This window comes from Podarcis bocagei, assembly GCF_964188305.1.
Source record: "Podarcis bocagei genome assembly, chromosome: 1".
Classification (NCBI taxonomy): domain Eukaryota; kingdom Metazoa; phylum Chordata; class Lepidosauria; order Squamata; family Lacertidae; genus Podarcis; species Podarcis bocagei.
In genome coordinates, this window is record NC_138125.1 from 122,851,281 (window position 1) to 123,299,429 (window position 448,149).

The 448,149-nt window shown below is 44.0% G+C and overlaps 1 protein-coding gene and 2 long non-coding RNA genes across 8 annotated transcripts in view; 1 reads left to right on the top strand and 2 right to left on the bottom strand.

The window, feature by feature from the left end:
* Positions 1-4,771: 4,771 nt before the first annotated feature.
* Positions 4,772-274,539, bottom strand: LOC308582370. The gene is made up of 2 exons (XR_014005641.1): positions 274,319-274,539; positions 4,772-4,972 (listed from the first exon to the last, which is right to left on the bottom strand). It is a non-coding gene; the product is annotated as an uncharacterized lncRNA (long non-coding RNA).
* Positions 183,968-207,216, bottom strand: LOC308582335. The gene is made up of 2 exons (XR_014005629.1): positions 206,967-207,216; positions 183,968-184,429 (listed from the first exon to the last, which is right to left on the bottom strand). It is a non-coding gene; the product is annotated as an uncharacterized lncRNA (long non-coding RNA).
* Positions 274,540-353,082: 78,543 nt separating the features above from the next.
* GULP1 (GULP PTB domain containing engulfment adaptor 1) overlaps positions 353,083-448,149 on the top strand; it is a 168,060-nt gene continuing 72,993 nt past the window's right edge. For 4 of the 6 annotated variants that reach the window (XM_081182110.1, XM_081182113.1, XM_081182114.1 and 1 more), the window contains exons 1-2: positions 422,001-422,126; positions 442,144-442,203. In XM_081182110.1, coding sequence (XP_081038236.1) covers positions 442,176-442,203 — 28 coding nt within the window. In that variant the 5' untranslated portion in view covers positions 422,001-422,126; positions 442,144-442,175. Of the gene's footprint in view, positions 353,104-422,000; positions 422,127-424,841; positions 424,998-442,143; positions 442,204-448,149 lie in introns of those variants that run through there. The other 2 variants (XM_081182112.1, XM_081182111.1) reach the window with 2 other exon arrangements.

A 448,149-nucleotide genomic window follows, 5' to 3' on the forward strand; every position in this document is an offset into this window, starting at 1 on the left:
GGGAAGCCGGAGCTTCCCCCCTCCCCAGCCCCCCGAACAGGTCAGAGAGCGATGGCGATGGTGTGCGCACGTTCGCCATCGCTCTCGGGGCTTGGGAGGCTGCGGGCGGGGGAAGCTGGAGCTTCCCCCGACCCCAGCCCCCCGAACGGGTTGGAGAGCGATGGCAAAGGTGCGCGCAGCTTTGGCATCGCTCTGGGAGCTTGCGCGGCTGGGGGGATAGCTTCCTTAAGCCTGGAGAGCAAGAGGGGTCGGTGCGCACCGACCCCTCTCGCTCTCCAGGCTTCAGCGAAAGCCTGCATACGCGGTGATGGGATGTGGGAGGGAGCTCGCTCGCCGCCCGGCGTGTGCTCGCCGCCGGCGCCCCGCCTCTCGCCGCCCGACTCGCCCGCCTCCCTCCCACGGCACACTAGGCAACGTCTCACGGCACACTAGTGTGCCGCGGAACACCGGTTGGGAAACACTGCTCTAGATGTTGTTGGAAACCAACTCCCAGCAGCTCCAGCGGGTGGTCAGGAATTGTGCAAGTAGAAGGGGAAGAAATGGAGGCAAATAGAAGGGGAAGAAATGGAGGCAGTGAGAGATTTTACTTTCTTGGGCTCCATGATCACTGCAGATGGTGACAGTAGTCACAAAATTAAAAGACGCCTGCTTCTTGGGAGAAAAGCAATGGCAAACCTAGATAGCATCTTAAAAAGCAGAGACATCACCTTGCCAACAAAGGTCCATATAGTTAAAGCTATGGTTTTCCCAGTAGTTATGGAAGTGAGAGCTGGACCATAAAGAAGGCTGATCACCGAAGAATTGATGCTTTTGAATTATGGTGCTGGAGGAGACTCTTGAGAGTCCCATGGACTGCAAGAAGATCAAACGGATCCATTCTTAAGAAAATCAGCCCTGAGTGCTCACTGGAAGGAAGGACAGATCCTGAAGCTGAGGCTCCAATACTTTGGCCACCTCATGAGAAGAGAAGACTCCCTGGAAAAGACCCTGATGCTGGGAAAGATGGAGGGCACGAGGAGAAGGGGATGACAGAGGACGAGATGGTTGGATAGTGTTCTCGAAGTTACCAGCATGAGTTTGACCAAATTGCGGCAGGCAGTGGAAGATGGGAGTGCCTGGCATGCTCTGGTCCATGGGGTCATGAAGAGTCGGACACGACTAAACAACAACAACATGGTTCAACAACTTCTGAAGCTCTCATACGAGTGCGTGCAGGAGTCATGAGATTATTAGCTGCAACGTGTGGCCAGTTACTACGGATGAACAGCTTTGCATTTAGGTGTACCTGCCTTCAGGCAGATAATAAAAACAGCCCATAAATCCTACAGAAGCTACCAGCTCCATGCATCATAAATTATCTCAGTCATTTGGGGTCATTTGGCAGACAGACTCATGTGGTGAGTCAAAGCAGTCCTAAGTAGTCCAATGCAGCAAACGATGTACAGAAATAAAACTACAGGTATATCCTAGGTGACTACTTGAGAGGGACTTTAAAATTTTCCATTTCAAGGAAGGTGAGTGCCTGTCATTTATTTCCATAGCCGCTGAGTATCTAAAAGGACATCAGGTGTGTTCAAATGTCAGTCTGATGAGTGATTGCTCTCAGATAAAGCCACTAACCGTCACCTTCTGCGATACAGTGTACTGAGGGGAAATAATAATAATAATAATAATAATAATAATAATAATAATAATAATAATAATAATAATTTATTATTTATACCCCGCCAATCTGGCTGGGTTTCTCCAGCCTCTCTGGGCAGTTTCCAACAAAGTATTAAAATACAGAGAAGCATCCACCCTTTAATTCTTGTAATAACTCCTTCATAATTTCTTTGGTCATATTGGACTTCGATTGAAAGTTCCAAGCCTAACTACTATCTTGTAAATTTCTAATATTAGAAGCTTCAAGTTACCAGAAAGGAGATTTCAAAAAAACAAAACAAACAAACAAACAAACATACAAAAAACCTTCAGGAAGGACTTCCTGTCAATAAAAGCTGTTTGACAGTGGAATGTCTCCCTTGGGAGGTGACAGTCTCTCCTTTCTTGAAGGCTTCTAAGCAGAGGTCGGATGGCCATCTGCCATAGATGCTCTAGTTGAAATTCCTGCATTGCAGGGCAGTGGACTAGATGGCCCTTGGGCTCCTTTCCAACTCTACAACTCTACGATTCTATGAAGCAAAGACAAGGCTGCAATCCTATTTTCATTTACCTGGGAGTAAACCCTTACAGAAATAAATAGAATTTACTCCTGAGTAGACATCTGGTGCTCCTGCTGGTCCATTTGCACCAACACCACCCCCTCTGCTGCCCCACACCTCCTGGCAAGCTGCAGCTAGCTGACCAGCTGGAGGTCAGATGAGATGAGCAGCAGCACCCGCCATGTTGTCCACCCACCGCTGGCCTGGTGGCATGGTGTGCGGATTCAAAGCTGAGCATAAATGCTGCGTAGGTAGAATTTTATATTCACCTCAATGAAGGGCATAGGTAGAATTTTATATTCACCTCCTCAATGAAGAGGAGTTTTCGTGATGCATTCGAAATCAACCAAAACGTTCATTAGCCTTCCACACCCTTTGCTTCTCAAGCACTCCCACCTGCAGCAATGTCAAACTACAAAGCCAGGCTGCAGGCCTAAGGCACTCGCCTCACATTTAAAACATGGTCAAGTGACCGTGAGGAGAATATAAGCGGCAGAACTGTCAATGGCCACTCAACCGAAAGTATAAAAAGAAAAGTGGACTGTAACTTTGCCAGAGGCACAAGTAGAGAGCTCACTGAAATCCAGAGTACATCTTACTCTTTATTCTTTTACCTTCCTGACCCGGTGTGGTAAAGAGAAGGAAACCCTAACTCCCAAATTATCTGAATTTGGCACATTTAGAGGTCATTGCAAGTGAATGTAAATGAAAAACCTAGGCGAATCTTGATATTCATCAGAATGTGCAATTGCTGAAAGGGTTTTAGGTGCTCCCCAGCCTTAGGACATTTTCGGTGCATTGTAACATACGATTCATGAGAAATCTTTACTCACCAATAAGCTGGTCCACAGTAGGACATGCTCGTAATGACTGCCAAATCACATTAATTCTGATGTTATTGCTGCATACATGCCCCCATAGGAGGTTTGCAGCCGAAGAGTTACTTCAGTGGCTAAGAAAAAAACATGCCGTTTGAAATTCTATGCACACAGAGAGAAAAGTATATTTCACATGAATCCCATATTCTAGAGTTGACACCCTGAAAGTTGTTGAGCTTCCCCCCCAAAATGCCCCAAAACGTGGTTTTTCTTTTCTTTTCTTTTTCATATTATTTTATTAATTTTCCAAAGATGACAAAAAATAAAAACAACAACACATATTCAAACACAGAAAAAAAGAAAATGAAAAATAAGAAAATAGAAATAAAGTTGACTTCCCCCTATTCCCTTCCCTGGTTCCATTGTTTATCATCATACCGCATGTCCGTTTTAAATTATACAATCATTAAAATTACTTATTGTCCAGTCGTAATATCTTTACAAGCATTTTTAATGTATTAACCTGTGTACATTGCTTTTGTATATATGCAATAAAGTCCTTCCAATATTCTTTAAATTCATTGTCATCTCTTCCTCTTAATTTCACAGTCAATTTTGCCATTTCAGCATATTCCATTAATTTCACTTGCCAATCTTCTTTAGATGGGACACCTTCTTTTTTCCAATATGGTGCTAATAATATTCGTGCGGCTGTCGCTGCATACTTAAATAAGTCTTTCAAAATGTGATTTTTCAATTGACTTGCCTAAGATCCAGGACAAATTCACCTCTGGGTGTCAATTCTGCCTTTGAAATCTCAGGAAGGCAGCCCTTCTTCTTCTTTGGCGATCACTCGTAGGTGAGTAAGATTGTCACGGTTTTAACAATGAGTCCGTAAGTGACTGTGGAGGCCAATTCTGGATCCACACGTCCTTCCACAGTGGGGACATTGGTTTCTGGGCGGGAGTTGATCACGGTGAGGGTTTGCCAAGCACGTTTCTCCCTTGCGTCCTGAGTTTGAGCATCTTCAAAGCCCACAACACCTTTGGTAACGGCTGTTCTCCAACTGGAGCGCTCGCAGGCCAGTGTTTCCCAGTTGCCAGCGTTTAAACTACATTTCTAAAGATTTCCCTTGAGAGAGACTTTTTACAGAGTTTCCTGTTTGGCCATCTGGGAAACGATTCAGTTTTGTGGCCCATCGTAGGTGCTGCCTCTCTCATTAAGCATACAAACGAGATCATCCAACTCATCCTTGTCGTTGTGAGCTTATCCATTGGGAACCTATTTGGCTGTTAACTATACTGACCAATTCCAATGGTTATTATAGCATCAAACTAGGACCTGGTGGACCAAGGTTCAAATCCTCACTGGGCCATGAAGCTCACTGGGTGACCTTGGGCCAGTCACTGTCTCTCAGCCTAACCTACCTCACAGGGTTGTTGTAGGGATTAAATGAGGAGGGGAGAACCATGTACACCATCATAGAACTCTTGGCAGAAAAAGGTGGGTCACAAATGCAATAAGGTGATTCATTATGTCTCAGGGATCTTCTCTTCTTTGGCGAGCACTTATAGCAGAGTAAGATTGCCTTCCACGAACACCGTCTTAATGGTTTGTTTGTAAGTGACTGTGGAGGCCAATTCTGGATCCACACGTCCTTCCACAGTGGGGACATTGGTTTCTGGGCGGGAGTTGATCACGGTGTGGATTTGCCAAGCGTGCCTTCCTCTTAGCACGTTTCTCCCTTGCGTCCTGAGTTTGAGCGTCTTCAAAGCCCATGACACCTTTGGTAAAGGCTGTTCTCCAACTGGAGCGCTCGCAGGCCAGTGTTTCCCAGTTGTCGGTGTTTATACTACATTTTTAAAGATTTGCCTTGAGAGAGTCTTTAAACCTCTTTTGTTGACCACCAGCATTACACTTTCCATTTTTAAGTTTGGAATAGAGTAGTTGCTTTGGAAGACGATCATCAGGCATCCATGCAACATGACCTGTCCATCAAAGCATATCCAGAGCTGGAACATGCCCGCTTCAGTCGAGTTGGGAGAATGGCATCAGAATTTCGATGAAAAAGTACAGAATTACATGAGCAGGAAGTTGAGAACTTTTGCTTTTAATGCCAGCTGCAGAAGCAACACCATTCAAAATGAAAGCTGAGGGCATGCCATCCAAGATTTGTTATTAAGCATCTGATTCCAGAACCATAGAGTCACGAAGCTTCTACAGTTGGGGGTGGGGGTGGAGCGAGTGCATATGCTATGCACAGTAAAATGGAAGGACTTTGTTGGCAGGCGGGGAGCATTAAATACAGTGCTGTAAATGAAGAACAGGCGCATATGCTGCTCACTCGCAGGTTTACGTTTGCTCCGTGAAGCTCTTGTAACTCAGGATACCCTCAGAGCAACAGGAATCCTTGGCAGGAGACAAAGGATATGTGCCCATTAACGAACACTCAGGGGGGAACATGGTGTTCGTGGATTCTTAAGTGAATTTCCACAACAATGCAACTGCGGAGAGAAGGAAAAGATCGGGTTGATGAAATGCGGCCTAGCGGAGAAAGAGGAGCAAAGTTCTAAGAATTCTACCTCAGTCATTTGCACTTCATTTGTTGCCTCAGGCAAACTGCATACATGAATGCACTTGGAACAGAAGCCTTGGGCCTCCAATTGTTGCTAGACTCCAACTCCCAGGCCAGTAGCGGGTGAGGCATTCCTTGCAAGCCGAAACTGCTACCCCTGTGGTTCGTGCCGCCTGAGGCAGTCACTTCACCTTGCCTCCTTGGTGGGTCGATCCTCAGTGCCCTAGTCCCACTCAGAAGCTCTGTACAAACGTTCGAGAAATCTAGAAATGAACCTTGTAAAGGGTGTATTGGGATCAGGCATGCTGGCCCCATCTCTGCACAGTTAAGATCCTATCAGTACAGGGTTCTGCACCTAAATACTATGTAGACCAATGGCAGGGATACTGTGGCCTTCCAGATGGACTGCATCAGTCCCAGACCCGGACCAGTGTTCGGAAAAGATGAGAACTGTAGTTCAGAAATATCAGGAGGGCCATAGGTCTGTCACCCTTGATCTAGGCCTTCGGACTTGAAAGGTTATAAATTGCACACATGTAGAGGGCCCTATGCAAAGGAATGCATAGAGACTGGGGCTGAAGATATGGGGCAATCCTTATCCCCCTCTTTCCAAAACATCACTTCTTTACACTGAGCAATGGATATAGGACACAATCTAGATCTAAACCTCTGGGAGAAACCCTGGAAGAAAGACTTGAAATTCACCACATGTTATAGATTGAAAGAAAATCATATGGAAATGATTCATAGATAGTATCGAACTCCAAGTAGGTTGGCTAAGATGTATAAAGCAGAATCAGATACGTGTTGGAAATGTAAGGAAAACTGGAGGGAACCTTTCTTCATATGTGGTGGACATGTAAAAAGGTTAAAGTATATTGGGAAATGATTTATAATGAGTTGAAGAGCATGTTTAAAATAAGGAATAGTTCAGACAGAAGTCCCTAGGTGTCAGAAAAACCTATTTATGTATGTGACAACGGCAGCTTGGGTTTTGTTAACCCCAAAATGGAAAGTGAGAGAGGAAAGGAAGACCGGCAACTTAAGATGTTAGAATATGCAGAACTAGCAGTTTAACATATAGAATCAGAGGTCAAGAAGAACAGGTACCGTATTTTTTGCACCATAACACTCACTTTTTTCCTCCTAAAAAGTAAGGGAAAATGTCTGTGCGTGTTATGGAGGGAATGCCTACGGGTGGCATGCCTATGGATTTTCCTCCTCTAAAAACTACGTGCGTGTTATGGTTGGGTGTGTGTTATAGAGCAAAAAATACAGTATTTAAAGAAGAGTGGAAAGTATTTGCGGAGTACATGGAAAACGTTGGTAGCATTAAGATAAAATCAGAGGGGGGTGATTTTTATTTGAGTGTTGTAAGAGTGGAGAACTTATTTATTTATTTATTTATTTATTTATTTATTTATTTATGTAATATAACGCCCTATACCCAAAGGTCTCAGAGTGGTTCACAGAACAAAATCAGAATACAAAACCACAAATATATATTATCAAAAAACAACAACCCAACAACTCCCCCCAAAGCCACATTTTAAAAGGGCATAGGATGTTCTAATAAAAATGGCTATAGTAAAATATGCAGGAATGACAGATAACCAAAACAAAACTTGGAAGGAGAAGGAGGGAAGTCATTAGATACATAATATTATGTAAAATGTTTATTCTGAGATGTAAAATTGAAAGCTCAATAAAAAGCATTTATATATAAAATCACTTATTTAGGAATGTCTTCACTTCTTTATAAAGTTGACAGCATCACTGTTGTGAGCATTTTGCCATTTGAAACCAGGTTGATTCTTTGTGCTAGGGTTATAAAAAAGTGTAACTCAGCTCTCTCAGAGACTCCCCCCATGCTAAAGATGCCTGCACATACCACACACCAAAAGGACAATAACAGCAACAAGATAGCCAGTGGAGTTTTATATCTCACGGGGAATCGTGCTGCTGGATGACATTTTTAAATGAAGCTTGACAGATTTATCAGTCATATGAAAGGCAGCGCTGCATCCAGAAGGAAATTTGCATCCGCAAATATCAATCCACACCTGTTAAGGACAGAGAAGGAGGGTTCGGCGGAATGCTATTTGAACAGTCTGCTCTGAAATGGATGTGCCAATAATACTCAGGGGGAAATGAGCATTGTGTGCCCAACACGTCCATAAAGGCATCAGAGTGACAGCGGGGAAGATTTAGAGGCAGGGTTGTGTAAGCACTTTCAATTAGTGCAGCTGTAAGATTTCATATCTTACGTCGGACCTCAAACACAGCTTCCTCCCTGCCACACACACGCCAGGTACCTCTGACAGAGCATCCATTTTCACTAAGACAACAACCCTGGCTGGCATTTTAAGCAAGGCACGACAGATTTATCAGCCATATGAAAAAGAGTGCATTTTTACAGCTGAGAATTTGACCCGAGGCACTGTTTTATTGTCAATAGAAAACAGCAACTTCTGGAGCCATTGGACTGGCGATACGAAACCCAAATAAATAATCAAAGAGCAGGTGGCTGCTGGCATGCGTTATCCCAGCCACTTTGCCCTTCTCCCAGCAATCCATGTTTTCATACAGCGAGTACCTCTTGCCCTCTGAGTGAAGTCCTGATGAGTAATCGCTAGTGCTCACAATCTTCTGCGAGGCATCTTAGGAGTTAAGAGAGCCATTGGAAATAAGTCCCACAGTTAAGTCACCCATGAATTTGGCAAGATCAACCACTCACTGATCTGATGGGGAGATCGCAGGAGCGGGGAGAAAGACATTCTTCTTGGTAGACATCAGGAAGTGACAGAGGACTCCTGGACAAAGGCGACTATGGGGTTACGGCGCTCATCTCACTTTCAGGCTGAGGGAGCTGGCATTTGTCCACAGACAGCTTTCTGGGTCATGTGGCCAGCAGGACTAAACCGCTTCTGGCACAATGGAACACCATGCTCTGGCACATGGAAATGCTGTTTACCTTCCCACTGCAGTGGCACCTATTTATCTACTTGCACTGGTGTGCTTTTGAACTGCTAGGTTGGCAGGAGCTGAGACAGAGCAAATGGAGCCCATTCCGTCGCACGGATTCGAACCGCCGACCTTCTGATCAGCAAGCCCAAGAGGCTCAGTGGTTTAGACCAAAGCGTCCCTGTTAGAGACAGAGGACATCTCAAGTACTGGGAAAGTCTGTGTTCACTGACTGACCAGGATGGCTTCTAGCCAGTCAGCAACTGTGTCCATAGTTCCTGACAGTCTTCCCAATTCTGCTGTACCTGGTGATCATTAGCAAGGATTGACTATCTCCTCCTCCTGCTGCACAGCTCAACTGCCCTGCAGCAAAAGTGGGAGGTCTTTACCAGAGAACTACATGGTGGTCAGTTGTTACATTCATGGGCAATTCCTAAGAGCAATTAGCATCAAAGGATGCTGGCTAAATGAATGAAACAACTGTCAACTGGGATCGCAAGGGACATTTCAGTGCCATACCCAGAGACCACCATACACAGTTTTAGTCACACAGCTCCAGGAATCAGAGCCCTTCTAAATAGATGTGATATTCCAGGGCAAATATTAATTCTGTCACTTTACTGTATTCATTCCCACCCGCACCCCCCATTTTATTTGATCAGAGAATGGCACTGCAAAATTTGGAGAATGGTGTATTACAAAGGAAACCTGCATTTTGGTTTGCCTATGGTTTAGAGATGTGCTAATTTGACGTTCTCATTGAAATGCTAACCAAAGTGAATTTCTCCCTTATCCATACCCTTAAGTTCTGGCTGGGGTTTGATTTTTCCGAGGCACAGCATTTGAAAATTCCAATTCAATAGAAATGCAGAACATTCAACAACAACAACAACAACAATTTATTTCTACCCCGCCCATCTGACTGCGTTGCCCCAGCCACTCTGAGCAACTTCCAACATATATAAATCTACAAGTTATACAATCTCTTCTCTAAAAAAAATAAATTAGATTCTTGAAACCTTGATGCAACCAACGTTTATGTCCAAAGCCATTTGTTGGAAGGAAAACTGTCCACTTGGAAAAGATCTACGCAACTGCAGCAGAAATAAACTTGATACAAAAAGGAAGCCATCTACTAAATATAATTTAACATTAAGCAAAGGTTTCAGTCAGAAGTTTGATTCAATGCTTTTCTCTTACCTTGAAACACACACATCACTTGCCTCAGATGAGAGGATGCTCATGTATCTTCTTCATTTTTTAATGCTGAACTTCAAAGAATCAGATTAGCTTTTCTTTTTTTAAAAAAAAGCAACAACTACTAAGCCTTCAAAAAAAATGACCAGCTTGATATAAGAAGTGCATTAATCGAACAGGCTGACACAACATGAAATGCAAACAAAGCACCACTGCCAACAGAAGCAGCATTAATATGTGTGCATGTAAGTATATCTAGGATCACTGCAGATGGTGACAGCAGTCATGAAATTAAAAGACGCCTGCTTCTTGGGAGAAAAGTAATGACAGCATCTTGAAAAGCAGAGACATCACCTTGCCGACAAAGGTCTGTATAGTTAAAGCTATGGTTTCCCCAGCAGTGATGTTTGGAAGTGAGAGCTGGACCATAAAGAAGGCTGATCGCCAAAGAATTGATGCTTTTGAATTCTGGTGCTGGAGGAGACTCTTGAGAGTCCCATGGACTGCAAGAAGATCAGACCTATCCATTCTGAAGGAAATCAGCCCTGAGTGCTCACTGGAAGGACAGATCCTGAAGCTGAGGCTCCAATACTTTGGCCACCTCACGAGAAGAGAAAAAGACCCCGATGCTGGGGGAAATGGAGGGCACAAGGAGAAGGGGACAACAGAGGATGAGATGGTTGGACAGTGTTCTCGAAGCTACCAGCATGAGTTTGACTAAATTGTGGGAGGCAGTGGAAGACAGGAGTGCCTGGCGTGCTCTGGTCCATGGGGTCACAAAGAGTTGGACACGACTAAATGACTAAACATGAAAATAGGGACGTCCCATTCTATATTGATAATTTTACTGTTTATACCCCACACTTCTGACTGGGTTGCCCCAGCCACTCTGGGCAGCATCCAACATACCGTATATAAAAACATAATAAAACATTAAAAAGTAAACAAACTTCCCTATACAGTGGAACCTCGGTTGTCAAACATAATCCGTTCTGGAAGACCGTTTGACTTCCGAAACATTCAACAACAGAGGCGCAATGGGCTCAATGGGATCGCTGCCACAGGGGGGGGGGTGTGGGTCACCGCTTCACCCCCCCCCCCCATTGAGGGAAGATAGACTAAAGGATTGTGCCTAAGGCCTACAAACCAGCAAAGTTGTGATGTTTTGCCACGGGGAAGGTGAAACCTGCCAATGCAGGGAAATTTCTACCCGGTCCCTCAGCGGCGAACATCTAGGACCGCAGCAGCGCCTGCATAGCTGTAAAGAAGAAGGTTAAACTGCGAAAGAAGGCATAAATTGAGGGAGGGCAGGGTGGGGGAAGTTCAGGAGTCGACTGAGGACCAACAGGTAAGTTACACCCTCTATTGTGAGTGTGGGTGGTCCTAACTATACCTGGCCAATTCCCTTGGCACCGCCCCCCCCAGCCAGGATTGGCTGATTGACGAGGCTAGGCGGGAACCTCCAGGTATCCAGCTCAGGGGGGGGGGGTGTGAATCCAACTACCTTGCTGGGGGTCTAGAAGTCCCAGGGGGGCTGCATGCAACCACACAAAAGCTGCCCCCCAGTTAATGCAGGGAGCGGTCATTATTAGCAAGCTCTGAAACCAGCGGGGAAAATCCTTTGGATTATTCAATGGATCTCTCTCCGATTCTTCCTCTCTACTCAATTCTTCCTCTCTGGGAAACTTTCTATAAATATGCCCTTTCAATTTCAAGGACACAAACTTCTAAAACCTGTGCACGCTTCGTACCTGCAGAACTTAGGAATATTTTACTTTGCACATGGTGAATCAATTCGTTGAGGTTTGAGACTGAGATAATTCATAGGCATAGAATTAAGTGCCACACAAAAATAAGGTGGCTGTGTTGGCCCATAAGAAAAAGACTCCAAACTCCACATGAAGGCAATACCTTTATTAGGCCAACCAAAATATCACTAAATATTGTGCAAACTTTCAAGTTCTCCAGAGCTCCCCCCCTTTCTTTTGCAGCATGATTCTCTATGTAAAACCAGGCGTTTCTATTCAACAAAATGTTACCATAGTAGGAGGGGGGCTGTAAATGAGCATGTGTGAAGGACAAGTGAATGTGTGTGCCACCACTTTGCAAAAACAACAACACAACCCAGTTTTGCCCAATCCACTTGTGATTTATAGCAATGTGCCAAGCGCACTACCCAGCCAATTCTGTAAAATGAGAAATAAATGTGCCTGTTTCTTTGAACTGTATCAGTCCCTTCGTTGGAGGATATTGGTTTGGCATCCCAAAGTGTTTTGCAGATAAATCACAATCTTTCCGCATGGCAAGATGGAAAAGTGCGAAGTGGGGCCAAGGGAGAGGAAAAATAAAAAAACCAAAAAGGCGCTATTCATCAGACTTCAAGCTAGGAAATGGCAATGTGAAGAGATAAAGTACTTGAGAGTCACCTTTATGATCTGAGGTGAACTCAGACATAAGCCTTTTTGCTAGAACTTGGAGAGCTCAGAAAAATCCTCCAGGCAAGTACTTTATAAAATAAATCCCACTTGTCCAAATTCCCTTTTCTAAGTGAACTGTATGTGGCTTCCTTTCTTCAACTGCTTCCCTTCTCTGCAGACTCCCACCCTGTTCTAAAAGACAGTTGTAGCTTCTGAAGTAGTGGATAGCTGGAAGCCATTAATTTAAGCTCATTCACATTGTAAGAAACCCAGCATAGATGGAATAGGTATCCATAGTAATAATGTATTTTTTTTAAGTCACACTTTCCCCCAATGTATTACTCATTCCCACCCCAAGGATGCTAAATGAGGGTTCTCTCTCTCTCTCTCTCTCTCTCTCTCTCTCTCTCTCTCTCTCTCTCTCCTTCCCTCCCTCTCTGTAACCAGGCAGAGGGCCTTCTTGGTAGTGGCGCCAACCCTGTGGAATGCCCTCCCATCAGATGTCAAGGAAATAAACTATCTGACTATCTGACTTTTCGAAGACATCTGAAGGCAGCCCTGTTTAGGGAAATTTTTAATGTTTGATGTTTTCTCGTGTTTTTAATATTTTGTTGGGAGCCGCACACAGTGGCTGAGGAAAAAATAAAATAAAATTAATAATAATAATAATAATAATAATAATAATAATAATAATAATAATGTAAGGGGAGGTGTTAGTTTGAGAGTTTTATCTAGTGTATTCAAGCCTCCAGCAGGGGAAAGGTTCTACAAGATTTTAGATTTTTTTTAGAAACAGCCTTTTCACATATCTGCTATTCCAGGTGTTCTCATGCTAGAGTTAATCTGGCATCATTTGTCAGTTTGTAACTGTTGACTGTCTTGTGTGACATTATACTCCAAGTTCATGCAAGTTCAGCCACTCAATAACTGCATGGTCCTGGGGTGCCTTGAATGTGTGAAAGAGCCATCATAAGCAATTGCTCAGGGCTACAGATGCCTCACATAATCTCAGTTAGGTAGATCCATAGCTAGTCATGCTTGGAACAGACTCGTTGAAGTCAATGGCTAACTTAAATCCCAGTGATTTTAAGGGGCTTCCTCCAAGCATGAACTAAATATGGCTCCAATCCAGTGTTTTCATTTGAATGTTCAGTGGAGAGTCACTCTAAGAAAGAAACTGTCACGTGCCAATCCAGCCTACTGTTTGCAGGCTTGCCATATTTCAAGAAGTAAAAATCTGGACACAAAAAGTTAAAGCTGTTGAGCTTTTTTGGGGCACATTTCAAATACCCAGACATTTTGCCGATTTCCCGAAATTCGCCCCAGATTCATTGGAATCCTGGACATGTCTGGGGAAATCTATGGCAACCCTAACAGCGAGGGCAACAAGACTTTCTGCATAATTTTTGATACAAACTCTTACTGAAAAAATTGGCTCAGTGGTGCTCTACATTTTCGGCACCTGGTACTGGAACGGGGTTTAATTTGTGAACACAATCATAATTTTATTATTTATACCCCACCCATCTGGCTGGGTTTCACAAGGCACAAGGTGAACTCACCATATCTAGGTAAAGGTAAATGACCCCTGGACAGTTGAGTCCAGTCAAAGGCGACTATGGGGTTGCGGTGCTCATCTTGCTTTCAGGCCAAAGGAGCCGGCATTTGTCCACAGACAGATTTCCGGGTCATGTGGCCACCAGGACTAAACCGCTTCTGCCACAACAGAACACTGTGATGGAAACCAGAGCGCATGGAAACGCTGTTTACCTTCCCGCCACAGCGGTACCTATTTATCTACTTGCACTGGCATGCTTTTGAACTGCTAGGTTGGCGGAAGCTGGGACAGAGCAACGGGAGCTCACCCCACCCCGTGCGGATTATGTTAGGCCACTTAAGGTAGCTGTTCCTTCACCACAAAGCTTAGCCAACTTACAACTTGGCCCATTATTTACGACTTCACTTAGCATGTTTCTGTTCATGCAGGAAGCATGGGCTGAGAGTTGCACTTACAGCAAAGTCATCTCAACTAGGGCCAGGGCTTTTTCAGTACTGGCCCTGACTTGGTGGAATGCTCTATCACAAGAGACTAGGGCCCTGCAGGACTTGACATCTTTCCGCGGGGTCTGCAAGACAGAGCTGTTCCGCCTGGCCTTTGGCTTGGACTCAGTTGGACCCTTATGTTTTTCCCTCCCCTTACGGTTTTGCTCTATGGGCTACTTTTAAAATGAGATTGCATTTTAACCTGTATTTTAAATTGGTCCCCCCCCCCGCCCTGAGCCCAGGGAGGGCGGGGTATAAATTATTATTATTATTATTATTATTATTATTATTATTATTATTATTATTATTATTATTATCTTGGAGCAAAACTGGCCACGTGCAGAAGTGAGCCCACATGCTTACGTGGCCAATTTGTTCATGTGACTCCCTCCTAAATCAAAGCCAATTTTGCTCCTCACGTAGTCAATGGTAGGTAGCATTTCACACTAGCTGCAACAACAGCCAGTGTCAGGCTTTATTCTCATACCCCTCAAAGCCCATGGCAACCAAGCTGGAAATGTCCTCTGGTTCCCAAGATTGTTGGTTGTGTTCATATGCCACATAGCCAAGTCAGACTTGATATATATATAATAATCAGGTCCAAATAATTAAAAAACTAAACAGGCCACACCCACAATCTAAAGCTAAAAAGAGAAGAAGCATATACAGCGAAAACTGGCTCTCTCCAAAGAGCTTTGCTGAACCCACACAGGACAGAGTGGCAGAGCCAGGCAAGGGCTGGGATTTGGTGTGGGGCAGTGGAGTGTATCCCTATATCTTCTCCACACAATAGCCCTCCACGATAGAGAGAGAAGTCAAAGCACGTGGTTTCCCCAAGAATCTCGTTCATACAAAGTCCAGAGTTTGCTATCTCAGGGTGTGTGTTTGTGTGTGAATTTTCTGTTTTACAATTTAGAATATTCATTTAACAACCTTAAAATATCAGTGGCTTCCCTTCTCTTTCCATGGTTCATTTTGCATAACATAAATCCCAGCTTATTTTATACAAACTAAACCATTCAGTACAGTGGTACCTTGGGTTACAGATGCTTCAGGTTACAGACCCCGCTAACTCAGAAATAGCACCTTGGGTTAAGAACTTTGCTTCAGGATGAGAACAGAAATCGTGTGGTGGCGGTGCAGCAGCGGGAGGCCCATTAGCTAAAGTGGTACCTCAGGTTAAGAACAGTTTCAGGTTAAGAACGGACCTCCAGAACGAATTAAGTTCTCTACCCGAGGTACCACTGTATTCCTTTATTTCATCCATTAACACTTATTTACAATGTTGAATTTATGTTAATGCTGCCAACTTTTTCAAGTGTACACAATTCCCCCCTCCCATATATTCAGTAAACAATTTCCAATCTTCTTTAAACATATGTTCTTCTTGTTCTCTTATTCTATATGTTAGGTCCGCAAGCTGTGCATATTCCATCAGTTTAAGTTGCCATTCTTCTTTAGCTGGGACCTCGCTCGTTTTCAATTTTGGGGCTAACAAAACACGGGCTGCAGCAGGGTTGCTTTTCTTCATGGTAGGATAACAAATCACCCCCCCATGCACTCATCCAAAATATCACTCTGTCAAACAGAGCAAAATATTGCATAGTGTTAGAAATGTTGTTTTGAACTTTATTTGCTATGAGCGAAGCTGCTCATTGATGCATTGATGACCCCCCAGAAGTCTTAGAGTGATGATCACAGCTGCTTTGTGAAACACCATCCACTCTTTTGGGGAATAGTGGGAGGATATTTTCTTCCTGGGGCATTTCGTGGCTTTTTTACTCCAGTGTACATTTGTGGCCAAGCATTTGATTGCTCTCATTTCTCTCCACTCTCCCTTTCTTAAATTGTTTTCATACGAATCCAAGAGCTAATTTTCCCTTCTCAAAGACAGGCTCACTTTTGTCCCAGAGAATTCAAATTACTACTGCTCTTGTCATTTTTAGCTGACTGCTTCCTTGCAGGCCCTGGATACAAGGAGGGGTTGCTAACAGCAGGCTCTGACACACTCTGCTCAGGGTTAGAGACTGAGATTATGGAAGTTAGGCGCTAAATGGCACCTTAAACTAGGCATGCTTTTTTAATGACAAGAATGCAAAGCTGAAAATGAACGAACTGCAGCTAAAATCTTATGCACATTTTTCACATGGTCTAGTGCTCATCTAAAGACTGCAAAAAACAAAGCCATGCTTTCCTTGCCTGCCCCCCTAATATTCTTATGGTAAAGGTAAAGGGACCCCTGACCATTAGGTCCAGTCGGGACCGACTCTGGGGTTGTGGCGCTCATCTCGCTTTATTGGCCGAGGGAGCCGGCGTACAGCTTCCGGGTCATGTGGCCAGCATGACTACGCCGCTTCTGGAGAACAAGAGCAGCGCACGGGAATGCCATTTACCTTCCTACTGGAGTGGTACCTATTTATCTACTTGCACTTTGACGTGCTTTCGAACTGCTAGGTTGGCAGGAGCAGGGACTGAGCAACGGGAGCTCACTCTGTCACGGGGATTCAAACCGCCGACCTTCTGATTGGCAAGTCCTAGGCTCTGTGGTTTAACCCACAGCGCCACCTGTGTCCCTCTTAATATTCTTATGAGGGTCCCTCAAAACACTGCCTCTCTTTAAGGCCAGCTGAGAGGCAGAACCTATCAGCTTGCCTGACGCTGCAGTGATTTCTTGGAAGTCGAGCAGGCAGGAATTTCTCCTCCCACGCCCTCAAGCACAAGCAATTTTCATCTATTAAGCATTGTTGGTGCTTATTTGCACCCATCGTAAGAGGACAGTGGTCCTATTTGTCATCCTTGGAAATACCAAAATGCATTTCTGCACCATTCCCCTATTTTCTTTACTAGATTGTCCATAGCATTGCTTTCTGCATTTGCTCCTTGGGGAATGGCTGCTGGGGAACTTTTCTACCATCCCATTTATATGATTTCAAATAATCCCCAAGGTGGAGCACCAAGATTTATAGCAGTATGAATGGCATCCGAGTTTATTTCCACTTAAGTTTAGTTCCTCGGCTGGCAAGTGGGTGGTGGATGAACGGATGGAAACATACTCTTTGAAACCTAATCACCCATGGCCAATATATTTTCAGCTTTGATTCTAAGGAGCTGCTAAAAGAGGTCCTAGCATCACATCTTCCTATGGAAGAAAGAGAAAATTATATGCAATGAAAATATCTAAAATGCATATAGATATTGGAAATGTTATGGCCGTTAGTATCAATCTCTTCTGCTGGAAACCTTATATGCAACTCATGCCATATTACATTGTTAAGCATTACAAAAGCATTAAGTTTCTTTTTTAAAATAAATTTTTATTGGTTTTTCACAATTTATATAAACACAAACAAAAGCATTAAGTTTCAGTGTACCATTGGGTACCTTTCTTCAGCCTTAACCAAGCATGATCTCAAAGTTCATGCTGGGCAGGATGGGGAAGGAAATACGAAATAATATAAAAGAATGTTTGTGATTAAATCTGTTTAAGTAAATATAGGTCAGACGTCACGTCTACTTAGCAAATACATTCTGCCTAAAGAAAGCATGTAAGCCAGTTTCCTGGGCTGGCTCCTATGTTATTTTCATGAATATACCATTTTTTGTGCAGACTTACCTTGAATATGGAGGCTCCAATACTTTGGCCACCTCATGAGAAGAGAAGACTCCCTGGAAAAGACCCTGATGTTGGGAAAGATGGAGGGCACAAGGAGAAGGGGACCACAAAGGACGAGATGGTTGGACAGTCTCGAAGCTACCAGCTTGAGTTTGACCAAACTGCGGGAGGCAGTAGAAGACAGGAGTGCCTGGCGTGCTCTGGTCCATGGAGTCATGGAGAGTCGGACACGACTAAATGACTAAACAACAACATATTGAATATATACATTTTTGGCAACATTGTCTGGAGAACTGCCCCACAAAGTTCAGATAAATGTGAATGGTGGCTGTGGTTTGGTTTTCATACTGTTTTGGAACGTGTGAATTCCATAGATTAAATATTACGGTAACTGATCAAATTTCTCCCCACCCCCACTTTACATGTGCCTTAGAACAGCACTTATCAGTGCTAATGTTCGATTTCAGATACCATCTAAAAATCACGATATCTATGGAAAACAATGTAGTTGTTTGAATCTATTCCTGTCCTCTCTGGTCCAATGAATTGTTATTTTTATTTATTTATATTTTAAGAAAGAGTATTTCAGAGATGTATACTAAGAAAACAAGCTCTATATGGAGGACCCTGCTTAAAGAAGATTGACAGGAACGGTAGATGTTGGGTTAGCAAAACCTAAAGGTCATTTTCCAATAGCAATCGTTTGGCCTTTAATATTGACAATATTGTTATGTAGTCTGAAGTGTAAGACCAATACTCTGTATATATAAGAATCAATTGGAAGGCGCTTACTTGCCAAGGTTCAAGATTTAACCTTTAGGGGAATGATGTTCAGAGAAAATTTAGTTCTATCTTCAAAGACCAGCTGGATAATCAAGTACATGATATAACTACAAATATATAACAGCACAGCACAGAACATCTCGCTGTCTACTACTATAGGTTGTCATGCTTTTAATGGCTCCTTCTGACTCAAATTCACATCCTTTATTTACATGTTGTAAGGAATGTGGGAAAGATATTTTGTTTGAAGACAAAGCAGTGTTAATGTTTATTGACATTGGAGACCGTCAGGGTGGTGTCCATCAGTAGGTTGCCAGGAATGGATAAGACAAGGAAAGTTCTTGCCAATGCTTTTTATTCAATATTCACAGAGAGAGGCTTAGAAATGCAGCCTCTTGGAGTAATGGTGTTGCTCTGCGCGAAACCCCACCCCCTCTGTCTCTCCTACTTCCTCATGAATCATCACTAAAGGTGCTGAGATGTGCCCTCTGTCTTTGAGCTCTTTGTTCTCCTACTTTCAAGGCTCGCCGGGTTCTGGGAAAGGGGGAGTCCGGAATGCTCTCTAAAGACACTGAGTCCGTCAGCTGTCTCTCCCCTGGTGCGTCTTCTTCTTCCTCCTCCTCTCCCATTATTTTCCAGCTTTCCCCCTCCTCTGCCTTTGAGCTGTAACCTCCCTCATACCCCTGTTGTAATTCTGAACTGTCTCCTTCTCTGGAAGGGTCAGGCTGGGAAGGCGGTCTCCACCATGCCTCCTCTGCCCAGTCCCTTACACCTCTAGATGTTGGATGTTGATTTGTTGTGTTACTCTACTCGTTTATTGGGTAGGCTTTGGTATTATGTGAAACCAACAGAAAGGAAACTATTTCTTCTACCTCGTAAAATCTGCACATGAACTGAGAAAGCAGCTTGCAAATTTCAACACATTTCCCTTATTGAAAGAAAGTCCCCGTGTGCTTGCCAACTTATAACTAGCAACCATTTACTGCACACAGAGTTGATATAGGAGGTTTACACAAAATGTTCAGTATTTAATATTGTACTCTATGATGCACAGCTAATTAGCTGGAAGCGATGCTAAAGAAGCAGGGGGACGATGGCCTGGAGGCTTTTAAGAGACTAACAAATCAGAACTAAATTAAAGCCTATTACTCCTCTAAAATATTCCATTTTAATGAATGTACCTGTGAGTAATAACAACAGGTTATCATGCCAGTGGCAATGTTAAGCAAAAGAAACATGCAAAAAGATATGCAGATTTGCTTGACGTATACAAGGTGACATTACAACTGGGGATGTCAGAGAAATTCTCCAAATTCACTTTTGCACATGAATTTGGGGTGTTGCCTGCCCCAGGACTAGCTCTCCCACCAAGGCTTTTCCCATTTTTGTGGAGAATTACTGAGTGTTTTTTTGGGTCCACAAAAGAAAGGATTGCTTATTTGCAACATAAATAAGTAAATGGTTATTGCTTCCACCCAACATCTGACAATTATCTGCTGTTGGCAACAAATCGGCAAGCCTCAGCCAACTCTTCAGTTACGCAACAGCTTAGAAAAAGAAAATCTGTGTCATGCTACTTACTAAACAAAAGGAGCTGGTTTGGCCATTTTGTGCCATTTTCTTCTACATGAGTGGCAAAGATTAAAATAGTTGTTGCTTGAACATGATTCCTTATGTAATAAAGCATGATGAACATCATTGAAACATATAATTTGCTGCTTGGGGGAAAGCCCTAAAACACAGAGATCAGCCTGGCTAGTGAGATCCCTGAGAGAGACCTTTCTCTGAATGCTCCTGTCTTTGGAGAAGAGTTTGGATTTGATATCCCGCTTTATCACTACCCGAAGGAGTCTCAAAGCGGCTAACATTCTCCTTTCCCTTCCTCCCCCACAACAAGCATTCTGTGAGGTGAGTGAGGCTGAGAGACTTCAGAGAAGTGTGACTAGCCCCAGGTCACCCAGCAGCTGCATGCGGAGGAGCGGAGACGCGAACCCAGTTCACCAGATTACGAGTCTACCACTCTTAACCACTACACCACACTGGCTCTCGAGGTGAGAGGTGTGACTACGGACGCTTTTCAGTAGCTGTGCTCTGATCATGGAGTTTCTTCTGAAGGTAGAGTTGACCGGTTTGTACTTTGCTATAAAGTATTTCAGATGATGGATGAAGGTTCTCTTGTTCACCTAAGTGTTTTGTGGATTGAGTTGTTTTTGTATTAATTAATTAACCCTAACACCTACAATAGTTTAAAATGTGATCTATTGTCCATTCAACAGCTGTTGTTCTGGTCAGTCTGTTAACTGCTGTGACTGGCTTTTCCTGCTACTAGAATTGATGGCAACACCACTGAGAAGGCTCAGAACTCATTTGGCTGAACAACAGAACAAGACCTTTCATGCCAGCCTTGGAAATAGATGGTGTCAATTCTAGGTTGCCATATTTCAAAAAGTAAAAACCAGAACACCTCAGAGCCACCAAAATTGTTGAGCTTCTTTTAGGAAAATGCTCCCCCCCCAAAAAAAACAACAAACCCCTGTTGAGCCTTATTTTGGAAATTCGTCCTGGACATAAATTCTGCCTTTGAAATCCTGGTAATGTCCAGACGTATGGCAGCCGTAGTCAATCCATTATCCTTCAGTGATACTTGTCAGATCCTGAGCACTAACCGTCTACTCTCAGCACTAGAAATCCTCAACAGGGGTGACATATTAAACACTGAATGCTAGCTGAGGACTAAACCACAATGATCCTGATGAAAGGAAACTCTATAAATTAATTTTTCAGCACAAAGTACATTTCAGATATCAACGCTAAACAATGGTTTAGTGCAGCCTTCTTCAAACATGTAGACTAACAACATCTGGAGACCCAACTCCCATCACTCCTAATCTTTGGCCAAACTGGCCAAACTCCAATGGGCAGTTGCAGCCCAACAGTGTCTGTAAACAGAGCATTGAAGATCGCTGGTTTATTATTATCAGAAATAGCCACGGCAAGGCTTGGGCTCGGATGCTCTCCATCTTCCTCTTCTGATAATGGTTGTAAGGAAGAGTTCTAAAGCTTCTGTTACTTATTTCTGATTAATCACAGCTGTTGTAAAATCTGAACCTTGACAGGCTGGGGCTAATCTTAACTACAGTTTGTTGAAACAGGATGGCTTCATAAACCATGGTTTATTGAACTTCTGACCATAGTCGATTAAGCTGGCTTGTTTCAATGAACTATAGCTAAGATTCATTGTTCAGCCAACACACTAAGCTGCAGGTAATTTAGAATGGAAGCAGAATTCCTTGATCTCTTTGTGGCAGTGCTGAATAAGGAAGGGGGGGGGGAGCATGAACGCAAAATTCTTCGTAAGATGAAACAATGGTTTAGCATTAAATCTGAACACAGTCATTCATGCCCCAGGTCTCTTTAATCATGGAATAGCCTGAACACTTTGGTAAGATGTTGTACTACTTCATCTTTTTTTTAACCATCAGGCTATACTTTACTATATATTATTCATGTGTTTCCTTTTCTCCTTCTGGCTCTTCACTTTTTTTTTTAGCATCAAGGTTGCTTTGCCAGCTTGTCTGTGCCTCAGCTCTGTCATTTCTTACTACACACACACACACACACACACACACACACACACACACACAGCTGCACAGTTGCTTGTGACCAATTACAGAGGCAAGTTCAAAATACCATTTCACAGGGCGTGCTTTCCCAGATGCCTATCAGATTACCTTAGGCAGTGATATCCATTCAAAGCAAAACATCGTTTCTAGAGCACAGGACAAAGGCAAAGGGGCTCATCAACAGCGTTCTGTGCTTTTGTTCCTTCTCCTTGAGTGCATCTTGGTACTCAGAAGGTCTAAATTGAAGTCACATCCCCAAGAGTACAGATCAAAAAGATAATTGTCATTCACATCAGTGTAGTCAAGCTCCAAATGTTACACGAGATTGCAAGGATGTTGTGTGTGTGTGTGTGTGTGTGTGTATGTATATATATATATATATATATATATATATATATATATATATATATATAGTGGTACCTCGGGTTAAGTACTTAATTCGTTCTGGAGGTCTGTTCTTAACCTGAAACTGTTCTTAACCTGAAGCACCACTTTAGCTAATGGAGCCTCCCGCTGCTGCCATGCTGCCGGAGCATGATTTCTGTTCTCATCCTGAAGCAAATTTCTTAACCTAAGATACTATTTCTGGGTTAGCGGAGTCTGTAACCTGAAGCGTATGTAACCTGAAGCATATGTAACGCGAGGTACCACTGTATATATTTACAGTGGCAGAGGTAACACTGCACCCACCTGCTCCAGGGTTGAATTCTAGCATCAGCAGAACTGCCATTAGAATCAAGCGGGCAAAGGAGACTCTTTATCTTAATTGGCCTCCTCAAGGTCAGTGGGGTCAAGCTGTAAAGGGACAGCCCTTTGCAAAGCCATCACAGCAAAATCCAAGCTCAGTGTGCCCTCAAGCTTAAACCACGAGCTTTTCCCTGCCGGGGATTCCTGTTTTCTTATTAGGGTTGTACTCCCAGATATTTATGCAATTTGTTTTCCATTCAGTCCTAAAAGGCTCGCGGGAAGTAACATTTGTTAAAATGGCAGAAAATCTAAAATAAGATAGATATGGAAAGAGGACTTGACACCATTTGTCCTTCCTCGCATTTCCCTTTGGCTGCTGTTGCTTAAGCAATCTCGCCTGCGGAGAAGACCCTCCCCTCTGCATTTAAGTCAGTCTTCTGAGATTCATTCGACTGAAACAAGACCATCACCTGGAATGTTGGTTGCCCAAACCTCTTGAGCAGATTTTGTGGGTGTAGAGCAGTGGTGTCCAAACTTTTTTCAAAGAGGGCCAGATTTGATGAAGTGAAGGGCTGTGGGGGCCAACCAAAGTTGTTGACCTTTTTTCAGGATTGAAGTTGTTGAGGTTTTTTTAGGAAATAAACTGTGGGCCAGATTAGGCCCCCGAAAGAGACGTTGGACATGCCTGCTGTAGAGGGAAGGAGGAATCAGCAAAAATGGCCTTCCTTCGATTTTTCCTCACAGAAGCCTCTGTTCCATCAAAGAGCTCACCACACACCTTGATACAACCGATAGAAGTGGATCAAGGCCATAATTACAATGACAGGTATTTAGCTCACTTAATAGAGCAGCTGTTAAGTGGAACAGGAATGTAGGACATTCTTGCTCCAGTTACAACCACTGCATTAAATCAACTTACATTTCTACTGTATACCTTCTCTTTGGCTTGAAAACAGTGATTTGCTGCTTCAAGGAGAAATAAAAAATACTGAAGAGCTCTCCCGCTTTTCAGAATGAAACAGATACCAGTGAAAGAATGGTATGAGAACTGCTTGAAAACAACCAAAGTGTCCGTTAGGTGCTGTCCATTAATCCTTGTAGATGTGATAACAGTATGATTCCATTACATACAGATAAATTTTATTTCATGCGGTGGCTATTAGCCTTGAGAGCTTTCCTTTAGAAGAGTATAATCATGAGGCTCTTCAAGCAATTAGAGACCTGAAGCATCCTTAGGTTTTCAAGAATGTTTCATCAATGTTTCCTCCAATGATATCTGATATATATAGCAATTTTAATACCTCATGCAGCCAAACCAGCACCGTTGCACACAAGAGGTTGGCAGGTGGAGGGGTAGGGTGGGGGAGTCCAGCGACTTGCAGAATGCTTTGGGGAAATTTCCAATGGAGTAAGCTGGAGATCCCAGGTATGGAGTGGCAAGGATCCTAATGGCTAAAAACTGGAAAAAAGAAACTGTGCCAACAAAAAAGGGAATGGCAAGACAAACTGTTAGTATATTGAACTGGCTAGATTAACAGAGGCAATTAGAGATCACACTAGGCAAGAGTTTCAAAAAGCATGGGGAAAATGCAGAGAATCCTTCACAAAACAGTGCCCTAAAATACATACCTGGACTTGTTTTGATTAATGTCTGCAGGAGACTTTGTGGATATTTAAGTTATAATTAGAAAAATCTTAATAATTATTCATAAAGGAAACAGTTTATAAGAAGTAAATAAGGAGGCCAGATACAGGATAAAGGAAGTCTTTTACTTGCTTGCTTGTATTGTTGTATATTATGTTCACTGTATGTTATGTTCACGCTTAATGAGGGTGGGTTTGTGTATGGGGGTGAGGGGTTTGTGTTATGTTGTAAATAAAATTCCAATAAAATATTTTTTTAAAAGAAAATAAAAAGAAACTGGCATTTGACACAATAGTTCCTGAGTGTCCTCTCCAGAGTTATGGAGCCCAAGTACTGGCAAGCTTCAAGCTACGAAGCAAGCTGGACAAAGACTAGGGTGTAAGTGGCTCAAATCTTGCACCGAAGCCAGGCAAACCCTGGTTAGGGAACCAAATTGTGGCTTTCGTTTGCTAGTGCAAGCTGCAAAGAAGGTTCATTTTCCAGCTTGCATTGCGTCCTCTGGTACCTGATGGGCAGAGTTATTTTGGTCTCCATTTTGAAAATCGCGCCAAAGTCATAACAGCACGATTTTCAAAAAGGAGACCTGTATGGAAGGGTGGGAGAGGAGGAGGAAGCAGGCAGATCCACAGACTCTCCCAGGAAAGTCTAGATCAGGCTTCTTCAACCTCCGCCCTCCAGATGCTTTGAGACTACAATTCCCATCATCCCTGACCACTGGTCCTGCTAGCTAGGGATCATGGGAGGTGTAGGCCAAAAAACTCTGGAGGGCCGAAGTTGAGGAAGCCTGGTCTAAATAATAATAAGAATAAGAATAAGAATAAGAATAAGAATACTTATACCCCGCCCATTTGGCCGGGCCTCCTCAGCCACTCTGGGTGGCTCTCAACAGAATATTAAAAACACAATAAAACATCAAACATTAAAAACTTCCCTAAACAGGGCTGCCTTCAGATGTTTTCTAAAAGTCAGGTAGTTGTTTATTTCCTTGACATCTGATGGGAGGGTGTTCCACAGGGCGGGCGCCACTACCAAGAAGGCCCTCTGCCTGGTTCCCTGTAGCTTCACTTTTTGCAGTGAGGGGACCTCCAGAAGGCCCTCAGTGCTGGACCTCAGTGTCCGGGCTGAACGATGGGTGTAGAGACTCTCCTTCAGGTATACTGGGCCAAGGCCGTTTAGGGCTTTAAGATGTCAGCACCAACCCTTTGATTGTGTTCGGAAATTTAACTGGGAGCCAATGTAGATCTTTTAGGACTGGTTTTATATGGTCTTGATCTACCACCAAAGGAGTTCACTTCACCGCGCTTCAACAAGAGGCCATGTGCTGGTCCAGGGGGGAGGTTACCGTGGGGCGAGGTCCAGGACCTGTGTCGAGGGTCGGCAGACAGTCCTCCACGGGTGAAGCGGGGTCCACAGCGAGGAGCCAGGCAAGGACAGGAACTCTGGGGGAACCGGACTGGGTGCTGGCCGAAACAGCTCTTCAACGACGTTGCTCCCGCAACCTGGGACCAGGCTGACTGGCCTTTATCTTCTCTGAGACCAGGGGCGGTCCCGGCCCCCAGGTGACCCACCTCTCCTGGCCTTAAGGCGAGCACTCCTCCTGGGAGAAACCAGTTCCCTCCGCCTCTCTGCCCTGAGCCTCTGCAGCTCAGGAGAGGCCGGTGGGTTACTGGACCCAGGGGGAGACTCACTTTCCCCTGACAGGGCTGGGAGAGGCGCACCTGTAGGCAATGCGTCCTCAATCGCCTCCGGAGCCAGAGTGGATTCACCTGGTGCTTGCTCCTGAGGATCCGGCACAGGTGCAGGCGCTTCAGAATCAAGGCCCTGCCCCAGCTCAGCCGGCTCTGGAGGCGGGGACTCCTGTGCAGGCTGGGATTCCTCCGGTTCGGCCTCTGAATCGGATTCCCAGGCCATCACAGGCCAGCTGTGTGACATATTTTAAATCCCATGAAAATAAAAACACACATTCACCAGATGCCAAAAAGAATGATGACACCATTTGAATGTCTTTGGGGACTCAGCTCCATAACTGGGGAGCCACAACCTTGAAGGTTCTTTCTCTGGTCACACCCTGCCTCTCGTGGTGGAGAACTTTCAGAGGTGACATTAATACACACATGCAGAAATGTCTATATATTTTCAGGGGGAGAAATGCTTTGTTTTCATGCTTACTGGTGCTAATACAATTCCATGCACGCACAAATAAGAGCAGTCAATCAGATTCAGATTATGAGCAACAGCATTGCTGGTAATCACAATTTTAAAATGATCTGGCAAATTATACTTTTTCAGTGCACAAAAAATAGTGTCACAAAGCCAGAAAGAACATTAACTATTCTTTTAATTGCAAGTGCAATAATGTTGAAATCCTAGGGACGAAGCACCATTGAACACAGTGGGATTTACATCGGAGTAAACATACATAGGATCTTTCTCCATGTCAGCAAAAGTTATTTGGAGAGATCAGAGCACCAAGTACATACTCAAAGCTTTCCGCACAGAAGAATTGTAAGCACAGTTCAGTGAAAATGAAGAGACAATTTCTTTCAAGTTGGTTGGAGGTAATGTTTGTTATTGGAAAATTGAAAGTTTCATCAGAAACCAGCTCCAAAACTTAAATAACTAATTCTTTCTGGAGCTTTAAGACAGACCAGATCGATATATTAGCTAAACATAATTATATTGTTCTCTACGGGCAGTGCTAATGCTGCAGAAGAAATATTGATTAACTATTTGAAACATCAGTTTTACTTTAAAAGGGTTTCCTGTTAAAAGCTGGTGCCATCCAGTACACAGAAACTTGGACATAGAACTGGGAGATTTGTTTTATCAAACTCTCAGTTTGATGCTGCTTTGTGTCCATGAAAGAACCATGGGAACTGTTGTGTGGAGTGTGTTTTCTACGAAGGATCCCCATGGCATTTATTGCCCAAAGTGTTTCATTTCACACTTGCTTAGCCTGAACCATCTTGGGCACTTTCATGCCCACTCACTCTATCTAGAGAGCCATTTGGAGTGCCCCACAATCCCTTTTTGTTTTAAAAACCCTAAATAATTTCCTCTCAGCAGCATACCGCACAAGTGCCGGGCACGGGGACATCTTGTTTTTTCACACAATAGCATGGTGGCCATTTTGGGTGGCACGATTTTTCATCAGAAAAAGCGCTTTTTCGGGCTGCAATCTTGCATGGCACCCCAAAACGCATGCCTTTGGGGCACTGTGCTCTTGTGCTTTCAGATAAAGGTTAGCAGCCACCACTCATTAAAGATGGCAATTTTGCAACTCCAGAACTTCCAAGTGTCCCTATTTTCCAGGGACGTCCCATATTTAGAGAAGCCATCCCTCTTTCTGATTTGATCCCAGAATGTCCCGCTTTTCCTTAGGATGTCCCTATTTTCATTGGAGAAATGTTGGAGAGTATGGAGTTATCCAACGCCAGAGCCATCGGGAAAGAATCCTGTACAGTGGTACCTCAGGTTACAGACGCTTCAGGTTACAGACACTTCAGGTTACAGACTCTGCTAACCCAGAAATAATACCTCAGGTTAAGAACTTTGCTTCAGGATGAGAACAGAAATTGTGCAGCGGTGGCGTGGCAGCAGCAGCAGGAGGCCCCATTAGCTAAAGTGGTACCTCGGGTTAAGAACAGTTTCAGGTTAAGAGCGGACCTCCAGAACAAATTAAGTTCTTAACCCGAGGTACCACTGTACAGGGAAGGTTTGAAATGTTTGCTGTTTTATTATGCTTTTATATATGTTGGAAGCTGCCCAGAATGGCTGGGGCAACCCAGTAAGATGTGTGGGGTATAAATAGTAAAATTAAAATTATTATTTATTCATTAAAGACTGGATTTTTACTAGTTTGGATATTGTAATAGTCATCACAGCCAAAATATTAGCAGGCCTCCTGCATGGTTTCTTCTGTTTGTAATCCTTCTGCACCTGCCTAGTCCATTGTTGCAGCTGACCTGCTCGTCTGAGCCTGATAAGAGGCTAGAAGATATTTCATCAAGAAGGCAAACAGCATCGCTTGCTCGGTCACACCCTCCAAGATTAATTGCAGGAAACAAATGTCCTTGAGAGTGGAGATTAAGCTAAACAATGAATAGGTGGGAGCTTCACAGAAGGCTTAACTCTCTACAGGCCTTAATGAGAAGATACATCCGATCTGAAGAAGAATGACTAATGCTTCAATTCAACTTAATAGAGGAGGGTGTCTAGCACAGGGATGGTGAACTTAAGGCCCAGGGGCCAGATGTGCCACCAGTCCCCACCCCCATTCAGTCCTTGGGAGGGTCTCCTCAGGCCACACCCCCTACCCAGACCATCCCTTCGGAGCCAAACAGTCAATAGCCCTGGTTAACTCCACATTCCAGCGGGAATACACCAAGGAATCAGCTGAAAGGCCATCAACATGGAATAAAGCATCCCCTACCACTCTCTGGAAACCATTTGGATCCATTAAGTGGCGGGGGCGGACCATCCGAATCGGTCCCACCTCCCTGCAGAGGGGAAGGGTCGCAGAGAAGTCAAGTTGTGCAACAACACAACAAAATCAGTTCAGTCCATTGAATGCCGGGTTGTGGGGTGGAATAAGTCTTTGCCACTGAAGGTGTCGGGCAGACCTCACTTGTGCGGTGAGTTCCCGCCCCCCTCCCCAGTGGAAATAATGACATATGACACAATTATTAAGGTTAATGGGCTAAATAAGGCCACAACTTTATTGGTTACAGGTGATGGCTTAGGCATTGGTCCTAACCGACTATATCCGACTTCAGCCCATCCGCTTGAAGTCTGGGAAGGGTTAACCACCAGTAGGAGGAGTCCTGCTGATGCACATCAACTAGGAACTCCCCTGGGGTCACCGATAGGGGGAGTGCCTGAGGCGCAAAGAGGGAGATCCCAGGCCGTGTCCTGCTTTAATTGGGGCAGGCCACGCCCCCAGAGCCAGCCGATTGGCTTTCCAGGAAGTGACACAGCCGGGAATCCCCCCAATCGTGCGGGAGCTGGGTTCCAGCCACTGCACGCATGGTGGGGCCATGAAGCCCACAACTCCACCTCCTCCGAATGGTGGAAGTGGCTTTGGGAGAGCATTCAACAAATTGAGTGCCACAGCTGAAGATGTTCTTTCCCTTGGCATCATGCTCTGAGACTCCTTCAAGTGAGGGGCCTGGAGAAAGGCCTCAGAAGAAAAGTTAAGGGTCCAGGGATGGATGGATGCTCTTCCATACAAATGCCCAACTTTCTTATAGCTTAGGGAGAGGGATTCTAGCCTAGCCTTCGCTCCAATATCTACCGTATTTTTTGCTCTATAAGACTCACTTTTTCCCTCCTAAAAAGTAAGGGGAAATGTGTGTGCGTCTTATGGAGCCAATGCAAGCTGCACAGCTATCCCAGAAGCCAGAACAGCAAGAGGGATTGCTGCTTTCACTGCTGTGCAGCGATCCCTCTTGCTGTTCTGGCTTCTGAGATTCAGAATATTTTTTTTCTTGTTTTCCTCCTCCAAAAACTAGGCGCGTCTTGTGGTCTGGTGCATCTTATAGAGCAAAAAATACGGTACTTCCCTTTATGGACGTAACTGGGCGGTGGTGGTGGTTTGTATGAAGGGTAATTCAATCATATGAAGTGGTACGGCTAAGACACAGGTCAAGTATGGAACTAGGTCCACGTGCCATCATCATTTTGAAGAAGTGCATGGAACAAGACACTTCCTGCAAGGTGTGTGTCAAGATTATATTCAAGAACTGGTTCGATTTGTGGCATGTCTCATTTCCCATTATTGCCGTAACAAAAGGATGAGCTGTGCGCTATGTGTCTACTCATCAACCAGCAGTCATTCACGGAGTGATTTACAGACACGGATGGGTTTTCTGGAGAGTACAAAATGAAGTGCCATTGGACACACTTAAAATTGCTCTCCATATATAAAGGAGAGTTACCAGAGAAACTATCGCACTGAAACACTCATCACTTCTAGAAGCAGCTCTCATTGACTGTTAACCATTAACGACTGAGACACCATTATCTGTTTAAGGAATAGGTCTACTATTGGTATTGTTTGGGGTGGGGAAAGAAGTAGCTACATTGGTAACTCGGGTTGAGTATTTAATTCGTTCTGGAGGTCTGTTCTTAACCTGAAACTATTCTTAACCTGAAGCACCACTTTAGCTAATGGGGTCTCCTGCTGCCGCCGCACCGCCAGAGCACGATTTCTGTTCTCATCCTGAAGCAAAGTTCTTAACCTGAAGCACTATTTCTGGGTTAGCGGAGTCTGTAACCTGAAGTGTTATGTAACCTGAAGCGTATGTAACCCCAGGTACCACTGCATTGGTCTTTAAGCTTTGCACATCTAGTGCTTTTTTTCTATAAAAAAATGTTTAGGGGTACTCTCCTTTTGACTCAAGAAAATCACTATTTCATAGTTCAAATCAGGGAAAAGAAATACAATAAATGGACCAAAGTAGAAAGATTCACAAAATGTTTAGGGGTATACGTAGCCCTGCGTCCCCCCAGAAAAATAGCACTGGTATAGACACATATAGGTTTTCAGAGCATGTTCTATTCATCCTCCAAGTTCAGGAGCTGGCACTCAGTGGGTTAGAGTGTGGTGCTGATATCACCAGGGTTGCAGGCTCAATCCTTGTATGGGACAGCTGCCTATTCCTGCATTGCAGGGGGTTGGACTAAATGACCTTCGGGACCCCTTCCCGCTCTACAATTCTATGGTTCTATTCTTTAGAGTTGCCTGCTGTTACTAAAAATAGTTAAAAGAGGCTTCTTCTTTTGCAGTTATCCCAGTTCCAGGATTCAGCTATACAGCTGCAAATACAATGTTCTAAATGTGTTGTCAGGTGTAATATATAATTGTGACAGTAGGTGGCGACAGTGAGCTATGCCAAATTCAATGTATTTTTCAAAACTTTTTTTGAAAAGCATTTTCACAGGTTTTTTTTTAAAATATGTGTGCAGATTCCACCCCAGTGCCAGGAAAGAGTTTCTCATGTGAAAAGATGTCGCCCTCAGAACATAATTTAAGCATTCCCTCCTCCGATTCTCTCGGATAAATGTTTTTGATCTACCCTATATATCATGCAGATGGTGACAGCAGTCATGAAATTAAAAGACGCCTGCTTCTTGGGAGAAAAACAATGACAAACCTAGACAGGATCTTAAAAAGCAGAGACATCACCTTGTCAACAAAGGTCCATATAGTTAAAGCTATGGTTTTCCCAGTAGTGATGTATGGAAGTGAAAGCTGGACCATAAAGAAGGCTGATCACCGAAGAATTGATGCTTTTGAATTATGGTGCTGGAGGAGACTCTTGAGAGTCCCATGGACTGCAAGAAGATCAAACCTATCCATTCTGAAGGAAATCAGCCCTTAGTGCTCACTGGAAGGACAGATCCTGAAGCTGAGGCTCCAATACTTTGGCCACCTTATGAGAAGAGAAGACTCCCTGGAAAAGAACCTGATGTTGGGAAGGAGAAGGGGACGATTGAGGATGAGATGGTTGGATAGTGTTCTCCAAGCTACCAGCATGAGTTTGACCAAACTGCGGGAGGCAGTGGAAGACAGGAGTGCCTGGCGTGTTCTGGTCCATGGGGTCACGAAGAGTCAGACACGACTAAACGACTAAACAACAACAACATATATCAGGGATGGACAAACTTTCCAGAGCTGAGGACTGCATCTGCTTGGAAGAAGCAGCCAGGGCCACCTATTGGTGGTGGCAGTTGGGCTCAAAGTAAGCATTCTCTTTGTCTCTCTCCTTACTTCCTCTCTTCCCTTTCTCATTCATTTCTCTTTCTCACACACACATGTGTACACATGCCTATTCACACAGAAACATACACACACATTTTCCCTTCTTTCATCTCCCATCCTTCAACTATAATCCATTCATTCTCTTTGTCCTTGATGGGGTACCCCAGATTAGACAAACCTGTGCTGTATATTAGGGATGTACAAACATGTCTCAATCCATTCTGACATTCACCTGCACTTTCATCTGGTTTTAATCGGTTCATTGGCTTATTTCAGACAAAGCTTTCTTTTGTTTTTGTCATCTGCCAGTGCAGAAACAGACGTACTTGCAGACATATATTGTAGCGTATGATACATGTGCATGTCATAGTTATCAACAGATATTACAAATAAATAACTGTATCTTCTCTGTATGTTCCCTGGTACCAAATATCAACAAAGAGTCCCGTGGTACCTTAAAGACACAGTTAATGATATGGCTAGTGGTCCATCAAAAAGTTTTTCCTAGGTGTAAGCGAAACTGTGTGTTACTCAGAAGTAAGTACCACTGAATTTAATTGGGCTTACTCCCAGATAAGTGGGGTCAGGATTGCAGCCTTGGCTTTATAGCTCAGTACCAACTTAATCCCGTCTCCTTTCCCACACTCAGATATCAACAGAGCTCTGTTGATATTTTGCTCTTTGTTTCCCAGATTGCACAAATTCCTGTGGGCATATTAACCATTTTTACAAGCACTCTAATGCCACTTATGTAAGTCAATTTTGTATACAACATTTTATTTCATAAATATGTATTTTATACAGAAAGTGGTCATGTGTGTGTGATGCAGCTGTAAAAACAGAAGGATCTGGCTAATTTGTGCTTTCAATGTTTCCTTTTTTAAAAACAACTTGATATCCTCAGGCTGTAACTGAGGAGCACAGATGAAGTCAACAGGTAACAGAAGAGATCATTTATTTCCACATAAAAAGAACAATAATGAACAATGCAGTCCATTGCTTTTTTAAAATTCACAGCAGGAAGAAGACTAAGGCTACCACCCTAACCTTATTTCCCTGGGAACCTCTGGTTAGGGATTCTGAGTAGACATGGTTTTTATAGGGCCTTAAGGTTGCTTATAGAAACAAATAACCTGTATGCACAGAATGCCAACAAACAACCCTTCAGGAATAAGGAAAAGCAACAAAGCCCTCATCAGGACAGCAGCAAATATACATCAACGAATATGCAAATTGCAAAGCAATTGATGTAATGCTCATGTATTACCCGTATTTTTCGCTCTATAACACGCACCAGACCATAACACGCACGTAGTTTTTAGAGGAGGAAAACAAGAAAAAAATATTCTAAACGTAATAGTGGATATATGATTTTTGTGGTTCATGCTGTGGCCACAGACATGTGATCTGACAGTGAGTTTGGAGTAGCCCAATGCAAAAATCCTGAGGATCCACGTGGATCCATGCTTTGTAACCACGGAGGAGGGAAGGAAGGGGAACCATGGATCCTCTGCTCATGACTGCAGCAGATCCCCCCCCCTGCCATCTGCAGGCATTCGCTCCATAACACGCACAGACATTTCCCCTTACTTTCTAGGAGGAAAAAAGTGAGTGTTATGGTGCAAAAAATACGGTATGTGTCCATGTTTTTTCTCTCTTGAGAACTACAGTGCAATCATGGACAGCAAGAGTCTATGTTGTGATGGAGGTCAAGCCACGAAAGAAATCCACTACAAGCTCCTCGATTGGGCAGGATACAACCGTTCTGAGTGTGCCCAGAAGAGTTATGCCTCCCAACCTGGGTGGCTTTAAAAGAGGATTAGACAAATTTATGGAGGAGTGGGTGATCAAAGGCTGCTAGCCAGGATGACTATGCTCTGTGTCCACAGTTGGAGGCAACAATAATTCTGATTACCAGTTGCTGAAACAATGGGAAGGAAGAGCATATTTGTGCTAGAATTCTGCCATTGTAGATCACTTTTAAAAGAAAATATCTCCTTCCTCAAAAATATCCCTCAAAGGCCAACAAAGGTCCGTATAATTAAAACCATGGTTTTCCCAGTAGTGATGTATGGAAGTGAGAGCTGGACCGTAAAGAAGGCTGATCGCCGAAGAATTGATGCTTCTGAATTATGGTGCTGGAGGAGACTCTTGAGAGTCCCATGGACTGCAAGAAGATCAAATCAGCCCTGAGTGCTCACTGGAAGGACAGATCCTGAAGCTGAGACTCCAATACTTTGGCCACCTCATGAGAAGAGAAGACTCCCTGGAAAAGACCCTGATGTTGGGAAAGATGGAGGGCACAAGGAGAAGGGGACAGCAGAGGACGAGATGGTTGGACAGTGTTCTCAAAGCTACCAGCATGAGTTTGACCAAACTGTGGGAGGCAGTGGAAGATAGGAGTGCCTGGCGTGCTCTGGTCCAAGGGGTCACGAAGAGTCGGACATGACTAAACGACTAAACCACAACAACAATCTCCTCCCTCCCAATCTGAGTACTCTCTTCATCCTTGATTGGAGTGAGAATCTGATTTGCACCCACCATTCTGAAAAGCTAGGACAGCCACGGAGTCTCAATAGCAAACTACAACCATGGGGCAGAAAATAATGATTGAGAGGGACAGGTTGTGCAATCCCTACTTATAATAATCGTTTTAAGAGTTTATAATGTCAGAGAATGTCACCTGAAGTAGTTACTTTGCTGATTTGATCTGTACGCTATGTTTGTTTCTGTGCTACAGAAATAAACACCACTCTAAAAGAACAATGTGCTTAGAAATCAGGAGGAGACACATTTTATAGATTTGCCCTTTTAAGATGCTGTTCTTGACTTCCACGGTCAATAAAGCTCTGTTCCTTTGCTTATTAAATACCCTTGAAGATTTCTCAGTCAGCCAAGGAAAAGTACTGAACTGAATATTTCTCTCTGAATTCCTCAAGAAGGGGGGGGGGGAGAGAGAAAAGAGATTTGTTATTCTGAATAGCAGTTCTAATTCTGCAGTTTGTGGTTAAATACCCACAAAAAACAAAAACAAAAACCTCTCTTTCAACTTTAGGTAAGCATTACATTCCTTTCTGGCACTGTAGACAAGCTTGTAAAAAAATGAAAACAGTACTGTGGACTATCAAACTTGGATAGCTGTGTGCCCCCCTTCCAAACGTAACAACTGGTACACAACCCTGGAGACCAGTTCTGATTCAAAACCATGTTTCCAGATCTTTCGGTTGTGGAAATGCTTCAGATGTACAGTCAAGTATTTCCAAAAGACATCAATTGTCATGACACTCAGATTACTGCACCCTACCTGCCTGCAGACCTGCCGTGGTTATGACTAGAATATTGGCAAAACCTATTTGGTGTTTTGCAACTTTCTGACTAGTTGCAGGACCTTAGCCAGACCTAGCAGAGTACATGCAGAATCCATGGAAGCAATTGGCAACTTGGCTGCAGACAGGATAGACGAAGCAGGAACCAGGAACTTGTAGTTAGGTGTTTATTATATACAGTGGACTATTTACAGGAACAGAACACAGATCTTTTACTAGCTCTCTCTGACATGACTCACAACTCCTACACTGACACACAGAACTCTGAACCTCTGAATACTGAACTAACACATTCCAGTTGGTAGGCCATTAATTATCATTCCCTTGAGAGAGCTTGACCAATCAGGGAGCTGCCTGCATGTCTCTGTTATCACCAGGCAGACTTACTCCTTCAGATTGCCTTCTGGCTGTCTGCCAAACCTTAATTGACTCTGTGTGAGTAGCTGCACATACACAGTTTCCCAACATAGAACCCCACAGGGCATGACGGAGTCCTAGGCAGACCTGGAGCTGCAGAACCACGGACAGCTCCACATAGACAACTAATTCCAGGACTCACCAATCTTTTTGGATCACTGGGCCCATTTGGAATTTCAAGAAGTGCCATGAGCACCTGTCACATCCTGGGGATGTGGCATAACCTAGGGCTGCCACACATCTGGCTTTTCCCGGACGTTACCGGGATTTCAAAGGTGGAAGTGATGTCCGGGGGGAATAAAGGCTGTCCTGGATCTTAGGCAAGTCAATCGAAAAACCGTGTTTGTTTGTTTGTCTTTGTAAAACTTTGGGGTTTGGGAATGTCCTGGTTTTTATTTCTTGAAATATGGCAAGCCTTGTTGTTGTTGTTTAGTCATTTAGTCGTGCCCGACTTTTCGTGACCCCATGGACTAGAGCAGTGTTTCCCAACCACTGTTCCGCGGCACACTAGTGTGCCGCGAGATGTTGCCTGGTGTGCCGTGGGAAAAATTAAAAAATTCGAAAGATATTTTTTTTAAGTCAAATTTTCGATTGGGGTGCCGTCACTAGATGACCCCTGGGGTTCCCTCCCTCCCTCACGCTCTGCGCCTCCCTCCTCCTCCTCCTCCTCCGGGGAGGCCCTTCCTGGCTCTCGGCCAAGGCTTGGCGGCTGCCACTCACTCACTCGCTCGCCCACCCGTCCCTCCATCCCTGCACCCGGCCTCTCCCCCTCCGTCCCTGGCGCGGGGGCTGCCGGGATCCGTAGTCCCCTCGCCCTTGGGCTCCGCGCCCACGCGGGGTGCGCGAACTACGTTTCCCAGCGTGGCCTGGCGGGCCGGGCGTTTTGTTTGAAGCGCTCTTCTCCCGGCCATGGAATGAGCGCAGCGGCGGCGGCCGGGCGGGCAGGGGCTCTTCCGCGCAGCCCCCGCGCAGCCTGCCTGCGCCCCCGCGGAGATCGGGCGGCAGGATGGAGCCCGGGGATCCCCGTGGAGGCGGAGCGGCGGAGGCTGCCCCCCAGGTAGGGCTGCGTCGGGGTTTTTTTATTTTTGCAATGCTGCATCCGCGCCGGAGGGGACGCATCGGACCGCGGGGAGACCCCTTGGCGGGCGTGCAAGGCAATGCATGCGTGCAGGAGTTGCATGGAGTGCAGTGCAATGCAATGGCAATGCGGTGCCCTGCATGCATGCATGCAACTTCCACCGGCGCTCCGGACTTGGCAGGTGAGGGGGGTCCCCAGTGGGCAGCAGAGAGAGCCGGGAGGGCGAAGGGGAGCCGGGGGGGAGCAGCGCTGCTCCCCGAGCTGAGCCCGGGGGGAAACTTCGACGTCGTTGCGCCGGGTGTTGGAAGTGGAGGCTGGCGGGGGCCCCTCACCTGCAAAACCTGGTCGCCTCTCATATATTTCGTGCATTGCATTCATCGCCCGCTTTCTCCTCCAAGGAGCTCCTGGGGGCGCGCGTGGTTCTCCCCGTGTTATCCTCGCAACAACAGCCCTGCGAGGTGGGTCAGGCGAGTGGCCCAAGGGAGCACCCAGGGATTGTCCTGGCCAGGTGGGGTGATTTGAACCCTGCTCTCTGCCCGGTCTTCGTCCTCATTTAGCCCCCACATGTGCATGACTGTGCATGACTGAGGTTTTTCCCCCTCGTCTTGGCTATGGTGTGAGTCTGTGCTGTTAATTAATGGGGTTCTGCCTTCGGAGAAGATGAGCCAGCCCTCAAGGAGGTGATTATGTAATTTGCTAGCAATTCATGTCCCTCCCGGCGTGACGCTACGCGCTGACGTCACGGGGCTGTAATGGTGGTGTGCCTCAAGATTTTTTTCATGAAACAAGTGTGCCTTTGCCCAAAAAAGGTTGGGAAACACTGGACTAGAGTATGCCAGGCAAGCCTACGTAACCCCAAATGGTTGCCACATCCAAAGGAGCAGGGAAAAAGACAGACCACAGAATGGTATGGACACACACCTGCCCCATCAATGTACATTGGGATGGGTATCCAATCCTGTTATTCAGTGAAATGTAGGTATGTTCAAGGGGGCCTGTTCAGTATAGAAGAGGGTTGAGCCAACAACTGAGGAAGAACAGCAAGCAGTCTGTTGTATATTGTGGAGTTTTGAGGGGATATCTAAGTTGCATTCACACGGCAGTGTATCCCATTTCCACGAAGTTTCTTTAACTGTTACAGTACATATTCTATCTGACCTTTCACACAACATAAAAGAAACTTCTGGAAACAAAGTGGAAGATAGTGCAAGTTTGGCGATAATTTCCATGTCAATTGGTTCGAGAAATAATCTAGCTGCAACCCTATTAACACAGAAAACTGTGGGAGTGAAGTGACATAATTTTGGGTGGTTCTTTACTGCCATTTTCATGGGTGAATCATGTGGAAACAGAAGGGTGGGGGAGTAATGATGTTGTCGTTCACTCTTGTTCCAGACTATGCCCACTGGTGTGAATGAAATTAGTGGAAAATACTAGTGTAGCGGTCAAAAAGCCATTGTTCCCTAATACAACAGGTTCCACAGTGTGAAAGGAATGTTGGGAAATGGAACAGAAGAACTAGCATTATAATCAGGAAAACTAACACAATATTCTGCAGGTCTGAATACACTCTCATTGATACCTTTTGTGGCCACCAGAGGAGGTAATGGCAGGCACACTGGTACCCACATGCGCCTCCTCGGCAATCTCTGAGTTACAGTGGTACCTCGGGTTAAGAACTTAATTCCTTTTGGAGGTCCATTCTTAACCTGAAACTGTTCTTAACCTGAAGCACCACTTTAGCTAATGGGGCCTCCCGCTGCCGCCACGCCACAACCACACAATTTCTGTTCTCATCCTGAAGCAAAGTTCTTAACCCAAGGTACTATTTCTGGGTTAGCGGAGTCTGTAACCTGAAGCGTCTGTAACCCGAGGTACCACTGTATTCCAATAAAGTTTTGAGCACAATGGAGGAATCATATCTTTCTTAAGCCATAGGCATCAACCGCCCTTGGAGAGTAGAGAGCTTTAAAAGTACCATATCCTGCCTGGAACCTAACAATCCTTTGCCTCTCAGCCAGCTCCAACTTGATACAATCTGTATGGATGAGCAGCCATCATTTAAAGAAGGCTGGCTCCTCTAGAGTATGTGGCTGAGGGGTACTTTCTCTGGGGGTCCCAGCCCCATGACCACCTGATTTCAGTATGCCCCAAAGCTAGATATTTCTAGCCTGGCTTGTTGAAAGGCTTACAGGATTCTGGACATTTGTGTCAAAACACAAGAGGTTGCATCCAATTTTTCATGGTTTGAAGAGCCCTAGGGGCTACACCTGGATTTTGCTGGACATTACTGGGATTTCAAAGGCGTTTTTGAAAGCTCAACAACTTTGGGGGGTGTCGCTTTTTCTCTCTGAGAAGAACAATCCTCTGACAAAAAGGCACATTTCCATGCCAAACCACCACCTCTGCTGTTTGCTGGGAAGACCAGTTCAGCCTACACTCCTGGCAGAGACAAATGCCTGAATGGCATGTTCTCTCCCTCCTGGTCGATCGTTTGGGAGCTTCAAAAGCTTTCTTCTGCCCGAACATCATAGCGACCGATGCCAACAGACATCGGCACACTTAGGGATCCGCAGAGTTTGCGCATCTCACGTGACAGACCTCAGCAACTCAGCATTTTGGCTAATCTACTTTATTTACATATTTACATATAAACACACATGGAGCACTGCAACATAGCTTCCTCTCTAGCATCAGAAAGCAAAGAGAGAGAAAACAAAGGACAATAGTCCCACTTCACTGAACACAGTAACACAAACATCCTCTCTCCGTCACTCCTCACTCTGTGGAGTCAAAACATATACCGTCATGTGAAAGACAACAATCCCATGACTGCAATCGCGGAACAGGAATTCTAACACAGGCTCCATATCATACTGTGGTTTACCTCCCTTAGAATGGCTGCTGCTGCTGCCATGTTAAAAGAGCAAATCCATCCAAAACACAGTGCCCACAGTGCTCTCTCACACACACTTGCCAAGAGAGAGAAGGGATTGCAGCTCTTCTGGCACTGCAGAGTCGATATGCCAGAGAAAGCCTCCCAAATCTGGCTTGGAACTTACTTCAGTCTAAGTCCACCTTGGAACCTGTCAGGGAACTGACATCAGAGCGAGAGGCGAAGGGAAGGCTCCCAGATTCTGCGGGCGAAGGACCCAGCACCAGGGGGAGAAGCAGCTCAGTAGAGGAGGAAGGAAATCAGCACAACACCAGGGATAAAGGGGGGCAAATGGGGGAAGTGGAGGGAGAGCTATGGGATTCTTCTCTGGAGATTAGTGAGGAGAGCACAGGCCCTCCACTACCCACGCCCTCCCTGCACAGAAGACTCCCGCGCAGTGAGAGAAGGCGGCGACTGGGAGTCAGACAGCTTTTATGCTGGAAAAGGTTTAAGAAATGCCCACAGACAGATTCTGCCAGCGACTGAGACAGCCACACGGAGATGGGCTGTGCAGTCAGAACGGTTTAACCAAGGCAATTAAGCCTAGAGAGGCGGCAGTTTACGCACGAGTAACTCATACCCATTACAGAACCCATTCCCCAAAGCCATTGCTGCCACTCCCATGACCCAAACCCACTCTGCCTTCCTTTAAATCAGGGTTGGGAAACATCTTTCGACCGGAGGGCAACATTCCTTTCCAAGCAACCTCCTGAGGACCACATGCCAGCAATAGGTGGGGCCAGAGGCAAGAGAGGGCGGAGCAACAAATATAAATATTACCTGTGTACTGTAGAGCAGTTTCTAGCACATGCCATGGTCTATCCTCCATCCAAACAAGCAAAAGGCCAAGGCTGCATTCCAGATTGAGGGGGAAACACACACACACACACACACACACACACACACACACACACGTAGAGAGCAGCTTGGAGGGTTGTATTTAACTCCCATCCCTGAAGTTCTCCATCCCTACCTTAAATTGATGGTGGGGGAACAGCATACAGTGGTACCTTGGGTTACATGTGCTTCAGGTTACATACGCTTCAGGTTACAGACTCCACTAACCCAGAAATAGTGCTTCAGGTTAAGAACTTTGCTTCAGGATAAGAACAGAAATCGGGCTCCGGCTGCGTGGCGGCAGCAGGAGGCCCCATTAGCTAAAGTGGTGCTTCAGGTTAAGAACAGTTTCAGGTTAAGAACGGACCTCTGGAACGAATTAAGTACTTAACCTGAGGTACCACTGTATAATAAAGTTATAATAATTCCTCCACTTAAGTTGGAAACTGGTTTTGTTAAAAAGAAATTGTCACGTGGCTGCCAGGAACCCTGTTTTATAGGACATAAAGCTGGTAAAAGACTGGCTAGGACATTTCCTGGAAAACCACCGAACTTAGATGACACTGCTGATCAGATTGATTGCTGATCATTACGAGGGTTAGAAAATATGCTTCTCAGCTTTTGAACTAATTTGAAAGTTGTTTGATCAGCTCAAGCTAAGTATGCCCCTAGCTTAAGAGTATTTGAAAATCATCATTCTTTCACAGTCTGTTGGTATTATTTTCCAAATGTGTCTCTCACCTTCAGTAATATAATCCCAGGGTGGTTAACCACCAATAAGAAGAATTAAAAGGCCAAAACAATATGTCAATAGGACATAGGTTGTTTTTTTAAAGAAAAACTCCGGAGGCAATATATTAATCATCAGAACACTGCAGCTTTATTAGCTGGTTCGGAGAAATTTTTTAAAACTCCTGGGGAAATCAAAAGGCCTTTTCCTGGGTCTAAAAAGATATGAACAAGTGGTAGGCAGGTTTCCACTGGGGCAGCATTAAAAAGAAGAGAGGGGGAGACACAAAGTCAAGAAGACCTTCTCCCCATTTGGAGAGGGGTCTCTGAGGATGACCTCCATACACATGGGAACATCATTTTATTGACCATCTGAAGCTGATGACCTCAAATGGCCTTAGACTCCTACCCCTTTACCACAGATAGTTTCCATTTTATGAATTTGCATAACTTAAAACACAACATCTGACTTGGATAATGTCAACAGATATATAAACTGGGCACTTTTAAAAGTTGAAAGCAATGTGCAGAATGAAAAAGCCTGATATCATTACAATGACTTAGTCTCCACAGGACCACCGCATTTCCAGGGCCTGTAAAGTAATCAGGGAATTCTGGGAAGTAATTTACAATGAATTAAAAAATATATTCCAAAAAACTTTCCCCAAAAAGCCTGAGGCATTCCTTTTGGGAATGGTAACAACAGAAGACCCTTAAAAATAAGAATAATTACTTTATGCCACCACTGAGGCTAGAATCTTATTGGCACAAAGGTGGAGAACAAATACAGTACCAACCAAGGAAGAGTGGCAAATGCTTGAATATGCTGAATTGGCAGGCCTAACGAACAGGGTAAGATTAAAAGGCAATAAAGAATATAAGGAGGATTAGAAAATGTTTACTGACTATTTTCAGAACCAGTATAGAAATATATATAAAACAATGACTTAGTGTTAATTTGTGAGGGGGGGTGTATTAGCATGTTGTTGTTTAGTCGTGTCCGACTCTTCATGACCCCATGGACCAGAGCACGCCAGGCACTCCTGTCTTCCACTGCCTCCCGCAGTTTGGTCAAACTCATGCTGGTAGCTTCGAGAACACTGTCCAACCATCTCGTCCTCTGTTGTCCCCTTCTCCTTGTGCCCTCCATCTTTCCCAACATCAGGGTCTTTTCCAGGGAGTCTTCTCTTCTCATGAGGTGGCCAAAATATTGGAGCCTCAGCTTCAGGATCTGTCCTTCCAGTGAGCACTCAGGGCTGATTTCCTTCAGAATGGATAGGTTTGTTCTTCCATGGGACTCTCCAGAGTCTCCTCCAGCACCATAATTCAAAAGCATCAATTATTCGGCGATCAGCCTTCTTTATGGTCCAGCTCTCACTTCCATACATCACTACTTTGAAAACCATAGCTTTAACTATATGGACCTTTGTTGGCAAGGTGATAGGGTTCCACATACCATGGGTTCTATTGGTGGAGAATATTACGCCACCTGATGAAAGCTGGGTTCCCCCCTCTCTTAAACTTAAGTGGTAACATTAATAAGATGGTGCCTTTTACCGTATCAGACTGCTGGTCCATCTCGTGTCGGTCCAACACTAACTGGAAGCAGCTTTCCAGGATTTTAGAAAGGAGTGCCTTTCCCATTCCTCCCTGGAGATGTCAGGGACTGACCTGTGTGATTTTCCTTGCAAAATATGTGCTCTGCCATTGAGCTGCGGCACGGTCCAACAACCCAAAGTCATGCATTTTAGCATCCTTCTATACATATAGAAGGAATACATATAGAAGGGATGCAGGTGGTGCTGTGGGTTAAACCACAGAGCCTAGGACTTGCTGATCAGAAGGTCGGAGGTTCAAATCCCCGTGACGGGGTGAGCTCCCGTTGCTCAGTCCCAGCTCCAGCCAACCTAGCAGTTCAAAAGCACGTCAAAGTGCAAACGGATAAATAGGTACCACTCCAGCGTGAAGGTAAACGGCATTTCCGTGTGCTACTCTGGTTCTCCAGAAGTGGCTTAGTCATGCTGGCCACATGACCTGGAAGCTGTGCACTGGCTCCCTCGGCCAATAAAGCGAGATGAGCGTCGCAACCCCAGAGTCGGCCACGACTGGACCTAATGGTCAGAGTCCCTTTACCTTTTTATACATATAGAATGCCCCTGCTCCTCTTTGCAGCAAATTTAGATCCCACCCCCATTATTCATACTGATTTTCTGCCCCCCCCACCCCGAATATCTCATAAATCTTAGTATAGCAGCAATGACACAATATGTTAGCGTCAAATTCTTCAGCAACACATTTGGTAGCATACGGTTCTGCATTTTCCTTTTTGCCAAAAAAGACCAACATCTCTCTCCAGCTACTCAATGTTTTATAAAACAGAAATCTGCTCTCCGAGAACTTGGCATCTTTCATCCCTTATGCAAGGCATCCTCGCTACAACAGAAATGAACCAGCATATGGCGACCTACCTCATCACATTTCATGCAATTTCGGCATGGTATTTTACCCCTCTCCCCATGATGATGATTCCACTTGATCTGGATGACGCATTTAGCGGCACTGAAGCCAGTAAAATGATAGATCTCCCCCCTCCACTGAGCGTCAAGGAGAAGAATTATATAGAAAACAGTACTATGGAATAAAAACTCTTGTAATCCCCCCTTTTTGCCTTGCTGTTCCAAAGAGTGACACTACTATTAGTACTATCTGCACCAATATCACCCCATTGCAAATGTCTCCTCCTCTTACCCACTGCTGTTAACACATCAACTAAAGTTTGAAGAAACGGCTGAAGTTAAAGGAAGTTTCAATGGGCTTTAGGGACACAGGTGGCGCTGTGGGTTAAACCACAGAGCCTAGGACTTGCCGATCAGAAGGTCGGTGGTTTGAATCCCTGCGACAGGGTGAGCTCCCATTGCTCGGTCCCTGCTCCTGCCAACCCAGCAGTTTGAAAGCACGTCAAAGTGCAAGTAGATAAATAGGTACCGCTCTGGCGGGAAGGTAAACGGCGTTTCCGTGCGCTGCTCTGTTTCACCAGAAGTGGCTTAGTCATGCTGGCCACATGACCTAGAAGCTGTACGCTGGCTCCCTCGGCCAATAAAGCGAGATGAGTGCCGCAACCCTAGATTCGGTCATGACTGGACCTAATGGTCAGGGGTCCCTTTACCTTTTACCTTACAGCAGTAAAAGTTTGATACATTGCTTTGCATTAACCTAACCTTTCTAACCTGGAAGATTTGAAAGGTTGGGTTAATGCATGCCTGTGTATCTTGCAATCTTTTACTTATCGCTGTAGAATCTGAATCCTGCAAGGTCTGTTATATATCAGAGTATGGGAAAATCTGACTCTTTTGCAAGTTGGACTTCTCATAGGTTCAGAAAGTCAGGAGAGTCAGACTTATGGACCAAGAAGTGGCCAGAGATCTCTCACCTAGGAAGGGAACTGGTGCCCTCAAACAAACCTTCCAAGGTTGCTAACATTGGAGTTCTTTTTAACGACATTCTACACATCAGAATGATAGCAAAGCTAGACATTATGCAGAGGGTATTTCAGGTTCCCTTGGCATTCAAAAGACAATGGCTTCAAGCTAACATTGGCCACATTGGCTCCCAGTACATTTCCGAGCACAACGAAATTGAAAAAAATCTACATCAGACATCACTACAAAAAGAAGCTGAAGAACAAGTAGATATCTAATTCATTTTGTCTTAGGTACATGCTCTTCCTCTCCCAAATACCTGAGATGATGAAGGAACATCTACAGCCCTTGCAGAAAATATCACCTATGTTGGTGCCTTGTTTGGGAAAGTAAAAATGATGGAGGCTTGCAAAAAAAAGGGGGGGACTCAACAAAATTTCTCCCCCATTCCTCCTTCCTACCACAGAGTAAGTTTAAAATGGAACAGGTTTAATTTTGAATTAAAAAGGACAGGGGGAAAAAACCCTTCTGGCAAACATTTTACTTCTGTAGTGATAAGTGGTATCTTTTTCCTTGTGGCATTAAATAAGGTCATTGATTATTTATCACTTCAGGTTTGTCATTTCTTTTTCCAGCTATAAAAAAAACCGGGCAGATTTTCATTGTCGCTACAGGTATCGGTAGAACATGCTTGAAGGAATGTATAATTAATGCAAAAGGCGCTGTTCAATTCAGCTGCATTTTCCCACATGGTTTCTGGGCCTTAGTGGATCACAACACTTTTTATCTTCTTAAAATGTTGTTGATCAACGTAGGAAACAAAGGAAGGAACGAGAAGTGTAAGATAGTGTCAGGGATTTCTGATCCTCATAAAGGAAATCTCCCCAACATCCCTCAAAGGCTGCCGATATCTCAGTCTTTACTTGGCAAGATTGCCATTGATTGCGATGTCGCCTCAGGCGGTCATAACCTGCCTTTGTACTACATTATCTGAGCAAAAGAAAACATTTCAGTGCCCTCCTCCCTTCTAGCAATAGCAGAAGAGAGAAAAGAATCCGGCAAACGAAAACTGCTTGACTCATTCTTAGGAGTCAGGTATAAGTAGATGATGATGATATTAATAATATTAATAATAATAATTTTTATTTGTATCCCGCCCTCCCCTGCCAGAGCTGGGCTCAGAACGGCTAACATCATATAAAAACACAATATACATAAAAACAAAGAAACAATTGATTAAAATGCATCCCCAAATTAATTCAAATAAATTAAAATTAAAATTAGACTGGACAAATGGCCATCCTCAAGTTAAAATTGAAAGTGGTTAATAAGGACCTGTGAGCAGGCTGGGAAACCTCTTTTGTACTTGTTCATACAAAGAGAAAATGAGTCAGACTGAACCCTGGCCTGAACACAGCCCAATAGTCCATGTGATGCACCTATCCAGAAGCCCCAGAAGGAGTTTCTATAGCTTTGAGCTTCAAGCACCTTCCAGCTTTTTACTACACATTCTCAGCTGAATTTCAGCTGGGGCAGATGTGAGGGAACCATTGGTCCTTCAGATGTTGCTGAACTGCACCTACCATCATCCCTGGTCAATGGCCATGCTTGCTGGTACTGATGTGCTGTCAGGGACTGGCTGGATGAGGAAGAGTGGTGGGAGCCACCTGCCCAAGGGAGAACACAGAAGATGACGACTTAGATCTGGGGACATGGTGGTGGGACAGTCTGGTGGGACAGAGCAGTTGGCAGCAGGGACGAGCAGGAAGGCGCTGGAAGCAGGGGGTTTGAGTGATCAAGGGAGGCCAAGAGAAGGAGGCCCTTCAGACCCAAAAACCTACCCTCTAAATAAATTCACACTTGACTCAAATTTTGGTTTTGGTTTTTTGCAGAATTTAGGCCACAACTTTATTGATTACAGAAAGTGACTGGTTGCCTAGGCTCTGGTTCGACTAGCTCTCTGCCATGCAGGTAGCGCTGACCCAGGGTTCCAGCATAGGTCAGCCAAGGGTGAACACCTGGATAAGCGGAAAGCCAGGAATGGGCTATCTCCACCACCCAAATGTCCCCCTGGACTCAGACACGGGCACAACCCCCTCTCAGGGGTTGCCCAAACCATTGAGTCCCTGGATTCCTTTAATGGAGTGCCCTACACATAGAGATGGAGAGAGCCTTCTTCCATCTCTATCACCTGAACCAGAACCTATCTGCAACCGTATAAGTTGTGACGATTTGCTACGCAGCAGGCAAAACCCAAATGGCAACATACAATCAGCTAAGCGGGGAAAATTCCTGCTGTGCCCCTGTCCTAATGACAGATGACACACAATGGCATAGGAAGGTCAAGCGCAAAACCCTAAAAGTAGGGAGAGGTGGGCGGGTCTTCCAAATGCATGCACCGAAAGAGGAAGCTCTGGGTCGCACGCATGGGCATAAATAGGTCCCTTGAACCATTTGGACTGCGTCCCATTGGCCAGATTGCACCCAGCTGTGAGGGACCTACCAATCGGGTGTTGTGGCTGACCAATCATACCAACCCACAACACAGGGTGTCGGTTTTCCAGGTCTCACCACAATACGTGCCCTCTTTAAGGGAAGACCCGATTTCAGGACAGGGTTAGAGGCTGAGAGTCACCGTGTGAGCACAGACTCAGAGACAGAGGAGTCAGAGGTTGCCCTTGCTAATCAACAGCAGGTCACTCCAGGTCTTGCTGGCTCTCCTCTGCCTCCGACACCCTGATTGAGTAGGGCTGCCATATGTCCCAGACATATCTGGGATTTGTCTGTTGAAAGTAGCAACCGGGCGGAATTTCAGAAAATTGGTAAAAGCGTCTGGGGAAACCTGGGTGTGTGACAACCCATGCTGGAAGAGTTGATTTTCCAAGAAAAGAAAAGAAAAAAGCTTTAAAAATTCACCTCCCCTTGCCCTGCAAAGAAAAGCTCGACAACTTTTGCACCCAGATTTTCACTTTTTGAAATATGGCAACCCTACGACTGAGGAGAGTCCTGCACATTGCTGAGCTACAGGTCAGACAGGTCCAGAGGAGGAGCCCAGCCTGTCAACGCAGCCTTCACCCCAGTGAGAGGCTAATGGGGAAGGGTGGGTATAGTGGTCAGTTTCAGCAACGTCTCAGCTGGATTGAGGCAAACCAGAGGACTCTGCTGTGTTGTTACTTTCTGTTAATAAAAAGATAATTGCATTCTGTGCCTCCTGTGCTTCTCTGCCCTGTGGCTACCCTGGGCCTGCTTGACAGCTCCTTGACATAGGCTTTGTATTCCAGCAGCATCTGGAGGGCCATAGGTTCCTTAAGCCTGAGCTCAGGGACTCATCCCCATTCTGTCTCTGAGCTTTGTTGCTGTTTAGTCATTTAGTCATGTCTGACTCTTCATGACCCCATGGACCAGAGCACGCCAGGCACTCCTGTCTTCCACTGCCTCCCCCAGTTTGGTCAAACTCATGCTGGTAGCTTCCAGAACACTGTCCAACCATCTCGTCCTCTGTCGTCCCCTTCTCCTTGGGCCCTCCATCTTTCCCAACATCAGGGTCTTTTCCAGGGAGTCTTCTCTTCTCATGAGGTGGCCAAAGTATTGGAGCCTCAGCTTCATGATCTGTCCTTTCAGTGAGCACATAGGGCTGATTTCCTTAAGAATGGATAGGTTTGATCTTCTTGCAGTCCATGGGACTCTCAAGAGTCTCCTCTAGCACCATATGGCGGTCTCCTTCTGATCTGGAGGAGAATCTCCTCTAGCACCATAATTCAAAAGCATCAAATCTTCGGCGATCAGCCTTCTTTATGGTCCAGCTCTCACTTCCATACATCACTACTGGGACAACCATAGCTTTAACTATACGGACCTTTGTTGGCAAGGTGATGTCTCTGCTCTGTCTAGGTTTGTCATTGCTTTTCTCCCAAGAAGCAGGCGTTTTTTTAATTTCGTGACTGCTGTCACCATCTGCAGTGATCTGAGCTAGCTTTTCGTTTACCTTTCCTCTCAAGCTCATTACCTCTGAGGGATGGTTCTTACCTTTCTGGAACAGCATGGTTGCTGATCCCCTGTGGGTGTCTATTATAATGCACCAGGGCTAGGATCAGAGCCTTGCAGCAATGTAAATAAAACTGAGTCAGCGCAGAGGGCTCACAATGCCAGTTAAGGGCCGGACTGCACATGGCTCTAGATGCCTCCCCAACTACAATCCCAATTAAGATCACCTCAGATCTGCAATTAACCTTTGGAAAAAGCTCTTGTTGGTGCTTAGTAAAAATGATGGTTTCTGCCCTCCTTCCACTCTAGTCCAAAGAGAGCATGATGGAGCCCGGGGTCATTTACAAATGCAAAGTTCTTCATACTAATGCAATCGGGTTAATTGTATAGTTAAATGCCTTTAGGGAATCCTCAGTATATGAACTAATGAAATCACCAAAGTGCTATAGAAGCCCTTATGCATTAATTGTGCTCCATAGATATAGCACAGAATAACCTTTTGAAGCAAATACTTTTCCTTCGCAGAATGCTAATTGAACAACTGCACTTAAAAAGGAAGCTGGGTTGGTTTTATTCAGCTGCATCACCATTATCAATATAACAATAGGCCCTTGGGCTATGTGACTGTGGCAAGTGTTCTTCATATGATAACCCAACACGAGCAATAGAAAAGAGATATATAAAGAACAGTGAAACATTTCAATAGACGTGAATGCTGTCTTACAACGATGCCAGTATGGTTGTGCATGGATACCCAGTCAGATATGTGGTCCCACTTTGTAAGTCTGGATTGAATTTGATCCGGTCTGTACTGATCTGGACCTGTTCCAACCCATCCCAAATCCAGATTGCAATCCAAAAAGTACAAATCTCTGAAAATCCCTTTACCTTGCCTTGCAAAAACAAAGCAGCCATAACTTATTTGGTGTCCCCCTCTGCCGCTCATACAGGCATAAAATCTGGAGACATAACAGCCCCTGCAGAGAGGATCAACCTGAAAATCTCAAATGGGTTTTACAAGTTTTCATCTTCAATCTCGACCCCCAAAGGACAGGATCAAAAGGTGTACCAGCATCCCAACACAAGGGGTTGTATCCAATATTAGTCATACTCAGACTTTGGTTCAGGCCTCAAGCTCTGAGTCTTAGCTCTGGGGCTCTTGGCAGAATGCTGGGATATATTACTACTGTGACTAATATTTGAGTCAATCTCTTTGGTTTTGTTTTTTATAATTCTTCAGGTGGGAGCAGGGTGGGTTACCTGCTTCTCAGTTTCACCAACAATTGCCTTGCTCACTTAAAGGTTTGTGCGATTCAGGCAGTGAATCTCAAATGGCTCAATACTGGTTGGCTCTTGACATAAGCCACCCATACTAAGTTTTGTCCTGCACCCCTGGCCTACCTGGCAGCAAATGAGTACAGTGGTACCTCGGTTTACAAACGTAATCCGTTCCGGAAGTCCGTTCTTAAACCAAAACCGTCCTTAAACCAAGGTGTGCTTTCCCTAATGAGGCCTTTTCCCGCCGGTGCCTGTCCACCGTTCAGATTCCATTCTTAGACCGAGGTAAAGTTCTCAAACCAAGACACTATTTCTGGTTTTGCTGAGTTTGTAAACCAAATCATTCTTAAACAGGACGGTTCTCAAACCAAGGTACCACTGTATTGTCAAGTCCCCAGTGCAGGGTCAAGCCACGTGGTCCAGAGTCCAAACTGAAACATAGCCCTGCAGAGATCCTGGAGCCCCCAAGCTGAGGTCCTTCAACACGAGCAGTTGAGCAGACACAACCCCTCAGCTCCAGCTGAGGAATCACACACCTCCTCCCAGAGCTAGCGAGCTCCCCCTGGTCAGCTATGGAGCTGGACTATGGGCCCTTGCCTGTCACAGCCTCCTGGAGCACATCCCTCACTGCTCCCTACACCCCAGAGCTTACCGTGTTTGCAGAGACAAGGTCCCCTCTGGCTCTGGTGCTGGGTCCTGTTGATCTGGTTTTTGTGTGCTAACCCCCCATCCCCTCATAATCCTCTGTCACCCTGTGAGTACTTCCTACCCCAATCTCTCCTTTTCCACCTCCAGCTTGACCTGGTGTGTCCCAGTTCCAGCTACACTGCTCGCCAGGATCATCTTCCTCCTCCCTTTGTCCCTGAAATTTTTATTAAGATGCAATATATTTAAATGACGACCAATCTTCTTTAAAGGACACTTAAGAGGTGAAGGTGTTCTACTTCCTTGAAACAAATTAGAAGTTTGAATTGTGAAAACTTTGACCTCTGTAACAGACTATAAAGTAGCATGCAAATCACATACCTAGAAGAACCCCCAAACAAAACAAATCCTTAGCTGGAAAGTTGAGGGCTAGCAATTCAGTAAACCATTAAAGACTCTCACTTCTTGACCCGAACTCCGTGGGGATCCACTTACAGAGAAATTAATAATCCTTAGATGTAGAGAAGGTGTGAAACAGCATGCCAAAATGCCTGTCTCTGAAATGAGAGAGACCCTCAGATGTGCTCCGGTTTATTACCTCAGCTATTTCAATAGTCAGTATTTATGTAGCGCTATTAAAACATAGTTCAGCCTTTTAATATCTGCATGCTAAAGCTCCTTACCAAAGGCACAGCTCCTAAAAAATGTACAAGCCTTTTATCAATCTAAAATATACCGAAGAGGACCTCCTTCCCTATAGATCAGCCCAGGGATGAAGATCGGTGGAGGAGGCCCTACTGGTGGTTGCACTGTTCTCTGAGGTTGGGGGACAGTACGCATCTCACGAGAGTGTTTTCTCCATGAGGGCCCTAACCTCTCCTTTCACAAAGATATGCCTGGCACCATTTTTTCCTTTTACAGCTTCTGTCAGTTGCTGAAAGCATATCTCTTTACCCTGGTATTTGGAAACTGAAGGACAGATTTTGGTGTCCTCCATGATGCAACGTGTTTTATATTTGAAAGACTATACAGTGGTACCTCAGGTTAAGAACTTAATTCATTCCGGAGGTCCGTACTTAACCTGAAACTGTTCTTAACCTGAAGCACCACTTTAGCTAATGGGGCCTCCTGCTGCCGCTGCGCCACCGGAGCACGATTTCTGTTCTCATGCTGAAGCAAAGTTCTTAACCTGAAGCACTATTTCTGGGTTAGTGGAGTCTGTAACCTGAAGCGTATGTAATCTGAAGCATATGTAACCTGAGGTACCACTGTAGTTGGGGTTGTGTGTGCCTCCCCCCCATTTTAATTGTGTTTTTATATATTGTAACCTGCCCTGGGGCCTTCTGGTGAAATACAAATAATAACAACATAACCTCATTCATTCCTAGGGGAATGACAGCAGGAAGAGAGAGGGAGCAAAGGTTTCTTTGCTCTGCCTCCTTGGAGATATCAGATCTGGCATGCAAAGGCTTGAAAACTCCCTGGGCAATTTAGGCCATCATGTACCCCACATCCCAAGACATCAGGGAATAAACCAGTCTCCCTATGACTCTTCATTTCACCCCTTTCCATTATTGTGACCAGGCCTTGATCTGAATGCCAACTACATGGTGTGGCGTTCGTACGGAGCCCCCTGTCGTCTCACGGACTATTGACCCGTATACCACTAATCCGCTGCCACCAACCAGGTCCTCCCCGGTAAAATCACTTCAGCCTCAGTCGGGTTCTCAATTAGCAAAGAAGATTGTATTTTATTTCAGACACAAACTTTTACGGTTTCCAAACGTTGTTACTCTTTACTTTCTTAGTCTTATTTTCCTCTCTCTATCTCTTCTACCTCCCCTCACTCAAGAACCCACTGCCCTAACTGTCTCTCTATTTCCAACTGCCTGCCAACTGCTTCTCCAACTGCTTTTCCCAACCAGCCAACCCACTAAAACCAACCAACAACTCCCCAACAACTACTAACTCAAACCTTGGGCTAAGCCCTTTTATACACAGGTAGGCTCCGCCTCCAGATTTCCTATTGGTCTATATTTTTAACCCTATCTCTCCCCGTACAGACAGGCTCTAAACGAATGGGCAAACTCCACACATGGTTTCTCTGCATAGCAATGGTCTTCAGGGGGAGGGCTCTTGTTTACCCGTCCAAAGATTTAAACACATGCTAGGGCTGCAATGTTTGATCAGTTGAAAGCTTTTATGGTGCAATCCTATACTCAGAAAGCAGCCATGTTGAATTCAATGAGACCTATCCCCGAGGTTAACAAGAACATAGTGCAGTAGTCCTACCAAATTAAAAGTGTGTCTTGATTTGGCTTTTTAATTGTGAACGCAAATGCGCATTATAAATGACACACACCATTTTAAGAGGCATTCCCACCCTTTCTCCATCATAGCAGTTAATGCTTTTCCCCCTAAGATTATGCCTGCAAGCATACATTTGACGCTTGGAAAGCTGTTGGACTCCATCAGCACCATTCAGCATGAACATTGGTCAGGGACGATGCAGGTTTCCTATGCCTGAGCTTTTTTAAAGTGGGGGGGGGGAGCTTATTGTGTCAGAAACTATATTTATTCATATGCAAATTTAATGGCTGGATTTATTGTACATCACCCTGAGATGCTTGTATGGAAAGCATTTAGTAAATGAGCAATTACAGTGGTACCTCGGGTTACAAACACCTCGGGTTACAAACACGTCAGGATACAGACTCCGCTAACCCGGAGGTAGTACCTCGGGTTAAGAATTTTACCTCAGGATAAGAACAGAAATTATGCGGTGGCGGTGCAGCGACAGCGGGAGGTGCTTTAGCTAAAGTGGTACCTCAGGTTAAAAACAGTTTCAGGTTAAGAATGGACCTCCAGAACAAATGAAGTAATTTCAGATCTCCTGTGTGATCTGTAGATGAGCATGAGGCCTGCTCAACTTAGGACATTCAAGTTATAGTCCTCTCCTTGGAACTTTACAAACACACACACAACTTTGTGGTTTATTATGTGGCACACTTGCCAAGAGGAATAAGTAATTCCCACTCCAAAATCAGTTGCAGGATTAGAAGTGGTTTATAAGAAGCTTTCCCTCCCTTTTTATGAAAGAGCTCTAATCTTTGCCAGTTCTGCATAAGAGGAATTAGCCATGTCAAATCCAGGATATGCCACTGCTTTCAAAATTAGTAACTAGCATTTTTTTAAGTGTTTTTAAAATGTGCAATGAGTCATCATCGTCCAGGGTTTGCTAATTTTGCAAATCTAAAACACTGTAAGATCCCACTTGTTTTAAACACATCCAAGCTAAGATTTGAACAGGAGACTCCTGAACTTACTGCATAAACTTAAGCAAATCATTTCTCACACTCCTTGGCACATGTAAACCTTTCTGTTCTTCCATTGTCTTTCATCAAGTAGATTTTGAAATGCTATCACAAACTCTGCTTATCACAGACAGATGGGTTGGTGTACATGTCACACAATGAGCAGATATGCCCATTTCCATATCATCTCTAACACTCTGGAATATATTAGGGCTATGCCAAACATTCTTTAATGAACCATGTCAGCCCATTTGTGAGGCTGGGGGAGGGTAAAGGGAAACGAACAAATTATTTCCCTCTTTAGGGAAGCTGTACTGTTTTTAATATTCAGTTGGAAGCCGCCCAGAGTGGCTGGGGAAACCCAGTCAGATGGGCGGGGTATAAATAATAAATTATTATTATTATTATTATTATTATTATTATTATTATTATTATTATTATTATTATTATTATTACCTACCTACCTACCATCTATCTATCTATCTATCTATATCTGTCTGTCTATCATCTATCTATATAATATTTTTCTTGATTTTCCATTTGTTAACATTCATGTGACATATTATTTCCATTTGCAATATTTTAGCTCCACTGAGCTATTCGACTTCCCTCTGTCCCGTCGTCCGGGTTTTTTTATGACTACTTATTTCCACAAATTTATACCATCTCAATTCTACCTTTCCCCTTAATTATTTTAGTCTTTAAGCACAAGTAGAAAAGTCCAAAGAGGGATGCGGGTGGTGCTGTGGTGTAAACCACTGAGCCTTGGGCTTGCCAATCGCAAGGTTGGCGTTCCGAATCCCCGCAAAGGGGTGAGCTCCTATTGTTCAGTCCCAGCTCCTGCCAACCTAGCAGTTTGAAAGCATGTCAAAAAAAGTTCAAGTAGATGAATAGGTACCGCTCAGGTGGGAAGGTAAACGGCGTTTCTGTGCACTGCTTTGGTTTCACCAGAAGCGGCTTAGTCATGCTGGTTACATGACCCGGGAAAACTGTCTGTGGACAAACGCCGGCTCCCTCGGCCAGTAAAGCGAGAGGAGCGCCGCAACCCCAGAGTCATTCGCGACTGGACTTAACTGTCAGGGGTCTTTTACCTTTACCTTAGAAAAGTCCATCTATTAAACGTTGTGAGATTTATCGCAGTCCTGCTAGTGTCTTTGAATGTTTACAATGATTGTCTATATATTGAATAAATTTACTCCAATCTTTCTGGAACACTTGGTCACTCTGGTTTCGGATTTCCCCCGTCAGTTTTGCTAGTTCAGCATAGTCCATCATCTTCGTCTGCCATTCTTCTACCATTGGTAATTCTTCTTGTTTCCACTTTGGGGCTAATAGAGTTCTAGCTGCCGTAGTAGCATACATAAACAATTTCTGGTCAACTTTTGGTATTTCTTCTCCCATCATACCCAACAGAAAGAAAGTCTTAAAACTTGTAATGGAAATTTCAGGATTTCTTTGGGTCAGGAGCAGGGTTAAAATTTGATAAATCTGTGAGTCAGCTTCAGAAACTTCTCTTTGCAGTAATGATGATGATAATCATCATCATCATAATTTTCCTTGCAAATTTAGCAAGAAAAAGGAAAAAAGAGAAAGGGGAAAGAAAAGAAAAATAATAAACAAATAATTATAATAATAATAATAACAGCAAACTACCATCCGTTCAAGGGACACGGGTGGCACTGTGGGTTAAACCACAGAGCCTAGGACTTGCTGATCAGAAGGTTGGCGGTTCGAATCCCCACGATGGGGTGAGCTCCCATTTCTCAGTCCCTGCTCCTGCCAACCGAGCAGTTTGAAAGCACGTCAAATTGCAAGTAGATAAATAGGTACCACTCTGGCGGGAAGGTAAACGGCGTTTCCGGGCACTGCTCTGGTTCCCCAGAAGTGGCTTAGTCATGCTGGCCACATGACCCGGAAGCTGTACACCAGCTCCCTTGGCCAATAAAGTGAGATGAGCGCCACAACCCCAGAGTCAGTCTTGACTGGACCTAATGGTCAGGGGTCCCTTTACCTTTACCTATCATCCGTTCCCATTGCAAATATAGTGACCATCAGTAAGTGGAACTTAAATTGACTGTATAAGTTAATATAAGCCCCCCAGATATCAAGAAATGTTTCCATCTGAAATTGACACGTATGCGAAATATCTTCAAATGTCACCAGGGCAATGAGGTCCTCAGACTGTTGCATAATAGTCAGTGAGTATTTATCCTTCCAGCTTTGAAACAAAAGTCTCTTAGGCACTGTAAAGGCTTGCTAAGTCCACTTTTGTTGTCCAGCCATTCACTCCCATGGTACAGAAATATAGGTTTAAAGAACATTTGCAAACATTGTAGATTTTACCTATAGAAAATTAACCGTAACAACTTCAGACCACATCATACGTACCTCAAAGAGGCAATTTCAGCATTACCTCTCCAACTTCTTTCAGTATTAGGCAGTGCCTTCCTACACAGGTGTTGTGGAGTCCAATTTGCATATCAATCTCAATTTTAGAACGTTTCATTAGAAACATTCTGTATAGATTCTAAAGCATTTTCCCAATGTTTAAGCTGTATAATAGCTTCTAATTCCCTAGTCCACACCTCTCTAAGTTCCTGAACTACCTTACCAAAAGCCATTAAGCATTTCTAAACAACACTTACAGGTTTAGATTTCTGTACAGAGTCAACCATTTAAGAGTTTAGGAGATATCAAACACTCAAAGCAGATGGGCCATGAATAGATATCAGCAGAAGATATTGACATTCTGCACTCATCAGAAATTTATATTTAAGCTGCAAAAGTGGAAATGAGAAAAATTATCCCTCTAAACCCATCAGCTGAACTCATGTATACATTGCATGTTCCTCCCATTTTTTCCACAAAAAGGGCTGTATCTCTCTATCCGGATAACCCTTTAAGGGAAGTTAAGCAGGTCCAAATTGATCAAATTGAAATCGACAAGACTGTATCTGCAATATCTCTAGTTGCTGAAGGTGGGATAAGTTATTTCTTTTGATTATGTTTAGACCCCAACACTAGTCAGAAAAAGAGAGGTGTTAAATAAGCCATCTCTAAAATTTCCGAAGTTGAGAAATTAATAGGAGAAACTTTCCAGTCATTGGTACATGCTAACATATATACTTCACGATGTGAGCTGATGTCTGAAAAATTCAAACCACCCTCAGATACTGGCAGCTGCACTCTCTTAAGTAAAAATGTGGTGGAGAATTACCCCAAATATATAACAAAATACCACAAAGTTTGTGTGTGTGTATCTACAGCAATCTTAAAGGTACAGTGGTACCCCGCAAGACGAATGCCTCGCAAGACGGAAAACTCGCTAGACGAAAGAGTTTTCCGTTTTTGAGCTGCTTCGCAAGACGATTTTCCCTATGGGCTTGCTTCGCAAGACGAAAACGTCTTGCGAGTGTTCCAATTTTTTTCCTCTCCCCCCTTTTTCTAAGCCACTAAGCCGCTAATAACCTTTTAGCTGCTAATCCGCTAATCCTTTAATAGCTGCTAAGCCTTTAATAGCCGCTAAACCGCTAATAGCACTAATCCGCTAATCCGCTAATAGGGTTGCTTCGCAAGACGAAAAAACCGCTAGACGAAGAGACTCGTGGAACGGATTAATTTCGTCTTGCGAGGCACCACTGTATTAGCTTTACACGATCTTATGCAACTCTTGTGCAATGCACAATCTTAAGAGTATTAATCTTTTTTTTAAAAAAAAGATTTTTATTGGTTTTACAAAAAAAATTTTTAAAACAATACAAACATATAAAAAGACATACAAACATGTATAGTTTCGTACCCTTTTTTTCATAATCCTTGTTTCTCGACTCCCCCATACCTCCCCTTTCTGTATCCCAATGTCCAAAGTTTTTCAGCAACTTCTAAATAGTTCTGTCAAAACCTCTGTCCTCTTAATCTTTCCTTCAGAGTATTAATCTTACCCTAAATTCTAAATTGAAATAATGTCCATTCTTCCAAATCACCTTTATCAACGTATTCAGCTTCAATTTAATCATTGGAGAAATATCTCTGGGAATCCAAATGCTTAAATATGTTAAGATCCTGGGCTGTCACCAAAACCCACAATCTTTATTCCAAGTAGGTGTTTGCTTTTTCAACTTCCCTTCTTCCTAAAGACAGGATTGGCAGCTGCGGGAAAGTGCTGAAAGCATTACGCTAAGATCCGGGCCCATTATCACCTCACAATGACTATGAGGAAGGACAATAAGTCACCCACATACCATAATTTCAGGGATGTTGTATAATGAAAACGTAGCTGCCCCATAGCCCAACTTTGTAGCAGCTGGGATAGAAGAAGAGAAGAGTTTGGATTTGATATCCCGCTTTATCACTACCCAAAGGAGTCTCAAAGCGGCTAACATTCTCCTTTCTCTTCCTCCCCCACAACAAACACTCTGTGAGGTGAGTGGGGCTGAGAGACTTCAGAGAAGTGTGACTAGCCGAAGGTCACCCAGCAGCTGCATGTGGAGGAGCGGGGAAGCGAACCCCATTCACCAGATTACGAGTCTATCGCTCTTAACCACTACACCAACACTGGATCGTTGAAGTTTCCCACCCAATTCACCTTGAATGATGCTCTGCCAAGATATAGTGTCTTTCTTGAGATGCATTGTGGGGTGAGAATAGCCTCAGATAGGCAAAGAATTTACCACCACCACTTCCCCAGGGATGGGGATTAAGAAGAAAGAAAAAAACCACTATAGCAGACTGTGAAACAACTGTTAGCCCCCCAACCCCAAGTCCTAAACATTTCTCCAGTCTGCCCCTAAAAGTGCTTCTCCAACTTCTCAGCTCTAGTTCAGAGTTGTTGTTCTTTTATTTCTTGATCTCAAACTATACTGAGGTTTTTCACTCTCCCTTTCCAATTACATTTCGGTTGATCAATTTCCTTTGATGACCCAGATGCTGCAAGTCATTCTGCCATGTGTTGCTGGTAAAGAAGAGCATTGCTTTTGAGTAAGAAGTTGGTCCCCCCCCCCCACTCCCCAAAGCTAGATCAGTCTTAATGTTGCTTCAGAGTGCAGCAGATGCATCTTTCGGACTAATAAAGTTCTACTGATTATCTCTCTTTTCTGCCTCTTTCTCCAAATGGGAGCATCTGCCTTCATTTACGGATATGCCACTTGAAAGAAAAATAAAAAACCAGGGGGAGGAGGAAATTCTGGAATAATAAATTCAAGATAGTCGTGGTGCTTCTCTTTCTCTCTTTTTTTTTTAAAAAGGAAGCAACTTCAAGAATTAATTTTAAAAGTCTGCAGACCACACTGGCATTGCTATTTCATTATAAAGGTAAAGGGACCCCATGACCGACTCTGGGGTTGCGTCGCTCATCTCGCTTTATTGGCCGAGGGAGCCGGCGTACAGCTTCCAGGTCATGTGGCCAGCATGACTAAGCCGCTTCTGGCGAACCAGAGCAGTTCACGGAAACGCCGTTTACCTTCCCGCCGGAGCGGTACCTATTTATCTACTTGCACTTTGACATGCTTTCGAACTGCTAGGTTGGCAGGAGCAGGGACCGAGCAACGGGAGCTCACCCCATCGAGGGGATTCGAACCGCTGACCTTCCAATCGGCAAGTCCTAGGCTCTGTGGTTTAACCCACAGCGCCACCCGCATCCCATTAAACAATTACACAGCTACAAACATAACAAAAATAGTCATAAATAATAAGCAAAACATCAGAAAGTACACAACCAAATGGAACAATTGCCACATAAATAATAAAAAAATACATCAACAACAGCAACACCCCTCTCTAAACAATGCCCCAGGCCAAGAGTCTGTTCAGCAGCCTCAGCTTTTGTAGCTGGAGTCAGTCAGGGACCCACCCTCCCAAGGCAGGGAGCAGGTCTTCCAGGACTCACAACCAAGATGGTATCTGGCTTCTTCAGCATCCTTTTGTATAACCACAGGAGTGCACATAGGGACACATTTAATATGAAAATATCGCATGTGGGTTCCACCTTTAATGGGTGTTTGAAAGGTCCCACATCTTTTTCCTATGGCTTGAGGCAAATTTTACTTATTGATTACACTTCTATCTCCCCCTTCTCTAAAGAGCTCAAAGTGTCATACATGGTTTTCCCACTCCCTTCTTTTATCTTCACAACCAGCCTATGGTCTAGGTTAGGCTGAAACTGCATTTTAAAATCTGGAGAAGTGTGTCATCCAATATTAGGAGTTGGGTTCCATCTTGTTCTATTCCACAAACAGGTTTGGGATTGTTGAACTGGCTCAGTTCATTGAAAGAAGGGGATAGCATGAATTTGCTCTCCAGCTCTTGTGGTCTCTGGGTTTCCACCCAAGCCTGCAACTCTATACCAAAGCCCTTCTCATTCCATAATGCAACATCATCATAGCCTCCTCCTCAAAAAGTGACAGCCAGTAATATGCAGTGGGATAAGGCATAACATTGCACCATGAATTTACTTAGCTACATTGTCAGGACTCCAGGTTCCCAGCTTGAGAACACAGTAAGCGTAGATAATGAAAAAGGAGAGTTTATTGCAAAAACAAACAGATAGCTCTGGATGGCTCTAACCAAAGCCTCTGGCAGCATTACTCAAGATGACCCTTCCAAAGAGTCCTTCCTGTGTCTACAGAATATATTGAAATTTCGCACCTTATGTCTCTTGTTTTGCTTCCTGTCTAATTACCCTCCCATCCGCCGACTGTTTGAACTTACTGGTTCAGCTCCAACCTCTTCCAGTTTGGAGCTGTCTCTGAGTCTGTTTGTGCTTCCGGCGAGCTTTGGCTGTGTTCTAGTCTGCTCTCAATTACTTCCTTATCACCTTGAGTGTCAAGCTCAGGAAGGGACAAATTCTGCAGCTGCTGGCTCTCCCCTGTTTAACTAATATCTGAGCCTCCCTGTTCCTGGCTGCTTTCTGCCGTTGGCTGCAAACTTTCGCTGGGAGCTGGCTCATTCCTGACATACATGTTACAAGTATGGGAGCGAGAAATCAAAACAGCATTGTTCTGTTGGGTGACTACTTTGTGATCACTTTTAGTCCACATTAAGACTGTTACATGTTACATATGCATTGCTTAGGTTCAGGCTGGACCTGCTGATGCACAAATTATGCACAGCACAATCCTATCTACTTATCTCCTTGTATGGTTGCCATATTATGCCTTTGCCGACTTCAACTATGAATCATTATGATGACTCTGCCCATGAAAAAGATGATGTGTCCTATTTGGTGTCCCTCTCAGATTCCTGTCCCTTCTGGCACGTCACATGGAGGTACCAGGGCATTTCAAAAATTATCACTCCAGTGGTAAGGAGTTAGACTGAACATGGAGTAAAGAAACTAGCTTTCTCATGCCTTTCATGACAACTGAAGATGAAAAACTCCTCCAATTAATGTAGCATATAAATCTTTTCTAAACCAAGAAAATGGATTTAACCAGTTTAAAGGGGCGATGATGCTGAGGTGAGTGATCAATACTAGGTTCTCAAGAAAAAATGAGATTTGGGGACAGAAGGAATTGTTTCCTTAGCACTGTGGAAATTGCATTGTTGATGCCCTTCATGGTCCTTTAAGGTTATCCTGACAACCCAAACTAGGGAACACATTTGTTTTATTGAGCTGAAGTCTCTTAGGGTATGGTTGAAAGAAGCCGGCCCAGATTTTGCTTTGTTTCTGAAAGTCTGTTCTTCTTCTTTTAAATGGCATTCCTTTTGTGTTTATCTTTTTACCATATTAAGATTGTGGGTATTGAAAATTTCAAAGAAGAATGGCAAAGAATAATAATAATAATAATAATAATAATAATAATAATAATAATAATAATAATAAAAAATTTTATTTATATCCCGCCCTCCCCAGCCGAAGCCGGGCTCAGGGCGGCTAACAACAATCAAATAATCAGTCAAATAATCACACAATCTAAAAATATTTCATTATAAAAATTAATTAAATCAAATTGGTGGCAACCAATTAAGCAAAATTCTGAGCAGGTTGCCAGAGGAGGGAGTCAGGCTGTGCCCTGACCAAAAGCCTGGCGGAACAACTCTGTCTTGCAGGCCCTGCGGAAAGATGTCAGGTCCCGCAGGGCCCTAGTCTCTTGTGACAGAGCATTCCACCAGTTTGGAGCCGCAGCCGAGAAGGCCCTGGCTCTAGTTGAGGCCAGCCTAACCTCTCTGAGGCCTGGGACCTTGAGGATGTTATTATTTGCAGACCGTAGGTTTCTCTTTGGGGCATACCAGGAGAGGCGGTCCCGTAGGTACGAGGGTCCTAGGCCGTATAGGGCTTTAAAGGTTAAAACCAGCACCTTAAACCTGATCCTGTACTCCACCGGGAGCCAGTGCAGCTGGGATAATACCGGATGAATGTGTTCTCGCAGCGAAGACCCCATAAGGAGTCTCGCCACGGCATTCTGCACCCGCTGGAGTTTCTGGGTCAGTCTCAAGGGCAGCCCCACGTAGAGCGAGTTACAATAATCCAGTCTGGAGGTGACCGTCGCATGGATCACAGTGGCTAGGTCAGGACGAGAGAGATAAGGGGCCAACTGCTTAGCTTGGCGGAGATGAAAAAATGCCGCCTTTGTTATAGCTGTAATCTGCGCCTCCATAGAGAGGGAGGTATCGAAGATTACACCCAAACTCTTAACGGCCGGTGCTGGCACTAATTGCACCCCCGCAAGAGATGGGAGTTGCCCCCTCGATCCCATATCGTCCCGCCCCAACCAGAGGACCTCTGTCTTCGAAGGATTTAACTTCAACCGGCTCCCACGTAACCATCCAGCCACAGCTTCCAGACATCTGGTCAGTGTGTCTGGGGCCGAGTCAGGATGGCCATCCAGCAACAGATAGAGTTGGGTGTCATCAGCATACTGATGGCAACCCAGCCCAAAACTCCGGACAAGCTGGGCGAGGGGGCGCATAAAGATGTTAAAAAGAATCGGGGAGAGAATCGCACCCTGAGGCACTCCACACACCAAGGAGTGGCGTGATGACAATTCCCCCCCAAGCGCCACCCTCTGTCCCCGACCAGAGAGAAACGAGCGCAGCCATTGAAGGACTGTGCCCTGGATCCCCACGTCGGCAAGGCGGTGGTCCAGGAGTTCGTGATCGACCATGTCAAAGGCTGCTGACAGATCTAGAAGAATCAGCAGCCCCGACCCGCCTCGATCCAGCTGCCTGCGGAGATCATCTGTTAGGGCGACCAGAGCCGTCTCGGTCCCATGACCAGCGCGGAAGCCGGACTGGAATGGATCCAGAGCAGATGTTTCATCCAGAAACCTACCAAGCTGTTCAGCAACCGCTCTCTCAATCACCTTACCCAGGAATGGAAGATTCGAGACCGGACGGTAATTGGATAGATCTGAGGGATCTAATGATGTTTTCTTTAAGAGCGGACGCACCACCGCCTCCTTCAGTTCCCCTGGGAATATCCCGGTGCCAAGGGACAAATTGATGATATCCCCCAGGGGGCCCCGCACCTCGTCTGGACACGCTCTAATCAGCCATGACGGGCACGGGTCAAGAGGACAGGTGGTGGGCTTTCCAGCTTGGAGGAATCTGTCCACATCGGCTGGAGATATCCGGTCAAAGTGGTCCAATACTGGACCCGAGGACAGTCGAGGGGCCTCCAGTTCCTTTATTGTATCCAAATTGGCAGGGAGGTCATGGCGGAGCAACAGGACCTTCTCCGCAAAAAAGCTCGCAAATGCCTCACAGCTGTGTGTCAGATTGTTATTTAAATTTGGCTGTCCTTCAAGGGACGTTAAAGACCGAATTATACTAAATAATTGCGCCGGGCGAGAGCTAGCGGATGCAATGGAGGCCGAGAAGTAAGACTTCTTAGCGGCCTTCACTGCCATCTCATAGGTTTTCATAAAAACCCTATAAGATGTTCTTGAGGCTCCGTCACGGGCACCCCGCCATACTCGCTCTAGCCGTCTGAGGTCCCGCTTCATTTTCCGAAGCTCCTCGGTAAACCAGGGAGCCCGGTTTCTGCGGGGTCGCAGAGGGCGCTTAGGTGCGATCTCATCGATGGCTGCCAGGAGCTGGGTATTCCAGCCCTCAACAAGCTCAGTCAATGAGTCGCCAGGGGGAGTAAGGTCCCGCAAGGCTTGACGGAATCTATCCGGGTCCATCAGCCTCTGCGGGCGAGCCCAAATCGGCTCGCCACCTAAGCAGGGTGGGGGTGGAAAGTCAATCCTGGCTTTCAGAGCGTAGTGATCAGACCATGGCACCTTCATCGAAGGAGACATGATCACATCTATACCGGCACCAAAGATCAAATCCAGCGTGTGGCCTGCTTGATGTGTGGGGCCCGAAACAAACTGGGAGAGCCCTAGTGTCGCCATGGAAGACACCAGGTCCAGAGCCTGTGAGGAGGGAGTGGCATCAGCATGGAAGTTGAAGTCTCCCAATACCAATAGGTTAGGGAACTCCAAGGCCCAGCCGGCCACCGCCTCCAGCAGGCCTGACAGGGTGGCTGCTGGTGCGCTAGGTGGCCGGTACACCAGCCAGACAGCCAAGCTCTCCTCGGAGCCCCACACTAGGCCAACACATTCAATGCCGGGGATCGATGGCGATGGTAGAGCCCTGAAAGAACAATTTTCCCGGATTAATAGTGCCACCCCTCCCCCCCCCGGCCCACAGTCCGTGACTGGTGGAGGACGGTGAAACCCGGGGGCGCCATCTCTCGTAAGGTAACAGTTACCCCTTCGCGCACCCAGGTCTCTGTCACACAAGCCAGGTCGACTCCCTGCGAGATAAAGAAATCTCGCAGGGTAGCGGTTTTGTTGCCTATAGACCTGGCATTGCACAACACCAGTGAAGGAGGTGAGTAATCCTTGCTCACCCTACCCTCGTCTCTCGGGATGGGGCGCAGATTGGAAGGGGTACAAGCATATCCGTATCTCGATCCCCTTCGCCTATAACATCTGCCCCCACCGCCATACCTCCCTCGCCCCTCCACGGTAGCAATCCCAGGCCTCATACTAACCTCCATTTACAAAATAAAAAACAAAACAACCAAAGACAATTATGCCCAAACAAAACCAATCCCCACCCCACTCAATATTCAACCCCAAAAACAGAACAAGATGGAACAAACAAAATTACATAGATAAAAACCACCATTCATGGTGGTACAACAAGTAAACAATAAAAGCACCTTTAAAACACCTTAAAATATATATAAACATCTTTAACATTTGCAGCAGATAATGAAATAATATAATATTATAAAAGACAACAACCCCCATTTAGGGTGCTGCAAATTAAAAGCAGTTAAAACATTTAAAACTATTTTGTCCATTGCTGCCGGCAACTTAAGTTGATAGAATATGCACAACTTGCAGATTTAACATATAGAATAAGAGAAAAAGAAGAACATATGTTTAAAGAAGACTGGAAATGTTTTACTGAGTATATGGGTGAAAATTGTGTTCATTTAAAAACACTGGTAGCATTAAGATAAATTTAACAGCGTAAATAAGTTTTGATGGATGGTTTACTGAATGGTTTACAGTGGTACCTCGGTTTTTGAACAGCTGAGTTCACAAACAAATTGGAACCTGAACGCTGCAAAACTGGAAGTATGTGTTCCGGTTTTTGAACGTTTTTTAGGAAGCCAAATGTGTTCCATTTTTAGTCCCCCTGTGTTTCCTGTTGCACTGCTAATTTATACCCCCCCCCCATTGTAATTCAAGCTTTCAGTTTCTGATTGCTGTGTTCTGAGGTGATATTTGGAGCTTATATTTGGTGCTTTTGTTTTTGCTATTTATTTTGTGTGTTTTTTTGTTTTGAGGCTTTTTCAGTTAATTTGTTTTTGTGACTGTGTGGATCCCAGTTCAGCTACTGATTGATTGATTGATTGTGTGACTGTGGAAATGGATAAAAGCCCCTCATCCAAACAATGACTATCATCAGTGCAGATAAGAAAAAAAAAATATTTTTATCATCTACAATACTGTTTTATTTATTTTATTTTATTTTTATTTTTTTTGGACTCCATAAAATTTTTATTGGTTTTACAAAGTTTTTTTAAAGACAAACAAACACCTAAAAAGACATACAAACACGTATAATTTCATAACATTTTTTCATAAACCTCTTTTCCGGGACTCCCCCATACCCCCCCCCTTTCTGCATTCCAATGTCCATAATTTTTTAGCAGCTTCTAAATATTCCTTTCCAGCCTCTGTCATCTTAATCTTTTCTATAGTCTGTTCTTATGTCACTGTATCCCTTTTTTTCCTGCAAACCTCAACATTCTAACATTCATCAAGTTTATAATAGTCCTTCAGGTATCTCTTAAATTTTCTCCATTCTTCTTCCGCCGTCTCTTTTCCTTGATCACGGATTCTGCCTGTCATCTCGGCCAATGTCATATAGTCCATCACTTTCATCTGCCATTCTTCCAGAGTAGGTAGATCTTGTGTCTTCCAATACTTTGCGATAAGTATTCTTGCTGCTGTTGTAGCATACATAAAGAAAGTTCTATCCCTCTTTGACACCAATTGGCCGACAATGCCCAAGAGAAAGGCCTCTGGTTTTTTAGGGAAAGTACATTTAAGTACCTTTTTCATTTCATTATAAATCATTTCCCAGAAAGCCTTAATCTTCGGGCATGTCCACCAAAGGTGATAGAAGGTACCTTCAGTCTCTTTACATTTCCAACACTTGTTATCGGGCAAGTGATAAATTTTTGCCAGCTTGACTGGGGTCATGTACCACCTATAAACCATTTTCATAATGTTTTCCTTTAAAGCATTACATGCCGTAAATTTAATACCGGTGTTCCATAACCATTCCCAGTCAGCAGACATAATGTTATGACCAATATCCTGTGCCCACTTAATCATAGCCGATTTAACTGTTTCATCCTGTGTATTCCATTTCAGCAGCAAGTTATACATTCTTGATAAGTTCTTAGTATTGGGTTCTAACAGTTCAGTCTCTAGTTTTGATTTTTCCACCTGGAAGCCATTTTTCCTATCCTGTTTGAAAAACTCCATTATTTGATGATATTGAAACCAATTTTGTACTTTATGTTTCATTTTCTCGTAACTTTGTAATTTCAATTTATCTCCCTCCTGTTCCAAAATTTCCCAATACTTCGGCCATCCGACCTCCATATTGAGTTTCTTCACTGCCTTAGCCTCCACTGGTGACACCCATCTGGGGGTTTTGTTTAAAAATCATATTGTCAGAAAAGCATTGTTTAATGTTTGGATAAGATACAAAGATCTGTTGTTTTATTTATTTTATAGTACAGTACATTGTTTATTGGGACGCGGGTGGCGCTGTGGGTAAAACCTCAGCGCCTAGGACTTGCCGATTGTCAGGTCGGCGGTTCGAATCCCCGCGGCGGGGTGCGCTCCCGTCGTTCGGTCCCAGCGCCTGCCAACCTAGCAGTTCGAAAGCACGTCAAAGTGCAAGTAGATAAATAGGGACCACTTACTAGCGGGAAGGTAAACGGCGTTTCTGTGTGCTGCGCTGGCTCGCCAGATGCAGCTTGTCACGCTGGCCACGTGACCCGGAAGTGTCTTCGGACAGCGCTGGCTCCCGGCTTCTTAAGTGAGATGAGCACACAACCCTAGAGTCGGACACGACTGGCCTGTACGGGCAGGGGCACCTTTACCTTTACCTTTACATTGTTTATTGCTTTCATTTTATGGATCAATGATCTCATTCGATAGTAAAATTCATGTTAAATTGCTGTTTTAGGGATTGTTTTTTAAAATTCTGGAACGGATTGATCCGTTTTGCATTACATTCTATGGGAAAGCGTGCCTTAATTTTGGAACAGACTTCTGGAACTGATTCAGTTTGAGAACCAAGGTACCACTGTAGTTTATGTAAAACATGCAGGGATTTAGGGTATGCAAAATGAATTGTGGAAAGAGAAGAAGGGAAGTCATTGATTTAAGGTTGTTTAAGTGAATATTAAAATATTATAATATTAAAAGTAAAAAAAAAGTAGAGACATCACCTTGCCAACAAAGGTCCGTATAGTAAAAGCTATGGTTTTCCCAGTAGTGATGTATGGAAGTGAGAGCTGGGCCATAAAGAAGGCTGATCGCCGAAGAATTGATGCTTTTGAATTATGGTGCTGGAGGAGACTCTTGAGAGTCCCATGGACTGCAAGAAGATCAAACCTATCCATTCTGAAGGAAATCAGCCCTGAGTGCTCACTGGAAGGACAGATCCTGAAGCTGAGGCTCCAGTACTTTGGCCACCTCATGAGAAGAGAAGACTCCCTGGAAAAGACCCTGATGTTGGGAAAGATGGAGGGCCCAAGGAGAAGGGGACGACAGAGGACAAGATGGTTGGATAGTGTTCTCGAAGCTACCAGCATGAGTTTGAGCAAACTGCGGGAGGCAGTGGAAGACAGGAGTGCCTGGCGTGCTCTGGTCCATGGGGTCACGAAGAGTCAGACACAACTAAACGACTAAACAACAAGAACAAGTGACTATTTAATATAAAATTTAATATAGAAATAAATATAGAAAGTTTCTGCCTAGGAGAAGTGAAACAGGCTGTGTTTGAGGCCCCGATGAACCCCCTGCCATAAAAAACCCCCTCTCACAGTGTGCCTCCTCAGAACAGACTGTTTCCCATCAAGTCTTCTAGTCCTCAACAGCACTGGTGACAGGTAAAACAAGGGACTCTGTTGTAACTCTAGGATCCCTAACGCCACCTCCACTCATCCCAGATTTCTCCAAAAGCAGAGAACGTCTAGTTTGGTCAGTGCTGTGACTAGACCCCTACTTAACAGAGGGGGGAAACAGTCAAAAATAATGGATTGGTCTTTTTTTTTTTTAAAAAAAAAAAAATCACTCTGAAACCCATGCTGCATAAGGTGCAGCAGTTGGAAACAAAATGAGAGAGAAAAGAAAGAAATGTCATTGGTACGAGGGACTGTTAATGTAAAGAACAAGGAACCATTCTAGCTGAATGATCTGTAAATGAACCAACCAATTAGTCATAACCAGGAACTGTGAAACCTGGCTCACTTCTCTTCTTTTCAAATGCAAGGAGGGTTGGGAAAGTATGCAAAAATTTTATAAAAGGTGTCTGGGGTAGAATATCATCTGACATTCTTTAATTTTAAGCTGTGCATTTCATGGTCCACTACAAATGGGCGCCCTTCTCATTTACCACGCTGCCTGGTCTGTTTGGAAAGAAAAGGAATGAATCTATTGAAATTTAATAAGCTTTATAAATTATAATAGAGCTGTTGCCAGATCTCTGCCTTTTTGCTGCGCCGAAGCTATTATATGAGTGACAGATGAGTGACACTGATAAAATGGCATGATGACACACCAGCAGCTTCAGAGAAAATGTTTGCAGTTTTTATTCCAAATGACCTAGGGAATAAAATTGCTCGTTTTAGAGCCTGGGGCATTGCCTCATTAATCTTTGCGAAGAAGAAGAAGAAAAAAGATTCTTTTTTCCTTGCTGTTCTGCTATGCAAAACTTTGAGTAAAGTTAATTTTCTTTGTCTTTGTCTCTTGAAGTCGTTCCTGATGGATGTGCCTTTGCTGGAAAACTGCTGTTTAGAATCACAGTAATTAATGAACACATGCTTATTTAATCATTTGTTTGATAACGCAAAAAAACAGACACACAGAGGATGAAATTCAGAAGCAAAGATCTTAGTGGAGCAAGGGGATGGAGGATATTTTACCTCTGTGTAGTAGGCCCCCTCAGAAATAAAAGACCCCATGGTGAGAAGCTTTGGACAGCCAAGCGCTAAACAGTTTTAGTGCTTTTAGTTCTATTTTGTACAACAAAGGACTTCTTCTGAATGCTGCTGTTCCCCTGTCCTACTTGATTCCACTAGAAGACCTGGGACAGACTAGCCTGCAAATGGGGCTTCTGGAATCCTTGCTGGGACCAAAAACTGGATCCATCGTAACCTCTACAGGAACCCTTGCATTTGCCAGGGGTACACATAAAAGGTAAAGGTAAAGGGACCCCTGACCATTAGGTCCAGTCGTGGCCGACTCTGGGGTTGCGGCGCTCATCTCGCTTTATTGGCCGAGGGAGCTGGCGTACAGCTTCTGGGTCATGTGGCCAGCATGACTAAGCTGCTTCTGGTGAACCAGAGCAGCACACGGAAACGCCGTTTACCTTCCCGCCGGAGCGGTACCTATTTATCTACTTGCACTTTGATGTGCTTTCAAACTGCTAGGTTGGCAGGAGCAGGGACCGAGCAATGGGAGCTCACCCCATCATGGGGATTCGAACCGCCGACCTTCTGATCACCATGCCCTATGCTCTGTGGTTTAACCCACAGCACCACCTGTGTCCCTAAGGGTACACATACTCTCTCATAAACATTTGAGGAGTTCCCTCTTAGTTATTGGTATTTTTCTAGAAAAAGGTGCCAGAACTCGCCACAAACTCTTTTTTCCCAGAAAAAGAGGCACTGGAATTCTTATAACGGCAATGGTGCCCACCTCAATGGCGTTGGAACTGAGTTCAGCCGAGTTCCGGCTAGAAAAAAAGTCCTGGTTTACTCCACCTCCCTGTGAACTTAAAAGCTAAGGCTGAGTCAAAAGGCTCATCATGGAGAACTTTGGTTCAGATTTGGGGGGGAACTCCTCAGAAAAATTGCAAGGGAGGGTGAAATTTACTGCTGCCACCTGAATCTCTTCCTGGAAGTCACCATCAGCACAAATCAGGTCCTTCATTAAAGACGGCACGTATTGCGGTGAGACCTGGAAAACCAAACCCTGTGTTGTGGGTGGGTATGATTGGTCAGTCACAACACCCAATTGGTAGGTCCCTCGAAGCTGGGTGCAATCTGGCCAATGGGACGCAGTCGAAATGGTTCGAGGGACCTATTTATACTCATGCACGTGACTCAGAGCTTCCTCTTTCGGCGCATGCATTTGGAACACCCGCCCACCTCTCCCTACTTTTATTTATTTATTTATTTTAAATGATATTTACAGTGGTGCCTCGCAAGACGAAAATAATCCGTTCCACGAGTCTCTTCGTCTTGCGGTTTTTTCGTCTTGCGAAGCAAGCCCATTAGCGACTTAGCGGACTAGCGCTATTAGCGGTTTAGCGGGCTTAGCGGATCAGCTGATAAGCGGCTTAGCGGCTTGGGAAAAAGGGGGGGGAAGGGAAAAAACCCCGCAGGAACTCGCAAGACATTTTCGTCTTGCGAAGCAAGCCCATAGGAGATTCGTTTTGCGAAGCACCTCCAAAACGGAAAACCCTTTCATCTAGCGGGTTTTCCGTCTTGCGAGGCATTCGTCTTGCGGGGCACCACTGTATTAATTTTTCAACAGTTAAAACACAACACTACAGAAAACCAAAAAAACCAACAATACAACAATACAATACAATACCAAAAAAAACTACAAAACACTAACACACAAACAACTAACGAAAGAAATCAAAAACCATTTAAAACACAATCCAATTTCAATATCTTATCTTTCATTCACTTATTTCCACGATCTCCTCACACCTCCCTGTTTGTATACCACTTCTATTAATTGTTTCAGCAATTCCTTTCCATTTTCCTGTTTTCTATCCTATAATTATCTTAACACATTCTAACCTTATTTTTCCCTTTAATACTCTATTAATCTATCTATACTTAATTCCTTATAACATTTCTACTAAAGCCATATAACTTCATTCCAACATTTTTCTAACATTCATTAATTTTACAGTATTTCTGTAAGCAGTCTTTAAACTTTTTCCAGTCTTCTTCCACCGATTCTTCTCCCTAGTCTCGGATTCTGCCAGTCATTTCTGCCAGTTCCATATAGTCCATCAACTTCATCTGCCATTCTTCTTGGGTAGGTAAATCTTGTGTCTTCCAATACTTCGCGATGAGTATTCTTGCTGCTAAAAAAAGTTCTATCCTTCTTTGGCACCAATTGGCCGACCATGCCCAGGAGAAAGGCCTCTGGTTTCTTCAGAAAAGTATATTTAAATATCTTTTTCATTTCGTTATAAATCATCTCCCAGAATGTCTTAATCCTTGGGCATGTCCACCAAAGGTGAAAAAATGTACCTTCTGTCTCATTACATTTCCAGCATTTATTGTCGGGCAAATGGTAAATTTTTGCAAGCTTGACTGGTGTCATGTACCACCTATAAATCATTTTCATTAAATTTTCTCTTAAGGTATTACATGCCGTGAATTTCATACCTGTGGTCCCAGTCAGCCATCATTATGTTATGTCCAACATCTTGTGCCCATTTAATCATAGCTGATTTCACTGTTTCATCCTGAGTATTCCATTTCAACAGCAAGTTATACATTCTTGACAAATTCTTAATTTTTGGATCCAACAATTCTGTTTCCAATTTTTATTTTTCCACCTCGAAACCAACTTTTTTGTCCAAATTGTAAGCCTCCATTATTTGGCACTTTGTTTTTCAATTTTTCAAAGCTCTGCAATTTTATTCTGTCTCCATCTTGCTCCAAAATTTCCCAATATTTCGGCCATTTGGCCTCCATATTGAGTTTTTTCTGTGCCTTCGCTTCCATTGGTGACAGCCATCTTGGAGTTCTCTTTTCTAACAAATCCTTATATCTTATCCAAACATTAAACAGTGCTTTTCTTACAATATGCTTTTTAAACGCTTTATGTACTTTTACCTTATTGTACCACAAATATGCATGCCAGCCAAATACATTGTTAAAACCTTCTAAATCCAACACATCTGTGTTTTCAAGAAGCAGCCATTCTCTCAGCCAGCAAAAAGCAGCTGATTCATAATAAAGTTTAAGGTCTGGCAGGGCAAATCCACCTCTTTCTTTAGCATCAGTTAATATCTTAAATTTTATTCGAGGCTTCTTGCCCTGCCAAACAAATCTGGAAATATCTTTCTGCCACTTCTTGAAACAATCCATCTTATCCAAAATTTGCAATGTTTGAAACAAAAACAACATCCTTGGCAGCACGTTCATTTTTATCACAGCGATTCGGCCTAGCAATGATAACTTCAAATTTGTCCATATTTCTAAATCCTTTTTCACTTCAGTCCAACATTTTTCATAATTATCCTTAAATAAATTCACATTTTTTTGCAGTCATGTTAACCCCTAAGTATTTCACTTTCTTAACCAATGTTAGTCCTGTCTCCTCCTGAAATTTCTCTCTCTCCTTCACAGTTAAGTTTTTCTCTAAAACCTTAGTTTTCATCTTGTTCAACTTAAAACCTGCTACCTGTCCGAATTCTTGAATCAGTTCCAATACCCTTTTAGTACTAGATTCTGGCTCCTGTAGAGTCAATACTAAGTCATCAGCAAATGCTTTCAGCTTGTACTGTTTAGCTCCCACTTGTATACCTTTAACCTCTTGGTCCTTTCTAATCATATTTAACAAAACCTCGAGGACCGATATAAAAAGCAATGGAGAAATTGGGCAACCTTGTCATGTCCCTTTCTCAATCTTAAACTCTTCTGTCACTACATTGTTCACAATTAATTTTGCCATTTGTTCAGAATAAATTGCACCTATACCATTTTCAAAACCTTGGCCTACCCCCATCCCCTGTAGATTCTTCTTCATAAAACTCCAAGAAATGTTGTCAAAGGCTTTCTCTGCATCCACAAATATCAAAACTGCCTTAGTATTGATATTCACTTGTAGTTTTTCTAGAATATCAATTATATTCCTCGTATTGTCAGACAAATGTCTGCCCGGGAGAAAGCCCGCTTGGTCTTTATGAATTTCTTCTGCTAACACCTTTTTTAATCTTTTAGCCAAAATATCTGCGAAAATTTTGTAATCCACATTGAGCAACGATATGGGGCGGTAGTTCTTAAGCTGTGTCTTTTCAGTCTCTGTTTTTGGTATAAGTGTAATGTAGGCTTCCTTCCACGACTCTGGTGCCTTTCTCCCTTCCAATATTTCATTACAGACTTCCTTCAATGGTTGTATTAACCATTCTTTCAAAGATCTGTAATATCTTGAAGTCAGACCATCTGGTCCTGGAGATTTACCTAGTTGCATGTTCTGGATGGCCCCTTCCACCTCCTGATCTGATATTTTGTAGTTCAACATTAGCTGTTTTTCCTGAGAAATTTTGTGTAGTCCATTTATTTTCAAAAATCGATCAATGTCCATTTCTTTCTGCTTCTCCTGTGTATAAAGTTGTTTAAAATACCTCTGAAAACACTTCCTAATCTCCACTGGATTCTGTATATTCTTTCCTTCCACTTCCAAATTCGTAATAGTGTTAAGTTTTTGTCTTTTTTTCATTTGCCAGGCCAACAATTTTCCACACTTATTTGCCGATTCAAATGTCTTTTGCCTCATCTGTTTAATCCTCTCCCTACTTTTAGGGCTTGTTGTGCTTGACCTTGCTATGCCATCATGTGTCATCTGTCGTTGGGACAGGGGCACAGCAGGAATTTTCCCCACTTGGCTGATTGACTGTTGCCATTTGGGTTTCACCTGCCGCATAGCAATCAACACAACTTGTAAGGTTGTGGATAGGCACTGGTTCAGGTGATAGGGATGGGAGAACGCTCTCGCCATCCCTATGTGAAGGGTATTTCGTTAAAGGAATCCAGGGACTCAATGGTTTGGTCAACCCCTGAATGGGGGTTGTGCCCGTGCCTGAGTCCAGGGGGACATTTGGGTGGTGGAGTTAGCTCATTCCTGGCTTTCTGCTTATCCAGGTGTTCACCCTTGGCTGACTTATGCTGGTGCCCTGGGTCAGCGCTACCTGCATGGCAGAGAGCTAGTCGAACCAGAGCATATGCAACCAGTCACTTTCTGTAATCAATAAAGTTGTGGCCTAAATTCTGTCAAAAACCAAACCCAAATTTGAGTCGTATGAATTTATTTAGGGGGAGGTTTCTGGGTCTGAACACGCAAAACATCCAGCGCTATTAGGACAGTCTTCTCCCCGCCCCCATCCCACAACACACACAGTTACCATTGTGTGAGGGGGAGAGTAGGCATAAGGCCTCCAGGTGTGTGTTTATTATTACTGTTGCATACCACCCCAAATCTCCAAGTTGCGAGATTCAAGGAGTTCCAGGAGTTTACCCAGAGTTTGTGTTTCCTTTGGAAACGAGGCACAGCAGAAATTGTGGTGTCTTTATGATATATATATGGCTTATTTACACATATGTACAACCTGAGCCTATGATGGAGGGGTTCAAAGCAGCAACACCCCAAGAGGGACTTGTTTCTCCCATAGCCACAGCTTTGGAGTCAATGAGAAATCGACGATGGCTATCTCTCTCTCTGTCCCACCCACTTCTTTTTATTAAATATTTATTTTATTTTGACAAAGTAATAACCATTCATAAATAAGAATAAAATGAGCACCCCACCACCAAGACCATTCCATTGTAACTATCCAACCTCCCAAAATTTCAACACCTCTTGTGATGGTTTGACCCCTTTCCGTTTTAACAGTACAAATTCTACAAACACCCTCCATATCTCCTCAAAATCATTTTTCCTGCATATTCCCCATCCTACCTTAATGGCACATGTTGATTTATCATTAATAGCTATATCCCACACCTCTTTATACTATTCTTCCATTTTATATTCTGCTTGCCCCTTCCACTTCTTAGTTTTAATAACTCATACAGCTGTCAATAAATCTGTGAGCAAGTCCTTCATAGCCTGCGAACCTTCCACCCCCATCATAAATTGATAATAATGCTACCTCTGGACTTTCGGTCAGCTTGAACCCAGTGATTTCTGTTATCTCCTTAAACACCCTTTGCCAGAAAAATTGTACATATTTACACCCCCACCACATGTGAACGTAATTCCCGGTTTCCTGGCATCCCCTCCAACATAACACCGAATATTCCTTGTTTATTTGATTTAATCTGACTCTGTGTTTTTGCTGCTTTGCTTCTAACTCACATCACTGAACTCTCAGCTCTCGCCTTTGTCTTTTTCTAACTAGCAGCCAGTTGGGAGACAAGGTGTGATGGAGGACCCACTTGCTGTCTAACACAGATCCATATCGTTCGTTCCCCTTAATGGCCCATCGCCCAGGCAATCGCCTCATGAGGAAGCTGGTCTGGCTTATATTTTAACACTTGCTGGATCCACAGGTTAGACGGCCCTCCACATACAGCCTACACCCCGAAAACTCATAATATTACATTTACAGCATACATTTTATCCCTGTTTTATCCTTGGAAGCACAGAAACAGGGTCAGGAAAAACACCAGCAACTCAATTCTAGTGGTTTTTGAACAGTATGCCCTGGCTGGAAACCTGCAAAGCTATCAAGGGCTGGGATTGTAAATCCAGATTTGGCTGGAAAGCTGTGATAAGGGTGTCGCTCCACACCTCCCCACAAAAAAAGAAATATGCCAGAAAATATTTCCAAGGACTGGAATGCCTCCCAGTGCACAGACGAAGAAGTAAATGTGTTTGGCTCTTAGCAGAAATTTTTTAAAAATGCCACACTGGTAGCCACCTGATATTTTCGACATCCATGCCAGCTATAGGCTTCTTAGCTTTTGAAAACATTTTAGCTTCCGTCCTTGATTTTATCATATCACTGGATCTAAAGTAACTTTTCCACTCACCCTGCTCAGCTGTTGCCACCTGCCTCAGGTGGTACGAAACCCAGGGATCTTGAAGGGTGGGCAGGTTTGTGTGAGAGTGCCTGGGGACCTTCAGTTCTCCAGTTCCCAAGCTGTGTAAATATTGGGCCTTATGGACCTCAGAATTCTAGATCTGAGAGGGTCACTCCATGCTCAATGAAGGATCTGCAATGCAGAATGAAGCAACAACTACAGCTTCCCTGGAAGATGGTTTTCCAGCCTCTGCTTCAATACACAAGGAAAGCTCTGATGCATCAGGTCAATGGCCTTTTTGGTCCTGCATTCTGTTGTCACAGTGGCCACCCAGATGCCTATGAGAAGCCTGAAAGCAGGCTCTTAGGAAAACCACACTTTCCCCACCTGCAGTGCCCACCAGTGGGCATTCAGAGGCATATTGCCTCTGACAGTAGAGAAAGACAACAGCCCTTGTGACTACTAGCTATCGATAGCTTTGTCCTCCATGAATTGGTCTAATACCTGGGGCACAAGGAACGCCCACCACTTCCTGAAGCACTCCCCGTTCCTGCCATCAAGCAGCTTTTGGCACCAGGAAGCTTATGTAGCTGAAATCTGCTTACCTGTAAATTTGCACCAACTGGATAGCTCTGCTGGTTAAAGCATGGGGCTGACAACGCCAAGGTTGCAGGTTCAATCCCTGTATGGGACAGGTGCATATTCCTGCATTGCAGGGGGTTGGACTTAGATGACCCACAGGGTCCCTTGCAACTCCATGATTCTATGAAACAAATTATACCGGAAGCAGTGTCTCCATCCCCATTGTTCTGCCCGGATGCTGAGGTCCAGCGCCGAGGGCCTTCTGGCAGTTCTCTCATTGAGAGAAGTGAGGTTACAGGGAACCAGACAGAGGGCCTTCTCAGTAGTGGCGCCCACCCTGTGGAACACCCTCCCTTTAGATGTCAAAGAGATAAACAACTACCTGACATTCAGAAGACATCTTAAGTCAGCCCTGTTCAGGGAAGTTTTTAATATGTGACATATTAGTGTATTTTTGTTCTTTGTGGAAGCCGCCCAGAGTGGTTGGGAAAATCCAGCCAGATGGGCAGGGTACAAATAAATTATTATTATTATTATTATTATTATTATTATTATTATTATTATTCCATTTGTTTTTTGCTCCGCTTTCTGAAGCTAGAAATTACGATGATAGAACTCCATCCTAATTTATGTTTGGTTGCCTCGCATTCTGGCTAACAGGTCTTTGGGGATCTTATTTCAGCTGGACTTTGCTACAGTTTTATTCTATTTTATTACGGCCGCTTTCTGCTGCTTATTGCTATTTTTAGGTGGGGCTTGTTGTTGTCATTTTCCATTGTTATAAATATATCCCTTGGCTGCCCTTTGGGAGGAAGGGCAGGCTATAAATCTGGGGAAGAAAAAACAAAACAAGGGAGAACAAGTCATCTCCTCTGTCTCACTAGTTGCTGTTTGCTGCTTCCGATCCGACAGAGATACTTTCCGCCGACCATCCCCGTTTCATTCTTTTCCTCATCAGAGGCTTGCACCGAACTATTTATTGAGGGAGGGATGTCTATCTGAAGGTCAAGGAGAAGGCAAGTCGCTTGTAGCAGCGGCAAGGGAAAGAGAAGAGAAAATAAATAACAAAAATGTTTGCTGGACCCAGAAGGCATGTCTGGGCCGTTTTCTATAATGACTTCCTCCTTGCCACCCCCTCCATGAAATCAGAACCACAGGAGGGACAAGTTAAATGACACGCGAGGCATTGCTTTGGGTTTGCAGTTTGGCAGAGCGTTCAGGGTCACTTCTCACATTTCGGGAGGTTTCTTTCTTCCTCACAACCACCGGAGTCTGTACATTTGTCTTTCCGCTGAAGCTTAAGATGAAAGAGCGCCACTTGCCAAGGCTCACTCCACGCCTCATGGAGGTGAGGCAGAGCAATCACAAATTGTGTTTGGTATGAGAAGAAGAAAAAGAGCTGGTTTGGACACTGTGTGAAACCAAGAAGTTAGTCACTGATAACAACAACTGTTTTAATTGGCCCACACCTAGAGCGATCAGGGGCAGAGAGCAGGACTCAGCCCACTGGTGAGTCCAGGGTTTGAACAAGGGACTTTCATAAGAAGCTACCTCATACTGGGGACGCGGGTGGAGCTGTGGGTTAAATCACAGAGCCTAGGACTTGCCGATCAAAAGGTCAGCGGTTCGAATCCCCGTGACAGGGTGAGCGCCCGTTGCTCAGTCCCTGCTCCTGTCAACCTAGCAGTTCAAAAGCACGTCAAAGTGCAAGTAGATAAATAGGTACCCATCCGGCGGGAAGGTAAACGGCATTTCCATGCGCTGCTCTGGTTCGCCAGAAGTGGCTTAGTCATGCTGGCCACATGACCCGGAAGCTGTACGCCGGCTCCCTCGGCCAATAAAGCAAGATGAGCGCCACAACCCCAGAGTTGATCACGACTGGACCTAATGGTCAGGGGTCCCTTTACCTTTTTACCTCATACTGAGTCAGACCATTGGTCCATCTAGTCCAGTATTCTCTACATCAGTGTTTCCCTACCTTTTTTGTGCAACGGCACACCTGTTTAATGAAAAAAATCTCGCGGCACACCACCATTACAGCCCCGTGACGTCAGCGCGCAGCGTCACGCCGGGAGGGACGCACGAAAGTGAAAGTTTTTTCCCTCCCCCTTGCCGGGGAACCTCCAAGCTTTGGGGGTGGGAGGAGGCAGCAGAGCGAGGGACTGAGGGACGGCGGCAACTGAGGCGGCGGCGGCTGTTGTGGTGGTGGCGGCGATAGCGGGCGGAGGAGGGGGCGGCGGCGGCGGGGCTTGAGGAGCCGTCGCCGGGAGTTGCTGCTGCTGCTGTTGCTGCTGCTGCCCGGACATGCCGGCCTCCTCCTCCTCCGCTGTCTCGCGCTCCTCCCTTTTGCACGCGCTGCCCCGCCGCTCGGCACCACCACCGCGGAGCCGCCCCCGGCTCGACGCGGATCCTCGCCGCCGCCGCCTCTCACCGCCCGACTCGCCCGCCTCCCTCCCACGGCACACCAGCCAACGTCTCACGGCACACTAGTGTGCCGGGGAACACCGGTTGGGAAACACTGCTCTACATTGAATGGCAGCCAGGGATGGAAGAAGGCACTGTTTTCTGTTCTGCCCTTTGTTTGTCTCATGCAGCACCATTTCTGTTCAGTTGCAGTTCGTCTTCTGCCAAAAGCTACCTTTCCATAATGTTGTGGCAAAATTATAGAAGTTGCATTGTCATTACAGTGGTACCTCAGGTTAAGAACTTAATTCGTTCTGGAGGTCTGTTCTTAACTGCTCTTAACCTGAGGTACCACTTTAGCTAATGGGGCCTCCCGCTGCTGCCACACGGCCACCAAACGATTTCTGTTCTCATCCTGAAGCAAAGTTATTAACCCGAGGTACTACAGTGGTGCCTCGTAAGACGAAATTAATTCATTCCGCACGTTTTTTTCTTCTTGCGAGTTTTTTGTCTTGCGAAGCACAGTTTCCCATAGGAATGCATTGAAAATCAATCAATGCGTTCCTATGGAGACCGTCCGGGGACAGAGGGGAAGCGCCACGGGCCTTCCCCTCTGTCCCCGGACCTGTTTGAAAGCAAGGGAAGGGGCAGCGGGGAGAATCGCTTCTCCCCGTTGCTGCCCCTTGGTTCAAAAGGGGTCCGGGGAGAGAGGGGAAGGCGCGCGCCCGGAGATTGCGAGGCTGGCAACGGGGAGAAGCGATCTTCTCCCCGCCGCCCCTTGCTTCAAAAGAGGTCCAGGGTGCGGGGGCAAGCTTCGTTTTGCGAAGCAAGCCCATAGGGAAATTTGTCTTGCGAAGCAACTCGAAAACGAAAAAAACCTTTCGTCTTGTGAGTTTATCGTCTCGCGAGGCGTTCGTCTTGCAGGGCACCACTGTATTTCTGGGTTAGCGGGGTCTGTAACCTGAAGCGTCTGTAACCTAAAGCGTATGTAACCTGAGGTACCACTGTATATTATGGCACCCCATTTATTTTAATGCAAAGGATATGCAATGCAGATAGTGGGGAGTTTTGAGAAATTAAACTAATCCATTTCTCTCTTTCTTCTTTTTTAAAAAGTAGACTATTTGCCATTAGGAAAGTGGTGGAGAAATGTAATGAAAAATATGGGATGAACAAATGATTGGCGGGGAAATTATAAACACTGCACAAACAAATCAGGATGAATACTGGTTGCCATAAAACTGACCAGACAATTCAGATCAAATGCTCAATAATGACTGGGCCGAATCTAACTTCTGCGAAAGTTTTATGGAAGCAAGCCAGGATAAGTGTTCCAGGAACTGGTAATCTGGAAGAGCCCTTAGTCTTCATCTTCTGCCTTTATCTGGCACTGCTTCTCAAAAGAAAACCTCATGAGAAGCATACAATATTTCTCCTCAGCTTCTCTTTAAAGGATTTCTTGTATCTAGTCCCCAGACTGTTTTTTTGAGGTTGGAGGAAGTTCTAAAAGCGGTTTCAGCAGCGCCCTGTATTCCTGAGAAACAAAGGCAATTCAAGTGTGCTCAGGGAATACTTGTAATCCTCTTTCAAGATCCCTGCCAAAGCCAGCCAAGTCACTCACAGGGTCAGGCTTTGCTCTGCACAACTAAAGACAAGGTTCATATGGATATTAGAGAATCCATTCCCCATTTTGGTTCAAGACGTGTGCACTTGACAGAAGACAACTGGGGAAGCTTTCCAGAATTAACTGCTGATTCTGGCAGAAAAGGGAGACACACACATACATTGGTGATGTTGAGAAGAGAAGAAGGGTTTGGATTTGATATCCCATTTTATCATTATTCTAAGGAGTCTCAAGCAGCTAACAATCTCCTTTCCCTTCCTCCCCCAAAACAAACACTCTGTGAGGTGAGTGAAGCTGAGAGACCTCAGAGAAGTGTGACTGGCCCAAGGTCACCCAGCAGCTGCATGTGGAGGAGCGGGGAAGCGAACCCGGTTCACCAAATTACGAGTCTACTGCTCTTAACCACTACACCACACTGGCTCTGAGGACAGGACATGAGGTCATTAGCATTTTTCACTTACTATGCAGCGCCTGGCGTCCTGTTATTTCTGCTACCTCAATTCTTCTCTGGGAGGAGAGATCTGTTGCCGCAGTAATTATCTCAAGGTTATGAGAATGTGGTCTGCTTCCTGAAATTCCAGCATCTATACATGTCACAGCCTTGCTCCACTTTTGCTTAAAGGGAATGAGCTTGCCTTGAAAACTGGACATATTTCTGTGGCTCCTTATCTGGCTTATCATGATGGTGTTAATAGAAGAGCATCGGTGGACCAAACCGTCACTTCTTTAATATACTGTAAATAAAAACATAGTATTTCTCTGCTGCTTCCAAGGTTTAATGGCAAGGACAGAGGAAGGCTTGTCCCAAATAATATCATGACCTTCAGGTTTAGCGATCTACAAAAGCTGCTGCTCTGGTTAAATAGCTCTGTTCCAAAAAGAAAATACTTTGTACTCTTCTTCCAAGGTGGGCTAAATAGTGTGAATAGCAGGGAGGTCAGAGGGCCAGAAGGCTTTGATAAATTGAATATTTAGAACGAGCAATTTCTCTCAGTGCTTCATCTCCCAAATTCTCTACAGGCCAGAGGCAAAACAACAACCAGCACCACCAAATAGAACCATTTTTCAAATACAGCCAGGTTCATTTGAACTACAACCTTTGCACAAAACAATCTGTTCCAAGATAAATATTTATTGCACCAAGCTGCACAGAGCTTTGGAAAAGGCAAGCGAGTGTTCCCTGGTGACTGAGCAATGAATAGATATTAGGGGATTTCTTTTTCTGGGTTCAAGAGTGACTCCAAATTCAATCAGCATATTTATCTGTGCATCGAAAATCCCAACGGAATGTTCTTCCATGAGTCTAAACCAACGTTTTGGTAGTTCAGAGCCCTTAGATTCACACAGATAGGATCTCAGATAGGTGACTGGACCCAACTTTGATTGCCATCTCGTTGGAAAAGAAAAGTAATAAAATCTGTGCATAGGCTTGCATTACTGCAACTTGGTCAGCACACATCAGCTGGGGATAGAGTTAGGCTTTCTCTGCTCACCAAGCTGCTGTTAAAAGGCACAGGAGCAAGGTCTGGTAAAAAAAAAAGGGGGGGGGGAAAGCTGGCAGCCATAAACATATTCACATCTCCTTGCACATTCTGCCCATTTTAGCCAGCTACCTGGGACCAGATCATGTTAAAGGAGTTTGGGTTCAGATACCTTGCCAATGTGTATGTTAAGTTGTGGGTGAACATATCAGACGACACAGCGATTCTCCAAACAGCTCTTGTTTATTCACAGGTCAGAACAGAACAGAACTGAACTGAAGGGTTCAGTCAGCTTGCTTATATAGAGCTCCAGTACAACGTAACTGTAACAACTTTCTGTAACTATCCAATCACTGAACGTCACTTTTGATCCCTTATTTGCATATGTGGACCTGAGTAAAAACTATCTACAGTATCCCCCTGCTGGCCCAGGGTGAGAACTTCAGTACATAACAGTGTACATGGTCCCTCTCCTCTCCCCCACAGTACCCAGGACCTTGCAAGCAGTTTTGCCCTTATATAAAGAGGTGGGAAATAAAAGGGCATATCCGGAATACAGTAGCCGCAAGCAGCGCCCAGGTGGAAATCATTGAAATGTCTGGGAAAATCTGGACGTATGGCAGCCCATGTCGGCAGTGCCAACAACTTTTCTCTCCGGATTTTCACTTTTTCAATAGGGCAGACATGTTTCTTTGGGGGGGGGGAGCTGTTTATGGCCAATACTAGCCAAGCACGCAGGGAGGGAGGGAGCTTGCGTGTCATAGTATATTAGAACTCAGTGGAGGGAGAAGGCAGCTAACTAGCTGAGTCTCAGGGGGGTACTTGCCTGGAGGCAGAGTCCGCATACACAGGGGCAGAGGAAGGGGGTGCGGTGGGTGGGGGCTGTTGGGATGCGTCCGTGGAGATGGGGGCATATGGCAGGCCCCCAGCTGGCTCCAGCCACCGGCCAGCAGCTGGGCAAACTCCGGTTCGCAGAACAGCATCAATCAGCGACTCTGACCTCAGAAACCTTTAGAGACCGAGCACGCTCTTATCAGCAGAGTGGATAAATCTTCACAATGGAAGTGGCAGACAGAGACATTTGTAAGCATTATTTACAGGCGTTTATTCAGCATAGTTCAGGAACAAAGGAAAAACATGTCTGCTTCCCTTCGTGTCCAAGCAAACAGCAGTATAGCAAAAGCAATATACAAACGGAAGTTCCCAGCAGACTACGCTGAAATGTAAACAGGCATGTGACACACAACAGTCATGCCTGTTCCTTTTAAGGTGGAACAGAACTATATCCAAACATGGGCCGCCTCGGGTGTCACTAATAATGGGGGATGACAAAATGCCGGGCGGCACTCACTGTGGGGCCTGCAGCACGCCCAAACCATGCGTCGATCCTGGGAGAGATGCGGTGGCTTGGGTGCACACGGGCTCCGCACTGCCCAAACTGTCCACCTGCTGCCTCCCCCCCCCCCAAGCTGTAGGGCAGCTGAGTGGGAGGAGGCAGGCAGGCTTGGGAGGCTCTGTGGTGCATCCCACCCTAACCCCGCCCCTATGGGTGGATTGCCCCGCCCTTGCCCCGCCCCTATGATGGATCGTCCCGCTCCTAGGTGCGCTACCCCAGGCGGCCGAACGGCTTCCTCCGCCGCTGCGTATACAAGGTCCAGTCCAGTCCTAAGGTTAGCAATATCTCGGCTCATGTAGTCAGATGGTCCGGGGGTCAAGAAAGCCGAGGGTCCAAGGTCATGAGAAGCAAGAAGCAGCAAGGTCTGGCCAGGAACAACACATGTTGTTTCCAGCAACTGACTGAGGCTGGAAGCCCTGCTTAAGAATGCTGGAGCCCGCTGGTTCTCATCAGGAGCAGGAAGGCTGATCAGCAGCAGGTGGAGTCACTTCTGGTCCTTCAGTTTGCTGCTCAGCAGGTGAAGCCGACTCCTGGCCCATGACACTGGCAAAGGTCAGCTGTACAAGGGCCAGAGGGTTATAGCTCCCCATGTCTCAACACTTCACCTCTCCATCCTGTAAGAGCCAGGAGCGCATTGTGTTTGGGAGATGGGGCAGCACCAGTGCCCCCCATGTCATCACATGGGCTGCTACTGAGAAGGAGGAGGCTGATAGCTAGGACTATCCCCTGGACTGGTTGTAAGAAGGAATCAGGAAGGTGGGGTGTGTGGGATGCAATCCACTGGGAGCAGTCAAATACAACATTCCTTGTTTTCCTAGAATGGACATGCAAGGGGATGTTGGTCCAGCCAGTCAAAACTTCCTGTTCCTCCTGGGCTGGAGCATCCTTCCTTGCCTGTGACTAGACGTGGGTGTGACCTTACCTGTCCAGGTAACAAAAGGATGAGTCACGCAGCGCTCTCTCTCTCTCTCTCTCTCTCTCTCTCTCTCTCTCTCTTTTTTTCACTTCCTTCTTCATTCGACCAGCTTCTTAGCTAGAAGTGTTAGCTATCAGCTAGCAGAAGCACTGGGTCTATTCCCCATATGGGGTAGATCCACATGTACATATCTGTAACTAAGTCTGCCTTCGGGAATCCAACTGTGAACTGATGTGAGTAAACTTCTTTTTATTGACTTTAAATAAGATTGCCGTGTCTTTATTCTTTTAATAGGGATTAAAGGGAATTTACCAAGAGTGTACAATTCAATCCGAGACAGACTGAATTCTATAATAGTGAGAGGCTTACACAAGCCTGCAACCAGCTATCTGCTGTGCATGTAAGAAAGGGGAATGTAACTCTGCTACATGAAGAAACTTGCTAGCACAAATTAGGAAGGATATTAATAAACAATATATCCTCTCTTGCCACCCTGAACATTCCCACAGGGGGGGCTTGTGGGGGGCTGGCTGAGGGCAGGATGAAGTTGGTAGGGCAGCGCCTCAATTTCCCTAAAAAATCAGCCTGACTCTGGCCCTGCCTTGTAGGCTGGGATTCTGACCCACCAGACCTACTGATTTTTCCACGTATAAGACACCCCCTATATTTTTAACCCCATTTTTTTAAAAAAGAAATCAATATTTTAGGGTTGCCCTATCTCTAGAAGTAAAAATCCAGATGATCAGTGGCGGAAAGAGCTTTATTTTTGGGCGAATAACCACAAAGCTGTTGAGCGAGCCAACCGCAACCCCCCCAATCACAACGCTGAACACAAGCTCAAACCCAGATATTTGCTTAAAAATGAAAAAATCCCCCCCCCCACAGGTCAGCTTGTCATGGTTGGCGGATGTGCGTGCTCTGGTTCCGGGAGCATCTTCACAGTAGCCATGGGAAGGTGAGTAGTGGTTTTTTAAACCATCCAAGTAAAAGGCGACCCTCAATTTTGGACTATTTTTTTATAGCAAAAAACATTATTATTATTATTCTTCATTGAATTTATATACCGCCCTCATGGCGGTTCACAGCGCAAGGTGGGGCTCGAACTCACAACTCTGGCATTAAAAAGTCTCCCGCTCTCCCAGCTGTGCCATCCACATTGTCTTATACACGAAAAAATACAGTATTTTGCTTCCAGTGTGGCTGTTCCGCCTCTTCTACACACCTACAGACATCTTCTTTAATCAGAAGTGTGCCAATGGGAACCCCCCTCCCCTCGGGCTGCTTTCAAACTAAATCAATTATGCAAATGCGCTTCAGTAAAATGATCTAATTAAGTATAATTAGCTGATTCCTTTCTTCTTAACTTCCCTGTCCTTCAGAGATTGTACCTTTTGGGATCTTCAAATTACGGCAGTAGAGCCAAGCACCACTTGTACAAAAAGGAAAAAAGAAAGAAAAGAAAATGCCCATCAGCCATTGAATATCTGCTATTAAAAATAACCGGGGAAAGCAGACACTTTCTAACAAGCTCGCTTCCTCGAGCCAAAGATCATAAGAAACTCCCAGGCTGTAAAGAGAAGACGTACCCAAACTGTCAGAATAAGAAGCAGGAACGCCATAATGATTCCGTAATTGTGGCTGCAAAGTGTGTCCAGTTTAGAAGCATTGCAAATCCCTCTCAATTTTGCACTGCTAATTGATGCTTGGATGATACGTGGCTTTGCCAAGAGAGTCATTTAAAGAAGCAGTAGACATACAGACAAAAATTGAACGCCTTTTTATTAAGAGCTTTGCGTGTGAAATTCAGTGCCTAATCAGGTTTTTAAAGAAGAGCATAAAACAGAAGTTACAGAAAATACAGCACTGAAAAGTTGAACAACAAAATCTTGTGCATGTTTAGGTTACAGGTAGGTAGCCGTGTTAGTCTGCCATAGTCAAAACAAAATTTAAAAATTCCTTCCGGTAGCACCTTAGAGACCAACTAAGTTTGTTATCAGTATGAGCTTTTGTGTGCATGCACACTTCTTCAGATATCTGTATCTGTATCTGTATCTGAATCATTATCTGTATCTGAAGAAGTGTGCATGCACACGAAAGCTCATACCGATAACAAACTTAGTTGGTCTCTAAGGTGCTACTGGAAGGATTTTTTTTTATTTTGTGCATCTTTACTCAGAAATGAAATCCTACTGGTTTTAGTAGGGCTTATACTGAGCGAACCTAACTGGTTTTAACAGGAATTGCTTCTGAGTAAACATGCAATGATCATACCATGCTTTTGGCACAATTGTATGAAGGAACTGGATGAAGACCTTGTCAGGAGCTCGTCCTACACTCAAGTAGGACGCTGGCAGAGACACATGCCCAACTGGCAAGTTCTTTCCCTCCTGGTCGATCGTTCGGGAGCTTCAAAAGCTTTCTTCTGCCCGAACATCACAGCGACAGATGGCAACAGACATCGGCACACTTAGGGATCCGCAGAGTGTTCGCAGTTTGCATAACAGAACTCAGCAACTCAGCATTTTGGCTAATCTACTTTATTTACATATAAACACACATGGAGCACTGCAACATGGCTTCCTTTCTAGCATCAGACAGCAAGAGAAAGAACAAAGGACAATAGTCCCACTATATGGAACACAGTAACACAAACATCCTGTCTCCGTCACTTCCCACTCTGTGGACTCAAAGCATACACCGTCATGTGAAAGACAACAGTCCCATGACTGCAGTCACGGAGCAGGAATTCTAACAGACCTACAGGTATAGGGTGGTATATAAATGCTAATAATAATAATAATAATAGTAATTAATAATAAGGAGCTGTGGCACAGCATGAGCTTGGCAGGTGTAGTATCAGTGCAACAACAACAACAACAACAACAACAACAACAACAACAGGTCTGCCCACAGAGGGTGACACCAAGACTTTGCTTGAATCAGATGTGGAGGAGGGGCAGGTTCAAGAAGGCAGAGTGGCAGAAATAAGCCCAGTCCTATCCCTCAATAGGGTCAGGCTTGCAACCATAGCACGTTAATGTGAACCCCAAAATGGACTGGATAAAGCATCCAGTCTTGTGGGTCAAATTCTCTCGATACTGCACTATGACAGTGCTATGACCTACCCCATGAATGAACAGATTTATCACATTCCATTCCTCTAGTATTCTGTGGTTTTGCTCTGACCGGCTCTCTACTCCTTCAGGATTCTAGTTCAATTTGAATACAGTCATAACTCATGTTACGTTTACTTCATGTTACGTTCTTTCAGGTTGCATCTCGCAGTGACCCGGAAGAACCAGAAAGGGTTACTTCCAGGTTTTGCCGCTCGCAAATGCACAGAAGCACTAAATCGCACTCTGTGCATGCGCACAAGCACCAAATTGCGCCACGCACCAGCACAGATACAGCGCTTCAGGTTGCAGGCTTTTCATGTTGTGAGCACCAGAGGTACCACTGTAATTCCAAATATTAATTCTGTAAGTAGAGCACACATCATTTGCCACAGCGTCCAACTCCTGTAGTTCATTTGCATTTTCCTCCTCTGAATATTACCAATTCTCTCTCTCTTTCTTTGTGGTTCTGTCTCTCCTGTTCCTTGTTCTTCCCACCCCAATAAAAATAGGCATAGATTCGCTTTCGATGTTTATTATGGAATAATATCTTCCCTAGAAACACTCTTCTCAAGACTACGGTTGCCATATTTTAAAAAGTGAAAATCCGGATGCAAAAGTTGTTGAGTTTTTTTTTTGGGGGGGGGTGAGTTGTTGAGCTCAAAATCTAAAAATAAAAATAAAATATTTTTTGAGCTATTTTTCATGACATTCGTCAAAATCTACATTTTTGACATGGACTGCCATATGTCCGGATTTCCCTGAACATCTTGGCTATTTCTGCCCGGATGCTGTTTATGAGGGCTGAATATTGGCTATGTCCAGGAAATTCCAGATATAAAGGTAAAGGGACCCCTGACCATTAGGCCCAGTCGTGACCGACTCTGGGGTTGTGGCGCTCATCTCGCTTTATTGGCCAAGGGAGCCAGCGTACAGCTTCCAGGTCATGTGCCCAGCATGACTAAGCCGCTTCTGGCGAACCAGAGCAGCACACGGAAACGCCGTTTACCTTCCCGCTGGAGTGGTACCTATTTATCTACTTGCACTTTGATGTGCTTTAGAACTGCTAGGTTGGCAGGAGCAGGGACTGAGCAACGGGAGCTCACCCCATCGCGGGGATTCGAACTGCCAACCTTCTGATCGGCAAGTCCTAGGCTCTGTGGTTTAACCCACAGCGCCACCCGCGTCCCTCGGCAACCCTATTCAAGACTAATAAGGGGACTGACATAATGTGAATGGTCAAAAGAGGAAACAGGGTTAAGCCAACATCCTTGAGTCTTTCACCTTGAGATTGATTGTTAGCTTTGGAGTGTCTGTTCCAAAACAAGTTTTTCTATGACTGCATTTTCGAGTTGCTCTTCATTACGGCAATTAGGTTGCTTCCCTTGCTTATATGAGTCATAAGCATCTGAACTGAAATCAGAATACCTCCTGCAAGTAAAGACTCCATTAAGTACTAAACAGTCTGTCAGCAGAAGACAGCCATCGCTGATTGTGCCTCGGAAAAGCAGCTTCATCGGTAGAGACAACTGCTGTGGCAACTCTCAAACACATGCCTCCTCTTAGAGAGGATTTTTAACTCATGTACAGCATACAAATAATGTATGGCTTTTAGAGAGGAAACCGGAAGCTTCCAGTGAAACGGTGAGAAAAAAGGGGAACAAATCTCAGATACTGAAAAGAGTAATTCGTTTTTTATTCATGCCCAACGCCTTTTGGCTGAAACAGGCCTTCTTGGGGGACTTTTACAGCTTCTTGCAAAAAGGAATTTTGCCTTATAGTCATTTTAAAGTAGATGTTTTGAGCTGTTTACAAGGAAGCATAAAAGCCCATGAGAAAGACCTGTTTGGGCCAAAATGGGCATGACTATAAAGTGTTCAGCATCTTCAGTGCTGGTCCTCCCTCTTGTCTTTTACAGAGGCTAGTGACATTTAAAAGGCAGCGTATTAGCTACCCTGATCAAATCCAGTTCTTTCCTTAGCGCATGATCTGTAATGCATAAAATTTAGTCGACAGACCTCTCATTTTAACTGGCCTCCTCTGAGCTTGTTTGCCAGCGCCCTTAAAATGTGACACCAGAGCCTGGCTCCGTAGTCCAGATATGGCCTGACTAGTCCAGAATAGAGTGGTATTATTACTTCTCATGGTCTGGATACTCTGCTTCTCTTAATACTGCCTGCATTAACTTTTGTAGCAGTTGGTGTATGGCAGGCTCGTGTTTTTAGCTTGCAATCACCAAAGAGAACTAATTTCACAAGTACTTATGCCAAGCCCAGTCTTACCCATCCTATGCTTCTGCATATTGTTGTTGATGATTATTTATCCAGAGCTTTGTATAGATCTCTGTTGAATTTGATGCTGGTTTTCACCTGGTCACACCGTTCCTAATCCTAATTCTGTCTTCTATGGTGTTGGCTGCTCGGCATAGTTCATAGCTTATATTTCTGAAGGAAATCAGCCCTGAGTGCTCACTGGAAGGACAGATCCTGAAGCTGAGGCTCTGATACTTTGGCTACCTCATGAGAAGAGAAGACTCCCTGGAAAAGACCATGATGTTGGGAAAGCTGGAGGGCACAAGGAGAAGGGGACAGCAGAGGACGAGATGGTTGGATACTGTTCTCAAAGCTACCAGCATGAGTTTGACCAAACTGCGGGAGGCAATGGAAGACAGGAGTGCCTGGCGTGCTCTGGTCCATGGGGTCACAAAGAGTTGGACACGACTAAACGACTAAACAACAACAACAACAACAATGATGTTGGCTGTCCCTCCCGGCTTTGTGCCATCTGTAAATGTGATACACCCTCATCCCAAGTCATTTATGCAAACTCTGAAGAGCACAGGACCTTGGACAGAGCCTCGTGGTGTTTGAGTTCTGTCTCCAGTTTTATGCAGGTCATTAATGAACACTTGTTGGGTGCAGCTGTTCAGTCATAAACTAAAGTTCCCATTTCTGTCCCTGAGTGCCCTTTAGATGTTATTGGATTACAACTCCTATCAGCCCCAGCCATATGGTATCAGGAAAGGGTTGTTTGCAGAAAAACCCAGGTCTGATTGGAAAACAACAATGACGACAACAATAGAGACATATGCCACTGAAAAGTAAAAATAGAACATTTAAGCCTTCTAACTGAATTACGTCTCCCCAGTAACGTAACAGAAAGCTGGATTATTTATTTTAAAAAGAAAACCTTTGATCTTTATGTGATGGCAGAAACACAGAAAGTAGCTCTCTCTCTCTCTAAATTTTCTGTTTTATAATTTAAAATACTCATTTTACATCCTTAGGATATCAGAGACTTCCCTTCTCTTTCCATGGTTCATTTTACATATCACACATCCCTGCATATTTCACAAAAACTGTACCATTCAGTATTCCAGTATTCAGTATTCCATTATTGCATCCATCAAAACCCGTTTACACTGTTGATGCTGCCATCGTTTTCAGATGTACACAGTTATTTCCCATATAGTCAATAAACGTTTTCCAATCTTCTTCAAACATATGTTCACCTTGTTGACAGAATACACACAACTCACAGGCTTAACATATAGAATAAGAGAACAAAAAGAACAGAAAGTAGTTCTCTCAATATAGCGGGCAAAGAAGCAACGCATCTGTACAGTGGCTTGCAACTTTCCGACACAGAAAGTGAGCAGGAAAAATCGGACGCATGTTGCCTCCCTAAGTGCAATGAAGACCTATGAATGCTCTACATTCAGAATGTGTTTGCAGCCAGTGGTGGTGGTGGGGTGGAGGGGAGAGAACTGTTAAAGCTTTTGTGGCTGATCTCAAGCTGCTAAGCAAAACATGCACTTATGGCAAGTTAACATAGGCCTTTAAAGCACATTCAAAGTACCTTTTCCCCTGCAAAGAATTCTGGCAGCTGTAGTTTGTTAAGGGTCGCTTGGAGCTGTAACCCCTTGAGGGGTGAACGTCAGTGCCCAGAATTCTTTGAGAGGAGAATGTGTTTCGAATGTGCTTTAATCACAGATTGTAGGCACAGTTAGAGCCCTGCATTAAAAAAAACCACCTAGCATTTCTAATCAAAGACTACAGCTTCAAGGAAAGAGAGAGCGAGAAGTTCACGAGCCAACACTGGAAAAGACTCACAGAATGTGGAAAAACTGCTAAAACCACAGAATAGAGAATGTAAATATTACAAGCCAGACAGGATCGAAGAACTATCTCGAGCACCGGCTTGTAAGGCCATGGAGGAACCGCACAAAACTGAAAGCTCCTGATTGAAGCACACAAATGCAACAAGACAGGAGCAGAGAGAAGGCAGAAAATTGTGTTTGGCGAAGAAGTCCTGTTTAGGAATTGCTCCTAAAGTGTTCCCTTGTATTTAGAGAGCCATGAGCTATGCAGTTAATTTGACAAACAAAGGCTTCCCTGAACAGTAGCCAGTAAGAAAAGACAAGGTTATTTCCTGAGTATTAGGCACAGAAATACGTCTTTGTTTTTTTAATATCCATGTCAAAAAAAAATTAAAGAACACAACTGCAAAAAGGCAACCAGATGCACAAATCAAAGGACTAATCCAGTGACTGAGCAAAGCACAGAGGTTCTTTACGTCAATTTCGTCATCTTCCATATGAAGAAATAAATGTGAAGCAAAGGATCAGAATTTACATCAGAATGGAATCTGATCAAGAGCCATCAACAACAAGAATCAGCTGGTTAGGGAAGGGAAAGGTCTGAAATGTGTCTAGGGCAGACAAAAGGAGAATTCATCAGTGGGGGAGGCCACGGTCCCCTCCATAGCAACGCATGAGTCACTGCAGATCTCTACAACACACTACTGTTAGTTATAAAAGTTTAGAATGGAATCCACAATTAAGGCTTTCTGGGAGATGATTTATAATGAAATGAAAAGGGTATTTAAATATACCTTTCTGAAAAAACCAGAGGCCTTTCTCCTGGGCATGGTCGGCCAATTGGTGCCAAAGGAAGACATAACTTTTTATGTATGCTACAACAGCAGCAAGAATACTTATTGCAAAGTATTGGAAGACACAAGATCTACCCACTCTGGAAGAATGGCAGATGAAGGTGATGGACTACATGGAATTGGCGGAAATGACTGGCAGAATCCGAGACCAGGGAGAAGAGTCGGTGGAAGAAGATTGGAAGAAATTTAAAGATTATTTACAGAAATATTGCCAAATTAATGAATGTTAGAATGATGTCAGAATGAAGTTAAGTGGTTTAAGCAGCAATGTTATAAAGGTGTATGTAAAAATGGATTATTAACAGGTGAGAATCCAAAGTTATAATATATTAAGTTAAAGGATTAAGATAAAAACAAAGAGGGAAAGAAATTGCTGAATTAACTAACTGAATTGGAATACAAAAAAGGGAGGTGTGAGGAGGTCAGGGAAGCAAGGAAATGAATGTAAGGTGGAAAGATTGATGTATTTTTTTAAAGTTTTTTTATCTTTTTTGTATTTTGTATTTTTCTTTTATTCTTATTTCTGTTTTTTTTCTTTTCTTTTTATCTATGTAATTTTTTTCTTTGAAACCTTAATAAATATCATTTTAAAAAAATAGAATGGAATCCACTATGTCAAAATGATGTAAAGGACCCCTGGATAGTTAAGTCCAGTCAAAGGCAACTATGGGGTTGAGGCGCTCATCTTGCTTTCAGCCCAAGGAAGTCGGCGTTTGTCCGCAGACAGCTTTCCGGGTCATGTGGCCAGCATGACTAAATCGCTTCTGGCGCAATGGGACATTGTGATGGAAACCAGAGCGCACGGAAATGCTGTTTACCTTCCTGCCACAGTGGTAACTATTTATCTACTTGCACTGGCATGCTTTCGAACTGCTAGGTTGGCAGGAGCTGGGACAGAGCAACGGGGGCTCACCTTATTGCGGGGATTTGAACTGCCCACCTTCCGATTGGAAAGCCCAAGAGGTTTAGACCACAGTGCCACCCGTGTCATCAAAACGAGGACGTTGAGCCAACAGAAGATCTCTGAGGGGATGCAGCTTCAAGGTTGATGGCAGCCAGGAGCAAAACTACCAATTCCCTATGTACCATGGAAGAATTAGAGACAGTTCCACTTGCAGTGGTGTAAGCAACAGCTCAGGGGTGAGAGACTGACTATCTTGGAGAGGCTGATTAATACTGAATTCCAGTAGGATCTATGTTGCCCACTCTCCACATCTGAGGGCAGCTGTCCCTTGGGGCACATCTCCGCCAGCACAGTAGGGAGGTAGTTTGTATGATACACAAGAGGTGCATTGGAGTCCAGAGCTACCGAAATAGTTCGTTGCACAGGAACAAATCTCAGGGTCCAAGCTTTTTTTATTGGCAGGAATATAAATCCTCATACATAATAAATAACAATAAAGAGTAGTGCAGAGAAGATGAAAGACACCAGCATTCAGGAAGGAAGGAAGGAAGGAAGGAAGGAAGGAAGGAAGGAAGGAAGGAAGAAGATACCCAATGGATATGGGACAACAACACTTTTGATTTGATTATTCATTGTCACAACCTTGGCATTTAGTACTGTGAGCAGGATACAGAGAACAAGTGTGCTCCCTCTTAGCTCATCTTCACAAAAATTGTAACTTCTGAGATGCTGTGGAACTCCAAAATCATCATCGTCATCATCATCATCATCATCATCATCATCATCATCATCTGAGGGAAGGCCGGAACCTCGAAGTGGCTTTATGCTGGAGCGCAGGAGTGTCCCAAGCCCTTTAGTTCCCAAGCAACCAGTTGCCTAGGCCAAAATGTAATGCTATGAACAAATGAGTCAATTCCAAAGCTGGAGACAAAAAGGAAACAGAGGAGAGCACTGAGGCAATATATTTTATTGCATCCACTACTTCTGTGGCTAATTCTTCCCGCTCTTCCTCCCCTGCGTACAACAATAATGTGATTTTTTAAATAAAAAACAACAACCCTGAAGAAAAGTTAATTCCTTTTTACTGGAGCAACAGCTGTCCAGAAATGTTGCACTTTCCCCTGTGAAGTCAACAGGAAAAGCAAACCACCCACCCACCCACCCACTGGTTTTAATTGCACCCTTGGGGAGATTCTCAGCCTCATGGTATGGTCCCACAGGCATATGCAAAAAATAAATAAATAGAAGGTGCCAACAATTAAAGAAGTGGTGCCCCCCACTCCTGTTAGGTTAATTTAGTTGTAACTGAAGAAAGCTCTGCAACTCAAACTGTGTCCTGTTCCATCACCAAGGGGAGCAGTAGAACCCAGCTCAAGTACCACTACAGGGCTAGGATAATTACTGCTATCATTACTCATTAAGCATTTAATATTCTAAATCCCCCCCCCCCTTGACAGTCCACATCTCCTTTTGTGTTCAAGGCTGTGTACACATTTAATCTGCACTCAGTGCATTCCCACCACTGGTTTGCGAAGCTCTATACACATGACCCACATCTATATATTGTACATCAAAAGTCAAATGCCTTGCGACTCAAACGTTTTGGCTCCCGAACGCTGCAAACCCGGAAGTGAGCTTTCTTTGGAACCCAAACGTCCAACATAGGTTCTGTGGCTTCTGATTGGCTGCAGGAGCATCCTGCAGCCAATGGTAAGTCATGCCTTGGTTTCTGAATGTTTTGGAAGTTGAACAGACTTCCGGAACAGATTTTGTTCGACTTCCGAGGTACAACTGTACTGTAGTTTCTTGAGAGATCCTGGACTATACAGCTGCAAATAAAACATTTTAAGTGTGTTTTAGGTGCAATATACAATGTGACACTAGATGGCAATATGGAAAATTCAATGTGGTTTTTAGCAGTTTTATGTGTGTCTGGATTCCACCCCTGTGTTTTTATGTGTTCTCACCCAAATCAGCATTGATCAGATTTGGCAACGTGTCATATGAAGCCACTCATGCCTCGTCTCCATCAACTAGTGTTGACAGACAGCGAGAGACTCGGAAACACATCCATCCATACTGATGTGTACAACAATGTGAAAATGTGACTTGAACTTGGGGCGGATCTACACTCATGGTTTTTAACATTAAGGAAGGGTTTTGACAACATGGCATCCTACATTTAACGTTCACAATGTGTTATTAAATGCATTAATGTGTGACACCAGAGGGCACAGGGAACCAGCATCAGGGAGACGGTGTTTTGACAGGAGGGAAAACAAGGTAAAAGAATGCTTTAATTAACAAGTGTGCCCTGTGACGTTTTAGAACAGTATATCTACTCTTGTTCTAATAATGTTAAACAGGTCAGTGTAGATCCAGCCCTGTTCCCACAGGAGGCATTAACGCCTATCAACTTCGATGGCTTTATTTATTTATTTATATTGATACAGCAAGAAAAAACAAAAAACACAAATTCCAAATTACACACAAGAATAACCATAGACGCATAATTTTCTTAACAAACAAAAAAACATATATTGGTCTTAACGCTAAAGACCCCACCTCCCGTCTATTCCATATTTCGATTTCATATTACTTATTGCCAATACACACTTTTATCATAATTAAACTTTTTCTTAATATATCTAATTTCTTATATCTACCTTGCAACTATTACTGAAGTTCCTCGAATGCTGCAACAGAATTTAAACTACTATATTTATTTTTCAAATATTCTTTGAAAGCCTCCCATTTTGAAACAAATTCCTGTTTCGATTTATTCTTTATTTTTTCTGATAGACCGTCTAATTCGGCATATTCTGCCAGCTTTTGGATCCAATCTTGTATAGAGGGGATTTCATTACTCTTCCATTTTGCCGCGATCAGAACTCTTGCTGCCGCCGTCGCATATAAAAAGATACCCTTCCTCTTTTTTGGAATATCCAAATCTGTTATTCCCAGGAGGTAGGCCTCTGTGTTTTTATTGAAAGAGATCTTTAACATTTTTTGCAGTTCTGCATGGATTACCTTTACCTTTACCTATGGATACTCTCCCAGAATACCTGTATTTTCTTAGATGGCTTTAGAAGAGGATTGGACAAATTCATGGAGGAGAATGCTATCAATACAAATGTGTGCTACAGGGGGGCAGTTCTGTTGTGTGCCCATTCACTGTACCAATGATCTCCACAATCACAAGCGGCAGGACATACCTTCCCCTCTTGGTACACAGTGACAGCAGTGACTGCACTCTCTCTTAATTTTGCGTCATGCAATGCCCCAAAGGCAGCCATGCTGTGTTATGCCACACCCCACCAGAGCCCTATGTTGCTATGTCCTGGCAGCCATTTTGTGACCGGCGCCCACAGCAACTTCTCAAAAATTGATCCAAACGGGTTGGTCACCCTTGCTTTAAATGCACATAACGAATCTGAGGTGGAGGAAATCATACCGCGTTTTCACCCATATGGATGAACAGAATATATATGGAAGAAAACATTACCACTTGGTCAACTGGTGGTCTGCACTCATCTGTAGAATATCAAGAGCGCTGTGGATTAGAATCAGCAATGACAGATGCACAGCGCTAAGTTTGTGCGAATGGAAATCATTATCATCCTCACTTATTTCTCTTCTGCAATGGTCTAAGTTTGTTTGTTTTGTCTCTATGCTCATATTAAACATCTCCAAGGATAATGTTGACAACACCTCATTTGAACTCAGGGATAATCACCTAGTACGTCCAGGTTTCCAGTTCAGCACTTCTAAACGATACAGCAAAAAGCTTAGGAGGCTATTGTGGCTAATATTTACTGAATGCACTTTATGCATAAATGCTCCTCCGCTAAATTATACAGGACGGTCATCAGGCCCTGACATAGACGTGATGATTACAATCACCCTGGCTAATGAAGTTTGCAGCTCAAACCCAGGACCTTTGCTATCAATCAGAGTGTGTATCCCTTGCAGATAGCTGGCCACAGCCAAGAAGAAGTATGTAGAAACAAGATTACTCCTCACAGGTAAACAGCCTTTCCCAGTAACACAATGCATAGAAAACTGTACACACTTTCCCTGCGTGAATACAATCCCTCCTAGGTCCCCTGTCTCCTACTGTTGAGCTGTTTCCCTCCAATCAGGAGGGATGTGCAGGATGGGGAGGTTTACAGCCAGCTGATCAGCCAGAAAAAGCTCAGCACTAGGATTATTATTATTATTATTATTATTATTATTATTAATAATAATAATAGCACCCCACCCATCTGGCTGGGTTTCCCCAGCCACTCTGGGCGGCTCCCAACATCATCATCATCATCATAAAGCAACAACATCAAACATTAAAAACTTTTCTGAACAGGGCTGCCTTCGGATGTCTTCTAAAAGTCAGATAGTTGTTTATTTCCTTGACATCTGATAGGAGGGCGTTCCACAGGGAGGGCACCACTACCGAGAAGGCCCTCTGCCTGGTTCCCTGTAACCTCACAGTGAGGGAACCGTCAGAAGGCCCTCGGAGCTGAACCTCAGTGTCCGGGCAGAACGATGGAGACGCTTCTTCAGGTATACTGGGCCGAGGCCAAGGAAGAGACAGCATGGATCACCCTTTTTACCACTGTCGCCCTTCCCTGACACTGAACACATGAGCATTAGGGGAACATGGCAGAAGTGGGCGAGTTTAGTCTGAAGCAGTGGCATGCGGTGAAATTTTTCATAGGGGAACAGTTAGGGCCAGAGGCTCCAGCTTGCGAGGCAGATAATTTATTTTTTAATTCATCTTTATTTATTTAAAATATCATCTTACATATATATTACAAATAGTTACATCAAAATTAAACACAAAAATGTAATAGAAAAAAGATAAATAAAATAAAATAAAAAGCAAAGAAGAGTTAACAATAAGAAATCAATATTGGTTATAACATCCTGTCTTTTCTAATAAAGTCTTCTGAAAGAAACTTCCAATCATTCTTGTTGTACTTTTTCTATTGTCTTAATTTTATCGCACAGTTTGTTTTATAGCTTTTCCTGTAAATTTATCTAGCATATTTATTCCATTTGTTTATTATATACAAGTATCATTCAGTTCTGCTAGGATAACGTCATTTTTACAATATAATCTTATATATTCTTTGAATAGTCTCCATTCTCTGAATATTTTTTGATTTGGGGCTCCTCTGACTTTTCTGGTCAGCTTTGCTAATTGAAAGTACTCTAGCAAGAGTGATTGCCAATCTATTATTGTAGGTGTTGTTTCACATTTTCAACTTCTGGCAATCAGTATTCTTGCAGCCGTAATTGAACACATAAGCAGTGGTCTTGTATTTTGCTTTATTTCTATTGGCAGTATTTCTAGAAGGAAAATCTCCGGCCTTTTTTAAAATGTAAGTTTAAATAATTTCTTAAATTCATCATATGTTTTATTCCAAAACTCACTTATAACCATACAAGTCCAAGGGAGGGGTTTTTTGGGGGGTGGGGGGAGTTGTGAGTGAACATCACTCCTCCCTCCCTAAGCTGGGCAGAAGCTTCTTGGACTTTGGGGAGGAGGCACTAGGCCTCTGACAGGATGCTTGAGTCAACCTGCCTCCTTCCGAACACTGAGCGGGCTTTAGGAAGGCAGAGGAAGGGCTCTCAGATGAAGAGGAGCATTGCACCTTCCTCCCTAAGCTGGGCAGAAGTTTCCCAGGCTTTGGAAAGGAGGCTCCAGGCTTTAACTTGTTGTTGAGTTGTTTAGTGGTGTCCGACTCTTTGTGACCCCATGGACCAGAGCACGCCAGGCACTCCTGTCTTCCACTGCCTCCCGCAGTTTGGTCAAACTCATGCTGGTAGCTTCGAGAACACTGTCCAACCATCTTGTCCTCTGTCGTCCCCTTCTCCTTGTGCCCTCCATCTTTCCTAACATCAGGGTCTTTTCCAGGGAGTCTTCTCTTCTCATGAGGTGGCCAAAGTATTGGAGCCTCAGCTTCAGGATCTGTCCTTCCAGTGAGCACTCAGGGCTGATTTCCTTCAGAATGGAGAGGTTTGATCTTCTTGCAGTCCATGGGACTCTCAAGAGTCTCCTCCAGCACCATAATTCAAAAGCTTCAATTCTTCGTCAATCAGCCTTCTTTATGGTCCAGCTCTCACTTCCATACATCACTACTGGGAAAACCCTAGCTTTAACTATACGGACCTTTGTTGGCAAGGTGATGTCTCTGCTTTTTAGGATGCTGTCTAGGTTTGTCAGTGCTTTTCTCCCAAGAAGCAGGCGTCTTTTAATTTCGTGGCTGCTGTCACCATCTGCAGTGATCATGGAGCCCAAGAAAGTGAAATCTCTCACTGCCTCCCTTTCTTCCCCTTTTATTTGCCAGGAGGTGATGGGACCAGTGGCCATGATCTTTCTTTTTTTTGATGTTGAGCTTCAAACCATATTTTGCACTCTCCTCTTTCACCCTCATTAAAAGGTGCTTTAATTCCTCCTCACTTTCTGCCTTGCCGTGGCGAAGGGGCTTGAATAACTCAGAGAAGCTATGAACTATGCCGAGCAGCCAACACCATAGAAGACAGAATTAGGATTAGGAACAGTGTGACCAGGCTATAGCACCAGGCGAAAACCAGCATCAAATTCAACAGAGATCTATACAAAGTTCTGGACCTTTGCTGATGCCATTTTGGTATTGTTGCCTTTCTGAGAGCCAGTGTGGTGTAGTGGTTAAGAGCGGTAGTCACGTAATCTGGGAAACCGGGTTCGAGTCTCCGCTCCTCCACATGCAGCTGCTGGGTGACCTTGGGCCAGTCACACTTCTGTGAAGTCTCTCAGCCCCACTCACCTCACAGAGTGTTTGTTGTGGGGGAGGAAGGGAAAGGAGAATGTTAGCCGCTTTGAGACTCCTGAAGGGGAGTGAAAGGCGGGATATCAAATCCAAACTCTTCTTCTTCTTCTTCTTCTGAATAACAAACTCCAGGTAAACTCAAACAGAAACAGCTTTATTTAAGTACAGCAGACAGGGATCCCTACATCTTCATTGGCCTGCATTGGCTTCCCTGTCCCCCACATCTCTAGAGGAAATTCCCTTTTCAAGCACTTCTTGACCAAGGAACTAAGTACATGAACACATCCTTGCCATTACTCTGACATTTCTTTAGGTCCTTGAAAAGACAATGCCAAATGGAACCAGCTACAATTTTATGGGAATCTGCCATTCCCACATTCCCGTAAAGCCTTTCAGTCAGCTGTTATTCCACAATTCAACTTTACTAACCGTGGCAACTATTAATTTATAGGGGAGAGAAGGCCAGTTCATTATCACATAACCAATCCCTAGAGCGAACATCTGTTTCCTTCTTAGTACCACAGTCATTTCTTCCAAACAATACGTTCAAAGAAAGTGATACATCCCTTAAACGAGAAGAAAAGATAATGAAAGAGCGGTGCAAGGGAATCTGTCCACTGATACTTTTTAGATGAAGCATTTAGTCATTTAGCCGGATGTCAGGGAACTGCCATCGGAGGAACAGGTGGTGGAGGGGCTCAGGGAGGAAGAAAGAGACTCAACAGCTGAAGCAGGAACCAGCAGGGGGAGGAGTGGATCTCTGAGGGAATGCGAGCAGGAGGGAGGGCTCAGAGACGCTTCCAGCGAGAACAGTGGGGAGGTATCTGAGGCTCCCATAGGGAGACCCACGCCTCGCCGGAAACTGTCACGCCGTGAGTCCAGGAGACGCGTTTCCGTTAAGGAGCTTCTTTGCTGGAAGCGCTTCCGCAGACAGCCACTGTCAGACTCTACGAGTGACTAGAGCAGACATGTTTGAGGAGCTCTGTCACACACAGAGGTTTGTGGAGACGCACAAACTCTGATGGAGCACGATTTTACGCACAAGCAGCTAATCATCCCATCACAGCAGTCTGACAGTCTCTGTACGCTGCCTGTGCAGGAGAAAGCATCATGAGCGACCCAGCCGGAACCGGAGGAGCAGGGGTTGGAGCTGGTCCAAGCTTGGAAGAAAGATACCGAGCGTTGGAAGTCCAACTTGCGCTGCAGACGGCGAGGCTTGAGGAGAGAAGGGCTCAGGATGCAGACAAGAAGGGGAGAGCCACTCAGTTCCCCAGAAAGGTACCAGGATTGGTGCAGAAGTTTGGGGGGGACCCCAAGGATTACCATGCCTTTAGGACAGAGATGCAATATGCCCTTAATGTGCAGTTTGATGAGTTCCCTGATGAGGAATCGCGAGTTGCTTTCGTAATTGGGCATCTTGAGAAAGGGGCGCGGGACTGGGTTCGACCCCTAATGGCAACGCACAATGACGTACTAAAGGACACGATGAAGTTCTTTCGTGCAATGGATATCATGTTTTCCAGCAATATTGAGGAAGGGGTGGTGCGCAGACAGCTAATGGCTTGCAAGCAGGGAAGCCGATCTGTCCGTGAGTACTGGACTGAGTTTACCATGCTGGTTCACAGATTGGGGTGGGATTTATCGGCGGCACCCATTCAGATGCTATTTGAAGAAGGTCTTTCTTCGGCTGTGAAAGATGAACTGTCCCGGAGCCCCAGGGCGGTGTCTATGGATCAGCTGACCAAATCTGCGCTGACCATAGGAGCGCGCCAGGAGGCAAGAGCCTTGGAGAGGCGGGAAGGGAGAGGGGAACGTTGGAAGGAGTTCCGCATTCCAGACATTCCTGAGCCAGCTTTCCCGCCGGCAGAGCCGATGGAAATCGGAACAGCGCGCGCGCGCGCATTTTCAAAGCCCAGTGAGGGGGCTAAGAAGGAGGGAAAGGGCGCCCGGAAATGCTATCTCTGCCAACAGCCAGGCCACTTTGCCAGAGTCTGCCCCCAGAGGAAGGAATGGCAAGGGATGGTGGGAGCTGTTGAGGGAGGAGAGCAGGGAGAAACAGAGCAGGTAAAAGCCAACGCCTGGTTGCCACAGTCTGGGCACTGCAGCCAGGCCAAAGAGCAGTGAAAGTGCCCGTGCCAGAAGCTCCTCAACCTGCTCTAGTGATTGAAGTGTCGCTAGAGCTGCAAAATGGACACCCCCTAAAAATAAAGGCGCTGTTGGACTCAGGCAGCTCCTGCAATTTTATGAGCAAGGAGTTTGCTGCTGAACACCAGATACAGACGATCCCTTTAAGCAACCCCCTGCAGGTGACCACGATCGATGGCAGGGAGTTGTTGGGAGGAGGAGTCAGCTTGCAGACCATCCCAATGATAATGAGGGTGGCAAGGCACACAGAACTGATAGCGTTTAATGTGGCCACCTTGGGAGGCGCTCCCATTATTTTGGGAATGAGCTGGCTAGCGCTACATGATCCGCTGGTGGGCTGGCATCAAAGAGTGGTTTCCTTTGGTTCAGCACATTGCTTAGAACACTGCAAAGGGGAAAAGGGTTCAGCAGGGGCCCAAGCCACCCTAGCAGGGACTGAAGTAATGGAGAAGGTGAAGGTACCACCACAGTATGCAGATCTCAGCGACGTGTTCAGCGAGAAGGAAGCTGACCAACTACCCCCGCATAGGCCCTTTGATTGCCAGATCAATTTACTCCCTGGAGCACAGCTTCCTGTAGGCAAGTTGTATGCCATGTCAGACAGAGAAATGCAGGAGTTGCGAGAGTTCATTGACAAGAACCTGAAGAGAGGCTTCATCAGAGAGTCCAAAGCAGCGGGGGGTAGCCCAGTATTTTTTGTGGATAAAAAGCACACGGACAAGCCGAGACTTGTATGTGATTTCAGGCGGTTAAATGCAGTGACAGAACCAGTGGCTTTCCCTATGCCCAGGATTGATGATATTTTGACCAGGGTGCGGAAGGGAAAGATTTTTACAAAGCTGGATCTAAGGGGGGCGTACAACCTGATACGTATAAGGAAAGGGGATGAATGGAAAACCACCATGTTCACCCCTTTGGGGGCATTTGAATATCTCGTTATGCCTTTTGGATTACAAGCAGGCTCAGCGTGCTTTCAATCGTTTATGAACCACGTACTGGGCCCTTTGCTCTACAAGAATTGCGTGGCCTTCCTAGATGATGTGTTGGTGTATTCGGAGAATGAGGAGCAACATGTGAGAGACGTCAGAGAAGTGTTGAGCAGGCTGCAAGCCAACAGGCTGTGGGTGAAACTGGAGAAGTGTCAGTTTCATACCAAGGAGGTGGAATTCCTGGGGTACCGCCTGTCAGACAAGGGATTGGCCATGGATCCCGGCAAGGTTCAGGCAGTGCTGGAATGGAAAACACCCAAAACCAAGAAGGATGTGCAGAGGTTCCTAGGGTTTGGAAACTTTTATCGTAAGTTCATCAGAAACTTCGCCCACCTGACGGCGCCCATTACGGACTGTCTCAGCAGTAAAAAGAAGTTTGTTTGGATGGCGGAGGCGGAGCGAGCGTTTGAGGAACTGAAAAGGGCCTTCGCCTCTGAAGGACAACTTCTGCATGTGGATTTACAAAAAAAGCTGAGGGTCGAAACAGACGCATCTGACAGAGCCATAGGGGCGGTGCTTCTTCTTCTGCAGCCGGGGAAGGAGGAGTCAGAGTGGCGACCGTGTGCCTTCTTTTCGCGAAAGCTGAACAAATCCGAGAGGAACTACACGGTGTACGACCGGGAACTTCTTGCTATTCATGAGGCTTTCCGGAGATGGAGGCACCTGCTAATCGGTGCACAACATAAGGTGCAAGTGTGCACGGACCATAAGAATCTAGAGTATTGGAGAACTGCGCGAGTGCTCAACCAACGGCAGTTGAGATGGGCCCAGGAGTTCTCCAAATTTAACTTTGAGATTTGTTACGTGCCAGGCCCAGAGAACGTTAGGGCGGACGCTCTCTCACGCAAACCTGAATATTTGGAGGGGGAGGGAGCACCCGAAGAGACCCATGTCATTCCAGAGGACCGCTGGGTGTGTGGGGCGGCATTGGTGGGGCAAAGGGAATTGGTAGAGGGAACGGTGCATGATGAATACGCCCAGGACAAACTCAGGGGTCTCAGGAGGGAGGGAGACAAACCCGGGGGTTTTGAGGAGAGAAACGGGGCGTTGTACTACAAGGGAGCGTTATATATACCTGAAGGGGAATTGAGGGAGAAGGTACTCAAGCAACTGCACGATAGCCCCACAGCAGGGCATTTTGGGCAACACAAAACCATGTGGCTGGTTACCAGGGAGTTTTGGTGGCCCAAGGTCAGGGAAGATGTGCGGGAGTATGTGAGAGGGTGTGACCAATGCCAACGAGCCAAGGGGGAGAAGCGGGCACCGGCAGGTTTATTAGAACCACTACCCACACCTGAAAGACCATGGGAAACAGTGGCAATAGATTTCATGACTGATCTGCCAAGGTCTAGAGGGAAAACAGCCATCATGGTTGTGGTAGACCTGTTAACTAAAATGGCCCACTTTATAGCCTGCTCACATGCGGTCACAGCAGAAGAAACCGCTAAATTGTTTGTAGAAAATGTGTTTAGGTTGCATGGCGCCCCCTTGAGGGTGGTTTCAGACCGAGGGAAACAATTTACTTCCAGGTTCTGGAGGAAGCTCATGAGCTTACTGCATGTAGAGGTTAATTTCTCAACTGCCCGACATCCAGAAACCAACGGGCAGGCGGAAAGAGCTAATGGTGTCCTCCAGCAATATTTGAGGTGTTATGTGAATGACAGAGAAAATGATTGGGTGGAGAAGCTGGCGTTGGCAGAATTTGCCTACAACAATGCAGAGAACGTGTCCACGGGGATGAGCCCCTTTTTGGCTAATCACGGGTGCCATCCCCGAGCCTTCCCAGGGGGGGAAGGGGAGAACTGGAGCGTTCCAGCTGCAGAACAGTTCGTTGAAGAAATGGAAGCGATCCATCGCCAGCTCCAACTTAACTTAAACAGGGCTAAGGAGGAATATAAGAGGCAGGCAGACAAAAACAGAAGGGAAGGTGAAAGCATTAGGGTGGGGGACCAGGTGTGGCTGTCAACCCAAGGGTTACCATTCAAAGGGGGTTGTAAGAAGTTAAGACCCAAAAGGCTGGGCCCATTTGAAGTCACGCAGCAGGTCAACCCAGTGGCTTTCAGACTCCGGTTACCGAACCACATGAAGCTGCACCCAGTTTTCCACAGGTCGTTGCTGTCACCATATAAAGGGGACAGAGAAGGGAGGGTCAATAGGGGACCAGCAATGGAGGAAAAGGAACACAGCTACCATGTAGCGGAGATCATCGATTCCAGGTGGAAGGGAGATCAAGTAGAGTATTTGGTAATGTGGGAAGGGGAACCGGAGTCGGAAAACACCTGGGTTAGGGCAGAGGATGTCAATGACGAAGTTTTAATAGAAACTTTTCATCAGAGGTTCCCACGTAAACCTCAGCCTGTAGCGAGGTTCCGGAGGGAATACTTTGCCACCACCGACGAAGAAGAGGAGTTGGAGGGGTTCACAGATTCCGAGGAGGAGGAGGATTCAGCGAGCCAGGACGGCGATCGATGGAGGGAATTGTTCGAGACGTCTGAAGATGAAGAAGATTCTTTTCGGGGTTTTACCCCTTCACCTCCCAGAGGAGAGGAAATGGGAGGGGGTGAGGGGGGCCCTGGAGGGGAGGTGGATGTCAGGGAACTGCCATCGGAGGAACAGGTGGTGGAGGGGCTCAGGGAGGAAGAAAGAGACTCAACAGCTGAAGCAGGAACCAGCAGGGGGAGGAGTGGATCTCTGAGGGAATGCGAGCAGGAGGGAGGGCTCAGAGACGCTTCCAGCGAGAACAGTGGGGAGGTATCTGAGGCTCCCATAGGGAGACCCACGCCTCGCCGGAAACTGTCACGCCGTGAGTCCAGGAGACGCGTTTCCGTTAAGGAGCTTCTTTGCTGGAAGCGCTTCCGCAGACAGCCACTGTCAGACTCTACGAGTGACTAGAGCAGACATGTTTGAGGAGCTCTGTCACACACAGAGGTTTGTGGAGACGCACAAACTCTGATGGAGCACGATTTTACGCACAAGCAGCTAATCATCCCATCACACCAGCATTATAAATAAACCAAACCGTCTCTTGCAATTGCGGGCTTAGCAAGTGTCTCTGCTTTTGACACCTTGATTATCACCAGAGAACTCAATCATTCCTCAGTTGTACCCCAGCATCCCAGCACTCATTATCCTGCCTCGTTGCATTCATTCCAGTAATGTACTTTGCAAATCAATATCTTCAGTTTGAGAGGCGACATCTGTGTATAGCTCTCTCTGCCTTATAATAAATAAATACACATTGATACACAAGTCTGCTCACCTTCTCTGGTCGGGGTGGAGATTGGTGCCCTCCCAGGGGTGGCCCCACCCAGTGGTGGCCCTGTCATCCAATCAGTGCCAGTGGGAGGTGTGGTCATTTAAATTGGGCCTGGACCATCCTCTTGTGCCCTTCACCTGATCTCCCACCCGTCCACTTTTTTATGCTTTGCTATGGCACAACTTTGCTATGGAGAAAAATGTTGGCCGCCAAATTTTGTGGCCAGGCAGAAATTTATTCCACTTGGCAAATTGGCACCAGCCATTTGGTTTTCACCTGCCTCATAGCAATTGTCAGAACTTTGTGAGGTTAGGCATTGGGTAAGCCATAATTTGGATGGAGGGGGATTGCAGCCCTGTCTGCCCCTCCTCATTAAGGGTATCCTGTTAAAGGGATCTAGGGGTATGGATTCTGTCTGATGCCCGGATGTTGGCTAAGGCCATGTCATGACTCCAATGGGGACCCCTCATGGGGCTCCTCCTATTGGTCCTTTACCCTTAGTTGGACTCCCTGCAGATGGGCAGGAGTCAAGATTTAGCCTGGCTTCACCCCAATGCCTAAGCTAAACGGCTCACATCTGTAACCAATAAAGTTGTGGACTATTCCAACCCATAAACCAAAATCCACTTGTCTGTGTGTTTATTATCCACTAGGGAACTGTGGGTCATGGGGCCTTGACACACACCCCGACACTATTTTCGCTGGTTAAATTCCGGACATATTGCAACCCTACTCCAAAATAAAAACAGAATCTTTCAGTATCCTCACCACTACATTGGAGGAAGACAGGTGAGCAGAGAGTAAATGAGGTGTAGACTTACTATTGCTCATTCATGTAACACTAAACCATGGTTAAGAGTTGTGTGCAAACACAGCCAATGTGTAGTCTGCTTGCTGAGCTGATATATTGCAGTTGTTGCTTTGGTACTTTACATTTTGATGCTGTTTCAGTGTCTAGACTTTTCTTTTAAGTTGTATATTTTTATTATCATGCCAAGTCTTGTAAGTCTCTCACAGGATAGATAGGAGAAAACTAAATAAAAATTAAGAATGTGTGAAATAGCCCTTTTTGAAGATGTTGCCTTAAAAACTTCTGGGTATCATTTATTAATGTGGACATGGTACCCAAACGATTAATGAATTGTGGGTGTTATTCACTCCTGGCTAATGGCAGCACAGTGTTTAAGAACCAATGCATGGTTGAAAAGAATATTGTCAAAGTGCAGGGGAGCAAATCTGTCTGGGGCTAGGGATAAAAAGCTGAAGGGAGACTGATGGGATTTCTGAACATGTGGCTATTAATCTCACACCTTGAGGCTCCTGGCATTTGTCAGATATATTTACAATTGAATTCCATTATAGATGGAAATTCATCGGCACGTAGAGAACACCTGACAATCCCCTTGTCTCTCAGCTGCTTTCCTTGATATATAAAGCAATTGTCAGAATTTATAGCTCACTTCCACACAGTCACAATTCTCTAAGGGCATAAAACCAATGTAATTTTGCTGTGACTTCAAACTATTCCCTGCTGGGAACAAAGGGCAAAAAAGTAAAACGTGAGGTATTCAGTGCAGGCATAGAAACTTCTGGCTTCAATGGACACAGAGGGCAGTTCTGTTAGACTGGCATAGTCAATGATCAGGAATCCAGCAAGATATGAAACAGGTATCCCTACTGTAACACTACTATTAAAGGATGGGAGGAGTCGCAGCCTGTAGGAGATGTCTCAATCTAATCCATCTAATTCAGCTGTTTTTAGGATAAGATAGGGTAACCTAATGTAGGTTTCATCAATCTCCTTGAAGAAAGTTTGGGGTAGAAAAGTGATAAATGAATAAACATTCCTGTGGGTGTTACAGTCTGAGGAAAGACAGTGTATGTCACTTTATAAAAAGCGAATTCCGCCCTCCCTATCAACATTACAAAAGTCAATTTCTGCAGCCATTGTGTTTTATTCTTCCCATGCCTGTTTCTTTCTCTTTCTTTCTTTCTTTCTTTCTTTCTTGGAGTAACATGCAGGGCTGAGCCTCTACTTTTAGACAAATTACAATTTGCAAATAGTAGACGTTAGGGGGTTTATGTAATGTTCAATCTCATTGTGAACAAAAACAAGTAAGGACAAGATTTTTTCTGCTGTCGGATCACTGGAGTTTAAAGACATAGAACAGGCAATTCCCAGGCAAGATTTGGCATTATCTCAATTAGAAATTTTATTATCCTGCTTTTGGAAGAAAATGTGCTAATTGCAATATGTACTTGAATGCATTTTCTTTAGATTTCCAGAAATGTATATTTCAGCTGAGAGAAGGTACATCCAATTACACCACACAGTTTTCACTCCACATGAATATTAGGGCCTTCTTGGTAGTGGTGCTCTCCCTGTGGAATGCCCTTCCTACAGATATCAAGAATTACACAACTTTTAGAAGACATCTGAAGGCAGCCCTGTACTGGGAGGATTTTAATGCTTGATGTTTTTAGATATGCTGTAAGCTGCCCAGAGTGGCTGGGGAAAATAATAATAATAATAATAATAATAATAATAATAATAATAATAATAATAATAATAATAATAATAATAATTTATCTGCACTCACAGCATTCAGAGATGAAGGCCACAATGCTGCAAAACCTAACCTTGAACTGAAAGCATTGAAAATGAGATATGCAATCTAAACCCCATGGAAGCCCAACTGATATCAATGGGACTTATTTCTTAATGCACTTAGGATTCCAGCCTTAATTGGAAGTAACTTTTTTGTGATATTGTGCCCAAAGTATCAGATAATTCAATTTCCAGGACTGGCAGTCTGATTCAGCAATATTCCTTTATGCTATTGGATCATTCCACATTTTGCAGTAGAAATATACTCTTTCAACTTTTTACTCATTCTCCAGAGTGCTATTAAACGCTGCTAGTCAGATGCCAACCACCCCTACTTTGCAGTACACCATTCAGTATTGTATGGAAACCTGCATATATCAGGGAAAATAAGATTTAATGAATGTACCCACAAGCACTGTTAGCTGCTATTCATAGAATATAGTAGCAAAAAAACAAAAAAACAAAAACCAGCCATATGGGTTTTCCTTCAACTTAAAGCAAAACTCAGCTTACGGTAATGAAGAAAGCACATTACTCCTTTTTAATCATGCAGATATGTTTTCTCTTTCATTCCATATCAGCCCCATCAGTAATACTTAGTACAAGAAGAATGTTTGGTATTTTTTTACAAAAATTCTGCATAACTGAATGTATAAGCAAAACTGAGTGAGGGTGTAAATGAGAAGGAAAACACTATGCAAAATGACAGCCAAGTTACCAAGGCCAGCTCCAGGTAATAAGTTATTCCTATGTTGTAAAGGCTGCATTAGTGTAGATTAATGAGCAGAAGGCAATTTCGTAATTGTGCCAGAAAGGTGTAGAGAAAATAAAGAGTCTTTTGTGCAGTTTGCTCTTTGTCTGTCATGATTCATAGCTCCATAACAGAACTGATTTCAGATTGAAAATCTGGCTTCTCCTCTTCGGACCAAAAAAAGAGTGTTGCAGAGGTGCTTTTCTGACTCATTCACAGGGCTGCCAGCTTTCTTTCCTGGCAGTGCTCCTATGCCTTACATTCTGAAATTGAGCAAGGAAGAAGCTTTTCCAATCAGAAGATTCCCCCCTTTTTTTTGAGGATTACAGTCTATGGGCTACAGCATGGGTAGGCCCGGGGTCTGGATCTGGCCCAATTGCCTTCTAAATCGAGCCAGTGGACGGTCCGGAAATCAGTGTGTTTTTACATGAGTAGAATGTGTCCTTTTATTTAAAATGCATCTCTGGGTTATTTGTGGGGCATAGGAACATTCATTTCCCCAAAAAAGATATAGTCTGCCCCCCCACAAGGTCTGAAGGACAGTGGACCAGCCTTCTGCTGAAAAAGTTTGCTGACCCCTGGGCTACAGCGTTACAAAGCCAGTGTGGTGTAGTGGTTAAGAGTGATAGACTTGTAATCTGGGGAACCGGGTTCGCGTCTCCACTCCTCCACATGCAGCTGCTGGGTGACCTTGGGCTAGTCACACTTCTTTGAAGTCTCTCAGCCTCACTCGCCTCACAGAGTGTTTGTTGTGGGGGAGGAAGGGAAAGGAGAATGTTAGCCGCTTTGAGACTCCTTAAGGGGAGTGATAAAGCAGGATATCAAATCCAAACTCTTCTTCTTCTTCTTACAGCCTTGGGAACTTGGGGCAGCTAGAGAAACCACTGCCAATGCAGTACAAAAAGTTAGTGCTGTGGGGGGGGGGTCACAGTTACAAGAGACACCCCAAGACAATCTCAAGTCATAGCACATGCATGTTGGGATACTGCCAGGGAGACGGAGGCATCAGGCAGGCCCCCAGTTATCTCTGGACGATCACTGGTCTCCCGTGGAACAGCATCAGTCAATTAGCGACACGAGCCTGAGAGACATTCCAAGACCCGTGCACCCCCTTTCAGCACTCTCCACAACGAAAGATGCAGTCAGGAGAGCATATTTACAGCTTGATTCAACGTAGTTCAGAACAAAGGAAAAACATGACTGCTTGCCTCCGTGTCCAGGAAAACAGCCAGAACAAAAGCTATATACAGTGGTACCTCAGGTTAAGTATTTAATTCACTCCGGAGGTCTGTTCTTAACCTGAAGCACCACTTTAGCTAATGGGGCCTCCTGCTGTCACCGCACCACCGGAGCCTGATTTCTGTTCTCATCCTGAAGCAAAGTTCTTAACCTGAAGCACTATTTCTGGGTTAGCAGAGTGTGTAACCTGAAGCGTATGTAACCTGAAGCGTATGTAACCTCAGGTACCACTGTACAAAATGGAAGTTCCCATCAAGAAGCTGGAAGTAAACAGGCATGTGACACACAACAGCCTTTTAAGGTGGAACGGGACTATATCCTAACAATGCATAGGAGCCAACTCCTAGGGACTAAAGGTTCTTTGTCCCGCCTCCCCCCAGTATAATATTTGAGGGGACTGGGTCATTGCCCGTGGCATTGCCATTCAAATGGTGTGCATACACCATGTCATCTGATCGATTATGTGGGGTGGGGCTTACCTGGCCCCCAATATTTTATTCAAGTTGGCACATGCTTAAAGACGTTATTTGGAATTTCGTACTAAGAGACTTAGTAGAGACATCACCTTGCCAACAAAGGTCCGTATAATGAAAGCTATGGTTTTCCCAGTAGTGATGTATGGAAGCTGGACCATAAAGAAGGCTGATCGCTGAAGAATTGATGCTTTTGAATTATGGTGCTGGAGGAGACTCTTGAGAGTCCCACGGACTGCAAGAAGGTCAAACCTCTCCATTCTGAAGGAAATCAGCCCTGAGCGCTCACTGGAAGGACAGATCCTGAAGCTGAGTCTCCAATACTTTGGCCACCTCATGAAAAGAGAAGACTCCCTGATGATGGGAAAGGTGGAGGGCACAAGGAGAAGGGGACGACAGAGGATGAGATGGTTGGACAGTGTTCTCGAAGCTACCAGCATGAGTTTGACTAAACTGCGGGAGGCAGTGGAAGACAGAAGTGCCTGGCGGGCTCTGGTCCAGGGGGTCACGAAGAGTCGGACACGACTAAATGACTAAACAACAACAACAACAACTAAGAGACTTCTTTAAAAAAAGAATCATTCATATCTTATCTGGCTACAGACCATAGCCAGAACTCAAAATTAGTGTGCTGACATTTAGTTTGGTTGCCATATATTTGAAATTTCCTGAACATATCCAGAATACCGCATTCGTTAGCAGCATCCGGACGGAAATTGGCCAAATATCTAGGGAAATCCAGACATATAGCGATGCCGATTTTGCTGATTTCCCCATTTCTTTGGCAAACAAAAAAAGCTCAGTAACTTTTCTGACACCAGCAAACAGTGCTATGTTTAGCAAGTTCAAACTTCATGGGACTATAATCCTGTGAGGCACAGGGCTACCTGAGTTGTAAAAAGCAAAGGTCAAATGCAAAGGGTTTTTGATCCAAGCATGGAAGAGAGCATGTAAACCTTAGTTCCATCAACTATGGATAGCTTCAGAGAACAGTGTTATTGCAATTATCTAATAATATGGCACCATCATATGGTAATCTGTTGCAAAATGGTCTTTTCCCGCTTTCAAAAGCTCTAAGTGTCATTGGGAATAAAGCACCCATATAATAAGATATTCTCTCTCTCTCTCTCTCTCTCTCTCTCTCTCTCTCTCTCTCTCTCTCTCTCTCTCTCTCTCTCTGCAGTGTGACTGGGTTGTGAACAAGGCAAATGATTTCCCCTGAATTGGCAAGGGCTTGAACTTTGTTTAAATTAAGTGGATGGTGGGAGGCAATCTGCTGAGGCACCACAGCATTTACATGCCATTATAATGAGCACAGTATAATAAGCATGTTTCTCCCCAGTGCAAAGAGTGCTGCAGTATTAAAATATAATAAAAATTAAAATGTACCAGGTGTTCATCTACTTAACCTTTCTTAATGCAGATACATTCACACATACCAGTTTGGTTCTTGTATTCTTCAGTTCTTTTGTGGCGGCGGTGGGGGGCGGGGAGATAATTGTTATGTGACAGGGAAACAGACTTTATTTGATATTTTGTTTTTTGAGGCACTTTCGCTGCTGGTTGCCAAAAGGAAAATACTGTTCCTGCTTATCTGGGAGCAGCAGATATTCATAAGGATATCCTTGAGGACATCTCTGTGTCCTCACAGTCTATTCTTGAGGCAGAAGGGATTACAAGTAACATTACTACGATAGTCTTGCAGTAAAATCATTGGTCAGATATTTCAGTTCTGTCATCCCATTCTGCTCAGCAAACCGCATGCTACATATCTTTAAAACAGAGATGGAGAATGTTAAAATAAAATAGTTTTCTCATGACAAGAGGAACTGCTTGCAACTGAATTGCATGTGCCAAACTCAATTCACCAGACAGTCTGAATTCACTGAAATAATTCATTCAGTAATTATTCCTGAACAGAGATAGCCTGGCAGCTGTAATCCGTGTTCTGGTAACCTCCAGTTTAGATTACTGTAATTCACTCTACATGGAACTGCCCTTAAAGATGGTTTAGACAAGACTACAGCCAGCTATAAAATAAGGCAGTTGGAATATCGACTGGTTTGCTTGAAGAAAAGTAAGTAGGAAGCCACTCCTGAAAATTTCAGAGACATTTCTCTCCCCTGCCCCCGATGATTTTTTGGGTGGGTTTTGTTTGAATGGTTGAAAAATAAACTCAACGTTCCATCAGAACAATCTCTGCAAAAAGCTATAAATGTACAGGAGGATGAGGCAGAGTTCTGAGTTCATAAAATAGACTGTACCATTTAAGATCGTAGAGGGTTTTTTCTTTTCTTTGGGTGTTACACCCAACAGCATAATCTAGGACCTCTCTCCCTGGTGTGCTCATTTTATTCATGCAATTTTAAAAAGGGAAAGCATTAAAACAGTATCACCCAGCTGCAGTGTACAGTGGTATTATCCACTCTATCAACTCTGGCTATGCCACATCTATAAACCCAGTTGCCCAATGTGCATTTCACTATTGCACTCGTTTTAACCATCTGGACTTTGAGATTTGAATAGTTATCATTATTCACTCTGCAATATTCAGCTATCATCTGGAAGGGAAATAGCATTCAACTCTGGCAAACATATGGTATACACAAGATCACTCTTTCCCTTACTGTCTGATACATACATAATTTTTTATTGTTACAAATTATTTTTATTAATTTTTTGTTATTTTATTTTATTAATTTATTAATATTATTTTTAACTTCATCAAGAGGGCACAATGTTGGCTCTCCATGACCAAGACCATCTTCATCAGACAAGTCAGGACAGCCAATTTAAGTTATTCCCCAAAGTGTAAAATCCGGACAAAGTTGTTAAAGGGCAGAGAAGTTGTTGATCTTTACTTGCCATATGTCCTGGTTTTCCTGGACATTTAGCCGATTCAGTGAAAATCTGCCCAGACGCCGTTTTGACAGCCCAGTTCCTAGATGTGATATGGCAGCCCTAGCTGAGACATTTGATCTCAGGGCTGTGGGTTAGAGCCCCATGTAGGGCAAACGAAGATTTTTGCATTGCAGAAGGTTAGACCAGAGAATTCTCAGAGCAGTGGCGTAGCGTGGGGGGTGCCAGGGGTGCCAGCCGCACCGGGCGCAACATTTTGGGGGGCGCGTTTGGCCGGCCCCCCTCAAGGAAGCGGGAACCTCTCCAAGGCACAGCGTGCCGTCGGTAGAGGAAAAAAGCCGAGCAGCAGCAGCAGCAAAGTCGGGAGGAGGAGGAGGTGGAGCGAGCCTGCTAATTCCTTGCAAAGTCGGGAGGAGGAGGAGGTGGAGCGAGCCTGCTAAGAATTCCTCGCAGCTGGCCATCCAACCTCCAGCGAAGGAGGGCCCCGCTCCACCTTCCGAGGGAGCCTGCTAGGACCCCCGGCTCCCTGCAGGTGGCTCACAACCCCCGCTAGCCCGGCCGGGGCTCGGGGAGGATGGGAGCCGCCTGCTGGGCTGGCACAGCTGCGTGTGAAGGCGCGGAGGGAGGCGCTCCCAGGGCTGCCGGCGGCCTTTCCCCGCACGCGAAGGAGCAAGGGCGGCGGCGGCGGCGAGGCTGCGCAACAGCCGCTGCGTGAGAACGAGCCCTTGCCCAGCCCGGGGGACGATCCGGAGGCCCTCTCCGAGCGCGTCGCGTGTAGCCAGCCTGCCAGCCTGCCTGCCAGGGTGGAGCAAAGCGGTGGAGTGGGGAGAGGTTGCCCTTCTTCGCACGCACCCCCCCGTCACGCCTTAAATCCACCCTCCCACAAACTAGGAGCGAGCAGCTGAGAGGGAACAGCTGAGAGCCACGAGCAGCTTTTTCTGAAAATGCCCTTTAAAAAAAAAAAATCCTAAAATTTATAAACCGCTTGACAGCTACAAAAGCGGTTTGCCAAGAGAATAAAACTGCCAGGAAACAGTGGTGTAGCGTGGGGGGTGCAGGGGGGGCCGGCCGCACCGGGAGCAACATCTGGGGGTTAGGGTTAGGGGGCGCAAATCCACGGGTTAGGGGGTGCAAATCCACGGGTTAGGGGGCGCAAATTACTTGCCTTGCCCCGGGTGCTGACAAGCCACGCTACGCCACTGTCTCAGAGTCCCCTCCAACTTTACAATTCTATGAAACCTTTTCACTTGCCAACAAATATAGGCTTTTAGTGATGGTACAATTGTTGCCATCCTGAAGATTTCTGCAGAAAGATGAGATTTGCTGACTACTTCTGCCTAAGGAGTAAATGAATTGTTCTTGTTCCACCCAGTATATGGCAGTGATACACTAATGGACTTAATTGCCATCACTGTTAGATTTAATGCTCATTAAGAGCACCATGGAATACAGCTATTATGGCAGATGATTGAATCACACAATATTTCAGTAACGGCAATGGGAAAAAATGCAAATTGAATACAACTGGCTCTTAGCGATCTGACCATTTAAGCAAATTGTGAATATTAAACAATTCAGCATGGCAGGGCAATAAAAACTGATACCAAAATAATTTGTTTTAAATGACTGCTTCCCAAGCAACTGCTCATTCCAACTGTTCTAATAAACTCAATAAAGTATGGCATAGGGTTTAACTGGAGTGGTGATCAGCAGGATTCATTTCTTACTGGCAAATCGACAGAGCAGCTTGTGTGGTCTGCAAGTATGTGACATTTTGGGATCAAATTAGATGTGACACCATTCGTGCTGGTATTCAGTGTTTGGTTAAAGAATAAAAGAAGAATTCCTTAGATGCCTAGATCCAGGTTTGGGGCAAATACTTTCTTGATGGGAGAGCCGCAGCAAAGATTTAAAATCACAAAACATGCAGCAATGTAAAGTGTCAAAATATAGGCTGTATGACCTTTAAAATATCCTCTTCTAAGTTTCTTTCCAAAGTTCTCCTTAGCATTGAAAGGCAAATGTTTGGCAAGTTAAAAATGGTTTCCTTACAAAGTCTTCAGAGGTCAGATTCATGCGCTTTATCATACAGCAAGAAGGAAACACAGGCAGCAAAGCTTAAGTTTCAATAAGTGGTTAAAATGTTTCTAAATTATTTATATAGAAACACAAAGATGACTTTCTAACAGTTCGGGCTTGGAGCGATCAACCCATAAGTCCTTTCTGGTTGGATTCACATGATGGAAGAGAGAGAACAAAGGCTTTTGGTAACCCTTCTTCTCAAGGAGAGGGGGTGTGGCCTAGTTAAGTCTGGCAGGACTGCTCACTCTATGGTCTTAACCCCTTCATATATTAACTAGAACTAAGCACGCTGGTTATATGAGGCCGATATGTTCCCAACTATTCACACATTTAGCAACTGCGTGAATGGCTTTTGTTCCATGTTGGTACATAGCAAAAATGAACGTATTCCTGAGACAGTGAGGAGTGAATTTCCTGCATCACTGCATGACCCGCTAGAGTTTCTTGTCAACAGAAATTTGGGGGAAAGGTCTCTAGGCTGCAGGGCACTGTTTACAGAAAGATATCCCTAATACATCTCTCCCCACTCCTGTAAAATTAATGTGTTATGTGCTAAGCAGGGAAAACATATATTACTTTGAGGAGATCCAGATAAAATCATACACTCCAACATTTATCTAATGAAAGCAGGGAGATTAAAAAAACTTGCCTACACAGGGCTGCCTTCAGATGTCTTCTAAAGGTTGTATAGTTACTTATCTCCTTAGCTTGGGGGGTTGGATAACTCCATAGCCTCCAACATTTCTCCGATGAAAATAGGGATGTTGGCACTGTGGGTTAAACCACAGAGTCTAGGACTTGCCGATCAGAAGGTCGGCAGTTTGAATCCCTGCGGTGGGGTGAGCTCCCGTTGCTCGGTCCCAGCTCCTGCCAACCTAGCAGTTCGAAAGCAGGTCAAAGTGCAAGTAGATAAATAGGTACCACTCCAGCGGGAAGGTAAATGGTGTTTCCGTGCGCTGCTCTGGTTCGCCAGAAGCGGCTTAGTCATGCTGGCCACATGACCCAGAAGCTGTACGCCGGCTCCCTCGGCCAATAAAGCGAGATGAGCGCCACAACCCCAGAGTCGGCCACGACTGGACCTAATGATCAGGGGTCTCTTTACCTTTACCTTTAAGGACAAGCAGGGCATTCCAGGATCAAATCAGAAACCAGGATGGCTTCTGTAGATCCAGGCCTGTACATGGAAAATGGGGACACTTGAAGGTTCTGTAAAACTCTCCTTCTCAAATAACTCAATGAAGAAACACACACACACACTTTCCCTCTGTTTTTTGTCAGTATGGAAGTTTGCAATGTATGCATTTCATTTCAGTCCAAGAAATCCTTTCATTCCTTGTTTAGCACTGCTCACTGTTTGCTTCTCATAAAACAAAACTCAGGATTCTGACTGTCTGAAAGGCTGAAAAGAAACAGATGCTATGGTCCGGTAAAATTATAGAAACATTATGCTTAGCCAGCTGTACCGTAGGAAACAACCTATTTTTATACAACAGTTATAGTTTCCCATATGGTGTTATAAGATTCAAGCATCTGGCCAGTCTTACGCGTCAGCTTCATGCATTTGTCGTAATTAAATACAAGCCAGGACTTCTTAATAGACATGTGTCGGTTTCATTATAGTTTTGAGAGCATCCTGGGAATTGTACTGCAACCCATAGGCTTTTTAAAATAAAAAATGGCAAGCTTAAACAAAACCAAATCCTGGAAATAGCTACAAGCACAAGAAGGCAAATCTTTACCTGGCAGATGAATAGCCATGAAAAAGGTATCATCAAATCTCTGTTATATACAAGAGATAGAGAGGAATATTAGTTTTGTCACCTGAACAGGTAACCTAGTTTCACTAAGGGTTCTGTTGAGGCATCAGGCATAAGCCTGCATTTTATTAATGTTTGATCAGGATTTGTATATTAAAGAGAGAGCTTAGATTTTCAAAAGTTTCATGCCAGGCAAGAAGGCTAGCTGCTTAAGAAAACACTGGCAATGTTTTTCCTCCTAGACAAGGGGCCCCTTTTGATTGATAGCAGAAGACAATTCTCAAAGTCGTAAAAGCTGAAATTACAGACTGAGTAAGGACACTGACCCTACATGTTATAGAAGATAAAAAAGGCAGAGATAAATATAATTAGGAATGAGTAAATAGTAAAATAATGCCAATATGCCTCCCAGTAAAATGAGCCAGATCTTCTTTCCAAGGTTAAAGGCCAAATGGAGAAGCATTTAGCTGGCAGAAATGTTGGGAAGAGCTAATGGAAACAAAGCAGCTGGCTGAAGCAGCTTGCTGAAGGGGGGGATGTAAACTGAAGAGGCTTCTTCTGAAACTGTTTTAAACTGAGTTCTTTTTTTCTTTCTCTCTCTACTTTAAAAAGGCCTTATTCCTTTTAAGAGGCTACTTGTGTTGTGTATTAAATATATTGTCTTAAATATAATTATGCAAAGGATTTAGAAATGCTAGATTCTTATTTCATATAGTTGTAAAGAGTTGTATTTATCCTGGAATTAAGTCAGACACCAGCCCAGCCCTCTTGCTAGACAAAGAGACGCCATCCAAGCTGTCCTGATATATGGCTGTCAGACATTTGTTTAGAAACCTTCAAATGAAGGAGATCTTTCAATGTTGATGTGAAACTCAAGATCCTTGACATATGTTTAAGATAAAAATTTAAGATTAACCATTTGTTTTAGAAGGCAATAGGGCAAGGAGGGCAAGAGGTGAGCTGGTAATTAAGATTCCTTGTTGAGACACATGTAAGATATATTACTACTTATTTGTCATTTATAGATGTAACAATATATAGCTCTTTGTCCTCCATATAAGGACAGGAGGATATGGGTGTATCTTTTTGTGATTGGTTCTAGCAATCAGCCAATAGGAAATCCAACCAGGCTGATTGGACAGAGGCAGCCACAGGAGGAGCAAAGGGGGCTGGATTAAGGGAATATAAGGGCTGGCCATAATGGCAGGAGGCCAGGCCAGAGCTTGGTAACCATATACCACTGTGCCTCTCATTTATTTGTCTGACAAATAAATAATTATTTTAAATTCTCTATTGCTGCGTTGAATATTTCATTCCAGCTAAGCGTTAACCACAAGCAGGGTGCTACATTTTATGGTGCCCCTGTGACTCGGATAAGTGGTCTGCTGGAACGCAGCCCCTTCGCCCTATTGGGCAGGGTACAAGAGAGAGGATCTCTAAACTGCTTACCCAAGCGCGCACTGGTAAATTTTTCCAGGGGGAACGCAGAAGTCTCGTCTGTCTGATACCCTGCTCACTGGCGGCGACGGACCGGGGGGAAACGGAACCAACCAAGGGTAAGTGCACAAAGGGATTTTTGGCCCTCCAATTAACTGGGAGGAAGAGAAGTCTTGATCAAACTTCTGCGTCTCAGTAAGTGGGAACTGAGTACGCTAGGTGGTTGGGTATATCAGATGGTGGTCTGGTGGGGGAAAAGGGAAGAATGGGAGGTAGTGTGTGGTGAAGTATCTAGCGCATTGTATGTGTGAGAAAGTACAGAGCAATCTGTAGCTGACCTGAGTGTGGAGTGGGCAGTACTTCGGTTCCTGGTAAGGCGACTTCACCAGGCAAGGAAATCCACGAAGCGTGTGTGTGAGTGACTGAGTGGATACTTCACAGGGCCATACAATGGGAGTTGGGGGTTCAAAAGGGGAAAATACACCTCTTGAATGTATGTTAAATAATTTTAAGAAAGCCTTCTCAGGGGCGTATGGAGTCAAAATGACGCCAGAGCGCCTGAGAACGTTATGTGAACTAGAATGGCCAAAACAAAATACTGAATGGCCATCTCAAGGAACCTTTGATATAAATTTAGTAAGCAAACTTTGGTCTAACATCGCCAAAGAAACTGGAGGGTGCCCAGAACAATTTTCATATATAGATTCCTGGCTGAGCACATTAAATAAAAATCCTCCATGGATAAGGGAATGCAAAGTCCAACGATGCAAATTATTGGCTGTAAAAGCCGAAGCTAGGAAAGGAATCTTGCCAAATAAACTCAAACCCATTTTTGAGGGACCAGAGGAAGAGCTGCTTCCACCTCCACCCTATGCTCCACATCGAAGGGAGCCTAATCCAAACACTCCACCAGTTGTAACCCCAAGGCAAGAAAGTGGAATGAATAATGGGGCTGGAGTCACAGAACTTGATTCCTTGATAGATTATGATAAATATCTTCAGGAGGCATTGGAGGCCTATAATAAAGCCCAAGCAGAAGTGGTTATTCCATCTGTGAGTCCCAGTAGAACTCCATCTACAGTCTCTTTTAGTGGAACAACTGATTGCCTACCCCAAACTCCTGTACATCTAAGTCCTAGAGAATTATTACAGAAGTTACAGGGAGACCTTAATCGGTCAGCAAGCAATACAGCCAGGCGTATAAAGCTGCTAAAAGAACGCCTTGGGACAAATACCATCCCCTATGATTTGAGGCCTCTAGAGCAAAGCGAAGAGAAAGATCACGTAGTAGCCCCTCTCAGAAGAGTATTTGATGCACTTGAGGAGCCTGTGCTGGTTAACGGGCAACTCGGACCACGGCCACCTCGAACTTCGACCCTCCAGTACATTCCATTCACAACTACGGATCTGATGAATTGGAAAACACACACCCCATCTTTTGCAGAAAAACCTCAGGCTATGATGGACTTGGTGACTTCAATAATAAATACTCATAGTCCTACTTGGACAGATTGCCGCCAGCTCCTGAATACTCTGTTCACCACTGAGGAAAGGAGAGACATAATTGAAAAGGCACAGATATATTTGCGTGAGCAGGCCAGAGTAGGAAATATTTTTAATATTGACCGTCATCTCCAAGACAACTTTCCCTTGGAAGATCCTAATTGGGATCCAAACAATGTAATTCACCTGGCCAGACTTACCACCTACCGCCAGACGCTTGTGCAAGGTATCCGCAGGGCATGCCAGAAGCCCACTAATATGTCTAAAGTCTCAGAAGTAGAACAGAAACCAAATGAGAGTCCAGGAGACTTTTTAGAGAGGCTGCAAGAAGCCTATCGTATATGGACTCCTTTTGACCCTGAAGCCCCTGAAAACAGCAGAATGATTACTGCTACATTTGTGGCCCAGTGCGCTTCTGACATTCGTAAGAAAATTCAGAAATCAGAAGGATGGGAAGGGATGCTGATGAGCCAAATTATGGCCATTGCACGCCGAGTTTATCGGAATAGGGATGAGGCTGAGAAACAAGAGAAGAAGAAGTGGCAGAAGGAAAAGATGGTAATGCTGGCCACAGCAGTGAAGCAAGACTACCGCCCCTTAAATGGAGGAAGAGGGCGGGGAAGGAATCCACCACTGGGAAGGAATCAATGTGCGAATTGCAAGAAGGAGGGTCATTGGAAGCGGGAGTGTCCTGAACCCCTGAGGTTGGAAGAAGTACGCCCAGGCCCAGGCCCAGGCCCAGGCTCCGGCCCAAGAAACCAGGGACGGGGACGGGGAATGATCCGAGATGGAAGATATCAGAGACCTGGACAAGGACGGAGTAGGGACAATGTCATTGGACTGGCAGAGGAGGATTTTACCCAAGACTAGGAAAGACCGGACTCCATAAAGTTAGGCTTCCAGGAGCCCACGGTCACGATTCAATTAGGAAGCCATTTAATAGACTTTATGATTGATACTGGGGCTGAATACTCAGTACTCCCAGAACTATTGCAGAAAAAGGCATCCAAAAGTGTAGTCATTAAAAGTGCCACTGGTCAGTCAGCTAAGAGGTCTTTCCTCCAACCTTTGGAATGCCAGATTGGGGGACATCGTTTAACCCATCAGTTTTTGTATATACCTGAGTGTCCAATACCTCTCTTAGGTAGAGATATGCTGTCCAAATTGCAGGCCCAAATCACCTTCACTCCTCGAGGTCCAGAAATGAAACTGCCATCAAAGGCAGCAGGAATAATTTCCCTCTCAGTACCTAAGGAACAATCATGGCGCCTAATGTCAGCCCTGCACGTCCAACCCACATTGGATACAGAGTTAAACAAGCTCCTCCGAACCCTACAGGTGCCACCAGGAGTATGGGCCGAAAATAGCCCCCCAGGAATGGCTAAGAATATAGCTCCAATTGTAGTAACCTTAAAACCTATGGCTACCCCTGTATCTGTAAAGCAATATCCTTTACCCCGGCGAGCAGCAGAGGGCATCCAGAAACATTTGGACCGCCTATTAAAATATGGTCTGCTTAAGCCCTGCCAATCAGAATGGAACACACCCCTTTTGCCTGTTCGAAAACCTGGGACAGATGAATACAGGCCAGTGCAGGACTTGAGGCTCGTAAACCAGGCTATCGAGACCTTGCACCCAAATGTACCAAACCCATACACCCTGCTGAGTTTGATCCCACCAGAAGCAACATTTTTTACTGTATTGGACTTGAAAGATGCATTCTTCTGTTGCCGGCTGGCACCACAGAGCCAACCTATATTTGCCTTCCAGTGGGAAGACCCTTTGACAGGAACAAAAGGCCAGCTAACTTGGACGAGATTGCCCCAGGGATTCAAAAATTCCCCAACTTTATTTGGCACTGCCTTGGCGAAGGATCTAACAAGTTACCCCTCAATACCTGGAGAAAAGGTGGTTCTGCAATATGTAGATGACCTTATACTAGCAGCAAAGGATTTTGATACCTGTAAAGAAGGTACAGAGGAACTGCTCCACTTGCTCTGGGAAGCTGGCTACCGAGTTTCCCAGAAAAAGGCACAGTTATGTTTAGAAAAGGTCAAATATTTGGGCTTTGACATCTCACACCAACAACGAGCATTGAGACCAGAGAGGAAAGAAGCTATTTGCCTTATCAAGGAACCTACCACAAGGAAACAACTCAGAGGATTCCTGGGAACAGCAGGGTTTTGTAGACTATGGATACCTGATTTCAGCAGTCTGGCCAAACCCTTACATGAAAGCACTTGAGGTGCAGAAAAGGACCCATTCGTATGGGGACCTGAGCAGCAACAAGCCTTTTTAGTTATCAAACAACGACTTATGGAGGCCCCAGCCCTTGGACTGCCTAATTCGGAAAAACCCTTTCAGCTGTATGTACATGAACAGAATGGGATTGCAGCGGCAGTCCTGACCCAGAGATTAGGAAGTTGGAACCGTCCAGTAGCTTATTTGTCAAAACAATTGGACTCAGTAGCAAAAGGATGGCCTCCATGCCTAAGGGCAGTAGCGGCCACTGCAAGCCTTGTCAAAGAAGCTGATAAATTTACCTTCGGCCAGACGATGTATGTGAATGTACCTCATGCTGTTCTGACACTCATGGAATATAAGGGTAGTTATTGGCTAACGAACCCAAGGATGGCTAGGTACCAAGGCCTATTGTGTGAAAATCCCAGGATTCATCTACGAGTAGTGAATATGCTCAATCCAGCGACTTTGCTGCCCCTACCAGAGGTAGATGATGAAGAATCACATGATTGTCTCCAAATAATGGATGAAGTTTATTCCAGTAGACCCGATCTGAAAGATGAACCATTGAAAAATCCAGATGTTGTATATTATACTGATGGTAGCAGTTACCTGCATGAAGGTGCCAGACGAGCAGGATATGCTGTGGTCACCAATGAGGAAGTTGTGGAAGCTGAAGCTTTGCCTGCTGGCACCTCAGCACAAAAAGCTGAACTTATAGGTTTAACTAGAGCTCTGCAATTGGCAGCCGGATGTAAGGCAAACATCTATACTGATTCTAAATATGCCTTCTTAACCCTGCATGCACATGGTGCTCTATGGAAAGAAAGAGGTCTAATAGGAGCCCACGGGAAGGCCTTGAAATATGGACCTGAAGTAGAAATCCTGTTAGAAGCAGTATGGGCTCCAGAACAGATTGCTGTAATGCACTGCAAAGGTCATGGACGAGGAAGGGATCCAATAACCAGAGGAAATCATGCTGCTGACAAAGCAGCCCGAGAGGCAGCCCAAAAGCCTGTGGGAGGATTTATAGCAGCCCTCATACCAGAGGTAGTTCCAGAAGAAGTTAAACCTCACTATACCCCAGAAGAGAGGAAGTGGGCTGAACAGGAAGGAGCAGTTGTGAAGGACGGTTGGATGATCCTGCCAGACAATAGGATTTATGTACCTCATCATCTAGCAGGCACAATTGTAAGAAATTATCATGAATCTACTCACCTTGGCGGTACTGCAACCAGAGAGAGTCTCAGTCGGAAGTTGTATATTATTAATCTATCACAATTAGCAACTTGCATTTCACAGAAATGTGTTCTTTGTGCTAAAAACAATCCCAGGCAGGGACCGGTACAACCTCCTGGAATCCAACATGTGGGATATGTCCCCATGGAAAGCCTAATTGTGGACTTCACAGAGCTGGTCCCTTCTAAGGGATTCAAGTATCTCCTTGTGTTTGTAGATACTCTTACCGGATGGGTTGAAGCTTTTCCCACCCGAACTGAAAAGGCACGAGAGGTAACTAAGAGACTCCTGACTGAATTGATCCCGAGGTTTGGATTACCTAGATGCATTGGAAGTGATAATGGGCCAGCGTTCATTGATCAAGTAGTACAAGAAGTATGTCGAGTCCTACAAGTGAAATGGAGACTGCATGCAGCCTATAGGCCTCAGAGTTCAGGGAAAACTGAAAGAATGAATCGGACTCTGAAAACCCAATTGGCAAAATTAACCCAGGAAACGGGATTGGGATGGGTAGATGTGTTACCCATAACACTGTTTCGTGTTCGGTGTGCACCCACAAAAAGACTTAAGTTGTCACCTTTTGAGCTCCTGTATGGGAGACCGCCCTCCTTTGTTCAGGATATTCCAGCTGATCTTAAACAAATAGGAGACCATGTGACACAGGGACAAGTGCAATCTCTCTCCCGTGTTTTTGTTTCTCTTAACAGGTGGGCCCTCGAGCGCACGCCGTGCAGCATTGCCGAGCCGATTCATCAGTTCCAGGCTGGCGATAGCGTATGGGTGAAAGAGTGGAAACGTGATCCACTTGCACCTAAGTGGCGTGGACCTTACACCGTCTTGCTCTCTACTCCAACAGCGGTGAAGGTAGCTGAGGTGACCCCCTGGATTCATCACTCCCGTTTGAAGAAGTCCGAAGGAAGTTGGACGTGCAAAGGTGACCCCTCTAATCCTCTTAAACTGACTCTCTCCAAAAACCCCTGTATCTAGCCCTACCGGGAACGGGCTAGGTCACGGGCAACATTAGACGACCGGCCTGCTGCAGCCACAACCTGGAAGCTGGCTGACCTGCGCACGCCTGAAGCTTGAGGAGCATCTGAACCAGCGATTGTGAAAGGAAAGATTCTCTTATACAATTAATTGAATGCCCCCCCCCTTGTGGAACAATTATCAGAGATATTACTCATTGGGGATCCTCGGGATATATGTTTTGGTCTTGGTGGTTCCCCATTCCTGTCACTGGGGGAATTATATTGGGACTAATATTTATTTGCTATCACAATAAGGTAATCTTTTGTGGAAGGAATGCATATGCTAGACATCAACATGATTTTATTATTAATCCTGATCCCTTGGGAAGGGGAAGGGTCCTTGAATCTGGCCAAATTGACTAAATATGGATTCCACCATGACCACAATATGTGGGTAGGTTTAGCTGAAATGGTAGCCAATGTTGCAAATAGGACCAATTGCCTTGTTTGCTCTCTTGGGCCAGATGATTCAGAGGGAGGTATGCCCTTATTACCGATACCATTAGATGCTATTGGTATGGTAAGCGAAATACCACACCAAACAGAAGTACAGAATTTCCCCGGATGGAACTCAACTAAACCATTACGAGTTATACCTGTACAAGGGGAATTCTGTGTACATAAATCATCAGATGCAGCTGATTCTACCATGATAGGCTCTTCTCATTGTCACTATACTTGGGATAATATTAAGAATACCTGGGCACACGATACTACCTATCGAACTCGGAATGCCTTGCCCTGTGCACCTCCTTTTATTCATGCATGGAAAGTGGTATGGAACATAACTGTGACAGAAAAAGGCAATCTAACATACTGCACTGTGAACTCTCTACCTCTTTTGCTATTTCGCCTTCTGTACTCCACGTACCAAAGACCTCAGACCCGATGGTTGTGGTGGATATGTGGAGAATGGGCATACAAGAAACTCCCCTCCAAATGGAGTGGGACTTGTTTCCTGGGATGGGTATTACCACCAATGTGGATTATGCCCACTAATTTGGCCAAGCGAACACGAAGAAACGCTGATATTTCTCATATAGCAGGAGGAAGTACCCAAAGTTGGAGCGGTACTGATGATTGGCCACCAGAGCGCATTATAGCCTATTATGATCCTGCCTCCTGGAATCCTGGTGAGCTCATACAAGGGGCACGGGATCCTATTTATAATCTAAACAGAATAATTCGATTGCAAGCAGTAGTGGAACTTGTAACCAATGCAACGGCCCGGAGTTTGAGACTTATTGCACAACAGTTGGATGAAAGTAGAGCCGCCATTTTGCAGCTGAAAATGGGAATGGATTATGTACTTGCCAAGCAGGGAGGCCTATGTGGAGTCTTGAACTTGACAGGGAATGCCTGTTGCTTTAACATTTCAGATAATGGTGAGGCAATCCGTGTGTTGGCCACAAAGATGGAGAATATAGCACATGTCCCAGTACAAACATAGGAAGGATGGGATATGGGATGGCTCACCAATTGGTTACCTAATGTCACAGGACTCAAAGGGATACTATTGTCTTGCTTGTTTTTCTTGACAGTAGTGGTAATGGTTTTATGTATGATGCCATGTATCATTTCATGTTTTAGAAGTACAATTAGCAAGATGGTTTCAAATGAAACTCTACCTCATATCATGGCCCTATACAGAGCTTTACCTCAGGAATATGATGAAGGTCAAGCTATCAAGGACACTTGGGACGAAGGTCCTTGAGCTTGAAAGGGGGGAATGAGGCATCAGGCATAAGCCTGCATTTTATTAATGTTTGATCAGGATTTGTATATTAAAGAGAGAGCTTAGATTTTCAAAAGTTTCATGCCAGGCAAGAAGGCTAGCTGCTTAAGAAAACACTGGCAATGTTTTTCCTCCTAGACAAGGGGCCCCTTTTGATTGATAGCAGAAGACAATTCTCAAAGTCGTAAAAGCTGAAATTACAGACTGAGTAAGGACACTGACCCTACATGTTATAGAAGATAAAAAAGGCAGAGATAAATATAATTAGGAATGAGTAAATAGTAAAATAATGCCAATATGCCTCCCAGTAAAATGAGCCAGATCTTCTTTCCAAGGTTAAAGGCCAAATGGAGAAGCATTTAGCTGGCAGAAATGTTGGGAAGAGCTAATGGAAACAAAGCAGCTGGCTGAAGCAGCTTGCTGAAGGGGGGGATGTAAACTGAAGAGGCTTCTTCTGAAACTGTTTTAAACTGAGTTCTTTTTTTCTTTCTCTCTCTACTTTAAAAAGGCCTTATTCCTTTTAAGAGGCTACTTGTGTTGTGTATTAAATATATTGTCTTAAATATAATTATGCAAAGGATTTAGAAATGCTAGATTCTTATTTCATATAGTTGTAAAGAGTTGTATTTATCCTGGAATTAAGTCAGACACCAGCCCAGCCCTCTTGCTAGACAAAGAGACGCCATCCAAGCTGTCCTGATATATGGCTGTCAGACATTTGTTTAGAAACCTTCAAATGAAGGAGATCTTTCAATGTTGATGTGAAACTCAAGATCCTTGACATATGTTTAAGATAAAAATTTAAGATTAACCATTTGTTTTAGAAGGCAATAGGGCAAGGAGGGCAAGAGGTGAGCTGGTAATTAAGATTCCTTGTTGAGACACATGTAAGATATATTACTACTTATTTGTCATTTATAGATGTAACAATATATAGCTCTTTGTCCTCCATATAAGGACAGGAGGATATGGGTGTATCTTTTTGTGATTGGTTCTAGCAATCAGCCAATAGGAAATCCAACCAGGCTGATTGGACAGAGGCAGCCACAGGAGGAGCAAAGGGGGCTGGATTAAGGGAATATAAGGGCTGGCCATAATGGCAGGAGGCCAGGCCAGAGCTTGGTAACCATATACCACTGTGCCTCTCATTTATTTGTCTGACAAATAAATAATTATTTTAAATTCTCTATTGCTGCGTTGAATATTTCATTCCAGCTAAGCGTTAACCACAAGCAGGGTGCTACACTGTCTTCATGGGAGTGTTTTGTGCCTCTGGGTCACATAACTCCAAAGTTGAAAGAAGTCTTGTGGCAAGATGGTACAATGATGGTACAGCGGCAGGGTTTTCCATACTCATGTTATACTCTGCAGCAGTGGCAGCTGATAAATCTTTGACTTGGTAAGGCTGCAGTCTTCAAACTTGCTATTTTCATCACAGCAGGACACGTATAGCACTTACAGTGGTACCTTGGTTCTCAAACTTAATTCATTCTGTAAGTCTGTTCCAAAACCAAAGCGTTCCAAAACCAAGGGGCGCTTTGCCATAGAAAGTAATGCAAAATGGATTAACCCATTCCAGACTTTTAAAAACAACCCCTAAAACAGCAATTTAACATGAATTTTACTATCTAACGAGACCATTGATCCATAAAATGAAAGCAATAAACAATGTACTACAGTCACACAATCAATCAATCAATCAGTAGCTGAACTGGGTTCTGCACAGTCACAAAAACAAAGAAAAAGAGCCACAAAAACAAAAACACAAAATAAATAGCAGAAACAGATAGACCTCAGTGTAACACTCAAAATGGAAGTGTGGCACTCAAATAGGAAGCGTAACACTCAAAACGGAGCACATTCTGCTTCCGGAAAAAGTTCACAAACTGGAACACTTACTTCCGGGTTTGCAGTGTTTGGGTTCCAAGTTGTTTGAGTACCAAGGCATTTGAGAACCAAGGTACCACTGTATTTAGGAAAGTGTGCCATTACACATGTCCAACGCCTTAGCCAGACCTACTCTTTCCTGTAATCAATAAAGTTGTGACCTAATTCTACCCAACACCGGTCTCCTGTGTCATTCTTCTGGCATCCCTTCGCCTGCCGCAGCCATGACATGCCTGTGCCAGCAATGAAGGAGCCTAGCCCTTCATGTGCCTTGATTTCCTTTGTTTTTCTTGCTGCAATGAACACACGCAGCTCCTCTTCTTTAGTCTCATCTCAATGGAAGCAGCATCCTTGAGTTCAACCTAAATCATGGGGCAGATGAAAGCAGCACTTACAACAGTAATAGAGATAATGCTGTGCTAGAAAGTGCCTCCATAAAAACTCTGGATTAAGTTCAGAGAGCGACGGTGGCGGAAAGCCAGTCTCTGTGTTCCCTGATCTCACTGGATGGTTGCATGTTTGTTTATTCGGCATAATAGTTGTTGGCTTATAGCCATGCACCAGATTGCTGTTTCCCTCTATGTCAGCAGTTCCTGTATGTTGTGTGCATGGGAATTCCATCCCATTGAATGGATGGAGGCCTCCTCGCCACACAGAAGGAAAAGGAGGAGGTGCTGCCTGGACTGAGATCTGTGCTCATCTTGGAGACGTTGGCGGAGAGCCAAAACGTGCATTATTCACACTGCAGGCTCCCTAAAAGCATCCTTTTCTGAGCAGAGGTTAATTTACTCATGGCCTGTGATTAAAAAACAGTAATTCTTCTGCTGCTACAAAGAAACACGTTTTATTGACATTCAACAAATGAGAGAAGGAAAGTTCATTTCTCAAAACTAATTAAACTGCTTTTACGGCTCAAAAAGTCCTCTTTTTGGTTCAAAAAGTAGCAGCAGCCTGTATCGTGAACAAACTCGCTGAGATGGAAGGCTCTGGTTTTAGAATATAACGAAAGCATCGTGACTTTCTCCCACATTTGGTACTGGCAAGGGAACAAAAGGGGGGGAAATGGCTGAAAGACGCCTGCAAATGTTCAGGCAAAGAGATTGACAGTTAAGGAGGAATTTTAGAAAGCCCACCTATACCAGGGGCACCAACTTGGGACCCAGGTTATGGGTGCCCAGCACACGTGAGATGATATCCCATGGCAATGTGACATCACGGGCCCGGCAGCCTCAGAACCTGACTCACGAGGCCTCGGGCAGCATCTCAGAGGCTTTGCGAGAACCTAGAAATCAGATTTTGAGGCCTCGCAATGCCTCGGATTTGGTGTGAGCAGTGGCGTAGCGAGGGGGGGAAGGGGGGCCGGCCACACCGGGCGCAACATCTGGGGGTTAGGGTTAGGGGGCACAAATCCACGGGTTAGGGGGCACAAATTACTTGCCTTGCCCCGGGTGCTGACAACCCACGCTACGCCACTGGGTGTGAGCACCCACAACCAATTTTTTCTGGGTGCTCGGGCCCCCAGGGCTCCCTACATGTGGCACTCCTGTCGCCTACTATTCAGGCAGCAGATACCTCTGGGCCATTCTCCTCTGTTGGAGAACAGAGTCTGTGTGCTGCACACCCTGCCCTGTACCCTTTAAACTTGGCTTGCTGTCAGGGCTGTCTTAAGCATATGCGGTGTCGGGGTGCAAAGATTTACCTGGCGCCCCCCCCAGGTTGCCCAGTCCCAGGCACACAGGCGGGCAGAGCCGGCCGGCCACCTCAGCCCCTCTCGGTCACCCCCGAACGAGCGGTGCAGAGCCACCCACAGCAGAAGAGCCCGTCGTGGTGCTCCAACTGATGGGCAGGCTATTCCCCAGACTCAACTCTCAGGCCCCGGACTCTCGGCCTAGCGCCTCTGAGAGCCGAGTGCCTGGGTTCCCACGCACCCCTAGCACCTCTGCCTGCTGTATTCAGGTCCAATGAAGGACGCTGCTCTGTTACAACTGTTGAAGTCACAGCCAACTGCTGGTAATAATAATATAATAATAATTTATTATTTATACCCCTCCCATCTGGCTGGGTTTCTCCAGCCCCTCTGGGCAGTTTCCAACAAAACACTAAAATACAATAACCTATTAAACATTAAAAGCTTCCCTAAACAGGGCTGCCTTCAGATGTCTCCTAAAAGTTTCTCTTTGACATCTGGTGGGAGGGCGTTCCACAGGGCGGGTGCCACTACCGAGAAGGCCCTCTGCCTGGTTCCCTGTAACTTGGCTTCTCGCAGTGAGGGAACCGCCAGAAGGCCCTCAGAGCTGGAACAATGGAGGTGGAGACGCTCCTTCAGGTATACTGGGCCGAGGCCATTTAGGGCTTTAAAGGTCAGCACCAACACTTTGAATTGTGCTCGGAAATGTACTGGGAGCCAGTGTAGGTCTTTCAAGACCGGGGTTATATGGTCTCGGCGGCCGCTCCCAGTCATCAGTCTAGCTGCCGCATTGTTTGCTTCTGTTCTTTGAATGGGGTGCGCATTGGCTTGTCCTTTGCCTTTGGCCGTAAAATGTCTGAAGCCAGCCCTGCTCGACAATATTGAGGGGGAAATGGTGAGAAGCAGTACGAACAGAATTCCTCCCCAAATCAAACTACAGTCATACCTCGGGTTGAAGTTGCTTCAGGTTGAACACTTTTGGGTTGCGCTCCGCAGTGACCCGGAAGTAACAGAACGTGTTACTTCCAGGTTTCGCCACTCGTGCATGCGCACATGGTCAAAATGACGTCATGCGCATGTGCGGAAGCGGCAAATTGCGGCCCGTGAATGCGGGTTGCGTTCACTTCTGGATGCAAACGGGGCTCCGGAATGGATCCCATTCGTATCCAGAGGTACCACTGTACTCTGTAGATGTATGTGATTACCGCTGCCCAAATTCTGGTAGCACAAAAGTGGAGAACAGATGCAGTACCATCAAGAGAAGAATGGCACCTTAAAATATTAGAATATAGAGAACTTGCCAGCATGACAAATAGATGAAGGAATAAAGATAAGAATTTAAAAGATGACTGGATATTATATATAGAATATATGGGAAAATAAAAACGAGAAAATAAGTGTAACAGACTGAGGGGAGGGATTCTCAGCAGTAGATGTGACAAAGTGGGGCAGTGTAAGGCGATGAAAATAATTTAGTAGAATAAGAAAACGCAGTCAAAAAGACAACCGATAGGAAACCAAAGAAAGAGTGGAAGGGGAGTTAAAATTAAGACTCATAGGAGTCAATTAAATTGGAGGAATAAGTTATGTTACTATTATTATTTACAGATATTTGTCTTATACTTATTTTTCTTTCTTTCTTACTACCATGTGTTTGACTGTAACATACCATGCACCGGTGATGTGATAAAACAGAAAAGCAAATAAACACACTCTCTCTCTCTCTGCATTGGAAAGTAACTGGCTACAAACAGATTAAACATTATAGAAATATTCTGGAAAGAACAAGGCAACCCTTTTTTTGCTATTAAAAGAAGGTAGGAACAAATTCCCTGCTCCATTTTTAAACAGAAATCCCCACGAGTGTTCATACGTTTTAATTAGAAAGGTGCCCAAGAGATCACAAACTAACAGGCAGGCAATGGTGAAAATGTACTGTTCTCTTGTATTTTCTCTCTAGTAATGAGCAGCACAAATTTTAAATGGAGTATTTGGGTTGTTTAGGGGGAAAGTAATTTGCATAGCGTAAGATAATCAGGAAAGGCTGGGAAAGTAATGCATAGATAAGTAAATATTTTGAAATCTGAAGGGTGACGCGCTACTAAATAATTTAATGCAGAGCTTAAATAACAGGATGCACAGCCATGACATCATTTCTCAGAAATCAAATGTTAACATGTTTCTCTAGCAAGACAGGGGGAATTAATATAATGACAAAGGACTTCAGGTTTTAAACACTAATCCAGAAGCTTTAGAAATATACAATTCTAATATTACAGTGAATATACAAATATTGCTTCAAGAGCTCCCATTTCTGTCATTCTTCCCCAAACCCAAGACTATCATTTTATCTTTTCCTGTGAGAGCAGCCATAGCCACCAACCCATTTGACTTGTGGAAAAGGCTCTTAATTGGTTCTCCTGATCAGAGTTGCTGGATCTTTTAATTTGCAGTCTGCTAACATTTTAAATCTTCTATTTACCTGGCTTACAACAACCTTATGAAATATTTCACTAAAATATTCTCCCGTTCAAACATGCCTTGACATTATCTCATTTCTCTCTCATTGATGACTGGCAGATGATTGTTGAATCATCTCCATAGAGGAAGCAACGGACAAAATGAAATTTCTATCAGTGGCATTATACTGTGATGGCTTGCCCAGACGGAAATAAAACACCATCAGCTGGACCACAGTTGTTCTTTAGTCTTCAAAACCCTTTTCCACAATAAATTTGTTAGGGTTGCATGGAACTATATTTTTCTCAGAGCACATCTGTTGAAATAAATGACCATGACTAACTTCAGTAAATCTATTTCAGGGGGTCTACAATAAACGTTAAGGGATGCGGGTGGCACTGTGGGTTAAATCACAGAGCCTAGGACTTGCTGATAGGGGGGTCGGCAGTTCGAATCCCGGCAACGGGGTGAGCTCCCGTTGCTTGGTCCCTCCTCCTGCCTCCCAACAGTTCGAAAGCACGTCAAAGTGCAAGTAGATAAATAGGTACCGCTCCGGCGGGAAGGTAAACGGCATTTCCATGCACTGCTCTGGTTCGCCAGAAGCGGCTTAGTCATGCTGGCCACATGACCTGGAAGCTGTACGCCGGCTCCCTCGGCCAATAAAGCAAGATGAGCGCCGCAATCCCAGAGTCGGTCATGACTGGACCTAATGGTCAGGGGTCCCTTTACCTTTACTTACACTAAACGTTAGTTGAATACAACCCATGGGATGGTATTCAGCAATGGGCTAAGGTGGTTGTTCCATCAGGGCAAGCAGTTTTGCTTGCCAAACAGAATTGCAGTGGTACCTCGGTTTTCAAGTGTCTTGGAAGCCAAACGTTTTGGTTTATGAACACCGACAACCCAGAAGTGAATGTTTCCGTTTTCGAACGCGCCTTGGAAGTCGAACAGCTTTGGAGGTGCATGTCTCAATTTTCTCAATGGAATTTGCCGACCACCCATTGATCCTCGGTTGTCAAACATTTCAGAAGTTGAACGGTCTTCCGGAGCAGATTACGTTCGACAACCGAGGTATTTCCTTTTTCACAAACCCCATTCCCTGCTCTGGTCTAGGATACACAGCATCATGAGCTATGGATTTGAAAAATTGTCATATATCCCTCCCAACAGTTTAGCAGAAAAGAGGACTGTTTCATCTAGGAAGCAGAAAATCTTTTCCTCCATAACAATAGTAAAAAGCTTCGCTACAGCTGGTGAGGAAAGAAAGTAGGGGGTTCATCTTCAAAGCACAGTACATTTGTAATGATCAACATGGCCGAAAACAGCATCGCTGTAAACAACGGAATATTTTGCATTCACTGTAGTAGTCTAGTTGCCTACAACATCAACTGGAATTATTCTGCCATCAAAGCCTTTTCATCTCTCTGCTTCATGATGCCATTACCCCAGCGGGGAAGAATCTGTAATTCAAATACGGCCACAGCAACATTAATAACTGTAAAAGCAAATACATCTGATTGGGATTGAAGAGCCTATATTATTCATGGACTTGCTAAGCAGTGAAAGCAATATACTAATGAAAAGCATCCAGGCACTTTAAAATTAAGCACATTTGTTATCAGCTTTGCTTAATCACTAAGATCAAGTTTTTCCATTCAGACGGAATTACAAACAGTGAGATGCTCTCCTGCAGAGGGAAAAAGTAATGGCCAACAGAGCCTATATTTATTGGTTTCACTTAAGGGTGGATGACTGCCTCCCCCAATAAACAATAACTCCTTCCTCTTGACCTTTTATTACCTGGCACAGGGATTCCCTGGACATATGTAGCAAAAACAGTGTCCGGGAGGAATTTCGCAATTTTTGGGAGGTTTCATTTCCTAAATTTTACTTCTAGAAATATGGCAACCCTAACAGCGATTCTTGCATGCATGTGAGAAGTTGTTGTTGTTGTTTAGTCATTTAGTTGTGTCCAACTCTTCATGACCCCATGGACCAGAGAACGCCAGGCACTCCTGTCCTCCACTGCCTCCCACTGTTTGCTCAAACTCATGTTGGTAGCTTAGAGAACACTGTCCAACCATCTCGTCCTCTGTTGTCCCCTTCTCCTTGTGCCCTCAATCTTTCCCAACATCAGGGTTTTTTCCAGGGAGTCTTCTCTTCTCATGATGTGGCCAAAGTATTGGAGCCTCAGCTTCAGGATCTGTCCTTCCAGTGAGCACTTGAACTCCTCAGAGAAGATATGAACTATGCCGTGCAGGACCACCCAAGACGGACAGGTCATAGTGGAGAGTTTTGACTAAACGTGATCCACCTGGAGCAGGAACTGGCAAGCCACTCCAGTATCCCTGCCAAGAAAACTCCATGGACAAAGACAACAGGCATGTGAGAAGTATTATCCAGCAAATGACATTGCAGCTCGGAGACAGTTCTTTGCCAGGAATAAAAAATTCCAGAGGAAGGGAAGAAGACGAGAGAAGAAAGGCCGTGGGAACTTGTACAATGCCATCATTCTGCCTCTCTGCTCTCTAGAAGATTGAAGAGCTTCTTGCATTATGATCCAAGGGAATTTAAACTTGATGTCTTTAACATTTCATAGTGGTCAATTAGGTTTGCGCACTGTTTGATCATAGCTCGGCTGAAACACGTTACGTTTATGCTTGCTGTTGGCAGCACATTAAAATGAAGATAATAGGATGGGAGAAAATATATCACCATTTCCAGAGATATTCGAAGCTGCAGACAATACGGAGTGCATATATATATCAATAATACAAGACTATTGCAGCTTTCAACAAGAGTATTCATTATCTAGGAAGTTTCGGGTAATTGAAATGTGCCGCAAAGGCAATAAACAAAGTTTCTCCTGCAAAGATGTGACGCTATGCGAATAAGTGAGCCGGCTCAGTGGGATGCCACATTAATCCAATTTTGCAAATTTCTGCACTCTTTCCCTAAATACATGGAAGGGCTGCAAAATCATACTAAAGAATAACCTTATAGGACAATGTGGGTGTTTTGATGTATATATATACTGGTATATACATACATCTGTCTGTTTGTGTTCACTTATACCTTGCAACCAACATGGCACTTAAGAAAATAAATCACCAATTGAATTCTCTCCCTCTCTCATAACACACAGAAGCACTTACTCTGTGTTGCATTGTTACACTGTACCTTTTCCCAATTCAACACAGTGTCATTGGCTGTTGCTGAAGGCAACGGAGGAAAGCACAGCAGGATAGTGAAATTAGACCATAGATTGTAGCAAAAGGAACAAATAATGAATACAATCTGTTGGATAAGGGGATTTATGCAGTCTGGGGATGGCTAGGCAGGGATCCTGCTTGCAGCACAGGTAAAGTTCTAGCCCAGCTTGGAAACTAGTGCAGCTGTGCCAAGTCAAAGAGACGCAGTTGCCTGTCTGAATGAATGGAGGTACTCTGGGGCCTGAGAACACTGTTCAGAGACTCTTGCAGACCCTCAAAATGTCCCTATTTTCCAGGCATGTCCCTGATTTAGAGAAGTCATCCCGGTTTCTGATTTGATCCTGGAACGTCCCACTTTTCCTTAGGTAAAGGTAAAGGGACCCCTGAACATTAAGGCCAGTCGGGACGACTCTGGGGTTGTGGCGCTCATCTCGCTTTACTGGCCGAGGGAGCCGGCGTACAGCTTCCGGGTCATGTGGCCAGCATGACTAAGCCGCTTCTGGCAAACCAGAGCAGCGCACGGAAAAGCCGTTTACCTTCGCGCAGCAGCGGTACTTATTTATCTACTTGCACTTTGAGGTGCTTTCAAACTGCTAGGTTGGCAGGAGCTGGGACCGAGCAACGGGAGCTCACCCCATTGCAGGGATTCGAACTGCTGACCTTCTGATCAGCAAGCCCTAGGCTCTGTGGTATAGACCACAGCGCCACCCGCGTTCCAGTTAGGACGTCTTTAGGATGTCCCTATTTTCACTGGAGAAATGTTGGAGGGTATGGAGTTATCCTATCCCTGAGCTGTCTGAAGGAAATCCTGTATAGGGTAGGATTTTTAAAAAATGTTTAATGCTTTATTATGTTTTTATATATGTTGGGAGCTGCTCAGAGTGGCTGGGGCAACTCAGTAAGATGTGTGAGATATAAATAGTAAAATTATCTTTGTGGAATGGGATGTTCCTGTTTTAGTGTTGCCATATTTCAAAAAGTAAAATTCCTGACACCCTCAACATAATGATTTTAAGCTTTTGGAGCAGTTTCCATTGCCATATATCTGGGTTTCCCCTGACATTTTGCCCATTTGGCAAAATTCCCCCCTGACGTGACGCCATTTTTACACCCCAAAACCAGGACACGTCAGGAATGTATTGGAAATGTAAGGACTGTGAGGGGTCATTTTATCATATGTGGTGAATGTGCAGGAAGGCAAAGGCTGTTTGGGACATGAGGTCTAACAAAATTAACGGGGGGAAATAAAGTGACTTTTCCCAAGAGGACAGAATCCTTTTTGCTGGGTATACTAGACTGTGAAATCCCAAAGAAAGCCTCAACAGTATTTATGTATGTGACAACAACAGCAAAAATTCTCTATGCACAGAAATGGAAGGAGAGAACACTCTCAAAGAAAGAATGGCTGATGAAAATCTTGGAATACACAGAGGCGGCACTGATAAAATATACAAATTCATAATATTTTAAAGAAGACTGGAAACCCTTTGTAGTCTACTTAAAAAGTTATTTCCCACATGTGAAGACCACAGCAGGGTTTGAAGTGTAAGAAAAATAGGAGAATATATTAAGAAACATGTTAAAGAGGATGAAATGAGATAAGACGGACCCTTAAAATGCAGTTGTATGTAATTTGGGTTATAAACATCGATGCTGGGTGAGTGGGAAGTCACTAGTTTCGTTGACTTGGAATATAATTGTTGAGTAACAAATATTAGAAACTGACAATGTGCCTGTAGTGCATCACTGTTAGGAAAGAGACCGCATGAAAATAATCGCATTGCTGCAACTGAACAAGTGACATCTCTGTAGTGCAGTAGTAGTATATCTATTGTCTTGCTCCAGGATGACGAACTCTGTCGAACAGTGTGGCATTCATTATGCTCAGCCCCATCTCCAGCGCACACAGACAGGGAACAGAAGGGCAACAAAGAGGGATATTAACAGGGCAGACAGTTGGGATCTGGAAGACATAGCAGCCAGCAGCCAGTGCAAATCACTTCCTTCCCCCAGATGAATGTTAGGTCTGTTCTTACCCACTTTAAGCAGGAAATAAGATATGACTTCAGTCTTGACAGGTCTTGCACATGGCAATGCTCCTTAGAACAAGAATTGATGGCAGCAATCAAAGACCAGTTTAAGACGACAGCCCTGGCAGGCACTCTCCCAAGGGCAGGGCTAGTAATGAGCGGGTGTGCATTCAAGGCAGAGTCATAAAGGATCAGAGCAGACAATGATATAACGCGACAGGTTTTTCTGTGCAATGATAGATATAGAAAGCAGCAAGTGGGCACAAATGCTCAGATCGTTCTATAGGGTGGCGATAATCTTGGCCCACCAAGTTGCCATTCAATAGTTGGCATCTGGGCAGTAGTAGATTGAGCCAGCACACTGGTCACTGTTTCCCCAACTCTGTGTTTCTCTCTAAATTTGAAGACCTACAGTGGTACCTTGGGTTAAGTACTTAATTTGTTCCGGAGGTCTGTTCTTAACCTGAAACCTGTTCTTAACCTGAAGCACCACTTTAGCTAATGGGGCCTCCTGCTGCCGCCGCACTGCCGGAGCCCGATTTCTGTTCTTATCCTGAAGCAAAGTTCTTAAACTGAAGCACTATTTCTGGGTTAGCGGAGTCTGTAACCTGAAGCGTCTGTAACCCAAGGTACCACTGTATATCCAAATTAGCATGTTTGAATCTGCTCTTTTTTATTTTTTACCCTAGGGTTTGGTTATGCATTTCCTCTTTCATGGTGATGCCCCCCAGAGTCTGCCAAGGAAAACAAAGAGATGGCAATCCCATTGAAAACTGATCTTACTGGATTTCTGGTTTACCATGTTCTCCCCTTCCCACTGCTGTTCCTCATTCCTTTTGTGCTGTGTCTATTAGATTGCAAACCATTCTGGTGGGGACTTGCCTATTGTAGGGTTGCCATATTTCCAACAGTAAATATTATTACTATGACTATTATTATTAATTGAATTTATATGGACGCGGGTGGTGCTGTGGTCTAAACCACTGAGCCTCTTGGGCTTGCTGATCAGAAGATTGGCGGTTCGAATCTCTGTGACGGGGTGAGCTCCCGTTGCTCGGTGCCAGCTCCTGCCAACCTTAGGGACGTCCTAAGGAAAAGCAGGACATCCCAGGATCAAATCAGAAACCGGGATGACTTCTCCAAATCAAGGGTCCCTGGAAAATAGGAACACTTGGAGGGTCTGCTGAACTGGTAGGTCACTGAAACACACAACAGTCCCACCCCTTTTAACTGTTGCATACCACATACCACAGTTTCAAGCATAATGCATAGCTGGCTGCATTCAGCTTGGTGGATCACAAGTTATATACCTGCCTGATCTGTTGTATACACACATACACTGAGCTGAGAAGTCAATTGTTGTTGTTTAGTCATTTAGTTGTGTCCGACTCTTCGTGACCCCATGGACCAGAGCACACCAGGCACTCCTGTCTTCCACTGCCTCCCACAGTTTGGTCAAACTCATGCTGGTAGCTTCGAGAACACTGTCCAACCATCTTGTCCTCTGCTGTCCCCTTCTCCTTGTGCCCTCTATCTTTCCCAATATCAGGGTCTTTTCCAGGGAGTCTTCTCTTCTCATGAGGTGGCCAAAGTACTGGAGCCTCAGCTTCACGATCTGTCCTTCCAGTGAGCACTCAGGGCTGATTTTCTTCAGAATGGATAGGTTTGATCTTCTTGCAGTCCATGGGACTCTCAAGAGTCTCCTCCAGCACCATAATTCAAAAGCATCAATTCATCAGCGATCAGCCTTCTTTATGGTCCAGCTCTCACTTCAATAGCAAGGCAGATAACAACGGAATCCAGAGCCAATGGTTACAGGCAGAGCAGAAAAGAGGGCCAGGGAAAGAAGCATACTTCTGGACCTACCAGCAGCAACCACTGGTCTTCAGGGTGGTGGAGCCACACCCAAGGAAGGCTAGCCACACACCCTTCTTAACACAAAGAAGTAAATAAGGGTGCAATTCCCTGTGCAAAGAAACATTAAACTGTAGTCTTTATGTTCTGATTTGCCAAAGGGTGTGGTGGGAGAACTCATATCAAAAGATACATTCTTAAGACATCCACTTGGTTTTACAGCCGGGGGGGGGGGGATTTTATTGTTCTTCATATTCCTAAAGCAGATGCTAGGAAGCTATTCTAATGCTTTAAACAAGAAAGGGATTTTAGTTTTCTGGCAATCTTGCTAATACACGAAGGCTAATATCTCTCAATAGAAAAGTGCTGAGAAGAGGGGGGAAATAATCTAGTTTTCAACTTCATAACTGTGATTGGTCAAAAAATAGATAAATAAGCATTTATTTAGCCTGACTACTATTGCAGAAATCTATCCTGGATTATGGTAATCTTTCTCCTTCCTGATAATGGACAGAATGCTAAAACTGCAAAAGAATAGCTATATACAAACACTCCTGTTAGTTGCATGATTCTGAAATGTCCTTGAGAGCTTGAAGTCGGTCCCAAAACATTTGAAGCAAAGTTCACTTTGAGACATGACCAGGACGTAATTTGACAGCTGGATGTTTAATTATTGAGGTCAGTTTAATTCTTGCCATATGTCAAGGTTGGCAAGGTTGGCAATTCAGTTTTTGAGAAAGGTGTGAATCATGCTGCTTTAGGAGCATTTCACACATGGCTTACTGAAGAAAACTTGGGTGAGCTAGTTGACAGTGAACACTCCAATCTGTGTTCCTCCAGATTAGGCTTCTTACAATTCCCATCATCCTTACTACAGTGGTACCTCGGGTTACAACCCAGAAATAGTGCCTCGGGTTAAGAACTTTGCTTCAGGATGAGAACAGAAATTGCACGGCAGCGGTGCGGCAGCAGCGGGATGCCCCATTAGCTAAAGTGGTACCTCAGGTTAAGAACAGTTTCAGGTTAAGAACGGACCTCCAGAATGAATTAAGTTCTTAACCCGAGGTACCACTGTCTTCGCCACATTTGCTGGGGCTGATGGACATCTAAAGAGCCTTCTTTACATGGAACTTAATGTACACTTACATGGGTAGTAACACATCTCTTAGTGCAACCAACTTACTGCAGAGCCATCTGAAGGCAATCCTGCATAGAGAAGTCATAACAACAACAATTTTATTATTGATACCTGCACATTTGGATGGGTTTCCCCAGCCACTCTGGGCGGCTTCCAACAAAATAGTTAAAATATGATAAAGCATCAAACATTAAAAACTTCCCTAAACAGGGCTGCCTTCAGATGTCTTCTAAAAGTCTGGTAGTTATTTTTCTCTTTCACATCTGGTGGGAGGGCGTTCCACAGGGCGGGCGCCACTGCTGAGAAGGCCCTCTGCCTGGTTCCCTATAACTTGGCTTCTCGCAGTGAGGGAACTGCCAGAAGGCCCTCGGAGCTGGACCTCAGTGTCCAGGCAGAATGATGGGGGTGGAGACGCTCCTTCAGGTATACTGGGCTGAGGCCGTTTAGGGCTTTAAAGGTCAGCACCAACACTTTGAGTTGTGCTTGGAAATGTACTGGGAGCCAATGTAGGTCTTTCAAGACTGGTGTTATGTTGTCTCGGTGGCCACACCCAGTCACCCAGTCACTACCGCATTCTGGATTAGTTGCAGTTTCCGGGTCACCTTCAAAGGTAGCTCCACATAGAGCACATTGTGGTTGTCCGAGTGGGAGATAACTAGAGCATGCACCACTCTGACAAGACAGTCCGAGGGCAGGTAGGACCTCAGCCTGCATACCAGATGGAGCTGGCAGACAGTTGTCTTTTATCTGCTGGTGGAAGATTTTGAATGTGTTGCCTTTATCTGCTGATTGTTCCAATGTTAACTAGATTCGATGTTTTCTATCACAGCTGTTTAATGCTCTGATTTTTTAATACTGTATTTTATTATGATTGCATTGGTTTTCCTCTTGTTTGATACATTATCTTGTAAGCTGCTCTGGCAATCATTCATCACCCTGGGAACTCTCACCAAAATGCCACAGATGTCCACTGTGGCATGATGGCAGATGTGGACTCATTACATGCTATACAGCTGGGAGGGAATTACCTAAGTATGCCTCTTTGATGTTGTTGTAGCAATGACGGAAAATAGCATGCCAGCACCTTATCAGTGCCCCAGCCCTGGAGCAATTCATGTTAACCGAGTGCAGGGTAGAGATAAAATTATCCTTATTAGGAGCAATTCCCTTTGAACACGGTGACATTGACTTCTGAATCAGCATATGTGAGGTTGCACTGCAAGGCAATTCTGATAAGCATAACTGCATGATACATACACATGTTGCGTTCATACTGTGACATTCCAAAAGGCATGCTTAAATCTTAGGTATGCACTCAAAGATGTAATCTGAGATATGCCCCTATGAATAGTAGCTGCAATATTATATGATTCTGAGTTAGCTTTTCAGCCATCCTTGCTGATAGACTGATTGACGTATGTGATCTCAGTGGCTGGGAGCAAGTTTCATTACAAAATCCACATACAATAAAATTAATCAGCCGTTATAAGTGAATCCCCCTTTCTTTAACAGGCTGCAATAAAAAGGGTTCCTTGTCTCTAATACAGCGAAGCACTTGGCTTCACTTATTTCCACTGATTCACTGCAATGTATTTCAGTGTCAAACAAAGCTTGACCTGTTATGTTAAAGTCTATCTGATCACACACACCCCACCGCCGCCTTATTCTGCTGCAATTAAGCAAACAGAACCAAAAAACTCCTGGCTTCAGCGATAGAGGTCTAAGAAACCTCTTAACCTAATGCTATTTTAAACAGCCAACTAAGCTAAAATCTTTATGATTTAGTTGCCCTTACTTTTCTGAATTAATCCCTGCAATTGCTTCTTTTCTGAGGCAAGCCTTTCTCTGTTATCCTTCCCTAGCTGTTGCTTTAAAAAAAAGTTTTCCTCATTTGCCGTTATTTTCTTCTTTCTTCCATAAACTAGCCTCTACCACCTGACAGGTCTCCTTCCTGTCTCCCCACTCACTGCTTTTCAGCTTTAATTCCATACACATGTGTTTAATTTCCATACCTGCAAATTCCTAGCTTCTTTATACACCTATGATCTGCTTCAGAAGTTCCAGTAACCACTGAAACAAGAAGTGCTTGTGAATTCTGCTTAGGACGGTGGTAGAGATGCTCCGGATGTCGCTGAACTACAACTCCCAACAGCTCTGGTGAGATCTGGAGGGCCACACATTCTCTACCACCGTCCAGAACACAATTCACAAGCACTTCTTGGTTCACGTTCATTCATTGTAACCTGAGCTGATTCCATTCTGCTGCAGTTCAGTTTCCATTCAATTCACCTCTCTGCCTACTCTGGAGGAATTATAGGTATTATTTTTCCTCATAATTATTGACATGGTTCAGGGCTCTTTTTATGTGATTTCACACTAGTTATCTCAGTGTATTTTTTAAAAAAAACCAAAGTGGAATTATATGTATTTTTGTCACAATTACTGTTGCCGTCTGTCTAGGTTTGTCCTAGACAGCATCTTAAAAAGCAGAGACATCACCTTGCCAACAAAGGTCCGTATAGTTAAAGCTATGGTTTTCCCGAGTAGTGATGTATGGAAGTGAGAGCTGGACCATAAAGAAGGCTGATCACCAAAGAATTGATGCTTTTGAATTATGGTGCTGGAGGAGACTCTTGAGAGTCCCATGGACTGCAGGAAGATCAAACCTATCCATTCTGAAGGACAGATCCTGAAGCTGAGGCTCCAATACTTTGGCCACCTCATGAGAAGAGAAGAGTCCCTGGAAAAGACCCTGATGTTGGGAAAGATGGAGGGCACAAGGAGAAGGGGACAACAGAGGACGAGATGGTTGGACAGTGTTCTCGAAGCTACGAACATGAGTTTGAGCAAACTGCGGGAGGCAGTGGAAGACAGGAGTGCCTGGTGTGCTCTGGTCCATGGGGTCACAAAGAGTCGGACATGACTAAACGACTAAATAACAACAAAATTATCTGCAGTCCGTAGTATGGCTGCAAATTATACTTTCCTGTTGGGGAATGCAGTTTTTTTTTTGAAATTAGTTATACCTTACACCTAAGAATACAAAATTAACTGTTTGTTTTTTAAGTGCTAGGAAATATATTCTCTATCCAGTTAAAATCATAGTAACTTACTGGGTAAACTTAAAACAAAAAAACAGAGCTGCTTCATGGCAAAAATGATATTCCTGTTACACAGGAGATTATTTGTTTGTAGCAGCAAAGCTGAAGACTAACTTGGTCTAGACCATAGGTGCCAACTCCCTAGGGCCCTGGGTGCCCGAGCACCCACAAAATTCCCCATGAAGGGGCTGGGCACCCACAAATTTCAGTGTCAGGACCATGCATGCTGCACGGCATCCATGGCCCTGGGCACCCATGGTCACAGAGCCAAGCTGGCACTCTTGGTCAAGACTTCTAATGGCTAATCTTTATTCATAGCACAACAGCCTGTACAGTGGTACCTCGGGTTAAGTACTTCATTTGTTCTGGAGGTCTGTTCTTAACCTGAAACTGTTCTTAACCTGAAGACCACTTTAGCTAATGGGGCCTCCTGCTGCTGCTGCGCTGCCGGAGCATGATTTCTGTTCTCATCCTGAAGCAAAGTTCTTAACCCGAGGTACTATTTCTGGGTTAGCGGAGTCTGTAACCTGAAGTGTATGTAGCCTGAGGTACCACTGTATTATATGCTTATTGTTTGTATTTAGGAAGTTGCCATGGCTAAGGCTAAACGATAAAACAGAATGGTTAATTCACTGAAGACTGAGAGACAGAGAAGTAGAAAGTAAGGACTCAGAAAGCAAAGGAAAGATGCAAAGCATGGGTGCATGTGTTCTTTGACAATGCCTTTGAAATTCTCAGTAGCTCCTATTGGGAAGGGATCAGACGTCTGCTTTAAAATGTATTTTCAATGAGCAAGTAGTAAAAAAAAAAAAGGTTTTGTTTTTTTTAAAAAGGTCATTCAAAAATCGTTCACATGCATTTTCCACAGAGGCCACATATAGCTATCATGTTCTTTGGCCACAATCCTATATCTGGCTTCGAAGGCAGACATCCAGGCCAGAGGATATGCCTTTACTGGACTGCTGTGAATAAGGCAATGGCTCTTTAAAGCAGCAGACAGCTCCTGAGAGGATGAATAGGAGGCTTAAGCCAGCCAGCCTTTGTAAGGTCTCAGAAGGCTTCAGCATGTTGCTGAGGCAATAGCTCTTTCCAAGTGAATCTGACCCTGCTCTTTCGGGTATATGCCCTCCTCCTCCTCCTCCTCCTCCTCCTCCTCCTCCTCCTCCTCCTCCTCCTCCTTCTTGGTTGCCCAAAAAGGAATGATGCCCTGAAGCTGAAACATGTTCTTTGGCAATCACTCGTAGCCGAGTAAGATTGTCTTCCATAAACACAGTTTTAACAGTGAGTTTGTTAGTGACTGTGGAGGCCAATTCTGGATCCACACATCCTTCCACAGTGGGGACATAGGTTTCCAGACGAGAATTGATCATGGTGAGGGTTTGCCAAATGTGCCTTCCTCTTAGCACGTTTCTCCCTTGCGTCCTGAGTTCAGGTGTCTTCAAAGCCCATGACACCTTTGGTAAAGGCTGTTCCCCAATTGGAGCGCTCGCAGGCAAGTGTTTCCCAATTGTTGGTGCTTATACTACATTTTTTAAAAAAAAATTGCCTTGAGAGAGTCTTTAAACCTCTTTTGTTAACCACCAGCATTATGCTTCCATTTTTAAGTTCGGAACAGAGTAGTTGCTTTGGAAGGCGATAATCAGGCATCCACACAACATGACCAGTCCAACAAAGTTGATGTTGAAGAATCATTGCTTCAACACTGGACCTCTGTCTTATTAGGGACTGCACTGGCGTCAACCCAATCTCTCCTGAGATGCTAAGCTGGGAGAAGACAGGGTAGTAGGAGCTGAGAGTACAAATTGTTTCTTGAAAATGTGCCCGACTAGAATATCAAGAAGTAATAAAAGCCAGATACAGGACCAGAACTATGAAAGTCAATACCAAGAATTAAGAAAAACCATTTGTGATAGGAACGGAGTTTTAGACTTCCAGCAAAAATATTATCCAATTAATTAACCATTAAAAGTCAGAGAAGAAGGGAAGAATGGATAGTTCAGTTGAGATTCCTGCATTGCAGGGGGCTGGACTAGATGACCCTTGGGTCAACTCTACAATTCTACGGTTCTAAGACTCTTAACAGCTGAACAAAGGTTAATAGGTGGGGAAAGGTGAATAGCGTAGAACTCTAAGAAAAAAAGATTAAAGTTGGCAAGGATGGCGTCTGAAAAATGGCAGTAGATCAAATGTGCAAACAAGAGCTCTTCTATTAGCGATCCCTAATAGCCTTCCTTCCTTCCTTCCTTCCTTCCTTCCTTCCTTCCTTCCTTCCTTCCTTCCTTTCTTTCTTTCACATAAAACACAACCAAACTTGTTTCTGGTTAGGAAATTGACAGGGAAATGCAGTGAAAAGTGTGGCATGAACCAATGATTAACGGGAAGACATCTAAATGTCTTGCAATCAAATCAGGATATCAATGCTCATCGGTGTGTAACTCCCCCACAAACAATTCAGAACAAATGCTCAATAAAAGCCAGGCGTATTCTATCCTCCAGATATGTTTTGTGCCAGCAAATCAGGATGAATGCTCAATAATCACGCCATCTAGAGCAGCCCTGTTTTTGATTACAGATACTTAAGTGATGTCTTAGTTCTGAACAGCATCTCTTTGAAGGTTGCGCTCCCCCTACCCCCTTTTATGCTAGTCCCAAACATAGCATGAGAGAGAAGTCAGTAATGGGAAATAAGTTTCACAAAGAACCATAACATGGCAGTTTTGGGAGAGGAGAAAAAAAACAAAAAACAAAAATGAGCAAACTTACAATTCACAGAATAAAAGAGTTGTGGGGAAGGGAGTTAAAGATATGAGAAGAGGGGGCAATATTTGCAAGAGAGCCAATATTAAAAACCAGGCAAAGGCCAGGGCTCAAAGGCCCATTGCCATCTAACAAAATGAGCAAAAGGGAACGAGCAAAACAGCACAAGATAAATAACTCATAAAAAAGGCAAGCAGAATGACATTAACTGCGCTCTAAGGACAGTGAGTATAAACAGAGCACATTCAGATACGATGTGACATAGAATTCTCTTTTCTCTGTATCAGTTTTTCATCAATGCAAGGAGGAAAACTGTTGCTATTCTCTCTTTTATAATTTATAAACAAGTGAAAGATTTTCAGTGATTATTTTTTGGAGCTACAAAGCGACCTTTAATAACGTCTCGCTCAGTCTTGAAAGCTGAGATTTTCATGAGTTCACCAGTAAAAAAAAAAATCAGGAAGATGCGTGGGGGAAGGCATCTCAAAGCAACAAACTTCAGACTGAAAGTAACTAAGAACTCATAAGAAAGGAAAACTTGTAACAAGATTGGAAGCATTGTTGCTGTTCACTCCAGACGCTTGATAATGCCAATCCATTTGTAGCCAGAATCTGAAGGTTCGTTTGGAGTTTATTTCACAAGATTATTGGAAAGTTTAGGCCAAATAATCGCGTTACAAAGTTAAAAACTATGCGCTGTATACAGTGATTGTGAGAGGGGCAGGCAACAATTTGCAAGTATGGATTAACTATTAAGTATTTCCCCCTAGTACTGCCTTGTAGGAGGGATGCAGGTGGCACTGTGGGTCAAACCACAGAGCCTAGGGCTTGCCGATCAGAACGTCGGCAGTTTGAATCCCCGTGACAGGGTGAGCTCCCATTGCTCGGTCCCTGCTCCTGCCAACCTAGCAGTTTGAAAGCACCTCAAAGTGCAAGTAGATAAATAGGTACCGCTCTGGCGGGAAGGTAAATGGCATTTCTGTGCATTGCTCTGGTTCGCCAGAAGCGGCTTAGTCATGCTGGCCACATGACATGGAAGCTGTACGCCGACTCCCTCGGCCAATAAAGTGAGATGAGCACCGCAACCCCAGAGTCAGTCATGACTGGACCTAATGGTCAGGGGTCCCTTTACCTTTACCTTTTTACTGCCTTGTAGGCCTTTCCCATTTAACTCCACCATATAATCCTTCCTGACAACAGAGATTTTCCATAGAGGTTCTTCATGGCGTCTCTCCAATTTTTTGTACAGTGTCAAGATGTGACAGGACGTCCCCTTTCCCTGGAAATTAAAACATAGGAGTCCAGTGAAAACTTATCTTTAATCAGGCTTTAGAGTCCTCCTGGATATTTTGGCTGCAATGTTATTTGTTGTAGGATATACAGGTTTATTGCATGCTGCTCAGCTCTCCTTTGGGAGGAAGAGTAGGATATAAATTATTTTAAATAAATAAGGAAATCGGGCCTGGTTGTACTAAGTTAGCATCACCTGACAACATCACCCATGTATTTGGTTTGTAGCCCTGTCTCCCTGCTTTCGTAAATAAGCCACGGCTTCCATATTTCAAACAGGATCATTTAAATGATTGATTCACACTGGCCAATAACAAGAATGAAAAATGGAGAATTTGCTACCTAATTAATATAATGCTCAGACCTAATTAGAATGCTTGATAATGTTTAACTAGACAGAAACTTGTTTTTACTAAGCTCTTTTGTGCTTCATTAAGAATGCGGAGAACAAGCGAGAGAGTCTTCCCCCCCCTTACATATCTGTTTAATGTATTAAAAGATCCAATTATACCACCGAAGCTCATACAAATTGCTGAAATCAAAGTGGCAACATCTTAATTGCCTTCAAAAAGAAAGAAAAAAAGCTGTTTGTCATTTCTAGAGAAATTCACTTTATAAAGCTGACTTACATAACTGACAGCCAAAACTGCAGTACCATGCAAGTGTAACCACCATATAGGTCAGAGAATCATAGAACTGTAGAGCTGGAAGGGACCTCGAGGGTCATCTAGTCCAACCCCCAAGCAATGCAAGAATCTCAACTAAAGCATCCATGAAAGATGGCCATCCCACCTGATTACAGTACTCCGTAGCATCCAGGGTAAGAGAAGCGATATGAAAGGTATTCCTGCGTTGCAACTGAGTCATACAAAGAGTTCCTTCTTCTTTGGCGATCACTCATAGCTGAGTAAGATTGTCTTCCATTTTTGTTGTTGTTTAGTCATGTCCAACCCTTCGTGACCCCATGGACCAGAGCACACCAGGCATTCCTGTCTTCCACTGCCTCCCACAGTTTGGTCAAACTCATGTTAGTAGCTTCGAGAACACTGTCCAACCATCTCGTCCTCTGTCGTCCCCTTCTCCTTGTGCCCTCCATCTTTCCCAACATCAGGGTCTTTTCAAGGGAGTCTTCTCTTCTCATGAGGTGGCCAAAGTATTGGAGCCTCAGCTTCAGGATCTGTCCTTCCAGTGAGCACTCAGGGCTGATTTCCTTCAGAATGGATAGGTTTGATCTTCTTGCAGTCCATGGGACTCTCAAGAGTCTCCTCCAGCACCATAATTCAAAAGCATCAATTCTTCGGCGATCAGCCTTCTTTATGGTCCAGCTCTCACTTCCATACATCACTACTGGGAAAACCATAGCTTTAACAATACGGACCTTTGTTGACAAGGCGATGTCTTCCATAGTTTTAACAGTGAGTCCATAAGTGACTGTGGAGGCCAATTCTGCATCTCCACATCCTTCCACAGTTTAGACATTGGTTTCTGGGCGGGAATTGATCATGGTGTGGATTTGCCAAGTGTCCCTTGCTCTTCGCACATTTCTCCCTTTCATCCCGAGTTTGAGCATCTTCAAAGCCCATGACACCTTTGGTAAAGGCTGTTCTCCAATTGGAGCACTGGCAGGCCAGTGTTTCCCAGTTGTCAGTGTTTATACAACATTTTTTTAGTTTTGCCTTGAGAGAGTCTTTGAACCTCTTTTGTTGACCACCAGCATTACACTTACAAACCCACTGAAATCAATTGACTTGACTTATTGCAATCTCTTTCTTTCCATGGTTCTCTTTGGAGAATGACTTAGCTGGATACCATTCTACCTGTTTAGAACAGGCAAAACATGCCCAAAATACATTGCGTATCAAGGCCCTGTGACCACCCCATTCCCTAAGGTGCAAATAACTAGACGGCACACAGCATTTTGGTTTGGGGAGCAAATAAGGCCACAAATTTATTGGTTACAGATATAAGGTTTGGCCATAAGCATTGTGGTAAGGAACTGTGCGTGTCACTCCCACCCGTGTTTCTAAGGGTGAAGCCGGGGCGGGGGGTGCCCTATGACCTACATCAAATTGGTGTATCCCCCAAGTGGTCCCTTTTGGAGAAGTGGTATGGCCCTAGCCCCTGTCTGGACATCGGACAGGAACCTTCTGGATTCTTTTAACAGGATACCCTTACCTGTGGAGGGGCAGATGGAGGCTACAACCTCCCCTCCAACCAAGACCAATGCCTATATGCCTTACAAAGTTGTGGTGATTGCTGCGAGAAAGGTGAAAACCCAAATGGCAGTGCCAATTAGCCAAGTGGGGGAAAATCCTATTCCGGCCCCTGAAAAATTAGAGAACTGACACTGCCCATAGCAAGGTTGAAGCATCCATGAAAAAAAACTTAATTTTAGGGAGGGTGGGTGGAAGAACTGGCACAGAGAAAGAAAGGCTGAAAGGTCCCTCTGGCTGGGCATTTATACTTCCCCTGGATGTGGTGCCAAGGCCCATGATTGGTCGGCTGGTCCTGCATCCAGGGGAACACCCACTAACTCCTGCCGCCATTGGCCCATTTGGCTACAGGGATATGATCCGGCCCTGTGATAGGTCGGTTTAACAAGGAGGCCCGGAGTCCATCCACCCGAAAAGGACGTGTGTGTGTGTTTATCTCCCACAAGCTTCATTGTCACTGCAGCAGTTCATAGGATCTGAGGATTTGCTGTGGGTATGATGGGGGGGGGGGATCATTTGATAATGTGCCTCTAAAACTTCTGCTTGGATGGTTTCCCCCATATATCCCCATGTTACGTAGATGCTTACGATTACGCAATGATACATCTAGGTGATCCAAGATCTGTAAACTGCACTGGGTTATTGTTAAATGTAGAAGGGCAGCTTAAAATTGAATAAACAAATCTGTCTGTGGATCAACATTGTCTAAATTCAAGTGCAGACAGGATCTTACTCTGGGACTGGAGATTCTGCAGACTTTAGGAGCCTACAATAAGCAGAATTATACCTGGTCTTCACTAGGTGTGCCTTTATTTGTTTGCTTGCTTGTTTCATCTTCCATTTCAGCAGTCTAGTCTCATCTGTGATGAGTCAAGGATGATGATGATCAGAGCTCTACAACACCTGCCAAGAAGATTTATCTTTCATTACTTTTTTTTGGGGGGGGGGACAGCAAGAGTGGGCTGTACTAATTACCTGAGGTCTTCATTTTCCCCCAAATACAGGAAAGTTCTCACACTAATTGGCTTTAATGTTCTCGCCTCCGCAATTTTGTAAGGAAAATTTAATTGTATTCTATAAAGAATTGTGTTCATGCAGGAGTGAAGAGTGAGAAACTGTACCAAACGTTACTAATGTATAATTCTTATAGAGATGAATGGACGAGACTTTATTTGACCCTCGAATGCACGTTCCCAAGAAGGTCTTTAGAGTGGTATAAAGCTTTCCTCATCATGGAAACACAATTTAATGTAACTGAATCAGTTGCAGAGTTTGCATACCAAACTAAAAAAACAACAACATGAGATATGTAAGCAACTTTTAACAATTTCTTAAGGGTGACGGTTTTTAAAATTGTTTAAAATTTTAGGTTTTATCAATCAAAAAATGTTCTGCTTTTGAGCTTTGCAGTTTCTCTCCCCCTTGAATGAACAAATCTTTATTGCTAAAAGCTATAAGCCATCATAATTGGTCACAATGCGTAGAATACAAATAATTGACTTAAAACTGAACAACAGCAAAGCAAACATAAAAAAATGTAGAAATCACTCTTGCCTAAGTTAAGCACTCCACACTTCCCCTTATGATACTTGTCTTGGTGCCTAGTTCTTGACTTACTTTGCAACCAAGGCAAATTTTGCAAGCAGTGCAATAATAAATACATTTATTACTGGCCAGTCTCTCCTCCTTATATGGAATCCAGTATTGAACTTGAATCTGGTTAAAGGATATCTGAAATGCAGATGCAGTCAATGTCTTGTCCAGACCAAAGGAACAAACAAATTTATGGATTGATAGAGTGAATATTGATGGTGTCAGTTCCAACTTGGTTATCTCGTGGGGATTACAGATTCCAATGGATTTTGAAACTGTCACTAGGTGTGTGAGAGGGATCTCTACGCAAGGGTGGTACCCATGTACTACCAACCTTACTTTCTGCTTGTGAAATGTGGACCACTTATAAATGTCACCTCCAAGATTCCATCAATGGTGTCTCCGAAAAATTTTACACATCACCTGGGAAGACAGGCAAACTAATGGCAGCGTACTGGAAGAAGCAAAGATCACCAGTGTTGAAGCAACAATTCTTCAACATCAACTTCATTGGACTGGTCATGTTGTGCGGATGCCTGATTATTGTCTTCCAAAGCAACTACTCTATTCCGAACTTAAAAATGGAAAGTGTAATGCTGGTGGTCAACAAGAGAGGTTCAAAGACTCTCTCAAGGCAAATCTAAAAAAAAAAATGCAGTATAAACACTGGCAACTGAGAAACACTGGCCTGCGAGTGCTCCAACTGGAGAACAGCCCTTGCCAAAGGTGTCATGGGCTTTGAAGATGCTTGAACTGAGAACAAAAGGGAGAAATGAGCTAAGAGGAAGGCACACTTGGCTACGAGTGAGCACCAAAGAAGAAGAAGGTACCCATGAGATACTACACCATGGTTTAGAGTTGTGACAAGAAAAAGTCTCGTTTCCCCTCAGATTGGCAAGCTATCCGCTCTATGGAAAGGATTTCAGCTTTAGATTAACTGCAGTTTGTTTTGTTTTCTGAACTCTAGCTAATCTTAACTATGGTTTGTTGAAACAAGCCAACATCAGGCAACAGTTTAATGAACGATCTTGTTTTTGCTATTCATTCATGGTTAACCAGAGTTTTGGGTTCCACTGATACACTCAACTGTGTTTCGTGTAAAATGGAAGTAGCAGTGTCTGGTCTTCTCACAGTGGTCCCAAAGGTGGAGAGAAGTGTTCTCATAGCACGAAAACATGGTTTGGTATTGTGTCCAAATACAGCCACCAAGTCTACATAATGATCATCCTTTTTGAGTGGAAGCTTCTCTCCTCCACCCCTTCCTCATGGAGCCTGACAGGAGTTGTACTGCTGCCTAATTCCTCAGATATTACCACATGCTTAATAGGCTGTAAAGGATCAAAATAAGGCTAATAGGGTACACCAATTATAAGGAGAAATGAAAAATCACTAATAAAGATGGACAGCTCATTAAGTCAAGAGTCAAAACACCAATCCACACCAAACCGCAACAGTGTCCTAATTCCGACGGGGATGAGAAATCCATTTAAGTTAGAGACTGTCTGTGCCCTTCATGCCCTATGGCCATAATAAACTGGGGTGTTTATAAAGTGGCCAGCAAAACAGCCCATAAGGCAGTCCATTGCTGCCATCCCCTTATCAAAGGTTTCTAAATTGCTATGAGATGCTCTTCCATGAGCAGCAAAACAACTTCATTCTGCAAAAGGAGAACATACATAGATGCAAAAGTGACAAAACTCTGAAGCTGCAAGAACAGGAATAGTGTAGTAGTAATACTAGTAGTAGTAGTAGTAATACTAGTAGTAGTAGTAGTAGTAATAATAGTAATAGTAATAGTAATAGTAATAGTAATATATCCCACTCAAGTGACTGGGTTGCCTCAGCCACCCACTACAGTGGTACCTTGGGTTACAGACGCTTCAGGTTACAGACTCCGCTAACCCAGAAATATTACCTCAGGTTAAGAACTTTGCTTCAGGATGAGAACAGAAATCGTACGCCAGCGGCACGGTGGCAGTGGGAGGCCCCATTAGCTAAAGTGGTACCTCAGGTTAAGAACAGTTTCAGGTTAAGAACGGACATCCGGAACGAATTAAGTTCTTAACCTGAGGTACCACTGTATAAACATTTCATATTTCTTAAATAGGGAGGCAAGATAAGGCCACAGAATAAAAGGAAAGCTACAGCGAACTGAAAATGATTTCAAAAGCTTTGAGATAAATTGCATCCAAATTCTCGTTAAGCACCTGTTTTAGGGATGGGGACAGGGGCAGAGGAAGGGGTGCACGGTGGGGGCGGTCTGCACTGGGTGTCACCACTGAGGGAGTGACAAAATGCCGGATGGCACTCACATGGTCCTGCAGCGCGCCCGAGCCATGCGTCTCTCCTGGGAGTGACGCGGTGGCTTGGGCACCCGCAGGCTCCATGTTGCCCCAAACGGTCCGTCCGCCACCTCCCCCTCAGCTGTAGGGCGGCTGAGTGGGAGGAGGCAGGCAGACTCCTCGGAAGCCCTGCAGAGCGTCCTGCCCCAGCTAGCCCTGCCCTGCCGCTGATTGGGGGGGGGGGTAAGATGATAAGGGAATGCTGGGGAAGCAAGTTTTTGTGTCCTCTGGTCTCCACATCACCCAGTGGCTTTATTTCAAGAATTGCTGAGGCCCACTTTAGCGGAAAGAAGCTTGATAAAATTTGGGCCGTGATTTCCATAGTCAGAAAGATACTGCCCATGACTTTTTCTGATAAATGATACTTCGATGTGGCAAAGCATTTGCAACAAAATACTGAAACCAGTCAAGGATGGGTTCTGTATCACCTTTGTGCCCTTTCCCACATGCCCCATACTTTATCCAAGGTGACAGAGAAGAAATGACTTGGTCAGTTTCTGTAGGTCAAGAAAGATCTTGTCTCAAGGGTCATGTGATGACGCAGGCTGTGACCTGCACCACGAGAAGAAAGAGAGGTGAGCAGATCTGCTAAATTAGCCTCTTCTCCTTGTTAAAAATCACTTTTGCCAAACCTGAATGGTCTTTATTTGAGATTCTGTGGTTCAGGGAAATAACAGTAGGGCTTGCCGATTGGAAGGCCGGCGGTTCGAATCCCCACAACGGGGTGAGCTCCCGTTGCTCGGTCCCAGCTCCTGCCAACCTAGCAGTTCAAAAGCACGTCAAAGTGCAAGTAGATAAATAGGTACCACTCTGGCGGGAAGGTAAACGGCATTTCCGTGCACTGCTCTGGTTCGCCAGAAGCGGCTTAGTCATGCTGGCCACATGACCTGAACGCCGGCTCCCTCGGTCAATAAAGCGAGATGAGTGCTGCAACCCCAGAGTCGTCCGCAACTGGACCTAATAGTCAGGGGTCCCTTTACCTTTACCTTTACTAAGGTAACACAAGAGGAAGCCATTTGTAATTCACCCCCCAAAATGGCTTAGCAAAGCTGATAAGCAGCAGTGCAAAACTCTGCCATGTTTGTCATTGGGGTTGCATGTGTCAGACAGCAAAGGCATTCCTAAATGATATGACTAGCAATGATATGATTTAAACTAGCAAGCAACTTGCTGACCCCTCAATGAACCCAATTCATTAGCTTAGTGAACCACTCACCCAATAATAATATTTCATTCCAAGGCTGCTAATCCAAGGAATCTGAGCATGCATCACTGCACCCAAGCCTTTGCTTTTGACCTAAAGTTGATTATTCCTTTGTTTCTCCAGATTCAGACATTTGCACAATGTCTTTGGAATTCTAATGGAGTAGCTTCTCAGCTGGTTTAAATTAGCTTGGCGTGCCCATGTTACCCTGATTTTAAAAGGGTTGACCGGTATTCTGATCTTGAACTATTGCAGACATTAGTCCCCATTAGCTTCAATGGAACATCACTCCACAGAAGGGTGCTTGGAAAATTGAGGACCCATCTAGACATCCTACTTGTCAGGGCTATGAGAAGTGTGTAATAGAGGCAGGGTCCCCTAAGGTAGGGTTGCCATATTTCAAAAAGGGAAAATCCAGACACAAAAGTTGTTGAGCTATTTGGAGCTATTTTTAATGAAATTCGCCAACATCTACACTTACAACATGGGCTGCCACACACCTGGATTCCCCTGGACATTTCAGTGTTTTCCGCCCAGACACTGCTTGCGAGGGCCAAATACTGGCTATGTCTGAGTAATTGCATACATATGGCAAACCTACCTAAGATTGATCCAGTAGAAGGGGTCAGTGATTTACGGGGTTTTGTACCACCTGTGTGGTAGGAGCCAGGGCTGGAGAAAGGGGAGGAGTCTGAGCAGTTAGAGACAGGGAAGGATGTGTGGAATGCATTGGAAGCCGAGCAATTGACTGTTCCTGAGAGGGGGGTGGTGGTAGAATCCCCTCCATCCCCTTTCCTCACTGACCCCAGGACCAAGAGGGGCTTGAAGACCCTCAAGAAATTGGAGACTGCCAGGGGTGCCAACTTGAATAAAATATTATAGGGGCCCAGGTAAGCCCCGGCCCACATAACTGATCACATGATGCAGTCCACACACAACATTTGAATGGGAATGCCCATCAACCTTTGGGGGGGTGCACTTATTTTATTGGGGGAGCCAAAGGGACCTCGGCCCCTAGGAGTTGGCTCCTATGGAGACTGCAGCTGCATGTCACCAATATTTCCTCTGGAGGAGGGGGGAGCAGATCACAGCAAGGGGAGATTCCCTGGCTTCTTCAGCAGCCTGCCTCATCCCTGCCTCTTGGCTCCTCTCCTCTTCAGCCTCCACTTCTACCTCTGATTCTGGACTGCTCTCTGCCACCAGTTCTTCCAGCTCACGAAACCCTGTTGCCTCTTCGTCTCCCTCTGACCACTCGTCGTCATCCCACCACCAATCTGCTGGCTCTCAGCCTTCTTCCCGGGGGGGGGGGGCTCTCTTGGGGGTTCCCCAGCTGGTGGCCCCCCACTCCTCTGCATCCAGCCAGCCCATGACACCCAGCAACATAAGAGACCACGGATGAATATGGTTGTGCAAGTTAGCCTTTTAGGCTCACCGCTTCTAGAGAGCAGAGACAGAATAGTAGCACTCCCATATTTCTGCTGTTGCATTTTCACATTTGCTCAGGTAAATGTGGACTTTGGGGGGAATGTTTGTTCTCACGGTGGCTGACCAGCCTAGACAATTTCACATCCACAGTAGAGGAGAGAAATCATAGAAAGTGATATGTGGCGTTCTACAGAAAGCATGCATAGGAATACGATCTAAGTAATTTCCCTGTCAGTGAAGCATATTTTTTATGGTTTTGTATGGAGAGGGTGCTAGTACAGTTTGTTCTGCTGTTCATGAATCATCTTAATGGGTTGGAACATCAAATGATATTAACAGCTGGATTGGGTCAGCACGGAACATCTTGCCACTCATAGATTCTAGCCAAAAATACTAGCCAAAACAATCTAAATTAAGCATCTCAGATGTCTCATGTGGTACAATTATGTTGGTGGGGAGGGGGGTCTCTGACTGAAGCCATAGCTAAAGCAGACACAGCCATTACGGACAATCACCTTGTCTCTTCCATTTCACTTACACTACAGTGGTGCCTCGCAAGACGAACGCTTCGCAAAACAAAAAACTCGCAAGACGAAAGAGTTTTCCGTTTTTGAGTCGTTCCGCAAGACGAATTTCCCTATGGGCTTGCTTCGCAAGAAGAAAGCCCATAGGGAAATCTCCGGGGACCTCTTTTAAAATGCTGGCGGTCGGGAGCAAAGACTTTCGCCCACCGCCGGCCTTCAGAAGAGGTCCTGGACCTCTTCTGAAGGCCGGCGGGGGGCAAAAGTCTTTGCTCCCTCCCCCGCCTGCCTTCCCAGGACAGCAGAGACTCCGCTGTCCCGGGCGATCTTAAAATGCTGGTGGGCGGCAGCAAAGCCTTTGCTGCCGACCCCCAGCATTTTAAAAGCCCCCGGGGCAGCGGAGGCTTCTCCGCTGTCCCGGGCGATCTTAAAATGCTGGCGGGCGGCAGCAAAGCCTTTGCTGCCGACCCCCAGCATTTTAAAAGCCCCCGGGGGAGCGGAGGCTTCGCTGCTGACCCCCAGCATTTTAAAAGCCCCCAGGGCAGCGGAGGCTTCGCTGCCGACCCCCAGCATTTTAAAAGCCCCCGGGGCAGTGGAGGCTTCTCCGCTGCCCCGGGCGATCTTAAAATGCTGGCAGGCGGCAGCGAAGCGCTGCCGCCTGCCAGCATTTTAAAATCGCCCCGGGACAGCGGAGGCTTCGCTGCCGCCCGCCAGCATTTTAAAATCGCCCCGGGACAGCGGGGGCTTTTAAAATGCTGGCAGTCGGCAGCAAAGCGCTCCTGTCCCCGGAGCTTGCGGGGCGGGAGGTGGGGAGAAGGGCTTTTCTTCCCACCACCAGCCTTCAGAACAGCCTTCTGAAGGCTGGTGGTGGGAAGAAAAGCCCTTGTCTCCCCCCCCCCAGCCTTCAGAAGAGGTCGGGGGACAGACTGTCCCCGGACCTGGTCTGAAGGCGGTTTCCATAGGAACGCATTGATTGATTTTCAATGCATTCCTATGGAAAACCGTGCTTCGCAAGATGAAAAACTCGCAAGAAGAAAAAACTTGCGAAACGAATTAATTTCGTCTTGCGAGGCACCACTGTATTAAGCTTCTAAGTAGGCCTGGGGGGGGGTGATATAAAATTATGTAATTCAAGTGTCCTCCCCTCTATTCAAATGATTTCCAAATATCTCTACAGCCGTACCTCAGAAGTCGAACAGAATCCATTCCGGTACTCCGTTCAACTTCCAAAACGTTTGGAAACCAAGGCGTAGCTTCCGATTGGCTGCAGGAAGCTCCTGCAGCCAATCAGAAGCCGTGGAAGCCACGACAGACATTAGGGTTCCAAAGAACATTCACAAATTGGAGCAATCACTTCCGGGGTTGCAGTGTTCAGGAGCCAAAACATACAAGTGCCAAGGCGTTTGGCTTCCAAGGTACGACTGTACTTAGCTTGACGTATAATTGCAAGTGTTAACAGCAGTTCTACATAGTGGCCCAATACCCTTGTCTATCCTTCATCATTCTGGTAGTTGTTACCCGTGATTTCTCCCTTTGTTTTGAAAACATATTTAATTCCACAGACTATTTTGTTTCCTAGGCCAGGTGCCGCCAAAGCAGGAAAATTGAGAATGTAGCAATTTTACCTTTTAACAATCCAGACTCTGACCTTCAGCGCTAGAGGAAATGAAACAGTGGTTCTTCATTTTAAAGCAATAAGCACATGCGACTTAATGCCACAATCTCCTGTTCACCCTGGAAAACACTGCAAATTCTTCCACAACCCTGACTCCTCCATCCAACTGGGCCTGTATTTGACAGTTCTCAGTAATGGATCTTTGCTAAAGAAGAGTCCACAGGAGACTTCACAGATGCTCATTCACAGATGTTTGGCCACTAGCAAAGGCCAGAGCTCCTTGCCAAGAACCACCTACTCTCTTGGCAGCTAGGATAGGATGTTCTATAAACCAGTTTATTTTCGAAGCCAATTACACATCCCTGCACATAAATTAGCTGCTGAGCTTTCGATTACCTCTGAATAATGATAGAAGCTTAGGCGCTGCTAAGATTGCTGGTATGAGTTTAAATGCAAAATGCAATGGGTCCATGCTTGGATTTCTGTTCTTATAGCATGGCAAATCATTCCATGTTTGCTGGTGCTAACCTTCAAAGCCCTATATGGCTTGGCATCCAAAGGATGTCCTAAGTGCTTCTGGCTCCAAGAGATGCTCTCTAGTTGTTGCCTATGAGACTTCCGACAGCTGCATAAAATGTCTTTGGAAGCAACTGGGGCTGCCTTCTTTTAATGGAATGTATGTGAGCCACTCTGTAAGCCCTTCTGGTTGAAGAAAAAGGTAAAGGACCCCTGACAATTAAGTCCAGTCGTGAATGACTCTGGGGTTGCAGCGCTCATCTCACTTTACTGGCCAAGGCAGCTGATGTTTGTCTGCAGACAGTTTTTTCGGGTCATGTGGCCAGCATGACTAAGCCACGTCTAGCGAAACCAGGGCAGCACTTGGAAATGCCGTTCACCTTCCTGCCAGAGCGGTACCTATTTATCTACTTGCACTTTAACGTGCTTTCGAACTGCTAGGTTGGCAGGAGCAGGGACCGAACAACGGGAGCTCACTCTATCACAGGGATTCGAACTGCCAACCTTCCAGTCGGCAAGCCGTAGGCTCAGTGGTTTAAACCACAGCGCCACCCGCGTCCCTATAGTTGGGTACAAACTCTCTAAATAAACAAGTAAATAAAGTTTGGGCACAGAACATTATCCTATATGTCAGCTAAAGTTCAACACTGTGGGGGAGGGGGCACAGGGGTGGTTGCCCCGGGCGCAAAATTGTTAGGGGCACAAAATTTCAACACCCGGTGCTGCCTCAATACAGCAACGTGCTTTGTCACTGGGCTCAACTGAAAGATAACTACTCCATATGAACCAGGAAGTGACCTCTTCAGACAACCGAATAGGTCTTCTCTTCTTATCTCTGCGGCTAGGATCTCCTGGGTGACATGGACGCCGTTAGGCAGTTGAATGCATATGCATACTCTGTCCTTTTCTCTCCCTCCTACCCTGTCTCTGCACAGTCCCGGGAACTGGCAACCCATGTTATGCCACTGGTCAATATCAAAGATTTATTATAGAACATACCTCAGGTTATAGTGACGAGAAACTTAGGAACATGCTTCTACTGTGCAACTACGGCCAAAAAGGAGTATTGTTGACTCAACTGGAACTGCAGGCTTACCACAACTGCCTGGCTTATGGGAGCAGCAGTAACTTGGTTGATACTGATGCATGAAGGTAATAAAGTCTATAATTAATTTTTTGTCATCAGCTATAAATCTTCCCCCAGATTTGGGGAAAGAATTCTGTTCTTCTATTAAGTACAATGCCATTTTAGAGAGCCAAGGTGATTCACTGGATGCAGAATATATTTACATTAATAAGAAGTGTACAGTACTCAGAAATACAATATTTTAAAGTAATGTTCCTAACGTTCTAAATTTTATTTCTTTACATTCCGCAGCAAAGGAATGCACCAGGGTCTAGTGTTCAACGGAGTATGCACAAATTGTCAGAGAGCCAGGACTAAGCGACAAAAAAATCCCCTTCAAAATCCTGCTGCGCAGACATTAGATACGAGTACAGGATTCTATATTATTCTCGTGAGTCTAATTAGATGTTCTGAGCAAACCCCAAATTAAAACAAAAATGCAAGCAAAACCTAGCCACTTTATTATTTTTCATATTTCATTTCCCAATAATACCATACATGTGGGGAACAGACTTATGCCCACATTTTATTTGTGTAATTTTGCTTGGAACATATTTAGACAAATGTTTGCTTTGAGAGGGAGTGTTACAGCAAGGGCAAACCCTTAGACGGAGAATACCGTTACGATCAGATTTTGGATGAGGTGATGTGGCTCCATAATGGTGACCTAGGAGCAGCCAGAAAAAAATGTGAAGACTTGTGGCTATCAAATGCTGGACTTCATTTACATAGTATGAGAGCCCATGCTAGCTAAGAGCCATGGGTGAGTATGTTAAGTACAGCAATTTACTGTACTGAAACTGGAAATGCATAAATGCGTTGCTGTGTGTTTAATTCCAGAATTTTCCTCAATAAGTCTCATGTAATTGGTTAACTCTGGTCACATGGGAGGTCTATTATTAGATAACCCATTTCGTTTTGTGGGTGAGTGACTTGCCTGTAATGGCTGCATCTCCATGAAGAAGAGACAGAGTTGAAGGCTCAGCTATACAGCTGCAAATAAAACATTTTAGGTGTGTTGTAAAGTGCAATATACAAATTCGACACTAGATGGGGACAGTGAGCTATGGGAAATTCAGTGTATTTTTTTCCCCAAAACATTTTTTTTTTAAAAAAGCATTTTCACAGATTCCACCTTAGAAAACTCTCTCTATAAATGTGATAGATGAGAGGAGGGCTAATGTTTCTGTTTGAATGGATGTGACAGAAAGAAGCATGGAAGTTGATGTTCTTCCAAATAACATCCTGTTGATGCACATCCTGTTCCTTCACTCTTGGTTTTACAAGATTGAAATGTTGTTGCTGGAAGCTGAGCACATAAATTTAGATGGGAGTAACTTACTGAACTCAAACACCACAGTAATAATAATTTGATCCAGGAAAACAGAGCACAGTTTTATCTTACGTTGCAGTAAATACAATGGACCAAGCAGTTTAGTTTTACTAGATTTGTGTCATTAGAGAAGCCCCCCATAAAACAAATCATTAAGGGCCCCTCTTTTACAATTATTCAGCTTGTAATCTCCTTCCACCCTTCTGGGCGGCTGACCGCGTAGGTGTGGAACCCATTAATCTAAAGAGAGTGAGAGGCCAAGTGCTCCACTTGTCATTTCTGAATGGTTTTTAGAGTCCTCCGCCCCCTTTATAAAGCATTCTGTCCAGCAGAATTTTCATCATTTCACTCATGACAATTAAACAAGCACATCATAATCAGTTGACTGGAACTATCATCAAGGAGCGCTGCACAATATTGCAGCATCTGAAGAGATGGACACCAGCATATGGGAACACAGGGAATCTTCATTCATTCATTCATTTATGCGGCATTTGTTAAAGGATTATGAGTGCAGCTGAACATGGTTTGACTGGGTCAAGGTGGAGCGAAGGACTTAGCCATTAATAAGTGACCACCCGCACAGGCAAAGTCTGGAGTGTCCAGTCAAATTGCTCCATACAGTTAAGTCTGGACAATTAACATGCTCATCTAACTCGCTCTACCACCCTCACGAGGAGAAGGGAATATGAAGCTGTGTCCCCTTTTGGTGTTGCCAGCAATCCTCGCAACAAGATAATGATGGTACCCTCATAGCCACGGAAGGATTCTGCAATTCCCCATCTCAATAATAATAATAAGAGATTTATACCCCACCAATATGGCTGGGTTTTCCCAGCCACTCTGGGCAGCTCCCAACAGAATAGCAATAATAATACAATGGTACCTTGGGTTACATTCACCTCGGGTTACAAACACTTCAGGTTACAGACTCCGCTAACCCCGAAGCAGTACCTCGGGTTAAGAACTTTACCTCAGGATGAGAACAGAAATTGTGCGGTAGCAGCAGGAGGCCCAATTAGCTAAAGTGGTACCTCAGGTTAAGAACAGTTTCAGGTTAAGAACGGACCTCCAGAACGAATTAAGTTCTTAACCCGAGGTACCAATGTACTATACAAATAAACGGCCACTTCATCCAAAAGGTTCTCCCCTAACATTTTAAGTGTCGATATTTGCATCCACAAATTCCACACCGGGCCACAAACCCACTTCAAAATAGCTTTGTAAGTCCCGGCCAGTTTAACAACTCAAGACCACATTCTTCTGAGGAACATGTTCTATCCAAACTTGTCTACCTCTTGGGAAGAGCTGCTTAATTTAAGCTCTGCTAAGAAGCTCCATAGGGACGCGAGTAGCGCAGTGGTGTAAAACACTGAACCTTGGGCTTGCCGATCGGAAGATCAGTGGTTCGAACCCCGTGACGGAGTGAGCTCCTATTGTTCGGTCCCAGCTCCTGCCAACCTAGCAGTTTGAAAGCATATCAAAGTGTAAGTAGATAAATAGGTATTCCTCCGACGGGAAAGTAAACAGTGTTTCTGTGCGCTGCTCTGGTTTCGCCAGAAGCAGCTTCGTCATGCTGGCCACATGACGCAGAAACTACAACTAATCCTGCCAACCTAGCAGTTCAAAAGCACGTCAAAGTGCAAGTAGATAAATAGGTACTGCCCTGGCGGGAAGGTTAATGCTGTTTCCGTGCGCTGCTCTGGTTTTGCCAGAAGTGGCTTAATCATGCTGGCCACACAACCCGGAAAAACTGTCTGCGGACAAGTGTCTGCTCCCTCTGCCAGTAAAGTGAGATAAGCACCACAACCCCAGAGTCATTCGCGGCTGGACCTTTTTAAGAAGCTCCATACCCAAAATTCTTCCAAGTTCATTGTAGTCACTTTGCCCCATTATATGTTGTACGTGTCATTTGGCAGGTGAACTTCATTGCAAAATGCTGAGAACTGCAAAATTCTTTCTCCCCCCCCCCCCTTTTGCAAGTGTCTAATGATAGCTGGCTTTCGGTCCTCTTATGGTTTCAGAAAGCACAAATTGTGTAGGTTTCCCTTTAAATGTGAACTGAATTGAATTCCCCTCCTCATCTCGATACACATTCCACACTCCCTTTTTAAAAAGGTATATATATATATATATTTAAAAGGTAAACTGGGCTCCTGCTGCTGAGGTAGTCATTACCCACCAACTAGTCCTGTTTTGGGCTAAGCAAAGCTGTGATCTCCTGGCCCTCTCTTAGCAGGTGGTCCACAGGTGAGCGACAAGTCCTCAGGTGAAGAGTCATTGAATGATTTATTGAATGAATCAGCCCAAAGTTTGAAGCCTATGCAATCCACAGCTCATCTCAAGATTGCTGACTCTGTGCTTTCCTCTCTCCAAATGTTCATCTTATTAAGGTCAAACGAAAACTACAGCAAGGAGCTAGACAGGCAGAAATAAATTTCCGCTTATCTGTTTTTACTGCTGCCAAGCAATTGTGCCAGGCATTAATTATGCATCGTGTATTAGCATTTGCCTTTTGTCATATTGTATTTTCAACGTCAGTGAGAGCAAAACAGACTGCTTTGCCAGGTTCCCTTCCCTTCCCTGGGCTGTGGGAATTTCAGGGCAGCTTCTATAGGGTTCGGTTTCCATTTGAGTACTGGAGACTTAAGAGGGAATCATATGCAATGTGGGAAATGCAGGACTCTAAACTATGCATTTCCTCATAAAGCAACTATGGGGTGCAGGGGATTTCCTCATAGGGGAGAATCTGATGGTGGGACATGAGTGCTTAACCCTTTTTTTGCCTGATGAATCTCTCCTGAAAACAATACCCCACAGAGGGCTATGAATCTGGAATCAAAAGTTTGGTGCCTCTTTTGTAGGAAATGTATATGTGCTAGTACATTCTGCAGTTGGGCTGAAGTCAGCCCAAGTGCGTGAGGAACAGACTGCAAGAGGGGGGATTTGCTACAGTTGCCATACATCCAGAATTTTCTGGACATAGCCGGGATTTGTCCATCAAAACTGGTGTCCGGGTGGAATTTCCAAAAAGCGGGGGGAAAGTCTGGGAAAATCCTGGAATATGGCAGCCCATAACGCAAATGTTGATATTTTTTGCTATTTCCCTTAAAAATATGTTTAAAACTGCATTTTTAATGTGGAGATTTTGGCTGAACAAAAACAACTTTGCCCCCCAAAAGCTCAACAACTCTTGTGACTAGATTTTGAAATATGGCCACCCTATGTCTTACTAACAATACGTGTGTGTTTTAGTGGACGTTGATCAGCATTTCAGTAGCAAGCACAGAGTCTCTGCTAACTATCAAGCGACAACATCAGTTCAGCCTCCCAAATTGCATTCTAGCTGTGAGCACTGCAAATTCCGATGCCTCCCTTGAAAGAGAGAGAGAGGAATAAATATCTCTTGCTCGGCTGCCAGAGGCCACATTTGACTTTCGGTCCCAGCCGACATCTTGCAGGTTGGTTTTCCTTCCGTTGTGCTCTTTGAGGCATGAGACAGGGGCTCTTGCTGCTGCTAATTGCCCATTAATTAAACACGGATTATCCACCCATCAACTACGAGGCTTCAACAAACCCCAGAGAGGGGTACAATCTCTTTGCCTGACAGAAGAGCATGACATGATAATACGCTGGAAAGTCATAAGGCAGGATAATGATTGCTGCGAGGCGCCACTTTGCACTTCATGTTCCCTCCCTGTCGTGAGCACAGAGTCTCCTCTGCCTTGCAGAACATGGTCAGGCCTACTGGCGGGTGTGCTTCAAAGTCTGGGCTCTTGGCGCCTCTGGACCTCTTCAAAATCTCCACTTATCTCTGGAGAAATTATGAGTGGTAAGGGAGGGGCGCTGCTTCAGACATGGCCTCCTGGAAGTGGAATCATGGCCACAGTGGCGTAGCGTGGGGGGTGCAGGGGGGCCGGCCGCACCGGGCGCAACATCTGGGGGTTAGGGTTAGGGGGCGTAAATCCACGGGTTAGGGGGCGCAAATCCACGGGTTAGGGGGCGCAAATTACTTGCCTTGCCCCGGGTGCTGACAACCCACGCTACGCCACTGCATGGCCAGGATGGTGTGAGGGCCAGGCAGGGTGGCAGCAAGGCTGAGGGGGTTTAGGCTCACAAGCAGCAATGCCTCTCTGCCCCAGGCCCACAGTATCCAGGGGCATGTGGTCAGTGGACGAGGAGGGCTAGGCCAGTCCCCTAAATGTTCCCCTGGCTCCTCGTTCCCAAAGCCTGGGAAGTTTCTGTCCAGCTTAGAGAGGGAGGTGCGATGCTCTGATGGGTCCAAGAGGCCTCCTGTCACCTACCCAAAGTCTACCTGGCCTTGGAAAGGAGGCAGGAGGGCTCTAGTATCCCAGTAGAGCCCTAACACCTCCTTCCCAAAGCCCAGGAAGCTTCTGCCCAGCTTAGGGAGGGAGGTGCGATGCTCTGATGGGTCCAAGAGCCATCTCACAACCTTCCCAAGTTTTGTGAAGGAGGATGGAAGGTTCCAGCATCTGATCAGAGGTCTGGTGCCTCCTTCCCAAAGCCCAGGGAGCTTCTGCCCAGCTTAGGAATGCCACATGGTGTCACCCCATCCCCCGATATCACCCTCGCAAGCTGGCAACTCTGGCCCTAACCGTTCCCCTACAAAAAATTTCACTGCACGCCACTAACACCATTGCAGTATGCAGCAGCAATGCCACTACTGGAAGGCTAGGTTTGTGGGGCTGACCCTCTCCACTCCTGGGAATGGGTACAGGTAAGATTATCCCCCCCCCACTGCATTCCTTTATTGGGGCCTTCTGACATGGGCAATTTACAAAACAGACAAGAAGCCGCAGCAGCATCGCTTAGCTGCGGCTACTGCCACCAGGAAGGGTTCGAATGCGGGGCAAGTCAAAGAATCATACAACATAGGGATCAAATTGCAGACGAGCTCAGCAGTGAACCAGTCAGCCAGCACGGAACTTAGTACAATTATCTCATTACATATGCTAATCATCTACATACTATCCCTTGCTTTTTCCTGTAGGACTAATTGCAGTCATTAACAGTCGTCAACAGGTTTACCATACCCATTGAGTCAATTACCCATCTCCTACTACCCTTCTGAGAGAAACCCCACCCTACCTTCCCACTATAGATAAGGGTCTGGTGACTTCTGTTTCAGTGTATCTGAAGAAGTGTACCTGCACACAAAAGCTTATACCCAGAACAAACTTGGTTGATCTCTAAGGTGCTACTGAATGGGACGCGGGTGGTGCTGTGGGTTAAACCACAGAGACTAGGACTTGCTGATCAGAAGGTTGGCGGTTCGAATCCCTGCAACGGGGTGAGCTCCCATTGTTCGGTCCCAGCTCCTGCCAACCTAGCATTTCAAAAGCACATCAAAGTGCAAGTAGATAAATAGGTACCGCTCTGGCATGCTGCTCTGGTTTGCCAGAAGCGGCTTAGTCATGCTGGCCACATGACCCAGAAGTTCCACGCCGGTCCCTTTACCTTTACCTTTAAGGTGCTACTGGATGTGTGTGTGTGTGTGTGTGTGTGTGTACAATTATGATGAAGGTTAAGGAGCAGTCTAAAAGACCGACGCCATATTACCGTAATGTTGACTTAAACTGGACCCCTCAAAGATACAGAAAGCTGCCTTTTACAGAGTTAGACAATATGCCTATCTAGTTCAGTTTTATTGACACCTATTGGCAGTAGCTCACAAGGGTTTCATACAGGAAGCCTCTCCCAATCCCAAACTTGGGGCCTTGTGCATGCAACACAGATGATCTGCTACTAAATTCTGACCTTTCCCCCCTTCCAATCCTTTCTCAGTGAAGAAATTATGTTGATGATGTTCTTGGGTGCCATGCAAATGCAAAACTCTTCTCAACTGCAAAAAGACTTTAACTAACATGGAGGATGCCATTTGAAGGGAAAGTTATAAACCATTCATCATTTCTATTAGCTCATCTATCATGTAGAAGATAATACAGAAAGTCTAATCAGAAACCTGCCTTCTCAATTGGATTGTTTCCAAAGTGAGCTGCATATCCAATGTCAATTCCTCCATCTCAGACCCAAACAATACACTTTATTTTATAATGGCATTATTTCCTCTTGTGGTGACATAATTTATTAAGCTTACCCTAGAAGAAAGACTGATGTTATGTGATATCTAACTGCAAGCTGCTAGATATAGCTACCCATTGGGAAGACCTTCAACAGAGATGAAGAGAAAGGAATTCACATTTTTCTTTGTGAAACGTGGCACAAATGAGAGTGTTGACACCCACTTTAGCTGATCTCTAGCATATTCACAGCAATTGTTTATATTGCCCCCATTGGGAGCATGACATTTTATTCCTTTATTTAGATTTAGTCTGCCTGAGACTCAGGGTAGGTATGTTCTCATCCATATCTTCTTCGGCGATCACTTGTAATGAAGTAAGATTGTCTTCCATAAACACGGTTTTAACAGTGAGCCCATAAGTGACTGTGGAGGCCAATTCTGGAGCCACACATCCTTCCACAGTGGGGACATACGTTTCCAGGAGGGAGCTGATCATGGTGTGGATTTGCCAAGCGTGCCTTCCTCTTAGCACATTTCTCCCTTTCGTCCTGAGTTCAAGTGTCTTCAAACCCCATACAAAATAAAAAAAATTCCTTCCAGTAGCACCTTGTTGTTGTTTAGTCATTTAGTCATGTCCGACTCTTTGTGACCCCATGGACCAGAGCACGCCAGGCACCCCTGTCTTCCACTGCCTCCCGCAGTTTGGTCAAACTCATGCTGGTAGCTTCAAGAACACCGTCCAACCATCTCGTCCTCTGTCGTCCCCTTCTCCTTGTGCCCTCCATCTTTCCCAACATCAGGGTCTTTTCCAGGGAGTCTTCTCTTCTCATGAGGTGGCCAAAGTATTGGAGCCTCAGCTTCACGATCTGTCCTTCCAGTGAGCACTCAGGGCTGATTTCCTTCAGAATGGATAGGTTTGATCTTCTTGCAGTCCATGGGACTCTCAAGAGTCTCCTCCAGCACCATAATTCAAAAGCATCAATTCTTCGGTGATCAGCCTTCTTTATGGTCCAGCTCTCACTTCCATACATCACTATTGGGAAAACAATAGCTTTAACTGGTATGAGCTTTTGTGTGCATGCACACTTCTTCAGATTCAAAGCCCACGACACCTTTGGTAAAGGCTGTTCTCCAATTAGAGCACTCTCAGGCCAGCGTTTCCCAGTTGTCGGTGTTTATACTACTTTTTTTAGATTTGCCTTGAGAAAGTCTTTAAACCTCTTTTGTTGACCACTAGCATTACGGTTTCCATTTTTAAGTTCAGAATAGAGCAGTTGCTTTGGAAGATGATAATCAGGCATCTGCACAACATGACTAGTCCAACGAAGTTGATGTTGAAGAATCATTGCTTCAACATTGGTGATCTTTGCTTCTTCCAATCCATAAAGCACCACACTGAACACTGTGAAACTCTTGAAACTGAATGCAGTCCCATCAGTCCTGTATTGAGGCCTGCCAGAAGCTGTTTTTGCAAAACAGCAAAAAAACAAAAACAAATCAGAAACAAAATTGGAAGGTTTTAAGTCCTTGGTGGGCCACCATACATTGACAGCATGCTGAATAGAACATGGTTCACCACCAGTTAATTTTTAGGGGTGTGCAGCAGATTTAGACAAATCCCAAACCCAGGTTGTTTCAGACAGATTTGGGGCTTGTCCAAGCTGCAGTGGGGTCTCTCTGCTTCAAGACATGTCCGAACCAAAGCAGGGATCTCTGAAGTGCCTTAGAAATTTGGTTTTATTTGGTTTTTTTAAAAATGCTGCTGTGTGTCTGCAAAAATGGGAACATTTCTCCTCCCTACATAAGGAAAATGCCAGGATGGGGAAAGGGAAGAAGGAGAGCTCATTTTTGACTGGCAGGTCTGGTTTCTAAATCAGAGGTAATGGTTTTATCAGGGCTTTCCAATCATAAAGCTTACAGGAAGGGATGTTCTTGTCTGTCTTGTGCTGTGATAGTCCTGCCAGTGAAGGTGTCTTGGAAAATACTGGGCATTCAAGTCCATCTGCTTCTTTGCCACATGCCACACACACACTGCTGTCAAACCAACTTTGCACTTCACTTCTGTGATTTTTGATGCCACCTGAACACAAGACCAAGGCTGTTTTTTTTCTTTCTCCCTCATTCATTCTGACTCTCCAGTCCCTTGTTCAGTCAGTGAAAGGCTTTCCACTGGCACAACAGAACTTTTACCCATTGTGCGGCCTAAAATTGTTCCAGGGTTTCCTCCAACCCTCCAGAGCAGATTTGAGGAGGGTGCAGAAATCCTTTCACTGACAGAACAAGTTGGTTGGATACCAGCCATGGTTTTCAAAAGTCAGTCGTGGATGCAGGCAAAAAAGGAGACAAGGCAGTGCCGACGGCAAAGGTCGAATGAGAGATGTTGACATGACGACTCGGAACGGCTATGAAAAAGAGAGTAATTCATTGCACAGGGGATTCAAAATAGAGAAGTGTCGAAGATGAGTATGTGACAAGCAGGCCATTTCTCAACATCAACAATCAGGAGAGACTGTTAAGGAGTATGAAAAAACAAACCCATACTCATAAGCAGTGAGGCAAAAGTAGAGTCAAAGATAAACTGGACAAAAATTTTAGGCAGATCATACAGGTGCTTCAGTTAGCAGAAGCAATAGCTCCCGAGTGTTACAAGAAAGTAGCAGCAAGTACCTAATGCACTCAAGAAGAAAAAAGTTGATGTGGTCAAGAGCATGTCTGGCAGACAATTGCTGAAGATCTGGGCAGTCAAGATAATCCCATCCAGACTCTCTGGGCTCAGCTATACAGCTGCAAATAAAATGCTTTAAGTGTGTTTTAAGTGCAATATACAATGTGATGCTAGATGGCGATGGTGAGCCTTATGGAAAATTCAAAGTATTTTTTTAAAATGTTTTTTTAAAAAAGCATTTTCAGAATGTTTTTTATACGTGTGTAGATTCCGCCTCTGTTTGGGTATGACAGGGGTACCAGTTTAGAGAAACAAGGTAGCCCTCTCTCCCATATTTTGGAACACATATGAGCTTTCCACACATTATTGTGAAGTACACTTTCATTTTTAGGAAGTAGACCCCCCCCCAAAAAAAATTAAAAACGTAACCTTGACAAGTGTTCTTAAAATGCACTGTTGGTGTTATTTTGGCTGAGGGTCTTTTTGTGGTCCAATGTTGTATATCTATCCAATAACAGATGTTTGATCCTGCTATGAATTTTACCCCCTCCTCAAATATCTTAGACCCCTCATCTCAAAATGATGCTTCTGCGGGGAAGTTCAGCCAAAGTTAAGCACCTTCCCATTGATTTCAATGCACATGCTTATCTCATCGCCTCCTGAAATCAATAAGGCTTAAAAGGTCTTAGGCTGGACAGAATTACATTTTCTCTCCTTATTTCTAATTATGTGAAGCTGGCTAGATGCATGAGGTCTTGTCTACTGTATGGAGACGTTTCATTTGTGAAGCTGTCTTAGTCCAGTAATTAGCAGGCACAAAGGTTATTTACAACAATGGAACGAAGCATTACTTGTCCAAAGGTGAAAAAGAGGAGGTTCTGGCCACCGATAAGGTGTTTTAAGACGGCTTGGGTAGTTTAAGTACATTCTACCCTTGTTTAACTTGTTTTCCTGCTGTCTTTGTCATTAAGTGCTTAATAAACACATATCCCTAAAGTTAAGGATTACTGGGAAATGATACACAATGAAGTGAGAAGGATTTTAAAAATAATGTTTTTAAAAAACCAGAAGCCTTTCTCTTGGGAATTATAGGAACAGAGCTACCTAAATTGTATAGAAATTTATTCATGCATGCGACTACAAGGGCGAGAATGTTACTTGCCCAAAAAGAAGAAGTCTCAACAAAGGAAGAATGGATGCAAAAACTAACTAAAAGATAACAAACTTTTTATAAAAGAATGGAAATGGTTTCTTGAATATTGACAGATAAATTGCAAACAGATAAAAACACTGGCAGGATTGCTGTAATAAGCTGCAGTTTCATAAGAGTATATATTTAAAGAAGATGAATAAATGAGCAAGTTTAGTTAATTTGGATATGCAGAAGATATTAAAAATAAATTTAAGGAACCACAGAAAGTGAGGGAAGGAAGTAAAGTTTTAAAATGTCAAAACGTTTGTGAAATCAGTGAAATGTATATATCTGAAAAGTATGAAGATTTTTTATATATATATAAAAAAACCATATTCGCGACATGTCTAAGTCTCTCCTCCCCCATTTTTCTAACTGCACATTATCAACTTTACAACAGCATAATTTCCCCAATTCCCGTTTTGTGTCCAACTGCACACAGAAACAACCGCCGCAACCTTGCCAGGGTGGTGGTGTGGATCAGGCCCAGAGGAAAAGAGCAGACAGCTGGACAGCTGTGGCAGTGATAAGGAGAAGATGGGTCTACTCAAGGAAGGAAGGGCCCAATGAGAGCATCTTGTCCAAGGGTCCCCTTCCAAACATGGACCTGACCCAGATTCCTTAACTGGTTAAGAATGTCATACAAAACAGCCAGGAAGTATCTGGGGAGAAAGGTTATGTAACATGAACTTAGCCAGTGTGACAAGCAGCTGGGGGGAAAAAACAACCTCTGGAAAAGTGATTTGAAGTTTGCAGCATGTTATTCTTTGAAGGAGAACAACCTGAAAATGATTCACAGATGGTATTTAACTCCGAGTAGCCTTGCTAGGATGTATGACTGAGTCAGATAAGTGCTGGAGATGCAAAGAGGTGGAGGGAACATTCCTTCATATGTGGTGGACTTGTAAAAGGGTAAAAGAGTATTGGGAAATGATCCATAATGAATAAAAAAAAATGTTTAAAAGTCCTTTCCCAAAAAACCCAGAGCCCTTTCTGTTGGGGATAATTCAGACTGAAATTCCCAGGTGTCAAAAAAGGTTATTTATGTATGCTACTACTGCAGCCCGTGCTTTGTTAGCCCCAAAATGGAAAACGAGCAAGGTCCCAACTAAAGAAGAAGGGCAACTTAAGTTGATAGAATATGCACAACTTGCAGACTTAACATATAGAAGAAGAGAACAAGAACATACATTTAGAGAAGATTGGAAAACGTCTATTGAATATATGGGAAATAAGTGTACAGCTGAAAACGCTGGCAGCATTAAGAGAAATTCAACAGTATAAACAAGTTTTAATGGATGCAATAATGGAAACTGAATGGTACAGTTTTTGTCAAATATGCAGGGATTTATGATTTGTAAAATGAACCATAGAAGGAGGGAAGTGATGGATATATTAAGGATGTAAAGTGAGTATTTTGAATTGTAAAACAGAAAATTTAATAATAATAATATATATATATACAGTGTGACAAACAGCTTTCCATTCATCTTCTGGAAGTCAGCAGGTCAACAAATGAGTTGTAATCAGTCAGTTCATTAGTTATTCAGCAAATAATAATTACATATATTAACCCAGTTAATCAGCAAAAGCCAATGAAACATGGCTCGGTGAGAGAGTTTCAAACAGTTATTTCTTGGATGCCCAGCTCTTTAATATATCACAGTGTCTATAATATTTTATCCTATCCAGAAATATTACCCAACAGGCGTGATCATTCAAAGCTGCAAATGAACACCAGAGATTACCAAGGAAAAAAGAATTAATTTAATTTAAACGAATTCACTTGGTTCTATAATCAAAAACAGTCAGAGTTTCTAATCAGGTGGAATACCCCGAGTCAGAGCATGTGGAGATGAATGCTTTGCAGTTAGGAAACAGTATCAAATCAGAGCATTCAGAACCAGAAGAATCTTTATTTGCATCAGCCACTAACCATAACACTAAAATAAAATGTACTGAAAATAGAGGTTAAAACTCAACTAGAGAAAATACATTTTGGGGGGTTTACATCAATAAATTGGAGCATTCTGATCCAGGCGTTAACACATGCTTCTGCAGTTTATGACTCACTAAGCTCAACACAGCCTAACACTTGTGTACGATGGTCTAACAGTGGCCAGGTAAGCTTCCTGATTTGCTGCCCCTCTGGGAGATCTAGACCAGTGTTTCCCAACCGGTGTTCCGCGGCACACTAGTGTGCCGCGAGACGTTGGCTGGTGTGCCGTGGGAGGGAGGCGGGCGAATCGGGCGGCGAGAGGCGGGGCGGCGGCGGCGAGGATCCGCGTCGAGCCGGGGGCGACTCCGCGGTGGTGGTGCCGAGGTTTCTCTCTCCATTCTCCCCTCACACACACACACAGGAAATAACACAGGATCAGCTGACAGGATCCGGCCAATGGGGCGGCGGCGGGGCAGCACGCGCAAAAGGGAGGAGCGCGAGACAGCGGACGAGGAGGAGGCCGGCATGTCCGGGCAGCAGCAGCAACAACAGCAGCAGCAACTCCCGGCGACGGCTCCTCAAGCTCCGGGCAACCCTACTCCCTCACCGGCCTCGGCCGCCCTCCTGCTCCACCCGCCGCCGCCTCCCCCACTGCCGCCGGCCACCTCGGCCCTGCCGGCCACCTCGGCCCCGCCGCCGCCCCCTCCTCCGCCCGCTATCGTCGCCACCACCACAACAGCCGCCGCCTCAGCTGGGCCCATGCCTGCCGGGAGCGGCGGCGGCAGCAGCAGCAGCAGCGCCCCGGCGCCCTTCCCTCACGGCGGCGACCCGGCCCTGAACGAGCAGGAGAAGGAGCTCAAGCGGCGCCTCAAGCGGCTCTACCCGGCTGTGGACGAGCAGGAGACGCCGCTGCCGCGCTCCTGGAGCCCGAAGGACAAATTCAGCTACATCGGCCTCTCGCAGAACAACCTGCGCGTCCACTACAAAGGTAGAGGGACGGAGGGAGGGCGAGGCCGAGGCCACCGCCATCCCCAGGCCCCCTCCGCCTCTTCCTCCGAAAGGCAGGCTGAGAAACTCCCAGGGAAGCTCTGAACGTCTCCCCCAAAACCGTCGGGAGGCTTCGGTTGTTGCCTTTCTCCGCCGAGGTCGGTGGACCCCAAGCCTAGGCTTCCTTCCCGCACCCCGCACCCCGCTTTCCGAAGACCGCACACCAGTTGGGCCAGTACATATTCCCCTCCCGTGACTGGAGCGGAATAGCCCTTTCTCTTCTTCCCCAACCCTTGTCGTTGGAGGAGTCCCTCAGTCCCTCGCTTTGCTGCCTCCTCCCCCCCCCCACCCCCAAAGCTTGGAGGTTCCCCGGCAAGGGGGAGGGGAAAAAATTGAAACTTACACTTTCGTGCGTCCCTCCCGGCGTGACGCTGCGCGATGACGTCACGGGGCTGTAATGGTGGTGTGCCTCGAGATTTTTTTCATCAAACAAGTGTGCCTTTGCCCAAAAAAGGTTGGGAAACACTGATCTAGACATCATATATTGATAGGCAGAGGCATTGCATTCATGTCAGATTAAGGCGGCAGGTGTCCACCATGGATGGGAGTTTGAGTTTGCTCTCATTCAAAAGAAGCTCCGTCACCTGCCCACATCTAAAACAGCTGACTGGGGGATGGAGCACTCAGTTAGTGCATAAACTGACCAATTGCTGATACTGAGTCTGTCCACAGACGTCTCAAACTACACTAGTAAATTTACAGATAGGTAGCCATGTTGGTCTGCCATAGTCAAAATAAAAAAATTCCTTCCAGTAGCACCTTAAAGACCAACTAAGTTAGTTCTTGGTATGAACTACACGTGTATCTGAAGAAGTGTGCATGCACACGAAAGCTCATACCAAGAACTAACTTAGTTGGTCTTTAAGGTGCTACTGGAAGGAATTTTTTTATTTTGACTAGTAAATTTACATGATGGTGAACCAGCGATCTACTTCACAATTTTGACGCTAAACTCTCTTCTTCGCTTTCTTTCTGCTCTGAAGAAATCCCAAACATTTGTACTAGTTGTCCTTACGATTATCTGCACAGGTTTGTTTTTTAAGTAGCACACATATGTTTCTTTCTTTGGGCTAGAATCCAGTGTGTTTTCTTCTGCTCAGTGGCATATAAAAACACATAATATAATGCTCTTTATTTAAACAAAGGAAGTCTATGACTCCAGCTTCAGTATTTCAAGTAATAATACAAATTATACATGTTGTTTAGAAACCTTTTGACCTTCGAAGGTATAGGAATTTTCTATGGTGTCATCTTGTAGAAAGAGACAATTTATAGTCATAGCTAAAAGCATGTGATCTAAACCACTGAGCCTCTTGGGCTTGCCAATCAGAATCGCAACAGGGTGAAGCTCCCTTTGCTCAGTCCCAGCTCCTGCCAACCTAGCAGTTCGAAAGCACACAAAAAAGTGCAAGTAGATAAATAGGTACCACTCTGGCGGGAAGGTAAACGGCATTTCCGTGCGCTGCTCTGGTTTCAGTGTTCCATTGCGCCAGAAGCGGCTTAGTCATGCTGGCCACATGACCCGGAAAAACGGTCTGTGGACAAACGCCGGCTCCCTTGGCCTGTAAAGCGAGATGAGCGCCGCAACCCCAGAGTCGTCTGTGACTGGACTTAAGTGTCAGGGGTCCTTTACCTTTTTAAAAGCATCAAATATATCCTTCGTTGTCATCATCATCATCATCGTCCCCTTCATCCTCGTCATCATCTTCAATTTCATCTTCGTCATTCATCATGTCGTCATCTTCATCGTCCATCCATTCATGGAAATCACTGCAGGCATAATCACCTGACGTTTCCAGATCAATAGCACAAGCTGCAGCTCCATGTGTTCTGAATCCTGTTACCTCATTGCCATATCTGTCCACACACCAGGCTTGTCCTGCACTTCCATGGCAGTGAGTTGGCTTGTACAGTGGTACCTCAGGTTACAGACGCTTCAGGTTACAGACTGCGCTAACCCAGAAATAGTACCTCGGGTTAAGAACTTTGCTTCAGGATGAGAACAGAAATCACACGGTGGCGGCGCGGTGGCAGCGGGATGCCCCTGTAGCTAAAGTGGTACCTCAGGTTATGAATGGACCTTCGGAATGAATTAAGTTCTTAACCCGAGATACCACTGTGGTAACCATCTTCATCACATAGGGTATACTCTCCTAGGAGCTTCCTTCCCCCTTGCTGTTTCTGAATGTTGGGCATAGAGGAGTTGAAGTCGCAAATAGTTCAAGATCTATGGACTGTGCCAAGCTTTCAAAACGTTTACTGAATTATGTAAGTGCACCATGAGAGTTAATGGCACGATAATTTGAAGATCAGAAGCACTGGAGTAGTGAAAAAAAATGGCTTAACTATCTCGCAGCTATTGAAAAGAAGCTTGAAAAATAAGATATAAAAAACCAGGGGGAAGGCTGGGGAGAGAAAGAGAGAACTGCAGTGTGACTGATGGCTCAAATGGAATCTCAGAGATTTCGCAAAGCAGAATTCAAAAAGCTTTAAATGAGCAGGCTTCCTCTTCCAATTATAATTGAGCACTAGTGGCGTATGAATGCGCTCCCCGCATTAACATGTTCTGAGAGTAGAAGTGGCAGTGCTTGCTTTAATTTTAGATATCATCATCTTCTGACCACATCCAAATACATTTCCGCATATTAAAAATGCATTTTGGGCCTTCCTAAACCTTTTTACTCGGAAATTGATTGCGACAGAAATTACTCCAAGGACGTCTGCGTCAAATGCATTGAATGCCATCTGCTATGTGTATGTCTCCCCCCCAACCCCCCCCCATGAATCTAGGAACTTAGTAAGATGCCTTAGCCAGACCATTGTTCCATCTATTTCAGTATTGTCTACAATGGCTAGCAGTCAAAGAATCAGAGGATCACAGAGTTGGGAGCCTGAGAATCATCTAGTCCAGCTTCCTCAACCTCAGCCCTCCAGATGTTTTTGGCCTACAACTCCCATGATCCCTAGCTAGCACCAGCTAGCTCTGGTGCAGAGCTAACAACTTGCTCATAAATACAAGGAAGACAAAGGAGCTTGTGGTGGACTTCAGGAGACAGAAGAGCAATGTCCAGCCACTTTTGATTGATGGGGTCTGTGTGGAGAGGGTAACAACGTTAAGATTTTTGGGCATTGAATTACAAGAGGATCTGTCCTGGAGTGTCAACACAAGGGGGCTTGTGAAGAAGGCGCAGCAGAGAGTGTACTTTTTGAGAATTCTAAGGAAAAACCATCTTCCGCAGAAACTGCTGCTTGCCTTCTATCACTGTGCCATTGAGAGCGTGCTCACTTATGGCTTATGTGTGTGGTACGGAAGCTGTACTACCCAGGACAGGTTGGGGTTGTGCAGAGTTGTTAAGGCAGCAGAGAGCATTGTTGGCTGCCCACTCTCCACCTTAGAGCAGATTTATGCCACAAGATGCCATAGGAAGGCACTGGACATAGTAAAAGATCCATCACATCCTGGTCACTGTCTCTTCGAGCTCCTGCCGTCGGGACGGAGATACAGGATGATGAAGACAAGAACGAGCCGTCTTAAGAACAGCTTCTTCTCCAGAGCGATCTCGGCCCTGTATGGGAAGCCTGGACTTTGAAAGTCATCTAATCTTCCTTGCTGTATTATACTGTATTGTTTTAATTAGTGTTTTTATAGTTGTTTTGATTTTGTGTGGAGTGCCCTACCTGGGTGGATGGAGCAGCCAAGTAATTTCGTTGTCCCCGAGAGGGGGCAATGACAATAAAGATATTATTATTATTATTATTATTATTATTATTATTATTATTATTATTATTATTATTATTATAGCAGGACCAGGGGTCAGGGTTGATGGGAACTGTAGTCTCAAAACATCTGGAGGGCCGAGGTTGAGGAAGCCTGATTTAGTCCACCCACTTGCAATACAGGAATATGCAGCTGTCCCTCCTGCCTCATGGGCAGGAGGTTTCCCACACTCCTCCTCATCCAGCCAATCCCCAACAGCAAGCAAGAGGCATTCTTACAGTTCAAGAAGACATTCGGGTCAACCAAAACCCCTCAAGGAGGGGGCAGACTAGGGGAGGGATATGGGCTGAGAAAAGGGACGCTGCCCTGAGGACACACCAGTGACCAGGACAATCCTAGACATTCAGCCTTTGAGCTTGAGGTTTTCTGCCTCTGCCTCCATGTGAGAACTCTAAGGCTTGAATTGTCTCTGTGGCAAATTCATTTTTAAACAGTTTTTTATTTATACTTTTCAAATTTATACATTTCATTAATATTACAATCCACTGACATTTCAAAATTTGACCTCCTTCCCCCTCTTTCTGCGGTTCCTCATATGTATTTCTTAATATCTTCTGCATATCCAAGTTAATTTACCGTATTTTTCGCTCTATAAGACACAGCAGACCACAAGACGCACCTAGTTTTTGGAGGAGGAAAACAAGAAAAAAAAAATTCTGAATCTCAGAAGCCAGAACAGCAAGAGGGATCGCTGCGCAGTGAAAGCAGCAATCCCTCTTGCTGTTCTAGCTTCTGTGATAGCTGTGCAGCCTACATTCGCTCCATAAGACGCACACACATTTCCCCTTACTTTTTAGGAGGGAAAAAGTGAGTCTTATAGAGCAAAAAATACGGTAACTTGCTCATTTAATTATCTACTGTAAATGTATACTCTTATAAAACTGCAGGTTATTATACTAATCCTGCTAATATGTTTATCAGGTTACAATTTAGCTGTAAATATTCAATAAACCATTTCCATTCTTTTATTTAAGAAAGTATTATCTTTATTTCTTATTCTTCCAGTAAGTTTCACATTTCTGCATACTCCTTAAGTTTTTGTATCCATTCTTCCTTTGCTGGGACTTCTGCAACTTTCCATTTCGGGGCAAGTAACATTCTTGCTGCTGTAGTAACATACATGAATAAATTTCTATACAATTTAGGTAGTTCTGTCCCTATAATTCCTAAAAGAAAAGCTTCTGGGGTTTTTAAAATAAAAGTTATTTTGAGCATCCTTTTCAATTCATTATATATCATTTCCCAGTAAGCTTTAGCCTTAAATTCAAGCCTTGTAGCTCTCACATGGAGGGGGGCAAAAATGGAATGTTGCTGAAGTTCAAAATCTTAAGGTATGAAAAAACACCCAATAGCTAAGATTTGCCATCTCTTCTGATAAGACAATGGCAGACTAAATGCAACTCAATTATGTCATTGAGAGCAAATACACTTTCTATTCTTAATATACTCCTCACAGCAGGTAGTAATTATCTGATCCATGGAAAAAAAACAGCAGCAATAGATTCATTTCAAAAACTTGACAAGGGAAAGTCTAAATAGTTCTTCAGTACTGATGCAAAGCGAAAACCGAAGGAGGCAGCTTGGAAGGGGTGAGTGTTGGGGGACATTATTGCTCAGACTTCAAACAAAGTTGAAAAACAGAATTGAGGAGTCACAGCTTAGCACTGCGAAGTTGCTTTTGAGTTTTCAGAGCCAAATGTTCCCAAACATTATCTTATAATCCTAGCTAGGGTTGCTATATTTCCAAAATTGAAAATCTGGACACAAAAGTTGTTAATCTTTTTCTTTTTGGGAGCCATGTTTTTGAGCTATTTTTAAGGAAATTGGCCAAAAAATAAACACTCCCAACATGGGTTGCCTGGCTTTTCCGGGACATTTAACCGATTTTCAGAAATTCCAACTGGATGCTATTTCTGACAGATGAAACCCAGATATGTTTGGGGAATCCCGGGTATATGGCAGCCCTCATAATCCTTACAATCAGTCTGTAAAGTAGGTGTGCAGCAAGAGAATGGCTTGCACGAAGCCACCTTGTGGGTTCATGGCAGGACTGATATTAGGGATAGGGATGGGGAACACATGGCACCTTGGATGTTAAAGGTAAAGGTAAAGGGACCCCTGACCATTAGGTCCAGGCATGACAGACTCTGGGGTTGCGGCACTCATCTCGCTTTATTGGCTGAGGGAGCCGGTGTTTGTCCGCAGACAGCTTCCAGGTCATGTGGCCAGCATGACTAAGCTGCTTCTGGCGAACCAGAGCAGCGCACAGAAACACCGTTTACCTTCCCGCCGGAGCGATACCTATTTATCTTCTTGCACTTTGACGTGCTTTCGAACTGCTAGGTTCGAAACAACGGGAGCTCACCCCGTCACGGGGATTCGAACCGCCGACCTTCTAATTGGCAAGTCCTAGACTCTCTGGTTTAACCCACAGCGCCACCCGCATCCCATATATTACTGGACTCTTATTTCCATCAGCCAACATAGTGATTGGTCAGAGTTGTAGTCCAAAGCTATATAGAGGGTGCCAGGTTCCCCACATCCCTTGAACCAAGAGTAATAGAATTATGGCCCTGTAAGATTTAATACTGCATAAGGATTCAAGGAATGTAAAAAATGCAAGCTCTGCCAATGCCAATTTAACATTACATAAGCTCTTGGTGATATATTAATAATCAGCTGCTAAGATTTTCTCTTCGCTATTGTAAGGGAATTGCTGAGACTAGATATAAAAAAAGAGAGTAACTGACAGCTTTAAGAATCTAGGTTCTTTGTACTCTTCTTAATAGATTCATAGCAGGTGATAATTAACTCCCCTACTGAACTGGGAGAGAAAGCTTCTTTCCACATAAATGACAAAAAACCCGCAAACCCATCAGGAAGATCTAAATCAGAAATCCAAAAGAGCTATCCATTACACACTAAGCAGAAATGAATGGGGAAAGACCAGAAAGGATGATCTGCAAGTATACAGAGATTTGTGCATTTAGTTGAGGTTACAAGGGTCTAATAATTCATGTCTTCCATGCACTTAAAAAAACCCCATTCATAAAGAAGTTGTCAAAAACACTTTTCAGCGTTTCCTGCCAAGGCTTTAGAGGCCTCCCTACTTAAAACAAAATTCCATGACAGCCGATAGAAGTTTTATGAACTGGCAAATGCAAGATCGTCACCATTTAATGCTTTACAGTAGAAACACAAAGAGATAATAGTGAACTGGCTGGACACTGAACAGGATTGAAGGCTCTCTGAGAAACAAGAGGTATCTCAATGCTCAGGCAAAAGCCAGCGTACCCAGTAGAATGCAATATTAAAAAGGAAAAAGAAGGGAACAATGCATCACATGTGGTGGAAATGTAAAAAGATAATGAACTTTTGGGAAATTATTTATAAGGAGCTAAAAAATATATTTTAATTAACTTTCATCAAACCAGAAGCCTTCCTTTTAGGTATCATGGCTGCAGACATTCTGAAAGAATTGAGGAGGGTATTTATGCATGCAACCACTGCCTCAAGAATGCTGATAGCCAAATGGTGGAAAGGAGATAAAATACCAACTAAATTGGAATGGCAGGCGAAATTATTTGATTACGTGGAACTGGCAAAGATGACAGGAAAAATTAGGAACCAGACAGACCAAAAGTTCAACAAAGAATGGGATATATACAGATTATACTTAAAAGAACATTGTTCCCATATGAAATCATTGACATGCTTTGATTAACTTCTGCCATACTGATGTTAGTTTCTGTGTGTTGCCACTGTGCAGTGCTTGGAGTCACAAGACTCTGTTTACATTCCAGAGATTCCATACTGTTGGAAGTCTCACGGGAGAGAGGAGATGGATATGATGTTTACCGGTTTCCTGTTCGTTTGTTCCAGTTACTCTCTGTCTTTCACAGAGAGAGGATGTTTTCTTTTCTGTCTGCATAGCTAGAAATAAAGCATAGCAATGTAGCTCATAAATCTCGTCACTTCTGGTGCTTTGAAACTCTGCTGAATGGGAACATGCTTGGAGCCTTATCAGAGGATCAGGTCGTTAATTATCGTCAGAGGAGAGAACGAAGGCTCGACCGGAGGAGTCGCTCGGTCGAATGCAGGTTCCGACAACTATATGCTACAAAGATTATAGATAATTTGTGATAAGTTAAATGTCATACAATTTGCAGTTAACCGGGAAACGAAGGAGCCATGCTGAGGAAGATGGAAGTCTTAACGTATGGAATAACTTTATCTTATATGTAACATTTTCTTTGTATTTGATGTGTTTTTTCTTTTTTATTCTTGTGATGGATGGATGCAATATTTAAAATCAATAAAGATTAAATGCAAAAAAAGGGAGGAGGAAATGGGAGTGGAGCCACATAATGAGGAGTGCAAGTTGGGGATGGGGGGGATAGAAAATGGGGATGGAGTGGGATTAGAGAAGGGAGAGTGAAAGGGTCTTCTTGAGCCCTTTGCAACTTATGGTATCATGGATGATGCTCCAGGCATCTGGCAGGCTAGAACCCTGAAGAGAAGCATTCCAGTTACAAGGCAAGAATGCACTGCAACATTACATTTCATGGCAGGTCCCACTTGCATATTCCAGGAGGCAGGCTTCAAGATTCTGTCACACTCCAGGGTGACCAAGAAACTTGAATCCAGGGGGAGGCTATTAATGTGAAAGAGCAGGGGCAACAATATGAATGACAGACCCATAGGTGGCAGCAAAATGGGGGCAGAGGGGCAAGTGCCCAAACAAGGAGCCTGCCCTCCCACTTGCTTCCCCCACAAAAAAAATATCTAGCCATTAATGTAATACTGTTATTTTGCTTTCACAGCTAACTTACCTAGAAATGTACTTCTGTTCCTCCCCACCAGATTTCTTTTTTTTTGGTTCCGCTGCTGCTGTCTCCACAAACCTCCTGCCTCCCATCGTAAGAGGTATCTTTGTAGTCAAATAAATAAAAGGTAAAGGGTAAAGAACCCCTGGATGGTTAAGTCCAGTCAAGGCGACTATGGGGCTGCGGTGCTCATCTCACTTTTCAGGCTGAGGGAGCCGGCGTTTGTCCACAGACAACTTTCCGGGTCATGTGACCAGCATGACTAAACCGCTTCTGGCACAACGGGACACCGTGACAGGAACCAGAGCACACGGAAACACCGTTTACCTTCCTGCCATGGCAGTACCTGTTTATCTACTTGCACTGGTGTGCTTTCGAGCAGCTAGGTTGGCAGGAGCTGGGGCAGAGCAACAGGAGCTCACCCCGCCACTGGGATTCGAACCGCCGACCTTCTGATCGGCAAGCCCAAGAGGCTCAGGGGTTTAGACCACAGCACCATCGTTTCATCACACACAAAGTTGGCCATCATTTAGATAGCAAGGTACAGTGTGCCTTCCTGCACTGAAAGGAGTGCTTATAATAATAAAAAATAATAAAATTATAAACTAGAGCAATGGGGAAGTTCCCATTAATGTAGCCCTTCTTCCTTGTTCAGTTGAACCTACTCGTCTTAGGTTCAACCAGTGTTGGCAGTAGAACTCCACCCTTCAGACTGGAGAGTTGAAACCACCATGGGGGAAAGAATTGTTCATAATAATCAGCTCCAAGTTAGCAATGCCTGTGGCACACTATCTCTGCAGGAAAAGGGATAGAAGAACATGGTGGAGAAGATCTGGAGGCATGAACACAGCACAGAATCTTATTTCATACTCTTATTTTTCCATTTTCAACAGCTGGGTGGTTCATAACAAGCTTTGCTCCTGCCGAAACTTTGCTGATGGATCCCCCAATTGCTCCTGATCTGCTTAATTCCTCTTCCAAAATGAGCATTAAGCAGGCACAAATATCTCAGTGTTTCCCATCCATTTAGGCGTCGTCTCTGGCATATTACGGTAAGATGAGACGAATCAATGAGAAAATGTGCATCAAGGTAGGCATTTTACAGCTACTTTAGCCGAGTTCAAGTCTATTAAACAGGGAAATGAACCTAGAGGAAAGTCACTGCGCAAGGCATCTCTCAGTTTAATAACACTTGCATTCGAATTATTGTTAACTTCTAACTTATTTCAGCCTTGCTCGGGATAAATCATTTAAAAGGAACAAGCTAAAAATTGCATATTAGCAAGTGGAAGGCATTATTTAGCTACTAGAAGGAAGAGAAGTGTTCAATGTATGGTCATAAATCTGGGAAGCATCAAAGCTGGCCATCATTTAGGTAGCATTTAAGTTTATTAAGTAATAAAGTGGTCTGATGCGTTAATGAATTAGGATGCAATGCAAACCCCAGTTGCTGCCCAGTGGAGCTTAATGGAGTTTGGGGACCACTGGTGCATCTGTAGCCCTGCTGCTTATGCCGGCCAGGATAGAGTGGGAAGGAGAGCAATCAAATCACTGAATCAGCCTCCCAGTGATTGCTCCATACATTTCCAGAGTTCCTTGGGAAGAAGAGTTGATTAGCAAACCACTCAGTGAATTGTTAACTCTCAGAGGGGAATACAGCAGACTCTCCAAATGTCCTTGTTTTCCAGGGACAGTCCCAGATTTACATAAGCTGTCCCAGTTTCTGATTTGATCCCAGAATGTCTCGCTTTTCCTTAGGACGTCCCTATTGTCATCAGAGAAATGTTGGAGGGTATGGAGCTAGGCTAGGGTTGCCAAAAAGTAAAAACTAGGACAGGAAGACCTCAATATTGTTGAGGTTTCTAAAGGAAAACCCAAAGGCTGTTGAGCTTTTTTTTTAGAAACACCCCAAAATTGTTGAGCTTTTTCCAGTAAAAGCTACAAGAATTTTCAAGGTATGGAGCTTTTCTGGGCATTTTCGGCACAATTTAACACCCGTTGCCAGTTTTCTAGGTCATTTGCCTGATTTCAAAAAAAAAATCCAGGACGCCATTTTCAGAAAATCAGGTCGTATGGCAACCCTATGTTATGTGACCCCCGATAAGTAACTATACAACCTGAAGGCAGCTCTGTATAGCATAAGTTTTGTAATGTCCAGTGGTTTTTAATGTTTTTATACAGTGGTGCCTCGCAAGACGAAATTAATTCGTTCCGCAAGTCTCTTCGTCTTGCGAGTTTTTCGTGTTGCGATGCACGGTTTCCCATAGGAATGCATTGAAAATCAATTAATGCGTTCCTAGGGAAACCGCCTTCAGACCAGGTCCGGGGACAGTCTGTCCCCGGACGTCTTCTGAAGGCTGGGGGGGGGACAAGGGCTTTTCTTCCCACCCCCAGCATTTTAAAAAACCCCAGGACAGCGGAGGACTTCTCCGCTGTCCGGGCGATCTTAAAATGCTGGCGGGCGGCATTTTAAAATCGCCCCGGGACAGCGGAGGACTTCTCCGCTGTCCGGGGCGATTTAAAAGCCCCTGGGAAGGCAGGCAGGGGGGACAAAGACTTTTGCCCCCCGCCCGCCTTCAGAAGAGGTCCTGGACCTCTTCTGAAGGCGGGCGGGGGGCGAAAGTCTTTGCTCCCCCCCCCCCGCCTGCCTTCAAAAGCCCTCCAGGACAGGCAGGCAGGGGGGAGCAAAGACTTTCGCCCCCCGCCCACCTTCAGAAGAGGTCCAGGATCTCTTCTGAAGGCAGGCGGGGGGCAAAAGTCTTTGCTCCCCCCCCCCCGCCTGCCTTCAAAAGCCCTCCGGGACAGCGGAGAAACGCGCTGTGTTTCTCCGCTCTCCCGGGAAGGCAGGCAGGGGGGAACAAAGACTTTGGCCCCCCGCCCGCCTTCAGAAGGTGTTCCCGCCCCGCCGCCCGGCTTCGGAGCATCGTTCCGAAGCCCGGCGGCGGCGGGAGGAGACATTCCCGCCCCACCGCCCGGCTTCGGAGGAGGTCCGAGGACAGTGGGGAAGACGCGCTGCGCTTCCCCGCTGTCCCGGATATTTCCCTATGGGCTGTCGTCTTGCGAAGCAAGCCCATAGGGAAATTCGTCTTGCGAAGCGCCTCCAAAACGGAAAACCCTTTCGTCTAGCGGGTTTTCCGTCTTGCGAGGCGTTCGTATTGCGAGGTACCACTGTATATGCAAGAAGCCACCCAGAGTGGCTTTGGCATCCCTGTCAGATGTATGGGGTATAAATAATAAAATTATTGTTGTTGTTGTTGTTGTTGTTGTTGTTGTTGTTGTTGTTTGTTGTTGTTGTTAATGCCCCTACTTTCATTGGAAAAACAATGGAAGGTATGATAAGCATTTCCTAGCAACTCTTAGCATCCTTACCAAACTCCTGTTCCCAGAATTATTTGAGGGAGGCCGTGACTGCTAAAATAGTGTAAACCTGCTTTAAATGTATGGTGCAAATGTGGCCTTAATGCAATCTCACGGAAGCAGTGGGACCAGCTTAGAATCCAATGGCTCTTGATCCAGCTCAGCTCCTCCTCTTGAACACCCCATTCCAAGGCTTCCCATTGGTTGTTACCGGTGGGGTTCCTGCTTGCAGAGCTTCTGTCTACCTGACAATTCAACAGATGAAAGGGGGAGTGCCACCCCAGCAGAGTGGCGTGCTGGCAGAATGGGGGGAGGGATTACCCTACAAAGGCTGGTGGGACCAGATGGAGGGGCACCTCTACACAGTCCACACACCCAGTCTGGCACAAAACTGCTTTATAGACCTTTAAAGTCCTAAATGGCCTCGGCGCAGTATACCTGAAGGAGCGTCTCCACCCCCATCGTTCAGCCCGGACAATGAGGTCCAGCTCCAAGGGCCTTCTGGCGGTTCCCTCACTGAAACAAGTGAGCTTACAGGGAACCAGGCAGAGGACCTTCTCGGTAGTGGCACCCTCCCTGTGGAACGCCCTCCCATCAGATGTCAAGGAAATAAACAACTATCTGACTTTTAGAAGACATCTGAAGGCATCCCGGAATTGGGAAGTTTTTAATATTTGGTGTTTTAATTTGCTGGAAGCAGCAACTTCAATGCATTGTTGGAGCTGGGCAAAGGGACTTTTTGATCTAATATCCTTTAACATCACTGATGCTGGTCTCTGCAGAATAATGGCCATTTGGCCGAGGCTTTTAAAGCATCTGTAGTTTGGCTGCATTTTGTTGGACCAGTTGCTGGGTTTTTGATTTGTGTCTGCCTATTTAGGATTTTATGGTTCAATTTTATCGTTGTACTATTGCAGGGTTTGTCTTATTGATTTATGGTTTTGTCTGTTGTAGTGGATGTTTTAATTTAGTCTGTTTTACTATCCACATTGCCAAGAGAAGACCTTCATTTTAAAAAAATGGGGGACTTGATTAAAATAAATAAATTCTAAACATTTTTTTAATTCTAAGAAATTATCTCAATCATCTATCCATAAACCAACTCTTAAGCACTTTCATATTCCCCCCCAAATATACATATATGTTAGAGAGGCAGAACACAAGAGGTTCATGCGATGAAAGGACCAATGTGCTCACTCTTTAAAAGACCATTTGAGAGGTCTTCTATACTTGTGGTCACACTTTTGTAACACAGATTAATTATATGCTGAGAAGTATGTGCAGTTAAGAAAGCATTTTATCCAGCTGCTTATCTAGGACACCCCCCAAAAAAAATCACTTACACACCCACCTTTGTGCCACTGTGGGAGAAGGACAGGAAGCTTCTCCTGTGTTTGATTTTGCAATGATAGCAGTATCACATTGATGCACATTTACATCATTCACTCCATCGTCTGATAGATGACTTTTGTGCCCCTCACCAGGCCTGCACCCCCAACAGGGGCCAGTTTTGCCAACCCCTAGGTATACCTCTGACTTTATCTGTTCAGTGGTACCTCGGGTTACAGACGCTTCAGGTTACAGACTCCGCTAACCCAGAAATAGTACCTCGGGTTAAGAACTTTGCTTCAGGATGAGAACAGAAATTGTGTGGCGGCGGTGCGGTGGCAGCGGGAGGCCCCATTAGCTAAAGTGGTACCTCAGGTTAAGAACAGTTTCAGGTTAAGAATGGTCCTCCAGAATGAATTAAGTTCTTAACCCGAGGTACCACTGTAGTTCCTTATACTGTACATTTTAAAGAATTAAACATATTTCTGCTTCTCCTCTGCCGGGCCCCTGCTTCAAGAAGCTAAAAGCAATCAGAAAACCTTTGCCAAATTATTTATAGAAAAGAAAACAGCCCTCACACTTGGGCACCTGGAGTGGCCACATGCCATGTTCATGGGGTGGGGTGATCCACCCAAGTGGGCAGGGTGATCCACCCAGGGGTGAGCAATCGACACAGCATCAATCTGCCTGGGGGGGTGCCCTATTGCCATGGCAGTGATCCACCCAGGGTGGATTTTGTCACCCCCCCTCAGGGATGACCCCCGGGGCAGCCCACAGCCACCTTGCTCTGCCTCTGAGCCCTCACCATTGGCTCTGGGTGCAAAAGCTTCTTCTTCTTCTTCTTCTTCTTCTTCTTCTTCTTCTTCTTCTTCTTCTTCTTCGATCACTCGTAGCCGAGTAAGATTGTCTTCCATAAACACAGTTTTAACAATGAGTCCGTAAGTGACTGTGGAGGCCAATCCTGGATCTACACGTCCTTCCACAGTGGGGACATAGGTTTCTGGGCGGGAGCTGATCAAGGTGGGAATTTGCCAAGCGTGCCTTCCTCTTAGCACATTTCTCCCTCGCGTCCTGAGTTTGAGTGTCTTCAAAGCCCATGACACCTTTGGTGAAGGCTGTTCTCCGACTGGGGCGCTCGCAGGCAAGTGTTTCCCAATTGTTGGTGTTTATACTACATTTTTTAAAAATTTGCCTTCAGACAGTCTTTAAACCTCTTTTGTTGACCATCATTACACTTTCCATTTTTAAAGTTTGGAATAGAGTAGTTGCTTTGGAAGAGGATAATCAGGCACTTGAATTTAAACATATATGGGAAGCTTTTGGGAAAGCATTCACTGATCTGTCACAAAGAATAGAGGCCACTAACAGGCCAAATTAATCAATTTACTCTTTATCTGTAGCGGTGAGTTTTGAAGTTTTAAAGAAACTGGTAAAATGTGGTCTTGACTATGCTACCACTCAGTGGATTTGTAACTGGATGACTGACCGAACCCAAAGAGTGCTCATCAATGGTTCCTCTTCATCCTGGAGAAGAGTGACTAGTGGGGTGCCACAGGGTTCTGTCTTGGGCCCGGTCTTATTCAACATCTTTATCAACGACTTGGATGATGGACTCAAGGGCATCCTGATCAAATTTGCAGATGACACCAAACTGGGAGGGGTGGCTAACACCCCAGAGGACAGGATCACACTTCAAAATGACCTTGACAGATTAGAGAACTGGGCAAAAACAAACAAGATGAATTTTAACAGGGAGAAATGTAAAGTATTGCACTTGGGCAAAAAAAATGAAAGGCACAAATACAAGATGGGGGACACCTGGCTTGAGAGCAGTACATGTGAAAAGGATCTAGGAGTCTTGGTTGACCACAAACTTGACATGAGCCAACAGTGTGACGCGGCAGCTAAAAAAGCCAATGCAATTCTGGGCTGCATCAATAGGAGTATAGCATCTAGATCAAGGGAAGTAATAGTGCCACTGTATTCTGCTCTGGTCAGACCTCACCTGGAGTACTGTGTCCAGTTCTGGGCACCACAGTTCAAGAAGGACACTGACAAACTGGAACGTGTCCAGAGGAGGGCAACCAAAATGGTCAAAGGCCTGGAAACGATGCCTTATGAGGAACGGCTAAGGGAGCTGGGCATGTTTAGCCTGGAGAAGAGGAGGTTAAGGGGTGATATGATAGCCATGTTCAAATATATAAAAGGATGTCACATAGAGGAGGGAGAAAGGTTGTTTTCTGCTGCTCCAGAGAAGCGGACACGGAGCAATGGATCCAAACTACAAGAAAGAAGATTCCACCTAAACATTAGGAAGAACTTCCTGACAGTAAGAGCTGTTTGACAGTGGAATTTGCTGCCAAGGAGTGTGGTGGAGTCTCCTTCTTTGGAGGTCTTTAAGCAGAGGCTTGACAACCATATGTCAAGAGTGCTCTGATGGTGTTTCCTGCTTGGCAGGGGGTTGGACTCGATGGCCCTTGTGGTCTCTTCCAATTCTATGATTCTATGATTCTATGATTCTAAGCCAACTGGATTAATAATCTGCCATTCCAACCATGCTCATTTTTTAGCATTATAATTACAAGACAATTAGTCTCAGTCGCTGTTCTGCACCTGCCTTATGATGAAAGGTGTCCAAACACATGAAGTCTAAAATTATACATTTTAGCTGTTCCACGGGGTTTTCTTTTCTTAAGTAGGTTGGAGGCAAGATTCAGCTTGACTAGCATCCTTTGTATAAAAGGGAGAGAAGTCGCCCTAAGTGGTTCAGGCAGCAATTACCAACTATCCCAAAGGGGCAATTAAAATACACACACACCCTCGAACAATTACAGTGACTTTGAGCCAAAACACATGTTATAGTGGATTACTATCAAAAATGACCTCCTGTATCTCATCCTCCCCTTTCTCTCTTCCGGACAGGAGTTGAGAACTTATGCAGCCCTCCAGATATGGCTGACCAATGGTCAGGGGAGACAGGAGTTGTGGTCTAGGTCCAGAAACATCTGCAGGGTCAAAGGTTCCCTGCTACCACTGCTGTTAAGGTTTAGTTCCATTTAAGTAACATAGTCACTGTTGCAGATACTAATATAATGCAGTTTGAAGCAACTGGAAGCATAAGAGCTGACTTGTTTTGGAATAAAACATTGTCCAGACCCATAAAAAAGATTGTTCAAACTTTTTACCAGCAGAACGCTTTAAAACAAAACAGAATACATCCATATATTTGTACAATATATTGTGTCATCTACAACCGGCTCAGCATCTTGCCTATGAAATATGAAATAATCCAAACAGCCCTAGAAGCAAAGGTCCCCCCCTCTCTCTCTCTCCACAGCCTGCAGGCTATTTACTCTTGCTTCAGGAGAGCTTCATTTTACACCTTCACTCCACTGATTTTGAGGGATGTGGGTGGTGCTATGGTCTAATCCACCAAGCCTCTTGGGCTTGCTGATCAGAAGGTCGGCGGTTTGAATCCGCGCGATGGGGTGCACTTCCGTTGCTCTGTCCCAGTTTCTGTCAACCTAGCAGTTTGAAAGCCTACCAGTGCAAGTAGATAAATAGGTACAGTGTTTCCGTGCGTGCTGGCTTCTGTCACGGTGTTCCATTGCTCCAGAAGCCATTTAGTCATGCTGGCCACATGACCTAGAAAACCTGTCTGCAGACAAATGCCAACTCCCTCAGCCTGAAAACAGAAGTGGGTGCCATACCCCATAGTCGATTTCAAATGGACTTAACCATCCAGGAGTGCTTTATCTTTACCGTTCAGTATGGGAGATAATGATTCAAAGGCAACTCACTTTCAAAATGGAGATTTTGAAACCCAATACCTCTTACATGATCTAAGGTTACAACCCTCACATGTTAGCTACCAGAGAAACAGCAATCAGTTAGTTAAACATTAACTTAGTAAGAGCTCAACATGCTCTCTCCTTGGCTTTAATATAACCCCATTGAAAAACCCCATGTTAAACCTTCTGCAATATACATTTAGGCATTCTCATTTCAGAATCAATTAAACCATTATACTTAAGAGTCACATCATGTGATTCATCTTACTCTACTCCATGCCATTGGCAGCTGCTGGTGGTAAAGGTAAAGGATCCCTGGATGGTTAAGTCCAGTCTGAGGCAACTATTGGGTTGTGGCGCTCATTTCGCTTTTAGGCCGAGGAAGCCGGCGTTTGTCTGCAGACAGCTTTCTGGGTCATGTGGCCAGCAGGACTGAACTGCTCCTGGTGCAACTCTGACAGAAACCAGAGTGAATGGAAATGCCGTTTACCTTCCCGCTGCAGCGGTACCTATTTAGCTACTTGCACTGGCATGCTTAGTACCCTGGGACGAGGGAAAACCCAGAGAATGTGACACAGTAAGGCATCTTTTGGCCAGAGGCCATTACCTGCTGTAATGTGATATTTGGGCTGCAGAAAGCATTACACCACCCCAAGTAGCTTGTGAATAATGCTTTTCTACTTCCCACATTGCCCCTGGTCCGCTCTTGAACAATTCCTTTTAATTTAAATTCAAAAGGCTTTTTTCCCTCTCCAAATCAACACTGTCCCATGTGCCAAGGGTATATAAATCAAAATCCCATATACCTCAACGTTACGTGCTTTTGACATTGAAGTTTCACTTAGGTGAATATTACTCCATAAACAGCATTTGATTAGATTTGGGGGTTGAAGTAGTCCACAGAAAGCCGGGTTTAATCATTTGTTTGATTAAAAAGGCAAGGCAGAGCTCCCATTACATGGTAGGAGAAACTCACATTTTAAAATCTCCTTCACAGAATCCTTCAGACGCATTTTAGGTACTACTGATGATGCCCTTTATCGAAATTCTTGGTCTTTATAACTTTACAACTTTTACAGTTGCCTCACTTTGCCTCACTTGAACTTTATAATTGAAAACCAAACCAATGACCTTTAACCGAGGGGGGGGGGATGTGAGTGTTGGTGAATCTTACCACAGAACTACATATCTTTTGTTCCTTTGAAAAATCAGACCCTTTACAGTCTTCAGTCAGTATTCATTCTCCTTACCCCACCCCGTTTTCTCGGGGGGGGGGGAGAGAGAGGGAGAGGGAGAGGGAGAGAGATGCTTTAAGGCTTTTTTCCTGACATAATGTACTGATAAAGCAAGAAAAAAAAGAGTATTGGTATTGCTCCACTTAATAGCTGCTTAGTACAGTGGAAATTATCTGCCTGATTATCTGTTCTTTCAGAGGGCCCAAATGGCGCTTTGCTGAAAAATAATTGCTTCCAATTATTCTACCGCTTTCTCTTTAGCTTTTAATTATCATGTTTGAACTTCCCATTCTCACCTCCATGAGGGAATCATAGTGTCTGTTTACTGCCTTCCCCTAATGTCATTGCTCTGCCTAGACCTATTGCCTCCTTTTTCCTGGCACCACCCTTTGCTGCTAATTTTTTATCTCATTTTATTGGTGTTCGACAGGAAAGCAAGTAATCTCTTCAGCTCCCAGGACCATCATGGAAACCTGTTATCAGCGTGGCTAAGAGAATTTGGAAGTGGGAGAAAAGCAATGACAAACCTAGACAGCATCTTAAAAAGCAGAGACATCACCTTGCCAACAAAGGTCCGTATAGTTAAAGCTATGGTTTTCCCAGTAGTGATGCATGGAAGTGAGAGCTGGACCATAAAGAAGGCTGATCGCCGAAGAATTGATGCTTTTGAATTATGGTGCTGGAGGAGACTCTTGAGAGTCCTATGGACTGCAAGAAGATCAAACCTATCCATTCTGAAGGAAATCAGCCCTGAGTGCTCACTGGAAGGACAGATCCTGAAGCTGAGGCTCCAATACTTTGGCCACCTCATGAGAAGAGAAGACTCCCTGGAAAAGACCCTGATGTTGGGAAAGATGGAGGGCACAAGGAGAAGGGGATGACAGAGGACGAGATGGTTGGAGGGTTCTCGATGCTACCAGCATGAGTCTGACCAAACTGTGGGAGGCAGTGGAAGACAGGAGTGCCTGGCGTGCTCTGGTCCATAGGGTCACGAAGAGTCGGACACGACTAAATGACTAAACAACAACAAACTTTCAAAATATCTGGATTCAGATATCTGTCTAAATATCCCCAATTTTTAAGATTAATATCCTATTGCATAGGAAAAGCCCAATTGGGTTGAGCTATCAGTTCTCCAAGTCCAAAATTTTGTTTTCCACCAGGACTAATGTAAAAAAAATTAAAATCTTGAAGCAAGGAAGAAAACAACCCAAACAGAAAACTGTGACACCAGAGCCAACATGGTAATTGAAAGCCCCACCACCAAAACTTATAAGCATGCCGAAATAAAAATGCCAAGTGTAGAGATGGGAGACTTCAGGACCTTCAAATGGACCTTCAGGACCTTCAATACCACTCCAATTCGTCCCAGCAGCATAGCCAATGGTTGAGGATGATGGGAATTGTAGTCAAGCATCATTTGGAACCCCACAAGTCCCTATCACCAACCTATGGAACAAAATCTCTCTTGTACATTCAAAGAATTGTACAAATGCATGATTGTAATTATTGTTACAATACTCCTAAAACTGACCATGCCTCTGAGGGGTCATTCTATCATATGTAGTGGACCTGCAAGAAGGTCCATCACATGGACCTTAATAAAATTAAGGGGGGGGGATTAAGCAACTTTTCCCAAGAGGCCAGAAACCTTCCTGATGGCGATACTACACTGTGAAATCCCAAATATAGCCTAATGGTAGTTATTATACATGTGACTACAGGAGCAAGGATTCTCTAGGCCCAGAAATGGAAGGAGGAGAGAACACGCTCAAAGGAAGAATGGTTGATGAAAATCGTGGAATATGCAGATATGGCAAAATTGATGGCACTGATTAAAGGTACAAATTTCAAATCTTTTAAAGAAGACTGGAAACCCTTTCTACAGTGGTACCTCAGGTTAAGAACTTAATACGTTCTGGAGGTTCATTCTTAACCTGAAACTGTTCTTAACCTGAAGCACCACTTTAGCTAATGGGGCCTCCTGCTGCCGCCGCACCGCCAGAGCCCGATTTCTGTTCTTATACTGAAGCAAAGTTCTTAACCTGAAGCACTATTTCTGTCTGTAACCTGAAGCGTATGTAACCTGAAGCGTATGTAACCCGAGGTACCACTGTAGTTTATAACAGTAACTATTTTTATTGCACTAGCCAAACGCCATGGCAACATCCAAAGAAGGAAAAAATAAAGAATAGAAAACATCAGTCGCTACATATGCAGTAAAACCATGGTCAAATCCAACAAAATTTCTTATTTCTTATTGTACGGAATAAAAAGTAATTCTCAAATAAAATGTGCAGATTAGATCTCAGAGTCCCCTTTGCAATTGATTGCTAGCCCATCCAGTTCTTTCTTCCTATTCTTCCTAGCTGCCAGTAAGATAGAGAGCCACCTTATAAATCACAGAGTCATCAGTATCCCTCAGCAGCTATTTCATCCTCTCTGCCCTTTCTGGTCTATATTAAAAGTTATTTCCCATATACAAAGACCCACAGCGAGAAATGTAAGAACACAGCAAAATATATTAAGAAAAATGTTAGAGAGGATGAAATGAGGTAAGACAGAACCTTAAAATTGTATGTAATTTTCGGTTTTAAACATTGGTGTTGGGTGAGAGAGAATGCACTGGTTCTGTTGAATTGAAATATAATTGTTGAGTAACAAATGTAACTTTCTACATGGAAAAAAGAGTAATAATAATAATAATAATAATAATAATAATAATAATAATAATAATAATAGAACCTGCCTCCAAGACTTGGCATGGTACTATTATTGCACAATACTCTAGAACAGGGGTCTGCAACCTTTAGGACAAAAAGAGCCACTTGGACCCGTTTCTGAAAAAACAACAACTGGGAGCCGCAAAAACATTGCAACATTTAAAACAAATATAACACTGCATATATTGTTTCTGGCCTTAATGCTATATATACAGGATCGTGCAGTCAGCTGTCAATATCAAGAAAAAAGGACAAATTAATAGCTAATTAAAATATTTAATTTACAACCAGGTAACCAGGTTAATGGGACTTTTGCTCCTGAACCTCAGTGCTCAGTGTCTGCACATCAGGGCTGTAAGACGTCACCTTCATTTTCACACAGGCTTGCAAGCTGTCATCTGTGAGGCGTGATCGGTGTTTGTTTTTAATATAGTTCATGTTGGAGAAGACCTGCTCACATACATATGTGGAAGAGACCACAAGGGCCATCGAGTCCAACCCCCTGCCAAGCAGGAAACACCATCAGAGCACTCCTGACATATGGTTGTCAAGCCTCTGCTTAAAGACCTCTAAAGAAGGAGACTCCACCACACTCCTTGGCAGCAATTCACCAAACTTTCACCTGCTTAAGTTTAAAAAGGGGCTTCAAGCAACTAAAAAGGGGCTTCAGGCAACTAACTCCACGTGGAATTCCACGCGACCGCGACTGCATAATCAATGCCACAAAATGCCAAAGAAAATTAACCAGGGCCCCAGTGAACCATAAATCATAATCAGTGCCTGATGTAAATAATAATTAATAATGAGGGCCCAATGTCATCCTCGTCATTATAAAAATAATCCCTCTCTTCGTGCCGCCCAGCCTCCCAAGAAAAAAACCCCACTTCAAACGGTCACAAAGCACAAATTCCACGCGACCGCGACTTGCTATGCCCAATAATCAGTGCCCCAAATTGCCATAGAAAATGAATCAGGGCCCCAGTGTACCATAAATCATAATCAGTGCCTGATGTAAATAATAATTAATAATGAGGCATTCGTCATTATAAAAATACCGTATTTTTCGCCCCATAGGACGCTCCGTCCCATAGGACGCACCTAGTTTTTTGGGGGGGAAATAAAGGGAAAAAAATTTCCCTTTATTTCCCCCCCAAAAGCAGGTCGGGAAAACCGAACCAGGTCGAGGAACAGCGGGATGGCGGCGCTGCGCCTCCCTGCTGTCCCCCGAGCTTGTGGGGCTGGCCGATGTCTGCCCTGCGCGAGGGGCGCTCTGCATCAGGGCGCCCCCCTGCGGGGCGGCAGGCTGCTATCCGCAGCGTGGGGAGCCTTGCCGGGAAGTCCGGCAAGGCTCCCCACGCTGCGGATGTCTGCCTGGCGAGGGGGGCGCTCTGCTTTAGGGTGCCCCGCCCGCCGGGCGGCAGGCTGCTCACCTCCGCCCCTCGCCTCCTCCCCTCGCCTCCTCCCCTCGCCACCGCCCCGGAGCCGCAGCAAAGGCTTTAAAGAGCCGCATGCGGCTCTGGAGCCGCAGGTTGCCGACCCCCGCTCTAGAAGACCAGTTGGAAACTAACGTCAAGGTATTTTGTATCTAAAGCACAGTTCTGTATAAAACTACAAGTTTCTGGAGTTGGTTCTCCAATAATCTAGCTAGTTTTGTGCCTTTCTCCTACACCCCAGCATAACAAGCAATTTTGCCACAACTAGCAATACAAAGGGAGGCAGATTTTCTGCGCAGCTGCTGAATGTCTCACTTGTGAATTAATTATACGGTCACAGATCAATAAAGCAAGCACGTTACATAATTGAAACGAACAAGGGCTACAAAGCAACTTAATGAGAAAAAAAGCAAAAGCTGAGAGACCAAACTAAGAATCATTCCACGAGGTCCCTTCTTTCAGGACTCTCACTTAAATGAGGAACATAAACAAGGCAACTACTTGCTGAAGAAGAGAGACATAAGATTAAGGTTTGACTATCCACCTTTGCCAGCACTCCTATCTTCAATTGCATTAAATGCATTAAATATTAGCCTTGGTGCTCCTGCAAATGTATCAGGGCTGGGTAGCGGGCAGCAGATTCCTCAACCCAGGAAGAATGGGAATAGAAAACCCTCTCTCTCTATGCCTTCCTTCCCAGAAGGATCCTATAGCCAGCCTTAGTGGGCAGAGTCCAATCAGAAACTGAGATAGCCGCCACCTGTAGTTCAATGGTTGGCCACATGGGGCAGCCCTATAAAGAGGTCCCACAGTTGCTGGATCGAAGGGTAATACATGAATGAAAGCAATTTTTCCTAGGGCTGCCATATGTCTGGATTTTCCCAGACATTACCAGGATTTCAAAGGCAGAATGGACATCTGAAAGGTGGTAGTCTGTCCTGAATCTACGAGTAAGGCAAGTCTTCTCTCTCTTTTTGGCTCAACAACTTTTGGGGCTTTTACTATTTGAAATATGGCAACTCCAAGACTTCCGGGTTGGCGCCATCGCCGAATGGCGGACTCCCTCTGAGCTCCGGAGGGAGCCTGCTCGGCAGGGGTTGGGTCCTACCGCGCCGGCGACGCGGGGACCCTCAAAAACCACGGGCACGGAGCCCGTGGACATGGTTGACTCGGCGGGCACCGTTAGCGCCCCCTGATCCGCGAAGGAGCCTTTTTAAAGGCTACGGAGCGGGGGATGGGGTGGCATGGTGCTATGAGTCCTCTGCTTTCCCTGCCGAGCGAAGCCGCATGCCATTCGACGGAGAGCGCTGACTTCTTCTATTGAAAATTTGGACTATAAACAACAACCCGTGAGTAATTTGGAAATCGGACTTAAAAGGAGAAAAAAATATATATTTTTTCGGATTCGGCACGAGCGGGGGAGATCCAAAAAGGAAGTCAGTCTCCCCCCTATTGTAGACATTTTAAAACAAGGATTTGGCAACTAAGGTCGAGAAAGGAGCTTGCTTCTGTTTATTGATAAAAATTATTAATTCCACGATGGGAAATTATAAGAACTGTGCTGGAGGAGAAGAGTGGATGGTGAGAGTGAAAGTGCAACCCCCCCGGGAACCGGGGCGATCCGCGAGAGAGCCTGGCGAAGAGAGACAGAGACTTTGACAGCTGTCAAAGTAGCTGTCAAAGTTGGAGAATATAAAGAGGACTTTCCTATGAGGACTTTGCTGGTTAGTTTTGTTACAATTTGGATATAAATTGTCGAAAATAAGGAATAACAATTTGACTGTTGGATTTGAGGAAACAAAGTTACTATAATCCCCCTAGAGGGGTTTTGGGACATTACAAGAACGGTCGTAAGTGGAAAAATACTCTTGGAATCGCACAGGACTTGTTATCTTCTGGGAAAGCTGCAAAAACGAAACAGTATTTTGTCTACAGAGGTGTTTATATTAAAGGCGACAATAGAATCATCTATTGAAGAATGGAAGGGACTGGACGCAAGTTTTTGTTCCTGAACTAACAACAACCCCTGTAGAGGTATCAAATTTTTGAATTAGAATGTTTTTGCAGCGGAACAGGAAAAGAAACCTGAGAATGTGAGAAAAAAGAACAAAGGACTGATGACGACTTGGAAAGAACAAGGGAGGAGCCATATTATTGTGAAAGACCAAGGAAAACTAAAGGCCTGTCAGGGGCCTCTTTAAGACTGGGCGTCTGAAGTTAAACATTATTAAAAAAAAAAAACCGGCAAGGTGGAACTGGGGAAAAAAAACACAACCGGCTATGGACGTGAGATCTCCAGGCTGACAGTAGATAGACTGATGGACATGGGGAATCGAAACCGGGGAAGGGTGGGGGGAGATCTGGAATCCAAAGGGTGTACAACTATTTTTTGAATCTTTTTATATTTTTTACCTTGTTTGGACGTGTTTATCAAAAAAAGGGAATTCGTGGAAGGAAATTGGGGTGGACCTTGGGGGAAAAACTTTCTTTTAATGATGAGGGATGGTGGAATGTAAAGGGAAAGTGGTTATATAACTAAATTGAATAGTGGGTTAAACAAAATAAGTTTTAAATTGGGAGTAAGAATTTGTGGAACCAAATTAATGAAAGGGGAATACAATAGGGAGGGGGAGGGGGGAGTCCTGGAAAGATGTTAATGAAAGTAAGGCTTTAATTGTAAAGGTTTATTTTTTCTTTTTCTTTTGTTTTTTCTTTTTTGAGTTTTGGAAACTTCAATAAATATGATTTTTAAAAAAAGAAAAGAAATATGGCAACTCCATCTTTCATATGTGCATCTAGAACATATGCACATATGTACAGTGGTACCTCAGGTTAAGAACTTAATTCATTCTGGAGGTCCGTTCATAACCTGAAACTATTCTTAACCTGACATACCACTTTAGCTAATGGGGCCTCCTGCTGCCACTACACAATTTCTGTTCTCATCCTGAAGCAAAGTTCTTAACCCGAGGTACTATTTCTGGGTTAGCAGTGTCTGTAACCTGAAGCGTCTGTAACCTGAGGTACCACTGTACAGTGGTGCCTCGCAAGACGAAATTAATTCGTTCCGCAAGTTTTTTCTTCTTGCGAGTTTTTCGTCTTGCGATGCACGGTTTCCCATAGGAATGCATTGAAAATCAATTAATGCGTTCCTAGGGAAACCGCCTTCAGACCAGGTCCGGGGGCAGTCTGTCCCCCGACCTCTTCTGAAGGCTGGGGGGGGGAACAAGGGCTTTTCTTCCCACCCCCAGCCTTCAGAAGGCTGTTCTGAAGGCTGGTGGTGGGAAGAAAAGCCCTTCTTCCCACCTCCCGCCCCGCAAGCTCCGGGGACAGGAGGGCTTTGCTGCCGACCGCCAGCATTTTAAAAGCCCCTGCTGTCCCGGGGCGATTTTAAAATGCTGGCGGGCGGGAGCGAAGTCTCTGCTGTCCCGGGGAGATTTTAAAATGCTGGGGGTCGGGAGCGAACGCTTCGCTGCTGACCCCCAGCATTTTAAAATCTCCCCGGGACAGCAGAGAAGCAGCCCCCTGCGACCCTCTCCCGGCTGGAGAGGTGACGTGCGCCTATGGCAGGAGCCTCCATAGGCGCACGTCACCTCTCCAGCTGGGAGAGCGCGCGCGGGGCTAAAGCAGCCCCCTGCGACCCTCCCCCGGCTGGAGAGGTGACGCGCGCCTATGGCAGGAGCCTCCATAGGCGCGCGTCACCTCTCCAGCTGGGAGAGCGCGCGCGGGGCTAAAGCAGCCCCCTGCGACCCTCACCGGGACAGCGTGAGATTTTAAAATGCTGGGGGTCGGGAGCGAAGGGAAAGCAAGGAACTGAAGAAATCGTTGACAGTTTACTCCTTTATTCATCAGGTTGCTAAGTTGTGCTGGGGGTAGGGGAAGAGAAAGAGGTTTCCTATCCCATGGTTGGGGAACCTGAGGCCTTCCAGTCCTATCACGGGACGCGGGTGGTGCTGTGGGTTAAACCACAGAGCCTAGGATTTGCCAATCAGAAGGTCGACGGTTCAAATCCCCATGACGGGGTGAGCTCCCGTTGCTCGGTCCCTGCTCCTACCCACCTAGCAGTTCGAAAGCACATCAAAGTGCAAGTAGATAAATAGGTACCGCTCCGGCGGGAAGGTAAACCGCATTTCCGTGCGCTGCTCTGGTTTGCCAGAAGCGGCTTAGTCATGCTGGCCACATGACCTGGAAGCTGTACGCCAGTTCCCTCGGCCAATAAAGTGAGATGAGTGCCGCAACACCAGAGTCGACCACGACTGGACCTAATGGTCAGGGGTCCCTTTACCTTTACCTATTTATGCCTCATTATTAATGGTTTCTATAGTGTCACACAACTCTGATGCTGTTGTTCTGCTACAACAGAACAACACTACCTCTCTGAGCTTATTCCACAAGAGTGCTTCTATCGTTATTTTTAATTCTTGTCCTCCCTAAAAGAGGGCACATGTTGAGGTGAGACCTGGAGACTGACCTCCTGGTTGCGGGTGGGTATATTGGTCAGCCACAACATTCGATTGGTAGGTCCCTCGTTGTTGGGTTTAATCTGGCCAATGGGGTGCAGTCTAAATAGATCGAGGGACCTATATATACCTATGCATGTGAGCCAGAGCTTCCTCTTTCTGCTCATGCGTTGGAACACTCGCCCACCTCTCCCTACTTTTAGGGCATTTTGCGATTGACCTTGCTATGCCGTTGTATGTCATCTGTCGTTGGGACAGGGGCACGGCAGGAATTTTCCCACTTGGCTGATTGGCTGTTGCCATTTGGCTTTCACCTGGCGCGTAGCAAATTGTCACAACTTGTAAGGTTGCGGATAGGCACTGGTTCAGGTGATAGGGATGGGAGAACGGTCTCGCCATCCCTATGTGAAGGGTATTCCGTTAAAGGAATCAAGGGACTCAACTTGGTTTGGTCAACCCCCTCTCGGGGGTGCCTGTGCCTGAGTCCAGGGGAGCATCTGGGGAGTGAACAGAGTCTGTTCCTGGGCTTTTCACCTACCTCAGGTGTTCACCCTTAGCTGACCAATGCTGGAGCCCGAGGTCAGCGCTACCTGCAAGGGTGCAGGGAGCTAGTCAAACCAGAGCCTATGCAACCACTCACTTTCCTGTAATCAATAAAGTTGTAGCCTAAATTCTGCCAAAAACCAAAACTAAAATTTGAGTCAATTGTTTGTTTATTTAGGGGGGAGGTCTCTGGGTCTGAACACGCGACAGCTCAATCCTGAAATCGTTTGGAGAGTGTGAGATTATGGGGGTGGGGGAATAATATTCATATTGTTAACAAATGCCTCAGTTCCCTGAATTGTGTGGAAATTGTAGGGGTGTGATGTTTGCCAAGGTTTGGTTCCCTTTGGAACAAGGGATCTCTGGAGACTAAGGATAATATCCAGCCAAGCAATTTTGACCTATTGAAACCAATGGTCTTCAGTAACTTTTAGCTCAGGGTCTACTCTGAGTATGAGTAACACTGGATGTCACCCTTGAGGCATTTTTGTAATATTTACAGATTGAGCAGATATGGAAACAGACACTGTAACTCCTACAAACGGCAAAATCCACAGTCCCACATCGTGTCGCAGAGAAGTACACCCCTAAAAGGTCTTTCCCAGAGCTGCAAGCTGGTCTCTCCCGGCCGTCTTCTGGATTCTAAATGAAGTCAGCCTTCACACATACCCTGTTTGATAATATTATTCCCTGCCCTTTCTCCGATTGGTTTCTTCTATTTGGAACATTCTAGAATGGGCTCCGTGTCACAAACCAATTGTCACCTCTGGTTCCAGCAGCCCTCAGAACTCCTGGTGGTCTCTTGTTCTCAGGGAGCTCCCAGGTGAGGACCTCACTCAAAGTGTTTGTTTGTCCCCTTTACTCACATGAAGCTGCTCTGTTTGCTTTGTTTTACATACAGTGTTGGGGTTTCTGGTTGGTTTTCTGCCTCCCTCCAGCCACTGAAGCAGAGGAGATAGAGAGCCAGGCAAGAACTTCGCCAAAGGACCTGGCTAGCTGCCCATGAGGCTACTCAGGAGGAGGGCAAAGCTCTTGGAAGCCCTTGTTCAGATCATGATGAGGCTGAGGGCCAGGAAGGAAGGGAGGCCTCCAGCTCCTGTAGAAGACCCTAGTCTGAGTTGAACCATGGCTGAAGCAACATCTCCCAAGCTGCAGCCAGCCTGACCCAAAGAAATGGACAAGTAGAGATACCAAGTGGGTGGTGAGACCTGGGGAAGTTCAGGGGCGGGGAAAGGGGAACACATGAAACACTTATTTACAGCCGAGGGGCTATGAAATAGATGGAAAGATTCATCCAGTTGTGACTCATCAGGTCTAGAGTGCAGTTTTATTCTTCAGAATGCCTTTCACCTTCAGAATAAGAATGCAAAGGGAAATATAAGAGCCTTAATGAAAATGAATCGAGATACCAGGCATAGGTAATTGAGGTAAGAATTGTGAAACTAATATTGCATGCTGAATTGTGAAAAATGTTTTTAAAAACTTCATTGGCAGAAATTGCTACAAAATGTGTTTAAAACAAAAACCTAACCAACAATGCTAATATGGTGCAGCTAGTAGCTATGACTACAATCCTATAGCCCCATTCTATGCTGGAATGAGGCCATGCTGGGATTTACTTCTGAGTGGACATTTCTTGTTATTTTAAATGCCCCACTTCCACTCCTCCCAGAGGAGTTTCTCAAAGCAACTTGGAAATAAAAAAAGAGAGATAAAAAGCAATGATCCATCGATTAAAACACAAATAATAAAATGGAAAAAGCAGCAAAACCACAAAAAGTAACCTGATAAGTCAAGCATTTATCCAAATCCAGAAGCTTCTTTCAAAACAAAAGTACCGTATTTTTCGCTCTATAAGACGCACCAGACCACAAGACACACCTAGTTTTTAGAGGAGGAAAACAAGAAAAAAAAAATCTGAATCTCAGAAGCCAAAACAGCAAGAGGGATCACTGCGCAGTTAAAGCAGCAATCCCTCTTGCTGTTCTGGCTTCTGTGATAGCTGCGCAGCCTGCATTCGCTCCATAAGATGCACACACATATCCCCTTACTTTTTAGGAGGGTAAAAGTGAGTCTTATAGAGCAAAAAATACTGTATTTAATGATTAAAGGTAAAGGTAAAGGACCACTGACAGTTAAGTCCAGTCACGAACAACTCTGGGGTTGCGGTGCTCATCTCGCTTTACTGGCTGAGGGAGCTGACATTTGTCCTCAGACAGTTTTTCCAGGTCATGTGGCCAGCATGACTAAGCCATTTTTGGCGTACCAGGGCAGCGCACGGAAACGCCATTTACCTTCCCGCCAGAGCGGTACCTATTTATCTACTTGAACTTTGTGCTTTCGAACTTCTAGGTTGGCAGGAGCTGGGACCAAGCAACGGGAGCTCACCCCATTGCGGGTATTTGAACCTCTGACCTTCTGATCAGCAAGTCCTAGGCTCAGTGTTTTAGACCACTGCGCCACCCGCATCCCTTATTTAATGATTGGCAGGACACAAATGAAGGGACAGGAAATTCCACATGCAGGACATCACCACAGATAAGGCCCGCTGGCACACTCCTATCAACCTTGTCTCAGAAGGCTGTGGTACACACAACAGCTGCTTTTAATTTTACTATTTTGTTATTTCCTACATTTTAATATATTTTTAGGTTGCTGTATCTCACCCTGGGACCTTATGATAATGAGCAGGAAAGAAATCTAATAAAATAAAATTAATAATAATATGTTAGTATTGTTCTAGTAATAAATAATCACCCCCAAAAAACTCTTTAGGGTTTATTGCTTTGCAATAAGAAGAATCTGGAATGCAACCTGTCAAACAAGTACTAGGAAGGAGGACTTGAGGCCATTATCTAGCTATACTTAAGCACAATCATAGTTTGAACATTAATGCGGGTTTTACTGACATCTCCATCCGTGTTTGACACTGTAAGATTTATGAGTGATAGCCAGACCTTTCAAGTCCCTCTCAGAAGCATCTGATGACACACTGCTAACAAAATTCGCTTGTACTGCAGCACAGTGGCAACTGCACGTTCACTTTTTCCTCTTCAGCATGACACAGAGAAGAAAATGGCCCCATGAGTTCTGCAAACTGTGGTTGGAACCATCCGCTTATAAGCTGGAAGAATGTTGAAGGTCACACAGTCCAAAATCACTCCATCTTAGGCTGTGCCACAGGCAAATTGCAGGAGCAAGCAAGGTTCACTGCTACGGAACATACTTATTTTGTGACATCACAATGCTTTTTCCTCCTGTTGGCCCCTGACAACCAAAGCCAGGAAGAAGCAGCAGGGTAGGAAGAACGAGAATGCCATAATCTCATGATGCAAAGGTAAGTTCGGCTAGAAGACAACCCATTATTGCCACTTTCAGTAGCAGCCATGTGGTTCATTATTTATATCTGCATAGATATCTGCATAGAACGAATGCCTCCATATTAAAGGCACCAAGAGGTATCAATTAAGAGATTCCCTCATCACCGCCTCCAAGAACTTCTGTTCTATGTGGAGAGGGAATGTCCATTTTAGTTGCACCCTTGAGAGCGACTACTTTCAAATTATCCACGTCTCCCACTACAGTACAGCAGCTCAGTGCAATGGCGGTCAGGTGTCCATTTCATGAAAGGGTGGGTATTATTATTAATAATAATTTTATTATTTATACCATGCCCATCTGGCTGGGTTTCCCCAGCCACTCTGGGAGGCTTTACAGCAAATAAAAAATTGTAGAACATCAGACATTAAAAACTTCCCTAAACAGGGCTGCCTTCAGATGTCTTCTAAAAGTCAGATAGTTGTTTATTTCCTTGATTTCTGATGGAAGGACATTCCACAGGGCGGGTGCCACTACCAAGAAGGCCCTCTGCCTGGTTCCCTGTAACCTCACTTCTCGCAGTGAGGGAACCGCCAGAAGGCCCTCAGAGCTAGACCTCAGTGTCCAGGCTGAATGATGGAAGTAGAGATGCTCCTGCAGGTATACTGGGAACGTTTTTAGCTATTAAAGTCCACATTCCCTTGGGGAATTATCTGTCAGTGTTGGGCAGGGCTGAAGTCAGCAATGGACAGAGGCAGAACCCAAAGTGGGCAGGGCTACCCTTCTATCTTTCTGCTGCCCCATTTCCTTTTTCCTTCTTCCTCTCCAACCAGCAAGCGGTCCATCAAAGGGGAAAGCCACTCTTCCTAGAGTTTGGCTTTGCAGAGGGCGTTTCCACTTCTCTTCTTTTCCACCTCTCCTTCTATTTCTCCTTTTTTCCTTCCGCTATCCTACTTCTATCCCTTTGGGCTTACCACACCTGCATGAAATTGAGCTGAGGGCCACATGAGATTGAGCTGAGGGCCACAGGTTTCCTACCCCTGGTTTAACGGTTGCGAAGAAGATGGGCTAGAAAATAACTGATCCCACTAACGAAAGCCAGTGCAAGGACTTCCACTGAGAAGTAGAGCTCCCCCCCCCCAGTCCTGCCCCACATACAACCAGAACAATATGCAGGGAGAGGAGAAGGAAGACTGTTCCATCAGCTAAGCAGAAATGCTTGTGATGACATCAGCGTTGCCATCTTTGTTCTGGCAAAATACAGGGCAGAGCGGTTGGGGAATGATTCCAACCCCCCAATCTAGTGCTGAAGTGACTTCAAACCAACCCATTACAATCTATCTCATCCTAGCAGGATGACCCCTCTGGAATTTGACACACAGGCACAAATTTGTAAATCTCTCTGTGCTTGGCTACCCAGAGCTTAAATACATGACCTTTCACACGCCTTTTCAAACATGTGCATTTGGAGAGGATCCCTAACTTGGCCGAGAGAGAGAGAGAGAGAGAGAGAGAGAGAGAGAGAGAGAGAGAGAGAGAGACAGAGAGAAGACAAGACCTTGTGGGGTGTGAAACACAAGAGCAGTCAAGTACAACATTCCTAGAGTGAACATGTTTACACATGGGGAGGAATGTTTCTCCAGCCAGCAGGTAAACTTCCTGTTTCCTTCTGGGCTGGGACAGGCTTCCTCTGCATGTGACTAGAGGTGGGTGTGGCCTCACCTGTGCAGGTAAACGACAAAAGCACAGGGCAGGGCAGCCATTTCTCTCTCTTTGACTACATGCATCGAAGAAGCAACATCTGCTTAGCCAAAGATGCTCTCTTGGCTCAGCCAAGAGAGGACAAAGGGACTGTCTCATTATGAGATAGTTTCCAGGTATATGTTACTTTTCTAAGCCAAGTCTGCCTTCTAGGATCAAATTGTGAACAGAATGTGAGTAAACTCTTTTTATACTTTTATAGAAGACTGTCGTGTCTTATCTTTTATGAGGGAATAAGGGGAAAATACCAGAACAGTTATTATAGAGGCTTTAGCGAGCCTGAGCAAACGCATCTGCTGCAAGTTTAAAAAGGGGAATGATACTCTGCCAATTTGTGAGCTTGTTAACACAAGTTGGAAAGGCTATAATCAAACAATATACCCTCTCCTGCATCCCTGAACATTCCCACAGACCTGAAATGCAAGACCAAACTACTGATACAGGTAAAGGTAAAAGGTAAGGTAAAGAACCCCTGGACAGTTACCATAAGTCCAGTCAAAGGCGACTATGGGGTTGCGGCGCTCATCTCACTTCCAGGCTGAGGGAGCCGGCGTTTGTCCACAGACAGCCTTCCGGGTTATGTGGCGAGCATAACTAAACTGCTTCTGGCACAACAGAACACTGTGATGGAAAAGAGCGCATGGAAACACTATTTACCTTCCTGCCGCAGCGGTACCTATTTATCTACTCGCACTGGTAGGTTTCAAACTGCTAGGTGGGCAGGAGCTGGGACAGAGCAACGGGAGCTCACTCCGTCGCAGAGATTCGAACCGCCAACCTTCTGATCAGCAAGCCCAAGAGGCTCAGTGATGTAGACCACAGCGCTACCCGCATCCCATATTATCGATACAGGACATAGCATTGAAGTCTGGGACAATCCTGTATTATATCATCCCTAGATGACACAGCAATAACCTTAGAGCCACAATGGAATTCTCCTTCCTCCCTAATAGTTTTTCCAAATTCATGTTAAATCACTTGAAGGTCAAATTAACTCCTTGGCCAAATTAAAGAACCATTCATTGGCATATATATCCGTCCTCTTGGGATGTTACGAATCTCAGTGAATTACGAATCTCACCCGCTATGTATTTTAGCCATGACAACTTCCCTTTCCCTTTATTTTGGAACGGCAGGCAGGCAGCAAAAGTTCAAGTGGTTTATCAAAAGCCTGGTGGGCAGGCGGATGGGCTTGGCTTGGCTTGGCGGGCCACAAGTTGTACTCGCCTGCTTCCGATCTTGCAAGAGAGTTATTTTCAGGCTGATTTGCCTGGCAACTTTCCCAACAAAAGTTTTGAGAAGATCATCAGAGTCAACGAGGCATAAAAATCCCAACAGCTGCTTAGCAATGTAAAGGAAAATGAAAGTTTATGCAGAGAGAAAGCAAACCAATAAGGTGGGAGCCAACATGAGAGGAATGATGAAACAGTCAGCAAAATGACATCCTTCAGATACCTTTGTTCTGTAGGAAAAGGTAGCAGAAAAGCTACTTTAGAGAAAACTGGGTTGCCGTCATTAAGCAGCCCTTCAGAGATCGGGAGGGGTGGGGGGAGGAATACAACAGCTTACAGGATTTTTTTCTGGATTGTACTGATCATTGAGCAGCAGATAGACACTGATGCAAATGGGAATCTAGCAACAAGGGAGATGTCCTAGTTGTCAAAGATCTGGGAGGCTCATTAGAAACAAAGCTAAACTACACTTAAGAAAGATTGAAAATTATTTTACCAAGTACAAGTTAATCTGAAGCATAATAATGATAATAATAATTTATTATTTATACCCCACCCATCTGGCTGGGCTTCCCCAGCCACTCTGGGTGGCTTCCAACAAAATATTAGAATACAAGAATGCATCAAACATTAAAAGCTTCCCTAAACATGTTCTTTTTGACATCTGGTGGGAGGGCATTCCACAGGGCAGGTGCCACTACCATTTTGTTCCTGACCCACTCTCTCCTGTGGTTTCACATGGACCCATAGGAGCCAACTCCTAGGGGCCAAGGGACCTTCAACACCCCCCCATAAAGTATTTGAGGGGTATGAGTTCCCCAAAAGTTGATGGGCATTGCCATTCAAATTGTATGTGTGTACAATGCCATGTGATTGATTACGTGGGGTGGGGCTTACCTCCCCCAACCCAATATTTTATTCAAGTTGGCACTTCTGCATGGACCACTGGCAATGATGGCTGCAGTTGATCAGAGGTGAAGAGCAACAACATCTTGGTTTGAACCGAGTTTGTGAGCTTACCGGCAAGCAAGGGAACCATCAATTTGGGTACAGCCTCCATAGCTTAATCCAGTATCAAGAACAAGATTAATAATAATAATATTTATTCCCAGCCACTCTGGACAGCTCCCAACAGAATATTAAAAACACGATAAAACATCAAACATTAGAAACTTCCTGAAACAGGGCTCCCTTCAGATGTCTTCTAAAAGTCAGATAGTTGTTTATTTCTTTGACATCTGATGGGAGGGCGTTCCACAGGGCGGGCGCCATCACCGAGAAGGCCCTCTGCCTGGTTCAAACCTACATCATGGAACAAGCCAACATCACTAGTACCAGGCAAAGGAACAAACTAGGCCTGAGATGACATTTCCTACTACTAGGAAGAAGAGCTAGTGACTAGCAGACCAGGCATATCATGTGTTCAGAGGTCTCCTAGCCTCCACCCACATGAACTGACATGGTCAGCATATGATCACAGAAACCTATGTGCTCTTGCTCCAACATCAAGAGGCTCGTCAACTAATCTCCATGGACATAGGCCCCTGTGTGTATTTTAATATGTAATTTCAATCTAGATACACAATTAATTTGTTATGAAAGAATCTTCATTTGCTAGCATTTAATAAATAGTTCTCCCAAGAGATGCAACTCCAAAATAGTCTGCCACCGATGTGCCTCTTTGGAGAGAAGCATAGTCTCTCTGCAGCTTTAAAATAATTTACCTTCCTTCTGTTAATCCAGTCTGCAAGCCAAGATGGAAGCCTTGATGAAATGGTCCTCAAATCCAAAACACTCTTTAATTTGATCACTTGAGATGCTTCATATTTTTACAGATATAGTCAGGGTGTATGAGAACTTATGATACTTGCATCTTAGAGCTGTGCTGAATAGTCTTCAGTTTCAAATTTTGGTGAGAGACTACAACTGTTGGTGGGGTGCCATTTTTCTCCCAAAGCTGTTCAATTTTCTGATTTCTCTCCCCCCCCCCCCCAGCATCCTTTTTTGACATTGCTGTTTCCCCTCAGCAATGTTCCTTATGCACCAGTTTCCCCCCAGTTCTCCTGCTTTCTCATTGAAATATTAATCACATTAGGGTACCCACCCAATCAGGAACCGTACAAAGAATGAGATTTCATCACAAGTATGCAATCAAGGTGTGGCTTATGATAAGTCATCCATGATGGGAAGTGAGGACAGTGTAAAATAATACAATCTTTCCTTTCTTGCTTGCTTGCTTCCTGAATAAGGGGGTGGGGGACTGAGTTTTTGCTCAGCATTATGAATATTACTCTGTGAAATATCCAGGTAAGTATATGATTCCAACTTGTGCTTTATATATTGTTGTAGAATGATGGGCCAGTGTTTCACCTGTACATCAGCTTAGGGTGTCCCTCTAAGCTCCTAAGCCAGGGGTCAGCAAACTTTTTCAGCAGGGGGCCAATCCACTGTCCCTCAGACCTTGTGGGGGGCCAGACTATATTTTGAAGAGGGGAAAAATGAACGAATTCCCATGCCCCACAAATAACCCAGAGATGCATTTTAAATAAAAGCGCACATTCTACTCATGTAAAAACACACTGATTCCCAGACCATCCATGGGCCGGATTTAGAAGGCGATTGGGCTGGATCCGGCCCCCGGGCCTTAGTTTGCCTACCCATGTCCTAAGTGGTCAAATTAGTCTCTTTGCTAATTATGCTAACTGAGCCTGTTAAGCATCTCTTCGCATGACTAAAGAGCACAGAAACCTCTAGCTGGAGATGCTTCCACAAGATGCCTCAACTGATGTCACTTGAGAGTGTAAAGGAAATCAAAAGACCAGGGACCAGTCTCATTTTTCAGCTAGAACTGGAAGACAGAATGGGTTGACTTTCTTTCTCTGTTGAATTCAGAGCTATGGTTTTAAGGACTGCAAACCATATCCGCTAGCCTCCTTTTCAAAAGAAATCAAACCCAAGATATGTGCTGACACCCCTGAAATCTCTTGCTGGTTGGAGACCGAGGTGTGCATAACAATATCACACTATTCAGAAAGTTCCGAGAATATTGAACCACAATTCTGCAGTACCACCTTGAGTCAGCAAAAGCTTGTGATATTGATCTATTCCCAAGCCTTGCTTTGTTCGAGAAAAGCAGAGGAGTTATGGTGTTGCATTAAAAAAAGATCAAAGGAAGACCTGAATATTTTGTCTTCCTTATTAGAAGAGAGCAAAAAGATTACACTGGATGAGTTTAAAACTACTCCTAGTCAGGCATTCTTAAATTGTATTTGGGAAGGTCTGAAGGGGGATTGTAAGTATGTTAATATGAACATGATTACAGGGCCCCCTGATATCAGGAGGGTACCGAGTCAAGAAGGCCGTTTCTGCATATACCTGTGTGTGTGTGTGTGTGTGTGTGTGTGTGTGTGTGTGTGTGTGTAAATGGAGCTCATCAACCTGGGAAGGTAGCCCATCTAGGAGAAGGAAAACTCTGATCCTAAACCTCCACTGCCTTATGGGATATCTTCAGGAGAAGTAAAGGTTATGGAGTAAACCCTACACAAATCTGAAGGGAAGATCTTAGGACGGTTGGATGGCGTCTGGTACACCTCCTTCCAGCAACTCCTGCTGCCAAGCTGGAGCCCAATGTATTGCTCTGCTTTCCTTTGGACCACATCAGTGAGGCTGAGAGGGGGGAGGTCTTGTTGTCTGGGTAGCCCAGGACCTCCATACACACTGCAACCCGGGGAGGTCACTTCAGTGCTGCTAACACAGCGGTTTGGCTTTACCCCCAAGAAGCAGACTCCATTGTCTCTCAAGGCAGATGGATGCCAGCAACAAAAACCCAGTCATGATGAGGACTGTGACCTCATCCAGCCTTACATGCTTAGCCACAGCAGAGGTATGCAACTAGAGCAAAATTACTTGCCCATTTTACCAGTGGGGTGTGTTGCCTCTACTTACTGAGAGTGGGTCAAGGCACAGGGAGACTGCATCTGCACCTTGACAATGGCACAGGCACCCTCCACTCCCACCACAACTCCCACAACACACTGTGCCAAGTTCCTGCTGCTTGCCCTCCCACTTCTCGGTAAGTAGCAGCAATGTATGGTGCTGGGAAGACAGGGGAGCAGCACAAACTAACCCACGCAGCACTTCCAAAACAGCTATTGCTTACAATCCCCTTTTGGATCTTTCCATTCAAGAAAGAAATGGGTGGGTTATGTGGGGCTCACTCGCAGCATGGCTCCACTGCCCCTCCATCAATGCAATTTAAGAATGCCCAAATTGGGCTACAACAAGCATAGGCATGGGTGGCACTGTGGGTTAAACCACAGAGCCTAGGACTTGCTGATCAGAAGGTCGGCAGTTCGAATCCCCGCAACGGGGTGAGCTCCCGTTGCTCGGTCCCAGCTCCTGCCAACCTAGCAGTTCGAAAGCAAGTCAAAGTGCAAGTAGATAAACAGGCACTGCTCCAGCGTAAACGTAAACGGCGTTTCCATACGCTGTTCTGGTTCTCCAGAAGCGACTTAGTCATGCTGGCCACATGACCCAGAAGCTGTACACTGGTTCCCTTGGCCAATAAAGCGAGATGAGCGCCGCAACCTCAGAGTCGACCACAACTGGACCTAATGGTCAGGGGTCCCTTTACCTTTACGCATAGGCAAACTCGGCCTTCCAGATGTTTTGGAAATACAATTCCCATCATCCCTGACCACTGGTCCTGCTAGCTAGAGATCATGGGAGTTGTAGGCCAAAAACATCTGGAGGACCGAGTTTGCCTATGCCTGGGCTACAGTTATGGTGCAATCCTATCAATGTCTACAGAGAAGGTAGTCCCCTTGTCAGGGTGCCATCAGTGGCTCCTGGCTGGTTGCCCAGGAATGATAAAGACAAGGAAAAGTTCCTTACAGTCCTTTTTTATTTCAAACTTTCCAAAGAGCGGCTATAGAACCCAGTATCTTGGATAATGGTGTTGTCCCGAGTGAATCTCCACCCCACTTCTCTCCCACTTCCTCATTTGTCATCATCATCACCTCCTCTACTGGAGCTGCTAAGTGCCCTCTGTCTTCAGGCTCTTTGCTCTCCTACTTTCAAGGCTCACCAGGTTCTGGGAGATGAAGAGTCTGGAATGCTTTTTAGGGACAACGTGTCAGCCAGCTGCTGTTCCGGCTCTGCCTGCTCCTCCTCTCCCATTATTTCCCAACTTTCTCCCTCATCTGCCTCTGGGCTGCAACCTCCCACAAACCCCTGTTGTAAATCTATGCTGTCTTCCTCTTTCTCCTCCCTGGAAGGGTCAGGATGGGGAGGCAGTCTCTACCACTCCTCCTTCTCTGCTCAGCCCCTAACTTCATCCCCCCTCCAGGGCCCTCCTTCTCTGCCCAGTCTCTGACACCCATTGAGTTCAGTGTGGCTTACTCCCACGTAACTGAGTAGAGAACTGCAGCCTCCATCTCAGCAGAAGAACGCTAACAAAACAGAGAAGAATGAAAGTGATGCCGCAAAATCATTTGACCTGTATCCATGTGCTGTGTTTTCTTTTCTGACTGCAATGCACCGCATTGGTTAGATGTTACCCATTATATTTTTAATGGCCGGATTAGCATTATTATTATTTTCTTATTTTTCCTTTGGTGATGCAAATCATTGTGTTACGTGCATTTGATGTTGCTTTGGGCATCTGTTGAAACCGAGTTTGTTATTTGTATCCGAAACCCTACAGAGAGAGCTCTGAGACCAAAGAGTCCTCTCAGGTCTTATGATTAAATAGACATCAAGTGCATTATGGAGAAATAATAAATAAATAAGGGACTGGAGCTCTCAACTAGCTCAAATAAGACATTCAGATTAAAAGATCAAAGAGTCTTCAAAATAAACCATGCAGAGAAATATAAAAACAGTGGCAATCTCTATTTGCTTTTTGTTTGTTTCAGCCAAATGCATTTAATATTTGTGATATGCTGAGCAACCTGTATAATTTGATCTGTTGGCTAATTTCAGACAGGATAAGAGATCTAGACATTGGAAATAAGGATTAGATCACTCCATCTATGAAAAGACTCTGTGGGTATTATTTAAGCCTTACAATCTCTGTGGAGGTTTCAAATCAATGAGTGGATACATAAATAGTTCCTGCTCTTAGGCAAAAGTGTAGCAGTGAAATACACCTAGGCCTATTGCTTAATTCCAACCTCAAATACCATTTCTTTAAAAGTCTTTTTAAATGTGCTGTATTTTGTGTAATAGCCTAATTCAGGCTAACTTTGTAAGTAGTTATCTCCTACACAAGGCGAGATGTAGAGTCAGACTTTGAGAATGTTTGTTCCAGTCACATCACCATGTACATCATGTGTAAACTGGATGTACTCCTGTACAAATTTATATGTAATTTGCCTAATTTCCAAGGTCCGCCTATTTTAAGGGGGAGAAAAACCACAGAAAATATAATCATCAACAACAACATTTATATGCCACTCATCTGACTGGGCTGCCCCAGGCATTCCGGGCAGCTTCCAACAAATTTAAAAACAATAAGACATCAAACATTAAAAACTTCCCAATACAGAGCTGCCTTTATATGTCCTCTAATCATGTAATGTGCATGACAACCACATATAATCCAGTCACTCTCCACCACTCTATTACATATTAAAGGTGACGGGTTAGAGTTTATCTTGACTTTGTTTTGTGATAACATAGGGTTGCCATGCATCTGGATTTTCCCAACATTTCTGGGATTCAAATGATGGAATTAGTGTCCAGGGAAAATTGGCAAAACATCCAGGTTGTTGAAACTTTCCCCCCAAAAATAGCCCCACAACTTTTTGTGTCCGGGTCTTTACTTCTTGAAATATGGCAACCCTAGATAACAGCAAAAACTATTACGGCCAGTGCCAAAGAGCAGGAATGGGTAAACTGTTGTGGCTACAAATAGGGGAGAGAGTCAATTCGATTTGCATTAAAAACCATTTTTCATTTCCCAAAACAATATGCAACCCCAAACATAGCTATTCTTCATAATTTGCACGTCTGCAAACATTGTGCTGTAGATCTCCAGCCCAAAACAATTTATACGAAAATGTGTGTATTAAGGGAAAGTGTGCATAAAAATGCTCATATTATTGAACACAAGCAAACTTTCATTATAATTAGGGAGAAATGCTGGCAAAATTGCCTATATTAAGACAAATGCACACTAAAAGCAGATGATTTTTTGCAAAGTGTTTTAGCAGAAGGATTTTCAAGCTGATGCATAAATGTGAAGTGAACTAAAGACTGAAAATATGAGAAACTGAAATGGACAGATGTGTCCATTCCTTGCTCCTGTGCCTCCTGAGATGCTGTTGAACTGCAGCTCCTATCAGCCCCAATATTATAGAATGTAATTTTGTGGGAAGAAATATTACTCCAAATTCTTCAGAGAACATGTCTCAACAGTTGGGAGTTTGTTTTTGTCTGTACATTTAATCCATTTTTAAATAACAGTCGTGTGAACAAACAAATGATGTTAACAGGAGAAAAGGAACATTTGATATTTTCTTCCTCCCTCTTTGATCTCTGAGGTTTAGCATCAAAGTTTTAACCAAGTCTTCAATGTGAGAGAGTCTATCTTTGATTGTTTGGCTCTACCCAAGATGGCTGGCTTGCACAGAGTTCAAATGTCAACAGCAATATGCTGTGACCAAGATAAAAGGATTAGTTGGAGTTACATTTGGAAAAACCCCTGTAGCAGCCGGAAGATGTATAAAAAGTTCTTTATAACTCAATAAATGGGAGTGCCTGGCGTGCTCTGGTCCATGGGTCATGACGAGTCAGACACGACTAAATAACTAAAAGACAACAAAATGGGAGAAACAGATAGGCAGTTTCTGTATGAATCAAGTTGCATTCCTGTCCACGCTTATTTGAGAGGAAGTCCTACTGACACCAGTATGCCTTACTTCTGAGTAAACATGGATAAACTTTGTCTGCAAAGGCATACAATCAGCAGCAACTGTTACTCCGCCGGTGAGGCATCTGTAATGGTCTTAGAAGTCAATCCCAGACAATGCTCTGCAGTAATATCAGCTGATGATATCAGACTGAGTCCACAGTGGCACTTTCCCCAGAGTGCTAGCCATGTTCTATGATTTTGTGTAGAGCTATGGCTAGGCACATTTGATGAGCGAAACCATTCATGATATATATATCAGCAAGCTTCCATGTGAACTTCGTTTGACAAGAGTCTTACTTCCCAGATCAGGGACTCATGACTGTAAGAGGGGCTGATTACTGCTTGATCACAAACATCATGGAAGGGGATCTGAATGAATATCATTAGTGATACCACAGCTATTACTTTCCATGGCCATAAAGTTGCCATTATATCTGCAGCAGGTCAATGGAGGAAAAAAATAAGGGTGTCAACTGATTAAATGATTTTTAGATATTCATCCCCCTAGCCAATTCAATCCATTCATCCATGAAATATATTTAAATAAATCTGTAAGTTGGCAAAACTCTCAATATAGATGTCCTTTTGACATACCGAAGGCAATATAAGATAATTTTAATTTAACGATCAAAATCTATTATGAGGAGATATCAGCTTTACTACTTTTCAAGCCCTCTGATAGCAACACACCAGAAACAAAGTAGCTGATATAATATGTCATTGTCCCGTCATGATGACCACACAAGTATGTGATTGGAGTCTATCAGCCTGAAATATACTCAGAGTCGCAAAGTGATTTCATGCTCTTTATTCAGCTCATAGTGGTGAGGAGGAATGAATGAAAGTCCCCTCAAAGTATCTGCTTTATATACATTATTTACACAATGGGCTGCACATGATTGGTTAATTCTGGAATTCTACTGTAAGCCAATCAGGTTGTGGATTCACTTATATCTGGAGCATGATTGGGTGGTTCCTGCCAACCAATCATACTGCTGCATTGTTCTTGGACCAATCAGACTGCTGCATTCTGAATCCTATTGTTCTAGGACCAATCAGACTGCTGCAATTTGGATCCTATTGTTCTAGGACCAATCAGACTGCTGCAGTTTGGATCCTATTCAACTCAGTACATAACACAGCCCATATTCTACACCAGCAGGAGGAAGTGCATATGTAAAAATGGGAGCTGTGTGCACATTTCTCAGGGTTGAAAAGTGCAGGTCAGAAACTGTGTTCATCTGTTCACAAAGATAGCAGGATCGGGGAAGACTCCTGGACTGGACTTTTAACCTGCAGAAATATATGTGCAGCACTCAAAGGGCAAAGGTGTATTACCCGCCTTAGAATGGATTCTATGTTAGCATCATATTGCATTTTCAAACCACCAAGTTGTTTATGCACAAATCAGTGCTTCCTCTTAATCAAAATAAGAGCCTGCATTTTCCATCTTGATATTTGCACGGCAGCAAGGCATTCTCAGCAAAATAGTTAAGAACTAGGCTGCCATGTTCCGTTTGCTCAAATAGGCAGCAGCATGAAAAATATATGGGCAAGTCAGATAAAATTAGGATGATCATATATAATCAAGTTCCTAATCCTCTTTGATTGAAACTGTGTGAGCAATGGCCACCAAGCTTTGCATCTCTCCTAGCAATTTGAATTATGCTCTGAGCTGACAGAGAATGAATTATCCCCAATGACTCCCTCTTTCAGTCAATTGCTATATAAATGGAAAACAAATCCATCTCGATAGGAGAAAGATTTCTTTAAAAAGAAATATGCAATATACAGTTACATGCCAAACAAGACTGGTGAACTGTGTACCTCAGTTAATCCTGATTTATTTAAAAAAAATGCTGATAGAATCTAAATAAATTAAATAATAGCTTGAAATCCTAAGGTGAAAAGTAACAGTCCCTCCCCCACCAGTTTGATAGAGCAGTCGTCCAAGCATCTCGTGAACAGTACTGCTCAGGGCCGTATTAAGCATATCCAGCGCCAAGGTGCAAAGCGCCCCCCCCCCCCGTTTCCCAGTGTTTTTTAGGGAGGACAGCGCTGCTGGTGGGGCTGGAGGAGGTGGGCAGTGGCTGGAGGGTGGCTGCTCCAGCGGGAAAGAGGTGAAGGCTGGATGCAGCGCCTCCCAGCTCAGCTGGACGCTTCGTTCCGCAGTGGCCACGGCAGACGGAGGTTCTGGGTGCAGCGCTGCTTTGGCGCAGCATGGCAGAGGTGGGAGAGGGCAGCGAGCTGATGCCAGGAGGCACTGCATCCACCTCTTCCCTGGTGCCCTCCAGAACTTGGCGCCCTGGCGCCCCGCGCCACTAGCCTCTATGGGTAAGACGCCCCTGCTACTGCAGAAGTCCCCATCCCCTTCATGACAATCACTGCCATGCTTTTGCTCACAGCCACACATCCATCACAGTCATGCTCCCTTCTAAAATTATGCAACCTTCTGAGATTGTACAAAAAACCTTATTATTATGCAGTAATAATAATCAGGAATGTGTCACAACAATCAGTGCAGATCTCAATGTGTTGCCTTTCAGCTAAACCTACTATTTTCTGTGCACATACATGGGTAAATACTTTGGAGCGCTCCAATATCATTTTTTCAGAAAGACTAGCATTGTGTTTCTCCTAAATAATGAGCATTGGAGCAGACACAACAACTCATTCTTGGAGTTCTTCCTGTGCTCCTTCTCCAGAGTGATCCCAGGAGCCAATCCTTGGTGGCTCCTATATCTACCCTAAATTATACTGCTAAATGAAAAATGCTTAGGATTGTCTATATCTATCATCTCCCCCCCCCCTCTCTCTGTGTGTAGAAGAACTCCATTCAGTTCTACTGTATACTCAGAATTTAAAACATTCTGAGTCCAGTAATTTATTTTAAGCCTACACCTGTTTTGTATCAGACTCCATTTGATGAATCTTGGGTTCCTAGTACAAATAACAAAGTAAACCCAGCAAGCCTGAGATCTGCCCATCCATGCTTTAATCCACTGGTAGTGTCTTTAAAATTAATTCAGCTGTTTATTTCCATGCCGTGCTCTGCAGGAAAGTCTGGAGATCAGAGTCTAATCTAATCAGATGTAAGAATACGGGGCTTAATTGCTCTCAGAGTTATTGTCTCATTATGTAGAGTTAAAAACCAAGCATTATACAGATATGAAGAATGATGCTGTTGGATAATTTAGAACTTTTCCTTTTCTGTTCAGTTATTAACCCACTATTGCATATGATTCAGATGATTTTCTTCTGCTGTGAATAAACTGAATTTCATAAAGCGGAGCTGATTTCCTCCCACCAGAGACATATGATAAGAGCTATAAGGCATGTGTGTGTGAAATGGTCCCCAAACCATCCCTGGCTCTCATCTTTTTTTCACCGCTATCCCTTATTTCAGAGAGATGGCATTCCTCCTGACTGGCAGGCACATCTTTTCTCTTCCTGAAAGCCCATTAGAGTAAGAGCAGAAAACATTGCCTTCAATCTGGTGGATTTCGGGACGATGTTCTTTCGTTGTGTTGTGTTATTTGAAGCCACCAGAGTGAGGGCAATCTACAAAAACAGTTGTAGTCACCCTCAAATTCACATCCTACGTATAAGGTTCTGAAACTGAGGGGTGCATTTGGTTCAGAGCTAGCATTTTCCAGCCCTTCCAAAATGGTGGAACTTATTTGGCCACTGGGAGAACAGCTTTCCCCACCAAAAGCACTGCTTCAATTGCAACGGCAAGAATGTGATTGCACAAGTGTTGCAACAGCTTGAGAAGAGCTCTGATGGTTCCTTCTAAAGGCCCATCGAGTCCAGCATCCTGTTCTCACAATGGCCAATCGGATGGGAAATCCGCAAGCAGGACATGCGTACAAGAGCACTCTTCCTCGCTCATGTTCCCTGGCAGCTGATATTCCGAAGCATAACTGAAGGCACTGGAAGCTGCAAATGCTCCAATTAATTTTATAACCCCCCTTGCTAAACGGAAAGAACTTGGTCCAAACATGGTCCAAGTGAATCATTTCCCAGCTTGTACTGTTCTGCGAGTATTATAATAAAACAATAAAGTCTAGTACATTGAAGGACAGTCGTCACCCTTCTTTCTTTTTCTTTCTTTGGAGTGTTCCTATGTTAAGGATGAAGGATAAACAAAAAGTCGAATCTGGGCAAGGTATTCACTGGAACGTCACTGTGTCGCTCTACGCGCCAAGTGAGCGGATAATGGAATGCTAATGTAATACAGGAAGGAACTAAAAGGAAGTTTAATTATAAAGGGCTTTGAAGGTAAAAGGAAAGAAATTTGCAAGTGATATAGTGGGGAAAACAAGAGCCAACACGGAGACTGAAAAGAAAGGAAGTTCAGGGAACTAAGTAGCCACCATGATGAGCCAAGATTCAGCAGCAGTGTTTTGAATTGATCTGATGTGAACACCACCAGAGAAATCAAAGCATGGAAGAAAGCTGCTTATTTTAATTCAGACCAGAAGATTCCCGAAATAAGCTTCTGCGGCTCTCCTTTAGAGAAGAACATGCCCGTATTGCTGGCATCATGAAAGAGCAGCTAGCACTGGTCTTGAAGTGGAGAGTCCTGGTATCAAATTCTCACTTAGCCCATGAAGTTCACTGGAGAGCCTTTAGCAAGTGAGGGTCATTCAACCAGTGGTGTAGCGTGGGGTTGCCAATGCCCAGGGCATGCATGTGTGTGCTGGGATGTGTGTACACACCAGGGGTGTTTGCATGCGCTGGGGGTGCAGGGTGCAGAGGATGAACAGAGCCTGCTACACCAACCTAGTCCTTGCCACTGATAGAGCGACCTCCCATCAGAGCCATAGCTGTCAACCGTCCCTTATCTGGCGGGAAACTCCCTTATCCCAGCGCCGTGTCCCGCTGCTGTCCTTTATTGATGATGTCCCTTAAATTTCCCGGGTTTCAAAGGAAGCAGCTCCCTCCCTCCCTGCCGGCCAGGGAGGAGGGAGGCTCCAACTGTGTTGCTTGGCTGCGTTGCTCACCCAATAAGGAGTCTAAGAATGACTGGGGGATGGCGCTTGCATGCCTTGTGCCGATCAAATCGGCCGTGTTGCCTGGGGACTCCCTTTGCTCAGCGCTTCCCAGTGGAGAGGTGACAGTGGTTTTCCTTGCTGCATCCCCTTTGCCGGGTTGCTGCGCTGTGGGAACCACCGATTGAGGCTTCGTTTGGCTGCTGGTTGACTAAAATCCCTTATTTGGCTGCTGATCCCTTATTTTCGAGGCTGCTGGTCCTTATTTTCAAATCTGTAAGTTGACAGCTATGATCAGAGCCAAGTGGGGCCACCTGCCCACCCACGCTGGGGGGAGCCTGGCTAGCCAATGTGGCCCTTGGCAGGTGAATCCACCCAATGGATGCAGAGAGGAGCACCAGACTGGACCGCACTTCGGCTGTCTGAGTGGGGGCACCTGGTTCACACCCCATCAAAATTGTGTGCTTGGGACTACAGGCCCCCTGGCACTCCCATGCTATGCCCCTGCACTCAACCTAGCCTGATGCAGATTGCAGATAACCCCTATGTGTAATAAAGATGTTACAAATCAGGGGTGGGGAATCTTTTGCAGCCTGAGGACCGCATGCCAGTGGTGGGTGGAGCCAGAGCTAAAAGTGGGTGGAGCAATGCACATTATAGCATTGTAAAGTTTGTTAGCTTTTACACACACTCCTTCTCCTCCAAGAGTCAGAGTTCAAGGATATGTTCCCACCAAGAAACATTCAGTGAAGAGCACAGATTTCCTAAAGGTCAGATAAAAAGGATTTGAGGGCTACATTTGGCCCCTAGGCCTGGATTCCTCATCACTATCATACATTGATTCATAATACTTTGGTGGAACTTTGAAACGCCCTGTGTGACATTATGCACATGTGTTTGAGATTATTCAGCAGTTAATCAGCAATGAAACATCTGGGGAAGATCATATGCAGGAAGATCGCGTTTTTTAAAAAGTATATTGGCATAGCAACTTAAATGCACTATGCCAAGATCAAAATTGTGCCTAATGGATCTCATTACTTTTTAATAGCTCATCAGCGGAAACAAATCAATTTAAACATCAGACTTTGGAGCAGAGTGGAATCAGGCAGAAAGAAATAGCCAACCTTGTATTATGGTATCTTTGTTAATGAACAGCAGTTCAAGTATTGCAATAAATGAATAGATCTAATCTACGGTCAGTCTCCTGGTATGTGAAAATGGAGCAACCGAGTTTACAGCGAGTTCATGTGCACTCAAGGCCTGTGAAATATACTCGGAGTCGAGTGTGGATTTCATGTCCTTTATTCAGCTCATAGTGGTGAGGAGGAATGGAAGTTCCCCCAGAATGTTTGCTTTATACACATTATTTACACAATGGGCCCAACGTGATTGGCTAATTCTGGGATTCTCCTGTAGGCCAATCAGGTTGTGGATTCACTTCCACCTGGAGCTGGATTGGGTGGCTCCTGTAGACCAATCAGACTGCTGCATTCTGAATCCTATTGTTCTAGGACCAATCAGACTGCTGCATTTTGGATCCTATTGTTCTAGGACCAATCAGACTGCTGCATTTTATAACAGGTTGTTATGTACTATTAACAACTATTAACAACTATGTACTATTGTTATGTACTATTTATAACAGATAACAGGTTGTTATGTACTATTCAACTCAGTACATAACAACCTGTTATCTTAGAGTATAGTCAGAAAGCAAATGAGCTAAGCAAGGTTTGCATCTGGCTGGTACCTGGCAGGACGACCACCTAAGAAGAACATGGACCCTGCCTTGGGTTCCACAGCGGGAAAAATATAATATAAATGTAATAAATAAATAAGGATGGTTCAAATGTAAATAAGGACAGTAGCTAATGTTGAACTGGAATTTAAAATATGCATGAATCCCTCCCCCACCCGAAAACATCCATAAGTGGGATACCCAATTCCTGCCAGAGTTTCAATTTGCATGCAATATTTACAGTAGTGTAGTGGCAAAAATGTTGTTTAGTTTCACACACAAAACATTTCTCTTGCAAAGAATGCTTCCGTACTAGTGTCCCCTTCACAGGTCACTTTAGAATATTTTTTTTGGAATTTGGAAAAAAATTTTGATGAAAAAGAAGTTGAGCTTACCTTATCGTTGCAAGCTGGCTGTTCTGCAGTCTCACCAGCTGCCCCTGCTTCCAGATCTGAAAAAGGCCCATGGAAAGAGTCACCTTGTGATAACTTTCTTTGAGCTTTAATTGAAGCCTGGGAAGTCAAGGAGGCTGGCTAGCAAGTGCCAGAGTTCATTGTGTGCACCGATTTGTTTTTAAGGAAAGTTCTTCCTTTTACCCTTTAAAGGAAATATTCTGCACTGATTTCGTTAAAGGGGGGGGGATCACCTTAAAAATATATATGAACAGCTGTCAAATACTCAGTAGGTAGCTGTTTCCCCAATTTTCAGTGCTTCTGAGAAAGCCCAGACAACATTTTCAAGTGGTTTTCGAGAGTCCATCATCCCTGACCATTGGCCATGATGGCTGGTGCTAATAAGAGTTGGGGTCCAACATCTGTGATAGGACTAAAAGGTAAAGGTAAAGGGATCCCTGACCATTAGGTCCAGTCGTGACCGAATCTGGGGTTGCGGCGCTCATCTCACTTTATTGGCTGAGGGAGCCACCGTACAACTTCCGGGTCATGTGACTAAGTCGCTTCTGGCGAACCAGAGCAGAGCACGGAAACGCCGTTTACCTTCCTGCTGGAGTGGTACCTATTTATCTACTTGCACTTTGACGTGCTTTCATACCGATAGGTTGGCAGGAGCAAGGACCGAGCAATGGGAGCTCACCCCGTCATGGGGATTCGAACCATCGACCTTCTGATCGGCAAGTCCTAGGCTCTGTGGTTTACCCCACAGCACCACCCGCGTCCCGTGATAGGACTGGAAGGCCTCAGGTTCCCCAACCATGGGATAGGAAACCTCTTTCTCTTCCCCTACCCCCAGCACAACTTAGCAACCTGATGAATAAAGGAGTAAACTGTCAACGATTTCTTCAGTTCCTTGCTTTCCCTTAGCCCTTCCCCAGCTGAGCCTCTCTCCCTCTCTCATTTCCACTGGGAAGCAATAAACACCAAACTTGACAAGTATACATGAGAAGAGATTCAACTTTTTAAAATAATATACAGAAAGACACGGCAGCTCCCTGGATTCCCCCAGAATAGGCAGAGTGGGTAGAAGACCCCAAATATTAAGCCTTTGTTTCCCATTACAGGTCCTTTTATGCAATTTAATCAACCAAGTGCAGAATTAGGACTTAACTTGGTCAGCTTCTGTCGATATCTAATTTCAACGAGCTCCCAATATAGCAATTAGTCTCCTAATATTTGACATGACATTTGCTCCTTGGTTCAATTCTGTTTTAACTCGGTTCAATTGTGTGCTCCGTAGTCCTGAAAAATAGCAAAATGTTCCCGCGTCCCAGAGAAGAACACAAAACCACAAGAGTAGGGGGGCATTTCAGATTTATGTATTTGGCTTATTTGTTCAGTTCTGGTTCTCTCTCTCGCTCTCTTTGCTTTTCTATGTATATAACTATTAGGGTTCTGTATACAGCAGGCCTGTATGTGGGCTGAAAAGCAAGATAATAAATAAAATATTAATAATAATAATAATAATAATAATAATATTTATACCCTGCCCATCTGTCTGGGTTTCCCCAACCACTCTGGGCGGCTTCCAACAAAAGATACATTAAAAATACATTAAAATGCCAGTCATTAAAAGCTTCCCTAAACAGGGCTAGCAGTTCGAAAGCACATCAAAGTGCAAGTGGATAAATAGGTAGTGCTCCGGCGGGAAGGTAAACGGCATTTCCGTGCGCTGTTCTGGTTCGCCAGAAGCGGTTTAGTCATGCTGGCCACACGACCCTCGGCCAATAAAGCGAGATGAGCACCACAACCCCAGAGTCAGTCACGACTGGACCTAATGGTCAAGGGTCCCTTTACCTTCACCTTTAAACAGAGCTGCCTTCAGACGTCTTCTAAACATCAGATAGCTGTTTATTTCTTTGACATCTGATGGGAGGGCATTCCACAGGGTAGGCGCCACTACCGAGAAGGCCCTCTTCCTGGTGATGAATTGAGGTGATGTGGAAGATCGTCCCCTCCCTCCAGTGTCAGAGCATGATGTCAACAACAGCAGCATCCTGAGTCAGGTGATGCGTCTACAGCATCTCCTGTGTCGTAGTCTCATTGCCGAGTGGCAATATGCAGAGCTCAGTGGAGTGGGAGGTCAGCCAAACCAAAGAGTCTCTGAAGTATACTTGCCTGCAGTCAGCATCCAAAGTCCAGTCCAGTCCTAGGGTCAGGGTTGGGCATGTATCATGCCTATGCTTTTCTGTAGTACAGGGCTGCTGGGAAGACCTCATTCAAGCAGGTTTGTAACTCAGAGCTGCCAGGGCCCAGCTAAAACACCTTGAGAGGTTTCTGTTCCTAAGTCCTGCTAGTTTCTGCAGGCTCTGAATCTTCCTCAACCAGATCCTCCTCAGAAGACCCTGGGGACAGATGGTCCAGGGGTCAGGCAATCCGATGCTCATGGGGTCAAGACAAGCATGAAGCAGCAAGGTGGGGCCAGGAACTACAAAGCGTTGTGACCAGCACCTGACTGCTGCTGGAAGCTCTGCTTAACAAGACTGGAGCCAGCTGGTTCTCATCAGCGCCTTCTCCTCTGTGTCCTTGAAGGCTGATTAGCTGCAGGTGGAGTCACTACACCTTCTCCCCCTTCAAGCTGCTGTAAGGCAGGCAAAGCTGACTCCTGGCCTACAACACCATGTCACTCTGTTGTTTTGGTACAACAGAATCTCCCTTCATTGTCCCTTGGCAACAGCTGGTAGAGATGGCCTCCACCCTTCCCATCCCTGGACCACCCTGCTCAAGAGGTTAGCTCGAACCTCACCCAGAACCTGTTGTGTCCCCAAAGTTCCATTATTCCCCCCTTAATAGTTAAAATTGCACTTGAATAGAAAAAGAAACTAAGATTTTAAGGACACCTTGTCCTCAGCCAGGTTCAAGATTTCATCTTCTGCAGAACAGTCTTGGAAAAGCGAGGTAAACGTATAGTTCTGCTCATGATGATGGCAATGAAAAGGCCAAATTTCAATTTCCTTTGAAATTGCAGGGATAATATCTCAGGTGCAGAATCAAAGGCCAATGAGCACAGCCTTCCTTTTTTCCCTTTCCCCCCCTTTTCGTTTGCATACGAAGCTGGAAACCACATTTGAGAAATGTTCCAAGCTAGCCCATTAAGTCTCTGCATTAAATCATTTTCAGAAATTCATGTCGGCATTCAGACACCATACAAAAGGAACCAACCACAAAAAAACTGAACTCTTTATTAATTTAAGCAAAGGTGGAAGCTAACTGATAACTATATTTGATGTAATACAAGAATAATTTATACTGATTGTTGTCTCGAGACAAAATAATGATGGCACGCTTTTCTCATTTGGTCCAGTTTATCAGTTACAGAGCAGATGTTTGTAGCTGTCACAAATCCATGAATGAACACTTAATGTCATCTTGCTAACCTGTGGTCCTGCCTACTGAAAGCAAATAACACAATACAGCACAAAGACATTACAGAATGCAACAGACAGGGGAGGAGTATCAGGGAGGCGATATTTTCAGGAGAAAGGCTTTGTAGTGAGTGTAGGGCAGTTGAAAATAACACATTACATAGTCAAAGCAGATTTGCAAAAATGTATGCAGTAGGCAAATTTGCATATAAATGTACATAAAGGGAGAAATTTGCACTAAAATGCTGGTGAATTTTCATGCAGAGCTCTCTCTCTCTCTTTTAACATTATGTCCATTAGTGGCGCAAAGATCAGACAATTTTCACAGTGGTTGTGTTCTGGGTCATCACACATGTCAGCGGAGCACAAATAAGCCCACCCCGTTCTGCCCTGTTCCCTCCCCTCCCCTCCCCCATTCCACCTTTTTCCAGGTCCAGAAATGGCACACAGGGGCATGATCATGCATCCAATGAATGCACACAAAATGGCTGTTCTCTGTATCATTGTACCCTATACTAAAAAGGTAAAGGCAAAGGACCCCTGGACGGTTAAGTCCAGTCAAAGGCGACTACAGGGTTGCGGCTCTCATCTCACTTTTCAGGCCAAGGGAGCTGGTGTTTGTCCACAGACAGCTTTCTGGGCCATGTGACCAGCAGGACTAAGCCATTTCCGGGGGAACAGAACACCGTGATGGAAACCAGAGCACACGGAAACACCATTTACCTTCCTGCCGCAGTGGTACCTATTTATCTACTTGCGCTGGTATGCTTTCGACCTGCTAGTTCGGCAGGAACTGGGGCAGAGCCATGGGAGCTCACCCCATCATAGGGATTCGAACCGCTGACCTTCTGATCATCAAGCCCAAGAGGCTCAGTGGTTTAGATCACAGCACCACTCGCATCATTACGGACCCTATACTACAAGCAGTGCTATATTTTTAAAACAAAACATTAAAATGGAGTCAATCTCGAATGGACTTCCTTGCTTGTTCTTAAAATAAAGAGCACTCATCATCTGGGGGTCTATTTGACCCCACTACATTGTTTGTGGTTGCTTCCAAGTGTAGAAGGATAATGTTAGAAGAGGGAAATGCTCTCGCAGTGATAGTGAGATGCAAGCTATAAAACTCCTATGCTGGGAGACTGCATAAAAAAATTATCAACCTGTGAAAAACTAGCATTTCAGAGAGAAGGGTTTTATTATAGCATTCTCCTTGATGTACTTAGTTTATTAGACAGAACAATTGAATGTGGGGAAGGGGGTGGTGGCATTCTATCATGGTGGCGTTCTTCCCCATCAGTGATCCATATATAATATATTTGGATGTAAAGAAGTGCTCCTGCTCTCATCTAACTCTATTACAGTATGATTTCAAAAAAATGTAATAGAAGTATATGGAATGTAAATGTTCCTAAAACTGAGATTTAAAGACCAGGGAGATTTGCCTATAAACCACCTGCCGGAAATGAATTGTGATCCCACTTAGCTACAGTAACTCTAATGCAGTCCCATGCTACTCAAAAGTACTGTATTGTCACTGGCTGGATAACTGATTATCCACTAATCAAGTTCTTTCATTAGTAGTTCAACCTTGAAAAGGAACTACCAGTTATGCCTCCGACAGAGCTTTGCATTTTGACTTACCTACAGCATCGCATTGTCACGCCATCTCAGATTTACACAGTAAAAGAGAAGCGTGTCAAGATGATCAATTCCTCGCAGGTTTTTTAGTGCTGTGGAAAAATAGATGAGTAGCATTATAAAGTGTCACACATTCTCTAACTGATGATGGCAAGTCTCCAAGATGAAAAGGATCTTTTGGATTAGATACCTTGATAAAAATGTGTAGGCTCCAAAATCGAGGAAGCAAAAAAACTGGGTGCCTGCATTTATCGAGTGTTTTCCCTGTGCTGTATTCACCCAGCAACATTTGAACCTTCGTTTATACCAGCTTTTCTCAACTTTGGGTCCCCTGATTTTGTTGGACTACAACTCCCATCATCCCTAGCTAGCAGGACCAGTGGTCAGGGATGGTGCAAACTGTGGTTCAGCAACTTCAGAGGACCAAAAATCAAGGAAGGCTGATGCAGAATGGATGCAATAAAACGACGTCTTCCAGATTTAAGTGCAATTGTGAGTAGCCATCACGGATGGTGACCTGTGGCCCCTCAGATGTTCCTGGACTCTTACCTCTCATCAGCCCCAGCTAGCATGACCAATGGTCAGAGACAATACAAGCTGTAGTCCAGCAACAGCTTTTTTTCAGTCTGAACTTGCTGGAACTCAGTTTCGGGACCTCTCTGGTGAGCGCCTTTGCCATTCTAGGAGAACAAGGGAGGTGTTTATGGTGAGTTCTGGCACCTCTTTTTCTAGAAAAATAGCACTGTCTGGAGGGCTGCAGGTTCCACACTCCTACCCTAGAGGTTTTCTGAAGGACAGGAAACATGTGCTGGATCTGGGAGTGGATGAGGAACCACTGCAGATATTTGAGAAAGGACATCATGTAATAATAGTGACAAGAAAGGTGAATGGTTTTAACAGAAAGTCTAGTCTTCCCTTTTACGAACTCATTGTCTACTTCCCTCTTGCCTGACCACTCTGGTGCAAAGACAAGACCAAAAAAAGACAAGTTACTTGTAATGGGAAGATCGCCTCTCTTTGACCCAGGGCTAGTCAGAGCAGTTGAACCCCGGATTGTGGTAGGATCCAGCCCAGGAACAAATGCTAAAGTATTATTAAAACAGTTCATGTGCTGCATGATGAAGCTGAGTTTTCTGCCATAGTAAGTTCATCACAGCTTTTATGCCTATTTGGTTTTAAATGCCATGGGTTCCGCTCCTCCATAAATTATGCTAGCTAAGGGTGACACCAGTGACACCAGACTAGCAAAGTCAGAGGGCTACAGGTTCTTGAGAAGCACTGTTGGGACATATAGGGAGTGTTCAGGGGTAGGGTCAATAGTTCGCTCCCTTTTCTCTCTCTTTCTCTTTGCCACCTCCTTTCTTTCTCTCTTTCTTTCTCCCCCCTTTCATGTGTATTCCAAAAATTTTGCCAGTGTGGTGCAGTGGTTAAGAGCGGTGGACTCGTAATCTGATGAACCGGGTTCAATCCCCCGCTCCTCCACATGCAGCTGCTGGGTGACCTTGGGCTAGTCACACTTCTCTGAAGTCTCTCAGCCCCACTCACCTCACAGAGTGTTTGTTGTGGGGGAGGAAGGGAAAGGAGAATGTTAGCCGCTTTGAGACTCCTTAGGGTAGTGATAAAGCAGGCTATCAAATCCAAACTCCTCCTCCTCTTCTTCTTCTTCTACTACTACTACTACTACAAGATTCTGCAAAATACAGTGTTATCGAACAGGGTCTGGTGACAATGTAGCCCACAAACAACTATAGATCCCTGTTGAATAAATGCAGACTTAGATGATTGGCAGCGTTCCATATGCACATGCACAAGCTCTCTGGTGTTGTTCCTCCAGCACTAGCCACACGCAAGACACTTTACAGTTAACAAGAGGGCAGGTTCCTGGCCTGAGAGCAAGAAACCTAGATTATTTGTTTATTAAATCACTTGCCCAAGGCAACGCAAAGCAACTTACAACAACAACGGTACCTTTTATCATATGTGTTGGTCACGTATGGTAATAAAAGCTTTCTGGGAAATGATATATAATGAAATGAAAAAAATGTTGAAAATAACTTTGGTTAAAAAAAACCCAGAAGCTTTTCTATTGGGAATTATAGGCACCGACATTCCAAAGGAGCAGAAAAGACTTTTTATATATGCAGCAACAGCCGAGCGGATGATACTAGCCCAGAGATGGAAAGATGACAAAGTCCCTACCAGAGAGGAATGGCAAACTAAGCTGATGGACTATGCCAAAATGGCAAAGCTGACTGGAAAGCTCAGGAACCAAGAGGACAAAAAGTTTTTTAAAGGATGGGGAAAATGTATAACTTATTTGGGAGACCACTGCAAGCAGACGAAAGCTTTAGCAGGATTTTAACCACACTTGTAATGTAACAAATACCATGGACTATATGGGGTGATACAAAATATAGACTATTAAATAATATGCAGTTCTAAATGTTGACAATAGGACCCATGGATGGGGTGGGGGTGAGGAGTCTCGAGACTCAGAATAATCTCTATATATAGGGATATGCATTTGGGTTGTTATAATTTTACATTTGTAAAATCAAAGAAAAATGATTTCAACAACTGCAATGACACAAGGGCAAATGTCTTGGACCAAAGAGCATGGGGAGAGAAACAGAAGCAGCAGTAAATGCAGGAGAACAACAGGACAGGACATTATTTCAGTTATACATACTTAGGCTTAGTTGCAAGAAATAGTGGCCCACATAGTCGAGTGGAGCGAGAGAGTTGCCCTCCTGCCACCAATGTCCTTGTAGCTTACCTGGACGGGGTTGTGGCCAGGTGACAGCAAGGTTTGACTCCACTGGCATGCCTCGTTCTGCTTCATTTCGGGTGAAATTGGAACTGTTACCAAGTGACAGGTAGTGGATTTAAAGCAAGTTTGACCTGACCAAAAACTGAATATACACACACATGCCCCTTGAGCAAGTGCACTTTCCAATTACATTAAAATGGGAACGTGGGATAAAAAGTACAATATATTTCATCAGACTCTGTCTTTCGCTCTGCGTAAATAATATGCATGTCCTCGCAATGAAATGGCTCAAAGGCTATTGCCCATAACACATTCCATCTCATGTGCCTCCTATGCCTGATGCATTTGAAAATGTGCTGAGGAAGATGCCCCCATGCGACTTCTCCCTTGTTAAGCCAATTTCTGTTGGATCTACTACCGCAAGGCAATGACGCTAGTTACAAATGCCCAGCTAATAATAATAAAAAGGTACCAGATTGCACATTAGAAACAGGTAATTAAGTCAGTATCTAAATCACATAAAGCCGTAATGCTCATTTTGGTCTGCTGCTCAATCAGAGGCAGAGGAAGGAGAAAAACAAGGAAGCAAAAGGAGTTTATGGGTTCAAAAGCGAAATCAGGCTGTTTAATCGCAGGAAAAGAGGCCGGAGGGTGGTGGAAATCATCTGAGTTAGAACAGCTTTGCACAGGTGGTCACTCAGGTTTAATAGGCTTAATATTTCCTGCCGCCGCCTTGCCACATCTATATGTAGTAATTTTACAGGTAAGGTGTCCCCCATCACTATATTACTATCTTTCCCAATATACCTATAACACCTTGATATATTAATTCACCAATAAAAGCACAGGGAGCCCTGCCCAATAAACAATCTTTACTACTGATGGATGCTTTTGATGGGAAAGCTGGGCAACAAATGCTTCAAATAAGCTAATCATGAGAATCCAAGTTTAGAGAGGTTGGATCAGACCCGAAGTCCGTCTAGTCCAAAGCTTACCAACCTTTCTGAGTCCACGGCTCCCCTGAACAACTCCATTTTTCTGCGGCACCCCTATGGGCCTCAAGAGCCCAGTTATGTCACCCCTTCCCTGCAGAGCTGCCAGCCCCTCACCCTTTTTCAAACACCCTCCCTTGTGGAGTGTTCCTTCAGCTTCCAGCCCCGGTTTCTAAGCTCCCCACCCGAAAGAGAGGTGCCTCCTTACACTGCCCCACAAGGTCCTGGGACTTATCTGCCCATTCCCAACATCAAGGGCTGGTGGACTGGCTGGCTGGGCTCCCTCACCCGCTTGCTTCCTTCATCCGAGGCCGCCTCAGCTCCTGGCAACCAGCACCCCCTGGCCAGCCCCAGAGGCACCATTCGCCTGGGGAGCTTGTAGCCAGGGCTGCTGCAACAAACAGCTGTGCAAGCCTTTGGGAAGCAGAGAGATGAGGGGGCAACAGAGGAGGGAAAGAGGGACAGAGACCAGTGTTCTTGCAGCACCCCTGACCATCATTCAAGGCACCCCAAGGTGCCACGGCACACTGATTGAAAACCACTGCCCAATCCAATGGTCTCCTTCCCTGAGAGACCAGCCAGATACCTGTCTGCAAACAGGATGTGAATGCAACAGCCTATACCTGCTAGGTCTCCAGTCCCCAGTAACTGGTATTCAGTAACAAAACATCTCAGAACATGGAACTTCCATCACTAATATCTATTGATAGACCTATTGCCTGTGAATGAATGGCTACTAGTCACAGCCACATGGTTTTATAGTTAAGGATGTAGACCCTTGTTGGGGAGAAGACAAGGGTGGACTTGCTGTTGCTTGAGGCAGTAGCAAAACGTTGGTTTGGGTCTCTTTTCTGGTAAAGAGGAAGAACCTAAGGTAAGTGCACTTAAATGTATTTGAATTTGCCTCCCAAAGTCACCAATATTTCCCCACCTTCATGGGGGGATATGCAATCCCCATTTTTAAAGAAAGGAGATGCAAAATGTATTTGAATTTGCCCCCAAATGTTCTCCCACTTTCTTTTTAATTCTTAATTCATATGAAAAGTATAAAAAGATTGAACACATGTCCAGATTAAAAAATAATGTGCAGTTCAATATACCTGGTGCAATAGGTAATGATCTAAAACATTATAATAAATAAAATGTAAATATTTTAATAAGAAATTACATTGATCAAATATATTCTTTGCTGTTTATACTAAAGGAAAATACTGATCACATTTTCTCTATTTGCTATACACTTCTTGCATGCGTGCTTCCTGATATGTATTCCCAAACCTCCTCTGATTTTTTAACATTAAACCTCCCCAAACAGAGAGAATTGGCTTGCCAGATTTTGTACTTTGTTATTCCAATAAGATATAAAGAGACTCAATTTCTCATTCTCCCCAATTTCACAATGAGGGCAAATGATCCCTCATTGTAAAGGCGAACCCCCCTCAAAGGTTATTTGAATTTGCCCACCAAAATCAGCAGTACCTGCCCCCAGCTTTCATGTAGGAATGAATGATCCCATGAAAGTGGTGGGAAGTATTCAAGCCTGGGCAAACTTCAATTTATGGGTTTAATTACATCGGAAAGCCTGTCTTAGCTTTCTGAAAACTTTCAGTTTCTTACAGCATAATCAAAATGAATGGCATTTCCAGCACGATGATATTGTTATGAAACAACCTATTTTCAGTTGGCACTCCATATAACACCATATTATCTATTTGACAGAACAGATTAAAAAATAAATTCCCATCCAAACAGATCATTATCCCCTTCCTTCTGTAGTTAAGGATGTAAGCACCCTGGGCAAACTTCAATTTATAAGTTTAAGCTGTGCTAATAAAGGACCATGTGAAAGAATACAGAGCTGTAACCGAGCTAATTGTGGTGTTTCAACAGCAGTAGCTCATTGTTTCCAGTCACCAGTAACAGAAATCTATTTTTCTCCTACAGTTCAGAAATGCACATCCAACAGACTTGTTCAAAACAGCAATAAATCTTGAAAATTGCTATGCAGTGCCTTTTACCATGCCACACGCCTAATATGGAGAGTTTTAACTTGTTTAAATGCTAATGAGGGTGCAATTCAGCTGAGAATCACAATCTCTGAGAAAAGATCCTTTCCCCGAAGGCTGGGCAACTGCAAACTGATGCTCTGGTAGTGTAGAAGCAGAGGCTTAGCTTCCTACATTTGACATCAACTTTACAGCGAGTGGAACACAAAGAGGAGTTGAAGCTGACTTGATAGGAATCTTGAGTTCTTCTGAGTACATAGTAGCAAACCTTTACCACAAAATAAAATAAAACACACCATTCCACAGCCGTTCTATGCTGAGCATATATTAAGCAGATTATTGACAGCTGTTATGGTTCCAAGGGGTTGCTCGAGAGCAAGCAGGCAAATGCCTCCCTGCTCAGCTGTGAAGCCTTGCTTTTGATGCCAAAATAAACCTTATCTGCCCAGAGCGCCACTCTCCCGTGGCTGGCTCATTCACTGGCAGAATCCGTGAGTGGGTGGTCCTTAATTTATTTTTATTTATTTATTTACGGCTATTAGCCCATAAAATATGTACAAACGTAAAAGCACAGGGGCATAAGGGCCAATATATTCGACCCCAGAGGGTGAACACCACGATGCAAAGGTGGGTCGATGAGCAGAGCCAAATAACAGCTTGGGGCCCGAAGAGCTCCAAGGGACGGATCACAGAAAAAGGAAAACTGAAGACGAGGACCGACACGCACTGTCATCGTAACTGTCCGATTAGTTTTGCTGTTGTTGTTGTTTTTTTGTTGTTTTTGTGTGTGAGATAACCGCATTCAGGAATCTCGCCACCTGCAGAGTTACCGAAGGATCTGTATCCTGCAAAAGTAGTGCGGCGTGTGACTCAACAGGCCTGCCCACCAAGCGCAGTAAAGCAGGACCTAGGAATTTAGTCCTGGCTATGCTAAACCTTCCCCAGCAGAGTAGTTTCTTGACGCCCAATCTGTGCCTTCACTATCGGTGCAGAAGCTTACTGCGCAGGGAGGGAGTGGGTAACGGAGGACCTCTCTCCTCCCTGCTTTGCTTAGGCAAGGTGTCCTGGCACTGCCTTGCCTCCTCCGAGCCCTGAAGCTCCTCTCCACTGGAGGCGTGGTTACTCTCCTCCGCTGAGGAGGAGCTGCTTCCCACAATCTTTGGGGGCTCTCTGTAATCCATCCAGCTTTTCCCCTCTCCCCCCTGAGCCGATGGCAGTTCCCTGACAACAACAATAAATCACACAGCATCAATGAAATTAACTCTTTAGCCAAGGAAACCACGTCAAATCAAGAGGCCAGGCCTAGTGAGTACAGTATCTTGTCCCAGTAGATCTTGCCCCTATGGGACAGTTGTAGGGACTGAAGTTCCCACAGCTGCCTAAGTCTCCTCCACCCTGGGTCCTTCCCAAGCAATCTGAGACTCTGTCTCTGTGTGCCTCTTCTCTCTCTTCATACCTCTTCTGGTTCTGGGAGACCAGGAGGGAGGGAAGCTTGTCGCAGAAGGAGGGGGAGACACCCGGGACTCTTCACCAGCCCGACCCATCTCTGCCTCTTTGACCTCCCTCCTCCCCTGCTTCAGCTTCTGCCTCTGATTTTGGACTGCTCTCTGCCACCACCTCTTCCTGCTCACTAAACCCTGTTCCTCTTCCACTTCCAACACCTCCTCCTCCCAGTCTGCTCCCTCTTCTCTCTCTGACCACTCAGTGTCATCCCACCACCAGTTCCTTGGCTGTGAGCTTTCTTCCCTTTGGGGTTGTGGCGTTTGCCCTACTAGGTGTGTGACATCATACTGGGTTCATAAGGAAAGGGTTAATTAATTGTAAAATGACTAACCAATGGGAACCCAGGGGGCAGAGCTAACTGTGTATAAGGCTTAAGCACAGAGGTTTTTTTTTGAGGAGTTAGAGTTAGGGTGGTTGAGAAGACAGTCTGGAGTTAGAAGAGTGGGTTGGGCTAGTCTGGTGGGAGAGAGTGAGAGAATTTGTTAAGAGGAGTCAGTCAAACAGTTGAGATAATCACTCAGAAGGTATTAGGAAGGTATAGGCCGGCAAAGAAACTGAAGTTAAGATACTGACAGGAATATTATCGGAGAAACCATAAACTTGTTAATGTTTGTAAAATAAACTTGTTTTTTGGTTCATTTTTAACAACTGTCTGGACTCAGTGTTTTACCAGAGAGTAACTAGTTGGTGGAAGCGGGGAAGCAAGCACAGTGGTGGCACAGGGATCAATAGACCATTAAATGTCTGGGGACACTGTGTGATCGCCACAGGGATACCCTTGGAGCTTCTGCAGCTGGTGCCTTCCACTACTCCTCTGCTTCTAGCCAGTCCATGACAATTATTGGGGCCACCAACCTCTTAAAGCCTTGGGTATGTTTGGATATTTGAGTGAGTGCTGTGGATGCTATTCTATCCAGTCACCTCTTTCCCATGGGTGTAGCCTGGATTTTAGTTAGGGGGAGACAGGACTTTGTTAAGTGGAGCAGAAACGACGTGATTGGCCAGTTAGTTAAGTATTTCTATTGTTTTACTTGGGGGGCAGGAAGGACAAGGAAGCAGCTGCCCCACCCTGGCTACGCCCATGCTCTTTCCCATCTTTCCCAGATCAGGTGGGGTGGGGGAAGAAGATGCACACTTCACTTTCCCAAGAGATCTGGGTTAAAGTCAGATCCAGTAGAATTAATTTGAACCTTGAAAAGTACATAAAGCGAAAAGAAGTGCAAAGGAGTGTTGCTCTTCCAACTTCCTCCTTCGGATCTATGCACTTTTCCAGAGAGACAAAGGTAACCACCCTCACCAGCTCATGACCCAGAAGCTTTGTGGTGCCACAGGGAAGACCTCAGGGTGCTACTGTGCCCATGGGCACCATGTTGGTGACTCTTGGGTTAACTAGTTCACCAGGCAGAAATGGAAAAGACCTTTCTTGATATGCCATGTTATATGTTTCTTGTTTCTGGTTTCCTTTTCAAAAATTAATAAAAACTAGGTATGTTATGAATCGCTATGGTTTTCAGTGGTAAGGAATGATGATGATGATGATGATGATGATGATGATGATGATTTATTTATACCCCACCCATCTGGCTGGGCTTCCCCAGGCACTCTGGGTGGCTTCCAACAAAATATTAAAATACAGTAATGCATCAAACATTAAAAACTTCCCTAAACAGGGCTGCCTTCAGATGTCTTCTAAAAGTCTGGCAGTTGTTGTTCTCTTTGACATCTGGTGGGAGGGTGTTCCACAGGTCGAGTGCCACTACCGAGAAGGCCCTCTGCCTGGTTCCCTGTAACAAAGTCACTTCTCTGTCTGTCCCACCACTTTGAGTCCACTCAATGGCAGCAAAGCAGACAAACCAATGAGTTATTAACCATTTATAGGAAATAAATAATTAGTTGTAAGTAACTTCCACTGTGTTCACCAGGGCTTTCTTCCTGGCACCTGTGCATAACAGCCTGTAAACCTGTTCTGTTAAGCAACTGGTAGTTACTGCCAGGGAGGTACTGTATTTGAATCCAGAAAGTTGCCTGTGGAGAAAAACAACAACAACATGGAAAGTGCTGGCAGTGGGAATCAAAGGATTGGCAAATATCAACAGATGTGGGTGATGAGGACATAACCCAACTCTGCTCTAAAACAATTGAAAAGCTGTCATGGCACAAAGACGAGATATAAAAGCAAAAGAAGACGACGACAAACTGTGTGTCCAGGGAAACCACTTTACATATGAAAAAAGACCACAAACCCAAGCAAAATTTCTTGAAAGAGATAGGAATGACTTCTAAAGCCACCTTACCTCCCTGTGCACATTCTGTGTATCTTCACTGAAGAAGTGAAAGAGGATACAGATTATCAGGGCTAACTGCACTGTGGTTTTTGTGACAGTCAACATTTAGCAACAGTTTATCTTATGAGATTTTTCAATGAAGTGAATCATTTACGGCGGGGTGGGGGGGATGTCTCAAAATATTTGTCCTTGGTTTACATTGTTGGTGATTTCTTTTTGGTGCTACAGTTGCCATATTCTACAAATACTGTAATGATGTATGAAATTCTGCAACTAATAATGTGCCACGTTGACAGAAAAACACTGGGGAACTGGAGAAAGGAGGGGGGAGGTAATAACAGACAAGGGGAACCCTGTTGCCAAAGTCCCAGTCCCCCTACAACTGCTATTCACTTGATATTTATATAAAATTATCGACAGCATGGGCAATGTCATAAATGGTATCACATCAATTTTGGCACTGAGATGTAGAAGGGGCAAAGAAACAAAAACTAGAAAATGGCAAGCATGTCTTCTAAAACACACAAGAATGCTTGGTTCCTGGTAAGTTGTGTTATCACGAGCCAGACCATTGGCGCATCAAGGTCTGTATTGTCCACACTGAATGGGAGTGAATTTCCATTGTTTTAGATAGGGGACATTATCTGCTCTTCTTGCAGATGCTGGGACCTGCTTGAAAAGCAGGTGCTCTACCCCAAAGCTATTACCTTTTCCTATAGGAATAACGAGGGACGCAGGTGGCGCTGTGGGTTAAACCACAAAGCCTAAGACTTGCCGATCAGAAGGTTGGCAGTTCGAATCCCTGGGACAGGGTGAGCTCCCGTTGCTCGGTCCCTGCTCCTTCCAACCTAGCAGTTCGAAAGCACGTCAAAGCGCAAGTAGATAAATAGATACCGCTCCGGCGGGAAGGTAAACGGCGTTTCCGTGCGCTGCTCTGGTTCGCCAGAAGCGGCTTAGTCATGACTTAACCCAAGGTACCACTGTATAAACAAAGAGGATTTGTCTTTCTTAGCTCAGGCCTTGTTCATAGCAGGGAATGAGTTAACCAAACACACAAGGAAGGAACTCTCTCAGAACTGCACAGCCAATCAGAGCACCTTACCTCAATGAGGGTCATGCCACTCTGCCTGGTTGCTGAGCAACACCTCCACCACCAGCCTCCTCTGAAATTACAAACAGAAAGATCCCTCCTGCTGCATTTACAATGTGCTCTTCCCTTGGGGTTAAGGTCAAACTAGCAAGGGCGACTTGGCAATGCCAGGAGTGAGATAAACAGAATCTGTGTAGCAACATTCCTCTGCTGTTCTGTTCTGCCTGAATGGAAGACGTGGCTCCCACGGTAGCAGGAATTATAGCTGCATCCTTTTTCTTCTTCACATTTACTGCATGCCCAACCATCCCCCTTACATTCACCTTCAGGAATACAGACGGTAACTAAAAGGAGCATTAATTCACTGCATCAACTGCCACTTTGAAAATATTAAGGGAGGGAAGAAAAATGAGCAGCCATTATTCACTTTATAAACGAAAGATCTATAGAGGCTACATTGTGTCTCTGCCTCTGCTTTTAATCCACCACTGCTTTTCCATATCACCCCTGACTAGGTAGCTCATCAGTTATATACAAAGCCTTTGTGACATCTTGCAATGTCTAAATCATAAAATAGACGCACAGCAATTACAAATAGCAGTGGCTGGAACTGTGCCTTTTCATTTCTTAATTTCCCCCATTTCCACTTGCATATTTTATTTTTTAAAAAAGCTCTCTATTTTTAATTCCTTCTCGCTACCAGGCAATGCCTTGTCACTAAATCTTTGTTTATGCTTTAGTTTATTGCATGCAATTCGTCATTTTGCGATCACTAGCATAGCTGATTAATTAAAACTGGACTCATAAGGCTAAATCCCAATTTTATTTTGCGGGGAGAAGCCTCGTCAGAGACGTCCGTTTTGGAACCTATTGATACAAGATGCAGATAGGAAGATATTGTGAAGAGAGCAACAATTACTAGCATGACTAAAAGCAATGATGCCTGCACCATATCTGGATAATTGTAAAACACATCAAAAAGCTACAGGAAGAAAATCCAGTTTAGCCACATGTAAGTGAAACCCTCACCAAGGTTGCTCCATGTTCCAGATTCAACCCCTGGCATCTCTAGGGAGAGGTGAGAGAGACCCCCATCTGAAAACTGAGAGAGGTTTCTTCCTGCCAGTGTTAACCCCACTGAGTTCAATGGACCAAGTGTGTGATTCTGTTTAAGGCAGCTGTGGCTTTTGTACGGAGCCCCCAGTCGTCTCATGGACTATTGACCTGTACACCACTAATCTGCTGCCACCAACCAGGTCCTACCCAGTAAATCACTTAGTCTCAGTCAGGTTCATAAGTTAACAATGAAGATTGTTGTTGTTGTTTAGTCGTGTCCGACTCTTCGTGACTCCATGGACCAGAGCATGCCAGGCACTCCTGTCTTCCACTGCCTCCCGCAGTTTGGTCAAACTCATGCTGGTAGCTTCAAGAACACTGTCCAATCATCTCATCCTCTGTTGTCCCCTTCTCCTTGTGCCCTCCATCTTTCCCAACATCAGGGTCTTTTCCAGGGAGGCTTCTCTTCTCATGAGGTGGCCAAAGTATTGGAGTCTCAGGGCCTTAGGTTGCCTACCTATGCTCTAACACAAAGACCACCCAAACTGCATTGAGCTGCATTGTGCCGCTGCTGCTAAATTGCATTGAGGAAAATGAGGGAACCCTGGAAAAATTACTGTCAATAGAGCTATGCCAGGCGTAGGCAGTTGGTTCTAAATCACAAAGCTTTCTTTCTTTCTTTCTTTCTTTCTTTCTTTCTTTCTTTCTTTCTTTCTTTTTCTTTTATGTCTTTTTCTTTTATACTTTTCAAGTTTATACCTATCACTAATTTTATACATTTCACAAATTTTACAATCATTCAGACATTTCAAAACTTGACTTCCTTCCCCCTCTTTCTGCGATTCCTTAAATTTATTTTTAATATCTTCTACATATCCAGATTAACTTAACTTGCTCATTTATTCATCTTCTTTAAATATCTATGCTTATGGTTATTACAATAATCCTGCCAATGTTTTTATCTGTTTATAATTTATCTGTAAATATTCAATAAACCATTTCCATTCTTTTATAAAAATATATGTGTTATCTTGATTTCTTATTTTTCTGGTAAGTTCTGCCATTTCTGCACAAGTTTTTGTACCCATTCTTTGTTTACTGGGACTCCTGCTTCTTTCCATTTTGGGGAAAATAACATTCTTGCTGCTGTAGTAGCATACATGAATAAGTCTCTATATATTTTAGGTAGTTCTGTCCCTATAATTCCCAAAAGAAAAGCTTCTGTGGTGTTGTTTTTTTACAAAGGTTATTTTAAACTTCCTTTTTATTTCATTATATATCATTACCCAGTAAGCTTTAACCTTACTAGAAGACCACCACATATGATAAAAAGAACCTTCTTTCTCTTTACATCTCCAACACTTATTTGTTTGAGATTATACCTTTTTGTCAATTTACTAGGTGTTAGATACCATCAATATACAATTTTCTCTTAAACCATAACATGCTGTAATGTCCATAATGTCCTTTGAAAAGCTCTTAAAGCAGTTCTCAGACCAGGATAAACAGCATTCTGTGAAATTATGCCCTGTTATCTAGCTTCAGTCAAGATTTTTTATATTATTATTAATTTTGGGGGCTTATTTCCTTTCTCATTCAGGGCATATCACACAGTTAGTTTCCATCTTGTATTCTTTTGGTCTTTTCCTGAGGCATATTAGATACTCAAGGCATGTCCTATTTCGCACTAATAGAAGCATTTACACAGGTAAAGGAGCAAAACCAGCCGCCTCCTTGGCGAGAGACCAATAAATGCAGTTAACTTGAGAAAGAGAAACAAAGACTGCCTGCCAAAACTCCAATCGCTGGCATTTGCTTGCTTTTGTAATTGGAACCTGAATGATTTGATTATATCCCCCCATTTAATAATCATAGAGGGCCTTTAGGAACCAACTTTAATTATATTTCAGCCATTTGTTCTGCCGTAGATTTCACCCCCTCCCTTGTCATGCAAACCCTGCCAAGAAGAAGTACAAAATTATACAAGTTATTGGAACATACTCTCATTAGAAATAGAAACGGGAAGATTTCTTTCAGGTTTGACCTTAACAATATTTACTGTACTCTGTCTGAATCCCACGCTTTCAACTGAATGTGTTTTGCTGGTTTTTATTGGACTGTGCATTGTTGACCACATATCATCTCCGACGACGATTGAGATTGGAGAGGAGCAAATCTGTCCGTTATGATTTCTCTACATTTCACATTTTTTTTTCAAATCTTAAGGTCATTTCTCCACACTTCCACATCCTCATGAAACTTAATCAACGTTTTACATCAAATTTCTAAGAATATACCATATTTTTCATCCCATAGGATGCACCTAGTTTTTTTGGGGGGAAATAAAGGAAAAAAATTCCCTTTATTTCCCCCCCAAAACCAGGTCGGGGAAACCGAAACAGATTGAGGAACAGCGGGATGGCGGCGCTGCGCCTCCCTGCTGCCCCCCAAGCTTGTGGGGCTGGCCGATGTCCGCCCGGTGCGTGGGGTGCTCTGCGCCTTGCGCACCGGGTGGCAGGCTGCTATCCGCACCGTGGGGAGCCCTGCGGGGAACTCCTGCAGGGCTCCCCACGCTGCGGATGTTTGCCCGGCGCGAGGGGCGCTCTGCTTCAGGGCGCCCCTCGCGCCGGGCGGCAGGCTGCTATCCGCAGCGTGGGGAGCCCTGCGGGACCTCCCGCAGGGTTGCCTAGGCTGCGGATGCGTTCCCGAAGCGCCGGGTGCTCTGCTTTCAGCGCGCCCGGCGCTCCGGGAAGCAGGGCTGCCTAGGCTGCGGATGTCTTCCTGAAGCCTGGAGAGCAAGAGGGGTCGGTGCGCACTGACCCCTCTCGCTCTCCAAGCTTCAGCGAAAGCCTGCATTCGCCCCATAGGACGCACCCAGATTTCCCCTTCATTTTTGGAGGGGGAAAAGTGTGTCCTATAGGGCGAAAAATACGGTAAATTTTTGTATTCACATTTGCCTGGCATACAAATTTTGGCAAAGCAATTTCCCATTATATAATGTACTGTTATTTTCACCAATATATGCACACTTTTCACCCTAACATATGCCTTTTCATGCAAATGACTTGGAGAACAGAATGGCAAAATTTGGAGAAATGTGAATTTTGTAAAGGGCAGCTTTGGTTCAGTTCACACAGTGGTGGAGTGCAGGTGGGGGTGTGGCATGCGCCCCTGGGGTGGGGCGCCCAGTGTGGGCGGGGGAGGCAGCCGCGATGGCACCCCACCGGGATCACACTGCCAGGGGCAGTGCGGTGCACTCCCCCCACCCCCTTCTCCTTCCGCCAGTGAGTTCACATATTGTTTCAGAAATATGAGGTAATTTTAAACTGTTTTAGCATTTTAATTTCTGTATGCTTTAAAGTAGGGTTTCAATTTTTTCTCAATTTTACTGTTATCTTTTGTAAACCACTTTGAGGTGGGTTTTTTTTTTTTTTACTATCAAGTGGTGTTTAAAAAGGTAAAGGTAAAGGGACCCCTGACCATTAAGTCCAGTCGTGACCGACTCTGGGGTTGCGGTGCTCATCTCGCTTTATTGGCCGAGGGAGCCGGCGTACAGCTTCCGGGTCATCTGGCCAGCATGACAAAGCCACTTCTGGAGAACCAGAGCAGCACACAGAAACGCCGTTTACCTTCCCGCCGGAGCGGTACCTATTTATCTACTTGCACTTTGACGTGCTTTCGAACTGCTAGGTTGGCAGGAGCAGGGACCGAGGAATGGGAGCTCACCCCGTCACAGGGATTCGAACTGCCAACCTTCTGATCAGCAAGTCCTAGGCTCTGTGGTTTAACCCACAGACCACCCGCGTCCCTCAAGTGGTGTTTAAATTGTATTAAATAAATAAAACGATGCTTATCTCTGAAAAGGATTGTGCTGCTTAGCTTATTGTGCAAAATACATGCAAGCCATATATTCAGAAATAATGAGAGATAAGCCTCTGTTTTCTTTTTAGACAACAGTTATAGTAAGAACGGAAAAGTTAATATTTTCAAATGACTTATGCTTATAGATCCATTTGGGGTTCATTTTTCATGCTCAGTTTAAGACACCAGTTGGAAATGGATGGTGCCTCAGATCCTCTGAGACATCTCAAGTACAGACTCTGAAAACCTGGAACTGCAAAACCCAAACAAAAACATTTTAAGTATCAGAATTCTTAGGACAAAAACTGTGCACCAATTCTTTTCCAGCAGGTCTATACATGTTTACTCAGATGTGAGTGCCACTGAATTAAATCGGGCTTATTCCAAGTCAAATCAGTACAGTGTTGCAGTCTCATACAAAAATCCTAAGTATTCAAGGTAAGCCTTATTGAACACACTGGAATGTGCTTCTAAGGATGAGTGACTCTGTCAAGAGAATATAGTTGCTGTTGTTTTAAAAAGCATTGTTTGTTCTCAATGAAGCATGGATTGCTTCTATATATGTGCCCTGCTATCAGCCTTCCATCCTCCTATGATGTGACAAAAAACTGTATTACCTAACATATTTGTAAGAATTTGGAGGATGGATCATTCTGTCAATTTCAATTCCTCCTTGGCATTTTTCATTATTCCTCAGTTCTTCACACTTCCACATCAGTTTGAATTATTTTTTTAGTCCTCACATCGGCATTATGGTGCATTTTTTCCTGATATGCATATGTCTATTTTCTCTAAAATGCACATTTTTTTGGCAAAACAATTTCCCCTAATATACTGCATCTTTGTACGCTACTTTCACTAGCATATGCACTTTTATGCACACTTTGCCAGCCTTCACGTCTGCCTCTGATTCTGGACTGCTCTCTGCCACAGCCTCTTCCTGCTCACTAAACCCTGTTGATCCTTTAGCTTCTGACTTCTGCCAGTCGGCTCGCTCTGACCACTCATTGTTGTCCCACCACCAACCCCCTGGCTCTCAGCCTTCTTCCCTTAGGGATTTCCCAGCTGGTGCCTCCCCTTACTCCTCTCCATCCATCTGGTCCATGACAGGTGAAGTCCCCTTGGGAAACTGGCATATCTGAATAAATTGCACCTTCTCCAGTGAAACTGCACCATCTCTTCATTCCTGCACATGACAAAAATCGGACGCAGGACTCATTGAGTCATCACCTGCTTATTTTTAAATCCTGCTTCTAAAGTGTAAAGTTACTTTTAGTCTGCAAAACTATGCTCACCTCCATGGGAGTCAGTCACGCTAAACAGAATTCAGCTTGAATAAATATGCATAGCATTGCACTGTGATTTTTTCTTATTCATTCACTATAACATTCCTTCCCTGGCAAGAGTTGTCTTAGCAACACGTTTGACACTCTCTCCAAAACTCATCTGCTATCTAAGAATTTGCATATATTATTTGTCAATGACCCACTCAGTTCCCATTTCAACGCTATTGAGATGCACTCTTTAAATTTCCTTCTTTCTTTACAAATGACCCCACCGATAATTTCCATTTTCTGGTTCCATTTTAGCTGTGGATTCTGTGGGCTAAGTATCCCATTAGATCCTTTTCATCAGTTTGCTGAAAATGGCTTAATTGTTCATAATGTTCAACTGTCTTTCACACAATCACAATTATCAGTGAATGAGGTAGCACATTATATTAGCTGTCACCTGATTATTTGAAGGTGGGAAACTGTGGCTGGCAATTAACTATTTGGGAGTTAATAAGCCTACCAGTAAGCCTAATATGACTTAAAGTCATCAGGAGAACTTTCTTTTGATATACATCAGCAAGCGTTAAAACACTGTTTGAATAAAACAATTGTTTCATGTGCCGAATCAGAATATATGGATTTTTGGTCAGCAAAGAACTATTTCTCATCCCTCTTGAGGTCTTCTCATCATAGGAGATAATTCGAGACACGCTGAAATACTTTGCTCCACAAAATGAACATGGAAAGCTATCATTGGTCCATCTAGCTTAGTATTGTTTTCAACGATTGGCAGCTGTTCTCTATGGTTTCAGGCAGGGATGATTCCTAGCTGTACCTAGTGATACTAGAAGGATAAAGAGGTAGGTTTGTGTGCAGAAATTACTAACTTTGCTACGGTGGGAATGTAATCATGGCAAGAGTCACACACCTATTGCTTCACCCCCTTTGCCTCTCCCCACTCCCACTGGCATGCATCCCCTGGGGCACGGGTGGCGCTGTGGTCTAAACCACTGAGCCTCTTGGGCTTGCCGATCGGAAGGTCGGTGGTTCAAATCCCCATGATGGGTTGAGCTCCTGTTGCTTTGTCTCAGCTCCTGCCAACCTAGCAGTTTGAAAGCACGCCAGTGCAAGTAGATAAATAGGTACCGCTGGTGTAATTCACATGCCTGTCTGAGAAGAAGCGTGAGAATCGGATACAGTCCTATCTGTATGTACTATGTAATGTACTTTCACTTTTACTAGTTTCCTGCCTCTTCTCTCTTGGAGCTGCATGAGAGAGAGCGCCACAGTTCTGTGTCTGTATATAGTGTAAATAAATACGTAGTTTATATCTACAGATGGTTCATTCGTCTTGTGTTATGCCAGAAGATTAGTGTGCATCCTTCATCTAGGAGATGTCGCTGAAGGGCACACTGGAATGAAGGGACGAACCATTCCAGAGTTGTGCTTACTGGGAGGACGCTTGGAACGGTCATTGGGACTGAGGGGGCCTCCGTCGACCCCAGAGTCTCATAACTCCCAATAGCCACAGAAAGCTGTCTGTGGACAAACGCTGGCTCCCTTGGCCTGAAAGCGAGAGGAGCGCCGCAACCCCATAGTCGCCTTTGACTGGACTTAACCGCCCAGAGGTTCTTTCCCTTTACCTGCATCCCCTTGCTTTAAACATTATGTCATATTCCCCTTGAAATGATCTCTGAATGGGAAGAGTTCATTGAGAAATAATGCATGCAAATTCTTAGGCAGCAGATTGGTTTCAGAGGAAGCGTTACTAATGCATCAATTCTGGAGAAGAATTTACATAATTTTCTGTTGTATTACCTAAGAAATAGTAAGGGGGGAAACTCATTGAAAGAAGTAGTAAGAAAAAACTCACTGGAAGACAACTTCTCATTTTCTCTTCACACAGACTGTGTGTGTGTGTGTGTGTGTGTGTGTGCGCGCGCTTTGGAATAACTAATACACTAGTACACAACAGCCACATGGTGCCAGTTATTTCATCACTGCTCTCTGTAATGAAATTATTTCATACATCTCAGGTGGCTTGAAAAATATCAGTCTTCAGCATTTGTGTACATTGATTATCTCCATTGGTTCTTTTGTTTTGCGACAAAATGGTAAAACTGTTAATCATCCAAGCTATTTTTCAGAGGTGCTTTGGGCAATGTATCATATAGTGCTTTATTCTTCTATCCGGTTACAAAGAGAGAGACTTGCACTAACTGAAAACCATTGGATTTTAAGTAGGCAGTTCAAAAGAAATGGATCATTGAGGGAAAGAATAATCACCTGGAAATAACAATAATTAGATCCTAGAGTAGTAGGATTAAAAGATAGGAGCATCCTTTAAATTCCTGGGAGTTTACCTTAGTGAGGATCTCACTTGGAAAATCAACATAACTCAGGTGGTCAGAAAAGCCCAAAAGAGACTCCATTTCCTTAGGGTCTTGCGAAGGAATAATGTTAAACAACAATTGATGAACTCCTTTTACCGGTCCACAATAGAAAGTGTCCTTTCACATTGTATCACAGTGTGGCATGCTGGCTTGATAGCCACAGACAGAAAGTCTCTACAGAGGGTGGTGAATAAAGCACATGATATCATGGGCTGTCCCTTGAGTCCGCTAGATGACATTGCAAGGAATCATTGACTTATGAGAACGAGAAAAATTCTCAGGGATGACTCACACCCCGGACAGCACTTCTTTAATCTTCTACCTTCGGGCAGGAGATATAGAAGTATAATCAGCCATACCAACAGGCTAAAAAATAGCTTCTATCCATGGGCTGTTAGGCTGTTGAACGGAAAATAACATAGCGCAACTGACTTGCAAGGTGGCATGTTGTGCAATAAGCACACAGAGTGCAATGAGATTGAGTGTTTGGGTGGGGGGAAAGGCTCATTTAATTTCATTGTACACAGGTTGTACATTGACAATAAAGGTATTATTATAGCATTATAGCCCAGGGGCAAATGCCGTGAGCACTGACAGGGAAATTACAATGGCTGTAGGTATTCACACTGCTGGTGTTTATGAGAGGGGGGAATGTTTGTTGGTCTAACTTATATTGATCAATAGTAAACTGCTTCCTTCCTCAAAGGCTGTATATAGGTGCTATAACTTCCTGTCATGAACTGGTTGGATGCAGAAGGCTGGTGGGAGGAACCAGCTGGGGAACCACCAAGAGAAGAAGACCGAGGAGGCTGAGGAGTGGTGGTGGGGCAATGATGAATGGGCAGAGGCAGAAGGAGGAGAAGATTGGGAGAAGGAGGTGCTGGAAGCAGAAGAGGTAACAGGGTTTAGTGAGCAGGGAGAGTCTGTGCCAGAGAGAAGTCTAGAATCAGAGGCAGATGCAGGAGAGCGGGAGGCCAAGAGGCACAGATGAGATCAGTCAGGTGGGTGAAGAGTCAAAGGTCTCTCCCCCTCCCGTTGTGGCAAGCTTCCCCATCCCTTGTCTCCTAAAACCACAAGAGTCTAGAAACCAGCAGAGGAGAGATTGGTGATGCATAGACACAGTCTCTGATTGCTTGCAAATAACCCTTGGAGAGGCAGGGATTTTCAGTCTTGGCAACTGCTGCATGGGGGCAAGGCCTAGCAGATGTGAATTACTGTGCTTGTTAGGCCTGAAGCTCCTGTGTCAATCTTGTTTTTGCTGATACAGACTAAACTACAGCTTGCTGCTTCTTCTTTGGCAATCACTCGCAGCCGAGTAAGATTGCCTTCCATAAACACGGTCTTAACAGGGAGTCCGTAAGTGACTGTGGAGGCCAATTCTGGATCCACATGTCCCTCCACTGTGGGGACATAAGTTTCTGGGTGGGAGTTGATCATGGTGAGGGTTTGCCAAGTGTGCCTTCCTCTTAGCACGTTTCTCCCTTTCGTCCTGAGTTCGAGAGCCTTCAAAGCCCATTACACCTTTGGTAAAGACTGTTCTCCAATTGGAGCACTCCCAAGCCAGTGTTTCCCAATTGTCGGTGTTTATACTACTTTTTTTTTTTTTTTTAGATTTGCCTTTAGAGAGTCTTTAAACCTCTTTTGTTGACCAGCAGCATTATGCTTTCCATTTTTAAGTTTGGAATAGAGTAGTTGCTTTGGAAGACAATTGTGCTGGTCCCAGGGGAGGTTACCGTGCAGCATAGTCTGTGTCCGGTCCAAGGCTGAAGCGAGGTCCAAGGCAGGGAGTCGGGCGTGGTCAGGAACTCTGGCAGAAAGCAGGACAGGGTGCCAGCAGGTACAGGTAACCAACAATGTTGCTCCCGCAACCTGGGACTGGGCGGGCCGGCTTTTATCTCCTCTGAGGCATAGGGCAGCCCTGGTCCACAGGTGACTCGCCTCACCTGGCCTGGAGGCGAGCACTCCTCCTGTGGGAACTTAGTTCCCTCCGCCTCTCTGCCCTGAGCCTCTGCAGCTCAGGAGAGGCTGGAGGGTTACTGGACCCAGAGACAACCTCACCTTCCCCTGACAGGGCTGGGAGAGGAGCACCTGCAGGCAATGGGTCCTCGATCACCTCCGGAGCCAGAGTGGATTTAGCTGGTGTCTGCTCCTGAGGATCCGGCACAGGTGAGGGCCTTTCAGATTCAAGGCCCTGCCCCGGCTCAGCCGGCCCTGGAGGCGGGGACTCCTGTGCAGGCTGGGATTCCTCAGGTTCAGCCTCTGAATCGGATTCCCAGGCCATCACAACAATGCTGAGAGACCAATACCATTGGGTCGTTTGCTTCCCATGTAGTTTCCATTCAAGCTGGTCATTATAACATACCCTCCAACCTTTCTCCAATGAAAAGAGGGATGTCCCACTCCATAATGATATTTTTGCTATTTGTACTCCACACATCTTACTGGGTTGCCCCAGCCACTCTGGGCAGCTTCCAACATATATAAAAACATACAGTAAACTTTTTAAATTTTTTTTAAAAAACCCTTCCCTATATAGGATTGCCTTCAGACAGCTCGTGAGTCAAATAACTCCATACCCTCCAACATTTCTCCAATGAAAATAGGGACATCCTAAGAAAAAGTGGGACATTCCAGGATCAAATCAGAAACCAGGATGGCTTCTCTAAATCCGGGGCGTCCCTGGAAAATAGGGACACTTGGAAGGTCTGTTATAAGAATTTGGGAATTGTAAAAACTTATCCTTCTCCTTTCTTCAAGTTACAAGCATGGTTGTTGTGGATCTTACATAATCCAGCCTGGGAGCCTTATCAGCTGAAGGATTGGGTTAAAATGCTTTAAAACAAATAACCTATGTCATGTATAGAGAACATAAGCCAACACTATTAAATTCTATGGAGTGTGACCACTGATTTCGGCAGGAGCTGAACTCTATCCTTTTATTGAGGTCTTTTTCCTGAATCTGTCTGTTTAGCCGCTCTGTTCAACGTTAGCATGAAAAGGCTGATGATATAAATTTGGCACGAAGTCTTGGATCAGACATGAACACTTCATCTAAGCTCTTCATATTATTAGGGGGCGAAGTCTAGTCTGTATGAATCCTTTCCATATGTTCATACGACTTAGCTGCAGAGTTGCCAACTCTTTTACTCTTGTAACTTAATAGCAAGCTGTCGTGCAGAAATTTAGCAGATTTCAGCTTCTCTTAATTTTGGCACATGGATAAAGGGATGGGGAGGAACCCTTCAAATGCTTATATTGTCTACTGGAATGTGGCCAGTCAAAAACGGTAAGTTTATCTAGATTTTTTATGGAATGATTGAAGACAATCAGACGCCACTCTCCCCCCATAAACTCTGTAGCAGACAGGACTTAACAATGTCACCCATAGCATCAAGGGCTCATTCACCTGTTCATATTTCAGTGCAATATGTGCTATCATCTGCTAACAATGCTCTCCTGTATTTGACAAACGGCAAGCTGGCCAGTCCATGGCAAAAGAATTAAAGCACACAAATATGACATCAGGAATAGCAATATTCTGAAACCAATGGGATAGCATTTCAATCTACCAGGTAAGCCTGTTACCAAAATTAAGGTGGCCCTTTAGCTTTAGCTTTACTGGAACAAAGGAATTTCAAAGAGAAACGAAGCTGCTAATTGCAACTTACCTAAAGTTCAGTTCTGTCCATTTGGGTCTGAATAGAGCAATAATTTCCTGTGCCATTGCAAATGTTACTGTACTCAGCATTGCTGACTGTATTATTAGTAATTACTGCTATTTTGAAGAAACATACATTTTCACTTACAGTGGTACCTCAGGTTACATACGCTTCAGGTTACATACGCTTCAGGTTACAGAGTCCGCTAACCCAGAAATAGTACCTTGGGTTAAGAACTTTGCTTCAGGATGAGAACAGAAATTTTGCTCCGGCGGCGCGGCAGCAGCGGGAGGCCCATTACCTAAAGTGGTGCTTCAGGTTAAGAACAGTTTCAGGTTAAGTACAGACCTCCGGAATGAATTAAGTACTTAACCCGAGGTACCACTGTATTTTGAATGGTCACAGATTGTACTTTTTTGCATTCCATTGCCGTTTAACTGCAACATTTGCCGTTTTCTTTCCTTTACACAGGTGTGCATGTCAGTTTGCATTTCTTAGTGCAGAAAAGTATTTATCTGATGTGTAGAGATCTTTCCTATTCTAATTAATTCAAGAGGGTTCTGGAAGCTTCTCTGTGTGAAAGAAACAAGGCCAGGGGTCAGCAAACTTTTTCAGCAGGGGGCCGGTCCACTGTCGCTCAGACCTTGTGGGGACGGGACTATATTTTGGGGGGGAAATAAAAATGAATGAATTCCTATGCCCCACAAATAACCCAGAGATGCATTTTAAATAAAAGGACACATTCTACTCATGTAAAAACATGCTGATTCCCAGACCGTCTGCGAGCCAGATTTAGATGGTGATTGTGCCTTAGTTTGCCTACCCATAAAACAAGCAGAAGGTTCATGATGTTTGGATTATTCCTTCAGAGAAGCTGAGTACAGCTGACTTAAACTGGTTCTTTTATCTCTTTCTGACTGTATAGTCATGCTGACTATACAGTGGTACCTCGGGTTAAGTACTTAATTCGTTCCGGAGGTCCGTTCTTAGCTGAAACTGTTCTTAACCTGAAGCACCACTTTAGCTAATGGGGCCTGCTGCTGCCGCCGCGCCGCCGGAGCATGATTTCCGTTCTTATCCTGAAGCAAAGTTCTTAACCTGAAGCACTATTTCTGGGTTAGCAGAGTCTGTAACCTGAAGCATATGTAACCCGAGGTACCACTGTAAAAGTAAGGCCAGAAGCAGCCTGGGTTTCACTTTCTATCTCTCTTCCTTCTGGTGTGGCGTTCTGTACATAGTATGCTTAGCGTTAAAGTTTAGTCTAATTATAAGTTATTATAAATTTAAGTCTGCTGCAACTGGATTTCTTATGGACTGTGTCAATCCTTAGGCTCATTTGCCTTCAGTAGCAGTAAAGCTCTGTTGGATGAAATACAATTGCCGCCGGTCTATTTTGGGGGGAATACCGCAACACGTTTAAGTTTTCACTCTGCTAACTATATGCTGGAATCTGCTCTGGATCAATACTGAGTAGAATTTCATGACACTGCATATAGACATGACAGTGCATCTGATGAAGTACTCTAGTCTACAAAACCTTATCGTAGTGTATGCTATTTTCCTAAGATGCTGTTGCACTGCAGTTTGCATGACCGCAGTTTATGTGGCTACTGATAGAGGATGCTGAAAACTATAGTGTAGTAACAGCTCACCAGTATACCCACCCAATGTCTGAGGGGGGAAAGGAGCAAAGGAGTAGGCTCACTGCTGAGGGATTTTTCATCTGGTGTAAAGACAGAGGTTGAGGTGAGTTGTAAGGGGAAGAAAATGGGACATGTGGCATAAATGTGGTTGGTCAGTAACATGTTCAGCCCCTAGTGGTGTTGCTGTTGTTGTTTAGTCGTTCAGTCGTGTCCGACTCTTCGTGACCCCAACGACCAGAGAATGCCAGGCCCTCCTGTCTTCCACTGCCTCCCGCAGTTTGGTCAAACTCATGCTGGTAGCTTCGAGAATACTATCCAACCATCTCGTCCTCTGTTGTCCCCTTCTCCTTGTGCCCTCCATCTTTCCCAACATCAGGGTCTTTTCCAGGGAGTCTTCTCTTCTCATAAGGTGGCCAAAGTATTGGAGCCTCAGCTTCAGGATCTGTCCTTCCAGTGAGCACTCAGGGCTGATTTCCTTCAGAATGGAGAGGTTTGATCTTCTTGCAGTCCATAGGACTCTCAAGAGTCTCCTCCAGCACCATAATTAAAAAGCATCAATTCTTCGGCGATCAGCCTTCTTTATGGTCCAGCTCTCACTTCCATACATCACTACTGGGAAAACCATAGCTTTAACTATACAGACCTTTGTTGGCAAGGTGATGTCTCTGCTTTTTAAGATGCTGTCTGGGTTTGTCATTGCTTTTCTCCCAAGAAGCAGGCGTCTTTTAATTTCGTGGCTGCTAGTACTATAATATAATTTGCTCATCTTAAGGAGACTGTTGTTTATCCATAAATATTTGCATTTAAAAAGAAAAGCCCAAGGGAAACATGGGAAATATATGGTAGCTCATCCCAAAACCACCCATCTGATCACATGGCAAACAGTTTTAAAATAGCTGCTTCTAAAAATACCCAACTGCTGGTGTCCTAAAAATTAATATCTCAAATTTAAAATAGTTTTCTCTGAAACGAATGTAATGGTTAATTGAATATTAAGACCTGAATTAATACTAATTAACTTTTTAACTCTATTAGCATACCCACACTAGCACACTAGCATGTTAATGACAAGCAAAGGACCCTGAGTAAATAAACCAAGCACTCCTGGGATAAGAGGTTAGGTCTTCTTACAGCTCAGTAATTGGCTAAAGAATAGAACGCAGAAAATAAAAACAACTGAGCATTTGAATCAAAACTTGATCTGCTTGGCAAACTGTGGTCAGGAACGGGTTTGGAATTTTGAAGGATGCTAAAATAATGTTGATAATATTAATAAAAGTTAGAGAGGTGGTGTCATGCAGATCTCCAAATGTAGTGGCGTTTCAGATCTCTGTAGGAGCGATTGGTTTAACTATCACAGAGTCTTATCATGTCCAATTTCTTTCTGTCGGCACAGATCACTCGACTCAAGTAGCGTCGCCAGATGAGTGGCTGCAGAGCTAAGCCTGTGACATGAAAAGCTCTCATATGTCTCTTGAATGTCTAATGGCAGACAGATCAACATTCCCACTGCTTAGTAACAAATCTCTTTTCTGCATGCTGCAATATATTTTTGATCTCCGGAAGTAAGGGTTTCAAAGCTTCTTCAAATGGGCCTTTTCTTGCTAAATCAACATGCATCCCCCCTCAAAAAAAAATGTCTGAGAAAAGGTTTTGTTTGCAGACTAAAGGTAAAGGTAAAGGTACCCCTGCCCGTACGGGCCAGTCGTGTCCGACTCTAGGGTTGCGTGCTCATCTCGCTCTAGAGGCCGTGAGCCGGCGCCGTCCGAAGACACTTCCGGGTCACGTGGCCAGCGTGACAAAGCTGCAGCTGGCGAGCCAGCACCAGCGCAGCACACGGAAACACCGTTTACTTTCCCGCTATAAAGCGGAACCTATTTATCTACTTCTGGTCTTCTGGCTTTTCATAAATTTTGTGGGAATTTACACTACAGTGGTATCTCAGGTTAAGAACTTAATTCGTTCCCGAGGTTCGTTCTTAACCTGAAACTGTTCTTAACCTGAGGTACCACTTTAGCTAATGGGGCCTCTTGCTGCCGCTGCACTGCCGCCGCACGATTTCTGTTCTCATCCTGAAGCAAAGTTCTTAACCTGAGGGAATATTTCTGGGTTAGCGGAGTGTCTTTATTACTCTCTCACATCTTCAGCACATAAGCACTCCCAGGGTGGCTCACTTTAATAAGGAAAAATGCATCACAATCAAACATGCAAAATAATTTTTAAAAATAGGAGCAGCCAGTGCTTTATTTTCGGGGGGGTGCAGGGGGACACATACCCCTAAACATTTTGTGAATCTTTGTACTTTTGTCCACATACTGCATTTATTTCCCCCGATTTGAACTGTAAAATGGTGATTTTCTTGAGTCAAAATGAGAGTACCCCTAAACATTTTTAAAGAAAAAAAGCTACTTCACAAAACAGTGCCCTAACATACATACCTGGACTTGTTTTGATTAATGTCTGCAGGAGACTTGGTGGATATTTAAGTTATAATTAGAAAAATCTTAATAATTATTCATAAAGGAAACAGTTTATAAGAAGTAAATAAGGAGGCCAGATACAGGATAAAGGAAGTCTTTTATTTGGTTGTTTGTATTGTTGTTTGCTATGTTCAATGTATGTTATGTTCACGTTTAATGAGGGTGGATTTGTGTATTGGGGGGTGGGGGGGTTGTGTTATGTTGTAAATAAAATTCCAATAATTTTTTTTAAAAGAACAAAAGCATTGGGCGCAACAAATGAGACTCAACTTTTTATTGCCTCTTTGCATTTTAGCCACCTCTGCTACTCTTGAAGCCTGTTGCCCTTCTGGATTCTTCAGCAGCTTGAATTTCAATCTGAGATGGTCTCTCTGCTGCTTTCACACATCAGCAGCTAAAATGCTGCCACAGCATTGTCCCAAGTGGGAAGCCTGGAAATGTAAAAAGGTAAAGGGTAAAGAGTAAAGGGACCCCTGACCATTAGGTCCAGTCGTGACCGACTCTGGGGTTGCGACGTTCATCTCGCTTTATTGGCCGAGGGAGCCTGCGTACAGCTTCCGGGTCATGTGGCCAGCATGACTAAGCTGCTTCTGGAGAACCAGAGCAGCGTATGGAAACGCCGTTTACCTTCCCCCCGGAGTGGTACCTATTTATCTACTTGCACTTTGATGTGCTTTCGAACTGCTAGGTTGGAAGGAGCAGGGGCCGAGCAACAGGAGCTCACCCTGTGGCGTGGATTTGAACCGCCAACCTTCTGATCGGCAAGTCCTAGGCTCTGAGGTTTAACCCACAGCGCCACCCACGGAAATGTAGGAACCCTAAAAAACTGATTCTGTAAAACAGAAATGTAAGACACCATAGTTTCCGACCACCGCCCAAATGCTGGGACTTCCATGAAAACCCTCAAGCCTTCGCAGCTTCTCACTAAGTCATGCAAGAAAGAGGGAAAAGGCAGGGAAGGCAAGGAGGGAAGAGGAGGAGAAAGCTGGCAGGGAGTTGTGCAAGAGGTGGTTAAAACTTGTTATTCTCTCAATTATATTACAGTGGCACCTCGGGTTAAGTACTTAATTCGTTCCGGAGGTCCGCACTTAACCTGAAACTGTTCTTAACCTGAAGCACCACTTTAGCTAATGGGGCCTCCCGCTGCTGCTGCGCCGCTGGAGCACGATTTCTGTTCTCATCCTGAAGCAAAGTTCTTAACCTGAAGCACTATTTCTGGGTTAGCGGAGTCTGTAACCTGAAGCGTATGTAACCCGAGGTACCACTGTATCTGCACTTAGAATCGGGTCTGTGGCAGGTGAAATAAGCCATTTTCTAATTCACCCCTCCTGAATAATAATTTTGCTTTGCTAATAATAAATAATAATAATAATAATTTATTATTTATACCCCGCCCATCTGGCTGGGCTTCCCCAGCCACTCTGGGCGGCTTCCAACAAAATATTAAAATACAGTAATGCATCAAACATAAGTTTCCCTAAACAGGGCTGCCTTCAGATGTCTTCTAAAAGTCTGGTAGTTGTTCTCTTTGACATCTGGTGGGAGGGCGTTCCACAGGGCGGGCACCACTACCGAGAAGTCCCTCTGCCTAATTCCCTGTAGCTTTGCTTCTCGTAGTGAGGGAACCACCAGAAGTCCCTCAGCCCTGGATCTCAGTGTCCAGGTAGAACGATGTGGGTGGAGATGCTCCTTCAGATATACTGGGCCGAGGCCGTTTAGGACTTTAAAGGTCAGCACCAACACTTTGAATTGTGCTCGGAAACGTACAATTTGCTAAGTTTAAATTGCACCAAGGATGAAGAAGTGAAAGAGGTCATGGTCAAATGGGCGCAAGATTTTGGATATCCTATTTTAATGAAAGATTGGGCGAAATTTTGGAAAACAGATCTAAAATTCGCGGCATGTTATCTGATAAAGGAAAATTTTATGAAAATGATTTACAGGTGGTACCTGACCCCAATCAAATTGGCTAAAATATATAAAAATAATAAGAATACATGTTGGAGGTATAATCAGGGGAAAGGAACCCTATTTCATGTGTGGTGGACATGTCCCAAAATTAAAAAATTCTGGGACATGAGCTACAAAGAATTCAATAATATCCTCAGAGAAAAATTCAGTAAAAGAACAGAGGCTTCTTAATAGGCATTTTAACAATAAACATCCCCAGAACAAAAACAAAAAAAGTGTATTTATTTATGCAATAAGTGCGGCTAGAGTATTAATTGCCAAGTACTGGAAAGGAGAGCAGATTCCAACTAAAACAGTGGCAAAAGAATGTGTGAATATGCTGAATTAGCCAGAATGACTGATGCGATAAGAAATCACTCAAGTTCAAGAGTGAAAAATGAATGGGATTGTTTTAAAAATTATATGTTTAAACATGGTTCCCAAATCCAAACTTGGATGTGCTTGGAGAAAATATCACAGAATGAAAATTAATTGGAGGAGTTATTCTAGATAAAAATGGATGCATATTGGAACACAGTTCAAAGAAAAGGAACTAAAGAGAGAAGAAGAAGCTGTTATGAGGCAGAGGGAAGTTAAGCATTATAGATAAATAGATGAATATGAACATGTAAGCAAAGGAAAACAGATTATGAATGTAATTGTAATGAGAAAAGATGTTGTAAGATCTGTAAAGTTTTTAAATTGCAATAAAAACAAAAAAACAAATTGCACCAAGGGGACTTTTCCCATCACTAATTGTCCTATATTTTCTTTATCCACTAAAGCCTTCAAATAGCAGATTCTGAATTCCTTTAGTGGCAGTCCCCTTTGTTGGAAGTGATTCTCATTTAAGTACCACCACATGTTACCCTTTTCTGTAGAACTGTTTTGCTTCTTCCCTGTGTTTGTGAGGGTTTTTTTTCACCCCCTGAGCAAATTACTAAACCCACAATCTGTTGTTTGCGCAGTGACAATTGCTTTCCAGGACATACTCTTAATGAAAATCAAAAGTAAAATAAATTAAACCCTCGTATATTGAGAAGAGCTTGCATAGCTTTGAGTATGGCCATTTTAAAATTTAATAAAGAAACTTTACACTTTGGTCTGTGACTTGCTGCGAATAATTGCCTGTGCAATTTCTTATGCTCCCCGTTCTTTAGAATTTTTTCTACAGTCAACTCAAATGCATAAAACAGTTTAAGGCCACTTCTCTGACACATTTGATGCTGCGCCACACACAGAGAAAGACATTAATAGACATTTGAATGGGTTGATACCACTGACTTCAATTTCTCTCTCTTTTTATCTTAACGGTTTTTCCTTTGACAAGTCATAGCAATGGAAGATTTCGCAAATGAGAAAATGCCACGCTCACGCAACGCATCAGGGGACACAAGAGTAAAAGCCACATAGTTTTCAGCCCCACATCACCCCACAGGCTTAAAGGGGGCAGGGGAAGGACTGGTACAAATGGATTTATTTCCGTATTTTACTACAGGGTGGTGGTCAGGGACAAGTTACATCATTTCATTCCTACGGTAGTAGATACTACACAGGTAGTAGATATGGTAGCAAAGGTAAAAAGTAAAGGACCCCTGGATGGTTAAGTCCAGTCAAAGGTGACTATGGGGTGTGGCGCTTATCTCACTTTCAGGCCAAGGAAGCTGACGTTTGTCCACAGACAGCTTTCCGGGTCATGTGGCCAGCAGGACTAAACTGCTTTTGGTGCAACAGAACACCATGACAGAAACCAGAATGCACGGAAATGCCATTTACCTTCCCGCCGCAGCAGTACCTATTTATCTACTTGCACTGGTGTGCTTTTGAACTGCTAGGTTGTCAGGAGCTGGGACAGAGCAACAGGAACTCACCCCATCGCATGGATTCGAACTGTCAACCTTCTGATCGGCAAGCCCAAGAGGTTCAGTGGTTTGGACCACACCACCACCCATGTCCTATTGATAGCTTATCCTGCACTAATGTTTCTCATCTTTTGAAACCATCCAAGTTGGTTGCCACTGCTACTTCATGAGGAAACGAATCCCATATTATACCTATACATTGTCTGTAGAAGTACTGTATTTTTTGCTCTATAAGATGCACCTTTTCCCTCCTAAAAAGAAAGGGGAAATGTGTGTGTATCTTATGGAGTGAATGCAGGCTGCACAGCTATCCCAGAAGCCAGAACAGCAAGAGGGATCGCTGCGCAGTGCTCCCTCTTGCTGTTCTAACTTCTGGCTTAGCCCCTCAGTCCCTTCCCCCACCTCCTGGAAAAGCCCCCAAGAGCCACGCTCCCTTTAAAGAGCCGCACAGAGCGTGTGTGTGGCTCTTAGGAGCTTTTCCCCAAGGAGGGAAAAGGGGAGTCCTTCAGTGCCGGGCTGCCCTTCTCCCTCCTCGGGGAAAAGCCTGCAAGCGCCACAGACACACTCCGCACGGCTCATGAAAGGGAGCGCTGAGCAGACCCTGGGATGCATACAGGCTCTGCTCAGCGCTCCCTTTAAAGAATAATTTTTTTCTTGCATTCCCCCTCTAAAAACTAGGTGTGTCTTATGGTCACGTGAGTCTTATGGAGCAAAAAATACAGTATTTTATTTTGCCTGCCCTTATTCTTACTTCATTCAGCTTCATCAGATGTTCCTGAGTTCTGGTTTGATGCGAGGGAGCTGAGATTTTCTTTCCCCACACCGTGCACAATCTGAAGACACCTCTATCATGTCTCCTCTTCCTCGCTCAAATGCCACCACCTTTCCTCCTAAGGGAATTTTCCATCTCCTTAATCATTTTGGTTGCCATTTTCTGAACCTTTCCCAGCTTTGTAATATCTTTTGTTTATGTGAGACGATGTTATTGTAGATATTATTTTTTTTTAAAAAAAAGCTCATGAATTTATATTGACCACAGTGTATAAGTAAAATAAAACCACCAGCACATTTATAAAGCTAAGCAGGGTCCAGTATGGTTTCAAATTGGTCCCTGCGTTGAAAGGGGGATGGACTAGATGACTCTCTGGGTCCCATCCCTACAATTCTATGATAAAAAATAAATTGGCTGCCTCCTAATTTTAGTGAGGTTTACCATTCCTCCTTTCTTCTAGTCCTTTGTATAAAAGCTTTTTTGAGATTACTTGTGGAATAATACATGACTGCAAGTGTGAGCACACTCATCTCCAGCTCTTTGGATAAAGGGACTGCCTCCTGGAGGCCCTGCATGTCTGGATTGACGCACATTGATGTAATCTCCCTGTCCAATGTTGACATTGAGATAAATACTCTTGCACAGCATTCCAGCTGTGCTGCTTTGCCATGTCAAGATTCATTGGGATGATGGCATCTAGCAGCTGAGCAGTTACAATTCCATCTACTGCAGCGAGCAGAAGATGCTGAATCTTGCTACAAATATTCTGAAGCGGCTACTTGTTTATAGCTCGTTCTTATATGTGGTCAAGACAAGATCGAGTGTGTGTGTGTGTGTGTGTGTGTGTGTGTGTGGTATTTGCCCAGTGATGATCCTTGAATGCCCAGTTGGCTTCAATAGGCATGTAAACATACATCTTTTCCTGAGTGTCAGGTGTGCGTGCAGGAGCCAGGCCCTGGGACCAGTAGGGCTTCGCAGGACTGGGGCCTTCCTAAGTTTGTTCTGGAGAGGCAAGGCATGGCCACACAGGTGAGGCCACTTGGTAACTCACTGCACCTGGTGGCAAGAGCCAGAAAGGGATATAAGGTCAGCATTTCCCTTCAGCTCTTTGCCACAGCAACACGCTTCCTGCCTTGCTGCGTTTGATTCTTGCTTCCTGATCCTCAGACCTCGGCTTCTTGACTCCTTGCTTCTCGACCCTCGGACCCTTGACTTTGTGACTCCCTGCTTCCTGACCCTCGGACCCCTGGCTTCTGGACTCTCGTTTCTGCTCCCACCCCGCCATCTTGCCCCCAGTCCCAACGTCCTCAGCCGGGACTTTGATCGCCTGTAGACCGGACCGCGACACTGAGAAGCCAGCTGTGCTGTAAATCAGGCCTGGGGAACCTTTGGCCCTCCAGATGTTGCTGAACTATAACTCCCATCATTCCCAGCAAGCACAACCAGTGCCCAGGGATGATGGCAACATCTTGAGAGACAAAGGTCTCCCACACCTGCTAGTAATGTTTTTTCTTTCGAAAGAGTGAGGATGCTCTAGCAGAGTATTATTCAACAGCTACAAGTCTTGGTTTGCTGATTCCAAAGGAGGAAGGAGTTTGGATTTGATATCCCACTTTATTACTATCTTAAGGAGTCTCAAAGCAGCTAACAATCTCCTTTCCCTTCCTCCCCCACAACAAACATTCTGTGAGGTGAGTGGGGCTGAGAGACTTCAAAGAAGTGTGACTGGCCCAAGGTCACCCAGCAGCTGCATGTGGAGGAGCAGGGAAGCAAACCCGGTTCACCAGATTACGAGTCTACCACTCTGAACCACTACACCACCACTGGCTCTCTCAAAGAACAAAACAAATACATAGATTCCCACTCTTCATTTTTAAATTCCTGCCAGCAACTAATTTTGACCTTCAGCGATATCGTAACATAGTCAAGGCGACATCTGGACCACTGTTGATTAATCATATTCATCAGAGCAGAGATGTCCAAGATGCTGGGAACTGTGGGAAATGTAGTTTTAATCCCTTGTTTCTCTGCTTTCTGGCAGAAATCCGGTGCAGTCACTTCCAGGGAAACTAGGAACCATGGGACATACATTTCCCACCACCCCAATCTGCAGTTTCTCAGGAACCTGCTGAGCATGCTGTGTGGTATCTGTGTGGTAGATACCGCATGTGGGTGGTGCTGTGGTCTAAACCACCGAGCCTCTTGGGCTTGCCGAATGGAAGGTCAGAAAGCTGTCTGTGGACAAATGCTGGCTCCCTCAGCCTGAAAGCGAGATGAGAGCCACAACCCCATAGTCACCTTTGACTCCACTTAACCGTCCAGGGGTCCTTTACCTTACCTATTCCCCACTATCAGAGATTGCATGCCTCTATCAGTTGCTGAGAACAATAAATGGAGAGAGTGCTGGTGTGCCTGGATCCTGCTTGCTGACTTCCCATATGCATCTGGTAAAAGAAGAGGAGTTCGGATCTGATATCCCGCTTTATCACTACCCTAAGGAGTCTCAAAGCGGCTAACATTCTCCTTTCCCTTCCTCCCCCACAACAAACACTCTGTGAGGTGAGTGGGGCTGAGAGACTTCAGAGAAGTGTGACTGGCCCAAGGTCACCCAGCAGCTGCATGTGGAGGAGCGTGGAATCAAACCCGGTTCACCAGATTACAAGACTACTGCTCTTAACCACTACACCACACTGGTTTTGCCATTTCTATGAATTCAGTTAGTTTGTATAACCATTCTTCTTTCATGGGTATCGCTGTATCGCTTCACTCTTCCATTTGCTATATTATCCTGGCGGCTGCCATAGCAGTCTCAGTTTTGGGGCGATTCTCCTCCCCAAGCAGCTCCCACCCTCCATGAAGTTGTTTTCTGTTCTCTTCTGTTCTTTTCACTGTCGCAGGCAGTGTTGTAAAGACATGTTGGCACAGATTGCTTCCGGGATAATTAGACCTTCCAGAAAACACACTGTTGCAACATTTTGCTCATCCTAGCCTACCGCTCTATTTATTATTGATTATTTGTTTTCCTCGTGCTGCACTTTACTCAGACACATGAAACATTTACGGTAATCTGGGCTTCACTTTACAGACATAAAATGTACATTTGGCCTGAACCAAAACTGAGGCCCGGCTTTCATGTTAGGCAGTAACTGTCCACCTTGGGAGAAAACCGTGCTCCCTGAAGGCTCTGTGGCGCTTTAAACTTTAATAGTAATACTTCCAAAGAGGGAGATGCAAATAAAATAACTCGCTCCAGAGGTCTGATTGTCATTGCAAGCTGATGAAAAGTGAACAGCACAAGCGGCTTTGCAAGATAAGAATTTATTTAGAGCTGCTGGAATTGGCATGTGCTGGATATTTCTGCTTAAGAAATGCAGGTGTTGTTGGACCAGAGGAGAAAATCTCACTGCATGGACCACATCTGTGGTTCAGAGCAATCCAGGTCTAATACTGACACAAGAAAGAATATGGTTCATTATCTGGAGCACAACACAGAAAAAAATTTAACATCGAGGGTGTATTGTATAGTTTTTCCTAGGATTAAAAAAAAAACAGTGCCCTTTCCCAAGAGCCTTTGTATAGGAGAAATACATTCCAAGCATTAACAAAGAAGGCATCCTACTGGAATGTTGCCTTCTCTTTATCCTACTCCTGCTCTTAAGAAAGTATTAGCCAATAAAGAGGTTGTTTACTTCTTTGTTTAGGGACGCGGGTGGCGCTGTGGGTTAAACCACTGAGCCTAGGACTTGCCGATCAGAAGGTCGGCGGTTCGAAACCCCATGACGGGGTGAGCTCCCATTGTTCAGTCCCAGCTCCTGCCAACCTAACAGTTCAAAAGCACACAGTGCAAGTAGATAAATAGGTACCGCTCTGGCGGGAAGGTAAACTGCGTTTCCATGCGCTGCTCTGGTTCGCCAGAAGTGGCTTAGTCATGCTGGCCACATGACCCGGAAGCTGGACGCCGGCTCCCTCGGCCAGTAAAGCGAGATGAGCACCACAACCCCAGAGTAAGTCATGGCTGGACCTAATGGACAGGGGTCCCTTTACCTTTTACTTCTTTGTTTAATATTATTTTGTTTTCTACGCAGTAAAGCTGTCTCTGTTTGAAATCTCACCTGCGGCACAGAACCATAGGACTGTAGAATTAGAAAGAGCCAACGAAAGTCTAAGCAGGAATTGAAATATGTATATCCAATTGGAGATGAAGAGGCGGTGGGGTGGGATAATGATTAAATGTTAAAATATTTTAAGTATTGAAATGGAATTAGGAAATGTATCTTAAATTGAGCAGCGAGTATGGGAGGGAAGAGAAACATCATCAACGTGGGGTTGGAAGTCAGTTTTTAAATTCATACTGAATTAATTTGATTTAAAAAATGAAAAGCATTTTTTTAAAAAAATTGGCAAAATAAAAATAAAAATGGAAATGACCATGAGGGTCACCCCTTTAATGCAGGAATCTTTTTGCCCAACGTGGCACTCAAACCTATGACCCCAGTATCAAGAGTCTTATGCTCTACTGACTGAGCTATCCTAATTACTAGATTGCCTTAGGCACCCCACGCATCTCTCAGCATCTCATGCCCACCACATTAACTATATATTTTGGAGAAAAGAGCTCACTCTGAAACTCACTTACAGGTGGTACCTAACACCAAGAAAACTAGCGCTAATACACCCAGGAACCTCACCAAAATGCTGGAGAGGGTGTACCTCCACAGGCACATACCTCCACATGTGGTGGGAGTGCCCCAAAATCCAACTATTTGGGACAACAGCCATACACAAAACATGTAAATTAACTAAGCAAGTATTAGAAATCACCCCAGAATTGGCCCTACTAAACATCTTCCAAGACAATAATGCCCATTTACACCACGAAGAACTCATAACCCACCTCCTTTCAGCAGCCAGAAACATCATAACCAGACACTGGAGAGACCTGTCAGGAGTAAGCATGGACCAATGGTACCAAATAGTATGGGAAACAGCCTTACTAGAAAAACTAACCAATAAACTTAAACTGACACGGGGACAAATAGAAGAAGACGCCTTCAGCCCGGTATGGCTCCCCTTTATCACATACACAGCCCAACAAGACAATGACAAAAATCCACCAACAGCATACAAATCAATATGGCTAACCTGATCCAAAACACCCACCCACCCCACTCACACCTGAAAACAAAGACCAGCACAGCCAACCACAAATGAACAGCCACACCCTAGGCCAACCCCAACCTCTCTCACCACCAAAGGAACACAAGCAAACAGCAAAGAACCTGCACAAGCAACGCTGACACCAAACCCTACATATAGTAAGTAAAATAGAAACATCGCCACCCAACCCCACTCATCTCCCCCCCACCTCTTTCCCCCCTTTCTTCCTAATGTCTCGACAAAGGAAACCGATTTGTAAAAAATGTTACATAGGGGGGAAATAAGAGAGACATTGCACATAGTTTTGTCAATCAAGAAAATCTTTAATAATAATAAAAAACTATATATTTTGGGAAACTGTTCGCTTTGGATTTGGATGCTTCTTAAGAGGTATTGACCAAATGTTGTCATGCTTCTTCTCCCTCTCTCTCCAATTAGGGGGACCCAATGTTGATACACTTACTCTAAATCCCCCTGTTACTTAACTCTTAAAGGTACACAGCAAAGGTGCTTAAGGATTTTATCCTGCGTTGAGGTGGAGATCAAGCTTCCCCACCTATCCAACTTCCATCCAAGTCACAGGTGGAATCTACACACATATTTAAAAATGCTGCTAAAATGCTTTTAAAAAAAGTTTTTAAAAAATACATTGAATTTGGCATAACTCACTGCCGCCATCTAGTGTCACAGTTGTATATTGCACTTTGCAACACATTTAAAATGTTTCATTTGCAGCTGTACGGCCGAGTACACCATGTCAAAGGTATAAGCAGTTTAGGCAAGATCATGTCAAACAGCAGAAAGGCAGAGGGACCCAAACCTGTGAGTTATGCGCAAATTAAATGCACTCGCAGCCTAGTGACATTTTGTGGTAATCAGCAAGGTGCTCACCAGCTGCAGTTTTGAACTTTCCAGTGTTATTATTCATGAGCTTTCCCTTTCAGATAAAGCATGTTTTCCCACAAGCTTAAACAAAACATTCTGAAATGAGCATCAGCATCTTGATTAAGTTGTTAGGGAAATAAAGAGGGAGGGCAGCCTGACTCAGAGGATCATGGGCTTGGTGTAAACTCTCCGTAGATTCCAAATGAGCCTTTAGATCACTCTGGCTTACATTTTAAAAGCTATTTATTAGTTATTAGCATCATAATTTATTAGTTATTAGTGTCTCCACCCCCATCGTTCTGCCCAGACGCTGAGGTCCAGCGCCGAGGGTCTTCTGGCGGTTCCCTCATTGTGAGAAGCAAAGCTACAGGGAACCAGGCAGAGGGCCTTCTCGGTAGTGGCACTCGCCCTGTGGAATGCCCTCCCATCAGATGTCAAAGAGATAAACAACTACCTGACATTCAGAAGACATCTTAAGGCAGCCCTGTTCAGGGAAGCTTTTAATGTGTGACATCTTAGTGTATTTTTTGTCTTTGTGGAAGCCGCCCAGAGTGGGCAGAGTACAAATAATAAAGTATTATTATTATTATTATTATTATTATTATTATTATTATTATTATATCAATTTATTATGAATGAATAATATTTCTTCTTGACCATAAGGTCCCAGGCTGTGTTACAACCATATATAAATACTAGGGGCTGTGCCTCTGCCCACGCCACTTACCAACCCCACCCAATGCAAATAACTAAGCTCCCTTTACACTAGGCATCCCCAAACTCGGCCCTCCAGATGTTTTGGGACTACAATTCCCATCATCCCTGACCACTGGTCCTGTTAGCTAAGGATGATGGGAGTTGTAGTCCCAAAACATCTGGAGGGCCGAGTTTGGGGGTGCCTGCTTTACACCTTCCCAACACCATTTCTGAAGCCAATTCTCTCTTCTATTATGCAGCCCCACTTTGTATCCCTGTTTCCAACCATGTCTATGGCTCCTCTTGAACACAGACCCCTCCGCATGGTAACCTCCTGCATCTTCCTCCTCCCACACATTGCAACTGCTAAGGACTCTTTTTACATTCTACCCACTTACGAAGCAAGCATTCTGCGTCCCCCTGCTCTCATCTTCACCCCCCAATCCCATGCCCCCTACTCCCTACTCTTTTCACCTTCACTCCTTTTCCCTTCCCTCTCCTTTTCTCAACTCCCCCTTGCACACAGACCATCCACATTTCCAAGCCTCCTCCTCCCTCCTGTTCTGCACATACTCTGTGATGATATACCCTATCTTTAAGATACAGTGGTTACCTCAGGTTAAGTACTTAATTCGTTCCGGAGGTCTGTTCTTAACCTGAAACTGTTCTTAACCTGAAGCACCACTTTAGCTAATGGAGCCTCCTGCTGCCGCCGCGCCACCGGAGCACGATTTCTGTTCTCATCCTGAAGCAAAGTTCTTAACCAGAGGTAGTATTTCTGGGTTAGCAGAGTCTGTAACCTGAAGCGTATGTAACCTGAAGCGTATGTAACCCAAGGTACCACTGAATTCTTAAGAGTATCTAACTGTCAGCTTGTTCAGTTAGAGAACATCGAGTTCAGTTGATGGATGTCGTGAATGTGTTGTGCTTGCTCATTAATAATATACTCTCTACATTAGCACATTGAATCTGAAACGTTATGCTGAAAGCATCCTATAATACCAGGAGTGAAATACAACATGTGAATGGCTTCCCCTGTTGGTTTAAAGCTGGTATAGGCAAACTCGGCCCTTCAAATGTTTTGGGACTACAATTCCCATCATCCCTGACCACTGGTCCTGCTAGCTAGGGATCATGGGAGTTGTAGGCCAAAAACACCTGGAGGGCCGAGTTTGCCTATGCCTGGTTTAAAGACCACTTTGACCCTCTCAGTATCCTCTCCTTCTTGCTCCCATGCCCATACCTGCCTCCTCTTCAGTTGCCCTTCCCTGCCCTGACTTCCTGCTAATCCAGGGTTGTGATGCAGCGCTACAAATCTTCCAATAGAGGCCACGTGATGACCAACTTACATTTTTATTATATGTAAGAAAAATAACCACAATGTTTTGTGCATGTTGTGTCATTTGCCCTTTGGCTACAGCGATGTCTGCAACCATCGGGGGAAGCATGAACCACTCACTTCCACCATGGTTGCATAGTGGGATTTGAGGACAGAAAGAGGCCTAGAAATAATAGGAACACAGGAAGGTGCTGTTATAAACTATTAAATAGACTAAGGTACAAATTCAACTAAATGATCCCAAATCCCACTAGCAAAACGGGTCTCCCCTCCCCTCTCCTCTGACCCACCCACAAGCATATAGTAAGAGGAGATGGGAGATAACACAAACATTTCTACTCCCCAAGTGAAGTTAATGGAACAATTGCCTTATCACGCCACTGAATCCCACCCATCGGCTGCAATTTTAAACCCACTCACCTGAGTGTAGGGATGTTGGAGAATTAAAAAACCAAACAAACAAACAAACAAACAAACAGTAAAGGGGGCAGAAATTCCCATGTACAGTGGTACCTTGGGTTACGTACGCTTCAGGTTACAGACTCCACTAACCCAGAAATAGTACCTCGGGTGAAGAACTTTGCTTCAGGATGAGAACAGAAATCGTGCAGCAGCGGCGCACCGGCAGCAGGAGACCCCATTAGCTAAAGTGGTGCTTCAGGTTAAGGACAGTTTCAGGTTAAGAACAGACCTCCAGAACGAATTAAGTTCTTCACCCAAGGTACCACTGTACAGAATGAAATTCAACCCAGCAAATATGATGGGTATTTCCCTGTTGTTGCTGCTTTCAGTCTGCAAACAACTGATTACGTCCCCCACCCCCGCAATTTCCATTGTGTTTCCTTTGCATTGAAATGAACAGCGTGAAATATTGTAATGCCAACATAACTTACAGAATCAACTATGCAACTTACATCATTTTGCCCCTGCGAACGACGAGACAGATAGCAATTTTTGGCAGAAGATGAACTGTAGCCGAATGGAAACAAAACCTCATGCAAGCAATGCAGGGCAGAATAGAATGCGCAGGATAGAAAGATATGCCTTCTTGCATCATTACCTGGGAGTAAGCACCACTGAATTCAGTAGGAATAAGCATGGTTGGTAGCAGTTACGTACCCTATAGGCACACATATCCCTTTGATTAAGAGCAAAACGCAGATCACTGATTTGTGTTTATAACATTGCTATAGATATTATCAGGTGAATAATAACTGCAATAATAATTCCTTACCTACTTTAGCCTTCGATAAAGCCATTAAACTTTGCTGATCCTCTCCCAAAAATCTGAAATAGCACCCCAAGTGTCTGTGACGCTCCAATAAGATTCATAGGTCAGCATGGATTTAAGCATGAGTTTTCAGCACTGAACACGACTAACGTCTTATCTTTTATGCCATTCTCCTTTCATTCCGAGTTCAGAAGCATGGCGGATTCCTTCTTAACAAAATAAGCAGACACCAGGCCTTGGTGGGCTATGCAGGCACACAAATCACACACAGCTGGCGATTCCTTTGAAGGTTTCAATAATAATGCATCCTCTTTCTATAACGCTTTAGGGCTCAAGAAGAAGAGAAGGCCATGCAAACGGGGGCATAAAGAACTCCATGTGGGGTGTGGAGTGCCTGTCACACAAATTTGCTTGGGAAAGGGGAGAGGGGGGGTGCCCATTTTCTCCCCCCGCAATGTAATTTAGAATGCTAACCCAGTAAGCGAGCGGATTTGGGGCCTCTCGTACATAAATTTTGTTTGAAACCAGCAGGTGGAAGTGGTTATATTTCCTTAGAGATATTTACATCTTAGCATTTTTCATCCAAACCAAACAATCACGGAATTCTTAAACTGACAAGGTTTGAAGAGAGTTGTCCCCCCACCCCCACCCCTGCCACTACCCCCAGAGAAAGGATTACTTAAAACATTACAGAGAAAGTCAGCTTTGCTTTATTTATTTATTTTAAAAAGTGTTTTACCTTCTTATCTTAGGGGAGGCAGGCCTAAAAGAAGTTTCTTTCCCCCAAATAATTCTTTAAGGGCTGCAACAGGGAATGCTTGCCTCCGTTTGTTCATTTACCCTGTGCGGAAGGAATGACCGCTCCCCACATCAAATGGGGGGGCGCCTTTTGCGTGGTCGCACACAGCCCCCTGGATCCCAGTGCGACTCCTGGTAGTTCGGACTGGCTTCATCCTCCCCAGGCTGCATACCTGGAGGTCTCTGCCTACCTCAGCCAATCGCCCAATCCTGCCTGGGGAGGCGTTGCCAGGGGATTGGCCAGGTAAGGGGAGGGCCGTCCTGCCCACACATCTCGGGGGTCACCTAGGGTTGGGGGGACTCTGCCTGTCCACACAGTTGGAGAGTAGCAAAACGGCAGATCCACATCGCTAGTCCTGCTGGCTCACACTGACCAGGGCAAAGGGTGCAGGGGTGAATAGACTCTTTATATCCTGCGCCAGAACCAAGCTCACCTACCTGAGGGGCCCAAGGATCAGGACCTGCAGAGGATCTGTGAACCTTTGGATCCAAACCACTACCACCATACCTCCATCTTACCACCACCAGCACATTTCTACCAACCCAGGAGCAGTGGGGGACCTCTCTTGTGGCACAGCCACCAAACAGCAACATTGCTCTTCACCAGTGAACGATGGCAAAAAGGCAGCAATCTTACATCTTTCCACTCTGCAGCCATCGACACAAAGTATGGGGAGCAGGGAGCGTTGCATTCTTAGTGAACAACCCCAGTAAAAAGCAGTATCTCTGAAAGAGGGTTGTTCTGCTAATAATAATAATAATTAATAATAATAATTTATTATTTATACCCCGCCCATCTGGCTGGGTCCCACTCTGAGCGGCTTCCAACAAAACACTAAAATACAATAACCAATTAAACATTAAAAGCTTCCCTAAACAGGGCTGCCTTTAGATGTCTTCTAAAAGTTTGGTAGTTGTTTTTCTCTTTGACATCTGGTGGGAGGGTGTTCCACAGGGTGGGTGCCACTACCAAGAAGGCCCTCTGCCTGGTTCCCTGTAACTTGGCTTCTCGCAGCGAGGGAACCGCCAGAAGGCCCTCAGCACTGGACCTCAGTGGAGGTGGAGACTCTCCTTCAGGTATACTGGACCGAGACCATTTAGGGCTTTAAAGGTCAGCACCAACACTTTGAATTGTGCCCGGAAACGTACTGGGAGCCAGTGTAGGTCTTTCAAGACCGCTGTTATATGGTCTTGGCGGCCGCAAGACAGGTCCACACAGCAGCTTTTCCCCCCTCAACCATGTGGTCGTATAATCTCGGAGAAGAAAACCGAAATGGCCAGAGCTCCTCATTCATTACGGTACTTTTGACAGGGAAAGAATGCTTGATCATTCAAAGAGGAGAGAAAGGGGTTTCATGTTCCAGTGGAACACCTCATTCTGTTCTGTGCTTTTATGACTCAGTGCATTCTCTTGCCTATAGCCATTACGATGCTCAACTTGATTTCCCCAAACAAGTTCTTATTAGACTATCCATGATGGAACGCCTGCCAAAATTAAGAGTCTGCAGCTGCCGCAGGCCAAAATCACTCTGAGTTCTCCCGGGATGCACACGGGAGCCTACTCAAAGAGAGTAGGCTCACATGCGTGTGCAAGCAGATGACATACAACCATAGGTCTAAAGATCTTAAATCCTTCAACTGTGACATGCAGCAAGAAATGGAGGGGGGGGGAGTCAAATGTAAGGAACCTTGGAATTAATAGCAGAGTAATCAAGGGCAGATGTGTTTGTGCAAGCAACAGCTTTGGGAAGTTCTCCTGTGCAAACCCCATTGAAAGAGAAGAGCACAAGAAAACAATGTCAGCTCTTTTGGCTTCTCCTCTAAAAACATAAGAAAATCCTGCCTGCTGCATCACCCCCACAGGCCTGTGTTGTCCTTTCTCCTCTAATAGCCTTCCAAAGGTTCTCCCAGTAGACCTGTCATCAAGCAGCCGCTGATTTAATGGACTACAGAAGGAGAAGAACCAAGATAGCCAGTTCCTCTCCTTGACTTGATTCAGCTGCCCTTTGGCTCCTTCTCACCCAGGAATGTCACCCCAAAGTCCATTCCATCTGTAAAGTTTTAATGCCTGGATTTCCTTATTTTCATCTTCCCCATGCCCTCCCCCCGCCTTTTGTATTGTGTCTATAAGATTGTAAGACTGAAAGCCAGGCCTGTGTTGCTTTATTATTGTCTAGTACAGTGGTACCTCGGTTTAAGAACAGTCCAGCTTAAGAACGATTTGGTTTACAAACTCTGCAAAACCAGAAATAGTGTCCCAGTTTGAGAATTTTACCTCGGTCTAAGAACGGAATCCGAACAGTGGAAGGGCACCAGCGGCGGGAGGCCTCATTAGGGAAAGCGCGCCTCAGTTTAAGAACTGTTTCGGTTTAAGAACCAACTTCCGGAACGGATTAAGTTTGTAAACCAAGGTACATAGAAAACATACGATGTAATAATAATGGTGGCAGCAGCAACTTCAGTGGGGCTAGGACTGCCAGTCCTGGCAAAGGAAATTCCACCTTTCTAATTGCTGGATACTGGGACGCAGGTGGCGCTGTGGGTTAAACCACAGAGCCTAGGACTTCCCAATCGGAAGGTTGGTGGTTCAAATCCCCGCAACGGGGTGAGCTCCCATTGTTCGGTAGCAGCTCCTGCCAACCTAGCAGTTCGAAAGCACGTCAAAGTGCAAGTAGATAAATAGGTACCGCTCTGGCAGGAAGGTAAATGGCGTTTCTGTGTGCTGCTCTGGTTCGCCAGAAGCGGCTTAGTAATGCTGGCCACATGACCCAGAAGCTGTACGCCGGCTCCCTCGGCCAATAAAGCGAGATGAGCGCCACAACCCCAGAGTCGTCCGCGACTGGACCTAATGGTCAGGGGTCCCTTTACCTTTACCTAATTGCTGGATAGAATTCACAGGCCTGGTTTAACCCCTTCAATGCTCCTTTGAGCAGTAAACCCAGGGGAAAGTAGTAGGTCTTCCCAGACTACCACTAATCTGAGGCCATTTCTGCCATCTTCCTAAGCTTGCTGTAGTCTCCCTTCCAGAAGCTAGATGCCTTCATACTGAAATACTTAAAATTAAAATTCAGTGATACTTTTTACCTTAAAGTGGGGCTGGCTCGCCTTCAAATTCCTTCCTTTTTCATCAACTTTTGAGCAGGCCTGTTGCTGGGGTTTTTTAAAGCAGGTAACAGGTTCTTCGTTAAGTAGTTGGGAAAATGCACAGGGCACACCACCTATGTTTAGTTTCACCAGCAGGTTGAAAGGCTACCACTCAGCCTGTTGCTATCCTTCGCCCACGGTTGTGTCATTAAACTGAAAACTCTCGTGGTAGGCATTAGATACAGGGATGGAGAATGGGAAGTTTGAAAGGGACCAATTTCTTCCTTAGGTTGCCATGGGCCCTCTGGCATTCATCAGAAAACCTCCACCCACTTTTTTAAATTACAGTGGTACCTCGGGTTAAGTACTTAATTCGTTCCGGAGGTCTGTACTTAACCTGAAACTGTTCTTAACCTGAAGCACCACTTTAGCTAATGGGGTCTCCTGCTGCCGGTGCGCCGCTGCTGCACGATTTCTGTTCTCATCCTGAAGCAAAGTTCTTAACCTGAAGCACTATTTCTGGGTTAGTGGAGTCTGTAACCTGAAGCGTATGTAACCTGAAGCATATGTAAGCCGAGGTACCACTGTATATTCTGCTCCTTCAAAACCATCACTTCCCCTGTTTGGGTTTTTTTTATTTAAAAAAACAACCTGTAGCCATCATACAGCTTGTCAAAGTCTATCTTAATGAGGACTGCCATAGCAAGTGTCTCTAGATCTGCCCATTTCATATTACTGTGAAGTGAGAGTACTGACATTTGTTTAAAGCAAAGTGATGTTTCGACATCGTAACATTTCTCCAGGTATTCAGTGCACCTTGTCAATGTCTTACTGGCTTCCTCTCTGAATTTTCTGTTGCCAGCAGGGAAAACATTGCCCCAAATGACTTGGGCCAATCATCTGTAGAATTTGCCCTCTCTCCTTCTCTTCTGTTTTGAACAGAGACACCGTGGAGTTCTGGGCAGCTGATTTTGCTACATTCCAGTTCCTTCACAGCATCCCGAAAGATCCCCATCAGATTTGGACAGAAAGTAAATCTAACAAAGAGGGAGAGATTCATGCTTTTCCTCAATGGATGCTGCCTGTGCTTTTATGGAGGCATTGTCAGTCACATAAGAAGATGCCTTGTTAATGCTGAGCCCCTCCTCCTGCGTGCTGCAATTCTCTTGCTTTTCTCATTATTGCCACTTTAAAAATCAAGCAAGCTATACCTAATCCTCACCCCCAGAAAAGTAGCACAGATTTAAGCTATTGTACTACCAACCTTGGTGGCACTGTGGGTCAAACCACAGAGCCTAGGGCTTGCTGATCAGAAGGTTGTGGTTCGAATCCCTGCAACGGGGTGAGCTCCCGTTGCTTGGTCCCTGCTCCTGCCAACCTAGCAGTTAGAAAGCATGTCAAAGTGCAAGTAGATAAATAGGTACCACTCCGGTGGGAAGGTAAACGGTGTTTCCGTGTGCTGCTCTGGTTCGCCAGAAGCAGCTTAGTCATGCTGGCCACATGACCCAGAAGCTGTATGCCAGCTCCCTAGGCCAATAAAGCGAGATGAGCGCTGCAACCCCAGAGTTGGTCACGACAGGACCTAATGGTCAGGGGTCCCTTTACCTTTACTACCAACCTTACCGTATGCTTGTGAAGCATTGACCACTTATAAACACCATCTCCAACGCCTCAAAAGATTCCATCAATGATGTCTCTTAAAAATTTTACACATCACTTGGGAAGACAGGCGAACTAATACTGGTGTACTGGAAGATCACCAGTGTTGAAGCAATGATTCCTCAACATCAGCTTCATTGGACTGGTCATGTTGTGCGGATGCCTGGCTATTGTCTTCCAAATCAAATTATTCCGAACTTAAAAATGGAAAGCCTAATGCTGGTGGTCAACCAAAGAGGTTTAAAGACTGCCTCAAGGCAAATTTTTAAAAAATGTAGTATAAACACCAACAATTGGGAAACACTGGCCTGTGAGCGCTCCATTTGGAGAACAGCCTTTACCAAAGGTGTCATGGGCTTTGAAGACACTTGAACTCAGGACACAAGGGAGAAACGTACTAAGAGGAAGGAACGCTTGGCAAATCCACACCGTGATCAACTACCACCTGGAAACCAATGTCCCCACTGTGGAAGGACATGTGGATCCAGAATTGGCCTCCACAGTCACTTACGGACTCATTGTTAAAACCGTGTTTATGGAAGACAATCTTATTCAGCTACGAGTGATCGCCAAAGAAGATTCAACTGAACACTCCCAGTCTCCACCATGGAAAACTCTGCATTAGCCAAATCCTTAAGCAAACGTTCTAGTGATTTTGATGCTAAAATGTTTTCTGTTCTGCTGGTTGCTTTTGTCCATCGGTAAGATATTGGGGACAATTTTAGAATTGGGCAATATTCTTGGAAGGATATTGTTTGCACAATCTTGGCTTGCATAACTCTAATGCTAGGAAATACTCTGGTAAGCCACCCCCACTTCAGCTATTCACACTAGATTTTCCTGAGATGGGTCTGTTTTTAAAGGGGGGGGAGAGTTAGAGTATTATTTTCTGTTGTTTTCCAGATTCTCTTATGTTTTATGCTTTCTGCACTGCTTCTCACAGCTTTTCTTCCCTTGAATTTAAGTGAAAACATTTAGTGGCAAACAGTGTCTTCTGTTGTGATTGTGTTGACTTTGTAAAGCTCCCCCCTCCTCATGTCTCTTCCTTGCACCAAGCATCGCCGAAGCCACACAAACACCTTGTCTTTTTTCCTGTCTTTTTAAACTATAGCCTCCATCACCACCATCTTTCTGCACCATTCTGGAGCCTTAATGAGTGCCCAGCAACTTCTCTCTGTCCCTGCTTGGACTATCCCAGTGGTTTTCAACCAGTGTACAGTGGCTCTGGGGTGCCTTGAATGACGAGCAGGGGTGCAACACCAGCTTCTGTCCCTCTTTCCTTCCCTCCTCTGATGCCCTCTCGCATCTCTGCCTTCCAAAGGCTTATTTGTTGCAGCAGCCATGGGTACAAGCTCCCCAGGCAAATGGTACCTCTGGGACTGGCCAGGGGAGAGGAGAGGAGGCTGAGGGAACACTCCACAAGGGAGGTTGTTCAAAAAGGGGTGAGGGGCTGCCAGCTCTGCAGGCATGGGACAACATAACTGGGCTCCTGAGCCCCACAGAGGTGCTGCAGAAAGAATGTACTAGGCCAAGGGAGTTGTGGACTCAAAAAGGTTGAAATCCTCTGCCACAAACATTTCAAATCTCCTAACTCCATTTTGCAACATAGTTTCCATGCCCCCTCCCATTTTTTTACTGACTTAGTCCCACAACATACCTTGTGCCTCCTGCACATTCCCGCTCAAATTCAATTTGGCAACCCTTACCTATGACTGGTTTCCAAAGTTTGCTTCTCCAGCCAGTTGGCTTAGCCCACAATCACCCACTCCCCGCCACTTTTCTGAAAGGCTGAACTGACTAGCAATGAATGGGTAGGAACCCCTTGTGCCTTCCCCTGGCAAGCACTCACCAGTGTGAGACAGCAACCATGGTTTCTCCAGGATGGGCCTCAAGGTATTCCTGGAAATGGAGGTTGATTCCTGGAGCCCCCTGGCCAAATCTGGAGAGCTGGCAACCCTACAGGAAGCTGGTGCTTTTTTCGTGGCCATGCAGTCTGAAAAGGCTGAACTTCAGTAAGAAATTGAGGTGAAAGCTCACAGAATGGAAGGAATCATTATCCCCTGCTATTAAAGACACCAGAACACCCTGTGATTAAACAACTGGGCAAAGCTTAAATAAGAGATAAGAGCAAACCTTATTTAACCCCATGTCCTCCTTGGATTATATCTGGAAGGAGCTTTTTTTTTTTTTTTTTTTTTTTTTGCTGCTTTGATACACCTTTCAGCAAATAACAGCTTCCTTCAACTTTCTGCAGCTGCAGGAGCTTAGAGTGTTAACTGTAACACCTGGTCCTGCAGGAGTGATTTCAATCAGAGGTTGGGTCAAGGAGGCCATACCCAAAGGATGAAGCTGTTACTCTAGCAATATATGCCTCAGCAGCTCGAGAAGAGCTCAGGGATGTAGGAGGCCTTTTTATATCTCTCCTCCTCAGTTACCTCAACCTCTCTTGGGTCATTTGGCAGCTTTTACGTAACTCAGGAACCCAGCTCCTTGAAGACAGTGAACAAAAAGCAGGGAGGAAGACTGGTAATAGAGTGGGTTGGAAAGAAACAGTTGCTCACTTCAAGAGTAATAATAATTATGATAATAATAACAACAACAACAACAATTAATAATAATTGTATTTATGCCCCACCCATTTGTCTGGGTTGGGGTGTGTGGTAGGACGCCTCTATTTTTGCTGAAGAAATGTTGGAGGATATGGTTGTTGTTGTCCAACTCTTTGTGACCCCATGGACCATACCAGGCACTCCTGTCTGCCACTGCCTCCCGCAGTTTGGTCAAACTCATGTTGGTAGCTTCAAAAACACTGTCCAACCATCTCGTCCTCTGCCGTCCCCTTCTCCTTGTGCCCTCAATCTTTCCCAACATCAGGGTCTTTTCCAGGGAGTCTTCTCTTCTCATGAGGTGGCCAAAGTAATGGGGCCTCAGCTTCAGAATCTGTCCTTCCAGTGAGCACTCAGGGCTGATTTCCTTCAGAATGGATAGGTTTGATCATCTTGCAGTCCATGGGACTCTCAAGAGTCTCCTCTAGCACCAGAATTCAAAAGCAACAATTCTTCGGCGATCAGCCTTCTTTATGGTCCAGCTCTCACTTCCATACATCACTACCGGGAAAATCATAGCTTTAACTATACAGACCTTTGTCGGCAAGGTGATGTCTCTGCTTTTTAAGATGCTGTCTAGGTTTGTCATCGCTTTTCTCCCAAGAAGCAGGTGTCTTTTAATTTTGTGACTGCTGTCACCATCTGCAGTGATCATGGAGCCCAAGAATATAGTAGGATGTCCCTATTTTCATCAGAGAAATGTTGGAGGTTATAGTAGGACGTCCCTATTTTCATTGAAGAAATGTTGGAAGTTTGGAGTTACGTGACACGCCCCCCCCAAGCCAAGGAGATAAGTAATTGTACAACCTTTAGAAGACAGCCCTGTATAGGGATTTTTTAGAAAGAAAATGTTTAATGATTTATTATGTTTTCATATATGTTGGAAGCCACTCAGAGTGGCTGGGGAATAATAATCATAATCATTATAGAATGTGACGTCCCTATTTTCAGTGGATGAATGTTGGAGGGTATGTAGTCATTGGCTAAAGTCATCTTAGACCCATGTGCATCTGCTATTGTTTGTGTGCCTTGCTCTGCCCTGAGTCTCCCTAAAACCACCCCTCCTCCTGTCTCTTTGCTGTTAGCTTTCCTGAAGTCTTTAATCTCTGCCCCTCCCATATCCTAGTTTGCACCTTAACAAAGCTTTGGAAATTGCTGAGCAGGGCAGTATTAACTGCTACCACCCCATTCCGTCCTGCTCTTCAGAGAGCAACATTGCTGCATGAAGTTTCACTCCAGTCTTTTTTTTTCTCAGCCTGAGTTTTACCAAGAACAGCTCAAGGCCACTTACGTTATTTTCGTGCAATTATAAAATATACCTCCTTGGGTTGCTCATTTCAATAATCAATAGTAGCAATTAATAATTTGGGGGATTAAATGATTTACTCCTATAACCTTTGCAGTTCACCTTTTGTAAACTTCAAACGTCTCACGTCAAACCAACCCTTTAAAAGGGTTGACAGGTTTTGATCAATAGTGACCTTTGAGGATATCTGCAGCTTTTCAAATTGATCCTTCACAATTACAACTCTATCAGACATCTCCTTTTTAATCTACTTCAGGTTGGACACTCAATCGACCAGGCAAATTACCTTCTAGTTGAGACAACTGTTGTCGCAATCCAATTGCTTGGTGCTAAATTTGCTTTAAAAAAACTGGAATTAAGATTTGCACAAACATCTACATAGCATTTAAGCACATCTTGAGTCTGCAGCACAGTTGAAGCCCATTGACACTGAGTATTTAGCACAGAAGGTGGTGAGAAAGATTCATTAACAAGGAAATGGCCTGAGGACTTTGTATACTATTTCATTTTTTAAAATAGGAAGCAGAATTTGCATATATATATCTGTGAGGGAGTAATGAAGACACTAAATATTCCCTGAAATGTATGGATATTCAATGCATTGTTTATTTCATTTTTTAAAAATGAACATAAACAAAAAAATTATTCAACTAATTCCCATTAGTTTTTCATATTTTGGTGAGAAAGCTAAGCAAAAGTTCTCCCCCCCCCCATTTTTATTTCCATCTTTATTTCACAGTTGAAACAATAACATTGCAAATAAAAGAAATTCACAATTAATACTGACTGCCCTGCCCCACTTCCATGGTGCATTGTATTACTTTATTTTCCATTATTCTGATTTCTCCCTTTATCTTATTTTCTTCATCTTTGTATCTCAATTTGTTTTTTACTGCTGAATTTATTCTGTTACTGTTAACTTCTTCATATGCTTACCACATGTCTCTAAATATTCAATAAAACATTTCCAATCTTCCTCAAATAGTTTTTTTTTAATCCTGATCTCTTATTCCGTTTGTCAGCCTTGCCATTGCTGTATATTCTATTAACTTTGCCATTCTTCCTCTGTTGGCATTGTATCTTCCCTCTATCTCTGAATATTCTTGCAGATTGTAGCTGCATATGTAAAAAGAAATTGCGGGGGGGGGGGGATGCTTAAAAAAACATTTATCAAAACCCCAGAAGATTTTCTTTTAGCCATAACAGTTGTAAATATACCCAGGGAACACAAATCTCTTTTCATGTATGCTAAGCAAAAGTTCTCGAGAGTCAATGCAGTGGACTGAATATTATGTTGACCTTAGATGGGTGAGACTTAGGTGTTCTGATCCCACATTAACTCAGGAAGATATCTCGTGGTGTCACCTACCTCGCAGGTTGTTTTGAGGATAAAATGGATATTAAGTCAGCCCTGATGTCATCATATGATGCCAACAGGCCCACTCTGGCGTCTGGTACAGCAAATTTCCTACCCCTGCCTCTGCCCTGGACAGCACAAAGTGTGAGGCTGTGGGTGGGGTCGCATAGGTTTCCACCTCAGTGTGTATAGGATTCCAGCCTTGGTGTTACTGCCACCCAAAATTATCATGGCAGCCTTTGTTTATACCCCACCCATCTAGCTGGGTTTCCCCAGCCACTCTCGGTGGCTCCCAACAGAATATTAAAAACACGATAAAACATCAAACAATAAAAAACTTCCCTAAACAGGGCTGCCTTCAGATGTCTTCTAAAAAGTCATAGTTGTTTATTTCCTTGACATCTGACGGGAAGGCATTCCACAGGGCAGGCGCCACTACCGAGAAGGCCCTCTGCCTGGTTCCCTGTAACCTCACTTCTCGTAGGGAGGGAACCGCCAGAAGGCCCTCAGCGCTGAACGATGGGGGTGGAGACGCTCCTTCAGGTATATTGTGCCAAGGCCGTTGAAGGCTTTAAAGGTCAGCACCAACACATTGAATTGTGCTTGGAAACATACTGGGAGCCAATGTAGATCTTTCAGGACCAGTGTTATATGGTCTTGGCGGCCACTCCCAAAACATTTAGAGGGCACCAGCTTGTTGTACTGTGCTGACCACAGAGGTTCTCTGTGGATCTTCATAAGAAGTTCCCTCCACATCTCAGTTCCTATACAGATATGATGACACATGCTTATGCATAGCAATTTCATTGTGTCAAGCTTGAACATATGGAACCAACAGTCCCTCTTCTATCAGAATAGAATAGAATATACTGAACTCATGGTACTTCCTCTATCAAAATAGAATAGAATGGGCCCTTTAAAAATAGACACCTGGGAGGATAAAGAGGAAGGACCCAGTACAACATTTGTATAATGAAACCATGTAATAGCATTTTGGAGAGCACGGACAGCATTTTGTGCTTGTTGAAGCTTCTTCAAAAGCATCGGGCTTCGTGACAAGCCTCTGGCAGGTTTGTATTGACCCTACAGCGTTCTTACAGGAAGGCTATTCTGGGAGTCCTTTTGTCAAACTGAAGACGGCTTAACATTCCTTGATGAGAGTGCAGTCAAAGGCAAAATGGGAAGGTTATATCTTTCCCCAGTCTCAGAAGGGGTAGCCCATGAGTTATGACAGAGAGCTCAATGTTGTGGGGAAAATATCGTTAGGTAGAACATCATCCATCCCTAGACAATTCTGTAATTCTCAATGCAATTCATTGTGCCTTTCTGGAGGAAGATACATATTCATATCATAAATGCAACTTTGCTTTTGGTTTTGATGAAGGCCAGTGTTTCCCAAACTTGGCCCTCCAGCTGTTTTTGGACTACAACTCCCATCATCCCTAGCTAGCAAGACCAGTGGTCAGGGATGATGGGATCTGTAATCCAAAAGCAGCTGGAGATCAAGTTTGGGGAAAACTGCTCTATACATTTACATATTGTTCTACAATAGAGGTGGCAAATCTGTGACCTTCCAGATATTGTTGGACTACAAGTCCTATCACCCCTGACAATTGGCAGTGCTGGCTTGGGGCTGATGGGTGCTGGACTCCAGCATCATCTGAAGGGCTACAGCAGGCTTCCTCAACCTCGGCCCTCCAGATGTTTTAAGACTACAGTTCCCATCATCCCTGACCACTGGTCCTGCTAGCTAGGGATCATGGGAGTTGTAGGTCAAAACATCTGGAGGGCTGAGGTTGAGGAAGCCTGGGCTACAGGTTAGCCAGTTCTCTGATCTACAATGAGGGCACAATCCAGTTAACATAAAGCACTTTTACATTCACCATTGATTCAAGCGGGAGTTAATTCTTACATTTCTCCCACTGAAATCCATGAGACTTGACTGTGTAATTCTACGTATGCCTACTCAGAAGCTGAGTTAAATGAGACTTACTCCTAGGTGAGTGTGTAGGATTGTAGCCCTGAGGGCACTGAATAATGGCTAGAGATAGTACTTTGTAGATCAGTGATTGAAGCTGCTGCTAACATTGCAACTATGTTATAGTGTTGGCCTTTCGAGATGGATGATAAAACGAGTGGTTTAAATGTGTGCCGCATGAAGACGCAGTACATCTTGTCCCTTCTGAATTTTCCAAAAATGAGCTTCAAATATGCAAAACATTTTTTAAAAAATTGTGTGTGGCAAAATCCAATCTCTGCATCAGTCCAAAGAACCCTTTAAAAAGAAAAGATCAAAACATAACATTAAAATAATCAGACTTTAGTTTTATTCTGCTTCTATAGTTTTCTTTTAAATGTGTCCGTTTGACCTGTACAAAACATCAACTTATTGAAAGCCACTCCAATCAGCCTGATGTATTCAAAGATTGGATTAAAAATGAGCAAGTGTTAAGTACACCGAAATGCAGTTATACTTCACTACTGTTGATATGGTTGAACTCACCTAATTGACTTCAGTCGGGTTTTCCAATCAGATTTGAGTGCTTTTCTTGATCTCTTGGACTGCTCTCTTATTTAGCATTCAGATTTGGTCCTCTTTGTCCTGCCTTCTCTCAGATATATCACCACAGGTGAGACCAGGAAACAATTGTGACTGTTCTTTTATCATCATTAAACACCTACCAAACAGATTTCTTCCTTTGTTTCTACATGAAAACCAGCCTAATAGCTCAATTTACTATTCTCATGTTGGAAGAATTAGCAGCAATCTCTTATCAGGAATAACTTTAAAGATGGAAAGGGAAGACTGATAAGTATTGTTATCTGCCTTGCACTTGCTTTTGTAGTTAAAATCAATATTTCCTTCATCCACAGATAGAGCATAATGAGGAGAAAAGCATGCTCCCCATCGAACTCACCGGATTCCAGAAAGATGCCGAATTCAAGCATTTACTGGTAAAGAGCCTTTCATTGTCTTAGCCCAGTGCTGCTGAAATGCTTTGTAGTGGGTCCCAACTTTAAGTGTACTCAACCTTTCAGGACCCAGCTGTAAACAAACTCCACCTTTTGAACCCCATTTTCTCCCTCTTCAACTGAAGACAAAAGAACATCGTATTGCTTTAGAGTTTGAACCACTTTATATTTTGTTTTCCATGTTTTGTGTGGATACAGGTATGTGTTTGACTAGAATTTAAGCATGAGAGAGAAGGGGATGGAGAGAGCCTGTCTCTTAAAAAGAGCTTGAGTTCACCAGAGCCGGCCCTACTATTATGCAGAGGAGGGAGGCCATGTCGCGAATTCCTTGCGGCGCTTTAGCAGAATGCTCAGAGTCCCAGGTTCTTTAGTGCAGTATTATTTATTGTGAGCAAAATATATATACAAATATCTACAGAAGCAGTTCATATAATCAGACAGAGTACCTGGCTGCACCTTGAGGCAAAAAGAAGACTCCACACTCCTTTACACCACCACCACTATTGGACAGGCTTCCCTTTTAAACTGATGACAGCCAATCAACTGTCAGCACATTACTGCTGGGTCATTCTGACCCAGCACCTCCACAGAAAGTATTGCATCAGCCTGTTGCATCAACTAGCAAACTGAAGCCTGCAGACTTACTTACACAGCATCCTGTGAATCCCAACACTCCTCCTTAAGTCAAAGGCTTGAGACCTAATAATATTCTTAAGTCTTGAAATTTAGGAGCATCCAAACATTTTGTACACAAATCTGCCAGGAGGCAGGGAGTGGCGCTGAAGTTGTGGAAGACAAATATGTACACTATGTGCCATTCAGCCTACCCTACGGTCAACATTTGGTCACCAATTCTGTCAACTTTTGTGCATGGAACACAGAGAGACGCCATCTTTTCATAGAATCATAGAATCATAGAATCATAGAATCATAGAGTTGGAAGAGACCACAAGGGCCATCGAGTCCAACCCCCTGCCAAGCAGGAAACACCATCAGAGCACTCCTGACATATGGTTGTCAAGCCTCTGCTTAAAGACCTCCAAAGTAGGAGACTCCACCACACTCCTTGGCAGCAAATTCCACTGTCGAACAGCTCTTACTGTCAGGAAGTTCTTCCTAATGTTTAGGTGGAATCTTCTTTCTTGTAGTTTGGATCCATTGCTCCGTGTCCGCTTCTCTGGAGCAGCAGAAATTTGCTTCAAGCAACAACATTTCTTGGGCTAGCGCTGCTCTTAAGAAAAAGCCTTTGTACCATGATTTGTACCTTGACCCTCCCATCTTATATGACACAGCCTTTCTCTCTCTCTCTCTCTCTCTCTCTCTCACACACACACACACACACACCCCTGCCCCAGAAATGTAGATAATTTCTCATCAGGCTCAAAGAAAATCAGAATATGCCAGATCTGACCATGTTAGAAATTCAAGTGATTTAAAATATGTGCGCAGTGGGGAGATGAGACCTGCTCCAGTACTTAAGTCCTAGGGGGGGGGGTCGCAATTGATTTATTTGTGAATGTAATATTCTGTGTTAGTAGTACTAATGTTTTAATTATTTAAAAGAACAGAATCAGTCTCTACTCCTATATCAAATAAGTATCATTTCCCTTTGATGTTCCAACTAATTCTTTTGCTCACTGCACCCTGCAACTGTACTTATTGCCCTTGTAGATAAGTCTTTTGTGTGACACTCTATGAAACACTTCGCTATAGTTAAGCCTGAATTATGTTCACAAATGACTCCATCCCTCCCATTTGTTTCAAATTGCCAGCCATAATGTCCATTTTTCACAAGTCCCTGATGACTATGCGCAGTAAAATCATAATTCTTCAAAAGGGTTTCCAACTCTGAAGCCAATTAATGTAACTAGGGAGAGATAGATGAGCTTTTTCAGTTAAAATCTCTTAACTGAATCTGCCCTAGGCCCTCAAATGAAACTCTTTGTGAAACGGTCGTGAAGCCTACAGATGAGAGTATTAAAGCACATTGGTGGGCCACCTAATTTTTACCAATTTGGCCTATTTATTGTAGTCATCTGTGTTATGTCCCATGTTCACAATCTCATTGAGTGATGTCCCTCAAAAGCTTGTGCAAGAACTTGCACATAAATCAACATGGCACTATATGAGAGAGGTTCTGTAGCAATTCTGGTTCTTCCCAAGAGGTTTCACAAGTTCTTGTGCAAGTGGGAAAACATCCTTTGATTTAGTTCCACTTTTCCAGTGTGAAACTCTAGAATCAAGTTTCCCAAACTTTGGTCTCCAGCAGTTTTTGGACTACAACTCCCATCATCCCAAGCTAGTAGGGCCAGTGGTCGGGGATGATGGGAACTATAGTCCAATTGTAGCCCAAAAACAGCTGGAAACCCAAGTTTGGGGAAACCCTCTTCTAGAACAGGGCTGGGGGGCCTCTAGACGTGGTAGGACCACAACTCCCATAATCCCTGACTGCTGGCTATGCAGGCTGGGGCTGATGGGACTTGGAGTCCAGCAGTTTCAGAAGAGCCGTAGACTCCCCAGCCCTGATGTAGCGCAAAGTGTGAAGTAACCCTTCCATCGGAGGAAGACATCTTTCTCATGTGAGGGGGATGTCTGTGGTTCCAACCCTTTGTATTCAGCTTAGCTGCTTTCCTCCCGTCATAAAGATTTGTCCTATCTTTGCTAGTCAGTTGTAATTGTGATGAGGAAGGTAGCCATTATCTGAATCAAATCAGATCTTAGTTTATATATCTGCTATGGTGGTACGCGGTCCACTGGAGAAGTGTATCAGGCATAGGGTTGCCATACGTCCAGAAATCCCAGACATGCCCTTTCTGGAGGGCCTATGTGCCCATTTGGGGGGATCTTTACAATTTTAAGCAAATATCCGGGTTTGTGGGAGGGGTAAATTTGTATGTGAGTGTGATGGGTCTGGAAGCCTTTCACAAGGAATACCTCTGCTCACTCAGAGATATATTTACATTCTTTCTTTACATCGTATTTACAAGGTACAGAACATAGCTTCATGCGTCCGGATCCTCCGTAGCAGATCCAGGAAGTGGGAGCTTTCGGCTCTTCCTCCAGCAGAGGAGCTTAGGATGCCCCAAGCGCCTCCTTTGTTCCCTACGTTTTAACCCCCTCCTGTCCTGTGCTGAAGGAATGGGCATCGAATCTCCCTCTGTCCCTGAACTGGTCAAGTGGTGTTGCTGCTTTCCAGCATCCGGGAGCGTCCTCGACGCTTGAATTCCTTCTGCTTGCTTGTCCTCCTCTCCTTCTCCTCTCTCTTCTAAAGGCCCCAGTTCTTCCCCCTCCCTCAGCTCCGGGGCATTCCCTGGCAGCCCCATGACAGTGAGAGAGAGAGCAGGTGGCTCGGGTCTAGGCATGGGCTTGGCACGGGCTCCGGCATGGGCACCTCTGTTTCGGGCTTTGTTTTGGGCACAGGCAGATTTTTACCCCAGGTGATATGTTCATGTAAGAGCATATGCCAGCCAATATCTTCTACTCGCTGAGCTGTGGATCTGTCCTCTCTGCGAGTGAAGTCAGATGGCCACAGCTCAGAAGCAAAAGGTTGTTGCTCAGCATAGACCTTGTTTCGCATAAGGTTTTAACCAGGCATAGGCAAACTCGGCCCTCCAGATGTTTTTAGCCTACAACTTCCATGATCCCTAGCTAACAGGACCAGTGGTCAGGGATGATGGGAATTGTAGTCCCAAAACATCTGGAGGGCTGAGTTTGCCTATGCCTGGTTAACCATCCCAGGTAACTCTGGTTTTAAAAAGTTACTGGTGGTCAAGCTGGATGTGTCCCCTAGCATACTATTATGGGTAACACCTGGGGCAATTTAGTGCAAAGGATTGGGGCTAGTTTCTAACCCTTCCTCATTCATGAAGCTTAACTGGATAGCTTTGAGCAGGTTGCTGCTCCTCAGTCCTACCTACTTCAGTCCTACCTGTTCAAAGTTTTGCAAGCACCTGGCTCTGGTCATCACTGTCATGATCTCCATTGGCCTGAGATGGATGGACCCGTTGGCCTGGCAATGGAGAGGTCATAGTTCAGTAGTAGAGCACATACCTTTTGTGTATGTGGTCCTAAATAAAGAATATTGGGCATCAGGCACTCAGGCCACCAGTCAGAGCAGACAATACTGGATTAGTCAACAGTCTAGCTCCAAATAAGACACCTTCACCCTGTGGAATGCCCTCCCATCAGATGTGAAGGAGATACCGTATTTTTCGCTCTATAAGACGCACCAGACCACAAGACGCACCTAGTTTTTGGAGGAGGAAAACAAGAAAAAAAATATTCTGAATCTCAGAAGCCAGAACAGCAAGAGGGATCGTTGTGCAGTGAAAGCAGCGATCCCTCTTGCTGTTCTGGCTTCTGGGATAGCTGTGCAGCCTGCATTGGATCCATAAGACGCACACACATTTCCCCTTACTTTTTAGGAGGGAAAAAGTGAGTCTTATAGAGCAACAAATACGGCAAGTAACTATACAACCTTCAGAAGACACCTGAAGGCAGCCATGAATAGGGAAGTTGTTTAGTGTTTTGTTGTGTTTTTCTATATGTTGGAAGCTGCGCAGAGTGGCTGGGGCAGCCCAGTCAGATGGGTGGGGCATTATTATTATTATTATTATTATTATTATTATTATTATTATTACTGTGCTATTCACAACAGGGAGAATAATCAGAACTCCATGCTATAGTATTTTAGGAGCCAGGTGTCAACCTTGATAACTTGGGGCTGTTTATGTTTACTACTTTGTGCTGTTGTAATTATAATATAAGGGATATAAAAGTGACCATTTGCAAGCATGCATTGATTATCTTCCCCAGGAGACCCTCACTGCTTGTCATAAAGGGACTGTCATTCCTTAAACAGATGGCTTTGCACTAAAGTGTGCAGCTCAGCACTGTGCCAAAATCTGTCCTCTGACTTCTCTAGTATTTCCCCCCTGCAAAAGAGGTTTCATTTTTTTCTCCTGCCCAATAATCGGGGAATGTTAGAATTTCAGAGGGTTTGGGTTTTTCAGTTTACCTTATTGCTGAAAGGTAACCAGGTGATTTTATTTCCAGCAAATGTTTCCACAGCATTTTGCAGCCTCCCCAGCTGCCTGATCTGAAAAAAGGCCCATAGGAGGAGTTACCTCCCAAGTTCTTCCCTTGGGTTTTAATTGAAACATGGGCACCTTGGAGGGCTGAAGAGTGCAGACCACTGACAAAAGTATCTGCAAATTGAAAGAAAGGGCAGTCAGAAACACCAGTTTTACAACCTTAAGATAATGAGAATTCTGCTCCCCAAAGCTCTCTCCTTCAATTATTTTGGGGTGCAATTTCTTTTCTCATTAATTGATGGAGAATGGTGTTTTTTTAAAGTGTGGGAGAAATTTTAGGCAGAGCATTAGAGCAAGTATCCTAATGGACCTAGCCTTTTCCAAATTTTAATTCCTGATTTAATTCAATGGACATAAGACATACAAGTCCATCTATAAACCTCTTTCCTTCCATACAATGAAACAGCATCTCCTGCAGCCTCGGCAGGATTAAATATATTACATTGGTGTCCTTTTAAAATAATTGTTTGTCAGTTTGTTCTCCTAGGGCTGGGTGTGCTCAGGGCAGAAAGGGGGAGGGGAGGGCGATGCAATGGATCCGCTCTGCAGAACCAGCATTCTTAACACCAAGCCCGTCAACATTAACCCAAGGGAGTAGCAAATTGGTGAAAAGGTAGGGTTGCCGTATTTCAAAAAGTAAACACCAGGACGCCCCAAAATTGTTGAGCTTTTTTTCTGACTTGCCTAAGATCCAGGACAAAGTGCTACCTTTTGGAAATTCCCCCCCCCCCGACGTCAATTCCACCTTTGAAATCCAGGTAATGTCCAGGAAAATCTGGACATATGGCAGCTCTAGGAAAGATTGATTCCATTCCCTTTGATCTAGCAACTGTGGGACCGAATGCTTAGCAGAAAGCAAAGCTTTTCATTTCGAGTGAAAAGCGCAAAGATTGGTGAAACACAGTGTTCTGTACCTGAGCTGGGATGCAATCAATCACTTCCTTGGCCAGCATCCTTAATGGCAGAGGTGGCATTGTTCCCTACTTATAATAGGTGGGGGGGGGCGGATTTACTTACTTACTTACTTACTTACTCACTCACTCACCTACTTACTTAATGTGTAGAAGGCATTTTCCTGAAACACAGCACGGACTGCAGCATCTTGCCTCCCAGTTTAGATGCTTTGAGATAGTGTAGAATCAGGGTGAGGAACCCTCAGGCCCAGGTGCGGACATGCAGCCCTCAAGACCTCTCTGTCTGTCCCTCATAATTCTCCTCAGGCCACACCTCATATCCCCAGGCAGCACCCACTAGGCCCGCTTTGCACCCCAACTGTTTTTGCCTAGCTGGATTATGTCCTTGAGCTCTGACAATGCCAGGAAGGAGGCTAGAGAGGGGTGTGTTAGTGTGCAATAAATGAAATTTCCCTTTATCGCCCCACTTTTGCCTCTGGTCCTGCCCACCTCTTGTCATGTGGCCTTTGAGAGGCTTCCAAGAAGTGAATTTGGCCCCTGAGCTGAGATATGACCCCAGCATAGAACTCATTCATGCAACGAAAGCTGTGCTTTCAGAAACACCCGTCTCCATCTGTTTCCAAACACTCATTGGCATATGCACTAAAACATAAAGCAAGGAGATGTGATTAATGCCCTTGTCCTGTCGCATGCAACAGTTAGGCTTCTAAAGGCGAGAGCCAGTGTGGTGTAGTGGTTAAGAGTGGTAGTCTTGTAATCTGGTGAACTGGGTTCACATCTCCGCTCCTCCACATGCAGCTGCTGGGTGACCTTGGGCCAGTCACACTTCTCTGAAGTCTCTCAGCCTCACTCACCTCACAGAGTGTTTGTTGTGGGGGAGGAAGGGAAAGGAGAATGTTAGCCGCTTTAAGACTCCTTAAGGGGAGTGATAAAGCGGGATATCAAATCCAAACACCTCTTCTTCTTCTTCTTCTTCTTCTTCTTCTTCTTCTTCTTCTTCTTCTTCTTCTTCTTCCTCCTCCTCCTCCTCCTCCTCCTCCTCCTCCTCCTCCCCCCCTCCTCTTCTTCTTCTAAAAAGCTTCCACTGGTGCCATCATCTATGTTAGAGCTAGCCAACACAAGGCTGACCATTTATTGTTGGACTCCAACTCCCATAGGCCCCAGCAAACATGGCCAATAGTTCAGGTTTGAAGGGGCTTCTAGTACAACAACATCTATGCCTCTCAGCTATGTTGTGCCTACTGGATTGGGGAGGGGAGGCCCAGTGAACAAGGCAGGGAGAAAGGAATCGTAGAATCATAGAATTGCAGAGTTGGAAGGGGTGCCAAGGGTTATCCAGCCCAACCCTCTGCAATTCAGGAATCTTTTGCCCACTGTGGGTCTCGAACCCACGACCTTGAGATTAAGAGTCTCCTGTTCTACCAACTGAGTCAACACAGCGCCATGTTCTGCAGCCATCCACTGCCAATGTCACACTTTCCCTGGATTGTACCCATGATAAGAAAGGAGTACAAGCGCAAATAAAATAAGAGTGATGTCTCGGGAAGAACAGATTTCGGTACACAATGGTAATGAAATCTGTCTCAAGTTTTTGAGTTCATTTTGGGCAGCTGATCAGGACCAACTTTGTACAACCTGTAGACCAGAAATGGGGAAACGGTTGCTGCACATCAGTTCCCATCATGCCTGTCTGTTTGCCATGCTGGCAGAGACAGATGGGAGGTGAAGTACAACAACATCTGGAGGGCCACAGATCACGCCCCTGTGCCTGTCATAAAGTATTTGGCCTTACTGGTTGTAAGAGCTTATCCATTGCAAATGAAGGGGCAAGAAGGACCATTGTTTTCACCACTGCCACTGAAATGGCAGCAAAGGATTTTGTTCTGAACTTCTGGTAATGAGATTCGTTCGTTCTTAACCCCTACAACTGAAATCAGTGTGATCTAATTGTATTTGTATCTCTTTGGTCCGTTGTTCAATGAGGAGCAAGAGCCGCAATAAGCAAGAGCCATCATCTGTTGCAGTGAAGCTGAGTTTCTGCTTTCCGCTACATGTGGAACAGCTTGCTTTGCTGCAAAGCAGAGATTTAAGTCCTCTGTAAATCACAAGGGGCCATTTTTATTTCCTCCTCTTGGCTCGCCATAAAATGAAAGGCTGTTGGGAGGTTGGTGCCCCCTCTACGGGTCTAAAGTATTACTTTGGGCAATTATGGGATTTCTTACTAAACTATAAAACAAAATTCATGAGAAAAGTTGACATCTCACTGTGGAAGGCTGCAGTATTTACTGTGGCGGGCCAGGTTGGTGCTAAATAAATGATCCTGAGTTCAATACAATTGATTTAAATATTTTACTCGTGGTACAGGCTAAGAGATAAACTGCTGGAAAAGCGATGGGTTCTGCCATTCCTCCTTCTAAGAGGAGTTCTGTTTTGTAGTAGCTTATTTTGCCAGCCTTCCTTTCAAACAAGAATGTCAAATAGATTGTGGAAGAATATATTCTATTGGCTATTTGCAGTATAGCAGCGCTGCAGAGAGCTTGTTGGGGAGACCATGCATTAAAAAGGGACTCAAAATTAACTTAAACAAGGTTTTAATAACAAAAACAAAAACTCCTTATACACTAAGGTAATGGGAGAGCTAGATGCTGCTCCTTATATACTATACCCAATTGCTGACACAGCTTGATTAACACAACTCAGCAGCACCTGCTATGCTTCACAGCTGCAAGACTGGGTCTCGTTATCTGCCTTGGCCCTGGCTCTTAAAGACATACACAACTTGTGAAATAATAATGAACCTTCACATTTTAAAGTGACCATTCAACACTCTTCACACCATGATCAAATTATACAATAAATAGTTTGAAGGATACCGTGCTTGGCCACTGTGGCTTGGATCCAAAGAACTGAGTTCCTTTCTGAAGACATGGACTGGAGCTTTGTCACCTACTGACTGTTAGCTAGTATCTGCAGTTTTTGAACACATCACTTGGTTGGAGAACTGCATTGCAAAAATCAGATATGTGTGAATTTTGAAGAATGGCTGTGTTTTGGTTTGCATTTGGTTTCAAAAGTGTGGATTAGGTTGGTTCACCTTTAAATGCAATCTGAATCAAAGCTCTCTCCCATTCCTAACTGGGAGTGGCTACTTCAGGGGCCTGAGATGCTGCAACAGTCTAATGTAGCACTATCATCAACATCATCATCTCTGTACATGTTAATCATGGTTGAATAACCTTCCTGCAAACAAATCACAAGCAACTTTCAACAAAGACCAGGCATAGTTTACCCTCAAATGACACACACACACTTCTTCTTCTTCTTCTTCTTCTTCTTCTTCTTCTTCTTCTTCTTCTTCTTCTTCTTCTTCTTCTATCACTCATAGCCAAGTAAAAATGTCTTCCATAAACAGTTTTAACAATGAGTCCTTAAGTGACTGTGGAGGCCAGTTCTGGAGAGTTGTGTACCGCTATTAACCAAATGAAAAACAACAAAGCCAGTGGACCTGATGGGATACCTGCTGAAATCTTCAAAGGGGGTGGAATTGAGCTTACACAACAACTTCACAAGCTCATCAAAAAAATCTGAGAAAGAGAAGCTATCCCAGCAGACTTTAGGGATGCCAAAATTATCAATCTCTTTAAAAAAAGGTGACAGAACTGATTGCGGAAACTATCAAGGCATCTCTCTGTTAGCTGAGGCCGGCAAAATTCTTGCAAGGATCTTAGCAAACCGTCTCTTAACAATATCCGAGGTGACCCTTCCTGAATCCCAAAATGGTTTTTGGCTTTCCAGGGGAACAGTGGACATGATTTTCACCACACACACACTTTAGAAAACCACATTGGTGCCTCTAAATAGCTGCCTCCAGGAACAGTTGGTCTTGTAAAATGCTTGGCTTTGTTCTCAGGAACATCCCTGCTTTGATTTGATGGGCAATTGATCTAATACAATTTGGCTTCCCCCAATTGCATCCCTCCTGTCTTGCAAATGTCCAGCATTATATCTTATAGGAAGGAATAAAATGACCCCTAAATTGCCTTCAGTGTGTAATTGGGCCTAACTGAATGTGCATATGTCTCTACTTTTCATAACATCACAGCAAAGGCACAACGGCAGGAAAGTGATGGCTTCTAGCTAATGACAGCTTTGACTACCCTGTGTATTTTAATATTTAGGTTGCTCTCTCTGATTATACAGCAGGAAGAAGCCAAGCAACACCCTTTTCTCAGGAGCTTGCCAGGTGTCAATTATGGCACATGAATGTAAATTCAGAAGCACTCAAAAGCATTTGCATGAAGTGCTAAGCAGGGCAGATTTCAGTGAAACCAGACTTGCCAAAAGCATGGTGTCAAACATCAAGTTCAGTAGGAGAAGGGAAGAAACCATCAGATCATCAATAGGCTTGAGACCATTTTTCTGCCTAAGGTAAAATATCAAATTGTGCCCCACCAACTCCAAATCAAGGTGCATACTTAGCACCCAGGGCTGGCTTGGTTATTTTGGTATCTGAGACGGGAGGAAGTTAGGACATTAGGGCAACTGGCGCACTGCCCCACCAACCCCAGTCTGCCTCAACCAGCCCCCACATCCCTGCCTCCTTACAGCCAGTCCCGGGGGGAGGGGTGGCACTGACTGCCAACTTGCTTTTCCTTAATCAATCAATCCATCCATCAACCTTTATTGGCATACAGACGAAACAGGGATGTGTGAGTTGAAACATAAAATTGGCACCTGTTCACAGAAGAAGATGCTTTGAGATAAAACTACACTGGCATAGTAAGGTTAAAAAGTACCTCTCAAGTCTTAGGATGACGTAGTTTCACAGTGTTGCTCAGATATTCTGCTGCTGTCTCCATACCGCCATGCCCACAGCTATTCAATAAAAAGGAGTAGATGTCAGAACAATTTAACCTCTCCTTATGCATGGGGCTCAAACATTTGTCATGAATTATTGCATTAAACGGGCAGTAGAACAAAACATTTTCAATGGCCTCAACTGTCCTACACAGCAAGGACAATACCTCTCTGAGTGTGGAACCTTCAAGGACCTTCCTTCAGAATTGCAGGTGGCAAGGGGGAAAACTCTACGTTGGTGAGGATTGTAGAGGTGATGTAGGCATGGAGCAGCCTTGCCAAACAAAGGTAGGATCCCTAACCCCAGTGGGGAGCGAGATTTGTTGGCTGTGCTACCGAGATTTTGAGATTCCTTAGTGTCACTATTGCCAGTGTTGCCATGCAAAAGGGAGAAGGATGGGAGCACCTCCAGAATTTGTTGGGTCTGTCTGTCATTGGCTCCACTTTCTGTTGTCCTCCTGTGGGATGCCAGCCGCCCCCATTCCTGAAGTGCCTCTCCTGGGAGTTAATACAATTTAAAAGTGTGTTTAATGCACGTGTTATTAAATGTTGATGTCGCCCTCACTCCCGAAGGAGCTCAGGGCAGTAAAAACGCGAGTGATTTATCAAGGTACTGTTGGACTTAAACTTCCATCATCTCTAGCCTGAATGGCCAATGGTCAGGGATGATTGACAGTTGTTCTCTGGCAGCATTTGGAAGGCATGATGATGATGATGATGATAAAAAAATTATTACTTATACCCTACCCATCTGGGCCTCCCCAGCCACTCTGGGCAGCTTCCAACAGGATATTAAAAACACAATAAAGCATCAAACATTAAAAACTTCCCTAAACAAGGCTGCCTTCAGATGTCTTATGAAAGTCAGATAGTTGTTTATTTCCTTAACATCTGATGGGAGGGCATTCCACAGGGCAGGTGCCACTACCGAGAAGGCCCTCTGCCTGGTTCCCTGTTACCTCACTTCTCACAGTGAGGGAACCACCAGAAATTCCCCATTCCTGCCCTAGATCCTTCAAAGCCGACAGCACTGCGTTTGCAGCTGGTTTTTCCTTCTGGTGGGGACAGACAGGGCACCAAACTGGATCCTTCTAAAAATAACTTTATGAAAGGGTTCTGAAAGGGAAGAGGGCAAGAAGGTACTATAGAAACCCCCACCATTAGCAGCCCCTTGCTTTTAAATCTCCAAGAAACAGGAGGACCAGCTGCCTTGCTAGTTGTGCCACCTGTTTTCTAGCACATCCACCCTCAGTTATTCCTTCGGTAGCATAAATGTCAATATTAGCAGATGGGGCAGGACTCCTCCATGTGTCCTGGTGAGTCACAGAGGCATGGGGATCCCAGAGGCTATAATGATGTGAGGCTTTGACTGGATGCAAGCTTTTGCAGCCGCAAGAAAGCCATTGCCTTGCATTCCTCGCCTATAAAAATGATAATGATAGAAGATGATGCCAAGATTGTTGCGAGGATGAATGAGATGAGAAAACGGTGCCCTTTCTCCATCATTAGGGAAGGGTGATCCATAAAACTGAATACATAGAAGCTTAAAGTCCTGCGCGGTATGAGAAAAAGTATTCAATAAAATATATTTTACTCTGCTTGTTCTCTGCTGCCTCTGAAAACGACAGCTATCTTTGCTTTGAACAATCCATCTCACTTAATTGATTTATGGGAATGGCTTCATTTGTTCATCAAAATTTTATACACACACACACACACACGTATATATTATATGTTCTGGTACCAGCTGCCCTTTTTGGAAATGTTATAGGAAAGTTTAAAATAAATTACGAGGAAGTGATTTGGAGTGAATAACAGGAGAAGGCATAAGTAATGAGTACACAGAAAAATCACCTTATCTTTTCCTGCCAAGAATGACTGAGCTGTGGTCCTCTTTCAAGAAGACTGATGAATGTAAGGATAATTTAGAATGGAGAGTATCTTAAAAAAAACCAAAAACCACCCTGAAACACATCCAGCTTGCTTATTTTCTTCCATTTACTGATGTGATCAAAAAGAACTTTAGTCTTTTGTTGCTGATTTTTTTAAATGTCATCTGGGGACCTTAATCAACACAAACTATGACCCATGTTTACTGAGAATTGCTTGTTTTTGAGAAATAATTGTAATTGTAATGTCCATTATGAATAGGGGTCAATGGGTTACCTGCTTTTGTCTGCTGGGGATAGCTGCCTTGATGTTGAAGACTCTCAGGTCCTTGGTTCTGGGGACTAAAAGATCTGTCGCAGTTGGTTCAGGAATGCGTAGTCACCACAACCACCACAGAGCTATCCTAAAACATTGTCTCTACTAGTTAAAAAGCAGAGGAAACATTGGATCATGCAGGTGTTTAGTGATGTGGATACTGGAGAGCTTTTAGCAGTGCCATTCTCATGCTCAGATGACAACCAGGGGAGGTTTAAGCTATCGGAGGCTCTCAACTTCTAGAAGCACAGAGAATCCGTTAGGCTGGTCAAAAGAGACTCAGTATCCAGAAATTTTCTGATAGCTGTGAGGAATTTTCAAGCTAGTGGGACTGGTGTCACTACCCTGATAATCGGAATTTGGAGATGACTTTGGTGGTTGACTTGATCACTTCTAGGCCACCACTACTGCTAGCATTATTTAGTTCTGGTTCCACTTCGTCCAATGAGTTGGTGGCAGTAAAGGAGTTGGGAACCACAGTTCACGGGCAATCGAAGTCCTGGCTGGGGACGTCAGGACCGGGGGCAAGATGGCAGGGGTGGGAGCAGGAACAGGAGTCCAGAAGCCGGGAGTCAGGAAGCCAAGAGTCCAAGGGTCAGAGAGGCGGGAGTGAAGAAGCCAAGGGTCCAAGGGTCAGGAAGCAAGGAGCCATGAAGTCAAGGATTCAAGGATCAAGAAGCAAGGAGTCATGAAGTCAGGGGTCCAAGGATCAAGAGTCAAGGAATCAAATGCAGCAAGGCAGGGAACATGTTGCTGTGGCAAAGAGCCAAAGGGAAAATGCTGACCTTATATCCCTTCCCTGCTCTTGCCACCAGGTGCTGTGAGTTACCAATTGGCCACACCTGTATGGCCGCACCTTGCCTCTTCAGAACAAACTTAGGAAGGCCCCAGCCCTGCAGAGTCTTATTGGTCACAGGGCCTGGCTCCTGCATGCACACCTGACACACAGGTAGAGTTTCCCCAGGCTTATTCTGTGGTGGTTATGGCAGTGGAGAGAAATGTTAAGGCATCTCTTATAGATGAATCCACAAGGCAATCAAACTGAACCCTTGATAGCACATTGTGATTTGATTGCATGTTTTGTGGATAGAATCAGACCCATCTTCTCTGACTTGGAGAAAGGAAGCATTGTGAATGCTAGATGCTCCTTTGGCACCATCTTCTTGCAATTGTTTGGGTCAGTTTCAATTGTTTCAGCCTGAGGGTATTGCGATGGGACTTCAAATGTTAGGCCTTTCACCTGTGTGCACACCCATGGCATGTCTTGACTTCTAACTGAAGAGGAGTCGCCTGTTTGATTTAGGAGGTAATTGTTGCTTCCTTGAAAGAAAGAACAGTCCCATAGGTTAAAAGGTAAAAGGTAAAGGACCCCTGGCCGGTTAAGTCCAGTCAAAGGTGACTATGGGGTTGTGGTGCTCATCTCGCTTTCAGGCCGAGGGAGCTGGCGTTTGTCCACAGACAGCTTTCAGGGTCATGTGGCCAATAGGACTAAACCACTTTTGGCGCAACAGAACACTGTGACGGAAGCCAGAGCACACAGAAATGTTGTTTCCCTTCCTGCCACAGTGCTACCTATTTATCTACTTGTACAGGTATGCTTTCGAACTGCTAGGTTGGCAAGAGCTAGGACAGAGCAATGGGACCTCCCCCATCACAGGGATTCAAGCTGCCAATCTTCTGATCAGCAAGCCCAAGAGGCTCAGTAGTTTAGACCACAATGCCACCTGCGTCCCATACACAATCCCACACACCTTGAAGGAAGCAGGTGTTGTGAGACCTATTCTTTTTTTTTAAAAAAAACCATCTTTAGATCGTTCTATTAGCCTATTTCTAACTTATTTTGAGCAAGATGCACAAGACATTGGTGGACACCTAATTTCAGGCATCCCAAGATGGTGTAAGATTATCTAGAACTATTCCTATTACTTTTGGAATTGAATCTGCTTGGATTGCTATGGTTGATTAATTCTTCTGGAAGATAAGGGAAGTGTTAAAGCATTGATTTTCTGTCCTGGACCTCTCAGTGACTTTAATAACATTGATCATGGAACCTTGCTGGAATGCCTCTTGAGGATAGTTGTTCCACTCTTATCTGGTTGGTAATTTTCAGAGGGTGCAATTGGGGACTTACTTGTTCCTTGACATTTATGCTGTAGAGATCCCCAGGGCTCTATTTTTTCTCTCATGTTGCTTAACATCGGCAAGAAGAAACCAATGGGGGAGGTAGTCTGGAAATTTGGGGGCAAGGTGTCCCCAGTATCCCCTCTTAGTAGTGCAACAATAAACTGCTAGCACATCTGCAAAGCTAAGCAGGATCTGGTATGGTTTCAAATTGGATGGGGGACCCTGTGTTGAGATGCCTGCATTTTAGGACGTTGAACTAGATGATCCCTTTCAACTCCACAATTCTATGATTCTAAATTCCACTGTGGGCCTTGGAATGAAATTTAGTCATACCCAACTTAAATGTCATTTATTTCGGTGGAACTTAGTTGTTACGATACAATTTGCCTTTTGCTGGACTCTTTACAATAGGGGTCAATAAAAGCAGATGATCGAAAGACAGAAATGAAATTAAAAGTTGAAATAATGTGTAGGTGGATCAGATGAAAGCCTTGGTCAAAATTTATAGCACCTCTTTTTATGGCACAAGATTAATCACCTACTTTAGCATAATCAGTGTGATGAATCTGTTGTGTGAATGATGCAGTGTCATATTTCATTTGCTCAGAGTGATGCTACAAGAATGTTTGTGTTGGGTTTTTTGTTTTTTTTAAGGGCAGCTTCATGTCTATTTTCTTTAGAAGATAACCGTGACAATGACAAAATCTGACCTTATTTCTAAACCAGAATGTGCACAAGATATAAGCATACAGATACAACTGGAATTGCTCACTGATTCTTGTCAGATAGTCAAAAAATCATTGCATAGAAGTCAGCCTTTCCATCATTATCTCTACTTAATGTTGATTCCAATCTTCCTTTTGTTTTGAGTAGATACAACAAGCATTTTATTTGTCTGGAAAGTTTATAACTTCATATGAAGACATGAATGCGCATTTCTTTTTCAGCCCCTTTTTCCCCTTTAGATTTCACAAAATCACTGCAAGTTAAACAGGACACATGTACCTCAGTGTGGGAAATGTGATATTTTATAAACTGATTTGCCAATCTGTATTATTCAAATCAGGGATTATTTACAAAGCAATTGATTTTAATGCAGGACACGATAAAATGGAGTTTGTTTTGCTTTTCCCCTGGGTGTCTTGGCTCAAATTATTATTATTATTTAATTAATCTTTTAATCTATAATAGAAGGTGATGGTCTTTATCAGTAACTGAAGTAATTTGCCATCTAAGAGCATTCCTGTGGGACCAGTTGGCATACAATTGTCATGATGCAGTGACTTGGGCTGGATTCCGACACATCAAAGAAGCGTTTCAGTTAAATGCGTTGCAAACCTTATACATACAGTGGTGCCCCGCAAGACGAATGCCTCGCAAGACGAAAAACTCGCTAGACGAAAGGGTTTTTCGGTTTTGCGTTGCTTCGCTAGACGAATTTCCCTATGGGCTTGCTTCGCAAGACGAAAACGTCTTGCGCTTTTTTTTAAAGCCGCTTGAAGAGGCGCAGTTGCGACGGACCGTGCTTCGCAAGACGAAAAACATCACAAGACGAAAAGACTCGCGGAATGAATTTTTTTCGTCTTGCGAGGCACCACTGTATGATAAATCAGGTTGGCAAAAATGGAACTCCACAGTGCCATCTGCTGTCACAGTGTTAGAATGCATAAAGGTAAAGGGACCCCTGACCCTGACCCCAGTCGTGGCCAACTCTGGGGTTGCAGCACTCATCTCGCTTTATTGGCTGAGGGAGCTGGCGTACAGCTTCTGGGTCACGTGGCCAGCATGACTAAGCCACTTCTGGTGAACCAGAGCAGCGCACGGAAACGCCGTTTACCTTCCTGCCGGAGCGGTACCTATTTATCTACTTGCACTTTGACGTGCTTTCGAACTGCTAGGTTGGCAGGAGCTGGGACTGAGCAACAGGAGCTCACCCCGTCGCAGGGATTCGAACTGCCGACCTTCTGATCGGCAAGTCCTAGGCTTTGTGGTTTAACCCACAGCGCCACCCGCATTCCTACATATATACCTAGGTATCACCAAAATTGTTATGTACTGAGTTGAACAGGATCCAAAATGTAGCAGTCTGATTGGTCCTAGAACAATAGGATCCAAAATGCAGCAGTCTGATTGGTCCTAGAACAATAGGATTCAGAATGCAGCAGTCTGATTGGTCCTAGAACAATGCAGCAGTATGATTGGTCCCCAGGAGCCACCCAATCCAGCTCCAGGTGGAAGTGAATCTACAACCTGATTGGCCTACAGGAGAATCCCAGAATTAGCCAATCATGTGCTGCCCATTGTGTAAATAATGTATATAAAGTAGATATTGTGGGGGAACTTCCATTCCTCCTCACCACTATGAGCTGAATAAAAAGCATGCAATCCACTCTTGACTCCGAGTATATTTCAAAAATGTACACCTACTGTTTCACTAAAGGACTTTCGACTTTGTGTGCTCATTTACTGAAGACGCACCACGCCAGTGGCAGCACTTGTCACTCACAACGGCGGCGCTTGTCAAGCCGCGTGAGATCAGTCATGTCAAAGGTGCCACTGACCCCGAGTGAAACATTGCAAATTGCGTTTTAATTTCATCACTTACAGTTCAAATTCATTTAGAGAAATCGTTTAAAAAAGTGTGGTGTCTGACATAAGCATAATAAAAGTTAATTTGGGGGCTAAACAAAATTTGGGGGTGCTGGGCAGATCTTTGTAACCTGGCAGCGCATATGATAAAGACTGCCCTGGCTGTATCCAACTATTGATTTGATTCTGACCAGACTTAAGTAGACCTCCAGAAACCATTGGATGTAAGTTAACTGTGCCCATTGATTTCAACGGGTCTGCTCTGAGAATGCCTTTGTTGGGCATTTGAACCTGACTACTCCCATCCTCATCAATCTTCCTTGGGTTTGCTTACCCAGTTCCACGTGGCAAAGACTAGTCAGGTGCAATGGGCACCGCCATTTTGATTTGGTTAAACATACAAAATGGAAGAACCCGTTATTACCAACAATGAAAGAACAGCTATTAAAACCAACCAACCTGGCTGAGATGGCTAAATTGACACGTTTAATCAGAGAAAAGTCATTGTTATCTGTCAGGGAACTGACATCAGAGCTAGAGGTGGAGGGAAGGCTCTCAAATGGTGCTGGAGAAGGGCCCAGCAGGGAGAGAGGCAGCTCCGCAGATGGGGAAGCAAATCAGCGCAACACCAGGGATATAGAGGGGCTGATGGGGGAATCAGCGAGAGGGCTCCAGGACTCTTCACCGGACACCAGCGGGGAGAGCACGGGTCCTCCGCTACCCACGCCCACCCTGCGCAGAAGACTTCCGCGCAGAGAGAATAGAAGGAGACTGGGTGTCAAACAACTTTTATGTTGGAAAAGATTTAAGAAACGCCCACTGACGGATTCTGCTAGTGACTGAGGCAGCCACGAAGTGAAGGGCTGTCCAGACTGAAAGGTTTAACAAGGCAACAAAGCCAGGAGAGGCGGCAACTTACGCACGAGCAACCCATATTCATTACAGCATCGTTTATTAAAAATTGGAAACCTCTCATGGACTTCTTGCATGAAAAAGAACATGAAATAATGATATCTGGATTTGAGGACTGAAGATAATATTTGTTTACTGAAAGTGGCTTTGTTGGGTGTTATGTGGGATTAGACGAAGTGAATATTCTTTTTATATAATGGACAGATGAAGAGCCAGAAGTTCTTTACTTTCTGAATCTTATTTTTCTATCTTTCTCTTTTAACATCTTTTCTATTTTTTCTCCCCTCTATTTCTTTCCCTCCCCCACCTTTTGTGTTTTTATTGTGTCTAGATTAAACACTTGGTTTGGTTAGTGGGGAGGGGGGGAGAGATTAAGCTTTGTGTTTTTCTCTATAAACCTTAATAAAAAATTATTTAAGAAGAAAATAAGAAAGTCCAAAGTGGCTGTATTATTGCTGCCTTGCTCAACGAGACAAGGAGGGGCTGATGTGATGTGAGCCAGAGCCTAATCGCAAGGATAGCCCTGGAATGTCAAGGCTAAGTGTACACATCAATAACGAAAGGACATCAAGACGATTTATTCTGGAACCGGGACAGAGAGTCAAGTCTAGAAGTTCTTGAGGGCTCTTTACACAACTGAAAGGCTTTCTCAATATTATTTTTAAATGGTGAATATAATTTGTGGACTGAGGAAGCCCTGTTCTTTGGTTTATTTTAGCGATGCTGCAGGTGAGAGTTCTTAACCATCCTGAGAGACAGGCTTTGGCCCGAAGCCTTAGGTAATGTTTGGTTTTAATATCCCATCTGCTGCTGTGAGGCAGCTTCTCAACACCCCAATGTGTGCCTAACACGTTTTTTTTAAATTCTACTAAACTCTTCAATCCCAGTTATCTTTTGGCATTAAGTTCAGTAGGCAAATTGCACAAGAAACAGAGAAAAGCCATTTCCCTTTATATATATAAAAAGTTATCTTTCAGCTTAATTGGATATAGGTTGAGTATACCCTATGCCTTTAAAGCACTTTCGGAGCACATTTCTCCCCTCAAATATTTCTGTGCACTGTTTGTTAATGGATTCTGGGGAGTGAAACTGTGAGGCGTTACAATGTCCAGAATTCTTTGAAGGAAATACAGTCATACCTCTGGTTACAGACGCATCCGGTTGCGTTTTTTCGGGTTACGGACTGGAATGTGTTTATTCCGGGTTTCGGCGGTCGCACATGCGCAGAAGCGCCAAATCGCAACCCGCAGATGCACAGATGCGCCGCTGTGGGTTGCGAACGTGCATCCCACACAGATCACTTTCGCAACCCAAGCGTCCACTGTAATGGACTGTAATGTGTTTTGAATGTGCTTTTAAGGCATAGGGTGTACACAACCGTAGTACCACAATCCTGTACCACAAAAACCAAGAAAGGCTACCAGCTCCCTTTCTTTCTTGCATTAGTTTTGCCTCTATCAACTTCCTATTAGTTTTGCCTAGGGATGCCATATTTCAAAAAGTGAGCTTTTTTGGGGGGAGGCCAAAGTTGCTGAACTGTTTATGAGGGCTGAATACAGGCTGAATTCCAGACCCTACTTTTCCCTCCATCAAGAAAGCTTTCAGAGCATGAGACTCTTACTCTCAGGGTTGTGGATTCAAGCCCCAAATTGGGCCAAAGATTCCTGCATTGAGGAGGGTTGGACTAGATGATCCTAGAGGTCCCTTCCAATACTATGATTTCCTTCTGATCTGTATCACCTCACAATGTGGCTGCCACATGTCCTAATATGTACAGGCAACCCCCCAGTTGCACGCGTTCAATATGTGCTGGCCGCACATTGCGCTGAAAATGGCATGAAAACATCACAAAAAGGGGTGGAACAGACCAGGTGGGGTGTTTTCAGGCTTTTTTTAAAAAATAATATTTTTATTAAATTTTACAATTTTATATTCAACAATCATCAACAATAAACAAAAATTATATAAAAATCTCTCCCCCCTCCTCCCCCAGCGACTTCCCTCAACCTTCCCCCCCCCCCCGGTTTTTCAAATATTTTACTACTTCTGCATAGTTTACTATATCTTAATTTCATAGTCTTCTACATAAATGCTCTTATTTAGCCTTAATTTTATACAATACCGTTCATCCCATACGTTGTACTTGTATGTTTTCATATCATTATTCCATCTTTTTTACATTCATTTTTATTGATTGTGTTTAATCAAACCCTGCAAGTGAGTCTGGTTCTTTACAATATTGCTGTAGATACAACGTAAAAGGATTCCAGTCTTTTTTAAAGTCTCTGTTATCTCTGTTATCTTTAGCTCTTAATCTTCTTGTAAGTTTTACCATTTCTGTGTATTCCATCATTTAAACTTGCCAGTCTTCTTTGGTTGGTATCTTATCATCCTTCCATCTTTGAGCTAATAGAATCCTGGCGGCCATTTTGGCTTACATAAATAAGTTCTCCATCTATTTTGGTAATTCTTGTCCTTTAATGCCTAATAGAAAGGCTTCTGCAGGCTTTTTCAATGGTGTTTCAAATATAAGCAATTTCACTTAACCATGCAGAGCCGTGGAATGTAGCCCCTGTCAAAGCCTCCGTATGACCGAGCTGTAATGGCTACTCTTCCAGCCATATCTTCGAAACCCATCCAGGCAGTGATTAACGACCTAAGCCTTTGAACAAGACTTCAGGCACACTCTCCATTGCGCAGAGTACCCAGACAGCAGCAGCAGGAGCCAGAAATATGTGCTACATTGCTGCTTTATTTCTAACTACACAAGACAGAAAAGAATATGCGTCTGCTCTCTGTGAGCGACAGAAAAACGAAACAGGACAAAGAAACAGGAAACCTGTAACATCAACATCCGTCTCCCGTGAGACTTCCAACAGTCTGGAATGTCAACAGAGTCTTGTGACTCCAAGAACTGCACAGTGGCATAACAGAAACCTAACAGCCCCCACATAAATGGGGGGTTGCCTGTAATGTATAGCAGCGTTTAGAACTTACATAACACTTTTCAAAGTGCTCTGAGCATAGCCAGTAGGACTATGTTTGCGGAGACCTAGTTGCGGAGACCTAGAGAATCTTCCCAAGGCAGCTGTTTTGCGACTGGTACCCTAGTCATCACATACAGCTCCCAAGTTAAAACAGTACAACGCATCATCAGAGATCTACAACCTCTCCTGGACAATGACAGTTCTCTTTCTCAAGCTCTGGGAGGAAGACCTTTCATTGCCTACAGACAGCCACCCAATCTTAAACAACTCCTAACCCACAATAATACTACAACCAGACTTAACACAGACACTGGCACCAGAGCCTGCAATAAACCCAGATGCCAACTTTGCTGCCACATACACCCGGACAACACCATTACTGGCCCCAACAACATCACACATACCATCTCGGGACTATTTAATTGCTCATCGTCTAACATTGTGTATGCCATCAAATGCCAACAGTGTCCTTCAGCTCTCTATATTGGACAAACAGGCCAAACCTTACGCCAAAGAATAAACGGACATAAATCTGACATCAAGAATCACAGAACAGAGAAACCAGTAGGAGAACACTTCAATCTCCCAGGACATTCTATACAAGATCTCAAAGTAGCTGTTTTACTACAAAGGAATTTCAGAAATAGACTGGAAAGAGAAGCTGCTGAATTACAACTCATTACCAAACTTAAAACCATGAAAAGACCTGGACTGAACAAAGACATTGGATTCTTATCTCACTATACATAACTAAACCATTTCTCACCTTCCCACCCCTTGCCTTTTCCTGTAAGACCTATTACAGTCGTTAAGAGTCGTCAAGAGGCTCTCTCAGCTATCTGCCTATCTCCCATTCCCACCACCCTTCTGAGTAACACCCCTCCCCACCTTCTCACTATATAGAAGGATCTGGCAACTTCTGTTTCAGTGTATCTGAAGAAGTGTGCATGCACACGAAAGCTCATACCAAGAACTAACTTAGTTGGTCTTTAAGGTGCTACTGGAAGGAATTTTTTTATTTTGACTATGGCAGACCAACACGGCTACCTATCTACTACTGATATTAAGAAGACATCTGAAGGCAGTCCTGTTTAGGGAAGTTTCTAATGTTTGATCTTTTATTGTGTTTTTAATATTCTGCTGGGAGCCGCCCAGAGTGGCTGGGGAATAAATAATAAATTATTATTATTAAATTACTATTTCCTTTCAGAGATTTAAAATAATCGACAAAAAATCAGAAAACATTCATTGACTTCCTATCCTCTTTATCCATGGTTCCTTTAAACTCATCTTTCCCTCGTGTTTTCTTAGTTCACTCCATCTATCGCAACCACTTTTATGTACAGTGGTACCTCAGGTTAAGAACTTAACTCGTTCTGGAGGTCTGTTCTTAACCTGAAACTGTTCTTAACCAGAAGCACCACTTTAGCTAATGGGGCCTCCCGCTGCGCCACCGGAGCATGATTTCTGTTCTCATCCTGAAGCAAAGTTCTTAACCCGAGTTACTATTTCTGGATTAGCGGAGTCTGTAACCTGAAGCGTATGTAACCTGAAGCGTATGTAACCTGAGGTACCACTGTACTTTATTTATTTCTTACTCTTAAAGTTATCTTCAAAGACTGTTGTCACACGTTCTTCTGTGGTGTATTAGTGGATCATTCATTATCCTTTGCTCCCCCCCCCCCCACTTCTAGGTTTTCCCCCCAGTATAACTTAATCCTCTTACATGTTTGAGTTAGGCAAAGTATGGAGAATAAAGAGCTACTAATCTCACTGGAGCTCAAAGAGATGCATGTGAAGCCCTCTGTACATTAGTAAGCAAACAAACTGTGTTCTATGGGGAGGGAGGTGTTTTGAGTTTGAAATGAAACCCTACTTCCCTGACAGTTCTCTGAAGTAACGTGTCTGTAAAACACAGACTCGAGGGCTCAGATTCACTTCTTTCTTTTTTTAATGCAACCTTTCAAATGAAAGAAATTATGAAACGAAGCCCAGTCCAAAAGCATAAATATCAAAATATTTATGTGCAGAGTGTCGTGAATACAGATTAAGGCAATTTGGTAATGGAAAACAGAAAGTGGAGCACATTCGAGCCAGGCGTGTTAGCTCTTTATGTAAAACTGACCTTATGCCCAGTCTTAAAAAAAATTATTTCTACACAGTAATCCCAAAGTGATGTTGAGGAGATTCCAGGGTGGAGAAAACATCACTTGCTAAACTCTGCCAGTTGCATCAGCCGGGGTGGAAGGTGAAGCCATGGTTCGTCCCACTTTCCCCTCATTCAGCCTTTTGGAGGGGGGGGGGGCAACCCTCCCACTAAACCAGTGAGAGACAATGTTGTTATGCTGCCTTTCCAAATGTAGTGCTAGTGACAATGGTGTAGCATTGGGAAATGTCGATCACTTCTCTTACCTGGGCAGTTATCTTTCTACAAGGGCCGACATGGATGCCGAAATCCAGCATCGCCTGAGCTCTGCGAGTGCAGCTTTCTCCCCGTTGAAGTGCAGAGTGTTTGAGGACCGGGACATTTGCAGGGAAACCAAAATGCTTGTTTACAAAGCTATTGTACTACCAACCTTACTGTCTGCTTGTGAAACATGGACCACGTATAAAGGCCATCTCCAACTCCTTGAAAGATTCCGTCAACGGTGTCTCCGAAAATTTTTACACATCACTTGGGAAGACAGACGCACTAATGCCAGTGTACTGGAAGAAGCAAAAGATCACCGGTGTTGAAGCAATGATTCTTCAACATCAACTTCGTTGGACTGGTCATGTTGTCCGGATGCCTGATTATTGTCTTCCAAAGCTACTACTCGATTCCGAACTTAAAAATGGAAAGCGTAATGCTGGTGGTCAACAAAAGAGGTTTAAAGACTGTCTCAGGGCAAATTTTTAAAAAAATGTAGTATAAACACCATCAATTGGGAAACGCTTGCAAGTGCTCCAATTGGAGAACAGCCTTTACCAAAGGTGTCATGGGCTTTGAAGACACTCGAACTCAGGACGCAAGGGAGAAACATGCTAAGAGGAAGGCACTTTTGGCGAACCCTCACCATGATCAACTCCCGCCCGGAAACCAATGTCCCCACTGTGGAAGGACGTGTGGATCCAGAATTGGCCTCCACAGTCACTTAGGGACTCATTGTTAAAACCGTGTTTATGGAAGACAATCTTACTCGGCTACGAGTGATCGCCAAAGAAGAAGAAGCTAGTGACATACTGTGAGTGGCACATCAACACCTTCAGTGTTTTCTGCAGGCATACCAAGAGCAACTTGAGCACCAGAAGTGTCATGGTACAGGTGGATCATCCCCTTTGCCTAAGAAGTGGCGCTTGCATCACATCCAACCATTCCTCAACCAACCTGTGGGTTCCCCAGAGCTGTTCTGCCCAAGGAGCTATGTGGGTGCTGTGTTCTGTGGGCTCTTTCCCCTTCCCTTAGCATTTGTTGCTCTCCAAAACAGAAGGAGCATAAGTCAGGAGATAAGGTTAGTTGACCATCTGCCTGTAGGGATGCCTGGGAACTGACAGTAACAGGATCATTGCTGCCTGTGCCCCAGAAGCTGGTAGGGGGAGCAAGCTGCGTCCTCATTTGTTAAGAATAATTTATTTAATTGACACAGAAACGGAAAATGTTAACGAAGGTTTAAAATGGCTAAATGCGTATTGCTGAAGGGTTGCTAACACTGGGGCTTTTCTTATGTGAAACGAACCATGAAAAGAGTAGAAGGGAAGTCATTGGATATTTTAAAGTTTGTAAAATGTTTATTTGAAAATGCAAAATAGAAAAATTAATAAAAAATATTATTAAAACAACAACACTGGGGGGGTTCTGATGTTGTTTTCTAAAGGACTCTGAGCACTTTAATGGGTTAACGAATAACTGTTGATTGTTTTCTGCTCTGTGCTGAGAGTGATCATGTGATGAAGGTATTGAGTTGCAAATCTCCATTTTGAAAGGGAGCTGCCTTTCGTCTTTTATCTCCCAAACTCCATGGAGTGAAGATGTAAATGAATCTCTCCTGAGCTTATATATCTTATAGCCAATGGAGGTGGGAATGCAGCCTGTGGGGAGAGGCAGACCTCTGCTTCTAGGTCTGTTTGGATTATTTCCTGTTTTGTAAGATGCTGAGCTTGTGCTGGGCAGCATAAGACCTTGTATGGATATTTTGGGTGTCTCTTTTGAAGCTTATGTTGTGTTTTTGAGGAGTTCTGCCAGTAAAAGTTTGAATGATATTTTTATGGGCCTGGACAATGATTTCTTCAAAAAGCAGCCAGTTCTTATGCTTCCAGTCGCTTCAAACAGTACAATACTAATATCTGAAGCATCATTTGGGGCATTGTGTATGGTGTAGTGCAAGCGGGTGTGTTGGGCGCATATTCCTGACATCCTAAGTTTATTGGCTCCCACTGTGCAGCAGCACGGTCATAATTGGAGGACTGTGGCAGTATTGTGTGTTTCCCCCTCCTCTCTAGAACTGAATGGGTCATTCCACCAGTGTCTCCACCACAGGCCATCACTGTCAGGGCACCATAGGGTTTCAAATGACACCTTGCTGGGATGGTGCTCTTTTGCTAAATATACATAATTGCCTATCCTTGTCATTCTAGGGGCTCCTTTCTTTTGATTCTAATTTGTACAGTGGTCTCTAGGAAAGAGTGGATGAAAATAGCATAAACCAGGCATAGGCAAACTCAGCCCTCCAGCTGTTTTGGGACTACAACTCCCATCATCCCTAGCTAACAGGACCAGTGGGATGATGGGAGTTGTAGTCCCAAAACAGCTGGAGGGCCGAGTTTGCCTATGCCTGGCATAAACAGTGAAGTATATAGTCTTCAATTGACTAGTTTATTTGATGTGGTTTTCCAATGAAATGATGCGAGAGAGGATAACGCCCTCATCCTTGGTGCATATTGAAATCATAATCTTCAGAAAATATTTAGCTAAGTCAATTTCTGTGACTGGATTGTATTAGTGTCTTACATGCATTTGAACTCAATCAAATAAAAGCATTTGAATGATCTGACACAACTTTGGACTTGTTCTTAAGCCTATTAACTAGGTCAGCTGAGTCTTGATCAAAGCAGCATAGTCGGCTCAGGGATGTTGATATTAGACTGTCGCTGCAGAGCTGCAAACTCTCTGGGCAAGCTTTGGCCTGCTTCAGAATAGGAATTAAGGCAACGTGCCACATAAACTTGTAGAGAAAATAAAACCTGAGAAATATGCAGTGTGCAAAGTAGTTTTAAAAATAAAAATAAAAATAAAAAATCCACAGATCAGGAAAATGAAACCTGTGTTTCTCCAGATATTGTTGGACAACAATTTCCACCATCCCGGAGCTGCCTGGGGCTGATGGAAGTTGCTTTCCAACATCATCTATAGAGCTACAATTTCCTGAACCCTGGATAGATCACAAGTCAAAGGCACCATATCTATTTTACATTTAAAGCACATTTAAAGCACATTCACTCCTCAAAGATTCCTGGAACTGTTGTTCATTAAGGGTGCTGGGAATTGTAGCTTCATGAGTGGTAAGCTATAATTCCCAGAATTCTTTTTTTATGCTTTAAAGGTATGCTGCATACACAGCCTTAGTTAGCATTCACATAGTCCTTTCCTGAAGTGCTTAGCTACAGGGCTAGGCGGCATATCAATATATTGTCCAAAGCCCGTTTGAACTTCACATTGTGATAACTGTTTCATAATATTTCAACTGGCAATATATTTATTTTGAATCATAGTGTGTGTGAGGACTAGGCAATACAGTGCTACCTCGCTTTAAGAACAGCTTAGTTTATGAACAACTTGGATTAAGAACGCGGCAAACCCGGAAGTAGGTGTTTTGTGAACTTTGCCTTGGAAGCAGAACATGTTGAGTGTGTTCCATTTGTAAATTGAGTCCCCTGCTGCTATGGGAAAGCACACCTTGGTTTAAGAACACTTTGGTTTAAGAACAGACTTCCGGAACGGATTAAGTTCGTAAACCAAGGTACCACTGTATCTGGACTTCAACATAACAGTATATCACCAGCTAAATATCACAATGTATCCATCTAAATATTGCAACTTACCACAATGTCTGAAATAAGGATGGAACTATGCAGAGGCAAACAGGACAATGTTCTGGCAACTGCTGCTACTTAGCGGTCTAAAACGGATGAATGACAATTTCATCAACCACCACAGTCACGTTCATCAGCAGGCAAGCCGAACTTCATCCCAACAGGACTTTTGGTTTGGGGCTTGGCTACCAAATGGTGGTATTTTGGTTTTCAACATCGCAATACATCACCAGCTAAACATCACAATAGCTGTTGATGTGCATTTTTTTTTAAGCTGCAAAAGGAAAAGCCCACAGTCAGGAAAGCCCTGCAGCTGAAGATTTTTCTACCACTGTGATCAGGAGACACAAATTCTGTTGCAATAACTGTGCTCCGTTTACGCTGAGGAATCATATGTCAGGCTGTTGAAGTTGCTTTTTCTTCCTCCAATGGCATTATTGGATTATTTTGATTGTTGTTAGCCGCCCTGAGCCCAGCTTCGGCTGGGGAGGGCGGGATATAAATAAAATTTTTTATTATTATTATTATAGGTGTCGAGGTCAATATGGAAACTAGAGTATACAGCATATGTCACAGTGGGGGAAGGAACACTATCTGGCCTGCATCTTCCCCTTGTCACTTCTAAGGCTGCGCCACTTTGTAGGGAATACCGTATTTTTCGCTCTATAAGACGCACTTTTCCCCCTCCAAAAATTAAGGGGGAATGTGTGTGCAACTTATGGAGCGCATGCAGGCTCCATGGCTTCAGTGAAAGCAATGTGAAGCCTCTGGAGTGCAGCTGGAGCTCCTGCTGCGCTCTGGAGGCTTCGCGTTGCTTTCACTGAAGTCAGGAGAGCAAGAGGGATCGGTGCGCACCGATCCCTCTTACTCTCCTGGCTTCGCTTCACTTCGCTGGAGAGGCGCTGTGCAGGGAGAGCTGCACAGCGCCCCTTCAGAGAAGCGGGAGGAGAAATGGAAGGGGCTCTGTTTCTCCTGCCGCTTCGCTGAAGGAGTGCTGTGCAGAGAGGGAGAGAATTTTTCCCCCTTGTTCTCCCCCTCTAAAACTAGGTGCGTCTTGTGGTCCGGTGCATCCTATAGGGCGAAAAATACGGTATTTGCTTGTGGAACGGAAAACGCTTCCTCCTGCTTCCTCCACACTGTAGGGAAAATGCATGATCTAAGGATGAGATTCTCTAAGGCAATAGCAAACCTCCAGCTAGGCGTCGTGGGCATAACTTTGTCTTCTCAAATCCAGGAGCTTTGCTATCGGAATCCATTTATGATTCAGTTGCCAGGTCTTATTAACATTCACCCCATCTTTTCCTTCTGCAAAGTAATGATCAGAGATGGCTGGATTTTATTGCTTTATAGCAATTTATCTGTTATGAGAGACAAAACGTCAAAATAAAAAAAATCAAATACAATTACCCCTGCAAAGAATGAGCCTGGAAAAGAATATCAACTTCCTTGCTCAGATTTTGCCCAGAGATTTTGTTGGCCTTTTCACAATCCCCGGTCAGGGGATGGGCAAGAAGGTTTTCCTGTTTACACAGAGCTTCGGTCTGGTTTTCTTTTGATCCTATTTAAAAATCTCTTTGATGTGATCACACACTGACAGAGCAATCAATCTGAAATTTATCCTCAGGATTGCTTTCTCTGGGTTCTGGCTCTGGAATAAAGAGCAGATGGGAGAGTGAATCAGTTGATCTTTCCTCGTATAAAAAGCAGAAAGTTCTGTCTCTTTTTAAAGGTTTTGACCCTGAGATTTTTGCCTGCCCTTCCCAGTTCTCAGGAGAAGAAAGTGACAAATCAAGGTAGGTGAACTGAGCAGACTAGGCTTGAACAGTAGGAATGATATTCTACATGGATTGAATGTGTGGCTGACTCCTAGCAGCTGATCAGCACAAGGTTTAATTGGCTGCCCTCCATCCAGGTAATGAAGGCTTGACTGCTAGCACACTGGGGATCTTTTAACATTGTTTTGCTAGTGTTTTCTCCCAAGTTTCCAGGTTCCAGTGTAAGGGGTGTTTAACATGGCAGGGCTGCCTCAATCAGTGGCGTAGCGTGGGTTGTCAGCACCCGGGGCAAGGCAAGTAATTTGTGCCCCCTAACCCGTGGATTTGCGCCCCTAACCCATGGATTTGCGCCCCCTAACCCTAACCCCCAGATGTTGCGCCCGGTGCGGGCGGCCCCCCCTGCACCCCCCACGCTACGCCACTGGCCTCAATGGTAAAGGCAAACTAGCATACCCTTTAACATTTCTCAGCTGAAAATAGGGATGTCCTGTTCCATACTACTACTACTACTACTAATAATAATAATAAATTATTTTATTATTTATACCCTGCCCATCTGACTGGGTTGCCCCAGCCACTCTGTGCAGCTTACAACATATATAAAAACATAATGAAACATTAAACATTTTAAAAAAAACTTACGCTATACAGGGCTGCCTCCAGATGTCTTCCAAAAGTTGTATAGCTACTTATTTCCTTGGCTCAGAGGTCACATAACTCCGCAGCCTCTAACATTTCTCCGGTGCAAATAAGGGCCTCCTAAGGAAAAGCAGAACATTCCAGGATCAAATCAGAAACTGGGACAGCTTCTGTAAATCCGGGACTGTCCCTGGAAAATAGGGACTCTTGGAGGGTCTGAATTAGGCATTCACTGGCCTGGTGTGTTCCAGTTTCCTTCCCTGCCATCAGTTCTGCTGGCTGAGGCTGATGGGAGTCATAGGCTATAAAACAGATGGAGGGCATTAGGTTGCAAAAGGCTGAGCTACTGTGCAAAGTTTTCCGGCGTGCCCAGTGGCGTAGCGTGGGTTATCAGCACCCGGGGCAAGGCAAGTAATTTGCGCCCCCTAACCCGTGGATTTGCGCCCCCTAACCCTAACCCCCAGATGTTGCACCCAGTGCGGCCGGGCCCCCCTGCACCCCCCACGCTACGCCACTGGGCGTGCCTCCCTCAACTATACAAATGTTTCAGCAGCTACCTGCTCTTTGGAAGAAGAAGAGGAGGGGGAGGGGAGGAGGAGGAGGAGTTTGGATTGATATCCCGCTTTATCACTACCCAAAGGAGTATCAAAGCAGCTAACATTCTCCTTTCCCTTCCTCCCCCACAACAAACATTCTGTGAAGTGAGTGGGGCTGAGAGACTTCAAAGAAGTGTGACTGGCCCAAGGTCACCCAGCAGCTGCAGGTGGAGGAGCGTGGAAGCGAACCCGGTTCACCAGATTACGAGTCTGCCACTCTTAACCACTACACCACACTGAAGAGGTGGACGGCAGCACTTGAGCTGCTCCCAGGCTGGGTTAATGGCCCTTGTCTTCCTAGAGATGAACACCAGCCTTTTGATTTTCACTTGCCATGCATGGCTTAGACACAGTAGTAAAGGGAAGGAAGTAATGAAGTGAAGAGGCATTAACAGGGAGAAGGGAAAAGGGTACTTTGGTCAATTACCGACGTGGTGTTATTATGCTACTCAGTGCATGCTGCAAAGGCAAGAGGAGATTATGGGAAATAAAATTAAGAAGCCAGGCCAATGGCATTAGAGGAGTAGACTTTTTGCCTTCTGAGGCAGAGAGGCATGTTTTGGGAAAGCATTCAAACATGGCTTGGGCCAGGCGAAACCATAGGGCTCCTTCCAGAATTCCCTTCCATGTTATAAGAGCAGTGCCAGATTTACGTATAAGCTAAACAAACTATAACTTAGGGCCCCGCTCTCTTGGGAGCCCCCTAAAAAATTAAAGGAAAAGAAAACTGGATGCACATTTCCAAAATATACGATAAAAAAAAACAAATAAAATAAAACCTACCTACAGCAACAGTGTTTTGTGTTGTGCAGGCTCCTATGATGTAAGTAATGGGTCCCACCTGCTAGCCTGCTACCTAAAATATAACTGGTTTGCTCCTATTAGATCCATAAATTACCATCTAGCATATAAAGGTAAAGGTAAAGGGGCCCCTGACCATTAGGTCCAGTCGTGACCGACTCTGGGGTTGCGGCGCTCAGCTCGCTTTATTGGCCGAGGGAGCTGGCGTACAGCTTCCGGGTCATGTGGCCAGCATAACTAAGCCGCTTCTGGTGAACCAGAGCAGCGCATGGAAACGCCGTTTACCTTCCCGCCAGAGCAGCACCTATTTATCTACTTGCACTTTGACGTGCTTTCGAACTGCTAGGTTGGCAGGAGCAGGGACCGAGCAACGGGAGCTCACCCCATCGCGGGGATTTGAACCGCCGACCTTCTGATCAGCAAGCCCTAGGCTCTGTGGTTTAACCCACAGCGCCACCCGCGTCCCCCATCTAGCATATTGTGCTGGTCCCGGGGGTAAGGTACCGTGAGTGTAGCAGAGTCCACACGAAGCGGGGCGAGGTCCGATGCAGAGAGACGGGCGGGGAACAGGAACGCTGGAACAGAAGGCTGAGCAGGTAACAGGAACACCGGATGGTCGGGAACAGGAGGCCGAGCAGGGAACAGGAGTACTGGATAGTCAGAAACAGGAAGCCGAGCAGGGAACAGGAGTACCGGTTAGTCAGGAACAGGAGGCCGAGCAAGGATCAGGATCACAGGAAGGTCCGAAGCCAACAACGACGTTGCTCCCGCAACCTGGGGCCGGGATGAGTGGGCTTTTATCCTCTTCTAAGGTCAGGGGCGGTCCCGACCCCCAGGAGCCCCGCCTACTCTGGCCTTAAGGCGAGCACTCCTCCTGGGGGCAACTAGTTCCCTTCGCCTCTCTGCCCTAAGCCTCTGCAGATCAGGAGAGACCGAAGGGTTACTGGGCCCTGGAGGAGGCTCACCTGTGGCCACTGAGTCATCAGGCCCCTCTGGGGCCAGGAGGACTTCACCTGGGGCCAGCTCCTGCTGCACTGCCACAGGTGCAGGCTCTTCAGCCTCTAGGCCTTGCCCCAGTTCAGCCGGCCCTGGAGGCGGGGACTCCTGTGCAGGCTGGGATTCCTCCGTTTCATCCTCCGAATCGGAATCCCAGGCCATCACACATATATTCAACACACAAAAAACAGTGGCAATTTGTTGTTGACAAAGGATAGCTGGACATATAAAGAGCCCCGTTACCTTCAGTAGCTTAGGGCCTCGTCAAACCTAAATCTGGCCCTGTATAAGAGCGGCATCATCATCATACCTTTTGATAATTTCATAATTCCGAAGTCAGGTGTGAGGAGTCTACACTATGGCTCCTTCTCATACCAGTGTCAGGATTATAGGAGAGATTATACTGATGAGAAAGCCATGACATGGATTCTTCAGCAGCATCAAAATGGATATTCAAGGAGCTGCCTGTCAGCCTTTTCTTTTAAAGAAAGCATTCCAGCACTCAGTACCAGGCAGGTGACTGGGCACCAGTTTAATTTTCCACAGTGCTCCAGAGCAACATTACGTTGGGAGGATCATTGGAAGTTAACATGGCAACCCCTGACTATCAAAAGAGGAGCCCTGATGCTTGTGTAAAGGTAAAGATGAAAGTAAAGGATCCCCGGATGGCTAAGTCCAGTTGAATATGACTATGGGGTGCAGTGCTCATCTCACTTTCAGGCCGAGGGAGCCAGCGTTTGTCCACAGACAGCTTTCCGGGTCATGTCGCCAGCAGGACTAAACCGCTTCTGGTTCAACAGCACACCGTGACGTAAGCCATAGTGCAATGAAATGCCGTTTACCTTTCTACCACAGTGGTACCTATTTATCTACTTGAACTGGTGGGCTTTTGAACTGCTGGGTTGGCAGGAGCTGGGACAGAGCAACGGGAGCTCACCCCGCCGTGGGGATTCGAACTGCTGACCTTCTGATTGGCCAGCCCAAGAGGCTCAGTGGTTTAGACCACAACACCACCCACGTCCCTTGTGTAAACCCACCAGGACAGACCCACTTTCTCTGTAGGAAGACACCCATTGTAAGGCACAATGCCAAGGACTCCATATAGCCTGGACGTGGCCCTGCTTCCCAGATTTCATAGGAAAATGAGAAAGAGCCACAATGCAGAAGTTTCCCCTCTAAAGGTAACATCAGAAGTTGCCCTTCACCTGTGGAACTGCACTTGTTCTTTACATTTAATTGGGAGTTTAAAATCCCACCTTTCCATCAAATGATTCTCAATATTTTTCTCAATATTATAATAATACACCCCCCCCCCAAATCACACACTGGCAGCCTTCAGTCCTTGGGACACTGCATGGGGCCAGCTAATGCTTCTGTACTCTGTATGGTTGCTCAAGTGAAGGGCATTCACAATAATAATAAATTATTATTATTATAACTATTGCTATTGCTATTGTTATTATTGTTACTGGAAGGAAAGTTATGCCCTCCAGCATTTCTCCAATGAAAATAGGGATGTCCTATGTCTGGGTGGCGCTGTGGGTTAAACCACAGAGCTTAGGACTTGCAGATCAGAAGGTTGGTGGTTCGAATCCCCGCGACGGGGTGAGCTCCCGTTGCTCGGTCCTAGCTCCTGCCAACCCAACAGTTTGAAAGCACCTCAAAGTGCAAGTAGATAAATAGGTACCACTCCGGCAGGAAGGTAAATGGCGTTTCCGTGCACTGCTCTGGTTCGCCAGAAGCGGCTTAGTCATGCTGGCCACATGACCCAGAAGCTGTACGCCGGCTCCCTCAGCCAATAAAGCGAGATGAGTGCCGCAACCCCAGAGTCGGCCACGACTGGACCTAATGGTCAGGGGTCCCTTTACCTTTATGTCCTATTAATTTATTTTTATTTTATTATTTTATTTTATTTTTACCCTGTCCATCTGACTGGGTTGCCCCAGCCACTCTGGGCAGCTTCCAACATATACAAAAACACAATAAAACATTAAGCATTAAAAAAGAACCTACCCTATACAGGGCTGCCTTCAGGTGTCTTCTAAAAGTTGTATAGTTATTTACTTTCTTGGGTCAGGAGTCACATAATTCCATATCCTCCAACATTTCTCCATTGAAAATGAGGGCGTCCTAAGGAAAAGCAGAACATTCCAGGATCAAATCAGAAACTGGGACAGCTTCTGTAAATCCAGGACTGTCCCTGGAAAATAGGGGCATTTGGAATGTCTGGAAAGCCTTGCAAAAATGAAGAACATAGTGTTGCAATAATAATATTACCAAGTAGTGTTTTTTTTTTAATTTTCATTTAAAAGCTTTCCATACTTTGGAAATGATGACCCAGCCTTTTCGGTTCCAATCCAACGCACATCCCACTGAAATGAATTATGGGTTCATTGAGGTCGCTAAACGTATTTGGCAGCATTACTTAGGCTGGGGACGGTTAATCACCTGTTGGTTGTTTGTCTGATTGTTTTGGCTGGAAATTGCTGTGAGGCATCCTGAGACCATGGGATAAATTTAATTAGCGGACTAACCAATTTAAAGGGGTGGAAGGGAAGACAGTGTCAGACAGCATCAAGGGCAAAATAGAGGACCAAATGGCATTCACTTGATTCTGAGAAGTGTTACCAAAACAAACACAAATATTTTAAATCAGAAGAACCATTTAAATCGCTTAAAGTTGGGAACCTTTGGCCCTCTAGATCAGGCTTCCTCAAACTCGGTCCTCCTGATGTTTTTGAGACTATAGTTCCCATCATCCCTGATCACTGGTCCTGCTTGCTAGGGATCATGGGAGTTGTAGGCCAAAAAACAGATGGAGGGCCAAGTTTGAGGAAGCCTGCTCTAAATACTGTTGAACTCCAGCTCCCATCAGCCCAGTCAGTATTGTGGGTAACTAGAAATAGAGGTAAAAGGTAAAGGACCCCTGGACGGTTAAGTCCAGTCAAAGGTAACTATGGGGTTGTGGCGCTCATCTCGCTTCAGGCCGAGCCGGTGTTTTTCCACAGACAGCTTTCCTGGTCATATGGCGATCTTGACTAAACTGCTTCTGGCTCAATGGAACACCATGACAGAAGCCAGAGCGCACGGAAATACCATTTACCTTCGCGCTGGAGTGGTACCTATTTATCTACTTGCACTGGCATACTTTTGAACTGCTAGGTTGGCAGGAGCTGGGACAGAGCAACAGGAGCTCACTCCATCATGGGGATTCGAACCGCCGACCTTCTGATCGACAAGCCCAAGAGGCTCAGTGGTTTAGACCACAGTGCCACCTGCATTGCTGGTAACCAGAAATGATGAGAACTGCAATTCAGCAATATTCTGAAGGAACTCAGATTGCCCACTTAGATTTACGGACGTGAAGGGCTTTTTCACTCCTTCCTCTCTTGTAACTTTCCACCCCAAATTCCTCCTCTGATGTTTTTAGTTATGCAGAAACAATCATTATTTTTCTTATAAGAGAACAAAAAAGCATATTCACTCACTTGTTGATTTGTTCTCTCTCTCTCTCTCTCTCTCTTTGTGTGTGTGTGTGTTCAAATGTTTTTTTCATACCCAAAGTGCCAGAGCTAATAGAAATCTGTTGATTTGGAACTGTGGCTGCTTCTATTTTGGAACTTTTTTATTTTTAAAACACAAATATTTTGAAATGAAGCAGCACACCTAGTTCCAGCCTTCCTTAAAAAAAACCAAAAAACAGCTGTATAAACCTGTGGGTTGGTGTGTACTTTGTGGCTGGTTTTTCACTAAGGGTTACATTTTTTAAGTTTCTCTTGGAAATAAATATCTACTCCTCAGCAATATTCTTTAAATAATCCCTTTGTCCATTTGTGTAAAAGTTAAAATTAGTCTGCAGAAAGAGCACTAGAGCCAAGCTAAGACATGGGGTGCGGGAAGAGATTTTGTGAACATTTCCTTCCCCTGTGAAATGCACTAGCCTTTTCAGATATTATTTGAGTGGTATTGTTTGGATTTATTTATGAGTTGGCATTGCCAGCCTTAATCCTACCCCAATGATACAAAATTCAAGCAATCAGTGCTCCCATATCTGGTATTCCAGCAAAACAATGTTCTACTGTGAGCCTCATTGTAGTTGCTACTGGCTGTAGCTTCACTTGTAGATTTCTTCGGGGAAAGAATACTTTTATTTTTCCCCTCATAGCAGAGATGTTGTTATATACCGTATTTTTCGCTCTATAAGTTGCACTTTCCCCCCCTCCAAACAGTGGCGTAGCGTGGGTTGTCAGCACCTGGGGCAAGGCAAGTAATTTGCGCCCCCTAACCCGTGGATTTGCGCCCCCTAACCCTAACCCCCAGATGTTGCGCCCGGTGCGGCCGGCCCCCCCTGCATCCCCCACGCTACGCCACTACCTCCAAAAATTAAAGAGAAATGTGTATGCGTCTTATGGAGCAAATGCAGGCTCCATGGCTCCGTGGCTTCAACGAAAGTAGTGAAAGCTCTCCAGGCTTCAGGGATAGCCGCCTGAAGCCAGGAGAGCGAGAGGCATCAGTACGCACTGATCCCTCTTGCTCTCCTGGCTTTGCTTCGCTGGAGAGGCTCTGCGCAGCTTTCCCTCTCTGTGCAGCGCCCCTTCAGCGAAGCGGGAGGAGAAATGGAAGGTGTTCTGTTTCTCCTGCCGCTTCGCTGAAGGGGCGCTGTGCAGAGAGGGAGAGATTTTTTTCTTCTTGTTCTTCCCCTCTAAAACTAGGTGCATCCTATGGTCGGGTGCGTCCTATAGAGCGAAAAATACAGTATGTCACCAATCTGATTTGGCTATGTGGCGATGTCACCAAAGGCAAATAACGATAGTTCGGAATGAGGACAATTGGTCTGTTCAGAATTTTGCTCACAATTTGCCTTATCTCAGCACTGGCTTCTTTTTTAAAACCTCAGTTAAATGATATCATTGTGTAGATACTATAGTCCTGATTGTTTGTTTGCAAGATGATAGCAAATTTATTAAGAGATGAAAGGTTCTTTTTTCCTCTCCTTTGAGCAAAAACAGTGCTGAAATGGTGATCACTTGCGGCTGCAAACAACCGGGAACAGACACAAAAACCATAAACTTTTGAGGGTCTTTCATGAAACCCCAGGTCCCCAAAGTCTCTTATTTGCACTGAAAGTGTTTATTGGGCAACATTTGGCTTAGTCCAAGTTTCCACATTATTATTTATTCTGTTCTCTCTTTCTCTCTCTTTTGCCAGAGGGGAAAAAAATAAAATTCCAGCAGCCTGGGTCCTGTTTTACAACTCAAATGCTGAACAAATGTAATCTCTCTCTGCAGTAGGACTCAATCATATATTCCTACTGGTGCAGTTTCAAGCACGGCGGCATTAATCAGCTCTGCTTATTTTAAATATAACTGCTGGAAAAGATTTCCAATTGTGTCAATACTTTCAAAACGCGAGAACTGTAGTGAACTGGCCGTTCCTTTGCAAACACTTATTAAAATACATACCCTTAGAACCATCGGCTGTTTCTTAGCATTGACACTTATTTAGATTCAATGTGGAGTGTTAGATTTGGAGTTATGCGCCGAATGCTGATAAATATATCTGCAGATACATATTTGCAACCGAGGTGGGGTTAGGGGAAATTAAATAAAATAGGACTTCGGGTTCATTGAATGTGTACTTTCATTTTCCTGTATGTATCATGCCAGTATAATATTGCAGTGGCAAAAACAAACAAACACACAACCTCACCCCCAACCCCCCCCCCCATATGACACCCAAGTCTAAAGCAGGAATGGGCCATTTTTTCGTTTGCAGGGCCATTCTGTGTTCCAAGCAGCAGTCCAGGGACTGAGAGTATATTTTGCAATGTAGCCCAGCTGCATCATGAGTGATCAGATTCCCAAATAAAGTTAGTAAAGGTAATAATAATAATAATAATAATAATAATAATAATAATAATAATAAAGGTAAAGGATCCCTGGGTGGTTACGTCAAAGGCGACTATGGGGTTGCAGAGCTCATCTCACTTTCAGGCCAAGGGAGCCGGCATTTGTCCACAGACAGCTTTCCGGGTCATGTGGCCAGCATGATTAAACCGCTTCTGGCACAATGGAAAACCATGACGGAAATCAGAGTGCACAGAAACGCCATTCACCTTCCTGCCACAGCAGTATCTGTCAGGAGCTCATCCTACACTCGAGTAGGACCCTGGCAGAGACACATGCCCGACTGGCATGTTCTTTCCCTCCTGGTCGATCGTTCGGGAGCTTCAAAAGCTTTCTTCTGCCCGAACATCACAGCGACCGATGCCAACAGACATCGGCACACTTAGGGATCCACAGATTCTTCGCAGCTTGCGGAACAGAACTCAGCAACTCAGCATTTTGGCAAATCTACTTTATTTACATATAAACACACATGGAGCACTGCAACATGGCTCCCTCTCTCTCTAGCATCAGACAGCAAAGAGAAAAAGAATAAAGGACAATAGTCCACTTCACGGAACACAGTAACACAAACATCCTGTCTCCGTCACTTCCCACTTTGTGGAGTCAAAACATATACCATCATGTGATAGACAACAATCCCATGACTGCAGCCATGGAGCAGGAATTCTAACAGTACCTATTTATCTACGTGCACTTTGACGTGCTTTCGAACTGCTAGGTTGGCAGGAGCTGGGACAGAGCAACAGGAGCTCACCCCGTTGCGGGGATTCAAACCCCCGACCTTCTGACTGGCAAGCCCAAGAGGCTCAGTGGTTTAGACCACAGTGCCACCCACGTCCCTCGTACCACTAGTTGTTAATAATAAGTATTAGTAATAACCAGAGGTGTAGTGGTCCGGGGTTGTAGGGTTGTGGGGGAAGACCCATTATTATTTCTGCAGAGGGGTCTCCACCTCCAGTTTCCCAGGGTCCCTCAATCAGCACGAAATGGAAGGTTTTTAGCCAAAGAGAAATTGTCTCTTCATCCTTTGTGCTGATTGGAGGCAATTTGAGTGAAAGGAATCCGTTCATTGGCCTTGCAAAGCCCTGCCCATTTAGACCACTTAGACCTTCTTACTTCCACTTCAGGGGCACATTTACTCGCAGGAAACCCCCCTCCAGCTACAAAAGACACTGCTGAACAGACTCTTGGTCTGTGGCATTGCTTAGGGTGTTTTACTCGAGTTTGTTGCTGTTGTTATTGGTATTAATTTTTGTATTTTTATTTTTAGATCCTATTAAGTGGAGACTTTCAATTTGGCGGTGTGCTTTTTGATGTGTTTTATTTATTGCTTTTGACTTTTGTTATGTTCATATTTATGTGAATCTTACCACGTTGTAAGCTGCCTTGAGCACTGTTTTAACTATGTAAAGGTAGCATGTAAATAAAAGGATGGTGGTGTCTTAAACTAGGTACAAAATGAAACATTGTCAAAATACAAAGCAATACATTGCTCTTGAACAAGCAAGCAATGAAGTCCTGTCTACTTTTTAGTCCTTGATACAGTTCAATAAAATTTCCTTTCTCTGGTCCCAGAGAGAGCAATCGTAGGCAAGCTTCTTGCTTGTTCAGGATCTATGAGCTGATTAACAATAACAATAATGTTATTATTTATACCCCACCCATCTGAGTTTTCAGGCTTAATCTCCCTGCTGTGCAAGATCTCTGCTCGAGTTTCCAGAGCAAGTAATCTATTAGCCTTAAACACTCCTTGCTGCATTTGCTAGAGACAAACCTATCATAGAATCGTAGAGTTGCAAGGGACCACGAGAATAATCTAGTCCAACCTCCTGTAATACAGGAATATGCAGCTTTCCCATACAGGAATCAAACCTGCAACCTTGGCGTTTTCAGCACCACACTCTAACCAACTGAGCTATCCTGGCTGCGATCATGCCTAATGCAAACCTCTCTGCATAGCATTTGAATGAATTCAAACATGGCATTTTATGCATATTAAACTTTAACATTTTCAAGAAAAAAAGTATGTACTGTTATTTACTCACACAATTCTCGGCTGAGCAGAGGTCCTAGTTAATAAGTCTTACGGCATAAGCAGTGGTGTGGTCCATTTGTTGCAATCACAAATTTAGAATTCATTTTGTAGCAAGGATCATTAATGCCCAAACTGTAGCATGTGCTTTCTTCTCAACAAACAACAAGCTAGAGGAAAAAGTGTTTACAAACTTTGTGAGCCTCCATTTAAGCATGCAATGCTTTGTTCCACTGTGTGTTCAGGTTTTGCATCTATTTTCCCCTCTTGAAATCTATATGCCAACTTATGGTGCATTTGATATTGTACAGTACATTTGGCTTGTGACCTGTCTTGTATTTTTGCATTAATTTATGTGCCTGTTTCTTCTGCTTTTCTCCCATAGCTATTGCAGTGAAGAAGACAAACCTGTGACCTAAAATTATCAACAAGTAAGTGTGAGAAACTAATGAGCAGGCCAGAGATATAATCACTTAGGACTGTATGCAGTTAAGTGATTCTCAGAATGGACCCATTGAAATCAGTGAATTTATAATAGCCAGTCATTTATTTCAACAGTATTATTCTGATTATGACTTGATGTCTGAAATATGGAAGGGAGAAAAGGACTCTCATTAAATACTCTTCTTGGAATGCATTCAAAAATGGCCTGTCTTTTGGAACCCTTCATATTTCATAAACTCAGTACAGTGTCTTTTCTCAATATGTTCCATACTTTGATGCTTTGAACTGGTTTGGTTCCTAGGCTGATTTTTGTATGTATTGTATTGAAATAGTTGTTGTTGTTTTTTTTTAAGCTGCAATATTATTTGTTCCTTCATTTCTTTTCATTTATATTGTTTCTTCCATCACAGAACCCAATGCTGTGAACTATTATTTAGCTGGGAGTAAGTGAGACAGGGACTTGCATCACAAACGTATACATATAAATATGACTGAACTACGTAAATAGAGCTCGTTCCCTGGTACAGGAGTATAGAACTGAAGCCTTCGTTCTGAATAAACTAAACATAAGATTGTGCTATGTGCATTTGTGTGTGTGTGCTTTTAGTTTTCCAGCTGCAATATAGAAAGAAACCATGGGGTGAAATACTAAAATAAAATAAAATAATAAAATAAAATAAAATAAATAAATAATTTATACCCCACCCATCTGGCTGGGTTTTCCCAGCCACCCTAGGCAACTCCCAACTGAATATTAAAAACATGATAAAAGATCAAACATTAAAAACCTTCCTAAACAGGGCTGCCTTCAGATGTCTTCTAAAGGTCAGATAGTTGTTTATTTCCTTAACATCTGATGGGAGGATGTTCCACAGGGCGGGCGCCACTACCAAGAAGGCCCTCTGCCTGGTTCCCTGCAACCTCACTTCTTGCAGTGAGGGAACCACCAGAAGGCCCTTGGCGCTGGACCTCAGTGTCCGGGCTGAACGATGGGGGTGGAGACGCTCCTTCAGATATACTGGACCAAGGCCATTTAGGGCTTTAAAGGTCAGCACCAACACTTTGAATTGTGCTCAGAAACGTACTGAGAGCCAATGTAGGTCTTTCAGGATTGGTGTTATATGGTCTCGGCGGCCACTCCCAGTCACCAGTCTAGCTGCCGCATTCTGGACTTGTGGTACACGATTATAGAACTGAAGCCTTCATTCTGAGTAGACTAAGCATAGGATTGTGCTATGTGTTTGAGTGTGCTTTTTCCAGACGCAATATAGAAAGAAATCATGGGGTGGTGCTGCGGGGGGTGGGGGAGAAGACACTAATTCTTAGGACTGTACCACTTGATGGAGGTTTGTGTGATTTGATACTTCCCAATGTAACCTTGTTCTTTGCAAAGCAGCATGTTTCCTTGGGAGTCAGTGATCCCCCATGATTCGGATGCACAGCTCAGATCCATCAGCAGCCATGCATTCAATATTGCTGGCCCAATTTTATAGACCTCCCTTTCAGTTGAGGTCAGAAAGGACCCTTCTCTGTTGAAGTTCTGGCACCTACAGAAGACTTTGTTATTCTATTAGGCATTTTAACTGAATTCTGATTTTATAGTTTGAAGTCACTTTTATTTTCATGGTACTGAGTTTCTCATATGCTGCTCAGAGATGATTGCAATTAAGCATTATATAAATTGTAGAAATACATAAACAAACAATGCTGCATTCAGGTTTTATAGTAAGCAATGGTTACTTTATAACTAATGGTACTAACTACATGCGTTATAAATGACAGGTTTACCTATCTCCCGTGAAAGTACATTAAAAAGAGAGAGAGAGATCTAGCTTTAGCTAGAAGTAGCCATAGAAAGTGTTATCTTAGCTGGCCTGCATTAGAAGTTGAGAGACATGGATGGAAAATGGGAAAGACTGAAATATCCTTTTTAGTGGGAACTGTGGAATAGGAAACTGGAGGGAATTAACGGGAGATCGAGCAAGGAATGGGAATTAAATCAAGATAAAACGGAAGAGGTCAGAACATTTACTCAGAAGACTAAATATGGAGAGGAAAGTAGTATGTTGCTTTAAAAAAATAAAAACCTTAGCCTAATTCAATCTATGGCAAGTTCATATTTTCCCCTGTGATATACAGTACGCAACTGCAATAGCCTAGCCAATTTGAGGGTCAACCAGTTTCCATCATCGATATGTATCTCTCTATTTGCTTAGCATATTTGCAGCCTGCGCCATCAAACACTGTTTTCAAGTGACTGCATCACGGGGACCGATACATTCTTGTTATTCCTGGGCGATGCTGTGTTTGTTGGTCAACACCTGTGTGGTTTTTTCTTTTCCTGATGAGAATATCCTGCTGTGTTCATTGCCACTGAAAAGCCATCATGATTATCCAGGGGGCATTTGCTCTTGTTAACGCTCTGGATATTTCATGGGCTTGAGTGGCTATGAAGCCAATTGCTCTAAAGAGAGTTAGACTCACTTCCCACCTTCTGATTCACTCTCACTTTCTACAATGTTAAGATGCATTCTGGGAGAGCTTTAAAGGGGCACTGAATTCCCAGCTGGCAGGTTTTATACCTTGGGTATTTTAAAAGAGTACATTCATCCCTGGATCCCACTTTTAATTTCAGAGGGTTGCATCAAAGTAAGCCATACTCAGAATAGATTTAAGTTCATTGTAATGTAGTGGGTCCAGGGCTGGATTTAGGTTTGATGAGGCCCTAAGCTACTGAAGGTAATGGGGCCCTTTCTATGTCCAGCTGTCCTTTGTCAACAACAAATTGTCGCTGTTCTTGTGTGTGTTAAATATATGCTATATGGAAATTTATGGACCTAATAGGTATCTAAAGCCATTCGCACATAACAAAATAGAGTGGTGCCTCAGGTTAAGTACTTAATTCGTTCTGGAGGTCTGTTCTTAACCTGAAACTGTTCATAACCTGAAGCACCACTTTAGCTAATGGGGTCTCCTGCTGCCGCCGCACCACCAGAGCACAATTTCTGTTCTTATCTTGAAGCAAAGTTCTTAACCTGAGGTACTATTTCTGGGTTAGTGGAGTCTGTAACCTGAAGCGTATGTAACCTGAGGTACCACTGTATGTGTTTTATCAAAGTAATTGTTTTTTATCTTATATTTTGGAAATGTGCATCCATTTTTTTCCCTTTAATTTTTTTGGGGCCCCCAAAAGAGTGGGGCCCTAAGCTATAGCTTGTTTAGCTTATACGTCAATCCGGCACTGAGTGGGTCTACTCTGAATAGAGTTGCCACCTTTGTTCTGGCAAAATACAGGGCAGGGTGGTTGGGGTGGTGGTGCCCCCCCCCTCTGCAATCTGGTGCTGAAGTGACTTCAAAACAATTTTTTTGCAGCCTAACAGGATGGCCCCTCTGGAATTTGTCCCACATGCATGTTCACACAAACAAATTTGTAAATCTGCCTGTGCTTGGCTACCCAGAGCTTAAATGCATGACCTTTCACACACCTTTTCAATCACATTTGAGGGGAGACGTCCGGGTCAGCGCCATCGGTGAATGGCGGAGTTCCTCCGTTCGGAGCAACGGGCTCCATGGAAACTGGGTCTTCCCGCCGCGGCGAAGGTGGGGACCCGCTAGAAATCACAGGCAGAGGAAGCCTGGGAACGTGGGGTTCAGCAGGGCACATGCATTTGGTGAGGATCCCTAATTTGAGAGAGACAGACAGACAGACAGACAGAGAGAGAGAGACCTGAAATACAGGACCAAACTGCATCGATACAGAACGCAGCGTTTTACATTGGAACACGGGATAATCCTGTATCATGTAGGACAAGTGGCAATCCTAAGACTTGGTTGTATCCTCTAGATGAGCTTAGGTTTTCCTTTGGTGAAACTGTGGTGGCATCTTTAGGGTCTGCTCTTCTGTTTTTGTCCTGAAATTCACAGCAATGGCAAGGGATTCTGGGTACACTGTCAGCAGCATAAGGGAGGAAGAAGGTCCAAATACTTCATGCTGGCTCCAGTCCAGAGCATTCCAAAAAAAATCCATCCCTTGTGATCTGAAGTGATACAGGCCCTTCTACCACCTCATTCCACAGCACACATAGGCCTACCTAGCCCAGATAGTTCAAATGTGTGAACAGCCTGGGTCCACCGAAAAACAGTGTATTTGTGATGTGGAGTGATCTGAATGTTCTATCTGTGACTAGAATAATAATAATAAACCTTTATTGTCACTACACCACCTGTGTTCAGTGAAATTAAACAAGCCCCCCTCCCCCCTCCCCCACATACACTCAGTCTTGTTCGCGCTCTGTGTGCTTGACGGAAGTCAATTGCACCACTATTTTTTTTTTTTACATTCAGCAGCCCAGCAGCCCACGGATAAAAACTGTTCTTTAACCTGTTGGTACTGCTGACTATACTTCTGTATCTCCTGCCTGAAGGTAGAAGATTAAAGAAGTGCTGGCCAGGGTGTGAGTCGTCCCTAAGAACTTTCCTCGCTCTCCTGAGGCAGCGGTCTCCCGCAATGTCAGCTGGTGAACTCCTGGGACAGCCCATGATGTCATGTGCTGTATTCGCCACCCTCTGTAGGGACTTCCTGTCCGTGGCTGTCAAACCAGCGTACCACACTGTAATACAGTATGAAAGGACACTTTCTATTGTGGCCCGGTAGAAGGAGATCATCAATTTTTGTTTGACATTGTTCTTTTAATAATAATAATAATAATAATAATAATTTTTTATTTATACCCCGCCCTCCCCAGCCAAGGCCGGGCTCAGAGCGGCTTACAAGCAATAATAAAAACAAGATGAGTGATTACAACTTAAAAACAAAAATAAAATACAACATTAAAATAATGGAACATTAAAATATTAAAATGGAGCCTCATTGCAGGAGAAGGAAAAGAAAAAAGAAAAAGGGGGCGGAGGGAATCAAATTGGCTCCAATCCAAAGGCCAGGCGGAACAACTCTGTCTTACAGGCCCTGCGGAAAGAGATCAGATCCTGCAGGGCCCTGGTCTCACAGCTGTGGGTCGAATTTGTGCTTAAATTTGGTTGTCCTCCTAAGGACGTTATTGACCTAATTATTCTAAAAAGTTGTGCCGGGCGAGAGCTAGCGGATGCAATAGAAGCTGCAAAGTAAGATTTCTTAGCAGCTTTCATAGCCATCTCATAGGCTTTCATAAGCGTCCTATAAGATGTTCTTGAGGCTCCGTCACGAGTCCGTCGCCATACTCGCTCTAGCCGTCTGAGATCCCGCTTCATTTTCCGGAGCTCCTCAGTAAACCAAGGGGCCCGGTTTCGACGGGGTCGCAGAGGGCGCTTAGGCGCGATCTCATCAATGGCTGCCAAGAGCCGGTTATTCCAGTCCTCAACAAGGTCATCTAATGAGTCGCCAGGAAGACCCTGAGGAAATGGAGTCTCTGCCGGGCCTTCCTAACCACCAGGGTTGTATTGAATTTCCAAGTGAGGTCTTCACTAAGGTAAACTCCCAGGAACTGAAAGGAAGAGACTCTCTCCACACAGCCCCCCCCCCCACGATATACAATGGGGCTAGTCCCCTTCTCTTCCTCTGAAAGTCCAACACCATCTCCTTTGTCTTGCTGATATTTAGGTCCAAGTTGTTGTCTAGGCACCATGTGGAGACTTTTTGAACCTCCTCCCTATACGCTGATTCATCTCCACCTGTAATTAGACCCATTATGGTGGTATCATCCGCAGACTTAATAGTTGCAGTGGATGGATCAAATGAAATACAGTCATATGTATACAATGAGTACAGGTAGGGACTCAGCATGCATCCCTGTGTGGTGCCAGTGCTGAGCTTCAGGGAGGTAGATGTAACAGGCCCAATCCTCAGTATTTGTGTGTGATCCCTCAGAAAGTCTTTAATCCAACCACAGATGGTAGGGGAAAGATCCAGGTCCATCAGCTTTTTAATAAGAATGTCTGGAAGGATGGTATTAAAAGCCGAGCTATAATCAATAAACAGCATTTTGACATAATTCCCCAGTATCTCCAGATGACTCGCTGCAAGGTGAAAAGCTGTGGCTACGGCATCGTCTGTTGACCTATTTCTCCTATAGGCGAATTTGTTGTTGTTTAGTCATTTAGTCGTGTCCGACTCTTCGTGACCCCATGGACCAGAGCATGCCAGGCATTCCTGTCTTCTACTGCCTCCCGCAGTTTGGTCAGACTCATGCTGGTAGCTTCAAGAACACTGTCCAACCATCTCGTCCTCTGTCATCCCCTTCTCCTTGTGCCCTCAATCTTTCCCAACATCAGGGTCTTTCCCAGGGAGTCTTCTCTTCTCATGAGGTGGCCAAAGCATTGGAACCTCTGCTTCACAATCTGTCCTTCCAGTGAGCACTCAATGAGCGAATTGGTGTTCATCAAAACCCGGTGGAAAACATGTCCTAAGGTGTTGAAGAACCAATCTCTCAAAGCATTTCATCACTACAGATGTTAATGCAATGGGTCTGTAGTCATTTAGGAAGTTAATTGCTGTTTTCTTTGGGACTGGGACAATTGTGGCTGCTTTCAGACATGATGGTACAGGTCTGTGTGGCTCATTCAGACAGGTTGGTCATGAGTTGATGCTTCAGTTGTCAAATGCCAAACGTGTAGATGGGAACCAGCCCTATCTGGGAGCATCTTTCCTTCCCAGCAGATGGTCAGCTTAGACATGCCAGAATATATCCAAAAGTCCACTTCTGTGGATGGGTCAGCATTGCTGACTTGACATACTTTCAAGAAGAGTGTAAACCACATTTTTGAAACGCAAAACATTAATGGCAGATCATGCCATGCCATCCACATAAGAACATCTTGATCTTGTCTGAGGGATGATGGTCGGATGTCTTCTACTGACTCGTTCCAACCCTAATGATTCTAGGATACCACCACTGGGGATTTTCAGTTTCATGAACAAAACAGATTAGCTTCATTATTCACCTGCAACATTTTGCCTGCAAGGCTTTATACATTTTCTTTGCCTCAACAATATATTCTGAAATGGTTTCAGGAGATATAAATTAATACCTGAAAACATTTTGCCAAAGGCTCCTTCCTTGCTACTTGGCTGGTGTGCAGCAAACATAGTGAGAAATGAAACATTGGGTTTTAGATAATCTTATATATATCATTTGCTGCATCTTATAAAATGGAATGTTGTATCTTGTCTTTGCTGCTGATTGTCTACTTTTGTCCTTGGATAACCAACTGACTGGCATATGGCTTTTCACCCCAAAACGCCTAGTTTTCTTTATTTTCTTTTTGGGGGGAGGGGGAAATCTATAAAGTATTTCATGGGTTTGTTTTTTTTACATTTATATGATTTCACTATACTGAACTTCTACAACTGACACTAAAAACTCATTAAGATTTTGTATCTGACAATAATCAGAATATAAATTCTAGTTTTAGTCTGTGCAATTTCACATGTTCATAAGTCCATTCTGTTTCTGAACAAATCAGTATTTAAAAGAAGTAAATAAATACGTATGAAGATTCATATTTAAATGTGCATTTTTAATCACAAAATACCCACTTTTATTTTTTTACACATTTTGACCTGCTGCTTGAGCTGAGACCCATGTTTGCAAAATTTAGATGCGTGCAAAATCCAAAGGATATGTACCGGTATGTTCCGGGTTTTTTGATTTAGTCCAGGAGGTGTGAATTATGTGAGGTCCACAGAAAAGTGCAGACCAAAGGAATTTCCCCTCTGCCCCTAAATCACAACAGTCGCTAACAGCCGTGATATTTAAATAGCTGGATGCTTTTCAGTACGTGGAGAGCTTCTTAAGAGTCACTCGCAATATGGTACCCTGAGAATATTGCTGTTGCAATCCACTTCCAGAGATGCGCTCTTGATTTCTACTGTCAGAAACCCTCCCACAGTTAGGCCGGTCAAATTCTTAGCAGCAGAACCGTGCACAGGCTTTCAACCAAGCAGATGGAAATTAGACAAGGCCAAGACAATTTAGAACCCAACAAAACCAACCTACCAGTCATGTAGTGCCAGAAGCTCCATAAATAATAAACCTGATTTTTCCTGCCTTCTGGCAGTGCAAGAACAGGCATGCTGTCAAGAAGCCGGCAGGCTATGCTTATATGATAGGGAGACGGCTTTCGATTTGGTGGGCTATAAGTTGCGTGGACCCAAACTAGACTTATAATAGCTTTCCTGAGGTTTCCCGTTCCTCCCCTCACTGCAGCTTGAAATACAATTCACTTCTATGACCCATCTAGATTTATTTTACTAAATTTATCCTTTGCCCTCTTGGAACTTCTGTATACTGTGTATTTTCTGCTTGAGCCACAGGATACTTTGGGGAATAGGAGTCAATATGTCCAAGGACAAATTCTGAGGGAAAGGCTTACCGGACAGAATTACTTGTCGTCTACAGTGCTGCCACAGCCCTGGTATATCAGCTTCGCCCATGACCAAGTTCCATGCTATATTTTGTTTGGACCCAGTAATACTTCTTACAAGAAACCTCTTAAGCCGAAATCTTTCCCAGTCTGCATCTGTACTGGAATTCTTAAAATATTTTAAATACGTTTTATCCTTTTATTACTTGTTGCTTGCCGCCCTGGGCTCCTTTGGGAGGAACGACAGAATATACATTTAAATAATAACAGCAGCAGCAGTCGCAGCTATAATATTAGTAATCTTGTACAAAACAAAGCTATTGTGTTAGGAAGTGCACATGTGTATGTATATTCTGGCTTTTCTGATTAAAATACACAAAAGCAGGACCCACTTCTCTCCCCCTAGACTGCTTTTACATAGGTTTAATCTGTGTGCCTTCATATTCTTCTTTGCTTTTTAATTTTTAATTTTATTTTCCCAGTCTGTGGTGGCACAGCTAAGCTCTGGCAGACTCGAAAAATACAGCCATACGCTTAAGGAAAAATAGAGATATCTCTGCTTCACCAAACGTGTTTTCTTTTTCTCTTTGTAATTTTTTTTAAATCTTCCAAGTCGGCAGGAGCAGAGCTACACCACAGATTGTGGGTTTGGAATATAAAAATACTCCCACTTTCCTGCTGTGCTGTGGCAGACTGGGATTATTATTTTTAACCTGCTAATAATTTAAAATTTACCTGTTTCTTCAAACGCAGCAAATGTCTTTTGGGAATACAGATATGGAAAGAATATGGGCTCTGGCATTGCAATTAATTCTGCTTTGGTAAACATTTCCCATGACACTAAATTCCAAAATAAAGGATGAAATTAAGAAAAGAATTTGGGAAGAATCCTTCCCTTGAATAGGGAACTCGGTGATAAGTTTTGACAGGATTGAAGACAAAATGGGACCACAAGAAGTAAGGAGATGGTATCAGCATGGAGTCCTGAAGTTTGCATAAAAAGCGGGCAGGAGCAAAACAGTCAAATGAAAGCTGAGCATGCTCAGTAGCTGTGGGATCGTAGAATCTTGGAATTGTAGAATTGTAGAGTTGGAAGGGACCCTGAGGACCGAAGTCTAGTCCAGCTCTCTTCAATGAAGGGATCTCAACTAAAGCATCCATGACAGATGGCCATCCAAGCTCTGTTTAAAACCCTCCAAAGAAGGAGAGTCCACCACCCTCTGAGGGAGTCTGTTCCACAGCTGAACAGCTTTAACCATCAGAAAGTTCTTCTTGATATTGAGTCAGAATCTCATTTCTTGTAACTTGAAGCCATTGGCTTGATTCCTACCCTACAGAGCAGGAGAAAACAAGCTTGCTCCATCTTCCATAGGACAGCCCTTTAGATATTTGAAGATGGCTATCTTATCTCGTCTCGATCTCTTTTCCAGGCTAAACATACCCAGCTCCTCAAAAAGCTTGGATTCCAGACCCTTGATCATCTTGGTTCCCCTTCTCTGCACACACGTTCCAGCTTGCCAACATCCTTCTTAAACTGTGGTGCCCAGAACTGGACACCGTATTCCAGGTGTGGTCTGACCAAGCAGAATAGAGCAGTACTACTTCTCTTGATTTGGACACTATATGTCTGTTTATGCAGAAGTATTTTTATTTATCTGAACTCAAATTAAAGGTTAATGCTACCATCATGAAAAGCATTTGGTCTGGAAATACCTCCTGTTGGTTTCTGTGGGATTGCTTTGCCATAATCCTCTTGAGGATTGTGGTCCCAAAATATACATACTTACTTTAAATTTAAGCTGTTTTTCAACTTAAAGTCAATATTCATTTAGCTTTCCTTGGATCCACCGTGGATGTCTACTTGTTGCTTAGTCAGATTCTTCTTCTTCTTTGGCAATCACTCGTAGCCGAGTAAGATTGTCTTCCATAAACACGGTTTTAACAATAAGTCTGTAAGTGACTGTGGAGGCCAATTCTGGATCCACACATCCTTCCACAGTGGTGACATTGGTTTCCGGGCAGGAGTTGATCACGGTGTGGATTTGCCAAGTGTGCCTTCCTCTTAGCACATTTCTCCCTTGCATCCTGAGTTTGAGTGTCTTCAAAGCCCATGACACCTTTGGTAAAGGCTGTTCACCAACTGGAGCGCTCGCAGGCAAGTGTTTCCCAATTGTTGGTGTTTATACTACATGTTTACAGTGGTGCCTCGGGTAACAGTTGCTTCAAGTTGCAGACACTTCAGGTTGCAGACGCTTCTGGGTTAGACTCCGCTAACCCAGAAATAGTACCTCGGGTTAAGAACTTTGCTTCAGCGAGACGCCCCATTAGCTAAAGTGGTGCTTCAGGTTAAGAACAGTTTCAGGTTAAGAACAGACCTCCGGAACGAATTAAGTTCTTAACCAGAGGTACCACTGTATACTTAATCAGATAAAGCAATGGGAAAGTAACAACAAGAAGCCTGATTAAGGGCACTCACCTCTGGAGTCCCTTGACGCTTGGAGATTGGATTGTGCGCAACAATACTATATTCTCATGGCAGCTTACAACATATAAGAACATTTGTAAACCATATAAAATGTCAAATAATACACCAATAACAGCAGCAAAAGAGTTCCCTTCTTTAATCCATTGCCACCAGCTAGCCATCCTCTAATAAAAAATAAATAAATAGGCAGCTCCCAATTAATTCATTATTCGAAAACAGGAAAGTTGGGATGGGGTGGAATGGAATGGAGTGTACTGGAATAGGACATGGGAGGCTGAAAACCTGCACAGAAGCACTCTTGCCACGGAGGTAAGTCTACACTGTGATGTTTTCTTGTTGTATCATACCATTGACTTTAATGAGGTTTTCTTCCAAATCAACAAGCTGAGAATCGTAGCTTCTACACTAGCTAGTTATTCCCCCTTCCCCAAGTTCTTGAGCTTCAAAACTCTCCCTTCCCTTCCACCGCCATTGTCAGGCAGAAGCAAGCAGGCTGGGGAATGCAAGCAATGATGTTGTCAACTTGTCCTGCTAACAAGCTGCTGGAGCAGCTTGCACTGGTTTTATTTCATGTGCGTGCAGGTGACCGGCTGTCAGCAACAAAAATCACTGCTGCCGCCGTAGACCAGAAGCCCTGGAACTTATCACTGTTATGTCTATCCAGCAGCAGCGCTGGGCTACAGACAGCATGAGAAATTTGATTCCAGCCTATTATTTCTGTCTCCTCAATTTCCCCCTCCATTCTCTAGATTTTCTTTCTAGATTCCGCATACTGATCCTGAAGACAAATTCATTGCTTGACGGCGAAATCATGCAAACGTATTTTTTTTAAAAAAAGAAACAAGACCCAGCTGCAAAACAGAAGCCTCTCTCTCTCTGCCCTGAGACTAAAAAGCCCCATAACATTAGAACAAACAGCATTGCACAACCAAAGTTTATAAATTACTTTTGGAAAGGCAAAGCGGCAAAATGTGTCGTGATGTGCGTGTGTGTCCCTCTCCCTCAGAAAGGCAAAGTTTCCCCTGGCAATTTCACAAACCTGATAATAGTCTTTATGGCAGGGCATAGATACTGTGAGAATTGTAGGGCTGGTTTCCATGATCACTGATTCTGAAAGAATGATTGCATCGTGCCTGACTTCGAGACTGGGATTTGCCAGGCAGAACTAAAACGGAGGTATGTCGCTTTAACATTGAGAAAATTATGGGTCATATTAAGCTCCTCAAGGCACACAGCTAGGAGACCAGAAGCATTCCCGGTAGATTTCAGCACTCCCTTCCCCCTGCCCCCATTTGAAAGGCCCAGCATTTTAAATATTTTACACAGCACCAGGGATCCAGCTTCTCTGCTGCTGGATGAAGCTATATACGATGGCATGTTCTGAAGTATAGTCTGCCCTCCCCCCCTTTATTATTAATTTCAAAAACTGGGAAACTGCTCAATCGGAGCTCTCCAAGTGGTGTATAAATAAATTTGTAGTTAAAACCCACTGAACCGTTAAAGAAGCAAATGTACATAACGCCATCATCTTTGAAACACAGCTAAAACTCACAAAACGATCATAAGAGCGCCATCATTAAAACGTAGGTAAAATAGGGGGAAACCTTGGAAGAAATCTGGGTAACCAGATTACATGACTGGGTAGGCTTGCTGAAACAAACACAAAGCTTCTAGCAGGTGTTTAAAACAGTGCATCATGCTTGCCTTCCTAAGGTCCACAGGTAGGGAGTTCCATAGCATAGGTGCTGCCCCATTAAAGGATAGACTACTTGCAATTATACGTCTTGAACACTATCTACATGTCTCCAACATCTCTCTCTTTGCATTCAAGCACAGGCGCAGTCAAACAGAACGAAGGCAACAACCTCTTATCCTCTGTTTTATCATCTCCCTCTCTGGCGCAATATATACATATGCGCATGTCATTTTGCTCCTCGCAATAGTACCGGCTTACAGTTTATGTGTAGATGTGGGACATTTACCTTGAACCTTTTATTTGAGTGTCATTCTCTGATAAACAGCAGCCATTCAGAATCATTTCAGGGCATCTCAAACTGTTTTGATTTCCAAACCCTTGGAATGTCTGTGGAATGTCCAGAATTTCCTTCACACTCACAAGGGTAAATCTCTCTTTGCAGGGAGGGGGAAACCAGCAACCTCGTGATCTGTGCTTCATTGGGATGGGGAGGGACTGCCTGGAAACACTGTGATCTGGAAGCCTTCATGCTCAGCAAAAAAGAGTACAATATGGCCAAAGCCTTTATTTAGTTATTACAATCAAGATGTAATTCCCCTGCAGTGAGTGAATATTTGGGCTTCAGCTACTTACCTCTGCTCAACGAGTTGGCCATCATGCTGATATTGCCCCTCAGGTTGCCTGCTCACATTTGAGCATTCTGCCCATGATAAAGCCCTGTGCCTGGGCAAACAGTTAGACTTAGGGTGATTTCCATCTCTAGCAAGTGCCCCCAAACTGGTGGGTGGTCCCACTGATAGGGCAGGTGCCACCACTGATCTCCAGAAGGACCTCCATCTCCATGTGTAGAGACCTCCAGGTGCATAATTTCACCGACTAAGGGCATTACTCCTCCAACTTTCACAGTCCTACCTGTTTCATGTCAAAGGTGAATGGGGCGGCTTTATAGAAACCTACCGAAATCTTGCCCCAAACCGCATGAGGTTAAGAACTCCTGTGTCTTGTAAGAGTCTCTGCTCTTGAATCTGTCTGAGATGGTTGGGGAGCTTCCAGTTATCTCGGCAGTCCCTACTGAGTCTGCGTGTGATGGCCTGGGATTCGGATTCAGATGCTGAACCTAAGGAATCCCAGCCTGCACAGAATTCCCCGCCTCCAGAACCAGCTGAGCTGGGGTTGGGGCATGAGCCTGAAGGGTCCTCACCTGTGCTGAGTCTGCTCTGGCTCCTGAGGTGATGGAGGACCCATTGCCTGCAGGTGCTCCACTCTCAGCCCTGTCAGGGGAAGCTGAGGTTGCCTCTGGGTCCGGTAACCCTCCAGCCTCTCCTGAGATGCAGAGGCTCAGGGCAGAGAGGCGGAGGGAGCTAAGTTCCCGCAGGAGGAGTGCTCACCTCCAGGCCAGGAGAGGTGAGTCACCTGAGGATCAGGGCCGCCCTATGCCTCGGGGCAGATAAAAGCGGCCAGCCCCAAGTTGCAGGAGCAACGCTGGTGGTTGTCAGTCCCTGCCTGAACCCTGATTCGACTTTTACGGACTGCCTTCATATTGCTTCATCAACCATGGGCTGGACTTGGACCTTGTCTCTTGATTAACCCCCGGGACCAGCACACTGCATGTTGTTTGGGAAGTTTCCTGAGCAAAGGCAACTCACAGTGCCACTTTCCGATACAACCTTCACACTCCCATTGGGAAGTCTCTTCCCTTCACCCCTGGTGTATAGGGGGCTTCTGGTGAGTTGCACAGTGATGTTTGTGTTTTCCGGTGCAAGGAATTTAGGAGCACAAGAAGCAAGTCCACACATTGGTCTGTGATGAATGAGCAACCACTGTTTTGGGACCAATCCAGTTAAGACCGATCACTGTGTTGTATTATATCTGTCACCTTACATGCTTAGCCAGCCTAAATCAGAAGTGATTGTGCTTCCTTCTGTGTGCAGCATATTAAATCAGGGATACCAACAGGTGATGCTCCTAGTCTCCTGCTTGTCAAACTCCAGCTTCTCCCCCCACCCTTTACTTACTGTTGGCTTGTAGCTCAAGTGGTCTAGGCAGTGGTGGTGGGAACTCAGTCCTTGTTGTTGTTTAGTCGTTTAGTCATGTCCGACTCTTCGTGACCCCATGGACCAGAGCATGTGAGGCACTCCTGTCTTCCACTGCCTCCCGCAGTTTGGTAGACTCATGCTGGTAGCTTCGAGAACACTGTCCAACCATCTCGTCCTCTGTCATCCCCTTCTCCTTGTGCCCTCAATCTTTCCCAACATCAGGGTCTTTTCCAGGTAGTCTTCTCTTCTCATGAGGTGGCCAAAGTATTGGAGCCTCAGCTTCATGATCTGTCCTTCCAGTGAGCACTCAGTGCTGATTTCCTTAAGAATGGATAGGTTTGATCTTCTTGCAGTCCATGGGACTCTCAAGAGTCTCCTCCAACACCATAATTCAAAAGCATCGATTCTTCGGCGATCAGCCTTCTTTATGGTCCAGCTCTCAGTCCTTGGGTGAAGCTTATTGCAAGAGAATTACAAAGGGAAATAAGAGAAAGGCAGCAAGTGGGTGCAAGAAAGATGATAAAGCAGTTTCCAACTATGCCTGCACTGTACGGTTGAATGCAGGCACATCTTTTACATGGTGTCACCCAGAGATTGGATGTCAGATGGAGGACAAACCATTGGGGAGAAAATGCCTCCCCCCGCCTTTTTGATTTCAGGGGGAGAGATCTGAGTTCCCACCCACAGGAACAGCAGCTACTATCAGTGCTCTTCTTCATGTAAGCAGAAAATTACAATTTTTGCACATTTCTAACTCTGGAGATGAGACTCATGTAACCAGGCATTGTTTGGTGTTGGTGGTGAAGAGGCAATCAGCACCAGGAGTACCCTAGGAAGGTGAAAATTAGGAATGATGCGACTCAATCCTTTCCTGTCAGAACCCCCCACCCCACCCCCAGTATGGATTAAAGTCATGGGAGCACATGATTCGAAGGATTCCACGGCATGGCTGCCAGTTATTCCAGCCAGTTATATGGCATTCTTAAAGCAGCAGGCTGCTTGTTTTCAACTCTGTGCTACAGATTCCACCAAGCTTTCTATTGTCTGCACTAATAATAATAATTTATTATTTATACCCCACCCATCTGGCTGGGCTTCCCCAGCCACTCTGGGCAGCTTCCAAAAAACATATTAAAATACTGTAATGCATCAAACATTAAAAGCTTCTCTAAACAGGGCTAAAAGTCTGGTAGTTGTTGTTCTCTTTGACATCTGGTGGGAGGGCGTTCCACAGGGCGGGCGCCACTACCGAGAAGGCCCTCTGCCTGGTTGCCTGTAACTTGGCTTCTCACAGTGAGGGAACCGCCAGAAGGCCCTCGGTGCTGGACCTCAGTGTCCTGGTAGAACGATGAGGGTGGAGACACTCCTTCAGATATACTGGACCAAGGCCGTTTAGGGCTTTAAAGGTCAGCACCAACACTTTGAATTGTGCTCGGAAACGTACTGGGAGCCAATGTAGGTCTTTCAAGACCGGTGTTATATGGTCTCGGCGGCAACTCCCAGCCACTGGTCTAGCTGCCGCATTCTGGATTAGTTGTAGTTTCCGGGTCACCTTCAAAGGTAGCCCCACGTAGAGCGCATTGCAGTAGTCCAAGCGGAAGATAACCAGAGTATGCACCACTCTGGCGAGGCAGTCCGCAGGCAGATAGGGTCTCAGCCTACGTACCAGATGGAGCTGGTAAACAGCTGCCCTGGACACAGATTTGACCTGCGCCTCCATGGACAGCTGTGAGTCGAAAATGACTCCCAGGCTGCGCACCTGGTCCTTCAGGGGCACAGTTACCCCATTCAGGACCAGGGAGTCCTCCACACCTGCCTGCCTCCTGTCCCCCAAAACAGTACTTCTGTCTTGTCAGGATTCAACTTCAATCTGTTAGCCGCCATCCAACTGGGCAGCAGTTATCCAAGGCCACAGACAACCGTCTGTCCCAGGCTTACCTGGGCAGCATAGCAGTATTAAGTTTCACCCTAACTTGGAGCAAGGCTTGTCACCTAACAAGAGTAGAGTCAACCTGTTATTTGAGAGGTGGAGAATTTCAAAGGAGCCCAGAAGCCATGAATCCCACTCAACTAATATCTGTAGAAGCACCATGCACCCCTCAGCAATGCAAAATATTTAGCATCAAGATTAAGTCAGCCTTTGGCCTTTCTTCCAATGCCTGATGTCCCTAAAAATGTATTATTGCTGAGGTTCATAATGGCTTGGTTTGGTTTTTCTTTAGAAAAACAGCAGCTGATATGCATTACCAAACCTGTGCAGTAACTCCAAAATCACTGCTTGTGTAAATGTGTGGGCAGCTTCTCCCATCAGCAACCTTCAGGTCCTCTCTTGGGACTGAAAATCAAGGGAGCTCTTCTTGCTAATTAACATTACTAAACCAGAGACTGAGCTTTATGTTGGCTGGGGCTGATTGCTCAGGGTGACCTGAATATGCTGACTACACCATCCTTTCTATAGCCTTCTTTTATGGGCTTTAGCTCACCATATGTACTGGATGTCCTCTGGCACTGTTAATGAAGGCTGCTGTAATGAGTTTCTAATTCTGAGTCGTTCTGCCATAAATGTGTAGAGAACACTGTGGCTGCCGGCTGGCCGGATTAGACCCCCGATACAGACTTTGGACATGTCTGGACTAAGGTCATCCAGATATTGAAGTTTAGCATAAGATGCATTCATAGATCCAGCCAACCGTGCATTGCATGAATTGTGATGGTTATATTGCTTGCAGGAGAAGACCTAGATCAGGTACATCCATTGTCAAGACACAATCTAAGCTACTAGACATGCAGGTATTACTGCATAGATCAGGCATAGGCAGCCTCGGCCCTCCAGATGTTTTGGGACTACAACTCCCATCATCCCTAGCTAACAGGACCAGTGGTCAGGGATGATGGGAGTTGTAGTCCCAAAACATCTGGAGGGCCGAGTTTGCCTATGCCTGACATAGATTATTACCTAACAGTAGTTACCAGACTATGTCTTTGTGTAGTGTTGATCCGTGTATTCTAGTCCTTATTCCCACCAGTATTGTCATGCTTTGAGCTGTTCACGGTGTTCTTCTTCTACATACTTGCTGCTGTTAAGAACATGTCCCCCATGGTATGGATGAACTCCACAGGATGTAGAAGAACAATGTGGTCATTGGACCTAGTGGAAGCATCTATTGTGGAGTTGTTTTCAGGCAGTTTCTGTGTGATAAAATAGTCTGTTAATCATTTATTGTGGTGGTAAAACCTCTAACTGGCTGAACTATTGTGATGACATGGAATGCTTGTGAACTCTTCAAATGTACTAGGTAAAGGTAAAGGACCACTGGATGGTTAAGTCCATTCAAAGGCAACTATGGGGTTGCAGTACTCATCTCGCTTTCAGGCTGTGGAAGCCGGCGTTTGTCCACAGACAGCTTTCTAGGTCGTGTGGCGAGCATGACTAAACCACTTCTGGCTCAATGGAACACCTTGACAGAAGTCAGAGTGCACGGAAATGCCATTTACCTTCCCACCACAGCGGTACCTATTTATTTACTTGTCCTAGCATGCTTTCGAACTGCTAGGTTGGCAGGAGCTTGGACAGAGCAATGGGAGCTCACCCCGTCACGGGGATTCAAACTATTGACCTTCTGATCGGCAACCCAAGAAGCTCAGTGGTTTAGACCACAGCGCCACCCGTGTCCCATCAAGTGTACTACAAGTCAGGGCAACAATGTTTAGAGGGCTGGGGACTATGAGTCAGGAAATGAAGGGAAAATAGAGTTGGATAGAGCAGGGATAGCCACTCTGGGCAACTCCCAACAGAATATTAAAAACATTAAAAACTTCCCTAAACAGGGCTGCCTTCAATTGTCTTCTAAAAGTCAGATAGTTTATTTCCTTGTCATCTGATGGGAGGGCGTTCCACAGGGCAAGTGCCACTACCCAGAAGGCCCTCTGCCTGGTTCCCTGTGACCTCACTTCTCGCAGTGAAGGAACCACCAGAAGGCCCTCAGAGCTGGACCTCAGTGTCTAGGCTGACTGATGGGGGTGGAGACGCTCCTTCAGGTATACACATTGTCATTAGGAATGTTTTCCTTCCCACCCAATTCATATTCCAATCCATTAAAATCAGTATTTGTACTGCATTTCAAACTGTTTTTATATATGCAATTGGTTAGTATTTGTTGTTATTCTATTGCAAAACTGTTTTGAGATGCTGGGGAGGAAGCAATTCAGACATGAAATAAATTGTTTTCAAATGAGGGCACCTCATAAACCTATTTGGTTCATAAAGATTGGCTAAAATATCTACTATACAGTTTACTGCCATGCTTTATGAGTTTCCATCTCTATTTGGATCAACTCCACAAAAACAGCTGGTGTGATAGAGTGGGTGGTTTTTATTTTATTTTAAATTACTGGGGAGATCTGGGTTTTCCATTCTCCCATTCATCCATGAAGCTGGGAGGAGACATCTCTCTGCCTACTCACACAAGGCTGGACCATAAAATGGGGGCAACCCTGAACTCTTCAGAGGCTAGGCAGAATTTAAATTTAATTCATTAAGTAATTCAGTAAATATGTTGGAGGTGTACTTGCCAGTTTTGCATTGTCATTTATTTATTTTTAAGTGAATAACATTTGTGAGAAATATTGTGCCGTTTCCCCCCCAAGTGGCTTCTCTCAGGGTTGGCTTCCTGGATTACGGTAATAAAAAGTGGCTGTTATTGTAGCACTCTCCTGTGAAAGTTCAAGAGAAGAGTGACAGATGAATTTCTCATGACATAAGAGTGTGAAAGTGTGAACATCCTTTTACCATTATGGGATGCCACAGGTAATAAAAGGGATGTGAAAGATATAAACGTATTCTCTTTTCAGTAGAAAGACATTGTCTCTGCTTTATCATATCTGAGATTTTTGATCGTGAAAGCACACTTTCCTGAAGGATAGGTATCTTATAGCAAGTATTTTTAATAAACTTTTTTTTAAAAATACAAAACAAAACAAAAACAACCATCTCTTGACCAAAGTCTTACTTTTAAAGGTGCATTTGTATAGCCTTTTGTATAGTTTGCTGTTCAAAGTAGTTTCTCATAATCCCTTGACAGATTGTCACTCATTGTTTTAGGTACTATTGGTTTTTCTACGCTGCACTGTAGTCAAAGTTCTCTACTCTGGGTAGCCTATGTAAAAATGGTTAATGTGCAAAAAGAGCAATAAAGAATAATTGCAGCATTAAAAGCATAATGCAGTAGAGCTTAAGTGATAAAAATAAGCACTAACAGGCCTTAAACCTATAAACAGAACCTAAAATTACATTAAAAATACATTTTAAAGCCTTGGAAAGTTTTTTAAAATGTATTTATTGATGCTGAAAAGAACACACAGTAGGCAACAGCTGAACATCTCTGGGGACGGATTTCTAAATTTTCGGTATTATAAAAGAGAAGGCCTTCCTTCTTGTAGCCATCTTCTAGATCTCACTTGGCAGTGGCACTTGAAAAAGGGTAATACTGCTGTGGTGAAATTTGTCCTCCAATTTTGTAGAAGTTTTCTTCTAAGTGCAGTAATTCCCATGTCTAACTGCACCTTTAACTTACCTCACAAGGTTGAAAGATAAAATATTAGTGGGGAGACTATTATGTAAACTACACCTTGAGAGAGAGCAAAAAACCTCAGTCCATGCAAGTGGGAACATTTTACGTCAGATGAACTGAGTCACCAATGACTAGTACGATGCAATTGTGCAATATGTTTCTTCTGCTGGGTTTTTTGTATGTTGATTATATTGGTGGATTTTAATTCTATTTAACATTTTGGTTCCATTCCATGTATTTTAGTGTTCTACTGTGTAAACCACTCGGGGGGGGGGGGTTAATTAAAAAATGAAAAGCTGTATATAAATTAAATTATTAATAACAACATCACCACCATCTTATCTGAATCAAATTCCAGTTTGATCCCATTTCCATCATCCAGCTCCACTGTCACCAGGAATTGGTTGTTTTATTTTTTAAAAAATCGTTCCTCAGATCTGATGGAAATAAGAGATGAAGCGAAGTATTATTAGCATACTGATGACAGTAGTTCAGCCTGCTGGCTCTCAAGAAATCAGTGGCCAGCCTTTCTTGAAGAGGAATCCACTTCTTAACCTAGTAATTTCCTTTTAGCTTTGCTCTATCAGAAGTTCTGTGATTTCAAGCAGTGGCCAGGAAGAAGCCATCAGTTCCCTTAAAACGTTTTAACGTGTGATATTTTATTGTATTTTTGGTTTTTATGGAAGCCGCCCAGAGTGGCTGGGGAGGCCCAGCCAGATGGGCGGGGTATAAATAATAAATTATTATTATTATTATTATTATTATTATTATTATTATTATTATTATTTCAACAACGCTTCCCTTTCTGATGCTTTGAAGTTAGCATTGGAAATCTAGACCTTGCACAGGCAGATACCACACTCCAAACATCCAAAATATACATTTCATGTAACAGAAAGATCAAAATAGTCTCTCTCTTTTTAATCTGGCTGCTAGCTGCTCCCTAACCAAAGACCAACTGCTCTTTTGTAATTCCCCCAGAATGTGCACGGTTGCAGGCAAAATCAGTGCTTCTTTCTCTAGTTGGCTGCTACTACTGAAATGGTTCCAAAGGCTTACAAATCTGATATACAGTATTTGTTGCTTGCTGGTGCCAGAGGCCTAAGATTTCCATGATGCTCTTGGTAAAACTTCACTTTGGTTCACTACTGTGTTGGCATAACCAAAGAAGTGCATTGGGGTAACTGCCTTTCAGAAACCTCTGCTTTCTGTCCTTTACTTTATTCTATTCACCTGATCAGTTATTTGCAAGTATACAGACACTGTTTTCAACCATGTTTGTTGAATCCAGCTGCCCAGTGGGATTCAGTACTTAGTGATGGGGAACAGAGAAGCGATGGAAGTTACCAAATAGTGTGTTATAATCATGACAGAGAAAATTTGCATGTATACACCCAGTGCTTTTTTTCTAGAAAGAGCAGTGCCTTTTCTGCACTGGCACCCTGTTTGTGGAATGCTATCCTCAGGGAGGTTCACCTGGTGCAAAAGTGTTCCTCTTTAAATGGGCCTTTGGCTGATTAACATCCAGTGCCCTTTTAAAATGTGTTGGGATGGGGTTATTGGGTTGCTTACGTTTTTATTTTGTGGTGTCACATTGCGGTTTTATCTTGTGAACTGCCCTGAGATCTATGGGCATAGGACAGTATATAAATTTGATTGATTGATTGATTGATAGATAGATAGATAAATAAATAAATAAAATAGAAAAAGATGTGTTGGGACTCACTAATGAACGTCTCCCTTGTTCTCTCAGAATGGCAATGGTGCCCACGTGAGAAGTGCCCAAACTAAGTTCCAGAGAGTTCCTGCTGGGGGGGGGGGAGGAAGCCCCACATAAACCAATGAAACAGATGCCCTTAAATGGTTGCCTTCCACTGTGTCTCCCAGATTCCTGTTGCAGATTTTTAACTAGCCTTAAGAAATCTCTGCCTTCATATCCAACCTCACTGCACATTTCTTCCCGGAACTCGTTGGGTGGCCCTAGTGCATGTATATCCTAACTGGGAGTGTGGAAGCATAGTAATAATAATAATAATACCCCAGCCACTCTGGGAGGCTTCCAACAAAATATTAAAAACATGATAAAACATCAAGCATTAAAAAATTCCCAAATAGTTTTTTTTTATTTCTTTGATATCTGGTGGGAGGGCATTCCACAGGGTGGGTGCCACTACCGAGAAGGCCCTCTGCCTGGTTCCCTATAACCCCAGTTCTAGCAGTGAGGAAACAGCCAGAAGGCCCTCAGAGCTGGACCTCAGTGTCTGGGCTGAACGATGGGGGTGGAGACCCGTGGAGCATTGAAGTCAGTGCCCCATCTAAAGCACTGCTAGCTCTCAGCTGCCAGCCAAAAGTGGAAGGTGCTGTTGTGCTTTTCTCATCCATTTTTTTGCCGCAGCAGCTCCAGCAGTGGGACCGTTTCAGGGCTTTGTGTTGCTTACCACTGGTGGGGCCAGACAGCATTCCTCTCCACCCACAGAGGCTGCTAGAGAGGCAAACAGATTCAATAATGTGACTGGGGAGGAGGAAGAAGAAGTAGGATTGTATCCTCAGGAAACTATAAATGGAGGAGACGGCACTGACCTTCCTCCACAAGGTTGCCGATGATGAGCATGAAAACAAAAGTGCTTTATACATGATTAATAATTATCTTCCAGCCTGAGACTCTAGAGTCATATATTCCATACATTAACCAGCATTATTCAGCTTAACGTTTAACTAAGAGAAAGAGTGAGTAAGGCAGAGCTGAGACGGATGAATTAATGAATCAATTCATCATTATGATGAATTGATCAACATTTTCAGTCCTATAGGGAACAAAACCTCCCATTTACCTTGGCATCCCTTTTTCATTTTGGAAAGGAAATACGGCTGCCATGTCAATTGGGATTGTCTCTGCTATAGTGCGCATGTTTCATCCCGAATCCACCATTATATATCCTAAGGAATATTTGTGCACCGTCGCATCAGTGACCACAATAAGGTTCCTTTAGCTTGACACTTTCGTTTCATCTGACCACACTTTCGCACATTCCCATCCATCAAACCGTAGGTCAGGCTATCAATCTCTAGCCTGATTTGGGGTACCTGTTTAAACGCTCCTGTTCATGGGTTGAGGTGTGCAGGGCCGTAGCTAGGGGGAGCGAGATGGGCCCCCACCGGGGGCACAGACGATGGGGTGTGTGTGTGCAAAATCATCTAAAAATATGTCCATAAATATAAATATTATTGCCTCATAAGAAATGGTTTTAAATAGAGGGTGAATTGAATTGTTGGAAGGGGTGGGGGGTTGGAGGAGAGACAGAAAGTAGAGCTAATTTGTCCATGGCTAGGGGGTGTCATCTGGACGGTTCTTCCAGGGGCACAAGATCACCTAGGTACGGTTCTGGAGGTGTGCACCTTCCTCCAACACAGTCGTAATGAGACACGTTTCTTTACTTCTCGGAAAGACAGACTTCAGAACAAACATGAAGGAGGACGCTGCTGCACGGATGTTAATTTGGGAGCCCTACTGAATTCATGGAGCATGCATGGGAAAGCTATGGCCCTCGCAGGGTTGTTGTGGGGGTTAAATAAGGAGGCATCTCACCTTGAGCTCCTTGGGGGTGGGGAAGGTGGGCTATCTTGTGAAACAGGGATAGCTCAGTTGGTTATTAGAGCATGGTGCTGATAAACGCCAAGGTTGCAAGTTTGAGCCCCATTTGAGACAGCTGCATATTCCTGCATTGCAGAGGGTTAGACTGGATAATCCTCAGGGTCCCTTCCAATTTACAATTCTATGAGATAAAAAGCTGGTTGTAAAGAGACGGTCCTCAAAGGTAAGAATTGAGTCCTGTTCTGCCTCTGATGATCCATGGATGGTGGTGTTGCAGGAATTTATGTATGGGGGGAGGGTTGCCCCTCCAGCAGATATCATGCACATGCAGCCCACTACCAAAATCAGCACAATCACTTTTGTGACTTTTGTGATTTGTCCCCACAAAACACTTCATCACAGTTTCTTCCTATCTATTCAAAGGGCCTCTGCTGCACAATACCAAATGTAACAATTCGCTGATAAATGTATCTATGTACTGACTCACTGGGGAAACTTCAGAAATTCATATAGACATGTGAGCTCAGCTACTCAGCAGCCCCTCTGCCTGAGTGATAATCCCTGGCATCCTGATACCTGAGCGCCAGACAGGTAGCCATTCCAGAAATAACAAACCCAGATGAAGACAAAAGGGTGTGATTAACTTGGCTGGGAAACAGGGAAATGTAAATATCTCTTTTGTTACACTTGATGGGTGTTTAGTGGAGGGCAAGGGGAACCATGGGCAGGGTCCAGGATGCTCAGATTACTGCCACCAGACCTCTCCTTTCATGATGTAACCATGACTATTAGTGATGTAGTTGGGGGAGGGTGTAACATGGGGATTACCAGCTAATAAAAAGTTTGGGTTCTCTTTTGTTCGGGGCTTCCATCTTGTTCCACCTTGTGGCAGGTGGGAATCCTGTCACGACAGTCTTCAATAAAGACCAAACCTATTGACTGTTGTTTTGCTCTGGTATTCCTGGCTGGTGTCCTTGTTTTTTGTCCAAGGCAGCCCTCAGATTTCTCCGTTAACAGTGAAAAATGTGAAAAATCAGAAACTAGGAAACCTTTAAGCATGCCATCCATGTCCAATCAAACTTGGATTCCAACGGGCAAGTTCAAACACGCCTTGAGATCTGTGGTGCCTCATAATCCTATTCCTTTATCCAGATCGCGTCCAGCGTCAGAGCTGCAACATGTCCGGGTTTATCCGGACACCGGCAGGATTTCAAAGACGGTGTCCAGGGGGGGGGGGAGGAGGAGAAATGTCTGGAAGGCGGCACTTAAACAAGTCAATCGAAAAAATCACATTTTTTTAAAAAAACAGACAAACATGCAGGAGGACGGTGGGTATTTTCTAAAAAAAGAAGAAAAATCTGCTCTTTTGTAATCCCCCCAGAATGTGCACGACTGCATGCAAAATCAGTGCTTCTTTCTCTAATTGGCTGCTACTACTGAAATGGTTCCAGAGGCTTACAGATCTGATATATTTGTTGGTTGCTTGGTGCCAGAGGCCTAAGGTTTCCATGATGCTCTTGGTAAAACTTCACTTTGGTCCACTACTGTGTTGGCATAACCAAAGAAGTGCATTGGGGTAACTGCCTTTCAGAAACCTCTGCTTTCTGACCTTTACTTTATTCTATTCACCCAATCAGCAAGTATGCAGACACAATTGTCTTGGCTTTTACTTTTTGAAACGCGGCAGCCCTTCCTTAGCTGCCCCATCATTGAAGAGGCTTGCTTATCTGACTGGAAGAATCCGGGACCAGAAGGAGGAGGACTATCAGGAAGAATGGACGAAATTTAAAGACTATTTAGACAAATATGTTAAGTTAAATTAACTGGAAAAGCTTGCAAATACTAGATAGGCTTAGGATTTTAATATGTAATGTGATGAATTAATATGTTTAATGCTGAATTGGAAGGAAAGAAAGATGTTAAGTGATTTAGTTAATTTTATAAGAATATTGGTTTTGGGAAACCGTTAAAAGGATATACACTGAAATTCAACCAGGGGGATATGAGGAAGTCACTTAACAATGTTACTAAGTTTGGTTTAAATACGGTGGAGATTTATGTTGTTTGTCTATTTGTTTGTTGTTGTGTTTTTTTTTGAAAAATCAATAAAAAAAAATTGAAAAAAGAAGAGGCTTGCTTATTGACTTAAAAACAGGAGGTGCTTTTTTACAGGATTTTTCGGAAATAGCTGACCTAACCGGAAGAGTCTGCGACCAGAAGGAGAAGGAGTATCAGGAAGAGTGGATTAAATTTAATGATTACTTTGTTAAATATGTTAAGTTAAATTAACTGAAAACAGCTTGCAGATACTTAATTGGCTTAGGATTTTATTTATGTTAAGTGACAAATTAATATGTTTAATTTCTTAATGTGAAGATCTCAGGATGTTAATGTTTAAGTTAAAGCTTAGAAGAACTGTGATTTGGAAAACCGTTAAAAGGACATGCAATGAAATTCAACCAAGGGGAAGCGAGGAAGTCACTTAACAATGTTAATAAGTGTAATTTTCAACAAGGCTATGATTTATGTTTGTCTTATGCGTTTGTTTATAATGTTGTGAAAACCAATAAAAAATATTTTGGGGGGGGAAATAGAAACAGGAGGTGCTTTTTTTAAAAAAAAATGAAATAAAATAAAAAGTTACTGGGGAAACCCCCGGTCGTAAAGTTCGCCTTTCAGGAGTTTCCCGCCAAGATCTAAGAAGAAGAGGCGGCGGTGGGAGAAGAAGGCGGCGAGCGCGCAAAGCCCAGAGGCCGCCGGCGCGGCCGGCCGCTCCCCTCCGCCGCACTCCCGCCTCAGGCCGAGGGGAGCCCGGCGGCGAGCGTGCGCCACGCCGGCCGAAGCGCTGCGGAGCGGGAGGGAGGGGAGCGAGGCGAGGCGGGGAAGCGCGCCGGCCCCCGGCCCGCGTGACGTCACGAAACTTTCCCCTCCGCCGCGGAGGCTCCGCGCTTGAAGCCAAGGAGGCTGGCCGCCTGCCGCTGAGGCGACTGGCTGAGGCGCTTTCCCCTGCCGCGCCGCCGCGCGTGCGCCTCCTCCACTTCGCCGGCTGCGCTCCCCTCTCCCCGTCTCCATCTCTCTCTCTCTCGGGCGAAGTTTCGTGGCGTCGAGCCTCAGCCGCGCTCCCTCCAGAGAAAGGGAGAGCGAGCGAGGAGCAGCGGCAGCCCCAGCGCTCCCTGAGGGGAGGAGAACTCGCCGGAACTCTGCGGAGTTTTGTGCGGATGGAGAGGCGAACTTGAGAGGACGCGCTGGGATTCCTTTTTTTATCCGCCGGACGCGGCGAGAGGAGGACGACGACGCGCTTCGGAGGGGGTGGGTTCTTCTTCGACTTTGCTTTTGCTCGGAGACGAGAGCTGCCCGGCAGCGGCTGGCTTCCCTTTGGCGGAGAGGGAAGCCTGTGGAACGTCGCGCGGGGGCCTCTCGGCGACGCTGGCTGAGGAGGAGAAGGCGCTTGGCGGGAAGACCAGGCACCGGCGGCGGAGGCGGCGGTTTCCCCCCCTCCCTCACACCGCCAGCCCCCTCCCCGTCTCCCCCGAAACTTTTGGGAAGGGCGAGTTGGAGGGAGCCGGGAGAAAGCGCCCCTTCCCTCGGCTCTCAGCGGAGTCCCGCTGGGCTGTGGAACTTCTCCAGCCGCCCCCTTCCCCGCACCCACCCGCTGGCTTTTGCAGCATTTCTTCGGTCGTGAGGAAACAGACCGTGCGGGGGGGGCGGCGGCAGGGAAGGCGTCGCCTTCTCGGGCCGGCGGAGACCAAAAAGTTCCTGTTGCGCTTTGGCTCCGCTCTCCAACTCTTAGGGTCCCAGTCCCCCCCCCCCTAGAAAACACTTGATTCCCCCCCCCATCCCAAGTTGATGGGCATTGCCATCAGAATCGCGCACCGAGTCACGTGATCGGTTCTGCGGGGCGGGGCTTACCTGCCCCCCCCCCTCCTGGCCCGATATTGTAGTCGAGTTGCTCCCCGGTTCCTCCATCTCTGCAGCGGGTTGGTTGGTTTTTTGTTGGTTTTTTTTTGCAGCGAGATCTTCGCTCCTGTGTAAAGGTTGCGATCCTTGGCAGAGGCGTAGCGTGGGGGGTGCAGGGGGGGCCGGGCGCAACATCTGGGGGTTAGGGTTAGGGGGCGCAAATCCACGGGTTAGGGGGCGCAAATTACTTGCCTTGCCCCGGGTGCTGACAACCCACGCTACGCCACTGATCCTTGGCTTTGCTTCGAAGTGGGACTTCTGTGTGAACCCTCCCCCCCCCACCGTCTTCGGGTGTAACCGGGGTGACCGTGTGCTTGCAGGCTGAGCTCGGTCCCGCCACCGACTTTTTTGGGGGTACTCTGCTTAAGCGCTTTGTGGATCGCGCTTGGCTCGGGTGGAGCTGCGCCTCTGCCCGGCCGCTTGCGAAACGCGCGGCGGCTTTCCCTGCCTGTTTGTTTATAAGAGAGGTCTGCGGGGTAGGTAGTAATTATCTAAGGCTGCAGTTGTGGTTTTTTTAATATATATAAAAAATACTTGTGCCGCAGGCTGCGATCCAGGGATAGAGTGAGTGTCAGCAAGTGCCAATCAGGTGGATTCTACCCCCCCCCCCCGCCGGGGAGGGATCTGCTTGGGAACGAGGCTTTGGAGGGGTTAGAAAAGGAAACCGGTGTAGCACGCAATGCTTACGGAAAGAGACGAGAAGGCAGGAAGATGCTTCCAAGTACAGAAAGTATTCGCTCTTTTTGGTGCAAACTGTTTGCCTCCTGCATGTTTCTGACGATCGAGGGTGATTTGATATGATTCAGGCTGCGGATCTGTAGCCACTTGCCCCTTTAAGTTCGGTAAAACTTCACATGCAGTGTTGCAGTATTGACATGTGTAGCTTGCCGTTTTGCCGGCCCCCTTTTCGATGGTATAGTCGTGTGGGAAGAACGGGCATTATGCTCTGTTGACTAGAATGCATTTTTAAAATCCTTTATTGTCTTACAGGGGAAGATGTGGGGTGTGTCTGTGTCTGCGCACCTCCTCAATCTGCATTTTTTAATGTCGCACATACAGTAGCAATCCTAGGCAAGCTTTCTGATGAATAATAACCTCTAAATTCAGCGAATCTCTCTAGTAAGTGTCTTTATGATTGTAGCCTAAAAGCTACTGTCAAATATAGCAACAAATGAGCACATCTGAAAACGAAATGCGAAGGAAAAAATGGTTTCTTGAATTCTGAAGATACGAAAGGGTATGATGAGTGGTTTGAGAATTAAAGAAAAAGATATTTGCTTTTTGTTGTCCCACAGTGACCATCTTCTGCTGGCTCAGCCAATGTGCTCAGTGTCTTGAGAACAAAACTGACACCACTGCTGGGACTAATGAACACAGGGATAGTTTTGCAAAGTCAACCTTCTGTGCATATACAGACAAAAGCACCGCATGTGACTTAATTCCATAAGAAACAGGACTTGTGGGGGGGATGGGGCATCAGCATTAGTTTCTCATTTGAGAAGCGCTGAAGTAACAAACCTAGGGCTGCCATATGTCCTGATTTTCTAGGACATGCCCTGGAATTTGCCCCTGGAAATGGGGTCCTGGAAATCAGGCAAATGTCCTGGAAAACCGGCAATGGGGGTTAAATCGTGCCAAAAATGCCTTTTAAAAAAGGTCCCAAACTCAATAATTCTTGTAGCTTTTACTAAAAAAGCAGCAACTTTGGTCCGCCCTCCCCTGCAAAACCCCACAACTCTGTCCTGATTTTCACTTTCGAAGATATGGCAACCTTAAACAAACCTTGAGCTCTGGGTTCCAGAGTTGTAGAAGAGGGGCAAAGTTAAAACATTGAAGAATTAAGCTTCTGTGACATTTCTTCAACTCAGTCAATAGCATATATTTCCTAATGTCATTCCAGCTCAATCTAGTGATAAATGAACATACAAAAGTCAATGTAAAACTCATTTTCATGCAAGGGATGAAAATCGGTCAGAACAAAGAAGGTTAATTGCAGTCTTGAAAGTTTTGACATTCATTATGCTTTCCTCTGCCTAAATGTTAAAACTGGAGAAGGAAGGGAAAACATCTATATTCATAACGATCTCTTTGTCTTTTATCGTTTCCCCCCCTTCTGTTGCTCTAATAGAAATTTGAAACTTTTGTCTCAATGCGATGCCCTTAAAGAGAGCAATATTGCCTTGCTGTCATGAAGAAACGGTCCCTGTAGCTCACCCTACTGTTCCCAACAAACGTAGCACATTGCCTCTGAGAAGTTCACAAATGAGACAAGCAGCCACTGTTGCTTGTGCCACACGTATCTCATAACTGGAGGAAACTTCCTTTGAGTACAGAGCTCTGTTTCTAGCAGTTGTTCCAGTGAGTGCACTATACTGAAATAACCAAGAAGTTAGCATATCGTAGGAGTAGCTGATGTGTCTTTAGTTTGCACTATGGAGAAAACTGGTATTTAACATACATATGTTTCAGCAGGTTTTTAATAATTAGAAGTGTTTTAACAATGATCTATCTGATGCTTTTGCAACTTCTCTGTGAAAGGCGAAGCTTGGTGATGGTATCAACCTTTTTTATAACACCCGTTTTATTTACATGTTTGCAAGCTGAAGGAGAGACAGTGGGTAGGCATCCTGCTCTGCTGGGGCTTAGGGCAGTTGTAATAATTCCTGGGCCTCTTCCAGTACACATCAAAGCAGATCAGGACCTAGGGCAGCTCCCTGTGGACCCTGCTGGCCAAATAGGGAAGATGTATCAGCCATTGAAGACTTGAGCAGTAAGCCATCTTTAAAGGGCCTGCGGCATATTCTGCAATTGCGTGCTCATCTGTGGTGGTGGAGCAACAGATGCTTCAGGGGGCTCATCCTTAGACGTTGAAGACAATAGGATTACCACACCCTCAAGCCAAGGCAGTGTAGAAGGGGGTGCTGAGAGCTCTCCCTTGAATCGAGGTTCCTGTTGCACTCTTTGAATCAGAGTCTTCCACAGGCTGAAACTGGGGCCCTGAGACAGCAGACAGGCACCCAGATAGTACCAGGTACAGTGGTACCTCTGGTTACATACTTAATTTGTTCCAGAGATCCTTTCTTAACCTGAAACTGTTTTTAACCTGAAGCACCACTTTAGCTAATGGGGCCGCGCCGCTGCAGTGCAATTTCTGTTCTCATCCTGAAGCAAAGTTCTTAACCCGAGGTATTATTTCTGGGTTAGCGGAGTGTAACCTGAAGCATATGTGACCTGAAGCGTATGTAACCCGAGGTACTACTGTATTAAAGAAGCAGTCAGTAGATTTTTGTTTAAGATGTATTTATTTTGTTGGTGACATTCCACCTACCTAATCTATTTGGAGCCCTCATCCAAGCACCGGGGGGGGGGGGGAGCGCTAGCTAGCAGCAGCAGCCAGGCACTGAGGCCATTGAAGAAAAATCTTTCATTATCAGCCAGACAAGAGATTTGGGGGGAGAGGGTTATTCCCTGTCTTGAGCGCTATGACATAATGCTCTATTTTAAAGAAGAAAGTAGAGGTGGTAGGTGGTTCTGCATGAATATAGCACTGCACATCATATTGCCATTGGCACGCAGCAAGGGCCAATCATTTCATTGGGTTGTGGCTATCAGGTGTTGTTTTATTTAGTCCACTGTGGGCTGACTTTTTCTCTATCACCCCTGCATTTTCCAGAGTGACCAGGATCTCTCTGTTTGCCTTCATTGACTGGTCACAGGTACCCAATTTGTACCCTTCATAACTCGAGAGCTGGCTGGTGGTCCTGGCAAACTGCTGTCTACTAAAGTACAGTGGTACCTCAGGTTACAGATGCTTCAGGTTACAGACGCTTCAGGTTACAGACTCTGCTAACCCAGAAATAGTACCTTGGGTTAAGAACTTTGCTTCAGGGTGAGAACAGAAATCTCGTAGTGGCGGCAGTGGGAGGCCCCATTAGCTAAAGTGGTACCTCAGGTTAAGAACAGTTTCAGGTTAAGAACGGACCTCCAGAACGAATTAAGTTCTTAACCCGAGGTACCACTGTATGCACATTGGTTATAACTCAGTTCTATTTTGTTTGAACATTGTGTTTACAATTACTGTTTGATATAATTTGATACAATCAAATTGATACAGTTTGATATAATCAAATTGATACAGTTTGATATAAACAAAATGATACAATTTGATACAAAAGATGCTACACGATTGAATGTTTTCTTGTTATTTGTCAAAGTGCCTCTTTTTTGGTAGGGATGTACATTTTGATCAGGCAAAACCCCTTTAAAGTTCATTTGTAATGAGCAAATAAAGCATTTGTTTTACACTTAATAAAGTTACATTTACCTTGTTATACTTCAGGATTAGCAGTTCCTTGTATGTATTTAGCCCCAACAAAATAGTGCATCAAGGTAGGGAATAATGAAAAGTAGTGACTTGTGTATGTGTTGCTTATATATGCATTTGTTAATCAATGGGATACACGGGATTTAGTAGCTCTCAGGTTTCCTTAAATAAATTTCCCTTAACAACAGAAACATTTGTATAATTTTGAAGGTTGTGCTGAAGGTGCATTAAGAGTGATTACTTCTCATGGTCATCTTCATAGGTCTTGTGAATTGCGTGGAGCACAGACCCCTTTCTCCATTTCATAGTTAGTTGTTAACTACTAAAGCTAAATGTATAAAAATAAACCCAGCCACTCCAGTCTTATGCACTCTTATTTAAGGCTACTACTGATGTGACTACCATCATTTCTCCAACTGTCTTGCCAAAGGGGAACTAGAGTGGATTTTAGATAACTATTCCCCACCCCCATCAATATATTTATGACTTTCAGTTATCAGTGGGACTAGACTGTTTTGAATGCTGATGGAGTTGAAAGTGGCTGCAACAATACATGGAAGAAATCTAGGAGTTGTACAGTGAGATCAAATCTACCATTGGAAGTTGACTTTATTCAAGTACAGTGGTACCTTGGTTTATGAACTTGATCCATTCCTGTAGTCTGTTCTTAAACCGAAACTGTTCTTAAACCGAGGCACGCTTTCCCTAATAAGCCTTCCCGCCGCCGGTGCCCTTCCACCTTTCGGATTCCATTCTTAGACCGAGGTAAAGTTCGCGAACCGGGACACTACCAGTTTTGTGGAGTTCTTAAACCAAATAGTTCATAAACAGGGCTGTTCTTAAACCGAGGTACCACTGTAGTAACACACATGACAAACAAACACCTAGTATAATAATAATTATAGGAGCAGTTGTGCTAGGACAGAGGTAGTCAACATGGTACCCTTCACGTCTGGAGTACAACTCTGTCCATCCCAGACTGCATGGTCAATGGTTACAGATGATGGTAGTTGAAGTTTGCATAATCCACACTCGCTATTCCTGATCAAGAAGTTGCACAGTATATTTCAGGTACAAGACACCCATTAGATGTGGGCGTTGTGCCACACTAAGAACAAGAGTGCCTGCTAGTAGAATGGCTGTTGTTTAAGTGGGCTGTCACAGCTGGATATCACCCATTATCTAAAATTCATGGAGAAGCACAGCTGCAGTCTTGGGAAAGAAAATGCAGATTTTTAGAAAATGGATCACAAATCAAACAGCAAACATTGCATTGCCATATATGTTGTGCTTGCATTAAGAACAGTGTTCTTCTCATTTGAAAGGATATTTTGAAGTTAGATAAAGAACAGAACAGAGCACCTACAATAGCTAAGGTATCAGTGGTATAAGGTATTTCTGGACTTTACTTTAGCTACAATATAATGCATCCATAACATGTCAGGAATAAAATTCACCTATGAGGCACTGCAGAAGACAGCAGGAGCTCAATAAGTCCCAAAGCACCAATAATGAACCATAGTATCCACTAGCACACATGAAATGTTTACTTCCCTTCTGCTCGATGAATCTGAGTTTTGTTATTTTTGTGCCTATTTTTGTGTGTGTTTTTTCACACGCCTTGGCCTCTCTGGCACACCCAACCTGGTAAAAAAAAACACTATATTTAGAAATGAATAAGCATTTTTGTGACTGGGAATGGTGGCTTGTTCTGAATATAAAATACTAGTTTTCAAATTAAAAACAATCCTTGATGGTTGTTTTGGGGCAGATTCGGCGGAAAGTATATTTTCTGTAACATCCAAGCAACAACACCTTGTTGTTGTTGTTGTTGTTGTTGTTGTTGTTGTTGTTGTTTTAAAGAAATCTGCCAAAGTCTTAGATGATTAAAATGAACTGTCAATTAAGTTAATGGAAAAGGACTCATAATGTCTATATAATAGTTAAAGGAGCAGAGGCAGTGAAGGAGGTCAAGCCAACAGCAGTGCTTCCTGGATAGCTTAGTAGGTTGTGCGTCCTGAAAAACACCCCATGGAAATAAGACACAGTGGAGACAGAATTTTAGTTTAAAGGTTAATGGGCAAATTTAGGCCACAACTTTATTGAATACACAAGTGTGACTGGTATTGGCTTAGGCATTGGTATCTAATGACTATACTGGCTCCTGCTCACCCAGCAGGGAGCCTACAAGGGTAAACTACCAGCAGAGGGAGCTCCATCAATGCACCCCTGGGGTTCCCGGCATTCTGGCATGGCCCTAGCCCCTCCCCGGGCTTTGGACAAGATCCAGACCCCAGATTCCTTTAACGGAATACCCTAGCAAATGGAGGGGCAGGTGATGGCCGCACCTCCCCTCCCCGCATCCCCCTAAAACCAATGCCTAACCACCAAACCTTACAAAGTTGTGACGATTGCTAAGAGGTAGGCAAAAACCAAGTGGCCACTGCCAATCTGCCACATTGGGAAAAATTCCTACCCGGCCCCCATTCCAAAACAGGCAACCAACCGAAGTCCAAAGCAAGGCCAGACATGACCTAACTAATGAGTGGGTAGATGGGTGTTTGGCAGCATGAAGCAAGAGGAGGTCCCCGATTCAGTACCCCCCAGCCCCTGTCAAGTTACTGATTGGCTAAAGGCCAGTGGCATGATCATGGCACCACCCACCTCCAAGCCGGTTGGGGAGAGTTCCAGGGCCACATGCAACATGGACCCTCTGTTAGGAGGCTCCAACTTAGAGTGTGGTGCTGGTAACACCAAGGCCGCAGGTTTGGTCCCTGTATGGGACAACTGCATATTCCTGTATTGTAGGTGGTTGGACTAGATGATGGTAAGGGTCCCTTCCAACTCTACAGTTCTGTGATTCAATAATCTGTTTTACAACTGCATGGTTTAGGAGATGGTGCCCATTGTTGTCGTCTTCTGCTTATAACTTTAAGCACAAGGAAGCTCATGAAGAAAAAAGTTACAAACTTCAGCATTAATATTTTAATTCTGCAATGCATCCAGTGGTACCTGTTGTACAAAGAGTAGACGAAGCACTTCTTAAAAGCTCATTTTGATACTAATACTCTTATCTCTCTGTGCCATACAGTAATTGTAGTTAATTGGCAGCACTAGCTGCTTCTGCTGTATGGTTGCGGTATGTGATTGCAATGTGCCAACCCTGCTAATAAATCACAATATTGCTGTGCATGATGTGAAGGTTCAGAGGGACACAGCTTTGTTTTTTATCTGTCATTCACCCTAGAAGCACATTTTATTTGTATTTCCAGATCAGGTGTTCCTCAATTTATTTCAGATAGACTGTTGTTAGTTTACTTATTCAACTTCTGCTGGCTTCAGACAATGCACTTTGCAATGATACCCTGTTGTGCAAATATCAGGAGGTCCCTAGAATTCTAAAAGGTTGGTTTAAAAACAGCAGGTTTAGAATTTGTTTTAATTTACCTTTGACTTTCAGAAAGGTTTTGTTCACATAGTCAGACTTTCCCCAGCAAATTGATGTCAGAGAATATACCTGAAAAACAACACGAATCTAGAAACTGAATAGAAAGAGCAACTACCAGACTTATTGTGCCTTCAGCATAGTGTGGGGTGGTGAAAGGGCATCATTGTGATGTGAGAACCAAAACTACACATACAGTACTGAGCCGTGGGTTAAAATAGGTGCACAACTTTTAATTGCTTGCAACAGGTAGAGATTTTAGGATGACAAAGTATCTAAACTGCAGACAGCCCAGGTTACCATGACCTTCAGTCCCAATGTCAAGAATCATATTGATTCTGAATCTATAGAGTGGACAGCACTGTGTTCTCAGGATGTGAGTGGTTTGGGTGGCATGTTTGCCCCATTGTGGGTGGTGGGCAGGTCCCACGGGACAAGAAAGGACAGATATTACCCAGCTGCTCATTTGTTCTTTTTGCATGGTCTCTGGCATGTTGGCATTGTATTTTTGTAGATATTGTCTTGCTGGGTTATTTTTAAAACGTATTTGCCATTGATGATTTGCTCCTCCAAAATGACATCTATTCTCATAGTGTCCTGTTAATTATGTGACAATGAGTGGAATGTTTTCCACAGAAGCTGAAGTGTGTGTCAAGGATAATTACCTAACACTTTAAAGATTCTGAAACGGTGCTGAAGTAGTGCTTAATTTCAGATAAACATTGGGGTCACACCACTTTTTTAAAAAAATCTTAAATACCACAATATGCTGCCTGTGCTTATTGATCAAATTCATCAGCATTGCAGCGTGTTAGAATGACCTCTGAGCTGCCTAAATAATGGGGAAGAAACCCTGAGAGCCAATCTGTACATCATGCAAAGTTAGGTGGTGAAATAATGGACTCTGTCATTTCAGATGGCAGGGAAGGTGCCACATTTTGCATGCTCCTTGCATATAGTACACCATCAGTGGGGAAGTAAGGCAAAATAGTGACACTTTGCTTGAAATCTAAACTGCTACTGTCCATAATTCTACAACCTGTGCAGGTTAAACAGCATTGCAAGTTAAAAAAATGCTGACTTCTACCCACAACACAATGTCACTGTGAAACATGGTTGAGGATATAAAATTGTCTAATAACCTTGAAACTTCAATAATAATAATAATAATAATAATAATAATAATAATAATAATAATAATAATTTATTATTTATACCCCGCCCATCTGGCTGGGTTTCCCCAGCCACTCTTGGCGGCTTCCAAAAGAATATTAAAATACTATGATACATCAAACATTAAAAGCTTCCCTAAACAGGGCTGCCTTCAGATGTCTTCTAAAAGTCTGGTAGTTGTTGTTCTCTTTGACATCTGGTGGGAGGGCGTTCCACAGGGAGGGCGCCACTACCGAGAAGGCCCTCTGCCTGGTTCCCTGTAACTTGGCTTCTCGCAGTGAGGGAACCGCCAGAAGGCCCTCGGTGCTGGACCTCAGTGTCCGGGTAGAACGATGGAGGTGGAGACGCTCCTTCAGGTATACTGGACCGAGGCCGTTTAGGGCTTTAAAGGTCAGCACCAACACTTTGAATTGTGCTCGGAAACGTACTGGGAGCCAATGTAGGTCTTTCAAGACCGGTGTTATATGGTCTCGGCGGCCGTTCCCAGTCACCAGTCTGGCTGCTGCATTCTGGATTAGTTGTAGTTTCCGGGTCACCTTCAAAGGTAGCCCCACGTAGAGCGCATTGCAGTAGTCCAAGCGGGAGATAACCAGAGCATGCACCACTCTGGCGAGGCAGTCCGCGGGCAGATAGGGTCTCAGCCTACGTACCAGATGGAGCTGGTACACAGCTGCCATGGACACGGATTTAACCTGTGCCTCCATGGACAGCTGTGAGTCCAAAATGACTCCCAGGCTGCGCACCTGGTCCTTCAGGGGCACGGTTACCCAATCAGGACCAGGGAATCCCCCACACCTGCCCGCCTCCTGTCCCCCAGAAACAGTACTTCTGTCTTGTCAGGATTCAATCTCAATCTGTTTGCCGCCATCCATCCTCCAACCGCCTCCAGACACTCACACAGGACTGTCACCGCCTTCACTGGTTCTGATTTGAAAGAAAGGTAGAGCTGGGTATCATCTGCATACTGATGAACACCCAGCCCAAACCCCCTGATGATCTCTCCCAGCGGCTGCATATAGATGTTGAAAAGCATGGGGGAGAGGACAGAACCCTGAGGCACCCCACAAGTGAGAGCCCAGGGGTCCATAGAAGGTGGGTGAGATGCATGACTGAATAACAACCTCCATCTCCAGTAACAATCTGGGAGAACATGAAATATCTTATAGGTAATAACACAAAATAGTGTGCATATTTATGCAGAATTATGCATCTTTTTAGTTTTTAGTCATTCAGTGGTTACAAGCACACTTGGTGTTGCACCCTAAGGGATACTTAAATATTACATTTATGAAAGGCAAAAAGCAAGAAAAAAGTGATTGTGATAAAAACGAAGGGAGGTAATGCTATTTAGACTTATAAAGAGTCTGTTGACACTCTTGTGAAAGTTACTTGAACTTTCATCTTGACTTTTGAGTGAAGGACGGATGAAAGGGGTACCCAGAAATTGAGAGCAGTTTGCTGCTGCAGTGGAGCACCTTTCAGCAGCTGCCATTCCTTCCCCCCAAATGTTGCTAGAGTGACGCCACAGTCTCATTCCAGGGGCATTGCTGGCTGGTAGCTTCTAGAGCCAGGGGTCAGCAAAGTTTTTCAGCAGGGGGCTGGTCTACTGTCCCTCAGACCTTGTGGGGGGCTGGACTATACAGTCATACCTCGGGTTACAGACGCTGCAGGTTGTGCATTTTCGGGTTGCGCACCACGCCAAACCCGGAAGTACGGGTTACTTCCAGGTTTCGGTGCTCGTGCATGCGCAGAAGCACTAAATCACGCTTTGCACATGCGCAAAAGCACCGAATCACAACCCGCATGTGCACAGATGTGGCACTGCGTGTTGTGAACGTGCCTCCCGCACTGATCACGTTCATAACCCGAGCATCCACTGTTTTTGAAAAAAATAATAATGAATGAATTCCTATGCCCCACAAATAACCCAGAGATGCATTTTAAATAAAAGCACACATTCTACTCATGTAAAAACACCAGGCAGGCTCCACAAATAACCCAGAGATGCATTTTAAATAAAAGGACACACCCTACTCATTTAAAAACACGCTGATTCCTGGACTGTCCGTGGGCTGGATTTAGCAGACGATTAGGCCGGATCTGAGCCCCAGGCCTTAGTTTGCCTATCCATGCTCTAGAGGAGTTTTACTGTTGCTGCAGCCAATGTCAGGAAGGTTTTTTGGGGGGAAAGTGGGTGAAAAGAAGTCACAGCACATGGTAATCACTCCTTCAACCATTTAATTGCACCTTCGTTTCCATCACTTGCAAATGGAGGTGGGGGTGGAGAGAGGAGAATTTGGTCATGACCCTTGATGAATCAGGCTGATAGCTGAACGTCCCTGTATCACAAAACAATTCCATTGAGCATGTTGAAAAGGAACACATTTAGTGAAATATTCCTTTCTCCCTCCCCTCCTGTTCTAAGGTTTTCCTATCAAGCCTTGTGGGACTCCCCCCTCCCCAGGGCTTCCTTCTCCTGTGTTTTTGGGCCTTTACATTTCTAAGCACCATATAATTTTCTTTAAAGCATTGACATTTCAAGGGCTGAGTGAGATCCACCCTAGTGGAATGTTTCAGGAGGTAGTTTAAATAAAATTGTAGTTTTAAATAATGCAGCTTATTGATATTGCTTTCCACTAGTGGCTTGTATCTACATTAGGAAGAAAGGAAATAATAAAGATTCCTCTGGAGATGTTAGTGTCTCGCAGAGAGAAAATCAACAAAACAGAAGAGACTTGGAAAATATATAGACTCTGGAGGCACAACATTAAAAGATGACTCTTGCGAAATCCGAAGAAGCTATCAGACATTCAACAGTTAGCAAGTTATTATATCTGTATATCTGTACATGTGTTTTCAACATCCACCACTCTCTAGCTCAGGGTTAGTCAATGAGATACCCTCCAGATGTTGTTGGACTCCAACTCTCGTCCACTTGGCATAGAGGCAATCCATTGTAGATGGCACCAGATCCAGCCAACGTGGCCAATGCTCAGGGATGGTATGACTTGTCCAGCAGCATATGAGTGGCACAGTATTAGCTACCTCTGCTCTGGTTTGGCAGAAGGCCAAGCTAGAGGTCACTGCAGCTGTTTCATAGTATTTCAGTAGGAGATTGCCTCAATTATATAGGAAGAAATGGCTGGTGGGTAGGTCTGGGCGATATATTGCCCCAAACCAGCTTGAAGTCCATATCATGATACAGATCTCATAATTTTTGACCTGGCAATATATTGCGAATCATGATGTGTGGTAGGGCTGCGTTTCAGAACTCTGCAATACAGGAATATACAGCTGTCCCATACGGGAATCGAGCTTGTAACCTTGTCATTATAAGCACTATGCTCTAGCATGATGTTGGTTTCATTATATTTGACCTGGCAATATATCATGAATCATGGTGCGTGCATGTGTGTGTGTGCGCACGTGCGTGCTATGCAGAAATCACAATGTGGGGGAAACCGTGAAGCCAGCCAGTGTTTCTACATAGCTCCGTTCTTATTTCAGACATCTTGATACAGTCGTACCCTGGATCCTGAACATCTTGTGAATTGAACGTTTTGACTCCCAAGCACCGCAAACCTGGAAGTGAGTGTTCTGATTTGCAAACGTTCTTTAGAACCCAAACGTCCTCCGTGGCTTCTGATTGGCTGCAGGAGCTTCCTGCAACCAATCAGAAGCTGCACCTTGGTTTCTGAATGTTTTGGAAGTTGAATGGGCTTACAGAACAGATTCCGTTTGACTTCTGAGGTACCACTGTATATCGGTATATCACGATGTTGAACTGGTGATATATCACTGGTGATATATGTTGAAAACCAGGTATTTCCCAGCCCTGCTGGTGGGTCCAATTTTTAAAGCAAAGGGAGAGCATGGATTAGAACTATATAGAACCACTTTGCCTCCTGTGGCTTACTCCCTGCATCCTATCTCTCAAAATGCTTTTTTCCACAGCCAAAGTCACTTCCACTATCAGGGTTTGACTGAGGATAAAAGCACTTGGAGAGAAAAGCTTCAGGGAGATAAGCCATGTGTGTGAGAGATCTACACATCTTCCTCAAGCATCTCCCCGCTTTTAAAACCAGACCTTCATTACTTACTCTTACTCGCTGGCGCAGTTTCAAGTTTAAACATACGAGAATGGTTCCATAAGGTCTAGTTCGGCCCTAAGAAGTCAGGATTGATCCTCAAAAATGGCTTGCAAATTTGACCCCCTTCCTTTCCCTTTTGCTTCCTTGACTCACATTTTACCTCTGCAAGGGGCATAGCTGAGAGTAATAGGGCAGGCAGGTAGGGTAACCTATTCATTTATCTAAAAACATACCTTTTGTTCTCCAAGCAGCTTACAAAATAATTCCACAGAAACATAAAGCCCAATAAAAACCTGCCCAGCATACCGAAGTCAACTTTATATAATAAAAACAAGGACAGGACAGGATAGTTCAACATAAAAACAGGAAGGCACAGGAAGGCAGAACTTTAATGCACATTTTAAAAGTTGGCAAAATAAAAAGATTTTAGCAGCCCACCTGAAGTGTATGAGAAAATGAAGTTCTACTACTCAGATACCACAATAGAAAGTTGAAATGATGCTTAGAAGTTCCATTTCCTGGTAAAATTAAGGGATTTGTAATTTTTCTCTGTGCAGAGAAAACTGCATGTTCTTTAAACTTCAGTATCTCTGGAGTCAGCTAGGCTGGCAGAATGTCCAACCTTTCTAGAATAGTGACTGGGGTTGTTTTTGCTGCCAATTTACTTTCTGTCCTGTTGCTTTCCAGAGATAAGGAGTAGGTGGGCTGCCAAGTCTCTTGCAATTTGTAGGATTGCTCTCTCTCTCTCTCTCTCTCTCTCTCTCTCTCTCTCACACACACACACACACACACACACACACAGGTTCTGTGGCTATCCCTAAAAATAATTTGTTACTCTTGCCTCATGTGAATCTTTATCTCTTTTTATAATGGTGTGGTTTATTTGATAACTTTGTCCTCTTAACTTAACATTTCACATTTATCTTCTTTCTGCATCTGGCTGCTTTGTCTGGTAGACTCCCATACTGAACATTCATAAACAGAAACTTTGCAGAGCCAGAGGGATGTTAACTAGCCTTACAGACATAACAGCTCAAGGCAGTTGAGAGAAAGGGTGAGTGGATGTGTGTTATTTAAAGGCTATATCTGCTGAGGTCAGTTTGATCTTCGGAATGCTTAATAAGATTGAGAAGTCTCTGTAGCTGTAGAAAACCCACACCCTAAATGTCAGCCTGTCTTTGATAGCCCAGTCATTCTAAACTTTAGCTCTTGTATGTGTGTGTGGAGGGGAGATATAATGTAAGAGGCATGATCCCTTTCATTCATTTTATTAAGCTTCAATTGATTAAAGGACAGTGGGGCCACTCTGCTTGCCCTGCCTTTGAGGTGCCCCAGCCCTGAACCGCCCTCCTGACAGCCATGCATTTGGCGTGGATGTCTGATAAGAAGTCCATGCATGCAGACAGGGCCAGCGCAAGACATTTTGGCACCTGAGGCAATACACAAATTGGCAAAAAATAACCCTCCACCAGGGAAGAACAGATGAGTGAAGATCTGCATCAGGAACAAGGGACGAATATAGATCTACACACGGGGAACAAAGGCGGGAGGAGACCAGCAGTGTCTCCTGTTCACCAAGAGGCCAATGTAGAGGCAGTATTGGGGAGGCCCGAACTCCCACAAAATTTTTGTTGTGGACGCTCAGCACCCACACCACAGGGCCTCCGGCGCAATGTCCAGTGCCTGAACTGAACTGAGATGTAGACCTAAGATTGAACCGCAACAATGCTTATTTGCTGGGAATTTCTAGCAGGAATAATTTTCGCCAAGCAAGTCCCCCAAAGCAAGTCTACTGTCACTGCCAATTTATAAGCCAATGCTTGAATTCTTTTGAAAGCGTTTTCCTGTTAAGATCCTTCAGGATTCTATGTATGATATGATAAAATATTCCTTTTGGCAGTAATGTGGCATTGGGAGGACATGCTTGAATGCATCAATAGAATATTATGTATAAAACTAAGCTACTTAGGGTACAGAGTATTAGAGTTGAGTGCTGTGGATGGTGTTCGCATTTTCATTCGGGATGTTTTTGACAACAACAGTCTCTCCCTTCTACCTCTCAGTGGGAAGGCAGTGCAACCCATCTTTCTGCCAGCTGCTCTCAAGCAGGTATTCCGTTGGGAAAGTTGCATGCATCTACACCAAGCATCTGCTTGGAGATGGTGGAAGCATTTGGTGGTCCAATTTGTGCCTTTGATTTTGAGGAACAGTAGAGTCACAGAGAGTTATCTCTAAATTAGTGCTTAGAATAACACACACACATACACACACACTTTCTTCCCAAAGAATTCAATCATAACATTTGCTGGGCTAAAAAAGCATTATGTCATAAAGAAAACAAGGTTTGCCTCGGGGGGCGGGATTTGAAAATGATAAACTTCTTTCCCCCCCCCTTGACCTCAACACTCTTAATTGTATTTAGGCAAGCCTTGGAGACAACTGTATTTTCTTAAACTAGAATAAATTTGCTGAATGTTTTCCTTAATATGATTTCTACTCCCACATTATTTTGTTTTTAAACCCCCAATTTCATAAATAAGATATCAGCCCCTGTTTTGCTAAGAGAAGATGAGAAGAGAAAGAGGTATTAAAAACTGAGAAATGTATGCAGCGTTTTCCTATATCTGTTGTATCCAAAAGCCAGGGCTAGTGCAACTACTGGGGAGAGGTATTAATTTGAAGAAGAATCGTGGCTATATGGAAAGGACTGTCCTCAGGGATGCCACCCAATATTGACAGCTGCATTTCATAACACAGGGTGCCTACATACCACATTTTCAGGGCAGGTAGCCAAGCCTTTTTAGTTTACCATTGCCATGTCTATAATTTAATCTGCAGCATTGAGTCTTTGATCTTAAACATGGCAGGACTGTTATTGCATTTTCTAGTCATGGGTTGTCCTGGAAAATTCCTTTCAGAGCTGAGGTGATAGTTGTGCACTTTCTTGTTTTCCACATTGGTGCTTTCCCTTTCTTGTTACAGTGATGCTCTGATAAGCTCTATATTATCGATTCTGAGACATCTTTCTTGTAAGATTCTTCCTTAAAAGAACCCAAGTGTTCACAAGCAAGGCTAAACTTCAGTCCTGATAATACTAATTTATATGTAAGGGGGGTGGTTTGTCTTTTTGTTGTTGTTGCCTGCAGTTGACTAATCCACTTGTAGTACTTGGTAAAACTGTACAGTGGTACCTCTGGTTAAGAACTTAATTCGTTCCGGAGGTCCATTCTTAACCTGAAACTGTTCTTAACCTGAAGCACCACTTTAGCTAATGGGGCCTCCTGCTGCTGCTGTGCCGCTGCGCCACGATTTCTGTTCTCATCCTGAAGCAAAGTTCTTAACCCGAGGTACTATTTCTGGGTTAGCAGAGTCTGTAACCTGAAGCGTCTGTAACCACTGTATTTCAATAAGGATTATGGAAGGGGGTGGAGGAAAAGGAGAATATTTAATAGGAGTCTTAAAAACTCATTTGTCTACACTTTCTCTTCCTTGTAAATTTTGAGATTTCAGGTCTTCCTGAGGACTTGTATACGTTTGCTCAAGAGCAGTAAAACGTTTTGCTATCTGACCTCAGTATACAGATATAGAAGTATAGTAACAGAGACGCTTGCTTGCTTGCTTGCTTGCTTGCTTGCTTGCTTTCCCTGCTTTCCTGCTTCTACTTTCCAGATGCATAGCAGGTAAGCAACAGAGGAGGGGGAAGCCAATAAGACTTTTTCACTTTCAGCTCCTCACTGAAGTCCTGAAATCCAGGGTACGCCTTTGGCCAGGCTCATCTTTTAGCTTTTCATAAACTCACAGATTGCAGCATTGTATGCTCTGCTCCTCCCCAAAATTTTGAAACAGGAATTCCAGGAATTCACTAGTGATTCCAAGCATAGTGGCATTTGTTTTCCTGCAGATATCACAGTACAGTGGTACCTCAGGTTAAGTACTTAATTTGTTCAGGACGTCCATTCTTAACCTGAAACTGCTCTTAACCTGAAGCACCACTTTAGCTAATGGGGCCTCCTGCTGCTACCGTGCTGCTAGAGCCCGATTTCTGTTCTCATCCTGAAGCAAAGTTCTTAACCTGAAGCACTATTTCTGGGTTAGCGGAGTCTGTAACCTGAAGCGTATGTAACCTGAAGCGTATGTAACCTGAGGTACCACTGTAGTTGTAGTAGTACCCCATTACTAGTAATTCTTGCTTTTATGAAGCATCTGTAAGTTGTTTCATGAAAGCGTCATCCACATCCTTTCTTTGGCTTGGCAGGCTGTAGCAGACTCTGACCACAATTAGATTTTTAAAAAATTATTTCTCGGATGCTCTTTGCAGAACTGCCATGTTTACTCTTTCTAAGTTCTGTGGAGGTGTGCACATTGATTTATTTTTTACATATCTCTCCCCGCCCCCCTTTTAGTTGCGTCTGTTCTTTTGGAACAAGTGATATCCTTCAGTTCCTACATTCCAATTGTGGGTGTAGTCCCACAAAATCTGCCTCCCAGATTACAGGGATTGATTTTAAGACCTTCAGTTCTGCAAAGCATGGTCTGTCTCGCTGAACTGTGGCACACCCACACACCCACACCCTGGACTTTTATTGGATCTCATTTTCTGGATAAACTCAGAAACTGTATTCTGAGTGAAAGATCGATGTAGGGGAAATTATGGTACCAGAGCTAGATTGATGGCATCCCAGTTTCTTTGAATAGTTTTCACCGTGTTTCATCTGTGAATATAAATTGAAGTGATAGCATGGCTATGAAGTATGCTTTATCTTTATCAATACTTGATCTTCTCCTTATATGTGCAAGCCCATTAATTCTGAATTGTGTATTTTATTGCATTGAACATTAGGTGTGGTGTGCCAGATCGAGTTCCCGTAACTACAGGATATGGACAACTGCAACACCCATTGGTGGGTTACTGCTCAGCTGGCAATGATCTGGATAGGAATTGCATTTTGCAGGGGCTTTGTTTCTCTCAGCATGGAGAACCCTTTGAAGTCCGAGAAATTCATTACAGCCAGGAACATCTGGCAGCCATACTGAGGCTTTCTGAAAGCCATGCTCAGGCTTCCAGTAGTAAGGGAACATCAACACTTCATGATCAGAGGCTTGCACAAAGCTTCAGACCCATGTGTATGACTAATAGGAAGAGTTTGAAAGTAGTTAAAAAAAGGGGGGAGAAATGGGAGCGACTGGAATGTTACAGTAGGTAGGAGTAATAATTGAGAGAGGCAGGACTATTGTACTGAGAGCAAATTCAATTATTGGAGTGTCAGTGTTCAGGTAACCCAAGAAGCAAATGCACAAGGTTTGACAAAGGCCAGCCAGTGATATTAGTGACTGAGGTGAGATTTGAATAAGCCAGTTTCTGGATTACAGTTTGCAGTGTTAGCCACTGTGGTACCCCAGCCAATATCCCGAAATAAGGATTGAGGCAATAAAGAAAGAATAAGCTTTGGAAATCCAATTTGAGCTTCCCTCCTTGAATACAAGCAACTCTATTCTCTGTGAGTAAGAATGGGAGAAACTATGTCGGTTTCAGTTTCTGACACCCCCCCCCCCCAATCTTGAAATTCATGAAAACTTATTAGCATTTTAGTTCAGAATTCTCTTCATATACACAATGCTGCCTCATTTTATCTACTATAAGGCATTTTTACATGTCATTTTCACTGATATATCCATTTATATGCACGCTGCATTTGGAGAACTGTGTTACGTCATTTGGCCAGTTTTGTGCCAGTTCTGAAGGATGGCTATGTTTTGGTTATCAGATTGTGTTAGGAAGGTCAATTTAGGTAGGTTCACCTTCACATGTGAACTGAATCTAATTTCTCCCCCATTCTTATTTTTGAGTGATGGGAAATGAGGCATCACATGAATACCAGGGAGAGGGTGGTTCTGGCCCTGCTGATGGCCACACTACATTCTAGGTTGGAGCCAATGTACCTGACAAAGGATATGGCGACAGCAGCTCCATCTTCCCCAGTAATCAACTGATGCCCCTTCATTTGCAAAGGAGCCTCCTGTGTGCCATGTTGAGTTTTGTACTTGCATTTGAGGATCGCTGCCTAGCTTTCCTCCCCTGCAGCTTTGTCTCAGCTGTTGCTCAGGCATGGAGGAAGCTACTGATTCTTCTACTGATAATGAGAAAGTTGGACATGGGCTACTCCATGATAGCCATGGCAAAGGGAAAAGTGAGGCAGGGGTTTGGAAGTTTCCTGCCATAGCATAGACTGTTCCTGTCAACTAAGCATGTTAATAAGTTGTTGTCAGGCTTCGGGGAAGCAGCTTCCTCCATCCCTTTGCCTGTGGATAAGCAGAACAAAGCAAAAATAGTCTCTTACCATTTAAAGAGATTTTAATGATCACAGTGAAAGAACGAAGAGTCTATTCTCAGAGTGAAGGTGCTCCCAATTAAGGTTTCCACCCACTTCCCTTGTCACTTCCTCGTTTTGCAACCTGATCTCATGACCACTGTGCCTTCTGTGCAGCTACCTTATCAAATCTCCATGACCTTGGACATATCGGCTGGACACTTTCCAGCAAACCAGAATCTGTTAATTCTCTCTCTCCTGGTTCTTCTTCTCCTAGCTGTTCACCACCCAGTTCTTCCCAACTTTTGTCTTCTGAACTATGTCCCTCTTCGAACCACTGTTTCAAATCTAACTGTCCCACTACTCCTGGGAAGATTCAGGATCCTGATCAGGAGCAGGGGGAGGGGGAGGGGGAGGCTCCCACCATTCCTCATCTGTGTAGCCCTCCTCATCACGGTCCCTGACAGTTGCCCACAGAGTCAGTTCACTAATTTCACTAATGTGGAGCATGGTGGTGGAAATGAGTAACAACTTCCCATCAGGAATTGGTAGGACAATATCCTGCTTGTCCCTTACTGGACTTGATCTACATATGCATAGTTCTCGATATCTACTCACGGGCTGATCCATATATGCATAGTTCAAGCTTGAGGTTGATGCGGTAGAATGAGGAAAGAATGAGAGGGTAAAAACCTGAAGAGGTGGGAGAATGGACTGCACCATTTCAAGTTATGATTTGGCTGTTCTCCTTTTTTTGCATGAGTGAAAAACTCCATGCAGATAGACAGCTATCACAATCTGCCTGACTCATTCTCCTAATGTGCAGGATGTTTTATTAGCAGGGTACTTTTTTTAATGGGTGAACGTTAAACTTCAGGTAGGGTCACCAGATTTGAAAGTGATGCTGGTGGGTGTACCATCTCAAGGTTCTTCTTCCCTCTCCATGCATAGATCAGACCCAGGTCTCAGTGATCAACATGCTTTAGGTGGTTGGGGAAGCACAATATGGCTCTATGTGCAGGCCACACAGAGAACATTGCGCTTTCCACAAGAGCCCCTGCAATATACTTGATGCTAAGGTGACCTATTCTGCTTCCCATAATGACCATTTTTCTAGTACTATAATAAACCAAACCCTTTTTCATTGCATTGTTCATTCAGTTTAGTTTGTACCATTATCACAATTCCATGTCCTCTAAAACACTTTCTTTCACTGAGCTCTGCTTAAATAATGTAGAAGCATTATTTACATTTCGGCTTCCTCTCCAAGTAGTGATCGTACACTGTGCTCTAATCATCTTCTATGGAATACATGCAGTATCATTTGGCACTAATCTTTCCTCCACTATAAAATATCTTAAATAAAAAAAAAATCTTACTGTTCTGTTCCCTTGCTTTGATTTAAGATTCACCAAGAGACTTTTGATAACACCGTGAAAAAGAAGGCAGAGAATCATGAATCTTTTTGAGATTCATAATGTTTCATATCCACCATTTTGTGCTTAGAATGACAATTATCAGTAGTAATATATTTTATAGCCACAGTGAAGGGTCTACACTATCAACAAATGAAAACATACACAAAGGACTTATAGTTGTATTTTTTTTAGATGGCCTTAAGTTATATAGAGAGACATCACCTTGCCAACAAAGGTCCGTATAGTTAAAGCCATGGTTTTCCCAGTAGTGATGTATGGAAGTGAGAGCTGGACCATAAAGAAGGCTGATCGCCGAAGAATTGATGCTTTTGAATTATGGTGCTAGAAGAGACTCTTGAGAGTCCCATGGACTGCAAGAAGATCAAACGCATCCATTCTTAAGGAAATTAGCCCTGAGTGCTCACTGGAAGGACAGACCCTGAAGCTGAGGCTCCAATACTTTGGCCACCTCATGAGAAGAGAAGACTCCCTGGAAAAGACCCTGATGTTGGGAAAGATGGAGGGCACAAGGAGAAGGGGACGACAGAGGATGAGATGGTTGGACAGTGTTCTCGAAGCTACAAACATGAGTCTGACCAAACTGCGGGAGACAGTGGAAGACAGGAGTGCCTGGCGTGCTCTGGTCCATGGGGTCATGAAGAGTCGGACACGACTAAACGACTAAACAACAACAACAAGTTATATATTTTTTTGCACACCCATTGTTATATCTGATTGTTTCCTCTGTGTGTTTCTTTGCTAGCTTTCTGTCTTTTCAGATAATAATTTACAAATGCACTGGTGGGATTTCTGGAAAAGGGTAAAAGGATTTATTTACATAAACAGTTGAAAAATTAAGAGTCTTCAGTAACAACTTGAATTAAGCTCTGTTCGAGTATTCAATCTCCTCACATACAAACAAGGATGCAAGGAGAAACAGGAATGTGCTTCTAAGACCTGTCCCCTCAGGTGACCATCGCTGAAGGTCTTCTACTCATGAAGGCTACTTCTCAATTCCAGGCTAAAGGTCTTCTACTCATGAAGGCTCTCTTCACACTATAGAATCCTGTTTCTGCAGGGTTCAAAATCACATAGTCAGCCTCCACAAATAGGCCCCCACTCCAGACTTTCAACCTCAGACTCATGAATGACTTCAAACTGTGTAGAGATAATGTGACAGCAGATAGCAAAGGGCAGGGCTTAGCTGTATACACATCATGTGTTTCTTTAGACATTGAGAGAGTGGATGCCTGAAATAAGGCTCAGTGAAAATTGGACAGGGGAGGCTCAAACCCCACAGCCCCATGTAGATAATACTCCTGCCATCACCAGTTGACAGCTTTACTAAAAGTGTACCAAATACATACTCAAAACTCTAGTCTTCTATGTGCTCTCTATAGTTAAAACAATGCATACTTTCCATAGTACTCTTTGTGTGCTAATTACATATGGCAAGAGCCCAGCAGAGGCACAATACTGCCAAGAAATGTAAGGTCAGAATATAAATAATGCTTCTTAAAGCTACTTTAGAATGAAAGGGACGTCTATAATGGACCATGGGCTTGTGTGTTCCTTCACTCCTTTCATCCTTGTAGCCTTAACCATGGTATAGTGTTTGTACCACTGGTAGCCATGGTTCACCTTCCAACGATTGTCTGAAGCGAAGCGTTTTAGTCTCCTTTTGAGAAAACTGGGTAGTATTGTGCCAGCCACCAGAACTAAACCAAGATTAAGGGAGGCAGAGTGACTCCAAGAAGGGAGTGGGCAGTGCAGAGATCTTGAAAGTCTGTGGCTCATTCCTAATTTCTTATTAGAGCCAGTGTGGTATAGTAGTTAAGAGTGGTGGACTCTGTACAGTGGTACCTCGCAAGACGAATGCTTCGCAAGACGAAAAACTCGCAAGATGAAAGTGTTTTTCGTTTTTTGAGTTGCTTCGCAAGACGAATTTCCCTATGGGCTTGCTTCGCAAGACGAAAACATCTTGCAAGTTTGTTTCCTTTTTCTTAAAACCGTTAATACCCAGGGTGCATTGCTTGAAGAGGTGCAGTTGCGACTTGACTTCGAGGAGCAACTCATAGCACGCGGTGTGGTAGCCTTTTTTGAGGTTTTTGAAGACTTTGGTGATTTTTGAAGCTTTTCCAAAACTTCTTTTGCAGCCATTTGGTAAGTTAAACTTTTAAAACTTTTTTTGGATTTTGGGTTGGGGTGTTTGGAATTCAAGGACTTGGTGTTGGGGAGGGGTTTGCAAGAATCTGGAAGCTTGTGTGTTTTTTTCTGCATTTTTATGATTTTTTGTGACCATTGGGGCACTCTGCTGTTGTTAAAAAAAAAAGATTTCTGGGTTTGGATTTCTGTGTGGTGGGTGGCTGGGGGGGGGGTCAGGGAAAGAGTGGAAGAGGAACCTTCTTCGAGTTGTCCCCCAGAGTCTTAGAAAATGTATGTACAGTACACTTTGGTGATTTTTAAATGCTTTTCTGTCATGTTTAGAAACTTAAATTATTGTTCCTTCAATTTTTGAAATGCTCTTTACAGTATGTGTGACTTTAAAGAGCACTTAATAAACTCTTTTTGTACCAAATTTGGCTTGGTTTGGACTTTTTTTGACCATAGGAATGCATTAATTGATTTTCAATGCATTCCTATGGGAAACCGTGCTTCGCAAGACGAAAAATTCGCAAGACGAAAAAACTCGCAGAACGAATTAATTTCGTCTTGCGAGGTACCACTGTAATCTGGTGAACAGGGTTCACTTCCCCGCTCCTCCACATGAAGCTGCTGGGTGACCTTGGGCTAGTCACACTGCTCTGAAGTCTCTCAGCCCCACTCACCTCACAGAGTGTTTGTTGTGGGGGAAGGAGGGAAAGGAGAATGTTAGCCGCTTTGAGACTTCTTAAGGGGAATGAAAGGTGGGATATCAAGTCCAAACTCCTCCTCCTCTTCTTCAAAAGTTGTATGCACACTTCATCTTCAGACTGCATAAGGAATATACTCATTTTTGGAAGACAGTTTGGATTCCTACTTGCATTCATTCCATTCTATAAAAGCCAGCTTAAATATATTTTATCATCAGTGTTTATCTATATTTTGTAATGGGAGTAAAGAAGAAAGTTTGCAGTTCAGCAGGGCAATTACTTACTGAAAAAATCCTGTTTGGTAATGATATACATTTTTGGAATTTAATTAAAAAGAAATTGGCTACTGAGGAGAATGCAAGGAGAGCTCTTAAGAGCACTTTTTATAAACTAGTGAAGCTAAGCATATTGTTTAAATCTCGCCTATAAAAAAAGGCATTGTGAGGTTTCATATTAAACTCCCATGGCACATGTGTTTAATTTGCAAGTTAAAACCTATTTCGTAACTTTTGCCACCCCTTCAAGCTCATGCAAACCTCTGGATGGCAGGCTGAGTTCTGCAGTCTTCCTGAGCCTTTGCTGGTTAGCTAGCCTACTTAGCAAATTCTCTTTGATATGTGTCAGCAACTTCTCTACATTCCATAGTTGGGCACTCACAAAAAGCAAGTCTTTTTTCCTTCCGTGCTTAATAATCCTTGCTTAGAAGATTAAGGGAAGAAATATGCGATAGGAATCATTGCTTAAATATATGGAGGGTATTTTAACAATATTTTAGAGAAGAGAATGTTAGACAGGACTTTGTCTAGTATTGTTGCATTGATATAAACCACACAAAAGGTGTTTCAAATTTAAAGAGGACTTTTAGCAGGAATGAAGTAAAACATCTTCCATGGTGAAGCAACAACCACTTCCCATTATAAAGACAATCTACAGTGGTACCTCGGGTTACATATGCTTCAGGTTATATACGCTTCAGGTTACAGACTCCACTAACCCAGAAATAGTACCTCGGGTTAAGAACTTTGCTTCAGGATGAGAACAGAAATTGTGCAGTGGCGGCGCAGCGGCAGCAGGAGGCCCCATTAGCTAAAGTGGTGCTTCAGGTTAAGAACAGTTTCAGGTTAAGAACAGACCTCCAGAACGAATTAAGTTCTTAACCCGAGGTACCACTGTATTTATTATGGTTTTGCCCCATTCCTTGTCCAGAAAAAACCTCAGGGCAATGTACATGACTCTCTTATTTTATTCTTGCAATAAGTGGAGTAGGTTTAGCTGAGAGTGTTAATGGTCCAAGGTCATCCAGGAAGGTTCATGGTTGGTGGGAATTTGAACCTGGGGCTCCATGTTTGTTATCCAAAACTTTAACCACTATATAATGCTGCCTTTTACAACATTGCTTTGATTGCTTACAGTTGACATACAAATTTATAATCATTTATTTGGAGGCTTGCCATGGAAGACAAAAGCCCTAGAAATCTATGTCTGTGTACTTGGAACTGAGCAAATGTAGTCTCCTTTAGTGTATTCCTGCAGGTCACTTCCTGTGTGACAGTTCACTCTGGAGAACACGCTTCTGTAGGAAAGGCACACGTAGATAATTGTAGTGACAAGCTAGGAATAGAGGACAATTTCCGTTTGTCTGCATTTTAAACTGAACTGACCTAGTTTGTACCTACTAAATTAATACATGGACAGTATTATCCTTTGGATTTCACACTTCTCCAATTTGTCCCATACAGTTCTTCATTAAAAAATTAAGTATTGTAGCATACATTTGGAAAACTCACTCCCATATCTCTAGGGAAGTTTACAAAATGGTTTTTCAATAAATCCAGCTGCCGCTTGGAAATTCCTGTATAAGGAAAAATATGTTGATTGTTACATGTAGATGATGGGAAAAGTAGCTGTGTAGTATTTTTTTTATACTATTCACAAAGTAATCTTCCTGTAAATGCTTCAGAGCAGCAGGTGGAACTGTTGCTACTGACACATTTTTAGGATTAGACTTTCTATTATTGCAAATTTGCAAACCTAACACTTTGTTTCACTACAAATTAGCATAAACACATTTTCTTGGGTAATGACTACACAGTATCTTCTGAATTTTTATTTGTACAGAACCATCTGTGAATATTTAAAGAACATAAACTGGTTAAGACAACAGTGTGCATTGGTTTTTAATTAAAAAATTGGAAGTGTGAGGGTAAGTTGCACATTGCACCCAAATGTGTATCCCCTCTCCCACCTCTTTCATTATGAAAAACAGCACAGAAGCTGTGTGCGCACTATACTTCTAAAGCACTTTTGAAACACATTCTATCCCTCACAGAATTCTGGGCACTGTAGTTTGTTAAGGGTTCTGGGAACTGTAAATCTGCGAGAGCAAACTACAGTGCCCATAATTCTTTGAGGGGTAGAATGTGTTTTGAATGTGCTTTAATGATGAATATGTGTATGTGTATGTGTATGTGTATGTGTATGTGTATGTGTATGTGTATGTGTATGTGTGGGTCATCTGGGAATTTTCTCTCTCTCCCAAAACATTGCCTTTGATCCTAAACTTGAAATGGGTTAATGTTAGCAAAGTAATAGGACTGGTTGAAATAATATGATCATGCCAGATGTTACAGAAACTTCACATGCACTGGATAGATTGGGGGGCAGAATTGTATGAGGAAATCATGTGTAACACCCACTCCCCACCCCACCCCCTGCAGCTCAACTCTCTCTAGGGAGCACTTTTGTTACATGCATGCACATATAATGTATATTTAGGTCCTGCAGTTGTGAACTGAGTGAGGCACAAATCTTTCTAACTTGCAACCGGTGTGCTTTAATGGTAAGTGTCAGACTAGGGCAGTGTTTCTCAAACAAAAGTCCCCAGCTGTTGTCGGACTCCAACTCCCATCATCCCTGACCACTGGTCCTACTAGCTAGGGGTGATGGGAGTTGTAGTCTAAAGACAGCTAGGGGACTCACGTTTGAGAAACACTGGACTAGGACCTGGAAGACCATGGCTGAAATCTGCATTTAACCATGAAGCTTGTTTGCTGACCTTGAGCCAGTCTCTGCCTGGGCTACTTCACAGAGATGTCGTGGGGATTCAGTGAGGAGAGGGTGAACCATGTAGACCACCCTGAACTCCTTGGAGAAAAGAAAGAAAGAAAGAAAGAAAGAAAGAAAGAGAAAGAAAGAAAGAAAGAAAGAACTGCAATGTTATCCCATTCACCATTCACAATGGTAGCCTTGTCCTCCTACATTTTCAAGTTCCACTGTTTTAACTACTTTAGAATAACTGACGCTAAACTACTGCTGGCATATTTTTCATCAATGTGCTTGAAATCTAAAAAGTTCTGCGGTAGAAACTTTCCCATCATAAATAATCACATAAAAATATTTGGCATACTTGCTCACGAAATGATGTGTTAGGTACAATCAAAGAACTTGAGGGGGGTGGATATTAGTTTTATTGTAGATGTCGCTTCAGCATGAAATTTCTTTCCTAATAGGGTTATACATTATATCCCGTTTTAATTAAAGGATAAAAAATATCTTACAGTCATCGCCTCATAGTTCTCAACAGACTGACAAGTCTGGATGGTAGCGACTAATTTTGAAGAGATTTAGTAATACCCCAGCATGTGTATCCCCAAAGACTTCTTTTGATCCTATAAGAGGAAATGTTATTTTTAGCATACACAAAAAAGAAGAGCAGGTCAATTAACTTTCAGTATGGGCAGCTCTGTCCCTATTTAGTTTGGGTGGTTCTGTGTCATTGTCAGCTGGCAATCTTTCATGTGTATTTTCCCTATGGCTTGCTTAACACTTTAAAGCAGGGGTCAGCAACCTTTTTCAGCCATGGGTCGGTCCCCCGTCCCTCAGACCATGTGGTGGGCTGGACTATTTTTTTTTGGGGGGGAATAAACGAATTCCTATCCCCCACAAATAACCCAGAGATGCATTTTCAATAAAAGCACACATTCTACTCATGTAAAAACACACTGATTCCCATACTGTCCGCGGGCCGGACTGAGAAGGCGATCGGGCTACATCTGGCCCCCGGGCCGTGGGTTGCCTACCCCTGCTTTAAAGGATATACCTGAGGTTTTCAAAAGGAAGATGGGTTCTCTCTTATTCTGCATCAGTGTAGAACAAGATGAGTGCTTATGTATTAAGCTGTAGTTACAAATCTTTCACCTTGAGCAGTCCTGCTGTATTCATTGGAGGTTTTTTTTAAATGATAAGTGCCTAGGCGTCCAAGGGAGTTGTTTGCGACTTGACATAAACTACTTCTGTGCTGCAACACCACTTTTTTGACAATTTGTTTTTCCATTCAAAATTAATGTTCTTTCATGCTACAGGAGCAGTCATTTCCCCCTTTTAAAGCATTTCTTGGTGTGTGTGTGTGTGTTTCTGCTGCTATTGCCTGATAAAAATATGTTCAAAGAGGATATAACTGTGGATGATGCCTGTCAAGATTAAAGTTTGCACAACGTTAGATTTTTTTAAATATATATATATATTGTAAGGGAGCATATAAGATAGTTTGGCAGGAAGAATCTGGAGGAAGATGGTGGAATCATTTCTGTGATATTGCAGATTATTGTTCTTTAGCATAGTATGTTAATTTACTACATTAATTCATAGGAGATTAACTTTTGCTTATAAAATAATAAAAATAAATGGATTGGAGCTCAAATAAGATTTAACTGACTGTTGACCCCAGGGCTCTAAAATCAATCACTGCCTTCAAAATCTGTATTTGGTGAAAAAAGGACAAAACATTCTATACAGAAGATGTTGTTTGGTATTAGCTGATCTGATTGTGTGGTTGTTTTTCTTGGATGGTTACAGAGCACATCATGGCTTCTGTGCTTTATTTTATTTTGCAAAAATTCAGCTGCTCTTGCAAAAAGAAAAAGAAAAAAAAGACTTATGATATTTATGGTGCCAAGGCCAAGCAAAGTAAAATTAGGGTTTTGGCAACCTTCAGATGCATTCAGAAATGAAGCATTAATATTAACACAAGTCTCTGGCAAATATTTGTCAGAACGGAATGGACAGTGCTGCAGTATGAATGCAATACACTAATCCTTTACAAGGATGAGGCCAGGAATAGTATAGAATGGTATAAACAACTACCTGACATTCAGAAGACATCTTAAGGCAGCCCTGTTCAGGGAAGTTTTTAATGTGTGACATTTTAGTGTATTTTTGGTCTCTGTGGAAGCCGCCCAGAGTGGCTGGGGAAACCCAGCCAGATGGGCAGGGTACAAATAATAAATTATTATTATTACTATTATTATTATTGGGTATGTCAAAACTGAGAGTTCAGCCTCCTGCTACCAAAAACCATGTAAAATCACTTGTGAGGATATTTTAGCAATATGCAGTTTCTTGGAGGAGCATTTCCCCATGTGATTCCCCATGTATCATCTGAAGTGGTACATCTCAGGTGGTTTGTTGCCCAAGTAAGAACTAGGCCTGGACCATTTGCCTGAGATGTGACGAGGCAGCACATATATATCTGCAGTTATTTGAACAAATTATAGGGCCTATTTTTGACCCATCACAATTATGCAAACCTCCATAGATGTCCTACCCTCATGCCTATGGGACAAGACAGCACCATGGAGCTGTCCAAGCAGCTTGCCGCGACAATATCTGGGACTTGACTGAAACTCTTTTATGACTCTATGGCCAATGCCCTTCCCATGTTCTACCCCTTCTTTCAGGACTTGAGGTATTTCTAGCTGGTTGCCTAGCACCTGTCCTCCCCTCTGACAGTTTCCTCAGGACTCATTGCCTACATAAATGGACTGACATGGGAATGTTAATCCATGGCATGAAGGGGTGGCAGTCTTTCAAGTGTGTAGCTTCTTAAGGTACAAACCATGGGGGCTGGGGCTGATTCAGGGGTACCTAATGCCAAGGGCCCAACAATCAGACAGGCTCAGTCATGATGTTTGGATATGGATTAATTTCCACCCCCTTTGTTGTCAGTAGTCTGATGGTGCTCCTTCCTCGTCTGAGGTGCAGTCACAGCTCAGGACGTGTCTCAAAGCCGATGTCCTGATAGCTGAAGGTGTTTTTCATTGATTGCTCCTTCTCCTTACAGCCTCTTGTGTCCCCGGCAAATCTGCTTCTGAATGTTGAGGACCCTTTAGAAGAGTGTAGGAAGTGGTGACATGTTGGACCAAAGGGAATTGGCAAGAATGGTTCCTGTCGCCTTCCATAAATAGCTGACTTTGCTGGATTGCATATGCTTCTGAAAACTGAGTTGAGCTGGTCTGGAATGAAGCTTCTATGTTTCCTCTACTTAAAGTGTATTTTGCCTATGAATACTATAACGACAGTCACCTATTTTGAACCCTGTTTTTAATTTTAAAGGGAGTTAAGACTCGACAATTGAATATTTCGCTACAGCTGAAGTTTCACAATGAATCTGAAGGTTACATTTCAATGAAATTTAGTTCCTTATTGCTGACACTTGGGGCAGGAGAAAAAAAGCTGTAACGAAAGGGTTTCAGACTGGATAAGCTTGATCCGGAGATGGCTTACACAACTGGCATTTGAAGGTTGTTCTCTCAGGGTTATTTTGAAGGCCATCTTCTGTGTGTGCATATAATGAATTCCAGAGTATTACAGTCATACCCCTTAGGAGTCCATTCATTATTGCATACTGGGGATAACCCTACTGTTGTTTTAATTCTGGGCTAGCTAGCTCTCAATCAGAGGTTCAGCCTCCTTCACTGAATAAACAAATAACATTCAAGAAGTAGCAACGTGGTTACACAGGCTCAGCCATCACAGCGCTACTTAGCACAAAGATGGAAAAGAAGAACATATGATTTATTACGCGATTTGCTTTTCCTGCTAGTGTATCCCAGTGGGTCTATTTTTAATTCGGTAAGCATCATTATCTTGGCTAGAAAATGTGTTGATACCTGTGCTATGAGCAAGACGAAGAAGAAGAAGAAGAAGAGGAAGAAGAACAGATGGATAGATAATTCAGTATTATAGAATTCAGTTTTCATATCTATGATAAATGGCTAAATAACAGTTTTATATGACATGAAACATGTTTTCCTTTCCTTAAAAAAACACACACCGCTTTCTGGAACATCCATCAAAATCTAATTGATGCTCAGTAATAAACTGTGGCGTCACCCGGTATCCACAGAGGGGGGAAACACGACAAATTTCCCCCTCAATAAACATTAATAAATTAGCATTAATTAGTTGGTTCATATGAGTAAGGACGGCAGACGTAACTATAGCAATTAGCTGAATGTTAAGTAAACATAAATGCAGTCCTCATCCTCCAGTATCTACTGTTAGAAAAAGGTAAAGTTTTCAATTTCACTTCTCCAATCAAGTATCATTCTATTAAGATTCCCCTCCCTCATTCTTAGTAAACGTTTACTGTTTTTCAAGCATGCAAACAATCAAGTTATTCCTGACTGCAAAAAAACACCAGTCATGCAGAAAGGAAAGGAAGCACTGAAGTAGCTTCCCTTTTGCCAGTGGATGTTTCACAGGAAGGTGTGCTGAGGGCAGCAGCGGAGGAAGCCGCCCGGGTGCCTGGGGTGGTGCGCCCAGGCACAGGGTGAGCTGCCCATAGGGGCAGGGTGCACCGCGGGGCCTCCGGAGTCTTCCTGCCTCCTCCCACTCAGCTACCCTACAGCTGGGAGGGGGGACGGCAGAGGGTGGATTGTTTGGGCAGCGTGGAGCCTGCATGGGCCCAAGCCACCGTGTGTCTCCCAGGAGAGACGCATGGCTTGGGCATGCTGCAGGACCCACAGTGAGTGCCGCCCGGCATTTTGTCACCCCCCCCTCAGTGGTGACACCCAGGGTGGCCCACACCCACCTTACCCCACTTCCTCCACCCCTGGCTGAGAGTGCAAGCTAAGTCCACTGAGAATAGTTTTTGAGCACTTTCTGATGACTCATTTAGTCAGGCTAATTTGGATGTTCCGATTGGATGGGCAGTTTTGAGTACCTGTTTTGGTTGAAGATTATGCATATGTAGCACTTTGTGGTCAAATAAGTTCTTACTAGTCTCATTTGGCGCAGTTGCTTTTGACTCCTGTATATATATTTTTCATCATTTGTTTAAAACAGTTATAGTGTAAATCCATATTTTATATATATATATATATATATATATATATATATATATATATATATATATATATATATATATGCTAAACTCCCCTCCCCCCTCTGTGTAAACCACTGAGCAAGACCATAGAGTTGAAACATGTTTGGTTTATATTTCATTTTGTTTTACTGAGTAAGAAATTTTATATTTTGCCTGATAGCAATTGTTCCTATTACTTACATACAATCCTTTCATAATACCAGTTTTGCAATTAATAAGCTCAACTCATAATTTATAAGCTTAACTCAAAATACCAGTTTTGCAATTAATAAACTTAGCTTGCATTATTTGGAAGTTCAGATCCCAGTTTGTTCACAATCAATTCTATTTGTTTGTTGAGGCTCGTTTCCTTTTCATTTAGGCAGAATAGATCCCTGCATACTGGGAAATTTTCATACAGTAAAATCTTTTGTGGAAAATATGCACACAAAAATTGGTGGGGGCAGGGGCATGCATGAATGCTGCCCTTGTACCACATCAAAAAGTTGTAGCCCGGGGAAGAGGACTTGTTTTCTCAAGCGTATCTTCCTTAAGGCCAGATTCCTTCAGAATTGTATCATGATGTTCATTGCATGGGGAATGCACACTCACATGTTAAAAGTCTGTATGCATAGGTGAAAACTGGTCAGGTTGAGTGTACACTGTCAGGTTTGAAGATGGTTGCTCGTGAGTAACCAGGCAGAACTCCGACCTGTCTTTTACAGGTTTTATTGAGAGACAGTGTGGTGTAGTGGTTAAGAGCGGTAGTCTCGTAATCTGGGGAACCGGGTTCGCGTCTCCGCTCCTCCACATGCAGCTGCTGGGTGACCTTGGGCCAGTCACACTTCTCTGAAGTCTCTCAGCCCCACTCACCTCACAGAGTGTTTGTTGTGGGGGAGGAAGGGAAAGGAGAATGTTAGCCGCTTTGAGACTCCTTAAAGGGAGTGAAAGGCGGGATATCAAATCCAAACTCTTCTTCTTCTCTTCTTATTGGTGCAAACTTTTTACAGTGCAAACCCCAAGTTCATGTCCATCTCAGTCACTTGCAGATTCCGGGAGTGCCCCTTTCCGGTTTCTCCCCCAGCATAAGAACTTAGACACCCCAAATCTCCACCTCCCCTCCTCACGTTTTACCCCTCTTCACAAGCAGGGCGGTGGAAGCAGCATGTGTGCCTCCTGGCCGGCTGGGCTAGGTGAGGCGCTTGGGCTCTCTGTAGCATCTTTGAGCCCTCCCTTCACCTGGCTACCCCCCCTCCCTCTCGGCTCCACTGAAGGTGTGGCTTTCTCCACTGCCAGGCGAGGAGCTGCTTCTCAGAATCACTGGAGGCTCTCTGTATCTCCCTGCCTCCCTCCTCCCTTCCGATGGCAGTCCCCTGACATACACCTTCGAGTGTATACCATCCATATGGCATAATTCAAGCAGGGCACTTGTTAGTATCAGGCTTCTGCATTGTGTCACTTGCTGGTTCAAGAACCAGAGTGTGTCAGATGTGCACCCAATTTTTGCCTGTGGTTTCAGATCAAGGAAGTGATAATTGCATTGCTTAGAGCACTGTAATTGGAGCGATATAAGGAAGTATTAGATGTTTGGGGCAGAGGCAGGTTAAGAGGTCAAAAATGTTCTCCTTTACCCTGCTTCTCTTCTCCTCCTTCCATCCCATCCATTCCTCATGAATATGTAGTTAATAACACATACATATTGACTCAGAAGTAAGCCCTACTGATTTCATTGAGGCTTAATCCAATGCGTGAGAGTATACGATTAAAGACTTATGTAGTTTTCTTTTTTAAAAAAGAAGCATGTGAGTTTACATTGATACTTAGATTTTTGCCAAAGCCTTTGCATTGTTCACTTTTGCACAATGACAGAGTTGGCAATTTCCCCTTGCTTTTGCTTGTAGAAGCTAAAACTCTAGCAACATTGCATAGACATATACGTATTACACATACTATTAATAATATAACACAAGGCATTGTTAAACTTCCCTCCTTAAACCTTGATGGATTTAAACTCTTTAATGTTTGCTCCAGTAAAGTTAGAAGTGGAAGTGATATCAATTAATATTTATGTCGGTACTGAAGCTATCTCAAACCTCTTTAAAATATGTTGTTGTATTTGTGTCAACGTCAGTTTACTAAATGCATTATTTGTATTTTCCCCTGCTCATCCCCATTCTGCTTCTTATTTTTCTTGCTCCCTGACAAGGGTAACTCAAAATATATAGTAATCTGTGTGAAGCAGACATGGGGTCTAGTTAGGGCAGCCATGCACATATAAAAAAGAGGACATTATGCAGCACTGAAAAGGAGGACACAAATTTGCAGAAAATTTGCATGTACTAATTTATGGGTATAGACGTGAATATAGAAATGATTACTTGAATTTAAATTTAACAGTATCAAAGTTAATTAATTTCCCATCAAGAGTGCCCAAACTCAGTTAATTTGCACCCCGCTCTCCAGTGACTAACCCCAAATCCATCCTTCTCTGCACTGTCAACCCTTCTCCTCCACCTTCTCCTCCATGAAAACAAAAGAACCACAAACATTGTCTTTTCCTTGTGCATGAGGGAAAGGTAGGTGGGCGTTGAGTTACTGCGTAAGCAACAAGAGGACGCAATTCAAAGCCAGAGGACTGTGTGACTATGTTTAAGAATGTTGTTGCTTTTTCTGGCTTGGCTGGTGGGTCTTCATGTGTTCTTGTAGAGGAACCTCCATCCAGGAGGTAAATTCCAGTTAAGGGTTCACTTCTCCAACCTTAATTCACTTTTGGAGGCTCCTTTAACCTGAGAAACTATTTCTGTGACTTTAGAGATGACACACTTTGTCAGGTCAAATGATCTACCAGGATTAGAAAGATAAATTGGGATATTTAGTATTTGAAAGAGTTGTTGAGCTATATTGGTGCATTTATTTGTTGTATTCATCAGGCAAACTGACATGATAAAGGAGATGGTAGTAAATAATCGCTCTCAGGAAGTCAGTTTATATGCGGCTGACATTTTTCAGTAATTAGGTATGAACAGTTTAACAGTGATTTGGATAACTCCATTATACTTTATAGTAGAATATCGGGCTATAAATCTGCATTTTGAAAATGGAAGCAATCATTGTAAATGTTAATAAAAAAAACAAAACCAACATTAACCCACAAACTTTTAAAGAGCAACTTGAATGAGCAGTCAATCAGTCAACTGGGGTGCATACCACAAAAATGATAGCTATACAAATAACCTATTCAATTCATAGCAAAGATTCAGAAAAGTATCTTCATATGGTCTGCTTTAAATGTCATATTTCTAGATCAGACTGACACAGTTAAATTGTCAGTTTTACCTATACTGAATTTTATATTGACAGTGTAAAAAGGTAAAGATAAAGGACCCCTAAGAGTTAAATTCAGTCGCAGAGAACTCTGGGGTTGCGGCGCTCATCTTGCTTTACAGGCTGAGGGAGCTGGCGTTTGTCCGCAGATAGTTTTTCCAGGTCATGTGGCCAGCATGACTAAGCTGCTTTTGGCAAAACGCTGTTTACCTTCCCGCCAGAGCTATTTATCTACTTGCACTGGTGTGCTTTTGAACTGCTAGGTTGGCAGGAGCTGGGACCGAGCAACGGGAGCTCACCCTATTGTGGGGATTTGAACCGCCAACCTTCTGATTGGCAAGCCCAAGAGGCTCAGTGGTTTAAACCACAGCACCACCTGCATTCCCTGATAGTGTAATCATATGCATATCTACTTAGAGGTTAACCCCACTGAGTCCACTACTCCCAGGATAGTGTGAATAGGATTGTGTCTTAAGATAAGTGTATATAGGATTGCAGCCTGAGACCACAGTTCTATACACACTTACCTAGAAATTTCATGAGACCTCCTTCTGAGTAGGCATTTATGGCTTTCCCCATCTCAGTAGCAACAACGCTGATTAAATAATAACAGCAGATAAAGTACATAAGAACCAGCAAAAAAAATGGTATCATAAATTTAGTTAACATTCTCTACTATCCTCAAAAACATTTTGGAGAATAAAGGTAGTACTTCTGACAAAACAAGATTATGTAATGCCAAAGATTAAACTTTTACTACCATTTAGTTGTGAGAAAATAAAAATGGTTTCTGGTTGCTATAGAGTAGGGAGTCATGCTTTTTTTTGGCCATTGGGCATATTTGGAGTTTTGAGTGAGTCCCATCAGCATCACCTTTGGTCACTTCTCCCTTTCTGCTTTTAGAAAGTTAGGAAGAAGAAAAAGGTTTTGTGTGTGCAAACTTTGCTTTTTCATGGGCTATGCCTTTGGACATATCATAATATGTCTTTGGACACCGGACAAAGGCATTTCTCTTTGATCAGGCCTTTGGCTGATTGACATTCTATTTTCTTTTAAATGTGTTTGTGGGACGGGGGTTAGTAGTTTGTATTTGTTCTCGTTTTATTGTGTATTTTTATATTTTTATGTTGTGAAGTGCCCAGTGGTGTTGGAAGGCATAAAGAATATGCAAAAAGAAGTAAATCCCAACCAACTAGAAATATGAAAGAGAATTGGGATAAAAATGTTAATCAACTGATATAGTTGGAAGACATAATTCATACCTCCCTGCTCCTCCATTCCTGCTGGAAATCCCAGCAGAAAATTTCCTCAGTGCTGTCTATGTGAACGTAAAAAAGCATTCTTTCATTGGAAGTATATGGATCTCTAGGGGTTTTTTTAAGCATTCACATACCACTTTGGCCAATCAATGAACTTATTTTGATGATCCTTACATTAATCTTGTAAGGTAATTAATTATGTTTATTTCCATATTGCAGATGGGAACTGGGGTTGAGTGACAGTGGCCTAGTTGAGACACATTGCCAAGCCATGATTTATTGGCGAGACTCAGTGGTTTAGCCATGGTTTATTTGCCGTGAATAAAATGTGTATTTAAGCCATGACTTTTTCTATAAACCTTTAGTTTATGTTAACTGTATCCAAACCCAGCCGATGTCTTACCTAAGACAACCTAATGTTTTTATTATGTTTTTAGATAATAAACTGAAAGCTAATTTTAGATCTGAACCCATGCACTCGCAGATCAAAGTGCATACTCTTAGACATGATATAATGTTGCCTTTCATATATAGCCAAAAGCTCTTTAGCCTAGAGCATCCCCTGAAAAGACTAATATATCGTGGCTCAGTTATTTTGAGACCTTGTTGCTTATTCCTCACTCCAGAGAATTGTAAATTTTGCAAGCAAATGAGCCCATCAAATACATTTCCTTTCACTTTCTCATTTTTTGATTGCATGTTGCCTTGTCAGTGAGTGACATCTTGCTGAGTGGTACGATGTGCTTGGCAGTGCTTGAGAGGTTTTGAAGCAAGGATATCTGTTATTGAAATGTCTGCTGTGTGATCCAGCCATTGCTGTGCTAATCCTGACTGCGAATTCCACACCAGCAAATTGTCCGACATGAAGGAGCCTGCCCTGTGGGAATTGTTTGCCTGCAAGAGGACAGCATGACACTCAGTAGGATTATTTTCAACACTAATGCTAATTGCTGCCTTCTCCAGGAAGCACAGAGCTGTTGCGATATTTTATTTCACTCCATTCATGCAGTTGGAAACTGTACCAATGGGATTACATGCACACCGATTAGTTCAGAGACCACTTACTCGTGTGGAGCGTTGCCTTCAGTAGGGCTACTTCTGGCCAAACTAAGCAGCATTGCAGCATCATGTTCCAGTGCTCACTGAGCTTCAGATTGGTTCAAGTCCTATTTGATTCAGTCGGGCTTTGCAAGCACACTGCTTTGAGGATTCTTAAGCCTTTTATGAAGCTTTGATTTATTCAGGAGCAATATACAATGCATGTCATAAAGAGTTAGGCAGGCTTCCTGATGTAGTGGATAAATTCCTATGGTAACCTTCACAAGTAATACTTCTTGATTCAACAGTTGGGATCAAGTTCTCTAGGTTTCTTACCAGCTCTACGCTGCAGTGCTGGTTACAGTTAGAGGCTGAGACTTGCGGCCTTATGAATTATCTCTGATCTATATAACATTGTGAATTACAAGGAAAGTTCTTAAAATACATTGCTGGGCTGATTCAAGTTATTCTTGAATATAACCCTGAGTGGCCTTTCGTTCTTTCAATAATAGTCCCCACCCTGAATCTGAAATTGAACTTCAGCTTCCTGTTTGGGTGGAATGCCAAACCAAGAAACATGGAAATATGCTTCCTGTTTACTTTATTTATTAAAAACTCCCCACCCCTTGCCTTTCAACTTTAGAAACAAGCATTAGTAAACAATACAAAACAGAAAAACCATAATCAGAACAAGAAGTTGGCTGGGGGAAACCAAGCCAGATGGGCGGGTTATAAATAATAAATTATTATTAATAATTATTATAAGTTAAGAAGAATAAGAAGTTAAGCATCAGCTTTGTCTATCGAAACAGGAGAAAACGCCATTAAAAGAAGCAAGTTGTCACAAACCCTTAAGCATTGTCGTGCAGTGCTTAAAACCTGTCTGAACAACACTACTTAAACCAGCCATCGAAAAGACAATATGCTTTGGGGGCACTGAAATAGTATTGGTTTCACTGCAGAGAAGCCCTATCACATAACTAGCCCCTATATGTTGGATGGAGGGGGCTTTTGAAAATGATCTTACTATGTGGATAGTCCCATATGCGAAAAGAAGGTCATTCAAATATCAAATATTCGGGGAAGTTTTTAATGTTTTATTATGCTTTTATATGTGTTGAAAGCCACCCAGAGTGGCTGGGGCAACTCAGCCAGATTGGTGAGGTATATAATCATAATCATAACCAAAGGTAAACACCAGCACTTTGAATTCAGTCCTGAAACCAAGTGGGAGCCAATAGTACTGCTGTTGGAAGATCATTGAATGTGCTGCAAGTACGCAACTCAAGTCAGTAACCTGGCAGCCACATTCTATACTAATTGACATTTCCAATTTCTTTTCAAAGTACATAGGCTATACATCCAACCTGAATGTGACCAAGGCATGAATGATTGGGTGAGCCAGATTCCCTAACTCAACAACTTCCATCTTTTCCTTAAAAAAATAATTAAGCAAAGCAATAATAATAAAAAATTAAAAAAATAAAAATGTGCACCCTACCCCCAGGCCATTCCATTGTAACTATCCAACTTCCCAAAATTTCAACACCTCTTGTGATGGTTTGACCCCTTTCCATTTTAAGAGTACAAATTCTACAAACGCCCTCCATATCCCCCTAGAATCATTTCCCCTGCATATTCCCCACCTTATCTTGGTAGGTAAAGGTAAAGGGACCCCTGACCATTAGGTCCAGTCATGGCCGACTCTGGGGTTGCGTCACTCATCTCACTTTATTGGCTGAGGGAGCTTCCGGGTCATGTGCCCAGCATGACTAAGCCGCTTCTGGTGAACCAGAGCAGCACACAGAAACGCCATTTACCTTCCTGCCGAAGCGGTACCTAAATTTGTGAGCAAGTCCTTCATAGCCTGTGAACGTTCTATCTTGTCTGGGTTAAGTTTCCACTCGATCACCTTAATGTTGTGTATCATTGTACCTGACACTGATTGAGGACGTCAACTTTGCCCCTAGGATTTTATGGGAAGTAGAGGAGGGAATCCTTCCTGCACCCCATAAGCCAAAGGGACAGAGGTGCAGCAGCAGTCCCTCAGCTCCAGTTTCTGGTATCTATCCACCAAGAAGGACAGCAACCATTGCAAAACAGTACCCCTCCATATATGTGAGCAGCGAACCCCTTATGCAAACGCTGCATGCATGAAAAATCAGTGCAGCAATTCAGCCGAATGATTTATTTGCTGCATAGCTAAAAAACAAAAACCTACTAGAGTAGTTTGAAAAAAGCAAGAAAGTGTGATTGTTATCTTAAGAACTTCATATGTCCTGCTGCATTCTTCCTGTCTGACCACCATATAGTTGAGATGTTGCTTGGTTTCCTTGAGGACAAGAGAAGAGCGCTTGAGAAATCTGTCGTGTTACATAACCATTGCTTCTTGAGGCTGTGGGGGAAAAAATGAGAATGTAATCTAACAACTTTAGAGCACTATCTTTAGATTTACATGATTGTGGAGTCTAAAAGTAGCCAGATTTCTTGGGAACATGTCGCAAGAGGCATGATCTGACTTTCTGGCTTAATGGAAGTTACGTGTTGACTGTATGGTTGAATAGCTGTGATTATTTCAGTTTTGCTGCTGAAGTTCGTTTTTAGACTGTTGATGTTTCAGAGCTAAGTACTGTTTATCGTGGTCTCGCCTCATTCTCAGAAACTTAGCTGAGCTTGTTTGTTTCATCACTCATGCTGTTTTTAAAGTAAAGGACAGTGAAATATTAATTCAACTTTGAAGTCAGCATTAATGTTTTGTTGAGCTCCAGTTCCAGCTATTAGAAATAGGAATAATGAAGTAGGGAAATGGTGAAGATTGGCTGATTTAGTGGTAGGGAGGGAATAATCTTCATGAAAGACAAGAGGTGGAGGTCAGATGATGACCAGGAAGAGGGACAACAAACTTCAATTTGGGTCAATTGTTTATGTGGTGTGTGTGTGTGTGTGTGTGTGTGTGTGTGAGAGAGAGAGAGAGAGAGAGAGAGAGAGAATTGCAGTGTAGATTATGTCCTTATTTTACAAAACCCCCAACAAATATCAGCATTAGCTTGTATGAAAGCACCCACAGAATTTTGATGCACCCACAGAATTATTTGGGGGGTGGCAAGGGATCTTGATGGGTTACTTTTCCAGTTACAAAACCTGCACTTGATACCTTGGTGGTATGCCTGCAAAGTTATTGAGGGGGAAAGAAATGGGAGAAAGGCGATGGCAAACCTAGACAGCATCTTAAAAAGCAGAGACATCACCTTACCAACAAAGGTCTGTATGGTTAAAGCCATGGTTTTCCCAGTAGTGATGTATGGAAGTGAGAGCTGGACCATAAAGAAGGCTGATCACCAAAGAATTGATGCTTTTGAATTATGGTGCTGGAGGAGACTCTTGAGAGTCCCATGGACTGCAAGAAGATCAAACGTATCCATTCTGAGGGAAATAAGCCCTGAGTGCTCACTGGAAGGACAGATCGTGAAGCTGAGGCTCCAATACTTTGGCCACCTCATGAGAAGAGAAGACTCCCTGGAAAAGACCCTGATGTTGGGAAAGATGGAGGGCACAAGGAGAAGGGGAAGACAGAGGACAAGATGGTTGGATAGTGTTCTCGAAGCTACCAGCATGAGTCTGACCAAACTGCGGGAGGCAGTGGAAGACAGGAGTGCCTGGCATGCTATGGTCCATGGGGTCACGAAGAGTTGAACACGACTAAATGACTAAACAACAACAACAGCTGAATCCTTATAGTTTGGGTAGAGCTTTATGTGGTGGGATTTATGAAAAGAAGAAGAAAGAAACGGTGAATCCATGAGACAGATCACTGTCACATCCATGAGACAGATCATCCATGAGACAGACCAGGTGATTTAGGATGGGAGTGATCTATATTAAGTAGGAAATGTGATTTAAAATAGTTTCTAATATATATGGATAGATGACTTCTGAAAAATTATATTGGGCATAGTTTCCATCTAAGGATGCACTGTAACCAAACAGTGTTTTGATTCATTCCTTTGTTCAATGCAGTGTTCTCAAGCAATATTGATTTGCAGACATCAAAGAGGATAATTATATTAAGGATCGAAGCTGAAACAGCGAGAAAAAAATAGGCACAGAAGTGGACAAGAATAATTGCTTGGGTTTTTAAAATAAAAAAAATATATAGCAAAGACTAATATCTGAAACTTTATTCTAGAGCTAATTACAGCTCAAGAAAAGTAATGAGGGCTGGAGGAAGTTATACGTGCTACTGCATTTAAACCTGGATGCTAACAGATGATAGATGGGCAGTGATTCTATATCTTTGACAATAATCAAATTGTTGAATCAACAGAGCCTAATTGTTTTAGAAACTGCAGTGGTTCCAGCATTTAAATTCTACTACCCTGGGTATAAAACAATTACTTAGCAATTGAGCTTAAATAATGAGCATGGGGTGACTTATTATGGTGGCACAAATGATGTTAGAAATTATTGGCCAGAAATAACTGGTAATCAAATTGAACTGACATGAATATACCATGATCCCAAAGCAGCATAAAAAGGATCTCTGAGTTATCAGGGATCTTGATACTTCATAGCATAAAGATGGGGTGAACAGACAAGAGATCTGAGTTGCTCAGAATTTTTCATTTCTTGTCACAGGGAGAAATGCGCAATGTAACCATGACAATCATAGGTGGCTGTATATTAGAAATGTGGTAGCATGTAGCAGCTTTTAAGCAAATGGATTGCTAGCTTCACTTCTGCTTCAAGAGGAGCACAGTTTCTAGATATGGTGATTCCTCAAGTTTAGTTTCTGTTAACTAAGTGGAAAGGTGCTTATCCATTCTACCCCACAGTACTGGCATTTTAAAAATTATTTATTTATAACACTTTCATTCAAGCAGCTCAGGGTTAGAGCTGGGTGATATATCAATATATTATCCAGAACCAGTTTGAAGCGCATAACATGATATCGGTTTCATAATGTTTGACCTGGCAATATATCACACATCATGATGTGTGTGTTGTATGCTATGCAAAAATCACAATGTGGGAAAACTCTAAAGTCAGCCAATGCCTCTACATAATTCCATCCTTATTTCGGACATCATGATATATTGATACATCATTGTGTTTAGCTGGTGATACATTGTGATGTTGAAAATCAGATATTGCCCAGCCCTATTCAGAGCAGCATAATGTAGTCTTCAAGCATGGTAATAATAATAATGCTAATAATAATAATTTATTATTTATACCCTGCACATCTGGCTGGGTTTCCCTAGCCACTCTGGGTGGCTTCCAACAAAATATTAAAATACAGTAGTCCATCAAACATTAAAAGCTTCTCTAAACAGGGCTGCCTTCAGATGTCTTCTAAAAGTCAGATAGCTGTTTATTTCCTTGACATCTGGTGGGAAGGCGTTCCACGGGGGGGGGGGGTGCTACTACCGAGAAGGCCCTCTGCCTGGTTCCCTGTAACTTGGCTTCTCGCAGTGAGAGAACCATCAGAAGGCTCTCGGTGCTGGACCTCAGTGTCTGGGTAGAACGATGGAGGTGGAGACGCTCCTTCAGGAATACTGGACTGAAGCCATTTAGGGCTTTCAAGGTCAGCACCAACGCTTTGAATTGTACTTGGAAACATCATACCCACAGATTGCAATACTTTACTGTATATTCTCTCCATTCTATGCTTGAATTGGCTAAAATGTCAAAGGAACAGTCCTCTATTTGTTTAATTTTATGTAGTATCTTTAAAGGTAAAGGACCCCTGACAGTTAAGTCCATTCACGAATGACTGGGGTTGTAGCGCTCATCTCGCTTTAGTGGCTGAGGAAGCTGATGTTTGTCCGTAGGTAGTTTTTCCAGGTCATGTGGCCAGCATGACTAAGCTGCTTCTGGCGAAACCAGGGCAGTGCACTGAAACGCCATTTACCTTCCCACCACAGTGATACCTATTTATCTACTTGCACTTTGACGTGCTTTCGAACTGCTAGGTTGGCAGGAGCTGGGACCGAGCAATGGGAGCTCACCCTGTCAAGGGGATTCGAACCGCCAACCTTCCCATTGGCAAGCCCTAGGCTCAGTGGTTTAGACCACAGCACCACCCATGTCCCTTGTAGTATCTTTATAAATGCCCTAATTTTGTGGTGTAAATGGTATCTTTGTCCATCTAGTATGTGAATCCTTCCAGCCTATTTCCCTGAACTCTGTATGCCACCCTTCCCCAATATCATGTCCTCCAGATATTTTGGACCGTAACTCCCATCATCCCAAATTACCTGTACTGAGTGGTTTGTTCCAAATGGCACCAGGTTCAGTCCTAGAAATAACAGGAGTCTTTGAGCAGCTTAGCAGACCTTTCCAGCAGACCTTTCTCTCCCACATAGGCTACTGATTTGAAAAGATGCACATTAGGAAGGGTAAAGCAGTTCTAGTTTCCCTGTCTTTCCCTCCACCCAACTCAAAACAGCAACCAGGAATCTATTGTATCTCTGAACAGAATTCTGTAAGTACTTCTGAGACATTGCTTCAGTGCTTCAGTCCGTGGCCCTAATTTTGCAAATACTAAAAAGGGTAACTGTTGTAACACTTAATAGTGTTAAAATTAAATGGTGCTGCTGGGAAGACTTATTTAACTTGGAAAACACAGCCATTGTATTATGTCTGGCTCATGTGAAGTAGAATGCACAGCATGATGGTATAGCCTTCTGTCAAAATTATTTATTTCTTCCCTTCTGTGTGAGTTCAGGATGCCTGGCAGTCTTCCTGAAGGTCACTGAGACCTGAAGAATTCTGTGCTGAGAGTCTCTTCCCTCTCACTGCCAAAGACTCCTTGGCCAAGCTCTATTAAATCCATTCATCCAGTAAATCTTTAGTTTGCAATCTCCTTGGAACTTTCAGAGGTGTGTGTGTGTGTTTTACCTGTATCTACATAAGCTCAAGCGGGTGGCACTGTGGTCTAAACCACTGAGCCTAGGGCTTGCTGATCAGAAGGTCGGCGGTTCGAATCCCCATGACGGGGTGAGCTCCCATTGCTCGGTCCCAGCTCCTGCCAACCTAGCAGTTTGAAAGCACGTCAAAAAAGTGCAAGTAGATAAATAGGTACCACTCCGGCGGGATGGTAAATGGTGTTTCCGTGTACTGCTCTGGTTTCACCAGAAGCGGCTTAGTCATGCTGGCCACATGACCCAGAAAAACTGTCTGCAGAAGTGGACAAACTCGGCCTGTAAAGCGAGATGAGCGCCATAACCCCAGAGTCGTTCACAGCTGAACTTGACTGTCAGGGGTCCTTTACCTTTACCTTTTTTGCATAAACTCATATCTATGTTACATTTACTAAACTAATTTGCTGTCACTTTAAGAACCTTCCCATGCATTTGTTCCTAGGCAATGATGATGTTAGGTAAATCCTCCCCCTCACCACCAGATGCTTGAAGACCCCATTATGTGGGAAACATGTTAGCTTAGAGGAAAAAAGAGGGTGTGTGTACTTTTTCACAGCAGAAACTTTTTTTGATCCTGCTTCTGTGCAAGATGACTAAGGTTGAAAAGACTTTTTGTTGTAGCTGCCCATCAGTCCACAAAGTCAGGGTGTTGCTGAAGAGACAAGAGGTTGATGTTGCAGCTGCCCGGGGATGTTAAAGAACCACCTAATAAACAAATGGATATGTTAAAAGATATTGTGGTCAACAATACTGTTCCATTTCAAGTTTAAAATTTTACCCTTTATTAAATCCCCATGCATCTGATGAAGTTTACAAAAGCTTTCACCAAAATATATTTGTTCGGGTTGCATTCAACCAAGTCCTACTCAGAATAGCCCCACTGAAATTAATGAACCTAAGTTAGTCATGTTTATTAACTCCATATTGGTTTACTCTGAGTAGGACAAAGGACTTATTGACACTTACCTTTTGCCCTTCTCTTTCCAAGCAGAGTGGGATGCGGGTGGCCCTGTGGGTTAAACCACAGAGCCTAGGACTTGCCGATCAGAAGGTCGGCGGTTCGAATCCCTGCAACAGTAAAGGAACGGTGAGCTCCCGTTGCTTGGTCCTTGCTCCTGCCAACCTAGCAGTTCGAAAGCATGTCAAAGTGCAAGTAAATAAATAGGTACCGTTCCGGCGAGAAGGTAAACGGCGTTTCCGTGCGCTGCTCTGGTTCGCTAGAAGCGGCTTAGTCATGCTGGCCACATGACTTGGAAGCTGTACGTTGGCTCCCTCGGCCAATAAAGCAAGATAAGCGTTGCAACCCCAGAGTCGGTCATGACTGGACCTAATGGTCAGGGGTCCCTTTACCTTCCAAGCAGAGGTCAACACTTTAATTCTCTTTGTCAGAACATTGTTATTGTTATTTAGCCCCCCCAAAAAAACTTTCACAGCAAAAACCTACTCTTAAAAGCTGAATCAGAGCAAATGTCAATTTGGTTTTTTTTGCAGATTGACATTTGCTCTGATTGAGCTTTAAAAGGTATGTTTTCATGGGGAAAGCTTAGGAACAAAAACAAAACAAAACAGGTGTGTGTGCTTGGACACAGAGCTTTAAATTGTGGACCATGCCTGGAAAGAGCAGGCATGGTCCACAATTTATTGAATTGAATAACATTGAATACTATCCTTAGTCTTGTAAGACTTCATTGTTTTTGCAACAAGAAATTGACATGGTTGTGCCTCTGGTTTCTCTTGGCAAATGCTGTTCTTTGCAGAAACAATCTGTTATGTCTGCTGCGCAGTAAGGCTATCCCCATCCTGTTCTGCTAGCAGGTACCAAACTTCAAATCTTTGCAATTCTGCTATAGCATATAAAATACTAACCAGAATGAAGGAAACTGGGACAACAAAATGAATAGATGAGGGCAACTATGACATTGATTTTCACACTTCATGAATGGCATAATTTTAATTTTAATTCTGTCCCAAAAACATGAATGCTCATAAAATGGATGGCAATTCCATTATTCCTCAGACACTTCTTTAAGATAACTTGTTTCCCTATTATGTTATGTTTTGGACATGACCTTGAACATAAAGTAAAGGTAAAGGTACCCCTGCCCGTATGGGCCAGTCGTGACCGACTCTGGGGTTGCGCGCCCATCTTGCTTAAGAGGCCGGGGGCCAGCGCTGTCCGAAGACACTTCCGGGTCACGTGGCCAGCGTGACGAAGCTGCTCTGGCGAGCCAGCACCAGCTCAGCACACGGAAACGCCATTTACCTTCCCGCTATAAAGCGGTCCCTATTTATCTACTTGCACTTAGTGGTGCTTTCGAACTACTAGGTGGGCAGGAGCTGGGACCGAAAGACGGGAGCTCACCCCGCCGCGGGGATTCGAACCGCCAACCATACGATCGGCAAGTCCTAGGCACTGAGGTTTTACCCACAGCGCCACCCGCATCCCGGGATTGACCTTGAACATAGACCATCCCAAATTCAGCCCTTAGGCCCTCTGCTATAATGTATCTCAAGAGAACAGGGATGGGAACTGCTTCTTCCTAAGAGTTTGGATGTAAGACAGACGGAGTAGGCTAGAATAGTTTTTACTCAGAATAAGGAAGCCTCTTATGTTGCATGCACAAATATTCTGTAAACAAATGGACCAATTCCATTCCTTGCACTGAGCTCACATACGCATGAGACTGGCAGATTTGGGGAGGAGGGAAGAAAGCAATGCTTGCCAGATGAATCTTTGTCCAACCTGCAAAAAATAATACTATTCAGTTCTTGGTATCACTTCACAACTCATTGTGGAGTATACTCCTGCTGAGTCAGGAGCCAATGCTGTTATACTACATTAGTGCAGAGACTGTATTTTATTATCCTATTCTGAAAGAACACTAGCTTTATTGCATACTTTGTATTATTGTTTGACAGTTGTAAACTCATTTCTAAGGTCAGCGACAGAAAATTAGCAACTCTGGTTATACCAGTCAAGAGCAGGGACTTCAGGATGAGAGGCTGATTCTTAACTCAGGCAGCCCAATTCCTTTTGAAGTTAAGGAGCCTCACACACACTGGAGTTGTGTTCTGTTTCCTGGCAATAATACAAAGAAGTGTAGCACTCATGTCAAAGGAAGCTCAATATACTGCTTTGTGCAAATCCTCTCTTGAAGAAGCTCAATATATGGTTTTGTGGAAATGCTCTCAAAGTTTTAAGTCTTTTGGTTTTGAACGTTTGGAAAGCTTGCTTTGTAAATACTGGGGGCCCAGGAAGTGATATACACATGTTAATAATATTGAAGATCTGGAGCTCTGAAGTTCTGTTCTAGGGTTCTCTGTGCAAGTGAAGCCGCAAGTGAAACACTTGCCTAGGTAAACCACTTCTGACTTGTGTTTCTTTATTGTAAAATGCTGTGTCTTGCCCATAGTGGATGAGAAGCAGGGAAAGGGAGAAAACAGTTCTGAGTGTTCAGTTTGTGTGGCTACAGCACTTCAGAGGTACTTTTGTTTAAATTGCTTCTGGGAGCGTGAGTTGTGGAACAAAACCCTGGCAGGATTTTAGCCCTGGGCAGTAGAGCATGGTTTGGCTTCCTGAGTCTTGACCACATCAGGAAGGGACATTTGGTGTGAGTGGTGAATAGCAATCACACTACAGTGGTACCTCGGGTTACATACGCTTCAGGTTACAGACTCCGCTAACCCAGAAATAGTACCTCGGGTTAAGAACTTTACCTCAGGATGAGAACAGAAATCATGCCGTGGCGGCGCAGCAGCAGCAGGAGGCCCCATTAGCTAAAGTGGTGCTTCAGGTTAATAACAGTTTCAGGTTAAGTACGGACCTCCGGAACGAATTAAGTACTTAACCCGAGGTACCACTGTAATTTCAAAGATGGACCAAGAAGATTTTTTCACCATTCTCTATTCAGTCTCCTTATAAGCCTGGTAGTAGCTGCTGGGGACCTGAGATTTTCAATCCCTTAGAATCAGATAGTCTTTGAATCATAGAGTTGGAAGAAGAAGACGAAGAAGAGTTTGGATTTGATATCCCGCTTTATCACTACCTGAAGGAGTCTCAAAGTGGCTAACATTCTCCTTTCCCTTCCTTCCCCACAACAAACACTCTGTGAGGTGAGTGGGGCTGAGAGACTTCAGAAAAGTGTGACTAGCCCAAGGTCACCCAGCAGCTGCATGTGGAGGAGCGGGGAAGCAAACCCGGTTCACCAGATTATGAGTCTACTACTCCTAACCACTATACCACACTGGAAGATACCCCAAGGGTTATTTAGCTCAACCCCCTTAGTGTTTTTTTTTTTTTAGAGGGATGTGTACATTTTTTAAGCTGCAGCTTTCCCCCTAGCTTGCTTGCTTATGTATGTATGTATTTGGCTTGTTCCAAGGACTGGCTGAATAATTAACACATTCCTGTTGAAAAAATGTCCCTTTTTTGGGCTGCAGCTTTGTGCTGGGGCTGAAAAAGAATTTGGGCAACCTCGGTCCTGGGGACCTAGTGCACCCCTACAAACCTCTTTATATGCCCCCAAGCCAAACACTTCAGCCAGCACTGCTTTGCAGTTTTCTTGATTCCCCCCCCCCATGGCAGGTATGTGTTATTGAACCTCTGATAATGCTTCTTGGTAGCCCGATGGAGGATAGAGAGGGACATGTGACTGTGTAGAAATGAGCCTACTGTTAAAAGAAAATCCACATCCATTGCTCTGTCCCCGTTGGCTTCTGGCATATGGCTCTCAGAAAGTTGCTGATAAAGGAATGTGACCCTGTGAATGAAAAAAAGAAGGTTCCTCACCCCTGTTTTAAATGGCGTGGCATCTGTATCTTATAGATAGGGTTTTTCCAGCTCTGTTAGTGTCTCACTCATGGTCTGTTGCCACAGGTAAGGCAGGGTGGGGTGGGGAGGAATTTTGAGTCTGGGCTAAGGGATGGAATTATCCTTTTCAAGGTTCATTGACTTCTATTATATAGTGCTCTGTTAGCTCAATAAAATTGTTCCCTGAAGTCTGCAGTTTCCTTACCTTCTGCAGTAACACAATAATATGGTTTCATAGAGAAAGGGCTACAAACACCTTTTTTTTGGTCTCACATTATAGAAATAGAATTTCTTTTGCCTTCTACATAGCACCCGGTTGCTTCTCTTTTTCCACCTTCATTTCAGATGTACATAGCGTTGTGCTATGAATGTGGAGAAGATCCTTCTGCACTTTCTGCTTTGTTGTAGAGGTCCATGCATGTGAGCTCAGGATAATACTTTTTATAATTTCTTCGTTGGCTAACTTGATTGTTGTTGTTGCTTAGTCGTTTAGTCATGTCCAACTCTTCGTGACCCCATGGACCAGAGCACACCAGGCACTCCTGTCTTCCACTGCCTCCCGCAGTTTGGTCAAACTCATGCTGGTAGCTTCGAGAACACTATCCAACCATCTCGTTCTCTGTCGTCCCCTTCTCCTTGTGCCAACATCAGGGTCTTTTCCAGGGACTCTTCTCTTCTCATGAGATGGCCAAAGTATTGGAGCCTCAGCTTCAGGATCTGTCCTTCCAGTGAGCACTCAGGGCTGATTTCCTTCAGAATGGATAGGTTTGATCTTCTTGCAGTCCATGGGACTCTCAAGAGTCTTCTCCAGCACCATAATTCAAAAGCATCAATTCTTCGGCGATCAGCCTTCTTTATGGTCCAGTATGGAAGTGAAAGCTGGCTAACTTGATTAACTTGATTCAAAGAAACAAATGGGTAGAGATGGCCTCTCCATCAGCTTTATTGTTTGTTTTCTAGCTCTAAATGTGTGGGGGGTTTTTTCCTCGCCACTCCTCAAGGAAAACAAACTTCTTTATTCCCATAAGTATTCTAAAGAACAGCATTTTTCTAGGCTTTTAACAAATATTGATTGCTTTTATTAAATTTCTTCTTATTTCTTAGAAGCATAACTTGCTGAATTGTATTGCTTCCATGCTGCCAGCCACTTCTGAAGCTGAGTGTTTATGGAAGGATGGCTAAGTATGAGACACTCAAGAGTCCCATTGTGCTTCAACTGCTTTCTGCATGCTCTTTCAGTTGTGGCTAGTGTATGGAATTCATGGTGAATTCAGGTGACATCATCTCGTTTATAAGTACTGACTTTTGAAAACATTGTCAGAAACAGTGGTACCTCAGGTTAAGTACTTAATTCGTTCCGGAGGTCCGTTCTTAACCTGAAACTGTTCTTAACCTGAAGCACCACTTTAGCTAATGGGGCCTCCTGCTGCCGCCGTGCCACCGGAGCACGATTTCTATTCTCATCCTGAAGCAAAGTTCTTAACCTGAAGCACTATTTCTGGGTTAGTGGAGTCTGTAACCTGAAGCGTATGTAACCTGAAGTGTATGTAACCCAAGGTACCACTGTATTAAGTAGTTCTGTAATTGCAACAGACGTTGTGAAGCAGTTGTGAAGATGTGCTCAGAATCAGACAAAAAGATTCGCAGTAGCTGGGGGATAGTGATCTGTTCCTCCGACCTCTTTGAAAGATGTGTGTGTGTGTGTGTGTTTTCACGCAGGTAGTGCTGTGGTCTAAACCACTGAGCCTGTTGGGCTTGCCAATCAGAAGGTCAGTGGTTCGAATCCCAGTGACGAGGGGTGAGCTCCCATTGCTCTGTCCCAGCTCCTGCCAACCTAGCAGCTTGAAAGCACGCCGCTTTCAAGGTACCGCTTCGGCGGAAAGGTAAACAGCATTTCCATGCACTCTGGTTTCCCTCACGGTGTTCCGTTGTGTCAGAAGCGGTTTAGTCAAGCTGGCCACATGACTTGAAAAGCTGTCTGTGGACAAACGCCGGTTCCCTTGGCCTGAAAGTGAGATAAACGCCTTTACCTTTTTATACTTTTGGGCCAATGCATTCAAAATATTGCTAGTTCTGTCAGCCTTAACGTGCAGTCTGACAAAGTGAGAAGAGCAGAGTGGAATCTGCAACAGCACGCTCACAGGAAGTGACAGCTACAGTCTCAAGAAGTCCTTTTGACTTTGTTCCTCACGAGGCTTTGCCCACATACACTCACTGATCCAACTGTGGGTCGGACACGTGAATCCCGATATGAGAAATGCAGGCTGACAAACTGCCGGGTCTTGATGAGATGAAGAGTTCAGAGAAAGGAGGTCTGGCAATGTAGTAAGAGAAGATAATTGAAATGCAGGGACCTTGGGCAATATCTGAAATTCCCATACTGCTAGTGCAAGAGGCCTGTGTTAGTGGGACAAAACATAATCTCCCTCCTCCCCTCTGCAGTGCCCTGCCCTTCCTTAAAATCACCCCCAGGTTGCTGGGGGGCCACTAGGAGATGATTTTGGGAGTGGAGGGTGAAAGAAAAGGAAACAGAAGTGTCTCTGCACCAATGGAGCTCTGATGGTGCTGCTTTGGATAGAACCCTGTGTACTTATCTACTTAAAGCATGAGAATCAGAACCTGGGGACAGGCGTGGTTAGAGACAGATCCTTCAGAACCCTGGACAGATCCAAGGCCCTAGATGTGTAAAACTGGGTCTGTTAAGTGTTTGTTTCATGTTTAGTCCTTGTATTTGTGGGAATCAGACTCTCGTTCCCATTTGCAGAATACGTGGAAGACAACCCTGGGTTGTTTGACCTTTTAATTACCGTACATCTCTTTCCCCCTCCTGTGAAAGCTACGCAAGACACTCTCTATTTTAAAGTTTAAAGATTTATTATTATTTTATTCTTAGTGTACTTGCAGATTAAATATACAATGCAGGCAGGTGATTCCTAAGTTGCTAAAGCATCTTCCATAGATTTACATTTAAGACTGGCTGACATTTGCAGATGGGCTGATGCTCTGACTCTGAGGCAGACAGCAGCACAACGATTCGTAAGGTTGTTCAGCTAACTGCCACAACTGAACCAACGACCATGACTGACACAGAGTGTCATTGAGTTCTACAGCTCTTGCAATGAACCCTTTACGTATGCATTTTGGATGCTAACATCTCACAATATTGGGAGGGAGAATACCCTTTTTAGTCCAAGGATTATAGTCCCTCTTGGTCCCCTCTTTTGGGGGCTTCTTGCCAGAGGTGGGCATAGTCAGACCAAAAGTGTGCATGACCGCCACAAACAGGACACCATCACACACATATACAGTCAAACCTCAGTTGTTTAATGTAATCCGTTCTGGAAGACCATTCGGCTTCCGAAATGTCTGAGAACTGAGGCGCAGCTTCCAATTGGCTGCAGGAGCTTCCTGCACTCAAGTGGAAGCCACACTGGACATTTTGCTTCTGGAAAATGTTCGAAAACCAGAACACTTACTTCTGGTCTTTCGGCGTTTGGGATCCAAAACGTTCCAAAACAGAGGCATATGGGAACTGAGTGTTGACTGTACTCACCTGTGTGTCATGCAGAACACACACACTCTCTCCCTCCCTCTCTCTCTCCCCACCCTCCCTTTCTCTCTCTCACACACACACCCTTAAAAAGAAAGCAATTAGGCTTGATGAAATCATGCTAGCTTTTCCCCCCAGGTTCTGGTGGGAGTGAGCTTTCCAGGCAGGTTGAGGGTCTCTAGTTTAGGTTTTTTTGTTTGCTGAGCTTAGGTTCTGTGTCAGGGCCATAATAATCCAGTTCTTCAAGTCAAACTGACTTGTTTGACTCAACTGGCCTCTCTCCACCTGAGTTGGTCTCGAAGTCACTGCCCTTGTTACCATGCACCTGATGCAGATCCACCCTTTATGGCTTGGCTTAGCTTGTGCACCCAGCCTCTAATTGTATTTTGCCCCACACATTAAATAAATCACATAGAATTGGATGGAGGAGCAACAGTATCTATATGTTTGATTCAACATGGTGGATTACTGTGATGTCTTCAAATTGAAGTTTCATGGCAAAGAGACAGGAGAAGAGAATATCTTCTGAAGTTTACAAAGACATATCCATGTCACGGGACCAAAACGTGTATGGAGCTGAAGTGAGATAATGGCTTATTTTTTATGGCAAGAGCTGGATTTGCCAGAAGCTAGGATGGCACCCATGCTCCATTTTTTAAGTGACAAGAAATGTAATAAATGTGGAAGTAAATGCAATAAGGTGAAGTGATGAAATAACAGGATCACCAAAAGTTAATCCATGATGGTGGTTTCCAGATGACCGACTGACCGAGAAAATTGTCATATTATATATATATATGTACTGTATATGTGTGTGTGTGTGTGTGTGTGTGTGTGTGTGTGTGTGTTATAGCAAAACAAACTAGTCGCTACACTAACATGGAAATAAAGCTGGTAATTACGAACATAAGAATAGCAGATTCAGGTTAAAATGAATGATATTATCCATTGACCAGAATGAGTGGTAATGTGCTCTCACAGATTGAATTACTGTAGCATTGTTTAAACTTTTTTGATGAATCATAATTAAACAAAGCAAGTAGGATAAAGGCACAAAAAGGTACCTTGCAGCACTACTGTACATCGCTTTTCTGTGTCTCTACATAAGACACGTTCCTACTGAATTCATCATTCCTAATGAAATATTGATCTCTCTTCTTGTGGTTATTGTTCTGTAAACATTTCCTACTCATCTCCCTGCCCTGCCAGTGAAGATAGTCATACTTGAGCTCTAATATTCGCTGTGTTGCTTATAGGCTACTTCCAAATAATCGGTTTTGTTTTGCAGTATTATTGAAATATGCTTCCATGTAGCCAAATCATTATATTTTGCTGTGGAGGTGGGGAACTAGAGAGGATCTGGAGAAAAAAAAAAGATGATTAATTATATGTAGCTGTAGCTGGCAAAATAATTGCTTGCAGCCCTGACCGAAGGTGGAAGTCAATGTGGGTGTAAGATGGATTCTGCAGATTGACAGACTATAAAGCATCGTTGCAGTTTTTTGACTCTCTCTATTTGGCAACTGTAAGTAAAAGCAGCAGTCCAAGAGACAAAAGGGTGGAATATACTTTATAAACAAATGGAAGACAGGCTGTGCATAAGTTCCCTCTATGTACTTCTGTAATATATTTCATACAGTCACATGGGTAGCCTCTGAAACCAAGGCTACAATACACACCATACAGCGGTACTTCGGGTTACAGACACTTCAGGTTTCAGACGCTTCAGGTTACAGACTCCACTAACCCAGAAATATTACCTCGGGTTAAGAACTTTGCTTCAGGATGAGAACAGAAATCGTGCTCCGGCGGTGCAGCAGCAGCAGGAGGCCCCATTAGCTAAAGTGGTGCTTTAGGTTAAGAACAGTTTCAGGTTAAGAATGGAACTCCAGAACGTATTAAGTTCTTAACCCGAGGTACCACTGTACTTTTAAAGAACTCTGGGAACTGTAGTTTGTTAGGGGTCCTGGAAGTTGTATCTCTGAGAGAGGTAAGCTGCAGCTCCCATGAATAACACACACACGCATGCGCGCGCGCGCACACACACACACACACACACACACTTTTTGCTATTTTTGGAGGTGGTGCTTTAAATACATGGTGTGTACTCAACACTTATCACCCACTAGTGCTTGAAGGCTATGATGGGTTGAATGTGGGCCACTAAACTGAAGCTGAATCTTGAAAAGACAGAAGTGCTGTTATGTCTGGGACTTGCAGAGATGGCCTGGTCATGGATGGGGTTGCACTTCTCTGGAAGTAGCAGATATGTAGCTTGGAGAGTGCTCCTGGATTTGACACTAGAGACTCAGGTGAACAGTTGCTAGGAGCACCCTTTTCCAGCTATGGCTCGTTTGCCATTTTATGGCCCCTTTTGGACAGGAATAACTTGACCACTCTACCCCTCCATGCTCCCGTAACCTCCAGATTGGATTCTTGCAATGCATGGGGCTGCCCTTGAAGATGACTTAGAAACTTCAATCGTTACTGACTGGGGTTTCGTTAGATCTCACTGGTTGCTAGTTCTTTAGGGTGCTCACATTAGTGTTTCCACTACCTAGGCTCACAATATTTATTTATTACTTGAAAGTCCGCTTCCTTTCTTACAGACCCTTGCAGGTGTTGAGATTGGCAGAGAGGGCTCTTTTGGTTGTTCCTCTGCCCTCAGGGGATGAAGTGCATACCCTGTGGAAGACCCCCAAATTGTGGAACTCCCTCCTCACAGAGGTGCATCTGGCATCTTCATTATGCTGCTATTGGCAAATGCTGGAGACATATCTCTGTACCATGGCTTTTGACATTGGAGATGTATAGCTTTAGGATTCACCCTATATCGGTGATTGTAAATTGTTTAAACAGTTTTAATGTTGCTTTAATTGTTGTGAATCACTCTGGGACCCTGGGGTGAAGGGCGGGGGTGGCAATGACAACAACAGCAGCAACAACAACAACAACGAGAATTCACTAAAGACTGACTTGTTATCTAGAATATAAAGGTTCATAAGAGGATAGCAGCAAGAGTAATATGCGAAAGGTACTTGTCTGTTTTAAGGGAGGCGGGTGGCGCTGTTGGTTAAACCACAGAGCCTAGGACTTGCCGATCAGAAGGTTGGCGGTTCAAATCCCCACGACGGGGTGAGCTCTCGTTGCTTGGTCCCTGCTCCTGCCAACCTAGCAGTTCGAAAGTACCTCAAAGTGCAAGTAGATAAATAGGTACCGCTCCGGCGGGAAGGTAAACGGCGTTTCGGTGCGCTGCTCTGGTTCACCAGAAGTGGCTTAGTCATGCTGGCCACATGACCCAGAAGCTGTACACTGTCTCCCTCAGCCAATAAAGTGAGATGAGTGCCGCAACCCCAGAGTCGGTCACAACTGGACCTAATGGTCAGGGGTCCTTTTACCTTTACCTTTACTTGTCTGTTTTACTAACATGAGGACAAGGTGTGTCCTAAGACAATAGTCCTAAGCTACTTGGATCTAAGAAATGTTCCTCCTTGACCTTAGATTTGCAGTCAAAGGTCAAATCTATCCACTAGGACCGTCCTTGCATTTATTTGTATCCTCCACTTTGATCATATGAAGCTGGTTTTTACTGTGTCACACCGCTGAGCAGTATAATCTCATATCCTGTTTGAATCTCTCGGGCCTGGGGTTGAGTGCTTTCTTTGCCCTGCTACACAAAATTCTTGTTAGAGGAGTTGCCAGGGGAGGAACCTGCATACTTTTGCATGTGACGCAAGATCTCCGCTACTGGGCTTTGTGCATTTTCACAGTAATGGGGGCTTCCAGACAGGTGTTTATCATGAGATCTGTGCACTTCATATATGCAGGTTTTTGCAGCCTCTGCGCAACAGCATTGGTATCCAAATGCCAGGCTGCATTTATATATCAACAAGTTGCCATTCACGTGTTTGTGATATCTCAGCGATCCACTTGCAAATTAAGCCCCTGTCTGGAAGCACCCACTGTATTGTTATTAAACGTCCAATTTATGTTCGTTAGTCTTCTGCCTCAAATATGCCACCCTTACAGTAATATTTTCTCCAGCTTGTGCTGTAGTCTGCCAAGCGTGTCTGCTCAGCGGTGCTATCAAGCAATCTCCTCTACTGTAATAACATTGTTGCTCTTAATTGGAATAGTATGGCGTTTGACTCCAGTAATAATGAAATCTGCTGTCATGTTTTTTTTCCAGTTAGAAAGAAGGCTGTTGCAAAGAAAAGGGAGCAGCCCTTGGCTAAAAAAAAAACAACCACAAAGGGAAATCAATGAATGACTCAACATTGCTCAGCACAGCTCAGGAGCACACTGATTGTCAATATCTTTAGCGCAGGCAGGAAAAGGTGGGGAATAGCACAGGCAAGTAACAAGGAGGCTAAGCAAAATTGGCACTTGGCAGTGAAAAAGGCAGGAGGCTGAACTATAGAGAGGAGTGCCAACTTGGCCCAGTGACTGTGGGTGCCTGTGGGGCCTTGGGTGCCATGCAGTGTGTAAAGCCCTGGCACTGAAATTTGTGGGTGCCCGGCCCCTTCATGGGGAATTTTGTGGGTGCTTGGGCACCTAGTGCCCCATGGAGTTGGCAACTATGACTATAGAGAGAGAAAGTAGGGTGAGCAAGGATTTTTGTTGTTGTTGTTGTTTAGTCGTTTAGTCGTGTCCGACTCCTCGTGACCCCATGGACCATAGCATGCCAGGCACTCTTGTCTTCCACTGCCTCCCGCAGTTTGGTCAAACTCATGCTGATAGCTTCGAGAACACTATCCAACCATCTTGTCCTCTGTTGTCCCCTTCTCCTTGTGCCCTCCATCTTTTCCAACATCAGGGTCTTTTCCAGGGAGTCTTCTCTTCTCATGAGGTGGCCAAAGTATTGGAGTCTCAGCTTCAGGATCTGTCCTTCCAGTGAGCACTCAGGGCTGATTTCCTTAAGAATTGATAGGTTTCATCTTCTTGCAGTCCATGGGACTTTCAAGAGTCTCCTCCAGCACCAGAATTCAAAAGCATCAATTCTTCGGCGATCAGCCTTCTTTATGGTCCAGCTCTCACTTCCATACATCACTACTGGGAAAACCATATGGACCTTTGTCGGCAAGGTGGTGTCTCTGCTTTTTAAGATGCTGTCTAGGTTTGTCATTGCTTTTCTCCCAAGAAGCAGGCGTCTTTTAATTTTGTGGCTGCTGTCACCATCTGCAGTGATCATGGAGCCCAAGAAAGTAAAACCTCTCACTGCCTCCATTTCTTCCCCTTCTATTTGCCAGGAGGTGATGGGACCAGTGGCCATGATCTTCATTTTTTTGATGTTGAGCTTCAAACCATATTTTGCGCTCATGAGCAAGGATAAAAGGTCCCAAATCAGTAATTTCTATAACAAGAGGGAGCAAAAGGAATCTTCCCAAAGCCTCATTAAAGAATCAAAATCAATTGCAGATAACCATTTGGTTTTTTATTCAACTATCTCCATTTTCAGGTTTTGTCATTTCTAAAGAGAAAACAATTTATTTGGGGGGGGGCAGGACAATTATACCTTGGAAGTCGAATGGAATCTGTTCTGGAAGTCTGTTCAACTTCCAAAATTTTGGAAGCTCCTGCAGCCAATTGGAACCCGCTGAAGTCCCGTTCAATGTTTGGCTTCCAAAAATAGTTTGCAAACCAGAACAGTCACTGTTTGCAGCGTTCGGGAACCAAAACGTTTAAGAACTAAGCTGTTCCAAAACCAAGGTACGACTGTATTTAGTAACCCAGTAGTAAAGTAATTCAGCTTTCTAAAATTAAAAAGAAGCAGTTCTCTTCAACATGTTCTCCCCCCGCCCCCAGAAAGGTTAATATACTACTTTATTGCTTTATTCAGGCAAGTATTATTATTCCTTACAAAAGATTGTGCTCCAGGTAAACCAGAGAAGATGCCAGAGAATTTATTACATTTGGGAAGTCATAGCCTTTATTGGACTCTTTAAACACCTGTAGCAACTATGTGTAAGCTGGGCAATTATTCACATTCAGAAGCCCCAGGAAGCAGGTAGTTACTTAAAGCAAGAATAAAAGAACTGACTTTACACTTAAATAATTTGTTTTGATACCTGTTGGTTCTTTTCTTGGTGGAAATAATTAGAATAGGCAGGCACTAATGCTACCTTTACTGTTCTCTTTAGGAATGGGAAATTTGCCTTACTACAATGAAGCAAGTTTATTCAAGTTAATCAGAATGAAAACATATGTACTGATCCCCTCTTGACTGTAGAATTAGAGTAATGGGGGAAGGTGGTTTTGTTATCTAAGGATTCAGTGCTAATAGATTTTGCAATACTTAACATGCAGTATTTATTCATAGGGCACAAAGATTTCATGACATAGTGCTCCAGGGTTTGCACGTAGGATAAATCTTCTAATCTCTCTTTTCATTTTTGGAAAACTAGAGACAGCTCTCTCTGTCATTCATTCATTTGATTTCTACATGGTTTGCAACCATAATATAATAAGAATAAGAATTTATTATTTATACCCCGCCCATTTGGCTGGGTTTCCCCAACCACTCTGGGCTGCTTCCAACAGAATATTAAAAATGCAATAAAATGTCAAACATTCAAACTTCCGTAAACAGGACTGCCTTCAGGTGTCTTCTAAAAGTCATATATTGTTTATTTCCTTGACATCTGATGGGAGGGCATTCCACAGGGTGGGCCACTACCGAGAAGGCCCTTTGCCTGGTTCCCTGTAACCTCACTTCTTGCAGGACCTCAGTGTCTGGGCTGAACAATGGGGGTGGAGACGCTCCTTCAGATATACTGGACCAAGGCCATTTAGGGCTTTAAAGGTCAGCACCAACACCTTGAATTGTGCTCAGAAATGTACTGGGGGCCAATGTAGGTCTTTCAGGACCTGTGATATATGGTCTCAATGAAACAAATACATACTTAAAATACCCACTAACAATTCCATCATAGCGTTAAAACATCCTCAATTAAAATATACAATAAAACAGTCAAAAAGCATAATGTTTTTAATCTATGTAAGCCTAAAGCATACATCTGTACTGTATCCACTGTGCAAAGTGATAAACAAAGTTATTCCTGGAGACTTTGATACGCCTAAAAGATCCCCTTGTAGCTTTGCTATAAGGAAGCTGCAGTACCAGGAGCGTTCATATTCTTCTAAAAACTGTAAATGTGAGCAGTTCTTTTTGCTTTATTCTGTATGCTGAAGCTTGTGTGTTGTGATATGCTCGTCTGAAGGACATGGATGTTAGACCTCTAGTAAAATTATCTTCTTATCTTCGTCCCGGCTGGGCCATTTGAGAAGAGATTTCCTGTGGCTTTTAGTGACAGGAGGTGCATTTATAATTGCGATCACCAGCCAGATTGCTTCAGCCAAGGTTGAAATACATTTACATTTTGTAACCATTATCTGTAATCTGTTGTTATTGGCTTTAATGAAGGACATGTGCGGCGTGTCAGAACGTTACATGCAAAGGATGATTAGAAGACCTTTTTGCAGTGTAAGCCGCTACACAGTATAGCGGTCTCATTCGTCTGAGGGACACATTCATATTTTGAACTAATAGTTCTGCTAGAGCAGTGTTTCCCAAACGTTTTTGGGCAACGGCACACCTGCTTACCGGAAAAAAATCTCGCGGCACACCACCATTAAAGCCCCGCCCCGTGACGTCAGCGCGCAGCGTCACGCCGGGAGGGACGCACAAAAGGGAACGTTTTTTCCCTCCCCCTTGCCGGGGTGGGAGGAGGCAGCAGAGCGAGGGCAGCTGAGGCGGCGGCGGCAGCTGAGGCGGCGGCGGCTGCGATAGCGGGCGGAGGAGGAGCCGTCGCCGGGAGTTGCTGCTGCTGCTGTTGCTGCTGCTGCCCGGACATGCCGGCCTCCTCCTCCTCCGCTGTCTCGCGCGCCTCCCTTTTGCGCGCGCTGCCCCGCTGCTCGGCACCACCACCGCGGAGCCGCCCCGGCTCGACGCGGATCCTCGCCGCCGCCGCCGCCTCTCGCCGCCGCCTCTCGCCCGCCTCCCTCCCACGGCACACCAGCCGGTGTCTCACGGCACAGTAGTGTGCCGCGGAACACCGGTTGGGAAACACTGTGCTAGAGTATCTGTGCTGCTTCTTTAACCACTTCCCAATTTTCATTTTCTTTTTTTTAAAAAAGCAACCCATTGGCAGTATTGATGGTAGTGCATTCATTGCTACCACTATCCTTACGGTAGTGTCTCATGCTACACTGGGTACCACATCAGTTGTAAAGTGTCAGGGAACTGACATCGGAGCGAGAGGCGAAGGGGAGGCTCCCAGATGATGCTGGCAAAGGACCCAGCAGGAGGGGGAGAAACAGCTCAGTAGAGGAGGAAGCCAATCAGCGCAACACCAGCGATAAAGGGGGGCAGATGGGGGAATTGGAGAGAGGGCTCCAGGACTCTTCACTGGACATCAGTGAGGAGAGCCCAGGTCCTCCGCTACCCACGCCTTCCCTGCGCAGAAGACTCCCGCGCAGTGAGAGGAGGAGGAGACTGGGTGTCAAACAACTTTTATGTTGGAAGAGGTTCAAGAAACACCCACTGACGGATTCTGCCAGTGACTGAGGCAGCCACCATGAGAAGGGGCTGCGCAGTCAGAAAGTTTTAACAAGGCAAATTAACCGAGAAAGGCACCAGTTTACGCAGGAGTAACTCATACCCATTACATAAAGGTATCAAGCAAGGCCTAGCATAGCATAAAGATAAAGGTAAAGGACCCCTGACAGTTAAGTCCAGTCGCGAACGACTCCGGGGTTGCGACGCTCATCTCACTTTACTGGCCGAGGGAGCCGACATTTGTCCACAGACAGTTTTTCCGGGTCGTGTGGCCAGCATGATTAAGCGACTTCTGGCGAAACCAGAGCAGCGCACGGAAACACCATTAACCTTCCCGCCAGGGCAGTACCTATTTATCTACTTGCACTTTGACGTGCTTTCGAACTGCTAGGTTGGCAGGATTAGTTGTAGTTTCTGGGTCACCTTCAAAGGTAGCCCCAGGTAGAGCGCATTGCAGTAGTCCAAGCGGGAGATAACTAGAGCATGCATCACTCTGGCGAGACAGTCTGTGGGCAGGTAGGGTCTCAGCTTGTGTACCAGATGGAGCTGGTAGACAGCTGCCCTGGACACACAATTGACCTGCGCCTCCATGGACTCCCAGGCTGCGCACCTGGTCCTTCAGGGGCACAATTACCCCATTCAGGACCAGGGAGTCCTCCACGCCTGCCTGCCTCCTGTCCCCCAAAAACAGTACTTCTGTCTAGTCAGGATTCAACCTCAATCTGTTTAGCTGCCATCCATCCACCAACCCTCTGCAGGCCATTTCCAGTATTATTTAAGAACTTATGTATTCATCTGCTTCTTTGTTTCATGCTGTTGGTGTGCACTTAAATGCTGAATGGCTTGGTTGTCAATGGCTGCAGTGATGAAAATCAGCCGCTGATTCTCATCACTGCAACCTCACTGCAATATTTAATATATTCGCAGATAGCATTCTGTGATATACAGCTTACTTCAGTTTCCTTGTTCTGTGAAATAACAACTTTTAAGAGGAAGCCAAGGTGAGACACAATGCTTGTTTTGATAATGCAGTATCAAACCACAAATAGCAATGTAGCACTCATTAATCCAGGAGCGTCTTTCTCTTTCAGTGAAAGTAGAAGCCTCATGTTTTAGACCTAACTTTATTGTCTCACTTAGCAATGCTCCAAACACAATTCTCCAAAACCTTTATGGTCCTTTTTCCTTCCAGTTAGTGCTTCAACAGCACCTGTTTCTTGTGGAAAGGTTGCAACTTAATTGGTTGCCAGGACTGTTTAGTTCACCTAGTTAAGCTTCTTATCAGAAGTCCACATTTCTCTGGAAATAGTACTTTTGACTTAAGTTCTCCAGGCTGATCTGTGCTTATAGTATTCTCTGCCCCTGCTTACCCCCACCCCAAAACTCTGCTTGTCCTGCTTTCCTACTTGTTGCTTGTCTCAGGAGGGGGGCAGGGAAACTATATCTAACAGTCTGCTTGCATTTTTCACTTCTGTCTACAACATCTAACGTTGTATAGGAAATCAAGTTTGCGTGTGACTTGTATTTGAATTCTAGTGCCGTAAATGAACAGTTTGGATTAGTGATATGCATCTCCCTGGTTCGATGTGGAAAGGACCGGACTCAAATGAGATCATTTAGGCAATTTGAATCATGCCTGAATTCATCTCATTTAGGTCTGGCCCCATTCCAAGCGAACAGCTCATCATGTTCCCAATAATGTCATCAGACGCATGATGGGGACTGGAAAACTTGCTATCCCTCCTTTCCCAGGCTTAATTACTGCAGTTGATATACTGCGAAGACTGGCGGTCTGCTTTTACTTGGTCAACAGAGCAGTGCCTTCTGCTTAATACGTTTCAGACTCAGGCCATGGATTTGAAGAAACTTTGTTGTGAAGGCCCACTTTTCTGGTGTGGATTTGAATGCGGCTGCCTATTCCCCATGCCCTGACACATGCACTTGGGGCACTTCACCATTGAGGGAGGATTTGAACTCAAGACCTACAGTTTGAAGTCCAACATTGCATAATGTTGTATGATGTAATAGATGCAAATCCTTCCAGCTGACTAAACAGCAAGTATAACACTCTTGTGTTCGTTTATCAGGAGCAGGACTGTCATAATGATGAAATGGTGTAAAAGAAAAACCACACATTGCAGCCCCATCTCCATCTTTCAAAAAGCCATGCATATTTGGTATCTGCATGATATACATCATTAAATACATGGTGTAGGGTTATGAAGACATAATGAAAATAAGTGAGATAAATGTGTGTGATTAACGAAACTGACATTCTTCTGGCTTGGCACAATAAACACATAACACATTTTTTTATTCTTTTTTAAAAAAAGAATTATGCGTCAAGATACACTGTAGATATCTTGAACCTCTTGAACTGTTTTGTTTGTAACATTTATATAGAGTCGTACCTTGGTTTTCAAACAGCTTAGTTCTCAAACATTTTGGCTCCCGAACATCGCAAACCTGGAAGTGACTGTTCTGGTTTGTGAACGATTTTGGGAAGCTGAATGTCCGACAGGACTTCCGGGGCTTCCGATTGGTTGTAGGAGCTACCTGCAGCCAATCAGAAGTCGCGCTTGGGTTTCCAAACATTTTGGAAGTCGAATGGACTTTCGGAACAGATTCTGTTTGACTTCCAAGGTATGACTGTACTGCCTTTTATCCAGGATTTCAAGGCAGTGGGCAAAAAGGCAACACGTGAAGCAGTAACAAAGACATTCAAAATAACCAGCAAATAAAACACAATAAGGTTATGATATACTTCTCAAAATGTTTTGAATTGCCTTCACACATTGCATAGTTATACTATGGAATTTGTTAGCACAAGATGTAGTGATAGCCATCAACAGTGCAGAACCAGAGATACTCGACACATGATTATAATTCAGTTGCAATGTCAAATTCCAGTTCAGATGCTCTAGAACTCAGGGTATGCAGAAGTTGGCCCCTCCTATAAAACAAAAAGGGGGGAAAACTCCAACTCTTAATGCTTAAATACCATTGCTGTTCATATTCCTGAATAAGTCCATTAAAAATATGCAAAAGAAATGAATAGGAATTCTCAAGTGCTTATTTTCTCTCTCTTATAAGATAGGATTTTAAGAACAATATTTACTTTGAAGTTCTTATTAATTAAAAAAAAAACCAGGTACAAGAATGTTTGGAAGCATTATAGCGTAGGTAGTACATTGTGGGTGTTAAGGGAAATAGTTAATGAACCTATTGTTACTGCTGGCAATTATGAAATGTCATGGAAACCATGGTGCTCAAAGGCCAAGCAACAGCATTGCTTGGATTCAACATGAGTCCTCAGGGGAGAATAGCAATTGTCTTGATAAGTTTCACTTGCCTTTAAATAAACTAATTAGAATCTGTATGCACGTACTGGACAAGGAAATGAGTTCTAGCAGACATCCCACTAAGACATGATTTTCAGCAGGGTCCCCCAACTTCCCAAAGGAGCTTTTTAGGGGCTTGGGGGCTGCAATGTGGGTGATAGGACTGGAGAAGAAAGCCCCCTTCTGTGAAGTTACAATGGTTCATGATTTGGAGGGTGCAAGAAGCTATGCTATGACATATTTTAGAGGAAATGTTGTCTATGACAGCACCAGCCCATTAAAAATCAAGAATGGACTCGCCACCCCCACCCCCGTTTATCTTCTGTAAACTATTGCCCTTTAACATAAGCCTGGTACATATATGAAATTCTGGATGTGTGTATATGAACATACAACATGTGTGCTGGCAGTGTACATGTGAGTCCAGATGCACACATCGTAATGTGTGGTTGCAGTAGTTTTGGATGGGAATGTATATTTGAAGAAAGTGATGTTGGGATATCTCAACTTAGGTGTGCATTCCAGTGTTTTTTCATGTGCAGATTATTTTAATTCACCTTCTGATTATTATTTTTCCTAACAGAAAATACATTTGAATGAACAGTTCAGGGTAATTTGAAGACAGCAATTTCCACTTTGGAAATGTAACTTGGCTTGTTACCTTGGCATCCTTAAGTGCCCTGCATAACTCTTATCCTGGCTAGAAGAAGCAGACTGTATTAAGCAATATAGTAAGAATTGTAGAACAAATCATATAAAATAAGAAAAGCCATCCACATTTGCATAATTTATGTAGGCTGCGTATTCAAGTCTTCCTCGCTGCAGAATTTAGTTTACCCTAGTGCAAAATTCCTACTCCCCAAGGGATAGAGCTCTTCAGTGTCATCAGGAAAAAACAAGTAAAAGGAATTAGTGTTCTGGACTCATAGACGTTTTCTATATTGGTGTTCTCTGTGTTGCTGTTACCCATTTGAGAAAGAAATGTAGAATTCTCTTTCCAATAAAAACCTGTCAGAAAGTTTAAAGTGGATACAAGTGCTATGTGTAAAAGTCTAGAAATGGGCAAACTTTCAAAGACTGTCATCGAAATTCATCAGGTTTCTCTCCCACCCTTCACCCTCACAAACTGGAAGAACTTGGATATGTTTTGTGAGCCAATTGAAGGGAAACAACTCCCACAATTAGTCTTTTGTTTTTTTGTTTTTTAATGATATTTATTAAAGTTTCAAAGAAAAGAATTACATGAATTTAAAAACAAAGAAGAAAAAGAAAGACAAAAATAAAAATAGAAGAAAAAATGCAAAATGCAAAAAAGATAAAAAACACCTAAAAAAATACATCAGTCTTTCCATACCTTACATTCATTTCCTTGTTTCCCTGACCTCCTCACACCTCCCTTTTTCGTATTCCAATTCAGTTAGTTAATTCAGCAATTTCTTTCCCTCTTTGTTTTTATCTTAGTCCTTTAACATAATATATTATAACTTTAGATTCTCACTGTTAACAATCCATTTTTACATACACCTTTATAACATTACTGCTTAAACCCCACAATTAGTCTTTTGCAGTCACTTACCTGACGAATGCTGGCAAGCAGGTGTGCAGGGAGAAGAAAGGAATATGGCTTGCCCTTTCCTCCCTCCTTCTCAGTGTCCCTGATCCATAGTGGGTGGCACTGCACCCTGATGGGCTGCAAAACCTGGCGATCATGGGAGAAGTAATTTCAGGGCTGCCGCCTTTGGCGTGGTCCACCAGGTGTGGCATCCTGGCATGCTGTTTATGTATCCTACCAAGCAGGGGAGCGGTTGGCGCTGTGGTCTAAACCACGGAGCCTCTTGGGCTTGCCAATCGGAGGGTCAGCAGTTTGAATCCGCACGATGGGGTGAACTCCCATTGCTCTGTCCCAGCTCCTGCCAACCTAGCACACCAGTGTAAGTAGATAAATAGGTACCGCTGCGTCAGGAAGGTAAACAGTGTTTCCATGCGCTCTGGCTTTTGTCACGGTCTTCCGTTGTGCCATAAGTGGTTTAGTCATGCTGGCCACATGACCCAGAAACCTGTCTGTGGACAAACGCTGGCTCTCTCAGCCTGAAAGCAAGATGAGCGCCACAACCCCATAGTCGCCTTTGATTGGACTTAACCGTCCAGGGGTCCTTTACCTTTTTTAAAACCTATCAAGTGAGGGAGTAGTAGTAGTAAAACACCCTCTTTCCCTGTGCCCCGATGTTATGGCTCTGGGACTTGGCAGAGACATGTGAAATAGAAGGTAGAAAATTTTCCTTGGCTCATATTTTGATCCAAGCTGAATATTGAGTTATTATTTGCATTTATTAGTCACTAACTTTGATCTCAACCCTAACTCATGAGAACGTCATTCGTAGTAAAGTCCTGCTCAAAGCTCCTGTCACAGTACCCTCACATAATTGAAACACAATCCTCTGCAATTCAGACCAATTTCTTGCATTAGACCAGGGTCGTATTTTTAATTTCCACGTCATCACAATAGTACTTCTGAATGTACTTGGGTTTTTATGATAATTCCCTACCCTCACAAATGCAACTCTTATCACTCTTACTATTTTTCAGAAGGATAATAATGTTTCATTGAAATGTTCCAGCTAGCTTTATTTTAAGCATAAAAATGTTCAACTATCTGCTTTTGAGGCTAAGGGCATATAGGCAAGAGAGATGCTTGCCACCCAAAACGTGTTGCTTACCGTATTTTTCACCCTATAGGACGCACTTTTTCCCCTCCAAAAATGAAGGGGAAATCTGGGTGCGTCCTATGGGGTGAATGCAGGCTTTTGCTTAAGCTTGGAGAGCGAGAGGGGTCGGTGCGCACCCACCCCTCTCGCTCTCCAGGCTTTAGGAAGACATCCGCAATGTGGGGAGCCTTGCAGGAGTTCCCCACAGGGCGCCCCACGCTGCGGATAGCAGCCTGCCGCCCAGCGCGAGGGGCGCCCTGAAGCAGAGCGCCCCCCGTGCCCGGCAAACATCCGCAGCGTGGGGAGCCTTGCAGGAGTTCCCTGCAAAGCTCCCCACGCTGCGGATAGCAGCCTGCCGCCCCGCAGGGGGGGCGCCCTGATGCAGAGCGCCCCTCGCGCCGGGCAGACATGGGCCAGCCCCACAAGCTCGGGGGACAGCAGGGAGGTGCAGCGCCGCCATCCCGCTGTTCCTCAACCTGGTTCGGTTTCCCCGACCTGCTTTTGGGGGGGAAATAAAGGGGAAAAAAATTCCTTTATTTCCCCCCAAAAAACTAGGTGCGTCCTATGGGATGGAGCGTCCTATGGGACGAAAAATACGGTATATTTCCATGGGCTTTGGTTGCTATTTTCTTTGCCCATATTTTTCCAAAAAGCAAGAGACCAAGGGCATGGTTCTTTGTGTTCTGCATGTCTGCTTCCTAACAAAACTTATCTGAGTGCATCATCTACAGATGGAGCAGGAAAATATTTTTTTAGAGTTGATGTTCCCTGAAATATTAGGGGGAAAAAGCTTCAGTGGGTGGGGCAACCCAGCCTCTTTTGTGCTGTGAGTTATCTTCTGGCCTTTCAGTGTGTGCAAGCATTCTGAAGGCAATTAATAATGCCTAGCATCTTCAGTCTCAAGAGGAAAAGAGAGGGGGGGAAACCCTTTGTTTTCTGTGGTGGCACACTAGCTTTTCAGCTGATGTTTCTTATTTCATTCTTTCAGCACACTCAACATAGAAGACATTAGAATACAGCGCCATGAGGACAAACATGTTGACAAACAAGTGATTTGTTTCCCATGAAAACAAGCTGCTGATCTGACCCTTGGTGAAAATTTGGACCCATCACGGTAAGAGTTTAATGTTTAACCATTTGTTAATGTGAGCAGCTCAAGTGCTGCAACGCTAGAAGTCATCACACAGTGTGAACTTTTAAAACGACTGCTGTGACCTTGTCAGACAAAACTGTAAATGAAACTGATCCATCTTAGGACTGGTACACATGATATATCATTATTTTAATTACATATAACTGGATGTGTGAACTTTCTTCTTTAGAAAAAAAATATTGTATTTGGAACAGTATGGATGACAGGAAAGTTTTGATCCATGCTTTTGGATCTTTCTTGGCTGTTCTCCAATTGCATGTTGTCATTTTATACTGTCATTGAATGATGATCATGCAGATGTAATTTGCCCTTTAATCAGATTCTTTTTTTTTTTTTACTGTTCTAGAGACATTGAATCAGCACCAATAGAAATGAAATGGAAAGTTTAAAAAAGCCTCTTGAAAAAATGTTACCATTATGAATAAATGGTATCTCGGATGTTTCCATGTAGCCTTGATGGTAGAAGCATGTATCTCCAGAGTTCAGATTTTGGTCAGCTTTCTACTTAGTATAAAAGTGAATACTATTTATGTAGCCCATCCTAAATCATGGTCTTAATTAAAAGAATGACAGGAGAATATTATGTATTAAATTTCATGGGTGACTCATTTTTCCCCATAACTTTTTTATATCAATAACACTAACTTTTTATTCTTGTTAACTTTTAATTTTGGAATGAATCACAAATATGATTCATAAGTTTAAACCTTCTGCCTGACCCCTGGCAGTAGGAAGGGCCAGATTTTGTGTTCTATTGGTGGCCACAAGGCAGCTGTTTCCCCATTCACAAGCCCAAACTGCAGTTTTAGAATGATGCACTTTTGTGGTAAAGTGGTCCATCTTGCAGGAATTAGGGTTCAGCGGTCTTTTTCACTTTACCATGGTGAGTGGGAGGCCAGACACAGGTGGGTGAAGTAAGCCTGAGATGTCTTCTGAGCCAAAAAACTATAGAGGAGGTGGGATGAACACTGCCCCCTCCTCAGACTTCAAAGCTCACCCAAAGCCTGGAAATCATTTTGGCTTTATGCCTGCTGGGCACAATTGCAGTGTCTTCCACATTTTGTATCACGGGATGTAAATTCATCAAAACATCTTTCAGGCAGAGCAGGCTGAAGCACTTTGCTCTCCAGCTTTGAACTGGAGGAGGAGAATAGAAGCATATGGGCTTGCCTCTATGCTTGATGGGTGCTCTGTGCACCTGATCGGAAGCTGAGGTTGTGCAAGCCAATGCTCCTTCTCCTGCCTTCAGCTCTGAAGCAGAATCCTTCTCCCTGGCTCCAAGCTTTATCCAGAGCAGGAGATTTCCCCCTGATCTCATGCTGCACTTCAGAGATATAATAGGGGGCCAGAGTATGGGGTCTGTGTGTGCCTTGGTGCCTTGTTTGGTCAGCTTGCGATGACAACACTCTCATTTTAGGGCTCCACTAGGGCTACTGTTTTGTGCTCTGGTAGCTCTACTGCAAATCAGATGAACCTAGAATATGCATCAGTTGTTTGGGGCTCTTCCATTCATTCAGTTAACGTGCATAGGTAAAGGTAACGGTAAAGAACCCCTGAACAGTCCAGTCAAAGGTGACTATGGGGTGGCAGCGCTCATCTTGCTTTTCAGGCCGAGGGAGCCGGCGTTTGTCCACAGACAGCTTTCCAGGTCATGTGGCCAGCATGACTAAACTGCTTCTGTCACAACAGGACACCATAACGGAAACCAGCATGCACGGAAATGCCACTTACTTTCCCACCGTAGCGGTACCTATTTATCTACTTGCACTTTGATGTGCTTTCAAACTGCTAGGTTGGCAGGAGCTGGGACAGAGCAACGGGAGCTCACCCCGCCGCAGGGATTCGAACTGCCAACCTTCTGATTGGCAAGCCCAGGAGGCTCAGTGGTTTAGACCACAGCGCCACCTGCGTCTCTGTACAAGGGAATACCTAATATTGGTCACCTACCATTTCTGTCAGCTGCCCTTATGTGCATGAAGAGCAATGAAAGCATAAATGTAGAGGAGTCTGCAGGCATTGCAAGCCCAAGACGCTCAGTGGTTTAGATCACAGCGCCACCTGTATCCCTTTACCTATACCTTTACCTAATGTGCATATGACAGTGGGTTTGGCATGATGGCAGAAGATTCACGTTTCGTTCCTTTGCATGTCTGTAACATGAATATGCCTATATGAGCTTATATAGGCACAGGGATTGCTCCATGCATTGAGAGTTCGCTGTGGAAGGTTTGTGTACCTGTTTGTGTGTCTGCATGAGATTGCTTGCAAAGTAGTGAGAATCCGTCACCCTGAAAATCAATAAAAAGAATTGGCAAGCAAAGAGAATCTGTCACCCTCATTACATTGTCCAGAGGAGCATCAATAACATCCAAACAGAACAACAGTCTTTCTACCTTAAAGGCTCGGGGGGGGGGGGGGTCAGTTCTCCACAACTGGGCATTTAGTGAGGTGTTGAGCAAAAGGGACACATGCCAGAGTGATGAAAGCCTTTCTGAAGTCCACGCAGAATGGAAATAAATGGCAGCTTCTGAACCGGCAGTGCCTCAGTTGTCTGAACAGAAAAACTCTTGGCTTTCTTAGCCATTCTTTTCGCTAGGCCTACCTTCTCCTGTTGCTAGGCGACAGCTCGCAGTGGCTGTTATTTCTTGAAGGCTTACATAACAGTATGGGAGTGAATTACTATGCTAGATAAAGTGTTCCAGTTCCTGTGAAGATACCAGTCCCCTCTGCAACTCGGTGTTTTGTTTTGTTTTAAAAATTTGCTCTCTTCTTTGCCCATGCTGATCCATTGTGTGTCCATAGACCTCTAAACAGATTGTAATCCATCTACAGGTAAAAGTTTTCTACGCCACCTATTGGTTTGTCCCCACTTTTCCTGAAAGTTTGACCATCAGTCTCTGTTTTCGGGTTACATTCTTAACTAAAATCTGTTTGGGAAATGTTACAAATTGGACTAGCAAGGCTCTTCTATCATAAAGCAAAGAGGTTGTAACTTGTGAGAAGAAACTTCTATATATGTATACTGAAGGTTGTGGTTGTTGTTTTTCCTGTGATGGAAAATTCTGCTTAAAATGCTGAACTGAACTGAATTTATGGTCATTAATACAATATCCATAATTAGGCCTTTTAATTCCCCAACCCCTGCTCTTCATTGAGGAAAAAAAATCTGAGTTCAAAAGATAAGGCTGAAAACACGTTTTTCCTGAGCTGGCATCTAGTTGATTTCTCATCAAACCTTTATTTTCAATGCCCCCCATGTTTCTTCTGTACCATCTAACAACTCATTTCTTTTATTTTTCAAACCAAAGAAAAGGGCAATCACTGTAGCACCATAGCTTCCTTGTAATGTTGAAATAAAAGTACTGAAAATTTGTTGTTGTTGTTATAGTCATTAACACTGATATTTTGCAAAGCTCTGGGAAACTCATGCAACTTCTTCTCTGCTTCTCCCAAGTTGTATTTAACTTGGGTGGAGCTACTGGACTTAGAAGACAGATAAAGGTTGTGTACTGGATTTCCCCTTCTCAGCCTTGGAAAGCAACACACATGAGTTGCGTGACTCCATCAAAGTCAGAGATGGCTTGGGAGAAGATGAGAAGGAATCTGCTTCTCTTGTTCATAGTCCTACAGATCTTTTGCAAAATATAGTCCTCTCTAGCTTCTGAAACTCTAATGAGTTGAACAAACAAAATAAAAAGCCTCCATCGATTACATTTCATTATAAAAGATATTTGCAAGAGGTGGAGACCTTTCCTCCTTTCCCTACATTTCCATTTCCCCCTTTCAATTTACGTAGACAGACATTGCTGGTCTTGAGATTAAGCACAATATATTAAATGCAGGCTTATCTGTTGGAAAATTCCTTTTCTTATGAAGTCCTCATGAACATTTGCCTGCTTTTTAGAATGAATGTCTCACAATAAACACATATAGTATGTGATATACACAAATTTGCAACCAATTCCCCCTAAGATAATGCATGTTTGTATGCTGTTTTCACTAAAATATATGTTTTTATGCAGACATTACCAAGTATTTGCAGTTTTGTACAGGTTATTTGGTTGTAGAGCGGCATTGCAAAATTGAGATAAGTGCAAATTTCAAAAGACAAGTGCAGTTTGGTTCACATATTGTCTCAGGGAGTGTGAGTTGAGTAGATTTGCATTTAAATGCAATCTGAATCCAATTCTCTGCCTCAAACACATCCCAATTCCTGCTCCCAAACCGCCACTGTAATTTTGCTTGCAGCTGAGAATTGAAGAATGATGTCTTGGCAAAGCTAAGGAGTCCAAATGTGGAAGGAGCCCCAAACCCTCTTATTTCCTCCTTCCCTTCTTAGTTCTCTTAAGTAATTTAGAATGTTTGAATGAAAAGCATTGGATTTTGCGACTTTTATTTGGAGCTAAGTACAAATATTGGGGATAAAACAGGGTGGGCACTTTTGGGTTCGGTAGATGATTGATTGTGGGTAGAGGTCAACTGGGTAATTGTTTTGTGAGCAAGGGACTCACCAAGCCTGACAGTAGCTGACAGAGATCACCTAAAATGAAATCATAAATGTTTCCCATTACAACCGTTATATTGTTTTCCTAGCTATACGATCAGATAAAGGCTTTAGATTTTGCAAGCTGGGATAGTTTCAAGCTACATCCATAGACGGTGTGAGGAGGCAGTTCACTTGTGTCCATGGAGTTGTATTAGGGAGAGGTTTTGTTGCCTGGACTGATGGAGATCAATGCCTAGTTTGCAGCCATCATTTTGTGCATCATTGCCGCTGATAGAGATGCAACCTCTGGGGTTTGGCTGCCCGTTTACGACAAGGTGACTGATGCCTTTCATGTTTGTCTTGTAAAAAAACAAACATTTCAGTTGAAGAAAAGGACACAAGCACTGTGCAAATACTCCACAATTCACATGCACTATTGACTGTTAGTAATGTAGTGAGCAAAGATTGACCTCGATGAGATTCATTGCTCCATAAACAGAAGATGTCAAATTAGGACAATAGCCTTGAATTTACAGCTCCTGACATAGCTGCTGAGGCCTTGAGAGATCACAAAAATTTAAGGGACCTTCCTGAGTTTTATTCGTTTAGGAGGATGGTTTCAACACAGCTTTCTTTAAACCTCCCTTTGTAGAAGTTTTAAGTCAAGCTTTGCAGCTAATTTTGTTACAGGTTTTGTAGATCATCTTGCTCTAGGTTTTTTCCCCTCCATTTTCCATTGCTTATTAAGCTCTTTCCACATACATACCAAGGCAATTTACAAAATGTAAGAAAAACTGATTGACTGCTGCTGTGTGGCCATTTCTGTGCACATTTGATTTATTAGCCTCAGTCTGGCCAGCAGGTGCTTGTTCTGAAGAATAAAGGCTCAATAACTATTGGGGAAATAAAGCATATTTCCAGTTCATGCATTTGATTTGACCCTTCAGAAGTTGTATATGGCTGTTAATAAGCTAACAAAGAAGAATTCATGATGGGGTGTAAACTTAGTAGGGGTTGGGTCTCTAGAGTATTCCTATATCATTTCCAGTTAATATAATTTCTTATTTCTAATTAATTGTACTTCCCATGACTTATCAATGGCAGATTTTAGGTATTAAAATTTCAGCGGTACCCTGTGTGATGCCCACCCCACCTCTTGCCTTCTGTTCTTTGGGGCTGCCCCCTTTGGTACCCTCTCAGCTCAGTGCCCAGTGTGGGCAATCTTCCCTAAACTACACTTCCCTAAATCTACCTCTGGTCTTATTATATAAGGTCATAGGTACTTTGCTAAAGCAGCTAGGGAGAGGGATAACATATGCAGAACCACTTTTGGAGCTAAGAACAGGGAATGTAGATAAAACTGTAGGAGTCATCATTGCTTAAGGTTTAGCGATACGTGTGGGTGAGCGATTTTCAGCGTTCCTCCCTAAACAACTCTGGGCAATCCTCCCCCCAAAAAGCGCAGCAACTTTCCCCCCCCCCAAAGCGCACCAACTCCCCCCCCCCATTTTCTGAAATTTCAGTCCTCCAAAATAGGGGGCATCTTATACATGGGGGTGTCTTATATACAGAAAAGTATGGTAAATATAATGCTGTTAGTAAGTTGTTGTTGTTTTTAATGCAGGCGCTTGGTAGCAGCAAAGAGTTCTACCTTCTGGTATTTCTGCAGAAGTTATTGATTCTTTGACACATAAAGCATTTTCACATAAAAAGGGCAAATAGACTCTTGTGAAGTCTCTTTGCAAAATACATGAAGAACTCACTAGATTCCCCCCCTCCTTTCTTCATCCACGTGGGCCTTATTTCAATTCTATAGCAAAAGATTGCTTTTTGCTTTTTTCTTCTGAAGAACTTGTTTTCTTAGAAAGCTGGTTTTGTTACCAGAGTCTTTCTGCTAATAGTATTTGAAGTGATTTCTTGGTGCAATGGCAAACAGTGGCCTGTAATTTCGAGGGAAATGAGACTCCTGATGTCGCCATAGCACAGTATTGCATGACATAACCTCATTTCCACAGTTCCTAATGGTGAAGTGAGGATGCCTGAGTCAGCAATAAAATTGTAGGTAAAGTAAAGGTGCTCCCAGTATTCCTTTGAAAGTTCTAATGGCTTGCCAGAGTGTATAACAGCTTAAACACAAAAAGAAGCTTTTGCTCTGTCATGATCCAAAGGGTTGTTTCAGTTTGCTTAGTATTATCATGAGCCCGAGGGTTGCTCCATTTTGTTTTCTGGGGGTTGGTGTGGCATAAAATCAATACCAGGGTGGAGAGACTGGGAGCAGGAAACTAGCAAATTAGTAGAGCCAGAAATAAGTGTGAATAAAGGACATGAGCATATGGACTGGATATAAGCATATGGAGATAAATATGTGTGTGTATATGACTTGGCAGAAACCTCGCTTAAAACTATTGCTGTCTAGAGGATGTAAAAAGTAAAGGTAAAGGTACCCCTGACCATTAGGTCCACTTGCAAACCACTCTAGGGTTGCAGTGCTCATCTCTCTCTATAGGCTGGCGTTTGTCCACAGACAGCTTCTGGGTCATGTGGCTAGCATGTCTAAACCGCTTCTGGTGAACCACAGCAGCACACGGAAATGCCGTTTACCTTCCCGCCAGAGCAGTACCTATTTAACTACTTGCACTTTGACGTGCTTTTGAACTGCTAGGTTGGCAGGAGCTGGGACCGAGCTCTTGGGAAATTAATCCTGCGTCTAGTCAGGCTTCCCCTGTGCAGCTCTGTTCGGGGAGCTGACCTAGCAGGGAGCAGAGTTAGCAGCGGTCCTGCATCCGTGTGAGATGAGGGATAAATCAAGTCCAAAGACAGATCAGTTCTTATCTCTAGAAGCGTTTATTTACAAGCCATAAATCAGTCTCACACCATCAGAGCATTCCGGCATCTTTCCGGCATCTTTCTCCCCGTGCTTTCCAAAAGCACATCCGTGCAGCTTCTGTGCCAAGCTGCTTGTTGCTCTCAGTCTCAGTCAGAAGTGAAAGCAACTCTCACAGACAAAGCCTCTGACGCACTTCCCTGCGTCAGGCTCCTCCCAGATACAGGACACCACGGAGTTTTAACCCTGTCAGTTCCAAACTCCACACGAGCAACGGGAGCTCACCCCGTCACGGGGATTCGAACCGCCAACCTTCCGATCGGCAAGCCCTAGGCTCTGTGAAAAGGGCCCAAGAATTACTTCAGTGGCCTTGGGTTGTCTCCAAAGTAGCACAAGTGGAAGACAGCTTGTGCAACAGGTACAGTGGAACCTTGGCTGTTGAACACTTCGGAAGCTGAACGCCGACAACCCGGAAGTGAATGCTTCCATTTTCAAATGCGCCTCGGAAGTTGAACGGCTTCTGAGGTGTGTTTCTCCATTTTTAAAAAAGGAATTTGCCAACCAGCAACTGCACCTCGATTGTTGAACGTTTTGGAAGTCGAACAGTCTTCTGGAACAGATTGCGTTCAACAACTGAGGTTCCACTGAATTTCTCTTTTCTCTATCCCTACCCCCAGTGGCGACCGAAAAGCTTTTTCAGAGTGTGGGGTCAACCTACTGAACACTGGGCTACGTTACACAGAGGGGAGCACCTGAAATTGGGTGAAAGAAACTTGCGCCGCCTGAAATGAAGGCGAAATTGAACAAACCTCCTTGTCTGACAGATGAAGATAAGATGACAATCAGCTGTTCCAAGTAGCAGTCACAAAATCCTTCTGGGCATGCTCAAGTCCTTGGGCACATTTATAATACTACTTAGGATCCCAGTCATCATCTGTCAAAGGTGCTCTGCTCAAGCGAAAAGAAATAATTGCATTGATCAAATGATCATGTCCTCATATTCTGTGTCATTCTGTGTTGAGACAAAATCTACATATACTGCATGGCTTTTTGTGGCTGCTGACACACTGCATTCGAAGCACAGTTCTGTTTTTCAGAAACAAATTCCAGAAGTTTCATTCTCAAGGCAAAAACCCAAGGCTCCTTAACTAAAGCAATCTATTTTCCTTTCGTATGCTGCCTTCTCCCCCATATTGTTGTGCTATAAAATATGTTGCCAAAATTTGGTTTGAATTATAACAGAGTGGTGCTCAGCATTTCGATGAATCTCTTCAAGGAGTCTACTTATTAAATATGTATAAAAATGGCTATATGCTAAAGAGAAGATTCTCTTGAGATGATCCAATGAACATTTCTGTTCTTACATGGCATGCCAATAAATTGTAGGCAATGTTAACCAGGAGCTAAAATGTTCCAAGAAGTTACAATGCAGCTATTTGAAATATCGATGTTATCTGTTTTAAGCCTGACATAAGTCTTAATCATCTGATTTTGTGTAATTATCTAAATAAACTTTGTTGGTACTTTGGACAACTCCAGCTTTTTAAGTGCAAGATAGAAAATTGTTTTCTTATCTCCATAACGGCACCATGGGTCCCAAACCCTTTTTGTTGTTGCTGTTCTGGAAAATTAATCAACCTGAAACATAAAATGCGGTGTTGAATGCCTCTCAGCATTTGCCTCATTAAGTTGATTCTTTCATTGTGTTGTAAATTCAACAAATTTACAGAATATGAAGGGTCTACCAACAGAATTCCCAAGTCAATAAGCTGGAAAGCACAAGGAGCCATTTTACGGTCTCTCCAGTGGCAATCTGAGTATGATCAGAAGAAATAAAACATGCATGGCAAATGCTGCTGGAAGTTGTCTACTGAGGGGTCACCCACATTTACGTTTTGCCCTACACTTTCTAGGTACAGGTCAGCACTTTCTTGTTTTGTGTCCAGTCATTTCCACCTCCCCCACAACTTTCCCTAGGAAAGCCAGCTCTTTAAGGCTGAACCAGAGCAAGCAGGATTTTGGTTTTGCTGCAGAGACGTGTTTTTTTGCAGGGAAAGTGCCAGGGTAGGGAAAAAAGGGCTTGGACAGGGAGTTTTATAGTGTGGACCTGTACCTAGAAATGTAGAGAGAGAGAGAGAAATAAGTGTGGATGAGCCCTGAGAGGTAATGGATGGCAGGGAAGCAGTTCTCCACCATGCCTGAAATTTAGGAAAGTCTGAGCCCAGCTTACGATCTGGGCTGGGGGTGTTCATTGAAAGAGTTTCCAAAAGAATTCAGGCAGCACACCGCCATCTCTGTAGCACCTCATTTTCTGAATCACTTACTTTGAAGTAGCATCTCCAGTTTTATCCGGGTTTGGGAACCATGCAACTGGTGAGAAACAACATCAGTTATCTATTTTAACGTATTTATCTGCAGCAGTTCATTTAGATAATAAGAGTGATAGGCAGAATGCAAAGGTAAAGTTCTGAAGCATGATAAAATAGAGCATACATAGCCTCTCAGCATAGGTAACTTGTACAACTGATCTTAACATATTAGATAAGGGACGTTTTCCAAGTGAGAGTGTGATTTTACACAGAGTTGGGCTCCACTTGGGAAGGCTATCGCTTGAATGGTATTAAGTAATAAAAGAACAAGGTGTCTAATTTTGACTCCAATACTTTGGCCACCTCATGAGAAGAGAAGACTCCCTTGGGAAAGATTGAGAGCACAAGAAGAAGGGGACAACAGAGGACGAGATTGTTGGACAGTGTTCTTGAAGCTACCTGCATGAGTTTGACCAAACTGCGGGAGGCAGTGGAAGACAGGAGTGCCTGGCGTGCTCTGGTCCATGGGGTCACGAAGAGTCGGACACGACTAAACGACAACAACTTTGTGCACTCTTGCAGTTTTATTAAAAGATAACTATAGTGCTGGAGTTTTGCAGTTTTTCTGTGAAGGCCTTGTTGCAAGAGTAATCTGAACTCATCGACTTCTTTAGCTGTACTTCCAAAAGTTTACTCACTTTTCAAGAAATGCATGGCAAGCTGGCTTTTGCTGCTTCCTTTTCTCCCCCTCTCTCACTTCTTTCAAAGATACAAAATTCTTCTGAAAATCTTTCCCTGAAACTTTATGTGGGATGCCGCACACAGAGCCTGATGCAATTCCCACAAAGGCAAAACAAGTCTGTGTGCATAGATCTCACTCCATTGAATCACCCCCTGGCAACGCCTTCATACTTCACAACGGGCAGAAAACCAAAGTCAGACTGTTCTGCTGCTGCAGTGCATTGTGCTTGGTTGTCTTCTAAAGTTTCACTGAACATCACAGTGATACCTAGTGAATATAATAACTTATAAGTCAAGCCAGAGAAAGAGAAAAATATGGGAACGCTGATCTGCTGAACCGGCAAAGATCAAATGAAAACGTGTGGGTTTCTTGTTTGTTTTTTAAAATGCAACTTAAAGTTACTTTCGATTATAGCAACTACGAAATCATTTAGGTTGCGATTCAGTGTTGGTTATACTCAATGTAGACCCAATGGAAAAACGAGCAGGTCTAATTTAGGCCTAATAATTTCAGTAGAGTAAAACTTCATTGGATACAACTCACTGATGTCATTGAACGTGACTAATGTTGGAAATCATCCATAATATCCTGATTTCAGTATTCAGTGATTTTGGTAAAACAACCACCACCCTTCAATAAATAACTACTGAAGGATTTATTATGCATTGGCACAAGGCATTAAACATTCTAATAATCCTAACAGTGCGCAAGTCATGCATCATTCTTTTAATACAAATTACCATACATAATTTAATCAAGGAGCTTAATCTGCGTAACCTTCTGTTTAGCAGATCAGCTATATTAAATAAGGCTTTGTCTGCTTATATACTTATTTATTGCTGGGATAGCTGATTCAAGGCCCTGTAGGACATGTCGCCAAGAACTACTTCTGTAAGAATGACCAATCCATAAAAAACATATCCAATAGCAGCAGAAAGTTACAGACGCCAGCAGGAAAAGCCTTGCCAGGCCACATGTATCTCATCAGTATTACGCTGTTTTCCCTTGTTCACATAAGAAGACCCCACTTTAAGGTCCAGTTAAGGTCCCCAGTGTTAAGTCCAGTCAAAGGCAACCATAGGGTGCAGTGCTCATCTCGCTTTTCAGGCCGAGGGAGCCAGCCTTTGTCTGTAGAAAGCTTTCTGGGTCATGTGGCCACCATGACTAAACCACTTCTGGCACAACGGGACACACTGACAAGTGCCAGAGCTCACAGAAATGTCATTTACCTTCCCACCAGGGTGGTACATATTTATTTACTTGCACCAGTATACTTTCCAACTGCTAGGTTGGCAGGAGCTGGGACAGAGCAACAGGAGCTCAATTGGTTGTGTGGATTTGAACCGCCAACCTTCTGGTCATCAAGCCCAAGAGGCTCAGTGGTTTAGACCACAGCACGGCCCGTGTCCCTGCTCCATAATGTTAGTGGCCCACCCAATCGAGCATCCTCTTCCAAATAGATGCCTTTGGGAGCCCACAAGCAGGGCTTAAGTGCAACAGCACTCTCTTCTGCAGTTTCCAGCAACTGATATGAAGAAGCATATATCCTCTGACCCTGGAGTCAGAGCATAGCTGTCAAGACTAGTAGCCATGGATAGTATTACCCTTCCCCATTTGTCTAAAGTCATCCAAGTTGGTAGTTATCCCTGCCTCTTATGTAAACGAATTCCTTAGCTGAACTATGCACTGTGTGCTTTCTTTTGGCTGTCCTGAATGTTCCAACATTCAGCTTGATGGGATTACAGTGGTACCTCGGGTTACAGACGCTTCAGGTTACAGATGCTTCAGGTTACAGACTCCGCTAACCCAGAAATAGTACCTCGGGTTAAGAACTTTACTTCAGGATGAGAACAGAAATCACGCAGCGGCAGTGGGAGGCCCCATTAGCTAAAGTGGTGCTTCAGGTTAAGAACAGTTTCAGGTTAAGAACGGACCTCCAGAATGAATTAAGTTCTTAACCCTAGGTACCACTGTACTTTGAACTCTAGTTTTACAAGAGAGGGAGAAAAAGCTTTTCTTTATCCACTGTCTTCACACCATGCATAATTGTATACATTTTTATCATGTCTCCCCTTACTTGCATTATCTCTAAACTAAAATTCCCCAGATGTGTTAATGTTGCCTCATGGGGGAGTTGCTGTATTGCCTTGGTCATTTTACTTGCCATTGACTGAACCTTTTCCAACTCTACAATATCCTTGTTGAAGTGAGGTGAGCAGAACTGTACAAAGTGTATAGTTCCAGGTGTGGTCACACCATCAGTTTGTATAATAGCAATATGATATCAGCAGTCCCAACCCCCATATCCTTTCCTAATGACCCAGAGCATGGAATCTGCCTTTTTCACGCATGTAACAAGGTCAACAGCTTCATTGCACTATCTACTATGATCCCAATATCTCATTCCTGGTCAGTCACTGCAAGTCCTGGGACATAGCTGTACAACTGCAAATACAGTCATACCTTGGATCCCAAACGCCTTGCAAGTGGAACATTTTGGCTCCCGATTGCCGCAAACCTGGAAGTGAGTGTTTCAGTTTGCGAACGTTCTTTGGAACCCGAACGTCTGACGCGGCTCCTGCGGCTCCTGATTGGCTGCAGGCGCTTCCTGCAGCCAATCGGAAGCCGTACCTTGGTTTCCGAACATTTTGGAAGTCAAACGGACTTCCGGAACAGATTCTGTTCGACTTCCAAGGTACCACTGTACAAGTATTGGTAGTAATTGTACTCATTGGAATTTTGTTGCTTTGGAGGGCAAGCGACTCTCTACTTAATTTCCAGAGGAGGAGATTAGTGCACAAAAGTCTATGCTGTGTCAAAATTAGATTAATTTCAACAGTGTTGAACAGCAGATTCCGTTCGACGTCCGAGGTACCACTGTATAACGTTTTAAGTGTGTTTTGAGTTCATTATACAAATTTGACACTAGATGGAGATGGTGAGCTTATGGCAAATTCAATGTATTTTTCAAAACACTTAAAAATAAAAGCATTTTCACAGCATTTTTTATGTTTCTAGATTCCACCCAGGTCAGTCACTGCAAGAGCTCTTCACAATCCTTTTGTGTCTCAACCACCCTCAACAATTTAGTATCATCAGCAAACTTGGCTGCTTCACTATTCACTCCTAACTCTAGTTTGATTCTGAGCAAGTTTAAAAAAACACAGGTCCCTATACTGGTCCTTGGCCGACTCCACATTCTATAACCCTTCATTGAAAAACTGGTGCATTCATTTCTACTCTGTGCTTCATGTTATTTAATCAGTTCCTGATCCTCTCCCCTTATTCCATGACAGATAATCTTATTCAGGAGTCTTTGGTGGAAGTCCAAGTGTAGTATCTCTTAACAAGCTGCATCCACTTCAGTATATATTATAATAAGGCTTCAATGTCTCTCTTCAAATTGTGATGTCACAAGGACGATTCTACAATATTACAAGCTGCTATCAGTTCAGAGCAATTTTCTATCACCCATTTTCTCTCTCACACACACACTTCAGATGCCTTCCATATTCCATGCCTCCTGGAATATAATGAACATGCTCAGTTCCTGTTGGAGCTTGGCATCTCCCACCCTTTCCTTTTTAAAAGTTTGCAAACTAATAATTTTCTGCATACCTTGGGAATCCTCCAGTTATACTGAAACATCCAGATTGCTTCTGGGTGGTCTCATGCCACTGCCCTGCTGGTAGACACGGGACAACTAAATGCACTACAATTTATAGCAATTATACTTTGAACATAGTGTACTTTTAAATGTTTGATTGCAGTTGTATCCACAATGCTAGAAAGGTCAACAACAACAACAACAACAACAACAACAACAACAACAACAAACATGCAGATGGGTAGCCGTGTTGGTCTGCCATAGTCCAAATAAAAAAATTCCTTCCTGTAGCACCTTAAAGACCAACTAAGTTAGTTCTTGGTATAAGCTTTCGTGTGCATGCACACTTCTTCAGATACACTGAAACAGAAGTTGCCAGATCCTTCTATATATTGAGAAGGTGGGGAGGGGTATTACTCAGAAGGGTGGTGGGAATCGGAGATTGGCAGATAGCTGAGATGAGCCTGTTGACGACTCTTAACGACTGCAATAGGTCTTACAGGAAAAGGCAAGGGGTGAGGAGGTGAGAGATGGCTTAGTCATGTATAATGAGATAAGAATCCAATGTCTCTATTCAGACCAGGTCTCTCCATTGTTTTAAGTTTGGTAATGAGTTGTAATTCAGCAGCTTCTCTTTCCAGTCTATTTCTGAAATTCCTTTGTAGTAAAACAGCTACTTTGAGATCTTGTATAGAATGTCCTGGGAGATTGAAGTGTTCTCCTACTGGTTTCTCTGTTTTGTGATTCTTGATGTCAGATTTATGTCCATTTATTCTTTGGCGTAAGGTTTGGCCTGTTTGTCCAATATAGAGAGCTGAAGGACACTGTTGGCATTTGATGGCATACACAATGTTAGACGATGAGCAATTAAATAGTCCCGAGATGGTATGTGTGATGTTGTTGGGGCCAGTAATGGTGTTGTCCGGGTGTATGTGGCAGCAAAGTTGGCATCTGGGTTTATTGCAGGCTCTGGTGCCAGTGTCCGTGTTAAGTCTGGTTGTAGTATTATTGTGGGTTAGGAGTTGTTTAAGATTGGGTGGCTGTCTGTAGGCAATGAAAGGTCTTCCTCCCAGAGCTTGAGAAAGAGAACTGTCATTGTCCATTCTACTACAAAGGAATTTCAGAAATAGACTGGAAAGAGAAGCTGCTGAATTACAACTCATTACCAAACTTAAAACAATGGAGAGACCTGGTCTGAATAGAGACATTGGATTCTTATCTCATTATACATTATACATGACTAAGCCATCTCTCACCTCCTCACCCCTTGCCTTTTCCTGTAAGACCTATTGCAGTCGTTAAGAGTCGTCAACAGGCTCATCTCAGCTATCTGCCAATCTCCGATTCCCACCACCCTTCTGAGTAATACCCCTCCCCACCTTCTCAATATATAGAAGGATCTGGCAACTTCTGTTTCAGTGTATCTGAAGAAGTGTGCATGCACACAAAAGCTTATACCAAGAACTAACAAACATGCAGTTTGACAGCCTGTCTTGCTCAACTTACTCTTTTAGCCTAAACAGCTTGGGATGTTAGTAATGTAACTTACAGATAAATGCTTATGAAGTTTGCATTGTTTCCAACTTTTTAGTACTGATTAATATCAACCGTAGGCTGTATCATAGTTCATCAACAGAAGGCAACTTACTATTCGCTTGAAACATTTCTGAGAAATCACCTTTAATTTCAATTACCAGAAACTATGAAATGGAACTCCGCTGCATGGTTTTGCAGTCATTATTGCAAAATTCATGGGGAGTTATGGAAATGTATTACGTTTCCGTTTGGTTCTTGAAAGAAGGGGTGCCTGTGTTTTTTATAAATCACACTGCGCCATGGGTTATGTAGTACTTGAGGTTTGAAACCTTTGTAGGGCAACTGTGTTTTTTTTGTTTCTCTGTAGAATTTCAGCATTGGATAATCTAGTTGGGTTGAATATGGTTTTAAAGGAAACAGCATGAAAAGGCAGGAAGGTGGTTTTCGGTGAGTCAGGAAGAAATTTTGAAATAATGTCTTGAGTCTGCCAAAACTGTCAAAACTTGTATATATGAGAGCTGAATTCCACTATCTATGAATTATGGCAGCTGGACAATGGCTGCAGAGCAAAATTCACTCTGTGTGCATCTAGAACAAGACTTTACTACCCAGCTGCCAGGAAATCAGTGTCTTGCTCCATGCTTATGGAATTTGTAAGGCGTGAAATTGCTTTTCCAGGGCGGATCCAGAGCTAATCTTCATAATATGAAACTGTTCCATTAAATGCTTTTTATTCAATTGTCTTTGTTGTAATGTTTTTGTGCTTGCGTATGGGAGCTGCAGTCTCTTAACCTAGCGGTCTCATATCTAGTTAATTAGCTAATATGCAGCATCCCTTTATAAATAAAGCTCTGGTGAGACTGATTTACTAAAATAGTCCTTGGAACGTGGTTTGTTTCTACATTCCGAAGAAGATATTTAATAACATTAAGTTCTGAACATTTAGAAGAGTTGCGATGGTTATTTTGTTTCCATTCCTGAGTTTTAGATAGTGAGACAATTGTTGTGAATGGCTATTGAGCAGAAAGTGTTTTTGCTAAAATAGGAGTTGAAAAGGATGGGCACAGTGGCGTAGCGTGGGTTGTCAGCACCCGGGGCAAGGCAAGTAATTTGCGCCCCCTAACCCGTGGATTTGCGCCCCCTAACCCGTGGATTTGCGCCCCCTAACCCTAACCCCCAGATGTTGCGCCCGGTGCGGCCGGCCCCCCCTGCACCCCCCACGCTACGCCACTGGATGGGCACTTTTGATGTCCAGTATTTATTGGCTCATTCCATATTTTGCTGGCTGTTAGTGCAATAAGGCCATGCCTCAATATGCTAAAAGAGTTAGAAATGAATATGTTTACATATTCATGTAAAAAAAGAACATATTCTTTTGAACTCTTTTAGCATATTGAGGCATGGACTTATTGCTTTATTATTATTATTATTGCCCCTATCAAAAGTATGTGTACATTTCTGTTTCTCTTCATATAATTATTTGAAGGCTGCTATCATACCATAACTCTTTTCTTTTAAGCCCCCTTTTAAAAGGTGGCATAAAATGTTTATATTGTAGCGAAATTTGGCATTGTGACTGTCCAGGCATTTAGCGTAACTGAACTTAAGCTGTTTCACAGCCCGATCCTGCGGATGTTTACTTGGAAATAAATCTAATGGAGATCAAAAGGACATTTCCAAGTCTGTGTTTGTGTTCTTAGGGTCCCTGGGAGTGACTGCCAGGACAACAAGATTCTTTGCATGAAGAGAGGGAGATCCAACTTCACATGCCTCCTCTGAAAAGTTGCAGAAATATCTGCAGCAAGTGTCCCTCCAAGCTGTGACATGGTGTCCTGTTGTGCCAGAAGCGGCTTAGTCCTGCTGGCCACATGACCGGGAAAGCTGTCTGTGGACAAGCGCTGGCTCCCTCTGCCTGAAAGTGAGATGAGCGCTGCCACCCCATAGTCACCTTGGACTTGACTTAACCATCCAGGGGTTCTTTACCTTTTTACCTTTTACTGGAGAGGGCAAAAGGGAGGCATTCTGGGGCTATGCTGAAGGAGACTGTGGATCTGCAGGTTCCAAAGCTCACTCATTCTGCTTAAACTGGTGTAGTTTAATTCCTTTCCATTGCAATCAGTGGGAAGGAAACTTAAAAAAAATAATAGAGAACAGGAAAGAACAAAAGGGAAAATATGCTCCCCACTGCCCAGCCCCAGCAGGAGAGAGGAAAATATGGTTCATCTGTTTTTGATTCTCCCTCCTCTCCCTCATTTGGAGTGCTGTAACTCAGGCTTCCTCAACCTCGGCCCTCCAGATGTTTTTGGCCTACAACTCCCATGAACCTTAGCTGGCAGGACAAGTGGTCAGGGATGATGGGAATTGTAGTCTCAAAACACCTGAAGGGCTGAGGTTGAGGAAGCCTGCTTTAACTCTTGTCATTAAGATTTCAGTTTTCCCTTTTTCTTTCCTTAAAAATAAAATAAATTTTCAGCCTCCTACCTTCTTGCCCCTTTTTCTGTTGTGGTTTGTCTTTTAGATTGTACTAAATGTATCTTTGAATCTTGGCTTTTATTGCATGTATTATGCTCTATACAGTGGTACTTTAGGTTACAGACACTTCAGGTTATAGACTCCACTAACCAAGAAATAGTACCTTGGGTTAAGAACTTTGCTTCAGGATGAGAAGAGAAATCACGCTGCGGCAGCAGGAGGCCCCATTAGCTAAAGTGGTGCTTCAGGTTAAGAACAATTTCAGGTTAAGAACAGACCTCCGGAACGAATTAAGTTCTTAACCCAAGGTACCACTGTATATTACAGGACATTATATGCTAGAAAATACACTTCTTATTAGGTGCCTTGTTGTTGTTTTTTGCAACAGGAAAATGCTGTTTCATATATGATGAGTGTACTTTAACAGAAATGTACAATACAGTGGTACCTCGGGTTAAGTACTTAATTTGTTCCAATGGTCCGTTCTTAACCTGAAACTGTTCTTAACCTGAAGCACCACTTTAGTTAATGGGGCCTCCTGCTGCCGCCGTGCCGCTGGAGCCCGATTTCTGTTCTTATCCTGAAGCAAAGTTCTTAACCTGAAGCACTATTTCTGGGTTAGCGGAGTGTGTAACTTTAAGCATATTTAACCGGAAGCGCATGTAACCCGAGGTACCACTGTAAAGGTTTCCTAGTTACTTTACATGAACATAAGAGTGGGGACCAGTGTCAGGTGACCTTATGGTTCTATGGTAAGCTGGGATATTGCATTCCTTAGAGAGGTCTAATCTTAGACGTTATGTAAACTATTAAGCTAATGAATTCCTGTTATGTGCGTTCTGATTTAATTCACAAGCTTCACAAATTGTACGTTATCACAGTTAAAACGATTCAATAACAATGACTTTTCAATTAAACAAAAGTGTGAAAAGTACTCCAGAGGAATAAATTGATTTAGGTGTGTGGTAAGTAATTTAATTGCTATTCATTTGAATAAATTTGACACTTCATTTCTTGTTGAGCTGAATGTTACACAGTATACTCTGTTTTGTCCACATCAATGTTTACTGCTTGTTAATAGTTCTCATAATAGTAGCATATCTATACTATATTTACTACAGTAGTACTGTGCTATTACATAGATTGGAGCTAATCAAATGTTCGAGGGAAATTACTACTAATTATTTTGCATTAACCATTCTACATTAATAAGTATCAGATCTCAAGACATAGTTTCACTGAAAGATAGCATAAATGCATAGTAGTTACTGGACTAATTTGAACGAAGCATATTTTAAAAACATAATAATGTTTAAATCTCATTATTGGTTAGAAATAAAAATAAAAATTAGATTTTTGGTGAAAATAAAAATGTGACTGCAACTGTTAGGAAAATTAAATGACTCAGGTTCTATTTTTTTCTGCAATATTTTTTTGCTATTGTTATATATGTTAAGCAAATTGGTTTTTAGCTGCCTCTGCAGTAATTTTGAGTAAATCAGGAACAATATTTCCTTTAACAATGGTGGCAATATTGAGGGGGGGATCCAACAAAAGTTTAGTCTCGTTATCACTTCTGCTGGATCGTGACTCGTAGCAAAAGAAATCAGGAATGTGTATTTTGATTTAATAGAAAGTGTATTTTTATACACATATGACTATACAGTATGAACAGAAATATATGATAGCTATATAGCACACTATAACAAAATTTGGCATCGACTATACAGCAGTATACAGAATAATCCAATAGCTTATTACTTGGAAGTAAATCTAATGAAGAGAAGTACAAAACTCCTTGTAATTGCTGCCTTTAAAAAAAATATCATTTTTTTCAACCTAATATACCATAAAATTCAAACTAAGAAAGAAAAAAAGAAAAGCATTTTCATATAACTAGACTGATCTGATTTCAAATATTTTTTCGAATTGTTTGTGACATGAAACTGATACCTGAAAAATCTTATTGGTAAAATTAATGTTTAATTGTATTTTTTTCTAGATTAAATTACACACACTGGGTGATTTCTCATCATGAATCGTGCTTTTAGTAGGAAGAAAGGTAAGCAGTTTGAATTGCATTTATATCAGAGCAGAAAAATGAGGGTAGCACTGAAAAGAGACGCAGACCTCAAAAGTACATAGAAAAGTTATTATTAGAGGACACTGTCCAAGGAGTTTTAAGGAAAGTCTGTTCAAGGGTGATGTGCAATACTGTATCTAAACTAGAACTTTGAAGAAATAAGTGCCACTTCTCCCCATACCCCGAGTGAAGACTCGAAAGACATGTGCATCAGAAGGTCGGCGGTTCGAATCCCCACGACAGGGTGAACTCCCATTGCTCGGTCCCTGCTCCTGCCAACCTAGCAGTTCGAAAGCATGCCAAAAGGTGCAAGTAGATAAATAGGGACCGCTCCAGCGGGAAGGTAAATGGCATTTCCGTGCGCTGCTCTGCTTTGGCCAGAAGTGGCTTAGTCATGCTGGCCACATGACCTGGAAAAACTGTCTGCAGACAAACGTCGGCTCCCTTGGCCAGTAAAGTGAGACGAGTGCCGCAAACCCAGAGTCGTCTGCGACTGGATTTAACTGTCAGGGGTCCTTTACTTTTACCTAGCACTTGTTTTAATGTAGGTTTCATTGTCAACTCAGCATGGAAGATGAGCTGCCCAGCATTCAGCTGGGCAGTCCCTTAAGGTCCCAATAACATATGGTTAGATTACTGCAATTAATTATACGTAGGGCTGCCTCTGAAGACGGTTCGGAAACTTCAGCCTGTGCAAAATTCAGCGGCCAGGTTACAAGACGGTTTGAGCATATTAGACCGATCCTGGTCCGACTGCACTGGCTACCAATTAGTTTCCAGGCCCAATTCAAAGTGCTGGTTTTGACCTATAAAGCCTTAAATGGCTCAGGACCATAATAATTCAACGACCGCCTCTTTCCATATGAACCTACCCAGACCCTGAAATCATCTTCTGAGGCCCTCCTTCGTGTGTCTCCTCCAGAGGTCCAGAGGGTGGCAACACAAGAATGGGCCTTCTCTGCAGTGGCTCACCGTCTGTGGAATGCTCTCCCCAGAGAAGTTTGCCTGGCACCTTCATTACACACCTTTAGGCGCCAGGCAAAAATGTTCTTTTTTAACAAGGCCTTTGGTTGATCTGATTGACATCCTATGCCATTTTAAAATGTGGCTCATTTTTTTTTGGGGGGGGGTGTTATTGGGTTATTGGTTTTATTTTGATTTTATATATTGTGATCTTTTTGTGAACCACTCTGAGACCTCTGATAATAATAATATTAAGAAGAAGAAGAAGAAGAAGAAGAAGAAGAAGAAGAAGAAGAAGAAGAAGAAGAAGACCAAGCACTTCTTTGAACCAGATTGCACTGTGAGGTGGTTGATCAGATGCTCTTCAGTTCAAGGTTTCTTCAGGATGCTGCCTAAGACTCAAGTACATCTCCAGCACACTCTAAATGCCCCCAGAAGGAGGCAGCCCAGCCTCAAGAATAGCACAATTAAAGGCAATAAGCCAGTGTGGCGTAGTGGTTAAGAGTGGTAGACTCGTAATCTGGGGAACCGGGTTCGCTTCTCCGCTCCTCCACATGCAGCTGCTGGGTGACCTTGGACTAGTCACACTTTTCTGAAGTCTCTCAGCCTCACTCACCTCACAGAGTGTTTGTTGTGGGGGAGGAAGGGAAAGGAGAATGTTAGCCGCTTTGAGACTCCTTCGGGTAGTGATAAAGCGGGATATCAAATCCAAACTCCTCCTCCTCTTCTTCTTCTTCTTCTTCTTCTTCTTCTTCAATAAATAACCAAGATTTCACAATCCCTTTGAGAAGACATTCTACTGAAAATCCTTGGACAGTGTGCCCCTACTCCATCTGAAGTTTGCCTTTATTTTCACTTTCTAGTCCGTTTTCAATTTCTTGTTTATTATTGTGGAGAAGAAAGTTAACTTTCATGAATCCAGTTCCTTAGTGTGTTGAACTCTGATCCTGGGGCTAAATCCATGAGATAAAATGAAACATCTGTTTATGTTATCGGGTCTCATGAATAGTAACAAACACACAAGTAATTGCTTTTGGACTGCTAAGTTTGTATTTCGATGGGGGGGGGTGTCCTTTTATGCTTCATTTTCTTTTCAAAGACTGTAAAATGTTTGAGCAATGAGGAACCATTAGAGTATTTCTGAAAATTTCTTCTTCCGTGTTGCGTAAATCTATAAAGCAGTGGCATTCATTGTGCCTTGTACATACAGCCCATATGGCAAATGCATCTGCTATAGACTAAAAAAATTGACCTCCTACCTGCTCTGACTTTAGAGTGATGCATTAGATTTGGCCAAAGTACTGAGATAAAGGCAAAAAAAATTAAAATGCTTCTGTTTTTGAAGTATCAAATTACACTCTTCAATCATAACACTAAACTATGGTGTACTATTATGTGAATGAAACGGAGGCTCAGGCACTAAGACAATCCCTCTCCTCTTCTTGTTGCAACAAAGAGGGAAGCATTCTCTTCCTTTCTAAACTTACTGTTGCTTGTGATTATACCTACCTTGGTAATGGTGATTTATCCAAATAAGCCAACTTCAAATCCCGGTTTACAATCCTTCCATGTTCAGGTAAATCTCAGTTAAAGCTAACCACATAATAAGAATAAAGCTAAAGCGAACCATCATAAAGCTAACCACCGTTTGTTGGAAACAGAAGCAAATGCTCCCGGTATCCTTGCAGCTACACCAAAGGAGGAGAGGGAAGGGGGAGGGGGAGGGGGACAGGAATGTGCAGTTAATGCTAACCTGTATTCTTAGATCCAAATACAAATCAGCACCCTCATTTGAAAATATAAAATCCAGCTGTTATCCAAACGTGTCTCCTTCCTTACACAAGACACACAGCTTCGTTTGTTGGTCTAAGTGCAGACTCTGTGGCCAAATGTAGACCTTTTGAGCTTGAATCCTGCCAAGATGGAAGCAATGTGTGAGACTGGTTCCTGCGTGTGAGAAACTGGCCTGTTCTGCTCAGGGTGGCACCCGCTTCTCAAAGGAGGAGGTCTGCAGTCTGTGGGTGCTTCTGGGTCCAGCTTTCTCACTGAAGGCTCGGGTGGCCTCCATAGCTGTTGTTGTTGTTGTTTTTAGTCATTTAGTTTTGTCCGATTCTTCGTGACCCCATGGACCAGAGCATGCCAGGCACTCCTGTCTTCCACTGCCTCCCGCAGTTTGGTCAAACTCATGCTGGTAGCTTTGAAAACACTGTCCAACCATCTCGTCCTCTGTCGTTCCCTTCTCCTTGTGCCCTCCATCTTTCCCAACAACAGGGTCTTTTCCAGGGAGTCTTTTCTTCTTATAAGGTGGCCAAAGTACTGGAGCCTCAGCTTCATGATCTGTCCTTCCAGTGAGCACTCAGGGCTGCTTTCCTTCAGAATGGATAGGTTTGATCTTCTTCATGGATCACTGCCTTGCCATGGCGAAGGGGCTTGAATAACTCAGAGAAGCTATGAGCTATGCCATGCAGGGCCTCCATAGCTAGACACCCCTTTTACAGATATTCCTGGACCCCGAGAACCACACCATGGTAGTTCTGGCATTGGTGACTAAAAATTTTTAAAAATGAGAAGAAAGGTTTTAAAGCACAAAAAAAAGAGAGGAGACATTTTCACATACTGCATATTTAGTTTATGGAGTTTGGTGTCGTTTGTATTTTTGCCATCAATATGAATGACATTAAATGAGGATTAGAAAACTTAATGCAGGGTGAGTTTCTTGGTCCTGAATGGTAATGACAGCCAGGAATGCAACCTCCCCATTCAATACCAGATGCCAGGGGATGATCTAACTGGCTTATGGTTACTTGTGCTTAGGCTTTGCTTTGGCTATGGATGAGGATTTAAACAGCGTGTTGAAATTCTGTTGAGTCCTGGGTAATTTATCAACAGTCAAATCAGCCACAAATTAATCACATGTTGTCCTGTAGTCTAGCGTGCTCTCCTTGATTATAAAGATAGCAATGGCAGCCATGATCATATAAAGAGCAAAGTTCAGTGTTGAGACAGCTGTCCCAAAAAGGAGAGCTAGATTGCTTAACATTAGAAGGGAGGCGATGCTCATTTTATGAAGGCAGTAATCGCTTACAGGTGACTAGATCTTGTAACGTGGAAGATATTCACAGTGACATTAAATTATAAAGGTTTGAGGTATTGGCCTATTACAGATAGCGCAGTACTGAGAAATTGCAGTCGTATGCAAACCTGAGCCACACAGAACTCAACAGCAAGTTCTAAATGTAATCTCCTGAGGTTATTGCCTATTAAACATTATGGGTTGTGAATAGGTGTGCATCTCCAGACATCCAAGTTAGACCATGATGATTTTTTATATTTTTTATGACAAGCATTTGTGAAAATAGAGAAAGTAAAAAGTTTAATGCTCTGGAAGGCATAAGAAAGAAAGTTATAGACATCAGTTGCTTTTGAATGGGCTGGTAATGAAATTGCCAATTTCTAAACATACAGACTGTGTAAAGTGTGGCACATCTTCCTTTTTTAGGGTATGATGGCCACAACTAAGGCAATGGAAGGCAAGAGAGAGAATAAATGGAAGCACTCATTTATTTCCTTTAGGTTGTGAATTATGCCATTGGACTTCCAACGCGGTGTCAGTAGTTCTCATCAGAATTTTGAGAATCAGAACTTTAATGTTTAGTTAGAAACCGTTTCTAGTCTTCCCCTTCAACTCCACTGGTTGACATGTTCTGGGATTCGCAGTCAAGGGTATACTCATCTTTCTGGCTTTTTAGTTAGATGAGTGAAGCCCTTTGGAGGATATGGATAGGCTCTCACTATTTAAGCTAAATTTACGTAATTGCAAGATTGGTAAGCACCAGCCCAAGTGTTGCATCGTCTATATAATTTTCCATTTTATTTATCCATAATATATATGGAGGATTTATAGAATCCTTGTGTCGTATATTGGCACAACATACTTTAGAGGAAGTGTACAAAGTACTCAGCCTCCACTTTCATGAACAGCATAATCACCCCCCTTTCATGTCATTCTTAGGCTTGACAGATACACATTCTGAATATTATTGAGAGCACGGGAACATCCTACACTTCTAGGGCAGAATATGTTTTCAGGCCATTTGGATGGTTTGGTTCCAGTTATTTGTGTGTGCATATCTGGTGTCACTCATTGATTATAAAACTGTATAAGAATATGAGTTATTGCTTTGCCCCTTTCTCAAAGGGAACATTGCATCTTGGGTCCCACACAAGGCCCTGTACCCTAACAGTCATTGGATAACTTTTTTTAAATTGAAGTGTAGCACCATAACTGTCATAAGACCTGAGCTTCCTAAGTGAATAGATCAGGCATAAGCAAACTCAGCCCTCCAGATGTTTTGGGACCACAAATCCCATCATTCCTAGGTAACAGGACCAGTGGTCAGGGATGATGGGAGTTGTAGTCCCAAAACATCTGGAGGGCCAAGTTTGCCTATGCCTGGAATATATTGTTCCATTGGCTGAATGAAATCTATAGAAAGTATATATAGAATGGCAACAAATTTTCCTCTCTTGTAGAAACTTTAGGACTTTAGGCCAACTTAGAGAGTAACAGCACTATTTGTTTAGCACAAACATCATGCTTTGGATAGAATATTCAAAGCAGGTCACACCAACCTCAGTCATCTTCAAAATGTTATCTTCAATCTTCAAAAAAAAGGTACCAGTATTATCTCCATAGGCCAGATGTGAGGTGTAAATTGAGGCATGGTGACTTGCCTAAGCCAATAAGTAGGTTCATGACTTAGCTAAACTCAATAAAATAAAATTGAATTGAATGAGCTAAACTAGAGGTCAGCAACCTAAGGCCCATAGGCCGGTTCCGGCCCATGAGCCTCCTGGAACCGGCCCACAGCCGTTCAGTGGATCAGTGTTGGGGATTCTGTGCTTTTTCTTTTTGTGGTGCCATTTTTTCTCTCTCCACGGGGACCGACTTCCGGGTTGGAA